The 508,438-nt window shown below is 45.7% G+C and overlaps 195 protein-coding genes across 195 annotated transcripts in view; 97 read left to right on the forward strand and 98 right to left on the reverse strand.

Moving 5' to 3' along the window:
* Window positions 1-8,503: 8,503 nt before the first annotated feature.
* On the reverse strand, window positions 8,504-9,361 carry C8R40DRAFT_1198385 (uncharacterized protein). Its single transcript, XM_046233094.1, has 4 exons — window positions 9,105-9,361; window positions 8,839-9,050; window positions 8,608-8,792; window positions 8,504-8,555 (listed from the first exon to the last, which is right to left on the reverse strand). The coding sequence occupies exons 2-4, from the start codon at window positions 8,924-8,926 to the stop codon at window positions 8,508-8,510; spliced, it is 321 nt and encodes a 106-aa protein (XP_046084182.1). The 5' UTR covers window positions 8,927-9,050; window positions 9,105-9,361; the 3' UTR covers window positions 8,504-8,507.
* A 2,929-nt stretch (window positions 9,362-12,290) lies between these two features.
* Window positions 12,291-13,026, forward strand: C8R40DRAFT_1172739 (uncharacterized protein; the record flags this gene model as incomplete). The annotated part of the gene is made up of 5 exons (XM_046231903.1): window positions 12,291-12,353; window positions 12,404-12,475; window positions 12,529-12,540; window positions 12,593-12,657; window positions 12,714-13,026. The coding sequence occupies 5 exons, from the start codon at window positions 12,291-12,293 to the stop codon at window positions 13,024-13,026; spliced, it is 525 nt and encodes a 174-aa protein (XP_046084183.1).
* A 908-nt stretch (window positions 13,027-13,934) lies between these two features.
* On the forward strand, window positions 13,935-15,784 carry C8R40DRAFT_1071078 (uncharacterized protein; the record flags this gene model as incomplete). The annotated part of the gene is made up of 14 exons (XM_046226301.1): window positions 13,935-13,957; window positions 13,981-14,020; window positions 14,075-14,092; window positions 14,232-14,257; window positions 14,403-14,491; window positions 14,559-14,574; window positions 14,625-14,670; window positions 14,725-14,825; window positions 14,917-14,992; window positions 15,131-15,188; window positions 15,237-15,385; window positions 15,438-15,512; window positions 15,554-15,560; window positions 15,708-15,784. The coding sequence occupies 14 exons, from the start codon at window positions 13,935-13,937 to the stop codon at window positions 15,782-15,784; spliced, it is 801 nt and encodes a 266-aa protein (XP_046084184.1).
* A 1,529-nt stretch (window positions 15,785-17,313) lies between these two features.
* C8R40DRAFT_1198387 (uncharacterized protein) lies at window positions 17,314-19,568 on the forward strand (the record flags this gene model as incomplete). The annotated part of the gene is made up of 11 exons (XM_046233095.1): window positions 17,314-17,344; window positions 17,470-17,699; window positions 17,839-17,858; window positions 17,890-17,945; window positions 17,998-18,017; window positions 18,084-18,188; window positions 18,252-18,387; window positions 18,468-18,610; window positions 18,662-18,675; window positions 18,729-18,874; window positions 19,252-19,568. 11 exons carry the CDS (start codon window positions 17,314-17,316, stop codon window positions 19,566-19,568), a joined length of 1,218 nt encoding a protein of 405 aa, XP_046084185.1.
* Window positions 19,569-20,410: 842 nt separating this feature from the next.
* On the reverse strand, window positions 20,411-22,752 carry C8R40DRAFT_1071080 (uncharacterized protein; the record flags this gene model as incomplete). The annotated part of the gene is made up of 11 exons (XM_046226302.1): window positions 20,411-20,490; window positions 20,816-20,912; window positions 20,959-21,017; window positions 21,168-21,338; window positions 21,389-21,556; window positions 21,609-21,818; window positions 21,898-22,024; window positions 22,076-22,090; window positions 22,173-22,412; window positions 22,468-22,590; window positions 22,645-22,752. 11 exons carry the CDS (start codon window positions 22,750-22,752, stop codon window positions 20,411-20,413), a joined length of 1,398 nt encoding a protein of 465 aa, XP_046084186.1.
* A 5,405-nt stretch (window positions 22,753-28,157) lies between these two features.
* Window positions 28,158-28,322, forward strand: C8R40DRAFT_1023580 (uncharacterized protein; the record flags this gene model as incomplete). The annotated part of the gene is made up of 1 exon (XM_046223042.1): window positions 28,158-28,322. A coding segment is annotated over one exon (165 nt), but the record flags the coding sequence as incomplete, so codon positions are not given.
* Window positions 28,323-29,208: 886 nt separating this feature from the next.
* C8R40DRAFT_1050768 (uncharacterized protein) lies at window positions 29,209-29,742 on the forward strand (the record flags this gene model as incomplete). Its single annotated transcript, XM_046224664.1, has 3 exons — window positions 29,209-29,314; window positions 29,446-29,560; window positions 29,697-29,742. 3 exons carry the CDS (start codon window positions 29,209-29,211, stop codon window positions 29,740-29,742), a joined length of 267 nt encoding a protein of 88 aa, XP_046084188.1.
* A 1,454-nt stretch (window positions 29,743-31,196) lies between these two features.
* On the reverse strand, window positions 31,197-31,484 carry C8R40DRAFT_989259 (uncharacterized protein; the record flags this gene model as incomplete). Its single annotated transcript, XM_046236706.1, has 2 exons — window positions 31,197-31,361; window positions 31,404-31,484. Coding segments are annotated over 2 exons (246 nt in total), but the record flags the coding sequence as incomplete, so codon positions are not given.
* Window positions 31,485-31,953: 469 nt separating this feature from the next.
* C8R40DRAFT_1198396 (uncharacterized protein) lies at window positions 31,954-32,262 on the reverse strand (the record flags this gene model as incomplete). Its single annotated transcript, XM_046233096.1, has 1 exon — window positions 31,954-32,262. A coding segment is annotated over one exon (309 nt), but the record flags the coding sequence as incomplete, so codon positions are not given.
* Window positions 32,263-32,268: 6 nt separating this feature from the next.
* On the forward strand, window positions 32,269-32,571 carry C8R40DRAFT_1071083 (uncharacterized protein; the record flags this gene model as incomplete). Its single annotated transcript, XM_046226303.1, has 1 exon — window positions 32,269-32,571. The coding sequence occupies one exon, from the start codon at window positions 32,269-32,271 to the stop codon at window positions 32,569-32,571; it is 303 nt and encodes a 100-aa protein (XP_046084191.1).
* A 415-nt stretch (window positions 32,572-32,986) lies between these two features.
* Window positions 32,987-33,860, reverse strand: C8R40DRAFT_1198403 (microsomal signal peptidase 25 kDa subunit-domain-containing protein; the record flags this gene model as incomplete). The annotated part of the gene is made up of 5 exons (XM_046233097.1): window positions 32,987-33,253; window positions 33,317-33,410; window positions 33,463-33,623; window positions 33,673-33,766; window positions 33,799-33,860. 5 exons carry the CDS (start codon window positions 33,858-33,860, stop codon window positions 33,002-33,004), a joined length of 663 nt encoding a protein of 220 aa, XP_046084192.1. The 3' UTR covers window positions 32,987-33,001.
* C8R40DRAFT_393244 (uncharacterized protein) lies at window positions 33,791-34,336 on the forward strand. The gene is made up of 3 exons (XM_046234909.1): window positions 33,791-33,825; window positions 33,885-34,249; window positions 34,298-34,336. Exon 2 carries the CDS (start codon window positions 33,970-33,972, stop codon window positions 34,246-34,248), a length of 279 nt encoding a protein of 92 aa, XP_046084193.1. The 5' UTR covers window positions 33,791-33,825; window positions 33,885-33,969; the 3' UTR covers window position 34,249; window positions 34,298-34,336.
* Window positions 34,337-34,480: 144 nt separating this feature from the next.
* Window positions 34,481-37,899, forward strand: C8R40DRAFT_1172744 (uncharacterized protein; the record flags this gene model as incomplete). Its single annotated transcript, XM_046231904.1, has 8 exons — window positions 34,481-35,047; window positions 35,097-36,035; window positions 36,086-36,629; window positions 37,028-37,061; window positions 37,119-37,442; window positions 37,471-37,666; window positions 37,713-37,796; window positions 37,846-37,899. The coding sequence occupies 8 exons, from the start codon at window positions 34,481-34,483 to the stop codon at window positions 37,897-37,899; spliced, it is 2,742 nt and encodes a 913-aa protein (XP_046084194.1).
* Window positions 37,900-38,092: 193 nt separating this feature from the next.
* Window positions 38,093-38,404, forward strand: C8R40DRAFT_1172745 (uncharacterized protein; the record flags this gene model as incomplete). Its single annotated transcript, XM_046231905.1, has 2 exons — window positions 38,093-38,191; window positions 38,243-38,404. 2 exons carry the CDS (start codon window positions 38,093-38,095, stop codon window positions 38,402-38,404), a joined length of 261 nt encoding a protein of 86 aa, XP_046084195.1.
* Window positions 38,405-38,530: 126 nt separating this feature from the next.
* Window positions 38,531-39,890, forward strand: C8R40DRAFT_1198411 (P-loop containing nucleoside triphosphate hydrolase protein; the record flags this gene model as incomplete). Its single annotated transcript, XM_046233098.1, has 7 exons — window positions 38,531-38,582; window positions 38,639-38,735; window positions 38,786-38,921; window positions 38,974-39,161; window positions 39,214-39,307; window positions 39,358-39,727; window positions 39,804-39,890. Coding segments are annotated over 6 exons (753 nt in total), but the record flags the coding sequence as incomplete, so codon positions are not given.
* Window positions 39,891-40,037: 147 nt separating this feature from the next.
* On the reverse strand, window positions 40,038-42,658 carry C8R40DRAFT_1113964 (pyridoxal phosphate-dependent transferase). The gene is made up of 13 exons (XM_046228495.1): window positions 42,244-42,658; window positions 42,175-42,189; window positions 42,015-42,121; window positions 41,892-41,960; window positions 41,792-41,838; window positions 41,672-41,737; window positions 41,501-41,620; window positions 41,181-41,445; window positions 41,061-41,123; window positions 40,870-41,009; window positions 40,703-40,814; window positions 40,536-40,654; window positions 40,038-40,474 (listed from the first exon to the last, which is right to left on the reverse strand). Exons 1-13 carry the CDS (start codon window positions 42,255-42,257, stop codon window positions 40,112-40,114), a joined length of 1,500 nt encoding a protein of 499 aa, XP_046084197.1. The 5' UTR covers window positions 42,258-42,658; the 3' UTR covers window positions 40,038-40,111.
* A 295-nt stretch (window positions 42,659-42,953) lies between these two features.
* Window positions 42,954-44,119, forward strand: C8R40DRAFT_1113971 (uncharacterized protein; the record flags this gene model as incomplete). Its single annotated transcript, XM_046228496.1, has 7 exons — window positions 42,954-43,039; window positions 43,093-43,175; window positions 43,262-43,421; window positions 43,485-43,598; window positions 43,652-43,790; window positions 43,846-44,014; window positions 44,073-44,119. Coding segments are annotated over exons 1-7 (755 nt in total), but the record flags the coding sequence as incomplete, so codon positions are not given.
* Window positions 44,103-47,373, reverse strand: C8R40DRAFT_1113973 (uncharacterized protein; the record flags this gene model as incomplete). Its single annotated transcript, XM_046228497.1, has 9 exons — window positions 47,070-47,373; window positions 46,898-47,017; window positions 46,690-46,838; window positions 45,710-46,635; window positions 45,676-45,685; window positions 45,440-45,625; window positions 45,214-45,325; window positions 44,388-45,157; window positions 44,103-44,327 (listed from the first exon to the last, which is right to left on the reverse strand). The coding sequence occupies exons 1-9, from the start codon at window positions 47,257-47,259 to the stop codon at window positions 44,103-44,105; spliced, it is 2,688 nt and encodes an 895-aa protein (XP_046084199.1). The 5' UTR covers window positions 47,260-47,373.
* A 3,066-nt stretch (window positions 47,374-50,439) lies between these two features.
* On the reverse strand, window positions 50,440-51,494 carry C8R40DRAFT_1071089 (uncharacterized protein; the record flags this gene model as incomplete). The annotated part of the gene is made up of 6 exons (XM_046226304.1): window positions 50,440-50,478; window positions 50,513-50,536; window positions 50,576-50,959; window positions 51,024-51,073; window positions 51,249-51,272; window positions 51,356-51,494. The coding sequence occupies 6 exons, from the start codon at window positions 51,492-51,494 to the stop codon at window positions 50,440-50,442; spliced, it is 660 nt and encodes a 219-aa protein (XP_046084200.1).
* Window positions 51,495-53,193: 1,699 nt separating this feature from the next.
* Window positions 53,194-54,398, forward strand: C8R40DRAFT_1172750 (uncharacterized protein; the record flags this gene model as incomplete). The annotated part of the gene is made up of 7 exons (XM_046231906.1): window positions 53,194-53,337; window positions 53,397-53,610; window positions 53,671-53,778; window positions 53,828-53,967; window positions 54,027-54,054; window positions 54,123-54,193; window positions 54,246-54,398. The coding sequence occupies 7 exons, from the start codon at window positions 53,194-53,196 to the stop codon at window positions 54,396-54,398; spliced, it is 858 nt and encodes a 285-aa protein (XP_046084201.1).
* Window positions 54,399-54,952: 554 nt separating this feature from the next.
* C8R40DRAFT_1172751 (uncharacterized protein) lies at window positions 54,953-56,801 on the reverse strand (the record flags this gene model as incomplete). Its single annotated transcript, XM_046231907.1, has 8 exons — window positions 54,953-55,409; window positions 55,467-55,671; window positions 55,731-55,796; window positions 55,849-56,019; window positions 56,075-56,258; window positions 56,314-56,655; window positions 56,709-56,722; window positions 56,777-56,801. 8 exons carry the CDS (start codon window positions 56,799-56,801, stop codon window positions 54,953-54,955), a joined length of 1,464 nt encoding a protein of 487 aa, XP_046084202.1.
* Window positions 56,802-58,132: 1,331 nt separating this feature from the next.
* On the forward strand, window positions 58,133-59,945 carry C8R40DRAFT_1198430 (uncharacterized protein; the record flags this gene model as incomplete). Its single annotated transcript, XM_046233099.1, has 5 exons — window positions 58,133-58,190; window positions 58,367-58,487; window positions 58,553-59,427; window positions 59,460-59,491; window positions 59,544-59,945. The coding sequence occupies 5 exons, from the start codon at window positions 58,133-58,135 to the stop codon at window positions 59,943-59,945; spliced, it is 1,488 nt and encodes a 495-aa protein (XP_046084203.1).
* Window positions 59,946-60,571: 626 nt separating this feature from the next.
* Window positions 60,572-61,950, reverse strand: C8R40DRAFT_1071092 (uncharacterized protein; the record flags this gene model as incomplete). Its single annotated transcript, XM_046226305.1, has 6 exons — window positions 60,572-60,717; window positions 60,783-60,854; window positions 60,924-61,088; window positions 61,126-61,410; window positions 61,464-61,666; window positions 61,724-61,950. The coding sequence occupies 6 exons, from the start codon at window positions 61,948-61,950 to the stop codon at window positions 60,572-60,574; spliced, it is 1,098 nt and encodes a 365-aa protein (XP_046084204.1).
* Window positions 61,951-62,615: 665 nt separating this feature from the next.
* Window positions 62,616-64,617, forward strand: C8R40DRAFT_1113975 (tRNA methyl transferase-domain-containing protein). Its single transcript, XM_046228498.1, has 12 exons — window positions 62,616-62,770; window positions 62,822-62,823; window positions 62,932-63,069; window positions 63,120-63,217; window positions 63,265-63,338; window positions 63,389-63,406; window positions 63,449-63,543; window positions 63,565-63,646; window positions 63,702-63,885; window positions 63,946-63,973; window positions 63,998-64,101; window positions 64,155-64,617. Exons 1-12 carry the CDS (start codon window positions 62,671-62,673, stop codon window positions 64,438-64,440), a joined length of 1,209 nt encoding a protein of 402 aa, XP_046084205.1. The 5' UTR covers window positions 62,616-62,670; the 3' UTR covers window positions 64,441-64,617.
* Window positions 64,618-64,718: 101 nt separating this feature from the next.
* On the reverse strand, window positions 64,719-66,838 carry C8R40DRAFT_1113979 (uncharacterized protein). Its single transcript, XM_046228499.1, is given in 9 exon segments — window positions 64,719-65,410; window positions 65,467-65,503; window positions 65,585-65,789; window positions 65,874-66,000; window positions 66,033-66,168; window positions 66,224-66,277; window positions 66,354-66,597; window positions 66,653-66,709; window positions 66,725-66,838. 8 exon segments carry the CDS (start codon window positions 66,707-66,709, stop codon window positions 64,783-64,785), a joined length of 1,488 nt encoding a protein of 495 aa, XP_046084206.1. The 5' UTR covers window positions 66,725-66,838; the 3' UTR covers window positions 64,719-64,782.
* Window positions 66,839-67,219: 381 nt separating this feature from the next.
* Window positions 67,220-68,356, forward strand: C8R40DRAFT_1071095 (uncharacterized protein; the record flags this gene model as incomplete). The annotated part of the gene is made up of 4 exons (XM_046226306.1): window positions 67,220-67,833; window positions 67,958-68,145; window positions 68,195-68,229; window positions 68,267-68,356. The coding sequence occupies 4 exons, from the start codon at window positions 67,220-67,222 to the stop codon at window positions 68,354-68,356; spliced, it is 927 nt and encodes a 308-aa protein (XP_046084207.1).
* A 1,194-nt stretch (window positions 68,357-69,550) lies between these two features.
* Window positions 69,551-70,413, reverse strand: C8R40DRAFT_1198462 (AAA domain-containing protein; the record flags this gene model as incomplete). Its single annotated transcript, XM_046233100.1, has 3 exons — window positions 69,551-69,781; window positions 69,833-69,972; window positions 70,065-70,413. The coding sequence occupies 3 exons, from the start codon at window positions 70,411-70,413 to the stop codon at window positions 69,551-69,553; spliced, it is 720 nt and encodes a 239-aa protein (XP_046084208.1).
* A 2,843-nt stretch (window positions 70,414-73,256) lies between these two features.
* On the reverse strand, window positions 73,257-74,430 carry C8R40DRAFT_1071097 (uncharacterized protein; the record flags this gene model as incomplete). Its single annotated transcript, XM_046226307.1, has 7 exons — window positions 73,257-73,281; window positions 73,342-73,415; window positions 73,571-73,590; window positions 73,712-73,726; window positions 73,779-73,914; window positions 73,958-74,190; window positions 74,355-74,430. The coding sequence occupies 7 exons, from the start codon at window positions 74,428-74,430 to the stop codon at window positions 73,257-73,259; spliced, it is 579 nt and encodes a 192-aa protein (XP_046084209.1).
* A 767-nt stretch (window positions 74,431-75,197) lies between these two features.
* Window positions 75,198-76,598, reverse strand: C8R40DRAFT_1172758 (uncharacterized protein; the record flags this gene model as incomplete). Its single annotated transcript, XM_046231908.1, has 1 exon — window positions 75,198-76,598. One exon carries the CDS (start codon window positions 76,596-76,598, stop codon window positions 75,198-75,200), a length of 1,401 nt encoding a protein of 466 aa, XP_046084210.1.
* Window positions 76,599-77,090: 492 nt separating this feature from the next.
* C8R40DRAFT_1050423 (uncharacterized protein) lies at window positions 77,091-78,225 on the forward strand (the record flags this gene model as incomplete). The annotated part of the gene is made up of 4 exons (XM_046224626.1): window positions 77,091-77,273; window positions 77,329-77,524; window positions 77,564-77,698; window positions 77,747-78,225. Coding segments are annotated over 4 exons (993 nt in total), but the record flags the coding sequence as incomplete, so codon positions are not given.
* A 1,190-nt stretch (window positions 78,226-79,415) lies between these two features.
* C8R40DRAFT_1071100 (uncharacterized protein) lies at window positions 79,416-80,248 on the forward strand (the record flags this gene model as incomplete). Its single annotated transcript, XM_046226308.1, has 4 exons — window positions 79,416-79,476; window positions 79,700-79,893; window positions 79,951-79,996; window positions 80,043-80,248. 4 exons carry the CDS (start codon window positions 79,416-79,418, stop codon window positions 80,246-80,248), a joined length of 507 nt encoding a protein of 168 aa, XP_046084212.1.
* Window positions 80,249-82,391: 2,143 nt separating this feature from the next.
* On the reverse strand, window positions 82,392-85,815 carry C8R40DRAFT_1172760 (uncharacterized protein; the record flags this gene model as incomplete). The annotated part of the gene is made up of 9 exons (XM_046231909.1): window positions 82,392-82,898; window positions 82,950-83,161; window positions 83,217-84,080; window positions 84,132-84,303; window positions 84,362-84,769; window positions 84,820-84,831; window positions 84,884-85,164; window positions 85,219-85,569; window positions 85,737-85,815. The coding sequence occupies 9 exons, from the start codon at window positions 85,813-85,815 to the stop codon at window positions 82,392-82,394; spliced, it is 2,886 nt and encodes a 961-aa protein (XP_046084213.1).
* A 5,716-nt stretch (window positions 85,816-91,531) lies between these two features.
* Window positions 91,532-92,155, forward strand: C8R40DRAFT_1005905 (uncharacterized protein; the record flags this gene model as incomplete). Its single annotated transcript, XM_046222803.1, has 1 exon — window positions 91,532-92,155. A coding segment is annotated over one exon (624 nt), but the record flags the coding sequence as incomplete, so codon positions are not given.
* Window positions 92,156-108,930: 16,775 nt separating this feature from the next.
* Window positions 108,931-109,338, reverse strand: C8R40DRAFT_1050380 (uncharacterized protein; the record flags this gene model as incomplete). The annotated part of the gene is made up of 1 exon (XM_046224622.1): window positions 108,931-109,338. A coding segment is annotated over one exon (408 nt), but the record flags the coding sequence as incomplete, so codon positions are not given.
* Window positions 109,339-110,532: 1,194 nt separating this feature from the next.
* Window positions 110,533-111,174, reverse strand: C8R40DRAFT_1050402 (uncharacterized protein; the record flags this gene model as incomplete). The annotated part of the gene is made up of 1 exon (XM_046224624.1): window positions 110,533-111,174. A coding segment is annotated over one exon (642 nt), but the record flags the coding sequence as incomplete, so codon positions are not given.
* Window positions 111,175-114,315: 3,141 nt separating this feature from the next.
* On the forward strand, window positions 114,316-115,008 carry C8R40DRAFT_1172767 (uncharacterized protein; the record flags this gene model as incomplete). The annotated part of the gene is made up of 2 exons (XM_046231910.1): window positions 114,316-114,336; window positions 114,385-115,008. The coding sequence occupies 2 exons, from the start codon at window positions 114,316-114,318 to the stop codon at window positions 115,006-115,008; spliced, it is 645 nt and encodes a 214-aa protein (XP_046084217.1).
* Window positions 115,009-115,193: 185 nt separating this feature from the next.
* Window positions 115,194-116,782, reverse strand: C8R40DRAFT_1172768 (Bud-site selection protein; the record flags this gene model as incomplete). Its single annotated transcript, XM_046231911.1, has 6 exons — window positions 115,194-115,527; window positions 115,584-116,320; window positions 116,379-116,439; window positions 116,491-116,579; window positions 116,635-116,667; window positions 116,723-116,782. 6 exons carry the CDS (start codon window positions 116,780-116,782, stop codon window positions 115,194-115,196), a joined length of 1,314 nt encoding a protein of 437 aa, XP_046084218.1.
* Window positions 116,783-116,916: 134 nt separating this feature from the next.
* C8R40DRAFT_1050427 (TBCD protein) lies at window positions 116,917-121,240 on the forward strand (the record flags this gene model as incomplete). The annotated part of the gene is made up of 19 exons (XM_046224627.1): window positions 116,917-117,078; window positions 117,131-117,326; window positions 117,376-117,655; window positions 117,708-117,786; window positions 117,843-118,059; window positions 118,109-118,230; window positions 118,283-118,540; window positions 118,590-118,814; window positions 118,863-118,963; window positions 119,016-119,169; window positions 119,223-119,345; window positions 119,392-119,632; window positions 119,657-119,841; window positions 119,894-119,987; window positions 120,040-120,412; window positions 120,466-120,595; window positions 120,648-120,874; window positions 120,923-121,003; window positions 121,051-121,240. 19 exons carry the CDS (start codon window positions 116,917-116,919, stop codon window positions 121,238-121,240), a joined length of 3,438 nt encoding a protein of 1,145 aa, XP_046084219.1.
* Window positions 121,241-121,418: 178 nt separating this feature from the next.
* Window positions 121,419-123,965, forward strand: C8R40DRAFT_393545 (V-type ATPase). The gene is made up of 10 exons (XM_046234910.1): window positions 121,419-121,609; window positions 121,662-121,689; window positions 121,747-121,774; window positions 121,835-122,105; window positions 122,164-122,303; window positions 122,359-122,685; window positions 122,734-122,884; window positions 122,938-123,125; window positions 123,180-123,309; window positions 123,365-123,965. Exons 1-10 carry the CDS (start codon window positions 121,519-121,521, stop codon window positions 123,556-123,558), a joined length of 1,548 nt encoding a protein of 515 aa, XP_046084220.1. The 5' UTR covers window positions 121,419-121,518; the 3' UTR covers window positions 123,559-123,965.
* Window positions 123,966-125,285: 1,320 nt separating this feature from the next.
* C8R40DRAFT_1114013 (T-complex protein 11-domain-containing protein) lies at window positions 125,286-128,234 on the forward strand. Its single transcript, XM_046228500.1, has 3 exons — window positions 125,286-125,873; window positions 125,926-126,560; window positions 126,638-128,234. Exons 1-3 carry the CDS (start codon window positions 125,426-125,428, stop codon window positions 127,811-127,813), a joined length of 2,259 nt encoding a protein of 752 aa, XP_046084221.1. The 5' UTR covers window positions 125,286-125,425; the 3' UTR covers window positions 127,814-128,234.
* A 479-nt stretch (window positions 128,235-128,713) lies between these two features.
* On the reverse strand, window positions 128,714-129,829 carry C8R40DRAFT_1050491 (dienelactone hydrolase endo-1-3,1,4-beta-D-glucanase; the record flags this gene model as incomplete). Its single annotated transcript, XM_046224634.1, has 7 exons — window positions 128,714-128,829; window positions 128,889-128,993; window positions 129,042-129,069; window positions 129,127-129,238; window positions 129,291-129,343; window positions 129,406-129,554; window positions 129,604-129,829. 7 exons carry the CDS (start codon window positions 129,827-129,829, stop codon window positions 128,714-128,716), a joined length of 789 nt encoding a protein of 262 aa, XP_046084222.1.
* Window positions 129,830-130,388: 559 nt separating this feature from the next.
* Window positions 130,389-132,693, forward strand: C8R40DRAFT_394258 (uncharacterized protein). The gene is made up of 6 exons (XM_046234914.1): window positions 130,389-130,899; window positions 130,955-131,020; window positions 131,070-131,299; window positions 131,354-132,015; window positions 132,095-132,466; window positions 132,530-132,693. The coding sequence occupies exons 1-5, from the start codon at window positions 130,457-130,459 to the stop codon at window positions 132,431-132,433; spliced, it is 1,740 nt and encodes a 579-aa protein (XP_046084223.1). The 5' UTR covers window positions 130,389-130,456; the 3' UTR covers window positions 132,434-132,466; window positions 132,530-132,693.
* A 197-nt stretch (window positions 132,694-132,890) lies between these two features.
* Window positions 132,891-135,027, reverse strand: C8R40DRAFT_1172773 (uncharacterized protein; the record flags this gene model as incomplete). Its single annotated transcript, XM_046231912.1, has 6 exons — window positions 132,891-134,502; window positions 134,566-134,603; window positions 134,656-134,672; window positions 134,726-134,788; window positions 134,841-134,892; window positions 134,944-135,027. 6 exons carry the CDS (start codon window positions 135,025-135,027, stop codon window positions 132,891-132,893), a joined length of 1,866 nt encoding a protein of 621 aa, XP_046084224.1.
* A 1,703-nt stretch (window positions 135,028-136,730) lies between these two features.
* Window positions 136,731-137,333, reverse strand: C8R40DRAFT_1050392 (acyl-CoA N-acyltransferase; the record flags this gene model as incomplete). The annotated part of the gene is made up of 2 exons (XM_046224623.1): window positions 136,731-136,854; window positions 136,915-137,333. The coding sequence occupies 2 exons, from the start codon at window positions 137,331-137,333 to the stop codon at window positions 136,731-136,733; spliced, it is 543 nt and encodes a 180-aa protein (XP_046084225.1).
* Window positions 137,334-137,630: 297 nt separating this feature from the next.
* C8R40DRAFT_393939 (uncharacterized protein) lies at window positions 137,631-139,934 on the reverse strand. The gene is made up of 3 exons (XM_046234913.1): window positions 139,324-139,934; window positions 137,928-139,272; window positions 137,631-137,868 (listed from the first exon to the last, which is right to left on the reverse strand). Exons 1-2 carry the CDS (start codon window positions 139,805-139,807, stop codon window positions 137,936-137,938), a joined length of 1,821 nt encoding a protein of 606 aa, XP_046084226.1. The 5' UTR covers window positions 139,808-139,934; the 3' UTR covers window positions 137,631-137,868; window positions 137,928-137,935.
* A 764-nt stretch (window positions 139,935-140,698) lies between these two features.
* On the forward strand, window positions 140,699-141,575 carry C8R40DRAFT_1172776 (uncharacterized protein; the record flags this gene model as incomplete). The annotated part of the gene is made up of 2 exons (XM_046231913.1): window positions 140,699-140,905; window positions 140,982-141,575. The coding sequence occupies 2 exons, from the start codon at window positions 140,699-140,701 to the stop codon at window positions 141,573-141,575; spliced, it is 801 nt and encodes a 266-aa protein (XP_046084227.1).
* A 1,329-nt stretch (window positions 141,576-142,904) lies between these two features.
* Window positions 142,905-144,636, forward strand: C8R40DRAFT_393822 (uncharacterized protein). The gene is made up of 4 exons (XM_046234912.1): window positions 142,905-143,073; window positions 143,133-143,405; window positions 143,472-144,347; window positions 144,497-144,636. Exons 1-3 carry the CDS (start codon window positions 143,050-143,052, stop codon window positions 144,312-144,314), a joined length of 1,140 nt encoding a protein of 379 aa, XP_046084228.1. The 5' UTR covers window positions 142,905-143,049; the 3' UTR covers window positions 144,315-144,347; window positions 144,497-144,636.
* Window positions 144,637-144,900: 264 nt separating this feature from the next.
* C8R40DRAFT_1050740 (uncharacterized protein) lies at window positions 144,901-146,110 on the forward strand (the record flags this gene model as incomplete). The annotated part of the gene is made up of 2 exons (XM_046224658.1): window positions 144,901-145,001; window positions 145,051-146,110. Coding segments are annotated over 2 exons (1,161 nt in total), but the record flags the coding sequence as incomplete, so codon positions are not given.
* Window positions 146,111-147,206: 1,096 nt separating this feature from the next.
* C8R40DRAFT_393748 (uncharacterized protein) lies at window positions 147,207-149,071 on the reverse strand. The gene is made up of 11 exons (XM_046234911.1): window positions 148,798-149,071; window positions 148,719-148,745; window positions 148,623-148,666; window positions 148,554-148,559; window positions 148,291-148,485; window positions 148,158-148,234; window positions 148,060-148,108; window positions 147,960-148,003; window positions 147,808-147,906; window positions 147,708-147,748; window positions 147,207-147,647 (listed from the first exon to the last, which is right to left on the reverse strand). Exons 1-11 carry the CDS (start codon window positions 148,836-148,838, stop codon window positions 147,281-147,283), a joined length of 990 nt encoding a protein of 329 aa, XP_046084230.1. The 5' UTR covers window positions 148,839-149,071; the 3' UTR covers window positions 147,207-147,280.
* Window positions 149,072-149,749: 678 nt separating this feature from the next.
* C8R40DRAFT_1266423 (uncharacterized protein) lies at window positions 149,750-151,266 on the reverse strand (the record flags this gene model as incomplete). Its single annotated transcript, XM_046233937.1, has 6 exons — window positions 149,750-149,819; window positions 149,880-149,943; window positions 150,312-150,448; window positions 150,511-150,557; window positions 150,854-151,143; window positions 151,194-151,266. 6 exons carry the CDS (start codon window positions 151,264-151,266, stop codon window positions 149,750-149,752), a joined length of 681 nt encoding a protein of 226 aa, XP_046084231.1.
* A 145-nt stretch (window positions 151,267-151,411) lies between these two features.
* C8R40DRAFT_394442 (uncharacterized protein) lies at window positions 151,412-152,545 on the forward strand. The gene is made up of 2 exons (XM_046234916.1): window positions 151,412-152,098; window positions 152,152-152,545. The coding sequence occupies exons 1-2, from the start codon at window positions 151,661-151,663 to the stop codon at window positions 152,413-152,415; spliced, it is 702 nt and encodes a 233-aa protein (XP_046084232.1). The 5' UTR covers window positions 151,412-151,660; the 3' UTR covers window positions 152,416-152,545.
* C8R40DRAFT_394640 (uncharacterized protein) lies at window positions 152,546-155,061 on the forward strand. Its single transcript, XM_046234917.1, has 12 exons — window positions 152,546-152,618; window positions 152,823-152,993; window positions 153,041-153,807; window positions 153,859-153,897; window positions 153,961-153,982; window positions 154,045-154,137; window positions 154,197-154,236; window positions 154,287-154,352; window positions 154,415-154,429; window positions 154,480-154,606; window positions 154,658-154,710; window positions 154,768-155,061. The coding sequence occupies exons 2-12, from the start codon at window positions 152,879-152,881 to the stop codon at window positions 154,997-154,999; spliced, it is 1,569 nt and encodes a 522-aa protein (XP_046084233.1). The 5' UTR covers window positions 152,546-152,618; window positions 152,823-152,878; the 3' UTR covers window positions 155,000-155,061.
* An 801-nt stretch (window positions 155,062-155,862) lies between these two features.
* Window positions 155,863-157,327, reverse strand: C8R40DRAFT_1071115 (uncharacterized protein; the record flags this gene model as incomplete). The annotated part of the gene is made up of 7 exons (XM_046226309.1): window positions 155,863-156,090; window positions 156,156-156,221; window positions 156,280-156,399; window positions 156,468-156,629; window positions 156,680-157,013; window positions 157,072-157,164; window positions 157,224-157,327. The coding sequence occupies 7 exons, from the start codon at window positions 157,325-157,327 to the stop codon at window positions 155,863-155,865; spliced, it is 1,107 nt and encodes a 368-aa protein (XP_046084234.1).
* Window positions 157,328-157,708: 381 nt separating this feature from the next.
* On the forward strand, window positions 157,709-158,119 carry C8R40DRAFT_1050369 (Tim10/DDP family zinc finger protein; the record flags this gene model as incomplete). Its single annotated transcript, XM_046224621.1, has 3 exons — window positions 157,709-157,774; window positions 157,833-157,928; window positions 157,985-158,119. 3 exons carry the CDS (start codon window positions 157,709-157,711, stop codon window positions 158,117-158,119), a joined length of 297 nt encoding a protein of 98 aa, XP_046084235.1.
* Window positions 158,120-158,519: 400 nt separating this feature from the next.
* On the forward strand, window positions 158,520-159,743 carry C8R40DRAFT_394322 (peroxiredoxin Q). The gene is made up of 4 exons (XM_046234915.1): window positions 158,520-158,798; window positions 158,862-158,959; window positions 159,024-159,145; window positions 159,201-159,743. The coding sequence occupies exons 1-4, from the start codon at window positions 158,618-158,620 to the stop codon at window positions 159,379-159,381; spliced, it is 582 nt and encodes a 193-aa protein (XP_046084236.1). The 5' UTR covers window positions 158,520-158,617; the 3' UTR covers window positions 159,382-159,743.
* A 79-nt stretch (window positions 159,744-159,822) lies between these two features.
* On the reverse strand, window positions 159,823-161,532 carry C8R40DRAFT_1172783 (amidase signature domain-containing protein; the record flags this gene model as incomplete). Its single annotated transcript, XM_046231914.1, has 4 exons — window positions 159,823-160,312; window positions 160,361-160,695; window positions 160,745-160,967; window positions 161,021-161,532. The coding sequence occupies 4 exons, from the start codon at window positions 161,530-161,532 to the stop codon at window positions 159,823-159,825; spliced, it is 1,560 nt and encodes a 519-aa protein (XP_046084237.1).
* Window positions 161,533-161,546: 14 nt separating this feature from the next.
* C8R40DRAFT_1150052 (dynein intermediate chain) lies at window positions 161,547-164,069 on the forward strand. The gene is made up of 10 exons (XM_046229541.1): window positions 161,547-161,692; window positions 161,746-162,020; window positions 162,074-162,146; window positions 162,207-162,393; window positions 162,450-162,591; window positions 162,643-162,739; window positions 162,785-162,907; window positions 162,975-163,232; window positions 163,280-163,753; window positions 163,806-164,069. Exons 1-10 carry the CDS (start codon window positions 161,576-161,578, stop codon window positions 164,052-164,054), a joined length of 1,995 nt encoding a protein of 664 aa, XP_046084238.1. The 5' UTR covers window positions 161,547-161,575; the 3' UTR covers window positions 164,055-164,069.
* A 95-nt stretch (window positions 164,070-164,164) lies between these two features.
* Window positions 164,165-165,629, reverse strand: C8R40DRAFT_1254187 (uncharacterized protein; the record flags this gene model as incomplete). The annotated part of the gene is given in 4 exon segments (XM_046233744.1): window positions 164,165-165,181; window positions 165,193-165,378; window positions 165,434-165,469; window positions 165,525-165,629. The coding sequence occupies 4 exon segments, from the start codon at window positions 165,609-165,611 to the stop codon at window positions 164,165-164,167; spliced, it is 1,326 nt and encodes a 441-aa protein (XP_046084239.1). The 5' UTR covers window positions 165,612-165,629.
* Window positions 165,630-165,803: 174 nt separating this feature from the next.
* Window positions 165,804-167,439, reverse strand: C8R40DRAFT_1172786 (uncharacterized protein; the record flags this gene model as incomplete). Its single annotated transcript, XM_046231915.1, has 5 exons — window positions 165,804-166,583; window positions 166,641-167,109; window positions 167,172-167,217; window positions 167,273-167,308; window positions 167,364-167,439. 5 exons carry the CDS (start codon window positions 167,437-167,439, stop codon window positions 165,804-165,806), a joined length of 1,407 nt encoding a protein of 468 aa, XP_046084240.1.
* Window positions 167,440-167,698: 259 nt separating this feature from the next.
* C8R40DRAFT_1114127 (Metallo-hydrolase/oxidoreductase) lies at window positions 167,699-169,050 on the reverse strand. The gene has a single exon (XM_046228501.1). It carries the CDS (start codon window positions 168,950-168,952, stop codon window positions 168,059-168,061), a length of 894 nt encoding a protein of 297 aa, XP_046084241.1. The 5' UTR covers window positions 168,953-169,050; the 3' UTR covers window positions 167,699-168,058.
* A 284-nt stretch (window positions 169,051-169,334) lies between these two features.
* On the reverse strand, window positions 169,335-170,228 carry C8R40DRAFT_1050616 (Metallo-hydrolase/oxidoreductase; the record flags this gene model as incomplete). Its single annotated transcript, XM_046224641.1, has 1 exon — window positions 169,335-170,228. One exon carries the CDS (start codon window positions 170,226-170,228, stop codon window positions 169,335-169,337), a length of 894 nt encoding a protein of 297 aa, XP_046084242.1.
* Window positions 170,229-170,762: 534 nt separating this feature from the next.
* On the reverse strand, window positions 170,763-171,586 carry C8R40DRAFT_1050630 (40S ribosomal protein S19; the record flags this gene model as incomplete). The annotated part of the gene is made up of 4 exons (XM_046224642.1): window positions 170,763-171,073; window positions 171,124-171,234; window positions 171,317-171,378; window positions 171,564-171,586. 4 exons carry the CDS (start codon window positions 171,584-171,586, stop codon window positions 170,763-170,765), a joined length of 507 nt encoding a protein of 168 aa, XP_046084243.1.
* A 1,107-nt stretch (window positions 171,587-172,693) lies between these two features.
* Window positions 172,694-174,148, forward strand: C8R40DRAFT_1050346 (uncharacterized protein; the record flags this gene model as incomplete). Its single annotated transcript, XM_046224619.1, has 2 exons — window positions 172,694-173,847; window positions 173,890-174,148. 2 exons carry the CDS (start codon window positions 172,694-172,696, stop codon window positions 174,146-174,148), a joined length of 1,413 nt encoding a protein of 470 aa, XP_046084244.1.
* A 933-nt stretch (window positions 174,149-175,081) lies between these two features.
* Window positions 175,082-176,535, reverse strand: C8R40DRAFT_1161751 (uncharacterized protein; the record flags this gene model as incomplete). Its single annotated transcript, XM_046230162.1, has 8 exons — window positions 175,082-175,427; window positions 175,482-175,573; window positions 175,628-175,723; window positions 175,779-175,876; window positions 175,928-176,047; window positions 176,104-176,167; window positions 176,224-176,258; window positions 176,313-176,535. 8 exons carry the CDS (start codon window positions 176,533-176,535, stop codon window positions 175,082-175,084), a joined length of 1,074 nt encoding a protein of 357 aa, XP_046084245.1.
* A 66-nt stretch (window positions 176,536-176,601) lies between these two features.
* On the forward strand, window positions 176,602-177,725 carry C8R40DRAFT_394950 (uncharacterized protein). The gene is made up of 4 exons (XM_046234918.1): window positions 176,602-176,691; window positions 176,747-176,917; window positions 176,970-177,179; window positions 177,233-177,725. The coding sequence occupies exons 2-4, from the start codon at window positions 176,789-176,791 to the stop codon at window positions 177,632-177,634; spliced, it is 741 nt and encodes a 246-aa protein (XP_046084246.1). The 5' UTR covers window positions 176,602-176,691; window positions 176,747-176,788; the 3' UTR covers window positions 177,635-177,725.
* A 1,277-nt stretch (window positions 177,726-179,002) lies between these two features.
* On the forward strand, window positions 179,003-180,013 carry C8R40DRAFT_1050432 (xylanase; the record flags this gene model as incomplete). The annotated part of the gene is made up of 3 exons (XM_046224629.1): window positions 179,003-179,265; window positions 179,367-179,464; window positions 179,523-180,013. The coding sequence occupies 3 exons, from the start codon at window positions 179,003-179,005 to the stop codon at window positions 180,011-180,013; spliced, it is 852 nt and encodes a 283-aa protein (XP_046084247.1).
* An 804-nt stretch (window positions 180,014-180,817) lies between these two features.
* C8R40DRAFT_1050818 (kinase-like domain-containing protein) lies at window positions 180,818-182,084 on the reverse strand (the record flags this gene model as incomplete). Its single annotated transcript, XM_046224668.1, has 5 exons — window positions 180,818-180,856; window positions 180,915-181,075; window positions 181,133-181,523; window positions 181,581-181,739; window positions 181,800-182,084. 5 exons carry the CDS (start codon window positions 182,082-182,084, stop codon window positions 180,818-180,820), a joined length of 1,035 nt encoding a protein of 344 aa, XP_046084248.1.
* A 2,103-nt stretch (window positions 182,085-184,187) lies between these two features.
* Window positions 184,188-187,691, reverse strand: C8R40DRAFT_1150073 (uncharacterized protein). The gene is made up of 5 exons (XM_046229542.1): window positions 187,480-187,691; window positions 187,269-187,428; window positions 186,192-187,207; window positions 185,415-186,134; window positions 184,188-185,360 (listed from the first exon to the last, which is right to left on the reverse strand). The coding sequence occupies exons 1-5, from the start codon at window positions 187,480-187,482 to the stop codon at window positions 184,458-184,460; spliced, it is 2,802 nt and encodes a 933-aa protein (XP_046084249.1). The 5' UTR covers window positions 187,483-187,691; the 3' UTR covers window positions 184,188-184,457.
* Window positions 187,692-188,604: 913 nt separating this feature from the next.
* Window positions 188,605-190,482, forward strand: C8R40DRAFT_1114145 (uncharacterized protein; the record flags this gene model as incomplete). The annotated part of the gene is made up of 7 exons (XM_046228502.1): window positions 188,605-188,776; window positions 188,836-188,959; window positions 189,028-189,226; window positions 189,283-189,452; window positions 189,507-189,543; window positions 189,593-190,315; window positions 190,375-190,482. The coding sequence occupies exons 1-7, from the start codon at window positions 188,638-188,640 to the stop codon at window positions 190,477-190,479; spliced, it is 1,497 nt and encodes a 498-aa protein (XP_046084250.1). The 5' UTR covers window positions 188,605-188,637.
* Window positions 190,483-190,645: 163 nt separating this feature from the next.
* On the reverse strand, window positions 190,646-192,465 carry C8R40DRAFT_1161754 (delta 12-fatty acid desaturase; the record flags this gene model as incomplete). Its single annotated transcript, XM_046230163.1, has 9 exons — window positions 190,646-190,762; window positions 190,822-190,930; window positions 190,987-191,217; window positions 191,275-191,431; window positions 191,485-191,551; window positions 191,604-191,844; window positions 191,960-192,214; window positions 192,269-192,313; window positions 192,380-192,465. The coding sequence occupies 9 exons, from the start codon at window positions 192,463-192,465 to the stop codon at window positions 190,646-190,648; spliced, it is 1,308 nt and encodes a 435-aa protein (XP_046084251.1).
* A 360-nt stretch (window positions 192,466-192,825) lies between these two features.
* Window positions 192,826-194,790, reverse strand: C8R40DRAFT_1161755 (kinase-like domain-containing protein; the record flags this gene model as incomplete). The annotated part of the gene is made up of 8 exons (XM_046230164.1): window positions 192,826-192,879; window positions 192,952-193,123; window positions 193,173-193,609; window positions 193,671-193,993; window positions 194,039-194,067; window positions 194,122-194,327; window positions 194,383-194,660; window positions 194,712-194,790. The coding sequence occupies 8 exons, from the start codon at window positions 194,788-194,790 to the stop codon at window positions 192,826-192,828; spliced, it is 1,578 nt and encodes a 525-aa protein (XP_046084252.1).
* Window positions 194,791-195,592: 802 nt separating this feature from the next.
* On the forward strand, window positions 195,593-198,335 carry C8R40DRAFT_1114161 (thiamine diphosphate-binding protein). Its single transcript, XM_046228503.1, has 13 exons — window positions 195,593-195,860; window positions 195,912-195,953; window positions 196,006-196,049; window positions 196,102-196,179; window positions 196,232-196,275; window positions 196,328-196,427; window positions 196,486-196,600; window positions 196,654-196,962; window positions 197,014-197,154; window positions 197,212-197,542; window positions 197,596-197,674; window positions 197,732-197,845; window positions 197,910-198,335. Exons 1-13 carry the CDS (start codon window positions 195,717-195,719, stop codon window positions 198,157-198,159), a joined length of 1,791 nt encoding a protein of 596 aa, XP_046084253.1. The 5' UTR covers window positions 195,593-195,716; the 3' UTR covers window positions 198,160-198,335.
* Window positions 198,336-198,699: 364 nt separating this feature from the next.
* C8R40DRAFT_1050746 (40S ribosomal protein S12) lies at window positions 198,700-199,197 on the reverse strand (the record flags this gene model as incomplete). The annotated part of the gene is made up of 2 exons (XM_046224661.1): window positions 198,700-199,038; window positions 199,099-199,197. The coding sequence occupies 2 exons, from the start codon at window positions 199,195-199,197 to the stop codon at window positions 198,700-198,702; spliced, it is 438 nt and encodes a 145-aa protein (XP_046084254.1).
* A 62-nt stretch (window positions 199,198-199,259) lies between these two features.
* Window positions 199,260-200,672, reverse strand: C8R40DRAFT_1273316 (D123-domain-containing protein). The gene is made up of 5 exons (XM_046234086.1): window positions 200,472-200,672; window positions 200,249-200,414; window positions 199,956-200,193; window positions 199,769-199,897; window positions 199,260-199,717 (listed from the first exon to the last, which is right to left on the reverse strand). The coding sequence occupies exons 1-5, from the start codon at window positions 200,645-200,647 to the stop codon at window positions 199,362-199,364; spliced, it is 1,065 nt and encodes a 354-aa protein (XP_046084255.1). The 5' UTR covers window positions 200,648-200,672; the 3' UTR covers window positions 199,260-199,361.
* Window positions 200,673-201,455, reverse strand: C8R40DRAFT_1238620 (ribosomal protein L34Ae). Its single transcript, XM_046233464.1, has 3 exons — window positions 201,174-201,455; window positions 201,017-201,120; window positions 200,673-200,960 (listed from the first exon to the last, which is right to left on the reverse strand). Exons 1-3 carry the CDS (start codon window positions 201,330-201,332, stop codon window positions 200,879-200,881), a joined length of 345 nt encoding a protein of 114 aa, XP_046084256.1. The 5' UTR covers window positions 201,333-201,455; the 3' UTR covers window positions 200,673-200,878.
* A 1,487-nt stretch (window positions 201,456-202,942) lies between these two features.
* On the reverse strand, window positions 202,943-204,009 carry C8R40DRAFT_1050515 (uncharacterized protein; the record flags this gene model as incomplete). Its single annotated transcript, XM_046224635.1, has 3 exons — window positions 202,943-203,589; window positions 203,635-203,827; window positions 203,875-204,009. 3 exons carry the CDS (start codon window positions 204,007-204,009, stop codon window positions 202,943-202,945), a joined length of 975 nt encoding a protein of 324 aa, XP_046084257.1.
* Window positions 204,010-204,252: 243 nt separating this feature from the next.
* C8R40DRAFT_1071134 (uncharacterized protein) lies at window positions 204,253-205,248 on the forward strand (the record flags this gene model as incomplete). The annotated part of the gene is made up of 2 exons (XM_046226310.1): window positions 204,253-204,255; window positions 204,310-205,248. 2 exons carry the CDS (start codon window positions 204,253-204,255, stop codon window positions 205,246-205,248), a joined length of 942 nt encoding a protein of 313 aa, XP_046084258.1.
* A 641-nt stretch (window positions 205,249-205,889) lies between these two features.
* C8R40DRAFT_1050852 (uncharacterized protein) lies at window positions 205,890-207,551 on the reverse strand (the record flags this gene model as incomplete). The annotated part of the gene is made up of 6 exons (XM_046224670.1): window positions 205,890-206,088; window positions 206,139-206,252; window positions 206,297-206,494; window positions 206,540-206,835; window positions 206,866-207,119; window positions 207,170-207,551. The coding sequence occupies 6 exons, from the start codon at window positions 207,549-207,551 to the stop codon at window positions 205,890-205,892; spliced, it is 1,443 nt and encodes a 480-aa protein (XP_046084259.1).
* Window positions 207,552-209,699: 2,148 nt separating this feature from the next.
* On the forward strand, window positions 209,700-210,291 carry C8R40DRAFT_1114176 (uncharacterized protein). The gene is made up of 2 exons (XM_046228504.1): window positions 209,700-210,129; window positions 210,186-210,291. The coding sequence occupies exon 1, from the start codon at window positions 209,823-209,825 to the stop codon at window positions 210,012-210,014; it is 192 nt and encodes a 63-aa protein (XP_046084260.1). The 5' UTR covers window positions 209,700-209,822; the 3' UTR covers window positions 210,015-210,129; window positions 210,186-210,291.
* Window positions 210,292-211,204: 913 nt separating this feature from the next.
* Window positions 211,205-212,480, reverse strand: C8R40DRAFT_1050609 (F-actin capping protein, alpha subunit; the record flags this gene model as incomplete). Its single annotated transcript, XM_046224640.1, has 8 exons — window positions 211,205-211,273; window positions 211,325-211,546; window positions 211,602-211,698; window positions 211,755-211,895; window positions 211,949-212,001; window positions 212,056-212,169; window positions 212,229-212,344; window positions 212,399-212,480. The coding sequence occupies 8 exons, from the start codon at window positions 212,478-212,480 to the stop codon at window positions 211,205-211,207; spliced, it is 894 nt and encodes a 297-aa protein (XP_046084261.1).
* Window positions 212,481-212,591: 111 nt separating this feature from the next.
* On the reverse strand, window positions 212,592-214,490 carry C8R40DRAFT_1198586 (uncharacterized protein; the record flags this gene model as incomplete). Its single annotated transcript, XM_046233101.1, has 8 exons — window positions 212,592-213,141; window positions 213,197-213,226; window positions 213,287-213,416; window positions 213,481-213,599; window positions 213,663-214,022; window positions 214,075-214,157; window positions 214,213-214,305; window positions 214,367-214,490. Coding segments are annotated over 8 exons (1,377 nt in total), but the record flags the coding sequence as incomplete, so codon positions are not given.
* A 1,407-nt stretch (window positions 214,491-215,897) lies between these two features.
* On the forward strand, window positions 215,898-219,163 carry C8R40DRAFT_1273322 (mitochondrial protein Pet127-domain-containing protein). The gene is made up of 9 exons (XM_046234087.1): window positions 215,898-216,530; window positions 216,580-216,772; window positions 216,824-216,956; window positions 217,011-217,157; window positions 217,210-217,464; window positions 217,517-217,639; window positions 217,696-218,001; window positions 218,055-218,271; window positions 218,328-219,163. Exons 1-9 carry the CDS (start codon window positions 216,176-216,178, stop codon window positions 218,828-218,830), a joined length of 2,232 nt encoding a protein of 743 aa, XP_046084263.1. The 5' UTR covers window positions 215,898-216,175; the 3' UTR covers window positions 218,831-219,163.
* C8R40DRAFT_1114194 (kinase-like domain-containing protein) lies at window positions 219,164-220,388 on the reverse strand. Its single transcript, XM_046228505.1, has 2 exons — window positions 220,295-220,388; window positions 219,164-220,236 (listed from the first exon to the last, which is right to left on the reverse strand). The coding sequence occupies exons 1-2, from the start codon at window positions 220,299-220,301 to the stop codon at window positions 219,269-219,271; spliced, it is 975 nt and encodes a 324-aa protein (XP_046084264.1). The 5' UTR covers window positions 220,302-220,388; the 3' UTR covers window positions 219,164-219,268.
* Window positions 220,382-222,623, forward strand: C8R40DRAFT_395561 (mitochondrial alternative oxidase). The gene is made up of 10 exons (XM_046234920.1): window positions 220,382-220,912; window positions 220,974-221,110; window positions 221,161-221,225; window positions 221,282-221,399; window positions 221,450-221,550; window positions 221,605-221,652; window positions 221,702-221,784; window positions 221,840-221,960; window positions 222,018-222,224; window positions 222,281-222,623. Exons 1-10 carry the CDS (start codon window positions 220,735-220,737, stop codon window positions 222,354-222,356), a joined length of 1,134 nt encoding a protein of 377 aa, XP_046084265.1. The 5' UTR covers window positions 220,382-220,734; the 3' UTR covers window positions 222,357-222,623.
* Window positions 222,624-222,645: 22 nt separating this feature from the next.
* On the forward strand, window positions 222,646-226,127 carry C8R40DRAFT_1161766 (Pleckstrin homology domain-containing protein; the record flags this gene model as incomplete). The annotated part of the gene is made up of 8 exons (XM_046230165.1): window positions 222,646-223,420; window positions 223,442-223,687; window positions 223,735-223,892; window positions 223,942-224,195; window positions 224,249-224,570; window positions 224,632-225,198; window positions 225,252-225,556; window positions 225,611-226,127. 8 exons carry the CDS (start codon window positions 222,646-222,648, stop codon window positions 226,125-226,127), a joined length of 3,144 nt encoding a protein of 1,047 aa, XP_046084266.1.
* A 99-nt stretch (window positions 226,128-226,226) lies between these two features.
* C8R40DRAFT_1071142 (ribosomal protein S12/S23) lies at window positions 226,227-226,707 on the reverse strand (the record flags this gene model as incomplete). The annotated part of the gene is made up of 3 exons (XM_046226311.1): window positions 226,227-226,248; window positions 226,309-226,380; window positions 226,430-226,707. The coding sequence occupies 3 exons, from the start codon at window positions 226,705-226,707 to the stop codon at window positions 226,227-226,229; spliced, it is 372 nt and encodes a 123-aa protein (XP_046084267.1).
* Window positions 226,708-226,971: 264 nt separating this feature from the next.
* On the forward strand, window positions 226,972-228,141 carry C8R40DRAFT_1050664 (P-loop containing nucleoside triphosphate hydrolase protein; the record flags this gene model as incomplete). The annotated part of the gene is made up of 12 exons (XM_046224650.1): window positions 226,972-227,012; window positions 227,064-227,109; window positions 227,165-227,209; window positions 227,272-227,359; window positions 227,415-227,472; window positions 227,525-227,546; window positions 227,612-227,692; window positions 227,743-227,801; window positions 227,863-227,896; window positions 227,958-227,966; window positions 228,028-228,053; window positions 228,102-228,141. The coding sequence occupies 12 exons, from the start codon at window positions 226,972-226,974 to the stop codon at window positions 228,139-228,141; spliced, it is 549 nt and encodes a 182-aa protein (XP_046084268.1).
* Window positions 228,142-228,289: 148 nt separating this feature from the next.
* C8R40DRAFT_1050655 (uncharacterized protein) lies at window positions 228,290-228,655 on the reverse strand (the record flags this gene model as incomplete). The annotated part of the gene is made up of 3 exons (XM_046224647.1): window positions 228,290-228,405; window positions 228,466-228,497; window positions 228,552-228,655. The coding sequence occupies 3 exons, from the start codon at window positions 228,653-228,655 to the stop codon at window positions 228,290-228,292; spliced, it is 252 nt and encodes an 83-aa protein (XP_046084269.1).
* Window positions 228,656-228,695: 40 nt separating this feature from the next.
* C8R40DRAFT_1238631 (proteasome complex subunit Rpn13 ubiquitin receptor-domain-containing protein) lies at window positions 228,696-230,288 on the forward strand. Its single transcript, XM_046233465.1, has 7 exons — window positions 228,696-228,985; window positions 229,049-229,150; window positions 229,210-229,221; window positions 229,279-229,409; window positions 229,462-229,562; window positions 229,620-229,764; window positions 229,817-230,288. Exons 1-7 carry the CDS (start codon window positions 228,818-228,820, stop codon window positions 229,998-230,000), a joined length of 843 nt encoding a protein of 280 aa, XP_046084270.1. The 5' UTR covers window positions 228,696-228,817; the 3' UTR covers window positions 230,001-230,288.
* Window positions 230,289-230,325: 37 nt separating this feature from the next.
* Window positions 230,326-233,519, forward strand: C8R40DRAFT_1114222 (RNA dependent RNA polymerase-domain-containing protein). Its single transcript, XM_046228506.1, has 7 exons — window positions 230,326-230,436; window positions 230,489-230,650; window positions 230,702-231,938; window positions 231,995-232,128; window positions 232,177-232,932; window positions 232,989-233,145; window positions 233,229-233,519. The coding sequence occupies exons 2-7, from the start codon at window positions 230,494-230,496 to the stop codon at window positions 233,422-233,424; spliced, it is 2,637 nt and encodes an 878-aa protein (XP_046084271.1). The 5' UTR covers window positions 230,326-230,436; window positions 230,489-230,493; the 3' UTR covers window positions 233,425-233,519.
* A 1,162-nt stretch (window positions 233,520-234,681) lies between these two features.
* On the forward strand, window positions 234,682-236,135 carry C8R40DRAFT_1172817 (RNA dependent RNA polymerase-domain-containing protein; the record flags this gene model as incomplete). Its single annotated transcript, XM_046231916.1, has 5 exons — window positions 234,682-234,703; window positions 234,763-234,935; window positions 234,992-235,120; window positions 235,180-235,679; window positions 235,736-236,135. The coding sequence occupies 5 exons, from the start codon at window positions 234,682-234,684 to the stop codon at window positions 236,133-236,135; spliced, it is 1,224 nt and encodes a 407-aa protein (XP_046084272.1).
* Window positions 236,136-236,145: 10 nt separating this feature from the next.
* On the reverse strand, window positions 236,146-237,400 carry C8R40DRAFT_1050451 (uncharacterized protein; the record flags this gene model as incomplete). Its single annotated transcript, XM_046224630.1, has 6 exons — window positions 236,146-236,359; window positions 236,411-236,516; window positions 236,570-236,624; window positions 236,675-236,797; window positions 236,847-236,963; window positions 237,014-237,400. 6 exons carry the CDS (start codon window positions 237,398-237,400, stop codon window positions 236,146-236,148), a joined length of 1,002 nt encoding a protein of 333 aa, XP_046084273.1.
* A 1,577-nt stretch (window positions 237,401-238,977) lies between these two features.
* On the forward strand, window positions 238,978-240,960 carry C8R40DRAFT_1172819 (uncharacterized protein; the record flags this gene model as incomplete). The annotated part of the gene is made up of 2 exons (XM_046231917.1): window positions 238,978-239,800; window positions 239,852-240,960. 2 exons carry the CDS (start codon window positions 238,978-238,980, stop codon window positions 240,958-240,960), a joined length of 1,932 nt encoding a protein of 643 aa, XP_046084274.1.
* A 98-nt stretch (window positions 240,961-241,058) lies between these two features.
* C8R40DRAFT_1050680 (cytidine deaminase-like protein) lies at window positions 241,059-242,110 on the reverse strand (the record flags this gene model as incomplete). The annotated part of the gene is made up of 4 exons (XM_046224653.1): window positions 241,059-241,475; window positions 241,533-241,877; window positions 241,919-241,977; window positions 242,032-242,110. Coding segments are annotated over 4 exons (900 nt in total), but the record flags the coding sequence as incomplete, so codon positions are not given.
* A 97-nt stretch (window positions 242,111-242,207) lies between these two features.
* On the forward strand, window positions 242,208-244,585 carry C8R40DRAFT_1161772 (UDP-N-acetylglucosamine-dolichyl; the record flags this gene model as incomplete). The annotated part of the gene is made up of 8 exons (XM_046230166.1): window positions 242,208-242,219; window positions 242,856-243,091; window positions 243,141-243,285; window positions 243,339-243,552; window positions 243,604-243,931; window positions 243,980-244,168; window positions 244,218-244,452; window positions 244,511-244,585. The coding sequence occupies 8 exons, from the start codon at window positions 242,208-242,210 to the stop codon at window positions 244,583-244,585; spliced, it is 1,434 nt and encodes a 477-aa protein (XP_046084276.1).
* Window positions 244,586-245,186: 601 nt separating this feature from the next.
* On the forward strand, window positions 245,187-247,074 carry C8R40DRAFT_1050644 (isocitrate lyase icl; the record flags this gene model as incomplete). The annotated part of the gene is made up of 6 exons (XM_046224646.1): window positions 245,187-245,246; window positions 245,301-245,464; window positions 245,519-245,634; window positions 245,691-246,682; window positions 246,734-246,904; window positions 246,961-247,074. 6 exons carry the CDS (start codon window positions 245,187-245,189, stop codon window positions 247,072-247,074), a joined length of 1,617 nt encoding a protein of 538 aa, XP_046084277.1.
* Window positions 247,075-248,240: 1,166 nt separating this feature from the next.
* C8R40DRAFT_396941 (FAD/NAD(P)-binding domain-containing protein) lies at window positions 248,241-250,402 on the forward strand. The gene is made up of 8 exons (XM_046234922.1): window positions 248,241-248,412; window positions 248,463-248,582; window positions 248,637-248,975; window positions 249,023-249,165; window positions 249,217-249,594; window positions 249,644-249,648; window positions 249,702-249,832; window positions 249,885-250,402. Exons 1-8 carry the CDS (start codon window positions 248,362-248,364, stop codon window positions 250,269-250,271), a joined length of 1,554 nt encoding a protein of 517 aa, XP_046084278.1. The 5' UTR covers window positions 248,241-248,361; the 3' UTR covers window positions 250,272-250,402.
* Window positions 250,403-250,985: 583 nt separating this feature from the next.
* C8R40DRAFT_396943 (uncharacterized protein) lies at window positions 250,986-252,012 on the forward strand. The gene is made up of 4 exons (XM_046234923.1): window positions 250,986-251,121; window positions 251,303-251,356; window positions 251,408-251,605; window positions 251,666-252,012. Exons 2-4 carry the CDS (start codon window positions 251,309-251,311, stop codon window positions 251,882-251,884), a joined length of 465 nt encoding a protein of 154 aa, XP_046084279.1. The 5' UTR covers window positions 250,986-251,121; window positions 251,303-251,308; the 3' UTR covers window positions 251,885-252,012.
* Window positions 252,013-252,140: 128 nt separating this feature from the next.
* On the forward strand, window positions 252,141-254,306 carry C8R40DRAFT_1161775 (SWIRM domain-containing protein; the record flags this gene model as incomplete). The annotated part of the gene is made up of 3 exons (XM_046230167.1): window positions 252,141-252,330; window positions 252,394-252,788; window positions 252,837-254,306. The coding sequence occupies 3 exons, from the start codon at window positions 252,141-252,143 to the stop codon at window positions 254,304-254,306; spliced, it is 2,055 nt and encodes a 684-aa protein (XP_046084280.1).
* Window positions 254,307-255,007: 701 nt separating this feature from the next.
* C8R40DRAFT_1050657 (chaperonin 10-like protein) lies at window positions 255,008-256,373 on the forward strand (the record flags this gene model as incomplete). The annotated part of the gene is made up of 6 exons (XM_046224648.1): window positions 255,008-255,152; window positions 255,217-255,388; window positions 255,442-255,482; window positions 255,537-255,670; window positions 255,728-255,821; window positions 255,883-256,373. 6 exons carry the CDS (start codon window positions 255,008-255,010, stop codon window positions 256,371-256,373), a joined length of 1,077 nt encoding a protein of 358 aa, XP_046084281.1.
* Window positions 256,374-257,005: 632 nt separating this feature from the next.
* On the reverse strand, window positions 257,006-259,714 carry C8R40DRAFT_1050713 (uncharacterized protein; the record flags this gene model as incomplete). The annotated part of the gene is made up of 8 exons (XM_046224655.1): window positions 257,006-257,721; window positions 257,777-257,872; window positions 257,923-258,208; window positions 258,271-258,396; window positions 258,447-258,591; window positions 258,647-258,757; window positions 258,809-258,857; window positions 258,913-259,714. The coding sequence occupies 8 exons, from the start codon at window positions 259,712-259,714 to the stop codon at window positions 257,006-257,008; spliced, it is 2,331 nt and encodes a 776-aa protein (XP_046084282.1).
* Window positions 259,715-259,924: 210 nt separating this feature from the next.
* C8R40DRAFT_397033 (uncharacterized protein) lies at window positions 259,925-261,984 on the forward strand. Its single transcript, XM_046234924.1, has 9 exons — window positions 259,925-260,217; window positions 260,272-260,447; window positions 260,505-260,638; window positions 260,685-260,990; window positions 261,044-261,138; window positions 261,187-261,215; window positions 261,280-261,433; window positions 261,488-261,626; window positions 261,686-261,984. Exons 1-9 carry the CDS (start codon window positions 260,106-260,108, stop codon window positions 261,897-261,899), a joined length of 1,359 nt encoding a protein of 452 aa, XP_046084283.1. The 5' UTR covers window positions 259,925-260,105; the 3' UTR covers window positions 261,900-261,984.
* A 1,355-nt stretch (window positions 261,985-263,339) lies between these two features.
* On the forward strand, window positions 263,340-264,244 carry C8R40DRAFT_1114283 (uncharacterized protein). Its single transcript, XM_046228507.1, has 3 exons — window positions 263,340-263,592; window positions 263,663-263,933; window positions 263,982-264,244. Exons 1-2 carry the CDS (start codon window positions 263,370-263,372, stop codon window positions 263,851-263,853), a joined length of 414 nt encoding a protein of 137 aa, XP_046084284.1. The 5' UTR covers window positions 263,340-263,369; the 3' UTR covers window positions 263,854-263,933; window positions 263,982-264,244.
* A 78-nt stretch (window positions 264,245-264,322) lies between these two features.
* C8R40DRAFT_1050780 (uncharacterized protein) lies at window positions 264,323-264,886 on the reverse strand (the record flags this gene model as incomplete). The annotated part of the gene is made up of 2 exons (XM_046224666.1): window positions 264,323-264,641; window positions 264,690-264,886. 2 exons carry the CDS (start codon window positions 264,884-264,886, stop codon window positions 264,323-264,325), a joined length of 516 nt encoding a protein of 171 aa, XP_046084285.1.
* A 5,299-nt stretch (window positions 264,887-270,185) lies between these two features.
* C8R40DRAFT_1161779 (malate dehydrogenase) lies at window positions 270,186-272,518 on the reverse strand (the record flags this gene model as incomplete). Its single annotated transcript, XM_046230168.1, has 12 exons — window positions 270,186-270,263; window positions 270,322-270,622; window positions 270,678-270,796; window positions 270,864-270,964; window positions 271,017-271,077; window positions 271,132-271,319; window positions 271,497-271,644; window positions 271,719-271,845; window positions 271,903-271,919; window positions 271,981-272,027; window positions 272,080-272,218; window positions 272,279-272,518. 12 exons carry the CDS (start codon window positions 272,516-272,518, stop codon window positions 270,186-270,188), a joined length of 1,566 nt encoding a protein of 521 aa, XP_046084286.1.
* Window positions 272,519-272,972: 454 nt separating this feature from the next.
* On the reverse strand, window positions 272,973-273,509 carry C8R40DRAFT_1014171 (mitochondrial ribosomal protein subunit L20-domain-containing protein; the record flags this gene model as incomplete). Its single annotated transcript, XM_046222905.1, has 1 exon — window positions 272,973-273,509. A coding segment is annotated over one exon (537 nt), but the record flags the coding sequence as incomplete, so codon positions are not given.
* A 145-nt stretch (window positions 273,510-273,654) lies between these two features.
* Window positions 273,655-275,598, forward strand: C8R40DRAFT_1198674 (peptidase M22 glycoprotease; the record flags this gene model as incomplete). The annotated part of the gene is made up of 6 exons (XM_046233102.1): window positions 273,655-273,827; window positions 273,877-273,937; window positions 273,988-274,158; window positions 274,217-274,791; window positions 274,847-274,923; window positions 274,988-275,598. 6 exons carry the CDS (start codon window positions 273,655-273,657, stop codon window positions 275,113-275,115), a joined length of 1,185 nt encoding a protein of 394 aa, XP_046084288.1. The 3' UTR covers window positions 275,116-275,598.
* Window positions 275,599-276,200: 602 nt separating this feature from the next.
* C8R40DRAFT_1071161 (uncharacterized protein) lies at window positions 276,201-278,338 on the reverse strand (the record flags this gene model as incomplete). Its single annotated transcript, XM_046226312.1, has 2 exons — window positions 276,201-278,010; window positions 278,079-278,338. The coding sequence occupies 2 exons, from the start codon at window positions 278,336-278,338 to the stop codon at window positions 276,201-276,203; spliced, it is 2,070 nt and encodes a 689-aa protein (XP_046084289.1).
* Window positions 278,339-279,420: 1,082 nt separating this feature from the next.
* Window positions 279,421-283,814, reverse strand: C8R40DRAFT_1238648 (histone acetylation protein-domain-containing protein; the record flags this gene model as incomplete). The annotated part of the gene is made up of 25 exons (XM_046233466.1): window positions 283,719-283,814; window positions 283,615-283,641; window positions 283,543-283,557; window positions 283,450-283,486; window positions 283,265-283,278; window positions 283,165-283,212; window positions 283,053-283,103; window positions 282,958-282,967; window positions 282,879-282,896; window positions 282,802-282,827; window positions 282,721-282,746; window positions 282,640-282,671; window positions 282,555-282,579; window positions 282,486-282,497; window positions 282,404-282,419; window positions 282,301-282,340; window positions 282,149-282,249; window positions 282,035-282,094; window positions 281,954-281,981; window positions 281,839-281,896; window positions 281,766-281,790; window positions 281,593-281,704; window positions 281,469-281,537; window positions 281,363-281,413; window positions 279,421-280,878 (listed from the first exon to the last, which is right to left on the reverse strand). The coding sequence occupies exons 1-25, from the start codon at window positions 283,766-283,768 to the stop codon at window positions 279,421-279,423; spliced, it is 2,409 nt and encodes an 802-aa protein (XP_046084290.1). The 5' UTR covers window positions 283,769-283,814.
* Window positions 283,815-287,122, reverse strand: C8R40DRAFT_1114320 (Cullin). Its single transcript, XM_046228508.1, has 10 exons — window positions 286,940-287,122; window positions 286,788-286,884; window positions 286,655-286,734; window positions 286,438-286,605; window positions 285,514-286,386; window positions 285,283-285,463; window positions 284,772-285,233; window positions 284,598-284,727; window positions 284,439-284,541; window positions 283,815-284,370 (listed from the first exon to the last, which is right to left on the reverse strand). The coding sequence occupies exons 1-10, from the start codon at window positions 287,051-287,053 to the stop codon at window positions 284,293-284,295; spliced, it is 2,286 nt and encodes a 761-aa protein (XP_046084291.1). The 5' UTR covers window positions 287,054-287,122; the 3' UTR covers window positions 283,815-284,292.
* A 1,172-nt stretch (window positions 287,123-288,294) lies between these two features.
* C8R40DRAFT_397595 (uncharacterized protein) lies at window positions 288,295-289,475 on the forward strand. Its single transcript, XM_046234926.1, has 5 exons — window positions 288,295-288,374; window positions 288,425-288,623; window positions 288,678-288,815; window positions 288,882-288,965; window positions 289,137-289,475. Exons 1-5 carry the CDS (start codon window positions 288,360-288,362, stop codon window positions 289,214-289,216), a joined length of 516 nt encoding a protein of 171 aa, XP_046084292.1. The 5' UTR covers window positions 288,295-288,359; the 3' UTR covers window positions 289,217-289,475.
* On the reverse strand, window positions 289,299-290,467 carry C8R40DRAFT_397448 (glutathione S-transferase III). The gene is made up of 4 exons (XM_046234925.1): window positions 290,084-290,467; window positions 289,817-290,019; window positions 289,626-289,743; window positions 289,299-289,566 (listed from the first exon to the last, which is right to left on the reverse strand). The coding sequence occupies exons 1-4, from the start codon at window positions 290,252-290,254 to the stop codon at window positions 289,381-289,383; spliced, it is 678 nt and encodes a 225-aa protein (XP_046084293.1). The 5' UTR covers window positions 290,255-290,467; the 3' UTR covers window positions 289,299-289,380.
* A 214-nt stretch (window positions 290,468-290,681) lies between these two features.
* C8R40DRAFT_1172838 (uncharacterized protein) lies at window positions 290,682-291,410 on the reverse strand (the record flags this gene model as incomplete). The annotated part of the gene is made up of 2 exons (XM_046231918.1): window positions 290,682-291,251; window positions 291,330-291,410. 2 exons carry the CDS (start codon window positions 291,408-291,410, stop codon window positions 290,682-290,684), a joined length of 651 nt encoding a protein of 216 aa, XP_046084294.1.
* Window positions 291,411-292,472: 1,062 nt separating this feature from the next.
* C8R40DRAFT_1172839 (UbiE/COQ5 methyltransferase) lies at window positions 292,473-293,478 on the reverse strand (the record flags this gene model as incomplete). The annotated part of the gene is made up of 3 exons (XM_046231919.1): window positions 292,473-292,704; window positions 292,772-292,982; window positions 293,037-293,478. 3 exons carry the CDS (start codon window positions 293,476-293,478, stop codon window positions 292,473-292,475), a joined length of 885 nt encoding a protein of 294 aa, XP_046084295.1.
* Window positions 293,479-293,515: 37 nt separating this feature from the next.
* Window positions 293,516-294,936, forward strand: C8R40DRAFT_398673 (Fcf2 pre-rRNA processing-domain-containing protein). Its single transcript, XM_046234928.1, has 4 exons — window positions 293,516-293,589; window positions 293,640-294,163; window positions 294,290-294,472; window positions 294,558-294,936. The coding sequence occupies exons 1-4, from the start codon at window positions 293,553-293,555 to the stop codon at window positions 294,768-294,770; spliced, it is 957 nt and encodes a 318-aa protein (XP_046084296.1). The 5' UTR covers window positions 293,516-293,552; the 3' UTR covers window positions 294,771-294,936.
* C8R40DRAFT_1050481 (P-loop containing nucleoside triphosphate hydrolase protein) lies at window positions 294,826-301,024 on the reverse strand (the record flags this gene model as incomplete). Its single annotated transcript, XM_046224632.1, has 36 exons — window positions 294,826-294,933; window positions 294,985-295,008; window positions 295,069-295,184; window positions 295,302-295,566; window positions 295,627-295,752; window positions 295,817-295,839; window positions 295,896-295,959; window positions 296,021-296,146; window positions 296,208-296,278; window positions 296,336-296,457; window positions 296,514-296,616; window positions 296,681-296,706; window positions 296,772-297,047; window positions 297,107-297,250; window positions 297,308-297,473; window positions 297,521-297,788; window positions 297,839-297,991; window positions 298,052-298,064; window positions 298,118-298,205; window positions 298,268-298,313; window positions 298,368-298,477; window positions 298,534-298,563; window positions 298,621-298,807; window positions 298,861-298,901; window positions 298,961-299,077; window positions 299,182-299,231; window positions 299,294-299,429; window positions 299,482-299,512; window positions 299,570-299,638; window positions 299,691-299,718; window positions 299,784-300,037; window positions 300,095-300,209; window positions 300,265-300,311; window positions 300,367-300,404; window positions 300,461-300,701; window positions 300,758-301,024. Coding segments are annotated over 36 exons (4,089 nt in total), but the record flags the coding sequence as incomplete, so codon positions are not given.
* Window positions 301,025-301,480: 456 nt separating this feature from the next.
* C8R40DRAFT_1114344 (Sas10 C-terminal domain-containing protein) lies at window positions 301,481-303,897 on the reverse strand. Its single transcript, XM_046228509.1, has 6 exons — window positions 303,743-303,897; window positions 303,245-303,695; window positions 303,038-303,196; window positions 302,923-302,984; window positions 301,948-302,863; window positions 301,481-301,896 (listed from the first exon to the last, which is right to left on the reverse strand). Exons 1-6 carry the CDS (start codon window positions 303,864-303,866, stop codon window positions 301,644-301,646), a joined length of 1,965 nt encoding a protein of 654 aa, XP_046084298.1. The 5' UTR covers window positions 303,867-303,897; the 3' UTR covers window positions 301,481-301,643.
* Window positions 303,886-304,716, reverse strand: C8R40DRAFT_1114345 (uncharacterized protein). Its single transcript, XM_046228510.1, has 4 exons — window positions 304,538-304,716; window positions 304,391-304,488; window positions 304,156-304,342; window positions 303,886-304,091 (listed from the first exon to the last, which is right to left on the reverse strand). Exons 1-3 carry the CDS (start codon window positions 304,679-304,681, stop codon window positions 304,309-304,311), a joined length of 276 nt encoding a protein of 91 aa, XP_046084299.1. The 5' UTR covers window positions 304,682-304,716; the 3' UTR covers window positions 303,886-304,091; window positions 304,156-304,308.
* Window positions 304,717-304,775: 59 nt separating this feature from the next.
* Window positions 304,776-306,274, forward strand: C8R40DRAFT_1161791 (39kDa subunit of Ndufa9, NADH ubiquinone oxidoreductase; the record flags this gene model as incomplete). Its single annotated transcript, XM_046230169.1, has 8 exons — window positions 304,776-304,832; window positions 304,884-305,028; window positions 305,082-305,176; window positions 305,233-305,324; window positions 305,390-305,634; window positions 305,689-305,744; window positions 305,804-306,190; window positions 306,242-306,274. 8 exons carry the CDS (start codon window positions 304,776-304,778, stop codon window positions 306,272-306,274), a joined length of 1,110 nt encoding a protein of 369 aa, XP_046084300.1.
* Window positions 306,275-306,560: 286 nt separating this feature from the next.
* On the reverse strand, window positions 306,561-307,057 carry C8R40DRAFT_1050545 (mitochondrial outer membrane translocase complex, subunit Tom22; the record flags this gene model as incomplete). The annotated part of the gene is made up of 2 exons (XM_046224638.1): window positions 306,561-306,632; window positions 306,689-307,057. The coding sequence occupies 2 exons, from the start codon at window positions 307,055-307,057 to the stop codon at window positions 306,561-306,563; spliced, it is 441 nt and encodes a 146-aa protein (XP_046084301.1).
* An 85-nt stretch (window positions 307,058-307,142) lies between these two features.
* On the forward strand, window positions 307,143-311,120 carry C8R40DRAFT_1114366 (uncharacterized protein). The gene is made up of 19 exons (XM_046228511.1): window positions 307,143-307,292; window positions 307,367-307,436; window positions 307,709-307,723; window positions 307,778-307,835; window positions 307,902-307,907; window positions 307,960-307,988; window positions 308,043-308,126; window positions 308,178-308,216; window positions 308,268-308,435; window positions 308,492-308,587; window positions 308,741-309,084; window positions 309,142-309,162; window positions 309,214-309,266; window positions 309,329-309,547; window positions 309,687-309,692; window positions 309,753-309,953; window positions 310,025-310,234; window positions 310,284-310,313; window positions 310,369-311,120. The coding sequence occupies exons 1-19, from the start codon at window positions 307,280-307,282 to the stop codon at window positions 310,795-310,797; spliced, it is 2,091 nt and encodes a 696-aa protein (XP_046084302.1). The 5' UTR covers window positions 307,143-307,279; the 3' UTR covers window positions 310,798-311,120.
* A 582-nt stretch (window positions 311,121-311,702) lies between these two features.
* C8R40DRAFT_1114370 (uncharacterized protein) lies at window positions 311,703-314,245 on the forward strand. The gene is made up of 6 exons (XM_046228512.1): window positions 311,703-311,895; window positions 311,964-311,975; window positions 312,189-313,227; window positions 313,287-313,466; window positions 313,523-313,589; window positions 313,644-314,245. The coding sequence occupies exons 1-6, from the start codon at window positions 311,890-311,892 to the stop codon at window positions 314,020-314,022; spliced, it is 1,683 nt and encodes a 560-aa protein (XP_046084303.1). The 5' UTR covers window positions 311,703-311,889; the 3' UTR covers window positions 314,023-314,245.
* On the reverse strand, window positions 314,246-316,475 carry C8R40DRAFT_1114374 (major facilitator superfamily domain-containing protein). The gene is made up of 12 exons (XM_046228513.1): window positions 316,042-316,475; window positions 315,947-315,991; window positions 315,828-315,887; window positions 315,759-315,771; window positions 315,597-315,700; window positions 315,465-315,543; window positions 315,260-315,403; window positions 315,027-315,203; window positions 314,918-314,962; window positions 314,772-314,862; window positions 314,477-314,722; window positions 314,246-314,422 (listed from the first exon to the last, which is right to left on the reverse strand). Exons 1-12 carry the CDS (start codon window positions 316,354-316,356, stop codon window positions 314,350-314,352), a joined length of 1,392 nt encoding a protein of 463 aa, XP_046084304.1. The 5' UTR covers window positions 316,357-316,475; the 3' UTR covers window positions 314,246-314,349.
* Window position 316,476: 1 nt separating this feature from the next.
* Window positions 316,477-317,495, forward strand: C8R40DRAFT_1114375 (galactose-binding domain-like protein). The gene is made up of 5 exons (XM_046228514.1): window positions 316,477-316,640; window positions 316,697-316,805; window positions 316,856-316,916; window positions 316,970-317,157; window positions 317,212-317,495. The coding sequence occupies exons 1-5, from the start codon at window positions 316,561-316,563 to the stop codon at window positions 317,389-317,391; spliced, it is 618 nt and encodes a 205-aa protein (XP_046084305.1). The 5' UTR covers window positions 316,477-316,560; the 3' UTR covers window positions 317,392-317,495.
* A 328-nt stretch (window positions 317,496-317,823) lies between these two features.
* C8R40DRAFT_1050358 (uncharacterized protein) lies at window positions 317,824-320,952 on the forward strand (the record flags this gene model as incomplete). Its single annotated transcript, XM_046224620.1, has 20 exons — window positions 317,824-317,925; window positions 317,988-318,032; window positions 318,144-318,206; window positions 318,263-318,451; window positions 318,506-318,607; window positions 318,658-318,678; window positions 318,725-318,856; window positions 318,909-319,054; window positions 319,108-319,162; window positions 319,215-319,509; window positions 319,562-319,648; window positions 319,711-319,939; window positions 319,993-320,040; window positions 320,096-320,188; window positions 320,257-320,340; window positions 320,384-320,472; window positions 320,527-320,572; window positions 320,630-320,667; window positions 320,721-320,824; window positions 320,878-320,952. 20 exons carry the CDS (start codon window positions 317,824-317,826, stop codon window positions 320,950-320,952), a joined length of 2,043 nt encoding a protein of 680 aa, XP_046084306.1.
* A 1,313-nt stretch (window positions 320,953-322,265) lies between these two features.
* C8R40DRAFT_399146 (checkpoint protein Hus1/Mec3) lies at window positions 322,266-323,705 on the forward strand. The gene is made up of 6 exons (XM_046234930.1): window positions 322,266-322,372; window positions 322,432-322,546; window positions 322,603-322,939; window positions 322,994-323,168; window positions 323,225-323,362; window positions 323,419-323,705. The coding sequence occupies exons 1-6, from the start codon at window positions 322,330-322,332 to the stop codon at window positions 323,523-323,525; spliced, it is 915 nt and encodes a 304-aa protein (XP_046084307.1). The 5' UTR covers window positions 322,266-322,329; the 3' UTR covers window positions 323,526-323,705.
* Window positions 323,706-323,886: 181 nt separating this feature from the next.
* C8R40DRAFT_1198759 (SDHC, cytochrome b subunit of succinate dehydrogenase) lies at window positions 323,887-324,787 on the reverse strand (the record flags this gene model as incomplete). Its single annotated transcript, XM_046233103.1, has 5 exons — window positions 323,887-324,129; window positions 324,179-324,361; window positions 324,410-324,570; window positions 324,625-324,669; window positions 324,738-324,787. 5 exons carry the CDS (start codon window positions 324,785-324,787, stop codon window positions 324,044-324,046), a joined length of 525 nt encoding a protein of 174 aa, XP_046084308.1. The 3' UTR covers window positions 323,887-324,043.
* Window positions 324,788-325,186: 399 nt separating this feature from the next.
* Window positions 325,187-326,945, reverse strand: C8R40DRAFT_399140 (uncharacterized protein). Its single transcript, XM_046234929.1, has 4 exons — window positions 326,624-326,945; window positions 326,143-326,553; window positions 325,521-326,086; window positions 325,187-325,461 (listed from the first exon to the last, which is right to left on the reverse strand). Exons 1-4 carry the CDS (start codon window positions 326,778-326,780, stop codon window positions 325,423-325,425), a joined length of 1,173 nt encoding a protein of 390 aa, XP_046084309.1. The 5' UTR covers window positions 326,781-326,945; the 3' UTR covers window positions 325,187-325,422.
* A 371-nt stretch (window positions 326,946-327,316) lies between these two features.
* C8R40DRAFT_1238662 (kinase-like domain-containing protein) lies at window positions 327,317-330,474 on the forward strand (the record flags this gene model as incomplete). Its single annotated transcript, XM_046233467.1, has 11 exons — window positions 327,317-327,388; window positions 327,444-327,548; window positions 327,602-327,907; window positions 327,964-328,052; window positions 328,106-328,202; window positions 328,254-328,361; window positions 328,418-328,894; window positions 328,950-329,138; window positions 329,188-329,340; window positions 329,398-330,308; window positions 330,366-330,474. The coding sequence occupies exons 1-11, from the start codon at window positions 327,350-327,352 to the stop codon at window positions 330,472-330,474; spliced, it is 2,583 nt and encodes an 860-aa protein (XP_046084310.1). The 5' UTR covers window positions 327,317-327,349.
* On the reverse strand, window positions 330,419-331,982 carry C8R40DRAFT_399319 (concanavalin A-like lectin/glucanase domain-containing protein). The gene is made up of 6 exons (XM_046234931.1): window positions 331,791-331,982; window positions 331,685-331,734; window positions 331,429-331,637; window positions 330,918-331,379; window positions 330,711-330,862; window positions 330,419-330,639 (listed from the first exon to the last, which is right to left on the reverse strand). The coding sequence occupies exons 1-6, from the start codon at window positions 331,895-331,897 to the stop codon at window positions 330,540-330,542; spliced, it is 1,080 nt and encodes a 359-aa protein (XP_046084311.1). The 5' UTR covers window positions 331,898-331,982; the 3' UTR covers window positions 330,419-330,539.
* A 137-nt stretch (window positions 331,983-332,119) lies between these two features.
* C8R40DRAFT_1050517 (Endonuclease/exonuclease/phosphatase) lies at window positions 332,120-334,353 on the reverse strand (the record flags this gene model as incomplete). The annotated part of the gene is made up of 8 exons (XM_046224636.1): window positions 332,120-332,197; window positions 332,249-332,500; window positions 332,549-332,762; window positions 332,816-332,914; window positions 332,968-333,239; window positions 333,305-333,434; window positions 333,487-333,613; window positions 333,672-334,353. The coding sequence occupies 8 exons, from the start codon at window positions 334,351-334,353 to the stop codon at window positions 332,120-332,122; spliced, it is 1,854 nt and encodes a 617-aa protein (XP_046084312.1).
* A 399-nt stretch (window positions 334,354-334,752) lies between these two features.
* On the reverse strand, window positions 334,753-337,276 carry C8R40DRAFT_399348 (uncharacterized protein). Its single transcript, XM_046234932.1, has 13 exons — window positions 336,975-337,276; window positions 336,745-336,918; window positions 336,606-336,680; window positions 336,452-336,546; window positions 336,310-336,398; window positions 336,005-336,254; window positions 335,833-335,948; window positions 335,690-335,772; window positions 335,548-335,631; window positions 335,374-335,492; window positions 335,292-335,316; window positions 335,174-335,236; window positions 334,753-335,114 (listed from the first exon to the last, which is right to left on the reverse strand). The coding sequence occupies exons 2-13, from the start codon at window positions 336,830-336,832 to the stop codon at window positions 334,963-334,965; spliced, it is 1,239 nt and encodes a 412-aa protein (XP_046084313.1). The 5' UTR covers window positions 336,833-336,918; window positions 336,975-337,276; the 3' UTR covers window positions 334,753-334,962.
* Window positions 337,277-337,986: 710 nt separating this feature from the next.
* Window positions 337,987-338,591, reverse strand: C8R40DRAFT_1050714 (uncharacterized protein; the record flags this gene model as incomplete). Its single annotated transcript, XM_046224656.1, has 4 exons — window positions 337,987-338,039; window positions 338,088-338,123; window positions 338,191-338,453; window positions 338,506-338,591. The coding sequence occupies 4 exons, from the start codon at window positions 338,589-338,591 to the stop codon at window positions 337,987-337,989; spliced, it is 438 nt and encodes a 145-aa protein (XP_046084314.1).
* Window positions 338,592-338,763: 172 nt separating this feature from the next.
* On the forward strand, window positions 338,764-341,872 carry C8R40DRAFT_1161804 (NUC188 domain-containing protein; the record flags this gene model as incomplete). Its single annotated transcript, XM_046230170.1, has 13 exons — window positions 338,764-338,917; window positions 338,968-339,014; window positions 339,066-339,069; window positions 339,116-339,119; window positions 339,158-339,284; window positions 339,335-339,431; window positions 339,483-339,559; window positions 339,608-339,783; window positions 339,835-340,362; window positions 340,411-340,585; window positions 340,644-341,531; window positions 341,570-341,721; window positions 341,770-341,872. The coding sequence occupies 13 exons, from the start codon at window positions 338,764-338,766 to the stop codon at window positions 341,870-341,872; spliced, it is 2,532 nt and encodes an 843-aa protein (XP_046084315.1).
* Window positions 341,873-342,013: 141 nt separating this feature from the next.
* C8R40DRAFT_1050792 (uncharacterized protein) lies at window positions 342,014-343,411 on the reverse strand (the record flags this gene model as incomplete). Its single annotated transcript, XM_046224667.1, has 4 exons — window positions 342,014-342,769; window positions 342,828-342,937; window positions 342,991-343,299; window positions 343,345-343,411. The coding sequence occupies 4 exons, from the start codon at window positions 343,409-343,411 to the stop codon at window positions 342,014-342,016; spliced, it is 1,242 nt and encodes a 413-aa protein (XP_046084316.1).
* Window positions 343,391-345,366, forward strand: C8R40DRAFT_399621 (C-3 sterol dehydrogenase). Its single transcript, XM_046234933.1, has 4 exons — window positions 343,391-343,785; window positions 343,835-344,160; window positions 344,211-345,012; window positions 345,068-345,366. The coding sequence occupies exons 1-4, from the start codon at window positions 343,597-343,599 to the stop codon at window positions 345,113-345,115; spliced, it is 1,365 nt and encodes a 454-aa protein (XP_046084317.1). The 5' UTR covers window positions 343,391-343,596; the 3' UTR covers window positions 345,116-345,366.
* Window positions 345,367-345,994: 628 nt separating this feature from the next.
* C8R40DRAFT_1198831 (uncharacterized protein) lies at window positions 345,995-346,886 on the forward strand (the record flags this gene model as incomplete). The annotated part of the gene is made up of 3 exons (XM_046233104.1): window positions 345,995-346,351; window positions 346,405-346,524; window positions 346,584-346,886. The coding sequence occupies 3 exons, from the start codon at window positions 345,995-345,997 to the stop codon at window positions 346,719-346,721; spliced, it is 615 nt and encodes a 204-aa protein (XP_046084318.1). The 3' UTR covers window positions 346,722-346,886.
* A 422-nt stretch (window positions 346,887-347,308) lies between these two features.
* C8R40DRAFT_1114422 (uncharacterized protein) lies at window positions 347,309-349,910 on the forward strand. Its single transcript, XM_046228515.1, has 4 exons — window positions 347,309-347,820; window positions 347,893-348,156; window positions 348,212-348,369; window positions 348,423-349,910. Exons 1-4 carry the CDS (start codon window positions 347,673-347,675, stop codon window positions 349,842-349,844), a joined length of 1,992 nt encoding a protein of 663 aa, XP_046084319.1. The 5' UTR covers window positions 347,309-347,672; the 3' UTR covers window positions 349,845-349,910.
* A 1,058-nt stretch (window positions 349,911-350,968) lies between these two features.
* C8R40DRAFT_399720 (uncharacterized protein) lies at window positions 350,969-354,034 on the reverse strand. The gene has a single exon (XM_046234934.1). It carries the CDS (start codon window positions 353,943-353,945, stop codon window positions 351,252-351,254), a length of 2,694 nt encoding a protein of 897 aa, XP_046084320.1. The 5' UTR covers window positions 353,946-354,034; the 3' UTR covers window positions 350,969-351,251.
* Window positions 354,035-356,464: 2,430 nt separating this feature from the next.
* On the reverse strand, window positions 356,465-365,304 carry C8R40DRAFT_1050631 (NUC071 domain-containing protein; the record flags this gene model as incomplete). The annotated part of the gene is made up of 37 exons (XM_046224643.1): window positions 356,465-356,521; window positions 356,595-356,798; window positions 356,859-357,176; window positions 357,227-357,486; window positions 357,539-357,582; window positions 357,640-358,009; window positions 358,062-358,214; window positions 358,268-358,465; window positions 358,519-358,559; window positions 358,610-358,646; window positions 358,697-358,730; window positions 358,785-359,021; window positions 359,068-359,187; window positions 359,246-359,278; window positions 359,331-359,459; window positions 359,513-359,538; window positions 359,589-359,656; window positions 359,707-359,893; window positions 359,954-360,102; window positions 360,155-360,217; window positions 360,268-360,505; window positions 360,559-360,900; window positions 360,949-361,596; window positions 361,646-361,877; window positions 361,926-361,968; window positions 362,021-362,046; window positions 362,102-362,232; window positions 362,290-362,358; window positions 362,410-362,486; window positions 362,537-362,678; window positions 362,732-362,817; window positions 362,869-362,953; window positions 363,008-363,225; window positions 363,283-363,443; window positions 363,496-363,703; window positions 363,755-365,190; window positions 365,245-365,304. 37 exons carry the CDS (start codon window positions 365,302-365,304, stop codon window positions 356,465-356,467), a joined length of 6,930 nt encoding a protein of 2,309 aa, XP_046084321.1.
* A 424-nt stretch (window positions 365,305-365,728) lies between these two features.
* C8R40DRAFT_1161816 (Bestrophin, RFP-TM, chloride channel-domain-containing protein) lies at window positions 365,729-368,230 on the forward strand (the record flags this gene model as incomplete). The annotated part of the gene is made up of 14 exons (XM_046230171.1): window positions 365,729-365,884; window positions 365,943-366,021; window positions 366,049-366,120; window positions 366,172-366,213; window positions 366,266-366,293; window positions 366,350-366,532; window positions 366,633-366,664; window positions 366,716-366,771; window positions 366,824-367,139; window positions 367,196-367,516; window positions 367,569-367,625; window positions 367,678-367,732; window positions 367,859-367,998; window positions 368,052-368,230. The coding sequence occupies 14 exons, from the start codon at window positions 365,729-365,731 to the stop codon at window positions 368,228-368,230; spliced, it is 1,716 nt and encodes a 571-aa protein (XP_046084322.1).
* A 518-nt stretch (window positions 368,231-368,748) lies between these two features.
* Window positions 368,749-374,419, reverse strand: C8R40DRAFT_1050636 (uncharacterized protein; the record flags this gene model as incomplete). The annotated part of the gene is made up of 26 exons (XM_046224644.1): window positions 368,749-368,776; window positions 368,835-368,901; window positions 368,955-369,234; window positions 369,290-369,394; window positions 369,448-370,115; window positions 370,170-370,444; window positions 370,497-370,636; window positions 370,685-370,759; window positions 370,816-370,902; window positions 370,955-371,114; window positions 371,179-371,233; window positions 371,292-371,466; window positions 371,522-371,546; window positions 371,604-371,669; window positions 371,717-371,808; window positions 371,856-371,925; window positions 371,977-372,044; window positions 372,095-372,188; window positions 372,238-372,276; window positions 372,334-372,430; window positions 372,486-372,567; window positions 372,623-372,751; window positions 372,803-373,315; window positions 373,372-373,605; window positions 373,666-373,793; window positions 373,846-374,419. 26 exons carry the CDS (start codon window positions 374,417-374,419, stop codon window positions 368,749-368,751), a joined length of 4,326 nt encoding a protein of 1,441 aa, XP_046084323.1.
* A 567-nt stretch (window positions 374,420-374,986) lies between these two features.
* On the reverse strand, window positions 374,987-377,235 carry C8R40DRAFT_1114444 (FAD binding domain-containing protein). The gene is made up of 5 exons (XM_046228516.1): window positions 376,822-377,235; window positions 376,144-376,754; window positions 376,064-376,088; window positions 375,269-375,993; window positions 374,987-375,211 (listed from the first exon to the last, which is right to left on the reverse strand). Exons 1-5 carry the CDS (start codon window positions 376,904-376,906, stop codon window positions 375,131-375,133), a joined length of 1,527 nt encoding a protein of 508 aa, XP_046084324.1. The 5' UTR covers window positions 376,907-377,235; the 3' UTR covers window positions 374,987-375,130.
* Window positions 377,236-378,337: 1,102 nt separating this feature from the next.
* Window positions 378,338-380,053, reverse strand: C8R40DRAFT_1114452 (uncharacterized protein). Its single transcript, XM_046228517.1, has 7 exons — window positions 379,827-380,053; window positions 379,567-379,738; window positions 379,342-379,497; window positions 379,175-379,287; window positions 378,978-379,126; window positions 378,777-378,921; window positions 378,338-378,721 (listed from the first exon to the last, which is right to left on the reverse strand). The coding sequence occupies exons 1-7, from the start codon at window positions 379,907-379,909 to the stop codon at window positions 378,547-378,549; spliced, it is 993 nt and encodes a 330-aa protein (XP_046084325.1). The 5' UTR covers window positions 379,910-380,053; the 3' UTR covers window positions 378,338-378,546.
* Window positions 380,054-380,069: 16 nt separating this feature from the next.
* On the reverse strand, window positions 380,070-383,295 carry C8R40DRAFT_399935 (fungal-specific transcription factor domain-containing protein). The gene is made up of 13 exons (XM_046234936.1): window positions 383,008-383,295; window positions 382,840-382,884; window positions 382,667-382,786; window positions 381,942-382,617; window positions 381,806-381,885; window positions 381,588-381,757; window positions 381,442-381,535; window positions 380,978-381,374; window positions 380,792-380,922; window positions 380,699-380,738; window positions 380,550-380,646; window positions 380,454-380,496; window positions 380,070-380,399 (listed from the first exon to the last, which is right to left on the reverse strand). Exons 1-13 carry the CDS (start codon window positions 383,082-383,084, stop codon window positions 380,342-380,344), a joined length of 2,028 nt encoding a protein of 675 aa, XP_046084326.1. The 5' UTR covers window positions 383,085-383,295; the 3' UTR covers window positions 380,070-380,341.
* On the reverse strand, window positions 383,296-386,114 carry C8R40DRAFT_399934 (uncharacterized protein). The gene is made up of 2 exons (XM_046234935.1): window positions 386,031-386,114; window positions 383,296-385,977 (listed from the first exon to the last, which is right to left on the reverse strand). Exon 2 carries the CDS (start codon window positions 385,968-385,970, stop codon window positions 383,508-383,510), a length of 2,463 nt encoding a protein of 820 aa, XP_046084327.1. The 5' UTR covers window positions 385,971-385,977; window positions 386,031-386,114; the 3' UTR covers window positions 383,296-383,507.
* Window positions 386,115-386,193: 79 nt separating this feature from the next.
* On the forward strand, window positions 386,194-387,392 carry C8R40DRAFT_1114457 (uncharacterized protein). The gene is made up of 3 exons (XM_046228518.1): window positions 386,194-386,944; window positions 387,050-387,278; window positions 387,360-387,392. The coding sequence occupies exon 1, from the start codon at window positions 386,670-386,672 to the stop codon at window positions 386,925-386,927; it is 258 nt and encodes an 85-aa protein (XP_046084328.1). The 5' UTR covers window positions 386,194-386,669; the 3' UTR covers window positions 386,928-386,944; window positions 387,050-387,278; window positions 387,360-387,392.
* On the forward strand, window positions 387,376-388,781 carry C8R40DRAFT_400672 (GRASP55/65 PDZ-like domain-containing protein). Its single transcript, XM_046234938.1, has 4 exons — window positions 387,376-388,121; window positions 388,177-388,439; window positions 388,492-388,538; window positions 388,590-388,781. The coding sequence occupies exons 1-4, from the start codon at window positions 387,746-387,748 to the stop codon at window positions 388,663-388,665; spliced, it is 762 nt and encodes a 253-aa protein (XP_046084329.1). The 5' UTR covers window positions 387,376-387,745; the 3' UTR covers window positions 388,666-388,781.
* Window positions 388,782-390,839: 2,058 nt separating this feature from the next.
* Window positions 390,840-396,361, forward strand: C8R40DRAFT_1161822 (uncharacterized protein; the record flags this gene model as incomplete). The annotated part of the gene is made up of 28 exons (XM_046230172.1): window positions 390,840-391,134; window positions 391,191-391,354; window positions 391,410-391,539; window positions 391,646-391,794; window positions 391,848-392,042; window positions 392,091-392,195; window positions 392,246-392,297; window positions 392,352-392,468; window positions 392,517-392,579; window positions 392,632-392,681; window positions 392,729-392,835; window positions 392,895-393,084; window positions 393,136-393,331; window positions 393,384-393,408; window positions 393,466-393,547; window positions 393,595-393,669; window positions 393,721-393,867; window positions 393,920-394,003; window positions 394,056-394,244; window positions 394,303-394,386; window positions 394,434-394,531; window positions 394,594-394,783; window positions 394,838-395,120; window positions 395,253-395,466; window positions 395,518-395,610; window positions 395,662-395,935; window positions 395,990-396,195; window positions 396,244-396,361. The coding sequence occupies 28 exons, from the start codon at window positions 390,840-390,842 to the stop codon at window positions 396,359-396,361; spliced, it is 3,975 nt and encodes a 1,324-aa protein (XP_046084330.1).
* Window positions 396,362-396,671: 310 nt separating this feature from the next.
* Window positions 396,672-398,661, reverse strand: C8R40DRAFT_1161823 (glycoside hydrolase family 16 protein; the record flags this gene model as incomplete). Its single annotated transcript, XM_046230173.1, has 7 exons — window positions 396,672-396,762; window positions 396,818-396,990; window positions 397,053-397,679; window positions 397,733-397,854; window positions 397,910-397,985; window positions 398,039-398,072; window positions 398,123-398,661. 7 exons carry the CDS (start codon window positions 398,659-398,661, stop codon window positions 396,672-396,674), a joined length of 1,662 nt encoding a protein of 553 aa, XP_046084331.1.
* A 382-nt stretch (window positions 398,662-399,043) lies between these two features.
* Window positions 399,044-400,888, reverse strand: C8R40DRAFT_1198865 (uncharacterized protein; the record flags this gene model as incomplete). Its single annotated transcript, XM_046233105.1, has 3 exons — window positions 399,044-400,150; window positions 400,205-400,740; window positions 400,797-400,888. 3 exons carry the CDS (start codon window positions 400,886-400,888, stop codon window positions 399,486-399,488), a joined length of 1,293 nt encoding a protein of 430 aa, XP_046084332.1. The 3' UTR covers window positions 399,044-399,485.
* Window positions 400,889-401,131: 243 nt separating this feature from the next.
* Window positions 401,132-402,856, forward strand: C8R40DRAFT_400072 (Mur ligase). The gene has a single exon (XM_046234937.1). It carries the CDS (start codon window positions 401,286-401,288, stop codon window positions 402,708-402,710), a length of 1,425 nt encoding a protein of 474 aa, XP_046084333.1. The 5' UTR covers window positions 401,132-401,285; the 3' UTR covers window positions 402,711-402,856.
* Window positions 402,743-406,994, forward strand: C8R40DRAFT_1114482 (uncharacterized protein). Its single transcript, XM_046228519.1, has 15 exons — window positions 402,743-402,932; window positions 402,983-403,022; window positions 403,072-403,207; window positions 403,258-403,763; window positions 403,813-404,035; window positions 404,094-404,219; window positions 404,271-404,631; window positions 404,683-404,793; window positions 404,848-404,964; window positions 405,014-405,109; window positions 405,158-405,247; window positions 405,303-406,046; window positions 406,094-406,232; window positions 406,291-406,386; window positions 406,441-406,994. The coding sequence occupies exons 1-15, from the start codon at window positions 402,790-402,792 to the stop codon at window positions 406,750-406,752; spliced, it is 3,240 nt and encodes a 1,079-aa protein (XP_046084334.1). The 5' UTR covers window positions 402,743-402,789; the 3' UTR covers window positions 406,753-406,994.
* On the reverse strand, window positions 406,994-410,193 carry C8R40DRAFT_1114484 (actinin-like protein). The gene is made up of 18 exons (XM_046228520.1): window positions 410,055-410,193; window positions 409,886-409,976; window positions 409,828-409,837; window positions 409,648-409,773; window positions 409,518-409,596; window positions 409,340-409,456; window positions 409,235-409,292; window positions 409,127-409,189; window positions 408,975-409,074; window positions 408,823-408,920; window positions 408,464-408,771; window positions 408,303-408,408; window positions 408,035-408,241; window positions 407,837-407,983; window positions 407,702-407,782; window positions 407,578-407,649; window positions 407,150-407,515; window positions 406,994-407,085 (listed from the first exon to the last, which is right to left on the reverse strand). Exons 1-17 carry the CDS (start codon window positions 410,108-410,110, stop codon window positions 407,369-407,371), a joined length of 1,866 nt encoding a protein of 621 aa, XP_046084335.1. The 5' UTR covers window positions 410,111-410,193; the 3' UTR covers window positions 406,994-407,085; window positions 407,150-407,368.
* Window positions 410,194-410,252: 59 nt separating this feature from the next.
* C8R40DRAFT_1150255 (structure-specific recognition protein-domain-containing protein) lies at window positions 410,253-412,711 on the forward strand. The gene is made up of 8 exons (XM_046229543.1): window positions 410,253-410,341; window positions 410,393-410,580; window positions 410,630-410,735; window positions 410,783-411,270; window positions 411,327-411,430; window positions 411,481-411,603; window positions 411,655-412,097; window positions 412,150-412,711. The coding sequence occupies exons 1-8, from the start codon at window positions 410,290-410,292 to the stop codon at window positions 412,602-412,604; spliced, it is 1,959 nt and encodes a 652-aa protein (XP_046084336.1). The 5' UTR covers window positions 410,253-410,289; the 3' UTR covers window positions 412,605-412,711.
* Window positions 412,712-412,887: 176 nt separating this feature from the next.
* On the reverse strand, window positions 412,888-414,262 carry C8R40DRAFT_1050744 (uncharacterized protein; the record flags this gene model as incomplete). The annotated part of the gene is made up of 5 exons (XM_046224659.1): window positions 412,888-413,079; window positions 413,139-413,345; window positions 413,394-413,516; window positions 413,570-413,688; window positions 413,746-414,262. 5 exons carry the CDS (start codon window positions 414,260-414,262, stop codon window positions 412,888-412,890), a joined length of 1,158 nt encoding a protein of 385 aa, XP_046084337.1.
* A 2,728-nt stretch (window positions 414,263-416,990) lies between these two features.
* Window positions 416,991-419,159, forward strand: C8R40DRAFT_401190 (uncharacterized protein). The gene is made up of 9 exons (XM_046234939.1): window positions 416,991-417,352; window positions 417,429-417,513; window positions 417,561-417,790; window positions 417,844-417,900; window positions 417,951-418,027; window positions 418,085-418,191; window positions 418,247-418,441; window positions 418,504-418,590; window positions 418,650-419,159. The coding sequence occupies exons 1-9, from the start codon at window positions 417,114-417,116 to the stop codon at window positions 418,974-418,976; spliced, it is 1,404 nt and encodes a 467-aa protein (XP_046084338.1). The 5' UTR covers window positions 416,991-417,113; the 3' UTR covers window positions 418,977-419,159.
* A 1,835-nt stretch (window positions 419,160-420,994) lies between these two features.
* On the forward strand, window positions 420,995-421,929 carry C8R40DRAFT_1161828 (uncharacterized protein; the record flags this gene model as incomplete). The annotated part of the gene is made up of 3 exons (XM_046230174.1): window positions 420,995-421,058; window positions 421,114-421,305; window positions 421,370-421,929. 3 exons carry the CDS (start codon window positions 420,995-420,997, stop codon window positions 421,927-421,929), a joined length of 816 nt encoding a protein of 271 aa, XP_046084339.1.
* A 441-nt stretch (window positions 421,930-422,370) lies between these two features.
* On the reverse strand, window positions 422,371-423,471 carry C8R40DRAFT_401527 (Rhodanese-like domain-containing protein). The gene is made up of 6 exons (XM_046234941.1): window positions 423,375-423,471; window positions 423,131-423,291; window positions 422,850-423,074; window positions 422,677-422,784; window positions 422,529-422,621; window positions 422,371-422,457 (listed from the first exon to the last, which is right to left on the reverse strand). Exons 2-5 carry the CDS (start codon window positions 423,152-423,154, stop codon window positions 422,562-422,564), a joined length of 417 nt encoding a protein of 138 aa, XP_046084340.1. The 5' UTR covers window positions 423,155-423,291; window positions 423,375-423,471; the 3' UTR covers window positions 422,371-422,457; window positions 422,529-422,561.
* A 234-nt stretch (window positions 423,472-423,705) lies between these two features.
* Window positions 423,706-424,130, forward strand: C8R40DRAFT_1161830 (uncharacterized protein; the record flags this gene model as incomplete). The annotated part of the gene is made up of 3 exons (XM_046230175.1): window positions 423,706-423,924; window positions 423,978-424,035; window positions 424,090-424,130. The coding sequence occupies 3 exons, from the start codon at window positions 423,706-423,708 to the stop codon at window positions 424,128-424,130; spliced, it is 318 nt and encodes a 105-aa protein (XP_046084341.1).
* Window positions 424,131-424,741: 611 nt separating this feature from the next.
* Window positions 424,742-428,513, forward strand: C8R40DRAFT_401283 (alfa-L-arabinofuranosidase precursor). Its single transcript, XM_046234940.1, has 30 exons — window positions 424,742-424,955; window positions 425,011-425,027; window positions 425,095-425,103; window positions 425,172-425,174; window positions 425,219-425,246; window positions 425,310-425,348; window positions 425,409-425,570; window positions 425,639-425,976; window positions 426,039-426,092; window positions 426,173-426,175; window positions 426,240-426,303; window positions 426,350-426,383; window positions 426,434-426,507; window positions 426,556-426,626; window positions 426,692-426,731; window positions 426,791-426,858; window positions 426,911-426,930; window positions 426,980-427,038; window positions 427,096-427,179; window positions 427,238-427,278; window positions 427,333-427,356; window positions 427,410-427,422; window positions 427,481-427,552; window positions 427,621-427,659; window positions 427,724-427,770; window positions 427,826-427,846; window positions 427,898-427,920; window positions 427,971-428,013; window positions 428,070-428,189; window positions 428,240-428,513. Exons 1-30 carry the CDS (start codon window positions 424,847-424,849, stop codon window positions 428,465-428,467), a joined length of 1,947 nt encoding a protein of 648 aa, XP_046084342.1. The 5' UTR covers window positions 424,742-424,846; the 3' UTR covers window positions 428,468-428,513.
* A 103-nt stretch (window positions 428,514-428,616) lies between these two features.
* Window positions 428,617-430,299, reverse strand: C8R40DRAFT_1238690 (uncharacterized protein). The gene is made up of 3 exons (XM_046233468.1): window positions 430,144-430,299; window positions 429,278-430,064; window positions 428,617-429,217 (listed from the first exon to the last, which is right to left on the reverse strand). Exons 1-3 carry the CDS (start codon window positions 430,275-430,277, stop codon window positions 428,693-428,695), a joined length of 1,446 nt encoding a protein of 481 aa, XP_046084343.1. The 5' UTR covers window positions 430,278-430,299; the 3' UTR covers window positions 428,617-428,692.
* A 58-nt stretch (window positions 430,300-430,357) lies between these two features.
* On the forward strand, window positions 430,358-431,743 carry C8R40DRAFT_401861 (kinase-like protein). The gene is made up of 5 exons (XM_046234943.1): window positions 430,358-430,529; window positions 430,588-430,724; window positions 430,780-431,131; window positions 431,186-431,356; window positions 431,406-431,743. Exons 1-5 carry the CDS (start codon window positions 430,437-430,439, stop codon window positions 431,619-431,621), a joined length of 969 nt encoding a protein of 322 aa, XP_046084344.1. The 5' UTR covers window positions 430,358-430,436; the 3' UTR covers window positions 431,622-431,743.
* C8R40DRAFT_401872 (uncharacterized protein) lies at window positions 431,743-433,022 on the forward strand. Its single transcript, XM_046234944.1, has one exon. It carries the CDS (start codon window positions 431,865-431,867, stop codon window positions 432,645-432,647), a length of 783 nt encoding a protein of 260 aa, XP_046084345.1. The 5' UTR covers window positions 431,743-431,864; the 3' UTR covers window positions 432,648-433,022.
* Window positions 433,023-433,398: 376 nt separating this feature from the next.
* On the forward strand, window positions 433,399-434,369 carry C8R40DRAFT_1161833 (uncharacterized protein; the record flags this gene model as incomplete). The annotated part of the gene is made up of 2 exons (XM_046230176.1): window positions 433,399-433,482; window positions 433,890-434,369. 2 exons carry the CDS (start codon window positions 433,399-433,401, stop codon window positions 434,367-434,369), a joined length of 564 nt encoding a protein of 187 aa, XP_046084346.1.
* Window positions 434,370-435,136: 767 nt separating this feature from the next.
* C8R40DRAFT_401653 (ASST-domain-containing protein) lies at window positions 435,137-437,823 on the forward strand. Its single transcript, XM_046234942.1, has 13 exons — window positions 435,137-435,504; window positions 435,558-435,640; window positions 435,705-435,774; window positions 435,833-435,887; window positions 435,933-436,021; window positions 436,082-436,124; window positions 436,183-436,312; window positions 436,370-436,476; window positions 436,532-436,643; window positions 436,701-436,788; window positions 436,850-437,032; window positions 437,082-437,170; window positions 437,228-437,823. Exons 1-13 carry the CDS (start codon window positions 435,353-435,355, stop codon window positions 437,689-437,691), a joined length of 1,665 nt encoding a protein of 554 aa, XP_046084347.1. The 5' UTR covers window positions 435,137-435,352; the 3' UTR covers window positions 437,692-437,823.
* A 315-nt stretch (window positions 437,824-438,138) lies between these two features.
* On the reverse strand, window positions 438,139-439,327 carry C8R40DRAFT_1172884 (voltage-dependent ion-selective channel; the record flags this gene model as incomplete). The annotated part of the gene is made up of 6 exons (XM_046231920.1): window positions 438,139-438,168; window positions 438,225-438,325; window positions 438,384-438,445; window positions 438,529-438,809; window positions 438,865-439,230; window positions 439,292-439,327. 6 exons carry the CDS (start codon window positions 439,325-439,327, stop codon window positions 438,139-438,141), a joined length of 876 nt encoding a protein of 291 aa, XP_046084348.1.
* Window positions 439,328-439,708: 381 nt separating this feature from the next.
* On the reverse strand, window positions 439,709-441,487 carry C8R40DRAFT_1172885 (uncharacterized protein; the record flags this gene model as incomplete). Its single annotated transcript, XM_046231921.1, has 5 exons — window positions 439,709-440,034; window positions 440,084-440,345; window positions 440,402-440,607; window positions 440,657-440,914; window positions 440,962-441,487. The coding sequence occupies 5 exons, from the start codon at window positions 441,485-441,487 to the stop codon at window positions 439,709-439,711; spliced, it is 1,578 nt and encodes a 525-aa protein (XP_046084349.1).
* Window positions 441,488-442,287: 800 nt separating this feature from the next.
* Window positions 442,288-443,488, forward strand: C8R40DRAFT_1050747 (uncharacterized protein; the record flags this gene model as incomplete). The annotated part of the gene is made up of 5 exons (XM_046224662.1): window positions 442,288-442,367; window positions 442,429-442,684; window positions 442,738-442,882; window positions 442,932-443,081; window positions 443,151-443,488. Coding segments are annotated over 5 exons (969 nt in total), but the record flags the coding sequence as incomplete, so codon positions are not given.
* Window positions 443,345-446,769, forward strand: C8R40DRAFT_402678 (GCFC-domain-containing protein). The gene is made up of 12 exons (XM_046234947.1): window positions 443,345-443,920; window positions 443,978-444,051; window positions 444,099-444,316; window positions 444,366-444,563; window positions 444,617-444,725; window positions 444,777-444,898; window positions 444,950-445,197; window positions 445,253-445,786; window positions 445,846-446,118; window positions 446,183-446,479; window positions 446,540-446,663; window positions 446,717-446,769. The coding sequence occupies exons 1-11, from the start codon at window positions 443,693-443,695 to the stop codon at window positions 446,603-446,605; spliced, it is 2,367 nt and encodes a 788-aa protein (XP_046084351.1). The 5' UTR covers window positions 443,345-443,692; the 3' UTR covers window positions 446,606-446,663; window positions 446,717-446,769.
* Window positions 446,770-447,156: 387 nt separating this feature from the next.
* Window positions 447,157-448,686, reverse strand: C8R40DRAFT_1172888 (uncharacterized protein; the record flags this gene model as incomplete). Its single annotated transcript, XM_046231922.1, has 1 exon — window positions 447,157-448,686. One exon carries the CDS (start codon window positions 448,684-448,686, stop codon window positions 447,157-447,159), a length of 1,530 nt encoding a protein of 509 aa, XP_046084352.1.
* Window positions 448,687-449,279: 593 nt separating this feature from the next.
* Window positions 449,280-451,741, reverse strand: C8R40DRAFT_1172889 (natural resistance-associated macrophage protein-domain-containing protein; the record flags this gene model as incomplete). Its single annotated transcript, XM_046231923.1, has 9 exons — window positions 449,280-449,891; window positions 449,950-450,018; window positions 450,090-450,133; window positions 450,188-450,300; window positions 450,358-450,793; window positions 450,847-450,967; window positions 451,016-451,402; window positions 451,453-451,549; window positions 451,608-451,741. The coding sequence occupies 9 exons, from the start codon at window positions 451,739-451,741 to the stop codon at window positions 449,280-449,282; spliced, it is 2,013 nt and encodes a 670-aa protein (XP_046084353.1).
* A 1,407-nt stretch (window positions 451,742-453,148) lies between these two features.
* C8R40DRAFT_1172890 (CYTH-like domain-containing protein) lies at window positions 453,149-454,234 on the reverse strand (the record flags this gene model as incomplete). Its single annotated transcript, XM_046231924.1, has 4 exons — window positions 453,149-453,331; window positions 453,394-453,509; window positions 453,569-453,973; window positions 454,033-454,234. 4 exons carry the CDS (start codon window positions 454,232-454,234, stop codon window positions 453,149-453,151), a joined length of 906 nt encoding a protein of 301 aa, XP_046084354.1.
* A 580-nt stretch (window positions 454,235-454,814) lies between these two features.
* Window positions 454,815-456,119, reverse strand: C8R40DRAFT_1071213 (uncharacterized protein; the record flags this gene model as incomplete). Its single annotated transcript, XM_046226313.1, has 4 exons — window positions 454,815-455,099; window positions 455,154-455,232; window positions 455,291-455,917; window positions 455,989-456,119. The coding sequence occupies 4 exons, from the start codon at window positions 456,117-456,119 to the stop codon at window positions 454,815-454,817; spliced, it is 1,122 nt and encodes a 373-aa protein (XP_046084355.1).
* A 1,929-nt stretch (window positions 456,120-458,048) lies between these two features.
* C8R40DRAFT_1071214 (uncharacterized protein) lies at window positions 458,049-459,013 on the forward strand (the record flags this gene model as incomplete). Its single annotated transcript, XM_046226314.1, has 2 exons — window positions 458,049-458,915; window positions 458,972-459,013. The coding sequence occupies 2 exons, from the start codon at window positions 458,049-458,051 to the stop codon at window positions 459,011-459,013; spliced, it is 909 nt and encodes a 302-aa protein (XP_046084356.1).
* Window positions 459,014-459,333: 320 nt separating this feature from the next.
* On the forward strand, window positions 459,334-460,964 carry C8R40DRAFT_401921 (uncharacterized protein). The gene is made up of 6 exons (XM_046234945.1): window positions 459,334-459,865; window positions 459,930-460,054; window positions 460,150-460,162; window positions 460,218-460,262; window positions 460,331-460,592; window positions 460,681-460,964. Exons 1-6 carry the CDS (start codon window positions 459,653-459,655, stop codon window positions 460,761-460,763), a joined length of 741 nt encoding a protein of 246 aa, XP_046084357.1. The 5' UTR covers window positions 459,334-459,652; the 3' UTR covers window positions 460,764-460,964.
* Window positions 460,965-460,983: 19 nt separating this feature from the next.
* Window positions 460,984-466,872, forward strand: C8R40DRAFT_1114611 (CPSF A subunit region-domain-containing protein). The gene is made up of 17 exons (XM_046228521.1): window positions 460,984-461,439; window positions 461,487-462,576; window positions 462,626-462,789; window positions 462,854-463,135; window positions 463,188-463,359; window positions 463,415-463,617; window positions 463,674-464,216; window positions 464,333-464,890; window positions 464,943-465,135; window positions 465,189-465,267; window positions 465,321-465,462; window positions 465,543-465,698; window positions 465,750-465,896; window positions 465,954-466,101; window positions 466,155-466,289; window positions 466,339-466,468; window positions 466,541-466,872. Exons 1-17 carry the CDS (start codon window positions 461,173-461,175, stop codon window positions 466,713-466,715), a joined length of 4,584 nt encoding a protein of 1,527 aa, XP_046084358.1. The 5' UTR covers window positions 460,984-461,172; the 3' UTR covers window positions 466,716-466,872.
* A 323-nt stretch (window positions 466,873-467,195) lies between these two features.
* Window positions 467,196-467,959, reverse strand: C8R40DRAFT_1172895 (uncharacterized protein; the record flags this gene model as incomplete). The annotated part of the gene is made up of 3 exons (XM_046231925.1): window positions 467,196-467,611; window positions 467,673-467,745; window positions 467,810-467,959. The coding sequence occupies 3 exons, from the start codon at window positions 467,957-467,959 to the stop codon at window positions 467,196-467,198; spliced, it is 639 nt and encodes a 212-aa protein (XP_046084359.1).
* Window positions 467,960-468,384: 425 nt separating this feature from the next.
* Window positions 468,385-469,714, forward strand: C8R40DRAFT_1050679 (alpha/beta hydrolase fold-domain-containing protein; the record flags this gene model as incomplete). The annotated part of the gene is made up of 5 exons (XM_046224652.1): window positions 468,385-468,703; window positions 468,760-468,819; window positions 468,883-469,045; window positions 469,100-469,525; window positions 469,636-469,714. 5 exons carry the CDS (start codon window positions 468,385-468,387, stop codon window positions 469,712-469,714), a joined length of 1,047 nt encoding a protein of 348 aa, XP_046084360.1.
* A 1,264-nt stretch (window positions 469,715-470,978) lies between these two features.
* C8R40DRAFT_1050487 (uncharacterized protein) lies at window positions 470,979-471,983 on the forward strand (the record flags this gene model as incomplete). The annotated part of the gene is made up of 1 exon (XM_046224633.1): window positions 470,979-471,983. A coding segment is annotated over one exon (1,005 nt), but the record flags the coding sequence as incomplete, so codon positions are not given.
* A 1,385-nt stretch (window positions 471,984-473,368) lies between these two features.
* Window positions 473,369-473,919, forward strand: C8R40DRAFT_1172898 (profilin; the record flags this gene model as incomplete). The annotated part of the gene is made up of 4 exons (XM_046231926.1): window positions 473,369-473,381; window positions 473,441-473,538; window positions 473,593-473,730; window positions 473,788-473,919. 4 exons carry the CDS (start codon window positions 473,369-473,371, stop codon window positions 473,917-473,919), a joined length of 381 nt encoding a protein of 126 aa, XP_046084362.1.
* A 279-nt stretch (window positions 473,920-474,198) lies between these two features.
* On the reverse strand, window positions 474,199-475,382 carry C8R40DRAFT_1172899 (mitochondrial K+-H+ exchange-related-domain-containing protein; the record flags this gene model as incomplete). The annotated part of the gene is made up of 5 exons (XM_046231927.1): window positions 474,199-474,521; window positions 474,583-474,642; window positions 474,706-474,856; window positions 474,908-475,063; window positions 475,116-475,382. The coding sequence occupies 5 exons, from the start codon at window positions 475,380-475,382 to the stop codon at window positions 474,199-474,201; spliced, it is 957 nt and encodes a 318-aa protein (XP_046084363.1).
* Window positions 475,383-475,569: 187 nt separating this feature from the next.
* C8R40DRAFT_1114625 (WD40 repeat-like protein) lies at window positions 475,570-476,971 on the forward strand. The gene is made up of 7 exons (XM_046228522.1): window positions 475,570-475,603; window positions 475,657-475,675; window positions 475,728-475,889; window positions 475,942-476,163; window positions 476,224-476,465; window positions 476,524-476,753; window positions 476,809-476,971. The coding sequence occupies exons 1-7, from the start codon at window positions 475,601-475,603 to the stop codon at window positions 476,933-476,935; spliced, it is 1,005 nt and encodes a 334-aa protein (XP_046084364.1). The 5' UTR covers window positions 475,570-475,600; the 3' UTR covers window positions 476,936-476,971.
* C8R40DRAFT_1114629 (P-loop containing nucleoside triphosphate hydrolase protein) lies at window positions 476,972-482,139 on the reverse strand. Its single transcript, XM_046228523.1, has 23 exons — window positions 481,983-482,139; window positions 481,463-481,926; window positions 481,303-481,405; window positions 481,239-481,250; window positions 481,081-481,186; window positions 480,796-481,028; window positions 480,687-480,736; window positions 480,316-480,636; window positions 480,118-480,261; window positions 479,502-480,064; window positions 479,339-479,435; window positions 479,125-479,279; window positions 478,987-479,070; window positions 478,819-478,933; window positions 478,646-478,765; window positions 478,435-478,590; window positions 478,243-478,380; window positions 478,065-478,180; window positions 477,907-478,009; window positions 477,691-477,849; window positions 477,493-477,637; window positions 477,381-477,436; window positions 476,972-477,326 (listed from the first exon to the last, which is right to left on the reverse strand). The coding sequence occupies exons 2-23, from the start codon at window positions 481,832-481,834 to the stop codon at window positions 477,183-477,185; spliced, it is 3,492 nt and encodes a 1,163-aa protein (XP_046084365.1). The 5' UTR covers window positions 481,835-481,926; window positions 481,983-482,139; the 3' UTR covers window positions 476,972-477,182.
* Window positions 482,140-483,518: 1,379 nt separating this feature from the next.
* C8R40DRAFT_1050661 (delta 9-fatty acid desaturase) lies at window positions 483,519-485,250 on the forward strand (the record flags this gene model as incomplete). Its single annotated transcript, XM_046224649.1, has 7 exons — window positions 483,519-483,807; window positions 483,856-484,277; window positions 484,331-484,462; window positions 484,518-484,619; window positions 484,677-484,803; window positions 484,853-485,028; window positions 485,083-485,250. The coding sequence occupies 7 exons, from the start codon at window positions 483,519-483,521 to the stop codon at window positions 485,248-485,250; spliced, it is 1,416 nt and encodes a 471-aa protein (XP_046084366.1).
* Window positions 485,251-485,615: 365 nt separating this feature from the next.
* Window positions 485,616-485,964, forward strand: C8R40DRAFT_1172903 (uncharacterized protein; the record flags this gene model as incomplete). Its single annotated transcript, XM_046231928.1, has 2 exons — window positions 485,616-485,648; window positions 485,707-485,964. The coding sequence occupies 2 exons, from the start codon at window positions 485,616-485,618 to the stop codon at window positions 485,962-485,964; spliced, it is 291 nt and encodes a 96-aa protein (XP_046084367.1).
* Window positions 485,965-486,517: 553 nt separating this feature from the next.
* C8R40DRAFT_1172904 (delta-endotoxin CytB) lies at window positions 486,518-487,354 on the reverse strand (the record flags this gene model as incomplete). The annotated part of the gene is made up of 3 exons (XM_046231929.1): window positions 486,518-487,194; window positions 487,245-487,294; window positions 487,347-487,354. The coding sequence occupies 3 exons, from the start codon at window positions 487,352-487,354 to the stop codon at window positions 486,518-486,520; spliced, it is 735 nt and encodes a 244-aa protein (XP_046084368.1).
* A 1,086-nt stretch (window positions 487,355-488,440) lies between these two features.
* C8R40DRAFT_1172905 (volvatoxin A2 precursor) lies at window positions 488,441-489,158 on the forward strand (the record flags this gene model as incomplete). Its single annotated transcript, XM_046231930.1, has 3 exons — window positions 488,441-488,453; window positions 488,506-488,655; window positions 488,710-489,158. The coding sequence occupies 3 exons, from the start codon at window positions 488,441-488,443 to the stop codon at window positions 489,156-489,158; spliced, it is 612 nt and encodes a 203-aa protein (XP_046084369.1).
* A 579-nt stretch (window positions 489,159-489,737) lies between these two features.
* C8R40DRAFT_1172906 (delta-endotoxin CytB) lies at window positions 489,738-490,603 on the reverse strand (the record flags this gene model as incomplete). The annotated part of the gene is made up of 3 exons (XM_046231931.1): window positions 489,738-490,444; window positions 490,495-490,544; window positions 490,596-490,603. The coding sequence occupies 3 exons, from the start codon at window positions 490,601-490,603 to the stop codon at window positions 489,738-489,740; spliced, it is 765 nt and encodes a 254-aa protein (XP_046084370.1).
* A 966-nt stretch (window positions 490,604-491,569) lies between these two features.
* On the forward strand, window positions 491,570-492,290 carry C8R40DRAFT_1071226 (delta-endotoxin CytB; the record flags this gene model as incomplete). Its single annotated transcript, XM_046226315.1, has 2 exons — window positions 491,570-491,582; window positions 491,635-492,290. 2 exons carry the CDS (start codon window positions 491,570-491,572, stop codon window positions 492,288-492,290), a joined length of 669 nt encoding a protein of 222 aa, XP_046084371.1.
* Window positions 492,291-493,745: 1,455 nt separating this feature from the next.
* On the reverse strand, window positions 493,746-495,565 carry C8R40DRAFT_1172908 (uncharacterized protein; the record flags this gene model as incomplete). Its single annotated transcript, XM_046231932.1, has 3 exons — window positions 493,746-494,718; window positions 494,769-494,877; window positions 494,962-495,565. 3 exons carry the CDS (start codon window positions 495,563-495,565, stop codon window positions 493,746-493,748), a joined length of 1,686 nt encoding a protein of 561 aa, XP_046084372.1.
* A 612-nt stretch (window positions 495,566-496,177) lies between these two features.
* On the forward strand, window positions 496,178-498,090 carry C8R40DRAFT_1050666 (putative 2-oxoisovalerate dehydrogenase alpha subunit mitochondrial precursor; the record flags this gene model as incomplete). The annotated part of the gene is made up of 11 exons (XM_046224651.1): window positions 496,178-496,393; window positions 496,453-496,478; window positions 496,536-496,614; window positions 496,675-496,683; window positions 496,734-496,789; window positions 496,891-497,017; window positions 497,066-497,225; window positions 497,286-497,437; window positions 497,494-497,603; window positions 497,652-497,919; window positions 497,974-498,090. The coding sequence occupies 11 exons, from the start codon at window positions 496,178-496,180 to the stop codon at window positions 498,088-498,090; spliced, it is 1,320 nt and encodes a 439-aa protein (XP_046084373.1).
* Window positions 498,091-498,228: 138 nt separating this feature from the next.
* Window positions 498,229-499,367, reverse strand: C8R40DRAFT_1050473 (Zinc/iron permease; the record flags this gene model as incomplete). The annotated part of the gene is made up of 5 exons (XM_046224631.1): window positions 498,229-498,378; window positions 498,428-498,612; window positions 498,671-499,101; window positions 499,156-499,231; window positions 499,283-499,367. The coding sequence occupies 5 exons, from the start codon at window positions 499,365-499,367 to the stop codon at window positions 498,229-498,231; spliced, it is 927 nt and encodes a 308-aa protein (XP_046084374.1).
* A 288-nt stretch (window positions 499,368-499,655) lies between these two features.
* On the reverse strand, window positions 499,656-503,265 carry C8R40DRAFT_1050745 (uncharacterized protein; the record flags this gene model as incomplete). Its single annotated transcript, XM_046224660.1, has 8 exons — window positions 499,656-500,321; window positions 500,372-500,484; window positions 500,536-500,791; window positions 500,845-501,028; window positions 501,310-501,385; window positions 502,842-502,922; window positions 502,976-503,023; window positions 503,079-503,265. The coding sequence occupies 8 exons, from the start codon at window positions 503,263-503,265 to the stop codon at window positions 499,656-499,658; spliced, it is 1,611 nt and encodes a 536-aa protein (XP_046084375.1).
* Window positions 503,266-504,653: 1,388 nt separating this feature from the next.
* Window positions 504,654-508,438, reverse strand: part of C8R40DRAFT_1172912 (uncharacterized protein) — a gene marked incomplete at both ends in the record, with an annotated part of 6,628 nt that continues 2,843 nt past the window's right edge. The window contains 13 exons of the mRNA XM_046231933.1: window positions 504,654-505,556; window positions 505,619-505,690; window positions 505,740-505,886; window positions 505,935-506,192; window positions 506,252-506,380; window positions 506,429-506,731; window positions 506,779-507,079; window positions 507,131-507,345; window positions 507,399-507,620; window positions 507,675-507,834; window positions 507,886-508,097; window positions 508,151-508,256; window positions 508,315-508,438. The exon at window positions 508,315-508,438 is cut by the window's right edge and continues 43 nt beyond it. Of these exons, the coding sequence (XP_046084376.1) occupies window positions 504,654-505,556; window positions 505,619-505,690; window positions 505,740-505,886; window positions 505,935-506,192; window positions 506,252-506,380; window positions 506,429-506,731; window positions 506,779-507,079; window positions 507,131-507,345; window positions 507,399-507,620; window positions 507,675-507,834; window positions 507,886-508,097; window positions 508,151-508,256; window positions 508,315-508,438 (3,152 nt within the window). The remainder of the gene's footprint in view (window positions 505,557-505,618; window positions 505,691-505,739; window positions 505,887-505,934; window positions 506,193-506,251; window positions 506,381-506,428; window positions 506,732-506,778; window positions 507,080-507,130; window positions 507,346-507,398; window positions 507,621-507,674; window positions 507,835-507,885; window positions 508,098-508,150; window positions 508,257-508,314) is intronic.

The raw sequence follows: 508,438 nt of genomic DNA on the forward strand, positions 1-508,438 counted from the left end.
AGGAATGGGGAGCTTGCGTGCAAAGAGCACAGCTTGGAGAGTACGTGAGACCGGAGGGAGGAAGGTACACGTTGGAGGACAGTGGAATAGCTGCAAGTGGAGGAGACAGAGGAGGGGTTAAACCTCCTAATAGAGCACCTCCCCCACACATCTCAAATCACTCAAGAGATCGAGGAAGACCCTCAAGCCAAGGCAGGCAAGATCACCAGGGACAGGTAGGAAGGAGCGGGGGAGGTGCCCCACCTCCACCACCTCCTCCACCATCACCCTCGGGAAGACCGGGTGATAACGGTTCCCAAGGTTCCAACGAAGGGGAACACACTGGGTCAAGTAGGGAGGGTGAAAGGAATGAAGACGACAGAGGGGAGCTCCCCACTGGAGCTCCTAAGGTACCTCCAACGCGCTATGACCCGGACCAACCCTGGTATTACGATCCAAGACAAGGTTGGCACCGTAAGGCAGCTCCTAGACCTTCCAACGAGGGAAGGAATACGTGGGAGAGCAACGAGGATAAAAACTGAATTATCATTGAGTCTAAACTCGACATTTGTCAGCGACTGGTTCTAGTAACGGGTGTCACCAGGTGTCACACTCAAGAAAACCTCAGTTAGCGGAGCGATAGAGGAAGCAAGCAAAGTTCTGGACTAAACCAGGTAGAATAGACGAGATCAAAGCTAAGGAAATACAGCAAGTAGCTACAGCCTATATACTAGTGAACAACCCTCTGCCCTAGTAATGCCCAACGCCCTGGGTTAGTGGTAAACATGAGTAGAACATAAGTAAAGCAATGTGTAAGTAATGAAAGCTCGATCGCCATGCTGTATACATGTTGTGAGACTGCTGTGTTTAATATAAGTAAATGAAAAGCGCATGTTGTATCAGTAAGCATAAATAATAGGTCAGGTGACAAGATAAGACAAGATATAGGATAAGGGAGATAGAAGATAAGACAAAAGATAAAAGATAAGACAAGGGATAAGGAGAAAGATAATATGAAAAAGAAGTGATCGTAACAACATTGGTAAGATCGAAAGCTTCACAGGTGACAACCGTTCTGCATGGAAGACATGGGTCCTTAGTTTGGAAAGGATGTTTGGAGTACGTCCTACCATCTACACTCGTGAAAAAGACAAGTGCGCTTCGGCAGCAAGCCACCTCACGTGTGCAGCACTTTCTCACTCCAATATGCTGAATCGGCAAAGACTGAGGGGGGAGTACACCTGTCTTGAAGATTGGACCGAGTTCAAACGAGAATTCGGTTCTAAATTCGGACCCATTGACGAGGCAAGGAGGAGATTCCGCAGCTTGGGGGGAAGGAGAAAGTTACGATAGCGAAATCGAGAGGAAGACGAGGACTGCTGTCACTGCAGGGATGGAGGAGAATGGACTGAAGTGGTCCTCTGAGCAGGAGTTACCGATACCGGGAGGAAATGGACTCCTGAGGAAAGAGCGGAGAAGTGGAGGAGACAAAGGCAAGAGCTCTGCGTGCGTTGTGGACAAAAGGAGCACTGGGCAAAGGACTGCCCTAACCCGGAATTGTTAGAATGTCCAGCGGAGGATCAAGGGAGCTCAGAGAGAGCTTCCAAGGCCGGTTCAACTCGAGGGAGAGGGACAGCCAACCAAGGGGGAGGTCATAAGGACAATTCAACTCGTCCTTTAGACACGATTCGCTCCGGGATCGTGGTGGAGGAACGGGAATGAATGGACAACCTCTGGAACGTTCACATCTTAGACTCACCAAAGGGAGGTGAGCACGAACTGTTGGACGAAGTGGGTAATGGGCAGGGGGCTTCGAGGTAGATCAGGGCAAACTGCAAAGCCTCGCAACACCTTTGCCTACCACAATAAGAGCTGCACTCACGGGGAGACAGCCAGCTCGTCTCACATCCCGATCCTACAACTGCTTCATCATCTTTACATGCTTTCCCTTCTCCGACCTCGATGAAGACAAAGAATACGCCACACTAGTGGATAGAGCAACTAGATGCTTCATAGACAAAACAGTCGCTATGCGACATCCTGAAAATTTGGTTGACCTTGCAAACAGCATCCCTTTGGAGCTGTTCAACGGGCAACCTACCTCTGCAGGATTGATAACTCAGACCTACACTGACCAGAACAGCTTCGCGGACGGAACAATTCACAAGGTGGAGTTCCTAGTAACTCAATTACACCCCACGACTCCAATTGTGCTAAGACTGCCGTGGCTACGCATGCACAACCCAGTAATTGACTGGAAGGAACTTTGTCTGACGTTCCAGGACCGAAACGTCCGAATCTCAGCAGCCCTTGCGTCGGAAATTGTCCAACCAGGTGCCGAGGAAGGTACCGAGAAACTATGAAGGGGGGTAAACAGTGAGGAAATACACGAAGGACCTCTCCAACCTCCTCCTGAAGCTCCGCAACAACCTTCAGAAGCCTCCCTTAAAGCTCCAAGGACGAGGGTAAAACTAGAGGAAGTAGAGGACGAGGAGTACGAGGCAAGACAACCAGGTCCACACGAGTTATTCCCCTCAGACAAAAATCTAGGGCCAGACAACCCAATCCTTATGGGGATCAATGAATGGCTCGCATTCGCGAGGAAAGCATGGAAGAAGAGGTGGAGGAAATCCTCATGGCTGGACAATCTGCCATGAAGAAAGTAACCCCGCAACCAGCGAAGGATTCAGAGGAGACCTATCAAAAGTGGAAGAGTAGGGACAATGAACGATCCTCCTCATGGCCTGGAGCTAAGCAAAAAGTCTGGTGGAGGAAGAAAAGGAGGGAACATGGACCTTATCCCGACCTCCCCACCTTAGACATCGAAAGCCCAAACATACCCAAGATTCCGTCAAAGTCTGGTCTGACTCCCAAGGGTTCAATAAGACATAACAACTTCCAAAGAAATCAGCTCATAGCAGGTACCCATGTGGTGGAACGAAAATCGGATCCCACCATACAAGGGAAACCCATCAGCTTAATAGGAGCTGCTGGGATGGATCGTCTACTGAGGGAAGGAACCCCAGCGTACTTCCTTCATATATCGCTCACAAAAGAAGAGCTCCCTACGAAAGAAATGCTCCGGGCGAGTGATAGCAGCACCCCAGAGAGAGTGCAGCAACCAAAGGATCCCGAGAGTGGAAACCCTAAGGGTGGGGGGTTGTCAAGGAGTTCGACGAAGAAGCATCGAAGTGCCAGGAGACGGAGGAGTTGAAGAAATCCATTCCCGTCCAATACCAGGACTACCTGGATATATTCTCACCCAGAAAAGCAAGGACGCTAACTCCACACCGACCCTATGATATCAAAATTGAAACAGAGGGGGATGCAATACCTCCCATAGGGAAGCTCTACAATATGTCTGAGAAGGAGCTGAAATCTCTCAAGGAGTACACCAATGAGATGTTGGGAAAGGGGTTCATACAATCCTCCAGTTCCCCCACGGGAGCTCCCATCTTGTTTGCCAAGAAAAAGGATGGTACCCTATGACTCTGCGTCGACTATCGAGTGCTGAACAAGATCACGAAGAAAAATAGGTACCCCCTCCGACTGATAGGCATCTTAGTAGATCAACTGTGGAAGGCGAAGACCTTCACAAAGATCAACCTCCACGCAGGATACAACAATGTCACGGTAGCCCAGGGACATGAGTGGAAGACTGCATTCCGAACTCGGTATGGGTCATTCGAGTACCTAGTAATGCCTTTTGGGCTCACGAATGCTCCCTCCGTGTTTCAATTCTTCATGAACGAGATCTTTCATGACATGGTGGACGTTTGCGTGGTGATCTACTTGGACAACATTCTGATTTATTCAGACGACGATGTATCCCATGTGGAACACGTCAGGAAGGTCCTTGAACAACTGCGGGCAAACCACCTCCATGCAAAGCCAGAAAAATGTGCATTTCACATCGACATTGTCGAATACTTGGGGGTGATTATATCACCATTGGGAGTATCCATGGACCCAGATAAAGTGAAGGCGGTAATGGACTGGCCAAGACCAAGGACGGTTAAGGAGCTCCAGGCATTCCTCGGGTTCGCAAACTTCTATAGGAGGTTCATAGACAACTACTCGGGAATTACCAAGGTGTTCACAAAGCTCCTCCGAAAAGACTCAGTGTGGAATTGGATGCCACAGTGTAGCAGTGCCTTCGAGCTCCTGAAGCCCCAGTTTTGGGGCATTACAACCCGGACCTACCGGTAATCCTTGAATGTGATGCTTCCGACTTGGCTATAGCAGGGATTCTATCACAACTGGATCCTGAGACAGGGGAGATACACCCCATTGCCTTCCATGCGCGATTGATGATCTCAGCGGAATTAATCTATGACATCTACGATAAGGAGCTCCTAGCTATCGTGGATTGCTTCATACAATGGAGGGCGTACTGTGAGGGATCCCGACACCAGATCCAAGTATACTCAGACCATAACAACCTCCAGTACTTCTCCACTACAAAGCAACTGACAGCTCGACAAGCCCGGTGGGCAGAATTCCTTTCAGGTTACAATTTTGTCATCAACTATTGACCAGGGAGGTTGGGAGCCACGCTGGACGCGCTCACCCGGAGATCAGACGTGTACCCAAAGAAGGGAGCTTCAAGGGACCAGGTCTTAGCGGGGAGGGAAAGGGTACTTATACCTCCAGAACGTCTGAATGCTACCATCCTCATGAACGAGGACCTCCTAGTGAATTGAGTAAGGGAAGCTTCAAAGGACACGACTATGATTGAAGCACTGAAGAGGATTGCACACAACAAGGAGGAATCTCTTGTTTGGGAGGATGGGCTGATAAAGAGGGGAGGTCGTATATACGTCCCAGACGTTGGAACTCTACGAAGGGAGGTACTACAGTCGTACCATGACCATAAACTGAGGGGACACCCGGGGGAGAAACGCACCAAGAAGCTCGTAAACCAGCTGTTTTTCTGGAAAGGGCTGTCCAAGGACGTGAACTACTATGTACAGAGCTGCCACCCGTGTCTGAGAGCCAAAGCCAGTTGCTCCAAACCTTACGGGAACCTCCGCCCATCACCAATTGGTCAACGACCCTGGTCCTTGATCTCCCTAGACCACATCACCCAGCTCCCAGTCACGGCAGGTCCAGAGAAATATGACGCGATTCTCGTAGTAGTCTGTCGACTCACCAAACAGGCCATATATGTTCCTTGTCATACAACAGACGACGCGAAAGACTTTGCCAATCTGTTCATAATACACATCTTCTCCAAGCACGGGATGCCCTCTGATATAACTTCAGACCGGGGCTCCCTCTTCGTGTCCAAATTCTGGAGGGAGCTTTGTAGAGCATTAAAAATCGAGTCACGCCTATCCACTGCGTATCACCCACAGACAGACAGACGAACAAACGGAACAAGTAAACCAATCTGTGGAGGCGTACCTTCGGATCTATTGCTCCTATGACCAGGACGACTGGGACCTGCTCCTCCCAATTGCTGAATTCATACACAACAACACCCCAAATACAACGATGGGCGTCTCACCATTTTTTGCCAATAAGAGGTATCACCCAAAGCTGTCTATTACATTGAAGCAAGTACAAGGAGCGGAGGTCAACGAATACGCATTCAATGTCAAGGAGTTACATGCTTATCTACAGGAACGAATTTGAGTAGCCAACAAGGTGTATGCGCAGTACGCGAATCAAAAACGCCAGGAGGCCCCGGACTGGAAGGAGGGTGATCACATCTGGTTGAATATGGAAAACGTCACGACGAGAAAACCTATGAAGAAGCTAGACCACAAGTGGACAGGCCCCTACTCAATCTTGTCAAAAGTAGGGAGCCATGCTTATTGATTGGATGTCCCTGGGGACCTCCACAAAATTCACAATGTGTTCCATGTAGACAGGCTGAAACCTCACTTCCACGACAAATTCAAATGACAGACTTTCCCGCCTCCCCCAATCCTCATAAAAGGGGAAACGGAGCACTTCGTCAAGGATATCCTTGACTCCAAACCCAAGAAGGGACGACCAGAAGAAGTGGAATACCTGGTAAAATGGGAGGGTTATAGTGAAGAATTCAACTCTTGGGTAGGATGGGAAGGTATGGCGGGATCCCTGAGGCTCCTGCGGAACTGGCACAAGAAGCATCCAAGGAAGCGACAGCCGTCGCAGAGACATTCGGCTTGTTTCGAAAAGGATGCACAGGAAGACGAGGAGGACGAAAAGGAGGATAGGAGGTAGGATCGGAACTGACGACGACAATGGGGACGATACCCCCACGACACTCACAACGAACTAACGACTATGTGCATCGGAGGGTTAAATCAACCCAAAGGCATCATGATTTCAGTCTTATTGATTTTCACAATTATAACGGGGGTTCTCATAACTTAACGAGAAGAAAAACAAGGAAAACCGGTGAACATAACGTAGAACATAGGTACAAAGAGATGACAGGACAACAAGGAGACTATGCAAGAAAGGAACACTGCAACGACTTGTCCTTAACGACATCCTGACCAGCTGCCAAGTCAATAACTTCCCTTGCCACAGAAAAGTGACCAGCACTAAGCTCCTCCGTCTCGTACAGCTCGTCGTCGTCACCAGTAAGGTCAATGACTAGATTTAGTGGATCAGATGCAGAAGGTGAAGATCTTCACAAAGATCGACCTCTGCACAGGATACAACAACATCAGGGTAGCCCAGGGACACGAGTGGAAGACTGCATTCCGAAGTCGGTCTGGGTCATTCAAGTACCTGGTAATGCCTTTTGGGCTCACAAATGCCCCCTCCACATTTCAATTCTTCATGAATGAGATCTTTTATGATATGGTGAACGTTTGTGTGGTGATTTACCTGGACACTATATTGATTTATTCAGTTGACAAAGAGGAAGGTCCTTGAATGATTACAGGCCAACTATCTCTATGCAAAGCTGGAAAAATGTGCATTTCACGTCGACACTGTTGAATACTTGGGGGGTGATTATATCACCACTGGGAGTATCCATGGACCCAGGAAAAGTGAAAGCGGTAATGGACTGGGCAAAACCGTGAATGGTGAAGGAGCTCCAGGTGTTCCTTGGATTTGCAAACTTCTATAGGAGGTTCATAGACAACTACTCGGAAATCACCAAGGTGTTCACGGAGCTCCTCCAAAAAGACTCAGTTTGGAACTGGACACCACAGTGTAGCAGCATCTTTGAACTTCTGAAGTCAGCATTCTCTGAGGCCCCATTTTTGGGACATTATAACCCGGATCTACCAGTGGTCCTCAAATGCGACAAAGACCAATATATGGATGAGTCAGTCTGAAGGCATACAGTGATAGAGTAATTTTTGTGAAAGCCTAAAATGAAGTAAAATGAAGTAGGACTGGCCAACAGTTTCTGGAGACAACTCATCATTTACTCCAATTAACACTACCTCAGTGTACACCTTGCTCTCATATACCAGCGAACCTGCCATGTGCGTATCCTTTCTGTCTAGTTTCCATGATTACACGCAGTTTCTTCACTTCCTCATTATCACTGCTTACTTGTCCTGTAATTTGATCTTCCTCCATTTTTTACCACTGCAGTCTGCAAGAAAATTGGTACAAGCATTCAAATCTCTCTCACCATTTGCTTGTTGCTTATCTGTCAGCAACTTTCAGACCTGTGTTGGGATGTGTAAATGGATACATCCCTACCACTAGTTGCCCCCCCCCTGGGGACACAAACCTTGCTTGAGTCACTGATTTTGTGACCTAAACAGTGATTGCATGTCAATCAGCCCCCTACTTCAGAGGTAGTTACAATAATTGTGATATATTACACAATGACATACATTACTGGTGCCATATGTAACTACACACAGGGTGTTCAGTTATATACAGGTGGCAAAACCTCACTGAGTAAAGGGTGTAAGATTGAACATGGTCTGGCGACGTCGCGCAATTGAAGATAAATGGCGGACACTGCAAACAATCAGGAAGGGGGATGTGCGGCCGCCTACAAGATGTCTGAGATTAATGCTGATGCCGTGAGACAATTTTCGCGCGCGCTAATAATATCGAGGAAGAAAGGACCATTGCAAGCAAGGTGATATCACACCAGAAGGACAAAAAATTCCGCTCGACGGAATTACCAATATTCGGTGCAACTGATATATCATGTGACCGGCGATATACCCGATATAGCCTATCCGTGGTCACATGGTATATCAGTTACGCTGAATTGTTACGATTCCGTTGAGCGGAATTTTTTCTCTTTCCGGTGTGTATGATACTTCGCTTGCAATACTTATGTGATAAGGAACTGAGCACCGAGTACATAGCATCTCCCAGCGTTAGATAGTACTACTTATTGTTGCGCAGTCTGGTCCATAGATAGGATCATCTACATTGAAGATGGATGCATAATCCCCGTCAGGCTGAGCCTTGTCTGGGTGAAGATGGACAACAGCAACAACAGCAGTGGGAACGCCTATGGATTGATAGCGCTAATGTTATCATATGATGATTTCTATATCGTATAGGAGCGAAAAGGTGAATTAGAGGATCGACAATAACTATCATTACAGGTAAAGCCCTTCCGCAGTATCTTCGTTGTTCCTGTGTAGTACCTGGAGAGAGCCATTGAAATATGATAACGAGTCATTCAATAGCAAAACGAACCTCTTCTCTCGCGGAACTGAAGTCGGCTATAATGACTCTTATTCGTCTTTCTTTCAACGCAAGCAGTCCAGTTTCTGTATGTACCGCTTTCTTATGACCAGCGGAGAAGCCATCCCTGATTACGCAGAAGTCCTCAAGATCCACGTCCTCAGCGAGACTCACATGCGAAGTATAAAGTCTGAAAACTATAGTTAATAAATATGATATTTTCAACTTTGAGAAAACGCGTACTTGAAGATGTGTCTGTTTTGACGTCAGGCAGAGGAAACTCGATCTTATGGTCAATATATTCAGGGTGAGTAAGAACAGGATCTAGCATTTCAGACCGATTTGTAGCTATGATGATCTTCACATGTTTACGCGTATCGAATCCATCTAGCAGATATAGACCCTCCAATACGGTGCGTTAGATTTGATGTTCTTTATCGGATGTAGAGTCGTAACTGAATAAAATATGATTCCTCAACACGAGTAGCAGCGTCGAGATGAATGCTCACCGTGTTGTTCCTGCCGCGTCAGTTTCATCTATGAAGCTGATACTTGGTACATGTTCCTCCACCACACGGAACAACTTGCGTACAAGTTTAGGACCATCTCCAACGTACTTTTGGATGAGCTCAGATCCGACGGTAAGCAGGAAGGTAGCAAATATTTGATTAGTGACGGCTTTTGCGAAAACAGTTTTACCATTACCGGGAACTCTGTAGAGAATAACACCTGTCCAAAGTTCAATTACTATTTCCTCATACAACTCGGCGTTGGAGGTAGCTCTACGGAATCCTATTGTTGATATCGAAAATTGTTCATTATGAAGGTGTAGTTGTAGTGAAATCGTCGTTGAAGTGGGAGCGGCTAGGGTGGAACGATTGGCATGTATCTATCGCAAATGTTTTTTTTTGTTAAGTCCACGAATGAATAGCGATATCAGCAGGAGGTATCAACCGACAGGTCAACGAATATAATTTTGTCTCACTACGTCCAGTATTCGTTAGAAATCTGACTTGGTTGCTCGGAAAAAAGTTGACTCCATCCGCGCACGGATTCTGGAAATTTAATAGAAGGAGATAGGCCGTTATGTCAGAACCGCCGATGTTCGTGATGTCGTGAAGTGGATTCGTCCAATATCTGAATGGTCACTGAGCCTCGCAATGAGTGAAAGAGTGCGCGCGTAATGATGACAATGTAAATGGAGACATACATTTGTCGGATGTCGACAGTAGAAGACAACGATGGTTTCCCTTGTATTCATCGAATGAAGTCCATGGAATTCATTGATGTTAGTTCGAGGTATTCGATCGAATATTCAGATGAAATAGAGCAAGGTTGAATGATGCGGATAATGAGTGCGGCTGGATTATACACTCGATTTTAACGCAGAAGGGCAGCTAATGTAACAACGACATTTCATAACCGTGGGAGTCACGTTCCTCCTTCCTTTTGAACACCGCTCTACCATGGTTATAGCTCGATTCAAGGTATCTATTCAGCAGTCGAGGACGACATCATATCAGCGAAACAAACCGTCGAAATAATTTGCAATATTTGTACACTTATCTAGTAAATTCTCTTGTAAAGATATACGATGAGTCAATTCTTTCATTGAATACGCGTCTTGTTTTCTGAATGCTACTCATAGAATCCACTGATAATGGTGAGCGTGATATATCGACATGTAGCAGTAGTAACGACTTACTGTTGTTGCTATTGTCTTGTCATATGAATTATATCGGGTGAAAACGAGAACGATTCGTTGTCGCCCGTACATCTCTTCAAATTCTTCCAACATACATGTCATTTGTGTGGGTTCTATTTATTGTTGAATAGGACCACGCCAGTCGGTATTTGTTTTAATCCAATCTTTTTAGAGTGGATTGATCAGAGGTCGAGACTAGTGCGAAATGGAAAATTCTTACATCGTTGCACGACATTCATCGGCAAAGGCTTAGAATCAGCGAAACTGTTCTTTATCATTGACCGAATTGCCAACTGTACGTTCTCCCGCTGAACGACTTTTTTTTTTATTTCGTATTTGACTGGTGGAACCTTTGTCAATTAACAGCCCATGAACACTGTCCTCTAAATGGCTGATACAATGAACTTTAATGATCATGATTGCTAGGCATCTTTGAACATACACCAAGGGAGACCATTGAGACTATTGTGGTTAAGAGAACGTCATCGAGAGTTATGAGTTGTACCGGTACGCATCTTTCTCTCTCAGGCAGTTGATTTGATGAACGATCATTCTTGTTCCATATCGTTTGCGAAGCACCCAGTCATCAGCCTACAATTGGGTGAATATGTCTCACTGAGCCTTGTTATAGACCAAAATCTGATACAAATCCTACCTTTCGTATCAGCTTAGAATACAGCAAACATCATTCGTTATGCAATAGTTGCTCAAAATTTTGTTTAGGGAAACTACAGTTGATGGCCAATTTACTGGTTACAGTGAGTACTCTTGGTTTCGTTCCGTTTTTTTTCGCTTCGATTGTAACCCATACGATATGTTCATCTAACAAATGTTAAGTTTCATGAAGCATATGTGAACTATTCTTTCGACAAACTTACCTGACGAATAACCTCAACAAATATGATTCGAAGTATCTCTGTCTTCAAAGTAAAAATGTTTGTGCGCACACGTACAATAAATCCGACATAACAATTTTTGAAGACCATATTGAACAGTGAGAACGGTGGTGTTCCTATATTTTTCTTTATTAGATGTAGAGATAATGCTAACAGAATGTGATCGTGCAGTAGGAAGTGATCAGAGCTTACGATCAAGCTTTCTCGAGAATCGAACAATGGATTGTCCAGTACATCAAAGAAAACGGATGTATTTGTGTTCTAATGTCGACACTTTGACTTTTCAGAAGGGTACGATGACTTATGTGGTGCGAACCTAGCATAACAATGCAGAACTTTTCAGATGAACGCCTCACAATAATTTTGGCGGCGAACTTGATTCATGAAGGGATACAAAGCGACGCACGAAATCAGATTGACTTAAAATATTTGAAATCAACAGGGTATCCTCAGTTGATCGCGTACAGAATTGGTGCTTGCTCCCATCTTTGACGCTCTCACAAATGGAAGAAAACGAAGATATGGTAGTGTTGCATACTACGAGGATAAAAATATGGAAAGTGAGTGCGAATTGTTTTACGACAAATCAGTCTCTGCTTACTTGTACATTTGAACTGTGTTTCCCATCCCAGAATGCGACTTCAACGAACGTATCTATCTGGTATGAAGTCAACGCTAGTTCCCTGAGGTTCTTCAATTATACGTGATTCGAATTGGGAGGGAGTCTTTACAAGTAGCAGTTGAGTACTGTTTTATCCATAGGTTGAGATATGTTGGATTCCACCAAGACTGTAGATCCACTATTGAACGATGTCAGTTTAGCAGATTTGACGGTAGTGCTATGGAGGTATTGCGAAGACGATGATCGAGTCAGTGCGATCTACTATAATAACTTATCTGGATTTTTTATTATGAAAGCCGTTTGATCTTTCACTCTTCTTTCAACGACCATCATCACCGTTTGGTGAAAACCTGAAATACCAGAAGTTTCTTTCCAGAGTATGTCATTCAGATTTTGTTTCTTTCTCATTGTCTTAGTCCCATTTTGTTCCTGTAGTACAGACTTGCCCAACGATAACAAATTGAAAGGGATTATGCGTAGTCGGTACACATTCAGCGAGTCCCAATCAGAGATACTACAATCGGCATTCAGTCAGGTAAGATGTCACTGGAAATCGAGTGATTGCAAGCCGTGCATTTTATCTAGGCGAATTATGTGACGAACAAAGTACTCGGTCAGTTGGTGGATGAAACAGGTTTAACGCCGTCGAGGATAAAGGTGAGCATAATGGAAGGAGTATTACGCATGCGAATGTAACGGGACGTTTCCAGGCATGGTACGAAGTAAGTTTATCTTTGCCACTGTGTTAAGGACGATACTTAATTTTTCTTTTAGTATCGAAGACGACTGCAAAAACGTAGGAAACTCGAGGTACAGTCTATACTAGGCACAACCGACCTGTATGTTTCACTTCACATCGTTAGGAATAGAAACGTTGTTCTGAACGGCTCTTCAGAGATGCTCCCAATCGAAACGAACCGCAGACAACGACCGCTTCGAGCGTAAATATGAATAAATCTTCCGACGTTGTTTTCGGATTTGTTCCGAACGAGGAGCAGATACAGATTGCACCTTCTGTCGACGCAGTGGAGTCGTCTGATATTAATGTTGAATGCACTTTATGTGCAGTCGCATCGCATGAAAATCTGTCTTTGAACCAACCCACGTTACCGTCCATTTCATCGATGTTTCCGGAAATTTTCAATGACCAGTACGATTACAGTCTCCCTCCCAACGTTCATCCGATCGTTCTACCTACGTATCGTTAACAAATGATAGCGGTGTCAGTGTAGGTCGATGCATAGTTGGTAGACAGAAAATAATCCATCCCTCCGGAAAGTATAAGATGTCATGACCTGCTGCATCGTGTCTGACCTCGAACTTGTAGATGGTCAAGTGTGCAAGTTACTCATTCATAGTGAACCATTGGAACTCAATAGTAATAACCACCCGAGTTAGTCAGTCATTGTAGATTGCCTATCTTGTCGAATAGACAATAAAATGATCTACTTCGATTTCCTTTTCCTTTTTTTTTTGAGCGTATCTGTTGCATCATAAATCCAGTACATTCATACGATCTATCATGATTTCCTATTAAGCTCTTCAAGACCCCAAATACAATATTTAACCTCAGCCGGGGTCCTTTTGGATGTGTACTTATACTCCATCATTTCTGACCGTTTTCCGCATTGCTTTTCCCCCGTCGTTTTTCTTACCTTTTTCATACGCTATGGTTTCTGTGCAATCATTAAATGACACGTATGTGGTCTTCGAACCTAACAGTTACTACCATAACTATCCTTTTTCAGTAGTATGGGGGCTGCTTTCATAGGGCTGTCGATTTCAGTCTTCCTATTAGGATGTTTGTAACGATCCTTCTATCTGACGGACGCTTGGTCTAATCACAAGCAATTAGTATGTTCGGCTCAAGCGTTTATGTATTTCACGCAACAAAAAGACCCTTGTCTAGTTCGTTGCATGGTAAGCATAAGAAATCCTCGACGTTCCTCATCGAGTCATATAAGTGACAGGTTGCAGCGTTAATGCTTTTGAATTTCATCCATGAAGTACTCATCATGCAGAGTGGTGAGGATTGATTGTTTATGGATCGATCAGCTTTCAATTGACAAACTGGATTCAAGTGTACTACTACCTCGCCCCTCATCTCAACGCTACGATGGCTCCGAATTCTGTCGTATGGTAAGCCTGATTTTATATGCCAGTATTTTCGATACAAACCGATTAACGTACAGGAGTTTGACGGTAGAGAATTTGAACTTCATATTATTGTCTACTGATGATACAATCTACTTCTAGGTAGAAGGAATTTGCAATGTATGTTACTTTCTTCATTACTGATGAAATGGACCGTTAACGCGTTATCGGGGATCATAGGGTCTGATTGCATTATGCGTGCAAAGGTAACATGCAGTGTGGATTGAACAATTCTCTATTTGTAACTGACGCGTTTCAGTTTTTGGATTTGGCGAATATGTCGACGTAAGAAAATCCACATTTGTTGACATTTCGAACTGAACTAGATCAATCGTCGAAGTCGCTACCTATAAGCTATGGATCACAATGCTGTTGGTAAGAGTCAACGCCATAACTTCGCCATATCGATTCAATTTGATGCTTCGTATAGGAATTCGTTGCTGTTGCACAAGCAGGCACGTCATATTCAAATTTTCACTGCATACTCCCTATGGATTGACCACCATGTTCACGTCTTCCGTAGGTTGTGTTATAGGCAAGTACAAACGAAGATCTTCATTACCGGTACTGACATGGATCAATGTAGCTTTCATTTCAATCGCGTAAGTACAGTATACTCGCTGTTTACTGTTATCATTGAACGCATGCGTAGGTTGGCCACGGTTGAAACTTTTTCGCAAATGGAACCCGAACTACGAGTTCGTTGACGCGCTTTGTGTACTATGTTCAATTGATCTCAATCATTCCAATAGAGTCTTTCTATCGTCGTCAATGTTATCGCTACTGTTGATGATATTGTTATCGCTACTGTACTATCTTTTCTGTTTCAATCATCCAAGAATGGATTTCGCAGGTGAGCTGATTGATGTGGATTTGCGGACAGCGTTAGGTTAACTTCAAGGCGTAGTACTTCTACTATTTTAAACAAATTGGTGATATTTTAGATTTGTGCCCTTCATACGTTCTATGTACTTACTTGTTACAGACGCTACATGCGGTGAACACTGGAGCTATTACCAGGTGAGTACCCTAATTAAGATCTTGCTGCAATTAATTACTCAATAAATGAATAGTATTTGTGCGATATCGACGTTGGTCTCTGTACGACATGATTATTTGAATTATTTTCTACTATATCTCATCATCGTTGTTTTGTAGATGTTGGCAGCTCCGAACACACTCATATACGTTGCGTTCTATTTCTGCATTGGTCGGCGTATGTACGAATTCAGATTTGTGGTCATAAGATCCAATTGTTTTCTAGTGTACACGGCGTCATTACTAGCAACTCTGAACGCACGGAATGGCGTATCGAACGTGGTTAACGATGTAGAAACTACATCTGGTCGCAGGTCTCCTCTTGCATTCAGAAGCTTTGTGAATGGAAGTGAGATTGACAGGGATATATTCAATGTCAGTACAACCTTGTTTTATTCCTGCTGCATCCGTTGCTAATGGTGACCAGAAACAGAACGATTCTGCGATCAAGGGGATGGACAGTGTTCAGCTCGAAACGGAAAATAACTATACGGATCGACAGGTAATATATGAGTTAGATGACATGTCTTTGGATAATATCAGTCACAAGGTACGTAGTGGTAATCAAGGTTCTATCGCCTTGCTCTTGGCTCTGAAATGGTGGCCTGCGGCGGTTAAATCAACACAGACGCTCTCCCTCTTTCAATGTTCTACCTCAAGTCTGTTGATATGTGGGGTTTCTTACAATTTTCTACAGAACATACAAACATCTTACCAGTTGCCTACGGTTCCGCAAGAGGTCCACTTCTATGCAATTTAACTGCTACAATTTGATTATTGCGTATGGAATTGTGTCTGCTGTCATTTTGTGTATTTCTTGTTGTGTATAATATCTTGGATGTTGGAGCCAAATGTTGGCGTTTTTTGTGTTATCACGTATATTCGAAATATATACTTAGTGACTTTCTGTCCGACAATCACTTACAAAGACGGGCGTTGTGAAAGAGTAAACGTGAGCTTGTATGGATACGGGTCTATCATTGCACTGCGGAATTCGAGCGCTTTTGTATGCTTTTGTCAAATATTAAACATATGGAGCTCTGAGAGGAGCTTCGAGAGATGTCTTTCCTTCTTTGCTCAATGATTCAAAATACGGTGTGTTGAACGCGAGGAACTTGGATGACATAACAAACCATGGTAGTTCTCGGCCCGGGCCAATAACTTGTGGCTGAGAACTCAGAAATTTTTGTTTTGTTCATTTCTGTCTTTCAAAGTCGACATTTGTATATCATCGTTGGTGCGATAGGAGCGTCGTACTACCGTGTACATGATCTATCGTATCTTGTTTCTTTCCATCTTGATATGTTATTCCTCTTAATCGTAGTACGAAACGTCAATCGGGACACGGGCAAGTCCTATACAGGCCTCATTCGATCAATTGTACTGACTTTAGATGTTTCATACGCCATGCTGGAGCCGGGAGAAATTCCTAAAATGCATGATGTTACACGGTATCCATTCTTCTTGCTGTTGTCCAATTAATTCTGAGGCATATTCTCCATTTTACTGGGTCAAGAACATGTCGCAGGCAACTGGAAAACACCAAAAGTAATGTATTATGATAGGGAATGAAAGATAATGGCAGTTAGAGCAGAAGCCGATACTCCCCCAATGCTATCATTGGCCGAAGACGAAGCGCATAAAGGTCCAATCGTGTGTTGTTGTTTTTTTGTCGTTGGAGGATCGTACTCACTCGCAGTTCGTAATTCAGGTTCAGGTTACGGTTCAGGCCTCGTTCAATGACATTGAACATGAACGGTATGACATTGGGGTCTCTGCCTTATCGCAAATTTACTATGGAAGTTTTTGGCGACTTTCTTTCCTTTGTCTTTTTTTTTGCACTCGTAACTTCATTCGAGACACTCGCGCGAACGGTTTATCTTTATGGAACATCGTCGAACATGATATCCAATTCGTTTGATCACATCCTAATGGTTGGGAAAGTGCTCGGCACACCAAGGTGCGCCAAGCTGTCGCATACGGTGGCCTAATTCTCGACACTAACGACGGAAGAGCTCAGATACGACTTGTAACAGAAGGAGAAACTAGTTTGCGTGTATGTGTTTTGAACGGGTTGGCAGATGATGTGCTTTCTGTCAGTTCAGCCATTCTTCTCCGACGCGTTGAACTGATTGCGTTTAGGATTCTCCAAAGTCAGAATATCTTGTACCTGACGCCGGAGGCGGTACTTTGGATATAAGCCCATGCAGTATTCGTGTTCAACCACCTCTAGTAATTGAAGAACTGGCACCTCCAGATTGTGGGTGTTGAATATGTACATCCTTATAATCTAGTTAAAAACAATGTGCAGGGTTCTTCGCAGGATCATTGTTCGTGAGCAGAAGTAAACCATAATTTTTTCCAGGTGCAACTATCGATCATATAATCTTATGTGGCTGATTTGGTTCTGGATTTAGAGAAGCTTAAAAACTGCAAATACCGAACTCCTGATGCTGTAGATCATGTTACCAAGTGCTTCGACGAAACGATTGAGCGTTTATTCCGTGATGAAAAAGATGCGCAGTACATTCTTTTTGGGTCATCTCTGGACAGATATCTTTCGGTCGGGATAAAGAGTGGAGAATTAAGGTTGACCGGGTACGAAGAGCAGCTACATTTTATAAAACACAATCTTATCGAGATCGAGTTAGCGCAAAAACGGCGGATCTATTCGAACCATTACTTAAAGGTAAGGAACACCTGTCCTCATGCAAAACTGCAGCTGCAGCGCATCCCATCAACGTCCGAGATGAGGCTTCTTCAGGCATGATAAAGTTTTGCTTTATACTACCCACGTATAGTTCATAAAGACGAGTGTACACATCTAGTCGATTTTCCTCGTCGATGGGTACGCTAATAGCGCATGGTTATTCAGCTAGCTACAAAAGAGACTCCAACCGTAACGTGTTGCTGTGCGTTGACCAGACACCCAAACGTAAGTCTTGAAAACGCCCGCTTGCACACTAATTAATTTTCCACCGTGCTAGCTCATAAGCAGTCGTCAATGGTGCGATAGGCTTCTAATACGATCACCATGTTTCTGCTCGAATGTTCAAGTTTATGTACGGGGTAGGATAACTTCGTCAGTACGACTCAGCAGATCCCGAGAACGTCGAACGAAAAGACAGACTATGCGAGCTTCCATCAGGATCTCGAATTTTACCTGATGCATTTGATTGTATATTGGCACGAGTGAGTGAACTGGTTTGAAGTCGTATACAGTTCACGAACATTGCTTTAGGATGCAAAAGTCGAGGAATTTACTGTGTTCACACGGAAGTACTACTCAGAGTTGACAAGTTCGTCATTGCTCTTCGTATTTGAGGTTGAAATTTGGTGTCAAAGCGCTGGAAATATCTGGATTACGAGGCAAACAGGTAATACATGTCTTTTCGGACTTTCTCGCCAACTTTCACTCAAATTCTCATCACAGACGATTTATCCATCCTCTGTCTAGTCCGCGCACATCTGTCTTCGTTGAGTAGCGGCGCCGAGGCGAAGATAGGCAAACACGGAAGGGTATACTGGAACATCGTGTTCTCGGTTGAGATTCATTTTGGGTTGACAAAGTTCAGAGCACGCATCAAATGGATTTACAATGTATGTCGATTCCTCTGATTTCCCTCTCTTCTGTTCTTAAAGCACACATAGGGCGTAACAAAATAGTGAGTTGCTAGCTTCATTCTTTGTAGACTTGAGCGCTGGAATTGGCATCTAGCGGTTCGGTGCCGATAATTCACAACGAGCGGGGACATAGATTGGATGAGGACGAACCAAATGATTACCCAGAAGACGACATGACTCCCACAGGTCCCAAACGAATAGAAGCGTCCCAGATTCCCATACTCAATCAGTCGACTCGAGGTCCTTTCATACACCTGCGGCTGCCATGTCCACTGTCGTTAGCATACGATCATCAATGTTTGGTCCCGCCAGGAACGAGCTTCTACCGGCACCAATAGTCACTCCAGAGGTTGATGCTGTCACTCCAAGTTTACGTACCTCCAGCGTGCGGTGTTCTCGCCCTTTTCTCTCTCACATACTTTCACAGAGAACGGAAGTAGAATAGATTTTTCTAAATACCACTCGAGAGGAAGATCGACGTATAAATGGAAGGAAAGAACGATGCCATCCTTTTCTCGCACAGATCATAATATGGGGACGGCAAGCACTATCATTAGCAATCGCAACTCATCGTCGAGACTTGCGGACACTGTTTCATTTGTTTGGGGTATCTCCAGCTGCCGGATCAGTGGCAAAGTCACTCAAGTCGAAAGAGGTTACCCCTTTGTGGTCTCCGATCAAAAGAAAGTTAACGGAATTCTCACACTCACCACCGGCTCCGTTATCAGAGCCTGTTCCGTCTGCTCCTGCCGAAGAGACACCGATGTCTGCCGTGGACATGCGAGACACGTTCGAAACTGGCGTTCCAGCTACAGAAGCCGTGCTTGCGCATGCAGAACCTTCTCCTGCATTAGCTGAATATCTTGATGAAGCAGCAGCGCGGGATTCATTCCCCAACGCATGGGAGACTGCTGCTGCCAACATGGGCCCATGAAGCTAACGATGTCGACAGCTCATCTCCAAGGAAGCTCCCCCTGCAGTCTCCCGTTAATTTATCCGAAATCAATATGGACCTAGCTACACAACCTGTAGTAGACGCAGGTTCGACGAATGACATGCTCTCATTATCGAATAAAGCTTTTCTTGTCTCAGACGAATCATTTGATTCGTTCTCGATATCGCCAGTGTCTGTCCGTCAAACACCACCACCAAACTTGCAGTCTTGCTGGGAACAGTTTCATCTGAAGTCAATTCACGAATAAATGGTGTCACCAGTTTCCATATCATCTAACAGCCATTGGTCAACAAACACGTCGCCGAGACTAGCTTCTTCTCAATCCCCCGAATCTGACGACACCTGATTCCGAGATACCCGCGACACCCTCAAAATCACCATAGCACACGACGAAGCTTGCTGGAACATTTTAAGCTTTATCACTCACGAACTCTTAGTTGCATTCTCAAATAAACGAACATTATAGTGTGGATTATCAAGTCAATCTCCATCTGCGGCAAGATGTGTCTCCTCGGCTGAGCCCTGCGATCAAAGAATACATTCAAAACACATTGGAAACGGCAAGTCCAATTCTAGCGTGGAGCCTTCTATTATAAAGACATTCCCTGACGGTAAGTCATCGCTGTCAGCTATGCTTCTACCAACACGCATATTTGCTGCATAGTTCGATCTCTCCATACCAAAGTACTTTGACTCGTAGCGTATGGTACCTATATCAATTAGTAGGCAGTAATAAAAGAAGTTCGCGTTCTTATCGGAAAGTCGTCGGGGTTTGAAGCTTACTTGATCTACAGATCATTTATTTCCCACGTCATCATAAGTTACCGAATGACACCGCCATTCAGGTTTCGAAAGAGCGTCAAATCAAATACATGGCGCGCGCTCCTCTTTGCTGTAAGCGCTAAATGAAATGTGCAAGAACCAGAGCAATGAATCGTCGCGAGAGAACTCTGCTCAACGTATACTGCAAAAGTTTTTACTACTATACAACAGGAAAGGATCGACATGAGAATAGTTAGCCGTTTTCGCCAGGTTATACCGTCGACTACTAGTACAATTCGATTTCTTTGAAGTACAAAAAAGCAGATAAGTGACCACTATATTTCTTTCAATACCAAGTACGAACACGATCGACACTTGGCGGCAGACATTCAAGATCGTATTCAACATGTTCGACTTCCTTTACAGTATAAGCGACCAGTGGTTCGCAATCAGCATGAACTGACCCAACCACTTGTGGTGCCATAGCATGAATCGGTACGCGATCGACCACGGAATTCGGACGATAGAGTGGATCTTGCAATATACATTGCGTGCATTGACCTATGTTCACCATCATCAATTTGAGGTGTAAAACACGATTACAAACACTTGCTGATATTTGAAAGTAGTCCTCGGTGATGTTCAATATCGCGATGATCATGGTCGCTGCAACAACTTGTAGATCTCATAGACAACGTCGATGTCGTAGAACTAGTGCTCGTGTCTATGAAATCCCGTAGTTCGTTCACAGAGTGCAACAGAACATTTCAGTATGTTTGAAATATCCTTTCTACTGAATCGAAATTGAATACGTACTAGAATTCTGAGCACATTTCGCTTTGCCTTCACTAACATGATCGTCATGTCGAATCTGCAAAACGCTTGGTTCTGATATCGATGACACTGCGGTGAAAATATTAGTGCTTTCTATAACACGGTCGTATTCGTCCACGAGTTCTTGCAGTGTGTACTGATGAGGTAGTTCTTCTAACGGTCATTTATCAATATACATCGAATACCATAGTCCGAATACTCACCATTGCCATTGATCATATTTGAACTATCGCTGTATCCCCATGTATCGTCCACGTTCGGGTAAAAGATTGGATCCACTTGCGGTACTAAATTCTCATCATACGATAGGTCTTCTAGCATTGTACTCAACTCATCCAAATACTTTTCAAACGTGTACTGATTGACTGCATCTGTCAATACAAATGAACAAATTACCTGTACCAAAGCGACAACGCTGCTCACCCAATCTGGACCGAACATCACTTGCGTATTCACCTTCGGATGGGATACTATCCCGGTGTAGTGCATGCGGATTTCCGTTCGAAAACTCGTAGTCGTTTCGAGCACTTTCCCCGGGGTGTGCATTTGAAACGGATCTGTAGTTCGCGGTAGATAACACTTCCGTTCTCTGTGTATCCCTGCTGTCGTTTTCCGGGCGATATTCTTCGTAACCTGAATATGGAACAGTAAGAATTCGGAATCCAAACAAGTTAAATTATGTCGCCTCTGACAACAGATGGAAGTGACGAACTTTGATGAATATCGTACTTTACTGGCATTAATTCCACACTGGGTACATCCACAAAACCAGACTCGTTATTCAAATCACGCACTACATTCTCGTTTGACTTTCGACGAGCATCGGATGTAAAATCCAACTAACGAAGAGCAATCGTTGATATAATTCCACAACAAATGTCGCTACTTACCTGGTTGAAGAAATACTTTTTGATCAACATCGTATCGGCTACATGCTTTTTTTTTGACTTGACTTTGGAGAATTGCTTACTGACTATAGAAACATACCTGCGTAGTCACCTTCGCGTCCATATTGGTTGAACGTCTCATATTGATGCACTTGTGTATCTTATACCAAGCAAAGAGCCAGTCATACTGTTCGTTCTCCAGCAGCATATTGTCCATGACATAAAATCTCTTTACGAGGTTGACACGACTGCATTTGCCATACGTGCCGCATTGTACACAGTTGAGAGCATTTTTTCGAATATCGCATGATTGTGCTAAAGTCGCGCATCGTTCGCATTTCTGTGGTTCAAGATCAACGATACGGAGAAATACTCGAAAAAAGAAGAATAATCACGATATAACCATATTTGTCGTTAATGAATTGTTTATCCTCCTTTGATAGTCTCGCGCGAAAGACAGTAACGAAGATTGTCTTCAATTCGTCTGTAGCCCAACTAGGATTATCCAATTCTGATAACTGTATTAATTAGCACGACAATTATTTGCGAAGAAGGTACACGATAGCACATACACTTTTTCTCCGATATGGTGTTATCTTCGCCGACGATTGATGTTGTTGAGTTGAGGACAAAACATGATCTCCAACATGGACAAACTCCGAGTCGTACTGTTCATCCATAGTTCATGAGAGTTCTGAGAAAGGGGACGCGCTCGGTGAAATATGTACCAGGTGCATTTCTGATGCTAAATTTTAGGGTTACGAGTCCAGAGCTTATACGGTCATCCATCATGGACCTACATCAGTAAAAAAGAACAGACAAAACAACAGATTTAAACTCATCCAATGGCAGAGATCCAATTGATTTCATTCCCGTATTATCGTCTATATAGCTTTGAACTCCACCGCTGCATATCCTGTCTTATTTCCGAGGCAGTATGACAGTCGAACATATCGGAAAGCGTTTGAAGTTCCTGTTCGTAGTTCTTGTCAACGATTGTTCGGTAGACGCAGTCAGGAGCAATTCCGACCAAATTGACACGTGTGTGTAGTGTAGCACAGCCTCTTCCGAAAAAGCTGTTGGAATATACCGACTCGGTCTGGACCCGGTTCAAACTGCAATGTTCAGCTCAGTCGAAAAACGAAATAAAGAAACTCTTTCCAACGCAAATTTTCCCAAGTCTTCTCTCGAGATTGCAAATTCTCTTTTTCAAACGGCTACTAGCGACTCCCGGCCTTTCGCATGTTCGATTCGAGGAAAGTTTCGAGAAAAGTCAAACCGCCCTGCGAACCGCGTCGTTGGCTGCGTTGAAGCTGTCGACTATGCGGCCGGTGTTTGGATGCAGATAAGGGGAAAATGTAGGAACAAGCATCGACTAAACGTTTATCCTGCATAAGAACATGCCCTTTCCCCAAACTTACATGGAAAGGTTAGTGGTATGTTTGAGGCTTCTTCCGAGACTGCCACATACCAAGTCGTTTTGGCTGTAGGTGGAATGTTACAAAGAACGAGGATTGTGCGGTTACACCGGTACACAGTGAAGATTTTGGATCAAACTCGGTGTTGTACGATTGTCGATGTCGACCCGGACTTTGGTTTTACTCATCGTTCTATACAGGCAGCGCATTCAAGACATCCGCATTTCGCAATACTAATTCTACTGGATACGCTACGCTCAGGCTATAATTCGAACGCTATCAACCTTTGTTGGACCTCATTAGTCGAATATATCACATCGCCAACTTCAACTCGAACTTCATCTGAAGGAGATCCTTGGTGTCAATAGAACGAAGAGTACTACCCGTTATTGCATTTCACCTCGACAAGCATGTTGCATACAACTCGATCGGCATAGATAAGCAATGCATGCGCTTCTGCTGATCCTCACGAATTCTATTCCAGCATCACCTCCAGAACTATGTGTAAAATACCCCTCGGGCATCCCGTTATTGGTGTCCTTGCACTCCAAGATGCTTCTTACGACTAGGTTGGTTGCTTTACTGCCAGTGTGGCTCTCTGAGGTTCATGCAAAAGTACCTCAGGTCGCTCATCCAGGTTCTAAATAAGCGAAATACATCGCTTATAACAGTCCCCCAACGACTACCCCTCAAGGATTTGGCAGTTGTACCGGAGCTGGATAGTCTGCATCTGCTTCCGAAGTCTCTACCTTTCGCGAGCATCTGACAAGAGCTAAACAACGATGAAGCGACGGATGTCATCGCTTTTTTGTATAACCATACGGATCTCAATTCGACCGCAACAGCAGATGCTGAAAGGTAAATTCTTATCGTTGTTTTCTACCTCTGGAGTCGATTCTGATCGCATTCATATTCAGTTGGGATAGTAGCATCATGCGGGTAGAAATTTTGACACCAAACAAGACGAACGTCCTGCCGTACGTTGATAATAACCATCCTGAACCTCGACAATGGGATCGGGCGCTATAAGGGTTGGCGCGACGATAGAACCATATATCATTGAGTATCAAGTCAGTGATATCTTCGTCTCTGTTTCGTCTCCGTACATATATCTGACGAGTCAAGGGATCTTAGACTGACCCATTTCCCAGTTCTAGTGAGTCGGTCTTGACGTCTCTCGACTAGTTCACGACAAACGGGATAACTTACCAGCGAAACTATCATGCAGTTGAAGATCTTACATCCGAATTCACGGTAAGCCGATCTTCTACTGCACACTCAACCGGTCACTTAAGCAGCTCTTCGATACGTGATTGTAATTTAATTTTCTAGCCTGATACTGGCCTGGTAGGCGACTTGTATATTTCCATCCATCTCCAGTTCGAGTAACATTCGAGAAGAACCGCAATCAAAAAGGTTAACAAGTAAGTTGACTATATCATCTATGGTAATTTCCTTCCAACTGCAACAAACCTCAGAAAGCAACTTCACGATAAGAAGGAGTAATATTTATCAGGCAGAAAGAACTGGGACTAAATGAAAAAACGCGTTTGCTTCGATAAGCCGTTATGAAAAGTGTGCGGACACCAGAACGACCGTATGGCATAGGCGGAGGATCCAGCTCGCCGACTGCTCGGTCACGTTCATCCAGCATCGTGAATGCTGAAGGAGCCAAGACACCAACTTACTCCATTCCCGCTGTACTGTCTGTGCCACCAGCTGCCAAATCCACAAGACTTCCATCTGGGACAACTGGTGCTTCCTCTTCAAAACTAGCGTTCACTGCCACACTTAACGCTCCAGTTCGTATCGAGTCACTGGTCTATGAGGGAATCATACGATATGTAACAGAAATCCCGCCGAAGCAAGGTATCTGGGCTGGAATGGAACTTAGTGCTGGAATCGCTGGCAAAGGGAAGAACGATGGATGCACGCCAGACGGAAAGAGATATTACAATTGTGCACCAATGTATGGATTATTTATAAGTATTTCCAACCTGTTTCGAGCGACAGCTGGAGTTTCCAGGTCTCCATCTGTTGCATCGACTGCTGAGAGTGAAAGTATGTCTGATTTGCTTATCGCTTCGTCTAGTAGGAGTGGCTTTCGTATTAGCACAGGAAGAATTACGCCTTCTACACGAACAGGAAGAATCGGTTTAGCTACGACGACTTCCTCTAACGCGTCCACATCCACATCCTCGTCCTCTTACTTCCGCAACTCCGCCTCATACTTTGGTCGAGTGACACCCTCTAACTCTATATCGACTAGTACCACTGGCGTTGGTCCAGAAACGCCAGCAGCGCGTGCTGGGAGATTACGAGCACTGAATGCCGGTTTGACGCCTTTAGTTAAAACTCGGTCCCGAGGGACAAATGTAGAGAAGGCCGTTCGTGTTCCTGCTGTACCTTCAATTCCCCGCGCGTCTTCGGCTGCTGGGACTCATATCCCCTCTTCAGTGCCGTCTCCAACTATACCGAACACTTCTCCTCGAAGACTACCTTCATTGAAACAGACATATTACCTTTCTTCTGTGTTCGACACTCCTAAGGCCCGCAATCTTGCTATTGTGTCGGGTATTGGACTTGGTTCATCGCACGGGGCAAAACCTCGTGCGAGACTAGTGCAGGAGGAATAGCCGAATTGCGAATACAGATGAGAGAATTTGAGAGCGACCTGCAGAATGCGAATGCATTAGTTGCCTCCAATACCTCAGCTGCATCCGATGATGTATCACGCCCGTCATCTGAACCTCAAAGGGAAGTTGAATCCTCTGCGATTTCCAGTACCGTTCAGTCTCCTCACTCAGCATCATCAAGTAATGACCTCGACCACAAAATTAGTCAAGAAATCAATCTCCTTACTCTTCGCCTTGGCGACGCTTCCACCAAAGCTCTTTCCGCACATGCTCATGCAGAACAACTTCAGTGAGCGCTAAACGCATTGCAAATTAATTCCGATGCTCATCTCGCTGATATTGAACAGATCAACAAAGAATTGCAGCAGGCACACGTTGCACTCTCGGTTCGGGAATCACAGCTCGCCGAGACTAAAGGGCTTTATACGAGCACCCGTTCAGATCTGAAAGAACGTACTGTGGACATCAGTGCCATCCAAAGGTTAGTATCGAATGTTGAGACAAAATACACCGATGAGATGGTGCGGGACCGTGATATATGGGACGTCGAGCGGAAAGAATTGCGGATTCAGGTAGATAAGCTGAATAGAGCTGGATAGAAGACGATTGTTCTTTATGAAGAGAAATTCGATGAGTTGTGGATAACCTTAAACGACAACGACCTCGTTGAACAGGCGCCGAAGTTCGACTTTAGCTGATGACCGGGTTCTCAGGCAAGACGATGCTGTTTCTGCATCTTCCAGTGACAAAGAAAACGTGTGCGGTGTAGTACGTACCAATCGCATTTTTGATGCTAAATTTTAGAGTTAGAGCTTATACGGTCATCCATCATGGACCCACATCAGACAAAACAACAAATGTAAACTCATCCAATGACAGAGATTTAATTGATTTCATTGCCGTATTATGGATTATATAGCTTTGAACTCCACTGATGCATATCGTACCTTATTTCCGAGGCAGTACGAGTGTCGAAAGTATCAGAAAGTATTTGAACTTTCTGTTCGTAGTACCTGTCAATGATCGTTCGGTAGACGCAGTCAGGAACAATACCGACCAAAATTGGCACGTGCGTATAACACATCATCGATCATCATCAAGCTTGTTTCTATTTTTTTTTTTTTCGGCAAAACCAGCTTTCCTGCAAACGGAATTACAGCTTTCTCTCTCATTATACGAAAGGCAGAATCCCGGACTCCAAAAGCGGTAACGTGATCCTCTTCATACTAACTACATAGCCTCTTTCGAAAAAGCTGTTGTGATATACCGACTCGGTTCAATACAGTATTACCATTCTTGACCAACTCAGAATGAAACAAAATCGGACTATAACCTATTCATTAACGGCCATCATACAATGCTCTCACAGGTAACGATATATTTTATATAAAATTCGTACTCAATTATTCACTTCAACAGGTCATTGACTTGATTACGCACATAGTCTCTACCAAAAATGACAACTAATGTTGACGACAAACGTCGAGAGTTCGATCGTATGCTAGGTGCGTTGTTTCTGTAACTACCAATTACTGCCTAAATTGTCGCAGATCGCGCAGTCTTCATTCTAGATAACAGTTGGCCAGTCAATATCATACCTGTTATCTATACAACGAATATATCCAGAATGTCGTCGCATAACTATCCTACAATACCAGACAAAACGACAAATGCCGCGTCGCTGAGACGCTTTGTCTGCCAACTTCTTAGACGCTCACGATCGTCGATCGCCGTATTCGCGACTGCACTATGTTATCTTGAAGCCGTTCAAACAGAGGTATTCAACACGTTGTGCTCGGATAACTGGTACGAAAACGAACCAAATGCGACGGATCGGATTATGGTAGCTACGAATACGTCTGATACTGAGTCGGAAACAATTTATGTGGGCATAGACATCACTTGCAACAACGTCCACATACTAACGATAACATTCTAATGCAGCTCGTCGAAGAAACGAATGCCAATCCGCGAAACCAACTCGTCCAGTCACCACTTCCACCACTATTACTGCTTCCTTCTCCCCTTCTGTGTCCTCGTCGTACCTTCTTGGCTACTGTCATCCTGGCCATGAAATTCCTATACGACAGTACACATTCCAACCGTGAATGGGCCCTTCTATGCCGGCTTACTCCTAGAGAAGTCAGTAAATGCGAACGCACTATTGGGAACGCGCTTCATTGGCGTCTCTGGGTTGGTAAAAGCCATGCATTATCTGATGTGACACCCACGTTATCCGTATGAACGTTAGTCTACCTAACAACACATCGTTTCTAAAAAGAGATTGTACATTGCGAAGAAGCCTGCTAAATAAAAAAACGCTGCTGGTATCGGACATCAATCGTTTTGTAAGGTGATAGGATCTGTGATAGTTCGTTCCATTTTTCTTGACCAATGTATTATTTACAGATCTATCTTTGCGGACTATTAACTAGGTAATTGCGTGTTTTTCTTCAAGTGACCCGATTTCTATTCTCCCTACAGAAACGTGTGCTTTTGCTTTCTAAACTAAGAGGTACGAACACCGTAACAGAAGAAATTAAGGTTGAACCTAAGTCCCTGCAATCAAAACGAAGCACAATCGTCGCTAAATCCCGAAACAAAATACCGCTCGTTTCACAGGTAATTCATTTTCCCCTAAAACTCAAGCCAAAATTATTAGCTAAGTCTGTTCCGCGAATATGAGATGACTTTCGCATTCCTGTTACCCTATAAATACGCAAACTCTTTTTCTTAATCCTTTCATTCTCTTACTGTTCCGACTGACTAGACAAATCACTTCGCTCGTCTGAATCTAGCCTCTTTCTTAGGTTGCGTCTACTTCGAAATCGCCGTTGCAATCTCTTTTGTTTGCGGTTCGCCATGTTACCAGTAATTTTTTCTTCCTTTCTCCGAATAAGTTCGATGGTTGACACGATATACACTTAGAATGTTGAACTTAATGGAAAGGCTTATGGGACAACCAACAACGTTGTAGCACCAAACATACCGCATAATATTTCTTGTGTTAAATACTCGGCTCCAAGCACTACAAACGGATACATGTAAGTCGTGTTTTCAGACTACTAATAGCGCGTTTTGCATGACATTTGTCTTTGGTAGCGTCGTTTACGAATATGCTGTCAATGGACAATTGATTATGATGGACAAGGAAGATAATTTCATACTTTGGTCGAGTCTCTGGAAGGGTATGTTATCTGCGCCGTAGTAGATCGTCATAATCTAATTATACGCATTTTATCAGCTTCAGGTTCATGCGAAGGTATTTGAATCTGAATCCAATACTCGTTCACATTGTACTTAATTGCGGAAATGGAAGTAAATGTTTCAAGAATTCTTCAGTTGCGTCCCGATCTTTCAAGAGAAGTAAGAATAATCAAGGTGGGAGATAATGAAATACATGGCACTTGGATGCCATTTCACGTACGCTCAACGTTCATAATTCATTTACAACAAATTCTTACATTATACTGTACAATATTCTTCTATAGATGGCGAAGTCATTGGCAATGAAGTGATTTTACCGTCCAATCTATCTGATGGCTTGACTTATCGAACTCAACTATGCAGAATTGCGTGGCCTATCAAAGAACAACTGACACCATTTTTCGGGTAATGCACAGCACATATATTCGCAATATTATACTAACACTACGTACCTAGTCCCGACTTCCCTTCGAAATGTATTCAACCAATTCCCACTGAACACAACCGAATGCATTTTAAAAACCGGACCACCACATCGCATACAAATCGCAAACCACACTCTGAAACTAGTACCTCAGCATCAGCCGATGTTCCATCTCGCACTAGATGGATTCATTACCGACCCTTCGAAATCACTTCGGCATCCACGCCTCTGAATTCATCACAACCCCCCTCTCACCCATCAATTCCAGACAAGCTTTACAGTGAAAGGGATCAACTTTCACATGGAACATATTCAACCGAACACCACTCGCGAAGTACTTGTCCTCCCTCTCGATTTGTTCCTTCACCGTATTGGAATGAAATGAATCAAACGATGGATCCATCGGTCGAGGGAATGTCATTCCAAACATCTACTGTGGTGGTCAGACAAAACTCATCTCCTGTTCTCGCTTCAAATTTCAATAACGACCAATATGGACATGCTATTACCAACTCGACATCATCCAGTCGTCCAACAATTACATTACCACCATTTTCCATGTTAAGAGACTGCAACACGGCTCACATCGATGACGCTAGAACTGTTCTTCGACGTTTGCGACAAAACAACGAGACATTCAAGTAAGTAAATGTTCAGTTGACTGTTCACAAACGTACCGGTACTGAGGACTATTGTCGCTACTATCTAGGTGATTTCATGACCGATACTGAAATATTCTGTAGTTGTGCTTATTTTTATTGGTTCTGTCTGAATTTTATTTTGGTCGACAGCGACGTAGTTATCGCCGTCCCGTAAACGCATATAACACGTTAGTAAATACAACAATCAAATGCTACACTTCAGATACTGTATCCAGATGATGTTCTCTTCTACATACTCTTTTCTTTTTGACGTACTAAACCTATAACAAAATTCATCTCAATTTTTTGCCATAATGTATATGGATAACCCAATGCAATATGAAATCCTTTGTTGCGTTGTTCAGCCGAGACTCCACGACGTAATGCATCTCTCTTCCTTCCCTTGTTGAAGGAAAAAACCGGTTCCTCTATTTTCCCGAACATTTCTTAAATGGTTCCCGCTACTATCCCACCATCGTCCTCATAGTACACAGCATTCGAAAACTGGCGAATGTTCGAACTAGGCAACGAGTTCGGTAAGAACTTCACGATAATCATAGACCACTTTTCAGGCAAATCAAACTTTCGAACGACGGAGATGGACGTCATCTTCGACACATTCTAAAGCTCACGATGGCAGAGTCGGACCTGGTATTGACACCAAGCAGATACGTCTCATTAAGAAAATGGATATCCTGTGCGTAAAGCTACCTGTACTTACATCAACACACACCATACGGCCTTAGATTTCAAGTAATGTCCATGCATACTGAGATTTTTTTCGCCTGCTAAAACTGTCTGGGATCCACTATCGAGAGCATCCATCGCGTTTAATAAAGCGCCGAGATCGGGTGCGATTAAATAATGTCTGAATAAATCCCCAACAATTGCGAATTTGTACTCTTTCCTGTAAAGATGGACCGCATGCTTGAAGAGGGAATGTCGCAGGGCTGACCTGAGTATCTATTGAGCGGCGGCAATATAGACATGGAATGAGAAGCGTACATCGAGAACAATTCCATTTGCTAATCCAATTTTGCGGGTACCACTGTGATAGACTTCGAGATACCCTATGAATTCGTCGAGTTCTTTCACTTTAGGCAGTCGAAGACAGGCCTTCTGTTTCAAGGTTCACATCTAGCACGAAGGTTATCTTCTTGGATCATGGAGTCACTGACACGTCTGTTTGCATGGTATCGCCCGGATGTGCGCTGAATGTCGAGAATGGGACTTGGAAATCAAAAGAGACATAGATATTGTGAATCGTTGTCCGCATCCTGCTTCCAGAGTTACACAGAGTATTTTCAAATGAGAAAAATTTGTCCAAGCGCACATAATTTATTTTGTTGAGGTCATCAAACATGGTTTCTACGTCCTTTTCATCTGCTTCATCTTCATCATCGTCCAGAACATTTGCAATATTGACTTCTTGCACTGCATATGTTAGAACTCGTGATAGACTGACAGAGCACGACGCACTTTTTGCATCAGGATCTGCTGTTTTCTGTCTCTTGGTTTTTTCCTTTATTATGCTATCCGAATTCATCCAGTCCATTTAACCAACATTCTCTATATCAACGATCTCCACATTGTCATCCGCATCAGAATATATCTCTGCGTCTTCGTCCTTCTCTACCTTTGGTTCTTCTCGCTTGATTTTAGGTGGTGCAGTTTGGGATAGACCAGCTCCGAGAGAAGAAGCCTTGATTTTTAATGGTGCCGGAATTGGAGTAGCTGCTGGAGCGAAACGCCGGGAGCTGGAAGTACCCGTCATCACTGGACAGAGAGCGAATGGACCACTCGCAACCATATTAGCAGGAGATCGTGGACTACCACGACCACGACCACTTCCTTCTTCCCAGCCATAGTGATGGAGGGCGTGGAGAAGAATATTATCGCCCTAGAGAAGGAGATCGTCGATCTTGAAAAGCAACTTTCCGAACTTTGCGAAAAGTACAACCAGCTCGCTCTGTATGGGAGCTTCATTAGCTACATCACTTCTGCAATCCGTCTATTGAAGCTTCGTCAGGAGACAATGAAGAAGGAGGGTGCAGACGCAGAGTCGTTGCAGAGAATGGCCAATAGGATTAAGCGGTTGGAACACAAGAGACACGTTCTCGAAGAGGCTGAGAACCCGAGGAAGCAGAAATTAAAGGCTTTGCTCGGTCTTTGAAATATGCACTTCAAAGATTGCTGAGTGCCACGAATTGTAATATACCGACTGCTGTAACTCACAATAAATTGAATAATGACCATTTGGCCTTACACTTGTTAGGCCCCGGCAGTTGTGCTATCTCGAAACATAAAACATCGTACGTCGTCGATGCAAGGTGCCAGGTAATCTGAATGTCGATTGTATTTAATGAGGTTCACCCACATAGGCTAAGTTGATTGGGAAATAGTTATATATGGTGCAGCAAATAAAGGATCGTTCGTACAACAGGACAATGCGCCTGCAAGAGAATCATTGTAGCAAACGGGTAGACACATAGTATCGTATCATTCAAGCTAAGAGATACAGTATGAGCAAGAAGGGTCAGTGGAAAACGTGAGAAGAACTCACTATAACACGAAGTGCCAAAAGAGGAAAGCAGCGGAATTTATCACGACTGTTTTCCTTCCATTGCTTCCTCAACAAGTTCTCCGACCCACTTCTCGAACCGTTCTTGGTCCATATTACCCTCCTCGTCAAAAAAGGCATTATAATCTTCCACTCTCTGAGTTTTACCCTTGGCAAGCAGAGACTTTCCGTTGCTAGCAGAGCGAACATATGAGATGGAGAGGTTGTAACAGGGTGGCGTCGACGCTTTGGCAGGGATCGTTCGTGATGTCAGCATTATCCTCTCAGACATAATCTGTAAAAAGGAAGATAAATCGAGGTCTCGTGCGACCAAATTACGCAAAATTGAAGCACGTACCCGTCGAGAAAATGTCTTGCGCTTGCCTACGTAGACGATCTCACCCTCGATGAAATACGCGTAGAGAGATTGCACGAGCGTCAAGAAGAAATAACTGAAAAAAGTCAACGTCTTGAAGTTTGAACGGGGACTCGACCCAAACATACAGTATCAGCCCCATCCATACGACCGGCTTTGATTTCTTGAAATCAAATTTATATCCGTAGAACGCTGTGCCTCCAGCGACGAAAACACTTGTCCATCCCAGACCCAATCGGACGTCTGTATGGAGATGGATTTGGTTGAATAGTTCTGGGCGGGAAAGGTACTGAAATCCAGTTTAAGTTGAATTCCAAGAGCTCGAGGGTAAAACCTACACGTTTCACTGCATCATCGCAGGCATTTTTTAGTTCTGTGACATTCGCATTGTTGACTTTGATGACTTCGCGGTCTTCGGGAGCGATGACGATGCTCAGAGGGTCAGTTGGTTTATCAGTGAAGACGGAGCTGCTGGACTTAATGATCTGGCTGTATGTTCATTTTCTACTTTCTTTGAGCGAGCCATAAACGATACAGGAAACTGTGCAAGGATGAAGAAGTCAAAGTCAATGAGCGTGTCAAGAACAGCGCCACGTGGCGTTCTGGAAGATCACGCGTGACGTTCTTTCACCTCAATGAACCGCCATATCGTTATATTGGGTGGTGGTCTTTCCGGACTTTCGTCCGCTTTCCACCTTTCGCGTCGCTATCCTGAAGCACTGATTACCTTGGTGGAAAAGACGCATCGGCTCGGAGGATGGATCTCCACTGAGAGGGTTCAAGTTCGCGACGGAAGCGGTCATATTGCTGACATTCTACTGGAATCTGGTTCTCGAACGCTAAGACCGAACGCGAAATCAGTACTAGAACTGGTGCGCACGATAAAGGTCCTGAATATACGGGCTATTTACTGAGGTCAGATACATGTCCTTGGACTCAAAACATCAATAATAACAGCGCCAGTTACCTCATTAGCAGCAAAGAACCGATACCTTCAAATCCTCGAAACACAAGGGCTTATCACTCTACCAAATACTCTGACATCGGTATTTTCTCTTCCCATGCGGACAATGTCACTTCCGCACGGAGCCTGTGAAACGAAGAAATAGACCCAGCGGCATAATTGATGAATCCGTGGACAGTTTCATGACCCGCCATTTTGGGCCTATTTTTGCTTGCACTTTCGGCAGCGCTTTAGTGCACTGTATCTATTCTGCTGATTCCCGACAACTGAGTGTGCGCGCTGCCTTTCCATCACTGTGGGCTATGGAGTACCGAGGCTTTGGCAGTTTGCGTCGCAGTGCAAGGGTTGGACGACTTCCCGCCAGATATTCTCACAGTGCCACTGCAGGAACAACGCCATCTCATTTTCCTCTATCTGCTTCTAACAAGCGGAAGCGCACTTACTCTACATCTAAAGAACGATCTACGGGCAGGGCCTCCAAACGTTCACATATCATTCAAGCTGATACCCCAACCACCAAGTATTCGCCTCATGCAGACCGTAATAATACATCTTCTGCTTCCGCACGATCTCAACGGTATCAGCGTCGTCACCCCAGCGTCTTCAACGTAGCAGTTTCAGAGACGGACACCTCACAGGCCATCGCATCCACATCCTATCTTCCACCACTTGTCGTAAATAGCCCGATTGACTCAACGCAACGGCGAACTCGAAGGAAGGAAAACTTTCTCGGAGAGAGGATTATCACAGTCCGTATTTCCTATTGCTCAAGTCTTTCGAATTGCTGATTTTTACTAGGGTTCTCGAGGCTCGACGTGGGACTCGGTGAAACGACCTGCGGATACATCTCCTTCCGTCCACACACCTCGGACTTCCACTCTGAAGGGTAAAGAACGAAATCCCGGTCCATCCTCTGTTGCTTATGACAATGCTTCTCTATCATCCTGTCCCAACTTCAGTATGGGAAAATCCAATCAAGTCGCTGACGATGACTCACCGGAACCCTTGCGGAGCAAACTTACTCCGCCTCCACAGAAAACTACAGAACTCCCTGTATCTATTGGCGCTGATAACGAAGCGACACAGTCGGTCATGAAATCACAGAGTCCTTCACCACTTCGTCGGTTGCGCAGCCTAGCCCAGACCACAGCGAAAGCATCGTTGACGAAGCGAACGAGAGCTTCAAGTACCGGAGTGCCAACAGGCAAGAAGAAGCCAGATGTCGTTGAGATAGAAGGTGATATCCAGGACGAAGAAGACTCCGATGCATCAACCCCTTCCGAGGATGTGGAAGCCGTGACCACTATTCCATCGGAACCAACGATCCCCAAAGCTGCAACTCTTCCCTATCCAATGTCTCTTCCGAATCCGATTCCCACATTAACTGTGACCCCCCCCTATCCCGCCAAACTCACCTCCTCCGGTATCCACCTCAGACCCCATCCCGTACAATCATTGTTCTGTTCCTTCTATCGAAGGTCCAAAAAAGCCAGTCAAAACATAGGCTGGAATTGGCCTACCGGAACACAACTAGTCGTACCAGTCAAATCTTGTGCTTGGGAGGACGCATTATCATCCGCACAATCTGAAGCATCTTCCTCTCCAGATGACGCCCAGCGTGGTCGCAAAGCTATTCGAAGCCCGCGAGCAAGACGCCCTAGACAAAAGCCTCGTCAAGTTGCCCGGGTCACTGAAAGGCCCTCCGAAACACTTCTCACGCTTGCCTGTCGTGAGAGAGTAGACTATTTGTGGGTAACCTCTTGCTCTGCCTGTTAATCATTCGTTAGTCATTGAAATCTATCGCCAACAGAAGATATTACTATATGGAACAACTTAAGGACTACGAGGCGGACCAGGCGTTCCAGTTCTTCACTCGTGTTTCTGCTTCCCCAAGATTCGACTCTAGTGGGGTGTCTTCATTCACATCCGACGCTTCAGTAGTTGCACCTTCACGGCCCCAGTCTCCCACCTGGAGCATCGCATTACACTGGGAGGTTCGCTTGCAAGATGCTGGCGAATGGGATGGGCATATACATGCTATGCATCCTGTATCTCTTCTGACTTCATCCTCCGTGCTACCTCCCTCCATACTTGAATCTCGCAACGCCAATCAAGATGTGTCTGATCGGGAGTTGGACTTCAGAACAGAGGACTGCTTTCCATTTGAGTTGGCTGAAAGCGATGAAGAAGAAGAAGAGCATGCAGAACAGCCTTCATTGTCCGACCCTCCCAGTGATTTGGAACCTAGCACCGGAGCGAACATCGAGGAAGAACATGAGGACACAGAAAATGACGAAACGGATGAAAGCGAAGACCCTTCTTCTGTGCATGGTGAAAATGAAATTGAATTAAACCTGCCTGTGTACATGCCGACACCCTAATCTTTGGCAGAAGCATTGACTCCTCTGGATCCATCCGAGTCCCGCAGAATTTTACGACAGACGTTTTTGCGCTACCAGTACCTCTGCCACCTAAGAAACCGGAAACTCCCCAAGACCTGCCACCTTTCATCACTAGATCTCCTTCTTTTGAAGAAAAAACACCCTTTGCATCTCCTCCTTTATCCATTCCTCCCCCTCCTTTAGCTACTATTGTCCCTGCACAATCAAGACTATATGAGGCTAATCAACTTAGCGAGACCTTCCAGCAAGAAATATTACCAGATTATCAGGCAGTTAAAGTCTGAGAATTATCCCAAAATGACGACCCACCGGCTTTTTCTTCATCAGCGTCTACTGCTGTACTCCGTGCTGAGATCCTGCGGTAAGCCGATATCCGTCTTCGTACACCCTATTCGAGGCTTTTGAATTATGCTTCTAGGAAGTTGGGTTCAATAGGACATGGCACTCCTATCAACCCAAATAGACGAAGGAATTTGATCGTTTGGCTTGAGGATCTGAAAGCTGTCAACAATGCCCATGCCATATCAGAAAAAGTGTTCGTGCAGCATGGCCCTGAGCGACTGCGTCCAGTAGGCTCTTCCGCGTGGTATGCTATGCACTTTCCGTCAACGCTTTCCTCCCAACCTGTACTCAAATCGACTGCTGTCAAGCCCGATGCTTTCATAACGTCGACAGGTCCTACTGCATCGTCACCACCAGCACTTTTGGCTGGAGCCCAGCAACAACAGCTGGAAGCGCAAACGTCTTTCGAAACTAATTGGCCTCCAAAGTCTGACTGTTCATTTGACTCTTGTGCCTCCAAATTCCATTGCGATCAAGAAGGAGGCGTATGTAGGATGGACTGGCATGGCTTCTGCGTCGTCTCTGGCCCAATTTAACGTCTCGGACCTCACGGAAAAAGGTCTTGAAACAATCGAGATTGACCCACAGTACTCACAGAGCTTGGGATTTGCTCACGGAGATATTGTTAGCGTCTCTCCATTTCACTAGAGTTGCAATTGACGCGAATCAGGTTGAAATTGGCTTACTTCATGACATGGCTTTTGCAAAGTCTGTGGCGACCGAACCTTTGACCTCAGACGATTGGGAGATTATTGTATGTTGGTCTATGATTTCGGTTGAATCTTCGTTGATTCATTGCCTAGGAAATCCATGCATCTCACGTAGAATCTTCTCTTCTCTCTCTCAAGTCCGCGTAGCAAAAGTAGGCCAGGTGATCGATGTATGGGTTCTGGGCAGGACACGCGTTCGACTCAAGATAGGCACGTTTATCGTGCCCTTTTGCTTATACCCTAAATTTAATAACCGTCGTAGTATCCCTTACTCCCCAAGCCAAAAACGACGCACTTCTTCTAAGTACCAACACCGAAGTCTCCATTTCACCTAAATTGCATGCCAATAGCTGCTGCTCTCCATCCATTGATTAGTACTGCTCGTGTCTTTGAGGAAGTGGTCAATGTGACTCCACCAAATAAGGATGCACGTAGAGATGTAAGATCCATCATCATTGTCTCCTGAATACTTTGCTGAATCGTAATCTAGATCGTTTCGAAGATTATACACGATCGTTTGGTTGCGGCAAATGATTTGGCTCAGTCATCCGAAGCTCCAATTAATTTTACATACCTGGCTACCCAAACCGAAGGTTACTCCGCCACAGACTTGCAGGATTGGCTTCTAGAACCGTGCACCAAGTCACCATGAGATTGGCGAGCGAGAACAAACGAGTGAGTGACCACATACACTACACGCGCTGTCGTCCTCAGATTCCATTGTAGCCTATCATTACTATGGAAGATTTTGAATCTGCGCGCGCAGATTTAATCCCTCTTGCAAGATATAAAATTGGAAAAATCTGTCGTGTCCTGGGCAGATATCGGCGGTGAGGCTTGCCCGTGCCCAGGTGTGAAAGACCAGTGATTGATTTCTTTTCCCAAGGTTTGCATGAAACCCGTCGAATACTTCGTGAAACTTTAGAATGGCCAACAAAGTATGGTCCTATATTTGCTCAATCGCCACTGCGGCTTCGATCTGGGTTCGCCTTTTCTTCATTGCGTTCATGCACGAAATTTATTTTGGGGACAGGCTTCTTCTATTTGGGTATCCTGGATGCGGCAAGACTCTCCTTGCTTCAGCAATAGCGAAAGAACGCGGTGTAAACTTCATTGGCATTAAAGGTCCTGAAATCCTGAACAAGTACATCGGTGCTAGTGAGCAGACTGTGAGTTTCCTCCTAATACAATGCCGGCATGTTATCTAACGCCTCGTTACAGGTGAGAGACATCTTCGAACGTGCTAGTTCCGCGAAACCCTGTGTGCTCTTTTTCGACGAGTTTGATTCCATTGCTCCGAAGAGAGGTCACGATAGCACTGGTGTAACAGACCGAGTAGTCAATCAGATGCTAACGCAGATGGATGGCGCGGAAGGCCTCGATGGTGTTTACGTTCTCGCTGCCACTAGGTGTGTATGACGACGTCTTGGATGTGCATCAATGCTGAGAACAACGGACTAGTCGACCAGATCTCATAGATTCCGCCCTTCTTCGGCCAGGTCGATTGGATAAATATCTTCTCTGCAACATGCCGGACGTCGGTGAACGCAAAGACGTACGTTTATGTGAGACAAGTTTCTCACACTACTGATAAGTGTTACAAAGATTTTAGAAGCTGTCAGGCGCAAGGTTTCCCTTGCACCCTCGGTTGACCTCGATGAAATTGAGCAAGCTACCGAAGGATTTTCTGGTGCTGACTTGCAAGCTCTGATATACAATGCTCATCTTGAGGTCGTCAATGCTGTGATTGTGTCCTCTCCTTCGGGAAAAGATACTGTCCCAACTGAATAAACGGGCAATAAGATACACCACCATTGATGGACACTCGAAGATTATTAGAAGCAAAGCTGAAGAATCAGCGCTTCAAAGAAAAGTCTGTTGCATCCTTTCTCGTCGACAAATTCTGTTTGAATATCGCAATAGCTTCAACAAATACAGGCTGCAAGCCAACCGATACAAGAACGGGTTGATGACCGTGTCGATGCTGTACCACACAAGGTGTGTTGTCTGCATTGTTGCTACACAAATTTTAGCCGAACTCTGCGCTTCAGCAGCAAATCATGCAAGATCACATCCGCCATGTCCTCAAGACGATCAAGCCTTCTGTTTCTACAGAAGAGCGACAACGCTTGGATAAGATGTGAGCCATTTTCTGAACCTCTTTTTGATTCTCATAAGCTAACGTTCCAAAGATATCGTACATTCATCTTTGATCGTGGTAATGTTCCGTCTGCGCCTTCAGACTATGATGGTGTAGGGAATAGATCTACACTCATGTAGACGATAACAGGTGATATTGATTTTTTGGGGGAGTACGGGAATGCAGCAACTTTTTATTTTTGAAAAGTCGAAGTTGTATCTACGGCCCACGCGGTAGTAACCGATCCCAAGCTTCCAAGGTTAACTTCCCTTCGTGCGTAATGACCTCGAAGGCCTCTCGTATATGGGCATCCTGTGTGAAAGCTGACCCGATGGCGAGCCTGATGCAAAAGTGACCATTCAAAACAGTCTGAGTAAGGAAAATATCTTTCCGAACACTTATCCTTCCGTAAAATAATTTATTAAGATCATTCAACGCATCTTCTGGAAGGGTTGCTTGATTGAGCGTAGATGGTCTGGGATTGATACGAAAGACTGAAAGCGCCAACGAAGGAGGAGCACAAAGTGAAAGCATATCCGAGGACGAGACAAGCTTGACAAAAACTTTGTTGAGATTAACTGCCTGCATGATAAGAATTATTCAGGACGGTGATAATCGAGTATAGCGAGCTACTAGGTATTACCTTGCGGATGTGTTTCTGGAAGCCTTCCACTCCGTATCCCCGTAGAACGAACCATAATTTGAGAGAACGATAACGGCGTCCCAAACCCAGATGCCAATTTCGATAATCAATAACGGTTCCTAGAAAATACTAAGGTGCAGCCTGAATGATGTTTTATTTCTACTCACCAGCGTCTCCTTGCGCTGTGCGTAGAAAGGGACAAGTGATATCCAAAGCATCAACTAGATGTTTTCGATCTCGCACCCACAAAGGACAAGCATCAAAATTTGTGAGCCCCCACTGCAAAGGATGAGGCTCAGTAGACTATTCGATCCTAATACCAAGAAGCACTTACTTTGTGAAAGTTTGTAGAGAAAGAATCTGCAATTGCATTGATATCTTTCAAATAGCACATTTCTCGAAACTCAGGGCAGACTAAGGCCATCCCAGCCCATGCCGCGTCGACATGAATTTTGATATCAGGAAAGTTAATGACTTTTGCTACCTATAAGAGTCTGGTATACTTTTTTCTCGACTGTCACGTACTCACTGTTCTAATTTCGGCAATATTGTCTACTGCACCGGAAGATGTTGTGCCAATAGTAGCAACTACAAAGAAAGAAAGGTAAGCGGAGCATTCTCGTTGCAACATGTGAATCATTGAACTCAAGATGAAGGGATGAAGGCCCTTTTTCTTGTCTTCCTCCAGCGCACCACGCAGAGTGTGACCTCTCAGCGAGAAATTGTCCTCCCTGGTAACCTCCAAAGCGCGAACAGTAAGTCCGAGGATCACACCAGCCTTTGAACCGAGCGAGTGTGTTTGTGTGGAAGTGTAAATCCTCATGTCTTCTAACTTTGTATCAGGGTGTGCAGCCTTGTAGGCCGTGCGGGCAGCTATGATTGCGACCAGCGCAGCCTCAGAAGCCGTATTCTGTACATCGTCGGCGGATCATTTTTGGTGCCCGGGGTAGCAAAAAGCAACACACCTGGAAACATCCACCGCCTACGCCTGATGCATTCAAGAAGGAAGAACTCAAACCCAACATTTTGGAAGCCCAATCGAGGACGATCGATTCTAGTTCGGTGCAAGATGGGCTTGACAGCCACTGACGATTACCATCAGAGTAGATAAAGTAGAGATCCTAGACGCTACGAACATTGAAACCAGGATTGCTGACGCTACTTGCGTAAAGATCACCCAAAACACCTTCGAAGCTAAAGCCCTATCTAACAGTTGAACTCGGTGAGTAGGAATATCGAGGAACGATTGAACTCACAGCAGGAAAATAAGCCAAGAAGGATGGGTGTTGCCAATGGGTGTATCCTATTAGTACTGAGAATGGTCGATCAACACGCAGTGGATATATGAATTTTGACCTTTGACAATCAATTTTTGATAATCCTCTGCAATCTGCGAGAAATCCTCCCCAGATTCGGGAGCACTGGCAGGACCAAATATAGCATAATTAGGCTGTAACGCAGGCAGCAGTGCCGATTCACAACGGAGCAAAGGACGTAGATAGCCAGGCTCAACATCCGGGAGAACGGGAAATTTGGATTCCTGCAAAGCATAGTAATAGTCACAAATGCGATCTATTGCCTCGTAACTGAATCGGTGATTAGCTCGATGATAGTGAATCCACAGACACCACATAGATACCCTGCTTTTCTGAACCTGGTAGAAGATCGAAGTCAATCATACGACCAGGCTGGAAATGGAGCGGCTCACTGTTCGATATTCATCTTACACTAAGCCGCAAATTTGAGAATAACTTTTGAGGTGATGGAAGCTGAATGCAGGCCGCGGCTGCCTACAAAAGGATGACTAATGTTCTTTCCGGATTTCTCGTTTCAGCGATGACTGGACTCCTGTGTATGTGCTCTCCCGGTGTACAAATATGACTAGCCAAATTGCCTGTGAACGAGCGAATTCGTATCGGCTTGCGGTATCCTTGATTTCAATTACTGGACTTCCTGTCCTCATGAACCCGCAGAAATACTTTCTTCCAATAATAAGTGCCTTGACCTACCTTTTACTTACACAAGGTCATCCAGAACTACTCCAGAAACTCGTAGTAAGGAGATGGAGGTTGGTCAATCGATCAATTTCCCAAGATTTACCGTTTTAAGGTTACAAGTGTAGCGTTGCACCGCCCTATGTAGCGCACCGGCGTAACAACTTGAGCCTCAGAGGGCATATCGTTCAAATTTTGGCGAACTCGTTGGCGCTGAGCGTGGTTGGATGCTCAATGAAATGTTCAGACGCAGGACGAAATGAAAGTTGTTCTTACAGGCCGCCGCAACAAGATCGTTGATACCTGCATATTTGTACATCGATATATAGGATAGGATAGGATAGGATATATATATTATCACACCGCAGCCCGCAAACGCAGATGACCATTGTCAATTCCAATTTCAGTATCTGAAGTATAGGATGACTAATTTTACTCGGCTCAGCTCAACACCCTCATTTCCACCAATGTCCTACGCACGCTCCTTGGCGAATTCAGGCATCCAGCTTGGTGAATATCACCCCGACGTTTTTCGGTACATGAAACTGACTCAATATATGCAGCAAACGCGTATCCGCTCGCGGCGTCTTTGCTTCTGGGTTTCGGAGCAATCACTATAGCCAAGTTCTGTTATAGGACCCTTTCAGTTTTCCTGTAGATATTCGTTCTTCCCGGTCAAAGTGTGAGAGATAACCCGTTACAGATTCGTTCAAAGCATTGATGTTCCTATAGCTCAAGCGATACGGTGCGAAGAAGGGAGCATGGGCAATTGTCACGGGTACCTCGGATGGAATTGACAAAGAATTTGCGTTCCAACTGGCTAAAGCAGGCTTTAATGTCTTTTTAGTCGCTAGAAACCTAGAGTTATTGGATACTGCTGCTGCTGAGATCGGTACGTGGCCGTGATCCTGAAATTGGATGCTCTCAAAAGCTGAATTGTGTGTGTATGGATTAGCCAGCAAGTACTCCGTGTCAACCCAAACTGCTTCAATAGACTTTGCGAAAGATGACGATGCTGCCTATGAAATTCTTAGTCAGAAGTTTCAGGGACTTGATGTTGGTGTCTTGGGCAAGCGTTCTCGCGTTCAGAAACTGTTCGCTACAATTTACATTCTGCAACAGTCAACAATGTTGGGAAATCGCACGCGATGCCTGTCTATCTCGTTGACACACCCAAAGAAGAGATGGCTGACATTGTCTCCATTAATGTAAACGCTACAATGAGAGTCACGTATTCCATTCTTCCTGGCATGATTCACGGGTGCGTAATCAACGTACTATCCGTCGTAGAATCGATGTCTTACGCGTCATCACAGGAAGCGAGGACTGATATTGAACATAGGCTCTTTCGCAGGAGCCATCCCTTCTCCCATGTTGGCCACTTATTCGGGAACCAAGGCTTTCCTTGCTACTTTCACCAGCGCTCTCGCAGAAGAAGTCCGACAACATGGAATCACGGTGGAACATATCAACACCTACTTTGTGGTATGCCACATTCGAGAATCGCGTTTTTCAAGGTGTTCTGACTTCTGACGCCGATTAGGTCTCAAAATTATCCAAGATTCGCAAATCCTCAACTTTGATTAGCATGTTCGCTGAGTTCTTGTAAGATTTCGTTCCCTTGCTGAGCAGATGCAAGAGGGAAGTTATCTTTGCAGACAGCGACAATACTAAACACGACCGTTATGATCTGCGTAATATTCTCGTTGAGTGTCGGAGAAGGCGTGGGACTCCGCACTCTGGACAGGACACTCTGGATGGCGTAGACTATTGTTTCGGTTTGGGTTTCTAAATATGGCTGCAAGAAGAGTATACGTTAAATTAGTTATCCAAATCGATGAATAGATGGAATTTTCACCTTTACTTCGACCCAATTATCCTCTGTCCCATCCCCATCGCTAACTGTGCTAGCAGTATTGGGTGGATGATCAAGTATCGGAGGTGGGGAGTTCGTCTTTTCAAAGCTGGAATTATCAGATGGAGTTCGGCGAGCGTGTTCATCAGAGAAACGACCTGATGGATACATCGACGGATTCTCATACCACGAACTACTGCCAAACGCAGACGATGCAGCACTGCCCTTCCGTTGATGATCCTTGTCATTGACGGATCGGAGGCTTGGTGTAAATCCGTTCGTAGCTGATGGACCAGGGGAATACGTTGATGAGGCAAACTGTTCTTGCTCGGCTTCGGTTGCCTTACGGATGAAAATTATTTTCCCAATATGTGTAATAGTGGCGGCTACATGACTAGCTGCAGCATCCAATAAACTAACTGGTGACATTCCCGAGCTAGTGGCGTAAGTTTTGGAAGCAGTGACGAGGTTGCTGAGAGTAGCGTCAGCTCGTTCGCGTAGCATATGGAGGGTGTCTACGTCAACGTTCGCCTGAGATGGCCTTCTCTCATACGCCCGAACATCATGGATGATATTCGTGACAGCGTTGACAACGAATTTCATGGGAGAGAGGACCGTTGTGGGAGCGTTTGAGCGGCCTGCAGTCAACAATCCATCAACGGCGGATAAGAAAGCAGTGACATGAATGTCGAGAATACCACCGTCAACACTGACAGGGAGTTGGTCTTCAAGTTTGTCTATCTTCGGCGCTTGCAAAAACAGCTGGGATATGGCTATTGATAGCGACCGTTAGTCGAGCGCGGAGGACTAACATTATATAGGTTCATACCTTTAACACTCCGTAACTCAGTCTTAACCTGTTCGTACTTCCGCTTGTACTCTTTGAACTGATTGTCCAGATCTCGTATGACCACCAGATCCGAGTCTTTGGCAGTCATTAGCTCATCGTTCCGTCGATGAGGCCTTGCATATCAGAACGCAGTTGCTCAACTACCTCCACGTCGGCCTAGGAATTGTTTGAAATCACAGTACAGATATTCAAGATGGCAACATACCGCTCCGCCTTGTCCATTGGCTCTTTCTTCTTCGAGGCTCTCCAATCTATCTCGCAAAATTTGAAGTTCATCTTCATCTTCTCGAGCTCGCCGAGACTCTCGCTCATTTTCTCTCTGTCGTATCTCTCGAAGATCATCAAGCTCCTTGTGCAAGGCACGCATGGCCGATTTTTGTTCTTCTGCTCTCTACAATGGAATTAATGAGCTAGTCCAAGATCGTAGCAAAGGGTGCATACCCGTAAAACACTGGCCAACTCCTCTTCCAATTACCGGACCCTCATTTCTGATTCTGATAGTTTGAATTGAGTCTGCGGAGAGTCACCAAGGTCTCGCTGCAAATTTGATATCTGCGTTTGCATGGTGGCGATCCTGAATTCATAATCCCGCCGCATCTTCTCGTTCTCTTCGACGACACTGGCGCGACCACCCATTCTATTAGAATAAGCATTGACGGATCTGTCTGAGTTGGCGGAATTTCGACCATAAAATAATGGCTTGTTGTAAAAGTCGTCACCGCTTCTGGTGGATGGACCATCTTCATGTTCATCAGTCTTCAGCTTTGCGCTCAATCCACTGAGACCGACTGCAGGACTGTTGGGACTCATCGGGCTAGCGTAGTTACTCGCGCTATCAGGATCATCATCTGTGAATCCTAGAGAAAAACCGCGAGTCTGGCGCGTGTCGCGACTTCTATCCCTCTCATCGTTGATCGAACTACCACTCTCGCGAGCATCACGTCCATATGGAACCTCTATATACTCCTCTTCCATTGTACTCGTGTTGGGGATAATCATCCTACTGGTTGTCATAGTACTTTGGGCGGCAGTAGCAGTGCTGTCACTGTTTCCGCTCATACTGGCAGCAGCACTAGGCCGCCGACTGTATTCTCGTTCTCGTTCCCTATCCTCTGATCTCCGGGTAGTTGTGTCCTGGGACGCCTTTCGCCGGGATAATATGCTTGAAGCATAATTATCATCGTTCGTCCTTCCGCCATAGAGATCCTCGCTAGGATGGCGACGATCCCGTGATGGTCGCCGACTAGACACGCTGCCACCATAGCCACTGTCAGACGGGTGATCAACCGAAGCCCGTCCAGACGTTCGAGAAGTGTTTGCAGCACGAGGAGTTGTTGTGGAAGGAAATCCAGGGGCAGGATAGTCGTCGTAATTAGATCCAACTGAAGTCCTTCCTGCTGGCTGTGAAAGAAAACTAAATAATTGTTTCTGACTGCAAGAAAATAGTGAACGCACATCTTCTTTGAATTCCGGATATCTCCTCGCGAACTCAAAGTAAACATCGCTGGAAAGATCCTCGAATCTTGAAGTCGGAAGCGTGGCCAGCTTCTGTCGAGCCTGGTTACGTTTTGGATGAAATTCTTCTCTCACTGGAAGGAAAGGCACTGAAGACGTAAAAAAAGGTGAGAACCAGACTCAATGGAGAGCAAGGAAATCAACTTGCCTTCTTTGTCGCTCTTTCTGCGGATAAGTTCATCATAAACGTCGATGGATAATTCGTGGAATTGTTGAATGGTAAGTCGGGTGAGCTTTTGTCTTGCGGTTAAGCGGGAATTGGGAAGGGCTAAGCGAAGAGAGTTTAAGTATTATGCAACTGCAGGGAGCGATAGACGAACATCGGGCAAGATAGGCCGCAAGATACTGGCTTAGTTCATCGAAATGGATCTTGGATATGGAGCGATAGTCGATCTGAGGTACAGGAGGAGCATTTTTGCTGAATGGTCTATACGAATCCGTACGATAGTTGGAAATGCCCGAAAAGGCAATGGGCGTCGGCGACAGGGCTCTGGACTGTGAGCGTTTCATTCTGCTCGACAGAAAGTGGCGGCGCGGTTATTATGAGGAAGGGAATCCGAGAAGAGAGTATCTCATTTAGTTTGTTGTTCAATAAATAACCGCTAGCAACTGAACATCAGGTACACACGCCGTGCAAGCGGGTAGCAATTGCGTTCCAGTGGAAACGCTGGCCGTTGCTAGACAAAAAATCTCCCCAGAACTCATCGGGGCTACTAGATCGATAGCGTGCTGCAACATACTATCGAATGATTCAATAGATAGTGTATGGGTTGAAATGGAGGAACATACCTTCCACTCAATCCACGATTTTTTTTAACCAGCCCCACGCACCGCCTTTCTTCCTGCAGAAGACATCGTGCCAATACCGGAGTGCAATAGTGACACCATTGATATTGAGAAGGTTCTTCCCGCAGTCAGATGGGTCCCAGTTCAGGCCCTCGTCATCCCATACTTTATCCAAATGAGCAATGTTGGTGGCAAAAGATATCTGTCGAGCCTCACGAACATCACAAAATTTATACTTGATAACCTGTCCATATCCAATGGTTAGGTACTCAACTCTATCAAGCTCCGATGCGTCGTTGGAGGGTACGTTGTTTGCCAAGAAGTGAGTGGGTGGCACTGCACCACCTGCAGGTGCCATATCGCTCATTATAACCTCGTTCGAAACTACAGCATTGCGAGGTACTGTCATAGGACTGGAGGGAGCACCATGCTGGCTTGCAAAACCAGTGGCCAAAGCGAGGGGAGGAGCATGCTGGCACGATGCACAGCCATGATTGGGAAACTTTGTCATAGGAGTGGGAGCGAGGAGAGGAGCAGGTTGATTGAGGTCAGATGCACTGGTTTGAGCACATAAGCTTGCTGCTCACAGAGCGCAAGGATAAGCTTACAGGATATAGTCCCAGCACCGCGGTATGCAAGCGAAGCTGGCACCGGCCCAGGGAGAGGGATGCTCGGGATTATACCTAGCGCAGGAAAGTTAGGCATGCTGTCACAAGGGAGTACAAAAATCGCGACATACTGGCTGTACTTGATGACTGCACAAGCTTTCCATGCGATGCGAGAGGAGTTTGCAATGTTCGTGAGGAGCCAACTGTCAAACTTTGAACAACAGTTGTAAGGCTGGCGATTTGTTGGGACATGGACTGTAGATTCTCCGCTATCTTCACCTGCCCAAGCAGAACAACAATAAGAAACAGCTGACAGGAGAAGAGTAAGAGCACAGGCTACGTACCTTGGTTGCTGCCTTTTCTTTAGCCTGTTCCTCTTCCCGGGCTTCTCTTTTTCGGGTAAGCTCCTCACGCGGGATGTAGGGATGGGACTCGTGGAATTCTTTTGCCTATGATAACAACAAACCAATGAAGTTGAAGCTCGAAAATCACAGACTACTCACCCAGCGACGAAGCCCATTATTTTCTTCCAAAGTTCCCATATCCTTTGAACGTTCTGTGTCGAACAGCACTGTACCGATTGAAGGATGGAAGCCCCATTAAGTCGTTCCTTCGCATGACTGAAGGCTTCAACTTTTTAACCTTCGGGGTCACGGTCGCGGTCGTTGGGATTTCCTTGGTCTTTGGTTTGTTCTTGAAGATACCACCTTCACGGACGCCACGGTGAGGACGTCGAATTCCAGGGAGGAGGCTTCGATAATTATATTAGGTACCTGATGACTAGAAAAATTTGGCAACGCACCATTGCCAGCGGATTTTATTCTCACTAAACCAAGTGATCCTGTCCTTCAGAACTATCTTGATGCCTAGGCCGCTCAGGGAATATTGTTTACAGAGCTCCAGTAGGGCCGGACGTGAAAGGTTATTGCTGTAAATGAAAATGAGGTGCAGGAACAGCAATTTGAGAATGACTATACGGACATATCTTTGTATGCAACATGGAATACGCTGTCATATTTGCAAGGAAGTGCGAGTGTTCCAGCAGGCTGAGGATCAGGAAGAAACACAATTTCGACGTTCTTGCCATCTATTTCGATATGATTCATGGCTGCGCCTGCGGCAAGATTATTACTGAGCAAGTCAATATCCATGGCCTCGACAATTTGCTGACAATGTATCGTGAGGAGACTGAGCACGGTAGCCTGTGTGTCAAGAGTATTGTGGACAACAGTGAGGAATTCGCGATCGACGTCGTCGAGACTGGTGATGAGCAGGTCCAAAGAGCCAGCAGCGGGAGCGGCAGCGCCACCGTTGTCGATCGAACTGTAAGGGACGCCAAGTGTTAATAGCGTGAACGGAGGTAAAATATATGAGAGGGACAGGCGAAACGACGGACAAGCGACCGCCCAATACACGGGTGAGAACAAAATAAACAGTAACGTGATAGTGATTCAGAGGGACGATGCAGATTCGGCCGAAAATTGCATCGTCAAAACCCGATCAAATTTTTCCGGGCCTGTCATCCGGGCGTGATTACACTGTCTATCCTCAGAGACAAGTACACAAGCATCCATTAAATGACCACGAGCGGCATATAGATAATGTAATAATTGTAATTAATCACATCAAGGCATCAACCCAAGTGACATTCGCTCTCATGAGCTGTGAGACAGTATTACAAGCTAGGAGACCCTTGCGTCGCATTAAGAATGTTTCCACTTCAGCGGGATTTAAAAGAGTCGTTATCGATAAAAGGACAAAAAAAGAGGAAAATGAAAACGAACAGGAATACAGAACAGGATCTATACAGAGATCAGTTCAAGCATACACTAACCAAGAAAACGAAGCCTATTAGAAGCGTTGAAGTAACCGAGGTACATCCAAACCAACGCGATTCTATAATGTAGTCGACATCCACCTCTGATCAAATATTCTGAAGCACTCTCCTCGCAACGCTTGCACGATTATTGTTCTCAAACGCATTCACAAATACACCACTGTTATATGTTCAGCCTCTATCACGTCCTCTGAACGAGACAAATTAGCTCAAGCTCACCTCCAAACACAAAAACCAATGAGGCTAAGACGCAGACTCGGCCAGATAAACAGCAAGATCTTTCTTCTCTCGACATACCTGACGACATAACATTTCTGCAATTTGACAGAACCAGTCAAACACGTTCAGACTAGCTTGAATAATTGTTTGAATAGTGGCGTGAAATGCCGATAAGGTCAAAAACAGTAGTATCTGCGAAAGGTCGATTTAATACATTCCATAACATCTATCACAACCAACTTACGAGCTCACAATAGAATTAGATGAATTATCGTTAATCTGTCACAACTTAGAGGATGACAGGTCTACTCACATCCGGAAAGCTATAATTCGTTAACTACACGGCCACTCGAGATAACTCAACAAAGGGACTCACGTTCTTCAAGGAAACCTTTAATGCCGCCAAACCTAGGCGGTGAAAAGTAGATCTTTTCTTCCGAACAATACACCACTTCTCCGATTTCGCATCTCGCGCTGCAAGAATTGCCCCTTTCATTTCCTTGAATTCGAAACGGACAACGGGGTTGTCCACTTCCCCGCCCCCATGATATTCCACCAAAAAGACGTAAGCTTCCGCATCACGACTTTTGGCGAGGAGGAATGCAGGAACTTCCCATACAAATCGTACAGCGATGAGGTTGTAAAGCACGAATGGGACTTGAATAATGTAACAGCGCCACGACCAGGATGAAGCGATGAAACCTACACAACCAGAGTTGACCTGGACGGCAATAACGCTACCCAGATTCCAGTAACATTCCTAACACGGAAATGAATATGAAGCAAAAAGATATGGGAAGCATTGATTCTAACCCATGACATACCAATGGCCTTCCTGGAGCGAAACTCAGTGATGTCTTGAACCAGAATAAGACTGCTCATAAGGAAGCAGGCAATGCCGAGACCAATTATAGCTCTGCCGGCGACAAAAACTGCTTCAAAAACACGCTTTATTAACATCGTAATCTACGGCTGAACACAGTAGAAAATAAGACTTACCATCCTATCCGTTGGCACCCGAAACGTCAGCGATTCAACCTATCACTAACCAATGAGCATAGTATAGCCGTAAGCTAAAGAACAAAAAAAAAAACAAAAAATCATCGGTCCATCCGTCATCGCACCAACAGCGTAGTAATATACCTACATCAAATACCCCATCGCCTACCAAAATTCTCGTCAATGTCAGTGATAATAGGACCGACGAAGAAGCCGCTAATACTTCCGATGGAGTTGAAGAGAAAAAAAACTGAGCCGAACGTCATCGCGATATCCGAGATCAGCTTGCCAGGCATCCAAAGTTGAGGGATTTATCATCTGAAGAAGGAGGTTACTTGTTGGAAACTGAAAATGTAATAAAGTACGTGCGTCCATTGAAAAATATTCCGTCGAAGATGATGCTCAAAAAGCTATAAACAATGTGTCATTACGGAGTCCCTTTGACCTTGCTCAAATCGCCTACAGATTGACTTTTATCTGGCCTTTGTTTTGATACCATTTTAATCTATCGCCAACATTCGATCTATTAGATTTCACGCATCATTAATATATCAGCCACCCACATTGTACACCAACTCGACATGTTCACTGCAACTTTGTCAGCACATTAGAGACTAGAGTAGCAAGTGTTACCCGTTCGAAGCGAATCCGTACTTAGTCTTCATCAATGCTTGATGTAAGATTGACCAGATTATTCAAAGTATAGTTGCACCTTGAAGCTTGAAGGTAGATGAATGAGATGCACGTTGCACCCGAAGAATACAAGCATGAGAAGAATCGCACCACTACGACAGGAATCTTGCGCAACCTGTTTGTGTTTATTTATCTGCTGATGCCCGTTCTCTTCGGAAAGAGAAATTGTTGAGCCCAACGGGAATCTGGGCGCAAAAATCTGTTACGTACGGTCATGTATAGAAAGACTTTCGTACCTAGCTGTAACTGACTACGGCAATTTGCGATAGAGTTTAATTGACTTGTAGGATTGTCCCTTCTTCCATTTCAATGCATCAACGAACTAGTCCGAATTCTTCTCGAGCTGCAAAAATACTCAGTGTAGGATACTCTGAATTGTTGTTGTCTTTGAAGCCATATGATACTCTTGTCTCCGATTTGCCAGTCCTGGTCATATAGTCAACGACGTCATTCGCTACTTCAGTATACCTCTTTCCGCTAAGGGAAATCTCGGCTTCACTTTCTGGTAACAAATCTCCAACTCCTGCATGCTCTTCTGGGCCAACGAATCCAGAATATGTCCCGTAGGGACAGTCATCCACTAGAAAATCGGGCATTTTCATCCTGCTATAATCTGTATCGCATCGTAGAGTTTCAATGACACGAGTCACATGAATAACAGGAATACAGAGTGAATTCGATGTCATCAACAGTTGGTGGGAGAAGACCGTGTATAGCTAGGTTCATTGTTTTGCGAATCAAAAGGTAAGAAGAATAAAGCGCTTCGCAAGCCGGTACAAACTCAGCAAGGGAAATGAGTAGGTTCACAGCTTTCCTGTTGAGGTCAATGACACGATCGCAGTAGCAACAAATAACGCCGTAATATAACGTCACGACAATACTAGTTTCTTCACCTATTCAAAATTAAGAGAAGCTCTAGAATGAAGCATATCGATAAATTCTTCACCTGGTTCTTCAAGTTTCTTCTTTCATATATAAAGAGTTCTCAACACGATACCCTCCCCACACTGATTCTGGTTATCCTGTCCAAAATTCTCGTTGAGCTCCGTGTAAATTCCCGTCGTCCTCTGCAAAATTCTCCTCTCCTCTTCCATTATGCCACTGTATCCTGAACGCCAACCAACTGATAAACATGAGAAATACGCAATGAGTGCGGATCAATATTCTCAATCGTTGAGTTATCCCATGATTCGTTTAGAATCATTACTCTAACCCTTGTCATTGTCGAAATCAAGGAATCTTGTAACCGATCCCCATTGGCATAAATTGCTACATCATAGTCCCAGTTGTCTACAACCAGATATGATTTACGCTGCGACAAACTTGTTTCATACGCAAATCACCGAAACAGGAAGACGGAACATACGGGTAGGAGACGAGGAAGCAACTGAATGCATTCGTTCTCAGAACATTGTTAAGGAAGGCTTCAATGCGACGTGTCAAGAGGTAATGTACTCGACATTTTTCAAACGAGTTATAACTTCTTCAATCAAAATTGCATACAGGAGCGTGACTCCAATACGTCTAAAAACGAATTTGCGACAGCGCTGACTATCGGAAATACGACGCAAAAATCTACATCAACTAATGATAACCACCTAGACAACTCCTTGCTGTCCATATTTAATTCACATGTTGTTCATGATACCGTCCCGAATTACGAGCAACTACGAACAATAAACTCTGATGAGACTCGCACCAACATCGGTATTGAAGAAGGTCAACTGTTCAATCTACACTAGATCTTTGTCAAAAACTATATTAAAGATTATCCTTTAGCTTATACACAATCAAAACTTCGACCCTGGACGAAAGACAACAATTCATCAGGAAACAATCAACGAAATCTGCTCTGTGAATTTAAATCGACATGTCCATACGGTATCAGTCTGTCTACTGTCGAATACTGCAGTAACGTACTGACTTGCTAATATAGACCACGTTACCTATTCACCCGGTAGTAGCAACTTGAACAAGAAAAGCACTAGTCAACAGATGAATTCCGCTGAAACATTTGTACTCAAACCGATTTCTGACGAAGATGAACCTTCACCGTCAAAAAAACATAACACAGAGGTACCTATGCAACACATCGTTTATTTGTCGTATGAATCTGATTGACTGTATAATTACAGTTCCTCAATCAATTTCAGACCCGCTCCGGTAAAAGTCTAATATATGCCGCTATCTGTTCAAGGAGCTGAATTTTCTTGATCACCTCATTTTACCAGATATCGTCAATGCACAGGCTGAATACCATCATGAAAACGTATCAACGACCTTTGATGGGTACAAATACTTCGTAGGCTTCAAAAACAGAGCATGTACCACAGATTTAATGGAATACATTTCAGAACACTATCGCACCAAGTACATGTCTCATTGATCCACAAACCGAACGTGCTCAGGAACGTTATACTTTACCGTATGACACTGGGCATCACAAAAACGTACGACAAATCATCGTGATTAACATCACATTTAATTCAGTGTTGATTGCAGACTGATCCTGTTAACAATGAAATTCCCTCCGAGAATCAATTTATACGCAAAAAAAAATGCCCTTCCCAACATATGCAGACAAGATTTTATGTATTAGACTCATCAAACAATAGCGAATCGTCAAGCTATGCAAACAGCGACCGTAGAAGAAGAAAGGTAAGAAATATTTAATACATGGATCAGTCTTATCGTTTGATCTTATCATTGCATGGAAAAGATCTCGTCGGCTCCACTTCAGTGTGAAAGTTGTGGGATCATGAAGACACCCCAATGGCGGCCAGGTCCTTATAATATGCCAACGTTATGCAATGCATGTGGACTCCGTAAGTCATCCATACAGCATTCAAAATTTTACTTAGTTCATCACAAAAGAGTACCAAAGGTCCAAAAGAAATAATACAGATCAGAAATTTGCTCCGAAAAATGGATATAACCCTACAAAAATTTGAAAAGCTACCAGGATACGAACAGAAAAGGTACATCAATATGTAGCACTTGTACGTTGAATATCGACACGACTTGTTCATCATAGAAAAACAGATAACATACATTACTCTTTCTACTCAACTGATATATCATTGATAAGTTCACCTTCTTCATACATAATTTCATTCGCACTTTCGTCCAACTGCACTCGTTTGGGAACTTGTGGTTCATCGAATGAATTGCTACCATTTCGCTTCGCAAGTACCGAACTGCTCGGACTACTCGTAGACTGCACACGTAGTTCTTGCAATCGTTTTCTCTTCGCATCAGCCACTGCCTTAGCTTTTGCCATTGTTTGTTCCAAGCGAAGGACCTCTTCCCGTCGAGCCAATTCCCTAGCTTCTTCTGCAACACGCAACTGCTCAGAATGACGTTCAAAACCTTCAACTCTATTCAATGCCTCCGTGTGGAAAAGCAGACGCATATCGTCATCATCTTCTGGCAGAACATGAAGCTTGCGAATGATGTTTGAACATATACGATTCGGTTTATTCACCGGATTTCCATTAGCTGATTTCGTGATATCCCATCTGAGAAAATAGCAATTTGGTAACGCATTCATGCATGAAAAATTATTGACAACTCACAGATGAAAATTAAATTCTATCTCAACAACACGTCCACATACAAGAACTTTCTCGTAGTCCATAGGGTGAACCAACCCTCCCTGAGAATCATAGACTTCAGGTATGTGGATACGAACATTTGAAAGATCGTGTTTTTCGGCGAGAGATCTTATACATCCTTCTGAATCCGGCCAATGGCCTAATACTCTCTCAGTAATGGGTATTTCTGCATCAAAAACGATAGGTTCATCATGCATAACATGTATACATGTATATCTCACATACCGTCGACATCATGAGTTGTTACTAACGCTTGAAGGTTTTTCTCTCTTTTCGATTTCCGCAGTTGTTCTGATAAACGATCAACACAACCTAAATTATCTTTGTTCGATAGTCTACGTACTGGGATCCGGTAACTGTCCACGTATGTTTATCATAGCAGATGCTGGCCTTGTCTTTCGAGTAGGAACATTTTGAAAAATATTCCCGGTCTTTCCACGCAAACCGTAATAGCCTAAGTCGTGCAGTTCCACAAATGTGGTCATATTGATGTCTTGATCTGGATACAACTTATCTGTATGAAATGTCAGAAATACTGATAATGTAACACATGAAACTGTATTCAATACCGTCTATAGTCTTAACTGAGTCCAAATACTGTATAGTAGCTTGTTGCAGGAAGTTCAGTAAGCTATCAAAACGAGAACGATGTTCATCGTATATAGCAATCTTTTCCTCTGAGCTTTCTGCGGGAACAAAGACCTGATTGAAAAATAATCGCGCAGATGCTCTTCGCAATGAGTCCAGATTTATCTTTTCAAAAAAATCAGTTATGATAATCAATCATACATAAATAAAGACGACATACTTCTCGATTATATATGTTCATGTCTAGGTATTCGCTACATTTCAAATCCGCAGGCGAGTCACTTATTTGAGCCACGACAGTGACGGTGACAATATCTCGTGCAGAATCCACAAGCCAGAGTCCACCTCGATCAGATAATGAAGGGACACGTTGCATCGTCGTAGTCGAAGCCACGGGAATGAGACAATCATCAAACTTGTCATTGTAAAAGTGCATCACCATTTCCAGAGGCGACAGAACTTTTGCGTTGCATATAATAAGCTGCTCGACTTGATCATATATAGTGGTGCGATCATGAAGATCTAATGAACTGAATCGACATAGTTGCAGCGACTCGTTGGTCTATGATACAAATTACTTTTCAGTTGTTCACAGAAGTAGTGACTATTCCTTACCGTTTCAACTGAATCTGTGTTTGAACAGTCGATAAGACAAATGCGATAGGTTGATTTACCGAACATACCTTCAGATAGAGAACTGACTGACATGAGTGTAAAAGATGTTCGACAGCAGCACGGTCCATAATGATTTTCGCTTATATAAACGAAAACGATATACCTAATCCAGTGCACCATTGACATCTGCGCAAACCGAAAGAACATCATACATTACATGCCTTCTGATACCTAGCATGTTTGTGTAAACGAACAACACTATAATGGAGTTTCATCGATTCGTCATGGAAGAACAACACAGGACCGAATTGGAATCGCCGCTACTTCCGACTGACACACCATCGATGATTAATATCCCGAGACATCGCATTTCAATTTCAAGTAGTAAGATCAGGACATTCTTAGAACAATCACCATACAGAAACAGCTCGTACTTTCTACTTCTCTTCTTTCGCATTCGATTTTTCGTTCATACTTGCACTGCAGTTTTGAGACATCTGTTAATATCACATAGCCTGAGTACTACTTCCCACGGAGGAGCAACAAGACTCCGACGGTTATAGCCGGCAAGGCATATCTACTAGCTGGAGGTCGCGATGCAGTTTCTATTGAAGAAGGACAAATCAAAGTCAGGCGATTAGAATTCTTTGTAGAACAGGAAACGCTCTGAATGTCGTTCCAATATCTTTTCAGGGCTTGTTAGTCACGGGCATCCTGATCATGTGATGAGAAAATACCTTGCCTTCCTTGACGGCGGACACGACTTATTCCTTCTTATTTTTGATTTCACAATCCAATGTGTTCACCGCCTGCTCTCGGTTATCCTTTCTCCGGTCTTGGTATAAAGTGGGTGAACATAGTGATCAGGGTACTGTGCTAAGCAACAATTTGCTTTTTTCTCGCGGGAACTTTTTAAATGAATGATGTCACCACATTTCGTTCGCGACGAGGTAGCCAAAGCTTCGCAGGAAGTATTCGTTCCCGAAATATTATTGCGATAAGAGCAGTAAGTCTCAGCGCTCGTACATAGGCCTCTTGCTGTTGTTGTTCGCGGGTTTTTTAAACAGGAACCATTCTCTGATCGAGTTTCTAAGCTCTTCACGATGCAAAACGCTTCAAAAACGCCTCTCCCTGCCACGTCGATAACGTTTACATCACTTTTTTCTATACCCCTTAACAGAAGCACCACCATTCACCCGGTCAACCACATCCATTGCATCAGCCACAATAGAGAGTCGGACGTTCGTACGGGCGGGGTCCACTGGGGTACTGAGATCATACAAATCAATCCCGGCACGGTAGGAGATGCCTCTGAAGTATGATAGACTCGCCTTAATTGAGCTAACTGTCTACAGACATATATAACGCGGTTCAGTGTGTAGATATTTTTGTTGATCTTCCCCGGGTTATGTTGGTGTACCATCATGTACCTCCTTCGTCCTTTGCACCCCGCAGAGCATCAAGTCACCCTCCGGTCCATCAGTATCACCACCCTGCATATATACAGAAGCTCCCTTCGGTTGAAGGTAACGCTTCCCCTCGATATCATCCAAGCGCGTCCATTCCGCGCTTGCGGGAAGCCATAAACTCACTAGATTCCAAAATGGCCTCCTTAATGAGCCAACGGCACGATCTGGAGGCTCACTTAGAGTAAGCAGTTCGCCTGCAATCACCTATTCATCGCCTGCCCAATGAGCTGCTGGCCTCGATTTTCGTTCTTGGAGTGCTTGCAATTAGGGACGAGAACCCTGTGATGGTGCCCATATTAATGCTAGTTTGGTCAGTGGTATGCCCTTATCCTCTTTCACTTTATCAACTCATTGCATTTCATGAACGTCGAGCAGTCATTACTGGGAAGAAGTGGTTTTAGACACTCCCGTGCTCTGGTCCAAGATCTCGGTCAGCCCTTACGATTCCCTAGAAAAGGCGAGACGTAAACTATCGAGATCGAAACCGTGTCCTCTTGACATTTCCATCTCTTTCGGGCCTCACCTGGACCATTTAAACAGCGTCACTGAACAGGTCATTCATGCGATGGATCTTTTTCGACCAGCTCTCTGGCTACCAAGATCTTTCAGCTTGAGTGTTCCCACACGACCTCAAGCTCATGCCGCTCTCTCTCGCTGCCAGGAAGATGCACCATTATTGGAATCTTTGACCATCCAAATTTACCGTTCTCAGGACGATCACTATTCTAGTCCTCAGCTTCCCCTCTTTCGTGGTCATACTCCACGTCTCCGTTCATATTCTCTGACCTCTTCCAATTTTGGCTGGGATACGCGTCTTGTAGGACGGCATCGCGTCCTCAAACTTGGTGGTTACTTTAATCGTTTTGTTCCGTCGCCGAGCACGCTCCTGGGTATACTCCGCCTCTGTCCTGAATTGGAAGAGATCGATCACAGGAACATGCCTGATGTGGACTCAGATTCTTGTTATCCTCCCTCTTTTCAAGAAATCAACTCTCCTAAAACCTCCAAGACGGTTCGAGTCCCCCGACTTTCAAAGATCTCATTCTACTATTCCGGAATTGTTTTCACCCGCCAGATCATGAACCAAATCGGTTTTCCGAATCTACAGTCACTCGAAATGTGTTACCTGGAAAACGTCACACCGATCCTCCAACTGCTTTACACGCGACCGTTAACCCGACTCCCATTGCAATCACTGCGGATTGAATCGTGCTTTTTCAATGAACCAAAGCTAGTGACCCTTCTTCAAAGTTGCCATCTATCACTAGCCTGGAACTTGTAGATGTCGAGGATGCTTCATCAAACCTATTAACAGTGCGTGTCAAAATTCGTCTAAATGGCGCCACATATTGATTTCTCATTCCAGAGTCTGTCTTCCTCTCAGCCATGCATTTGTCCTAAACCGGATACAGTGACCCTAGATGGATGTACTTCTCTCGATTGGGACTCTCTTCGCACCTTTGTGGAGTCCCGGCTTCCTGTTAATTCTTATCCCCGATATCAAGATGCTCGTGCCTTCCGTTCAGCCCAGGCTGCGACCAAGACTATCTCTGCTTCTGCCGTCGCTGTGGGCTACTCTCGTTCCAGCAAATCCAGATCCACTCAACACCCTCAAGCGGTGCTTCCGGGTCCACGTCGCATACGCTCCATAGACGTTACGCGCTGCAGTCAAATTAGCAAGGAGATGGTACAGTGGATGAGAATGTACATTCCGGAAGTCAAATGCGAACGTACCAAAGGGGTCTGGGGAGAACCCATGATGCCTTGAGGCGTTACGAAACTAACGAGCTGCAGATGATTTTGCTATCTTCAATTTCTCCACAAGTTTTCTGTTCTAGCATTCTGATGTGTCGTTCTGCCTCCCGAAATCTGTTTTGTTATGCTTGCATACCATTTATAACCTTTATGATTGTAATTTTATTTCACCAAGCATCAATGTATTTCTAGAGATTCCCAGCTTATCCTTGTAGAGCAATATCATAACTTTTGGCACGAAATTAATTCGACATTTTCGTTATATATGTACAAAGAATCAGAATCAGGACCGATGCATACTTCGTCAATGGAGACGATGTTAAAGGACTGCAAAGGACGCAGTCAGTTGCGTGTCACAAGTCCAGTGACGCTGAGCACCCTCACAACCGCTATCCATTGTCCTTTATTCACCAACGTGCCATGACTAACTAAGCCATCAAGGAACTTCCTTTGAACATTGGAACATAAATGTGAGGAATTAGACTGATCACGGTGACTATTGAACGTTGAACGATGGCTAATGATACAACATCGAAAAAAACATACAAGACTCAAAAAATAATCATGAACCTAATACCCGTACTTTAAATCTCAAACCACCCCAGTTGTAGTAGCTCTCTTGGTCGCCGGAGGAGTCTTTCACAATCCCGCAACACTTGAGTTACGCGGCAGAGCGTTTAGCTTGCATGGAGATTCTGGGTTTTCAACTGTTGGCTCTTGTCGAGCCTGCGCGAAGAAAAGCTTCGCCTCACGATCGCCGATGATCTCGATGAAATATGTGTTTCCTGCAAACCAAAGCAAAACGATTGAGCCTCAAGAATGAGACAAAGATACAAACACCATGACATACCTCGAGCGACCATGAACTGAGCACCAGTACACAAAAAGCTACTCGTCTCGTGTATTTTCAGATTGATGGCGCCTTGAATAAGATAAAAGGTTTGCGCAAATCGTGTCAGTAATACGATCAAATCGGATCAAATATTGCTACAAACATAGGTGTTATCTTTGGTAGTCTTAGTCGGTTTTCTTCCGTGCACTGGGATGGTTAGGTGACCAGAAGCTGTGAAATTGTCGTCGCCGAAAATCCATTGGTATGCCCATTCGCTGTTGGCAACGCGATGAGGTTTGATATCCTTGGCAAGACAGATTATTCCTGAAAAATGTTTCGCGGAAGTAGTAAAACAACGGACGTTTATCCTTTGGCTCTTTCGTCTTCCAAACAATCACACTGACTACAGCATTTGTATCATCATCCCAACTTTCTTCGGGGTCATCCGCAGGTTGAACGGTCTTACTTCTACCTCGCTTCCGCTTATGATGTTTGCCTAAAAGCTCCTTCGGTTCCTCCGGCATTCGAATGATTTCTTTAATGTGAGGTACAAGGACGGTGCCATGCGTAGGCCGTTCATACACATATTTCTCGTTTCTCCACCACTCGAGTGGTCTGATGGGTCTTCGTTGACTGCGGCGCACACCTGAGGATAGATGAAATAGTGGATCCAAATCATCATAAGTGCAAACGACATACCTTCGCGACGAGTTTCCTTCTTCCTTGCTTGTCCCTTCTCCTTCTGCTTCTCTTTCCCTTTATCCATCCTGGACTTCTTCGATGCAACCGCTTCTTCTTCTTCGTCCTCGTGGATTTCTTCTTGTTCACCGATAGACTCATTACCGTTGGTGAGATCTTCGAGTTGCTGTTGAATCTCCTCCTTAGCGTCAGGCGTCTGTGTCCTTGGTGGTGGCTCTTCAGGGGATGTTGTTCGCTCGATAGCCTACCCTCGTTTTCACTTAGGAGACTGAGCAGGAGGGTTCCCCTTCTTGCGCTTGGGCGATGGAATGGGTAGTTCATCCACAACACCATCCATTTCATCATCTTCCATAGCATCTTGATCCAATTCGGGTAAACTTCGGTGCGATATAGATAAATCGTCGGGGAACCCAATATCGAGGGACATATCTGCGAAACCATTTGTGCCAAGTGTTGTGGTCGATATTGAATCATCGTCGTTGACCATGACTCTCTGGGAGAGACGAGAGCGTCCAGCACTAATATTGCTGTGACGTAACTTGTTATGCAAACGAGTGTGAGGTGATGGTACATCGTCAAACTGATTGGCAGAGTTTCGTGCCACGGGTCGAAACATCGAGTTCATTCGTCTGGAAATGGGGGAGCTGGGTTGTTTGGAGTTGGCTATGTAGTGGATTGGGCTTTTTTAAAAGTGGATATTTCATTATTACAGCACGAACACTAAAGTAATACGCACTGTCGATTTCCATGTCAGATTCACCCTCCTCCTCTTGGGGCTATGGGTCCGGAGAAATGTCTATCTTCTTCTTCTTCGAATCTTTGATCTTATATGGTGTGATTTTATCTGCTTGCTGAGTGAAATGCTCGTATGTTTCGAAGCCATCTGAATCTGGGTCGTGCGCGACCTTGACGCCGGTTTTTCTCGTAACTTCGAGGGAATCACCTCTGTAGGGTATATGCGCCTTCGGAGGTCGGCGTCTAGAGCCAATGCTGCTCTGACGGGGTCGTGTTTCTGGCATAGTGGCACATAGTGGCACTTGCAAAAAAGTCGTGATAACGCCGTCACCGGCCCAGATGGGGAACTGCAGTATAAAGTTCAAAAGAACAGGCGCGCGCTGCACGAAATTTGCCCACGTGACGACATCCGTCTCGGTTTCGGCCCAGTTTACGACCTAAGCATTTTCTTCACTGATCACGTTCAGCCTTCATGGCGGCTGCTCGACTCTGTTCTCGGGTAGCTTCCAAGAGATACTATTCACGCACCTTGTCTACTCATGCCTATCGTGAGCCCATGCCAGGTGACAAAGGTGCGCCTCGGACTTTTGGAGGAAACTAATAATCTCTAACATCTTCTCTAGTTGTCGTTGGCATGTCAGGGGGCGTCGATTCTTCCGTTACTGCAAGGCTACTCGCGAACCAAGTCTAACCACGTTTTTCTTTGGCGACAAGCTTCTAATATGACGTGCAGGACTACGACTTGTCTGCAATTTTCATGCGCAACTGGGATACCAGAGCTGACTCTGGGACAGACAAAGGTTGCGAATGGGAGAAAGACTGGGACAACGTTCAACGCGTTTGCAAGTCACTCGGAATCCCATGCACCATGGTGTGCTACACTTGTGTTAGAGATATCTTCTTGTCAATGATCGCAGACAGAATGATCTTTTGCGGGAAAACTGGAACAGAATATTTCAACCAGCTTTGGATGTTTGGGAAAGTGGGTCTATGCCGAATCCCGATGTTTGGTGTAACAGGTACAGTGTAGGCCTTTTAATCATACTGCATGCTGACTTTTGCGTAGAGAAATTAAATTCGGGGCTCTTTTGGAACGATTGCGCGTCGATCCAATCACAGGAATATCATGGTTTGCTACAGGTATGGGCAGTTGAACCTTCTTCTCAATCCCACCATTCAGATGAAACAAGGACACTACGCAAGGAAACGTTGATCTTCGAATGGCCGTCCCCAACTTCTCTCTGCAAAAGACCAAACAAAAGATCAGTCTTACTATTTGTCGTCAATATCTGAGCAAGGCCTTGCACGATCGCTTTTCCCTCTGAGCGAAATAACCAAAGTCGATGTCCGATAACTCGCACGGAAGTATCGATTAGAAACAGCAGAGAAGCCGGAAAGTATGGGTCTATGCTTTGTTGGCGAGAGCGGAAATTTTAGTCAATTTTTAAGCAAGTCTTTATCCAATGACGCACTGCTTGCTTCTCAACTTAAATCGTCTTGTAGATTCTTACCTCAGACCCAATCCCGGTCCGATAATTGACTCTACGATGCAAAAGGTGATCGGACATCATGAAGGCCTTTGGACATACACAATTGGAGAAAACGCCAAGGTAGCAGGACAACCCTCCAAAATGTTTGTTTCGCACAAGGACCCTATCAAGAATGCCATCTATGTCGTTCCGAGTAGGTGAGTATCTTGTTCAAGGCGTCTTGGGGAAGGGCGAAGACTGAAACATCTATATTGCAGTAATCACCAAGCCTTGCGCGAACAACGAGTGATTTGCGAAGAATGGAAGTAGATTTGGAATGATTCCCCTCCTGCCATCATTTTCGAACCAGCAGGTTTCCGTGCGGCGGTCAAAGTGCGCCATCGTCAGGATGTTCAGTCATGTATAGCTAAGACGTGCAACTTTTGCTCCTAACCTGTAATTCATTTTCTAAGCCAAGCTCTGACAGTGCCCATGATGGAAAGCTTGAGATCATAACCAACGAGCCTATGCGCGGGGTATCGCCAGGTCAAGTTGCTGCTCTGTGGGACGGAGATTGGTGTCTCAGATGCGGTGTAATCACTGCTACAGGCAATTCCCTGCTACATATTGTTGATGGACGATTCAGGCCTTCTCATGTTGCGAAACAAGTTGACCAACTTCAGAAAAAGAGGACTACAAAATCTACAGGTGAAGGTCCGCCTGAACGAAGTCAACTCCAAAAACCATCGCCAGGATCGAAAATTCCAACATGAAGCCCCACTCGGCAAATTGAAAAAACTGGCGAAGGAAACGAAACACTGGGATTGGTGATAAGTCTTGCCATTTCTGCTGATACCTTCAATTTGTGCATGTCTTCGATCCAGGAATTATTTGTATCACTTTAAGAACAACAAAAATGTATCCGCCATGAAATCCACTTTGATCAACCATAAGGGCATTCATTGACTCCAGGGTCACATATTACCACGTTACAATTGAGTACATCCACAAGATATTATGCATTAGATGCGCATCCAAACACAACCCAGCCAACACCACAGTGACAGTGCGTACAAACAAGATATATTATGTAAAGCAATCAAAATGTAGCGAAATCAATCATTCAAGTTCGTCCTTGAATCAAGTATGAGTTCCGTTTCGTTGACCGTACCCGCATTCTGGACCACCTGTTGCTCTCTAGAAGCAAGCTCGCTTGCGATTTCGTTCCCTACATCGTCCGCGCTAGGTTGATTCAAGGGTCCAACGGACTGGATGTCTTCGGAAGGTACTGACGATTGCCCTTGTCGAGGACACGATGGTGATTGTTCTTGCCCGAAGAGACTAGAACTGACTGGGGCTGGGCAAATAGGAATAAGAGGACGTGGAGTACTCGGCGTTCCCGAAGTGTTCGAATGACGGGTTTTATCGGGCGTTGCTATGAAAGTTGTTGGTAGGAGAGGTGTTGCGAGGTCCATGGATACTTCGCCGTCCTCCGCGTCGGTGGGCTGAGGTGGTGCGGGCGAAGCTGAGCGTTTTAGTTCGGGCTCAGCAGTTAAGCGAGATAAGGGTCTCATATTTTCTTTTGCTTCGGTATCGCTATCTGGCACATCGGAAGAATGTAAATTGCGCAACCGTTCGACAAGTTTCAAATTATCCTCAATAAGAGATTTTTCGCGACAGAGGCTAGCTGCGTATGCAACTTCCATGTCCACAGAGGTGTTGTCTTGAAACAGATGCGCGGACCTGAGCCAATCAAATCCGTCAACATTGAACAACGACGTCGAAGTTCTGTTCCACACCTTCGAGACTCTATCTCTAAGTTAGCAGGTGCACTTACTGACTTCTGAATAACAGTCTGTTCAGCAACCATTTTCTGGAGTCAATCCCGTTCGGATGCAAAAGCGTTGATAGTGAGACCTAAATTTCTGATATCTGTATCCATTTGAGCGATGAGCTTCGAGGTGGGATTAACGTTCTCTAAGGACGGTGCCACATCTCCATTTGTGGGAGACATACGCACAGTGGGATCGGAGTCGTCTTGGATTTCGCGGGAAGTCTCGTCAAGTCGTATGCGGTCGCTGTACTTGATATGCGAGGTTGAAGCCAGTGGTGCTGATATACTCTGGCTGAATTTTCCAGCTAGCACGAGCAAGTATAAAATGATTCATGATTGATTGTGATTAGCATCAAGTTGAATAGTCGTCACCTGTCCCTCCAGTTGTTGATTCCCTAGCTCCAATACCTGATGACGAGTAGAGGTCTTCTGTAGGATTTTCGAAAGAACTGAAGAGTCCATTGGAGTGAAAGGTTCAAATCCTGTCCTGGTTCTCTCGCTATTTGCGCTTTCGCGTCCAAAAAGAGAGACTGATGGGCTGTTCGTGCTAGATCTCTTTCATGTACTAGAATATCAATCATGGCAGCAGCATAATCCATCAACCTTTGATCAAAATCGTTCGAGACATCCTGATTGCGATGCATCAACAATTTGGGATCAGCAGGTTCTGCGAATAACATTCAGACTGAGCTGACTAGTCAATGCGAAAGTACATAGCAGACGGACCAAGCTGGATACATGAAGTTGAGATTGCGGCCAACTATTATGGGGGTCTTCTATTACAGACGTATACCAAGATACTTAATGAGTAACATAGAAGCATAAGTGTTTCTTGTCCCCTTCATGACATACCTCTTTGAAGAAAGGATACGATAGCATCACGAAGATCTTCCTTCTCATAGTTAACTGATCTGAGGAATTGATAGTATGTTTTGAGTCGCTCTTGCATTTTGTGTTTAACAGCTTGTTCTGCTCTGAGTTCCTCGTCGTGGCTGAGCTGGAGTGCATCCAATGCGTCCTGTGTGGAAGTGAGTCGGCTCTGGATAAGCGAAGTACGCGCGGCATATGCTTTCAACTGTAACTTTAATTGCAAAATCTATAAGGTGATCTTCTTTACCGGGTGCCGCCTTCATTCCTTACGGTGAACGCACCTCCTGGTCTTTCTCACGCGATAGTAGCGCCACTGAATCGATCCGAGGAAGCCCCATACGCAATAAGAGCTGGTTGATATAGAACGAATCCTAATGTCACGAACTACTAACTAACAGAGAGGATAGAACATGGAAGTGGAAAACAAAGAACGATCAATCTAGTCGGCTTGGCTCGGACCGACCAACTAAAGCTGGTTGAACATGTTCTCTTGTTTTCTTGTTTTCATGACATCTGCAATCAGTTCTGTATGCAGGCCGAAAATCAGATCGACAAGGCACGCGATATGGACGTCAATCAACGCCAGGAGCATTCAGAACTTTTGAAATCTATCTTTTATGTACGTGACGAGCACTCCGACGAGGACGTATCCCTTTTACGTTGGTCTACAGACGATAAGGAGCGCTTCTTTGCAGCCTCTGTTCACATTCTGCTTTACGGCAAGATCTTATTGCCGAATCTATTGGTACAAAGAATGTTGCTCAAGTCTGCGTATATCTTTTCGCATTGGAGGGGACGCCGTTGGAAATTGCGACACAGGACCGCTGAGACCCGATCTCGAAATAGCAATGGAAGTCACCGATGAATGGCTGGAAGCAGAGGAGGAGCAAGCTGCATTTCTTCGGGACATCGACCTCGCTTGGGGGACAGACCTGGGATCGCAGGACCATGATACATCAGAGCCAGCGGATGCAAATTCAACCAGTATGCGAAACGATGTATTGAAAATTTTCACCGTTGATCATTGCAAGGTGATTGATAAAATTTTTAGACAAGAAGAAACATCGTCAGGGATCCCCTCGTTGCCAGTGCCGGAAACAGAACCGGAATGGACTGCTGAAGTCTCTCCGGCCGAGCGTCGTCGTCTCAAGAAGAGGCTACACATGCGTCACAAACGTGCGGAGATAGCTGGTACTGATATCGTAACGGATACTCAGAGACTACAGTGTGGTCGAAAGAGAAAGGCTGTTGGCTCACCACCTTACACCCCCAGTCAAGTGAACTCTGACAGTGAAGAAGGGTCGGAATTTGAAGACCGGCACAAGAAAAGGCAGCGGAAACGTGGTTTGACGAGGGAACAGAAAGTACTCGAAACCTTCATTGACTTGGAAATTGACGCAGCCGTCCGTCATAATCAAGGACTTGACTTATTCCATTTACACCCTCTAGGACGACTTCTCACGTGAGGAGTTAGTTATCATACCTATCCTTTCTCATTACTCACTCTCCTTCCAGACGACGTAGAGATAGATCAAAGTCTTAAGACAATTGTTAACTTCGGCTTTCATCGATCAAGTGGCGGTTAGAAAAGATCGAATAGATAAGACTGCGGCTAGTGGCGTTCAATATGCTTCTGCTCAAAGTGTCGCATACAAAGCTCTGGGAATCACTGGAGACGTTTTTATACATCCTTCGTCTGTCTTGTTCAAGTACACTCCTCCAGAATACCTCATTTTCAATGAGGTGATGCGAACGAGTCAGGTTTGGCTCAAAGGTGAGATTTTCCGCAACGCTTCACACTGAGAATGATATTGGGCATAAAGGGCTGACCGTCATCAATCCCGCGTGGTTATCCTCTGTGGGTAAATCATCTCTGTGCACCTTTTCGAAACCAGCAAAAAAATAGTGCCGGGATTCTAACGGTGGTACCTCATTTTGGTCCAGATGGTTGGGAGTTACCGCCCATCAAGGCAGAACACCCTTAAATGAGTACAATGTTCAAACCGATATGATTGTCATGATTTATACAGACATGTGTGTATCACTAGATGTGTATCGTGTAGATTGCATTTGGACATTATTAATTGACTGAGCAGTAGCGTCCTTCGGCGCTAGTCAGCGTTCGAGGTATTACCATGATCGTATTGTTTGCAAGGATAGGATATATACAAACAATGATCTAGTAGTGACTGAACAACCTGTTTACCATAGACCGTACAGTACCAGTATAAATGCTCCCATGGTACAATGGAAATCCCTGCCTCAAGATGTATATAATTGTCGCGTGTTTGCTCTCCCTGAGCCGCCCATTAGATTCTTCTCTTCCTCTGCCAAACTTCACGAGGTTCTTCACCCTATGAAGCCCCATGATATCCAGATATGTGTCTCAGCGACATCGAGACTCAATGGATATTTCCTTCCACCTGTTCTGAGGTGCTCCCCTCGACATGACCAGCACAGGTTCGGCGCCGCGTCCTCACTCCATTGTCTTAAGAGATTTTGACCAATTTGCCAATCCTTCGCTGCCATCTCATCGCGGCACACTCAAACTCGGACGGTGCCTTCGATATTCTCTACGCACTCATGAATCCTGCACATCACCTGGTTCGCCGGCTCTGATATGGACATCTAGGCTTTGACCAACTGCTACGCATATACCGAAGTTGCGCAGAGGGCACAATGGGCCACCATCCATTTACTGTTTCAATTGCAGAGCTTCCAGATATCCAGATCGTAATGGATTCACCAATGACACTGTGGATGTCATTTTCTAATAAAACACATGAACGTATGTAGAACTAGAGATACAGAAATGTGTTGTGCAAATTCTATGTATATACATTTGGACATTGTATGATGGAGGTAAGTAGAGGAAATGATGCTTTTAAACCAAAAAAGAGATTATCAGGCTTTAGAAGTATTTGTCTGGAGGAAGAAGATCATGGACGCTGAACAATGGATAAGCTATTTATGTACACGACGTAATGGAACACAACAAGACGCACTCTATTTTTGTTCTTGGGTATGAATAGGGCAGGACTTTGCTTGGGGCATTTTCGAGGAGGATGAGGAGTAGAAAGGGGACGTGTATTGGTCGCAGATGATGCGGGCGGCACAGATTTAATGTGGGAGGAATCAGGTTTTGGATCAGCCATTTCTTCCAACTTCGTTTTGCCTTTTTACTTATCTAGAGGGGTCGGCGCAACGTCGTTGACATGTAAAGGCTCAGAAGAGCTTGATTTTGGTGGGTTAGTTAAGGCTGCAGCCTTCAACTCCTTTGGAGTGGAAAGATCAGGATGCTGAGATACAGCCAAAGCAGGCTTGGTTTGTTTAGACTTTCGAGGAGAGGTCCCAGTCAGAGGGGTTCCACTGGCCATGGTGGAATGAGCTGTGAAGTACGAGATATCAACCTGCAAAACAAAACTGAGTTGCAACAGCAGGACTATGTGCGGCCCACGAACCTCGGGGAAAATATTCCGAGCCTTTGAGTGCGCCACAATCTCCCGCCATGTCTCGTTACTGCGTTCAAGAGTTGCTGCATTCCCAAGAATAAACAGAGACAATTTTGCTCGTGTGATAGCAACGTTCATTCGGCGGATGTCTATGATAACGTCGATCGACAGCGGTGGCAGCATTGAATGAACATACCCTTGACATGACCAATACTGACAACACCTGGCCCGGCTCAAACACAAGAAAGTATAATCACGTCCTTCTCCTGTCCCTGGAAGCCATCTACGGTCCTGAAATCTACTTGGGTAAGAATTTCACGGCCAAATCGTTGCTCAAAGGCAATCTTTAACTCTCGAATTTGAGCGCTATACATCGATACTATTCTCACTCGGAAGGTAAAGTCCACAGAACGAAAATCCTTCCTCAGCCCATTGAAAAGTGCCACAGCAACTTGAGCTTCAACTCTGTTCTTCGTAGAACGTCCGCTCGATTCCTCCAGACCACCTTTGACATTAAAAAAAACGGTAGGTTCCAAACTTGGAGTGAATATGCCACAGCTGCGCCGTTTTGGTATCCATGTTCGGGCCATCCTGTAATCGATCTTCATAGAAAATTTTACTGGGCAAGCGACTAATATCAGGGTGCATACGGTATTGAATGCTGAGTAGATGGACAGCCTCCAGACGCTGTTTTTGAAGTCGTACAAACAAGGATTGGTTGTATTGGTATTTGGATGCCTGGATTTTTTTTTCAGTCTTTACCTGCTTTCAAATCGACGAATAACTTACCTGCATGGAGATGACAGTCGGGGGAAGTTGTTGTGGATCGCGTACCATAACACAACGACTACATCTGTATTTCAGTGGTATTAATGAGCTCAATTTGATTGCTTGTGCGGCTTCATCAATGATAACCATGTCGTATTCGTACTGCTCCAAATTCTCGTGACCAGTACTGTCTATTGTACAGGTAGAATAGACAGTTCTAGAAGTGATTTAGATCCGCAAAGCCTTTATGTTCAACAGAGCAAGGGTAGTGGCTGGAAAGTGCTATCCATCATCAAAAGCAAGTTTTTCAACTTGCACTGGGTGTTTTGGCAGCTGGGAAGCTCTCTCAGTGCTGCTTTCAGATGTTTAGCAAGACATACATACTTTACAGATGATTAGAACATTGACAAGGAATTCTGCACAGTAAGCAGGTCGAAGTTTTCTAGATAGAGGGCACAGAACATTTGCAGTACCATATGCAGTGACATGTGCAGTAGTCCTGCAGTGACATATGCAGTGACATGCAGTACCACTGCAATTACTCAAATATATATGTAAATAGATGATCCTCCACTGTACAAAATACATCCCATTCTATAAATGCTTTGTATGACAATAACAGGGAGTATAATGGCGTGTAGGGGCTGAATGGATACGTGAATATTTGATTGAAATTGGATAGTGATCTCATTATTCTGTCAATTCCGCTGCCAGGTTTTTTTTGGCATTGATTCTCAACGCAGGCTTTCTGTATCTTGTATCATTAATTTCAGCTTTGTAAGTAATATCCTCTTGTACTACAATATGATACTGGTATAATTTCAAATTCCACCATCAATAATTTGGGTGGATTTTGAAAGTGGTGGATAAATGATGACAATTTGGCCAAGGAGAACTCCAAAAAGCAAAAAATGAATGTATAACAATACATATACTGTCCTCTAGAATTTTCCAATCAAAGTATTTCCCATATCAAGTATCTCCTTTAGTTTAAGTTGTTTTTGTAAGTCCTTGACCAGTGTTTATACATGGCTCTGTGTTTCTGGGTTAGGTTCTTCAACCTAAATCTGGCGATACCATGAGATTGCAAGATTATTTCCATCATGCCTTTGATATGATGTTCCAGAACCATTGGCCAAAATCAGCAATGTAACTTCCTCCCCTTCATAACCTTAACTATCCACAAATGACCCAGAATAAACTGTGCCAATAGTGCTTAATTTGTGAGAATTATAGGGGGGATAGTAGCTTCACAATATTGGTGGCTCAATAATTTTTCAAAGGCCGTATTCAAAATACTTGTAGTGTATAGAGACACTCAGAGCCTTGTGATTTAATGCAAGATTTCAGTCCCCAATAATTTCAATGCAAAGGTACAGAGCCTCATTGCCCATAGTGAGACTGCAAGTAAGTGCAGGATCAATGCAGGTGAATGCAGTAACAATGCAGGTAAAGTGCAAGCTGATGCAGTCACAGTGCAGGTAAGGTGCAGATGTGTGCAGTTACAGTGCAGATGAAGTGCAGGTGTGTGCAGTTACAGTGCAGTTGCATGCAGTCACAATGCAGATGTGTACAGTTACAGTCCAGGTGAATGCATTCAAAAGGTAGGAACATGCAGATGCATCTGTACATCCTAGATTTCTGTCTAAGAGACTGACTGCACTTCCCAGCACTGAAGTGGTTTCTAGAAATTGCTTTCAGTGCTTTTGGCTGGACAGTGCTTGTTAGGGAAGTACTCCGTACATAGGACCAGCGGACAGTTACATAAATGGTGTTATTGTCTTATACTGTACAGTAGCAGACACATCATGCCGACAGCAATATTGAGTCCCTCAGTTGCTTCAAAGACAACTGAAGTGAGCCCCAAGTATACTAGCAGTACATTTGTCATACTAACCAACTGTATTTATCTCCTAACAGGTACTTACCTACATCAATGATTAGTTGCTTCAAAGACAACTGAGTTATCTCCTAACAGTGCTGTCCAGCTAGTACCCTTGCTGTCATGGTCACACAGGTTTTGCAGATAGAATGAATGGGTGAGTACACTGAAGTGCTTGTGACATACATAAGTAAGCATATAGAATTTACATACATCTGTAAACCAAGCAATATATCAACTCAATGTGCATAGACGTATCCTGAAATAGTTGAACATGCAGCAAAAATGAACTCAAAATAGCTTAACATGATTAGACAAAATACATATAAATACCAGCATTTATATGCCATAAGTGTGATGCAGGTGCATGCAGATGCACTGCAGTGGAATGCAGATACCATGCAATAACTGTCACTGCAGGTGGTACTGCAAATGCTAGTGGCCCCTAGATAGATTGATTTATATGTACTGGCTGCAGAATATCTGATTGCTAAGTAGAGGTGTTTTGGATAAGGCTTACATATAGACCCAGTGTAGAACAGTGGATTTTTTGCTATAGGCTGTATCTATCATACTATATGACCATGAGATATAGACAAGTCCAACTTTCCCTAATCTTTCCTCCTACAAGATATAATACATTTATGTAAGAAGCTTTACTTCAAGGTTCAGCAATAATAGCCAGAAACCATATTCAGTCTATTTATAATATGTACATCATGTAAAAATGATATCTTTTATTCACCACAGAATTCATAGATATTGTTTGCCTAGAAGTATGCTTCAAATTAATTTTGCTCTCCATTCCCTATTATTTGATCAGTAGTTGTATGTCAAAATTTTCAACAATAGTTATTGAATAATTTACTTTTTTCTTTCAAGCCATTCTGTCAAGTTCACTCCATCATTTTGCCAATCCTTATCACCACTGAGAGCACAAATCTGAATATACCTTTCAACAAAGTTGTTGACAGTAATATTTGGAATAAGTGGGCGAAGATAGTTAGTTTTTCTGCGGCAAGTAGGACAACTTTCTGCGCCCTGCGAAATATAATATCTATTAGACACATATGCAAATAGATATTGTTACAATTTACTTTGTCATATAACCATCGATCTGCACAAAGGCCGCAAATTGTATGACCACAAGGATTTAATAGATGTGCTGATACACTATGATAAAGTTCCGCAACATATGTGTCAATGTTCCATAAGTAAAAAAAAAAAAAAGAACTTACTATATTTCTTGACAGCTATATACATTGATCAATGGTGATGTTTTGTATGAGAGAGTGTCATACTTACATAGGGCACATAAGGTCCATTTCATATAGATTTGATAGTGTCTGATGTTCTGTGTTACTGGATGAGTTGTCAATATTGTTTGAAATAAATTGGTCAATGTAGAATTTTGGATATGTTGGTTCTGTGCTTTGAGATTCTAGAGTACAATATTATCATACATGTTACAGTTATTATTTAACCTTACCAGTAGATAGTGATGTCATTTCGATTGTTTCCGTTGATGCGCGAGACAAATTTCGGGTAGGAAAATGGGCTATCTCAATTTCGTTATAGAGCATGCCGTTTTGAATGATATCTTCAGTCCGATTATCTCTGTCATTGGCATAGTTAAGCCGGTCGAAATAGCGGTTTCCGATTGATCGAAACAGTTCAGATTCGGTCGTACCACGTTCCGGGGTTTGTGCAGATTCAGCTTCGGAAAGATTAGTAAGAAATTATCGAATTCACACTAAAATGTTACATGTGCGTTCATGAGATTGCGGTAGTAATAATAGACCGTTTTCATCTCCTGATGACCTCGCTACAAGTGCATTGAACTTAATATACAAAAATTTAAAGATGATGTTAAGACGTTACCTGTAGACGAAGTGGATTCCGTGACATTAGAAATAGTCATACCATGACTCTGTACGGTTGGGGGAACTTGTTCCATGATTGTGGCGCAATGGTCGGATAATTTGTTTTGTTGTATCTCTTATATCGAATTAGAATCCGAGTCATGTGTTGACGCATGCTCACCTATGCTCACACAAAAATCATGTTTTAATAGCTTTACACGTTGTGGCGTAGGTCAGAGTTGTCGAAGTGTCTTCATGGAAGAAACAGTGACGTCATATCCACCTCGCGATACCAAAAGCGGCTATTGATTGCGGTTCAGAACCACATCAATATAGTGTTGATCAAGGATGATAGTATTATTCAAGCTCAATAATTCTCATCAACGTAGTAAAATAAAGAGACATTGCTGCATACAGATTTGAATGGAAAATCTCATACCTTTCAGATAACGTCAACAGATGAGGACGACACCGACAGGGATTGATCTGTTCCCAATTAAAAATCTGGTTTCAGAACACGTGTAATACTAATGTGTTAAAACATATGGGCGACCGCGACAATTCTACTTCAAAATAGAGGCATAGCGGGTGTATAGCATATCACTACATTGGATTCTGAGCGGATATAAGTCGTCGACGCATACTGCAGACACTACATATGACTGTTGCTTAAGGTTTGGTATATGTGCGGATATGATTGTAGAAGTAGGCAGAAGTCTAATTCAACGGTCGTACGCATTCAGTGTTTATCATGGCAGTGGACCTATTGGGCTTGATTTATATACTGTGAAATTTAGTCTCTATCGTTACCCTACATTTGACTGTAAATTGTAATACACGTATTAAACTGTCGTTCATCGCTCTAAACGAGGCCCATACTCCTTACACGTGACGATAGAATGTCAGACAATCGATCCTCTTCTTTAACTGTCATTGTATCAGTCAATATCGCAATGTCTGCATCAGAATAAGGCTCAATCATGCGAATACCCCCCGCAGATCGAAACCGTGATAGGACGAAAGATAGTGAGTGAAAATTTTCGAGTCCTCGACAGTTATCAACAAAGCCGCAGTCGAAAAACTGCCCTGCAGCTTCAGCTTCCAGCAACGCATAACGTGGCATCACTGGTATCTGATACCTGTTGACAACGATTGGATTGTCGTGATTCCGAATACGCGAACGATGTTTGATTTGGAGTGTGATAGCTTTTATCGTTATGAACTGATCGATAGTTGGATTCAAAACGTTGAATTCGTTTCCAAGTCTCACTCGGATCCATTCAATTGTATCTTTATCTGGTTCTGAGCCGATAGCTGCTACGTGACCCCAGTATCCACTCCATTTACCAGCCACAATTGCGACCGGCATACCCATGCATATGGATACTTCAGTATACGGTGGTCCAAGACTCGAGAGTATGGAATGCGACGGAGATTTTGAGTTAACTTGGATGAGATCGCAAGATGTATCATCGATGCTACGGGATATATGTAATGGGCAATTGACCGAACTGGCGAATGTCTTCACTGCCTCGTCGTTCCAGGTCTTTTGCATGAACGGCCACGGTGTGATCAGTATTTCTGCTGGCGTCTGCTTTGGATGGTGAAAATAATCTACACCTTCGGGGAATAGTTCCCGAGCAGATCTGAGTAAGTGTGCGTGATGAGAGGGTTCTACAGTTTTGCATGTGTTGAAATGCAAAAAGGTTGTGAAAGCATTCACTACAGGCGATGTCCACCATGAATCGATATCCCTATACTTCCATCCCCCATTGTGGCCAAATACAACAATGTTCTTTCCAGCAAGGAACTCCCAGGATTTATATTCATCGGCTCCTAAGCGGGTTACAACGTGGCCGAAACAGCTGATCGTAGAAGTGGCACAAGCTTGTGATTCATCGATGATGAAATACTGCTTTTCGTTTGTTATATGATGAGGTATAGGGTTGTTATATTCTATATGGTGTCCACCGCTAATCGCAGCGACAGGTTGAGAATTGGACCCGATGAAGAGTAAATGTAGACTACTCTGATGAGCGAATATTTTCCGAATGATGTTTAACGTTACAGTCTTTCCACTACCTGCTTTTCCATCGACAAAAACTAACAAAGGCCTCTGGTCGATGCCATTCCTATGATTGAATAAATGGTCAGCTACGTTCTGGATAAGTTGTATTTGTGGTTGTTCAAGAGGAACAGGCGAATTCTTGATGTAAGTAGTAACAGATATCTGTTGTTGGTATTGTCTGTGTAAGTTTTCCATAACGTAGGTGTGATTTCGACAGAACGTTTTACTTTTAAGCGATGCTTGTGTTCTGATGACGAACTGCAAAAGAATTGAAAGTGAATTCATAATATTTTGCTAGTGCTTATGCTGCTCGTACAGATTACGGTCACGCATTACTTGGAAAAATCGAAGCATCCCTCTATTTGGATAAGGTGTTGAATTTCGAATTTGATGTTGTTACTATACAGATATTTCGACTACAGGTTTCTATTGATGCGCCCATTACCTATTCCAAAATCTTATTGATGGTTCATCTTGCATCTTTCGAGCTGCTTTGAACAAATGTAGAATGTAACACGAGCTAAGAATTGACATGTGCAAGTAGTCAAATCCGTATACAATTTCTGTTATAAATACACATATCAAGCATGTTGATATCCCATCATGTCTTGCACAACTTTTGGACGTGCGCTGTGAGTATTTCGTTTTTGCGGAACAAAATAACGTCTACTGAAATTATCATTCAGTCCTCTAGAGACTTGCGACTCCATTTTGGATTGCTTACCTCCTCGTGATCTTCTTGCACTTGCACTATGTTCTAAAACCACGCGGATGAATGTCACGACATACAAAGAACGTGTATTCAGTATTCAACATGCGTACCGGAAGTTCTTTACTATTGATGAGATTGCAGGATTTCAAAAGTTACAGGTACGACAAATTTTCTCCTGAAGCAAAATAATCTGACTTACTGTGAACTTATTAGAACTCAACAGCTCTTCTTGTTTCTGGCTCTACCGCTCTCCAGTTCTTCAACAGAGATAATTATAACGGTGATCTTGACAGTTATTGTCATTTTCGTCTTTGTAAACCTGTAGCCGAGTGGTTGATAGGACGTGGCTATCTATTCGAGCCCATTGGCAAACAGACATCCGAATTCGACCAGACATTTTCCGAGATCTGTGAAAAGGAAAATACGACTACAGAAACAATAGCTGTAGCAGATGATGCAGATATCCAGGATTATACATTTGACACTATCGCCGCAGTGTGGAATTTCATTCGAGGTTCTTCCAAAATACAACTGATCGGTACGCGGGGTTCACCGTTAGAAACCATATTTTCTTTTCATTCCAGTACGTGGTTTTAACTGCGTTTATTCAATGAATTCAATAACATCCTAGCTTGTGTAATGAACATATTTACACATCGTGCTGCGTACTGTTTATTCCAAAAACTCACTTTAGAGGATAAGGCAGCAATGCTTATCGATCTTCAAGCTCCACTGAATTTTCACGATATGTGTCCCATACGTAAATACGAAAACCGTGGATTCGACATCATACACAGACCAACGTTTCAGCAAGCTTGCGATCCGTCTTCATCCATCTCGTTCCTAGCGCTGAGGTATATCGGCGATAGTCACTGTTGTCGTATACCATTTCACGATATGGACGGGGATTTGTCTGCTGTTGATACCATAGAATCTAACAGCTGGGATATGGCTTACACTCGAAAGTTCAACACCATCGATTTTTGTTCATTGAATGTACCTGGTGCAGTTGTCGACTACGTCGTAGGACCTCACAACATCGCACTAGCCAGAGCACAAATTAGAGCAATCAACACCGTTCTTCAGGGTGGAATTCTACAGTACATGTGATGTTTGTAATATGTTGTTGTGCTCAGTTAGTTTTCAGAGGTGACATCGCGATGGCGGCTATTCAAAAAATCATTCGTGGCGTGAAACGACGTCCGGTAAACAAAAGTCCTGTTTGGATTGAATTTCAGAAGCTATTCAACTATGTTCAAAATCAGTCCATGACAATATCGGCGCCTACTGCACAGGAGTTGATCAAATTACTTCTCGCGATTCAACGTAGGTTTTCGGGAATGACTATGGTTCGTTACCATTGCTATGTTGGATGATGTGTTTGCATTAACGGTTCCTAGGATGATCCATTTACCGAAGAAGTAGACGGTATCAGAAAACTAAAGTTACGCATACGTGTCAGCCATCCAAGAACAGATGTGGATGGAGATGCATTGCATAGTTTCATACATTCCTTTGAAACCGATGACATTTGTGTAACATTACGCGAAGCAACTTGAGGTAAGCTCAACATTGAATCGTCATATCATTTCCTCTGAAGCTTTATGAAGTCACATTTCTTCATAACTAAAATGACACTTAAGTTTGAGTCCCGGTTTACTGGAGTAGAATAAGCGACTAACGATATGACCAAGTTTATGGTGAAGGTTGTACAACTGTGTTATTGTAGTTTTATATGTATATGTTTCACATGGGTTTCTTACCTGATGATGATTCTGATCAGATGTGCCCTGAGAGCCGTTCATGTCGTTTCCTACACAGTATAAGCTAGTATAGGTTTAGTACAAACAAGTTCATACGAGCTGCGTAACAAGACCTACCCCCAACGGGTCACATTTCCACTGTATCGCCTCCTCGTAATAGACCTTCTGAATATATTGAAGATGTCCTCTGTTTGAATCTTGGATAACCTGTCACGTGCACTCTGCCTTTAATATGCTCATATCTTCCTCCCCAGCTCGCAGATCTCTCTTTTTCCTGGCCGTTCTTGTTGTGGTCTTGGTCACATTTTTACCGAAAAGAGCTTGACTCAAAGATATCGCTCGTACTATGATTCTCCGCATGAAATGGACTTCTTCGACAGTACACAGGGAAAATTGACGAACCGTGTCATCTTCATGCTCGTCGCACCTTCGCACATACATCAAGCCACTCTTGCTCTGCTCAACGTCGAAAACCGGTTTAATTGATGGCTTCAACATCCTTACGTGCACTTTACTACGAGTGAATAAGGAAGTGTTATGGTTACCAAAGAGGATAAACGAAAGATCAATTGGATTACTCAGGGTAGGGCCAAGTTCGGTACGTTCTTTTACTTTTCCATCTTGTGATGCCGCATGCTCAAACCAGTTCTTTCTAGCTATTATAACTGAGGGATCATGGGACATTCCAGACTTTTGCGACAAGTCCCGCGTCGAGGAATCTCTCCATACTATTGGATAGGTCACAAGTCGTTGTCAAATCGCGATGAAATGATCCTCATCGTCCTGTACAGGTTTTCTTCCGAATACCTCGCGATGTGCAGGTTTTACTCTGGAAAATGTCTTGACGATACAGCTTCCTTGTGCCCAAACCCTTCGTTCAACACATTCGATATCGTCGGCGCGGGATTTGATCACTGCAACTTATTCCATAAGTTTCTTTTGGCAACATCCTGCCCTCGCATCATATGATTTGTTAAGGAGACTTCATACAGACATCGAGTTTCACTGCAATATTGTGGGTACAATGTTTTGCGAACGCGTCTCATCGTAAAAACTCATGAATTTCTTGTAGCCTTATGATGCCATCGACCGTATGATGGATGCCGGAGCACTATACGGTATATTCGTTCCAAGTTTTCAAGTTTTTTGATCACATTGCTTTAGATCTCATCCAAGTCAATGAATACGCAAATTGGGTTCAACCAAGTCTTACTCGAAATATATCGGAATTCCTGTTGCACTATTATCAATACCATTCAACATCCGCTGATGCTGTATCAATCAACAGTGGTCTTCCAGCGGCTCCTCCAGACAATAACAGTGGATTTGTATGGCACGGCAAAGAAGGAACAGGGAAAGCCCTTATATGAGAAACAGGCTCAATCAAATGGACAAAAATGTGTATGTATGTGAATACCGTTTCTATCTTCTTCTCTCCTTTTGTACAAAACTCCTTGCATCTTGACACTTGCTAACAATAAATCCCCCCGTCATGATTTTACCCCGCTCGTACAATCATAGAACAACTTCGGAATACCCCATCAGTCAGCATGGAAAAGTGAAATCTATACTGCTTTCTTCAACCACTTAGAGCAAGCAGGTGGATTCTTCTACGAACGCTGGGGGGACTCGCTGGTGCACTCTTTTGGGGTGACAACAATAGTTCGGAAAGATCAAGTGATGCAATTCCATGACCTGGGTTATCAGCATCAATAATGGGCGTATCAGCTCGCTCAACTCAACAGGTGTACTTGCTCGCAAGAGGAGGGAGCATCTGTTTCATACCGTTTGCAAGAAACTGCACCATTTATTCTAATCTGTTTGGAATAGATTTTGACGGCCAGGGATACGCGTAATATAATTTTGTTGATTCTGGCCGGAATCTTGACACTGATTCTCCTTTGTACACCACGATTGGTGTGGAAGGTTCCAGGAAGGTACCGTGGTGGATATCCATATATTCGCTAGTCGAAGCTTCCCGGAGGCTTCCTGGGAGCTGAAATGTTGCTCAAAATCACCCTACCTCCGGCCTCCTGGTAGGTGTACATTTTAGTATCTCCCTGGACAATCGGCACCGCTCGGCATATCTTTTTTGGTCACCGATTGAATTTCTCACATATACGAGCGAACCGGAGTGAAGTTGAATAATAATATGAATTGTGTACACAATATGAATTACATGCAGACGAGGGTGGACGAGTGCAAAAGGGCAACGTCGCTCGGACTCACTCACAAGGTTCAGCAGTAATGTTGCATCATGATCTGTATCCACCCACTGATGTTGAGTCAGTACAAATTAAACTTGAATTGCTGAACATTGAACTTGAATTGCTGGACATTGAACTCGAATTGTTGAACATTGGACAACATAAGGCAGTGCTTGAACAAGTCACAAGATCTTGATGTCGAGTGCAAGAACTTTGAAGTTTTGGAATATTGAAGGGACTTAGACTTAGCAGTAACAGAAGTGCGTTCAAGAGGTATTTTGGAGTGCTTGAAGTTCGAGAATTGGATTTTAATGGACATATGTACACTTGAGAACTCAAATTTGAAGGACATTGCACAAAGAATTGAGTTTGAGTCATTGTGGAGGCTGGAAGACTGAAAGTGCGGAGAGGTTGGAGGTCAAACTCATTGACGTGGCACTCAAGTTGAAATTTGGACGTTGACACAAAGCCACGTTGTTCGACGTGGCAAAACTGCTTACTCAAACTGACAGCTTATGAAGAAAAGAGATGTGACACAGGTGTCGGGAAGCTTCTTGGGTGCTTTTGATGGGGAGCTGCAGGGAAGCTGCGATGGAGGTTCTCGGGCCCAACTCACCATAGCTTTCTGAGAGTTCGGCAACGGAAGCTGTCAGAAAGCTCCGACACAAATGGTGGTGTACTCAGATGGTTCAACGCTTCTACACTCTGAAAGAGAAACAGGTGTATATCGGCTTCCTGATGATACTGTTAATTGGGCTCAATACAGACTCCTGTGCCATTGATTCAGCAGATTTTGAACCGTTCTTTACGCACATACTTACCAAACTAGCTATTTGGTCAAAGCTACAGATATCAACCTTCCCGCCCTGTTGGCTCTACTTACAGTGTCATTACAGTTACTTCAGCATTAATAGACTTGAGAGTTCAGTAGGGTTTAAATGGATGTTTATACTTGAATGAACGATACAGACTGAGCAAGTCGGGAGCAGATGCACGGATACATGACGAGTTATGTACTTCAGTATTTGCTAAATGCGGAGATGTTATCTCCGCGAAGCGCCGGAATTCCGTTGTATTGTTATCTGAATTTTGAAACACTTGAAAGCTTTTCCAATCACAATTTACACCAGGGGGCGGGCACCGGAGTTTTCCGTGAAATCAACTGGTACATGACCCCCCCCCCCCGTGCGAAATACAGGTTGCTGCGCAGGCAACCCGGCATCAGCCCACGGCATGTCTTACAAACAAAATACAAGCGCAATCTGAGTGCGATGAGGCAATAAGACTGGATAGGAACATAAACAGATTACACCTTGCTATATGTACCTGCTCGTTGTCTCTTTGTATATCTATGTACTGTAACAGTAGCTCGGTCCCATTTCAAAACCTCCCTCACTGCTTCGAAACCTTCACTGTCTGGAACTGTGTGCCGCTCTCGGAATTCCTCTGTGTCGTTAACACCAATACCCATGTATACTTCCTCTGCTTTTGAGATGAAGGCATCTGAAATCGTCTGTGCTGGTGCAAGAAAGTCTTCAGAATGGTCATAAGTATATGCCTCTGCAATGTGAATGTGAAAATTGTATTTCCAGATTGTTTGTGTTACACCAGTGGCTGATGGAGAGCAGAGCGAGCAATGAATAGGTGTATTTGTGCACTTCACCTTTTTGGATGTATTGACTGGCTCTGTGTAGTGCATTCCTTCATAATGATAAGGGCAGTTTGTTAACAGACGTGGATTTCCATCCTTTGTGAACTTCAGTGTTGTGATGCACTCGTCCTGTCCACAAAATCCACAAGGCTCAAGACCAACCTAATGCACCATGAATAAATGGTTCATAGAAATGGATTATTACTTTCTTACCTCGCATTTTAGCTTGGAGGGATCAGGATCATCCAGATCACGCATAGCTTGTAGTATATGTCTACCAACATGCTCTCGCATTTTGTACAGTGCAATGGCTCTATTACCATCATAGCGGGTGCACAGGAAACATTCAACTTTCGAGAGTCTGGTAAGTTTTGGATGTGGCTTTAAGTGGGCTAGAAGGTCGGACATATTAAAATAATGAGTACCTGGATAAAATTGAAAGATTGAAAGATTTGAATATTACAAGTACCAATCACATACCATTACTATCATGGTAGGGTAGCACCTCAGGATTGTTCACAACAGGTAAGGTACTAAGATTTGCAACAGCATCAGGACTGTCTGGGTCCAAAGCCTGCCATGCAATTTGAAATGTCTCCAGAAGCTGTTTCTCATTGAAGCTCCATGTGAGTTTTGATGATATAATTGATTCCAATGCTGAAGCAGAGCCTTCCACAGCTACAATTGATGGTGTCAATGGAAAAATAAGTGTACCAGAGACCTCTATCACAAGATGGCGGTGTGTGAGATACTTATTGGGGGAAACTGGTGCAACCTTGACATAATTGCCTGTCCAGTGCCATGAATGAGGCTCTGTAGCATTGCGGCTCAATGCAATAATTTGTCCAATTGCAATTATATTTGCATCGGATCCATAGTCCAAGCTGTCAAGTTCAATGAAGATATGAACAACTTTGCTCAACCCATGCCGGAATCCAGTGATCTCCATTGTAGCAAGGGCAACAGTGTTACCAGTGCGTACCAGAACACCTACAATATCACCAGACTTAATAAGATCAGGACCATCTAAATCCACTTGATCCAATGTTTCCTCTTTTTTGGTATTTTGCAAATCTTCAATTGCAACATCACGGGCACGAAGAGTCCACATTGTCACTTTCCTTGCTCTGTCAGAGCAGAGAGTTGCAACAAGGGAAGATTTGTAGAATGTCTTTCCCATGACTACAAATGTCTTTGATAAATTAGAAGTTGAATCCTCATTGGGCTCTTCAGAGATAGCTGGCATGTAATCATCAATATCAAGACCAAGCTCCTCAATACCATCCTCATAGTCATTGGGAACTTGCCCAATACTTGCAGGAATATGACTGCGATGGACTATGCCTTATTACAATCAGTCAGACTTCAATTCAATATTAAAATTTTCAAACATACCGGAACTTGGATCTGATAAACTTTCACCATTCTCTTCAAATCTCTCTGATCTATCATCATCAGGTTCAGCATGCACCCCAATGTACTTCCCACCAGTGGGACGGAGAAGGTCACAGTCATGCCGATTGAAAATGGATGGATCAATCTCCGCATGTTCACCATTGTATGATCTCTGGAGGAGGTCATTTGCAACATCACACCCTTTTTTGCCAAACTATGTCTAGCTTGACATCCCCAACACAGATGTTACCCTTCCAGGACCGTAGATTTACATGGTCAATGCCCATTGCATCCTTCAGACTCAAATGTTGGTGACCTTGATCCAGAGCTGGATTCCGCTGGTATGTGGCATTGAGTATGGTGGATGTACCTGTTTTTTCAGCCAACTGCTCAATATCAAAATTTCGAGCATGATCCTGAGTACGTATGTCTGAAAAGAGTCCCTTGAGCCGATCTGTGCCCTCCAAGATCAAGTATAATAGGAGACATAGATTAACCAGCTGCATACCAGCAGTGGTAAACATAACATTCTTGATTACAGCTTGGCCATCATGATATAGTGCACCAGTGAGGCATGCAGTTCCATGTTTGATGTACATTGCAGCAGCAAGGTGACCAAATGTGGACAGAGACTGAAGCTGCTCAGAGAGGGAAATATCAATAGTGATGAAGGGGAGAAGGAAGTAACCAAGCATGTTTGCTAGAAATAGCAGTCAGTGTCGATGCCGTGCTTCAGATGGATTTGTGCGTACAGTGAGAGCCTTAAGCTGTAGAAGATGTTGAATAAGGGAAACAGCCTTCGGAACATTTTGCTTGTCTGCAGGGTCTAGGAGGCGCTGTGCCTTCTCAGGGGTCATACCACTCAGACAGCACAGCTGCTTGATGATCTCTTCAGAAGTAATATGGTCACCAAACACCATGACACCCTTTGGACTACGGAGCAGTGTTGCAAAACGTTTGAAAATGTGCTTTGGATCACACATACCTGTAATCCCACCTTCCGAAGTGCGTAAGTTCAGCCCAGGCATGTTCCCTATGGACAGAGTATCAGTTTGAGAAATAGTTAGATAATTTGGTATAGACTAACGTAGAAATTGACCCAAATTGCTGTCAAGATCAAGATCTTTCGTCATACACAATAGATGTTTCGCAAGGCGGAACGTAGAATCTCCATCACTCCCGATTGACCACACTGGACCATGTAACTTGGAACCATGTTCATTTTTCTCCCAGCAATTTATTAGTGTTTGGATCCATGTCCGTAATGCTTCACCCTTCTCAGTTTTGTCCAAAGGTGATATCACAAGTGGAACAGGAAAGTAATGGTCACTACGTCTGTAAGGTGCAATGGCAACAACAGTAGCATCACTTCCAAAGTAAATCTTCTCCTGACTAATCGCATCTCGCATGTGATTTGCATATGCTCCACGACGCAGAGCTACAGAGAGAAGACATCAAAGGGCTGGAAAATCATGATTTGCAAGCATCATCATGATGCGTGAGTGGTCATCCATACGACGTGTCGCAGAAGCAAGGCGCCGATTTACATTAGAAAGCTACATTAATCAATAAGTATGATTTTAGGATGGATAGATTGAAGTTCACCTTTGTCCGCAACTGTCACATAGTTAATGCCATCTTTCTCATCAGCTTCTCCCTTTGGTTTGAAGAAAGATACTTCCATGGTGTATGTGCCTTTGCCTACTCTGCTTGGGCCATGAAATTTATGAAACGGCTGCTGAATTCCAGACTACAGCAGGTGTCACAAGGAAAGCCTGAGCTACCACTTGTTGGGAACTGGCACTTATCTGATCTTAGCTGAATTGAACGTGGATCCCTGCCAGGCCCAATAGGTATCCATGCGACATTATGGAGACTATGTAGCGAAAATGGATAAGTGTCCCAAATTGAGCCAGGCTTCCAGTAAAGCATAACACCAGGGCAAGGTAACGAGTCGCGCAGGGCCCCGTTAACACGAGAATCACGACATAACTTTATTGTGAACTGTGGATCGAGTCCAGGATTATCACCATCTGACGGTGAGTGACTATGCAGGGGAGGGCTACAAGGAGGGAGCAGAGATTGCGATCTTGAGGCTGGATGTGAATTCCGATGAGAGATATGTAATCCTATATGTCGTGAGGTCGTGTCAATATCTACTGTATCAGTCTGAGCATTATGAGAGAGATGCTTGACAGCATAGGGATTGAACACTAACGCACCAGATCATTTATACTAACTAGAGCTGTTGATCCATGACCTGCAGATTCTCTTGTTCGCCATCTCGCACACACTATCCGATGCTGAAAAAATTGGACTGGATTACCAAGTCGATTGAGTCTGCATACTTTTTCACAGATATCACACTCCATGGTATGATAACAGAATTTGTACCCTTGCTCGGAATGGTGGTACATCGTATGAATAACCGGACCATTGTTGATATTGATGGCTATGGATTCGTATTTTGTAGGAGCAATTTTTCGAACCATGTTCACCCAAGGTCATAAAAAAGGCATAGGATTTCGAGACATAATACACAAGACAGTATCATTATTATATAAAGCAGAGATAAAGGAATAGTGCATCTTGGCATTGCGCTGTGCTAACGATGATAGGTAAAAGCCTGAATTGATGAGAGATAAAAGATTGCGCTAACAATGATAAGTAGAATCCTGAATCGATGAGAGATAAAAGATTGTAACGATTACTTAGACCTGATGTGAACAAGATAACGGCTTACACAGCCGTACAGCCGAGTACAGCAATCTTCAAATTCACATGGGGGGGTATTTACCAGTCGATTTCACGGAAAACTCCGGTGCCATCCCCCTGATTTACACCTTGCTTGTGTGGTTTTGGGCTGAGCAAAGCAAACTAACCATTATTATATAGTGTTAATTGAACTGTATGATGATAATATGTGCTCTATACATTAACACTGTACTTAATTTTACAGCACAGGCAATTTGTGTGAACTTCACTATTTACAGACAATGCACTTGGACTATTAATATTGTTTGCTCTACAATGTAAACACCGAAGCTCCTTGTCACTCCCATTTGCCAGTGTCATGACCTTTACATGAACACCAACACCCCATAACAGCCTCCTTACTAGGATCACTCGCAACCTCCACACCCACCACGGGAACATCCTCGCTATTCCCCTCTGCTAAAAGTCAAAACCTGACCATGAGCCTGTGCAAGGAGCACCCGGAGCTCCTCTACCTCAGTCTTCAATCAGTCATTTTCAGCCTTTAGAGCAGAAGAGGCTTGTGAACGAGGGTAGGGGCACAAAGCCTCCCAAAGATGTGGGATAGGCATGACATTCAGACGGAAGAAAAAAAAGGGAAGACAAAACCAGTTACCGACCTGTTGTACAGGAGGGGTCTAGAGAAACCATCCACCTTGCTTAGTGGCATGAACTGTTCAAACGAACCAGTCTGTGGAACACAATTGGGGATCTCACCTTGACCCTGAGATCAAGATCGGCTGATAACCAACTAATTGGTGAAATCCTCAGGAATAAGATATCCCACTGCTTGCAAGCTGAGAAGCTCCAAATCTGGAATAGGGGGAGGGATGAAGGACGAGAACCACACGGCGATACACTGATGCCCCCCCCTCCACCTGCGGAACAGTATGTGCAATGCAGGATGATCTGTCTACCTGCTGCACAGCATGCCAATGCTTTGGAGCAGAGCCTGTATCTACCTTGACGAGTTGCTTCCATTTTTCCACTGTCAGAGCAGGAGGGAGGAGAGAAACAGGGGGGAAGAATCATGACCTACAGGAGAGGAGTGAGGATCCACTGGTCAAGGAACAGCAGGTCCACTGGGGTCACCGGGCTAACCACACGGTCCTGGTGGACCTAGCGAACCCTGTACTCCAATACCTCCTGACATTCCCAACAAGCAATGTGCCATGTTGGAACTTCTCTCTGGCTTCAATGGTTCTATTGAAACCCTCGGTACCATATTAGCTGCTCTCAACTGACCCTCTGACAGCTCTTAATCCAAGAGCAAGGTCAAGAAGCCAGAGGTATTTGATGGTTCGGACCCCGGAAGTTCAAAACCTTCTTTGTCAATATTGTCCTGGTCTTTAATGACCAACTAAAGTGTTTCACCAACCAGTGGAAGATGAACTATACTCTTTCTTACCTCAGTGACTCAGCCAAAGAGTGATTTATTCCTGACATCCTGAATCCAGATCTCAACACTCTGCCTGTTTGGACCTCTTCATTCAAAGCTCTTGTAAAAGAGCTACAGGACAAATTCAGCGTTTATGACACCCAAGGTGATGCCGAAAACTCTCTCAGTAACCTGAAGATAAAGGAAATCAAAAACATCTGGTTCAACACCCTGACTGCCAGTACCAATTGAGACTCTGCTACCCTGAAATGGGCTTATGAATGAGTTTTGGCAGAACAGATTAAGGACAAAATGGCGTGCATCCTCGAACCGGTGAGTGTCATTGAAGGTCCGCTGACAAATTTGCTGAAATCCGTTGCCCTACCACAGCATTACACAAAATCGGCATACCGGAAGGTTATGGAGTCATTTAAGCTAGCCGACAAGTGGACCCTGGACCACACCAAAGCATTCATAGCACTGAAAAAAAAGTGCTGGTTTCAGAACCAGTCCTGAAAGCGCCCAGATGAGATGGGTCCAGCTTCATTATCACCACTGATGGCTGCAAGGAGGGCTCTGCCGCGGTAGTAGCACAACAATTTGAGGTGGTCCAACTACTTACAAAACACACCCAGTGGTTTTTGCGTCAAAACAAACATCGACCTCTGAGCAGAACTACAAACCATTCCTGCTCGAATTTGCGGCACTGATGTTCGGGTTTGACAAGTTTTCAGACATGATTTGGGGTTTCCCTATTGAGATTGAGACGGACTGCCAGGTGCTATGGGATATGATTGCAAATGACAAGCTGAATGCGGCTCATAGCAGATGGAGAGATGCGGTGTTAGCTCACCACATTGTGGACATGAGACACATTCCGGGCAAATTGAACATGGTGGTGGACGGCTTAAGCAGAATGTGGGAAGGTCAAGACCGGGTAATAGGGGACAGGAGTGAATGGACTGTCAGCGAGGATTGGGAGGCCGTCACGGGGCTGGTCAATGACGTCTTTGGGGTAAGTATCGCAGAAGGGATGATGGTGGATGGAGAAGCAACGAACTGGGAAACTGTCATGCACTGGCACTAAACCACAATGCTGTAACTCCGTTGCTCTACTCAAGCAATGCCCCCAAACCTCCTTCCTCTTTTGGGAAACTCCCTTGAACCTCCTGACGCCACCTCCAGACCTCCTCAAACCACCACCCAAAAACTCAATACCCCCATAACCGCCTACTGCCTACCGCCTGACGGACCCGGGAACCCATCCAAGCTTCCATCAGCTCATCCTCATGTATTCTAGATCATATCCATTTAATGCCCACTTCACACAATGCTCCCCTGATCCTTTCATGTTGTCTATATAAGTACCCTTGTATCCTAAAGATCCCCAGCTTGGTATATTTTGAACATACACCTTTTTGCATAGGTCCAGTCCCTGTCCCTTTGTACATGCTAACCATACGGATTTCTCTTTACTCTCTGTTTCTCTCTACTCTTGTCTATTGTCTCTACAATCATCTATACAATCCAATATACACTTTTACTTCACATCTACGCAATCCGAGTAAGTCTCCAAGCTCTCTTGAACAATACTAAAGTTCCCCAAACGCCTAACAACTTGGTGAGCTAACCTCCCCAATTTCTCCACAAGCTCTGGGACCTCGATGTAGGTAAAGCCGAACTATGTGCCGCTTCTCTGTTACAACCTCCAACACTCAAGGACGTCCATCCCTAAGCTCCAGTTCCCAGCACCTCCCCTCCTGGGCATATATCTTCTCAGGAGCATACACAATCAAGACCCACTTCCACTATGACCTATTCAATCTTACGTTGATGTTCCAGCGAATACAACTCCTACTATGCAACACTACTAAGTTCCGTACTCCTACCTCCCCTACCTGCGCCTTAGGAGCCTCCCTGAACCTTATAGGAACCCCTCCAAGGGTGACATCCCTTTATCCCAGCCACTACTAGAACATTCCTGTTCTCGGTTGCGGTTCCCGTAGCTCCCTTCCAACTCCAGCCTGCTTCTAGCACACTACAACATAAACTCCTTATACCAAAACCTACCCTAAGACCTATTATGAGCCAGGTCCAACATTATACCAAGCTCTCCCGTCACTGAACGGACTCATTGCAACGTCAATGGAGCAACCTTCTAGTTCCAAACTCGAATTGAAGAAACAAAAGAGTGCCTTATCTCGTGGAAACATGACACAAGCTCAAAAGTCAAACCAGGCTGCTAGCTCCACTGTTATCATGATGGCAGCAGGTCAACATCTGATGTCTATCCCAGAACAGTCGTTTGGGGATGAAACCACTAGCAACGTAAGGACCCCCGACAGACGTCAACCTGCAGTTCAAGAGCCTCCTCCAGTGGACCCTTGAATGGGACTACCACAGCGGAGGTATACTTCCATGGGTTATGCCCAACCCGCCAGTAGTCCCATGGGAGGTTTCTCATACTCCACTACCTGGGGAACGAGAGGACCTCCCCCTGGACCGGTACCGCAACTAAACATGGAGTCAGCTTCAAAGCCGGGTGGGAACAGTCAGCGACCAAGTAGCCGCTATAGAAAGGATACAAAGGGAAAATGCGGATCCTCTTATGGTATGACAACAGGAGAAACTCCCGGAGAGGAAGGTATCACCTGCAGTATCTGAACAGTCTTGGACGTCATCCCGGAGGTTACCAACTCCTCCTGTACAGTCCCTTAACCTTCCTCCCCCAAGACGAGGAAGTTCGCTCTCCAGTTTCCTGAAGAGTCCAGCTTTGAATACGCCCAACTGGGAGCGTACACATGCGATACATTATAGCAGGACCAACTTCCCAGTGCAACCGTTGTCGGAAATGACATTGCGTCTGGAAGTCGTCATTCAAATCCAAGAGTGTATCCCAGAAGACGTAGCTATGGTCTTAAGGGAGGTATTAGAATTGATGGGGATCAAAATATTGGGAGACGATCTCGAATTCTCAGACTTATGGCTATAATTCCTAACAGTGGGAATTCAACTGCAGATAGACCTCCCAAAGAAGACTCAACACTAGCTGATGACCCCGGCAAACTGATCAGACTTTCTCTGGTTGTACAACGTCCTATTGGACCCAGAAAGGATGTTGAAATTGTTAGAGGCAGATGCACGTTACGGGCAATCGTTCCGAAACTTGAGGGGAATACTTCCCCTTCTCCCTCATACCCATAGAAGAAAGAAGGAGTTCTGCGGCAAAGCGGGGCTACGGATATTGTACCGAGCCTCTCCTAGCACGCTACAACGTAAACTCCTCATACCAAAACCTACCCTAAGACCTATTCTGACCCAGGTCTTACCGTCATTGCTAATGCTCTTTGGTCGCCTCCCTTTGGTCCTTCCTCAACTCACACTTTCCGATAAACCTCTCAAATTCCGTGATGTAGGCCGATATGTGGGCATCTTATTTCAATCCACCCATCATAACATGTTTACTCCCCACTACACCAAAAAGTGCGACGCTGCCGTTGGGACTGCATGTGCAATCACAGGCTGCAATCTGGTTGTTGGAAATCATCGCATGCCTCCCTCCATCACTAAACAACTATACACAGCGCTCGTGGACTGCCATCTCACCAACGGTTGCGAGATCATACCTGATATTGACCTTAGCCTTTTCCAGATCCTCAAAGACGTCCAAATCCGCTTTCTACGCCGAATGCTCAACCTCTCCAACAACTCAGTCATCACACCACTGTTCATCGAATCAGGCATCATGCCTATTCACACCTGCTGCACATCGCTCGCACTCCGATACCTCAAATACCTCATCACTCTCCCTCCTTCCCACTATGCATTCTCGGCCCTCTGGGAGAAAAACAACCTTCACCATGCTGGCTGTCCATGCTGGCTCTCAGACTTGGACTATGCCATCTCCCAACTCCCGGGCCACCACCACCTGCCTCACCTTCAGGATCTCAACATTGTCTGTATTGACACTCTCATCAAAACTATTGAGTTCTCCACGAAATCTGAACTACAATCCCATATCAACACCTGGTCCAAACTCTCTTTACTCTGAAATCGCCTAGAACTGAAGCAAGTGGGTCCTGCAAAACAGCAAATCATTGGACTTCAGCATTATCTCACTCAGGTCAAGAACCACGCTCATCGTCGAACTGTCACCAAACTCCTCTGTGGCGACCTCACCCCCCAAGTACTCTGAGCTTCCGCCTCACCCCTTCGTCCACTCACCCCTACTGATGTTCTTAACCGAGCCTGTCGTGCATGTAACTTGCACAGAGAAACTCCTCAACACCTTCTGCTTCAATGCCCATCTCTTACCTCTATCACTTCTCTTCGATCCGAGTTCTTCTTATCCATTCGTCAGTCTCAGCCGCTACCATACAGCCCAAACCTTTCGGACTGCACTGCACTACACTATCTCACGTTATTAGTTTCCGATTGGAACCTAATCATCCCCACCACCAAGTTCATCCACGATGTTGTGACTATCTGGCAACTCTTCTTAAATACTGGTTTAGATGGCTCCTTGGAACTTGTTGAAAGCGATTATGAGTTGGAAGAGGAGTGATTTATGTCTGTTCCGTTCTATTCTTATATGTTTACAACAACTACCTTGTACTATATCCCCTTCATTCTAGCTGCAGTCTACCATCCCAGGTTAGATGAGCATTCGCTGCAGCGAAGATTGCTGGGCCCAGCTGTTCCCTTGTGGGACCCTGTTGACTCGACGGAGCCACGTATTTATCTATCTATCTATCTAATAGATAAAAGACTTCCAGACTACTGTGCTCCATCCCAAATACATGTTGTGGTAGTGAAGGAAATTGGCAGGGTCAGCAGTATACAATTGATGCGCAAAAGTAGCAAGGCGCCACACAAACACTTTGGACTCATTCAACCTGTCTTGCATGAAAGACAGGGAGGGTAAACCAACCTCGTACAGGCCCTCGTCCTCAGAGTACTGACGGATCAAACCCTCCGCGACGTGAGCACAACTCCGGTAACGGTGGACAGACTCCTTGAGCTCCTCATGCATCTCGAAGGAGTGTTTGTCAGCATTGGCTATCTGCTGTCAAAGGTGCGCAATCTCCTGCTTCTGATTGACAGCAGTCTCCCGGTAACTCCCAACTGCCGACAGAGCAATGAAGAAACAAGTCAGCATGTCCTGAGCAGATAAAATCAGCAATAACCCAGAAAGGAGGTGTCAAGTCCATGCCGCGGGCCTCCATTCCGCCGCTCGGGATTCCGAAGATCTACTCCTTATTGTAATCTCTTCCTATTGTTCTTTCTCGCTACACATACCCTTTCGTTCTAGTCCCTTCTTATTGTCTTTTACTTTACCCTGCAGGTACTACTCGTATAGCTCCTAGTAGTTAGTCTGGCGCTCCGCACCGCTGCACCGTTCCGTAGATATAAATACTGCCTGTACGCTACTGTAGTCCCTCAGTTTAATTATTGACTTAGATTCCCTCCTTAACTCTGTGCTCCTCTAAGTCTTCAGGCTCTCCGCCTTGAAGTACTCTGTACTATAACCTTAGGACTTAGACGTTCTCTGGTTCGCTCCTCGTCACCGGCGATACCGCCGCTCCGACTTGGCTGCTCCTCAGTTCCTCCCTTCTCTACTCTCGATCTCCAGGGACTAACAGCGTAACGGCGGTGTTGTTAATAACTTCACTACTGTCCCACTCGTCTTCCGCACTTAGACACCTTGTGGCTTTGGCACGGTTACACGGTGTACATGATCTTAACAGTATAATTAAACTCAATCTGTTAATGTCGTACTGACTTATCATTTTTTATGCCTCCGAAAACTCGAGCTCAATCCAGAGATAACTCCGAAGAAAACACTTTCTTCACTACAGCCCAATCATTTGCTCCATTCTCCGAATCTATCTCTGCCATCGGTCAACCACGTCGCCGTAATCGCGGTTTCGGTCCAGCTACAGTCCCTACTACGTCGACTCTTCCTGAAGCCATGGAAGAAGAACAACAATTTGAGTATAGTATCTTGTACACTGGTGACGGACAACCTGTCCAAGTCCTGACCCCTCGCCATAGACAACCCCCCCATGGTCGCTCCGGCTCGGGGCCGTTCAACTACTCGAATTGATTCTCCAATTCTCCAAGCCATAGCCCGCCGTACGGGGAAACAACCCCAACGTCATGCTGCTTCTGAATCTCCTCGTGACCCACCTCCTCACTTCGATTTGGACACCGGTGATCACAATGATCAAGACCCTCCTGTCGACCCTGACGATTCGGGCGCCGATAATAATCATGACGATCTGGATGACGACTCCGGCGGTTTACCGCGTGGTGAGCCTGGTGACCCCAGTGGACCGGGTGGTCCTGGTGGTCCCGGCGGTCCCGGCGGTCCTGGTGGACCTGGTGGACCCCGTTCTCCTATCTCTCCTGACATTCCCAACGAGCAACGTGCTATGTTGGAACTCCTCTCGGGATTCAAGAGTTCCATTGAAACCCTTGGTACCATTCTCGCCGCTCTTGGCCATCCTTCTGACAGCTCTGAATCTAAGAGCAAAGTCAAGGAGCCAGAGATATTCGACGGTTCGGATCCCCGAAAACTCAAGACGTTCTTTGTCAATCTCGCCCTGGTCATTGAAGTTCGTCCCTGATATTCTCGACCCGGATCTCGACTCGCTGCCAGCCTGGACATCCTCCTTCAAAGCCCTTGTAAAGGAGCTTCAGGACAATTTCGGCGTTTACGACGCCCAAGGCGAGGCCGAAGATTCTCTCGGTAATCTGAAAATGAAGGAAACCGAGAACATCCGGAAATACAACATCCAGTTCAACACCCTGGCTGCTAGTACCACTGGGACTCTGCTGCCCTGAAATGGGCTTATGGACGAGGCCTAGCTGAACGCATCAAGGACAAAATGGCGCGTTTGCCCGAGCCGGCGACGCTCGCCGATTATCATCAAGAGGTTCTTCGTATTGACAATCGCTATTGGAAACGCGAGGAAACTAGAAAGCATGAGGCTGGTAAGCCTTTCATTGCTTGGAACCCGAAGAAGGGTTCCTCGGACTTTAAGACTGGTTCTACTAACCAGCAAAACAACTCTCAGCCATCTGGCTCTTCGGCGCCGTTTACGCCGAAGCCTAAACCCTTCTCTGATGGTAAGCCTAACAACAATGATAAGCCCCAGAACTCTTCGAATTCCGGCCAATCCGGCGGTCAGTGCCCCGCTTTCAACCATCTTGGTGCAGATGGGAAAGTCCTTCCCTCCGAGAAGGAAAGAAGGATGAAGAACAACCTTTGTCTCTTCTGCGGTGGTAAGCATCAGATTGCTGACTGCAATAAGCAAAAGGCCCGAGAATTGAAGGGCTGTGCTGCGAGGTTGAAGAAACCCCCGAAGCAACCGTGGAGGTTGTTGAAGAGGAATTGGAAAACTAGTCCGCAGCTCTTGTTCCCTGGTACGAAACGGGAGCTGCGTTGATCAGGTTCGTACCTTACCTGGGGAGTTATATCTCAACGCGTCCGCTCTGTCTTCCATTGAACGATCTCTTGTAATATCTTTAACTACTGAATTTCCTTTATCCGATTCGGCCACGCCGGCCGAACCCATCTCTGCTCTTCTCAAATTTCCTACTCTTGTTGATTCTGGTTCTACTGACTCTTTCATCGATACTCGTTATGTTTCTCAAAATTCTATTCCTACGACCAAAATCTCTCCTGTTAATCTTTGTCTTTTTGATGGTTCATTATCTTCTAAACCCATTACCGATATGGCGAATATCGCCGTTCGGTTCCCTTCTGGCGAGCTGCTCCTATTACCATTTTATGTTACTCATTTAGATTCATCTTGTAAAGCAGTATTAGGTTACAGTTTCTTATCCTGCTACAATCCGTTGATTGACTGGGCATTTCAAAACATTACGTTCCGTAACACTTCACATCCTGATTCTCCACAGACGTCTGTGCCTTCTGCTATCAACCCTGTTGTTGCAAAGGTCGCTGTTCCACTACCGGAACTTTCGCCGTCGGTTTCACTGACAATTCTGGAGACCCCTCCTGGGGACTCACCTCGCTCTCGCTCTCGGACTTCACAGGCGAAGCCCCTTTCGTCCAAATTCCCCTTTGAACCCATCTATTCTTACCCTACGGTCTCTCAATTCGCTGCTCAACTGGAAACTCCCAAGGTCGACATTGCACTCGTCAGTGATGCAGTCTTTAATAGGACTTGCAAGGACGCTGGTATGGAACCCATTCTTCTTCGTGCTATCCACTCAGAGGTCGCGGCCCGCGCCGCCGACCGCTCTTCCAGCACTCCTACTGTCCCTGCACTCCATCCTTCTATCCCAGAAGAGTACGCAGAGTTCGCAGACGTCTTCGACGAGATTGCTGCAGATTCACTCCCTGAACACAGACCTTACGACTTGAAGATTGACTTGGAAGAAGGCGCTTCGCCGCCTCTCCGCCGTATTTATCCTTTGTCTGAAAAGGAGCTAGTCGCCCTTAAAGACTTTATTGACAAACAGCTGGCAACTGGTGCCATCACCCCATCATCCTCTCCTCACGGCGCTCCGGTCCTTTTTGTCCCGAAGAAAGACGGCAAACTTCGCCTTTGCGTCAATTTCCGTGGTCTCAATCATATCACCAAAAAGGATCGTTACCCACTCCCACTCATATCAGATCTTCTGGACGCTCCGAAAAGAGCTAAAATATACACCAAATTGGATCTCGCTCACGCTTATCATCTGGTCAGAATTGCTGAAGGTGATGAATGGAAAACCACCTTTCGGACCCGTTACGGCTCTTACGAATGGAAGGTTATGCCGTTCGGCCTTACGAACGCCCATGCGGCTTTCCAGCGGTTTGTTAATGACATCTTCTCTGACATGCTCGATGTTTGTGTCATCGTCTATCTTGACGATATTTTAATCTACTCTGATACGCCAGAAGAACACCGAGAACACGTCAAGGAAGTTCTTCGGTGGCTACGGAAACATCGGCTTTACGCCAACCCCGAGAAGTGCGAATTCAATATGGATACTGTTGAGTATTTGGGTTATATTCTTTCTCCCGACGGATTGACTATGTCCAAGGAGAAAGTTCAGACAGTTCTAGAGTGGCCGGTTCCGAGGAAGGTTAAGGACATTCAGTCCTTCCTGGGTTTTGCAAACTTCTATCGTCGTTTTATTTACAATTATAGTGATATCGTTGTGCCGATGACTCGGCTTACCCGAAAAGGCGCTTCCTGGATCTGGGACAGCAGCTGTCAAGAGGCCTTTGAAAATCTCAAGACTGCTTTTACTTCTGCGCCGATTCTGGCCCATTGGGAGCCGAATCGCCCACTTATCGTGGAGACCGATGCTTCCGATTACGCCATTGCGGCTATTCTTTCCATCCAATATGCTGACGGTGAAATTCATCCTCTAGCCTTCCTTTCCAGAACGCTTCACGCGGCTGAACTCAACTACGATACACACGACAAAGAGCTTCTGGCCATCTTTGAGGCCTTTAAAGCTTGGCGTCACTATCTGGAAGGCTCGGGTAATCCGGTGGACGTCGTCACCGATCACAAGAATCTTGAGTATTTCTCTACTACCAAGGTTCTTACACGCCGACAGGTCCGATGGTCTGAATTTTTACTTCAATTTAATATGGTCATTTGCTTCCGACCGGGAAAACTCGGTGAGAAACCTGATTCGATGACTAGACGCTGGGACGTCTACCCTAAAGAGGGGGATATCGGCTACGCCCAAGTGAACCCTCATAACTTTCGCCCTATCTTTACTAATGAACAACTCACTGCGTCCCTTTGAGCTACCTTCCTGGAAGGTCCGGTTTTACGAGCCTCGATTATCATGGATATCGAAGCCCTACACCAAGCTATCATTCTCACTCTTCCCGCCGACCCGAGCTCCGTTGTTGGTTTGGAACTTGCAAAAGATCCTTCCAATGAACGTTGGAGCTTAGGTAGTGACAAGCTACTACGCCTTGACAACCGTATTTATGTTCTTAATCACGGCGACCTTCGCCTTCAAGTTCTCCGCTATTTCCATGATCATCCACTCTCCGGCCATTTTGGCCAGAACTGCACTCTAGAAGTAGTACATCGTCAGTACACCTGGCCCAAGGTCAGAGACTTCGTACGGGACTACGTTACTTCTTGCACTATCTGTGGTCGCAATAAGCCCCGCCGTCATCGGCGTTACGGCTTGTTGAAACCTCTGCCGGTTCCGGTCCGACCATGGGATTCCATCTCCATGGACTTCATTGAGCAACTGCCAATGTTGAATGGCTATACAGCTATCCTCGTCATCGTGGATCGATCTTCCAAACCAGCTATATTTATTCCAACTCACGACACCATTACTTCCGAACAACTAGCTGAGCTCTTTGTTATTCACGTCTTCTCTAAGCATGGTGTTCCTAATCATGTCACTTTTGATCGTGGTTCCGAATTTGTTTCGGCGTTCTTCCGGGCTCTCGGTAAAGCGCTCTCCATGGAACTTCACTATACCTCTGGATACCATCCGGAAGCTGATGGGCAAACTGAGCGTGTCAATCAGACTCTCGAGCAGTACATCAGGATCTATTGTTCCTACCAACATGATGACTGGTCGCCTCTACTTCCGATTGCCGAGTTCGCCTATAACAATGCTCCCAATGCTTCCACTGGTATTACTCCATTCTTCACTAACAAAGGATACCACCCTAACATCACCGTTCGGCCTGAGGTCGATATGAAGTCTGATCTAGCTAGAGACTTCGTCGTCAACCTTGATGAACTCCACGCTTTCCTTCGAAAGGAAATCCTTTTAGCTCAGTCTCGTTACAAGGAACAAGCTGACAGGAAAAGAATCTCACATCCGGAGTTCCCGATCGGCTCCGAAGTCTTTGTTCTTGCTAAGCATATTCGCTCTACTCGTCCTACTGAAAAATTCTCTGAAAAATATCTTGGTCCTTTCAAAGTCATCAGTCAACCTGGTACTCTGTCTTATGAGCTCAAGCTCCCGGACTATCTTCGCCGCATCCACCCGGTTTTCCACGTCTCACAGCTGGAGCCGGTTACGCCGAATCCATTCCCAAATCGTACTCAATCTCCTCCACCTCCAATTGAAGTTGATGGTGAAGAGGAGTACAACGTTGCCGAAATTCTGGACTCCAAGTTGGACAGAAGGTACAAATGTTGTCCTCTACGTTATTACATTCGGTGGGTCGGTTATGAAGGTACCGACGATGAGTTCTCCTGGGTTGCTGCTGATGAATTACATGCTGACGAACTTATACCGGCGTTCCACGCCCGATACCCTCACAAACATGGACCTTGATCACAAAAAATCATTTTATTCCTTTTCCCGTTTCCGCCGTGTTCCGCCGAAGTTTACTTCGTGTGTCAGAGGGTAAACACGATGATAGTAAATTGAGTGTTTACCTCTCTCTCTTATTTGCTTATTATGGTTTCTTTAATCACAGTTCGCACTTAGCTTCCATTTTACACTTACACTACTTATACTAAACTAATTTACTTCTTACGCCGCCTTGCGGCCCGCTCGCTTCTCAATCTCAAAAAATTGCGTCAACATTTTTTATATACACAAGTCCAAAAAACAAAACTATACAACGGGGGCAGGGTTACAAGAAGATTACAAGAAGAGGCCCGAGGGGCCGATGTCCGATGTCCGTGACTCTACTACTCTACTAACTCCTTCTCCTTTCCCTTGTCAGAGGTCGCCGTCATCGACGCCAGTGCTCCCCCCTCTACCTCCATCTATCCTCTTTCCTCCTCTACTTCTCCTTCTCCATCTTCTTCCATACCTTGCTGCACTTCTTTCTCCTCCTCCTCTTCTTCACTCTCCCTCATAATCCTCCGCCGCTTCAGTGGACGCCGCCGCTCGGTAGTTCCCCTCAACGGTCCAGCTATCGCTGATCCTCCTCCCATTCCCATCCTCGCGCCTCTTGCGCCGCTCGCTCTCTGACTGCTGCCGCCCTTGCAGCTTTTTCCTCTGCAGCCTTCTTCGCCACTGCCGCCGCCTTCCTCGCCCTCACCCTCTCCACTCTTTCCTGCACCTTACGAATGATGTCGTCTTCATCTTCCTCCTCCAATCCTTCCTTGTCGTGGGCGGCGGAAGGGCGGGTCGTGGCCTCGAAGGCCCGGCGGTGGAAGAGACGGTGGTGGTAGTGGTGCGGCTAGTGGTCATGTTTTGAACTTAGAAGTTTGGGAACTTGGGTCTTATCGGCGAAACTCTGGACCTTTTATACGGCAAAACTGTGTGGTGTACGGTGAACTGAAAATTTTCACTGATGACTAACGCCAATTCCCGGTACCAACGGCTTTTGAAAATTTTCCTGCTGACTGATGGACCAAATTCCCGACGCTGATGGCCTTTAAAAATTTTCTTTGGTAACTAACCAACTCCCGGTATTAATGGCTTTCGAGGGCTCAAGCCTAAGAGGGGGATACTGTCAAGTACATGCCACGGGCCTCCATTCCGCCACTCGGGATTCCGAAGATCTACTCCTTATTGTAATCTCTTCCTATTGTTCTTTCTCGCTACACATACCCTTTCGTTCTAGTCCCTTCTTATTGTCTTTTACTTTACCCTGCAGGTACTACTCGTATAGCTCCTAGTAGTTAGTCTGGCACTCCGCACCGCTGCACCGTTCCGTAGATATACAGGCGATACTGCCGCTCCGACTTGGCTGCTCCTCAGTTCCTCCCTTCTCTACTCTCGATCTCCGGGGACTAACGGCATAACGGCGGTGTTGTTAATAACTTCACTACTGTCCCACTCGTCTTCCGCACTTAGACACCTTGTGGCTTTGGCACGGTTACACGGTGTACATGATCTTAACAGGAGGATGGGATGATTACTTACCTCGGAATGCAAACTGCGTCAACACGCGCTGATACTGCACACAATCTGCCAAGACTTCCCGTAGTGCTTGACGACTTGACTCGAGTTTGTTGTTGCTGCGATCGTCCAGTGAAGAGGAGGTTTCACACAGCAGGGAGGTGAGTGTCACGTTCTCAGCACGCGGAACCTCCAGAAGCCTCCGAAGCTCTGTCACCTCAGACTTCAGATTATCATTCTTGATTTTGAGAGAAGTATTAATCTGAGACCGGGGATAAGGGCGCAGAGTCTCGCGATTACGCCAGGTAGCAGGCATGAATCTCAGCTCGAGGTAGAAGGCAAAAACAGAAAGGAACTTACTTGCGGAAACGGGGGGGTCGTTCGTCCTCCATGGGAGGCGTCCGCACGAGGTGGAAATGGTGAAGGGACCCCAAGAGATGGTAACGGAGGGGAGGCCTGGTTTGAAGCATCCCACAGCTTGGGGTGTGTGGCAGATCCTTGGATTCGATCACAAAGGCGTGGCGGAAAGTATATCATAACAAGTACATACAGAGATGATGTTTGCCAGTGTGCATCCTCTGAGTCTGAGAGACAATAGGCAATCAAAGACCTTGGGAAACATTGGGAATCTGATGAAGTATGGTCGGGGATGTTATCAGGGATGTCAATAAAGCAGGATCCTTATACTCACACAATAACTACTTCGCAACATGGATATTTTGCACGAATGCTACAGCACTTCAGCTTAGAAGACATACAGCCTAGGAAAACACCACTCCCTGCCGGTATCCAGCTCAAACAGTCACCAGAAACTCTACCAGTTGATGAACAACTTTTCATGTTGGACAAACCTTTCCGGAAACTGCTTGGATCCCTTATATGGGGTTCGACTTGCACGAGGGCAGACATCGCATTTGCGACAGGATACTTAGCCCGATTCCAATCCAATCCTGATAGAGCTCATTGGAATGACTTACTTTGGCTTGCTGGCTATGTCTGTTGGTAAGTACACTACTGTATTGTATACTGGATACCAAAATCTGGGGAGGAATATCAAGGAAGAGGGTTACAGCCCCTTGGTTTTTTGGATTCAGACCTTGTGAACTGTTTGGATACGTGCCGTTCCACATCAGGTTATGTCTTCTTCATGGCTGGTGCACCAGTTGCTTGGTCATCCAAGAGGCAAGGATCTGTGGCAACATCGACAGTTGCAGCAGAATACATTGCTTTGGCCAGGGTAAGTGAGCAGACAATATGGTTGTCCTCATTCTTAACTGAAGTGGATCTCGCACAAGATGGACCAGTAGAAATATCAGCAGATAACATGGACTCAGTAAGTTTTACAAAGAATTCAAAAAAGCTGGGTCTGGTCAAACATATTGATACTAAGCACCACCATATCCGGGAGAAAGTGGATGAGGGGAGGATTGCAATTGTACTTATACGGACCAGTGAGAATGTGGCGGACATTTTGATAAAGACATTGAATGGACCAATGGTCCACAAGTTCGCAAAGAAATTGGGCTACTGTACACAGTAGGGGAGGTGTTGGAGAATACTCCGTACAACTAGCTTTGACACTACCTGTTCAAATTTCCTTTCTATATTACTATACTTCTGTCTGGCTACTTATAGTTTTGCCTTACTAACCCTATTCAGTGATCGGGATATATACCTTTCATCTCCCCAATTATTGCCTCAGTTGATTTCCCACCCAACTGAGGTATGTTAATTTATTTCCATTTTTTCTTCGTTCATACCTGTACTCATACAAGTTTTAGCTTATCAATTCCCACAGGTACTAATCTCAGTTGATTTCCCACTCGACTGAGCTTATATATTTCTACAACCTCCATCTCCCGGGACCTATTACCCAGGCTCACACTCTATGCGGAACTCTCATGTCTGAACCTCCAATTGTCTACTAGCTATAGTAATCCTACGTTGATGTTCCTAGTTACTACAAGCCGTACTACGCAACGCTTTTACATCTCCTAGTTTCAATTACCTTCACCTTCCTCTGTTATTGTCCTATGGACCTCCCTGGACCTTCTAAGAACCCCTTTGAGGGTCATGTATCGCAACCAGAACTACTACCAAGTCATTTCTGTCCTCAATCATGGTTCCCGTAGCTCACTTGTAGCATGCTACAACATAAACCTGTCGTACTAAACCCACCCTTAAAACCAATCTTGACCCAGGTCTTGCACATATTCAATACTGTCATGAGTAGGGAATTATGTCTTGGCATTGACAGCAATAGAATATGATCATAATAATGATGTATCATACAAGTAAGAGTGTCGACACAGTGACAAAAGGAAAATAATAGGGGTTGCATACTTTATGACAATGATATATAAATTAAATTTCAATGATAAAGTGTAGAGAGGAATACAAAGGTTCGTAACCTGAATGAGTATTACCCACTGCTTTAGTACTGATCTGTCCCTTCATAACTTTTGTCTGTTATCAATCAAATCCATGTTGGTATCTCCATCAGTATCTATGACACCATCCACATTCTTCATACCGTCTATGATAGTTTTAACATTGATCAAAGAACCAGCCTCTGCATTAGCTCCTGCATTATCCTGCCCTCGCAATCCTCAATTCCAACTAACCAATACCACTCCATTGAATGTATACTTCTTTCCACTGGTACTTCCATTAGCATTAGAATGGTCTGAGATTTCCTTGGGACTGGACCATGCTGGAATATATTTCATTTTTGTGTTTGGGTTTTATCCCCTTGCAACAGTGCTATATTTAGGTGAATGACCTCCGAATCAAAATACATCTTCACTGTCACTATAATAAGTGCACTTTACCAGGTGAGCAGTAAAATAGTCCGTTTTCTTTGCAGGGGAGCAACCAGTTTGGGATTGAGTATGTATTGGGCCACAAAAAGCATGCGCAGATATGAGACCATATGGCCATGACATGGTCCTGTTTGTCAGGGTCAGGCAGCACCACATTACAGTCATGCATGTGAAACTGAATCACAGAGCACGCAAAACAATGACATCGATATGGCAAGAGAAAATGCCAATGATATAATCTGACCCCTCCCCTTAAAGTTAATTTGCAGAATCTGATGTCTCACTCGATTCCCAGCCCTGTACATGTTCTGCAAAGACTGAGCAACCTATCAGTCATACCCTATCCAGGGCCAGTATGAAGAACATTGCCAATTCGCGAAGGAGTAGTACCTGTGCAGGAAACTCCTTCTGAGACTGCCTTTGTGTCTGGAACACAGGTGAGGCAGCCTGCTATGATTGTTGACAAAACATCTTCTCAAGAGTTGGCAATGACAATCTAGCATCAAGCCGGGGCCATGAGGGTGGTTCAGGAGCAACTCCTTGACGTAATGAGAATAACAACATAGGAGAAAATACAAAACAGGACTTACCTCATCAGTCAAGATAGAGCAACTCCCAAGACATGAAACGTGGCGGGATTAGTCAGAGATGTGACCCCTTCAACAACCAGAGGTCCATCACCAGTGATCCCATAATCAACAAATTGGCAAATTATTAAACCAATCTCTTTTGATACATATACTCCTGTAGAAGTTACAAGAAGGAATTTCATACTAGGCCAGTAATCTACAAAAATGAAGGGTGTAACTCCATCAGGCAGGACAAGACATATACATAACACCTGAGGGAAGCATATATAGGTTCAAAGATGATGGACTGACCACAAAGGGAACAAAAAAAGTAGGCCCAATTTTTCCTAATTGACCATCTCCTCTATATAATTTGAGCCACACTAGGGATTGAAAAAGACCTCCAAGTCAGATAGGCCATGAACAACAAAAACAAGTTGGAAGAAACAAAAGTGGATTCACTCAAAATAAGTATAAATATATATGTGTGCCTTTCGATTATTCAAATCATTCAAATAACCACTCATCTTTCGAACACTGGAAGTATCAGACACAAATATTCCATCTTCAACTTGACCATCATATAACCACACACCACTTGCATTAAAAACTCTAGCAGTAAAATGACCAGAACCATGATATATTATTGAACTCAATCTATAATGCAAAATTATACTGGTATCATGGAATCTTACACTAATCTGACTTGACGGTTCGATATCAGGAATTCCAATTAATTCAAATACAATAAACTGTACGTCATTGGAAGATGTCTGCATTGAAATGACACATTCAGCATTACACATATGTTCATATGCCATCTGACTAGAAGAGCCTCCTGCATTCTGCAACAGCACAATATCAATGAAGCTTTGCGTTGAATTAATTAAATGACCATGAGAATATAATGGATCTAATTGAGTTGACACCAAATTGTAACATTTTACACTTGAATTATATCTTGTATAACTATTATGTTGTCCGCAACGTGCAACAATTGATAAATGCTTGTTGTTACTATTATATAAATGACATTGAATAATGGTTGATATCGGTAACATAGTATGGCCAGATTGCACATAACCTTCACCAAATACATGACATATTTTGATACGCCACGCATCACGTATATTATTCCAAACAGTTAAACTTCCTTCATCAACCAATTTCATTTCTAAATCTCTGAAATACTGAAATATATCCTGATGTTGACATTGATCAATCCATTTTTGACATGAATTCTTAGACAACCTAACAAAACAATTATATAAAACAACAATTGCTGTATCAAAACAACAACTCCAATTGGATGCATCCCATGATGGACCTCTACTTCCACATTGACACAAGTGAACATCATCATTGATATCAACACCATACCCTATATGCTGATTTTGCCCAAAAATCCTATTTGTGATGTTGGTATAATCTGCATGTGACACTTTTGATTTTTTAGAACTATTTTGAATTTGTACATTGTCATCACCATGTCGTTTCACCTCCTTATAACTTACAAAATCATAATGCACTGAACTGTGCTTGATTTTCTGTTCACATTCAGCATCTGGAACATCCTTCAACTTGCCCTGTGAGTAACCCCAAACAATCTTTGTGTTGTAAGCCATTATTTGGAAACGTTGATGTTCAAACCAAAGATCATATGGTATTGCTGGAAAATTAAGATCATCCACAGTAACCTTCTTTGTAATAAAAAGACCTGATCTATTCTTAGGTCTGGATGCTGAAACATATGCGCCATACCCTCCCAAATGCAACATACACAATATTGCTAATAAAGTACGACCCTGTGCTCCTTGTCCAGTAAGAGCAAAGGCAGGCTCAAATGGTAACTGCATGCGAACAACAGATACCAAGACTTTTTCATTTTTATTGTTCTGAATATAACTACTAAAGTGCCATGATCTTGACTTTATTGGAAAATAACCTTTTGGCAAACCAGAAAGTTCAGCCTTGCTATCTGGAAATTCAACCAAGGCATACTTGCAATATGAGAGTCCATTATGATCAGTTGACATTTCTAACTTTCTCAAAATTCCTCTTGCACCATTTGTAATTCCCAGTTCAGTATTCAAATTCTCATGTTTCAATATCACAGGCATTCCAATATACAAGTACAATATACCTGGTAACCCAGCCCTTAATTTTCCAGAAGAAGTATCTATTGATAAAAGTTGAGCTTGTTCAAATGAACTTGGACAAACACGATCTTTTTTAGAAAACTGCTCTGCAACTTTTTTATATTGAATTTCATCATATGCAACAACTCGAATTAATTCAGGAGAATTAGACCCATGACAAATTGCCAAAGCCTTACATTCATTCAATGCTCGTCGCAATGCATTTTTTGATACAATCAAAGATGCACAATATTGTATCTCATCTTCCATTACAACACCATGTGGATTGCTTGGAGTTTTAATTGCTCTTGCATTGAATAATTTAACATCATCTTCATTACATTGCCGTACTCGTAATCTGCCTACAGCTGCTGCATATTCTACATCTCCTTCCATACGTTTCTGTTCATGCAATTCCACAACAGTATTTATAGACTTCCAAGCCAAACGCCCCAATCTCCGCATTAATTCATCATCTGTCTGCTTTGCAGATAAATGTATTGGTGTATACAATGGGGTTCCGACAGGGGGATACTGAAATGGATCACCACAAAAAATAACATTAATGCCTCCAAAAAAATCATCTGGTTTTTCTTTGGCATAACGTAATGAACCATCAATATCTGCCAATAATATTGCATCCACCATTGAAACTTCATCTATAAGCAATAAACAGACGTCCTTCCATTCTCTTCTTAATGCATTATTTTTTTTTACTGTGGCAAATACAATACCAGTCTCAGTTAACTCACCCAATGGTCTCTTTGACCGACCGTTTTTGTATTCCTTAACTGCTATATTCAAACCACTATGAATGGTCTTCCCATTCACCAAAGATGCTGCATTGCCAGTAGGTGCAAGTGCTCTATAAGCATATTCAACACCATAATGTTTCATTACTTCTTGAACTGCACAAATGACATGAGTTTTTCCTGTCCCACCAGGTCCTGTCAAATTCATGACAAGAGCTGGCTTTGTTATCCACTCAGAAACTTTTAGAATTTCTCGATATATAACCATCGAAGAAATGATATCAAATGCAATTTGTTGTTCACTATTAAGCCCAAATTCTTTTCCTATTTTACTTTTCAGTTCTGCTGGCGTATATGATTCAACCATTGTAATTGGATTAGCAAGCGAAATATTTTTGCCTACATAAGGATTCACGTTATGAATATCTGTCACCATATCTATTGATTGTTGATTTGATAAATTTCCATGTGAATATCGAGCACTTGCAAACTTCTCTGCTATTTGTTTTCCCTCTTTCAACCATTTCTGTACATTTACAGAATTTAATTCTGGTAATGTTATGTTACTTATTGAATTCTTATAAATATTATTTTTCAATGAAACAGGAGATTCCTTTAACCATGCAGCATATTTCAGATCTATCTGCAATAACTTCAATTCATGATCATCATACATCATCTTAATATCTGCATGTTTCACCTTGTTAGGAAAAACAAATATATTGGCAGTATCATCATCAGTATCCAATACGTCTTGGATATCTTCAGACAAATTTAACACTTTTGTTAAATGATCAGACCTTTTTCTTAACCTTTCAGCATCACGTTGATCAACACACTCATGAATCTCCTCCCAATTATGCAATATTCTTTGATGTTCATTGCATAATACTAAGTTTTTATACTCTGTTTCACCATCTTTCTCGAACAAGGGATGTGACACTGAAAATGGCTTAAAATGAGCAATTACAAATAAAGCATATTCTGCACTATTTCTACGTGGTGGTACAAGTCCAACCATTACAGGTACAAACTCCCTTCCCACGTCACCCTGTTCATAATTTGTATGACGAATAAGTTCATGTGTTTCATGCAATGGATGACCAACCAGAAGTTTATAACGTGACAAGACTCCCAGTCTTGTATCGGAAGTATTTGATGTCCTTGTCTTACTACATGTTTGTAATGATACATATCTAATAAAATCATAAAAACACATATCACTGAGTAAAACATCCCTATACCAATAATTTACAACCTGACTATAACTAACAATTTTACCATTCTTAAATCCAAGTGACAACATAACATCAAACTGATCCTCATTTTTATTTTCAACGTTTTGCACATATATCTGATTCACAAAAGACATCAGATTTGCAGATGGTAATGACACTGTTGAATGAGAAATCATATTGTCTCCTAGCCCACGAAGATACCTTGCACATTGCTGAGCATGAATCTGCTGTTTCCGTCCAAAATGTGTTAAACATCGATGCAAAAGTTTCTTTGCATCAAGAACTGGTCCTTCATTGATCTCATCTGATACTAATGATGCAACTGCTTTTGACAATGTTGATAACAAAATTTCAGTACTTAATGGCATTTTTGTAATATAATCTGAAATATAAAACATTGCAGCCTTAGCAGCTTTTCCAGAGAGGATACACTTGATATCATGATTATGTCTTGTATATACTAGCACATAAGGATTATGACCGTTAACATCACTTTCTTTTCTAGCAAATATGATTGAGTTATTTTTAAGATCAAATGTGGAACTTTCAATAATTTCATGAGGAAATCCAAAACGACACATATCAGTAGAACTCTGACCCTTATGACATACTGGACGGCACACATGTCGTTGAAAACGTTCACCAATCTTCTTATGCTCATCATTAAATTGTCTATGCCAATTATCCAAATCCTCAGATGAACCTTTGCTACTATTGATAATTGGAACATCAGGTGGCATCTCCACTCTTGGTTCATATCCCTCTTCAACAGATACATCAATATTAGGGAGATGGTGATGAATTATACCATCAAAAAAATCCATAAATTGCTTACGATATGACTCAACTTCAATCATTTTCTTATGAACATCAGATGGATTTAAACCACCACGTAAGAATAACAAGTAATGACCATGAAAACAACCTCTTTCCGTAAGTTCTGCACATCCAAAAAATGCACGAAGATGCCCAAATAATCCTCCATCTTTAGTACTTTTACCACTTTTGAAATCCCAACCAAATAAATATTCAAATATCACATGATACATAAAATCAAAAAAATCTGCAGCAGCAACTGGATCTTTGGCAACACGACAAGCACGTTCATTTCGGGGATGCACTACATATGGATAATGCTCATTCAAATCAATATTGGTCTCACCATATATTACTTGAAAAATAGGACTATGAACAGCAGAAGGATTCAGTGTTACAAATAAGTGTGGCAATCCAAAATAACTATAAAAACTACGGATCTGATTTCGAGTGACAGTTTTAGATGCTTGTGAACCAGGAATTTTTGAAGAAATTATATTAACCTGATTCAATAACTGAAATGCATGCAACTCGTCACTTGAAAAGTCATTCTTATTGTTTTCATTTTTCAACTTATCTGCTAAATCAGACAAGACTGTAGCCGATACATTTATTAAATCTGGGGCAACCACTGCAAACTGAGCAGATGACATCCACAATGAAGTATGAAGATGTGCTTTTCTGCGCTGAATCAAGTTTAGAGCGACAAATGAAAAAAAATGATGATATCGAAATTCTCGAGAACTTTGATCAAGCAGATATTCAACATGTGCTTCCAATGATATAGCAGGACAGCGACGTTTATCTTCAAACCCACCAATCCCCAATGGAAACAAAGTTGGAAACATCCCGGGAAACAAATCTGGATTATTATATTCAGCAATTGGATCACTATCATATGGCAGAATAACATCTTTATTGCTACTAGATGGCAAAGACTGCGCTATATTGTGTATGGAAGCTGCTGTCATAAACCGTGCAGGAACATCCTGTGATTCTGGATCATACAACCCAGATCGCTCAAGAAGGATATCATTGTGTGAAGATCCCCTCAACAATTCAGCAGGGTGATCATCAAACCCACTTGATTCTGTGCCAAAACAATCATCAACTGTGGTTTCATGATCGTATACAATTCTCTCTTCCAAACCAGGCAATAAACCATTTTCAGGATACATTGACAAAGTACTGTTATCCATCACATTCATTCCAGCATAAAGACGATTATGTTTATATAATTCAGACAATAGCATTCGAATTATACGCCGTCTCACAAAATATGGTTTAAGTTTTTGCAAATCTTGTGAACGTAATTTGGTCTTGCTCACAAATACTATTGTTATCAGATCATTCAAATCTGCTGGACTCCATGGCAATCGCTTAGCAATAGAACAAATGTTCAAAGGATGTGCACAAACATTTCCATGTAATTGCAAAGGATCAGAATCATCTGATGAACCATAAATACGTGATACATGTGCGGTTGTATGATATAAACTGCATGCCATTTCCTCCACCCATGTAACATTTTTCAATTCATCAATTAACTCGCCTCGATACAAAAAATTATTCAATGCCAGACGAGGCATAACAGAACGCTGCAACGAACTATTACAACTATGACATAAATATAGCTCAAATGAACAACATTCAATATCAACTGTGCGTATTCCCTTTTTATCTAACAACAACCCATCTAACTCTTTACAAATATAAGTAAACCTAGATTGGGGAGTATTTGCCAACACAAATGAATCCATCACTTTCAACTGACTTAAACTTGGCCAATTTGGCTGAGACAAATAAGTTCCAGTACGCATATTATCTTCTGAACCACAACATGCACAGACAGATAATGGAACATACTGTATTGCATTACGATAATCATACAAACACTTCATTTGAATGTCACTAGATACTGCTTGTGGCCAATCATCCAAGCAATTATGCAACATGTTATATTCATCGATGCCCCGTTGAATACGAACATCTCTTCTTCTATCCTTCTTATACAAACTATTTTTTGACTTAGATTTGTCTACAATACCAACTGCAGTTACAATGTCCTGCAATAAGCCATATGTATACCCAACAGACAACAACAGCTGCAATATGATCTCACGTAAATCAGTACAAGTAAATGGTTTATGATACTGAAACAAATATCTATCAGAAAGGGTGCGATCATCCATACTAAAAAAATACTTGTAATCCCGCTGAAAACACTTGGCTAACAATTTATACACATTATTTGACCTCACTTCAGATGAATAATAAACAGAAGGACAGCAATAAACTATACTTGACTTGATTTTCCTCTCACATATGTTTAAACTCTTTCTCAATCTCAACAATTCGTCCTTAGAAACACCCTGAAACACATGAATAATTACACTTAACAGATTACTATTGATCAGATCTTCATCACTGCATTGAACTAAACAATGTTTTTCAAAACGAAAATGTAACACACTAGTTATAACTGTTCCAAATTCTTCAATACATTGCTGATGCAGTGCATGATACAAACACGTGTCATTGCGCTCAAAACAAACATAATTACTACTAAAATGCAACAATTTTTCAACAACATTATTGACTGCATCACTATGTTTTATACGCCGAGAACCTGCAACCAACTCCCGCACATGTAATTTCCTCAAATGCAATCGACAAGCATTGATATGCTCTGGTGACAACCAGGGAGGGACACTGTTACTCAAGTCTCGAATAATAAGCTGAAGTGATTCCATTGTGATAACCTACTCCGATACCATGACAAGCTTTATAGCTCCACATATGCGTACTAATCAACTTAAATAAACTTAATTCTTCTATCACTCCACATCCACATATAGCATAATTCTAAATAGACAATACTTGCAGATTATTCTAATATACAACATCACACTTCTGTCATTACACCACTTCTTTCATTACACAACTTCTACTATTACACCTCTTCTATTACACAACTTCTATCATCGCGCCATTTCCTAATTAATCATTATGCCAAAAACTAATCGATTGCCATAAGGATCCATGACGTAACAGCCATCAACATTACAAACCACAGTCTCGGCTCAATACATTTGCAAAATGATGTTGAAAAACACGGCCATTTGAGACCTACAAGGACCTCCTCCTTCAGAGTCGGTGAAACAAACACTAATTCTTTCAAATTCGAGTCATCCACTTGCTCCATTAGCGCATCCTGAGCGCATTAGCAGTGTTTATCTATCTATCTTGAATCCGGAATTAAATGTATCAAGAGGTAAAGATTCTGCCTTTGACTGATTCGATTAGCTGTGTCATTTAGATAGAAGTGTTTTGATATTTTGGTTTTTCATCCGCAGCCCAAATTCCAGTTGTGCTTGTCACACCCCTCAGTACCGTTGGAGGACGCAATTGTGGGCTGAGGGTGAAATCCGATCCAAAAATCACCCTGACCAGCCGCAGTACATGTAATGCCAAAATGCGTTGACCTCATGAACCGCGAGTCTGTTCCTTTATGTTGGCGCAGAATGCATAGCTTATGGAGTTCATGTTGGCAATTCCATGACGCCGGGATGGCAGCAAAAGTGGTTCATTACAAGATAGACTATCCTTCTATCCACCCATCGATAATACTAACTTCGCCAACAACTCCTGTGTCGACAATATACGACTAGAAACCACTGAGAGCCTGTCAACGATTGATGTGCCCACATATTTTGCAGATCCATTGAGACCTTCCTCGGAGACAAACTCCAGAACACAACTGAAATTGCCTGGTGCCCAGGACGAAAACATAGAAGGCATCAAAAGGAAGACAAGCTAGCGAAGAAGGCAGGGGAGCTCCGGGCACCCCTATCACACTTTGATTCTTTCAAAACGAAGATCGAAAGCCATAGATTTAGAGAACTAAAAGAAAAAGCGACCGTAGAAGGATTTGCGAAATTTATGCCAACGGACTCCCTGCGGCACGCGCAAAACTCGGGATCACATAACACAATTTCGCAAAAGGTACAGCGACTATCGAAATATCCTATGGAATGTACTGGATGACCTGGGCATGGGTGAGATACTGGGAAACGAGAGGATACAATTATCGCGGACAAGAAGCAGCAGAATTTGCAGAACTGAGGTTGAAGGGTACATCGGTGGAAGGAGGATTTGAAGTAGACCGGGAAGAGGAGGATTGTAATGGAGGAGGCAGGTGACGAAGACTCACGTGCGTAACGGTACTTAACGCTGCACGCGACAAGAATAAGACCACAGACTCATCGGTTTACACATCAGCTCGATCTATAGTAGTGTCTCGCAAGCCAAAATTCTTGGGAATTCCCCACAAATTCCGACATATGCAGTGTGATGGGTGCACCCTCGTACAAGGCCTCAGGCCCAGGACCTAGGTGAAAGTGTCAGTGTCAAAGCGTAAGATACACTCCCGACATACGTGGAAATATTGGGAATTCTCAGAGAGCTACGATGAAAAGCCCTATATTGCATGTGTACAAGATATATGAAAGGATTTCGATAGGCTCGACGATACCCCAGCGATAGTAGATAGCCATATTTCTCCGAGGCGGAAGTTTTCACTCGAATTTGAGGCAGGCATACATATCGACGGGGAACTGTTTGCCTTACATAAGTAACCAAAAGCTTCTTTTTTTCCCCTGAGCATAGATATAGAGCGAATCCGAAATTCCCGTTATCGACATTGTGGGTCGTTGACTTACCTTTCTGTAGGTCCTTCCCTTAGGCCTTCATGTTCTCATGAACTTTATAGAGCTGACACCATTCAATCCTAGCGATATTTAAAGGAGTCTAACTGTCACTATTTTTTCAGAGGACTTGCTCTTTAAGTACCTCCTTCCTTACTCTTTCCTGCTACAGTCGGTGAATTTAGAATCTCTAAAATGCAGTCTGGAATCACAGTGGTGAGATCTTCATCGTATGTACTACCTACTCTTGACAACTTCTCATAGCGATCAAGTCACAAACGAGATCACAGTCGGACACCGTCCTTACTCTCTCAACCCTGTCTAAATCCAATTGACGCCGCTTCTGGCTTTGCAACCCCTATAATTACAGAACTAGCCCATGGATCTTTCACTCCGACGTCTCCTGCTTTACCGTGTTTGATGACACTGGCAACATTGAATACCCCAGGTTCCATCTTCATGCGCATTTCTCATTCCCGGCGACGTCAAAATTCCATATCCGAGTGGCCAGAAATTCACTCGCAAAGTGGTGCTTCTGAAACTTCCAGTATTCCTCCCTCACCGACATCCTTGTCTAGATCATCTCGTGCCCCTTCTATACCGAGGATTACTCGTACCTCTTCCTATGACACACATTCTTCCGTATCCTCATCTCCCTCTCTATTGGATGAAACCTTCCTTCCTGCCCGTCTTAAAACCACAGAGATGAATCCTATCTTTTCCGAATTGGAACGAAGGTCCAAACTTTGCACTTCGGTCGTAGGTTGTGCGACATGTGGAAAGTATGGCTCGGATTACCCTAGGTGTGGCAAGTGCGGCGAGATGTGGTGCTCGAGACCATGTCGACTACGGGGCGGGAGGAAACATCTTTGCACGTCGAGAAGCTGAGTTATTTTTACCGGAGCGGGAGAACTCAAAAGTTTCCTTCTTATATGTAATGGAGTGTTTGCACTCTTGCGTGGCTTGTGTCAGACAAGAAGATTTTCTTGCCCTACACAGTAGTCCTACCTACATGTACATTATTCCTATATACACATCTTTTTGAATATCGTCAAACCGCAAGCAAGGGCGTATTATGAGAATTTAATTTTCCTGCCAGAAGGGATTGCGGCAGCGCTTTGCCTCTCTTTCAGCTTCTTTTTTGCCTCCCATGAAGGATGTAGAGGTCGTGATTCGTGATCCTGGTGAAGAAGTATCACCTCTGTTTGTTCCCAGCCAGAATCCTGTTGCCTGGGTCGAGTAGGAACCTCGCTTTGATGAGGCTTCCGGCTGGTTCCAGCTTTATTTGAAGGACGATTTGAAGATGAATCACCATTGGGCCAACGCTTCCTACCGCGTTCATTTTCATTCAAAGCAGCCTCCTTCTTCTTATGGTTCGCGTTTTTGCCATATTTCTTTTCCCATATGCTAAATTTGAAGAGTAAGATGGTCGAATTTGCAACAATCGCAAATGATACACTTACGCTCGCCGCGCCCTTTGTCCACGTCGGTTCTTCTTCTGGCCAAAATCGGCAGCATCTTCTTCTTTATCGCTCCAGTCTGAGTCGGAACCACGAACGAATCCAGCTGATAGGGTAGGTAGGAATGTCGATTCGCCAGTAAGTACCTTGAAGTTAGTTTTGGCCATGGGGCCAGATTTGTTAGAAGCTGCTTTCAATTCTTCCTGGCTGTCCGACGGAAGGTCTTCATCCATATACTCGTCGAGTTCCCCGACGACAGATCCAGACTCCCAGTCATCCTCGGGTTCTTTCTCATCGTCTCCTACAGTCCCAGACTGCCATCCGTCTGTGTCTCCTTCATCTTCCTCTTCAATGTCATCTGCCGCTTCATCTGCTTTTCCTAATTCCATTTCGACATCTGAATCCTCCGAATTTCCTGCTATTTTTTTCATCTTCGTCGGCCGCTCAGACGCACTTTCATCCAAATTGGCGCTGATATCACCCTCTTGTGAGTCTGTCGGTATAATAATGACCGAGCGTAAGTCTTCGACAGCGGCAGCAACTTCTGTAGACAGTACTTTCGAACTGAGCAAGCGACTTTGAATTTTTGCTGCAACAGTACCGCTCTCAGCGGGTTTGAGAAGATTGGTAGTCAACTCTTTAGAAAGAGCAGTCTGCATAGACTCGTTTTGGGATAAAATCCTATCCTTCGTTAATCTCGTTTTAAGCGCAGTGTTTGCAACAGCTTCGTGGTTGAGGAGCTGCGTAAGAATGTAAGGATTTATGGCAAATGAGATGAGGATGGTGAGGGGCTCGTACTTTCAAATGCTTCAGTTGCAATTCGCATTCCACTATGCTAGGGTCATTCTCATTCTTTAACCTTATGCCAATGATCAACGTACATCGACCAGATGAGCGCAACAGTACTTACCGCAGGCCTTTCAGCTTCTTCACCAACTTCTGAGTCTCAAAAGTTTTCGCCTTTTTTGCTGCCTTCCTGACCTCTTTCAGATCGTGATGCTATTGCGAGCGCCAATGGTTATGTGTTTATGGAACGACTACAAGAGCTGCACACCAGTTTTCCAGCGACTTTCAACCCTGTGTCTCTCTGAGTAAGAAAATGAGGGGATCAGAATATATACGAAGGAGAGTTTACTGCCTACTTCTTTGGAAGGTTCGAAGCGCTTCCGTTTCATGCCTCCTTTCTGAGAGCTTTCCTTCATTGTATACTCCCCTTGATCTGTTACTGAAGCAGAATTGATTGTAACCAAAGGTCGCAGTTAGTCGCAGATGGGAGGCCTGAGAATTCGTTCCTTTGTACTTCCCACTCTTTTGCGTCTTGACGCGTTCTTCTAAAATGGCGGATGCAGATACTGAACGCAAAATCTTCTCTTCTTTCGAGAGATATGAAGAATTTTCAGAAACTCAGACTGCACTTCTTCAAATGGATCTCACTAAAGAGCCTTCAAAGGACGAACAAGTCGAAGATCACACACTTTACCAGAAGCTCGTAAATACCGTGTGTTGACCTCTTCTCTTCTCCTGGTCTATCACTGACTGAATACGGATAGCTCGATGAATATCAGGAACAGTCGTATCTCCTTGACCCTTACCTTGAGAAACTCGTAACTCCGGTGGTCGAACGTTTAAGATCTCATGCAAAAGAGTTTTTATCGGATCGTTCTCATCGTGGATCAGATTTCAGGATGTGGCGGCTTTCAATGCTCTTGTATAGCTACACAAAATGTAGGGGTTACAAGACAATCAGTCAGTGAATCACTTGCTCAATCTGGTCGTATGTTGAGTGATAGTCTAGTCAGGTTCTTTCCTCATGAGGTTGCGGATTTATGGATCGTGCTAGGATATCTCGACGCGGAAAACAGTTGCGCTCAAAATCCAGAACAATGGGCACTGCGCTACGTGCTACTTCTGTGGCTATCATTAGTGTGCATGCTTCCCTTCCATTTGTCTCAATTCGACGAGAGCGAAAATGGCCACACAGCGAGGGTTATAGAACATACCACCAAAAGATATCTCTCAAATGCAGGTTTGGAGCGCGAGGGAGCTGCTATTGTGTTGTCGCATTATTATATGAGGTGTGTAAATTTTGTACTTCATATATACTTGTGATAATCACTCTATTCGCAGACAAGACACATCCCAGCAATTCGTTGAATTCTTTGAATGGAGCAAAAAAACTATTCCCGGAAATGCTAGTCTCTTTACCGTCCGTGACTTCAGATCTTAGTGTATCTCCTTCATTGACGTTGGTTTTCTGCGAAGACAATCGGGATATTACATGTATTGTGCGAAGTACTCAAGTCTGGTCCTCTCAAGCTCATACGATCCAGAATGCCTGATTTTATGGCCCTGACAAATGCTTTGGATGCGAGAGAAATCTTAATGAACAACACGCTCATTCGAAAATTCAAAACGAAACTCATCTCCAGAGTAGGGCTCAGATTACTCCCAGGAAGGGTCGGTGCACTGCGAGTGAAAGGTATCCATTATCTTTACTGTGGTTCGTACAGCTAGTTTACAGTTTACAGGACGCTTCTTGACCGATGGCGGCCATTCGCAGCAGTTTCATGTAGAACAGGAAGAAGATATAGACGTTCCTGAAGAGGTAGAAGCGGTTCTGGATCAATTATTTGCAGCGCTGCAGGACAAAGTAGCTAATGATCCTTTCTTTTCACGTCCCTTTTACTTATTTTCTATTGTAGGACACGCTTGTGCGCTGGTCTGCTGCCAAGGGTGTTGCCCGTATAGCCGAACGCTTGTCTACAGATCTCGCTGATCAGGTCCTAGAAACGGTCTTGGGGCATTTTGCTATTCATTCGGTCACTGCTGCAAGTTTATACGACGTCCCTGCTATAGCAGAGGCGACATGGCATGGCGCTTGCCTAGCTTGTGCAGAAATGACCCGCAGAGGTATCGTGCCTCCAGAAAGACTCGAAAAGCTTGTTGGATGGTTATCCAAAGTAATTCCCATTCCCGATATAACAATTTATCCCTTATATTTATTTCCAGGCCCTATACTTTGATTTGCGTAAAGGCGCACATTCGGTTGGCTCCAACGTTCGCGATGCAAGTGCTTATGGATTATGGGCCTTAGCCAGGTCGCAGGAAATTTCATCTCTTGCACCACTTGCAAGCGACCTGGCTCGTCATCTGGTTACGGTATCTCTTTATGACCGTGAAGTGCAAATTCGGCGAGCAGCCAGTGCTGGCTTCCAGGAATTTGTCGGAAGAACGGTACGAGGTCCCTTTACCCCATAATCAACATCATTGATATAAAAGTAGAGCCTTTTCCCCCATGGGATAGATGTTCTACGTAAAACTGACTTCTATGCCGTAGGAATTCGACGAAATTCATTCCTTCTGGCGGCTCCTCAGGTAGCAGAGTGCGGTTTCTTTACAATCATCCTGCCAAGCTAGTGGCTGAGAATGTTGCAGGCATATCGAGTATCGACCATATCTACTTGATCATCTGCTGAATGTAACACTAAGGCATTGGGATATATCCATGCGCCGCCTTGGGGCGCAATCCCTGCGTCGTATCTGTCTTACTGATATTTTAATGTTTGGACCGGAAGCTATTCAAAAATGTGTGCGTCTTTTCTTTGACAATGTCGCTGGTATTTGTTCACATGAAGGTAACAGGTGAAGCTTTTGCAAGCCAATGACAATTCTGACATCCACGGCGGCTTAGCCGGCCTTACTGAATTAACGATGGCTTATGAAGAGATTCTCAGTGGTGAAATCTTGGAATCGAAGAAACGTGAAGTAAGTTCCCAGCTTTTTTTTCGTCACCCTGTCTTATCTCCGGAAGATCTGGAAATATCTCTCTCACATACCAGAATCTACTCTGCTGGGCCCTCGCAATGAAATTGTCACTACTGCCGCTTGTGATTTAATGACCCAGACTATTACATCACAGGAGATCAAGCTGGGAGCGAAATCATCTGTGCCGAACTGGAGTAAAATTGTTGAATATGGGCTCAAGCATCGAGATAGGGCAGTACAAGAATCCGCTACAGCCACTATAGGCTCCATGAGTAAACTGACTGACTGTTCGAACATGGTTTTGAGATAAGTCAGGTATATTTTCTCTGTAACATCCTTGTCTGATGTTTTTGGATTTACGTTGATCAAAGAACTTATCCAAGGGACAAACTCTCAGAGAATCCTTGGACGTTTACTTGGAGTAATTGATTATGATACCTATCCGATGTGTCTGCCTCAAAGTCTTCGGGGGTTACTAGAGGGCGTCAACCGTTTGGTGCGTATGAAATCGGTAAACTCAACAGTACTTTTCTTGAGACTGGAATCAGTCGGGTCCATTCAAAAGCAATGTGGAGGCTCGTCAGGCTTGCTTTGAAGCAATGCCCATTCTGTTGCAGAACACGGTCCCTCACTTGTCGTATCGTACGTCCGTACCTTTTCCCAAGATCAGTGTTTATGACTTACTGCATTCTAGATCTTACTGTCGAGGACATGTCGTCCATTTTTGATGCTTTGCTAGATGGGCTTAACGACTACTCCGTCGATGAGAGGGGTGACGTTGGGTCGTGGATTCGGATTGCATGTGTCAATGCACTAGGTACTATTGCTGAAACATTAATGGCCAGGGCGAAGCACATAGTACATTTTGAGAGCTATCTTCCTCCGCTCAAATATCACGATTGTATAGGGGGAATACTGAAACAGGGAGTTGAACGTCTGGACAACGTACGACAAGAATCTGGACGAACCTTTACTAAACTGCTCTCGCTATCTCCCCCGGATGTCGATAATTCGGATCGTTGGATTATACACCGGTCAGATTTTCTTCAAGGGTTGTTTGTCACCGGGTGAGTGTTTTGAGGTTGGTCTATTTATGGCCCGATGATCGATTTTCTTCTAGCGAGGAAACTGGATGGAATGACGCTAATTGGCTCTTTCCCAAAGCCGTAAAAATTTTGGACGTGGAGACTTACCGTAAACCTGTCCTCCTTGGACTTATCACTAGTGTTGGGAGTTTGACCGATAGCACGGTACGACGGTCAAAATCTTTTTTTACCAATCATCTCATGATTTTATTTCCAGCACCGCCCCGTGTCTGCAAACTTGGTGTCATATGTACGGTCACTACCCCTACGAACAACGGAGCCACATAGATATGATCTGCTGAGCATAGCGAATGATCTTCTTGATTATGCAAACGCGAATTCCGCGGCAAATTCTGTTGTAATTCCTGTCTTCCAAGTTTTCAATATATTATTCGACGGAGATGCATTCCGTCTTCTTGAAGAAGCCGACGAGGGAATTCAGTTGTGAGTTAGTCTTCGAATTCTAATCAACATCTTTCACGAGTATTTCAGTTTGCGGCGACTGTTCTCTATGGTATCTAGGTATCCTGGTCGTATCAAGAACATCAAGAGGTTGCACCAATCAATGAAGGTGTAAGTGTGTCTTGCCAATAAAATATAAGTCTATTCATATTTTTTAGTGTGGTACACCTTTTGTCGTTTAGAGAATTGTATAAATCATGCGTGGAAATCCTGCCGAGCTTTTTGTCTCATCAATATCCCAGTGTTCGTAGTGAGACCGCAGAGTTTCTGTACATATCATTGCAGAGTATGGATTTCGTTGGAGACACTGAAGAGGTAGAGAACCTCCTGCTGGAGACTGAATGGTGAGCAGAACTTCTCAGAAGTACGTTATATACCGGAGCATCCTTATTGATTTTTTAGGTCATCTATCAATATCGGTGAAGTCACAGAGGCAGCAAATAGTGTTTCCAGCCATTTACTTACTGCTCTGGCGAATTTGTAGCTCAGTTATCGAAAAAATAATGCTTATTGATGGTAGTTAGTGATTGTGTGAAAGTATTGCTATTTTGGATCTACGCGCGCGCTTCTCTCATCCTTTACATCTATTGCGTCGTTAGACCGTGCACGTCCAGGACGTCTCGAAAATGGTTAATGACCCTCGAATGAGTGACCAAGAGATGGCAGCCATTAGCGCTGCAGCGGTGACAAGGGAATACCGTGTTCAACCGCATCTCGGTTCGTAAATTGAGTATTTGTCTCATAATTTGGTCGCTGACACTGACAATAGATTATCGTACTGTGTCTGCTATCAATGGGTGAGCGCATTTACCTTCACGCATCCAGCAACTTCTTGAATGTGTGTTTGTGTCAAGACCCCTCGTCGTTCTTGACAACGTCAAAGTGAGCAATCGATCCAGAAGAATCGTAACACCTATAGCTTACCGTCCATTTACTCCTTAGTTCCCCTCATATAATGAAATTGTGCAGCTCACTTTACCGGACGGAAGCAAACGAGGTGGTCAAGTACTCGAAGTGCAAGGGAAGAAAGCTATTGTTCAGGTGTTTGAGGGTACTTCTGGAGTTGACGTCAAGGCTACCCACGTTGAATTCACTGGAAGCAGCATGAAGTTACCTGTGGCAGAAGACATGCTGGGTCGAATCTTCAATGGTTCGGGCAACCCGATTGATAATGGTCCTAAGGTGTTTGCAGAAGATTATCTGGATATCAATGGTGAGGCAACGATCTCCGACTTTTCTCGCAATTTGCACCCATTAATTCGCCTATTCAGGATCCCCGATCAATCCCTTCTCACGTATATATCCCGAAGAAATGATTCAGACTGGAATCTCCACTATTGATACCATGAATTCCATCGCCCGGGGCCAAAAAATTCCTATCTTCTCAGCTGCAGGCTTGCCGCACAATGAGGTCCTTTTGATTCCTCTTTCATCGGTAGAGTCTGCACTAATTAAGGTCTGTCCAGATCGCTGCACAAATAGTCCGACAGTCAGGTTTGGTCAAACGGCCCACGAAGGATGTGCATGATGGCCATGAGGATAATTTCTCCGTGGTCTTCGCTGCAATGGGTGTCAATATGGAAACTGCGCGTTTCTTCAAGGAGGATTTCGAATCCAACGGCAGTCTTGACCGAGTGACCCTTTTCTTGAATTTGGCAAATGACCCAACAATTGAGCGTATCATCACCCCTCGTCTGGCCCTCACAACTGCTGAATATTATGCATACCAACTTGAGAAACACGTTTTGGTCATCTTGACGGATATGTCTTCTTATGCTGATGCCTTGCGAGAGGTAACTTTTATTGCATATAGGCGTAGTTTAAGCTGACCACCTAACAAGGTCTCTGCTGCGCGTGAAGAAGTGCCCGGTCGACGTGGTTACCCCGGTTACATGTATACTGATTTGTCTACTATCTACGAACGTGCTGGCCGTGTTGAGGGCAGGAACGGTTCTATCACCCAAATTCCTATCCTTACCATGCCTAATGACGGTGACGTTATTTGTCTTGGTTGTAGTTTCGTGTCTGCTAATTAATCTTCTTAGATATCACACATCCTATCCCCGATTTGACTGGTTACATTACTGAGGGCCAGATCTTCGTCGATCGTCAACTACATAACCGACAAATATACCCTCCCATCAACGTGCTCCCCTCGTTGTCTCGTTTGATGAAGAGTGCTATTGGCGAGAAGCTTACCAGAAAAGATCATGGGGATGTATCAAATCAACTGGTAAGTTCAAATGAAATGACGATTCCTGTTCTTCCCATTTTCGTGTTTGCATAGTATGCCAAGTACGCTATTGGTCGCGATGCTGCCGCAATGAAAGCCGTCGTTGGCGAAGAAGCTTTATCTTCAGAAGATAAGCTAGCACTCGAATTCCTTGACAAGTTCGAGCATCAATTTGTGGGCCAAGGTTCGTACTATTGTATCCCGATTTACGAAGAGTACGTATTCATGGTTTGGTACAGGTGCTTATGAATCACGGACCATCTTCGACTCTCTTGACCTTGCCTGGTCGCTTCTGCGTATCTTCCCGAAGGAGCAGCTCAATCGGATTAACCCCAAGATCATTGCTGAATTCTATGGTCGCAAACCGACGAAAAAGCCTACAGCAGCGGCGGTGGCCGAGGAACATAAAGAAGAAAAACTCATTGATGCGTAGTGTTGTCATCGTTGGTATAGAACATGTCGACGCCAACCTTCTTGTTCAAGGACTTCGTACATTCCGGGTTTGTTTGCACTCAGCATTTCTTGAATCCCCCTGCCTTACCCCCTTAATTCCCGTCACTAGTAGTTTCAACATTTGACTTACTTGGTATTTCTCCTCGTGTCCCCGGAATAATGATTATGACCTTCCGCTGAAAAGGTTGATTTCCTCAGACCCGGTCTTTTTGGAGTTTTGCGGCGGACACAACTAGCAGTTTTGGTGTTGGAAGTTGACTGGCATTGCAGGGAGAGCTAATAGAAGAGCCATCCAACAATGTTGTCTATTTGAGAGTCTTTAATTCGGAGGGGGGATCTGTGCGAAATGTCAGAAGTGAATTTTAATATGCCGTTCCGTTGCCAGCGGACAGAAGTTTAAGCTAGGGTGTATAAGGGTGTATAGTTGACAACGATACGAAAAGAGCCTTGTTATAGGAACCTATCTAGAAGAGAATTGCCTCCAGCGTGTTTCGGGTACAGCTCGGTGGCGATGTCCGAATAAATTTAGTTCCCCCCCTCTCGACGTGACTGACCTGCATAGAGAAAACTTGGAAAGTCACTGTTCAAATGTAGCTTGATGTTGTTTGGACCTAAGAATGATAATTCATCCCATATCGCTGAATTGTCCGAGGGTTGTATGAATATTGATGAACCGGTTCGATACTTGTGCTCTTTGATGAAAGTGATGAACATTGAGTAGGCGTCAGATACTTGCAACAGAGACAGCAAGAGACAGACACCGGATCAGCTTGCCTCTTGGCGCACCAAGGCACCTATATCGAAGGCACCGGATCCGAAAGCAAAAGAGATTGGAGCTGCCGAGCTCTGTAGGATATCACGATAAGTGGCCTTTGAGGAAATTTGTTCTCCTCATGGACATGAGGCTGTAAAGTTCATGAATCCATGAATCCTCAATAGCTCATCGGTATTACTTGAGAAATGAGGGCTCTGATGTTATTGGAATGCAAGTCCTGGGAGGGTGGAAGAACCAAGAATTCGAGTTGCACTTACTACATATATAGCAAGATCTGAACAATGGAAAGATCACATTGGCTCAATTAGAGAAACACATACATTACTTACACGTTGATCTATCAAGACATGCATGCTGGAATTGTTTCTGTAAATTCCAATCAGGAGCACAAAATCAAACTAGTTTCCAAACTTGTTGTTTGAATAACAAAAAAACAAGTTCAAGCTCGAATGAGCCTCTGACACAGCGGAAACATTGAGCTGTGGCGTTCCAATTACAACGAGACAGATACGCTGTCGACAGTGTTATCGGGTTGAGATTGCTGAAATGAGCGAGTCTTCGACGTTGGGTCCCTGCAGGTAATTTCTCCGAAGATTTTACTGCGGGAGTCTGTAAGTGACAGCAAGAGCAGGCAAGAGCTCGGGTTGAAGATTGCGCCATTGGACCTGATCTTCAGGTTTGCTAAAGCAAATAGCCAGAGACAGCCAGGAGGTTCACGATCAGATCAAAAGCCTGAGTACTTTCAGGGTATCTAGCGGCAGATGGCCAAAAAGAACTGCAGGAACCGACAACTTTCTGGAAGAGGACAAAATCGGTTCACTCAATGATTGCGCTGAGGCCTGCTTGAGGCATGAGCCGAGATAAACCCTGATAAACCGGAGATACGCACCCATCAAAGAAGGAAGGAAAAAGAAATACGCGTGGGGAAATTGCTCGCGTGGTTCTTCCCAAATCAACAATCAATAATCCCGCTATTTCCTGGCACAAAACATGTGTCCGATGCCCCTTACAGTACTTATAAAACTATGGAATCTATACCTGCGTTCGGTCCCTTGCTCCCTTCCCCCTTCCCATGGATCCTCCCCATGGCCTCCCGAGGAAGCGAAAACAAGTACCTGACGACGTACAAGATATCGAACCCGCCGTTGTCGACGATTGCCAGCAGGTTCTTAATATTCCACGCTATTCCTTCAAAAGACCACGCTTGCATCGTCCTGACCGGTTTACTCGTCACATGAAAAAAGGTCATTCACCGTCCAGACCTCCTGTAGATCGTCTCGGTAACGATATTGAAGACCATGGTATTGTCAGTAAAGCAGCTCCAGGTCCTCTTTCAGGCTCCCTTCTTCATCTACGAAAAAGGCCTTCGCCTATAATTACCATTGAAGTTTCTGCTGCTTTGGATTTACCAGTACCCGTCGATGTTGCGATGGCCCGTGTACCTTCTACGTATCCATATGTGAGTAGGAATACATTGAAAGAACTGGACTTAGATGTTATTCTTAGAAGTCCCCAACTGCGTGAGTGATAACTTCTCTTGTTACGTTCACTCTTTACAACAATCACTTTCAGGGCACGACCTTATGTTTGACAATGGCCTACAGTTCAGACCAACATATAGTCGTCGTAAACGGCAGCTATCTGAAGCCTACTGGACTGCAGTTATCCGCGAAGTCGAATCCGGTTGCACCTGCTTTTCCGTCGACAAAAGCGGAGCTCCCATGATGACTCCTGCTTGCGTTTGCAACCAGATTCCAATACCTCCCCTCCATCCCATTATTGGTTATTGCCCGGCTCTTCAGGTAATGACCGTTCGGTCGCCATCTCGTATAAGACCTCTTCTCTCTGAGTTTCTTGAGGTTTTGCTGCTCGTTATTCAGCCTTTGCAGAGCGTATCTGGCATGTACGTAAATCCTGACTCGTTCAAGGCTCAAATGGAAGAACATTCCACTCAGGCAAACTATATCCGTTCGATCATCGACCCAGCATTGATTGAACAAGAACTCAGACACAATCTCTTTGACCTGTCCAGCCTTCTTCGCGCCATCGGTGTCCTTCTCAAGGGACACTGCGCGCCCATGAGGGATAGTGCCGTTGAGGATATGGTCCGTGCTGCAGAGACATGTAAACCAGGTGGTCCTGGTACCAAAGCCGAAGGTGTGAATGCCCTTCGGACGTGTTTAGAAATCCTCGAACTCATGAAACTGGTAAATGAATCCCTTCAAAAGCACTTCGTCTTACACAAGCTCATGCTCATGCTTTCATTCGTTGCCATTTTCATAAGGATATCGCCAACCACCAACTCCAAAGCTTACGCCTTAGCATCTCCCGAACCTCGGCCGTATACGAGCTTCAAAATTTCCAAGCAAAATTTGTGACTTGTCACATAACCCGACAGTGGCTCAAATCCAGCGCGGCCACCTTATTGTCTCGTTCCTCACATATTTGTCATCCCCTCTACCTTCCAGATAAAATCGATTTTCGCAACAGTGGACATAACCGGCAAATATACCTTTGCGCCCTCAAAGGAGTAATTGATCTAGTCTTTCATGCCCCAGGAGCAACTAGCGGGGCAAAGTTCCAGAATCCGTCAACTCTGATCACTGATTATCCGGAAACTCTTCACCTCGATAGAATGCGCCTGCGCTCACTTTCCAAAGATCTTGACGACATAGTCATTTCATACATGCTCCTCTTACTCTTCCGACAATTGGTATACTCTTCTGCATGGGATGATATGACTTCTCGGTCTAAACCAGACGACGCGACACTACTCAAAATAAAAAATGAAATAGCAATAATCAACTCAGCAAGGCCGGGTCATGCAATGTTGTATGGTTTTCGGCAGGCTGATGCGGAGGGAACGAGATCGGCTGACTTCAAGGAAAATGTTGTACTACACATTGCCAAGCGCGCACAGCAGTTTCGTGAGACCACGCTCGACAACTCACCCTCTGCATCCTCCTCCACCCTAAATTCGCCTGCTACCACGCCTCCCACATCCCCAATATCTGAAGACGAGTCACCTGTTTCACCGTCCTCACCTTTTCCTCATGCACCTTACTCGCTTTCCTCGTATAACCTTGCTTCACCTCCTGACACTCGCGTACTCAACGTCGCTCGGCGCTGGGTCGTGGAAAATATTAATATCGCTTCACCCTTGTGCTCGGTAATCTATGACCGCCTCCACGAGGTTGTATTTACCGGCGTCGTGGCACAAGCCTACCCTGGTCGTCAGTGTACTACCGGCCAGCTTTTTTCTTCCGCCATTGAATCCTCCGCTCCTTTACGCCAAGGTAGCCAACCTTATACCCTGCCTCTCTTTAGTGGCATGGAACCTCTTGTTGACGAGATTCGTAATCTGACAGACAAAATTTCCCGAGTGGTCATAATGCACCTCAACGTGTACCTTCCCATCTACGAACTTAACGGCTTCTTGGAGGATCCAGTCTTGACCTGAACAGTTATTCGATTCAGTTCGGTTCTAATTGGCACTATTTATCCTCTTGGTAATTTTCTTTTTGTATTCAGGAATCATTTTGGCCCCGTTCGATGCATATCATCTGTAGCCACAGTATACCCTCCACTTCTACAACTAACAACTAATCCTTCCCACACGCCTAATCAGCTCAGTTGTTCTCTGTCCTCGCGACCTCCTCATACAATGCGAATGTAAACTAGTCCTACATACATACACCAAAAAAGACACACATATAATATAATCCCCATCTAGACATTTTTTGTCCAGTCCGAGGAGTATATGCCATTCAAAGCCCATCATGGGAGTCGCCTGAACTCAGGAAACAGGGAGAAACCTGGAGAAACCTAGTGTATACTCAGTGTCGGAGATAGGAAGCAAATGTTCCACAATAAATTAGAAAAGGTATAGAAAGGCTTCAATACATGTTATAGCACTGATAACAACATATCTTGGTGAATTCATAATGGCTTTATTTAATTATTGTCCGAGCTGTGATAATTTCCACTTTCAATGTGCCTGGGCCCCCATACTCTCTTAATAGAAATACATGAGATGCGGGCCTCGAGGTCACTCGTAACAGTAGATAGGTTAGTACCGCCAGTTGAAGATCGAACACAGACTTAGTTGCATGGTCAGTGCCATTGAAGACTGCGAGCGTGAAAGAAGCGAACTTTTCTTTTCGTCCAATGAAAGAGCAGACAAGACTGTGCAGGTTAGAACCTTCAAATCTGTACCACCTATAAGTAAGTTCTTCGTTCTACTCACCCTTTGCTTGCCGTGAACACTTGATCAGAAGCTATATGGCAGAGCAATCACCTTACTCATGTTATTGTTATTTTGATAACTGGAACAAGTTGATATCATAAGGGAAGTAACAAACTAAACAGGAAGCGTCTTCTGGAACCACTCAATAGTCTGTTCAAACGCGCCTTCGTATCCAGCCTTGACCTCTGGGTATGCTAAGTTCGGTCTCGCGGCAAACCCATGGACAGTTCCTGACACATACCTCTTATCAATAAGATGATACTACGAAGGGATGTCGAGTCAAGCTCACCTTTGTAGTCCTTAAACTCATATTCAACGAAATTATCTTTACCTTGGCGTGAAGCCAGAAGTTCTTCTGCCTTGCGCCGAATTTCCGGCTTGAAGCCCATGTCCTCTGGAACGATTTAAATACGACCGGTGATCGATACAAAGAAGTACACACCTTCTGCACAAGCCCACGCACTTGGAACCTGTAAAAAGACATAAACATGAGCATCAAAGGTGAACAGGACGATAGGCACACGGACCTTCATGGCCTGTACTGCTTCTTCAGTAACGCTTCCTGGATGGCAAATTACGACGCTGTTCAGTAAGTCTGTACCCGCCATAGTGACTGCGAGGGTGCCTCCAAAGCAGTATCTGACAACAGTTCATTGTACATTCTTATGCATAACAGAAACAGGGAATGTACCCAACGGCTCCCAACTTTCCGTATTCCTTCTTGTTCTGGAGTTCCTTGACGAACTGATGTACCAGATTCAATATTGATTGACCAATACTATGTATGTGTCATACTGTTCACTCACATTTTCCACCCTCGGGTAGGCCACGGTGGGACGGTTGAACAACATTGCTGGGACGGAAGGCAGCATGTTTATGATGAGAGAAAACCATTTTATTTTCTCTCCTACTCGCTCGGGAACTTTGAGCTTGTCGACCGTGATAGGAGGTTTGCCTGGTATATTGGTGAGGCCAAAATAACAAATTCATGGTACGGAACGGACCGTTGAACAGATCCGGCACCCAGACATCACATTGTAGTCGTTTGGAAATGTTATCCGCGATGATTTTGCAATTGATGAGAGGCAGACCAAAGATGTCTGTGAGAAGGATGATGGCACGAGAAGTGTTTCCTTCAGGTCCTGCAGCGAGATACGCGCCGTTCACCATCGTACCCGTAGGTTCGCCAGGAAGAACAGCTCCTTTCTTGCAATTATCGCAACTTGCCATTGCCAATTGTGGGGAGGAAAAGATTGGCATCGACCGGTTTATCTACCAAATTGATGATTGAATTGATTCGGAAACCAACCGAAATTTGACTAACTTGGCTGAGAAGATATATTTTGAGAAAGGACAGATCTTCGAATAGCATGATATAAGCAACAGTGATTGTTCATAGTGAAAGAGATTTTTATGAAACCAGTTTTCGATTTTTTTTCGAACTGGAATAGTATTCACGATAATCACCTTGCTTGGCTAGGTTTCTCGGACTGATTTGATTGAGTAGGATTAAGTCTTACTCCATATCGCAATGCATGGCTTTCTTCTCGGCCCGGTTTGCCTTATGTGTCCGCTTGCTCTCCTGCTTAATGCTCGCGCTGAACGTTGCAACGATCTCCTTGTTGCCTCTTACATTGTCTGTAGGCTCCGGTATCCTGTAGGCGTCGCCCCTGTTTGGCTTTGTTAATTTCGATGGGAAACAAGGAAAATCGGACCCCAACAACAGCCAAATATAGGCAAATTACGCAGAAACTAACAGGCATTCGGTCCATCTCGGTCCGGGTTCGACCTCAGAGCCTGGTCGACGTCCAAGCATGTCCAAGCAGGTTCAAGCATGTTTTCAAATTTGAAGTACTTATGTACAGTATTTCGACGGAGCCGTGTAACAATCTATCTGCCCTACGTTTTCGCCTACCGCTTCAAAACGGAAAAGATCAGTCAGAAATCTGTTGTGATATTTGTTCCCAGGTTTTAGTTTTTTTTCTCAGTGGTTTATCGCAGGAGTGGGACAACTCCGACTCTTCACTTCCCAGAGCTTCCCAGATGCGGTGGATGGGACGTCAAAGAGCTCCTCTGTCAGGATCTACAACACCAAAAGTTACAACGGCCGCTGAAATTCTTTTCATTACAAACGTTCATCTGGCGTATCCGGACCCACCCTTCAATGCAGGCAAGTTATGGTCAGTCGAATGTCGCGAAGGCAATGTGGTTAGAGTCGCTCCATATATTGAGGGAGAATACCTCCCGATTTCTTTTGCCCGATATGAAATCGATGCAAGAGGCGGGATCTTGCTTCCTTCGTGTGTGCCATCCACTTGGTCTTTGATGGGAAACAACCTACCTGACAAAACTCAGTTTGTGTCACTCTCACATCCATCTTGACAAGTGCTTTATCTTGGATCGATGTGATTTGATATCTGGGTGCGAGGTCAAGCTATGTGGCCCAACTTTGAACTTACGAGTTCTATAGGGATTTCAAAGAAGCAATGAGCGTGACAGGAACTGCGAAAGCGAGGTTTCCTTTGGAAAAAGAGGACTTGTTGAGTCGTGGTCGGAAGCTCATTCATGAAAGTGTGGATTGCGGGGTTACTTCGATGCGCGCTCACGTCGAAATAGATGACCTAGTTGGCTTCTCTGGCTTGGATGTAGCACTTCATTTGAAAGAGGAAGCTCGATTAGCTTGCCACATCCAAATCGCTGGTGCGTTCCGTTCATTGGGCTTATGGCCATGGCTCAGTCGTATATCGTTCCCAGTTTTTGCGCAAGAAGCTTTGTTCTCAAGTGCAGAAGATGCAGAACCAGGATCCAATTTCCAATTACTAGCGGAAGCGGTTCAGCGAGAGGGTGTAGAGGCAGTCGGCTCCGCACCATATGTCGAGCCTACAATCGAACAAGCCAAGAAGAATATCGAGTTAATCTTCGAGCTCGCGTCTCATACCTCTCTGACTCTTATAGATTTTCATCTTGATTATAACCTCGATCCTGATTCTGAACCATTGATATACGAGGTCATCAAACAGGCTAGAAAGTACTGTCCTGCCTGGAAATCTCATGGCCCAGAATTGTTCGGACGACACATTACTATCGGGCATGCGACTCGCTTGCAGTTATTCACGTCAAAAGAATGGCGGCACCTCCAGGACGCCATCGGGGACCTTCCCATAACCTTTGTAGGACTGCCTAATTCTGATATGTACATGCAAGGGAGGTTGCAAGCTGGCCAGCCGCTTGGAGCTCCTCGTAGTACGTTGCGGGTGCCACACCTTTTCGACAAATACGATATACAAATCGCAATGAGTGTTAACAATGTCGAAAACGCATTCACTCCTCAAGGATCTGCAGATCCTCTGGCTTTGTGTACCTTTGGTGCCGCGATTTTCCAGGCTGCAACAAAAACAGACATACAGACTTTAGCGGTAACATCATGTCCCTGTTATTTCGACATGTCAATGCTCACTCAATGCTTTCGGTCTCATGCCCGTTAATTTCGCTCAGAAATCCGTCACAATAACGTCCAAAGTCGCAATAGGGCAAACAAATGTTCCGCTTGAATTATACCCCCAGCGAGGAGATATCGCAGATTTCGTTATTCTTCATGGAATACAAACATTGCGACAGGCAGTTTTAAATCCACCTTACGATCGTACCACCATTCGAAATGCTATCGTCGTAGCCCATCGTCGGACGAGGAGATGGACAGCAATTAAGGAATCTCCTGTCTCTAAGATAGTCAACCCGATCTCCTGGTGGTGGTACTTACTTTTCCCTGTTTCTTGGCCCTTCCTCCTTCTGGATAATTGGGTTTCCGGACCACGTAAGTTTCTTATATCATAGACATGTTGATTTCGTTTGTCCGTCCATGTTCATGTGAGTAAATTAATTACATGTAGATGTTTCTATGTACCCCCTACCTGAACACGACTCCCACAGCTGCGCTCATACTTATTCAAGTGGACCTGAAATGCGTCTCAGGATGGATAGGCAGAAAATAACGAGAAGGTACATGTACCTCTAGATTCTTATTGAAAACTTTACATGTAATTAAAGAACGACTGAGTACTGTATAAGTACTGTGTTACACACATATCTGCGATAAAAGACTAGCCAAATACAAATTTAAATGAAAAGCGACGAGAACGAGCGTTTAGATGGTCGGAGATACAAAGTATTGTAAAAGAGCGACGAGCAAACTGCGATGAAAACAATATCCATGAACACGTAAACGGACAACGGTGAAAACAACAGATAGCGAAGGTGCGGATGAGGAAAGGCAACCGACAGCTAGCCTTCTTCAGTGGGTCTTCGGCACAGGAACTGCTAGAAGAATCCCAATTGTGAACCAGCTAACGAAACATGCGATGATCATCGACCGCATAACAATTTCCCACTGACCCCGAATTACAACCGGACTAAGCACACGAGTAAGAGGCGAAGCGAACGCAGGGACTGCTTTCACCATCTTGAACTGTCTTTTGAGATTACTCGTTTTTTGATCACGTTGCAAAGAAGGATGAGGACGAGGAAAGTTGGATCGCTCATATTCGGCCTTTTCAAGGTCATCGGGGACCTTCTCGTTCAGATCAGTGGTCGAATTTGAACTGGTCATGACAAGCCATTTGTTAATGTTGCATCGGGACTGGATACGACGAATGAAACCCTTTGGGGTGAGTTCCTTATCAGGGGTTTCCTGTTCTGGCTGGATAACCATGATGCTCGGAGTGAGTTGAAGGGATGAAGTACTCTTAGGTGAATCAGAGTGGATCGGATAAGGAGGACGTCGCGGTTGCGGCGGCGGCGGCGGCGATCGTGGCTGGACTCGAGCTGCCGGAGGAGGAGGAAGGGCATCGAAGTCAAAAGAAGAAACGCGTTGCCGTTCTTGAACTAATGGCCTTTTCGGATTATTAAGATCATAGTCATCGTCCTCGAAATGATCAAATGGATGAATGAAGGCTGCCGTGGCACCAAAAGGTGGCCTATTTTCTTCATCATCATCGTCGTCGTCAAAAGCTGATTTCTGTTTTGCAGGGAGAGCAATTATACCGCCTGGGGATGTTGCTGGTCCTTCGATAGGTTCTGGGTCGTAATATGCAGGAGATATATGGATCATTCCATCCGAACCCGAATAAGAGAGATCCGAGGATGAGGCAGACGGAGAATATACAGAAGGCACAGAATGATGAGACGAAGGAAAGCTGAAGCGTGTATGGGCAGGTGGAGGAGGTAAGATACCAAAGTCTTCTGTATAATTATCAATGGATGTGATTTGCGTGGGGGACACAGGCAGACTAGTGATTGGAGAAGATATGACCGGTCGTGGGCGATACGGCTGAGGCTTGGAAATAGGCGGTCGGCTCAGCTCAAATCTACGAAGCTGTCTGAGATCGCCAAAGATGTAAACTCCCAGGCAGACTCCATGCAAGCTGGCGAATAGCACTGACAATCCTAACCAGAGACCGGGCAACGCTGAGAGGCGTGACCATCTCGATTGCCCCATCGTAAAGTTGTAGATGATAGGCAGTAGTGCGCCAACGAGGCAAAACACAGTACCTCCGATCAAGCCACAAATAACACGGTTGTTACCGACGTTATTAAATTGAGCGGAAACGAAGCGCTGCAAGCTTTCCTTGAGCATCCTCTGAGTCTCGATTGCCACTTGATCAAAAACGGCAGGATCTGGATGAGGAGAGGAGTTGGTCATATGGAATGGCGCAAGCATATCGGATGGAAGATTGAGTTCGTAGTGTGAATTTGGAGTAAAGAAGGTTTGTTTCGCACGAGCGTAAAACATGGCCAGCCGCGAAGAGTAGGTCGGCCATTCTAAGCCATATTGACGTGCCTCGTCGCGTAAGTGCTTCGAGCGTCGATATCGGACTGTGTATTCACGTAACCAGAGAATGAAGTAGCTAATGTGAATGTGATAGCCTAAGTAGGAATTAGGAGGACGCATAGGATATTCCTAGACTCACAGATTCTCTGGGGAAAGCTCGACATAGAGCAACCATTCCTGAACGAACTGTCAGATGCGATCCAACTCTATCATCAGAGTTCAAACGAACCTCGAAATCTTTTAAACCTAATACACGTGATTGTTGGTGAAAATCGAAGCACAAAAAAAGCAGTACTCACCCAGTGGAGGAAGATGTTTTCTTTCCAAGATATCCTCAAGTCGAACATCGAACACTGGAGTCACTGTGGAAATCGGTCAAAACCAAATCAGAAAGACAATCTGACTTCAACGTACCACTACACGACCTTACTTTTCCAACAGAGGGGGGAGGATTACATATTCGGAACTATGAATGTCAGGACGAATTCATCGATAGGTTGAAGTAAATCAATCTCACCGGTAGCAGAAGCAAGGACTTGAGGGACGGCTTGAAAGTCCGGGGCTGCGATTGCTGAGGCAGAACTCTACGTGGGGAGGACATAGTGGTAAGTATGAACACCAAGGACCGGCCAAGGACGATGAACAATCCATAGGGTTAATATGTAAAACGGCGAATAGAAGCACATTGATACCATTTGTAAAAGGAAGATTCTGAGCATCTGTCAGCTTTCAGCAGAAACTGACCCGAATAGATGCATACATGGCGATAATGAGATTCAAACGGATAATGCCTTTCACTCCCAGACTCGGGATTACATAAAAATTAAGGTCTTTTAACGTTTATTGTCGAGGAACATACTATGAATTGAGCAATAACTGTTCATCGGGGTCAAGGACTTTGCGCTGGTTGAGGATAATGTTCGAAATAATTTGTGAACAGTGCGCCCTGGCTAGATCCAGAAAGGAAACTTCAAAAAACTACCTCAGAGTCTGTCATGGATGTAAGTCGGATTAAAACTTTTAGACTACCAGTTGATTAGGGATCGTCGGTTTTGGCTGTCGGGAGCCTGATGCACCGAGAGAGAGACGCTTTTCCAGCAATCCTGCGACCATCTTATTTGATAGAGATGAAAGCAAAAACTGAGGCGATACACGAGGTGAAATATTATTCCAGTCTAGCCTAATATTTACGTGAATTCTGGCTGGTTCTGGTCAGATTGATGACTGCAACGATAGATGGACACTTACCTGAACCCTCACTGGCCTCAGGTCTCAAGATCTCAGGCGCTAGTCCACAATGTCTTGAAGTTGAATGCAGAGACCGCATCATCCGCCATGACAGGACCGAAACATTAATGGTGCCAGTCATTTTGATATAGTTATCATGGAAGTCGCAGAGTATGACAATATCCTTTATGCAACAGTCAAGCGATAGATGCGAAAAGCAATCGGATTTATATAAAGAGCAAGAGTGGTCACTGGAGTTAGTGGACAATGACAGAAAGTGTAGAACTTGAAAGCGTCGGACCAATATTGTTTGTGGGAATATTCCCGAAAACATTGATCATTTATTACAGATGACATTCAAATTTCAATTTGCCCTTCCCTCTCTGACAAACCCACTGGAAATGCAAATTGTCAGCTAGAACCAGTTATTCTATCAGTCGAACCACCTCCAGAGTGATTCTACATACGCAAAGCAAGCTCTCGTAAGGTACAGTCATAATCTGAATCTCTGTGGCGCATCCGCGGCTTCAAAATTCTGGAGTTGGCGTCTTGAAGTCTTGAAGCCCACGAACTCACTGCCTATCGCAACATAGAGTGATCTTGGGCTTGTTGAGGAGCTCTTCCTTGGCGTCCGGGCGTTGAGTCTGAGGAAAATAGCATGTAGAGTTTGATAACATTTTCTGGCGACGGTACTTCAATCGCTTTTTTGCATGTTCTCAAGGTCAGTTTGGCATCAAGTACCAGCTCGGAATTGTAGACGGTCAGTTTTGAGCGTCTTGCACGAGTACTGAACCACCATCAAGGAACAAACTCTATAGGCCTTCAAGCTTCAAGTCCAACACAATCATAACCAGTCACTGTGAGATTTGGCTGCGACATGCTCGATTCACTGGCAGCTCGATTCGGGACAGAGTGTGGATCACGAATCTAGAAGAAAGAAATTCGTTGTGTTCACACTTCATCCGCGAATGCAGAATGTGTGTTGCAATAATCGATTTTGTATCTGCTCTACATAGACAGTCTCGCCTTGTGCCGCAAGTAGTAGGGAAACTTTGCATCAATTTGGTATTTCAGGTTTCATTCACCATGGTCTCCTTTCGATGCGGCCCATTCCTCATCCAGTATTGCCATCAAGACGACATCCTGCCAATTCCCGCCAGACCAATTTGCCTTTCGTTGTATACCCTCTTCAACAAAACCCCTGTGTTATCAGATGTGATTCTCTTAGTTCGTCTTCAAAATATCTAGCGCGCCAGCTCACACTCTTTTGTACACCTTGATCGCTGCTGCGTTGTTTCCGAAGACGTTCAAAGTGATTCTATGCAGAGCCAGCTCTCGAAACGCGTAATCAACGACAAAGCGTAAAACCTCGGTCGCATATCCTCGGCCCCAAAATTCTGGGCAGAGAGCTAAACCAAGCATCGCGTCTCGGTTCTTCTGATCCCCATTGAAGAGGTTCACGAAGCCGACCCAGTCGCCTTTATCTTTAGTCTCTATGATACAGTAGAGTAGCGCATCGGCAGCCGAAGTACGCAGTGTTTCTTCAAACTTGTTGCCTAGAGGAACAACGTAGGAGGGAGAGAGCGATTTCTGCACGCGTAGGTCGTTCCAAAGGTCGTGGATCTTTTCGAAATCGGTATTGCGTACGGCTCGGATTCGTAGATTGTTGGTTTCAAACATGGGGATCGCTAGCGCTGTTTCTATTCTTTGACTTGATTATGTATATCTCGAGGTATAGCGGATGACTCGAAGCAGCGGGACCGACAGAGCTAGTCCAGGGCAAAGACTTACGACATGGCACAAGTATTCACCAACTGAAGGAAAAAGGGCGGAAATTTGGAAAGAGTAAAATTAGCATTTTTAGGAGCGAGTCCTGTGTTAGCGTTTAGATATTAAGATTGTATTATCATTGTACTCAAAATTCAAGAATTGAGAACGAATGCCGAGATATGTAAGATCAGTTACCTTGCTTGTCAAGGTTTCCCCACTTTCTGGCCACAGGCATTCCCGGCCTGTCCCTGACCTGTCCTTGGGCATTGTCCTGGAATTATATTTGAAACTACTTTTCTTGCCATCGACCGGCCATCGACAGCCCAAAGTCTTCATTCAACGCAGATGTTTTGAGGCAAGCAAGGTTGAAGTCGCGGGACGCGGCCCTTCCCCTCCCTTCCCCCCGTTGGTAATCTACACATTGTATATTCTATTTTTGTGAAATCTAATGTGTTGAGGCATTTCAATTCGCCAATTACACGATAACAAAAAAGGCGAACGCACTCTTTTGCTCACGTCGTATCCATATCATCCGACATATCGTCAATTTCCATTTCAATCTCTTCCTCTGAATCTGATGGTTCGAAGAAATCAAGTTCCTGCAGATGATCTCGCAACCACTTCTCTTCTTTCTCGTCCAGATTATCTTCCTCACTCATCGACACCTTCGACAACGGTGCGCCACCACGCTTACGCGTCTCAACAAACTTCCTCATGGCCGTTCCATCAACCCCCGTTGTCATCAAGGTATTGAGATGTGGGCAGAAAACCACCGACTGCGTCGTGCCAGATTCAGAAGGAGTCGATTTGAGTTCCATTAGTCTTTCGAAAAATTCTTCCTCGTCACCAACGCAATTTATACAGATGGACTTCAAGTTGACCAATTGCTCGAGCATCAATTGGCGGGCATTCTTATTCGATGGAAGGCCGCCGATTTTGAGGTGGTCCAAGCCGGCTAGAATGGATTTTGTTCGCCCTGGAAGCGGTTTGGCAAGAAGCAAAGCAAAGTCACTGAAGTCATTGGAATCGTAGTCGAGTAGCAGTTCGACAACGTTAGGGGCATGGAGCAGAGGAAGGAGCGCTTCAATATAGGCAGGCTCGTGGTGACACAATGTGAGGCTTTTCACAGACGGAATATGTATCGGCATGATTCCCCAATCTAGGCCAGTGCCAGCTGGACCGGAAACACAGAGCGACAGAGTCTCGAGCTCTGGCGAACCAGTGAGAATGTCGGAGAATGTCTCGAAGGACGGACGGACGTCATCAGCGTGGTAAGCAATCTCCAAATCACGTAGATCATTCAAAATGGAAAGAGAGGTATCCCAGTCAATGTGGACTCCCCACAAAGCCACCGATTTCAATTTTGGCGCAACACCACCAAAGATCGTAAATTTGGTGTTGAGTTCGGGTGGTGAAAATGCATCGAATTCATCACAGTCTTCGTAATGATACATTTCGAAGACCTCGAGAAGCGGAGCCGAGGAACACTTGGACAAGCGTTCTAGTATAAGATGAATAGAGTTGTAGTAGCTGGCGGTGACACTGAAGATTCGCCATCGATCCACGGCGGGGATTATAATATCCATAATCTCGGAAATTTGTGCTTTGGTAAGATAAGAAGGTTCGGATTCTAGAGGAGACCCCTCGTTTTCGGATGCATTATCTGGGGGATCTGTTACATTATTTGGAGAGGACGAGGCGATTACTTCCTCTTCGTCCTCTTCGTCTGAACTGGTGCAATCGATCTCAATTTGGAGAGGATGCCCTTTCGAACGCGCCAGCCAGATTTTTGCCTTGTCTAGAGACGTTCCCAATTGAAAACGCAGGGTAGTCCACAGCAGTGGACTCTCTGATATTTACATCTGAGATTCAGCATGAGAAAGAATGGTATAATGCTCACCGATGGCAACTTCTCGAAAATGTCGACATACATGGCTGACAAGCACCTGAAAAGGTAGTCCGGCCTCCTCTTCCTCTTCCTCCTCCTCTTTTTCTGATTGTTCTTCGCCACGACCTGCCTTTCCCTTGCCGGTATCCTTCCGTTTGTTAGCGGGTGTGTGATTTTCCTCACCTTCATCGTCGGAATCCCAGTCGAGCAAATCCAGCTCGTCTTCATACTCGTCGTCTTCCTCCTCAAGCTCATCTTCAGATGGACCTTCTTCCTCCATCTCCATTCCAACGTAGAATATGTGAGCAAGAAGCTCATTTGGCAGGTCATTTATCGGACATCCGGAAGTTGGAGGAACGAAAGGGTTGTTTTTTAGCATATCCTTCGTGACTCGAGATAAAGCTTCGGTGTAGTTTAGATTATTGTTTTCACGCATGAGTTTTTCGACGCCGGATTTTAGGTCTGCCTGGAGTTCCTTCTCGTGAATATTAGACATGAAAGACGCGTTAAGATGAAATCAGAAAAGTTTTGACTCGGACCAGTGACACGTGAGATCGATGAGTCTCTATCTCTGACAGTCTCCGACTTTCCTCCGTCGCCGGCAAAAATTGGATTCGGTCATCCGGATAATGATAGTCAAACGGTCAACAAGCTTGAACTTTGAAGTAAGTTCCCTGCTTTTGCATCGCGATGCTCAATCCAGATATCAAGAAATCTCTAGACTCGAACCAGTCTGCTGCTGAGAAGCGATATGCGGAATCACTTTGTTTCGCTGACACCTTTGAGCGCCGGTTGCCAAAGTGTCAACATCCGAAGCTATTGGCTCGAGTCTAAGAAATCTCCATCTCTTTTTCAACGGCGGCTTCAAAAAGTCATCATGCAAGTCTCGATTCCCCTCCGAATTCTTCTCCTCGCAATGGAATATGTATCTCTGATGCCATGATTCTTACATTTGCGGATCGATTTTTGTACACCTGCCATTGCATGCATTTGCAGATCCTTGTAATGCTGTAATGTTTCGCTGAGATTTCGCAGCACTCGTCCAGGGAAGTCTAAGGACGATATCGGATGGATTATACATATTTACTGCCCTCGCATAAATAACTTACCCACGTCTAGGAAGGCATCCGGACCCCTCCCTAGAATTCCCTTATATGGCCTTGACAACGACTATCAAAGTCTCTCCGTCGCGGGCGTCGGAGGGCGTCGGCTGTACTCAATACTGCAGTCCACATTGACTGAGAAGATACAAAAGAACGGCCGCACTTCTTCATTCCCTCACTAGAGCTGGTCTCTTCACGCTACGCACGCACACACGCAGATCAACAGTCGCCGGTCGCCTCTTTGATTTTTTTTTCGCAATTCCTGCATCGTTCGGGTCCACACCATGATCTATTCTCATTCCGTTTTGGCTGTAGTATTGGCTGTTGGGACCGCTTCTTCCGTCCTCGCCGCCCCTATTGCTTCGAACTCCCTTCCAGGAGATCCCCCCTTGCAGAATGTCGCCCCGACGCTGTCGAGTTCTAACGGCCTTCCTATACACACAGACTCGGCCGGTAATAGTCACCACTCGAGCGTCCCTACTACTATTGAGGTAAGCCGACTCATTCTTACTGCGATCATGGTCGACAAAATAAATTTAAAAATACTCATTTTTCAAATTTGATCAGCCTGTCCTAGGTCCTCAGCCTACCGCTCCCTCCACGAACTTCGGAGATGGTTCCTCTAGTCCCGCCTCGCAGAATCTCAATGGTCATACAAGCACTGTCCAGGGTATCACCCCGATTTCCAATACCATTCATCAACCACGTACTGCCGATGAAAGTCAGAAAGAGGAGGATGAACGCCAGCTCAAGCAACTTAAGGAGGCACTGGAGAAGAGCAAAGAACCAATGACAACAGCAATCAATACTGAGATCGAGGAGTTGAAGAAGAAAATACGGCTCAGCCACGACGCCCCGAAAATAGTCACTCCGAGTTCCAAAGGATCCAAGGAAGATGATGTGGCTATGGTTGATGTTCATTCCACCGAACATCTTGATGTGCACATGCATGGTTCTTCTAATCCTCATTCTCCTCAGAGCCAACCTGATACGAACATGGGTGGAGTCAGTCACGGAAGCCCTATGTCCTTGGATCCACCCTCGCCTCATCAGGCGCGCAGCGACATTGGTTCTGGTCAGCCACTTTCTACCAATAGTCATATTCCCTCACCCCATCGCGTGCGCTCTTTGTCTGATCTTTACGGTGATGATTTAGATTGATGCATACTATGAAAGGTTTGCGTGAGTCCAATTTATTCTCGTTGATCTGTTCTGGGCAATCACTAATTCACTTTTTTTCCTTTCCTCGTATTCTCTGTTCTGTTTCCGGTTATCTGTTCACCATAATTTACCATTGATTTCCTGGGCCTTGTCGTTGTTGTTATTTTACCCTTTTACCCTACACACACAATGAAAAAAAACATCAAGGCTCGTGAAGGTCGCTGTGTAAAGTATATACATAGATTACAACGCCTCATGTGTGGTTGCCTCGAAGCGCAAATTTATCATGCGTTACTTTCTGATTGTCCCTTGGATCCTGGCCCTCCCTGAATACTACTCTGAACACCCTTGAACACCCTCCTGAATTGTTCGACTCAGTTTGAGGACTTCATGCATTGGGCCATTGGAGCGCTGCATATGCCTTTCGCACGCGTTCCGACTAAGCCTAATAGGTCCGACGCAGATTTCTCTCTTACTTTCTCCCTTTGTCCTATCCTGCCCACTTAAACTACAGGCTTTTAACTGCATGGAATGCAGATTGCTCAATCATTCAATGAGAATAGGTCTCCGAATGGCAAATTTGAAACCAACATTCAAAAAAACGCACTGCAACCTCGTTGCGGTAAGTTGCAGTGCAGTGCCTGATGGATATAGCTCATGCACAGCTATGAACAAGTCTTTGCCCTGGTCGCATCTTTGATTCTTATACCGCAGCAGGTGGAATCCGGGCGGAATCAAGAATCATATAAGCAGTCATAAGCTCGCATAACTTTCCTACCCTGACGATGGAAGATGTATATAAAGGACGCCCTGGCCTGTTCGTTTTTCCTCAGAGCTGGTCTCATCACTACAAGCCGCTGGTTTACTTATCCGACTTGTTCAAATTCTCAAACTTCTCATAATCTACATACAAACGATGGTTTACTCTCCTTCAGTGTTTACTGTCTTCGCCGTCGGAGCCGTTTCCTGCGTTCTCGCTGCTCCAATTCCTGCCTTTATTTCTGATTCCCTAGCTCCCACCGGTGGCCGTTCCATTGAGACTAACCCTGTCTCTGGAAATTTCAACGTCGTCTTTGATGACACCGGCAATGGTGTGGATGTTGAGCAAAAGCATCCCGAGTTTGAGTTGGAAATTGAGGAGGAAGAGGTGCGCTTGAATCAACCCGTTACTCCCTGTTTCTGACCTGGGGAACTTGTAGATCTTCCAGCCTCATCATGATCATCGCAAGGCAAGTTTTCACGCACTCGTACCTATCATGGAATTCTTGCTCATCCTGTTTTCTTGTTCGTTCAGCCTTTCAGTGGTAACGATGATGCTCCCATCCCTCCCTCTGTCCTGGAACCCGTCTTTGGAGACGAACCTTTTAAGGATGCAATCAAAGAGCTCAAGGCAAGCGGTATACTTAACGATCCAGAATTCCTCAAGGAACTCGGAGAAGAAAATCCGGGACTTTTGACTGCTGTGAATGCGGCCATGGAATTAAATGTACCTAACGAAGCAAGTCCAAATCTATCACATTTTCATCGATCAATCAATTGCTTACCACAAAAATTCAGTTTTCCGGTTCCTCCATGGGCATTCCTTCTCTGGATATGAGCTATGGTGCTACTCCTTCCATGGGCATGGGCATGAACGACTTTTTGCTTCCACCAATGGGCAATCCTGAGCAGATGCCTCCTTCGCATATGAGTATGGGTGCTGGAAGTCCACCTCCACCACCACCACCACCACCACCTCCACCACCACCACCACCTCCTCCTCCTCCTCCTCCCCCTCCTCCTCCTCCACCATCGGATATAGGCGCCGGCAATCCAATACATCCACCCATGGTGAGAATCCTTATGATATTGATACCATCAGCTCGATGACCAATAAATTTATTTTTTTGTGCACAGGTGGAAGATGCGAATATCAGTGTCGGTATGAGCATGAGTGCTAGTGTCGTCGCCGGTGCTTCTTCAGGACCTTCTCAGACATTGAGTGGTCAGGTCACCTCCCAGACCCCTTCCAAAGACGTTGTTAGTTCGGACCCTTTCGGACCTTCTCAGACGTCGACTAGCCAGGTCACCGGCACCTCTCAAAGACCTTCCAAAGACGTTGTCCCTTCAGACCTTTCTGAACCTTCTCAGACGTCAACTGGCCAAGCCATCTCCCAGATATCATCCGTGTCCGCTGAGCCCACTGCAAGTCCTACACCATCCCATTCTCCAGGAGATGGTTCTGGACCCGTGAAGAACGGCTTCAATCCGAAGCACATCAGACTCGGTTTAGCGGCGGCGAATGCGAAACTAGGCGCGACTCCGACAGCTTCTGATGAGAGTGGCCCTGGTTCTGCACTGCCCACTCCTGGTATTGGCGATAGCCCGACATCTTCTTTCACACGGTCACCCTCGACAGGTGCAAAATCAGGGATGCCCTCTAGTGTCGTAGCCCGTTCTCCATCCGCTCCACCCACTCCCGATGAGAGCACGGAAGCTGTCAATATGTCGCAAGCTGCCCTCCAAGAAAAGCTCGCTGCTCTCGCGGCCCAACAGGCCACAAATTCAGCTGAGCGCGCCAAACAAGTTGATGCTGCTCAAGATTTCTTCAATACCGCTTCCGGTTCGAGTGTTAAACTTCCTAGTATCCAGGAACAACCTGCAAAAACCCAGAATCCCAAGCGCCGCAGCGTTTCTAGCGGTACACCGACGACCCATAGTGCTCGTGCTTTGTATCACTACGGCCAGGACTTGGACTAGAGCTGATGCATGTGCCATCTTTGTGTTCAGTTGGTGAGTCGCTTCTTCTCGTGTACTTCCTGGACTTTTACTGATCCTTCTCTACTTTTCCCCCTCCTGTTTGTCATTTATCTTGGTCTATTGATAATGTTGTGTTCTCGTTCTTCCGTTTGTGCTACTCTGGCACCGTTCTATCAATGTAGCACGTTTGCTTTGCAGTATCACTCTACATGTACTTTTGCTAACGGAATTTGAATTTCTTCGGACGGTCTAATTGTTGTCTATATACGCCACAACTGATCTGACTCTTGAGAACAAGTAGCAGGAATCATGCATGAATGAGAAATGAATTCAAATGATAATCGCTTTACCAGAGTTTACTTTCTTCCCTCACTGTGCAGAAGACCACCAAGGAGAAGTTACTAAAGTACGTCCATTGTGTTCATGCTGACTATGTTCCCATATTTAGCTATCAGGCCTTCACTGCAATAGTCTGACCGGTAGGCACGGAGAACAACCAGGCGCTTCTTCTCCGAGTCGACAGATGGCTTCAACATTTTTAGGCTCGGCGTTATAAAGGTGCAACAGCTATTCGAAAAGCGTCCCTATGGTATCCCCAACAACGAAAACCTCTCCTACCCCAAAAGCCCCATATCATCATGCTATACCTAGGTTTATCTTGCGTCGATTTGCACATGGTCCTAAAAAGTACGTTGAAGAAGTTAGTACCATACACTCGACTGCTTATTTGCCACAGGTCGAAAGCTCAACGCAATAAAGAATTCCGTCAAACTGGTGTTGATTCTAATTATGTCTGGTTCTACGACATTGCAACGGGAGCACTCACTTCTCAATCGGTGGGGTCGATCTATGGTGTACCGGACTTGTATGCCGATAGTCATGCGGTGAACCCTCAGGAGCTAGAAAAAAAGTTCTCGTTCCTTGAGAGAGATGCCGCGAAGATTATCGAAACTATCCATACTGCGGAAGTCGGTAACTCTAGTTCCAGAGAAGTTACGATGAAGAGGGAGGACCTGGAAACGTTGCGAAAGTTTCTATTTCTCCAGCACTACAGAGCAGCCCGGATGTCTATGTCTTATTTTGACGAAGGACGTCCGGAAAACGCCCCTGTGCGGGACTGGATTGACAAATACAAGGACACTCACCATTTAGATAGTAGTAACGATCTATGGTTGCATGTCTTGCGATACTATTTGGACACACCAGCCTATCTCATTCAGAAGCATGCTCTCGACATGTACGACAAGTATGGCTTCATCGAGGTTCATCTGATGATGCAACACAGAGTCGATCCAAATATAGAGCACTTTCCCGCCTTGGCCTATCAGAATCAAGCTGGTATGTATTTTCTTTGCATCTGGGAAGCAGCGGATGGAGATGAATTCATCTTGTCCAATGATGGGTTTGGGCTTTGGGAGGGTACGATCAATGGAGAACCTTGTGCCCATCGTCTCTTCGTTATCAGCCCTCGTACCGCAATCGTTTTGCGAAGTAATTTCCTGCGACCGGGATTGGCATCAACGGACTCTCTCTTCGTACACAGTGACTTTGCGGATATCAATCCTCCGGTTCCGATCTCGAATCCCCTCGATTTATCGGACCTTGAACTTAAAACGAGGAGCGACTCACTGATGGCTTCTCGTACTCGCGAGGACGTCTTCCGATTACCAGTGTTCAAGCTAAGCAACAAACACACTCAGGCAATGAATTCGGTTGTTTTTACGAACGCTCACAAGGACGGCTCTATCACATTCCTATCTCGAGAATACATGTCGCGAACTCTTCAAGCGCACTGCACAAATTTCGAGTATCGTGATGATGGATACAGATACCGATCGTTTCTAAATGTTCTGGGCACACTCGCATCTGTCCAGAGTCCTCAACTACAGACAATTCCTCCATCTGTCCTTACAGACATTCCGGAATATGTTCACGAAGAGCTTTATGTTCTGCTTATGCGCATAACCCTTGGGATCACCGCTTCTCAGTACGACACATCGGTCGTCGTAATAGAGACACTTTCTTTTAAACGCACTGCATTTTCCGTTGAACACGCAGAGCTTTCCTCTAGTGCAATCGAGAATTGTTGTTCTCGGCTTCACATCTCGCAACTATCCCCCACCACGAGTGAGAAAAGTTTCGTACTGACACGGAAATTATCTTCTGATAAGGCAAACGCCCTTTTCGAGGTGATGTTTGCATTTCTTAACATGCATCGCTGCCCATTGGATCCCATAGTAGATTTGCAGCATTGCATGGCTGTCGTAGCAGTGCTTCAATGGGCTGTTAAGGACGGGGAAGCTTTTGAGAAGATTATTTTGTTTGATGATAGTCCATCCGGCGACCTCTCCACTGCTCTGAAAGCCTTGCGAACGCAAAGTCTGGTGGAGTCCTTGCAGAACCTCCACCCAGAGGATTGCTTAAAGCAAATGGTAACTCATATTGCCGGAGGGATGATAGAATATCCATCCAAGTATGACAGGGCATATGCTCTTTATGTTCAAGCTAGTAAATGCTCTGGAAATTTGTTCCTCGAAGAGACGAAGAGAATCAGCTCTGAAGTCATTTCAAGAATGAAATACCTGCTCAAACCGCCCCATGCAGATTTCAAACCGAATTCTGAGGCAGCTTTGGTTGAACATTTCTCAAAGAATAAGACAAAATTTTTATTCATCCGTCCTCGATCAACTCTTCAACACGCTGGGTTTTCTACAAACGGTGTTGGAAGGGGCAAACACACTCGAGAGCTCAATCCTCATCTTGATACGGGAGGTCGTCTATGTAAAATTTTTGACTTGGTGTGCACAGAACAGGCATGATACCTTGGATATTCTATTTTTTGCCCAGGGATTGCGAAATATGCAAGACAGACGTAGTCTGCATCTGGAAGATATTATTCGACAATAATACATCCAAAGTAGTATTTAGTAGTACATATACAGTATGTGCAAAGATTAAACGATAGTTCACAGCTTCGCTTTCGGTGTCACCAACGAACTCATATTCCCAATGATTTCCTCTGCTTCGTGTTCCATTCTCTCCAACAACTCCTGGCAAGTCGGAATGTCATCAATTAACCCAATCGTTAATCCAGCGCTCCATATTCCATGGTCTGGATCCCCGGTCTCAAATACAACCCTGCCCCGTTGACCCGATACCAAATCGCGAATGTCCTCGAATTTCGCACCTCCTGGCCTCTTCTCAATCGCCACGACCTCCGTCGAGACTTTGTTTTTGAATACCCGCGCAGTATTGTGGAGCGTCCGAAATACATGTACGGTATCGTCTTCGGTGGATTGGACAATTTTGTGTTTGATGTTTTCGTGGATTGAACTGATAAGGGGGAGATCGAATGAATTATGAGGGACACGGGATGTGCAAGAACACGCCAACCTTTCTACCGTACACATGAATCGTGTTCCCATGTTGATGCCCTTTGAAAAATCACTCAGTGTGAGCCTGTGTTCAGAGTTCTGCAGCTCGTGATACGCACAGCAGCACCCAAAGCTAAAGCGGCGGCAAGACCTCGACCGTCCGCAAAGCCTCCAGATGCAATGTATGGTATCTTCAACTCTTTCGCGGCCCGAGCAAGCTAGATACAGGTTTCAGGAGACAGTAAGGCGGCTCATTCAACGTATAACGCACAAGAACCAGACCACCTATGTCATCTTCGCCCGGAAGACCAGCGCCTGATATACAGGTGAGTTTTCGGTTGACATGGGGCGGAAGTAGCTTGAAGGCGCACATTCAAAACCATCAATACTTAACACGTCCACGCCTAGCTTCTCCGCGCTCTAAGGTGATGAGGTGAAATGAGATCTATATTGGCTCAGCATTGATTACCTTAGCATGTCGGATGGTAGTGCACTTGTGGATTACCAAACAGCCTTGCGATTTGAAGAATTTGATTAGGGGACCAGCTGTGGACAGGCGAACGCGCGTCAGTACATAGGATCGAACGACTTTTGGTACTCACGATTGTTGCCAGCAGTTTCAAATATCTTCACGCCTTCTTCTATAGCAGCTCGGGCAAATCCTTCATAGTCCGGTGGATTGATCGTGGGTGCTAAGGTGATGTTGACGCCAAAAGGCTTGTCGGTCAGCGTACGAGTCTCTCGGATTGCCTGGCGCAACGCTGTAGGACTAGGCTGGGACAAAGCCGTGATGATGCCTAAAGTTCGCCAAGATTGAGTCAAGGTGGCACTCAATGGCTATTGACAATATGTTTGTCTGATTCACCTAAACCTGAAAGGCTTTATCGATGACTGGAACGGGTATGTATAGGTATGCATAGATTCTGAAGCGTACCACCAGCATTTGACACGGCCGCAACTAGTTTGGGATAACCTACCCTAGTGTACACATGTTAGTAGCTCCAAAAAATTGGAGTATGAAAACGAGTACCATTGCATTCCACCTTGAACCACAGGTCTATTAAATGAATCAGTTGAAGCGCGTTTTGAGAGTTGGATGAAGCATTTACACGCGAATGTCAAAGAGTTGAGTCAGAGCCGTCTTTAACATAATTGAGGCTTGTTGCAGGAGACTGCAGAGGAGACCAAGGACTGCAAAAAAGTAAAAGGACAAAACGGTAATGTAGCTTACGGGCTCCTACATATAGGAGAGCTTATAGGAGGCTCCGGCTATCAGTCGAGGTTCCCTTCAACATGTGATTTTGTCGCGCTTTCAGCAGAAGGTCGGCGGCGCTTCAGCGCTTAGCGCTACTATGTAGATGTAGCTGCCAGCTCGGCCCGACCAACCTGGTCACCTTGCTTGCAAAGGTCATTTCTTACTCGATATTATTAGCGCTGCGGAAATTTTACCCACGGTTTTGGCGCTTGTTTTTTCTGTCGTACCACATGCCTCGCTGTCTCTCTGTATGACCTAGCTACTGTTGTGTGCAGTGTGCTCAGGTAGGTCGGCTGGTATTCATGCCTGGGCGCTAGCAGACCTCACCTGTGCCATGTACAACGACACCATGCACTTTCTCATCAAATACCAACTACAACACTTTTTGAGTCCTGTTATTACTCCGCCTCCTCTATGTATCTACCGCAAGTCCAGTGTATAACCTACCAAACATGTGTGCGCCCGGCGGGTACAGGTCTGTCAGCGGGTATCCATGTCTGGGTGTTAGCTGACTATGTCTGTGCCAAGTACCTCCATCCACCTTCACTTCAAATAACAACTCCCGGTCTTCTACCGCCTCCTGAATGTCTTTACCACACAAGTCACTGACTGACTTTTGAACATATTGTTCTTAAATTTCTCACTTACGCGCAGGTTTTCTGCTTGTGTTTTGTCTCAGACTTCATGTGTGCCAATCCGCCTTTACCCCTTACTTTGTGCCGCACCTGCGACGTGTTGTTCTTTATCACTCCCCTTTATTCCGTTTCACTGGCTTTCAGATACTTAACGTTGAACCTGTTCCACATTTATCCCCACCAATTATGTATGTATGCTTGTTTGTCGTCGACCCCCCCGCTATCTCCTTTACCTCCAGTTCTGTATGACATCACATTGACAGACCTCAACGATGATCTCTGGTTGGATCTAACCACCTACCTCGGTCTATTGAACATTGCCTCATTATGTGCTGTCTCTAAAACTTTCGCAGCTACATGTATGCCTGTACTATACTGCTCAGTCAATGTCTCAGCACTCGCAACACTTTCCAGCCTCAGACTGTTTGTGTCCCGGCTATGTATGTGGACAACATCCTGCTGCTTATGTCCGCAAAGTTGTCATTGGTTCCTCGCGCCGTGAAGTCCTCCCTTCCACGTTTCGGTTCAACTCGTTGTAGTCAGGCTGTGTTGTTTTAGAACAGCTTCGATAATATATGTAACTGTATTTTACTGAAATGCGGAAAGGTGCGATTTGCACCTGATACCAGAACGCCTCAAGCAAGGTTTGTGTCCCCGACGGGGGCAACTAAACTGACTCTGCTCGCAAGCAGAAAGTCGTCAATGTACAATAACATATATCAGCTACACATACCTTCCAATGGATGTTCCTCCTCCCCAAATGTGAAAGAAGCAACCTTTGCAACTGTGGCTGTTGTACCTGCCATAGGCTTCAACCCGTTACTGAGGAACTCAGAGCCCTGTTGCGCAGCTGAATCCAATATTAAGTAGCTGGAAACAGGTCAAGCAGAATAAAGGGGTGGTCGCGGGTGCGGCACAAAGTAAAGGCTAATGGCGCAACATCGCACATGGAATCTGAGATGAAACAGAGGCAGAAACTCTGTGTGTAAACAATATGTTCAAATGTCAGTCAGCAACTTGTGATAAGGACATGGAGGAGGCGAAGTAAGAACAGGGCGGTAGAAAAGCTGGATTTGTTATTTGATGTGAAGGTGGTTGGTGGTACTCAACAGGTACAAAGGCGGCTTGCGCCCTGGCATGAATATCTGTCAACCGATTTCAGCCATACATCATACACTGAACTTGTGGTAGATATATAAAGGAGGCAGAGTGGGAACAGGACAAGAAACGGCTGGAGTTGTTATTTGAACAGGAAGTGAATACCTGCCGACCTACCTGAGCACGCTGCACACAACAGTGGAGGGACACTGGTACGGTAGACATGTGGTTAGCTGCCAGCTCGGCCCGACCAACCTGGTAATGATATGTAAGGGGAATTGCACGACGCTCCCGACAACTGCCAAACTCTGTTTCCGGGAATCGGCCTTCCAACGTGCTGCAGCTGTTAACAGTGCATTTCGTAGACTCGATTACACGTTGAGCCTCTTTCAAATAAAGATGAACGCCGATTATTATGGGCATGCCCTGCGCGACTGACTCCGATATTTCACATATTCGGGAATTGGCTGTGAAAGAATGCAATACTAGTATCGTATTTGGGTCAAAAATAACTGACATCCCGAATCCATAGGATACCGCATTCTATACGAGATATTGATGACCAACCGAAGGTATACGAGCAGTGACATCGATGAACTTTGATCCCCATCTTCGAATTCGTCGACAATATCTGCAATTCCTTTCTTTGTCCTTCATTGGCTGTCCTCTGCTGTCCTTCAGTTGTTCTGCATGTTGTTTGATTCAATAGATCAAGTTTTATGGCAGATAACCTTGCAGGTTCTCCTTTCTTGAAGTTGCGGTCTGTTGCAGTTCGGCCCTTGAATTTACATCATCATAGTGTCGAGAGAAAAAGCCACTGAATTTATTCTGAATTAGTTGTCGGCGGCATTTTCACGTAGAGTTGATGACTACAACCCGACCCCGACTACCGAAACACGTTTTAGTACTCCCTGTCTCGAATTTTGTCATGATGGGTTACTACGCGTCAAATCCTTATCTACTCCTTCATGCGCAACCACCATCATGGTCGATAACAGCTGTGACACAGACAATGACGATTTTCTTCCACCATTTATCCTCAGCATCTGCCGCAATGCCAATGAATTCGACAAAGTTATTCGAGATGACTCAAATACAAAAGGCGGCTTCGACGAGCTAGTCGCCAAAGACCTTGATCAGAATGAACTTGACGCCGTTGAACGTTCTGCTCGCCTCGACGTAGCGGGCACTACCTGGACCGATGCGGAATTCACTTCTGAACCAGACTCTTATTCCGATGATACTTTGATTCCTAATTTCGATCCTCAATTTCATCGTGTCGCAACTTTAGACGGAGATAGTTGGAAACTGGATTCAGATGAACTCGTGAATCTCCTCGTTCAGGAATTTGGCTCCTTAGGGGAGGATGAAAAGCTCATATTCGAAGCCGATGCATTCATGTTTAGTGATGTTCTCATTGTGGTTTGTTTGCATTAGTGATTCGTTTTCTACCTCGCTGATGTTGTCTATGACAGGGCGTTTTACATCTGACAACTCACCGCCTTACTTTCCATGCTTCGCTACTTTCTGCTCGACCCGACTTGCTTCCGTCTCAGCAGATCATCAAAGCTGGTCCAGTCACTGTTCATCTACCGCGGTTTCACAAAAAACGCCGTTTATGGCTGGAGTTAACACACGATATGATGTGTACCTATGCTTCGAGTAGTCCTGATGACCATATTCGTCCATTACGATCTCTGCTATGTACGCTTTTCATGGTTACTCATATGTATTTGTGATTCCTAACTTCCAACAGTGTCTAGTATTCAAGGTCTATCCATACTGGACCCTAATAATCCTCGAATCTTCCAAGTCTCTTTGGGAGAAGATGTAGACGTTTCCGGCATCGTTGAATTTGACACGGAAGAGTCCGCTCAGGAGTGGAGAAAAGAGGTTGGCGGTGCTTTGTTTCTTCAGCGTCATCGCAGACGGGAGGCTATTGGTAGTGATTTCTCCGACGCCAGCGACGGTATCAGAGTCAGCTACCCTCTGCACAAGATCGCGAGCGTCAAGATGGTTGAATCGTTTAATAAGAACGTGGCAATCATACGCGTCGAGGGGTCCGAGCAGAATGAAGGGCAACTATATCTTGCACCGATCTTGCGTGTCCCCGCTTGGTTAGCGCTAGAAGACCACATTAATAAAGCAAAGCGGCGCGTAGCCGCTCTATCCACACAACCTGAGGCGCCAGTTGTCGTGGATATGGGCCCTTTAACGTTTGCTCAAGATGTGCAGAGCCTGAACCCTCCTCCGGTAGACGCCAAAGAGAAAATGTTGCGAAATGCTCTTGGACTAGGAGACGAACCTGAAATATGGTGTAAGTTCGTATTATTTTGGGCGTCTGCTGAAGCTGATTAATCAAAGCCACTCGCGCCCGTGTGTTTCGCAAGATCAGCTGTTTGGGCTACTTTGTCGTATCTCCTCATTACGTTGGGTTCTGGGGAAAGTACGTGATGAAGGAAGACGTAAAATACCGGCTACCAATGCGAATCATCAATTCTGCTTCACCTATCAGTGGAAAGATTTTGAAAATCCACGGACTTCGTCTCGAGCTCGAAGGTTCCCCCGACCTTAAATTCCAGTTCAAAACCCAGGATATTAGGGATGAAGTGATACGCCGTATCAACGTATCCCGCTACCTCCTTGTCCCCGAATCTTCCATTTTCTCAACTCCGGCATTGTCAACTTCATCATCTTCCACTCCCACACGGGGTTCTAGGCCAAGTACACCTCAAAGCTCAAATTTCTCCTTAACCCCTACGTCACCCCCTACTTCACCCGCTAGAAGCGCCCTCGATGCTATTTCTCCTCTAGAGCGCGGTACAGCGCTCTTAGCTTCCGCAGGCATGAAATACCCAATATCCGCCATACTATCGCTTCCAAAAGTCATAAATATGGAATCCAATGTTTTGATCAGTCGTCCTTCCATGCATTTTGTATGTCTTACCATTGGCTCGAGAGGAGATGTCCAACCATATATCGCATTGGGTGTCGGTCTCAAGAAGGAACATCATAGAGTTACGATTGTCACGCACGAAGAATACCGGGAATGGATAGAAGGGTTTGGATTGGAGTTCAAGCAGGCTGGAGGCGATCCTGGTGCTCTCATGAAGCTCAGTGTAGAGAATAAGGTACAGGCTCGTCTTTCTGGACCTCATGCTAGTTTAATGCTCGTTAGATAGATGTTTTCTCCAGAGTTCTTCAAAGAAAGCCTTGCAAATGTATGTTTATACTTTTTACTAGGGTACCCATCCTTGATCCGTCTAACGCCTATTTCCATCTAGTTTCGCCCTTGGCTCGATCAACGTCTGTGCAGCTTAATCAATGCATATACCGTTCTAGTTCTTACAAGTGTCTCTCTCTGATAGTGCTCGTCGATGCTTGGGAATCATGTCAAGGCGCGGATGTATTACTCGAGAGTCCAAGTGCCATGGCAGGGGTCCATATCGCGGAAGCCTTACGTGAGTGAATATTATGTTGACTTTCCCTCCTTGCAGTACGCTCATTCCTTTCTGCTTAGACATTCCATATTTCCGCACATTCACGATGCCATGGACAAAGTGAATGAGTCATTGTAGTATGTTGTTCCGTCTAACGATGTACTTTTCAGGACCTCTGAATTTCCCCATGCGTTTCTTTCGCCGCCGGTAGACTCCCCCACATTCAACAGCGCGTCGTGAGTAACTCATTACACCTATCTTATTCCAAATTGGGGTCTGAATTGTCCTTGCCACCCAGTTATGTCTTGTTCAAGTACGCAAACCCTTTTCTCACGCCGTAGTAAGAGCATAACATATATTCAGCAACGTGATGTGGGCTGCAACCTCTGGACAAATCAATCGTTGGAGAAGGAATACTCTCCAGATTGGGAATACCGATATGGGACACTTAGTGCAATCGAAGATTGTTTTTATATACAACTTTTCTCAGGTATGTATCTGACTGGTTGCTTTCTCTTTGTATTGATTGGATGCAATGCAGGCCGTTGTTCCAAAACCTCTTGACTGGGGTGATTCTATCTCTATTTCTGGATAGTAAGTAAATCAACTGCGTCCGTCCTTATTAGAACGCTGAATGATGTATATTGCCAGCTGGTTCCTAGACAACCCAGACTTGGATTGGGAACCTCCTGAGTCTCTCGTCGCCTGGATGGAGAAAGCTAGAACTGATGGCAAGCCTATTGTGTACGTCGGCTTTGGAAGTATCACTGTGCCCGATCCGAACCGTGTAACATCGCGAATCATTGAAGCTGTTTTGAAAAGTCAGTACATGATTCTTTATTCCAGTCGTCTACTCCAATCTCTTTCCGTTGTTCTTCATTAGGTGACGTTCGTGCTATCATCTCCAAAGGATGGTCCGCCAGGATGAGTAAACCTGATGGCAAAGAGCCACTGATGCCGCCAGAATGCTACCAACTAGATAAAGTTCCTCATGATTGGTTATTCCCTCAAGTCGATGCTGTTTTGCACCACGGAGGTGCAGGAACGACGGGGGCGAGTTTGCGGGCTGGTATTCCAACGATCATTAAACCTTGGTTTGGAGACCAATTTTTCTGGGCTTCGAGAGTGCAGAAATTAGGGGTGAGTTGCCTAGGTTATGTACAGACGACGCTCTTTTAATTGATACCTTATTGCGGTTGGCAGGCTGGGATGAAAGTTTCGAGCTTGCGAGTTAATGAGTTGGCTGATGCATTTACCAAGGCGACTACGAGCAGGTAACGTTCAAAGATTTTACTTAAATCATAACTACTAATGCACCCGTCATGATATTCGTTTTCCTGCAGAATAATGAAAGAGAAAGCCATGATGGTGGGCGAAAGGATCCGAACCGAGAATGGTGTCAGGACGGCTATTCGTACCATTTATACTTATATTCCTCGCGCTTCAAGAGATCGCACGCTTCTCAAGTGACTGGGCTTCCAACCTACGAAGAATCTTAATGTTTGTTTACTATAGTACGAAAAATACATAGACTAGCACATATACTAATCATACAGTACTCACACGAGGTAATTTCAACGAAAGTCTGTTCATAAGGAAAAGATTGCGTGGTCACTTTTTAATGTGCAGTCTCCAGTGCAATGTGGTAGACAGCAGGATAGATATGTCGAAGTACATAGGTACATACAGTCGTTTACTACAAACAGATACTCCATCTACTACATACATTGCATATGCACTCCTCTTTCAAGCGCGTTTTGCTATCCGAGCACGACGAGCCTTTACTCCTTCACGTAGTCGGTTGAGAACCTCAACCGTCATATCCCAATCCATACACGCATCTGTCACAGATTGTCCATAACGCAGACCAGAAGGTCCAGACAGAGGAATATCTTGCCGTCCTTCAACGAGATTGGACTCGATCATGACGCCCATAATCATGGGAGAAGTGTCTTCCTCCGCCATTTGACGAGCCTATAATGGATACACAAGTACAATAAGCACCTAAAAGGACACTTCCATCAAGGTTCAGGACTCACAATATCGTCGGCTACTATAGCCTGATTTTTATGTTGTTTGGAACTATTCCCATGACTGCAATCGATCTACACAAAGGTTTAGGGACGTTGTGAAAGGACACGTTTATATATAGGACAGACGAACCATGATTTTCTGGGAAAGACCTGCTTTCCCGAGTTTCAAGCCACATTCCCGAACGAAATGGGCAGCATAGTTCGGACCTGAGGCTCCTCCACGTAAAATTACATGGACATCTGGATTACCCTGAATGGAAGGATGAGAATTTTTAGTGTGAAGGCTTGATATCCGAGTACGACATCGAGAACACTCACCTCCGTCTCGACAATACTGCTAAGCCCTTCCTTGCCGACACTGAGGAAAACATGCCCTGATTGAGCGGCGCGACAGGCATCGATGGCAATCCCAACACTCCCATCAGTGGAATTCTTGAACCCAGTAGGCATGGAAAGCGCGGAAGTCAGTTCTCGGTGAACCTGTAACGTATTCAGTAAGAGGAAGTCAAATGAGTGAGCAGTAGTTTCACCTGACTCTCGGTCGTTCGTGCACCTATTGCTCCCCAGGAGACAAGATCGGCGGTGTATTGAGGAGAAATGGTATCCAAAAACTCGCAACCCGCAGGCAGGCCGAGTTTGGCAATGTCAAGCAGTAGAGTCCGCGCGATCCGCAGACCTTTGTTAATCTGGAAGGTACCGTTGAGGTCGGGATCATTGATCAAGCCTTTCCATCCAACTGTAGTTCGAGGTTTTTCGAAGTAAACACGCATGACGATGAAGAGATCCTCTTTGGCCTCGTCGGCATAAGCTTTGAGAAGATGTGCGTATTCTATTGCTGCATCAACGTTATTCACTGAGCAAGGTCTAATCACAACCATTTTGTGAGAATTTCAGATTCAATAATAGTGGTTATATTGCGTACCCCACAACAACCATGAGCCGATCGTCACTGCCTTTGAGAATATTTTCGGTCTGCATTCGTCCTTCGATGACAGTCTGAGCAGCGAGGAGTGTGCTATATTGAGGGAGAATGTATTCAAAGGCAATTGTTCTTCAACGAACAGAACGACATACAGGGGGAGATCCTCTTGTAGAATTTGAGGAGGGATCAACGGCCTGGTAGCCTTGACACGCCTATTTTCAAGGCGAGATAATGCTTCTTTGAAGGGTAGGGCCATATTACTTGCATCCATTTTTGTAAATTGGTGAGGGTTTATATATACACAGCGAAGTTGTGACTCGTCGCTTGGATGTATAGATCGGATTGTTTAGATTCCGGATTGAAAGAAAAATTTCAATGGTGTGAACGTCAGTAAGCACGAGCACGGGATTTTGTGCAGCAAGCAGAGCTTGGATGGTGGTCGGTGTTTAAGTGACAGAATTGGAACAAAGGACATTTAAATGACTCGTACATTGAAGACCGAGGCAAACCGAGGTGGACCGTGGTGGATGCCAAGTTCAGAAAAAGTTGTTGCCCTCGGGCCGAGGCGACACGTTTCTGTTCCGGTCGAATACTTCTTTTTCATACACTGTTCACCGGAGTCGTCTAATTCTTGAAAATGGACTTTTCAGCATTCAACAGCGCCGAGCAGGCGCACATGAACAAGATAATTGAAAAGAAACAAGTTGAGTGGACATAGAACTTGTCCAAATGCCAAAAGACGCGACTAATCAATCTTTCAGATGCAAGACTTCTTGAGGCTCTACGCAAATATTGTAGAGAGGTGCTTCTCTTCATGCTGTAACGACTTTACAAGCAAAACATTATCATCAAAAGAGGTCTTTCTTTCATTCTGTCCCTGTAACCAGTGTGCTTAATACTGTTCACCGTATAGGAAACTTGCGTGATGAGCTGTACGGAAAAGTTTTTGAAACACTCGGAGAGAGTGGGCTCACGGTTTGCAGAGTTGAATGCAGGTACGCAGCTTCCGTGCTCAAACTCTGAACAGTTAAGCTCATGTTCGCTCTAGACGCTATGGCAGCCGCGCAGAAACCCTCGTCATAGATCACCCATACCCGTATCGTATTCTAGACCATTCATATTATTCATGCCATTCTTCACTGTACGTCGCTATTAATCCATATATCCGAAATCAATGAGGTGCATCGAAGCGCAGTGGCCTGATACTCTTCATACAATGATACATCTGCCTGATGTCGTTTCAAATAAGCTGTAGTCAAGTGGTTGAACCATCCATGTATTCGACGTATCAAAATCTTGTACTCATCCTTTTCCCAGACTGTATCCAGTTGAAACCAGACTATAAGAAGTTCGCCAGTACGTAGTTCTACGGTTAAGAGACTCCGTGGAACTTTCCAGACTTTCCGAACCAGTCAATAGAAGCGTTAAAAGCCCTTTAAATGGCCCCACCTTTTTGCTTGTGCCCCTTGACCACACTAATTCCAGCAGCTGAGCTTCAACGAGACCCTCACTATACTCGAGAACGACCACTGAGCATTGACTACAAATGACCTGGAAAGAGCTAATAGGGACCGCTGCGCCGTCCGTAACACTTCCTAATTACAATGGTGAACCATACACGATAGTCCCCGGCAAAGATGGTGTCCCCATTTCTCTCTTCTTTTACCCAAAGTCGGGATCATATGGATGTACGAAGGAAGCATGTCAATTCAGAGATGCACTTGCAGGTGAGCTCGCCACTTATCCTTGATCGGAATATCACTGAAGTAATATATCTTTTTTGCACCCAGAGAAGGAAGTCTTCAAAGACGACAGAGCGTTAGTTATTGGGATAAGTCCTGACTCGGTGGAGAAGCAAAAGATTTTTGTCGAGAAGCAGAAATTGACTGTGCGTCCTGCAATCTTTCCTCCGAGTCCAATGAACGAAATTTAATCATCCTTGGCACTTGTAGTATCCTGTTTTGAGCGATGAAAAATTCGAAGCTCGGAAAGCGTACAAAGTTGGGAAAGGGATGATGGGCCTGGCAGATTACGCAAGAGTAACGTTTATCATCGATGGAAAGGGTATTGTCAGGTAGGTTGTTCGTCTTGAATCCCATTGCAAGGACTCGAAAAAAAAACCCACATAGGGACGCACTTGATGCAACGATGAACTACGGTGCCCATTCCAAGTTTGTAACGAAATGGTTGGAAAAGTTGCAAAAAGAGAAAGAGGTCCCCGAAGCTAATTCTGCTCAGGCCACAGAGGAAGTTCCTGATGCTGCTCCTGCTGCTACAGAGGAAACACCTGCTTCGTCTGAGAGTAATTAGTTGATTCCAACACTTTGATTTTCAACCAGTACCATATGGTCCCACACCATTTCTGTTTTGATTCCTGCAACTTATATACCAAAGTTAGCTATGTTGGTCGCCGTTCTTGGAAAAACTTCTTGCACCCAAACAGACCTAAGTATCAAGGTGACACTGAATCCAGTGAATGCTTTTTCTTCGCTACTCTGGCTTGCGAGAGCAAGTCTCAGTCCCTGAGACGCGAAAGTTCTACCTCATACTATATACATAAGTACAAGATAGCTATGCCACTGCCAGGCTCAGACGCGTTTCCTACATGTCACGTGAAGCGCGTGTACTTGTCTCAATACTTACTGCAATAATGGAGATTGACGAATAAGAGCAATTACAATTATTCAAGCAGAAGAAAAAGCCATAAATGCTATTCATGGTTAGTAAACAAAGTATTGACGCGTCGACGAGTCAACCTCGGCTCAACCTCTCGATAACTTGACCCACCCTCAGAACCAGCTCATCTGTTCCCCATTGACCAACGATGGATACACCTATAGGCCAGCCAGCATCTCCATCCTCATCTGTTCTTGCTTCTTGTAGAAATCCTCCGTCAGTATATGTCGGTAGAGAAAATGCTACAGACTTCGAACGGTTTTGCATGGGGACGCTCAACGCTGGCAGCCCCGACAAGCTCGCGGGCACAGTCAGGACATCTTGGACGTAATCCTGAAGTGTATCCCGCTCGCGTGAGGTATCCAGGACATCGTCCAAACGAGGCGCAGTACGAATTGCGGAAGGGTGTATAAGAACGTCAACGCCGTTTACTCCAGGTTCTGCCAGGTCCTCTTTGGATGAGTTTTCGGTGTATAGGACATTTGGGATGGAGAAAGCGTGATCGAAATCATTCCTGACCATTTGCCTGACGCGTTGGGCTTGAAGGAAGTAGTTGTCGAAGGCGCTGAGAGAGAGATTAGTCGGCGAGTACACGCAAATATAAATTACTCACTCAGCACCCAAGGCATACGTCCCAAGCAGGATCCTCTTCTTAACCTCACTGCCGAAGCCTTGAGATCGCGAGTGAGCGTATGTCTTGGACGTCGAGGTTAGGTCAGACCCAGGCGAAGGCGGGACACGCAGGCCATACCGGATCCCATCGTAGCGGCTTAGACAGCTGCTCCCTTCGGCACTAGCAATGACATAGTACGCGCTCAGAGCGTATTTGGTAGAAGGAAGTGACACAGGAACGATGGACGCCCCGAGCGAACGAAGCTGAGCTAGTAAGTGGCGGATAGCGGATAGGATATGACTGGATGCTGAATTGAGCTCGGAAGGGAAGTATTCCTGTGCGATCATGTAAGGAGGCAAGCAATATAGACCTTTGAATTCTCACCTGAGGTACACCAACTCTCAATCCTTCCAAGCTCTCTGCATCCCAGCGCTGTATACGCTCCATAGCGATCAATCTTGCCTTTTCCCTCAGCCGTTCACTCACGCTGGTTGGGTCGTTAAAATCACGCTTGTTGATGCTCCCAAAAACCTTCTTGACCTTTTGTACATTTCGGGCTAGCACGCCAACGGTATCCAAGCTGTCAGCATAAGATACGACGCCATGCCTATGACAAAGACTCAGCATCCAGAAGATATTGTGGTGGCCGATGATTTTCACCTGCTAAGAAGACCGTACGACGGCTTGAGCCCTACAACACCACAGTATGAGGCTGGAAGACGGATAGAACCGCCTGTATCAGTACCAAGCGCAGCGTCACAAAGTACGGCAGCTACGGCGGCGGCACTTCCTCCCGAAGAGCCTCCCGCTGCTCGTCGCGAATCAACGTCGAAGGGATTTATAACGGGGCCATGAATAGAGTGTATGTTCAAAGAGCCCATGCCAAACTCATCGCAGTTAGTCTTCCCAGCAATGCGAGCTCCAGCTTCCTTGAGTAGCTTCACAACGGTCGCATCAAAAGGAGACCTAAAATCTTGAAGTATTGCTGACCCACATGTGGTTGGCAGGGCTGATGTGCAGATATTGTCTTTTATCCCAACTGAGAAACCATTTAATGGACCTTCGTTTGGCTTGAACAAGTCTGGTGAATCTTCAAAAGAAACAAAGGCATTAAAAGACGCGTCTTTTGAACGAAGAGAACTGGCTGCGTTGGTAGCAAAACGGCGAAGCATAAAACTCCCACGATGTCTTCATCAAAATAATCTCAACTTTACCATGTCATCAACGGCGGAGAGACGACAGCAAATTGAAGCCAAAAGAGCCAAGCTTGCTGAATTACGGAAAGCTAGAGCGGACCGACAAATATCAGACTCCAATCGTAGATCTGCAGAGGTAAGTGGTGTATACCTTACCACTTAACTTATGTTCATTCCTTAATACCATAGACAAGTGCAGGGTCTTTCACGCCTAGGAATAATGATGTCGACGACCTCCTCAGCTCTATTCTCCGAGAAAGCAGAGGTCCAGGCGCAAGAAATGGGGAATTCGACAGTGGCGAACTGACACCCTCCTCTTCGATGCCTGGTACGCCGTTAATGGGTACTTCGCTTCTCCCAAGTTCGCTATCGGGAAGAGCAAGCCGGAATAGTGATTTTGCTTCGAGTATTGGGACGACTTTGGCTCCGTCCACAAATTCTGCAACGGACAATGTTATAGACAGGTCTGCATGACCATCGTTTTTTCGCCTTGGAGCAAACTTAGCATCCGTTTCAGAGAGATGGTCCCCCGCTTCCTTCCCGATCTGATAGACGTCGAACAGGAATTATTCGAACTCCCGACTAAAAAGGTTTGTCTGTCTCTCGCAGGAACTCTACATTGTTATCTGGACACTGACATTTAAAGAAAGGAACGAGTCATCTATAACAAGGAAGTTCAGACTATGGAAGTAGAAACTGAGACACCAGATCTTGAAACGGAGACTTTACAACGAGGTGTATCAGAGATTGACTTGGAAGCATTACAGGCTGCTCGAGATCGCGAATTGGAGGAGGAGAGTGTTCAGCTAGACAAGGAAATCGAGGAGGAAATTCGAGGTGCGCTTTTTGTCTTTCGGTAGGATATGTCGAACCTAACTATTCTCTCTTGCTAGAAATACCCCCGGAAGAGTTGGCAAGTATTTTAGCAGCTCCAGAGCTCTTAGAATTCGTCGATTCGACGACGAAAATGTTCTATAGAGCTATACATGACTACGACCCGACCCGAGACTACAGAGTAGGAACTGAAACAGGAAGGTATGATATGCCAAACCTCAAATGATATGTTCCTCTCAATCGCATTCTTAGCGATGAATCTGAGGGACGCGTCAAACGAGTATGCGAGTTTTTTGACGAGCAGTACACCAAAAATCGATCTATAACGGACGTGGATTGGTCTCCTCAGGTAATCAGAGTGTCTCAGCATTGTACAGTACTAACTTCTTTGTAGTACCCAGAACTTAGTGTTGCGTCGTACAACAAGAACGCTGCTGCGCTGAATGAACCCGATGGTATCGTTGCTGTATGGAATCTGCACCTCCTCGAACGACCAGAATTTGTTTTCCATTCTCAAGTCCGTGAGCCTCTATCGCTGTTGTGATTATTCGTGGTTCAGCTTTCTGACTTCTGCTCTTTCACAGTCCGATGTCCTTTCGGTGACATTCTCCCCGTTCCACTCCAATCTGGTCTTTGGCGGTACCTACTCTGGTCAAATTCTGTTATGGGATAATCGTTCGAAGCATCTCCCCGTGTTAAAAACTCCCCTGTCGGCTTCTGGGCATACACATCCTGTCTATTCTATGCAGATGGTTGGAACACAAAATGCTCACAACCTTATTACCAGCAGTACAGACGGTACCGTGTGTAGTTGGTTAGTGGACATGCTTGCTCAGCCCCAGGTGGGTTTCGCGGTGCTCACGTCGGTTAGTATTGATTGTGCGAATAGGAAACCCAAGAACTGATACATGCCGGTCACAACAAAACCGGAGAGGTCGCGATCACTGCAATGGACTTTCCTGATAACGAAACAACAGCATTTTGGGTTGGTACAGAGGAGGGCAACGTCTACCAAGCAAACAGATACGACCGGGCAGGGGCTAAAGCCGGTTTGAACCAATACGATGTGTACAAGGCTCATGCCGGCCCAGTAATGGGCCTTCATTTCCACCCAACCAGTGGATCCGTTGACTTTTCCGACCTATTCTTAACGAGCTCAGTGGATTGGACAGTAAAACTCTGGCGTGCAAAGTCCCTTGCGAAGCCGTCAACTACCCTTCATGCGATCTCCCCATTGTATTCGTTTGACGAGTCGGATGATCCGGTCTATGACGTGAAATGGCATCCAACACATCCAGCGGTATTTGGTGCAGTAGATGGGTCAGGCAAATTTGACTTGTGGAATCTGAATATGGATACTGAAGTTCGTTCCTTATATCTCTATCTCGTTCTCATCTGACTCGATCCGCTGACAGGTTCCTGTGGTGCAAACGACTGTTGGTTCAGGACGTGCACTCAACAAACTGCAGTGGGATAAAAAGGACGGAAGACGTGCTGCCCTCGGTGGGAGTGACGGGAGGCTGTATATCTATGACATTGGTGATATGGCATTACCAAGGGAGTTGGAATGGACCGACCTGCAGAAAACAGTGTCAGGAATGGTTGGTGGTGCTCAAACAAATGGGCTTGTCGACGGTGATGTTCGAAGCATAGCTGGTCGCTGATTAGTGTTTTATATGTACAGCATTGTATTATGAATGGATTCATGGTATACCTAGTTAATGACATTACCCATAATTCAAGAGTGTATATGTATATGCAAGGAAGATCAAGATCATTCTTCATCCGACATGTCCATGTCAGAGTCCTCTGCCTCGATCTTGGGTCTCAGATGAAGCAGAGCAGACAAAAAAGCAGTAGAAGGAAGCGATGGAGGAGTTGAAGGGGGCAGCGACGGCGGTAAAGGCGGAGGTGGTTCGATAGGTGGCGGAGGCGGAAGAGGCGGAGGTGACCCCGGAGGTGGAGGTGGCGCTGGTAACACAGCAGAGAAAGGTACGTAATAAGATACCTGTGATTTAGATTCAACTGGTGGTAAAGCAACGCCGTTATACACAGGTAGAAGGGACGAAGAGAATCGCAACGGTGGATAGAATGCCCATCGTTTGAGTGTCTGATCCACCGAGCTATTGAGCAATTTGCTCGGATCCTTCAACTGGTCCAGCACCGTTTCACTATTTCCTTCCTCGCCGAAGATATGAAATGACTGCTCGCTCTCCTGCGGATTTCCGATACACTGGCTTAAAACTCGTTCCTTCATCAGCTCCTTCGGGTCCCATCTACTGATCCAACCTGGAGGGTATCCCCAGACGGCCATGTTTTGCAGCCACTCGTCCTGAGCCTGACTATCGTCCTCCGCTGGTATTATACCTAGAGCCTGGCGCAAGTCATGGCCCTTGATCTCACCAGGATTGAAAGAGTTGATCCAGTCCAGCCTTACGCTTTTCCATTCCTCTACGCTATATATCCGTGCTGAAAAATCTCCACCGATGCGATCCAAACTAAACATATCTCGGTAAAACTCGTTCATTTGACGCGAAAGAGACACCAAGGCGCGGTCGACTTGTTCTGGACAGGCGTTCACCATGTGAGAAGATGAGCCGCAATTGAAGCAATGCGGAGTGACTGAACGTATTTCATTTTCGGTTTCCGGATTTGCCCCCAAGATATCATGTATATTTCTTGCATAAATTCCCGAGTTTGAAGAATTATCCTCGTAAGCCAGTGAGGTGTCCGTGAAGAAAAGATGTTCAGATGGAAGAGCAGAAAAGAATTCGGAGTAATCAGAACCATTCTCGTTCATACATGCTCCCCCGGAACGTTCTCCTGGTCCCAAAGATTCAATGCTTCCCTCACGATCTGTGCGTCCCATCGTCCCTTGGCAATTTCTTTGCCCTCTAAATGAAGAGCCGGGATCCAATAAACATACTTCCGCTTCCACTTTTCCTGTCCCGGATCCTGAATGTTGACAACGTCCAGGTGAAATTTTCGCTGGCATTACGGTTATGAGGATTGTGAAAAGCAAGTTCGTCGGGAAACTACCTACGTCCTGCCTAACTTTGTCTAGTTCTTCTTTGGCTGTCTGGAATATGTATATATCAGTATATTCCTCAATATGAAACAGCAAAAGGGCGTACATCACACAGAGAACAGGCAGGACCTGAATATAGCGTGAATCGAGGTAGGCGCCCACTGGCCGTAGTGAGTGTACGAATAAAACGCATGCGTAGCCGCTCGGACGCGTGCCCGGACTTTCTCTTACTTTCTCTCAGAATTTAAAAACTCATACTGATCGCTATTGACTCACTTGCTGCTACATGATACAAATTCAAAGTTGAAGACCAACTACATACATGTTGAGGCTATAACAAACTAGCTTCCTGATGATTTGTCAATCTATCGTTCCCCTTGCCAATTTAGGTCAACGTCGGTGTCTCCCAGTTGATCCACTGAGTCTGATCCCAGGTGACGCCGTTGAAAACCATGTTACTCGACCATTCGTCTGTGCTAACATTTTGCCCTAGCAAAAATTTGTTGATGAACGCATCCAAGGCTGGCGTAAGGGACGAGGGCCAAGCACAATGTGCGTGTCCGCCCACTTGCTCGAAGCCATGGTTTTCAGGAACTCCCAATGCCTGGTACACTGTACGAGCACCTGTCTCGCATCCAAACGCGGAAACAGGGCTCAACCAGACATAATCTGTGTTCTCGAATGCAATCAATCCTCGAGGAGCGACCATAGCCAAAAGAGAATGGTGATCGTAAGGTAGTACGTTCAAGGTATTGACATAGTTATTGAAGCTTGGTGAAAACCATACGTTTTCAGTCACGATTTCTGTGGCTGTCTGAACCACGGAGCCTTGGTTCTGTTCGTACAAGGAAATGCGCCATCCTGCGTCGCCTCCGGAACCAGACTCTTGTGGGATCGTTAACGCGATACGGGGTTCAAAAGCCCCAGCCATCAACGCTCCTTTGCCATCTCTCGAACAGCCCGTGACTCCGATACGTTCAGTGTTGATCTGCGCAGCGGGTGTTTCTTCCAGGACGTCGATGATACGACTGACTCCCCAGACCCAGGCTGTCATGGCGCTAGCATTCGCGTTTGATCCGTAGAGGTTATAAAATGTGCCAAGTCCCCGACTTGCCGTCGTGTCTTGTTGGGCCATGTCCGAATTCGCGTAATTGAGGACAGCAATCTTTCAAAACGAAATTGTCACTGGTGCACATTTGCGGTTGATACCGCTGACACTTACCCCAGCCGGAATTGGAATACTTCCTCCTTCATATGCAATAATCAAAGGCCAGCCGTCAGCAGGTGCGGTACCGGATGGGTAGGTGATAGTGGAGGAGAAACTGATGGAGGGTCCCCCATTGGAAGCAGTTATCGACAAAGTGCCTGTATTCCCAGACTTGGAGAGAGTGCCTGTGAGCGTCGAAGGTTTGGGTGGTAGATAACCGGCTTCGTAGCCTTGGATCAAGGCTGCGATCTGGGCACGGCGGCAGGTCCAATCCTCCTTAGTTTGAACAGCAGAGCCGTTGTTAAACAAGAATGGATTGGGAAGCGCTGCGTTATTGAAACCAGACAGTGTTAATGGTGTTGAACATGCACCTGGTGGATTCGAGGGAGCAGTCGGGGTAGGACTACTAGTCGGCGGGACCGAAGTCGGAACGACGCTGGTGACTGAAGAACTAGATACTGGGTCTGTCCCAGGTAGACACTGGCTAAATGTCAGACCAATCAAGTGAGAAAAACATACAGATTCACGACGAGGGCCAATGCTCACGAGTAATATGCGTTAATTGTAGTACAGGCCGTTCCAGCAACACAAGCTGGACATCATGTCAATAGGGCGACTATGTATAAGTTAATGACACAAATCCTTACTCTGAGAACCGCTCCACCCTATGCCTCCGCACTGACCTGGGATCAAAGAGTCGGCAAGAAGTATGAGCTGGTCAGTAGTTAAATCACATACCCCACTCAGAAGATTGAGCCAAAGCTCCCAGAGAACTGAAGCTTAACCAGAGATACAGTATTATGCTCGACTTCATTTCGAAGAAACGATTCAGAGCACCACTTCAACCCTAGTAACGATGAATTTATAGGATGCCTGACTTTGTACAGACCATATTTCGAACGGCTCTGCTGGCGTGCGATTCGAATTTGCGAACCAAGAGAATTCTCGACTCAACAGATGTGGGGGAGCTTCGGCGAGAGGGTCACGATGCAATATTTTCTCCATTGTATTCGGAGTTGTTAAGAGAAATCTTTAGATCGTAAACGGAAGTATCATAGGACCTTGATACAAACCTAAGGTCAATCTAGTTGAAGTCATGAGCCTTGAAAATTTCCGAAGACAATCCCTGGATTGCTCCCGAGCGGAGATCATATTGAACGAAGAGAACTCGGAGAGCAATGACGGAGAGCCGGTTGGCAGGCACTCAGCATCTAACACTCACCTCAGGAAACGTTACTCGTTCTTCACGTCACATTGTGGTGCCTTTCAAAACGTAGAAGTCTCCATTCGAAGTTCTGCCACATTATCGGAACACAGGAATAGTTGAACAAAAAGCTACGAAATTAGTACAATAATTTCAAACAAAATAGTGTACAACTAAATGAAAGTGAATGAAACTTCATTTCCTTACGTCTCAGGACGCACGCAGCAAGCTACTTTGATGTTATATGTCCAGGCCAAAAACCGGCACCGTCTTTATTCTCCTTGTACCAAGGCTCATCATGGGCTAATATGACTCTGGTGCGGGGTAACTGCCAAAATTCGCGGATACGTTGAATGGTCAGCTCCGCTTCTTTTTTGTCAAGATGAGCACAGCCTGTAGGGAAGCCTGGACGACCCTCTGCAATCTGTGATTCTCCAGTGATCAAGTTCCAGTGATGGGCGCTGTCGCCTCCCAGAAGTATCCATCCGCCATCTGGAGAAGTGCGAGCAATCAGGACAATGTGACCGGGTAGGTGACCAGCAGCATCAACAAGATAAAGGCTACCATCACCCCAGAAGTCAAGAGCGTGGGGGAACGGTCCGAGAAGAGGTTGGTCGCTGAGTTCAACAAAACGAGTTCGCCTTTCTGGCAGAAGGTCGCTTGGGCATTGAGAATCTGGATCGGCAGGGAAACCAGGATTGAAATGTATCGCTGAATCTGCGCCAACTACGAATTCGCTGTTGACAAAATGCGAAGGATCTCCATAATGATCGAAGTGACAATGGGAAAGACAGACAGTTTTTACATCCAAAGGTGATAGCCCGCCTTTCGCGAGCGAGTCGACCACGTCCTGAGGAACCCTAACGAATTTCTCGAGTCCAAGTTTGACGATAGATGAGGAATAGTTTTCCAGATCTTTGCGGAAGCCGAGGTCAAAGACGAAAGTTTCGTTTGTCTTTGAATGCCTGAGGAGAAAAGACAAAGACGGTAAAGTAGCTTGTGAACCTGGAATAGCATTATCCAAGAATACTTCGAGGGGAACATCGATGTGGCCCGACTCAAGGGCAGAAACAATGCAATATGCCTGATCTTGAGCGGGTAGAGGCAAAGGGTTCACCTGCATTATGAACGGGGATAATTTGTAACTAGCTTTCGGTTGAGCCCCACGATGTAAACTAGATAAACAATCGGAATTTACCTTGATATGAGTTGATGAAATGCACTACACTTTCTCTGCAGCCCCGAATATTAAGGCATTGGACACACGCGAGTCATCTTCAGTCTTTAAGTTTTCGGATGCGAACGAGGGTCGAGAGCGCAGATAACACCCTCATGATCGTATTATAGACTAATCAAGCCTACTTAAGCCATCCGCTAATCCGCACCGGCGTTCCCTCGTCCTATTAATCCTTATTCATCTCATACCCTTGCATATTGCGTGGGTACAAAACAAGTAGAGCTTACGTTCAGAATATACACAAGAAAAAAAGGCTACATTAATAGAATCATTTCGATTCAATGCATCCAGGCCAAAATGCAGCGGTACCTTTGTTTTCCCTGTACCAGGACTCATCGTGTGCCAAGAGTACTCTGGTGCGAGGTAGCTTCCAAAACTCCCGAATTCGCTGAATGGTCAACTCCACTGCTTCCTTGTCCAAATGAGCGCAACCACTAGGGAAGCCTGGCCGACCACTGGCAATTCCTGATTCTCCATTGATCAAGTTCCAATGATGAGCACTGTCTCCTCCCAAGAGTATCCATCCGCCATCTGCGGAAGTTCGAGCAACTAATATGACATGCCCGGGTAGGTGACCAGCAGCATCCACAATATAGAGACTGCCGTCGGAATAGAGATCGAGAGCATGAGGGAAGGGACCAAGAGAAGGCTGTTCCCCGAGTTCAACAAAACGAGTTCTTCCTTTAGGAAGTAAATCACTGGAATATGGAGACTCTGGATCCTCAGGATAGCCAGGCCTGAAAAGGGATTCTGACCCAGCACCAACTATGAATTCGCTCTTCACGAATGGCCGCGTATCTCCGGTATGGTCCCAGTGACAATGGGATATGCAGACGGTGTCTACATCTGCTGGTGATAAGCCACCTTGAATCAGAGATTCCGACACGTCTTGGGGGACAGTTGTGTGAAAGGATGCAGCTATGATCCATTTCTGAGCAGAAGGTGGAGCATTCTCAATATCTTTGCGAATGCCCAAGTCGAATAATAACGTTTTGTCGGTTTTAGAATGGCGTAGCAAGAAGCTGAGAGATGGGGCTACAATAGCAGACCCTGGAGCTGCATTATCAAGAAAAATTGGCAATGGAAGATTCAGATGTCCTGATTCCAAGGCGGATACAGTGCAAAATGCTTGATCATTGGTCGGTGGGGGTAGACTTGACATGATGGTATGTAGCTGGGAAGATTAAACGTTTATGGGCTAGCATCGACATTTTACCTTCAGCCTATCTGAAAAGGAAATTGCGACCCCTCGCGATTAGATATGCAGAGGGAACGACATGCCAACATTTGATAACCAAAAATCAACGATTTGGTGCCACTGGCAAAAATTGAGATGGTCATGTATATATATAGACAAGTACCAAGTACCATGTCACTGTATGACAATGATCCCGCACCTGCTACTGCTTCCCGCGCAACGTTCAAACCTATGAGCGATTGTGACCGAATTCATAGCCGTGAAATATAATACTAGAGCCGAGATTGGATAAGAAGAGTTCAGCTTTGGGAAAACAAGAATACAAAATCACACAGTAATTGGGCAGAGAATTTGTTTTTATGTGACATACGAGGAAGAACGTGAAGCATACACATGTGAAAGGTCATGCGAGAGGCATAGGCCAGGGGGTATGTCGAGCCCGCGCAGAGAGGGAGAGCAACATAGAAGAGCAGGATCCTAGAGTGACGTATTCAATATTTACTCCTCCTCTTCTTCCTCTTCCTCCTCCTCCTCATCCTCTTCGTCGTCTCCCTTGGCAGCCTCAACCACAGCAGTAGCAATCCGGTCCAAGTCCCGCTGCCCATCCTGGCTAATTCTACGGCCACCATTATCGGTCTGTTCCAAGACGCCGATCTTCTCTAAAGACTGGCAAATCTTCCGCTGGACGGCAGCAGAAGAGTCAGCGTGGTGTGACGGGCGGTTTCCTCGCCTATTGCGACCACCATGGAGTTTTGTGAGGGCACCGATACCAACATCTTTGCGCAGATATATGTGTCTTGCAACAGCAGCTGATTCAAATGTTAATACAGGATTCTTCAATGAAGGTATTGCGACAGACCAGCGCGGACGTAGTACCAGTCAGGGTCATAAGGAGCGAGTTCTTTGTATGCACCGGTTTTTACAATGTCGACCCATGTAGGAACCTGTTTTGTTGCGTTATTGCATGAACCTTCTTTCAGACGACCAGGTCATGTACCTCAAGTTTTCCTAAAAATATGTCAAACAAATTAGCGAGTGTTGAAGAAGTAAACACCATTGAAACCTGCCTGATCGCTTCAAGTGGCTTGAGTATGCTGCGATGAATGCATCGGCGCTGAAGGAGTCACAGCAATAGTTATAACCAAAGATAATCGCATTTCAGAGCCAAGAATTCCAGCAGGCGTTCCGGATTGTGCACGCGAAATCGAAAATGAAGGGTAGGTACGGTTGTGGAGGAAAGGTAATACCAATGGATAATCGTCAGAATTAATTCAATATTTGTTGTTAATCGACGCATACCTGACGTCTCTAACACCAGGCATGGCGTTTCTTCGGGGTCTTGAGGATAGAGAAAGGTTACAGAGGTGCTACGCAGCGAAACTTTTGATATCTCAACGACGCCAATGAATGCGAAGACTGAAATGAATGAACGTGACTTTGAGTGGCTTGGGAAAACTGTATAGTTATAACACGGGAGAGTTGCACTTGTTTGGCTTGCCGACGGAACTTCGTACTGTATGGTACTGTATCATATGTACATAGTACTCAATTTTCGCCTACAGATTAATGTAAGGCAGACTCTGTATATGAGGAATGTGAAAGAGGCAGGTCATATCTCCTAATTTGTCATTCCATCTAAAGCTCCAATGAAACCACTGAATCTGTGCGTCGAGTGTCTATTATAGGCTGCATAGAGGATCGGGTCCAGGTGAAATGCAAAGAAAATGTGTTCTAACTCGTTCTTTTCGCGTTTCTTTTCCAGGCCTTTCTAGTGCCGCAAACAGAAACTCTAAATAATAAACCGAGCTGATTCTAACAGTGAGAGGCAAACGAAAGATGCAAGTTCATCTCTGAGTCTCAGCAAATTGAGGACTCAGCCACAACAAGGCCACAAATAGAACTACATAAGGCCTTCCTCCCGATGCCAACAAATCATGATGTTGTCCACTACAAACCATCTACATACAGCATAGCTATGTAAGTCCCCCTCATTCTGAAACCCTGGGATGTGCCATCAAACTGTGTAAGCCATATTTTCAGTTTACTTTTGTTCAAGTCGTCTGAATTTTTGAAACAGATTCAAATCATGACGGATGATTGCCTGGGCGCCGCGGCGAGGCAAAAGCCATACATGAGAGGCAAAGATACAAGTCTTTCTCATCATAGTGGTAAATGAATTCACCTTGTGTAAATCAAAGTAAATCGTCGCATGAATTCGGCGTACGTATGGTTACGGACAAATTAGAAGGTCAAAGCAACCAGTGATCGAGGTTACCCCACGAGGTCTTGCCATTGGACGCTGTAGAAGCAATAAGGATGTCCGATTCTATAAATTGATCAACCCGGAGCCATTATCAATCCTTATTTCCCCCCTGTTCCTTTCCTTCCTTTCCTTTCAACATTTCTTCTGGTCTATCTCGGTTTCGATAATGGAGTTTTCGACAATCTCTGTAGATGCTAGTCCATCTCATTCACATTCTCTTATCCCCCCTGTCGGCAACTTGCCCGCGGAACTTCTCATAGAGACATTTGCTTTTTGTGCTGCCGAAGATCCCCTTGCTCCTCTTACTTTGGGCACCGTTTGTCGTCTCTGGAAAAAAGTTGTTGATGAATCCCCTCGCGTCTGGCAGGTCGTCATCTTGGACGATAAGAGGTACATTCCTGCCTCTCAATCCCAAGCTAAACTTTGGATCAGTCGGTCTGCTCCTCTTGAGCTTGACGTGAAGCTTCATGTTGAGGATGCGAACAATATACTATCTCTTCTTGCTCCTTTCCTCCCAGTACTCCGTCGTTGGAGGCGACTCACCATATCCGGTGCACGTGAAGAATCCATCCGTCTCTCAGACACCTTTTCGCGCCTTGACACGCTTAATGACCTCAGTATTTCTGTTTACGACGATGAAGACGCAAATGATACATGCCGCTCTACATTTGTCCAATATTCCCCACTCTGGCCGAACCGAATGGTCATGAATATCTGGTTAACCAAATTACCCCATGCAGAATCCATGATCCCTCTTCAATTCACATCGCTTAGCATCACAGAGCAATCGCCTCTTACTACACAACCTGACCCAACTGCTGTCCTCGGTTTGCTCAAATCGTGCCCTCAGCTTGAGAGCTTCACTTTGAGCGGCTGGATGGAGGCCGAAAACTACCGATATCATCCTCTTCCTGTTGTTTCTCTGCCACGCCTCCACACCCTGCATCTACGTAGGACTACCTTAGCACGTGCGATACTATCCCATATCGACGCACCTGTGCTCTCGAAGCTATACCTGGCTAACCTTAATATCAGCCACCGTATCTCCCCTGAATATCTTGAACCAGGCGATAGTGAGGACGAGGCGCACGATTACTCGCAGTCTCCTTGGAGCGACCAGGCGACGGGCATGGGCTTACGAAATCTCATTGCACGCTGTAATCCACCCATAAAGGCACTCGAGATGGATTACAGCGATATGCGCACCAAGGATTTTATTTACGTGTTCGATCATCTAACGGAGCTCGAGGACTTCCTTATCGTGGCTTCGGATATGTCCAATACGGTGATCAGACTGCTGAAACCTTATGACGAGGCTGCGTTGGCAGCTAACTTCAACGCGGCATCGACATCAGAAGAAAGTGATAATGACCCGTGTCTGTCACCCGCTCCTTCACTAACGGTTCGTCTTCCCCACTTGCGTAATCTGGAGCTGTATAACTGTCACCGCATCTCCGGCGATGCCATCGTTGAAACTCTTATGCAGCGAGTCAAATACACTGACCGGTTCGCCCCAGAGGACACGATGGAGGAGGTCATTATTGTCGACTGCGAGCAATTCAATTACCAACATCAGGATATGCTGAGCAAGGAAATGGGACTTAGGTTTAAAATGGATTAGGTGGGAGAATGCTCTCGCTCTCGCGATCGGTATTTATGGACTTCTTGTAACCGTATTGGTATCGGGGACTATCTCACTCATGATCATTATGCCTCAAATGCATCTTTTTTTGCTGCTCCGCTGGGTCATTTTGGCAATCAAACTCGATTGAGGTTGGTAATTATTCTGTCTTTCTTGTTCCCAATTAACACTGTTTGATCTTTGCTTATGCTCTTATTCCTTTTCACCTTCCCAGTCGTGCTCCTTTCCTTGTCCAAAATTCAGATGTTATTCGGGATACAAAGTACCAGGATGTACCTTGCTTTTACACTTACCGTTACAACCATACACATACTCCAATGACAACCGTATAGATACATACAGACCCCAAGCACCGACTGATGATTTCAATTCGCCCATCAATGTTCTCCACTGAGATAAATGCTGTACTGTAGATAGATTAAAAACAGCTGGTGATGCTGATCATCCATGATATTCCTTCAGCGTTGTCATCCAATCAGGATCATGTTCTTGACTCAACAACCAATTGCTATTGCGGGAGGTCTTAATAAGATGAAGATAGGACTGATGCCAATGGATACGGGACTGAACCAAGAAAGCGGCGCATTTGCGTGAAGTTTTGGATAGTATATGCGCATGCGTATCACAGAATCACTTCGAGGGCAGTACTTACAACACTATGTTCGTGGAAGAATATTAGAGGAAGGTCTCAGACGGGCGAGAATCTAGGAAATGAATGTAGGCGAAGTAGATGGTGGTTGTTATACAAAGCAAGGAGATGGTACAATAACTTTGGAATAGATAAATAGAACAACCTATTTGTAACGGGACATCCAGGACGAGACAAGAGCAAACAGAAATCGTGAAAATATAGATAGTAGGTGACAGATTGGCTTATGGGGAGCACCCCTTAGCTTCCGCACAGAGTATGCTCTACTTAGTGTGATGATACTGATCGTATCCAACTTCCCTGTCGACGGTAACTCTAACACCGTCGGGATCCAGTTGCGCTCCATCGATAGCAATTACTTTGTTGTCGGCGTCGGGCTCGGACCAGTTGGCTTCTGGTTTCGTCGTACGCATGTCTTCGAGGTTATAAGTGTGAGCTGCTTGGGAGCTGTGGTGTCCACCAGAACGAGTAGAGATGACGTGAGTCGTGCGCGAAGAAGAGTGGCCACTAGATGCGGTTCCTCCGGTGAAGACACCGCCGGATTTGAGAGAACCACGGATATTGAGGATGATTCGGAGGGTCATTGAGGTCGTAAGTACTGCAGTCATGCTATAAGTGCAAGAATGATCAGGTGGCGCATAGGGGTCAAAGAATCGATTTTACCTAGTTACAATGGTCTTAATAGGGTCTTCGATACCTGTGGGCTTCATGATGAACCAGAATAGCATGTTCACCATATTGACACCCCAGATGGCCTGAGAGTTTCGAGTGAGATATAGATATTTCTTGATCACGGATGATCAACATACACCGTAAAGATTGAGACCATCACGAAGCATCAGCTTCCAAGGACTCAGATGCTTGATTTGAAGAGAGACAATAGAGCGGTGTAAAGCAAGGGCGAACTATTCCAAAAAAACTGAGATTTCTTCGTGCCCGTTGATAGACCTATTCACGCACCGACGCAGAATAGAGAAGAGTAGGAGCAAGCCAGTAAATACCGACCCAATTATGTTTTGGACCTGCGATACAACCTTGTCCAACATCAAGGGGAACAGCTAGAAGGGCATCAAATTATCGCCGGTAGATGCGGAAACGGCGATACGTACAGCGGTAAAAACCACAGCATATAGCTGTGACCACAATCTGAATAGCATACAGAGAGCCCATGCCAACAAGGACTGGTCGGCTTTTATCATAGATGGCGTGCGTGCGGATGACATGGACAGCTGTTGAGGGTTATTGAGAAATGTGAGGGAATGAGATTGTCGCGAGGAATTCTGACCAGAAGTAGCAGCAAGCAGGATAGCGGTGCAGATTGGCTCGAATAAGAAGAAATGCTGGCATGACTGGAGGACGCAGATGTGTCAGAACAATCATATAGAGTAGAACCTCGTATACGTGCCGCTTGTGACCATTTAGTGTCGAAAAATGCAACCGCTGGGGGCATTCATTTATTACTGATCGATGAATTGTTGATTTCGAGCGACATACCGACGATAGTGAACTCCACGGGCATAAACACTCTCAGGAAATGAAAGATAATTTTGAGAACGGGCCATTCACTAGTCTTCGCCAATCTCCAATTTCTCGGGGAAAGGACAAGAGTGTCCCAAGCTGCGACGGTCAACGTACAAACCAGAAAATACTTCTGGGCGCTGAGATGAGGGGGGAGGTTGAGAGAAGGAGGAAGCTCAACGCTGGAGGAATTGGACATGATGGTGGAAGCTAAAGAACAGGAGTGGTTTCTTACATCGGCATAAATAATATAGTTTTAGGTTCTGTTCCTATCACGGATATGGCCGCCACGAGCCGCTACGGCTCACTGGGTTCCAGGGGTCTTGGTCGCTTTCCTTTCCTCCCACCAGAGCTGGCAAGTTTCTCGTCTCCATCAAGTTAGAATATTCTATTGATAGTTTTGGGCATAGCCAAGAACTTAGTCAGGCTGAACGGCTGCGACCTCAGCTGCGATGTCTTCGTCGTCACCTTCATCAACGTCTTCGGTTTCTTCGTCAACAGAAACAGCGTCGGCATCTCAAGGCCCATCAACGACAAGCCAAGGCAATCTCTACTTGTTCACCTTTCTATCGACTCTTTTGGCAAGCTTTGATGCTTTCAATTCACCGACGAGACGCTCATCACTGACAACAGGTCCTGCTGATAATATCCTGTTCCATCGTCTTCAGGTCCTTTGTGCTTCGGCGAAGATACCAGCGTCGATTAGCAGAGGCACTTGCTGTAGGAGCCGTGCTTGCACCGAGAGTCCAAGGGTCGCGTAAGAAACGATTCAGGACACGACCCAAGTTCTATGATACTTGGATTTCCGATGCAGAAAAAACCTCAATTTGGGCAGATCTCATGGTACTTGTGAACCACTTCTCTCACATCTGTTCTTGCCTTTGATTGTCTTCCAGCCTGTCTCTGTACTACCCGTCAAAACGAAGAGGAAAGTAAAGGAGACCGAACCGATCAAAACGCAATACGAAACACGAACGGAAACTCTACTCCAGCGTCTGTTCGCATCTCACTTTTTGCTGCGAAATTCTCGTCCCGGTTCCGGAAGTCGAACTCCTACATCGGATTCTGACAGTAGCAATCCTCCTAGTCCCGGTAGTTCCGGCCTGGTTGTACCTCAGGAAAAGCCATATCCCTTATCAACCCCTAGCCCCCAGAAAAATCTTGTTCAAGTTACAGTACTGGTTGAGATGCCTTCCCCCCGTCGGCTCTCAGCTATTCCATCTCAGGAAGAACAGATTCCTGAGGTGGTGTTTGGTGTTACCCGCTTGCACTGCCGAGATACACAACCCGATATATAACTCCCTTAGCAGATAGGGACCCTTCTTGGCCTCAGGATTGCTTCATTCTGCATATGCACCTGCTGTTTGCTTTCACCGCTCTTCGCGCCATCTTTCTTGCACATATCAGCGCATACCGACCATCATGTATCACCCACTGCATACCGGACTAATTGTACAACCATCGCTAAATCTCCGCATAATCACCTCTTGCTGCTGTTGTATGTTGAGTGCCATCTTTCATTTGAGCTCAAAAGTCTAGATCTTGTGTGTAAATTTAACCGTAACTCATCATCGTTTGGGCCCCTTGAGAGGAAGTACCGCAAGACATCTTGCGCGACTCGACTCGACGCTGAAGACATGCTAACTGGGGTTCATCTATTTTGGTAAATGCCGCAATCTTTCAAACTGAAATGAGCGAAGGCTCTGCTCAGATCAATGTGCACCTCTATCTATCATTCTACTGAAAGTTTGAACAGTAATAAATCACAGGAAAAGTGGAACACCATCGCGCACTAAGTCCCTCGTTGGATGAGCATTCGCTGCAACTGAGATGGTTGGGCCCGGCTGTTCCCTAGTGGGACCCCGTCTTAGACGGAGCCGCGTATCTATCTATCTATCTATCTAACTTCTATGATTGCGATGTAGTGGAACCCAGGTGAGACTCAAGGTGCTCTGTCTCTATGCAGTGTAGTACACCTGTAGTGAGATGGGAAATGTAACAAAACAACTGAGGATAAATTGCATCTTCACGACATACTCTGCCGCAGGCATGGTATTAAAAGATGCGCTCGCATCTAGTCGCATATAACTCTCTTTCGCGGGGACGTCCCGAATCAGTACGGCTGATATATATGGGCTTGCTTCAAAATCTTAGTCATGTCGCTGCTAAGTGCACCTTCCATAAGTACCTCGTGAGAATTTTCCAGGGAAACAGTGACCTCTTATTCTTATTCTTCATATTATAGCTCACAATATTGTACGTATCGTCAGCCACAAGTAAAAGCTGTTCATCTGAATTGTCTTCCAGCCGGAGCCTTCTAGTTACTGGGAGATTTTTCGGACATACGGAGCTTAAACCAATCTATGTAAGCAGCACAAGCTCATATTGGAGGAGCATGTCAGCCGACTATCCTTAGATCAAGCGCTGGCAGGCATACTCTGACTAGGAATTGCGAACTTTTGCCTGTATACACAGTGCTCACCACGTCTCTGCTCAACCGCAATACAACATAGGGAGTTTCGTAGCAGAATTTTCGGAAACAAGATATAGGATGCAGTCTGTCAAAGGAAGGATATCCGGGTGACAGCGCATCTTTGGAACATAGAAAGAGTACGCATATAAGAAGTACAAGGGAGTTCATCTCTCTGCAATTGCTGAGGACTGACATGGCCTACAAGTCTTTACTTTTCCTCGCTTTGATCGCCGTTACCGCTACTGCCCTCGATGTCTTTGACAACTCGACTGAGGTCATAGGCAAACGAAGTATCCCGAACGGAGAAGGAACCAATAATGGCTACTTCTATTCAGTTTATTCCGATACCACCGTTACAGGGACTTACACGAATGGTCCAGGTGGAGAATACACCCTTACCTGGGGCGGATCAGGAGACGTCGTAGTAGGGAAGGGATGGAACCCAGGAGGCCCGATGTAAGGATCATATAGTAATCGAGCTGCAGGAGCCTGCGCAGGCTGTCTACGCTCGATTGTACCCCTCTAACAACGGATACTGATCTATATTTCTTCCATAGGTCTGTCGAGTACAGTGGTACTTACTCCCCCAACGGAAACTCGTATCTTTCAGTGTACGGCTGGATGACGAGTCCCCTTGTTGAGTATTACATTACTGGTCAGTTTCTTCCTCTTTCCTTGATCTTCACTCCATCGATTAAAACCCCCTGTCCAAGACTCTTTCGGTGATTACAATCCCAGCACTGGCGGAACTCACCTGGGGACTTGCACAAGTGACGGAGGAGTCTACGATATATACACCCAAACCCGCACGAATGCGCCGTCAATTCAAGGGACTGCCACATTCCAGCAGTACTGGTCCATCCGCCAAACTCATCGGGTCGGTGGCACTGTCACCACGGGCAACCACTACTCCTGCTGGGAGTCAGTCGGTTTACCCCTAGGCACGTTCAACTACATGATCCTCGCGACCGAAGGATACTCTTCAAGCGGGACCTCCACTATCACGGTCGGCCAAGGCACTGGAACAGGTTCATCAGCTCCTTCTGGGCCTTCTTCAACGACTACTACCCCTCCGACTGCTCCTACAGGAGGAACAGTCGCTCACTGGGGTCAATGTGGTGGCATAGGATATTCTGGCCCGACAACATGTGCTTCTCCGTATACATGCACTGTTGCCAATGCGTACTATTCTCAGTGTCTCTAAATGAGCCAAGGTAAAAGGGTCATAATGCTCATGGGCGGGTAGCAAAAACGAAATATAATTGATACAAATTGTACCACCGTCTTCAAATTCATACATCGCTGTCTTCCGGTGATAATATGTACAAGACTAGCGATGGTAATTTGTTGTTGGCCACAATATTCGAGCAGAGCACCAATCCTCATGAATGAGTCCAAAGAAATTTTGAGGCTATATTATTCACGGTAATTCACCGGATAGTCTAAATACATAGAGGCAGGATTTTCAGAGAGTAGAAATTTACGTCCTGTATGCGAAAACATGAAAGCTTGGATAGCAGAAAGCAATAATTGACAATACGTGAATGGAAATTTTGGGATGAGGGACAATGTCACAATGTAGATGCAATGCGAAGATATGCCAAGGACGGAGAGGACGAAAGATGAAGGGATGAAGAGCTGAGGAAATAGGGAGAGTGTGAATAAAGAAGAAAGGAGGCAGCATACGAATTAGATGTTACGTGGGAGAGGAAAAAGATGTAGAGCCAGAGGACAGGACCGAAATACATATAATTATACAGGTACAGTAACGGAAAGCGGGCAAGGCTACAAGCGTTCCCGAACGCGCATTGATATTAGGAATGACGATGAGCGAGTGATAGCGAGCGATGTCGACAGTGAGTGCATATACGGAAGAGGAGCGTGAAACAAGATTAAAGAATGAGGGTTCAATGTCCACAACATACAGTAGAACCAAAGGTCATGTCGTAGAGGAGCAAGTCATCAGAATCAAAAGCATATCATAACCTTTGAGGTGAGTTGAGAGGTTTCATTTATCTTGCACCGCACGAAGTTCGCTAATAAGGCGCTGGATTGACAAGAAGTTAGCAACTAGACAAGTTGCGATAATGAGGAACAAAATCTACCTCAGCTGCTTTCGCCATATCTTGAGGATCTTCGAGGGATTGGCCCGCCAAGCCCAGTTGAATGCCATATCGGAGCAACTGACCCATATAGAACGGATTGATAACAGCTTCGTCAGGCTTCAGCAGATCCTTGATCGTAGGTGTAGGTTCCGGTGTTGGCGCTGTAGACATAGTAAGCTCTCATGATGCTACAGTCAAGTTTGAAATCAGAGACTCACGTTCTTTCATGGCAAGCCAATCCTCTTGAAGAAGTTCAGGAATAGTCATTCTGTCCTTGGGATTTCGATCGAGACAGCTTCTAATGTTCGCAATCACATCTGATCGCACCATCCGTCGAAGATGTTCTAACCGCTTGGGCTCCCCTTGGGAAGACTTTGAGGTAGGGATGACAGGAACAGAGTATTCGGGGTAGGGGATTTCAAAGTTGGCATTCGGAATTGCCTTCATCTTCTGATAGATTGTCAGTTGGGAGAATGGCGTGGACCCATAGATCATTTGGTATAGGATACATCCCAGAGACCACACGTCGCTGGATCGTCCAACCTTGAGTCGGCGCATTCCATCGGGAAGCTCGATGGCTTCCGGAGACATATAATTCAATGTACCAATCTGTTGCAGATACCCAATAAGTCGCAAGGATTAAAATCGTTCAAGAATCAAACCCACCTGGTGATCTCTTTGAATGTTTGTAGTATCATTGGCAATAGCATTCGCGATTCCAAAGTCAATCAACTTTAACTGTCCCTTGACTAACACGAAATTGCCCGGTTTAAGATCAGAATGGACAATCTTTTCATCGTGGATAACCTGTACCGCCTGAAGCATCTAAATGGTACGATAGAGGATAAGACAGAAATTTTCAACACGTTTTTATCTGGAACGTACCTGCTGCCAATAGTAGGCAATCCAAACCATATCTAAACCTTCTTGACTCCGCTCGCTGATCAATCGAGCTAAGTCAATCTCCCCGCATTCCATGACGAGTAATAGATGGCCTTTGCTTCCTCCGGGCCCAGCTTTAACCTCGCTGTCAACTAGACGGATAATCCTGGAGTTTCCTTCCAAACGCTTGAGCAATGCGATTTCATTCATATAGCCAGCCATGGTTTCGGAATCTGTCTTATCTAGGGCAACCTTTTTAATAGCGTAGAGTTCGCTGGCATAGGTCATAACTCGAAACACACGGGAGGAACCCCCTTTTCCAATCATGTCCAAGCGCGCATAGACTTTTTTGTTTACCTGTGCATTATTCATGAGCATGCGGTCTGCGATGGATTGCGAGGGATTGAATTGTACCAATATATGTCGCCCCAGGGCGGGCGGATATCCATGTTGAGCAGCATTTGGTGGAGGGGGCGCTGGTCCTTTAGCTTGTGGAACTTGCGATAGTGCAAGCTGTTGAGACCTCCCGCGTTCTCTCCGTGCTTCCCTTTCACGCTCCTTCTCTTCGTTTCCAGAATAGGCATCATACCCGTCTCCACTATCTCGATCGCCAGCTGCCCAGGTTCTCCCTTGGACATTGTGCACAACGCCAGCCTGTAATAAGCCACTGCCAGTGGCAGGTTCTGGAGCGGTCGGGCTGCGTCTGTGCTTGGCTGCAATGTTTACAGCGTTTTTGTCATTTGATGATGTTCGAGATGATACACCACCAGAAAGTCCTTTGACGGACGGTGAAACACGTGGTGGAGCTTCCATTACTGTGGGTGAATTTCCACCAGGAGAATACCCACGAAGAGTGTCGGAGTCACGCCGTTTATGATTGGCGTACGGAGCGCGCACTACTAGCTGCTGACCGGAAGCGTAGTGGGGAGGGGAGGGTGTGTTACGAGATTTAAGCTGATACTCGTCACGTTCATTATCTTGATGGCGTTTAGAACATCGCACCGGATGTAAGTAGAAGGGTTTCAAACTCACCTCTATTACTCTCGAATCGCTCATCTGCGACTCGGCGGGGAGGTAATCCCGGAAGCTCTCTGCGAAGGCCAAGACTAGTTCCTGGCCTGGAACTTGGACGTTGAGAAGGTTGGGCGGCTTGTGAGGGTACATGATGCGGGCCATCATTTACTGGGGCAAGCATTAGAGAAAAGGATAAGACAATGACTGCAAACTTACGAAGTGTGTCACTTAAACTAGCTGAACGTCGGGGTCGGGTACCCATGAACTCATTGAGACTTGAAGGTGGTATACCGGCGCTATGAGGAGGTATAACACTTTGTTGTGAGCGAGAAGCTTTGACTCGGGGTATCGCTTCATCATCATCTGTAATGCTATGAGAGAATGATCAAATAAAGGCACAAGCAAATGACTGACCTGCATCTGTGTCTGTTCCATAAGCATTATTCTCAAACAGTTCATGTCCATGACCCCCGTAGCCAGCGTAAGCGTCTTCACCGCCATCACTTTCGCCCTCAGTGCCAGCCTCGGATATCCTATCGATCTGAGGTTTCGTTCCGGTGCCTTTCAACAACATCCGACTAGATGATGACATCACACGTTGAGGCGCATCTATTAATGGCCGGGAGAGACCGCCCAAGGACTGAGAGCCGTATGTAGCTCGTGTAGGAGGCACAAGGCGTGAGGATGATGAGGTTGAAGCAGCTGGACGCGGACCGTAAAGGTCGTCAACAATGGGAACGGCGTTTTCTTTTTCTTCAAGCTCAATAGAAGCGAGTCTAGCACGAACTTCTTCTGTATGTCGTTTTTGGCGAGCTTCATATTGATTGTCTATCCTGGTGCGAGGCAAAGTACGAATTGGGGGCCCAGCGCTATCCGCAGTTGTTGTGGATGGGATTGGACCAGAGGCAGCCCTATGAAATGATCTAGCAGGATTAGCTGAGGAGCTATGAACCTTTTCACGGTCAGAAGAAGCGGTCGCGGGACCGTTTAAGACTGGGTATGCACTCTCTGAACGAGATAGCGATGCGCGTCTGAGCGGGGGACTAGAAGACTTTGGAAGTTCCAACCTAGAGACGCCAGATGTGTCTGTGGGTGGAGTCGAAAGAAATGACTGGGGTGAGGTCCGAGAACCTTTGGAGTTACGAACTATGTTGCCTGCTTCGTCGTAGTCGTAATCGAAGGAGAGCTCGTCTATAACAGAAGATTCACTCGAAGAGGGTGATACTGAAGGCGCCCTCGAGAGAGGCGTCATTGGAGATGGCGATGCATAGTCTTGTAGTAACGATGAAACCGACATTGAAGATATGGAAGAGCGAGAAGTCACAAAGAAATCGAAGCCAACAAAGGTCAACCACGAGCTCTACACGATCACGTGTGGGTCGCCTCGTGTTAATCACCGCCTCTATAAGATTGGTCCGGATCCATCAAGGGCATTTCACACTACAGTACATACAACATTCCTTTGTAACAAAATTCTTGCAGTGATTTACTGTACAAAGTTAAAGTGCGTATAAAGGGAGAGGAGAGTCAGCGATCATGAAGGAGCGGAATGTCAGTATTACGACGTAGAATAAGCAAATAAAATGAATGTAGCGCAACACATGGTGTACTTGTATATAGTAAAAACCTTTCAAAATGGAGTTGTGCCTATGTAGGCAGTCCCCGCGCATACCTCGCACCACCGCCGAAAACTGCTTCCAACACCTTCCACAGTGCACCTTCCGTACCCCCTTGATAACCTGCAGCACCGAAGCCAGGAAAGCCCTCCCCACCACCACCCAGATTATTAAAAGAGGTCCAAGCACGACGATCATAATAAGTTGCTCCTCCGTACGGCTCATTCATTTGGTTGGCAATATGTGGCGCTAGCATCACTCCTATAAGAACAGACAAGGAGCTGTATATAAGCGTCGGTGGGATATATGAGGAAATATTGAGGTTGGCAGGAAGATGCGGAATGCGCGGTGAAAAACGGCGGAGCGACAAGCGAGATTTAAACGATTCCTTTTTGCCTTCCTCTTCCTCATCCTCCACCATAGCTTCATCGGCCACAGCAGAGGCTAAAAGTCGTTCCACAACGTCACAATCAATCCCCGCTACGCGTTGAACTCGTGCCCAATCTTTCATGATGCCCTTAGGAACAGAAAGGCCACTCCCCGATGAGTTGTGCATGATAATGTTCTTGATATCCATCACGTCTCTTCCCTCAAGCGAGCGGTGCCATTTACGCAAAACAGCTAACTCAGCTTGCACCTCCTTCTCCCTCTGCTCTTCCGCCTTTTCAGCATGGGAAGTAGAAGGACCTGGGTACGCGGGAGGTTCATCGGACGGGACCGTGGGCGTGGGTGTGCTTGAAGAACCTGTTAAGTTGTCTTCCTCCTCCTCCAAAACATCAGTTTGGATATCCATCTCTGTCATCACTCGCTCCACCGGAGGTAGAGGAAGAGCCTCAGCCTCAGTTTGCAGGCTTTCGCTGCGCCAGAAACCATCTTCAGAGTCAGGGTCAAAGAACGCAAGAGGGTCATATTGGATAGCACAATCAGCATATTCCTGAACAAGTGCGTGTAAGTGGATAAACGATACAAGAAATGCAAAGCTATTTACCTTATCATCTTCAAACTCCTCGATCCGGCGTTCGGAATACCCTTTCTTCGGCGTTGGAAGTTCTGCCTGAGCTTTACTTGCGACTTTGCGGCGCGTGCGTTTAATTATCGTGGTGACAAAGTTCCCTTCGTCATCATTGTCGTCGACAATTTCCTCGACAACCGTATCTTCGCCCTCGGTATCATCGTCGTCTCCAAAATCACCTCGCTCGGCCCTTTCTCTCTCTTCCCTTTCCAGCTGACTCTGCAACTCGGCACCCAAACTCTTGCTAATTGTGTTGTTCCGACTATTAAGACCAGAACCGGGCATCCCGATCGTCCCCAGTCCGTTGCCCATGCCACTCCGCATGTCGTCCATCTCGAATCGCAATCTGTCAATCGTCTCTTTCAAGCCTAAATTTTCAGTCTTTTGGCGCACAAGCTCTGCACATCCTTCGCGCGCCTCTTCAACCTCTCTCTCCAGTTTTAATACACGATCTTCCCATTCTCTTTCTCTCTCAGTCATTTTACCGATCTCGATGTCATGAAGGCCTGCCTGATCTTGCAGCGAACGAATATGGTCCTCACGAATTCGCAAGTCTCCCCTATACCTCTCCGAGATAGAGGTTTGTTCGTTGTATTGTTTGTGTAGCGAGTGAAGGGAATCTCTCGTAGTAGAAAGTTCTTTGGTGAGACGCGCAACTTCAGATTCAAGGCTGCTAATCTGACCAGAGTTGGTTCGCTGGAAGTGACAGGGACGTTATTACAACCAAAAAATGTAGCAATTGTAATAACCTACCTCCTTCGCTCGCAGTTCCTTTTCGTCCCTTTTGCTTCGGGCTAGTTCACTTCTGAGTTCTTCCAACTTGTATTGTAGTTCTTCCAACTCTGATTCGTGTTCACCTATTTTTCTTGACAAAGTGCGTTCTGCGTCTTGTAGCCGTTTAGCAAGCTCAGTATTGGCACGTGAGAGAGCTTCAAGCCTTTCGCCCGGGAGGAGTGAAGCTGTCGAAGATGTGGTAGACCGTGGACCATGTTCTGGGTCGAAAACAAAGTGTGTGTACGTATTTCCATCCTGATCATCATCCGAATCATCAGAGTCTGATGAATGTGGCATAGGAATCCGCGAAATAGAATCTACAAGATCATAATCCGTTCTGGGCAAGTGAGTGGTACTATCCTCTGGTGAACTAGACCCACTCTCGGCAAGGAAACGGTCTCTAGAAGGCGAATCTCCGGGAGAAAATGTTCCCGAAGGTGATAAAGGGAATGCTGTGGATGAAGATGAAGGCGTCGTGATAGATTGCGAGCCTGCGCGAGACCTGCTTCGTTTTCCTGGACCTGAAGTTCCGTCGGAGTCACCACCAGCTCCTCCACTAGAGTAACCTCTCCCAGGCGAAGCATCACTCTTTCGTCTATGCGGTGGGGGTCGCTTTGTGTATGCCGAAGGAGGATTAGAAGACAAAGGCGCGGAGCGCTGGCGTTTGTCAAGCGGTGTTTGAGGATGAGTAGGCGTTGAAGGAGGAGGACCAGAACGAGAAGGTGGCCGAGAAGGATATCTACTAGTACCATTAGAACCAGAAGAAGAATCAGAAGATGTGGACAAGGCCCTTGGCCGTCCTCTTGCTCTTGATTGTCCATTGTCCGAACCCGCGGGAGTCGAGTCCTCGGCCTTGTTCAGTGTGCTAAGCTGGGCCACAAGCAAAAGAAGGGCATTCGAGTCCACCATATGGGGCGTATCACTTGGCGTGGATTCGATTGTTGTTATCACTCCTTGCAAATACTCTTCGTCGGAGGAAGTCAGGGACATTAGGTCTGGGCAAAAAGGCAAGAAACATCAGTCTTCGAAATGGTTATACATTGCAACGTAGCGAACCTCTTTCCTTCAGTGCCTTGAAAATATCTGGTAGAAACTGGACTGGTATGACGGTCGTATTATCCTCCCGCTGTTCCGCATGTGGATGACTAGCAAATATATTTGCAAGGATCTCGTCGAGGTCCGCTATACTTTCGCGAGAGCGGCCGTAAAAATTGTCCTATTAAGAAGATCTGAGAGCAAGTGAGAACGTAGGTTCGTTAAAACATACCATTTGTGCTACCGTTCTCCTTTACAGTTTGTTATTCGAAATTGCCTGGTCCTTCGTTTATGCGGTGTCACCGTTCGCTGTGGGTATGATAGCTCCAGTTGATATGTGTTGTATACGAGCGTGGAACGGCGCAGAGACAGCGAAAATTAGTCGTAGTGTAAGGCCAGTGTCAAGTTGTCAGTTATAACTCATGTCATTGTTCGAAAGATCCCATTTAGTTACACTTATTTGCGTTCCAGCACGTGCCGCGCGAATAAACTCCAGTAAAATTTCTTCACACTTCGAACTACTACGACGGCTTAGCCAGGCTCACTGCGGGGATGAAACCTTAATCTCGTAGTGAATATAAAGAGATTAGGTACTAAACTCTCCAAAAATTCTCTGTTAGAGTTTGCTGAGACTTTTCAAAATTTTCTCCATGAAACAATCATGAACATGGCAGGAAACGAGATTATTTTGAATATTCCTATATTAATTTCAGCCTAATCCTTAGCAGATTGTTTCAAAATAATCTCAGCTACAATTTTTTACAAAATTCTTAAAATTTTCAGCCTATTCTTCATGAGAAAAGTCCTTCATCCCCGCAGTGGCTGGTTAACGAAGTTATATTGCATTTATCCAGGACGATTTGAGAAAAGTTCGCCATCACGCACTTATCTTCCGTCTTTCCAGCTCGAAGTAATCCTAAACGTTCATGATCACGTTACTGCAACGTTTTTTGCCTCTTTCACCTACCACCTAGAGTCGCATTATCTACCTCTGGATTGGCCGGGCTAAGCAAACAGGATTGATGGCTGTATGTTGATGATTAAAGACCTTGCTCTTTCTTTGTCTCTGCCACATCTGAATCCGGGAGGCGATAAGAAAATCAGCGAAGAGCAATTTACCTTTCGCTGTCTCTGTAAGGACTCCTCCCACCGCAAGGATCGTGCTGGATATTTGGAGTAGTATGCGAGACATACAGCTTGCAATTGTTGATAGTAGTTTTTGTCTTGCGCTTTGCTAAAATCCTGAATGCCATCGAAGACCCATTCATACCTCACTGCCTGTTCAACACATAAGTAAGCCCCATGTAAGCCCTGCCAGTGCAGATGCGTTGAAGGCGCCTAAATAAAATATCACACTGGCACACATGCGCATGATCACTGAAGTACTGACATGGAACATAGAATAACGACGCTCCTCAATTGGTGCACAACCATCAACATCGAGATTGACGAAAAGCTCCAAATTGTCCCCGATGCAGCAGGGCTTACTGTTTATTCTGGCGCGACTCCGATTGAACCATTGCAAACATGTACGGGAAATTATAATCACTGGAGTTTACTCCTTGCAATCTCTAACATGTCTGTTCAGTGGTCAAAATACCCAAAACAGCTGTTTTATCTGCGAAATCATGCTCTGCATCTCAATTCATCGAAAGCAGCCCGTATGGATTGGAGGCTCAACTTGCTCTCTCTTTGGCGCTCTTGGTAGAAATGTGAGGATTGCTGATTGCTGATATGTTTCTCTCCCGTTAGTCTCCATCTCATGTTGCAATCCTGTTAGAGAACGAAGGACGAGCTCGCGATGGTATGGGTATCTCCAGTCACTTCCGGACACTGTGGTCAGTCTTCCGGTCTTCTGGGGCCTTGAATTCGAGGAGGGAACGCTCGAAGATGTCGAAGATGGCAAAGATGCTCTCAAATGGCTCAAGGGAACGGAGGTAGAAAAGCTGCTCGTTGGATCTGATGGAACTCCTCTCATCGTAGGCGTGATTTTGTGAGGCCCGACTTCCTTGAACTAAAAATGGCCCAAAAGTAGGATTCCTTAAGCAAATATTTTCATGAAACTGTGACGCCAACTATGGCTCGTCTCTCTTCCGAATCCTTGCCATCTTTTCATCACTTTTGTCGTGCCTACTCCCTTGTATCATCAAGAGCGTTTTTGGTCGACGCCTATCATGGCCTATCAATGGTTCCTATTGCTGATGCGTGAGTGGACATTGATCCCATTCCAGATGAGTCCCGACATTGACCAAAGCTCAGGTTTAACCATACGGATGATTATCATGTTCATTTAGAAGTAAGTGTAAGTTAAATCCCGTATTTCACTCGATTTTTAAGCCTACTAGACAGAGTACGAAGTCTGTCCGGAATGCGGCTCTTTACAACAGTGTCTTCACGATCGAGATATCGAACCCACACTCGGCCACCCCACTTCCGGCTTCCAACAAATCGAAAAGGACAATACATATGACATGGTATCAAACGCAGCTATCACCCCTCATTCCGAGGTATTCAATACATACGGCGAAACCCTAAGCAATGCCCAGTTGCTGACCCGATACGGTTTCATATTAGACGTGAATGAGAACGATAACGTTTCCTGGGAACTTGAGAGTTTGATCCACTTTCTCGAGGAGTCGAAACCCTCGAAATCAAGGGGATCATGTACGCCTCTTGAATTACCTTGGAATACACTCGTCGAATCTTTCGACGTGGATGTATTTTCCAATTCAGAACTTATTTTTGAGCCCGCTGAGGCAGCCTATTGCATTAATTGCGAAGGGAAGGTATCCTGGCAGTTTTGGCTCGTAGTGGTCTTTCACCAATGTGCATCATTGGTACCTGCAGAGGAGATTCTCTCTATATCGATGGAGTTAGGAATGTATCAGACTTCGAGGGAAATACAGAATCTTGGGGCAAGTGTTACCATTGGAGCAACTACTCGTCACAACTATTTGTTGCCTTCGCTTGCGCAAAAAACGGCATGTATGATCAGGGACCTTTGCCAGCAACGCAAGACTTACTTAGGGGATGGTAGAGATCAGGAGGGCCTTGGAAATTTGGTCGATGTTGGTTACTCTTCCCTTTTTTGCTTCCCGCAGGCGTCTGACACAAATTGACTGGGCAGGAATTAGACTCATCTCAATCCAGAACAAAGCTGGCGCTGTTACAAGTAATGACAGAGATCTCGATACTGAACAGCTGTGAGTCAGCTTGGCAAGAGGAGGAATAATGATTGGGGAAAACGAGTTCATATTTCATTTTTGTCTAGTAAATTATGGCGGCCAGTCGTCTACTCTCTAAGAGCCATTATGGCTTGCCCAAAATCGTGTGATATGCGAAATGCGGAATAAGACAACTTCGATTAGAAAATCAGATGGTGAAAAACCTTCATGAATCTACTTCTCGAGCTCGATACCAGAGTCGCTGGGAGAATCGGAGTTGTATACAGGGCGAGCCTTCGCAAGGCCCCGTGCGTCCTTGAAGAAGACAATATCACCTTCATCCTCGACAAACTACGGAATTTTGATCAGGCTTAATTGATGAACGAATCTGGATTTGCAGTCATCCATACCTTGCATTCTTTAAAGACACGATAGACTTCTGCCCAACCAGCAGGTGCCCCCTCAGTACGCATTCCAGCGGCTTCAAGTTTTCTCTTGAGGTGTTCACCAGCTTCCCACCTGTAAGCAAGCATATTATTCAGAATGAAGAACTGGCTCTAAGAATTTGAGCTCACGCGTGGTAATGAGGGATTTTGCTGGCAACGTGATGGCAAATGTGAGTTTCGGAGATACCATGAGTAGCGAGGGCTCCGATCCAGCCCATAAAGCTGCCAAGGTCACCAAGGAGGCTACGATCAAGAGTAGCAAGGGCGCCGCGGGGGAAGGTGTGCTCACGAGCACGGTAGTGAGGAAGGAGAGGGTCAGTGTGTTGAAGGAACGTGATCAAAACAAGCCAATGGTTGACCCTAGAATGTGCAATCAAGTTAATTTTTCCCGTCAAATTTGAAGATCAAGAGACGCACCAAAGATAAGGGATAAGGTAAAGCACAAACACGTTGGTGAATCCATAAACGGAGATGGATGCAATAACACCGGCAATCCAAAGAATGATACCGACATCAGACATTATAATTTGACCCCATTCCCTATCTTTGAACATAATTGCACCGGGGTTGAAGTCTAAGAAAAGCTTAGTCCTCGTGTGAAATGTACATATATTTCAGTGAACGTACGGTTTGAACCTTTGGGATACTTCTGTCCAGAAGCATTGAGGATCAAGTATGCTGGCCAACCTCCAAGCTATCGAATAGCAGTCAATTTCGAAATGGGGAAACATTCGAATGGATCTTACCAGGTATGTAGCAGAGCCAATCATGGCTCCAATAGGAGAATCGCCAAGAGCATCCCAAAGTTCCTTACTGACCTCCTCACTAACTCGAGAACCCAGCAGGTTCTCTTGCTCAGGATTGAAAGGCTTCAATCCCCACTGAGATCGTGTAGGAGGTACAAAGACTTGGTCTTTTGTCATATGACCAGTGGAAGCATGGTGTTGACCATGGGTGATACGCCATGAGTGATATGGCACACCAAGCCTATAAATGGGAAGGAAGTCAGAACAGACGTGACAATCACATGCGAGTGCAGATTGAACGCGAAGGACTTTTGATGGTACGAGCCGGAGACGAGTAAAAGAAGAGTGAAACATACGCAGAATGCAGAACCCATCCGACAGCGTTGTTGACAAACTTGGACTCTGAGAAAGCTTGGTGACCACACTCATGAGCGACGACCCAGAGGCCAGTTGCGAAGAGACCAGTCCAGAAGCCGTACAAAGCCCAGATAGCGAAACGAGCGAGAGGGAAGAGTAGAGGGTGCGGAAGTGAAAGAGATTCAGGATTCAGGAATGAATCCACGAATGTCGCGATATTGTAGACAGCGGTGATGACCGCAACGTCCATCACTCTACCAAAAACTGTCATCACCGACCGCGTCGCAACAAGACAACAAGGCACTCACATGTACAGCGACGACCTAAATGCAGAGCGCTTGTGACAGTGAGCACTAAGACAAAAGTCATGTACTAGTCAGGCGCAACCGACATGTTCCAAACAAAATTAGAAGGCGTACGGAATAACACCCAGCAAATCCTTGACAGAAAAGTCTGGGATAACGACCGGCTCCTGTTCGACGACGATCTCTCTTTGAGCACCCATGATTTAGACGAAGGAATGAGCCCAGTGGCAGTCTATGAGGCTCTGAGTCTGTGGGTGTACAAGTCCAAGGGTAATCAAGGGACTGGTTCTGTCAAAAAACCGTGCCCTATAATTATGGGGCATTCGGCATCTTCCGGCTCCCTTATGTGGATATAACAGGATATAACTTTGGGGAAACGGACAACTGGAATTTTGCCAATTAAATCTTCCCCAATGGACCGCCGAACTAATCACGCCCAGAAGATGCTCGTCAGAGCTAGTTAGAGCTGGAGCCCCGGGTAACATCGATAAAATGCGTATGTACATTTCATTCCGTGTGGGATCAGACTCAATCAGCTGTCTCTATGTACGGTATCTCCACTACTGCAAGGTCTTCAACTGTCGTGCCAAACCCTCCAAAAAAGAGAAACCATCCTGAGCGGAACAAGGTAAAAAGAGGAGGCAGAGCGTTAACGAAGTTGATCTCATTACTTACTAAGCTCTCACCTTCGTAATTGTCCGACCACTACTTCGATTGGTCACTCTACCAAAATCTTGGACCATTGTAGCCAGCTGCCTATTACTTTTTGCGTTCCCGACTTCTCGCCGTAGTCGGGCAACCACACCCAGCTTTGCATTCGATGTCTCAGTCTGTAAAGAAATGTCCTTCGAGCGGGTGCTGGTCACGCACGTCAGGACTCAGTGATACAATTAGGCATCCACCTTACCGCATCGGAACGACGAAAACCGAAGGGTCTTCCAGCTGTTTGTTCAAGGCGTCAAGAAAAGCAAAACCATCCTTGATCAATGTGCGGGACGTGTTCGACTTCATGACCTTGATGAATTCCAGAACCAGTTCCGAGAGAGCAGCGTTATCAGTCGCACTTGAGGTCCTGTTCGTCAACTTCGCTAATTTATACGCTTTTGGTGCCATAAATGCAGGCGGAACAGTGTCGTTCTCTTGCCCTTCAGAGTCACTGCTGATAGTGATGGTGCGCTTGTCTGAGTCCTGTCCCACATCTTGTTTAGCTTGACGAACTGCTTGAGCAACGTTAGTGCGATCAGCCAAGGTTTGGTTGTCGCCAAGGTTCATTCGACCCAAATCATTTAGAACATTTGCGAGGTCGTCAGCTGCAGTCACTGTGCTCTTTGGTTTCGTGGAGACCTACCCGATTCACTAAAATCAGCATCTATGTAGAACCATGGTTCGAGATTGTTTTTTTTACCGGTTTTGGAGGAGGCCATACGAAATCGTAACTGGAAGGAAAACCATGCGATTCGGATAACTCCCTGAACTCATCGATCCACTGTTGATAATCCGGGCATTCCTGGAACTTCAACTGTCTACAATATCTCAAAAGCTCTTCGAATTCGTTGGGTAGACCTCGACAGAGATCCTCTGGTCGTGCCAGTCGTTTCTCCCGTTTAAGTATTTCGTGAGCAGCATCCGTTTTCGGGACACCGTTCCGTGTCCACGAGAGCCCACGAGGGGTGAGAAGATGGATTAGCATTAGTGCAACGGCCTCGAGGTCGTCGCGCCGTGAAGGGACTAGAAAGCGATTAGAAGATGTCAGAGGGACCAAGTTGAACACACCTTTTCCTCTACAGTGAACGCCTACCGAACTATACAAGGTCTCATCAAAGACTTGAAGAATTGTGGCGTCGCTCCAAACATACCTGAACCAGTAGTTCCCAATGAAATCGCGTTTAGCCTTGCTATCAGGGATATGGCGATGTGTATAAGCATCGATATATCGTTTAGAGAATCCAAAATCGATCATGTAAATGGTCTTTTCATCTGGTGGTAAACCAATGGTAGCATTGCCCAGCTGGATGTCGCGATGTAAAATGCCCCTCGAATGCATAAACTCTAGCCTCGATATCTGTTCAAACTCGCTCTAAGACAGGAAGATGTCTCGACTGCAGGGTTCGACTCACCACTTGCATAGCGATACAGCAAACACTCCGCAGATCCATCGTCTCTTTACCGCTCCTTCTATATAAGCTATCCAAGCTTGAGCCCAGAAGATCGATTGCAAGATAATCCCACATCCCTTCGACTCCAGAAGCCCATAGAGTTGGCATACCCACCCCTCCTTGCAGTGATGGATAGAAGCCTCGTTCGTACCTATTTGTAGGACATTCATGGTCGACACGTTGAACCTTGAGAGCAACAACCTTGCCCGTATGAACATGGATAGCTTTAAATATTGATCCTGGGCGGAATAATAAGAGCGTTGATCGCTTGAGTGCGAGTTCGAGCATACCTGAGTATCCAGAGCCCAAACGCTCTTGCAACCACCAATTGGCTATCAAATGAGGGATTTCCTCCGATTCTGAGGACATCTGCTCGTATTATTGTCGTTGTAAAATTTTAGGAGTAAGGCGAGGTTGTACAGCGCGAGTATGGTGCGGAATAGATGTAAAATAGATCAAAATGTCTGTAATGATTTCTACTGTGAGATGTGACTTTGGTCAAAGTAGGCTTAGCATGCTAGAAGTAGCTTACCGCCGAAGAAGTCATCAGATCATCGAAATGAAGAGCAAAAGCTTGTTTGAATTCACTTTTCGATGATGAAGTTAAGAGCAAATAGTGGTCGCGTCCTGACGCGTTTGCTCACCAAACACGTGTCCGGCGCTTGTTATTTTGACCCCTCGTGGAAGTTCCCCCGCTCTAACCAATAACAGCCAATAACTTCATCCACTAAGCCCTTCTCTACAGCTCCGTACTGAAAAATCTTTGTTTAGTCAATGAATTCGATAGCTACTGGAGTTGATTGCAGGCATATACCTACTTCATTGTTCTTATATTGGCCATAAATGCTTAATTTCCTTAAAGTGCACACCCACAATATTCAACTTACAATCCTAAGTTCTTTCGCTGAGCTCAAGATTGAAATACTCGGGGTGTACATATGAAATTTCACCTCGAGCTATGGTTCGACTTGAATCCATAATTCTACATCTCATCGCCTCTGAATCTTCAACAGTCCAGTGGAGTGCTCGTTCAGTCTGGCTAATATCACTTATAATGCGGTCTACATCGGTTCTAGAGCAGCGGTGATTGTGTTCGAGAGAACAGTGGCATAAGGTGGCATACCACCGTTTGGGCTGTTCTGGCAGAGTTCTGGCCTTGAATTTGCTAATGCACCACATGAATAGAACGTTCTAGGCCGTTCCTAAATAACCACGCAGATTGTGATTTAAAAGCAGTTGAAGAAAGGATCCTTATCTCAGAAACAATCCTCACTGCTTCATCACATATTACCATCATGTTGGCTGCAACAGAGAAAGCCCTTGAAGCTGAGATGAATCGTCTCAAGCTTGCTGTGAAGACTCTTCAAGGCGAAGATAAATCTGAAGAAATCTATATCGGTAGTTATCTTCTAGCTAGGTTGGAGGAATTGGGCGTTACAGTGGGTTTCTTTGTTCTGCTAATCGATTGATTGTATCACGGATAATCGCAGTCAATGTTTGGTGTTCCCGGGGACTTTAACCTTGGATTCTTGGTATGTTCTGCGTCTTTCCTTTCCTCTCTCTCCAATTGACTTCGCGTCATAGGATCTCGTCGAAGATCACCCTACCATTGATTGGGTTGGTAACTGGTAGGAACGCAAACTTGACTGTCTCATCAATCGTTTAATCATGATCTTGCAGTAACGAGCTCAATGCTTCCTACGCTGCGGACGGTTATGCTCGTGTCAAACAAGGCAGCGTCGGGGTGCTACTGACAACGTACGACTCCTTGATCCAGTCGTATCCCGTTCATTCACGATGTTACTACTAGTTTCGGAGTCGGAGAATTGTCAGCTATGAATGGAATGGCAGGAGGTAAGTTGATGTGCTCTTCTTATCATTGATTGAATTAACGATAGACATACAGCCTTTTCCGAAATGGTCCCTATGGTCCATATCGCTGGTGTTCCAAGCTTGAGACAACAAGCAACCAAGCCTATGTTACATCATACACTTGGAGATGGACGGTAAGGATCATCTTCTATACCGGCATTCAATTCTTGGATCTTGAACTGAGCATGGCAGATTCGATGCATACATCAAGGCGGCGGAGCAATTCACCTATTCTCAAGCTATTCTTACCAACACAGTCTCGGCTGGTGCGGAAATCGATCGAGTTCTCTCCGATTGTGTGATCAAGGTCAATGACAACACAAGTTAGCATGTCTGCTTGTTACTGACCAATCGGTATAGGGCCGCCCAGTATATATTACTCTTCCCACCGATCTGGCCTACGCTAAAATTTCCTCTGATCGACTTAAAATTCCTCTTCCTCGTCATCCTTCTCCCAATAACGCAGATGTAGAGTCCTTCGTTATTGATGAAATCGTCAAGCAGATAGCAGAAGCTGACGGAGACGTCGTCGTCATCGCCGATGCCTGTGCGATTCGTCACGATGCTATCGATGAGCTAAAGGATCTACTTTACAAGACTGGCTACCCCGTCTATTGCGCACCTATGGGCAAAAGTGCCATCGATGAGACATATGAGCGTTACGGTGGGGTGAGTTGGATGTTCCTATGGTGCCAGATAATGCAACTCATGTTTCTATAGATCTATGTTGGTAGCATTTCCCGCCCCGAAATCAAGGAGAAAGTCGAATCCGCCAAACTCATTCTTTCCATCGGGAGTTTGAAGAGTGACTTCAACAGTGGAAATTTCACCTACAGTATTCCTACCACAAGGACAATAGAGGTTTGTTTCTTCACCCTAAATGCTGGTATCCTGACTGAGTTCACCATCTCTCTGTAGCTGCACTCGCATTGGACCAACATCAAATATGCAGAATTCCCGAATATCGGAATGAAGCAACTTCTTCCCAAACTCACTGCGAGACTTGAAGGAGGGAAGGCCAAAGCATTACAACTCGAAGTGCCTCGCTTCGATGCCCACGTACCTCAAGAGACCGACGACATCATATCGCAAGCATGGTTCTGGCCGAGGATGAGTAAGTTCTTCGAACCCAAGGATGTTGTTATTGCAGAAACTGGCACATCAAGCTTCGGAATTCTCGACGTCCCTTTACCTAAGGACTCAGTCTTCCTATCTCAAATTCTGTGGGGTTCCATTGGTTGGACAGTCGGTTAGTCGAAAGTTCGACTAATCTTGTCCTTGATTTTCATACATTATCAAAAGGGAGCACTCTAGGTGCCGCGCTCGCGGCGAAGGATTGCAACTTGAACAGAACCATTTTATTCGTGGGCGATGGCAGCTTGTAGGTGAATGAACGACTACGTTGATCGTTTGCTAACTGTTCGCGTTTATGTGCCAGGCAACTCACTGTTCAAGAACTTTCTACAATGCTTCGTAAAGGCCTCAAACCGATTATCTTTGTTTTGAACAACAGTGGCTATACTATTGAGCGATTCCTCCATGGGAAGGAAAGGTCAGAGTGTTATGGTTTGTGAACGATTTCCTTGTCACTGACGGTTCCTTCTTCCTTTTCCTAGGAAGTACAATGATATCGTGAACTGGAAGTGGACAGGTCTTCTCGAAGTCCTCGGTGACCTCGATGGAACTCTCTCTAAGTCATACACCGTCAACAACAAAAGCGAGCTCACTGAGTTATTGGAAAACCCGAAGTTTGCGGCTGCCGAAGTCCTTCAACTTGTAGAGGTCATGATGCCCAAGCACGATGCTCCTCGAGCACTGCAAGTGCAGGCTGAGCTGAGTGGCAAAACTAACCAGTACGCTTTGTAGACTGTAGACTTTATCGTTAAATTACTTGTGGATTCGGCAAAAGAATCGGTGCCATGTAGATCAATTTTTAACTTACTTCATGTTACCTCAATACAGATAGAATGTAATAGCATACTCTTACCACAGCATTGCAATCTCATATGCATACTTCTCACTCAATCTCACTCATCATTTTCATTTGAGTGAAGAGTGCAGGCTGATATATTGACTCCAGCAAAACGACATCGGTGGAAGAGTAAGCATTTCATGCTTCAAGGAAATGCTATTATTGGCCATACAGATTTTAGGTAGTATGTACATGGGCGACACATAACCCGAAGTCGATGAGAGCTAGAGACAAGCATTATCAGTATGGAACGTGAGGAGCGAGGACATGACAAAGGATCAGACAAAAAGTATAATGATTCCGGATAAGACTGTTTCCGCAAAGGCTTCGTAAGAAGGGCTCAGAAGAGGGAGTCTGTTCTATCATCACCAGAAAGATGGAGAAGGATGCCCAGACTCACACAAGTGAAACAGCTCGAGCGAGATACTCTGCTGTTACCGGTTTTTGAAGTAATCCAAAATCACATTCAACCCCTCACTCTCCACGCCGTACTCCTTCACGACGACACAGGAGCAGCCGACAACTTTTCTGGGATTACCCTCTCTGTCGATCTTGCACAATCCAGCCCAGGTACCCAAAACCTTGGCTTCCTGGACTTTGATGAGAGGAATTGTGTGCTCAGCGCAAAGAGCTTCGATGAGCTTGATGTACTCCGCTTCGGTACAGGACTCGACGAGGACGCAGAGGTGCGCCTGGCGCTTGTCAAGGGCCTTGGCACATTCACGGAGTCCACGTGCAAGACCATCGTGAACAAGAGCATTCTTCAGAACTTGCTATATGACTATTAGTAAAACAAGGCGATTGTGTAAATCAGGAGTATCAGGAAGACACACCTGAAGAGCCTCCTCAATGGAAAGCTTGCCCTTGGGAGCTTCGGTGGTGACCTCAACGGCGGTCTCTTCGACAGGAATGTCATCTCCAGCGTCAGACATCTTTTATGTTCAGTGATAAGTGTTTTAAGTCTTCTTCCGCCTTCGTTAATGCAAAGATTATTACAACTCGAATCGGGCTCCTTTGAAGATGATAGCACGTGACAAAGTGTGGGAATAGCTGTACAGTAACAGAATTTCCAAGTAGATCTACTGCATGTACGTCATTAACATTGTTCCCCTTGCTGATCCTGCAAACTTTCTTTGATACTTTTCTCCCAAAGTTCTTTGAAATCTTCAATATCTCGGCCGTTACTCAAACTCAGTGCCTCGAACGGAACCATGTTATGTTGGTTAGCAGGAGATTTACAGCTCGCCGCAGGGTGAGATGGGGAGTCAATTACGCGAAAATGTGGTAGTGGTGCTGTTAGCTGGGCTAATGTGTCTGTAGCCCGATCTTCATTCACGATATCTCGGAGTTCTTCGTATGAGAATAGCAGAGGATCTGTGCGTGGCGCATACGGATTGAAGTCGACAATGTGTGCACTAGATAGATCGCGTGTTAGGAGGAGGTCCAATACATCTGTATAAGAATATGTGAACTTCGAACAGTGGTGATAAGAGAGCTTCGTACAGCTGGCCTCCGCCTTCCATTGTGGTTGTATCTTGTTCTTCCAGAATGTCACGACCGTATTCATGATCTTGGATTGGGTATCGGGATCATTCAGGAAATCATAGTAATTTGTATCGCGCTGAGAAATTCCTACAGTTCCAGGGAGTAAGCAGAAGGCGGCGTTGCGATGAGAGGGCAGAAGACGGACCAAGCAAAACATTGTTCCTCACGAAACAGCGTAGTTCTCGACTCCGATCTACGGAATACCATTTGCGCAACACAAGTTCTAAGTCGTACGAGTCTGACTGCACCGGGTCACAACCATCAAACACGGTGGATGGAGAAAGGTCGTGAGATATGAAATCGGACGATTTGAGCAACAAGTAAACGTCAGCGGGTGAGGTACATTTCAGCGGCGATGAAGCTGGGAGTATCCACGAGGCATCCTTTAGTGAGGATTGTGAGCTGTTGCAGAAAGACACAGTTGAAAATGATCGATACCTTGGGCGAAGTAAAGTTGAGCTTCGGAAATACAGCCCCGTATTCCTTGACTACTGCTCTGATTTTTTCATCTAATTCCGGAAATGCAAAGATGGGGGTCTCATCAGAGTCTACGCTGTCTCTATCTTCATCGTCTTCATCGTCGGATAGAGTACTTTCAACAAGTCTACATATAGCAGTCTTCGCGATGAAAACAGGACAATTTCACGAGATGCGTACTAACACGTTCTCTGATCCCTTGGGTACAAAAACTTGATCAGCGTTGAGATAATTATGAAATTCTTGCGAAAGAGGTCGGATGATAGTAGACTTGATGCTAATCGTATGAAAAGCAGGGTACCAGGAAGAGAATTGAAAGGCAAGAATGTAAGATCGTGACAGTGAAGGAAAAAGTTCCATGATGGCCGTGCCAGTGTAATTTCTCAGCCCGATACCTTCATAGTCTGAAATTTTATACAGCATAAGGTGGTAGCCATTTGATGTAATGAGTTCCATGATAGCTGTGTCAGTATTTCTCAGCCCGATAGCTCCATAATCTAAAATCTTATGCAACATAAGGTGGTAGGCATTGGATGAAAAGCATAACTGTACAGAACGAGAAAACATGGTACTCCTGCATAAATCAGCTATTCACTTCTTCTGCTGCTGCTGTTGCGATTTGATAACCTTCTTCACGATCTTGGCTTCTTCCACAAGGAAAGCACGAAGGATTCTGAGACGAAAACATAGTAAGAAACCAGTAAGAGACCGTTAAATAGATAAACGCACCGTGACTTGACACAGTCGCCACAGCGTGAGCCACCATATGCACGACGTACAGTCTTTTGACGTTTAGAGATGGTCGCATACTGACGGGGACGAAGGGCTGGGATCTATGGAATATCATCAACACAAAGTATAGATTCGGAGATTATGATGGACACACTCCAGGTAGTCCAATGCCACAGTCACCACATTTCGGGGAAGTAGCTGGCTTCTTGAGATGGTGATAAACAAGCTTGCCACCAGGCGTCTTCACAATCCTTCGCCGGGAGGAAGTGGTGTTATACGGTTGGCGTTTACGAAGGGTGACGCGCTGGGCCATTATCTGTACAGCATCCGATAAAGCAATGAGATCTAAGGAAAGCGGGGGACACAGTTGTCGTACTTTTTGTCTTGAAGGTGGGTCGGGATTCGGGACGACGGCGAAGGGGATGCAAAAACCGTGAGGCACGCTGTGAGAAAAACTCTGAGGAACTGCATAGCTTCACGAGACCTACCTAGTCACGCGATGCCCGCGCGTCCGAACGAGCGTCTATTTCACGGATTTCTAGGTCTAATATGTACACAGTGAGCGAACTTCTCTTCGGATTCCCTCTTGTGAATTCCTGGCACAACTAGTAATTAGTTCTGGTCCCGTCTTAGTGTACAATGTACAAGCCGAATGCGCTGCGTAAGCTTATTCCTAGGAACTTCACACATTTAATCGAGTGTTATTGAATACATAGAGGATTTAGGGAGAAAAGATCATCCTGGTCCCGGATGCAACGCCATATTAACCCGCCCAGATTATCTGCACGACGTGACTGAGAGTTAAGAATAAGATCTCGAGCAGCGACTACTTCATAAGCTCCCAGAATCTCCACCCAAATTTTGTCCTCAAGAGGGCATGATTTTGTCAGATATTCAGTCCGAATATTTTAGTCTCAAAAACGCAAGTCCTCGTCCGACACAGCGTAGCACAGCGCACTCGAGGGATGAACTAGTTTTCTTAGTGGAAGAAAATTCCTATACTGCAATGTTTGCGACATTTTGAGAATTTCTTCTTCCGAAATAGATAGATAGTTAGTTCAAAGGCTAGTAAAACATAGTGAGAAGGGAGGGGGTATGATGAAATATTCGAGGTAGTATTTGAAGCTTCGGAGTGGCCAGACAAAATTCAACAAGAGACTTCTCGATATGCAGGCACGTCTAGATCTCCATTGTGGCGCACCTTATACATATTTTTGAAACAATTTAAAATTCTTTCCCTTTCTTTGGCCCTCGAGGATCCAGACCATCCACCAAAGACTCAAAATCCTGATTGCTCATTAGCTGTACTCTGCTGTACCCTATATGAAGCAACTGAAATTAACACTGTAGCTGCATGCAGTCTCCATGTCCGGCAAGTTCAATTCAAGCTTTTGTACAGCAGCACTTGAGCTGGTACTTACCAAGTTTCTAATTTATGATCCAAAAGTCTGTAAAAATACAAACTTGTCAGTGGATAAGAACCAAGCAAGGTACTGTCCTGGAGCTTAGTGACAACCTATGACAACTTTAACTCGAAGCAAACTCGAGGTTGTGTTTTGTATCAAATGCCGAACCTGTGTCGAACACTCCAACTCCGAAAACTGTGATAATGAAAACCGAAGCAATTTCGATGTCTAATAATGTACCGGTTACCAGAGAGATATCTTCACGTTTGTTGTATGGCAGTCCGACACCCTACTTGAATGAGTAAATATGACCTGGATTGACGGCATGTGCTGACCTCGGTGCGCGAGAGAATCAACATAATCCACATAAACGCCTGCCGCCCGAGTATCACAATCATAGTTTCCAAGCATTTGACGATGTCAAGGATGGACATGAGGAATCCATCATGCAAGATAGCGTAGAACGTCTGGAGAATTCGGAAACAACGGTTATACGATACGAATAAACGTCAAAATCCTATCCGCCCATCTTTGACCTCTTTACCGTAGCATACGGATCTACATTCAACAAGTCACCTTCTGGTACAGTATCCAAATCTTCTTCTCCGTGGGGCTGGGGGGTAGGTCGATCTCGGGTACTGGAATCTTTAACCTCTTCTACCTTTGTTGCTAACTGTGGGCCAGGATCGGTTCCTTGACTTGGTTGTAAGGGCTCCTCTGTTTGAGGTTTAATCTGAGTTGGTGCCGGATGGGCTGCCTGCGGTGCATGTACGGGAATCGCACGCCCAGCCATGATTAAATTCCTAAGTTCCTCATTCTCCCGTTCAAGCCTCGCCAATTCAATCTCGCGTTCCAACGCCCACTCAGCGTGAGTTGCATCCGTGCTCTGCCACGGCTCACGTTCAAGCAAATCCGGATCTTCTTCTGTTTCTGAGTCGTTTTCGTGATCGTCATATGTCGACAGACGGGTACGCTCGCCTCCGACCTCGCGTAGACAGTTTCGTAGCAATTCCGATAAGCGCGAAATACTTTCGGAAATTCTCGTGCTGGCCTCGAGTTCTCTAGATGAATTTTCTTCCTCCAATTGGAGGAGATGCGACTCGTAATGTCGAATAAGCGAAAGTTCGTTCTCTTGGACAGTTTGGGCGCGGTTTCGGAATGTACCTGTAAACAATGAGAATTTGCAGGAGAGAATGTAGAAATGCTCACTCATTAATGTATCCAGTGTTTGTTCGTACTCTTTAATCAATGTGTTTAATTGCTTATTGTCGTGCTGGAGTGACTGGTTTTCTGCCATCATGGCCGCGTTCATACGTTCCAACTCAGAGTCATATATTTCTTTTGGTTTGTCGGCATTGAATTTCCGTAAAACAAAACCAGTTTGAGAATGAAGAGCTTGATTCTAGTGATATTATAGCTGTGAAATCAGAAAACATTAGAACTACAGACCTTGACGCCTCCAGCCTGAGCATACAGCGACACTGACGCGCTCCGATTCTGATTCAGTTGGTCACTGAGCTCTGTGATTACAGCCCAGAGTTGTGAGATCTCGTCCCCGCCGTGACTACCGTCGATAATGGCCATTTGCAGTTATTTGTAACTGCTGCGGGAAGGAGATCACAGGTGAAATGAGCGCAAGATTATGTAAGTGGCAGTGCTGAGCTCAGACTGAAATTCTGAGTCGACCTTGACTGAAACCATTGTGTGTTCCAATAAATTATCGACATGGCATCTGTTCAGAAACCCTTTTCTACTTCCACCTCTCATCTTGCTTCGAGGTCAAAGCACAGTGTCAATATCAACTCTTCAGTCGCTCCACTAGAGGCCATGGTTTGTCTTTTTCATTGTTCTTTGTCAAGCACATACAGCTCATACGTTACCCAGGTTAACCCTCCTAAACAGTCTATTCCTGCTCCAGTCCAGAGCAAAACCTACTACGGTCAAGAGGCAATTTCTCGTCTTTGCGCACGGTTCATAACGCATCTCTTTGGTTGTCCCGAACGGCCGCCGAATCAGTCAGGCTGGCATGTCGAACTACCGTATTACATCGCATACGCCATCTACCGCACCAAACTCCCAGAATGTGTTGTATTCTCAGCCTTGGCCCTCTTACAGCGGTTAAAGTCTCGATTTCCTTCGGCAAAAGGCTCCTCTGGTCATAGGCTCTTCATTTCCGCCTTTATGATTGCTTCCAAAGTCATGTGCGACGATACGTATTCGAATAAATCCTGGAGTGTCGTCGCTCAGGGGATGTTCACAGTTCGTGAAGTCAATCAAATGGAACGAGAGATGTGTGGCTACCTAGATTGGGAACTCACCGTCGATGGAGAAATTCTCACTCCGTTCCAGGCCCGGGTCACTCAGGATTTTGCCCCGCTCCACGGTCCATATCCAATCTATTCTCTTCAGGATGTATCCAAGCACGCTCCAAAAGCAACCGCTTCAAAGCCAAATTCTCCAGCCCCCTCCCCAGATTCTCTCAATCCCCATTTCCCATCCTTCAGCCAACGTCATCCTTCCCCTGCAAAGACGCCGACGGCTACCGCCCCCATCCCTATGCCACGTTCTTCATCCACTCGTTCCGAACGGCTTCATGTGGCTATCAAGACGCCTTCTCCCAGTTACTCCAACAGTACCTCCCCTGCATCCTCTATATCGCCGCAAACACCAGTAGGTGGCGAAGACTTTTACACTCAGATTCAGGATTTCGCTACCACTTCACCGCCCGAATTTTCCATCAAGGAGAAGACCATTACTGGCTGGCCTGTAAACCATCCTTTGAAGAACGACATATTTGCCCGTGCGGTACCCGCAGCATGGTAGTGCCAGCGGCTGGCCGCTCATCGGCCGTCTGTCCTCAACCCCTTTTGTTCGTTTTTTGCTGCCAGATGTCCATCACGCTCTTTTCGTTCATATTTAGGGGACTGTTTCGCATTTTCTTCTCCAGTGTATCTCAAGCTTGCATCTGTCACGCTGTTCATCTCTTCCTCACCATGGTCCCTGTACTTAACCTTTATTCTTGCCCCAGACGCTATACCCTCTCCCACGACCTACATACAGTTTCGGAAGACCTGCCTTCGCTGTTTCCTTTGCTGTCCCCCTCATCTAGATTCCATCTTACATGCTTTTGCTCTTACCTCTGCTAGGGAATTGCGCGCGCACGACTGCGTCTCGTTATTGTTTCTGCATTCTCTTTCCTATTTCACATGCATAGCACGACACCTTCGCATCTGGTTGACATTGTACAATCTTCTCGCATCGGGCTCGGGTTTCGTCTTCCACACTACCGGTCTTTCTTTTTGCATCATATATAAACGACGAATGGCTCAATCTAAGTATAATAATATGTGTTCAGCATCCATTGAATTCCTTAATAGGTCAGTGAGCACAGGCAGCAGAGCAAAGGTACATAGTAGCAAAGCATGTTCGTCAAAGAGAAGCACAAACGACAAATTATCTTCTATTCAAACACGTTCACCGTTAATTGCGCAGCCGAGTATCGTCATCCAAACGCGGGCTACTCCGTCTTCCTCACAGCCGACCTGCATGCCATTGTCCCTCAACACATAATATTCCCTAGCCGGCGTCTGGACTACCGCAAGAGCAGGGTGTAGCGGACGGCCTTGCGCAGTCGTGAAATGAACACTTTCGACATGATGATGACTGCAATCAACGTGTTAGTTCCGGAACGTTGAACACAACCGAAGACCTACGCAGGTAAAAATAAGTTCAGCTTAACTTTGGGTTTCTTCCCATCACAAAGTTCAGTGGGGACTCCGGCAAAGTCGTGCGCCATTTCTGTCGATGTTTTGTACCGACCGCTAACGCTGCAAAAAGTTAGCAAAGCCATATCTTGAAGAAGAAAGCTCACCTGTTCTCGACGACACTAGCTAGTATATAGCGTTCAGCAACTACCCTCTTCGCTACTCCCACTTCCTGTTGAATCTGAACTTTTTTTAACCATAGTTTGCTAATTCCTTTTGTGAACTCTTCGTGATTCACACAACTTAGTTGATCCATGAGGGAAGTAGCCGGAATCGAGGACAAAGAACGGGTAGGATCGAGTTGTCTTCCAGGACCATTGGTTATCAATTGTAAGGGAGGAATGATGGACGACCTTTGATCGATGTAGGAAGACCAGTCGGCACGCATTTTTATTGGAAGAGGGCCCTCCGCTTTGGAGGGCGAGGGGGCAAAACCAACGACCTCACAGGTGGATTCGACGACATAGAAGGTTTCGAGCGCTTTAGACGTTTGGATAACGTCGATGCACCAAACCTCCCCCTTGATGATTTCTCGGGCATCAACAATCATACCATTTAACCAGTCATTGACGCTTTGGCCTCCCCCGACTGAAACAGTGAAGAATAGACGCGTAATCAGAAACCTATTATCCGTAGATTTGAGTGACTGATAACTGAAGAAGGATTATAAATATACATGCCTAATAGCGATCACAATTTGTTTGTCGTTGTCTGGGCTCGCCCAGAGTCGGGGAGCAATTACGCTTGTTCCACTGAAGACACGACCTAGAAAGGATTCTTCGAAAACTCGACGTCGAAACTTCTCCTCTCCCTGCCGCTGGAGAAGATATGGCCACATATTCATCATGTTCGCCGGTAGGCGATGTATAATGCGATTGAGTCTGTACCCGGAAAAGTTACGCCCGAGACGCGTCGAAGCTGATAAATATACTGGAATCAAGTCAGCCATTGAATCGAGGTATAGACACTAAAGGGCGTACTGGCATATCGGAACATTCGCGAAACTAACATACAGTTACTGAGGTCTTGAATGGCGATCTGGCTCAGGATGACCGCGAAACGGGCCACCTGTTTCCGTTGGGCCAGAGCAGGGGGCATAGAAATACGATTCAAGACGATTGGTATTGACATCGGAAAGTCGAGGTGATACAATGATAAGCTTGTGGGTGAATTCACTTCAAGAGTGATATCGGGAACTGAACTAGCCTTCCGCACGATGGGGCCGGACGTAGCCACCTTTAGTGCTCTTAGGCGCGCAGAAGGTATAGCAGATGGTGGAGCAAAAGCAGCATATGTTCTTGTTCTTGGCGTAGATTTGGCATCTGCGTGGATAGCGACGGACGATCTTGTGGTACATAACATGGCAGTTTCGTGAGAAGAGGAACCAGAGGCGATACGAACAGCAATTTCGTGAGAGGAGAAACCAGAGGCAATAGGAATAGCAAGAGAAGTCGTAAGTGGGGGGCCAGCATGAGAATGAACCAAATCCTCCTTTTCAGAAAACACTGAGGCTTTCGTAGATGCAAGATTGGCAATTTTTGTGCTCGCAACCAGCGGCGTAAAACGTTTACCTTTTGTGACAGACGTAGCTTCTCCCTGCGTGGAAGACATATTGGAAGGGACGGGCTTGCAGCGAGCTTTGTGTCTATTCCAATGGAAGAGATCAAACATGGTGTACTTGACCAATTTTCCGCAGGCCTTGCACGTCAACGAACAGTGTTTGACGTTCGACGCCAAAGGATCTAGTTCAAGCACCCTCTTCCTCTTCGACTGAGCCTCAGTGAGAGAGTGATCAGTGGAAGTTTCTCCTGCCTCGAAAGGTGACACGCGGCTCGGTTTTGCGGTATAGAGAATGTCGATATCCTTGATTCTCGGCTGCGTGTCGTTAGCCTGAGAGATAGAAGAAATTAACGATGAGGACGATTGCAAGACAGAAGCATCCAGTTTGCAGCGCGATTTGTGTTTTTCCCAAAGGAAAAGGTCGAACATGGTATATTTCACTACTTTCCCGCAGGCCCTGCAAGTCACCGAGCAATGTTGGATGTTTGTGGCCAGCGTATCTTCTTCAAGTACTTGTTTCCTTTCGGCTTGAGCAGCGGTGAGCATGAGGGTGGAGTTGGTATCACTTGCGGGAGTCTGAGATGAAGGCGCTGCAGTCTTTACCTGAGATTGGGAGGACGTCGAATTCATAGTGACGGATGAAGATCGAGAGAGGGAAATATTTGATTTACAGCGTGTTTTGTGTTTGGTCCAGTGATGGAGATCGAACATGGTGTATTTTACCACTTTCCCGCATGCGTTACAAGTCACCGAGTTGTGCTGGACATTTGTAGCCAGAGGGTCTTCTTCGAGTATGCCCTTCCTTTGGGCCTGTGCAGCAGTAAGCGAAGAATCGGCATCATTCGAAGAGACAGAAGATGATTGAGAGGGGCCTGGGAGACCTGGTTTGCAGCGTGTTTTGTGTCTGTTCCAGTGATAAAGGTCGAACATGGTGTACTTCACTACTTTCCCGCAAGCGTCACAGGTTACCGAGTTGTGTTGGACGTTCGTAGCCAAGGGATCCTGGTCGAGTATTCTTTTTCTTTCGGCCTGTGCAGCAGTAAGCGAGGAGTCGGCATTATTTGAAATGACAGAAGAGGATCTAGAGTTGAGGGAGAGATCTGATTTGCAGCGTGTCTTGTGTCTGTTCCAGTGATAGAGGTCGAACATGGTATACTTCACTATCTTCCCGCAAACGTCACAAGTCACTGAGTTATGCTGGACATTTGTAGCCATAGGATCTTCCTCGAGCACGTTCTTTCTCTGAGCTTGAGCCGCAGTGAGGGAAAAATCTTCTACGTCCACAGACATAGTGCTAGGAACGATCTTGGTCTTCTTGAACATGACAGAGGAGTCGAGAGAGGACGGAGTGACAGGGCGTTTGGTACTAGCTGGTAAGGATGGATCGCGGATGCCGGAAAGACTCATAGTAGCTGGTACTGTTGCATTGACTTCACGATCGTCGGAAGAGATGTGAGGATCCGTTTTAGTTTTCTTCGGGGGTGGGACATTTGACACTAGGGGATCCGGGAGAAAGGGTCTTTTCAGACCAGCAGTAGCGGAAGTGGTTATATGCGCGTTAGTCGGGTTAGTAACGGTTGATACAAACGTAGAGGTGGTGCGAGAAGTGTCAGGCAGCACGCTTGGCATACGCAATTGAGGAGCCAGTGTACTGCCAGATACTTGCTGATTACCATCAGCACCAGGTTGAGCATTCTTGGTGGGGGCAACAGGCAGGGACTAAGAGAGATTCAATTGTTAATTCTGCGCATTCAAATGGTAAAATCGGATGAGACTTGCTATGTTACGAGCTGTATGGTCGAGAATTTTCTGTATGATCAAAGGCTTCGCAAGCTTGGAAAAACCTGTGATTTGCCTTTCCTTGCATATAGCCTTCAACTGAGCTATATTTGACTTCTTCAGATCGTCTTCATTGAAAGAATTCGGGGCCATATTGGACGACTCTAATACCAGGGTTTCTGTGTCGTGGTTTCTGTAAAAGCGAAAGACGGCACGTGCTAGTGAGCGGGACTGCGCATGACTAAACTTCAAGTTCAAACTTGAACCGCATGTACATGTGCATCAGTTTTCAAAATGCTCTCTCGAGCGTGTCACCGATGTAAGGGCACTACACATGGGCCCGAAAAGCATCTATTGACGTGTCAGAACTGTCATAAGTCGTGGCACGATTGTACGCGTCTCTGTTCGATATTCAAGCTTGCGAACTCATTCTGCGACTGCGCGGATATCCCCCAGGTTGTCATATACCTGCTATCCAAGACCTAGAGATACAGATCCGCATCAGAGGAAGTATCCGTCCTCTTATTACTAAACCCGGAGGTACGGAAGAAAGAAACGATCCGAATCAGCTCTCGCTAGAAAATTGGCACTGTCGACGATGCTGCAAGACACAAGATTTACCCAACGCCAGATCCTCTGTAAAGAAGCCGAACCAACCAAACCCCGAACCCCTCGACGACGTCAGTAAGTGATACTCATTTTGACTGTGAACGAACAAATCCTTATGTTCGACTTTGTAGAGGTCGTGCAAGATCAAAGTGTGATGATCATCTCCGATTCAGATTCGGATGATATCCAGTTTATTGGATCTAGACTTTCTGCCGGCGCGAGGCAACAGGTAGTCCAGCGCCCAAATCCCTCCACTCTGGATAGTACGATAGAACGGGGACGTACGTCGTATTCTTCAATATCAGCCTCAAGAGTCCGAGCTGCTGCTCCACACAACAAAAATGTGACACCTCAGACTGACATGGAACTTAAACCTACACCAGCACTTCAAACATATCCAGCGCCACTGATCGTTCCTGTTGCTGAAGGATTGGTTACCTCATTGCCCTCATCCAAAACTCGTATATCTGAGGACGGGCCCAGAGTACCTGTTCTCCCCTGGCCTGCTCCTCAGTCGTTCGTCACCAAGAACGAGCTGCCTAGCCTCAATCATGTGCCCCACGTGCAGCATATTGCTAGACCACAGCAGAATGCAGCATCAGAGATTACCACCTTAAAAATAGTGCGAAAGGCTCGGAAAGTGACATACAGACCCCCACTTTCTGTTACACCTCCAGAAATTTCTGTATCACTCTCTCCTGCCTCGCGTTCATCTACGGGACCTCTTACGCTCGCAGATTTCGTATCTGAGCTTCGTGATCGTAATGCCAACACTCTACTTGTTACACGGGAGTACGACTCTCTGACACTGGTATCAGCTAACTTACGCCAGTGGCTAACTGTTGGTAATCAAGATGGAGCAGAAGAAGTCATGCGGCTCGCTGATGGCAGGGTATCAAACCAGAAAGAAACGGAAATGGTAGCTCAAGCAAGGTCTCAGAGAAAGAAATTCAAGGGGAGGAGGTTCGATACCGAGAAGTACGACCCGGACATCCTCATCTTTCCTTGATTATCAAATGGATTATGCCATCCGTGTTGTATCAATTATCTGTACAAATGATTGGCTTCTAAGAAGACCCTGAAGTGAAAGCACCCTTGCTTGAAGACAGCTCAGCTCCCAATTTGTATCCCAGTACCTGCAAAAAAGGAGAATGAGTGGAAGCTGGCAGCAAACTGAATCGGCCCACCTTCTCCCAGTCCAGTTTTGACCTTGTCATGGGCAAAGCCCTTCTTAAACTCTTGAAAGTTTTCTCCGACATTTCATGATACGTATCATTTAACGAATTCTGATATTTGCCTTCCTCGGTCTCTATCAAAGCGAGGATTTTCGTACCCGCACTCTCAGGGGATGCAGTTACAATTGCTGGAGGTAGTGCGATCGATATCGAGTGAGTGGTAGATAGTTGCACCTAAGGTAGACGCGTTATACATGAGAGGGAGGATATGAGTGAAATTGAAACTGACATTGCCCTGCTCATAGTAATGCACATTGACTAGTATCGTTCCTTTTATGGTATGGTCGTTCAGATCTACTATGTATTCCGATCGCCATCGACCAGACCTATAATGAGCCTCTTCAGCTTCGTTTACATGGATGATTCAGAACACCTTTCTCACCAGAAGTTCGTCGGGTTATATTTGTTAGCCACGACTTGCAATATGAATTGATTTGGGGTAGTCTGATTGGAGAACGCAGATGAAACTCCATCGTGAAAGTGAGCTAGTAGGTAGTTTAGTGACGCTTTCTCCAACGCAACCCTTGAAACTTGATAAATATCGTATTATGACAATAGGCCTGGTTCTTCGCGCACCGAAATGTTTCGAAGTCCTCATTTGGCTCGAAAGGCTGAGGATCAGAGGCTTCCTGAAATAGACTTCAAGATGAGAAGACTGCTGAACGAAAGAATGACCAACACACCAGAGCTATATGATCAAACACGAAACTCTTCTTCGATCTAGGATCAAGCCATCTCTCTTGTGCCTCTTCGTCTTCAGAGCCTGTAGATAACCGTGCAGCTTCACTGATGATTGACTGAGAACGCGAACGCTTTTAATCTAGGGTGGTGATTGTGCTAGCAAGGCGGCACAAACCTGATGATTCGTTTCTGGAACATCGACAGTAATGAACTGCGCAAGATTGTACCTCTTCAGCGCAGGAACTATCCCTTCTTGTAGTAGTTCGTCGTCAGATATTATATTGCGCACATCTATTTGAACGGTTATAGTTTGGGTTACAAGGAACAAAAAATGTATCAGCAAACCATTCAGGACATCATTGATTTCTCCTGGTGGCGATTGGAGAAGAAAATCGCAAGCAGCTTGAATTCGTTCATGGGACTCCATCGCCCTCTGTCGTCGTTCAGTCCAAAACTCGAATGGCAACAAGCGCCTGGTCAAGCTCAAGCCAATATATATGTTAGCGCTCGTGAATTCAACTGTTGCATTATTGTATTGTTTGCTGTATCTACGCAATCACGAACATCTGTTCTGATCATGATAGATTCTGTACGTCAAACCTGTACACAGTCCCGAGCTCAAGTTACTTATCCAGAAATATGTTTGTTCTTCATCGCGTCTGGAAGTTTGAGTCTACTTCTACACTCTCCAGTGACTGATCCATTTGAAAACCATTTGACTCTGAGGCCCACCATTCATCCACCGCCGTGTCTGGATCATAGTCGAATTGCTCCGCGTTTTTGTTTTTGTCCGACCATGCATTAGGGTTATCTCGATTCCGATTACCGAAAACGGACGGAGGATCACCATCCTTGGACCATTCGTAGTTCAGCAGTTCTTCTTCCATGGCTAATTTCATAGCTGCATCCCGCTTTTCTTGCTCCAAACCGTCAGGTAGGTGATATACGCTTCTGTTCCGAGCCGAAGCTGCTTGGGTGGCAGACGCTCGTGCATGGCGAAGACCTTCGTATGCTTTCAGTAAGTCTGGTATCTGTGAATTGTCGGAAATTCTCGAGAACAAATTGCCAAGGACAACGGCGTCTTCAATCTAAAATGGAATTATGCATTGCAAATGAACCGTTCGTCGAATACTTATTACTTACCGCCATTGCAGATCCCTGAGCTCGGTATGGCTGTGTTGGAAGTGTGATTGTTTGTCCTGACGAGAGGTCCACGAGTGAAAATTCACGCACTAGCATGGGATGGCATGAATCTCCCAACAAAACTGCGCGACCGCTTGAATGAATCCAAGTCTTCAAAGGCCTGCAGATGAGTAGCTTGCTTTCTAGTACAGACTCTGCTCGAGACAGCAATTTCTGAACACTGGGTTATGGAAAGCGTCAAATTTTCGAGATCTGTCATGTACTTTGAATTCTCAAAGACGCACCACGGATCCCATTCATGAAAACCATCACGGATTTCTTCCAGGTTACCCTCTGCTGTCCATGAATACGAATGACCATCTCCAGGTTTGACTAATACCATGTTATACTCCTTTCGATTTCGCTGCAAAGTCGATGGGTGATTGGCCATGTACTGATCATATCAAAAGTAGAGAAGATGACGAACGATACAGTAACCGACGACATGTCTCCCCGGTCCTATCCAACATCTAATTCTAGGTTCATCGACGAGATGTCTCAATTGCGGATCGTCCACAAATGTACGGGTTGGTAGAACCACTCTATACGCTAGATCGCCTGTCGGCACCGACAATGGAATTTCCGTTTGGCCAGTGACGTAATTGCGTACCACGCTGTTGATACCATCTGCGCCAACAATCAGGTCTGCAAAAATGACTTCTCCTGTCTGCAAAATTGCACAAGGTCCGAAGGGTTGTTCGAAATGCAGAGAGACAACTTTGCTTTCCATTCGAAGGTCCATGTAAGGCGATGCTTTCGCGAACAACATGTCGTATAAATCTGCACGCTGTGAACCAGAAATCAGCAGTGAAGGCGGTTTGGATCAGGGTTTCACTTACATGGACAACATACCACGGCGCTCCGTGGTCTCTGTCGAGTTTGCCTTCCAAACGCGACATACCGAGAACCTCTCCTGTATCATCTAAGTGTGCATACAGTGAATCCAAACTTATACGCCAAATCAATCATTTACTCACATCGGTGAAATGTAAACCAGGTAGGTTTATCCCTTTCTGCGATGCTCTTCAATTTATGCACCAAGCCCCACTTGGCCAAGATACGGGATAGATCTGCGAAACGTAGGTTAGTGATTTAAGGTCAATCTTACTACTGTCAAGAACGACTAATTACTTGGACAAACTTGTATTCCGGCACCGACTTCACCGATCGATGGCGAACTTTCGACGACGATGATTGAATGTCCTGCTCGTCCTAACGCGTACGCAGCAGCCAGACCTCCAAGGCCACAGCCAACCTATCTTCAAATCAGTCAAAAGGGACGAACACAGCTAGAGCTGCATACCACAAGGATCTTCAGTTGTTTTCGGGCCTTTCTGTAACAGGACTTATTGACTTCTTCCTGCTAAAATTATTTCAATGACCTCTAGGTACGGTAATGCAGGCCATACCACTGACCTTCATGCTAAAATCTGAGGCAGTGTCGCCAAACTCGCCGTAACGGAAAAGAAGCTAATAATTGTTTTCGAGATAGCTGAACCGTCGAGCTATTTATTGAGAATGAGACGACCCTCGTCACAGATGTATAGCTCGGTTCCATTCTACTCTTTTTGTTATTTAGTAGAACCTAAGGGATTCTTGGTTCGGCTTTTGATCGTATGGAGCTTGAGTTATGTATCGCTTCTTGACACTGACAGTTAGCGCAAGTTAGCGCACGTTAGCACTATCTCTCCATTCTGATCTCCCAAAATGCATAATAAGATTTTATGGGCCCATGGAGTAATGAGAATCTAACTGTGTCATCCCTTTGAAGAATCTACATACATATCTGTGGTGACAAGGGAGGTTCGAGCAGGATTGAAAGTTGAAACCAATATATGAGTAGATCCTTTAAGTCTGTTGAGACCCACCAGCACTCAGACAATGAATCCGCGTCTTCGTGAATACGCATATGATAAGTGTAAAGATAAATGTGATTCGAACATTGAACAGGGCGGAATGGGCTCAACGGCTAGTCTAGGACGCCGAGATGGCCGGACTTGCTGAAAGCTGTATTATGCAATCATTTTTCCCGCTATCCACCACATCCTCATATTCATCCGCCGTCACAACAATATACGACCAGAAACCAGTTGCAGCCTGCCAAGGTTATGCCCAACGGTTTAGAAGATCCATAGAGACATTCCTGAAATCGTACACACAAAACACGGTAGAAATCGCCTGGTGCCCGAAGGAATAGAGGACAACGAAAAGGCAGACGAATTAGCAAAAGAAGCTGGTAAACTATGGGCAACATACAGTGACTATCGAGAGATCCTCTGGGATGTATCGGACGAGCTCGACATGGGAGCGATACTTGGAAGCGAAGTTGAAAAAGCGGAAGCTTTTAAGAAGACGGGTCAACCAGCAGCCGAGGTTGGAGGTTGGAGATATGGAAGGAGGAACCGAAGTAGACTAGGAAGAGGAGGATGGGAAGATTGCGGAGGATGCAAGCGACGACGAGGACTAACAAGAACATCCGCATGCGACATGCAACCAGACACAACCAGATCAAGACCACGGATTCATCAGTTCACATATTGGCTCTATGTTCCCTTTCTCTCCTTCTATGATTTCATGTTATCTATTCTCATATCTATATCATTTCATACTCACCTTTCCTGCCACCCATATCTGTTGTCCAAACTCTTTGATCATCGCATCCACCTACTTACACACACCTTTTGGTACACCGTTACGATGCAATATTTAACTAAACACAGTATCCACAATACATACATTCATTACTATACGATACTTGGCATTACTTGTACTTGGTACACAGTTTTCCCCGCTTTAGATCTTGGCTCCGAGCGCGGATTCGCCGCGGAATCAACTCTCTGAACAGAAGGATTCTGAAACTCGTGACCTTCGTGGGTCACGTGCTAGTAGCCCAGACTATGTCACGAAAAATTCTTCACGCGACCGTCAATCGTAGGTGGAATGGGGCTCTCCAGACAAGGGAGGCTACAGTTCTCACTATCACGACTTTTACGTTCCACAAAGCGATACACGCAGCGGGGAGTCCAGCCAAACTCCTCCAAACCTTTGATTCAGTCTACACCCTCTCCGTCGTCATTGAATGAAGATTTGACTCGAAGGCTCAGAGCCATAACAAACGGCGAAGCCAACAAATATAGCGATGCGAACATGGTTACTGAGACACTGAAAGAAGGTCTATGGTCTTCCGTCGACGAAAAGAAGAAGAAAAAGAAGAAGAAGAAAAAGGTACCGGAGCCAGAATCAGGTCTAGCCGGATGGTCTGGCGAAAGTTGGAAGCAGGATTGGGGTGAAGATAGTATGTTTACCGTTTATGATAATCTTGCAAGTATGCTTACAGCGATCAGAGCTGCGCTTCTCAACATCTTCCTCTCAATCTCGCGGAACCCCTCCGCACAGCAGTTTACCGATTGCCTATTCTCGACGTATAGAAGGTCTCCTGGAAGACACACCTAAAGTAGTCCTCCAAGATCTTTCTCCGCCCACAAAGCAGAATCCTGTCGCAACTTTGCATCACGGACTGGAGCGTGTTTTGTTCAAGTATTATAACTATTCATGGCCCTAATGAGTATCGCTAACAATGTTCGGTAGCCCAGGAGTTCATTGGCTACGAGATCCTCGCTCCCTTGTGTACAATTTCTCCCCTGCGTTGAGTATCATTCCCAAAGTCGCGGACTTCGCTTTCGAGCGTCTTACCGGGTTCATTCGAAGCTCTCGAGACGACGTGAATTTCTTGTGTACTGAGTTTGTGGTAACATACTAATTGGTCAGCATTTAGGATCTGTGGGCTTTGGCGAAGCAAGAAAAGCGAAAGTTTGGCGGGTCAACTTCATCGCTCTCAGGAATGCTCTGTCACATATATTTCTTGCTTTCGGGAAACAAATCCGTCGATACTAGTACTTTGAGTTTGGATTTCAGACGAGAAGTATGTGTCGTTTCATTGTACTGTCGAAGAATTCTCATGCCAGCATCATTAGAGTCCTGCCTTCACACCCGGTCAACGTATGGCGGCTTCTGTTGTATTCAACTACAAGAATGGCGTGTATTCGATCGATTCTGATTCTGATAAAGAAGAGAGCGCAGACAAGAATATACTGTTGTGGATGGGCACTATCCTGGAAAAATATCTCACTATGCCATCCGAAGAATTCCTCTCGAACCTGCGGTCGCGCCCGGCACCACCAGGAAATAACACGGATGAGTCTACAAGAGAGGCCTATCGTTACTCCAAGGCCAGTTTACTCTGGACACACCTCTCGAGTACGCGCACTGAATTTCCTTTAGTCCGAGAAATTTGTCCTGCGTTCGCAACTTGATTGCCATGACAGTCGACTTCCTGGTACTGGTGTATTTGATATCAAAACAAGAGCGTGTCTTCCTATTCGAATGGATATTCTGAATTTCGAGGTTTGGGTTCCAAACTACGTTATGGCCTTTGATCTGACCAGGCTTTCAACACACAGGAAAGTTCGGGTTATCTGATTAGAAAAAACTTAGGCCTAATGGAGAGTTTTGAGAGGGAGTACTTCGACCTTATTCGTTCAGCATTTCTCAAGTATCAATTCCAAGCTCGAATCGGAAACATGGACGGCGTGTTCGTCGCTTATCACAACACTGCGAGGATGTTTGGATTTCAATACGTTCCTTTAGAGGAAATGGATGAACGACTTTTTGGTTCAGCTCCAGGTGTAGGGGACAGAGTATTCCAGAAATGCATGGAAACCCTTGAATTGGTCTCGGATGAAATCATTGCATGTTTCCCTAGCCAGGTGCGAGCTGCAAGTAATTCATACTCCAGATGTCGTCTAATACACCAGTCCAGTCTGTTAAATGTACCTTTGAGACACAAGATGGGATGGGTAAAGACTTGAACATTTGGGTCGAACCGCTTGATTGGCAACCAGAATTCATGAAAAACGGATTCAAGCAGGCGAAAGCGCGACAGACACCAATCAAACAAATAGTAGTTACTGCAAAAAGCTTTTGTGGAAATGTCCCCGCAAAGGGTGCTCGATGCGTGGGGACGATGGACCAACCTTGTAAGTACGGTCTTATAGATAGTATGTTTACTACTAATTGTACTCCTCTCTCTCAGGGACTGTTCATTGGACTATCACCCATCGTTCCTCTGATTCGGACAAAGAAGACGAGATACGCGCCAGTCTCCAGGCTGCGAAGGACAGGCGCTTCCGTGCTTATAGCTTACCGACAGGCATTTCTCCTCAGAACATCAGGGAATGGTGGGATGCTTTAGATTTCAGTGGTAGCAAAAAAATCAATGTTCCCATAACTCCGGTGGATGACGAAGGCAATGAGGGGATTGAAGTGGGCTTATCGAGTGTACCGACTAAAAAAACTAGGGATGAATCGTTCTTCAGCGATAATTTCACCCCTCCTGATTCTCGCATTCAATATCTTCGTGACCTTGCCAATAGCGGTCGAGAGGAAACAATCAGGATTGGCCTGGAGGACAGGGGAAGGCGAAAGGTTGTTCTCGGTGTTGGAGAGATTGATTGGGAAGACACATTGGCCGAACAAGAAATCTCAGCACAGATTCGGAGAAAAGAAGCCACTGCCGATGCCGAAACAGCCAGTTAGAGGGCTGAAGGAGGTACTCACTGTTGGAATTCAGAATGTAGTCGATGTCGGTTCTAAGTAGTTTCCGTTGAAGTTGGGGTGCAGAGGATGGCGATAGCAGCAATCACAAAAATGCCCGCCCTTTCTTGTCCGGAATAACGAACAGGAAACCTCCGGAAAATGACCACTAAGGCTGGATTTACAACGAGCTTGGATTCAGGCATCTTCCAGTGCACTTCGGATGGTACTTATCTTGCCTAATATTTCACATAATTTATGATTATGGTCCAGGTCTACAAATAACTCATGTGTTAAACTCATAGACTAAATTTCAGTGGGTGCAATATAATCTAGTAGCCCTTACATTCCGATGACATCTTTGGACTAGGTATATACATGCTAATACACGGGAATCGAGGGCAAGCACTACACAATCAGGCAGGTAGCTAGCATTTATGCTCAAGTTGAAACAGGGATTGCTTCAAGCATTGCTCGAATCTCCATCATACTAGGGCGCTCATGTGGGGCCGTTTTTAGGCACGCCTGAGCAATTACATCGAAGGGTGCAGGTGGTACCCAATGAGAGGTATAACACCACCTATTCATGGTACTGTTCCCAAGAATGAAATCGGTTAAAGTAATTCCAAACATGTAGACGTCACTTTTGTCCGTGTACGGTCGCTGAGTTGGCGGTACTTGACCGGCTGCAATTATTTCTGGACAAATGTCACTGCCAATCGCACCTTCGAGATCGCAGAGATAGACGTCCTGTCGGTCCTTAGAGATTAGGACGTTTCTGTAGGCAACATCGCGATGGATGATCCCTTGACCGTGTAGGAATACGAGAGCCTCGGCGAGTTGGAGGAGTACCCGTCTAAGCCAGGCAATACTTAAGTCGGCACCTTTGAGTACAGAGGAGGCCCTACTATCGAGGTACCTGGGAAAAACCAAAAGACCGTCTTCAGTTCTTCCTAAAAGCTCGACGATATGTGGTCCTCCTTTGGCTCGTAAGAGATTAGGCACTTCGCTAAGGCAGCGTGACGTCTTTGCAAAATGTATGGCCTCGTTAAATGTTGTGATGGGAAGTCCGAGAACAACAGTCGAAGTATCTTGGTCAGGAAACTCAAAACCTTTTACATCTACAAGAGGGGTATCAGGAATGGACTGGATTGAGTTGCCTTTAATTTCGGAGTGTGTTGATAAAGATGGGAGCGGGGCAAGAAGTCGAAGAATATCTCCTGACAAAGTTCCAGGCACATCATGTATCTTGACATACAGTTCGCCGCCATCCTTTCTATACCAAATTTCGTCGTAAGAGGGTTGGCCACTAAGGTCGATTATAGCATGATACAGATTGGTTTTAGATTTCAAATCGAAGTCGACTTCGCGAATGCGTTCCCAATTCCGGCGAAAGATTTCGTCTGAAGCTGGTCATCTCTGAAATAAGCAGGCGCCACAGTTGAGGAGCTTTGGGAAACGGCTCACCGAGCATATCCACTATCAATCAATCTATCGATCTATGTAGTCAAAAGATCAGGCGCTTTAATTTTACTTACCGTGACTCCTGCTGGGGTGGTTGAGTAGCGTGGGGATTTTTCCTCCCGGGTCTTAGACTTTTTTGGCAGGAACCGGACTTCGATTCTCTCCGTTTACGCCAACCCATCGCAGGTTACTGTAGATGTCCGTGTTCTCGTCAAGATGGGTATGCTGAGCGGTGCACAATTGAGTCTTTACATTACCGTGGCGCTGCTTAGGATAGACGCTTGCTCGGTTTGAATCGGAAAAGGTCGGAAGGAGACGGTGACTCTTTACAGGGGTATAAAAACGGTACAGTATTGAGGCCCCTTGTTTCACCAGTTTCAAGTCGCTCTCCCCTTCCCTTTCACGATCTAAAACTTGGTCTGACTCGTTCGACCGATCCTATCATGCTACAACACTTGATAATTACATATGCTCCTCATGTTACAAGACGCGTCGGCTACAATGCCCTCGTAGTCGGCTCGCTAAGGCTGACCGCGTCTCGCTCATTCTCTTCGAGCGCTCAACGCTACAATGACTTAAATGATCGTCAAGCCAAAGCTGCCGCTGTTGGACCTCATAAACGTCAGTATTTCTCTTTGCTATTTACCATGTACTTGCCCGTCAATACGCGCCATAATTATAGATGATGCATCCTCGCCATCGCTCTCGGTGACCGCGATTAACCACAATGGCGATATATCACACCAGAACAAGGGAACCCACGGGGATTGGGTTTTATTCCATCCTGTGTATGCTCCCGAAGAACTCAAGTCTGTTGAGGTAACAATTTCTATTTCGCTGCTTGAACTATTCCAAATGACCGTCTTCAGGTGCTTCACCGCGAAGCGACTTGCTTTTCGGACAAGTTGGCTGCAAATCTAGTGAAATTTTCAAAGTCCGTGCTCAGTGGATTTCCTTTGTAGTAAACGGGCTCTAACAGTTCCGGCTTAGATGGGGATATGATCTTGTGTCTGGTTTCAGACACAAAACCATTCCTCCTGGGACGAACATGACTCTTGAGCAGTTGCGAGAGGGAGGCTATGTTCTAAACGAGAAGCAGTGGTTGCAAGTAAGGATGATGTATCAGACATTCAGACACTAATACTCACTTGCATCTAGCGTATCCTATTCCTAGAATCCATTGCGGGCGTTCCTGGCATGGTAGCCGCCACGCTTCGCCATCTACAAAGCTTGCGTCTTATGCGGCGCGATAATGGATGGTGAGTTCCTTTGTTCATCAAAAGTACATTTAGCTCACAATAATTACTGATCAGGATCCATACTTGTTTAGAAGAAGCTGAAAATGAACGTATGCATTTGATGTAAGCAATCCGATTCATTTTTTTGTGCATGTTTTTCAACATTATCCAGGACGTTCATGACTCTCCGGAATCCCTCCATCTTCTTCCGCGCAATGATATTGGGTGCCCAGGGCGTATTTTACAACTTGTTTTGTAAGTAAAAGTGTGCCCTCATATCTTCTCGCTATATCTGACGGTGATACCTCAGTCCTTTCCTACCTCATTTCGCCTCGTGCTTGTCATCGATTCGTTGGCCATCTCGAAGAAGAAGCCGTCGCGACATATACCAAATGTATCAAGGAGATAGAAGCTGGTCGGGTCCCCGAATGGTACATACAATCCCTCTTTGACTCCGTTCTTTGGATTCTAGACTCAAAGGTACATAGGTCCGATCTGCCCGCTCCCCAGATTGCCATTGATTACTGGCGTCTTGACCCTAATTCGAAATTATTGGATGTCATATATGCTGTCCGTTCAGACGAAACTTCACACCGTTTCGTCAACCACAGCCTTGCTAACCTCGATGTAAATACGGATGTGAACCCGTTCGCTCTACAGGAACCAGACATGCACACCAAGGGCAAGAAAATTGCGTCAGTCCTTTTATTCGCCATGCTCCAGTCCTTCTCATTTCTGACGATTCGTATAGTTTCGAGCGGCCTGAATCTGAGCAATATTTCAAGGAAACTCGGGATATGCTTCGAAAAGTATCTGCGGATTCTTAAATTGGTCCAACATACGAAATATTTTTTTCTTTTTTATACACATCTAATAACTGTACAGGACCCTCTCATTATAATCAACCCCCACTCATTGATCAAGTTTGCCCATATTTTTAGAGGATTGTTACTGTACTTACTCACGCACTTTATTTCGAGCGCCTGTATATATAAGAGTTAGCGCTCGTTAATGTCATCTTCACAAAAGTACCTTCTGAATTTTACTGATACTTACTATTACCCTGAATAAAGATGGCTCGGGAGTCTTGTAACCCGAACTAACTTCATCTTCACGATGGTGCCTCCGACAGCGCGTGCTCTCTCGGACTCGTCGGGTGCGACAACTTCTGCGTACAAACTGGATGATCAATTCCCTCAATCCGAGCATGTACACAGGAGGTTTTTCATTGGACCTATGCCTCAGAAGATTCTTCCTACACCTGAAGAGTTAAAGAGGCGAAACAAGCGAAAACACTTATTCACTAGAATAAGCAACTCGGATTCAACAGACGAAGAACTAACGCAAATTATCAAAGTTCATGCGCGGAGCTTTTTTATACGCCAGGGAGGTCGAGAAGAAGACTGGGGCGAGAATGAAGAACAGAGCACGAGAGAAGAGATGTATCGACGTTGGAAGGAAAGCGAATGGGGAGTCGCCCTGCGTCGCCTTCGAGGACAATCAGAGTCCAGCAAAAATGCACCACCCGATGCTTGGATTGGAGGAAGCTTCGAGATTGGAAACTTTGTTGGGATTAATATCATGGACGAGGCGGAGTCACTTTCCAAAGTTTCGACACATACCTCGCAGCTTTCTGCGCCTATCTTTCCTCTTGAATCTGGACTCGAACCGTTGGGTCGCCCTGGTCAGAGCAGTTTAGCCACCGAGCAACAGACTTTTGTCACGGCTCCGTCAGAGTTCACGGAACTTTCTCAGGTCCAAACTCCGGAACCTACCACCCAAAATCTCAGCCCCTCGCCCCCAGACGGTGAACATCAGAATGCGCGTGGTCCAAGTCCATCTTCAAGCACAGCTCTCCTCCGTCCATCTACATCCCGGAAGAATGACATTGGTACGAGCCATGCACAATCAGAACCTGCACGTCGTTCAATCATCAGGCTCCCTTCATTCTCTCGCAATGGTGATTCACCGCACAAAGCCAAGAAGAGCGTCCACTACAACCTTTCTCCCGTTGAAAGCAATTCGTCTCTCCCTCCAGTATCCCCCTCAGCAGTTCTAGAACGTACTGGCACTGATGTTAGTGGTACTAGTGCAGGTGCCATGAACATTCCTGCAATAGATGATCAACAAATTGACTGGGGGGACACTGTAATGAGAGGTATGTCCCGGCCAATGCTTGAAAATGCTTTCTGACTGGCAAATCAGACAGAATGTTTGTCAGGATATATTCAACCGAAACAGTCGATGTATTTCCTTGTTTCGATGAAGCGTTGCATCGTGTCACCCGCGATCTTAAATATGAGGATTGGGGTGAATTTCTTATCGTTTGGCGAATGGATCGCATCGAAATTTACGAGAATTATGTGAGTCTGTTCATGGCGGATTCCTGTAGCGCGGCTGATGATTGTCCAGACAATCCCCGGCAAAGAATGGATCACAGGTCACAAACACCTCTCATTCATTATTCCGTTGAAGTCCTCAAGAACGCGCCTGTCGCTTTATTCATTTGTGGATCTCACATTCTGCATAACGTGCAGTCCTACTTTCCGTCGTTTCAACCCCGTGAAAGCAAAGTGGACTATACATTCAGCCAAAGAAGGGTCTAACATATTCATCTTTAAACACAAGAGCCGTTCCCGTGCATTTGATTGGATATGGCAGTTATGGTATGTCTTTCTTCTTTATATTACCTCTATCTTCTCACTGTATATGTGCGCAGGAGACATCGCGGGGGAGTCCTGCCTCCAGTGGTCGAGATCCGCAACCCCCGTTTGGACAGTAAATTGAAGATAGATATGCCAAACCTGGATAGTAGCCAAATATATAAGGTCTTCTCAAGGGAGAATCTTATCGCACTCAGTGTGCAATCACTCCGGGCAGTTCCCGATTGGAAGAATGTGATTGAACGTCAACTTGCGGAAGGGGATGTGCTGCAGCTTTGCTGGCGCCAAGGTTCATATTTGGACTGGATTTGGCTCAATAAAGACGTAGATGGACGTCTGAGAGACTGGGATGTTTTGTGTGGTCTGGCTTTGAAGCAGGTATGTCTCCAAGGCTGGGTAGTAAGCCCTAGTTTTTGTACATCTCACTATTTCATATCAGACGAGTATTCCTGTGCATCTAGAACTACGAGTGGCTCAGCACCGTCCCGAATTCATCCATCGAAAAGATGGCGAGCGACTTTTGGAACCTCCTTCTATCGAAGGCTACGTTGACCGCATCAAGCCTAACACGCACGCCAAGCAAGCACTTTATTTGGCCACACACGACGGCAATCTGCTTGTCTTAAATCCATCTCACGCGCATCCTCCCACACCTCTAGGAGCCATTCTTCAACCTGTCGAAGCAGACGCGGGTTATGCCCATACACTACGAAAGTCGGAAGTGAAGCGCGGCATTCAACAGCTATTAGACGCCAGCGGTATAGTGGATCTCAGGTCGATTCTGATTGTCAGAAGGGCGGCGCACCCAACGATGCAACCTATACATGATCACAGGGAAGGAGAAGACGAGGAAGGCTGTCAAGCTCCTAAACTAGTGGTGATCCAGAGCGATCAAGAGGATGTAGGTGGAGAAGAAGGCTTAAACAGAAGTGAGGACAAACGTGACCTGAGGATGAGGAGGTCATTTGAATTGCTCCTCAAGAACGGGCATATACTTCGTTTTGAGGTGAGTATCATTCTTACGGTTTACGATTTAGCATTGATATTAATATATTGCAGACATTCTCGTGTAGGGTAACGATTGAGTGGGTAGAAAAACTGCAAGCTCTTGTAAGTTACTGGAGAATGAAACACGGAAACGATGCCAAAGAAGAGATGGAGATTGCTGAAGGATACCGTCCGTTGGTGACGCCACACATCTACGCAGAAGCTGATAGGACAATCTACGCTGGATTACCGGTCGACCCGTCATCCACATTACCAGCACTTGGCTCCTTGTTCAATTGGTGTGTGCTAGAGGGGTGCAAGCCTATTGTCAAGAGCGGGAAAGTTTTCATGAGGCAAGGGCTCCATGGACAATACCGGCAAGAAATAATCTTTGAGCGGTCTATAGCATCTCTAACGGGTTGTTAATATAGGCTTGTGGATCTTGTCCTCGTACCCGAACGTCTGATACATTTTCGCATATCTCCAAAATCAGTGATGCACAATTCTATTAGGAAGAAGATAGATCTCGTAGACGCGTATGTCTGCTCGGGTTACTTTGCAGCGCAAGTGCTTCCGGCTGGACAGTTCAATCCCGCTGAGAACAACGTTCCAAGGAGATACCAGGACGGTTTGGAGACAGACGACCCAGAAGAAGATAGGCTCTTTGTGATATGGTATCGGAAGACAATTTCAAGTTCGGAAGAAGGAGATGGTGCAGGCATCACTACGGAGACATCCTCAAATGTTCCGTCTGCGCATTTCGGAGCGGCAGAAGCAAAAATTCTACCGCTCAGCGCGAAAAGGAAATTCGCCATATTTCGAACGAGGAGCAAGCTCGAACGAGATGCTTGGTGCTGGGCTCTAAATACCGCCATTGAAAAAGCGGTTAGAGTGCGAAAAGGAAGAGAGCGCAAGATGAGGGAGAGTGGAGGATTGATGGAATTCTGAATAATTTCCACAGGTTTTGACCAGTAACCCCGCGCATTTTCAGGACTTTGGATTATATCTTATAATATTCGCATTAGCATACCATTACACATTATACGACTATTTTTTGGGCTTCTTGACACTGTATATTAGTTTAGTACATTGCATTATGAATTGTTGAATTTCACGATAGGACACTTACCCGTAGCGACTGCGAGCCGTACTCCTCCCAACTACACCACCAAAGTCCAAAGCACCACGACAGATTTTGTATCTAGAAATACATTTAACAGGAAAAAGCCGACACGCCTTTAGATACATACTTGACTCCAGGCAAATCCTTGACACGACCACCTCGAACGAGAACGACACTATGCTCCTGGAGATTGTGACCCTCTCCTTGAATGTAAGCCATGACGGACTCTCCATTGGTCAATTTGACACGAGCGACCTTCCGTCTAGCCGAGTTGGGTTTTTTGGGTGTCCGGATCAAGATATGAGTGCAAACGCCTTTTCTCTGGGGACACTGTTCCAGAAGAGGTGAGCTAGTCAGTGCTGTGCGACGTGGAGGAGGTTTTTTGCGCTTCATGGCCTGGTTCATTGTAGCAAAAGCTGACGGAGTAGAGTGGAAGGAGCGAAACTGGTGCAATAGACTAGTATTCCTGGCGCAGATATCTCCTTGAGTGCCAAGGATAAATCTAGAAGCGCCTGCAGGGGCTGCACATAGAGAAGATGTCGATAGACGACTGAACGTCCGCAACATGGCGGTCATGTTCGAAGAGAGTTGGTCATGTCCCCTTTAGGAAACATTCTTTGACCCGACTGTGCAAATAATCCAACTTCACTTATAACTAAATCATAGTGAATGGCAACATTCTTTTCCTCGTTCTTCCAATGGTTCTCTGCGTACGGCAGTCGTAAATTCTGAATATGTTACTCCTCACTGTCATTTCGCAGACTCTTTTTCTCCAAAGCCGTTGAAATTGCTGTGGTCGGTCTCCAGGTTAGTCTAGTTTGACTGTCGTCTCTTGGTTCTACCATTCTTTAACGCTACTCAGGCTTCCGGGAAGACCTCCTTTGTACATGTAATAGGCTCTGGCCAGGTGCGGTAGAATACCGCAATGTCAGCTTATGTGGATCATTCATTGATGCATTGGTTTCACAGTGGAGCGAAGAAGTAGTACCCACTGTCGCATATAACTTTAGGAAGGTCCGGAAGGGGAATGTTACAATCAATATTTGGGATATTGCTGGTGCGTCGTACAAATGGTGAGCCAAATTGTATGGTCACTGAACCGATTGGAACAGGTCAACCAAAGTTTCGATCTACATGGGAGAGATATTGCAATGGTGTAGACGCTATAGTGTTCGTCACAATCTTCTATCAGTATGAATGAACCTTGACCTGGCTGCTCTAGATTTGTCGTGGATTCTTCAGATGTACATTGTCACTTCGATGTTTACTCTGCAAAATTGTTGACAGCTTATTTCGTTATTACATGTAGCGAGAGAAATTCAACGCTGCCCGGTTTGAACTACATCAGTTGCTATCTCAACTGAGTCTTGTCGGTGTTCCTCTACTGGTGGTCCGTCAGCTTTTGTCCTTGTTGGCCAATCCTAGTAACATCTCTTCTAGCTAGGTAACAAGAATGATTTGGAAGACCATGCACCTATCAAGGAAATTATACCGGCCTTGTACGTGTTTGTGGTCTGCTCGTGGAATCCGCTCTTATGTCCATGTTGGCACTGGGAACAGTCAACTAGATAAAATTAGTGATCGTCCAGTTTCAGTGAGTACCCTGGGCCTTCATATGTTCTGTATATTCTAATACTCTTCGACGTTCTTCCTAGTGTTATTCGGTAATGTCGCGGTCATACTGTTCTTTTGGAGATAGAAATTGCTCAAATCCGCTTTTTAAAGTGCTCAATGAAGTCTCAACATAATCTGTAAGTCATTGAACTTAGACTGTGCTTCATCCCTGATAATTTCTAAAGCGATATCGTGTTACACTGGCTTTCGGACAGGAGTCATTGAAATCATTTGGATAACTTCATCATATCATATACGTCCATGCAACGATTCTTCAATGTATTAATTTATACATACCGTATATGACCGTCTGTATCTTTAGTTTCTCCTCCTGGTATGCCAAGAATTTACAAGGGCTGATTGGAAAATCATCTCATCTCCTCTTGGCCATTTGCACCGTCAGATTATCTATATACATTTGCAGTGTTTCGTTTCCTGAGTGAAGCTTGTCGACCTCTTTCTGCACAGATTGTACTCGGTTGTAGAGAGCTGTAATCTTGATTGAGTATATGCTATATTTCTGGGAATTATCGAATGAGCAGGCTGCACCTTTCAAGTCCTCTTGAGATGCAGCAATTTCCCTAGGATTGAATCGTTCCTATGAAAGTCATCGAGCCTAGATAGTAAGGACGTACTTTAGCACTTTCTCCTTCTTCAAGGCCTCTGTGACAATATCTCCTGGTTCCGATGAGGCGGGAATGGCCCACGCAGACGGTTCGTTAAATGAATCGAAGGACATTTCAAAGAGCGCAAAAGCTTGTCTTGCTTCCGGCTGTAAGGAGAGAACCTTTGTGTTACGTAAATCATAGCACTGACGCGTCGGCTGAGGTTGGGATTTTGTGCACCCCCATCATCTTCATAGCTCTTTCATACCAACGGCAAATTAACTTCATCCAATACGATGGCCGACTCAGGAACCTTACTTGCTTTCAAAGCTGGAAGAGCTTTCAGAAGAGAAGGCACCAATTTTGTTGATCCCTCTCCTGCGAAGGGCGCCATTCTTCTTCGCAGAGAAGATGATCTGTTGCACCTAATGTGGAAAAATCGTACCTCTAACGAAGTCGAAGAGGTGCTTGCCTATATGCATTTGGGAAATCGAATTAACTTATTTGAATACGTCTTCGAATTACAGGATCTCATATTATTTCCTTCTGACGCTACATTTCTCAAAGTATCTCAAGCTCCAGGTCGAGTCTATGTCCTCAAGTTTTCCTCTTCAAACCAGAGACACTTTGTAAGTTGTGCTTACACCCTTTCTTGTTTTGTTTTGTGTCTGACCCCAGGGAAATCTAGTTCTGGATGCAGGTTTGTTCGCAGTTGTATTCGAGAATGTCCTGTTCTAAAGAAATGCCTTTATCTTAGGATGCCTCCTCCGTCCGGGACGAAGAATTCGTGAACAATGTGAATGGGTTTTTAATGGACCCTGACTATGAAGCCTCTTGGGGTTCTTCATCACAACCTTCTACTTCTACTTCAACTGCTGGCGCTTCTCAGTATGTTTGAGCGTATGAGCTATATCCTGCACACTCATGCCATTTATTCCAGATCTTCCGCGCCTTCTAACTTCCAAGCCACGCCTGAACAGTTGGCTCAACTCCAGCAATTGTTGACCTCCGCTGTTGGAAGCGGAGCTGCTCCGCCTTCTAGTAAGTCGATACTGCACAACCATGCAAAATCAAGTTGAAGTGTATCATACTTTCCAGATGTGTCCTTGAATAATATTCTCACCCCCGCGAACATTACTCCGCTATTCACATCCCATCCTGATCTCATTCCGACCCTCTTTCCTCACCTCCCTCCGGATTTACCAATGCCTCCTTCCCCTGAGGTTTTGCAGCGAATAATAAGGTGATTTTGCTATGCTCTGGGTCATACAATATGTTCTCTAACATGCGTCTAGCTCTCCGCAATTTCGTTCGGCCGTGTCCAGTTTCGACCAAGCGCTCAGAACTGGTCTTTTGGGAGGCCTCGTTCGTGGACTTGGCTTGCCTGAAGAGGCGGGCACTGGTATTGAACCGTTTTTGAGAGCGATACAAAGTCAGGCTGAATCAGAAAGAGGAGAAGATACTATGGACACTGATTGAAGAGCTTCTTTGCGCCTCTGTGGACTGTAGTTTGTTGTCAATGTGTTTGTTCATCTAGTACGCCTATACAGACTGGTATCCTCTTCAGACTTTGTATATGGCAGGTGAAGTTTGCACAATGATAAGTAATACTGGCTGTGTGCAGGGTGAAAAATCAAAATCCCTATATTCGCAGATGCCACGAGGTCACCCAGCAAATGAGCACCACATGTGAGCCATACTTGAGCTCCCTCCGAGCCGGACGAAGGAGGCCCACATGCGAATGCATGTTACGTAGGAGTCGAGCGCCAAAACGCCAAAACCATAGGCGATGAGTTTAGCGCCCACAACCCCTTTCTTCCATTATTTTCCTTCCAACCAGGTTCTAAGGCACATATTTATCCTCACTCCAGATTTCCAGTGAAATAGTGAGCCAGGAGCTCTCAAAAAGCTACATGTACGAGGCTCGAGCTTTGTTCCGTGTATTGCTAAAAATTTGGCCTATGCAGTGTGGATGGAGATTCATATGAAGAATATCGAGCTGAGCTTGACAAAATTCGACGTAACCAGACACCTTGCGCATATTTTTCACGGACCAGGCTATCTTGATCCTCAGGAAGAACCCATAAACTTTGAAGTTTATCTGTATGATCATAATCGCTTGGGAAGGGGTGAGTGCTAGAGCTGGTAGCTTGACCTTTTCTTTGACGTTGTCATCACAGGCGCCCTGACCCTCCCAAACATCTCTATTGCTACTCAGTTCCTCCAAGAATATGGTCAACAAGAGGATGGACTTGCGCCGCCGAAGTCCTGTGTCGTAGGGCAACAACGAATCAGATTCGCTGAAAGTTATAACGAACCTAGGAGTGATATCATTGAGAAGATCACTAGACTACCCTTCCAAGATCCAAGTGTTGCCGAGGGCGAGGAAAATCGAAGTTTTCACCTGCAGTCTCATAATGTGAGCCTCAAATCAATCCAATTTGGATGGCTTGCTCGGGACGGCGTTGTGTCCATCGAATGGGAACATTCTTGCCTTGATGGACACCTGTCCTTCAGCGATAAAGGACCGCCAGAGATTCGGATTCGTACAACGACTCCTTCGAATTTCGCTATTATTCGTATCCAATTGTCATTGATTCGGTATCTTTCGGTCTCCGACTTATCCCATATTCAAGGACCGATACTTTATCTCAATCTATGGCATCCCCCTTCCTTCGAAACCCGAAGCCGATTTGTGTCACCTGACGCTGGTCCTTGTAACGAGCGCGTTTCGTTCTTGCCACTTCCTGGACATGAATTAGCTGCTCCTTATGTTTCAGAGGTTATTCGTCTCGTTTGCGGATCAGCAACCGATCTACCTGTCTTTCGACGACTTTTCCGTCTTGCTCAAATTCGTCCCATGAAAACCATCATCGATCGATATGAGGAAATGGTAGAGCGTCGTGGCATCTTCCAGCCGAAGGCAATTGAACTAGTGGAGAATTTCGTTCGAATCCTTGAATGGAAAGTCGCATTCCAAGTTGATTATCTTATTCGACGACTGCAAGTAGATGTTCGTGAAATGGTAAACTTGATTCCTGAAATTCGCTCCCTCGTTCGAATGAAGGGTCCGGATTATGCCGTCGCTGTACTCCGGCACTTTTCTACTAAAGTTCAACGTTGGACTGGAGAAGAAACAGATGGCAATCAATATGATAGCATTGAACAGTGCTTCATTTTAGCATCGAAAAGTTACGCTAAATGTGTAGCAGATGGCAAGACCTCCAATCTGTCATCACTATCTACTACAGATTCAAATCTGTTCACCTCGTACCACGTCGTTGTCACACCATCAAGCTACCTGCCTGACGGGCCCTTCATTGAACGCTCGAACCGCGTTATACGATGGTTCGATTCATCTCAGAGCGAACTGTTCTTGAAGGTGCGTTTTGCCGATGAGGGTTCTCATAAATATAGGTAGGTTTCATTTCTCTGTCCACTCAAAATCGCTAATTCATAGAAATGCTATTAAGGCACGACCGAAACATTGACGGAAAATCTTACATTCGTAATAGAATCGGAGCTGTCCCTTCCAAGGGTCTTACTATAGCGGGTCGAGAGTTCAAATTCTTAGCATATACTCAAAGCTCACTCAAAGATCACACGGGTGAGCTTCTATTGTATATCGACTTGCGAAAAATTGACCTTCAAGCAGTCTGGTTTTTCAAGCCCAACAGCAACATTAAATTTTATGACTCTTTCTCTATCATTCAAGAGATTGGCAGCTTTGAAGAACCGGAACTTCGACGCTGTCCTGCGCTGTATGGCGCTCGCATATCCCAAGCTTTTACCGCCACGGAAGCATCATTCACCAAAGTTGAAGAGGTTTTTCCAATCGAAGACAAGCTAACGCTTGACAAAGCATATAATTTTACAGATGGCGTGGGGACTACGTCCAAGGACTTTGCTGAAAAGGTCTGGAATGAGTTGAAGGCCACCAAGCGGCGCACGAGGAACGGCGCAGATCCCACCATACCTTACTTTCAAATTCGTTACGGGGGGTCAAAAGGCATGTTAAGCATTGACTACAAGCTGCGCGGCAACGTAATCAGTGTGCGGCCGAGCATGCGGAAGTTCGATTCCATTTTAACTCACGACATCGAGGTCGCCCAATTCTTCGATCGTCCTTTAAAGCTGACGCTCAATCGACCCCTTGTCATGATACTTGAAGATCTCGGTGTTCCTTATGAGACTTTCGAAGATTTACAGGAAGAAGCGATTGAACACACCCGCCGTGCGACCGAAAGTCTTGCTACCGCCGCTCGACTCCTTGAAAATTTTGGGCTCGGAAACTCATTTAGATTGACTTCAATCCTACTAGGACTGTCTCGTCTGGGGGTGGATAACCACATACAGGCGGAACCGTTTCGTCGATCCGTACTAAATTACGCTGTGCACCATATCTTGCGAGGTACCCGTGATTTCTCATGTAAATTGACGTTTTTGATCATGAACTTTCGTTTGAAGAACTAAAACATCATACCAGAATACCTGTCGAGGGAGCTTGGAATCTAGTTGGAGTCGCAGACGAGCATGGGTTTCTACAAGAGGGCGAGATCTTTGCTGCTATCAAAGAGCCCAATGGCGCAATTCAGTATCTTGAGGGAGAATGTATAGTTACCAGGTAAAGCCTGCATTATTTCCATTTTGATTTTTCTACCTCTCGGCTCATCTTTGCTGAATTCCGTTCGCTCGATTTTAAACGAGATCTCCGGCGATACACCCTGGAGATTGCCAAATTGCAATAGCTATCGGTCCTCCACCCTCCGGGTCATGTTTTGCTCGTGAGCCTCTTACGAATACTGCCGTTTTTCCGACAATAGGTTTCACTGTGGGGAAGAACACGTTTTGGCACCTCCAAAATCCATCCATTATCCGTAGATTTTTACCAAAAATTGACTGATTTTGGGATGTCGAAAAGTTTGTATATTTCTCATATAGCTGGCTATAGAATATGAAGTTCATATTGTGCAGTTATTCTGAATTATCTACCAATAATATTGAGGATATAATAATGACTTTGTGCCTCACAATTTGTTAATATTTTTGGCTGCTCGAAATTTGAAATAATTGTAACATAACCTACCAGTGAACATGAGGAACATAGTCCGAGCTTATTTGAAACAATCATACAATATTCTCCCATAGATAATTTAAAATTTTTGCGAGATATTCACCTAACAAAAAACATGAGGTTTTTTAAAATAACCTCGCTGAGGTTATGCATACCCGATGTTGGGACATCGAGACGTCAAGACGTCGTTGATATCGGGACATTGAGACACCAGAACGTCGTCGATGTCGAGACGTCCAAACATAGAAACATCACTGGTGGTCGGGATATCAAGACGCGTGACATCCAGGACATTCAGGATGTGCCAGTGCAGCCACAGGCAGCCACTATGTTCTGTGAAATGATAAGAAAAGCCTTCCTCAGGGCCTTCTGTGTATTTATGGATGGGGCCAGAAGTTATGTCATTCCTACATAGGTCGTGGTGGTCAATACTAACCTAATACTAGGTGAAAACTGGCATGTTCCAACATGTCCCGAATTTCCTGAATGTCACGCATCTCAATATCCCGACACCAGCGACATTTCTATGTTTGGATGTCTCAATATCAACGACATTCCAGTGTCTCGATGTCCCGATATCAACGACATCTTGACGTCTCGATGTCCCAACATCGGGTATGCATAACCTCAGCAAGGTTATTTTGAAAAACCTCATGTTTTTTGTTAGGTGAATATCTCGCAAAAATTTCAAATTATCTATGGGAGAATATTGTATGATTGTTTCAAATAAGCTCGGACTATGTTCCTCATGTTCACTGGTAGGTTATGTTACAATTATTTCAAATTTCGAGCAGCCAAAAATATTAACAAATTGTGAGGCACAAAGTCATTATTATATCCTCAATATTATTGGTAGATAATTCAGAATAACTGCACAATATGAACTTCATATTCTATAGCCAGCTATATGAGAAATATACAAACTTTTCGACATCCCAAAATCAGTCAATTTTTGGTAAAAATCTACGGATAATGGATGGATTTTGGAGGTGCCAAAACGTGTTCTTCCCCAGTGTTTGTCTTCTGGATGTCGTTAATTTTTGTGTCTTTCTAACTCTATACGTACGGCGCACAGGGTCTCGACCAATGCCTTCCATGCTCGGAGGGGGTACGTATCTGTTTTCTACTCTTTTTTTTGAAACGCGTATTAAGAAAAGTGGCTACTAGGTGATTTGGACGGTGACACGTACAATGTAATACCGCTGAACATCCACCCTCAACTGCGTCCAACAATCACTGTGGATCCTGCTTCCTACGCCCGTCCAACAAGGAAGCTGTTAGACCAAGACTGTACGCTCAATGACGTGGCTGATTTCATTGTAGAGTATGTCAACAGTGATGTGAGATCATACTTGCGATTACTAGCTTCCATCTCTTATCAGTTCTTCACACGCAGCTTGTTGGTCTCATCGCAACGAGATGGTTGATAATCGCTGATCAAAATCAACGGGGGGTCCTCCATGAGGACTGTCTAGAACTTGCCCGGCTACATAGCAATGCAGTCGATTATCCAAAGACCGGGCAGGTAAGAATAGCAGTATTCATTGTTCTGCCTTCTATTCATTTATATGTCATGCTACATAGCCTGTCTATCTGAAGGAATTACCCAAGGTGCATTTCTCGCAGATGCCTGACTGGATTGCGCCAGAAACAGTTCCCCTCAATTCTACCTCATATTATCAATCCAAATGTGCAATCGGCCTGTTATCAAGAGCAGTCACTCTACCCCCTGTGAAATCCACCGTCCCGATCCCGCGTCCACAAAAACGTAGATTGCGACCGGGCAATCCTGGAAAGCCGTCGATGGTTCCAGCTTTAGGAACCTTCGTTCAAAACGACGACCTATATCTCCTTCTCAAAGGCATCCTCAGTCATCATGGTATAGATGTTCACGGCATCAGTCAAGAGTCAGAAGATGAAGTACTTCGTATCTTTCAAAATTTCATCTTTTTATTTGAGGGCATCACCACGTCGTATACACTGTCGTCGACAACGGCCCTCGCCGAGGAGGAAGTCATTCTGGGAACTATTGCTGCAAAAACCTCCCATTTCAAGAGCAGAAGGGAGAAGATGGCTAGACTAAGGTTTTTCAATGTACCATCGAGAAATCTTATACAAAAGTCTGACCTTCTCCCGTCAGAGATCATACCCAGATTCTCGTCAAAGACATGAGAAATCAAATTGCCGAGGAGCATGACTTGAAAACGGTGTGTGAGCGGGCATGGTCAACATGGGTTCTTTCCCGCAAACAAGCGGCCCAAGGCAAGTTCGGTGCATGGAGTTTTCAATACATCGTTTTGGGTCTGCTCCTCGATTCAATCAAGGATCTTACAGACGACGAGGATGAGGACACGAGGACAAGGTTGAAAAGGAAACACAGCTTTGAGGGCGTATCAGAGCAAAAGCGCTCTCGGTACACAACAACACAGAGAGATCTGTCCATCGAGCTTAATATGGAGACAGAGTATACGGATCATGAAACGAATGAGGAAGAGGATTCAGAAGAGGGTTTAGAGGAAGATACATATGCAGAATTTTAGATAGACTTCTTCATTCGATAACTTCCTCCGCGTCCTGTTCTTGTTCCTTTTTCTTCAGCCTCCTCGCGTGCAGCCTGAGCTTCTTGACAAGTTCCTTATTTGGCTTACAGTCCACAAGTCTAAACTCCCGCGTACAACCCGAGGCAGGACATTTCTTAGGGCCTCTGAATCCAGCAAACATCTCCCGAATAGCGTCCTGCGAGAATGAATGCCCACAGATTTCACTTGAGTCACATTAGCTATGACATCTTCAAAAAAGAAAGTAGAATACGAACGAAGTAACCGGATTCTCTAGGGGCCTCAGCGTGAGGGGGCATTTATAGTCTTGCGTCACCGCACCCATTTCCAAGTCATCGTCGTCGTCACTGTCATCGCCAGATTCTGGGATACTCTATGAGTGATTGAGTTATGAGGAAGTTACAACGAGACGCTACCTTTTGGCATGAACTCGGTGATCGGAGGCATGGCCTCTCCAGGATGTTCGATTTCCTATCAGAATATCAAAAAATGTGCAGCGCGCAGCGACTCATGGCACACACATAAACAGATTGCTTGAAGTTCTTGTATGTTTCGTTCTTCGCGTACTTCTGCCTTGTCGTTTTGGAGGTATATGATTCTTTGTTTTTCCTGACGTTGTCTTGATATTGCTCGACGATGTTGTCCTGAAATACAATCAGTTGACAAAGGGTATTAAGGCAGAGCAGAACTTACAATCTCCGTGCCAATGGTTACCTGTTGAACCAGGTTTTGAATGACTTCGTAATTAATGTGCATCTCACTCTCAATGTCAACAAGTTCCTTGAGAAAACGTTCTAGTTCCAACAAGCCCTAGTTTACATGTATTAGGAGACCATAGCGAACCAGGACGGGAATCTAACCTTTTTACCGACATCACCTTCGACGTTATCGGCTAATGCAACAGCGACATCAGCAACCATGTTGTTTGTTCTTTGAACAGTCTTGATCATGGTCCCCCAGTCTGACGCAAATCCATTCATGCTGATAATATGGCTCTTGTCCAAAGGTTGATCAGCAAAGCTATCGACATCAATCTTGTCGTCGTCGTCTTCCTCTTCTTCGCTGTAGTAAGCCTCGGCAGCGCGACCTTTGCCCTTTACTACTTTCTTCTCCTTCTTGACTACGCGTTGAGGCTGTTCGTCATCTTCTTCTTCGACGTCTTCCCGAGTAGATTTTTGTGTAGGCCCATCCTCAATGTCCGAGGACGGTGCGACGCGTTTACGACGTGAAGAAGAAGCGGCTGGCATGGTGCAAGATAAAGAACTGCAATCGCGTTGTTTACCTCTAGTTGTTATCAGGTTATTATATCCCCACGATCATTGGTCGCATACTGACCGTAGTTGCTACGGTGACTCAATAATTCTTATGTAGTAATTCTTACTCTGATAGCCATTGACAATAGATTATAGGGTTGAAAAGTAGTCACAGCATTTAGGCCATCTGCAAAACCTGTATGTTCGCCAGAGCAAGGGTACTGGCTGGAGAGCGCTCTCCAGCACCCAAAGCACCGAGAGCAAAATTTCAACCTTGCTCTGGGTGCTTTGGCTGCTGGGAAGCGCTCTCAGCTGCTTTCGGAGAATTAGCCGAAAAAACAGGTTTTGCAGATTAGTACAATGCATACCCAACCTGGGAGGCATGATACTGGAATAAAGGGCAGAACTTTTGCTTCTTTTAAACGGGCAAAGCACGGAGCATGAAATTGTGTTTGATAACAGTTACTGATTTTTTTTTCCAACTCCAGAGCTGGAAATCGAGCCTATATACACTTAAAAACGAATTATTCGGGTTGGTACATCTGCAAAACATGGATATTCGGCTAAGGGCTGAGAGCAGATCCCAGCAGATCCCAGTACCGAAAGCACTGAGAGCAGGCTGCTCTGAGTGCTTTCACTGCTGGGAAATGCTTTCAACTGCTTTCGGACCCTTAGCCGAATATCCAGGTTTTGCAGATGTATTATATAGATAAACGACATTCCCACTCACTGAAACCCTCTTGCAAGTCACAATGATAAAGAAATTGAATAAATAAATTTGCTTCGAGAAGGATTTGCTCTGGCGGCCGAGGACATGATCACTCCTGTTGGCGACCATGATGATCAATAATATGGTTGATGCAGTCCTCACACCACTTTCTGCGCGCTACCTCGCCCTCGCCCTCGATCGATCTATATTGCACAATCGATTAGTATGAATCTGTTATAACGAAAGGACCTCAAAGAACAGTGTGGGAGGAGGTGCAGAAGGATGTGGCGGAAGGAATTATCAAAACGTATACATACACGGGCAGGGCGCTCGCAATCGTCGACTGTGCAAGACCTTGGACGAAAACGAACACCAATGCAGATACGAAGAGACGAGTCCAACGAGCCATGGCAAATGCAAGTCGCTAAGCGTCTGCAATTGGCTAAGTTAGGTAGGGCTCGACGAGGTGGGCACTGGGCAAGGGTGAGTTGTTTTCAAGTTGAACTTGACGAGGTATTTATGCAAGTGGACCCATGTGGACCGACGGACTTTTTCCGTATTGAACGTTTGTCTCTTTATCTGCTAATTCACAGATGTTGAAAATTGAAGCATCGTTGAAGGGATATAGTAGAGGTGGCCTCTTCCAAATCAAACATTCCCCACTCCATCTTAGTACCGTTTCCGAGCTATCTCTGGTACCGGTGTTCGCCCGTGCCGCACAAGGGGCGCAATACAATCACTGAGTGAATGCCTGCCAGCCATTCAGTATTTGGTTCTCAAGAGTCAATCCCTTTACATGGACTTCACTCTGGTCCACGAATCAATTAACAGATCAACAAATTTATTCTCTTTCTTCCCCCCCATGTCAATGCAATTGCTCGAGACCGGCCTCGACTCACTCCCTCTCGAATTGCTCGAAGTCATTATATCGTTTGTCGATCGAAGAACACTTCCCTCTTGCGCCTTGGTCTGTAAACGCTGGATACCCGCATCTCGCGGTACCCTGTTTTCCTCATTGGCTCTTCCTAATGACTTACGCACTCGCACATTCCTCAATTTACTCGACAACGATACGCCCAGCACTTTCGTCGATGCTCGTATCAAGCACCTTGACTTGAGTTCCAGTCCTCGCTCCGACGTGGGGTCGGACAGCGAGCGTGTAATCACGTCTTGGGCTTCTCGAACACCGAAAACCCACGCTGCTCTTCACGCCGTATTCGGCCACCTTACTTCCTTATCCGTGCGGTTTACGTCCGTGTGGGTCACTCCCGAGGGCCCTGAGAAGGTCTGGTTCCGCACAATCACATCCTTGCGCCTTGAGTTCGTGATTTTCGAGGACCAGAAGGAGTTTCAAAACTTAATAAAGAGCCTGCCATTTCTAGAGTCGTTGGAACTTTCTTCAGTCGAAGTTACGCATGTCGGAAACAAGGGGGAGATGGAGCTTGAGGCCCAGTGGCAATTAACATCTCTCTCAATCGCCTATATTTATGATCCTGCTACTATCGCTCTCATTGCACCGTTCTGTGGCTCTTTGCGCAAATTCGAATACGACTGGCATTCCCAACAGTACTCTAGTGCCCGGTCTTTACCTGGGGTAGGCGCAATCCTGCGGGCCGCTGGACGCACGTTGGAAGAGCTTAGTCTGAAGACAGGAAGTTGGGCGGAAGGGAAAACTTTTGACGAAGGTAAACTTGTCATTTATGTGGATTGAAATGGCGTCTGACAAGTTATGCTAGGCATTGATGCGCTATTCAAATCCCATCTCGAACTTGAACACTTACCCTCTCTGCGTCGACTTGCATTGGATATCAGTATCGCATATCTGCTTCCTATACTTCGTCGTCTTGCTAGCGCATATGACGCACGCCACAGTGAGCTGTCTGCTTCTGAGAGCCAAGCAACTATGGAATCCCTACCGTCTATCACGCATCTGTATATCCCTGCCATTGGGTACAAATCCTCATTCAGAGGTCCCAACGATGCAGATTTAGCTCCTGCAAATGATGCACCCCAATTGCACCTCAATCAAAATCAGGAACTGCTTGCTGAAGACACGGACGTCCAGCCAACGGGTACTGCCCCTGTATTTCATGATCTGAATAAGAACTTGCATGAAGCATTGGAAGTTTTGCTTCCTATTCATCCTGTATTTGAAGACTTGGTCGAATTGCGATGCGACGCGGATGATCTATATAATGCTGCCGACTTTGCCATGGCTTCCTCCACACAATTTTTCCAGTCCCAGTACTATTGGCGAATGCAGGCTAAAGAAGCGGCAGAGTCGGATTCAGTGTCATCTACCCGCGGAGTATCTCAGCCTTATTCGACGTTCGTTCCTTTTCGGCGCACAGACACAGTGTTGGCATTGGGCGAGGCTGATGCGGATGCAGATGCAGATGCAGAGGTTTTGAATCCAACGCAATTTTCTTTGGGCTCTACTTCATTGCATCGTTATCCTCGTCCAGGAACCTTATCACATTCTCGTCTCCGATTGCATGTTCGTAAACTGAGAAAGCACATGCCTTTATGCGCTGCCAAAGGTATTACCCCGATACCGGTGGTGAGATATTGGTTCAATGACGTACCCACGGGGCTCGTTTTCGAAGAACGGATGTGGGCCTCTGGAGATGGGTACGCCAGTATCACTGGTGTGGGGAATTGGGACACGTCTGTCGGAGGTCCAGATGGGGAGGAGATAGCGGCGTTCGCACAAGCGGAAGAAGACGTCGAAAGTATGGGAGGCATGCAAGGCCTTAGCATGAGAGGGATGGAAATTTGGGATACCGAAAAAGGAAGAGTTTTGATTGTGTTGTTCTTGCTTTCCGCGGTCGTGATGTTGTGGTAAGAGGTTCCGAACGAATGGTGAATGTAAGATAGTTTAGGTCCCACCATTTCCGTAGATTTCCCCTACATAGATTCTCGCTTTCGGAACACAAACACGAATTATGCATCCAGCGCCTCATTTATTATTAGTTTAGATACGACTTCTTTCCAAACAAATACTTCAAATCGATGATTAACGCCCTGGAGAGTTGGCAGACATGTAACACCTCCACAACCACCAGTTCTTCTCATTGGGTTGAGATAGAAAATTTGTTTGACGCGTGAATGTAGGAGTGCCATACTACACATGATGCATGGCTCGTGGCTTAAGAACACCGATCTCCCAGTCAGAAGATAGTTGGAACCATTCTCAGATGATAGTCTGTTATCCGCTTCCAAATCTGCCACTCGTCGGATGAGATTGAGTACAGCATGCCGTAGAGGATGTGAATTTGAGTTTCGAGTGTCACAGGCAACTGCAACTTTTTCATTTTCCCCGCCACCGTATGATGCAGGCATGAAAGCGGATATCGGAAGCTAGAAAAACGTTGAGGCTAACCATATGCAAATTCAGAAGCTTATAGAAAATCTAACCTCGTTTTCAGATTGGGATTTGAGAGCTTCTGTTTCAACAACCTTCATTGCCTCTCTAGCCCATTCAACCTTGCCCCGCGACCAGTGTTCCACTTCTCCTTTTCGTTTTGGAGCATAAAAAGTAGGCCAGAAGGTAGCTTTCAGACTGAGAGAAGTAAGGGTCAAGGCGGCCGATGATGGCACAGGGATTTGGAACGGGGAGGCAAGTTCAAGTTCGACAGGCAATTCGGGAGGCGTTGAATCAACGGTCAGCAGTAGCGTCGTCTTGCCATCCTGTTTTCGAATTCTTTTGAGATGTCCAAGACTAGCGTCTTCCAATCCAGAGTTCTTGAGCCACCTGCAACACTGTAATCAATGTGATGCAGCATTCTTGTTAACTTGATGACATACTTGAGCAAGGTCGTGATCTGACGAGATTCGGGAACGTCGACGACCCAAGCCAGAACTGGATGGAGAGCCTCTGTATGAGGGAATGAACCATAATCGGAGTGTTACGTACCGGTCCTAACTGTTGCCAGATCCTCTTCCTCCGGAGGAGGCTTCAACATAGTGAAAGGAAGAGAATGATCATCGACAATCTCATTCTGATCGACGCTGTTCGAGAGTTTCCCGGGATCATCGTAGTCATTCCAAGCTGCAGACAAGCCTCCCCAACCATCTTCAAGCTCGGGATTTATGACAGATACAGTAGTATCGACAGGATCGAACCATAGATTATGACCATAGAAAATGCAGAGTTCTTCGTCGGGATCGATATTTCGAACAGTTCTATAGCGTATAGAGTCCGTGCAAGGATCAAGGGTGTAAGAAACATTTGGCGAATTCGAATGGTTGAAAAGTGAGCCTTGCTAGACGTATTAGTCTCAATCCACACACACAGTGGACGCGACTTACCAAGACCAAGAGCTAAAGCCATTCGCCCATCTTTCCATTTGAAAGTGTAATGATCCAAGACGGTATATTTTCCGTACTTTTCGTATTCTTCTTTTCCGAAAAACAAAATTGGGCTGATTTCGATGACCGTATTTCTTGGAATTTCTCGAGAAGCTGCTCGAATAGATGATTAAATGGTGTTGACTAATACTCGGTTGAGGGCACAGACCGTATACTCCTCTTCCCTTGCTTTCAGAGTACTGAATCCGACATCCGGAGCTGTTGAGATGCTCCGGCGCGATAGAAGAAGAGGAGACAGACATTCGTTACCGTAATTAGCCGCCCGTGATTCATCGCGTGACATGGACACGTCCTAGGAAAATGTCGTGTAAATTTGAATCATTACAACTTCACCTGCTGCTACGTCTTTGAACTATGGCGTCCTCTCAGCCACCTCCACGCCCAATATCTTCCACTCTATTGCTCGCCTTGGTCCCGATAGCCTCTTGGTTCATCGTTCGCCCGTTTCTGGACCCTATACCTTCTTTGCCAGCTCTATACACATCGATAGGTTTTTCAATATTTACCTTCATGGCTACGTTATATTTGGTACCAGCTCTGGGCCCTACTTTCGTTAAGGCGCATCTGAGCGGAAGGGATTTGCTTAAGGTGTATGCAACACAAATGTACGTTCTTGGTATAACCTCCATGCGGCTTTTCATTGTTTCTTGTTAGACCAGAAAGCTTAGGGCTCGTTTGCGCATCTGTATACATTCTTGCTTTGATCCTCTTCATTCCATTTGCATTTTCCGATTCTTTGACCATCAGGTCGACGCGAACACCTGAAGGAATATTTGTGTCCGAATTTCCGCACTCAAGAGTGAGAGAACCTTGAGTCTGGATTCATCTTTCAGATATTAATGAGCTGGATAGCTGTCTGTTTATCTTTCTTCGCTCCTTTCTCTCCTCATTGCAACCATCCTTGGTTTTCTCGATGATGTCTTTGACATACGATGGCGACACAAATTGCCCATTCCAATCATCGCGTCTATCCCACTTCTTATGGTCTACTATGCCGAACGAGGAAACACCCACATTGTCGTTCCGTTGCCCTTGAGATTCCTCCTCGGATCACTGCTTAACCTAGGTAGGTAAGCTATTGCTATAAGAACGTACCGAGTTGATTCTTATTGCGCAGGACCGTTGTATTATCTTTATATGTCATTACTGTCCACGTTCGCTACAAACAGCATAAATATCCTTGCTGGCATCAATGGCTCAGAAGTTAGCCAGGCACTCATCATTGCGATATCAGTCATCTTGAATGACTTATTATACCTTCCTTGGCCAATTGGCTTCCATCTACCCGTCCACCTTCTGGGGAGTACTGCAGAGGTTGAATTCGGCGGCGTTTGGAGTGCGGGGATGGCATATGGAAGCAAGGAACTCGTTGAAAGACATCTGTTCAGCTTGTACTTCATGCTACCGCTTGTCGCGGTTTGTTCTGGATTTATGTATCATAACTGGTCCGTAGGCTTTGGATTTCTCCCGCGATCTGCTGACGGTTGTCCCAGGTACCCAGCTCGTGTTTTTCCTGGGGATACGCTTTGTTATGTCACTGGAATGGCATTTGCAGTTGTGGGCATACAAGCACACTTTTCGAAAACGTTGCTGCTGTTCTTCTTGCCGCAGATATTTAATTTTGTCCTTTCGTGCCCGCAATTGTTCGGATTAGTCCCATGTCCTCGACATCGTGTTCCAAGGTACTTTCTTCATCATTTGCGTCAAGCCTTTCTGATAGCATGACCATAGAATTGACGCAGATACAAATTTGCTCCATCCGTCCAAAGCGATATTCATGAAACCTCCCTCGAAATTGACAGCAACTGTATTGCGGATCCTATCAATCTTCAAACTGGTTGTTTTGACTGTGCATCCTTCTGGCGTAATACTGGAAACAACTAACCTAACGATCTTGAACTTTTTCCTTGTCCGACTGGGTCCGATGAACGAAAAGCGATTGGTTCAAGTCTTAATGTGTTGTCAGGTAAGTGCGAGTGTGGCATTCTCTGCGAAGTCAAAATAATGGATTGTTTCTACACCAGATTGGTGGAAGCGTCCTGGCGTTCTCCGTGCGATATGGACTCGCAGGATTAGTCTATGATGGCGACAGAAGATGAACAACCAATCATAGTGGATTTTTGATAGTGCGTTGTATACTATAGCAATCCAGAACGACTCGACTATTGAGAGCTCTAGAACCGGTCTCCGAGACGCACGGGGATCCGTTCTCTGCTCCCGCCGGCCTGCCGCCGTCACATATATCTCCCGTCTTGTTCTGCCGCACCCCGAGTGTCTGAACAGTCTGCAGGTCTGCGGAAAGTCTATAAAGCAAGGACCATGAGACCATGATCAGTATATAGTAACTCTGTGGACATAAGGCGTAAGCAGTTACCTTGACTCACGATGTAGATGACCTGGGCTTTATCGTGACTTTTCAATGCGGTCCTTTGTCAGAAACTTTACCATTCGCCGCAAAACAGACGCGGGACGAAAATACCCCAGTGTAACTCCACATGAAAGCGGATTTCGGAGAGGGGGCAATGAACAGGGCTTCCGTCGGAAATTTCTTTTCCTTTGAAAGCGGGTTCCAAATCGAGTTCCGAGGAATTATCACATGCCCCTTACTAGGACAGGAGCTATACATAAATACGGAGGAGAGGCCTTGGCGCGGGAGCTCAACCTCGCCACCACTGCCATTACTATTACTGGATATCCACTATGTCAAACGAACGCGCTGCATTTGAAGCGGAGGTCAAGCAGGTGGAGCAATGGTGGAAGGTCATTCCTTCATATACGGGTTGTTTCCACATCTAACATCCATCCATCTTCTAGAGTCCCCGCTTTGCACGAGTAACACGACCTTATACTGCGGCCGACGTCGTTTCGAAACGTGGTACTATCAAAATTGAATATCCATCCAACATCTTAGCCCAAAAATTCTTTGCTCTGCTCGGTGAGCATGCTAAACGCGGAACTCCCTCTCATACGTACGGAGCGTAAGTTCATTTCTAATCGCAATCATGTTACCTGCCACTAATATCATTCTCAAGCCTTGATCCCGTGCAGGTCACACAAATGGCGAAATATCTAGAGTCTGTATACGTTTCTGGCTGGCAATCATCCAGTACGGCGTCTAGCACCAATGAACCCGGTCCTGATCTCGCAGGTAAGTTGGTCAATCAGTCTAAGGAAAACCCGCCCCGCTAATTGATGAATATCAAGATTATCCTTCAAACACAGTCCCCAACAAGGTTGAACACTTGTTCATGGCTCAACTCTTCCATGACCGTAAACAACGAGAAGCACGGTCCAACATGTCCGACTCGGAATTAGCTAAAACCCCTGCTATTGATTATCTCCGACCTATCGTGGCTGATGCGGATACTGGTCATGGAGGCTTGACCGCCATCATGAAATTGACTAAACTGTTTGTCGAGAAGGGCGCAGCTGGTATTCACGTCGAGGATCAAGCACCTGGTACCAAAAAGTGCGGGCACATGGCTGGTAAGGTGCTCGTACCCATCTCCGAACATATCAACAGACTTGTTGCCATTCGGCTTCAATACGATATCCTTGGTGTCGAAAACCTCGCTGTTGCACGAACAGACTCCGAAGCTGCTACTCTCATCACTTCCAATATTGATGACCGAGATCACCCGTTCATACTCGGCTGTACGAATTCATCTCTACCTCCCTTGAACAAAGTTATGGTTGACGCTGAACGGGCTGGGAAAGTTGGAGATGAACTTCAAGCAATCGAAGACAAATGGATGGCTGCTGCCAACCTCCAGGTATTCTCTAGCACTCTGGCTCAGGCGCTTGCAAAGGAAGGCAAGAACGACGCGACCGTGAAAAAGTTCCTTGCGCTGGTTTCAAAGTCTTCCTATCCTGATGCGGTAGTCATCGCACAGAAGGAGTTTGGTCTGCAGTCCGTCCCTTATTGGGATTGGGACAGCCCACGAACGCGGGAAGGGTACTACAGATACCAAGGAGGAACAGAATGTGCTATTCATCGTGCAATAGCGTTTGCGCCCTACGCCGACTTATTGTGGATGGAAACGAAGAAGCCCATCCTGTCGCAGGCTCAGCAATTTTCAGCCGGAGTACACGCAGCGTATCCGGGACACTGGCTTGCATACAATTTATCACCTTCATTTAATTGGGATGCTGCCGGTCTTAATGAGAAGGACATGCAGTCGTACGTCTGGGAGCTGGTATGAATTTCTTATTCTGTGTATCCATAATCGTTGTTGATGCATTCATAGGGTAAACTCGGATTTGTCTGGCAATTCATCACGCTTGGTGGTCTGCATTCCAACGCATACATATCTGATCTCTTCGCGAAAGAATACGCTAAAACTGGTATGAAAGCCTACGTGGAGCTTATTCAGCGAAAGGAGAGAGAACTTGGTACCGACGTACTTACACATCAAAAGGTGAGTTCAACGCCAGCGCATCTTCACCTCCAAATCGATATTGATATACTTTACAGTGGAGTGGAGCCGACTATGCAGACAACCTACTCAAGACAGTAACCGGAGGTGTATCGTCGACAGCTGCTATGGGTGCTGGTGTAACAGAGTCGCAGTTTGGATCAAAGCTATAGAATAATGACCGCTGCTGAAGAGGATGATATAAAATTGTATCTAGATCATGTATGCATATTATATGTACAGCACAACTAGGAAGGACTTTTGACCAATGACCGTACCATAGCGTAGCATTCGATCCGGATCATAAACGTGGAAAAGTTACACAATGTCTGTTCGGCTATTCGGAAATTTGCAGCTAAAAGCATAAGATTAGAGCTTATTAGCAGCACGTCGAAAAGTTGCTCCACGTCGAAAAGATCCTGGGATAAAGTCGAAAAGTGTGACGAGGACGTGATCAGCATTAGACAAAGTTGCATTGGTTTGTCTTATTCTATGTACTCAGTACTGTACAACTTCTAGTAATTGCTCGTACGACATGATTTTTTGAGGAGAGGGTACACGAATATGACAGGCTTTGATGGCCTACACGTATGGATCGTTATAGCGCAACCGGAGGCTGGGCAACTTTGTTACAAAGGGTAGAGGGCGGAACATTCTTGAGTTCTGCATCTGCAAAACCTGGATATTCGGCTAAGGGTCCGAAAGCAGTTGAAAGCATTTCCCAGCAGTGAAAGCACTCAGAGCAGCCTGCTCTCAGTGCTTTCGGTACTGGGATCTGCTGGGATCTGCTCTCAGCCCTTAGCCGAATATCCATGTTTTGCAGATGTGGTCACAATGTCAGTACTGTAGCATGATCAAAGCATGACTGTTCATTTTTCGTTTTCAAAAAGTTTTCGACGTGTTGCTAATATGTAAGCTCTACATACTGTACCTCTATGTACAGTTGCGACGGTCACGGTCACGGAGGCCTCGTCGTGTCGCCTTTTTACCGTGATGTCACGGTAAAAGTTAAGCCTGTCGCCTTCGTTCCGACCGTGACATCAAAAAATTGCTAAAATAATAGATTTGGTTCCTACAAGACTGCTACCTGAAATTTCCTGTCTCTGACCACAGATTCCCCTCATCATCATATGCCCACAGCACTAACCAAGCCTCTCGGAATAATGGACTAAAATATTAACGGTCGCCCATGTCACGGTCGAAATGGGGCTCGTCGCCTTGATGGGGACCGTGACGCACACGTGACGGTTGTAACTGTACATAGAGGTACAGTATTGCGTAGAACTTATGACGGAAAAATTTCATAAAGGGAAATATTATTCCTTCGTAAGTTTTCCATAAGTCACAACAGGTCACAACACAAAGACTTAGAATGATTTGCACACTGGCGACGGTCACCAAGAACACCATGAAAAGGGGCAACTATCATCCATTTTCAAATTCTCCCTTATCTCTTTACCATGAAAGTCGCTGTAGTTGGCTCCGGTGTCTCTGGATTGGCGGCCACTTGGGTAATTACCTGATTTCTGTTCGTGTTTATGCGGGTCTGACAGACAGATAGCTTTTGAATGAACACAGTCAACATGAAGTTCATTTATACGAAGCCGACAACCGACCTGGCGGTCATGCGAACACCGTCCATTTCCCCTCTAAGGAAGGCGTAAATGTGGACTCTGGATTCGTTAGTGACAATTTGTGAACCTTGTTTCAGCATTCATCTAATGGTCGTCTCTAGATTGTCTTCAACCCATGCACATATCCAAACTTCCTGCGCTTCTTGAAGCGTTATCCCAACATACCAATTGCCCCCACAGAAATGACTTTCAGCGTATCGAGAGATCATGGTAAATTTGAATGGGCTGGAGATACCATCTTCACCGTGTTCTGCCAGCCTCGACGGCTAATAGATCCGAATATGTGGAGGATGCTCTATGATGTCCTGCGCTTCAATGCTTCGGCGCAAAGGCTTGTAGCACAATGGAATAGCGGCACTGTCGATGTAACAGAAATCTCCATCGGGGAATACTTGAACAAGGAAGGTTACTCGGAGTCTTTCAAGGACAACTATCTTATCGTGAGTAGTCGTCTAATGTTTCCCCATCCTTTTCTAACGACGTTCAGCCAATGACTGCGGCAATCTGGAGCACTCCTCCAGATAAATGCGCATTAGACTTTCCTGCGCGCACACTGATACAGTTCATGCACAACCATCATCTCCTCCAGGTCACCGGAAAACCTTCGTGGCTTACAATTCCAGGAGGGAGGTGAGTCCACAATATTGCACGTATCTGGACTTTTGTTTTACATTCTCGTAGTCATCAATATGTGAAAACGATTCTATCTTCTCTCCCGGACTCTCAATTACATTTGTCCACTCCTATCGCATCCATTCGCAACAGCGGGTCTTCGGTAGAGCTTACCACTGCTTCTGGACAATCATCAACTTACGATCATATAATCCTTGCATGCCATTCGGATACTGCCCTCTCGATCCTGCGCGCAGGAGGGGACGTGACTAAAGACGAAGAGACAATTCTCGGAATGTTTGAATGGAACAGGAATACGGTCGTCGTTCACAATGATATTCAGCTCATGCCCAAAGCTCGATCCGCTTGGTCTTGTTGGAACTACTTGACGTACTCCCAGGTGGACGAAAAGGGTATACGGAAAGCTAATAGTGACAAGGTTTCCTTGTGAGTTGTATACTTTTACCGATTGAAAGATACTTATCATTCGAAATAGAACGTGTACGTTTACTGACTTCACAGTTCCTACTATAAATATCTTATATTTCATTTAGATGGCATGAACGATCTTCAACACATCTCAGAGGATGAGCACGGACCTGTCCTAGTCACTCTTAATCCTCCGTTCGAACCTGCAACGAATTTTGGATGTCACAGCTACGAACATCCTGTTCTAGATGGGAAGGTACGATTGTCTGTTGCATCCAATCGAAGTACTTTTGAAAATAGTCACCTAGGCCGTTCAAGCGCAAAACCTCATGTCCCAAATTCAGGACAAACGCAATATTTCTTACGCTGGTGCTTACCTCAAATACGGTTTCCACGAGGATGGTTTTACCTCTGGGTTGCTTGCAGCGTCCTCTTATGCTTCCATATTACAGCCCACTGTACGATTACCGTTTGAGATTGAGTATGCTGAGAGTAGTGGACCAAGAGGAAATAATGCCGTCTGTGGGACGTATCATACTGGCAGCAATGGTGCCGGTATTGTGAAATGGCTTGCGTTATTTTTTGATATTTTTGAGTATACAGGTTTGCGCGCTGTTGTTGGGCTGGTGTTGGGGACTGGTTTAGCGTGTGTTATTCGCGCATTGAAAACATGTGGATTCGACTCGGAATTTTAGAACTTAATCACTCATAGGTACTCTCAGGTACTCTGCTTTTCTTTTACAGTAAATAATCCATCATCTTGCATAACGCGGGTCATTGAAAACAATTTCCAGAACACAAAGACTCAGCTAAAAGCTTCTGAGTATTTTATGCTGCAGGTAAGAACTCGAGCACTGGATTTGAGCATCAATGAGTATGCATATGTATGTACTCGTGTAAAAATCTATCTATCTTGATCTCGTTTCTTATCATAGGTCGGTTGTGCTACAGGATATACATGTCACTGCCCTCGCATTGTCATGGATGGATCAGAATTTAGAAATCAGGCCACTACCGGGCCACTATGTATATCTTGTCCACCTATCTATCCACTCCTACCCCTTGCCCCCAGAGCGTCCCCCTAAGTCGCAGTCGTAGTATTCAACTGTATACCTGTATGTATGCCTTCTCGTGCCACACTAGTCCACACTCCCGCGTCGGGATTCGAACCCCAACAAGACTGGGCTTGTTCGGGGTTGCCACGCCGGATAACATATCGCATTGCCATAGCGTTTCGAACCCGCCACTACTGACAGCTTGGATGTAGAAGTAAAGCTTACGACCGACAAAGACCCTCGAAGAACCCAAAGCAAACGCAAAGCCAAACATCCAAAATTGAATAAACTTTCGTCATGGCTATTGCAGCTGTGTAGGGCCGAGCCAAGACTTCGACTCGGCTGGCTGTATACTGAATGTATGGTTACGGTAAAGACAGGGTTAGCGAGGTGAGGTATATAAGTAGGCGAAGCTCCACTTAATAGTATTTTTCTGTCCCCCCAATCTTTAACACCCCTTCAATTCATCGCTTCATTCCTAACCGCCTACGTTCAGAATGCTTGCCACTGTCATCTTTTCATCTCTTCTCGCTTTCTCCTCCAGTGCTGTGGGTGCTGCGATTTTCAAGCGAGACGATGGATGCAGTAATTTCCCTATAAACGGCATCAGCACTAACTCCGATTACTTCTCGTTGTGGGCCCAATACAACGAGACCGGTGTCGAATTACCTCTGGCGATGAGCACCTTCGGGACGGGAGGGGATGTCGACTCCGCTTTCTTAGCGGTCCGTCAGATAACTCTTCATTTTTTATACTTGCATCTCACAGCTCTTTAGCCTGCTGATTATGCCGGAGTCACAGTAGGGAACCTGTTCCAACTCAATAATTCAGGATTGGTTGGAATAGGTTATCCTGATGGCAATGACCAGACCAGAAACTGGATCTCCGAAAGCACTGAGGATGGCGGTCCTCTCCCCTTCTTCTTGTCCAAAAATTCCACTTTGGCCGGAATTGCTGAGGATTATTGTGAACTGGTGCGTTGCGATCCATTTTCGTACCAAGGATATGATTTTGATTATACGCCTTCATTTCAGGTCAACACTGATCCCAATGGTAGTCCTATTCCTGGCCCGGTATTGGCAGCCGAAGGCACATCTGACAGTTGGTCCATCTGTAATCGCACTGACAATAGTTTGCAATTGGGCCTCGTATTCAAACCTGCCAGCTTCAGCGAGGACTATGGCTACGATTTTTCCACCTGCCAGTTTGTTCACGTTTTCCTCCGATCATCAGCGATTGGAAACCAGGCTTAATGGACTCAGTACGATGAATCTGGAGTTTTTTTTGAAAATAATATGGACTTCTCACCCACATCCTGCTCTCTTTTGACATCGGACTACTTCTGCTTATTGTATAGTACTGAGGTTGCAATACTTAATGTTATTTTAACCAAAAGTTCTTCAATAAGGCTTGTTTTTGAGTGCTTGTATGGTCAAAGCTGTGCCGATGTTCGTTTGTTTGGCCTGCCGATAACCATCAAATATACTCTAGTCTCTCACAATCAAAAATATGGAGAAGAGAACCGGTTCCCCGTCTTCAGAAGAAAGTGACGCGAAGAGGGCGAGAATGTCAGAAAATGCGACACCTGTAGACCCTGAAACTGCGCCCGGAAAACGCAGTGAGTTGGAGCCAATTTCTGCTGGGGAGATTGGCAATCTGCCACCAGAAGGAGAACCCGAGCCTCGACCGGAATCAGGCGGTCGCGTCAGGCTTCTCAAAGCCGACGCGGAGGATGACGATGGAGGCGACATTTCTATGGCAGACGGCGCGGACGACGACGGTGATTCTGGAGACGACAACGACGACGAAGATCCGGCACAGCTGGAAGCTACTCGGCAGCGTCTAGAGGAACAGGCCAGAAAGTATCTCGCTGCGCAGACTCACGAAGTCATTATTCCTTCCTTCTCTGCCTGGTTCGACATGTCTAAAATCCATCCGGTCGAAAGGCGCGCTCTGCCCGAGTTCTTCAACTCAAGAAACAGATCCAAAACGCCAGCGATATACAAGGATTACCGCGACTTCATGATTAACACATATCGTCTAAGGCCCACAGAATACCTAACTCTTACTGCATGTCGCCGGAACCTTGCAGGAGACGTTTGTGCCATCATGCGTGTGCACGCGTTTTTAGAGCAGTGGGGGCTTATTAACTATCAAGTATGTGCTATATCGTAGAACAATTCCCCATACCAATTTCTTGTCCAGGTTGACCCAGAAACTCGCCCCGCGACTCTAGCACCTCCATTCACAGGTCACTTCCGTGTTATCCTTGACACACCTCGTGGGCTTCAGTCATTGCATCCTGGGACTCGTCCGTCCAACCCTGGCGCTGCTGCCGTTAATGGCGTCAATTCCGCTTCCCAACACACCGATTCATCTACCTCCGCATCCTTGAAACTTCGCAATTCTATATATCAGACCACCAACAAATCTTCACGGCCGGTTTCTGCATCCGAAGCCACTACTCTTGCCAATGGCATCAATGGCACTAACGGCTCACGAACACAGGGTCTCTATACCTGTGATACTTGTGGATCCGACTGCTCTGCAGTCAGATATCACCACTTAAAGGAGAAGAACTTCGAAATATGTGCACCGTGCTACTTGGAGGGTCGCTTTCCGTCCAACATGTTCAGTGGTGATTTTGTCAAGCTCTCCCGTGCTGTGGTACATGGGAGTACGGATGATGACTGGACAGATCAAGAAGTGTTACTCTTACTTGAAGGTGTAGAAATGTACGACGATGATTGGAGCAAGGTGCAGGAACACGTTGGCACACGTACCGCACAGCAGTGTATACAGAAATTTATCGCACTTCCTATTGAAGATCCATACTTGGATTCCGAAGCGTCTATGGGTCCCCTCAGGTTTGGGCGCGTACCTTTCGAGCAAGCAGATAATCCTGTTATGAGTGTTGTCGCATTCTTAGCAGGTGTTGTCGCACCAAGCGTTGGGGCCGAGGCTGCGAAGACCGCACTACACGAACTCATAAAAACCGACAAAGATGACCAAAAACCCGTCGCAGACGTAACTGAAGGGGTGGAAACGACAGACACCAAGACGACTGCTGCGGAGGGGCCAGATTCTGAGAAACAGGACGACAAAATGGTCGAAGATAGCAATGAGGATACAGAGACAAATCGTCCTCCAACAGATCGTATGTCTGTTGATCCATCCTCTACCTCCGCAAACCTTCCCTCCCCTTCCTCGTCAAAGCACAGTGTTCCTCACTCCAAGGTCGTCCGCGCTGCCCATCTAGCACTGAACTCTTCTGCGAAAGCTGCTGCGTCGCTTGCCTCCGCTGAAGACCAGCAAATAAAATCCTCCCTTTCCAAGCTCGTCAATCTCACACTGACGAAACTGGAACTGAAGATGACGCAGTTCGAAGAGCTCGAAGAGATTTTGGAAGATGAGAGGAAAGGTCTGGAAAGTGCTAGGCTTGCTTTGGTACAAGAAAGACTTGGGATCAAGAGGTCTTTGGAATACGTTAGAGGAGAGATTGCCAAGTTCCAAGGGATGGGTGTTGCTGCTCCTCAAACTCTTATCAACGCAGCCAATGGTGCTTCGCTGGGCACTACGGGTCAGGGAACTCAACCTACACCTGTAGATCCTACCCCGCAGCTCGGTGAGGCAATAGGGCCGATAGGCGATGGAAGCTTGTTGCAACTTACTTGATTTTCCGCTTCCTTGTTCTTGTAAATATTTGGGTATACTTATTCCTTCTCCTGTACAGTCATGTCGAACTCTGTCAAATGTCAAGCACCGAGTAATACCTTTCTGCTTTCTGCTCGATATGAGTGATCACAGGATACCACTCCTTGTGTATGATAGGCCCGAAAACAAGATAAGTATCTCGTCGAAAGTTGCACGCTGTCATCATTAGGCTGAAGGAGTTCCGGCTACCAGCTGCTACCAGGTAAAGTGGGGTAAAGCACTTGTATCGATGGACGATATCGAGAGATATCGAGTCTCATGACCTTAGTCTCCTATGTGAGCTCGTTGCGGTCGGTGCAGATCGGCTGCATGCGGGACCCCGCGGATAAACCATCGGGCCAAAGTTCTAGAATGTGCAGGCTGTTGTTCTAGCCTTGCGTTGTTTTTGATTCGAAGCCTGGCCTTTGAGCTCCTTCAAACAAGGCTACGGGCTTCAAGGCTCTAACTAATGGAATTTGAAAGCGGGTGACCATGCTCTAACCAGGCTCTAACCACAATCTGGGCCTTGGACTGAATTCACTGGAATGAGTATTTTGCGTATGAATTACGTAATCACATTGATGCCCCTCTCCGGCTCAATCTAGACTTCCCTATAAATACCCCAGCTTGCGATGTCTCTGTTATCAGATTAAACATCTACCTCTCTGACTTTCTTCTCTACAATGGCTAACTTCGTTATTCCCAAGTTCCAAACTGCAGCTGTTGTAGATCACAGCGGTGCGGACATACGGATCGACCACGAATTCCCGGTCAAATCCCAGGAAGAGCTCCTCCCCGGAGAATGCCTGGTCAAGCTTGACTGCTCTGGTACATCTTTTGTTCGAATTCATCTGCATAATCAATGAGCCAATACAATTTTGTTTTCTTCTAGGTGCCTGCCATACTGACCTACATGCCGCGCTCGGAGATTGGCCAATTCCTGCTAAAACGCCCCTCATCGGAGGCCACGAAGGCGTCGGCATCATTGTCGCAATCGGCAATAATACTGCTCATTCACCGGTCAAACTCGGTGATCGTGTTGGTATCAAGTGGCTTGCCGATTCGTTCGTATTCATTTTATTCTTCTCAAACATCACGCTCACCTGCGGTGCAAAAGGTGCTTAAACTGCGAAGACTGTAGGAAAGGCCGAGAACAGAGTGAGCAAAGAGCTCGCCAAAAAGCCAAATCGTTCTCATCTTCCTCTTCATTAGACTGCAAGGAAGCCAAACTCAGCGGTTTTACTGTCGACGGAACTTTCCAAGAATACGTTGTCTCATTCGTCAACCACGTCACCCCTATTCCCGCTAACATTCCTAGCGACGAGGCAGCATCAGTCCTGTGCGCAGTAAGTAAACATTTTGATTTGCCTCGCGATATACATTGGTTTATCGCATTTGCGTAGGGTGTGACAGTTTACCGCGCGATAAAATACAGCCAGACCAGCCCTGGAGACTGGATTGTTCTACCAGGTGCAGGAGGAGGTCTAGGACATCTCGGTATGCTACTTCTCTCTTCAATTCCACAGAAGCTCACACGGACGTTTCCTAATAATATCAGCTGTACAATATGCCCGCGTCCGTGGCCTTCGTGTCATCGCCGTGGACACTGGTGACGCCAAAAAAGAATTGTGCCTCAAACTAGGCGCAGAAAAATGGATTGATTTTATGGAGTGCAAAGATATCGTATCCGAGATCACATCGATCACCAACGGAGGTGCACACTCGGCCGTCGTTACCTCTGCTTCCGGTGCAGGATACAGACAGGCTGTCGACTACCTTCGCCCCGGAGGAACTCTTATGGCAGTGGGTCTACCTGGGAAAGCCACTTTAGAAGCATCGATCTGGTTTACGGTGTTCAAGAGTATCAGCATCCTTGGCTCGTATGTGGGGAACAGGCAGGATGCCGTGGAAGCTATAGATATCGCTGCACGGGGTCAGGTCAAAGTGCACTTTACCACGAAACCCTTGAAAGATCTAGAAAACGTCTACGAAGGAATGAAGGCTGGGAAGATTGCAGGCCGAATCGTTTTGGATCTGGCTCAGAAGTAAATGCTCCGGTTGTTCTATCATACAACTCTGTGTGTCTGCCGATTGTATTACAACTTATGTTGTGTATATCCGGTCGTACCAACACTTGTAAATACTATCTGTACTCAGGTTATTTTATAATTTCTTGTACCACTACCATCCCATCACTTCAATAGATCCATGTATATCTGTGAAACAAAACCCATCTGCAGAATAATGAATGCAACAATATGTTCCAATTACCTCAAGCACCCTTCACCACCACCACTTGCGCTGAAGGTAATAAACGCTACACAACTCATTCATACAACATCCGTCAGATACTTGACCGTAGTTATGGGTTGGAAAGCGAATGGAACTTCACCTGAGATTATTCAGTCAGGGGGTACCTACAGCCACGGCATTTGTGTCCCCTTGCTGGCTGAGCTCATCTACTGTCTTTTACACTGTGTCCACTCCTCGAGAACGTCGTCCAAGGCATACTATAGTCTATAATGCTAAATTAATGATATAGGACAAGTCTAGTGCATCAGATTCTACATATCCAGATTCGTTCTACACTGTGTTTGGTGTCTTCGTAACGCAGGGGCAGATGATATTAATGAATAAGATAACTTGTATGTACTTATATGCCATCGTGAATGCAAAGAGCATCAAGCAGTGAATCCGAGCATTTCCGCCTTCATTCCAATTTCGTCTCTTAACATGACAACCCGACTATCAAGTCGACTTGATAAATCAACCGAGTTTGGGGCCAAAGCCATCGCTGCGTCGAGCTTGATACGAGCAGACTCGAGGGCCTTTTTCCATTTGTTCTTCAGATCAGCCGATAGTCCTGGATTTATGGAATTGCCATTTTTCTCATTGTTCTCCTCGACTTCGACCTCCTTCAGGTCTAGAACCGCCAATTCGAACATTGCCAATCCACCGATCCAGGTGCTAACTTTGATTGAAGATTGTAGAGCGTGAGCTGCGGAGAGTAGTTCGCGAGATGCACGGAGGCACGCAGAAGCATTGTCAGCGTATGGAGTGAGTTCCTCGAAGAGGGATAGAGAAGAGGTAGATTCTACAATGGACTCTGGTGCAGCGCCCGAGGTATCGATATAGGATGAAGAGGAAGATGCGGGTTCAGTCGACGCGGGGCTGTTATTTTTTATCCTTATTCCGACGCAGCCAATAGAGCGGTGTGCAATTCCTAGCAGTAAAAGACGAAGAGCCAGTTCGTCTGGCGTATCTAGATCTGGCGTCGTTGTAGGCGGTGGACGTGCCATGTAAGGGCTGTCGATGCCTACGGGAGGTGAAAGCACTGACCAGTCTTTGATGTGTGCCTCTGCAATTGAAGGAGAAATTCGATTATGGGTATTCCAAACTGGTCACAAAGTTGATTCAGATATATGGTTGAAAGACAGGAATTGTAAACTCACAAATACCCAATTCATCTGCGGGACTGATCCGTATACATTCCGCAAACTTTGCTTCGTCTCCTCCGCGACGTTTCTGCTTTTCCTTGTAGAATGCCACTATTGTACTAGTCAGGATTTCGTACAGATAGAAAACGTTCAAAACATACATCTCTTTTTGATCAAAACCTCTGTCGGCAATTCCTTTCCTCCCATTTTCCGCTTATCCAACAGATTGGGAATAGCATCCAGAAGTCTCTGAGCTTGATTCAGATATTTCTCCTTCTCATCAGGTGAAACTTCGTCTGAATGAGCTAACGATATATGGCAACCAGCAGCGATGAAGTAGTATGTTCCATGAGACCAACTATTTAGCTCTGTTAATTTGATGAACGCCTCTGCGCTCTCGACATAGTGTCTCTGCGAGAGGTAAATCCATGCGAGCTCGAATACTAACTGTATAAACCCAGTTTTCATGTGAATACATAAAAGATCAACCACTGGAGCAAAGGGCTTACCAGCGTATCCGCCTGTTTAAAACCCTCACTGTGTTCCCCTTCCGCGTCCTTTCTTGTCTCTTCCAGTCCGCCTTTGAGTACACGGATAGCACTTTCTGAATCGTATGTCATACGAAGGATTTTGGCCTGTGTCTATGATTTAACAACATAAGGAAAATACATAATATGGCACATACTCTGTTCAATATCCAGAGTGCACCCTTTGGGTAACGCGCCTCAATACCTCTTACCACGCCTTCGTATTCACGGATGATGCGAGCCTCATCCGCTTGGTATCCAGATAGAAGCAAGACGACTCCATGGTACGTCATCAGGACTAACCTGACGGTCGAAGATCCTTAGTACCTAATAATTGATAGAAACGAAGTAATCATACCCTGCAAAAACACCATGTACTTCACCTTCAGCTGCATACTCTGCACTCACAGCAAGCGCTTGAAGTGCAAGACGACGAGAGTGGGCGAAACCGAAGAGTCCAGCGACAGATCTATTCCGCAACATTCAAGGTGAGAATGACCAAAGTTAACGATTGACTCACTGGGCTTTCTTTGGCAGGAGCGAGAAGACAAGATTGAATAATCCAAATCCTTTTTTTGTTGAGTATCAGCAGGGGGGATTCTCAGCGCCAATAGCAGAACGCACCAAAAGCAGTCCCGGCTATGATAAGATTTTTCAAGTTCTGAATCTCTTCCGGATTTCCTGCTTCAACTACACTTAATGCACCATTGGGCGTGGGCGGCGAGAGGGAAGAGGTTGACGACGAAGCTGGTGAGGAAGATCCAGAGCCCCACCTACCCGCTATGTTGAAGAAAGATAAGGACGGCTTCACAGCTGGGTGGGCGGGTTTGTTGGAGTTTGAGGTAAATGCGGATGTTTCAAGCGAAAGATTCGAAGATGATGTTTTGGGTGTGATAGCAGGGGAGACCGCCGGCGAAGGTGTTACTGATGGGGTCCAGGAAAAGGGTGTTATCGAAGGGGTAGTGTGGCTATCGAGACCGTTTGGGAACACTGTCTTGTACAACTTGCTGAATTTTCCATGCGCAGAGTTCATGGCATAGATGCATTGTAAATAGCCCATATAAGACTCGCTGAGTGCGTGTGTAATCCCGAGAAGTACCACAGTGTCTGCATTTGCGATCTCGTATTCGAGGCCAGGGGGAAATGCAGCTGACGCTCTCGATTTAGATTTGGCGGCAGTCTTGAGTGCAGCCCTTGATCCAGCCTCGGCAAGGGCGAGAAGACGGGTAGCTTCACTCATCTTACTTGTTTCTAACCCCAGAGATGCTTCCAGAAAACAGAGACAGCCAGCACCGACAAGGTGGAATGGATCAGTTTCCGAGGCAAACACTCTCTTAGCGGAGGAAATCTCATTAGCAAAGAGATGGTCGAATCCTCGTAAGGCCGACGCGAGTTGGGTGGCAGCTGCGTGTGGGGAGTAGGACATATTGAACGCTGAAATTGGTGGGCGTCACGCTAAATGATATCTGGGATTAACACAAGATGAGTGTAAGTGGTGTAGAGCAGCTCGCCTACGGAGTTTGAGGTCTAGAGAAGGTTCGTATTCCTACAGCGACGACTCGCTGTTCCCAGAATGTTACCGTGGTTTAGAGGGTAGAACCCGAAGCCGAGCGCGCGTCATGCAGGTACTCATAGGGGCTGACAATTATCTCGCTCACGTGCGACTTTACCACGGGGATATCGCGCACGTTGGCGAGAACTTACAGTAAGTTGTAACTCACCAAATGCAGTGTGTACTCAGCTAGAAGCAACAACGGTGGCGCCCTCTATAGCTTTCTTATATATCTCACAACTAGACAGCCCTTCCCTAAAACATCATGTCTGCCCCAAGTTCTCCTCTTCTAGATGGAAACAGTCAAAATAATAACTTTTCCGACGCTTTTGGACGCGACGATATGGTGGACGGCAGCACTGCGTTCACTTTATTAGGTGCGTACAACTCGATTACTTTGTCTTCATCCTGCTCAAGGCTTCATGCACTAGACACTCTGGAGACATTCCTTGGCTCACATGTCGATCTCCTTCAACGTCGACTTCAGCGACACTCTGATAGACTGAAATCGAAGGCGGATGAGGTTCTGAGAAGGCGCAACTCTTCTTCACCTGGAGAAAATGTAATAGCGAACCTTGAAAGAGAGGCCAAGGCTTTTCAGCTAAAGGTGGTGTTAGCTTGCCTTCTAGTACGCACCGGTTTGGTTGATTCAATTCATTCCAAGGTTTCTTCCCGTATGATGCAACTCGCTAGCTCGTGGCAATCTGCAAAAGTTGTACGCACACGCGAAAAGATTTCATTCTTCTTCGGCGTCATGTCTCTCTTATCATCGGCTTTGCTATTTGGGCTAGCACCTCAGTGAGTCGAAAATAATGCTTGATCCTACAACACTGATCAATCATAGATGGGTACACATAGCGTACACAGTCCAAGCTCTTTATCTCCTTCCTCTTCGCGTATACTTTTACAAGAAACGCTCTTGGCATTATTTCCTCTTCGACCTATGCTACTATGTCAATATACTCAACTTCATCTACATTTGGCTTTTGCCTCAATCTCCCGCACTGTTCATCGCGTGTTATTGTTTGAGCCATGGGAGCCTTGCCAGTGCGGTCATTACCTGGAGGAATAGCTTAGTATTCCATGATCAAGACAAGGTCACCAGTCTTTTCATTCACATCTACGCACCGTTTTCTTTCACGGTGATTCGGTTTGGTGAAATCCCTTTCCCAATACTGGGTACATGCTGAGCAGTATTTGCAGACACTACTACCCAAATGCTGAGGACCGATTTCCAGCACTGAACCAACTTCGACATTTGAACCCCTTGCGCGCGCTTTTACTCAGTGGAGGAATTTGTATGTCGTGCTGTACTTTGCTTGTTTTCTACTTATACGATAATCAAGATCTTATCTGGCAACTCCTTTACTGGAAGGTAGGTTTCTGCAGAGCCATTATCTTGTCCGCGTTTCCATCCATATCCGCCAAATATTCTGCAGTTTGTTTTCGTCGACCGCCGAAAGAAGATCGAATCCGGCCAACGTACCAGCTCTATGTCATGGCTCTTAAACTCGAAAAGCAGCATCATCGGAAAGGCCCTTAGCAAAATCCCACCTCAAGGACGCATACCGTCATTCATGTTCGGACAACTGGGTACGTTTTTCTCAATCCTCGCAAAGTGTTATCACTCCTGACCTCCCTGAAAAGTATACAGTATCATAACAGAGCTTCCCGCTGTGTTTATACTGTACAAGTCTCCGTTCTGGAGTGGTGCATTCCTCATTGCCATCTTTTCTGTAAGCGTATGGAATGGTGGAGGATTCTATATCGAGGTGTTTGGTAGGAAGTGAGTCCAAAAGAGGTTTTCCTTTGCAACAAAATCCCAGCTAACGTGATTTTTCAAAGATTCGAACGGGAGCTTGAAGCGCTTCGAAAGGAACTTGCAGAAATCGCACAAGTAAAACCCGGCCTCAACGGCCCTTCGTCTAAACTCGACTCTTTCCCCGACGAAGATACGATGTCATCGCGCTCTTCGAGTCAAGATTTCCGGTTTCCACCGCAGCCTGTTCCTTCAAATATGACACTCGAAGGCGAAATGCCGAAAGCGACAGAGACATGATTCAAGCAAAGTGATAATCGTGGATAACTTTTTAAGCTATACTCCATACTCACCTTATAGTTGCTCATTCGAATGTTTTATAATTATCTTCTGCTAATAATTTGTAGTATGTAACATTGTCCTTGCTCGGCTATGGTTCCGGTCTTTCACGCTAAAGTTCCCCTCCCGGCTATATATACACTGTGGGGAAGAACACGTTTTGGCACCTCCAAAATCCATCCATTATCCGTAGATTTTTACCAAAAATTGACTGATTTTGGGATGTCGAAAAGTTTGTATATTTCTCATATAGCTGGCTATAGAATATGAAGTTCATATTGTGCAGTTATTCTGAATTATCTACCAATAATATTGAGGATATAATAATGACTTTGTGCCTCACAATTTGTTAATATTTTTGGCTGCTCGAAATTTGAAATAATTGTAACATAACCTACCAGTGAACATGAGGAACATAGTCCGAGCTTATTTGAAACAATCATACAATATTCTCCCATAGATAATTTAAAATTTTTGCGAGATATTCACTTAACAAAAAACATGAGGTTTTTCAAAATAACCTCGCCGAGGTTATGCATACCCGATGTTGGGACATCGAGACGTCAAGACGTCGTTGATATCGGGACATCGAGACACTGGAATGTCGTTGATATTGAGACATCCAAACATAGAAATGTCGCTGGTGTCGGGATATTGAGATGCGTGACATTCAGGAAATTCGGGACATGTTGGAACATGCCAGTTTTCACCTAGTATTAGGTTAGTATTGACCACCACGACCTATGTAGGAATGACATAACTTCTGGCCCCATCCATAAATACACAGAAGGCCCTGAGGAAGGCTTTTCTTATCATTTCACAGAACATAGTGGCTGCCTGTGGCTGCACTGGCACATCCTGAATGTCCTGGATGTCACGCGTCTTGATATCCCGACCACCAGTGACGTTTCTATGTTTGGACGTCTCGACATCGACGACGTTCCGGTGTCTCAATGTCCCGATATCAACGACGTCTTGACGTCTCGATGTCCCAACATCGGGTATGCATAACCTCGGCGAGGTTATTTTGAAAAACCTCATGTTTTTTGTTAAGTGAATATCTCGCAAAAATTTTAAATTATCTATGGGAGAATATTGTATGATTGTTTCAAATAAGCTCGGACTATGTTCCTCATGTTCACTGGTAGGTTATGTTACAATTATTTCAAATTTCGAGCAGCCAAAAATATTAACAAATTGTGAGGCACAAAGTCATTATTATATCCTCAATATTATTGGTAGATAATTCAGAATAACTGCACAATATGAACTTCATATTCTATATCCAGCTATATGAGAAATATACAAACTTTTCGACATCCCAAAATCAGTCAATTTTTGGTAAAAATCTACGGATAATGGATGGATTTTGGAGGTGCCAAAACGTGTTCTTCCCCACAGTGTATCTTGTATGTATTCGGTGACAACGAAATGCTCTATTATTATTGGAGCGTACATGAGGTCGCACTTCTTATTTTTGCGGCCGGCAATGTCGCCTCGAAATGGGCCATGGCATTTACGTTCGAATTACATTACGTCATTCAGCAGCATTCTACGCTTCTCTGTTGTTTTGTACGATATCCTCCAATCAAGCAATATTTTCTGGACATGGGAGATGTGAGCATGGGATTAGCGTATCTGTGTGGTGGCTGTTGTAAGTTTTTTTACTCATATCCGTAGTATTTCACCTCATCAAATTTCTTATTGTATTGACTCCTTTTCAGGCTGTCTCAAGGACACAGATCCAGGACCCGAGGGCTCTCAAATAACTCGTACGAGAAAACATCCCAAGGAAAATGACATCAAGATGGAGTTCATGAGCAGGAATTATCAGAGAGACAAGGACGGAAGGTTTCATCAAGCTATTACTGAGCAACCGCAGGCGCAAACGGCGGCGATATATGAGAAGAAGTGATAGAGTGTTTGTATCGCAATGGGAGAACATTATTGTCAAAAGTCGGTGTAAGTTTTAAATGGTAATGCAAGCAGATCAATGTGAGTAATATAACAATGTACCGGTAGTATCTGATTGACAGACTATAGAGAGTTGTACCCTGCTTACGCCTCCAGATCAATTTTATTCTGCAAATTTTTTTGATATGGTATACGAAGATGGCGTTCAAGTTCACAACGAGTTAAATTCAAAGCAAATATATATGCAAGTTCATTGACGCATACAAAGCATAGATAATTTGTCATGCTAAGACTTTGAAATCACCCACGGCAGCGCTATTAGGAAATTAATCATCTTTGGACGACGTGCGGAACGAGAAAGTACTGACAGTGAGCTCTTCATGTTGCTAGCAGCAAGTCGATAGGTACCGAATTTGATACTGTCACATGAATGTTGAGCTGATCTGCTGAGTTTGTCAGACAAAGACGACTTACGAAGCGTTACCACCCATGTTTCCGCTTGCACTATAGCTCAACAGCACATTCGAGGTAGCACTATCCGTGATAACATATTTGAAGCTTCCGTTACTTGCGCCGTATGTAACTGCGACAGTATGAATCGTGGTCTTATCGGTAAAGGTGCTCAGAGGTATAGTGGGGCAACCTGTCTTCGAGCAGTCTCGGTAGTTGTCTTTGATCGCAATGACTCCGTTGATTGCGTCGAGCGTGATGATCGGGCCTCCGTCGTCCCGAGAGAAAAGTTGCATGAGATGGAAAAAGTGGGTGCTTGTCCCTACAGGCGACTTGAGGCTGTTTGAATGTAAGAGAACTGTTGTGATTCAGAAGGCTCCGCCTTACAAGTAACTCCACTGATACTTGTGCGTTGTTCCTGCTGCTGCACTTGCAGTCAGAAACTCAGTGCGTTGACGCGGGGTGGATGAACCGTAATCTTCCAGATTTTGAGTGGCGACGCTCGAAAGAGTGAGCTGATAACAGTCGGAAATCTTTACACCGCTCAAACTGCAACCGCTATACAACGGGCCTGGAGTGCGCATTGAGTGTGGATCTGTGCGTCTACCGATAGCTGAGGACTCACCGCTGGCTTGCCAAGACAAGCTGTTGCTGATTTTGCCATATCCTATCGCTGAGCCGCTGGCTAGTTGTGTTTGGGAGCTCCTGGGGTTATTGTCTCTTTGGGATATTGATTCGATAGCAAGGCAAGTGATGGGGGTAACAAGAGAAGCAGAGATTGGCAGGAAAAGGGATAGAGCATTGGTAAAAAACATGATGATGTCGTGCAGAATGTGATATGCAGATTTAACTTAGTTGTAAATAAAATTGAGCTCATATATACCAAAAATAAAGGAGAATCTTAAAGGAGAGTGAACTTAATCAGTGAGTAGAACGGCAGTTTTGCGTAATACTGAAACTGAGATTTATCGCGGTGACAAATTGAACAATTCTTGACACTGTCTCTCACTGTCTTGACTTGGACTCGAAAGAGGTGCATGTCTGAGAGCCAGCGAACGGGGCCTGCTTATCCCTGCTAGCGTCAATTTTTGTCAACTTGGATACACTTTTGAACCTAATGTATAACACTCGTGCAAACTTGAGAGTTGAGTCTTTACTTAGGCTTCATCATCGGTTACTCCTCCTCCTCCTCATATTATACGAAGCTTCCAAATGTTCCATCAACTTCATTTCGAATCTAGAACATGCAGATATTCGATTCGAAAGGTCAGACTAAGTATATATGACCCCCAGAATTGTCAAACATAATCAAAGCAGTTGCCTATCTACTGGTACTGGTCCCGAGGACTGCTCACAGCTGTTCAATCAGTTTAACCCACCCAAGTTCTACCTGTTTTAAGGACAAAATGTTGAATGAGCCGGCTAAGCCTAGCCTTTCAATCACGCTCATGTGATCGAAACGCGCCACAATTTTAGCTAGAATAGGGGCCTTTTTGTGAAATTCGAGCTCTGAGTTTGAGTCCTCAGGCTAGATTGAGAATCCTTCATGTTCGAATTCGACCCTCGAGCTCAAGAGCGGTATGTACTGCGGCATGTGAAGGGACTAAGTGCATAGCTGGCATGCGGCATCCTGTGGATCTATGAGCTGGATGGTAAGTACATATTATGTACAACTTGAAGGAGGAAAATCGACAATCGAAACAAAACGCAACTCGTTAACATTCCTGAGCTTGACACGCGTGTAACGCATATTGATAAACCTTCTGCCCAGGTTGGCATAGAATATTAGAAGAATACTGTACAGCTGGGACCATGCGATAAGATCCATCTGCATATCACTTGACCTTCCCGCGAACGTTTCGACAACATAAAATTCGAAGATAGAAGGGATCTTCGCAAGTGCTACATATGTTGCATACACAGACACTCGGACATAAGAAAAAAGCTTATCAATCATGCAAGGAGGAGAGGGCATGTTGATGATATTGATTCATCGAGAGATCTAGATAGCATAGCAAGGCCGTAGAGCGCGCTGCTAAACAGGAAACACTAGTATAAGGTTCGACAATTCCCGCAAGCTTTAATCGAGGGCCTCTATACTGAACTGATCTTCTCAGGGCCTTAAGCTCGTGCGCCAGTTTTGTCAGGGCACATAGATCAAGGCAGAAGGCCACAATGTCATATATACCGCGTAGTTTCACAGTCGGAAGACTTTAAGGAAAGATTTGGCAGGATACGATTTTAATCTTTGGATTTTGAGCAGGAGTACGTTGCAGACAGAGGCGGACAGCCTATGATGGTAGTCGGAATCAAGAGAATTCCAACAGTGTTTGGGGAGATCCGAAACCGCCGTCAAACCGTCGTTATTCCTTACGACTCGATCATGGATCTCGGCGGACGTGGATTCAGTTGGCATCAAGTTTAATGAAAGGCGCCCCCATTTTTTTTGGAAATGATAGAAGACTGAAGGCGACAATAGTTGCCTACAGGGAACGTGGGATTGTAGCTTTGCTTCGGCGGAAATTGGAGGGTTTCAGACAAAGCCCTGATAAAGCGAAGCGTCAGGTGGACGCGTTCTGCAAAAGTAATAGTAGGATACATACAGATACATACACTTCACAGAACTTCCACGAATTGTATCCTACTCATCTGTAAAGCAGGCATTGATGAAATGAAATGGGGTTGAAGGCATTATGGAGGCTTTCCGGGCACAGGTGTCTAGTGAGCCTAAAATTGAGTTGACAATGATCGATGTATAAACTCAGAGCTGGTCGTAACGAAATTCGAAAAGTCACAGAGTGTGACATTTCACTTTATCTTCACCGACGTTTATTTTCTTCTCCTGTTCCTCTTCATCCGTGGTTGCGACACGCACAGCTGCGCACCTGCTTATCTGGTCCAGCTTCTACATCCGCTCATTGCTGCTGCTAAACGGATAATATCTCTCACCTAGCACATTGTCGGACTTCTAGGCGTCATGTCGTACGCGCATAGAAGCACGGATGATGATGCTAAATTCACAGATAATTATCTACAATTAGCTGGTAGCTCCAGTCATCAAAATTACCGAACTGTTGTCGCTGGGCACGGAAATTACCCGTCGCCAGCGCCATCCATGTCTTCATCCACTAATGCATCTTCGCCATCTGCGTACAGTTTTCCTGAAAGTCAGCACGAATCGAGCGTAGGACCTAGTGTACCAAACCGGATTATGACCCGTGGTCAGAGAAAGGCAGCAGCAGCGATGAATACTGGTGTCACGGTTAGTTTCGACTTCCATTCATCCTTGCCGTATGAACGTTCCTAAATTCCAAGCATGCAGTCAACAAGCCGATCACAAACCCCTCGTTTTAATTCGGCCTATCCGCCTACGCCAGATTCCATACCTTCCACGTCTTCAGTTTCCTCAGAGCTTACCCGTCAATTATCTGCTTCGCCTGCTTTGAGCTCTATATCGAGCCATAGCCACCGTAGCCAAAGGTTAATCCAGCAGCAACAGCCGCAGTATCAAATGTCTATGTCTCCCGCCTCCTCGGCCATTTCTCCTTCTGCCTATGGATTTCATCTTCCTGGGCCACAGCCTAATTCACTTTTACCATCCAGCAGTTCTCAACCACCTTCTAATCCAGTAATTTCTCGTCCTTACGCAAAACCAAAGCAACGTAAACAACGTCTTTTCAATGTCGATCGCAAGGCCATTTGCGAGTATCATCTTGCACATCCCAACGAAAAACAGGAGCTCATCGCTAGGCAGTACGGTGTGGAGAGGAGTACCATCAGCAAAATTTTAAAGCACAAGGAAAAATGGCTGAATATCGAGCTAGGTGATGCGCGTGGATGTGGGACGAATGGCACAGGACTACCTTTGCGACTTGCCAAACATCGTCCGTCCAAGTTCCCTCCTGTTGAACTCGAGATGCAACGGTGGCTGGTCGAAATCAGTGACAAATATTATGCCAGTCTTCCCGATCCTTCTACTTATCCATTTGATCCTCAAAATCCCCCGCCGCTTCACGGACCACTCTCTGACGCGAGTCTTCGTGAGAAAGCTCGTGCTATCGCTAGATCGCATGGGATAACACCCGAGCAGTTCAAAGCTTCGTCGGGATGGGTTGAGAATTTCAAAAATCGCCACGGTATAAAGAATGGTTTCTGGGGTGGATACTTGCGGAACGTACAAGGAAGGAATGCCATGGCCGCCCGTGGGATGGGGCTTAGCTTTCCGAGTACAACTCCAGCACCGCCTCCGTTGGCGAGCGCATTAGCTAGCAAACTGCCCACCAAAGAGTACAGGTATATATCCAATTATCCGAAGGCTGAAGACATAGAAGAAAGCGACTCTGAAGAGGAGGAGGACGAAGAATCTGATCTAATGGACTTGCCTTATCCTCAACCTCCTTCCTCTCTATCTCACCTTCGCGATAGTACATTTCCCCGTCCTCCTTGGTCGACAGATTCATCATCTACCTCTGCCAGTGGCGAGTCTTTGATGAGTCCACATCCCGTGCCAGGTTCCCATATTTACGGTATTGCGCAGTGGTCCTCGACCTCAACCGCATCGCAACCCCCAACGCCAACTGAACCATTACCTGAACATTATTCTCGACAACACCGTCGATCCGTGTCCGGGCTATCCGTAGCCACGGTGGAACTACAATCCCCTTATGAACATTCACAATCTCCATTGGAGCATGGTCACACCCAGCCAGTTCCGGACTCCCTCATGTCGCATAATCAAAACCATGTTCACCACGCCCAAAACATGATCGAAGAATCGCAAACACGAGACTCTCACCAACACCATCAGGAGCAAGTCCAAGCGCATTATCCTACGAACTCGCATCAGACGACCTTCACCTACACCACTACTGTCGACCATAGCGCTCCTAACGGTTCTGATCAGAATGCGAGCTCGACGGTGGGGCTCCACTCGTACCAGTCCGAGTATTCTGCCTCGAACTTGTCTCAGCCTCAGAATCAGGTCAGCCACAACAATTCTTATGATCATCAACATAGTTCTGTGCATGCAGAGGTAGAACACAACCCCCCCACTCCATATGAGCAGGGCATGCATCTCCAGCCTGAAGTGCATATGCAAACCGTGATCGAAGCCCCTATACCTCCCCCACCGCCCATCTCAGATAACTCCATCCCAACGCTTTCTGAATGCGAGGAATACCTCACTAAACTGTCCAGATACGTTGATGAAGGTCCCGGTCAGGGCATGTTATCTTTGAGGAGAAGGGACTGGTTGAGGAAACTCAAGGTTGTGTTTTTTGAGGCAGGAAGTGGGATTCCTATAACACCTGACTCCGATGAAGAGGCTCCATGAAAAGACGTATGTCTTCTACTAATCTGGTGTCTCTCGCTACTTGCTCGTAATTCAACGCCATCGCCATTCTATGCACGTGTATTTTTTGGCCCCTCCTCTTGCCCATGAAACTGCCTTTCTAAATGCTCATATAATAACTTCTCAATCGCAAGGCATTCGGTCCGTATCTACCTATATTCTCAGGCATTATTATCTACTTGCATCCTCACACATCTTCTCTTCCTTGTTCCATGCGCTCCTTATAACATACTGTATATATATTTTACAACAAATCCATGCAACTGTATGATCCAGATTCCACTCATCCATCAACATCACCAATGCATGATTCTTCTTGCATCCGTTCATCGAATAATCATCTTACTAGTCACTTTATATCTTTTACTCCCCATTAAAAATCGCATTGTCACGGTATCATCGTATGGATCTGAAAATCTATTCGAGTTTCAGAGTCTTCGTAAACCGAGCTTGAGATGACTCTCATAGTAAGGCTTCCTAAAACAACAGCATGAAACGATGCTCGACTTATAACATTGAGTTGGACCCAGGACTTACCACATTTTACCTTTGATGTGTTTCAGCGCCTCGTTGTCGTTCAAGCTACGGAGGACAATGTTGTTATCTATGCCCTTTAAAAGTCATACAGCATTATTCAAGACATGTCTTGATCATGAGTCGAATACGTACCTCTTTTTGCGCTTCTCTTGCTACAACAAGCGCGACTTGGGCGCTGATATCCCGGATCCGGTCCAGCCTAGGGTAAACTAATTCGCGACTATTCTCTTCTTCATTGAGCGAGGAGGACAAGGCAATGGCAGCCTTTTCCACCATAGCATCCGTGATGTGTTTGGCTTTCGATAGAATAACACCTAAACCAATCCCAGGGAACATATACATATTGTTGCCCTGTCCAGCTTCATACGTAGTTCCTTCGTAGATAACAGGGTTGTATGGACTACCAGACGCGAAAACAACTCGACCATTGGTCCTATCGCACATGCTGTAAGAAAAAGAGATCTTCTATCATGTGCGAAAACACATACCAGTTTATAGCGTCCTGAAAACTAAGTTCGCATTTCGATACTGGGTTCGAAAGAGGGAAAATGATTGGCCGATTATTCGTGGCAGCCATGGCTTTTACGACTTCTTCCGTGAATGCACCCTGCGGATGGGATGGAGATAACAATGTGAAGATTAAGACTCAGGCAAAGAACTTTTCATTTGCTTACGCCAATCGTGCTTAAACCCAATAACGCGGTTGGTTTGACATGATTGACGATATCAACCAGGCTGGTCAAAGCAGGGCCTTGGTAGTCCGTGCGAGCAAAAACTGCAAGAATGGAGGGTTAGAACCCATGTTTGGTCAGAATTTGTGAGTATACATTTCTTGTGTTCTTGAAGCCCTTCACGGTCAGCTGTTATCAGGCCTTTGGAGTCGACAGTCTGCATGCACACGGCATCAGTGGATAGCCAATAGCATAGGCAGAACGTAGGTACATAGATCTGTTTTTTAGCTTCATCTACGCTCAGGCCCAATTCGGTGAAAAATGACACGAGCTGCTTCGCCACGCCAATGCCTGAAGAACCTGCGCCAAAAAAGAGGATTCTATGCTCGGACAAAGGAAGACCGCTAGCTGCGGAGGAAATGCGAGCAGCATTGAGAAAGCCTGAGAGAACGACTGCGCCTGTAAAATGAAAGCCACGAGTTAGTCCGAGTCTACTTGATACCGAAAACCTGTTTCCTTGCCTGTTCCCTGAATCTGAAAAGATGATAAATATTCCCATGCAAGTGCGAGGAAAGGGTCAGTCAGAGACGATAGGTTTCAAATTAAACATCAGAGTACCCCGACTTGGAAAAAGACTCACATCGTCATTAAAGACCCTGTATCGGGATCTGAAGAGGTCCAGATACTTGAACGCGTTTTCGGTTGAAAAATCCTCAAACTGGACGACAAGCTCCGGGAACACCTCAGACATGGCGGACATGAATTCCTCCATGAATTCATCCATCTGTCCGAAGTGTAAAGAGCAGTACGAGTGAGTAAACGAAGAATTGTCAGATATAACCTTGCCTCTGAGCCCACGGGTCTTGTTTGTCGTACGCCTATGTAGAGAGGATCTTCAATAAATTTCTTGGTGTTGGTTCCGACATCGAGGCAAATAGGAAGTGTAGAGGAAGGCCGGATACCTGCACCAGCAACGTAGAGATCCCTATGCGATGATATTCAATCTATATGCAGAGCACATATGAAAAATTGTAAGGCCTACAATTTGCCAATGCTAATCTGAGCCAAAGGCAGATACTAGTTACACTCCACTACAAAGGCAGAGTGGGAAACAACGCACTGGCAGACCGTTTGCTCCAAGGTCGCCAAGCCCGAGGATACGAGAGCCTATGGTATATTGGAGTGAGAATAGAAGCCTCTCCCAAAGCAAGTCGTATACCATCTGTGACAACAGATATCTTGGCTCCAGCAGGATGTGCCCTCAGTATTTGGCGAATGTGCCCTTTATGTTTAATGGAAATATACAGTCCTTCTGGATGACGCCAGATATGAGAATAGAATGAGCATGCATCTCCGACCTAGTGTGATATGGAAATCATAAATATTCCGAGAGATTCACGGACGAAAAAAAAACTTGCCGTTGGAGTGTATAGGATGGGGATAATTTCCATCATGTTCGAAAGCAAAATTTGGTAGAACAAACTAGGATCTCGTTCTTTGAGGCCATTGAGGAAGATGTACTGTTCCAAGCCCTTAGACTTGGTGCGAAGCTGCACTAAGCTGCGTTGTACATGGTCGGTTTCAGTGATATGGGGAGGAATACTAGTATAGAACGAAATAGGGGCAGGAACAGCAGGGCTCATTACAGAGACAGACATGGTCGGATTGAAGAACAGGGATGCGTTCTCTTAGCAGTGTCTTACACGATATAAATGCTCTCGGTGCTCGGTAAATTCCCGTTCGACTATTCTGAAATTGGGATTAGCGAGAGCGGTAGTGCGGAGTCGCATGTGAAACAATCCAGGCATGAACACAAATAACGGAGGGGTAATTGGCGAATTAGCTTGTCAAAGGACCTCATACCATCTTGTTTGAACTAGTTTCGGGAAAATGAGGATCAAAACACACAGGGACTCCTGATTTCGAGGATTATAAACTACTCCGTATTGTATCACAAGGCTTTACTAGTGGTATATCCAGATATTGTGTGAATTAGGCCCTGGAGAAGGAGACGATAATGAGTACGATACACGGAAAAGCTACCTTCCGAGGCGCGAGATATCGAAAGATACGATTGTACACGAACCAGATATCAATTTTGTGAATAAAATGTCACCAGTATTGCCGACGTTTTTGGCTAATGGCGACGACTAGCGACCTCTTTTCGCTCCACTTCCTTCTGTTTGCCTCGTGCTCTTCATTTCTTTTCTGAATCAGTTTTGTCCGCGTAGACTTCTTCGTAGCAGCAACCAGTGCAACAAACTGCTGTGTGCAGTCGAATTTCTTCGCCAGCCGACCACGAGTCCACTTCACCGGGTCGAGTGAACGAAGACGACGGATTTCGACAATTTGTTCAGTAGACAGTCGCGGTGGAGGAGTCTTGTCCGCTGATGGTCGTATAAGAGGAGGCAAGGCGGAAGAGGTAGATGAAGAAGGAGACCTCAGGAGAGGCGATACGGGGTTGGTTGTGAATGATATCGGTGAAGGAGCTGTTGGTGGGGGTCGATGAATGAAGGTCAAATCTTCCTCGGGAAGAGCAGTTACTATAGCAGATGGATTGTTTATTAAGGGATCTGGTGCACGGTACGGTGGACGCTCCGATGTCCCAGGTTTTGGTCGAGGCCATTTGGGAGCATAAGCTCTCGTTAGCGGACGAGTAAACGGAAGCAGCCGGAGACCTAGCATAGTCGTTGTCGTTCCGCAGAAAATAATTGTCACCCCGGCCTAAATGTCACAGTCAGCTCACGTGATTTTGCCATTTCTGGGAGATCGAGACAGCTTTGACTCTAGGCTCATGCTCACTTCCTTCCGTTCATTTCCATTCCGAAAAACCGCTCATCTTTCTAGAAGGCTCAATCGTCTCTTCACTGTTCTTGCCTTTGAATCTTCCGCCGATGATACCTGTGTAGCTGTTGTTACTTCAGACCGTCAAATCCTCTCAAACGTTGTTATTCGCCAAAATGACCTGTAAGTTTTGTTCAAATAATCTTCTCACGTACACTCCTTGACTTCTTAGTGTGGAGAGATTTGGAGGAATAAACCCCGGTGCTGCAGTGATGGCACATCAGGCCAACTTGGTTCGTCGTATGCGTCCTCTGTTCAATATGTATATTGAAATTTTTCAAAGCCAATAGCAGCTAAGAGAGCTTTGACGGAGGCCAAAATTGACATATCGAATGTCCATGGAATTGCCTTCACAAGGGGTCCTGGGATGGGTGTCTGCCTATCGACAACACTCAATGCAGCCAAGACGCTCGCTGCAGTGTTCGACAAACCTCTAGTCGGCGTTCACCATATGGTATGCCTCAAGGGTACCCATCTGCCATAAACAATCAAACCTTACGTTCTAGTGCTAGCAAGCTCATGCGCTTACAGCGCTACTCACCACGCCTACGCACAAGCCCAATGGCGAAATAAATCCTGCTTATCCCCGATTTCCATATCTTACTCTTCTTGTTTCTGGTGGCCATACACAAATTGTGCTTGCCAAGTCCGTGAAGTCCTTTCGCATCATGGCAACAACACTCGACGAGTCCATTGGCCGAACGATTGACAAAGTATCTCGTATACTCCAAATCGAATGGGCAAATATGAGCCCAGGATCTGCTCTCGAAAAATTCTGTCTTCGGCCGGAAAAAGGTATCCTCCCAGATATCTTCATTCCGTTCACTCCTGTTATGCCCGGCAGACTCGCGTTCTCTTACTCTGCTGTCCACTCTCATGTTGACCGGTTACTTGCTCTCAACGGTGGAATTGAAAGTTTCACATCAGCCAATAAACTTGCTGTAGCTCGTATATTTCAGAATGCAGCGTTCATTCAATTGGAAGAGAAGCTCAAACTTGCTTTGGGAGATTGCGAAAAACAAGGAATCAAGATTAACCATCTTGTTGTCAGTGGAGGAGTCGCAAGCAACGCCTTACTTCGTGAGAGGTAAGTTGTGTTGAAGGCCATACCTTGACTGCCATAAACCTGTTTACACTTTTAGGTTACGGGCATGCGTTACTGTTTCACCAACCAATTCGTCAGTGGAGACAGTGTTTCCGCCGATACAACTGTGTACTGGTATGTGCCGCTTTAATGTCGATTTCAATACTCAAATCGCATTGATGAACTTCCTTCCTGTCAGACAATGCAGCAATGGTTGGTTGGGCATCCATGCATCGTTTTCTAGCAGGCGATTACGACGAGTACACGATCAATCCCCGTCCAAAATGGAGCCTTGAAGAATTGGAGAATGATTCTCAACGTTCGTAACCAAAGTACTTCAGCCTTATCTATTTTCTACACCCATCGTACTAGGACCGTATGCTCGATCTTCGACGCCCTTCTCGCGTGATCTTTCAACCAAACCAAAGATGTGAATTCAGATGCATACAAAGCTAATCCGAGCTATTGAACAGACAAACGTTTACTAAAAATTGTGGCTGAACTTTGAATTTGAACATTGGCAGGCTTTAGCGGATGCGCTTACATATATTCAGTGCCGCATACATACTCAATGAAATTTCACAGTACCTACAAAGTTCCCCTTCTTTTCGGGGCGTCTTGGCCGGAGGACACTGGACGTCCTATCTCCAGAGGGCTGCTTGCGGGGAGAAATGATCTGGAAATGATCTGAGGAATACAGTTGTATCCTAAAAGTTGAAATCATACATCCGTGGGTTTTGGGAAATATTCCGCAGAGGTTACATACAAAAGTTCGGGATTTCAAAGGAGGATATGGCGGTATAGAAGTGCAGAGAAAAGTGTTTTATATCAATGACCATGTGTTTCTCGGGTGTCCTTTGTTCAAAGTTCAGCCACTGAAAAATACCGAAAAACTTTACTTGAGATTTCTGCAGATCCAAGCAAGAACAAAACGTTGATTCGGAGGATTCGTGACCTGTGCACTTACACAGTTGACTACAAACTCAAATGACCATGCGATGTTCGAACTGCAACCGCTGGATATGCGTAAAAAATGTAATGAGGGAAAGTGTACAATTGTGATGCTAAAGTACATGTCATAGAACGTAGGAAGGAGCGTAAATTGATTTAAAAAGAGTACATCTTAACGGAGAGGCAGCGCAATTGAAACGAAAAAGATAGAACAAAAAATTTAGGCGCGCCAGAATCAGTAAGGACAGACTGACGGGCTCCATGATCCCCAAGTCAACCCAAAAAGACCAAAGAAAAGAACGAGGAAAAGTAAGAAGAAAAAAACAAGATCATGAAAGGATTGTAATATAGAGCCAACAAGAATTGGACGGTGATAAGTGTCCAGGCGTAAACGGAGTATAGTCCAAGAGCCACAGTATGAATAAGCAAGCATCGAATCAAAGAAATCTTCTGCATACCGTTTATGATTCTCGATCGTCTATCGAACCATCAACGATAGAACTCCTCCGACTTTCTTCCCGCCTAGGCGAGGACATCACCAACGAATCTTGAACGGGCCCAGGTAGACGAGGACTTGAATGATGTCGACCGGGACCTAATGGACGGCCCCCTCGAGGTAGTTTGCTACTGGTCGGTGGAGGATGCGAGACAGAGGGAACTTCCCGAAAAGGCAAAGAAGGAGAAGCAAACGGACGGACGACACTCTCCATGGACTGAGCGCGAGGTTCGAGCCGAGAAGAAGAAAGAGAAAGCCGCCGTGATTCGTATAAAACCGGCGAGCCATGTTCAGAATCCTGGGTATCCCGAGAATCCTTATCGTGTGTCCATCCTGGAGACATCCGGTGTTCAGAAGATTCGGACCGGAGACGTTCTCGATCGATGGTAGCAATGGGAGGGAAAGTATAACCTTCAGTTATACTTGTCCCCAAAAGATTACCATTTCTCACAGTTTGCTTGCCTTTATTACCGGAGGCAGGGCCCTCGATACTTGGTCGCCGGCTCGAGGTAGCGACACGAAGGGCATCCTCTAATTCCTCGACTCGCCTATTAAGACCAACAATTTCAGTCCTCATCCCAGCTACTTTCTTTTCCACTAAACTATCCACTGTTTCATGAAGTTTGTCCTGTTGTTGGGTCAGATTTTGTATTAAGACCTTGGACCTCTGTAGCTGCTCGCTGAGCCATGTTTTGAGCTGTTTAGAATCGTTCAAAGCATCGTAAAACGACTCAAATGGAGCCAGAAAGGCTGACTTCTCGCCAGTATAACCAGGGTTATGAAGTGCACTTGGGGTAGACGGAACCAATGTAGAGGAAATGGGAACGGAAGCATTCGGAGGTGAGCGTCCAGATATGCCCGTTATTGGATGAGAAACTCCTTGAGAAATGGCCATGCGCTGGGCCGAAAATCTTGTGGGTGTTGGTGGGACGTTCCCACCAACCGTGCGCCGAACATTATCGCCCATTACAGACGGTAACCGGGGCAACGCCATAGGAAATCTACCTACTAATCCACTGCCTTGCTGACCGGCATGCGGTATGGGAGGGGCGCTTTGAATGGAAGGGGCAAACTGGTCGGGTGTGTGCGCATCCCGAGGACTGATCATGATGTCAGCAGGTTTCTTCTTCCCGCCGCCTATTTGATTAGCTCGCCGACGTGCAAAGCTTATAGGCGGGGGAGGGAGTGAGTGCGAAGCAACAGACGCTGGCGGTGCTTGTGTATGTACTATATTAGAATTTGGACTAAGTGGCCTGTTCGTGCCAGCTTGAATGATGACAGTGTGTCGTCGATTATTAGTTCCAGAGTTGGGACTACGACGAACAGAGCGAGTGCCTTGCAAGGAACTTTTGGGGTGCCCTTCGCCTGCCGCTGCCGATGGACCTGCAGCAATAGTGGGAGACATAATACCCGAGGTGCTACCTCGTCGCTGTTCAATGAGGGCCTGTTGTTGTTGCTTGACCGTGAGCATTGATCGAATCTGCTCAACCTCAGAAGGATTATCACGTTGTACGGTAAAACCTATCACAACAGGAGATATGGGAGTTGAGTTGGTCTGATCAGCAGCGATCCTAACGTCAGTATTAAGTGCAGGAGCACCACTAATAGTAACTCGACGTTTTTTGCTTTTCGGTGCATTGATAGAAGACGGAGGAGGTGCACCGGAAGTGTCATGGATATTGCTGTTAGTGTTATCACTGGAAGGCGGAGGCGGCGAAGCTAGCATGTCTTGTTCAGGTTCCTCCTTCACTCGGGTCAAACTGGGAGAATCGCGGCTGGGAATTTAATAAGGATATGAGTAATGTAGACAGAAGTTTGTAGAGGGCGGCATACTGGTACTCACTCTGAAGCCAGTTGATTATCCTCGTTTCTACTGGAAGAAGCTTCAGCATGAGTCCGTTTTCTTCCTGCTCTTGATGCGTCCTCGTCGCTGCGATGTCGCGAAAGAATCGACTGGCGCTCGACGCGACTAAAATCGTGAATAGGAGGGAGAGAATTATCATCGGGTCCATAAGAGCTCAATGAGCTCGAGTTAAATGTCTGTGCAAAAGAAGGAAGAGATGTAGGAATGTGTGTCGCAACACTTCCGGGCTTTACAGACATTTTGGGGAATAGAAAAGATGGGGAGCACCGACGATGACGATGACGAGCAGGAAAGAAATAGCGTGGTCACCGTCACGAACGACGTCGGGAACGTTGGTAGTGTTGCGCCTTGTTGAGTTGAAGGATGGAAACAACTGCCAAGATGGGAATTTGAAAGTTCGGATAGGATGCATAATGAAATCGAACTTCTTCATGGAATGGACCCTTTTCTCGTAATCATCCCGATCAACCCTTGAAACGGGTATCGTGATTCTTTACTGCCTAAAAACCCCTCATTTCTTTTCAACAAATCACCACAAAAATAACGATGCAAGATTGTCACCAAAAATCATCGCAACGGCAACAGTACTGTACACCGTGATTTTGCTTGACCCATTCGGCTCAATAACCTTTTTGACATGTTTCCAGTTCCACTCCTCTCTTCTGATTGCTATGAGTATTCCAAGTTCTGCGAATCTGGACAAACTTGATCATCACGGTCAACCTCGGTGTACTGTTTTTTTTTCTAATCTCAAGTTTTCCAACATCAATGGGCATACGGGTCCACCAGGTATTGCAGCTTAACCTCAAAGCAAGTACTTAACCAAGTCAATCAATTGCCACCGATGAAAGGATAAAACCTCAAGATAACACGAGAAAATGAAACCACGATGCCATCGAACTTTTTTCATTGGGTCATCCGCTACTGAAAATACTCTTTCTTTGGACCAATTCCACTTACGAAATTCTCTCCACACAGTTTGAGTATCAGTAGGACGACTCAGAAGCCCTATTACAGTAAACGCTTCTGAATCTGGCTCCACTTCGCTTCAATCTAAATGTTTACGCACTGTGCTACGAGAAATCCATCCCGCGATCTGTATTTTACATGTCAAGAAAAGTTGATCAAGCGGCACAGAATAGCATGCAAAAGCGAAAAATACAATGATAATCAACCAGCTTGACGCGATTCCGACGTACCACGAAATTTTAAGCCATTGCCTACATGTCAACAATATAATAAATACAGCACATGAAAAAAAGCATGGATTCTGCCCGGGGATGATTGAGATTTTCACTTGAAATTCCGAACGAAACAAATGTCATCCTTGTCTTTTTTTCTTTCTCCGGACGGTCAAGATGGTCACAGGCGGTGTTGATGTGGCCTTGTTCTCGTTCAAGGCATCTTTGTTTTGCAGAATTGGATTGCTGATATTCACGGAGCCGTATATGAATGATTGATAGGTCTCTAGCGATGTCTCTGGTTCCGGGAATGGATTTGGAGAAACATCAGGTACGATCCGTTTTCCGCTGGCCATACGAGGAGGAGTACGAGGGGGTGCAAGAAGAGAAATGTCGTGCTCGGCGTTGGTGAGACCGCGCCCTGATGAACTTGTCGGGGGCCTGGGTCGAGGGGCATGAATAACGGGAGCTGGAACGACCGAGATTCCTTCACAAAGGCCTCGTATTGTGCCCTCTATCAATTCTGTTGCGCGTATGGCGCGCTCTCTGGTAGAGAACTCAACGCCTGTCATGAGTGAGGTGATAACGCGCTTGTTCATCTTGGAAGACACCTGTCCAGGTTGTGGTTTAAGAGGTGAGACTGCGGAACGCTCATCAGGATCATTCCGAGATGAGGTCGCCCCAAGTGCAAAAAAGCCTGTGACTGCACCCGCGACGCACTCCTGACGAAAAGACATTCTCTCCCAAAATTCATCCACTGATACTTTTCCGAGCTCTCCAAGAGGCCGGTCATCCTTCTCAATGTGGATGTCTCTTCTCTCGCCATTGTCATCACCATCGTTGGACACGGTTACATTTAACTTGTGACCTTCTTCGTGTGAGGCTGAAGATGATGCTCGTGCACGCTTTCTTGGAGGTGATTTGATGCCTTCAGGACCAGTAGTATAAGCTATCTCGTCCATAAATCGCGATTTCGGATCGTCGTCAAAAGACGGAATGAATTGTCCCAAATTCCGAGGCACATCGGTATCAATATCATTCCTCGGGCAAGGTAAGGGAATTTCGGTCTGGGAATAGGGATGCCCATATGTCCACTGATAGTTGTGAGTCACCGGACGTGCAACATTGACAGGCTTCAGAGAATGCTCTGCCTCAATCTCACTATAACCGGGAAGGACATAAAATAATCTGATGAGTGGTGCCATAGATCCTTTGCTGCAGGATTCTAATTCGAGGGCCGCATCAGTAAAGACCCGTTTCCACCATCCACAAAGCTGGACGTCCCCGAGGGGATGTTTTCCTGAGAAATCCGCAGAGTTGGGGAAAAGGTACTGAGATTGGGCTCGAGCAAATAGTTGAATCCAAAGGTGATCTGCAGCTACTGGTCGAGTGGCTTGATCCCCGTAGTACAACAAAAGCGCTCGAACAAGTGTGGCGGTCGGTGAAGGAGAGGTGCATTGACCAGTCGAATCGACCTTCGAGATGTACAATATTGCGCACGATGTAGAAGGCACATTGTATACGCAGGCCTCAATAGCGGTTACGAGGATTCGAGGGGAATCTGGGGTAGATTGTTCGGATACAAGGATGAGTATATCCTGTACATAGGACCTGCATTTTGGCTTGGAGAAAGGGAATAAAGACAAATGTTTTCTGGGGGAGGAAACGAGCGCATGCAGATGAAATTCGCGAATGCCTTGCAGTGTCGTCAAACTCTTCAAGAGTGCGTCGCGTAGGTTGATCGACATCAACTAAAATGTAGGCCTGCCCTAACGTTTGCCCAATAGTCCCGATCAAATCTCGTGACAAACGCGCGGCTATCATATCACGCGTCTCATCGTAAGAACAAGTGGCAGAGAATAAAAAGGTAGTACAGTATCCATTTCGAACCGTATATTAGGTGACGCGACTCATCGTAAAACCACTGAATGGGGTAGAATAATTTTTACAATGAAGATTATTATCTGATTCCTAAGAGGAATCAGGCTACGTGCTACTACATGTAACCCCAATGAACCTTATCGACTCTTAATCATGGAGAATGATCAGCAATGTTATATACTTTCTATAGTTACTTCTCACCAGAATAGAGCCCGACTTTCGTTCCAAGACAGAGAACTCTGATGACGGCGACTTTGGAAAAGAACGGTTAGTAAACCACGATCAAATTCTCGAGCATCATAATTACTGGATCAGTATAATCTGTTTTGAAAACTGTGTCGGTGTGGACTGTGATAGCTAAACGAGTACCGTCAGACTACAGAGAAATATGGTCAGGATTTTGTAAAAACATTTGGTTCTCTTATAATTACCCTGGACTCAGTGCTAGTTATATGTGTACCATTCGCTGTGACCCTTGAAAGTTGAAGAAAGCTCCCATCTTGAGGTGATGCTTTTTCACGTAATGATTCCCGACTATTGAGGCTAATTGTAGATGAGGCTCCCAAGTCAATAGTTTGACATTGTGGAAATTATAAAACCTCACGCAGCCAAGCAGGAGTTTACATAGCCTGGATATAGGAGTGAGGGAGCTATGCAAATAATGTGGAGCCACTTACACTTTCCATCTATCCAGAAGAACGCAAGCCAAATATAGTCGTTAGGCATGGTAGCAAACTAGATTGTGTCCTCGGTGGATCAACCCCTATATCGCTATTATGGAGGTTTTCTCACCGTAACTACTATGACGATCCCAATAAAGCTATCAAGAAAAGCGTTGAAATCAGTCATCATTCACATTGTGGAGAATCCTACCTAGTGATCAATCCGGTGGTCAGACTGTATACGATCAACGTCGATATGAGAGAGTCAGTCCTATTCCAAGAGCGCAGTTAAAATCTGCCATTGAGAATGAGAACGATGACCTACTTCTTGAACCCTGTTCGACTTTTAGAAAGATAGAAGCATAAAGCTCCGGCAATGATAACATCTGCCGCTGCTGCACTCCCGATTCCTGCGCTTGTCACCCACTGTAATGCATCTCAGTTGCAGACTCGCCATGATTTAGACTATTCTCTTACAATCAAATTTCCAAATTCTGTGTTGGACACCAGTTGAAAACTAGCGATGAGGATCGCTTGATTTAGATAGACCCGAATCTTTTTGGGAGTACATGTATCATACCTGTCGATCGTAAAAACTGGATTATCCCGCCACGAAGAATGCTTCAGTCTCGCGATAAAATCCCTGGTCAATAGAAACATACCTATACCCAAAACTACCGAATGTCCAAGTAAGGAATTAGTAGATGTGGAGTGTTTTGTTCGTCAATTACCAAAGTGTACGACAGCCAATATGACCTGTGGTACGAGCTCTGTTCAATCAACATGTTCAACTCAAAGGGAATCTGTGTAACCCACGATGACGGTCACCAGATACACGTTAGAAGACACTACTTCTGAGCTCAGCGTCGCACCCGGTTCCAATATCCCATCACATACTCAACCAAACCCTTCGAGCAAAGAAGCTTTCATATGCAAACGTCAAAAGGTGTCCGATTTTGCGGACGGAACACGACATACCATTCGACCAATAGCGCGATAACTCCCTGAAAAACACGGTCATCCTACTGGCCACTCAAATTTCGTCATTATCTCACATTACAATCAGTTTGCAGCTAATTTTGACAGAGACTTCTCAGTGTCCAATTAGACTATCGCGGGCCAATGGTCACATACCTCCATGCTCCTGTAGAATTGCGCACGGTGGGATACGAGGGGATACGTACATGTGAGCCTGAGAACAAGTGGTCATGGTTCAAGAAAGTACTAACCATGTCAAGCGACTAAGTGCTGGAGGATTGTCGTAATTCGTAATCAGATACCTAGAGGATAGATAGTTCGAGCCGTTGCGCATGATACTACTGCATGTGGCAGGCGACTCACCAGTACATCGCGGTTACGCAGAGAACCAGCTGGATGGTGTCAAAAATACTTCGAGCTACATGAGTAACACAGGAAAATAGCTGCAGAACACAGTTGATACCATAATGCGAAGACCTTCCACAATGCAAAAGACTATGAGCATGCTACACGCTTCGAAGACCCTCCTTCATTGGCTCCAGGACTCGCGTTCCGGTTTAACCGAATTGTGAGTCGACGTCTTTGTGACTGCTCGAATTCAGGTTTCCGGGCCGACAAGTCCCAAGGATTCAGGAAACAAAATCTTACCAGAAGCTTGAGGAAGTATGTATCCTTGGGATAATTCCTAATATAGGAAACAGTTGAGTTCCGGGAAGAATCCAATCCTATGTCGATCATTACCTGTAGTAAAGATATCTGCAATGTTCAGAAAAGTCACTATGAACTGTCTTCGATGCCATGTCGGATGCTCACGCCTGCAGAATCGTAGCGCCATACAAACTGTTAATAGCATTGGCTCAGTTGAATAGTACCGTTCCAATGGAAAGGAGTAACAAGTTTAAAGTATCCCCACTTACGTGGCGCTGACGATGAGCCCTACGAAGGCGCTTCCGTATGTTGAGTCCATGGAGAGTGAGGAAGCTCGATCTGGGGAAGGGAACCACAAAATGTGTTTTTAGCTTCGAGCAGCTCTTTAAATCTCGTAGTAGTCATTCTGAGTTAATGCGTGCGAACCCTTTCACAACCAGCGAATCGGGGGATGAGAATATTCCTCGGGTGGCGGAATAATTGCCACATTGGGCAAATGCGCTGGTCAGGATACTGATGTTTTAACGAGAAACCATAAGCGCCGTGTCCAGAGAAGCCTGTTCAGTACACCAGTATATGACATCCAGAGAGAAGCTGTGAAACTCGGAGAAATAGCAATATTTCAATATTGAAAACACACTTTTCCCAACCAATCGCTGGATTACGGCTTCATCGCTATCCGGAGTATTTACTCTAGTCAGATGCACTCGCTCGTGCCACCAATCACCATCCGATTCAAGGGCTACACCAAACATCGTAGAGGGGAAATAACTATGAAACATTGCATTAATGATACAGAAGATGAAGATGTAACGAATGCGAATAATAGAAATTACAGAGAATTCATGCAACGTAGGCGAACGTATCTCGTTGACCCTCAACACGCTCGATATAATCCTTTTCGAGGAGTGTGTCGATTGCCTGTAAAAGATACCGAGTAATTACACCGATAATTACATATCGGTCAGAAAGAAGAGAATTGAACAAACCTTCTTGATGTCAGGGATCTTTGGTGCGAAACGTTGGGAAATCTGTGAGATTACTTCCTGAACAAGCGATTGGTTTTTCATCGTTTTGCGAGCTTTCATGATTCTGAGGAGAAGGTAAAAATTCGACATCGACAGACGAATACTAAAGAGGCACCATACCGAACAATAGTAGCCTGGATGACGAATTTCCGGTCTTCATCGACAGCTTTAAGGACGTCAGCCGTCTCAGTCTTCACCTCAGCCTTGATTGGCTGATTAAGATTGACACGGATCTTCTTGGACTTGAAGCCTTGAAAGGAGTGAGTTTTGCTCGACGGTTATTCCAGCACTGACCAGGATTCAAGTCATATTGATCAGTCTCTTCATTTATCAAGACTTTTGCCTTCACGAAAACCGCTAGGATCTGTGTCATCAGCTCCTTCGGAATAGACGTCGCGGCTATGAGTTCCTCTAGTGACAGCGTATCGTTCTTATTGTACTGTACCAACACAGCCATTTGATATGAGCTTGTCATTAAGATGTACTTTTGGTTCAGATAGTTTGTCCGCAATTCGTTCTTGCAGTAGTTCCACAACCAAGTTAGCTTCCGCCCGGAATGCTTTTGCTGATAGTATTTCTGGAAGCGGTCGTACGTGGGCAGAATCTCTGCTGGAATGACAAATTCATGACTAGGGGGATTAAGTGGCCAGAAATTCGTCCCTAGTACCATCACGCTGAAGGTCATGTCCATATCATCATGATTTTGTTGCATCCGTTCTTTGAAAGAGTCAGTGAGATCCTTGCTTAGGCTCATATCTATAGAATTTTGTCAGACGAATCCCGGTAATAATACCTGTGAACATACCTGTGAACATTCGCTGCAATTTATTGGTGTATTCGAAACCACAAGCTTCCTTTAACTTGGATATCATGCTAGCCTCACTCTCGTCTGACGCAGACACCCCATGAATAAGACGTTTGGACAATTTCGTCGTGTAAAATGTTTGGAAGACGTCCTTGTCCTCGATGTATTTGAACAGAATCATCTGAAAGAAATTTAATATGTCGATGTTCCCACTTCAACAAAATGACTCACAACGCGATTTAAAGCACCCTCGAGATCACCTTCTTCAGCTAGTTTGTTGTTTTTGCGTAATAAGAGATCTGCATGTTTGGCAAGAAGCTCCGGTGACTTGGTGTTGGAGTTGCCGGTCGCCGCGTTGCGGTTGGCAAAATCTCTGCAAGCCTTATCTAAACTCGCGACGAAACCCGCTTCTCCTCTGAAGCTGCGTGTGACCGTCTCTGAGTTCTTCTGATGAACTTCTAACAGAGCGTCAACATAGGCTTTCGGATCTAATGCTTCCTCCGTGGTGCCCTCTCCCGCTAACTTGGAAACAGCTAGCAGACCAGCTTTCTTCACATGCTCCTCAAAGCGCTTCCGTAGAGGATCGAGACCCTCTGGTATACGTGATAGCAGGGCATACATCCGCTGGAGATCTTCATCCTTGTCAAAGTCCAGTAGGTTTTCAAAGCTGTCCCACATCAATGGGGCGTGTTCGCGTATAAGGACGTGTTCGCATTTACCGATCAGAGCCTTTCGTGTTTGAGTGTTCAGATACCGATCTACGCGGTCTTCCTCCTCTTTCAAGCGTTCCTCTGCCTTCTTCAGGTACTCCGAAACGCTGTGTTCTGCGAGAAATGACTCTGATTCTTGTTTGTAAAACTTTTCTGTGGCGGTAATGAAAGGGCCCTCGAAATGTTCTCTGTAAACATCTAGGCACGCTTTGTTCGTATCAGTCTCATCGAGGCCTAGTGATACGAACGAGTCCACGACCTTCTTGACCAGGCCTTGGTCAATCGTTTCGCCGTTTCTCTGCTGTTCGATCAAACGGAGAACAGCACCGGCCAATTTGGTGTGTTTCTGTTGAATAGGAACGAATAAGTTGTTCCTCCATTGCACGAGCGCTAGCTATGAGTAGCAGGTAAGATTCAGCAAAGTGTATAGCTGTGAAGAACGTACTGTGTAAACCGGATATACATTCTTTCGACCTTCATCTCTCTCGCGCTTCACCCAATGCCGATTAAGATACGTGAACAAACGATTGATGTAGTTAGCGCCGGTAGTATAACGATCCCATTCCTGTGCGTAATAACGGAGCAGATTTTCCTCTTGGAGTGCTTCGCTTTGCTGGAGTTAGCATCAGCGAGGATCATGCCTGAAATGGATAACGACTTGCCTCACGCAAGTTCTTGAGGTGAACAACAAAATATCGGATAAGATGATTGTAAAGGTCAGAGCCCATTAGATTGGCCCCCGCTGTAGGGTGTTCAGCACTAATGAAGAGGTGATATTTCGTCAAAAGTACTTACTGCGATTGCTGAGACCACCGATGCCAGAATCAGAGCTCGTATTGTTGATTTTTGATGATGTACAGTAGTTATAGGCCACGGTGTAGAGAGACATATACTGTTCAAATGGCACCTGTTGAGTTCGGTGTATCAAACGAATGCATGTCAATTACCTTGGAATACGATACGCCTGTTTGAAGTTTGGTCATGATATGATCTACACCCTCCTCGAGGAATGCCCATGTTGTGGCCAGATCCGCCGAGGCGGCTGGCATAGGTGGCTCCATGGTTATGATAGAAACAAGTAAATTTGGCAAGGATGAAGCCTGTCTGGCAGTCGCAACTGATTTGGTGAATGTCGTGACTCGGGACATATTCGGCCCGCGTTTCAGGCGCACGACCAGCACGACCGCCATGTCTTTCTGTGCGTTATCCTTCGACAATCTCAAAAATCCAATAATGTTCAATGTGCATCATCATATGTAGTGACAATTTCACCCATGATTGAACACGACGGCAAAAGAGATAGAGACACATTTAAGTAGGTATCAATTTGTAAATCCATTTTCCCGACAGTCTATCAAGGTAGCTGATTACTTGATTCTTGCCAATTCTTTGCTTAGATTCATTGTCGAATCAACAGTCTAAACCCAATTTCATCTCGATCAACCGTGTCACTACTCCTACTGCGGCTGCCTAAACCTTGACTCGAGCATATCGGCTAGCACACATCCTTTCGGTATCGCATTCATATTCTGAAGCTCGATAATCGACAGTTCAGGAAGCAGGCACTTTCCGTTATTGCCCGGTCTAACTTGCAACACCTGTCCTGAATATGGACAGTATAACATACATAGTCGGAATGCTGGTAAAGACTCTGAGAATCATATTCGCAAATAGATTGCGAGAATGGTATATGAGGGGAAGAAGATTGGAACCTCCTAAGACTTCGCCCCAGAGGATGAGGGCCATCTTCAGGTTCGGAAGATTCAAACCCTTAAGGTCGCGATATCCGGTGTACCGAGCACTAAGGTGGATGCTCTCCAGTGCAGGATGAGGTTTCAGGTCCTTTAAACGGTGAACGATTTTGGACGAAACCAGCCAGGGAAGTACGTGAGGTTAGGAAACTTGGCAAGAAGTTTCAAAGTTCACCTGGTGTTTTTCATTAACCCCAAACTCATCCCCAAGGGAGAAATTCACAACCGAATTTCCACAGCTTTGGTGCATCCATGAAGAGCGAAGTAGTCCGCGGAGCCTTCACAAAGTTTGCGGTCCAAAACATCATTGGACGACGTGTGGGAAATATCGCAAATTAGTAGGGTGACTTCTTTGATTTGGTCCAGGGAGGGAAGCTGAATGAGAAGAGGAGTAGAGAGGGTGTAATTCGAAATTTTGCTGCAATTGCGGTCTGATGTAGCTTGAATACATTATCTATGACAATGCGACAGTATCTTGCTTGAGTAGATGAGCACATTGGACGAGAAATAACCTGAAATAGCCTGGCTAGGCCGTCACACTGGGAGATTCTTCGGACGGGAATTTCGGCCCGCATTGCCCTTTTGTGCGTTGACCACGATCCCGCACTACTTTCTAATGGTTCGATTTAAAGTAGGCCGCATTTTCCTGGTTATCTGTCATGAAATTGAGGAACTCTAGAGAATCGGTGGTTCCTAGTCGAATTCATACCCATTCCCTCCGATGCAAAGATACTTTCCATTCCTCCTATTCCTCATTCAGGTTCAAGCACACCTACCCGACTGAACTTGGACAGCAAACAAATCTACTCCGCACTCAAGCAGAGTGTTATCTCGAACTATGGGGATGTCGGATGGGGTGCGGTCGGGCTGAGTTTGTCTGGTGGGTCCCCCAAACGAAATTCCATCAATCATCGATGTTCACCTCTCCTTATAGTCAAATATTTCTCCCCCACAACTAGCATCTGCATCATCCGAGTTGGGCGGGACCAACACAATATTGTTTGGGGCGCTCTCACGCTGCTCAACGGTCTAGAGGGCATAAAGTTCATTCCTAATGTTGTGCATGTTTCGGGTGAGTGTTGATTTTCCTCCACACACCTATTCGTTGCCAACCTGTCGTTCTCGCTTTTTCATGCAGGCACAATCAAACATGCCCAACTAGCTGCGATCGCACATAATAGGACGGTGATAGCTAAGTATCGGGCAATGGCAGGTGCTCCTGGTAGGTTTTCAGCTTTCCTTCTCCACGATTTTCGTTGTGTCTTTCTTGCCGCTCGTCTTTGGTCCACCGGGATGTTACGTTCGCCTTTCTACTTTCTCTGTCACCTAGTTTCCGCATCTTTCTTTACTCCCCTACTTAACCATCAACTAATTCTTTTTCCGTCTTCAATAGTTGCCTACCAGGATTCCTACGATTCTTACGACACCTACCTCGAGTCGAGCAATAGGGACATTCAAGCGCTGCAGGATTGATAGGTAGAATTGCATGGGCGTAAATGTTGGGTGAATCAAATTACACAAATCAAGTCAATTGTATCTCTTCACAAATGCAACTCTTTCTCTATTGCCGTTGACTACAAGATCTCTGTCTTCTTTCTCTTACAAAATGCACATCAACCCTCCATCAATGTATTCGTTCACTCCCACATATGAACTCCCGGCTTGTTCAACTCCCCCACCTGCTTCCAAGCGTCTCTTCCAGTAATTTCCGTCCACCAGCGCGCCACATTTGGCCTTTTCTCTGACAAAAATACGAGTTCACCGCACTGGGTCTGCAATGTATACCCATTGGGCAGGTGATAGATGTCTGCCAGGGTGTATTGCTAGTCAAATAAATCCATCAATACGATGCACCAAGTAAGATCAATCTCCTACAACGTACGTCTCCTCCAATGTATTTCTGCTTGCCCAAAATCACTTCATACACATCTAAAACGAGTTCGACGCGTTTGAGCAGGACCGTGTATAACTCGTCGTCGCAAGATAATCCCGACTTGAATCTAACAAGTGATCGAATTGGGGTTAGTAATCCCGAGGAAGTCACGACGATTATAAAATATCTCTTAGACTTACGGTTTGAAGAGCTTTTCATTCAGCGCTGCGAAGACACAGGGATCCACCGTTCCAGCTTCCATCGCCAGACCTTGCTCGAACAGTCCTCTCGCTTCAAAGTCCGTAGGAGTAGGAATCAGTTGCGTTCCCTGGTCCGCGTATTTTTCTGCAATGTACCGACAGATCGCTCGACTTTCGTACAGACGAAACCCGTTGTCATCCTCCTGCCAAATAGAATCGAACATGGTCAACGACTGATAGACTGGCTAACAATCTGAACGTGCTCACCAGAACAGGAAGTAAACCCCAAGGCTGCATTTCCTTATACGCCGGCTCCTTGTTTTCACCTTTGAGGATGTCTACCTCGACAATCTCGAATGGAATCTTTTTCTCGGCCAGAACGCAGATAACACGCTGAGCGGAGGTGGAGATTGCGTGGGAGTAGAGTTTGAGAACCATTGCTGACTAGCTAGAAGTTGCCAAGTCTATGTTTCTGTTGTGATAGGGAAGGGACAAGCAAGTAATGTTGGCTATGAGGATGATTTATGAGCTGAAATATATGGGTCTCGCTTGACTGCCATGAACAATGGATGACCGCTGTCGTTGAGGAAATAAAGTTATAACGATACTTTGCCGGAAGTGTCCATTTAGCTCGCGTGTTAAAGTTTGGAAGGCGCACGGAAGCCCAGTAATTTAGGAATAAGCAGGAGTCCGCATCTGGCATCTAGTGTGGTGGTAATGTATTAGACTCCGATTGACAATGGAAGGCTAAGAAATCGTTAAGAATATTGAAGAGTCCAAAACTGTCCAGAATAAATATCTGTACATGACGGTACGTATTTAGAAGTCCGAATCAACGCTCAAATCTCAGAGGTCCAGTCCTGATTTACATCATGGTGCAGCTTATACCACTATGCTCCTGTGCCCACTTCGCGCCCGTCCTCTCCAAGATATACCCCCCAATAGCATTATACACTTTACGCTCGTCAAGATGCGCCTCACATTTCTTCGACTTTCCAGTCAGATCATGGTAAACGCAATCACCACCCACGCCCCAAAAATACATCCCGATTTTCTTATCCGTCCGTGATCCTTGCGACTGGAACGCATTTGTGAACTGGAGTTTGATAACTCGATGGGCATCACACAACCTATCTCGCGCGTAGGACTCTATGAGCTTCTGTATACGTTCGGACAAAGTAGCTTGCGGTGGCTGATTTGGCCTTCCAAGCATTGGGGGATTGTAGGGTTCTTCGTCAAGACCATTCAACAGTCGGCGAGCATGAGGCTTCATGAACTCTATGCGGACTATTGTGGTCTCTTGTGTCGACCCCCCGGTAATGGTCTTAGTAGAGGGTTTAATTTCTTGAGGAGCTGTTCGGGTGGAGGGGGCTGAGCTCGGACTTGACACAGAGGTTGAGTATATATGAGTTTCTATGAGTGAGTGAATGTCGGTCTACGAACAAATTGATATCAGGTAAGGGTGAGATCCATAGCTCAAAAATTAAGATGCATACAGGTAGAAATAACTTACATGCACAGGGATTGCGTATGCGGCGGAATTCATGACACAAACGAGGCCAAGGATGAAATGGAGCGGAATATCGATGCGCATCGTCAATGGTGCTAGGGATTCACCAGGTGATAGGTGTATGTTTCGAAAGAGGAGTTTTCAAAGATTCGAGGGAGGTGATGGTGTTTGATGGTAACAACTTGCCAGCAAGAACTAAAAGGGAAAATATTTTTTCTGGGCACAACACGACTGACCGGCAGTGGCGGGGGAAAAGGTTGACCGAGTTCCTCAACTTCAAGGTGATTATATGTGCCCAAAGCACAGGAATAACATGTTTGTAATTCATAAAACTTCAAACCACTGATAGATTATGTAAGCGTGGCGGCCAATATGAATATCGTCCAATGATCGATAGTTTTGACGATGGACGAACGTATTTTGAATGAAAAGCCAGCAACGGGACAAAGTCTGATGAAGATGATGGAACTTCAATGTTGTTCAGGAATAGTGAAAACAAAAATTTGAGAGGGATGGGGCCAGGAGAAAGCTGGGCGGTGCGAGGCTGTAGCCCTCCAAACGACAAGCAACCGAGAAGGTCCTGAAATTCACCACTAGTTGAGCATCTGATATCTGGGATGGTCACTGCTCCCGACTGGATTCGTGTTGTCTAGTTTTGAAAGCCAAAGAATGTGTAACAAATCTAATATCGATACATGAAAGTTGAGTCCCCGTTGGTAGATTTAAATTCAAGTGCATTTGCGCTAGATTTGCGCTGAATGAAGCCCAGTGGACTAAAAAATCAAAGGCGGGGCTGGTCAACGGCAGTAAAATGCTGGTCTTTTCCGCACTATTTGGTGCTGGAACAGCTTCCAAAAGGCGTATGAAGAGCCGAGGCGAAACTTCCAAGCTTCCGCACGAACCTGGCACGAACACAGGATTTCCGATTTCTTTCGGAGGAGCCACATTTGCTTCTTTCTTTTGTGGAGTAAGCGTCCCGACGCGCCCTGTCCCGAGTCTCTTCAGTCTCTGCTTTTTACTTACAGTCCATGAATGTTCAACGCTCAACGCTCAGCGGCTAGCTGTCGCCCAACGTTTCTATTATTTATAACAGGAATTCGATATAACTTGTCAGTATTTCAGTACTGGTATACCCACATACCGAAGTTAAATTTTAACCCCTGTATGTACACAAGCCACCCCACCCCAAAGATTCGTCCATGCACCCCCATCGATGTCTTTACCCGTGACGAACCCAGCGTCTCTGATCATCTGCGCAAAGTTCGGCTGGGCGGGGAATTTACGGATGGACTCGACGAGATATTGGTATGATGCACGGTCGCCGGTGAGGATGGTCCCGAGGAGAGGAATGATGTGGAAGGAGTACTGGTCGTATAGTCTGTACGGGAGCATTGACTTTAAAAAACGAGAGAAAACGGAAAACGGGAAACAGAAAACAGACTTACGTTCCCAGCAGCGGATTATCCACTTTATTAAACTCCAAACAAGCAAACGTCGCTCCGGGTTTGAGCACACGATACGCTTCATCTAAAACAGCAGGAATAGACGTGACATTCCTAATCCCAAACGCAATTGTATAGAGGTCGTATGAATTATCGCGGAACTTCTCTTTTGGAAGAGATTGAGCGTTTGCTTCATGGAAAGATATTTGAGGAGCTAATAGTTTAACATGAAGACTTTGAGTTAACGTGCCATGAGAGTAAAACTTACTATTATGATACATGGTCTTCTTGAATCTCCTATACCCCTCCTTCAACATCTGTTCATTAATATCTACAACCTCCACACTCGTTTCTCTATCTGCGTACTTCTCCCTTGCAAAGTCTAGTATCCTCAACGCGATGTCTCCAGTTCCACCTGCGACATCTATACATTTCATTGGGCCTCTACGCCCAGGCTTCAAGTCACCCACGAATTGATCTTTCCATAACCGGTGTACGCCCATGGACATGGCGTCGTTCATTAGATCGTATTTCGACGCGACGGAGTCAAAGACGGATTTGACCATGGATTCCTTGGCATTTTCGGGTATTGTCTGGAAGCCGAAGGACGTGGTTTTTGAATGCTGGGGATCAGAGGAGGAAGAGGAACTTATACATCTAGCAAAGTTTCTGTTGCGAGCCAAGGACCGTCGAAGAGTTGGGAGTGACATGGTTGGAATTATGTATAGGCGCCGCCGTCATCGCACACATTATCTTATCTTATCTCGCCATTTTCTTAACTACTATGTCTGTCAAAGGAAAGGAAAAGGCCAAGGTTATAGGTCAGTATCCATCCTCAAAAAAAATTTACCAGAGACTCATTTGATCCTAGACCTGACAGACGAGTCGAGCGACTCAGAGTCAGAGAATTCCTCTTCCTCTTCTTCGTCAGAAGACGAGGAAGAATCAATCACTCAGGAATTCCTCGATTCGTTACTGGAAAAAGCTAGGCAAAATGCTGATTTGCAGGATAAGGAGGAACAACGAGCTCAAGAGGACCAAGAGGACGTCCTAATCCTTGACAAAATTGATCATCAACCGTATGTTTTTAACTCGCAGTTAAATGAACTTTCTTCATTTGTCGTGGTATCTTTTTCTTACAATAGCATCCCTGCGCTTGATCCCGGAAACCTTCCTCCCTCATACTTCAACACTTCCGGTTTCTCCAAAAATCAAAACGGGAACGAGTCATTCCCCTCAGGAGCTGCCTTCTCCCTTTCCCGAGATCCTCTTGTCGAATCCGCTGAATCCGCTCTTGCAAAGGTGGCAAAGTCGTCATTGTCAGCCTCATCCTCGTTATTGCCCCCTCCGGAATTCCACCACGGCAAAGCTCTGACGAAAAGGCAGAGAAAGGAGGTACAACTCCCTCATTTTTTATATTCCTTATATCTTCTATCTAATGATCATGGATCTCTCATCCTACGTGTTTTGTTCTACTCAAGAAATTTTACTTCGTTTTATTCACTCTTTCTCGTTTTACAGTTAAAAAACAAAACTGCCGGCCCAGACTGGTTCGACCTCCCCGCTCCCCTAGAATCAGATCTCCCCAGACTACACCGCGAGGTTGAAGCTCTACGTCTCCGCAATCAGTTGGATCCCAAAAGATTCTATCGCAAGGAGGAAGGAGAAGGGAAAGGAATCAAAGGATTGCCAAAACACTTTGCGGTGTGTCGCTCTTAGCACTCATCGAACTCTCAAACTGATTTTTTACCTTTTCCCTGAATTTCCCTTTATATCAACTTTGGCTTAGATTGGGAAAATCATTACCACCGAGACACCTTTCGGTGGCGCAAGTGGGGAGAATCTCACTCACGCGGAGCGCAAGAGGACATTAGTCGACGAGCTTGTGGACGATGCAGAGATGAAGAGGTATGCGAAGAGGAAGTTCGAGGATTTGCAAAAGGTTAGAGGGGCTAGAGGTAGGAATACGAAGAATGCCAGAAAAAGAAAACCGAAATGGTGATTCTATGTTTATTCGGGTCGTCAATTGCGATAAGAGGGACTGGGACATCCCAGACCTAGTTTACCATAGCATAGAGTTTTGCTCTATCCGCACTTTCGTCCACGAGTCCACGGAACACACCTCCTTCCTTCTCTAGCAACCTTTTCGGAGAGTCGAATTCGATCTACGAATAATGAATGAAGAAACCCTAGAATGCACTGGGGAACACACTCACGATTCTGCCTTCATCGAGCACCATCTTTCGAACGACATGGATATATAAGTCGAGTGTCAGGATCTGAAGTGGATATGAACTCACTATTCTATCATAATCCATCACAGTACCAAGCCTATGCGCTACAGTAATCAGCGTAACATCGTCGCCCAGTTCGTGTCTGAGGGTATCTTGAATCTTAGAGTCCGTTTCATGATCTGCTCAGAAATTGAATTTTGTTTGACAAATGTAATGAGAGCTCTGACTCACCTATGGAAGATGTGGCTTATACAAAACAGGATGAACGCCAGTCGCATTGACGAACAAGTCTCACTCACCCTCATCGAATATAATGAGCTTGTTTTCTCTAACAATGGCTCTTGCAAGAGCAATTATCTGCCGCTGGCCAACAGACAGATTGCTACTTCCTCCACCTCTAATCTCACTATCGAGACCGAGTTTAGTATCCTGTGTGTGAAGTTGATTGCCTTGACTTTGAAGAGCGAACAAACCCGCTGAACGAAGCGCGTCGTTCAACCGGGAATCATCGTGCTCCGAAAACGGGTCTAGATTTGACCGAAGGGTGCCACTCAGCAGCTCGGGCTGCGAAAAGCAAATTAATCACACTATTACGAGTAGCCCTGAAATTGAGTATCCACTCACGACTTGAGGTGAGATTGTGATATTAGACCGTAACACATCCAGATTGAGTTTCTCAGTCGATATTCCGTCGTACAATACTTGCCCAGACGTGGGGATGGCTCGGAGAAGGGCTAAGGTCAAGGAACTCTGCAAAGTTTCAGAAGGGACAGGATGAATAATTACTTATTATACTGCAGCTGGTACTACATACCTTTCCTGATCCCGTTCGTCCAACTGCACAAATGCAAATGCGTCTTCAACGCGGAAAATGCCAACTTTTACGTACGCACCTATACCAATGTGTTCACCAGATCGAACAAAGAATGTCAAATCATGGAGTACTTCCGGCCCATCCTGGTTTAATTCAGAATATGAACATTTATACAGACCAATGGGAGAGGGGACAATGTTTTACTTTCGAATATCTCGCACAAAGGCCTTTAACCTGGAGAGCTCCGCTGGCAGGCCAATACGCTGGCGGCACAACGCATTCGGAGTGAGCCTCGTCTTCGTGCTCGATGACAAGGTAGTGTCGCACGCGCTCCAAGCTATTTCGTTACAGCGTTGTATCATACTCTTCAGAGTAAATTTCCCAGTAGAACTTGCCTATTAGCCTCCAGTTCGGTTGCATTGTATATACGAATCCAAATCAATGTCAACGAAGTAAACCCGACTGGGAGGGTAGTAAGAACAGTGTATCATTTTTAGGGGAACTTTGATTTTGGATTACCTGCCATGGTCATCGAGAATCCTGTATTCGCAGCACTAGTTCCATTATCACCGTAAACCAAGTATGCACCAAGTGCGGCTGTGAAGATACCAGCTAAAGCGTCCACTCGAATACCAATCCACCTAGATCAGGACAGGTGTACACGTAAACTTAAAGCTAACAGAAGAACTCCGCATACCGGTTGACATTGAAAGACGGCAGTCCAGGACGGAGCCATGCGTCGATTCGCATTCGGGATTCTTTGAGAAACATATCTTCCGCTCCGAAGGCTCTAATTGATACTGATTGCAGAAGAAGTTACTGTGATGAGAGGTTGCAACACTGGCAGATTCATTCGTCACATACCTAGACCGGCTACAGCCGCTGCGAAGCTACGGAGAACGAGATCCTACGTTTAAGGACGCTATCGAAGGTTTCAGAACTTAGAAGTACTAACTTTCCTAAAATGGGAGCTTTGTTGATCGACATCAGCCTCCGCAACGGAAGCTGGGCAGACAAATACATCTGGCCAAAGGAAACAGCTAGCATTGCAATCGTTACACCGGGAAGTAGGAACAAAGGCGCGAATATCATTATTGAGCCCAAATTGACGAACATTGTCACTGATGCTTCGATAAGTCGCCAAATTCCGAATGCCAGGGAATCGTCGATGCTACGGATGTCAGCCGTTGCCCTGATTATAATCCTCGATGTGGGCGTGGTGTCTAGCCATCTATACAAGAGGTACAGGTGTCACTAGAAGGGTTCAGTAGGAGTATCATTGGAACTGACCTAAATGTAGAGGTCATAATGGAATTGATAAAGCTTCGATGTATGATTTGACTGGCTCTTATTGATCCAAAGGTCCACAGAGTGAATGCAAAGGAATATATTGACATCGAGGAGAGCAGTAAACCGGCATAAACCGATAAAAACCTTTGTAAAATAAGTGACTGCAGTCGGAGATGCATATTAACAAAATGAAAATCTCACCATGAAACGGATACACTGGAAGCGGGCTGTGAATCGTACTGGCTGGACCAATAACCGAGAAACCAAGACTGCAGTGAGTAGTTCAACGCATTCAAAAGCATCATGGTGACCAGACCGCAGAAGAACACGATAGGACGTTTATTAAGGCCGTTCAGATACAGTTTGACTGTGGAATAATGAACTCATGAACTAAGCAGCCTACCAATAACTTACAGGCTTCCCAACTCACATGCCCGATTTCCATTTCCTCAGCTAATACGAGAGCTCCCTGGGAATTATGGAGCTCCTTCTGCATTGGCTGTTCTTCTCCGAAAGATTTTGAATACGTTTTCAAACTCCCTGTCTCGCTTTCAATCAGCTTGGCTGCTAAGATGGTGTTATTCATGATAACGTCGGCGACTGTTCCTTGAATAATCTTTCCATTTAATGCAATGCCTACCACATGTTGAGCAAGTGGACTGAGCAATGCAGTGTTATGTGTCTGAAAGACACTGAGCATGATTGATTCCAAGGAAGAGTGTTTAGCCTTACAACAATAAGAACGGTCCGCCCTTGCATCAGTTTCCCTTTTAAACATTTCTCGACGATCCATTTCGCTGTATGAACATCTAGCGCTGAGAGAGGATCATCCAGAAGAACAGTCTTTGCAGATGAGTACACTGCGCGAGCTAACGTTACACGAGCCTGTTAAAGTTACAATCAATGACAGAAATGGAGTTGAGCACGAGCTCAGGAAGTAATCACCTTTTGACCGCCGCTAGGGGGGCAAATAAGAGTGGATTTACGGGTAAATGTTAAGGACGGACAAACCTCAAGGTGAGGCCCTTCTCGCCAACTTCTGTCATATCGCCAGCCTCGAAGAGGCTCAGATCTCTCTCAAGGCCGCACTGGTCAAGAACTAAAAAAATGGTGATTTTTTAGATTACAGATAAGAAAGAAAGCGTTGATATCTCTTGCCACTGTTATAACGCTCCTCGTCAAACCTAGATCCAAAAAGAATATTGTTCTGTCATGGTACAAATTGAGCAACTCGTCCAGGCAGAAAAATCTACGCCCTTACTCTGATCGTATCGTTCTGTATCCACGACTCCTGAGCAGCGTAGGAGATACCGCCTTCACGAGGTAGATTATAATGGGAGTCAGGCCCAGTCGGTACGAAATGCATTTCGCCTGTCAAAATGTGACCGTTTAATGGATACTGCAGTAAGATTATTCAGAGGTCAAACCTAATAACGCCAAGAGAAGGGAAGTTTTTCCTAAAGATAGCTGTCTATTTGTGATTTTGAGTTTTTGCCAACGGATCACCTCCTCACCTGAACCAGTAGGCCCCACAATCAGGTTAATAGAGTTAGGATGAAACGTAATATCTCCTTCAATTCTCAACTCGAAAATATGATTATTCGGTCCCGACCACTTGAATACCGAATTTCGAAAACCAATCATACATGGATCGGAGGGCGCTGTGATTTGGTGTTGACAGAATGTATCTGACAATTCTGTCTATCACGGACTTGTGTTATGCTTCTATAGGTTTAAAGAATGCTGTCTGATACCTTTCGGAGGAAATCATCGAGTCTGTCTAAAGCCAGTTTGGCTGACAAAACATTGGCATAAGACAAAAGCAGATAAACTTGAACCTGGATTTTCACTGACCTGATATAAGGGTAGGGATATTGTTGGCCATATTTTGCATTCTGGCACGAAGCATTTCGAAAATAGCCATTGAAGAGAATACCACAGATGCTACAAAGGGAGATGAATTGGGTTTTTCTTGAATAAGGACTAGGAACCTACCGGTCAGTTTTTGCTTGAGAACGGCAGTCTAAACAGCCAGATTTGAGATCAAAAAGCCAAAACGAAAAACAAAAAAAGACGCGCATAGAAAGCGTAGGTGATCATCATTGTGCACATAGGTATCAGTAGACTAACCCACGAAGGGAGTGATCAGGTCGACTACAAAAGCGAAGAGGGGGGGGGGGTACTTACTTGATATGGGAATTCAGTAAACCGTATAAATTACTTTTCCTCATGAAAGTAAGCTCGTCGCGTCGTTTCGTGTCAATAAGCGATTGTAATCGTGCCTCCCAGCCAAAGAGCTTCGCCATGCGCAGAATACTCAAAGCTAGCGACAATGTATTTCGCATTTATTCACCCACGAAATGGAGGTATCTCACCCTCTGTTACGCTTTGAACCCGAGCGTCTGTCTGGTGAAGAGCGACCAATGAGTAGGATCAGAAATGATTGGTCCATATGTAACATACCTTTTGTTTTTTGGTGAATTGTGTTCCGCGCATGAGTTGGGAAATATAACCGGGCAATGGAACACATAGCTTGAAAGCCGTTGTAAGCGTTACTAATATTCGCATGTATGAAATAGTCTACCAGCATGAAACCAAATCCAACGAAAGCACTACGAGGTTTGAATATCCAGGACACAATGCGTATCATACGTAGAAAAGAATGGGAATAACTCACCTCCATTGAAGGATTTCATACAAGAACCACAGAAACAACGCAAGTTCCGCCGGAAAGCACAAAAAAACTATCCAAAATTCTGCGAACCCTGCAACTTCGGCGACGTCCGATGCAGCAAGGTTGTTCAGTTTTCCCATGAAATTTTTCGATTTCTCTTCATCGTCAGGCAGGCTACCCGAAGCTATGCGGATCCTTAGGGAGTGTCGGAGGAGAAGCTGGTTCATGATCCCTTCAATTTGTAACCTGTTACGACACTGAAGATACACAATGTAGTTGATCAAAGGATAGAATAGTATGCACGACGTACTTACAGCGATGTAGGTATATAACTGGGAAAAAATTGCCTTCAAGAAGGGTCCAAAAAAGAGCCACGAGACCCAAACCCATGGTCGAATTATTGCGCCATCTCCGCCGTGTTCAAGATAACTGTTCGAATTGCAGTTAGTAGATGCTAAATAATGGAATGTTTGTAGGTTTTGACCTGAGAACCTGCTTGATACCGATTGGAGCAACAAAAGATAAGGAAATCTTGAGAGGGTTTGATGAAAAAAGTCCCTGAGTAGTTTAGGGAGGTTCTACTCACTTGCAAGAGCTGAAGTCCTATCAGCTTATAGACACGTTCTCCTGAGATATGATAAGCCCAAAAGAGTTTTACTGAGGAGGTGGAACAAACCCACTGTAAGCTCTCAGCAGTCCCCAAAACAGATACTGTGGTTTCTTGGAAGTGGGATCAAGTATTGTCAATATGTCAGGCATCAGGACATCGCTACGATCATTTTTGGCCAGTGGAGGCAATTCATCTTGGGTAAGAGGTGTAGATTTTCGATACAAGCGGAAAATAAAAGAGTCCATATAACTGTGGGTGAGGAGAGATATAATAGAGGCTGTCTCTTCGGGATTGACTTCCGATGTTAGGTCCTAAGAACCAGAGGTACGTTAGCCCCCCGATGGAACGAAAGTGTTTTAATACGTACGTCGATAGTTGGAGGGTACGCTCGTCGAGGCGTTGTGACAGGTATTACGATCGCAGCCACCGCCAAGCTGGCGATTTTCAGCCATAAAACATTGCCCTCGGCTTCATCTAGGGGTTTTCTATTGAATGTCAAGAGTGTCCATAGGTCGCGATAGGTATAAATGCCAAACAATGCCAAGAGGAGGACATTTAAGTGTTGATTGGCAATCTTGCTTGATAACAATTTGCTGGAAAACATAGATACGAGTGAAAGCCATACTAAGTAGAGCTTGAAAAGACTAAGCAGATGGGCAGTTCAAAGGAACACAATAGCGTACAATGCTAAGAGACGTTATGACAATTTCAGCCTTGGTGAGAGTTTTACTCGATCGTGTGAAAGATGCGAATGTAAGGGCTGCAAACGCAAGGCAAGCCAGGACGCGAAGAAAGCGATACAGGAACACCGGGCTTTGGGTTTTTGGGGCATAAGCTTCTGAGGAAGGTTCATCCTGTTTCGCCCAATTTGCGCTATAACGCAACATAGAACGCAAAATCAAAGATACTGCTGATACTGCTCCCGTAATTCCTCCAACAAACCAAACCGAACTAACGTTGAGACAGCAGATGAGTGAATAGATGCCTAGAAACTTGAGCGAGCTTACTCATGAATTGACGGCTGCATGGTACACAGAATTTTGAACATTGGAAGCAAGGGAAGGGTTACTTGCGTTCTCAGGCTAACATGCCCACTATGACAATCAACGGGCTTCAGAAGCCGCCGTACAGCACGCGCAGTTACAACGGGACGATAATGGAATAGAGATAATGGAATAGATAGCACGGTGGTGCATCTCCGCAATGATATGACATTGAAATCTTTCCTGATATCGTGATATGTACTGAAGTTTTTAACCCAAACGAACACTCTTAACAACCTTCGATATACCAGATTTCTCACCCTCGTAACGACCGCCAGTAGCGTTGACCCCTCCCTTATACACTGCCTTCTGTGAAGCAACCTTCCTCTGAGCTTTGGCGAAATTGATTTTCTTTTTGACACGAGGATTGCGTACACTCTTCGGTCTATGAGGTGTGAGACCCTTGTTCGCCAGGATCGCGCGCGTCAATGACCGGGGTCCATTGCTTGCTTCTTCCACAAAGCTACTCGACGAGTAATTAGCCCGCGTTGATAGTAGAAGAAAGACCACGTACCGATCAGCCCTTGAGGCTTCATACTCCGCTTTCTTTCGCTCCTTCTTCTCCTTAACTTGTTTCTTGACCAAATCATAATAACCATTCGCACCCTCCATCTCTTCATCACCGTCGCCATCGTTGTCATCTGGTCTCCTCGGTTCCGGTTCGGTATCATCCAGATCCGCACCACCCTGCGTACGCACACGAGCCGCCGCCTCTCGTGCAAGCCTGTCCTCCCTATCCTTTTTACGCTCGCGGTAAGGTATGTCATCATCCCCTCCGAGGGCGTTGGATCGTGCATTACTGCGTCTCGCATTAGCGCTCTCGATACGAGATGTATGGAATCGAAGGGTCTTTCGACGTGCACTTTTGTCTGCGGCATCAGCGTGTTGAAGGGAAGTTGCTTCTCCGAATGCATCCGCGGCTGCATAGGGGGAGGTGGAAGATGTGGTTTTGGACGATACGAATTCTGGTTCGACGAGGTCGAACATAGATAGAGAAGACTTTTCAGATTCCGAATCGGTTTTGCGTTTCTTTTTTGGAGGATGTGTAAGTGCTGGCGCCTTGGGTTGGATGATGACCCGATTCGAATTGGAATTAGTAATTGAACGAGCATCAGCAAGGAGTTGGTCTAGCTCATCCGAATCGACGTCCTCATCCTCATCCTCATTACTATGCTCTCTTTCCCAGAGTTGCCTCGCGTCCTGCATAATATCGTCTTCTTCATTTTCCTCCTCTTCCTCCTCGTCTCCTGAGTCATCATCATCAGAAACTGCAAAGTTCAAATCCTCGAGAGTGATGAGGGATTGTTTTAATTTCAGCAGTCGCTGCATTACAGGATGAGACCTTAGTAATTCTGGCTTCTGAGCATACTTTTGTGATGCTCGAAGGTACAAGTAGAATGCAAGAGTCGTGGTATATGTTAAAAGAGTCTCTGCAAGTTGTATGAGTATGAGCGGCGATATATTGGGTAAAATAATAGCGAAAACGCACGATAGTGTAGATGCATCATTCCTAAAGAAATAGGATTCTTGGATCCTCCTTCAGCTTCTAATCTGAGAATTCAAATTGTTTGGTCTAATAAGAGAACAAAAAGTCTCCCACTTACTTTTCTAGCTTCTGTTTAGTTTTCATGAGGGTGGTCGCCGAGTCTGTCCAGTCTCCAGCTAGAGCCAAACATTCTGGATCCGTCTTCTGAAGGTGGCGGAGGATCGAAGGTTTGTCCTGGAGAACAGGTTGAACTGGAACAAATTCTTCGTCCAAATGACTGAAGGAAGTATTAGACGGATGACCCATTCACAAGGAACATACATACTCAGATCCACCAGTTACGTTGGCCTCTATAGAATCTTCCAACCCAAAGTCTTCGTCGTTCATATCGTCTCTTGCCTTTGCTTGAAGTCGTTTCGCTTCTTGTTCTTCGAGCTGGAGGGCCTCTTCATCGTCTGATTCTATTTGCGCGGCATTCGACGAGTAGTAGGCGGCTTTCCCTGATCCCCAAGTTTCTTCCTCCTCTTCGTCGTCGTCGTCTGATGACTCTAGCTGGCTTTCTTTTCCTTTTCCCTTCCCTTTCGCAGTAGCTTTCTGTTTCGACTTGGCCGCTTTAGGAGATGCCCGACTTGACTGATTCTCATTTTCCTCCATAACTTCACTCTCTTCATCTTCTTCATCCTCCATTTGTAGCGCAAACACTTCATCGTCATCTATGTCACCATCATCCTCTTCCTCATCATTATTGAGCAGAATTTGGTCCCTAGATGCATGGACTGGAGTGAATTAGTTGGGGAGCTGTGCGATAAAGTAGTGAATTTACACTGGTCTTCTTCATCCATGGGTATGTCCGACCTATCATTCCATTTGTTAATTTTAGCATCCGGACGTTTAGTGTTACGCGGTTTGCCAGCAGATTTTGACTTTTTAGATGGTCTGCGAGGCATTTCAGATGAGAGTTAGTCGGGAAGAAAAAGTTTTCCCAGTTTGGCAAGTCGGTTTCCCAATTTGTCGGTCGAATCGAATCGAAAAGTCTATAGTTTGATCTTTCAATTTTACAACAGGGTCAATCATATCGCGGTAAACAGGCTCTCGTTGCCTCTACATGCTATGGACCATGCGTACAAATTACACGAACTTACGAACAGTCACATTACACACTGTACCACAGGCTATGATTCCTAAGGTCAGCCAGAAACAGCAGCAGTAGTTGGGCAGGTTGTCGAAGATGCCTACTTGATAGTCTGGGACGGCCGACACAGATCTAAGTAGAATCCCCCCACATCCAATCAATCCACACCAGTCCACACCACATCCACATCGATGTCTTGAATTTGTCCTAGTAAAACTAGCTGCTATAGAGGAATGCGCTATGCACCGTTGCTCTGACTATTTCTTCCCGGCCTTTGAAGAGCTTGCAGTGCTAAAGCAAGTTTCGGATTTTGCACACCGATAAAATGACAAGGCTTACGTTTCGGGGATACTATTCTTCATGATAGTCAATTTTCCTGCAGAAGCCGCAGCCACCATCTGCTGCTCTATCGATTTATTAATTTTGGCAGTGAGGTTCTGAATAGACGTTAATTAACACTCTGGTTGAATGAAACTCGGTTCGAACTTTGTGCATCGTCGCCTGCTTGACCAGTGCAGTTTTTTTGGGAGGGATATGACGCTTTCCTTTCTTCGTCGATGAAGCAGCCTTTTGTGCATGTCTTTGAGACGGTGCCTTGACCTGGAGCCCTTTAGTTTTGCCTTGGGCCATGGCGGTCGATAAAGACAAGCGCAGTCACAGTCACGTCCGGTGCGTGACTACCTTGACCGACCACTCCTACCATCTTCTTTGGATGAGCAGCGTAATGACTGCCTCATCCAACCTTTTGCGCATACACCATGCTATCAATCGTCAGAGCAAAGTCAAGATTGGCCATGTCTCTACTTAATGTTTTGCTCATTGTTCATTTTAGCGGGCCTACCATGATCTTATAACACTCCCTTCGAAGAAACCTATTATTTCCCAAGGACCTCCTGGGTACAGTGCTGTCACCGGACATGTGGTGACTGTCTTTGGATGTACTGGATTCCTTGGAAGATACCTTGTGTCCAAGCTCGGTGCGCTCGAACGCAAGCCGGAATTCTTCCAAACTAACCCGCTGGTTCTGTAGCTCGACAGGGTACTCAAGTAATCGTACCATACCGTGACGAGGACGAGAAGAGGCATTTGAAGCCCATGGGTGACTTGGGTCAAATTGTCCCAATGGTGCGCGGCATGAAACTCCAGTCTTGAGATATTCACGTAAACCCTCGTATCCGTAGGAGTGGGATATCCGAAATGAGAACCAGATTGCAGAATGCGTTAGACATTCCGACATCGTCTTCAATCTCGTAGGTCGTGATTATGCGACAAAGTGCGCCTTTCAACCGTGACATGTGCTTCCTGAAATATTTCTCATTCCTTATGCTTGTGGTTTAGGTCATTCGATTTCGCTTCTGTGCAAGTTGACGGTGCTGAAAGAATAGCCAAGATTGCTGCGCAGTCTGGAGTCCCGCGTTTTGTTCATGTGTCACATCTCAATGCCTCTGCGACATCTCCGTCTAAACTTTACCAGACCAAGGCAGAAGGAGAAGAACGTGTGAATACCGCATTCAAAGGAGCCACTATCATTAGACCCGGTCCTCTTTACGGCTATGAAGATAAGCTGCTGAATAATCTAGCCAGTGCGTATGAAGTGCCCAATCTTATCTTAGCCGTTTGAACCGGGATATCTCTAGTCTGGCCTATTTGGTGGAAACTGAACGACGCCAAGACCAGGACACGCCCTGTCCATGTATGTTCGCTCTGTTTCATATGCTCTCGGGGCCTACACTTACACGTTACAAATCGCAGGTCATGGATGTGGCACAGGTACTAGCTAATCTTGTGCATAACGCGCAGCAAGGTCGAACGATTGCCCTTCCCGGGCCATCTACTCTCACATACGAATATCTCCTCGACCTCGTGTCTTCCTTAACTTTTCAACCTCCCTCTCGTGCCCCTGTTGTACCCAAGTCAGTGGCACTAGCTGTAGCAAAAGCTGCTCAGGCCGTGTGGTGGCCCCTTCTCAGCCCGGACGAAGTTGTCAGAAGGTACATTGACGATGCCGATACTCCCGGGGATTGGGACTCGGTTGGCGTGACTCCTTCAGAAATTGAGCAACATGCTATTCAATACGTCAGGCGTTATCGTTCCGCAGAAAACTTCTCCAGGCCAAATGTTTTCCCTCCACGACCAGTTGTAAGTCACGTTTACTCTGCTTCGACACATAGCTGAATTCTTACTTGCTAGCTCGTCGAGGAAGAAGTTGGTTTAGGGTTCTGAGTATTCAATTTGGTAGAATATTGATTATTAGCGAAAAGATGCCAATTCGAATAAAAGTCTGCCGGAGTTGCTTTATAGTTGTAATAACCGGTCCCGATGCTTTAACCTCGACACGAGGTCCGAGGATTATGATGATCTTTTACATACGACAGAGTGGTGATTGGAGTATCGTATCGTCATTTCTATGACAAGTAGAGAAAATGCATGTGTGGGCGTAACGAAACTTTTAATGGGACGGAAGACGGAATAGGTAAATCCTTCTTCCACGACGAATAACTGCAAAAAATCAGAAACCCGGGGGTACGAGAGGCTTGGGTGAGGATGACGTCGGCGTCGGGTACAAGCCAGAAGACAACATCTGAAAAACAGAAAATTTTGAGTACGTGCAAGAGACGAGGAGCATAGAGAGCAAACCTGTTGACCAGCTTGCTGCTCCTGGGCCTCCTTCTCCTGGGCTACGACTTTTGCTTCATCCTCCAAACTGACTGCTAATGGCAACCCGACAAGCAGTGCAGAGGTTGTCACAATCCAGACAATGTTTCCAACAACTTTTCCTGTAGTTTTTAGAAAGCTCCCCGTTGAAGCAATACGTGAGGAGATTTTGTGACGTGTGGTAGGCGGTACAATGTCGACCAAAGCAGCTAAGCGGTCGAACACGGTCTCGTTGCTGGCAAGTTCAGAATCTACAGAAGAAAGAGATTCTGAGGAGGAGCTGGCAGCGGAGGAGCCAGAGGCATAGGGAGAATTTGACTCTTTTTCGTCAACAATTTCGACTTTGACCATGATGAACAGATGTCAGTAATGGGAACTTCGTGAACAAAATCAACAGCGTAAAAATGCTTTGTTTCTCGGAGCCGGAGCGTGGGAAGAGAAATTCAATCCTTCACTGAATAAGATTCCAGATTCACTTATAACGGCTGTTACTGTCAGGTTCCCTTCTTCTTTGCTTGCCTTTGACCTACTTTTCTTCCTTTGTTGCTCACAAGTCGCTCGCTACTTGATACAATGGCTCAACCAGGTTTTTCAAACCTAATCCGACTTGATGCTTTCTGTTCTCACTGTCGTATGACGTTCCTCTTTCCATTTCACTAGGTCTTGTCCTTCCTACGCCATCGATGCAAAGCCAGATCCATGAATTGGCAAAGACACTGCCGCCACCGAGGTGATTATGCCTTATCTTAATGAACTTTCATCGGTTTCTCAAAGATTATTGCCTTGCTCCTTGACCGTACCAACACTTCACAATATTATCTCCATCTTGCGCGCCACGGAACTGAAGGGTGAATATGTCGTATATGAAAAGATCTTCATTGGTTTCTAAAATATTATCCTCCCTCCGTCATCCCCTGTTATCCCTCTGTCGATTTTTCGACAATTTCTAACGGTTCTCGACACATCGTCCACTCTGTTTGACACCCTGTGATATGTCGACTAGCGACAAAATACAGCGTGCGTAACAAGATCACATTCGTGTTTCCTCCCGTTCCGACGTGGACACTCTAGCTGTGACAATTGCCGTTCAAGAAAAGTAAAATGTCATCGGATTCCAGGACAAGAGAAAGTTAGTGATGATAAAACCCTGTTGTGGTGGCCCCGCAATGATTCACATCCATCATCTCTCCAATAGTGCCAGGTAAAGTTTGCCTTCATATCGGTCTTCTGTTGTACTGAACCCTTCAATCTAGCATTGTTTATCCAAGAACTATTCCTGCACGTTCGTGTCGCTCTCTACACCTAATCGTCTTTGAATCGACCACCCCCTAATTAGTCATTTTGTACAACAAGCCACAAGCGAAAGAAAGCGTAACTCCACAACTGCCAGGAGGTCCAGGAATCCTTCCTCCGTACCCATGTGCTTTGCCTGATTTCATTACACAATTCCTATTCTAACACGTATTGTTAGCCCTCTTAGCCCTGCATCTTCCGTTGGCTCATCAATCCTGTATGTCCTAGCTCTTTAATTTCGATTTCGCTCTAACATATCAATGGTTAGCTCACCTATCACGGATAATAGTATTCAGAATACTTCACCATATATCATGCCTTCTGGACCCACGCTTCCTCTTGTTGTCAAGTATGGATTCTACCCGCCCATCACGCTTGACACCCCCACACGCGATGTTCTTTCATATCTCTTTGCACCTCCGGAAGATGCATCAAGGTTTGACCGTTTTCCCCCCTACTTTCTGCGACTGAACCGGAACGTACAATAATCAGTGATCCAAATCTCTTTAATCCGGGCCGATCGAAATCCCCTTATGCCGCATGGGGTGATCAAGCTGTGAAGCTTGAAGACGATGTCTTCAAATCCGAGTATGTCTACCGCTCTATTCTCCATGTGAAACTGCTAGCAAAATTGGTTGGTTCTTCTGGCATATCTGATAGAACAATCACAACTTACTACGCTGTCATATAGCATCTCACCTTCATTTCCCGTTGAGCTTACCATTTTTTTCTGTTTTATAGACTTGCTTTCGATTTGATGGAGATCTATTTCCAAATTGTCCATTCCCGGCTTCCCCTTCTCAATCCCACGCAGTTCCGTAATCGACTACGAACATCGTTGTCCTCAAATCCGGGCACGGAAAAGCCTCTTCATCCTGCTCTAGTGGCGACAGTCCTTGCCTGGGGTACAAAGTTTTCCGAACATCCGCTACTCATCGCAGATCGCCAGTGTCACAATGGGCAGAGTTTGATTTCGAAGGCTATGATCAATCGGACCAGAGACCTTGCAGAGGCGCTCAAAGTTCATCGTATCCCAAATCAAGATCACGTCGTGATTGGATTACTTGTTGAAACGCTTCAAAGCCGTGAGTCCGGAGCCTAAATCTCTTTGCCCCAGGCCACTCATCCAGTCCTCTCGATAGAGAACCCTGATGATCCAAGTGGTACGCCGTGTTACAGTTGCATAAGGTAGTGATTTACGGTGATTTTGTCAGCATTCCATGGCTTTTGGCTCACCGCGGCGACTCGTCATTTATTGGACTTGCAGGTGAGTGGTTTTGATAACAGTTTTTTGACAATATCTCACACATGCATTTTGGAATCATCCAGATTAACCACAAATCTGTTGCTGCTCAGATTCCCGACACCGAGGCCCGGGGAACCTTGATTTTCGCTTGGTGGATGGCATGTATTTGTGACGCTTACAGCTCACTTTACTATCGACACAAGCCTGTTCTAGACGACGACGACTACGATATCGATTTTTACACTGCGGACCCTCAGTTAAGCTCGGATGGGACAGCCCCTTCCCCCCGTGAGCAGTTAGAGGTGCGTCTTAAATTATTGCTCAAAGGCAAATGGGCCCTCACCAAATTTTGCATGCCTTGTTCGCTACCCCCGCATATCCACAAACATCACTACCTCACTTGATCATCCCTCATTCGAATGTGCCTTGTACACCTCAAAGTTTCTCGTACGTATGAGGTTTACATAATTCCTGCTCCGTGGATGTTGATAAGAAACGTAAATACAGGGCTATTACCGAGCAGCTCACTCATTGGCGAGGACTGCAAGACAGATGTCCAGACAGTTGTGGCGACCAATCACTGACGCCGATGGCATATCTTTTGAAACACTACGGACTTTCGCGTCGGCACTTCGTATCTGGCGAGAGAAGTATCTTGCTCGTGTAGGAGTGCCCAAAAACTACAATGCGGGATGGGATTTTGTCACGGTGTGTCTCTACTCTTCATTTCCGAAGGGAAAGTAACTAAGCCTTAAATTAATACCGATTGGTACGATTAGACCGTGTCATGCTTTGCCAGTGACGCTCAATATCATGTCATGTGGATTGTGCTTTTCAACGCACTGGATGAATTTGGTGTAAAAGAGCTGAACGAAAATGACAGAAGCGGCTCGCCTCCTGAGAATGTCCAAAATCGGGGGTACATTGAAGATGCTATGCGAAGAGTCGGAGAAGAGGCACTAAACGGTGCTCTCCGTATCGCAGCTTTGGTGTGTAGTTATACTCCAACCTGTCACTGCCAACTCAATACCATTTCAGACCTCAGTTCTATCGGCCAATGAATATCTGGTAATGACACTATGAAAAATCAACGGGCGTCTACTAAATATTATATCTTTTTTAGAAACTCGACCCCGCCGTTGTCGAATTCCACATCATAGCAGCAGGTCATTTACTGGCGCGCTTCGGTAGACCGGAAGTCGCTACGTGTATCGACGGTCTCAAACAGTATAGTCACTCTTACGAAGAGGCTGGAGAGCATGCGCAAGACATTCGTAAAACATACGAGCAAGTGCGTAATTCGGGTGTAGACCTGAATCACATGGCCGCACTAGTCAAGCAGATTGCTGCATTTCCAACCACCACTACGGAGCCTGAGATTCTTCCGGGTGGACATGAACCGATGTCACCTTCGGTATTGGGTTCGTTCCAAATGAATGGAATGTCGAACATGGATGGTACCGGTATCTTGATGGATGTGGATGAAGAATCAACGGCTTTCGTAGCAGCACATAAGAATGAGGTATGTGCTTCTCAAACTTCACGAGCATAAGATGCCCGTTGATCACTATTTATCAGCATATACCCTCGGCTTTTATGTAGAACGACGTCCACTCATCGTTCTCATCGTTCTGTTACCTCGGTTGTATATCTGCCATGCCAGTGTACCGTCAATTGTGACTGTACTCTCTTTATTCTACTTGTCCGCTGCCTGTATTGAACGTAAGTTCGTTGTATGCACATTTCGTGTACAACCTTGCCACAACCAATTTGCTGTGTTATTCCTTGTTTAACATCATGTTAGATTGAACTTTTGTAGTGATAGTAGTCTGTTTATTATCGTAGACAATGTAAATTGAATGCGCAACGATGGTCTTTGCATTGGAGACGTTCCTTCACTAACCGTAAGATCTCCCAAACTGCCACTAGCATGTCAGCTTGAGAGTTTTTGTTGGAGGAACGAACCATAATTCTTGAGGTGTGTTCATCAACTTAGATGGTGAAAGACAATTTTGCGTGATCTTGTTTAATTGGCCAGGTTGGTCAAGGCCTACCATTGCGATGATTGTGTGCATTGTGATCAAGAAGACTTGAAGAAGTGGGAAATTGAAACGCTGTTGAGTATCTACCCTCGATATCCTCATGATACAGTCAAAATATCGATAGACTTTCTGTAATCCAGCTCGGTCGGTAGGAAGAATGCTAAGTGTCGGAACCACGACTGAGATCGGACCCATGCCACGGCATGTAGTTGGCTATAAAGAAACTTTGCTCAATATTTCCGGAGGGTGAGTGAGTGGGATTGCTGCTGAACGAGCGTGAGCCGCAGGTCCGTCCCATTCCTGAATGAGGGTTGCAAGGGTAGTTAAACACGGAAGTTGGTCGATTCCATCCATTGTCAAAGAAAGAGAGGAGTTACAGGGAGTTCTTTCTGAGGAATAGAATGAAAACTTACTGGAGAGTTCGACGGAAAGCCCCGGGCCGCACTGATCCAGATCAGGACACAGCCACTTCCATAACCATTGTACCTTCAGATTGTGTTCTGAGTCTTTTTCGTGTTGCTGCTCACCACAGCGCAGCGTAATTGAGCTCTTGGTTGCTCCTTCACTCCATCCTTTCGCTGAACAAATCCTCAACAGGTGTAATGAATGTACGTGATCAGCAATTATATCCGTGCCAAGTACGCCCAGAATTGATCTTGACTTTTGTCTTGAATAGATCGGTAAACTTGTGAGTACATACAAAGATCCTTCCTTAAACCTGAGCCTGTGCTATACTTTCATGGCAAATGAGAAACGTAGAAGCTGGAGGCTTAGTATCTCTTCCTCTACTGGAACTGAATGCCAGGAGTCAGATGGTCAGCACGATGCTGATATCTCGACATCTCCTTCTATCACTTCTTCGCACAAACGACGATGGTCGCTGACTCCCAATTTTTCCAAGAATTTGCCCCTTAACTCCATAGATGGTCCTTCTGACCATGCCCTTGAACGCATCAGTTCTACGCAGCCTTCTATCACAAAGGAGGGCTCAAGAACTGGTTCCTTTGGCAAGTCGCTGAGCTCAATGATGGGCGGTATTCCTGGGCTATCGAACCTGACCTTGTCTCGCACAAGTACCAAAGATAGCGTCACGAACAACGAAGATGCTCGTGGTCGTTCAATGTCGAAAAACAAGCACTACAGGTCTTCTTCCCATGTCCCATCAACCACAGAAACTACGTCCAAAAGTCACTCGCGTGCACGATCGCAGTCCCCTTTCTCATTCCGAAGATTTCGCTCGCAACGTGACTCGTCGCCTGTTCCTCCATTGCCCCTCAGCTCAACTTCTTCTGAGGTTAGCTTGGTCCCTGACACCAATCCCTCGCCGAACATTCGGCCTCGTACAGCCTTCACTGATGACGCTGATGTGTTAGACTACGGCTCCGGGGATGAGACGGAAACAGTTAATGGTGAAACTGATGGAGAGTACACCGAAGATGAAGATAGTGGCGACGAAATTGATATATTCGACGATGTGACCGAGCGCAACACTGAAAGGAATGCTGTCGTTGAGCTTCCCGCCGCAGGCGCTCTTGGGCTGTATGACGCTGATGCCGATATCGACCCCGATCCACTCGGTGAAGGAGTCAATGTCGTCGTTCCACCGGAGCCTTATTTCCCGTCCACAATCCATAGCCTACCCTCTCGCACTCCCTCAGGAACAAAACGCAATGCCCGACGTCGAAAAAGCACAAAGCATCATGAACCTTTGCCATTGAACACTTCGAGGCCATTATTTCAGCGAGATCGCTGTACTATCACAATGATTCAAGGTGATCCAGAGGGTAAAGCCGCTACCACTGACAGGAAGAAGAAGAAGTACATTGTTGCTAGCGATCTGAGTGAAGAGAGCCGTTATGCTGTAGAGTGGGGAATAGGGACCGTTCTTAGGGACGGAGATGAAATGCTCGTCGTGACTATAGTGGAGAACGAAAACAGAGGTAAATTTCATCTTCAGTTTGCTTTTATCTTTGTCAAACTGGTTTTACTTCGCATGTAGTCGACCCTCCCATACCCAATACTGCAGATCGCGCCAATAAATTACGAAGCCAGCAGGAGCGACAAGGACTTGCGTACATCCTCATTCGGCAAGCAACTAGCTTATTACAGCGAACAAAGCTGAACGTGACCATAGCCTGTCAGGCGTGGCATGCAAAGAATGCGCGGCATATGTTACTAGGTGAGCGATGCAACGGATCCCGGTTACTCTTCATACGTGTTGATTTAACGCGTAAGATATCGTTGATCATATGGAACCAACCATGTTAATCGTCGGGTCAAGAGGTCTAGGACAGCTTAAAGGGTCCGTCAAGTAGCCGTTCTGCTTCTTTGAGCCATTCGCTAATTTTTAATGCAGAATACTTCTCGGGTCAACTTCACATTATCTCATTCAAAAGTGTTCTGTCCCGGTCATGGTTGCACGTCGCAGACTGAAACGTCCTCCACGTAAATCTGCACATCTGGCTACACACCGAGTACATGTATCCCTTGCTGATGCTGGTATTGATCGTGTGGCTGCAAAGGTAGACGAAGACGTCAAACAAATGCGAGACCAGATTCAAAGAGATGATGCTCAGAGAAGTGGAACTGTGCATAAAGATCCTGGCGCGGAAGCAGCGCTGGAAAGAGAGGCTCGGGAAGAACGGATAGATGAGGATGGCGATGAGGGCGACGAGGAAGTAGACGATGAAGCGGCTGGGGTCAAAGTCGCGGGCACGGCTTCTTTGCAACAATGAACGCAAAAGGACTTTCCAACAATTTCTAATATTATATTGTAAGGCCGTGAAATGTCCGCCTAATGTCGGCTGGCGTAGCGCTATAATTCTCTGGTATGAATGTCGTCCACAATTTCCTGAGTCTTTCTTGCCGTGACCGTCATTTTCTAAATTCATCCGTTTACAAAATTCGATAATCATGCATAGGTCACTGAATCCTGAAATCCTCCGCCTTACCTCAAGAGAATGTAAAGTCTGAGATTGATGATAGTCTAGCTAAGAAAAATACATTTTGTATTTAGCACGCATATCCAGCATAAGATGTCTTTTTTTTCCTTGTTGTTTGCATTAGTCTGTTTTACGAGGGGCTCCTGGGACGAAGGCCCACAGTATAGTCATAAAAGCCATCATTGACACGAGTCTGCATTAACAAGTCATTGATTAACTCGACATCACTACGAATCGGAAGACGTACAAAGGCTGAAGACTTTTGATACCAAATTTAGAGGCCAGAGCTCCTGTCATGAATGGGAACACTGCGCTGCCTGCCTGACCAAAACCAGCAATCCATCCAATGGAACCGGTCAATAACCAGCGAGGGAGAATACGACCTGTGTGGTTCATCGTGATGGGATACATTGGGCCAAGAAGCATGCCGACGATGGCTATTGCTACCCCATCCCCTATGAGCGAAGGGACAAGCCAGACAACAATCTCCAGTCTAGGAGAGATAAGAATAGATGACTAGCAAATGGAAGGGATATGCACACCCAATAGCAAGTGCCGAATAAAGATAGAGTACGCGACGTTCGCCTATTTTTTGGTTTACCCAAAGAAGAACGATACGCCCTATCATGAGCCCTGTGGATTTCAGTTCAGAGTCGATCGAGAAATTGAATTTAGAGATAGAGTATACCTCCAAAGAAACCAGCAGAGATGTAGCCACTTTTGGAACCTCCACCTTCGGGAATCGAGCAGGAAAGTCAGTGAAACGTTCTGACTCCTTTTAAGAATATAGATATCACCTCGTACTGTCTGAATGAATGTGACTATCCAACCGCCTACGGTGACCTCAACTCCAACATATACGAGGATGAACACAGCGAGAAGATGTACACTCTTCAGAGACATGATTTGTCGGAAATGACTGTGCTCGCTGGTTCCCTTCTCACCTGGTTCTTGTCCGATTTCAACGAGACAGTCTGAGAATAATAGGCTGAGCGTATTGATTAAACAGATTGACGGACTGGATACAAACCATCTTGGGTCTTGAATCGGAATACAGCAATTTGAACTATGGTATTGATGGTTGCGACGGAAAGAGAAACCAGATAGTAGAACGACCAGTGGTCCATTTGAGCAAACTGTGTCGCAACAAGAGGCGCACAGAGCGCGCCAGCACCTAGAAGTAGTCAGTACCCAGCATTGAGTACCCAGCATTGAGCATCGGAGAGTCGGCGCACCATAACTAGCATGAAGCAGACCCATTTTGGTCTCGGCATGATCTTTGAGAGATGCAACAAAGCCATTGGATTGAGCATCCTAAATGCAAGTAAAAGGTCAGAAACACAAACAGCTTTTGAACAGTACCCCACTTGTAGAGCTAGACCGATGCCATTAATTGTGAAGGACATAACAAAAACTGGGAATGGAAGTTGAGGAGCCTGTAGCGCATAGGCCGTCTGCTGTAGAAAAGAACCTGTAGAAATGAGTTCGCCTCGATTCATTTTAATCACACTGGTGCCATATCTATTCACCTAAAACTATCGTCTGTTGTAAAGCATGTATCAGCGAGCTTTCCTTCGAATGATACAGAACAACGAAACCTTTCCGAATCCAAGTTTTTCAGAAAACGGAACATTCAAACAAGCACCAGATATGAAGCCCTACACGGTGATCATCAGGAAGTTGGTACCATTAATATTCTGGTATATATTGGCCATACCACACAAGCAAATACGAAAATGAGGGAGACAATGATATAACCAACCTATAAACATGTCAGATAATGATTCCAAAGACATCTAGTTGTCTACGCGCATTATACACTTCTTGTATCCTTGGAAGGAGGGGACCCGTAGATCCATCGTTCCAGCCGGCGAGAAACATACACCAATATAATGCAGCTAGTTGTATATACTCCCTTCCTTTGTATTGAGATATTGCCTTGTCTCCGTTCCCTAAGTCGTACTCCAATGTAGATTCGACCGCATTTTGTGGAGCCTTTTGAAGGTCAGGTATCTGAGTGATCCCACCATGATTCGAATCATTTTGGTTGTAGACACGGTTCAAACGAGAAAGACTTTGTACTGATGCATTCATACCATTGGGGCTAGAGAGAATATCCAGTTCCATTGCCCCCTTTGCGATATGGGTGGTAATGAAGTTATGGTCAACTTCGGGAGGTTTCCAAAGCTTATTACCTCCGGAGAAACATCGGATACTCTACGCGTGCCACCTAGAGCACGTGTCAGTTATCCATAAGCGCCCATTGGCTCTTACTCCGTAACTTTCTGTACCTCAGCTACTTGTTCTGTGCCAAATCCACCATCTGAATTCATGTCCTCCTCAAGTTCAGATCCAGCTAACATACTTGGAGGAGACAATTCAAATCTCTGGCGTTGTATAGATCGAGACAAGTACGAGCAGCTAAAATACCGATTTTCTGTAGCGATTGAATTTTGGTTGAGCTAAGCGTTCATGGCCTGAATCTGGCTGACCCGGATGATGCCAAAGAGACCATCAAACCTTGGGACCAAAGAGAGAACACTGAAAAGTTTGCGGAATCTAATGTAGATGATCAGGCAAGCCACAACCTTGATCAATCCGAATTCCAATTAAGATGTGTGTTTAGGTTATCATCCATGTTCCTTTCTCCCAGAATGTTCGACTACGCTCCGTTTTGCTGAAGCTCGGTGCGTTACCCTCTCGGATGCTCATTCCTTTGGTTCCAATTGCTGTACGGAAGGTAGAGGCGAGGTTGCTCCAGTCCATCTGAGGATCTATGCGAATCACCCAAACATTGTGGATTTTTCGGAGGCTGAAACTACCAAGGCACAATTAGATATAAGCCTTTTGCAGGGAGAACCCGGCGTCGTCGAATACCCGCTTCGTGTTGCTGCCTTTGCTAGTATCAATTCTGTGTCGTTGTTCTTTGTGCGTCTGCTACATTTACCTTGGTCCGTTACTAAACTAACACTCTGTTGTCAGAGCGAATCTGTGGGAGGGGATGTTTCCAGGATTTATTACATTGGATTCAAGGGGGATATAAGGGAGCTTAAGAAGGATAAGAACCCTCAGATGGATATTCCCGCAGCAAATGCTGCAGATGCTCCTCTGTTTGACCGGCTTCAGGATAAAGCCAGTGGGCAACAGACAACGGCCAGATGATGAAGATCAGGATTTCGCCCTACATCATGATGTACCTATACAAATTAGATCAAACTGAAAATTTGAGCAAGAGTCGACTGTTTATGCTAGGGGTTCATGTTAATGTTCAATCTCAACGACGACTCAAAACATCAGTAAATATCTATGCTTGGCAGATAAGATAAGATAATGATTCTGTGACGTGTTTTCGAATTTTTGAGCTTTGGACGGTACATGTTGGTTCGCGGAAGGATTACTCCCCCGGGCCTTGGGCAGCTTATACTTCGACACAGAAAGACGCTGGGAGGCTCTATTGCTGCAGGCCTTCTAGCTGTCAGCCTCAGATCAGTAGGACATGGAGAATTCCGTGCTGTCACGCCTTTCTTTCACACTCAAACTCGAAGTCTAGCTACTGTTACCTCGTTATTATTCCCTTCTACCACCGTGCCATCGATGTCTATTAAGCCTCCTCAGCCCGCTCCAACTTGGGACCATCGTCCCGAAGAGATAGGCACCCTCATCAAAGACCTTATTGCCAAGGATAGATTACTTATGGTAACTGGCTCGATTCTGGACACACTCTGAGAAAAGGTTTCTCACAAAAATTGGATTCTTAGGACAAGATTGCTGCTCTTCCCGCAGGGGAATGTAACTTTCAATCAGTATGTCCACTATTATCATGACTGTGTTTCTATGTGCTGAGACTAATAATTTGATAGGTTTTCGTAGGGCATGACTCTTTCTTCCTATCACGATCTCATCGTCTTGCCTAGCTGGCTCTCTCTGTGGCGGAAACTGACTTTGATGCCGTCGCAGAACCTCTCTCGTTCTATCAGGTGCGATCCACCGTCGCTGCAGCCACGGGTCTGGTCTAATCGTTTGTTGAATCAAGAATGTCTCTGCAGACAAGGCTTTACGCGATGCATCTAACGAAGCTGAAGTTTTAGTTCGTGACTACGGTGTGGAATCCTCGATGCGGATTGATGTCTACCGAGCCAAAGTTGCGGCGGAAAAGAATCTCAAGGAATCAGGACAATGGGAGAAACTTAGTGCAGAAGAGAAGCGCTTAGTTGAGAGAATGGTGCGTAAATCGTATCTTTACCTCCAGATCCTCCCTGAACTTTCAATCGAACAGATTCTGGACGGTACTCGTGCTGGATTGGCTCTTCCGGAAGAGCAGCGAAATCAACTGACAACACTAAAGAAGGAGTTATCTCAACTCTGTTTGGAATTCAGTGTGAGCTCGATGCTGTTGGTTGATCGATGTAATGCTTGATAGATGTTTAGAAAAATTTCAACGAAGAAGATGTGTGTTTCTTCCCATCTTTCTTGTGCAATGGCTTATCTTCTACAGCAAAGGATTACTTTCACCGCAAAACAACTTGACGGCGTGCCTAAAGATGTTATCTCGGGTTACACGAAACGCACTGAAGGATCAGAAGAAGTCTACGATGCGACCTACAAAACGCCTGATATTTTCCCGATTGTACGGTCAATCGTGGTTCATGACCTTATTCAAAAACTGACTATTACCCCAGTTCAAATTTGCAAAGAATCCTGAAACCCGTCGCAAGGCGTTCGAAGGATACGAATCTCGTTTGGAAATTAATGTTCCCTTGTTGAGCAAGGCTCTTAACATCCGCCGGCAACTTGCCAGTATACTTGGCTACAAAACCTGGTTGGTGTCTTCTTTGATGATTCTTCCATTGTTTTTCACTCGTTCAACCTACACCTTAGGGCCGACTATGTAACTGAAGTCAAAATGATCAAGAACGGCAAAGGCGTCATTGATGTACAATCCAGTCATTCGAAATTTAATGCAATTTTTCATCTATCTGTCCTAGTTCCTAGACGATCTCGAAGAAAAACTTCGCCCGGTTGGTTTAAAGGATAGAGAAACCCTTCTCGCATTGAAAAAGAAGGAACACGAAGAGCTTGGCTTGCCATTCGACGGCGAATTCTATATCTGGGACTATCGATACTATGACCGGAAATTCATCGAAAGTAGTTTGGATCTTGATGACATGCTCGTCAAAGAGTATTTCCCGGTCACAGTTGTCGTACCAACCATTCTGGATATCTATCAAAACTTGCTTGGCGTTAGATTCGAGGAAATCAATGGGACTACCTGGCATCCTGGTTTGTGCCTTCTTTGAATTGGGAACGTTCACGTTTCTTAAACTTTTGCCAGAGGTTCAACAGTTCTCTGTCTGGGAAAAGGACAGCAAAGACGAGTCCGGTTTTATTGGATATTGTTATCTCGACCTGTATCCTCGTTGTAAGTTCATATGTCCCACCCTCCGTTCTTTTGACGATGTCCGACTCCTTCGCATGATTTAGCTGGAAAATATTCGCATGCTGCTGTGTGGCCTCTTCTTCCGGGTCATGACAATTCAGATGGAAAACGTAGCTACCCAATAGCAGCTATGGTAGCTAACCTTGCAAAACCCACCCCCGATAAACCGGCATTGATGAGGCACGACGACGTTGTGACATTTTTCCATGAGATGGGTCACGTCTTCCATGGTCTGCTGAGCCACACCAAATTTTCTCGATTCCATGGCACCAGGTGCGATATTATCAATCTGCTTTGACCTTTAAGCATTGACAATAAGTTACCAGTGTTGCGCGCGACTTTGTGGAGGCGCCTTCCCAAATGCTGGAGAATTGGTAAGTCACGCCAGAACCTGTAATAGGACCTGGCCTTGATTCAGATGCTTTCAAGGTGCTGGGAACCTCAGGTTTTGGAAAAAATGTCCAGTCATTTTGAGACGAAGAAGCCTCTTTCTCCTGAATTGATCACAAAGCTTGTCAAGAGGTTCGTTGATTGGCATGATACACATTTATAGTTGACTGCTTACAATCACTTTGAATAACTCGCAACAGTCGCTATGTCAATGTTGGCTTGTTCTACCTGCGCCAAGTTTTCTTCGCCAAATTTGATATCAAAGTGCATACTTCTTCTGGTAGGTAGACGCATAAGGTGTCAGTGGTTGCAATTATTCAAGTAAAGTTTAGAGGACCAGGACTATACTGCACTTTGGAACTCACTTCGGGAATCCATCTCGCTGGTCAAATCTGGCAAGCTCACACCTGGGCAAGGTGAGTCGATCTTGAAAAGAAAATTCATCTCACAGCTCATGGTATCTTGTCCAGGTACATTCGGTCACATTACCGGTGGATATGACGCTGGTTACTACGGGTAAGAAACTTGTAGCGAAATGTGGGCACCCGCTAAACCAATATACAATTTTTCCAGCTACACCTATTCCTTAGTATTCGCGGCGGATATGTATGGTGAGCACGTTGTTGATGCATGAATCGGCAGACTACCTTAACTGGCATTACAGCCACCATATTCAAGGCTGATCCTCTGGATCCTGCTCGAGGAAAGCGTTACCGTGAAAAGATTCTTGTACCTGGTGGAAGTCGCGAGGAATTGGACTCCTTAAAGGTGACACTATCCGCGACTAATGAATCGTTTTCTGATATATCATGGTTTTGCAGGACTTTTTGGGAAGAGAGCCAAACAGCAAGGCTTTCTTAAACGAATTGTTTGGTTCCCAATCAGCCAATCTCTAAACATATAGTAATACTAATGACAATGTGAATCAATTGAGTAAACGCATGAGGATTCCCACGATGTCCAAGCAAGTTTTCGCATCTTCTTTTGGTAAGGAGGCGTCGGTTCCCAAGTCTAGTATCAGCCTGTATCAGCCTGAGCCATTCCAGGCGTCTCTATTTGCGATGGCCGATGCATGAACTCACAAAGCACGCGATGGTTTTCAGTGATTTCCTCAATTGATTTTTGCCAACCCGGAGTTAGTTAGATGATGTTTGAACTGTGTTTGAAGAGGGCTGAAGCTGGCTGGAGGCTAGAACGTTTTCGAGATGTAAAATGAGCCTCCGCCAATGACCCACACAAAAACTCACAGAAAGCACGATATACATGCATAGATGGGGATGCAGCAATGGCCATGATCGGGCGCTACATATATTCGTTACGCTCAATGTTCACCGCTCCTGAATTTGATTGCAAATCATTCAACCGACCCAGCCAGCTCCACTCGTGGATGCTTCGGTGAGTTTCATGCTTCTCCGGGGCCTATCAGTGCCTGCAGGATATCGCGAGGGAACCCAGAAAGAATTTATTTACGTCGGCTAAGCTTTTCGTTTCAGTTCATTACTATATATGTATACATATGAACGATAGCCTATAAAGAACCTTGTCGACTCTATAATTTGAACTGCATTACTACCCATCTAGTCAAAGCTTCACCAAAGGGAATAGACAATGACACGCTGGACTCGACTGTTTCAATTCGCCTTGGTTTGCACTTTAGTGCTTGCATCAGCGACTAGTGCTAGTCCAATTCCTGAGCCGCAGTACGTCTCTCTTCTCTCCTCAATGTTCAGCATCGACTGTTCATCTTGCAGTCGTTGTGGAATGAACTAACATTCTTTCTTCCTCCCTCTTTAGAGATGGTGTCGCACTCCCCAGAGACGCATTTGAATTCTGCGAGAGATGCCTCGACCGCATTGGTGAAGAGTGAGAGCTCCTATTGCTTAGCTTGAGGTGAGTCGTTAGAAGTCAGTAGCAGTAACGTCGACTTTAAAAAAAATCTCAGAAACGACGATGCATGATTAAACACGAAAATGCATGAATACCAACTTCCTTTATACAGCTTTATACATTATGGCCTCTTCCTATCGGGCTGTTACAGGCTTGTGATTGTGGGCTTAGTCGGATAATGTTGGATGTAGTTATCTTCATATCCTCTATGTACCTGTCGACTCGGAGTAAAAGTATGCAATGCGTATAAGTTATGTAGGCGCCTTTAGGCGCAGTTTAAGTTATGATCTACTTTGGATCATGCCGTAGGTCACGCGACTCTTACTCACCCTCCAGCATCAGCCAGAGAATTTGTTCCGTGTAACAGTGTGAACATCGATAGAATCATGCGTTTTCGTGCTGGGGTAGAAAATGTGACCACGTTTTTTCGTAGGTCTGGATGGAATCTTGTTTCGCATCTTTATACTGAACCACTGCGAACGTTGAAGGGATCATGCAATCTGTGGAAAAGCTACAGAAGAAATGCATTATCAAGTTCACGGAAGAAAATATGCACGTCATCTGTAATAACGACGCTAATGAAGGAGGAATACAAGTCTGGTCGTGAGTCGACGTACAATATCTCCAAGGGAAAGCGTTGATTTCTTTTTTACACCCAGTCAGATCAAGATAGACTCGATATTCAACAACTACCGGATCCAATCTAACTCTAACAACGAAATCACTGTCAATTTAACATGTGAGGCTCTCATGGGAGCACTTAGGTCCGTATCAACGTCTTCCGGTACTTCCAATTCGGCATCAGGCTCGTCCTACGAAACGGACGAAGTCATCATCAAGCTCGCAAAGAAGAACGACCAGGCAGTGCTTAATTTTGAGATAACCGGGACTACTCGTGTAGGCAGAAAAGTGAGGATTGGACATGATGTTAAGATCGAGGTCATGAAGCCAGCAGATGTCGTCAAACTGAGTGAGCCGATGTGTCCTGAACCTGATGTGTGTGTTTTTTCCCTTTCACAACCCAAAAAGTCAATAAGCCTATGCATACAGATACATGTTCTGCTGCCGTCTCTACAAAAAATACGAACAATCGTCGAACGGTTACGGTCAATGTCGGATGTATTGGCCATCCGGGCCAGCCAAAGCGGATGTTTGCAACTCTCCATCAACACAGAGAGTGTTAAAGTTGATACGGAATGGAAGAATTGCACTATTCCTCAAATGAGTTTCGTGTCAGGCTTCCGTCGTGATGATTTTGTTCCTCATGACTCCATGTTGCAGTGAAGGAAAGCGCTTCACAAGACGACAACGCCGATGATCCTCCGCCGGATCCAGAGCATCTATTTTCCGTTTTGGTCTCTGTCAGGAGCTTTCTCAAATTCTTGAGTAGCCATGTTGTATCAACGACCACGATAGCTTGTAAGTTCTTCGTTAGCTCACCGTTCGTTATTTGGTATCATCGACGTGCGCTTCAGGTATATGTCAAAACCACTGCTTAATCCTGTACGTTTACATAGGTGACGTAGCGGATGCCGGAGGCGTTTTGACCTTCTACATCCCTGCTATCATAGATGATGAGTAGACCATTTTGTACTTTTATACCCTTCATTTGCTTCATACCCGTTACCTGCTAGTAGTTCAATATCCCTCAATCCCATTGTGTAGCAATCATGGTTTCACGATTATTTTCTGTGCAAAAATATCACTCGGCAGGGGCTCTCTGGTCATGGCTTGCGGTAGTGGTTGGCAGGTTCCGTTGGCCCCGTTCCCGTCCGAAAAACACAACTTGCACAATGTTTCACGTAGTTGTCATACGAAACTGTCCTGACATTCAAGGTCTCTAATGGGCCGGTGTACTATTGTAATAAAATGTTGCATGAACACAACTGCAGAGCGGACCAGACGTGCAAAATAGCAACAGAGCTGAGAGGATTTCAAGTCGTCACATACATGACATGGCATTAACGATACCGGAGAGTTCGACGATATTCATCTTTTGGTTCAGCAAGAAATTTTCAATGACTACTATGTAAGTAGGCTTGTATGTATTGTCGCTGTTTGCGAAGGATACAGAGATTCTTGTCTGGACGCAGTATACATTTATTGGAACATCAAAACGATTGTAGAAATTGCAGTAGCTCCGAGGACTGCGTAGCCGGTAGAGTAAGCTCCCTTGACGGTCAAGACTACACAAGAATGAGCTGAAATTGGAGAAGAGTAAACAGTAGCACGCACATTTGCCCGAATCCCAAAGCAAATGTCTGATCCCGTTCCAGGAGTGGAAAGTGAAAGGGAGAGCCAAGATGAACTTGCCTGCGTACTTAAATACATCAGGCAAGCCACCGACGAACTCAATAACGTGCGTGCTGTCAAATGTACCAGGAGCTACAAGATACGCCAACGAAAAACCGTAAAGCACTGGGACTAATTTAGTCGAAGTGAGAGCGGAGAATTGCATGCACGCACAGAATCCGAGTCCTACACCAGTGACACGATTGAAGATTGAACCAATCCATGTTAATTGAGGCTCATAGATTGTGAAGTGAGGGCTGGATGGCCGTTGCAAGCGTTGTGTGTTTAGGATTGTCGTTCCATCTTCGGGCTTGAGGGACTGCGTCTGAACGGAGCTGTAGACAAGCATCCTATTATTAGCCCGTTCAGCGTTCATCCAAGAGAATTACCGCTTGATGATACTTGAACGAATAGCGGTCTTTAGAACATGATTTCTGGCTGATGGTGACAGTCAAATTCGCAATATTTAGGCCAATCAAATCAAATCTTGCCTGGAAAGAACGTAGCTTGTCGCAAGGCGGGTGCCAGACCAAGTGCACGGGTAGAGAGCATGATGGTGAATGTTGATGTGAAGCAGAGAGATGCCTTGAACACCCGGCTCTCTCCATGATCGGCGCTTATTTAAACGCCCTCCATGGAAGGCTTCTTGTAAATAAAGCTGCATAGTGACAGATAATATATAATGATAATAGTGACAGTGGAAGCAGGGACGCATAGATAGGATTTTAAAGACTACTCCGAATCCCTTGGTTCGTAGGCCAGTCGGAGGATACGCTTCTCGTTCCTAGCATTGCCCGGAACATGTTCTCCCAATACACTTTCACCAGTTGTAGTAGTCCCTTCGACCCCTTCATATGCAGGCGGGACGACATACGTTTCCATTAACCTCTCATTCTCCCTTGTCAGCCGGTCAATTCTCGCCTGTAGATCGAGGACGTTACTATCCCCAGAACCCTTCACTGGAGCAGAAGACGAAGAATCTGCAGATGTCTGTACTTCCATCTGCTGCATGAGACTAGCAATCTCATCCAGTCTTCTTCGGAGCTCTGTCTGCTTTTCATTGACTGTCAACGGTCTAGAAGAATCAGATCCTGGGGCAGTCGGAGTGGTCGCGCCGGAAGCAGAAGTGTAGTCACTGCCGCTATGCATTTCAGTTGAAAGAGCCTTTGGAGGGCCAGAAACCAATTTCAAGTCTTGTGCCAGGTGTTGCATTGGATACAAAATATCTAGAGATGTCGAGATGCACGTAAGAAAAGTAGCCTATGAGAAATTCTTTGCAATTGACTAGCTTACTGCCAGGGGTTTCGACCATCAATCTCTCATTCGAATCCAAAACATTAGCTCTTCCACGCGCTGAGTACTTTGGTTTATCAAATCGAGACCTTCGTCTCCAGAGAAGGATCGCTCCTAGTATTGCGGCGATTGCCAATAGGCCACCAATCACACCACCAGCTATTGCTCCGGCGTGCGATTTAGAGGTTGTATCAGACGAAGTGCTTCCAGCTGAAGAGCCAGGATTTGAGTCGGGCCCAGTAGAGCTACCAATGCCAGCTTGAGCAGTGAAGTTAGGCTTGGAGTCAATGTTGTCAAAATTTGGCTGATAGGTAAGGTAGTCTATAATGAAGGGCAAATTTCCCGACACGGAAGTAACGTTGACCGTAAGGGTGTGGTTTCCAGAAGAAAGGCTGGTGTTCGAGTAAAACGGATAATTAGTGGAATTGGTCAATCCGTTATTTGCAGCAGTATTGGCAGTAAAGGTTTGTGAAGTGGAGTATCCATCAACGCTAAAAGAGGCTTTCACACTTCCGGTTGATCCCCATGACATTATACCGTAGACATTGATCGTCGTTCCTTCAATTTGACGAAAGAGTTAATGTGGTTGTCGAAAAATTGTTCGAAACACGAACCGGCAAAAGTAAACGTGAATGCGTCGCCCGCAAATGTAGAAGTATGAGTTCCATTTCCAGCTGGAGCTAGGTCGTACGTTCCAGTAACGACTTCATAACTGTCGGCAGACCACCATTGCCCGGACCAAGCGATCTCAGGGTTGCTGTCATCGACAAAGATCGTTTGGTCGGTCAAATTGGTCTGCGACCCGGCTGTGACGAGAACGTAGTCTGTAATTATTTCATCCATGCCATAGAGGTTTATCGCATGGTACGTCGCCTGGTCAGCAACATTGGGTGAAGTATACCATGTTCCCCCTACCGCACTGGTAGGATAAGTCGCAGTGTAATTTGCCTCCGAGTCAATGTCCACTAAGAAAGTCGTGGACTCATTTGAGGGTGGAGTTACACCGACGAAAGATATAGAGGTGCCTATGGTGAAGTTGAAGGTAAGCTTCCAAGATCAATAGGCTACATATCGGGGAGGGATCATTCCACTTGCCTTGAAAACTCGCATGCAAGATACCGTTCGTCGTAGCGTCTGCTTTCGAGGCAAAAAGAGCGCTTCCATTGTACCATGTGCCACCCGTTGACAAATTTGTCCATACACCGCCGGTTTCAGCAAGGAAGTAGTTGTCCTGGATTAATATCACAGACATGTAGTCTTCAACGATCAATTTGTAGGTGGGGTATGTAGGTGAAAGAAAAATTGAGCCTGAGTCGGCTCAGGATGAGAAACGAATGAGGGAAAAATGAATGTGAATGTGAGGTTGTTAGACAACTTCGGTCTATGTACATAGTCTTCAAGTTCCTCGATTCTTATCGACATCGGCTACATTGCCATTCTGGGCGTTAATCACGAACGCTTGCCAATTGCTTGTATGACAATGTACTGTGATACTGTAAGTTTACTGCATTTTTAAACCACTAACCACTTGTGGCTGAATGTGAACGAGTATCACTAGGTATCACTTGAGCTCCGTCTTTGTCGTTGTTCATCTGGTCTTCGAGCATCAAGCCATTGGGGAACAGTAGGGAACAATGTGTCACCTTGCTTGTATTGCCACCGACAACTGAAGCAGTTCCTGGTGTTTTTCGTACACATGTACAGACAAATCAATACTTAGTATTTGTTGAGATGTGAAAGAGTGTAAAAGCGGGAGTGACGAGCGTGGGAAATGATGCAAAACCCTTGCCAACATCTACGACGTTGACTGGAGTACTTACGATGGCATCCACTGATAATTTCGGGAATGGCGGGGCAGATGTAAGCTGGGGTTTTATGTCTCGACTAATTTTGCTCAAACGCTCGCCTTCAATAGAACTATGAAATAATTGAAGAGATTTCTACTAGTGCCGCATGTTACGTGTATCGTGCCAGATGCAAACGCGGACGACTCAAAAACAGGATAATCGCCCTCAAAAAGGTCTTGAACGTCGTCACTTTGTCTTCTCGCTCTCTTGAACTCAAAACATCTAGGTCCCGGTCGAAAGATCACACTCGCCCTCCTCACTCTCCCTCTACCAAACACTCTGCCATCCTTCCATTGTTTCATTGTTCTCTGCATTCGCTACTTCCAATCACCGATTCCAGGTCCTGGAGCTCTGCTCCGGAGGATCCCTTGCCTCTTTTCTCCGTACTCACGAACACTGCTCTCTAAGTGAAGGCCAAACACGCTCAGTTATCAAAGCCATCTTGGACGGTCTAACTTATCTGAAGAATAACTCTATCGTTCATCGCAACATCAGCCCTGAAAATGTTCTATTGACCGAACATTGCAGGATAGTGAGTAGTTGTTCCTTTTCTCGTTTGAGATCGCAAAGTTGTTGACTCCTCTACAGAAAATCTCAAACCTGGATTTAGCAACACGTCTTCCATCGCAAGATCATACCGCAATCGTTCTTCTAACTCGTGCTGAGTACATCGCCCCGTATGCATCTGTTTATCCCCACACAAATTTCCTTCACTAACATCCTTAGATAGTGAATTCCTGTCGCGAAGATCTTATGACTACCGCGCCGATATCTGGTCCCTAGGATGCCTCGTCTTCACTTGTTTAGTTGGAAAGCCACCGTTTCAGGTTTTCTTTTTCCGAATATGATTTCGCAAGGCGGACTGACGCTATATCCAGGGGCCTTCAATGGATGACATGTTCGAGAATATACTGCACGGACGTTTTTCAACACCAGAAAGTATTTCTACATTGGCTAGGAATTTCATCTCAAATCTCATTCTAGTGGTGAGAGCCTTCACATCAATAATTGCCGAGGTCGCAGTCACTAAAAATGTAATCAGGATCCTATGGTCAGACTTGATCTCTCCTCCATATTTGTTGATCCCTTCCTCGACTCGCGGCTTCCAGAAATTCCCCTGAAGTTCTCAAACCCAGACCTTCCATCTGGTCACATCAAAACACTCAAACCGCACCCGATTCCATTCCGAGCGCCCTCTTCGCTGAAGACAAAAGTCTCTATGCATTCCACTCATAAGAACGACAGGCCACCACTCCGCGATATACAAAACTCTGATCTTAGACGGATCCTTAGTGACGAGATTTCCTTTGGAGACCGACGCGCTGTTTCGGACCCTAGTAAAAAGTCCGGGACTATCGTTGACTATGGAAGTCGGCGACATTCATCATTAAATCTGCCCATTCATGTTCGCCCTCAGGTGCTTGATCGTGCGGAGATATCAGAATCGTCCGACTCCTCTGAACACGAACATGAAGGTGTTGAGCCACACAATATTGTGAAGGAAGCTGTCTCTGATTCGGTATCGTCTTCTTTCTCGTTCCTTCTTCATCCTTATTGAGTCACCCGTTAATCAGCTTCCAATCGGAACAAGTCGTCCTTCTGCCTTAACCACTAACTTACTCTCTGCTCAAGCCCACAAAACGATTAACGGTCAAATTACCATCTTACCTTCTCGGTCGTTACTAGTAGATTTTCGCGAAGGTGAAAGACGCAGAAGCAACCCTGGGACCGAGGTGTTCGTCGTCAGTCCAGACGGCAACCAGGTTTGAGACTTTTTTCCAACCTTATACACTCCGCTAATAGGTTCAGTAGATCAGTATATTCTCAGCGCCTCATCTAAGCATACCTTGCTGCCTAACGGAGCCTATATCGACATACACCATTAAGACCTTGCCGCGAGAGTATTGGGTTCAATACAACAATGCTGGAAGTCTCATCGGCCGGTTGAAGCAACGTACCCCTCGAGTGAGGACATTTTGTTACTTGTATATTCCTGGGACTAAAATCCTTCTCACGTAACAGATGACAGTACACGAACCCTCCTCCAAATGTACTTTGATGGCCAACACTCCTCAAGCAGACATCGAATTATTACTCGCAGATTCACTAACTAGCAAAGTTCCTCAAAAGCAATCGGGCGTTACTTTGGACAGTGACAGACCTCAAATCCGTCTTCGATATTCGCGGCAAATGCACTCTCTCGAAATATCCCAGTGTGTGACTGGTCCTCAGGGAAAGGAGTGGAAGAAACGAACTCTCAGGATCTCAAGCCTCGATCCAGTCATAGAACCTGCACTCCTAAAATTTACCAATGCTGAGGCGGAAGGGCTCAGTCGGTTATCCAAGTTCTTGCGCGTTTGTGTATCACTTGAAGAAGAAGAAACAATCTATGGACAAGAGCACGATACAACTGTTCTGGCACGTTCCTCAGAATCGGACTTGGTCGCAAATTCCCTAGTATCCAAGAATCCTCATATTACCAACAGGGTCGCAAGTAGCTCCCGCACGCTGGCGCAATCATTCTCTGTATCTTCTGTCGATCTCAAACTTGCTCCACGACCACCGAAATTCTCTTCAATGTCCAAACGCTTGACTCAAGACGACCAAGAGCTAGAGGATATCTTCACACCATCTGAAAAAGAATTTCAAGAAATCGATTACTCAACCAAAGCTCTATCTCTGACCGCGTCTGATATTACCCCTTCTTGGTATCGGAATGGTTTTTGCTCAACAGAACTCATCGCCTCCACACAACCACTTCAAACGCGGTATATTCCTTCTGCCGGTTGGTGCATTCGATATAACTCCAAAGTGTCTCAAGGCGGAAGGTACAAAGTCATGTTCTTGGATGGAGAGATCCTTGATATAGATGTAGATGAAGAGTGGGTTGAACACATAGTTCCTGATTTGGATGACACTGGCAAGAAACAGAGGTATGTTTTTGTTCTGAGTATGCTTTTTGAAGCATTAATCCTCAAACCTGATGGCAGATGCTCGATCCGTGAAAGCCACTCGAAGCGCGCCCTTAGTGAACGAATGAAAGTGTTTGAGGAATTCGTCTCCATGTTCGATGCAGAAAATTCGTCGTTACAGCCATGATTATTCGAGTATGTATTGAAGTAAATGCTAAACAAAAGTGTCCGAAGATCGACTACATACCAGGATCACAGCAACATATAAAGTTCTAGGGAGGCGGCCACTAAGATCGCTAAAAGGGTTTTGTATGAAAACACGGTCTCCGCATGAGCGTCATTGGAAGTCCCGCTAGATAGAATTTGAATTTCGCAATAGGAATGAGCACACAGCATCGAGGATAAAGTGAAAAATAAACTTACGTAGTGAACAAGCGTAAGTAGTTGATTTCCCAGTAGGCGTTGTCATAATTACTCGCAGTTTGGACGAGAGATGTGCAGTTTGAGGCTACGGAACTGCAGGTCTCATCAAAAGTTGTGGTGTCTCCAGCAAAGGCTCCACAAATGTCGATGTACTACAGAATTCGATGTCAACTATAAATCGTATTAACTGTTACATTGAACACATACCAAAGTAATAGTTTGGGGCCCGAACACAGAGGACGGGGAACACCCACTGGCAGGATACCACGCACTCGCCGTTGACCAAGAGGTTGGATCAGGCTGGGACGATGAGATATCACTGGGAACAGAACTCCGGTTGAAGAACCACATTGCTATTCCCGATTCATCCCACAGTACTGCATAAACTCCTCCGTTGTTCTCAGCAAATCCAGCACCAAATGAATCTGTCTGTGTGTCTTCGACCACACATCCAGTGTTTTCATCCTCGGATGGGACCACAGTACAGTTTGTTGAAGTTGTTGTTCCAGTTTGATTTGAAGTCGCAGAGCTAGATTGGACACACGAGCTCGAACCTGCATGGAGGGAATACTGATTGCTTGTCGCCAGATTCACATTTTCTATCAAGTCCATCTCGCCATTGTCTGGCCAGTCTTGCCCTTGCGTGAACAGGGATGGCCACACCGAGCACTTGAGATACGATTAGCAATCCGTTCAACACTTTCTCTGGGAAACATACACCGTAGGGAATGTGCACTGCATCAAAAACCAGTAGACTGCCAATAGTCATCATCTCATTGCTCTCAAGGTACACACTGTTTCGTCCAAATGTGGAGTCACCATTGGCATCGGTAGTATTGTCGACTTTTATTATTACATGGCCATTACTGTCGACGTAAGTCAAATTGTCGGCGACAGCGTCAGACTGAGAAAGAAAATGGACGTTTCCTGCGATTTTTGTGTTAGATGAAGAGAGGGGGGGTGTTGCATCGTACCAAAATTGTTGTAGTCAACAGCACTTTCATTATATGCGAATGCTGACAAACTAAGAAATGTGGATCAACGAAGGCTTGATGAAGAATTAACTTGAAATGGACTAACAAATTCGAACCACTCAGGTTCTGTGATATCGTGTAGGTTTGAGCACAAATCGCAGTCAAAGTCGTCAAAGCAGACAGCAGCAGAAAAGCTAAGGACAAGGCCATCATAGAAGAACGAAGACTGCGCCTGCGGAAGGCTCAGATTATGTAGTATCTCAGTTGTGAGTCTGCGGCTGCCTGCGCAATTATATCTTTATGCCGAACAACGTGCTCGCTTTGCCTGACATCATACGCAGTACTCCGCAGGTATTTATAACCTGGGTGTAGACTTTCTCAGTACACGCATTTATGGTATTGCACAGGAATACTCATTCAGTGATAATACACGAGCTAACATAGTCGAACTTTTCCCACCGAGGGATCGTGGTCACTGGCTCGCTCGTCAATGTTCGCCATCCAGTTGTTGACCTATAACCCGTCGTTACAGTTGATGCACTATCGAAAGAGAATGTGGCTCACATGAATGTGTTGAATAGCGTTTTGCCTGTTCGACAAGGCAGTGGAAACGAAAGCATGATCCAACTGCTCTGAATTTTGGTCAAACACGTAAGTGTAACGTTCTACCGGATCAACATCAGCCAACTCATCCATCTCGGACATGATGTCCGTTAAGGATGCAAACACAGAGCGTGTCTCCAGATATTCGTTGCAGTCCCCTGCCACCAAAATGTTGGCCTTGCTGTCGATATCTAGCACAGATTGTACGAATTCCTATTTGAAGATGTCAACCTACTGAACATATGATTGACTATGACGCACAGCAACAAGGTCAACCTGGGATGTACGTTTCGCCACAGGAGAATTGACGGGTGGGCGTGAATTTCCTTCTGTGGACGAGGATCCGTCTTTTGACTCCAAGTGTAAATTCACGGTGAAAAGGGTAGCTCCGCCGTTAGTTTGCCATTCCGCCACCAGAGGTTTCCGAGAGTCCTCCCATGCAGCATTGCTTGGATCAATCCTTCCGGGATTAAAGCTGCAAGTTGACAGATATAAATCAAGGAGAAATGTCCATGGTATATCACTGACTTCAATTTTGGGACTCCGGAGCTACTGCTCACTGCAATTGCCTCTGTAGCCGTTCCAGCTGGGGAACCAGACACAAGGTTAATTTTTTGCGAGCGGTACCTGGTGGACATAAATTAAATGGATGATTATAAATTTAAGCGTAAGGAGTTCACAGATAAGCTTGACGAATATTCCCTCCTGGTTCACCGCCATCCGCGTCATTGACAGGATCGATAACCACAAAGTCGTAAGTGACGCCGTTTACAGCAGCAATCGCGGACACCAGTGCAGAAAGAGTGACATTGGAGCTGACGACGCCATCATCTGTTGCTCCATCGTTGTCCTGGATCTCCTGGAGAAAAACGATGTCCGGACTCAACAGATGCGTTGCAATGTGACTTGCGACTGTTGGGAGTTGAGTCGCAGTCGGTCCAAAATTATCTACCTAAGATGAATATGTGATTAGAGGAGGCACACCAATGGTGTAACTATTCAATTTCTACAGCTCACGTTATAATCACCAAACGTGACGATACAGATGTCTGTGATATCAGCTGTAATATTGGTCGGGGGAGCGGTTGTAGTAGGCGTAGTGAGAACTTTAGGTGCAGTCAGCGGCAATATGTAGTAGAACCCAAATCTAGTGGCACTGAATGAGAATGCGAAAGAGTTGCGAGGAATTATCAACGTACTGGTATTGAACTACCCCAGTGATATCAGAGAGCGTAACCCCGAGAGACACGACAGGGTTGGTGGTTCCATCGATGGGAGCACCTATGATTACTGCTTCTGGATTGGCGTCGGGGATATTATCTGGGCCTGTTTGACACGAGAAACAGGTTAGAGGTCAATGAGAAGGGAACAAAATCATACTTACCAATTGTGATAGATAGCCCTCCACGGCTGTTAAGCCCTGTGACGGGCCAATCCCCGACAACCCAGAATTCGCCAAAATCATTGGGAAAGGCAACTGAGAGAGGAGAAGGAACCGTCACGAGTTGGCCCTCGAGACTTGCCCAAAAGTCCAGCCCGTAGTCAGCTGGCACAAGAGTTGCATTAACAGTATCAACTCGACTTTGGTTGTTAGGTACACTGAGCCATCCGTCGGGGCCAACATCCAAAGCAGAAAGTGCTTGAGTCGGTGGAATTCTATCAGTACCAAGCTTCACAGGACTGACTGTGTTGCTTGTAGATAATACCACAACGTTTGCGGCTGTTGGAGAAGTGATTTCGGTGGCCGTGAGATCGTCTGGGTCGCTGCTTGAACGAAACTCGGACACCGTTCCTGTTACACTGACCATGTCGCCAACAGCAACTTTGTTGAGAACGGTGGTAGTCTCCGAGAATATAAATAGACCGTTGGATGCCCGAACATCAGAGGAGGAAGTGCCTGAGATGTAGAACCCCCCGCTAGTCTTTGCAGTGACTACCCCCGTCACATTAGACACAGATTTGCCAGCGAATGGTGATTGGAAAGCGATTCCTTGGACATCTGTGACTAGAGTTGCATGTATGGTAGATATTAGCGCACAGAACCAGAAGAGAGTTGACTTGAGCATGGGGCTCGAGGGTGCACAAGAAGCGTCAAAAGGACGCAATCATCGAGATTCTCGAAGCTTTATATGTCCAGGACATTATCAGGCTATAGTATACACATGAAAAATGGAACGCACACGGTATTAGCAGAAGCACATGGATGCTAGTACCCAGAAGCTTGTGAGAGATGTCATATATCTGCCAACCTGACTACATCCTTACCTCGCACGTTCGTTGAAGGAAGAAGGATTAATTGATCGAGACTTGGTCTGACTTGGTTCAATGGAGTACAACATACAACAAGGTCAAGTTCAAGCTGTTAATGTTGCTAGATGAGTCTTAGATAAGAATCCAAATTGTGACCACAATCAGTTCGGTTTGACGTGAGGAAAATTGAAAGATGGGTACTTACAAAAGAGAGGAAATCCATGTGCGCAGAAGCATCCTTATCTGATGCACCGAACAACAAAGTCGTTTTCGAACGCAAGCAATGATCCCGCAATCTTTTATAGCCTTCACTGAAATGTATTGCCAGGGTATGTAAGGGGTAAGGATATAGATACATTCTTGCCAGCTACTGTAAGTCGATGTATGTGCACATTCAAAACGAAATCAAGAGAATGCTCATGTGCTTAAGCAGCGGTACATTGGGTGTTTTGGGTATCGCAATCACCGACAGTAATGCCTGCGGCAGACCCAGAGTTAGCAGCATCAGCACAAGCATTATGCTGTATTGAGCAGGATCTCTGAAGAGCAGCAGAAAGGTTTAAGAAAGAGTCACCGGCTGTAAGTCGCGAAGATTAGTTGGCATGCAGATGATCACCGTGAAAAAAATCAACATACTTTCACCCGCGACAACGAATCCACGCCCACCAGTGGTCACAGCAGGAGCCAAAGTGTTACCAACTGAATGAAGAAGGATTAATATACCCAGCGAGATGGCAGGTACAGAGCTACTTACCATCTCCAGTAAAGGTTTGTAAGTTCTAAAGGGGTTTACTGGTTAGTACTACATTGACCGAAAACTCCATTATTTAACATACCTGGCCAGCAGCTGCGGAAGTCGTGGTCGTGGAAGCACTGGAGGTAGCAGTGGCGACAGCTTCAGTCGCGGCGGAGGCGCTCGCGCTCGCGCTTGCAGTCACAGTAACAGTGACAGGAGCTACATGAAGAGTGCTCAGTAATAGAAAGATTTTGTGGCCTTCTTCGGAGCTCACCAGCACAAGTGGAAGCAACGTCAACTGCAGCAGACGAGGTGGCAGCAGCCGCGGCGGTGACTGTTGAAGTAACAGTGACTTCCGCTTGAGATAAATTTAATTGAGCACACAACGTTGGCTTCAAAAATAAATAAAAACTTACTTGTGCATCCGTCTGATGAAACCGAGGTGACAGTTGTGCTATCTGCACTGTCAGTAGCAGAAGCAGCATCCGTAGCAACAGATCTGAATTAGAGATGATACGGTTCAGTAGAATGATTACTGAAAACTCCGAAAAAAACTCACGTAGCAGCTGCAGCAGTAGTAGCAGCAACAGACGAAGCAGCTACACCAGAAACAGCAGCGTTAATTTCGTCGGCCGTAGCATCTTCTACAAGCTTGTTGTCGGCGTTAATGCAACCCTTTTGCATCCGCCATGTGAGAAAATCATCAACAATATTTGAGTGTCGATACTCACCTCATCGACGATGTTATCGCAGGTGTTACCAGCGGCAGTGGGATCGCCAAGGGTACCAGGAGCGAAGGTGCCAGACTTAAGAGCGTCCTGAGGATCACCACCAATCGAAGCAATTTGTTGAGCCAGAGTGAGAACAATAGCCTTGTTTGTTGCGGCAGCACCGGTAGAAGCAGGATCTTGATGTTGAGATATCGCAGCGATTTCGGAGTTTACAGCGGTGGTACTATTGCATGCAACAGATGCAAGACCACTAGATTGAACCAAGAACTTTAGTGCACGTCTTCATGAACTGGCTTCAAACTCACACAGAGCCAGTGTTCCGCTCAAGCGCTCGATAGATGAGAGCAGCGGTCATAAGAGTAACATTGCCAGCTGCTTTGGCATTCGTGAAAGCCTACGAAAAACAGTCAATCCGACAACACGAAAAAGAATATTAAAACGACTTACCAGATCAGCCAAATTTTGCTGCAGACAGTCAGGATCAGTCGTATCTCCCAATCCACCTGCTGCTGCTGCATCTCCAAGTAAACCGAACACAGGGTCTGTGCAAAAAGGCAGACAATCAACAACAAGTGCGGTGCTGTCGTGCATTGCCAATTACCTCCAAGGTTCTGAGGGTTGCTTCCAGTGGCGATTGCATCTCGCATCAAAATCAAGATATTCTCATGAGAGTGCTCTGTGTAGAAGAAAGTTTAGTCGTCTGATTAGTAGAAACCCAGATAGAACAGATTCCAACTCACCTTGAGGAACCTCACGACGAAGGATAGGCGCCGCAATGTTAGTGGCAGCGGTATAAGCCAGGGCAAGCACAAATGATTTGAAGAGCATTGTAAGAATGTTCGATTATAGCGTGAACAAGGAAAGTATCCAACTGAGCGAAAAGGGGGTAGAATGAAAGAATCACGCTCGGCGACCTGCATGAAAGGATCTTCATCAATGGATGACCCCTAGACATACGACGGATTCATACCAATGAACTTGAATTTGGAAAAATCCTACAAGAACCTGTCTTGACTGGCAAAACAACGAGTGAAGGGAATGTGGAAAGAAAAGAGAGAAAGGAAGGGTTAATAGGGAATGAGTTCGATTTTCTTCTCATTCGCCTTATATACCTCTCGGATATTGATTCCGAGTAGAAATTCTCGTTACCACGTAAAATGGTGGTCACCAGGAACCAAATAAAATTTCTTCCCAACCGGACGTTTTCTGCTCACCCCTTCTCGACTCTTCCTGACCCTGCTTTCCCGAATCCATTATGCAGTTTGAATGATCAAAGCAGACTTGCCATTTACTCCGAGTTTTAACAAACATAATTTTTGCTACCAGTGTTGGTCCTACGTTTCCTGCTTCCGGTAAGGGAATAGAGGTCTAGTATCCGGTTCTGGTTTTCGCGAAACCAAGGTAACGACCGGATAACGATTGATACGAATTTTTGATTGTTTTTGTGCCTCAATTATCGCCTATTATCGCCCGAGAGACATGAGGAACAGGTCGTCAAATTTTCCGACAATTCCCCTCAGTGATTGAGGAACAAATGTGTAAAGTAGAACACCCGTAGAACGAGAAGCTGAGGAGGATTTTTTGCTTTGAGCACTCTTCGGGCACCAATTTGAATCATAAGTAGAAGACTTTGAGCAGCGAGCGCACAACGTAGCAAGATTCACACGACCTCCCTATTTATAGACTGACATCGGCATTGATGTTGTCCTTCCAGGATGTTTCCGGGATGCAAAGTCTGGACTGTCACTGCAGTACCGTACGCCCAGGGACAGTCTAGTTGAACACCAGCGGCATCGTGTAACCAATTCTTGTCCTTAGGTTTTGGTTGCTTCGGTGTTATGGAATACTGTCGTTGGGACGAGTCGGGGATGGTCATGATCTTCCTTTCGACACTTAAATATGCACTCTAATGGAGGGTACTATGTTCACTGAAGTCTCAATATCTCGATGAATTCATTATCCACTACACCCACTCATGCTCTTTATATGCGGACAGATGTAGCATTCTTCTTGGTCAAAGCATGTACATCTTGTTCTATAAAAGTTGAGTTTGAGAATGAACATAAACGGCTCGAGTGCTTACGAATACCCCAAACATGTGCTTTAAGGTCAAGGAATTCTATAAAACGAAACAAAGCCAATATTGATCATGAGTAGGTGCAAACTGTAAAAGTTGAGTGGCATACCGACGTTCAGCCCATCGTAAAGCTTCTTCATTTCTGCCCGAACGCGTGATATGTCCTCCTTGGATGCAGAAGCATCGGATAACGCCTTCAAGTCCTTCTCCACAGCTTGTATACGTCGGACCTGAGTGGTTACCTGTTCAGTGCTGAGTTTGAGTTCCTCGACGCTTGCTTGCAATGCAGCAGAAGCCTGCTTGTATTCATCTAGTAGTTGATAAGCAGCAAAAGATGAAGCCAGAGAAAAGCCAAAGAGGAACCCGACGATCCTGATGCAAATTGAGGCTTTTATTCAGCGATAGCGGTAGTAACTGAGCTCACCCGCCTCGGAAACCTCCGATGGGTTTCTTTTGGACAGCCGGAGCACCAACACTGGGAGTCTCATTCCTCAAAGAGCGGGTGGTCATCAGAAGACGACGTTGGGAGCGTTGAAGTGCATTGCGAGTATTGTTGAAATAGGCGCAGCGTAATGAGCTGGTGGCAATGGAAACGTTCATGGGCATTGCAAATTGTAATTGGGAAGGGCTGTTTTAGCAGCACGTGGTCAAACCTCCCTACCCCTCCTTCAAGTTCATTACCATGAAACGCGCCTTGGAAAAAACGCAACCTACCAATTTCAAAGAGAGGAAGAAACAAAGGCTTGCAAATGCTCGGACAATCGTGGTACAATCACCAATCACCACCTCGAATGCTGTTGCAGGTTCTTCGCGATTAGGTCCTACCGTCAATGACAGTCAGTCGGTTCATGAAACTTGCTAAAATATTACTGAAGTAGTGCTTCAGAATTGAAGCGGCTCCCGGGTGCTATCGATGTTGAGAAATTTGCAGAGGTGAGTTCTGGTTCTTTAACTAGGGAATATCATCTAATCGTTGTCGACCAGGCTCGTTCTTTCGAAATAAATGCAATGAAAACTGCTATTGAAACAGCAAGGCATGTTCTCGTCCATTATATGAAATCGCCACAAATCTGAAGCCGTACATATAGTTCGGCCTCCACAACTCGAGCATGGCAAGTTCTTCCCCGACATCTACGTCGTCGAGCAGCGAGTCATAATCCCCGGCGAGTACCTCTCCGTTTACGCGACAAAGCGCGTTCAGAGGTGCGCTGCGTACTCATAACGGCTACCTCTTATTCAAGTCCGATTTGCAGATGGATCCTATGAGGCGAAAAGTCCTCGGACGTGCTATGCCAAAACTCGGAAAGGAAAGGCGGCTCCCCAAAGAAGTGATATTCATGAATCGACAACGTATGAAATTTCTTCTCAGTCGCATCGTTTCGCTGCTGACCCTCCTTGTAGACGACAAAAGGTGGTTAGAGACCCACATTTGGCATGCAAAGCGCATGAAAATGGAGAATATGTGGGGATACAGACTGGTAAGAACTACATCAATCACAAAATCCATCTAACAAATTTGTCTCCAGGCAGTTACTCCCACAGAAAAGGCATTTCGTCCTTCACATCGTGCTTCAATACATGGCTCCATCCTCCATGATGCGTCGTACCTATCTCTCATTGAAATGACAGGACCTGAAGCAACTTTAAAGGCCATTTTGGAAATGTGCTGTGACGCTCAAGATGTCAGTCCTGGGGCTCAAAGGTGATCATTGTCTTGACCTATTGATAGCGTCTCTCAAACTTCTATCCGTAGATATACTTCGGGAGCTCGAGTGTGTAAAACCCACATCTACGCACCAAATCGTTATCCTCTTGGTCTGATCTGTCCGATCACTGTGATGTGGAAGTCCAGGCCCTCAATTATAAGTAAACCCTTAGAGGAGGCCTCCAAGTCTAAGAAAGGCAAAGGAAAAGACAAGCAGAAAGAAGTTCCACCTGAAGCCGGCGACAATATGCGAGTTCTCTGGATCTATTTTCACCCTTCAATGTATGATGAAGTGTTCTCTGCTCTTCGTACTTCTACTTCTCAAACCCTAGAGGCTGCAGGCAGTCAAGGCGTCATTGTCGACGTCGAGCTCATTGATATTCGAGGAGAGGTCGGCATTTTTGAAATCATGGGGCCCAAGTCAAATCAAGTTCTTCGAGGTTCGCTTTCTCCAGTGATGGCGCAGGCGAGTGACGACTTCAAAAAATTCTGGGCCTCATTGGGGAATATACAGTCGTGTGGGTCAGTGCCAAGAGGCATGATCATAGGGTTTCTTGTGAATGACCCGCGCTTGAGGTTCGTTGTGAATTGGAGACAGAGAGCATATTCAATAGTTTCTTCCAGATTTCCTCCAAAAAATGCCAAGGTGCAGTTACCGGTTGGAAACAGCGTGTCGTCTTCGATAGGAGTCTTCCCCTCCGCTGCATTAGCTGCATGTAACGTATGGGAACAGAATATCCGAAACCAACTCAAAAATCCGCGATACCAGACAAAAGATATCAACGCAAGACGCGCTCAGGTCATACCCTTCTTCTTTTTGCATCTTGGTTTGTACAATTCTTATTCTGTTGCTTTAGAACCTGATTCCTGGGACACCCTTGAATCCGCTGCGACAGGATGATCGGATACCGGTCATGCTCATCCAAACATCATATCAACATTCAGCCTCCAACGATACCGAAAGCATCGAAGGATGGACTTTCATATTTCCGGCAGGATGGTCTATGGCGTTTTTCCAGCAACTCACGTATACTGGGACTCGGGTCGCTGGGCAACGCGAACGCCAAACACAGGCATTTGAAGCAGGCACTCCATATTTCCCTTCAGATTATCCCTCTACTAGCGCATACAAAACCCACATATCGGCCAGAGCAGAGAAAGAGAAGGCGAAGTGGGCTAGGACTCCGGCCGCTAAGAGGGTAAATTATAGGAAGCTTGGCACACGCAGTCCGTGGATACCCGATTGGGAAGTCGTCTTGGGGTTGAAGGAGATGCCCGATGAGCCCTTAGATGATGATGACGACGACGAGGAGAATGTAGATGATGTGGAAGATATGCAGGACCTCATCACAACACAGCGCGAACCAGAACAGTCCCTGGAGCAACAACGAGAAGATTTCCTCGTAGATGATGATCCTGCAGTTGGTCCTTGGCTTCTTCGTGGTGTCGAGATTTCCAGCATCGTTTCCGATTTGAGCGAGGATTTAGTTCCAAGTCAATCGCTTCTCGCCACTCTGAACCGCCTTCGAGCGAAACGCTCACTTGAGCCACTTGAGAGTACTATCAAGCCTGACAACTTGCTGAAAAGCGCTTTGGTGTCGGTCCGTATAACGATTTGTTCGAAAGGGTCCCCGAGCGATCTTTCTCTTGTGTACTCGATTCCTGATCCAGAGCTACAAGAATGGCGGAAAGGTTTGACAAGGGCGGGCGTGGACCCTATACCCGCAGAAGTTGAATTTGTGAACGTGAGCATTATGATCGCTCTCTCTTTGTAATCTCACAGAATTTCTCCCAGCTTCCGGATATTGTTCCTGCTCCCAGTTCAATCATTGGGTACATAACAACTGGGGGATTCTCACTTTCTCGGGGAGAGGGCTTTGCAATCGGGGCAATGTCTCTTACTCGTTTGTTCGAGCTCCAGCAGCAAGCTAAAAGGTCTGTATATTTCACTCGCACTGTCATATTGTCTGACTGTCAGCTCAGGTTATCGCATTACGTGAAGTCCGATAAGACTTTGTTCGTGAAGGTCCGCGATCGAAAAGGACACCAGTGTCGGCTGGCACGCATTCATGTCGTGCAGAATTGATACACTTAGTTATGGTTGCGGCTCTCTACGTAGTGTGGCTCTCATGTTAACGTGCAGGGGATATAGTCACAATGCAGTGTTGGCCGATGCAAGAATGGGGAAGTGAAGGGTATATGAGAAAAACGGAGAGCAATGGTGAAATCAGCGTATCTTCCATTTGTCTACAGCCGCTTCAACTAAACGGCCCATCTCTTCCCTTGCCTGCTTCTTTGCGCTGTCTGTTATTCCCTCGAGAGCATCCAATGCTTTCGGCGACGTTTGTAAGGGATCGAATTCGAGAATATGACCATCCTTTGTTGAGATTGTTACCATATACTTTTTTGTCGGAGCGTACGGTGTCTCGAAAGAGGTTTTTGGAAGACCACTATATGGCCCCGTTGTAGACTCAGCCAAGGTAGCATCAGAGTTGTTCCGTGAATGTGGTTTAGATGATGTGCCAGGATAGAAACTGCTCTGGGAGTCTGCTCGAGGAGGGAGACCGGAGACGAATGAAGGATCTCTCCGGATGGATATATTACTCTGCGTGCGTTTCAGTGTGCGTGGTTCACCCATGTCCCCGCTAGACCTGCTATCTGGTGGCAGTAGACCATCCGTCCAAAACGGATTCGCTAGTGGCGAACCGTTCAGACTAAGCATCTGCTCGTCCTTTCTAGGAGGACGATAAGTGGCGGAAGAAGTATGCGTGTGATGAACAATTCGGGGATAAGAAGGGTTTTTCGCAGGCAGAATAGGATTGAACGTCGAGCTCGACGGGACACGCGTTCGGGATGAACCTGGTAGAGGTAACTTCGAAGGAGATGAAGGAGCACGCGGAATATGAGCATTCGAAGTGGTGAAAGGAGGTTTGACTTTCTGCGGACTAGGCGAGCCGGGTATTCTATCCATTGGAGCACGGGGCTACAGTTTATGTTTAAGTGATCTTGACAGAGTGGCAGAGAGAAAAGGCCATGCATACCCTGCCTGGTGCCTTTTCTCCGCTTGCAAGAAGTCTAGCGCGTTGCGCGGTACCTGGCCCAGTGGATGTACCCCCTTTCTTCTTTGGCGATATATACGACGTAAGACGAGCTACAATAAAATGGTCAGCCTATAACGAAAAGAGGGGAAAGTACCTCACGAACCACTCTTGGAATTCCTTGATGACTCGGCGTCATCGCCGTCTCTTGTCTCTTGTATCGCCATCCATTTCCGCTTCCTCTCAGTTTTATCAATTTCTCCAAGTCCATCGCCTACTTGTGCCGCCAGCTTTTCCTTCTGAGATCCTGTGACCGCAATGACAGGATTGCCGTGGTACTTTTCGCCGAATTCCTTCATCGTTATGGTCCTGACGGGTTTGGGTATGCGCGAGATGGTGTTCTCCTGATGAATCTTGAAGCCTTCGAGTTGATCTTCGAGCCATGAGCGAAACTGACGAGTCCGATGTTGTACTGCTTGAAATCAATCATAGAAGTATACTTGAAAGGATGTTTTCGGACCTTCAATATCAAGATTAATCAGAAGCTGTTTCTTCTCCTCATCGGTATATGTTGCACGCGAACTCATGGCGAAATAAGGAAAGGAACGCGACCGAGTCGGCAGACCGCGATTGTTGAAGGAGAAAGGCAATGCACACGTGCTCCCGTGTGCGCCATCGATTACTTCATGCGGGCGCTAAAGAAGGAAATAATATCGTATCATTGAAATTCTCAATCTAAGTTTTTACTTTCGCTCTTGCTCAACTCCCGACAATGGCTTCCACGAATGATGTTTATCTTGTTATTGGAGGCAGTGGCTTTGTAGGAAGGCACATCGTTGAGCAACTTCTCCGTCGTGGAGACAACGTTTCCGTATTCGACATTGTACAGCGGTACCACGACGTGCCATTCTACTCAGGAGATATCAGTGACAAGGAACAAGTTTCTACTGCGCTCAGAAGGGTGCGTCTCACTACATTGGCTTTAACTAGTTTTCAACGTGAAAATCTAGAGTGGAACGACCTGTATTATACACACCGCTTCTCCTCCTGCCGGACTCAGCGACCCCGCGTTGTACTGGAAAGTCAATGTTGATGGAACAAAAGCTGTCATTGCCGCTGCAGTCCAGAACAATGTACGGAAGCTCGTTTTTACGAGCTCAGCTGGTGTCGTCTTCAATGGAAACTCCTTGACCAACATAGACGAAAGACTGGCTCCTCCAGAACGGCCGATGGATGCCTACAATGAGTCAAAACAAAAAGCAGAGGAAGCAGTGATTGCTGCGAATGGGAAGGATGGACTTTTGACTGTCGCCTTAAGACCTGCTGGTATTTTTGGGTATGTATTATTTGCTTTGTACGCTCTGTGTTCATTCAATTCTTTTGCAGGCCCGGCGACCGACAAGTAATGGCAGGATTATACAAGGTGTACGAAGATGGAAAAACTCATTTCCAGATCGGAGACAACACCAATCTCTTCGATTGGACTTACGTTGAAAATGTCGCACACGCCCACCTACTCGCAGCTGACAAGTTGGACGTTCCTCCGCCTGCACCTCCCTTCTCCACACTCGAAAATATTCCTCTCGAAGCACCTCCACTCACGGAAGCGGAGTTGGAAATCACCACTCGCCCTCTTCCTCCCTTGGATCTCACTGTCGGTCGACGCAGTATACCTACATCAGAAGCTCGTCCTTTAGGTCCCTATGTAACTCCACCACCAGATGCTGAGAAACTTGTAGCTGCTTTCGAGGAAAAGCGAGAAAAACCTGAAGGACGGCCCGTTGTGCGAACTCGGTTTGATCCACTCTCAGAACCGAATCTTTTCCGGGCAAAATTCGACAACCCTGACTCCACACCTTTGCAAGTCGCTGGCCAAGTGTTTTACATCACCAATGGCGAGCCATGTTATTTCTGGGACATGCCCAGGCTAGTGTGGAATCACCTTGATACTATGTTCCCTGGACATCGTCAAAAGCGTGGATATACCGTGCTCTCTGCTTCCCTCGGATTAGCCCTGGCTTTTGGAGCAGAGTGCTGGGGATGGGTGATCGGGAAAGAGCCCGCTTTGACAAAGTTCAAGGTCACCTACAGTTGTGTAAATCGTTTCCACAATATTGAAAAGACGAGAAGAGTACTGGGATATGAGCCTCAGGTCGGCCTTGCCGACGGTGTTCAAAGAATGGTCGACGTATGTGCTTGCTATAATTATTCATGCGCCTAATTACTAACTTGATCGTCTTCAGTGGTGGAGGACGGAGTATGCTTCAGGCACTCACACAACTACTCATTAGCCTGGACGCACACTTATACCCATATATATTTGTACATAGATCCTCATAATACACAGCGAGAGCTGAATCACTCAAATGACTGTATAGACTGGGCGTCTGAACACATAAAATTTTTAGGATGAGTCTTATTTGCATTGATTACAACTCATTTATGTTTGCTTTCGTAGATTTCAACGTTTGACCACTGTCGCATGTAAGCCTACTCCAGTTCGGATGTGTTCTACCATATATCCACTATATCGTTCAACAATGTGAGATGATAGTGCACGCATCGGCAAACGACTTTACTCTAGAAATTCAGTGGCTTCTCGTGTCGAAGATATTCGCAAATAGTTCATGCCCTTGTTGGTCAACGGCCAAGACCTGAGCGTAGTCCAAAGGTTTCTTTCCAATTGCGTATGTCTTTATCCTTCTTTGTCCTGCATATGACCGAAAAAATGATTAGGCGCCTGTCCACCTTTGATCGGCCAATGTGATGTGATGTGATTTCCTTCTGTGATTTCCTTCAAGGGTGTACTCTCCTTATTATCACCTTGCCGCCTCATCGTCGATGATTTCTGCCTTATCTCTTTCTGGCACCCCTTGTGTTCGTCCTACCTACACTCTTTCAAGTGAGCTACAAGGGCATACTGAAGCGCAAAAACGAATCTTTTGGACAATGGCTTTGGCAATTCGGAGGCGCCCTTTAGCTTGGACATTCGCTTTGACGGTCCATTCGCCTCTTTTGGCCGATCCTTCAAAGGATACGGTATCAAAGCGTGCTAGGTAGTCGTATAAAAGCTTGCACACTGCTCGGTATGTTCCTCATCAATCCGACTCGTCTTGACAGTTCTCATATCTCGTTCTACATTCTAACTCGTCCATCCGTCTCTTTCCGCGATGTCGCACTACTACAACCCGATTCACCCTACTGTCAGCTCCCAGAACACATCTCAATATTCCTCCCTAGGCGGAGCAGTGCGCGGATCTCCTGCTCAGTCTTCGTTCCTCATTCCGAATCGACGACGTGTTCCTCAGTCCATCTACCAGCCGACTGGCAAGTGGAGAAATCAGACCGGTCGTCTAGCTCCCATTCATGCTCCTGTATCGGTTGACTTCAAGGGTTACTCAAGACAGGGTATGAGAATGATGGAGCTTTATGCTCGTGGTGCATTTGCCCTCAGCCAAATGATGGAGGGCGGGGACGATCGGGTCCTTGCTCATACAGGCTTGAAGCGCATCACGCTTCACATTCGTGTATGTATCTCTTTCTTAGTACCAGTCCTCATTGATTGAATTTGTTTTTACAGTGGCCTGGCTACGAGAATTACGAGTGGATACGATCCATTGAACTCAACACCTCCAGTGGTCCAATCACTCGCGCAGAAATCGCCGCGATTGTTGCTCAGAATTTCCATCGATACTTCGAGGTGAGCCAGCCTTTACGAGTGATCCTCGTACCCAGTGTTAAAAGGTGAATTACTTTTAGAAACTCCAGTATTCCTCGACACCTGCAATGGAATGGCACATCGGTCCGATGGGCATCTCGTTTGACAAGCTTGTACTGGTCTCTATCTCGAACGTTTTCGAGGATGCATGGCAAGCCGACGTTGCCGTTGATATTTGAATCTCCCTAGCCCCATTGACGACCTCCACGAATTTTTCTCTCGACACTATCCATGCATTCATGATCCCGAATTCACTCCCTTCTCAGTAGATCCCGTATTCAATCTGTATTACCACTACAACGCTGTATCGATTAGTTATTGTAATAGCAAACCCCTTTCACCTCGCTTGCATTCTGTTTTAATGCTAAAAAATGTGATACCAATTTCAATCTATATACCTGACATACGGGCTATGGTGGCTTTAACAAGATGTGGGTACATGTCTAACCTTTGAAAGTCAACCTTCTTCATTAGCCAGCATTGTCCCCTGGAAATTGCTGAGTAAAAGCTCAGAAATCCTTTTAAACTGCCGGTCATGGCTAACAGAACGGAGTCAAAGTGCAGTGATAGTGCAAAGACTGGTACATGGATCTATTTTGAAGTGGTCACAATCACGGCAGCAAGATCATTAGAACCATATAGATAGCTATGTATGTATGTATACGCGTAAATTTGATGAAAGTTCTTCAAAAGTTATGCCCATCTTTGTTCAAAACATAACGAAAACTTAAATATTAAGTCAGCTTCTGAGACCAGTCCACCTCATGATCAACTGGTACTTGACGTGAACATAACACGTCCCCTCAAGCAACGGGTTCCGCTGCAGCTGGGTTCCGTTCATACTTTTTCAACACGACTCTAGACGCTTTAAACCTTCACTGACCAGTTACTTGTGCATGTCTTTCCCTCAACTGCACGAGTTTTTTTGCGCTGGTGTTCCCAACAGGCCCTCAAAACGCAGTGGGACCGCGTCAGTTTCCTTTCCTTTCCTACATAAGAGTTGAGTTCGCCTGATTGATATTCATCTATCTCCTTGGGTAATCGCGCGCTTCGCCGAGCCTTCACTCTTGTCTTCATCACACCTTTCTTTTCCTCTGCCCGCCCACTATATTTTTTCATCCTCATGAACGATGCCTGGAAACCCAGATTCTGCAATTCAAGAAATGCTCGAAATTATGCGCGACATACGCGATATGATGCATTCTCGGGAGTTGTCAATTCCTGCAGGACCCCGAGTTGCAGATGAAGATGGCGCTCCTTCCCCTCACTCTGGTACAGGTGACTATTAACCACTGTAACGCTTTGAGCACAGAAGAGAACGAATAACGAGGTTTTTCTGCTTTCGTCAAGGCGATGATCTGCCTGGTATAGATACTACAGCAATATTCAATTCAAGCGAAAAACCCCAGGAGCCTACTTGTCCTAGCTCGTCTGAGCATTATACAGCTCAACTCATTTCACCGAATCCTCCTGTTGAACTCCCTGGGGAACGACCTTCACCAAATGCCCAATTCACTGCAAACTCACCCACAAATAGCAATTCACCCCTCAAGCATCGGTGGTTTGGCCTGAAGCAGGAGAAAGAGAGAAAGGTTCAAACACATCCAACGGCAGGTTTGTACAGTTTTTACTGGAATTTACTACATAATCCATACTAATTGTGGATTAGCCAACTATGATTATCGGGTAAAATATCCCAAAGATCCACGATATCATGAGCTAGATGAAGAGGCTCGTGTTTGGTGGGTTTACTTAGATGAGGCCAGCGACTTCGACAATGATATGGTTGGTGAGCTTGGTGATAGTCTCGATATCCTATTGGTCTTTGTACGTATCTTCGCATCTAATCTTGTCTAATTTCATTCACCAATCTGTACCAGGCCGGTCTCTTTTCAGCAGTCCTCACAACTTTTGTCGCTCAGACTTCTCAAGCACTTTCCCAAGATTATACCCAACTTTCATCCTCATACCTTCAGGAGGTCACAGCGTTGCTTCGCGCTAACGGAAACGAGACTACTCTTGCGGGGATTCCTCTTACCAGTACTGCTTTTGCTCCTGCAACTACTGATATATGGTTGAATGGACTGTGGTTCATCAGTCTTACTCTTTCACTGTCTGTCGCTTTGTTTGCTGTCCTTGCAAAACAATGGCTGCGACAGTATATGTCGATCATCACTGGTACGCCCCTCGAGCGTGTTTTTATCCGTCAATTCCGATTCGACGGACTCAAAAAGTGGCATGTACAGGCTATCATTGGTGTTCTCCCGGTTTTACTTCACATCTCTCTTGTGTTGTTTCTCGTAGGCCTGGTAATTTTCCTTGTACCCCTCAATACCGTGATGGCATACATTGTCGGGGTAATCACAGCTATAGTCATCATCCTTTACATGGCTGCCAGCTGCATCCCCCTGTTCATTGTCCAATGCTCATATCGGACAACCTTCACCGACATACTTTATTACGTCTACCAGCTCATCTTGGGGGTCAATCGCTGGATCTTCTATCCCCTTCGTGATTACTTGTTCCGTTTTCGGAAAGACCGATTTCCTCGTGAACGAGCGCCGAAAAGAAAGAAACCTATTGTGGTTCTAAAGGAAGTTGAGCGCTCAGTAGCTTGTACTGACGATCCGACAAGGAATGAACCTATGAAGCTGAAATCCCTTCGTTGGCTCGGGGAATCAACCACTAGTCCATCTGCGAAAGTGATCATCCGACATTCACTTGGGGCCTTCACTCAAGAAACATCGGATAACGATAACCTATACACATTCGATGCATTACGCATTCTCTACGGATACAGGTCAATGGTTGATTTGATTGTTGAATGTATAGACCTATTTCAAGTAGTGGACGTCCAAGATAATGATCAGCTGGATTATCTAGAGGGTCAAGTTCGAGCTTGTATTCTTTATTCTAACTGCCGTCTCAACTTCTACCAGATGAAACTAGATCCCAAAATCCCCATTCCCGACATAACAGTTGCGTTGACGTTGTTATCAGCTGGTGTTATTGAAGTCCCTATCAGCTATGATGGTAAAACTATCATGCTCCAACGCGACGACGTCTTGCCTTGGATACTGGATATCTACCGCCAGTCAAATTATGATAGGGAGTCCGAATTGCAGCTTCCAGCACTTGTGTGGAATTCGCTATTCGATTGGTACAGGGACAAGGTCGGGATGGAAGTTGTGAGGCAGACATTGCATGGATACCTTGGGGCACACGAAGAATACACATCAAATAGTATCCTCGAGGCCACACAATATCTTAGTGATGCAATATACTTTAGATACATGGATTAGGCTATTAGGAAAGAATACATGAATGACATGTTTTCAAGTGAAAATCAATGGAACATGATAAAAGAGCATACTTAAAGACTATCAAATTTCGCCTTCTGAGGTGGGCTAGTCTGAAATGTACAGTACGAGCTCCGTGAAAGACATGCCCTTTTCTGATACCAGTCACATTTGACAAGGACCATATATCCTCTGCCGAGAGCGAATAACGCGAACAAGTGCAGACCAGTTAGCTCATGTTCCAAAGGAGCAAGTAATAGCAAAATAGATATGTACTTGCCTTCTCATGATTACTCAAGTGCCATGGCTCGTAAAGTGGTAGGTATGTTGTATCACCTCATGATAGGCGTAATGTGTAAAGTTTTTTTTAGGCTCAGATTCCATCGTAGGACTTCAGGTGCATAGAATACTGTAATGAAAAAAGGCGGGAAGCATAGTTCGACCATATTTGGGCGGTGAGGTGACAGTGTCTCACATGGGTCTAACTCGATACCATTGAACTTCAGTTTACAGCATTTGCCCGGACTACGAACATCGTGTATATCGTCAGTGTGGTACTCGAGACTGCTTGAACTTGCCCAAATTAGTGTAGAAAGAAAGGTGTGCCTGGCAGAGATGAACAGGACACACGAAGTGGGATTCAGAGGCCACAATCAGGACCATGAGACGAGACTCGGAGACAGCAGTGAACAGGCGATCTAATAAGAAGAACGATGACAGCAACGCAGAGTAAGAACGCAAACTTCATAGAGTAAGCGACGCAACAACAGCGGGTGCCAATTAGAAAAATGTAAGGACAATTGGCAAGGACCAGCATGTTTTGTTATACAATACAGCACATAGTCGAAAGTTAGGAGGAACCTGGGAGGAACAGGCGCCAGGCGAAACGGATGTTAATTGAGCACCGGAGACCCGGAACAGCCCGGAACCTTGTGGCAAAGGACCTAGCAAGCAAGGTGATTCGAAAGGATTCAGATCGAGTTGAATCGAGCTCATGCCTAAAGATTAGAACTATGTATGTACCAATTATTCCATTAAACATATACTCCTGTTCAAATCCCGAAATCACCTTAAGACATACTGTTCGGAGTTTTTGACTTCGCTGCGACAAGCATTATGAATTCTTAATCTGGGATTGCAATGCAATATGGACAAAACCACGCATATATGCTAGAGTGTAATTTACAGAATGTTTAAGTTACTAAATTTATAAGGATACGTGTAAACTCAAATGCGACGACAAGAATTCCACTGCGAGCCTATGTACAAGGGTATTTGATCTCCGAAATCAAGGAAGACAAAAAAAGGTAAAAGCAAGGTATATCTGACATTCGCAATTCTATAAGCTCACCGTATGCAGCAAATATGGATACAACGAAAAAAGGAATGCATGTGAAAGGGGAGAATGATCTACACATTGACTACCCCAAATGAGATGACTGAAGCGGGACGAGAGAGCGAAAATGGTTTGTTAGTATCATTAGGGCGATTATCTTCGATAGGCATGCGTTGAAGGGGGCTTGGTTCATCCTCTGGGATAGCAGGAGGAGCTTCAACTTCTGGAAGTGATATACGTTTTGAACCTCGACGAGGAGGAGGGGATAGGGAGGTGAGCTCGGGTTCTACATCAGGTTCGTCTTCGACGTGGTGAATTTTCGGGGCAGGTAGGGATGGGGTCGTCGGAGTGGCAACAGCATGGAAGCTACCCGAATTTTCGAAGTAATGCGTCAAGCCGTGCGCAAAAGTGGGTGTACCGGGAGGAGACGCTCCGGTAAGAGGAGCCATTATCGTTGTCGGTCGTGTAGAAGACCGCGGTGAGGCAGGGGGTGCAGATGATGGGGAAGGCGCACTCAGAATACGTAGACGTTGCTTGATGGACACTCCACGAGAGGGCGTTGAGGCCGGGACACCAGAGACAGGTGTAGGCGGGAGCGGTCCACGAGTAACATGAACGGCATCCATTGCTGATGGAGGAACTGGAGATCCTGGTATTGAGTATAAACTACCTGGGCCACCGCTAAGTGGTGAGTTGTTTCCACTTTGAGACCGTCTGTGCGTATTCCTCGAGGCGATAGAGCTGGTAGGACTTTTGGGGTGCTCAAGCTCATCCGGTCTGGGAGGTAATACACCTGACGGAGGAGGCTTTGGAGCCATCAATGAAAGTCTGAATGCACGAGAAGTGATAGAGTCTCGGAAGGAAGACTTATTGTTTGTGGAGGACACAGGTGCAGACATTGGTGGAGTCAACATTGGAGGTACTGATGCTTCACCAGGTGCTGGAGGAAGGGCAAAGGTAGGAGCTGGACGAGGAGGGGGAGCCAGGGAAGATCGATGCGAAGATGTAGGTCTGGTGTGACCGGTGATTCCATTACCTACTGCATGAGTGCCAGAGGATACAGGAGTTGTAGTCCCAGATGCCTGTAAGGATGTCGTGCTCAAAACGGACATCGCCGACGAAGCAGAAGCTCGTTTTGAGAAGGAAGGAAGGTTGGAGACAACACTGGAGTGAGAGGAGGATGGTCGACTTGACGTAGACCGAGTTGAACGTGTGGTCATCATTGATGCACGTTGTTCTGTGGCAGCACCACTGTATGGATGAGTCGGCAGTATCTTTGGAAGCGACTTCACTGGACTCTGATTCGTACCCTTAATGACACTATGAGCAGGAGAACTTGGTGGAGTGCTGGGCGCAGCTGGAGGGGGTCCGCTTGGAGGCGTCAATCGTTTAGGCAACTGGCGGGACCATCGTTTTCCCTGGGAAACACCGACGGAATTGCGTTTGCCGCTGCTCATGCTGGACCGCTTGTCGACATCAGGAGAACTCCCAAACCCACTTCCACCACTAGCTCTCCTCGTCCTACTGGAAGAAGAATGTCCGTCAAATCCGCTCACCGGCACATCCAATTCTTCTAATTCTTCTTCTGCTGTATCCCCAGATCGGACAGATTGTCCAGACCTTGCCGATCTCGCCGAACGCGAAGACAATGACCTCGGTCGATATTCAACATCAAGGTTCCCAGACCCAGGAGGTGTCCCAAACGAGAAGGAGAATGCACTTTGTCCGCTGGTGCGCTTTGTTGCCGGACTACTGTTTGTTGGGGGCTCCGGCGTCAGGCTCCCGCTCCCGCTCGTGTTCAAGCGGCTTATACTAGGAGCACCACCAAGAACGTCAAAGTCATCCAGGTTCCGACGATCTTTGATGAAGGGCGACTCCTGGAGTTGTAACTGGTGTGATGAAGGAGTGTTTAGCACTGGCGGCGTATGAACATCTGATGTTGAGGTCCATCTTTTCCGTGGAGGGGGCTGTAAGGAAAAGGTTTCACCAACAGATAGTGTTCGAGGTGTTCTTCTATCTTCTCTGGTACCGCCCGCTGCAGTATCAAACGGGGCTGCTGTATCGTTACCGAACAATAACGGACGTGCTGTCATGCTTCCATCGTGATCATCGTGTGCAAGTGGTCTTTGAAGAATTTTGCGATCAAGTTGACTCTGAGGAGTCTGTGCCGGGGAAGAGTGGATACCCAGAGCAGAAAAGTCTACTGCAGGGGCATGAACGCCCATTCCTGACCCACTGGAAATAAATCCAACGGTGCTGCCTTCGTTCGGAGGTGAAGTTGCTCGTAAGATGCTTATCAGGTTGTTTCCTTTCGGTATGACGGATGACTTTGAGCTTCCAACACTGACGACAGATTCCGTACGCTCAACCCTAGCTCCACGGGGATTCGGAGGATCATCCCATTCGTCTACACCACTAGCTCTAGAGCTTGATCGCTGACGTCCAGAAGTATGCCCCACAGCGGTTTTGCTACCGAATAATCCTTTTAACGACAGAACAGCTCCGCTCCCAATACCGGCTACCGAAGGACTTTTACCATGAGAGCTTGAAGGACGAGCTCTTTTACTCGATCTCGTAGAGGAGACGGAAGCAGCGTCGTGTCCAGAGACGGAATGAGACCCAACAGTAGGTGTTGTTGGAGACGCAGGAGATATCGGGTATCCATTTCCAGTTGAATCCTGGCTGCTGAAAGTGCTTCGTGTAGGAGATGTTGTATTTGTCGTAGGGCTGATGACGGCCTGAGCACGCATCGACATCATCACGTCCATATCGCCGCGCGGTTCGTTTAGGCTTGAGAAAGGAAGGGAAGAGCCAAGGCCTGCACGGATGGTCCTAGAAAACAACTCAATATGAGTGACTCTAAACTAACGAAGAGAGAACACACCGTTGCCCAAAAACCTTGTTTTTTATGCTTTCGATCCACCTTTGCTTCTCCAAGGGGTCGGCGATATGAAACAACCACATCGCTTGCTCTCTGCCTTTCACCTGTTCCTTGTCCTTGGTCTTGGCACTGTCTTTCTTGCTGGAACCTGCTTTTTTGCCATCCGAAACGAACCCAACATCAACACCAGCGACCTGTACCACGCCCTTCTTTCCGCCTATCTCTTCTTCAGATATAAACACTACCGAGTCTTCAGTAATTTCGAGCCTCTCCATTTCACGTTCATCTGGGGATGCACTCTTGAAGAGATGTAAATATGACACATGAACATGGGACGTGCTGCTTCCAGATACAAACGTAAGCGGCAGGGAATTCGACCCCGAGGGCACATTCGTGGGACTCGTCAGAACGAGATGTCTGCTTTTCCACTGTTTGCTCATTGCGAAAATTCTCAGAGAAGAGGAGGGATAATATTTCGGCAGGGTTCCTGAAGAGGCAGTTTGGATAAATGAGGCAAGCGCCCGCGGAGTAGAAGGGAAGGATGGAACTGCGGTAACCAGCGGTAAAGGCGCTTGATTCGAGTTCTGCTGGAGAGATGGAGGTAAGGCGGACGGATGATATGGAAAAGCAGGAGGCATAGAGCCTGAGCGGTTTCTACCGTGCGTTGAAGTAGGGGAAAGCGGCGGATGCAGAGATGTGGTGGAAGTCAAAGGAGAAGGTTGGTAGTGATGGTTGTTGTTAAGGGTGGGTAATTCGCCATCCGCCTGGTCCAAAATCTCGGTCGTTCTGTCTTCTTCTCGTATACGTAGAGTACCATTCGATGCTACGCTATGTCCAGACTCGCTGTAGTCATCACTGTGATTCTGGTGCCCAGCTATACTCAGGCCCAAAGCCTGGGCAGCTTCCTCTCTCAAACGGACCCGCTCGCGTGTCTCTTCATCCTCCATAGGATCAGCGTCTTCTCCGGCAGGTGGCGTGGATAGAGAATTGGCGGCACTGATCTCCAATACGTCCGGCAGTATAAGGTTCATTCGCAAGTTGGGATTCTGGCGTGGAGGAGGAAGTTTTTTCTTTCGGCCAAATTTAAATGGACTGAATTCAAGCAGAGCGCTGTTCCTGGACGACGAAGCAGTAGATAGCACTGAGGAGCGCTTGCTACTGGGAGAAGTTGGAGTCGAGGTACTACCTGACATGCTAGATCTACTTGGTGGACGCGGTACAAAAGTGTAGAGAGACGGCGAGGGAGGCTCTTTAAACAGCATCAATATCGAAACCGTTGAGCAACGAAAAAAAAGAAACTCTGGGAAAACCTACCGGTATCATCCACAACGCGTTCCTTTCCCTTATAACTTGTTCTCCTGTTCATTACTTCTCCTGGCGAGTTTCCAATTAGTCTGAACGACAAGGATTGCTGGGGTATCGAAGGTGACAATGGCCTATTGCCAGTAAAAGCCATTGAAGGCAAGAATTAAGCAGATCTTTTCTGTTTGAGCAGCGAAAACACCGTGAGTATAGTAAGCATCAAGATATCAGATCAAGAGTCACCGTTTCGTTATGAGTATGCTTTCAAGACACAGCTTTTGTCCAGCAGAGAGAGCCCATGAAAACAACAAATGTCAAAGGTACAAAGAGAGCGACAGAAAAGGGAAGACTTGCCAATTCCCCGCTTACCTTCAACATTGAGGGCCGCGGGCTTGGGAAAAATTGAATACATCCGATCAATTTTACGGCAAGCAATAATTACACCGGAGACTTCTTTGTTGCACCAATTTCAGCCCACAAAAGCCAACAGTTTACAGTTGTAGTATCCATTTGCGTCAAATAAGCTTCAACGCCTCAAATCGGCCCCACCATTGAAGTAAATTCTGGAGTTGAGTGCACAACTGGTACAAAAACGGCAAACGTGAACGCGTTACCTTTCCCGTAAACCTTCAGGGGCGGATCGCCTTGCAAAATTAAAAAATTATATAAATAAGCCCATTAGGATACGTGTATACAGTACAGCTCAGCAAACTCACGAGTAACCCTGTATCCTGCCTGCAACACCGCTCAACACTCTCACTTGAACAGACTTGAACCTACCCAGACCTTCCCCCACACGAATTACGCCTACTCAGTCAGAACGCCCTTGTCACTCAAAAAGTATTTCCAGGCAGTCACTAGTCAGGAACCATTATTACTAGCACAGGGTTAGATGTTTATGTATGAGCTTTACTTCACGACGTTACACCCAAAAAATCTGCAACACAGTATGCGTATTGAGGCATTTCAATTTTCATGTAAAAATCGTACAGTACAATTATTTAAGAAACAAATACAGACCAAAAATCTCATGGTAAGCAGTGTAAGTAACAGGCGGAATGGAAGTCGACAACGATCAGTGTACATAGCAAGAAATAAATCAATTCAAGCAAAGCTATTTTCGACATCGGCACTATCCTCTCCTTGTTCGAGGTTAGCGAACTGTCAGAAAACAACAAAAAAACATATGGTCAGTACGATATGATCGGTTCCCAAGTACAAGATCAACACGTACAGTCAAAAACGTATTTGGACGATGTTCTTCTGCCCAGAATGGCAGGGGAGTATCCAAGATCGTGGAATAGCTGATATTCGATGACCACAACTGCGTGAGACCGATTCCATAGTTCCACACTCGGCCCTCCGGTACCAAAGTCATAGCCAGTATACGATCTGAAAGGAGCAGCTGTACACGTTCGGACATGTTTGGATTGAAGCCCTATTGCAAGAGACAATTTATCAGCCAATTGACATAGATTTATTAAAAATAATATCATACTGGAGGGTTGGCAGAGTTATCTGCGTTCTTTCGACCCCATTCAAATCCTGCCACGGAAAGAGAGTGGGCGGATAATGATACGGAACCAGGAGTGAAGGATGCAGTGATACAGATCGACGACGAAGTCCATTCAGGGTGATCCGCCATTATTTTGGCTTGCGTGGTGACATCCGTAGGCGAAAGGTGCGGAATCTCAAGAGCTTGAGTCTTGATCCAACCGAGAGGTTCAAGGTCCTTCAACAAAAAGTCGTCCTTTGGTAGCTGAGACGGTAATTCAACACTGTTGTTACTTCCTCGCTGTGGTACCCAAACTATGGCCTGTCGAGGATAGTCAGCACTTTGTCAAAATACCCTCCAAGCAAACATACCTTGATCTCTTTTACTTGCTTGTTATCCGGAGGAGAGACGCCATAGAGGAAGGCCGCGACTTGCGTGCGAAGATCAGAGGCCGTAATAAACGCCCGCAGAACGTTTTTAGGAAGAACGTAAGTGTAAGAAGCTGCGTCATCCTTCACATCATCGTTGGATACATAGATGTGTTGGAGACGTAGAGGCAAATGTGTGGCTGAGATAGCACGTACACGCCAGTCCGACTTGCTGCTGAACACCTGCTGCTCGTAGTTGGTAGCTATCATGATATGTTAAGATATGTTTAGATAAAAAGACAAGAAGGCACATACTCGTAACAGTTTGGATGGTGTCACCGTGGACGTTGGTTGTTTGCCTGAATTTGAATACCTTCAGTTTGACGAACAAGACGAGCGACAGGTCAAAAACTCACGTTTGGATAGCAGTGACTTGAGCCTGGGCTTCTGAGCTCTTTTCCAACTCGGCCATTTGTTGACGTTGCACAGAAGGTGCTGCAATTTCCTGACCCAATATGATATCTCGTATTTCACTAACTGTCAACGAAGCAATGTTGACGCTATTCCGTTTACCAAAGTCTGCAAGAATGAGGTCCTTCATAGCGACTTCAACTTTGATCCACTCTTCATCACTGAGGGTCGGCCACACAAAGTGCGGTTCGGTAATGGTGTTCTTGTCTGGGTGAAGGATGACCTTTGCTTTCTCGTTGTTAACATGAAGACCACGAAGTAAAAGGATCAGTCGGGAGAACGCCGTGTAACTCGAGATCGATTTCAACCAATCGTCTGAACTTGGGTCAGGATTGAGAAATCCTCGCAGGGTATGACAGGTACACACCATAGAGACTGAACAACACCATCTGCGGTTGAGTAGCACGCAAGATAAGATCACCGAATTTCTCCATTTTCATACAGGCTTGGAAAGGTAATTGCAGTTCGCTTCCTTTGATCACAATATTGGGGAAATCAAGAAGATGGACCTCAAGAGGATCTAGCAGTATCTCAGTGAGACGCACCTCGTGAATGGACACAAGATATACTCACCCAACATGCCCTTTCGGGTGACAATGACTTGCTTCGGTTGTTCTTCAACGGGTAAAGACCGTACCAAAGCAGCAACTTCTTCAGCGGTCTTCCACTTGGCGAGTTGTCCGAGACGCTTTTGACCAGCCCACACACTGGTGTGGATGATCTTGAGGAATAACTGACCAGAACGTGGGTTGAAGATGAAGATGGCACCATCTTATCGCAGAGATTAATGACTGGAGGTATCAAGTAGTTCATGTTCAACTCACTGATGGGTTTCGTCGTAAGATTTCCTTCGAATGTCTTGTGGCTGCAGATGAAGATGAGCACAACAATGATACGCGTTGGTATAACACTCACATGGTAACACGGTAAACATTAGTATCGTCAACGAACCCTGTTAAACGACATTAGCCTATGCGTACGAAACATCTTGGGTAACCTCACAGATAATCTGGTTAGAGAACAGCTCCGAGTAATTCTGTAGACTTCATTGTTAACAAAGGCATGAACGGAAGTGGTGTATTACGTTTACCTGACTGTTCAGGTACGGCTCCGTTGGTTCTGAGGAGTAAAGTTGCAGACCCTTACGAATACGCTCTCGGAGGACATGGCAAGCAGGGTTGGCCTTCATAATCTTTGCCATTGCTTGTTGGATTAGAGGTTTCATACCCGGGAACCAATTCCCATAGGCGGACCATAAATTGTATGCCAAGTCCATGCCAATCATGACACCAGTAGGAGAAGGATATATACTCATTGAGTCGGAGACCTAGAGAGATTTGAATATACTGAAAATGGGGTATTAAGATACTCACATAGTCCAAGAACTTGGCCCTTGTGTATCGCTCGATATCATGAGTATCAAAGTCTCCCCATCTGAGTTGCACGTCGATCCAATATTTGTTACTTGTCGTACCGTCGAGAACGTCTTTCACCTAAGGAAGATGTTTGTCTTCATTTAAAACAACGTTAAAAGAGGCAGGACTAGCTCACATCTGTCACAAGTGAAGGTCTTGATATGTTCCACTATAAGAGGAATTAAACCTCGGGACAACAAAAGTTTTTTTGCGAATCTTACCTTATATGCAGAGAACAGAAGGATATCAGCGCATGAGGAGTTCATCTTGTAACTCTTTCGAGGATGTATTGTCTCCTTCTGCACCGTTTCGATCTGTAACGGCTCCAGCTCTTGATCGAAAACTTGGCACTGAAGATGAAAATTAGATCCCAGCACTGAACTTGACAGAGCATAACACTAACCAAATCCATGACAACACTTTCATGAACTACACAAACGCGTTAACCGCAGGTTTTTATATATAGACGTATAACCTACTCTTCTGCCACAAATGAGCACGGAAAATCTGGATCAAACTGATCTTCAAGGTAGGTATTTTGCCATGCCTGAAGTAAAATTAGCTCAGCTACGCTGGGATGAGATGAAATTTACTCACATGAAAATGCCGGTAAGATCAAGTTGGACTTGGAAACCAACATAGACGTTGGCACGGTTAATAGTAGGACTCCACCACAGAGTGAACCGACGGTTAGGAATTTGATTCAAACCAGAACGTTGAGCGTTAGTCAGTTTCTTGTATCGCATTGATTCCTCGAATCCAGATGCTTTCTCCCAGAACAGACCTGTACAAGGGGAGAGGAACATGAGTGGTCAATTTTGAAGCCAGATATTGCGTCACATACCCTCCCATGTTGGGAAGTAGGTTCCCTTGAACAAGGTGTGCTCCAAAATACCCTCGACACCACCGAGAGCAGCAATGACATCCACTCGGTAATTATTCAATTGCCAAAGTTTACCATCGTGACGTTGAGAGGTCCACCAGAACGGATTACTGGCATATTGCTTAGTATCGAATGTAGATGCTGAGCTTGGAAAGTTCTTACTGCTTTAGCAACTGATATTGCTTCCAATCAGTGCGCACACGCCAGCCACGATCATATGCAAGACTATCCTGATGTTCAGCATTCGTGACACCCAGCTAAAAAGGACCACTCACGTATGACGATCCTTTTGGAACAGAGTATTGATACGGGGAATACCTCGATCCCAGCTATCCTCGAGATCCTCCAGCGTAAGACGACGGTTCTGCGCATTCGCCTCCTTACGTTTCATCGAATATTCGGACCATACTCGAGCGGAGTCCAAAAACTCTGCCTCCCAAGGCTGGAGGTAACGGTACAAATTAGGAATGAGTTGATCTTCCTCGTGAGACATTCCGGCACGGAAATGGGTAACTGATGGAGGCGACGTCAAGGATTTACGTTTAGAAAGTTGGGATGTGTCTTACCAGCAACGTCCGTCTGTTTAGACCACCGTAGATCGCTTTGCGGAATGAGTACATGACCCATCGACAACATACCAAGACCACCAAGCTCTTTCGGGGTATAGAAAACCACAGGAGGGAACCGGGAAGGCATTTTACTGTTTAAACCAATCTTGACACGCGTCTGGATCTTGTTCTCAGCTTTGACCAGGGAGTCCAATAACTCGTTAGTATGAATGACTGCCTCTCGGTAGTAGGTCATCAATCCAATAAGCGCCGTATTCCATTTGTTGACAATCTTGGAGAAAGTCGTGGATCCTGAGCTCATGAGAACTTGGCGAATTCTGTTATTGAATTGTTGAACACCTTGAATCAGAGTCAGTAACAGCGTCAAAAATGAGTAGATAAGCAGACCGTCGTCAGAAACACGCAAGAAGGCCTGCGCGGTTCGCTCCTTTGTTTGTTCATTCGTCAGGTTCCATACGGCATCTTTGAGTGAGAATTGCTCTCCACTCATAGTTCGAATCTTTGGCAAGATGCGAACTTCGAAGCCGCACATGGAGAACAATAACTGGGGGTTGTCCTTGGAATATACGCTCACAAAAGTGTCTTCCCATTCGATGGTAGTTAGAGATCTCGGCAAACTCTGCTTCACGTTCCAAAATACGGCTCGGCCCAAGTTGACGTCGTGCTTGATGAGCCTCATTCGACAATCTCTAGGCCAACAGCGCTTGTTGTTGTAGCCGATGACGTTGTTATTGGTAGGATCGGGGTTGGCAGAAAGGTACCTTTGGATGAGGTCTCTTGATTCATCGGCAGTGAAGCGGAAGAGGATATGAAGGCGGTCGACGTATCGAGAATACAACCTGATTGGATGGCGCGTCTCGGTGGCTGAGTCACGATACTGCAAGAAATTGTTCGGCATTTGTGGAGGTCCAGCCATTTCACTGGCCCTCTGGAGACCTAGAATAAGGAGATCGAGCACAAGGCCATAATATTGAAAGACGAAGGCCGAGAATTGTAGACCACGGATTAAGCCGAAAGCATTAGTGTGGGCCATGTCTTTGCGGTGAATCAGTACGACAACGAACATCTCAAAAAAAGCAAATACCCTTGTAAGTCAGCACTGTATTGTTCTTAGCAGTGATATAGTCCGCAAGATTGTGGTCAAGGATCAAACGAAGCAGACGGTTCAACAATGTGAGATCAACTTTCTCGTAAACTTTGGACAACACCGTTTCCATCATGACATTGCATTCTCCTTCGCTAGTCTCCCAGATGTCCGTCAAGTTGTTGATACCTTGGCACCACTTGTACACGAGGAGCGGAGGAGGCTCGGTATCCTACAGATTGTTAGCCTGTTGTACGAAAGGTGCCTTGGATACACTCACTGCAGGCTTGATCCAGGCAGGGAATAAACCTCTCTTGTCGGCCCTGACGAGCAATATGAGTTTCCAGATCAAAGAGACTTGTTGAAGATACCTACTCGAAGAAGAGGAACTGATCGAGATACTAAATTGGCAGGACGACGTCAGCAGGTATAAGATTTCAAATTGAACGTGCTCACCGCGTCTGTAATCTTCTCGATAGGTTCGATGTCATAGCAAGGAATGAGTTTGTCGTACGTATCGAAAAACTCGATGCCTGATTCCTTAAACGCTCGCTGAGTAAGCAATAGACGCTTGATTCGGGATAGACCTTCCGATGATACGAAATTAATCAGGCGTACGTCAAAACGGGAGACGAAATGCATACATTCGTGAGGATTATCGTAAGCTTGCTCAATTAATGCCAGCTCCTCACGCTGAGATTGATTCAAGCGTCCTGAGAAGTTTGTGAGAAATTACAGTGTTTGCAGAAATTGGAACGGCTTACCCTTGACAGAATATGCTTCCTTCAACTTCTCGAGCGCAAGGACAAGAAGCTTTGTATCATGTTTGTATGACAAAGGCCTATAAGAAGGAATGAGGAAAGATGACAACGAATATAGAATTATACCCACGGGAAAGGAATTGGAGCAAATTTCCGACTCTCCAACCAATGAACTGTGGCGGTATAGATCGCGACCGCTTCTTCTGCACTGATGTATGGTCCATCCTTGAGGTAGCCATGTTGACGCTCCTGCTCAGCTTTCAAGTAGAGCCCTGATAACGAATTTGGTGAGAGAGCGAAATTTACGAGAGACATAAACACCCACTGGTTAAACGCCCCAAATTCTTCTTTACGACGGCTTTGTCAACGGTCGCCCCACGCCGAATACGTTCACGGTTATAATGAGCAACGCTAGATGACTTTTGAACAAGCTGAGAGTAATCTGAGTAATAAGTCACTTACGAGCACCACCAGTCGGCCTTGCTCTTGATGTAACGCAAGATGATATTCTCGATGGCGGTAGGCATGCCTGGAACCTTCCATGGTACTAAAACAAAGTTGAATATACACCGTTAGGAAAATGACAAAGGATACTGCTCACTATTTGCCTTCCAGCACCGCCAGGCCTCAGACAAGTGTTGCAAAATTGTCTTCGACTTATTCTGCTTGATGGACTCTGGCATCATGTCGAGGATATCATGCATGACGGCTGCACGGAGTTCCAGATCATAGTAGGATTCGACACGCTGTTTCGTGATAGTCTTCGCTACACCCTTGCTGTTTCTGCCTTCGAATTGACGAGCAAGAAGATTACCGAGCCTGGGAAAATATTATCATTAGCAAGAGGAACTTGAGGTTTCCTGCAACGATACTGACCATTGCTCCAACAACGGAACAATGCCGCGCATGAAGAACAACCAGACACGCCATCCAGGAGCCCAGAACCCATTGCCGGGACCCTTTCCAACTGGTCCAGTGTTAAACCTGTAGTATATCAAATGCTTCAAGTCCTTCGTCATGCGCACTTGTCTCATCAACTGTAAATTGGAACACATTAGAAATGGGCGATAATCCGAGGAGCAAACTGACTTTGTATTTGTACCGGTACATTCCAGTGAGCGCACCAATATGGGCGAAGATGTACTGTAGAGCATCAGCCAATTGGAAAGCATCGACGTTTCCGAGCCGGAATTGGACGTGTGCGTCGACGACAAGTTTCGTTAGACGAAGAATTTCACGACAAAGATGGAAAGCATTTCCGAATCGTGACTTCTTCCGCTCCTTGGTCGTCAGCGTCCTGTGGTATGAAATTAGCGTAAGGTTAAAGTAACATAACCGAGGATCCTACTTGACAGGCTTCAAATTCATGTTGTAATCCAGATGAAGGTAGTTCAAGTTTTTACGATGAATCAGGAGATTCAGCATATTGTAACCCTGACGGCAGACTTGAAGACCAGCTTCCACCCAGTCGAGCTTGGTGGTTTGGAAGAACTTCGTGGCCTTCAATTGACGGAACAAATTCTTCTTCGCCATCGCCTTTTCCGGCCGTGTCCTTAATTCGTTCAGAACATAGCACTTGAGAAGCTTCTGGTATGATACACGAACTTTGACCGCCATGTTCGGGGGACAATGCTCTAGATACCAATTTTTTACTAGGGGAATGTCCTGTGCCCTACGCATGCGGCCTGACCGGCGGCTGTAGGGTTCTGGTGCCCACCAGAGTGCAATACCATCAGCAGTGAGATCATTCTCAAGATCCTTGTCTTCAAGGAAAGGTGTTATGTCCTCGGGCAGCTCAAACTCATCGTCTTCTGCACCGTTGGGTCCAAAAATACTGTCTTCGTGAGATACCAAGGGCATGTTCTTTGGTGTGGTGCCGCGATTGGAAATGGGATTGATGAGAGGATCAAAGTAAAAGGCAGGAAGGTCAGGATCGTCCGTTCGAATGTAAACATTTTTCGGAGTGTGATAAGGAGATATGCGAACAGAACGTGGAAGGGAGTTGTATAGATGTGGGAAAGCAACTTTGTACTCTGTTCGGATTTGCTGTCGGATTATGACCTTATTGATGTCATTGAATTCGTTCCAGTCCTCGTCAAACGAGTCCATGTCACGATACAGCGGCTCGAATTTGGGACCCCCTGGGATTGCAACATTCAAAGCTTTAGCAGTGAAAAATGACTTTTTATCAAATAGGTAGCTGGCATTACGGTCAGGTTGATCGGAAAGAAGAGTCCTGCCTAGACGGTAAAGGTTTGCCATTACAGGCAATGACAACGACCAATATTTGTAGGAAGAACCATTGACAGCAGGTGTGTCGATGAGCGGTTTTGGGTCGTAGAACCAGTCAATTATGGCAGCGTCTTCCTCAGTGTCAAGCTCCAATTGTATAGCTTCCAAGGGCTCGACGTCAAGAACGTTGTCTCCGTAGTCCAGAGGCGGCTCTTCATCATCGAATGGAGGAAAACGCATCCGTTTGAAATGTCGACGGTCGCGCTTTTCTCGACGCATGGCAAGCCACATAGTACTCCATTGAGCATGATATACCGGCTCAATAACACGAGGAATCTCATTGACAAAAGTAATAGCCCCCGTGATATGATATAGCACTGGGACTTCGCGAACCTGCTCCCAGGGATATGGAATGTTCTCGAGCAATTTCATGACGGCGTGAGGGACATACTTGAGGGCACCAAGATGAACACGCTTGTCATTCCTGAACTTTCGGTTGCTCATGTCACCATGATCTTTGATGATTTTGCGAACATGCTCGGGGGGTAGATCCTGAAAGGAAAATTCAACACCAAATTACTTGTGAATCCTGCTATGGATGCGCACCTGCTTCCCCATATCCACGTATCCACCCCTCCTCTTTTCTCCGTATCTCTTCTTCTGCATCTGCACCCATTTCATCGACTTCTGGGCGATAACTGAACGTTTCAAAAAATGAGTACCCATATTCATGAAAATGAGAAAATTTTCACCTTCGGGCGGTATTTTCGAGCTAGAAGCTCCGTGAGATGAGTGCGCCATTCCTGGGGGTGGCATAAAGCCCGGCGGTGGTGGTGGGATCGACATCCTCAACCAAATGGAAGTAAGACTCAGAACTCGAAAGGAAGGGAAAGGGCGAAGATTTCGCAATTCAAGGGACCACGTGCTGATGCTGGATGCCGATAAATTCGCACGTCTCCGGTCGCCGGCTCGTACACATCCCCCGGTACAATTCATTCTGTCTCTCTATCCATTGAAAACCATAGGCGCCGACGCCCAAGCTAAATGAGCAAGCTATATTTATCCGACTTTCCTCTCGTTTCCCTTCATAATGGAAACGAATCCAGTTTCACGTCTGCATGGAAAACGTTCCTTTACTGGCAAACACAACTTGCTTCCTGCTACCCAACCCATCGTTCCTCTTTCAAATGAGACTCAGGAGTCAAAGATCGAAGTTGCATTCTTTACCTTTGGCCGTGGCTCAGTTGTGCGTATTTAACCTAAGTCTCATTGGAGCAAAATTGACTTAAAAACTCCCGCTGCAGATTTGGAAGATTTGGCCTGCAGTTTTATTCTACACCATTTTCTCCACGGGCAAGTTCTATGCTCTCGATCATAAATCACGTTTTCTTATCCATATATCGTGTCCAGTAATCGTTGTACTCGAAGAGAAGGCAAAGATCCGGAGCCTGGCGATTCCCAATGTGCTATTGACCGTCCTTGGTGTGTCGCCTTCCCGAACGTCGTGAAGGACCTTTTCGAGATACATGATAGGTGTCGTTATCGGCTTCGTGATATCGTACCGCGCCATGTCAGGTTGATCCCATTCCTTCCTCTGAACCAAGTCTTGCAACTGATGCATACATAGGGTATGATCGGTACTGGCTAGGAAGAAGGTTAGAATTCTATAAAATGAGTATTCATAATGTGGTCTTACACGTTGATCACGAAGTATTTGGAGCGATTTGATGCGAAACTCGCGAACTATGGGACGTTTGGTGTGGTACCACGTACCTCCTCGTCTCACTCCCAAAACAGATGCTGAAATTGCAAGTGGTCAATTGGACCGAAGTCATGAAGAGCTAATGAAGGTCATGACTGAAAAAAGAATGGGACTTGACCTTATAGAAGGTCAGTGTATCTTCGTATAAGGTGATGATGGTCATTCACTGTTTGTAGCGTATGTATTCTTTCTCTAATCCGGCCCTACTGAACATTTCACCCGCATGTCACAGATTCGCCATTGCGGTCAAACATCATATTCGAGGTGCTTTGCCCGTTTATACTTTACCTACTCGTGCCTAATCAAACAATGCAGGTGAACTTGGTATCTACTTTGAGGATCTCTACCACTTGGTCCGCCCTTTACATGACGTAACATCTTTTACTTCATCATACCTATCTTGTACACTCATTTCTGTGTCAGCATGAGCACACCATTGGCTCAAGCGACGCTGCCCTTTCGAGCGCTCTTCCAACCACAACCAAGGTTCGACGTATCGCGTCCAATTCCGCGCTTTCACGTCCAATTGGCGAACCTATTGACAAAGATAAGGGGAAGTCCATTAAGTATCTCGGTGATCCCATAATCCCCCCTATAAATGCCTACGGTACTTTCAGCAACAACTCCAGCCCGCCTAACGGGTCTCATCGGAGCCTCCGTCACATTTCTTCTACTTCCTCGTTGTCAAACGAGTCTGTGCGAAGTGAACACCAAGCCCTTCATCCTTCACAAAATCCAAGTCAGTACAGCGAAGCACCTGCATTGTTTCAGAGAAATAAACAAACTTTTTCTCAGACGCACACAAGAAGATGACTCATGTCGATCCGGACTTGATCCCCTTCTCCGGCGTTTTCCATAACATCAAGGAATGGCTCAAGGGTCAATATTCGTCTTCTTCCTCGTACACACAAGTCCAGACGAGCAACGACATTTGGAGAGATACCCTGGGCTTCGATGCAAGCCAGCGCAAATGGAGTGGTCCAATTCGGCAGAGATTTGGAAAGGCAAAGCACGGACGATCATATCCTGAAGCTCGCGGAGAAAATCTTCCTCTTGAAATATTACGTTGCTTCAGCGAATGGTGCAGTGTCCTGGAGGACAGAAACACCGTTCCAGGTGTGTGTTGGTCTCTGCCCAAATTTGGATCTAAGCTCATGAGGTTTCATAGGTACAAGTTTGGGAAGCTTGATTGGCTGTATCGCAGCGATGGAGGATTCGCTCGGGGGTGAGTCATGGTCTTTTTCTGCGTGCCTCCATTCATCAATTTTGGAATATAGCTCTTGAGCGCATTTTGACCACCCCCCTTCCGTTTGTTTATTCTGTTCATATACGGTTTGTCTTTATTAAATGAACAGTGACATCCAATGCTGATGCTGCGCTTTTTGTCCCTTCAATATAGACAGTGGGTTTTCCGGTCATGTTATATCTTCACTCATGTACTGACAACTCCGCTTTTAGCACCGTTTGGATCTATCTATTCTTTCTTCCCTTCCAGCTCATCGATCAGTTCCTTTGGTATACCATTCCCGGCACTACAATTGCAGCTTTTATATATCTCGGATTTCTTGCTGCCGGAGAGGAAATTGAACAACCGTTCGGTATGTGAATAGTCTTGTTTATCTGTGTGGTTTAGTCACTAATACCTTTCTAGGTTATGATGATAACGACTTGGATTTGGATATGTTTTGTCAGGAAATTATTCATGTTGACCTTGAGAACCTCAAGAGGACGCCTTGTCTGAATGCTTATCTGCCACAAGCCCACAAACTCGCGCATAAACACTCGATGACAGTTACCGAAGTTGCTGATGTCGATCCTGAGACCAAATGAAAACAGTCTCCCGCTTCCATACATGATTATTACTATTATTTTCCTGCTTTGTGGTACAGATAATTGTGACTTTTCAATATAGAACCATAGCATTCTACTAACCATTGGCCCAATTCTCCAACCACCAGTTTATTTAAATGTACTACAGTATCAGATACAGTACTGGTGCACTATGGAACACACATATTCCATCAGTCTGCTCATTCACTACACACAGTCTGAGGGATGATTCAGGGAGGTCCGGGATACTCAAACAATTCTGGTCATCCCTTTGCTGCCTATCAAATAAGGCACCCTTCACCTTGCTCGCAGTGGTCATTGAACATCCATAACCTCGAGTGGTACAAAATTCCTTTTAAGTATAGTTGTCTCTGTCTGTTCCGTAGCTACTGCACTTTAATGTAAGATTAAATAATAGAATCGGGTATATAACTATGTACTAGCCACTTATTGATGATTGTACTGTAAACTATTGCTCAAGAGTTCATGTTGAATGGATGTCCAGGATTACAACCACACTAGTCATAGATAGGAAGAGGAAGCAAGCTGCAATGAAAGCATAATTTTCAGCCACAACTGCCGCTTGAAGAATTACTATACACACCGGTCTGCATTGAAGAGGAAATTGTTGACAGCATCCTCACCCTCCAGGAATCTGGTAGGGTATAAAACTGCAATGAAGGCCTTAGACACGCAACAATTGAGATAGGCGAATTTCATTCACCAAGGTGACCATTAAGCTCTCCTAGTAATGCTTCCATTTCATCTCTCTCCCATTTTTCGAACCCTTCAATTCCTCGTGTAGATTTGCGAGTTTTTGGATCTTTCTCTGATGAACTCGCACCGAGATGTAAATCTTCATTCTCCTCGCCTTCCTTACTCGGTCGAGAGTGATTATCTTCCTGCTCATCCGCTTGCGCACTCTTTCCTTCCAATGGAACATCCTCATCGCCGGTTTCAGAAGGAACACGGCCGACAACATCTGACGTTGTGCTGTCGCGGAACTTCATGGAACGGTCATTAATGCTGCACTATGTTGGAAAAAGAACAGTCACTGACTGGCTTATTTAGTCGCTCGTGATGAATGACGAATTCCTTATATTGCTTCCACGTGGTCACCAAATCGTCTGGAACGGCATGAAATACCTTTCTAAATATTTCGGTCTATGGATAATTCAGTGACGTTCTGGTTGGACCAAGATGGACATTGCACAAACGTTGTGGACGGAAGACGCAACCCAGACGTCCTTCCAAAACACATCACATATAGGGTCATCAAAGGCTTGCGGATCGACTTTTGGTCTAGGGGTCGGAAGCGTCCACTTACTCCCGAGTTTGCTCGTTAGTTGTTTTCGTATCATAGAACGCGCCCGAGGTGCTGCTCTTTCTTGTTCGTCAGCATCATCAACATGAGACCTAGCTTGAGGGGGTTGATTGTCAGTTTGAGGTGAGATGGAAGCATTTGCAGGAGCCCCCAAAAGTTCCTCGTCTACTCGAGGGTCCTCAGGAGTTCTATTTGTGACCTCGGTGTTGGATATGTTCTGAAGAGTTGAATCTCCCTTTAAAGGTGAACTTTCTGTTGATGAGTCCTCTGTTTCAGATTTCCCATCACTGCCTGAAAGAGTACCCTCTGACAATTTGTCTGCAATAGGTTTATCATCGGCTTCGGCTCCTGGCGGACGATGTTCCATCACAGTCTTCTCTTCCAAAGTGGGGACAATTGAACTGGGAAAGCCCTCAACCTTTTCCCCGTCACGTGTGAACATCTGACGTTCTTCCCTTAAGGCTGCATTTGTCGCCTTCCCAGCAGTGTCCCTGCTCAATCCGAGTTTGTGAAGTATTTCCTTTTTTTCTTGAGACCCTGCCTCACCAGTCGCGTGAAGCGCTCAAAGACAATGAGAGTCAATGCGTTGCGCATCTCATCAGTGAATGAACTCACCTTGCCTGAAACCATCGATACCGTCGCGCAGCAAAGCACCTGCAGGAGTCCGCTGATGGGCTTTCGAGAGTTTAGTGACACCTTCTTCCTTCCCATACTGTTGCTGTGATTCTGGATCCCAAGCTTCCTGTTCATGTTCTGCTTTGCGGGGTTCATTGGCCATGAGATCCTCTTCGTATATTGCATCCACATCTACACCAAGATGTTCTCGCATGAGACGCTTGCGGAGGGTATGTGCAAATCGTCCGACTTGGAACGGCTTGCCAGCCATAGTACTGAGAAAATGTAAATCCACCGCGGTTGAGTTGAAGGGGCAAGTTCACTTACCCATCAATCATATCGGTATCTCTGATCACAGCCGCAATTTCTGAATCACGGTCACCTCGCTGGGAACGTTCATTTACGTTTGCGCTTCCGATGATAGCAAGACGGTCATCTACAATACAGACTTTGCCGTGAATGTAGACCTATATTTCCACCTTAAGAAATTATTTCACGATAGAGGATTTTCGTACCTGCTCTGTGGTCAAAACATCACCCCGCAGTTTTCCCCAATTACGAAGTGAGAAAACTGTAATATAATCATCCGGCTGGAATGATTCACTGGATCAACTACCCACAAAGACGATTTTGTTGATGCACTTACGTCGATTCCTTCCTTCCTTAAACGAGCAAAGATAGAATGTGGACCCCGAGCAAAAGTACGGTTTTGGCATTCCAATATGATACGCACCTATGCTTGACCTAATTAGCCCACGCCGACATAACGATTACCACGAGCTTACCGCGCTTGCATCGCTGTGATCAATAGGAAACTCGAATCCAGGTAACACCGGTATGACGATACAGCATTTCCAAGGCGTACCGTCACGATGCGCGCGGAGAATTCGATGGACCAGAGCGTCACCAATCTTGTTCTCGATCTTAACATCATTGACGACAGTCCTTCAAAAGATCGGCGATGTTCTGTCAGTCCAGAGGCGCGAAGGGAAGAGGAAGTAGATCTTACGATGTGATAAAGAATTGGTTTTCGAAGTACACGAAATGCTCTGACATTTGAATAGCTGTCGCCAAAAAAAATTAATAGGCTTAAACAAACGCCTAGGATGAATGTCAAAGTACCTTTGAGATATGCGTTTTGAATCGAATGCTCGATCCGACTAGGGGTACCCAGCGACCATGGGCCAGCTGAACGACAAATTTGCATTTCACAGGTGCCGGTGAGACCCATCTGAGTTAATTCGCCTGGTTTGAATTCAGGTGGTGGGAGAAGGAAAGGCATCGTTCGAGTATGATTCTGATTTGAATGACGGTCAAACGAAACTATTCGACCTGATCCACAATGAACTTACCTTGATTCGCAGAAGGTAGTTCCATCTGGAGACATCGAACATCACATCAACTTTATATTCCTTGAGTTGAAATTTCCCATACCTCTGGACAAAATGGCGAGCTAAATCCCTAGCAGGCTGTCCTACGACTTGCAATCCAACATCGTGCCTTTCGAAATTCTGATACGAGAACAACATTACAGTATAGTCACTTACCAGGGCATACGAGGAATCCTACTTCGATCGTACATATCTTCTTCCGGCTTGTTAAGAGTGAAGAAATCGGAGACTCGAGGATTACTGTAGTCCTTGCCTATGCTTTTTGTCAGCTGGGGAACGGTTTTACTACTCAGACCCTACCAGGCCATATCTGTGACTGGTCGGTATCGGGGTCGTCTATCAAGACGTGCTGGGAAGTGTCCCATCTAATCAAGTATGTTCATCGAAATCCGAATGAGTGAACAGCACAAACTCACCGGCCAAAGCAGAGATCAAGACCACCCATGAAAGCAATAGCCTGGTCTATGACGCAGAGCTTTTCGTGCTACATCCTCAAGGTTAGACGGAGACATGTCAACAAGCATCAACTCTTACGTGAGCCCAATAGAAGGTTCCAGTCTGGAAATGCGAAGGGGAACGTTGGACCATGATATTTGGATGAAGTGCTGTAAGCCGTTGTTTGGAATAGCTAGGAAAGAATTAACCCAAGCGCAAACTTTGAAAAGGTGTAAACTCACTTGCTGTCCGTAGGAGTTGTTCGACTCGAAACCTCCTGGCTAGTGAACATATCAAGATTGAGAAAGAGGGAAACACAAAAAGTTGCAATCACGTACTAGAGGATGATGAAAATCTTGACACCCTCCCTAGCCTTGCTCTCCAGCAATTTATCCAACCGATACCGATCCTTGTTCGGACGCCGTAGTTGCAGTTCTGTAATACATAACTAGTCAAATGGCGGAAGCCGCATTAATGTCAAATCGCATACCAGGAGAGAGCCACCAATCATGTATGTATATATTTTCTTTCGCCATGAGGATAGCTCGAGAGAGATTCCAGAAATAGTCCCGCTATGCAGACATCTAAGAACGTTGTTTGAACCACGAGGGTAATAAAAGCACAGACCCCATCAACCAGCCACTGTGTCGCTACATTTAGTCGTATCGGGGCAAAACTTTCGAATCTGTTGCTTCCAGTATAGTGTGACGCTGCTGCCGCTTTTTCAAGGGCAGTTATCCATTGTAACATTTGTCTCTGGGTAAAAGAAATGAAAAGTAGCTCAAATCACATATCATTCCCGCATACCTGATTCCTTGCGAATAACTTCCATCTCATCTGAGAGTTTGTAATGAAGAATGTATGCTTGGAGACTTCATGAACGTTTGCCTTTTTCTTCTTCTTGTTATTTGACCACGGATGTTCTTCGCCCATATTTTCGTCTTCTGCTGGCCCAAGGGGATTGACGTGGGTGGAGGGGTCGAGCATTGGGGTGGCCACACGGGAGGAAACAGAGGACCTAGAAGAAATGCTAGACGTGTCATCATCATGATCATCCTGCCGCCCAACGTTCGAGGTTGTCCTAGCGCGTGTGTGATTCCCGAAATGGAGAACCTGAGAAAAGTGACCGCGAATGGATCCCATGAGGGACATATGTTCGGTGTCGGTGTTGACTGACATCCGCCTGTTATCAGCATCATTCTCAGCCTTCTCATCGGAAAGGGAATCCGGATGTAACAGGCTGAGACCTTGACGGTAGTAACGCTTAGGGCGCTCGATAGTAAAATCTGGGTCTAGCATGAAGACGTCCCACACTTCGAGCTGGCAAGCAATAGCATTGAGAATGTATGTTAATGCTGCGTTCAAATATCACATACCTCACCAGGTTCTTTCATGACAACTAGATAGCTTTCTCGGATCGCACACCACCGAGATTCTTTTTTAGCTTTCCAACTAGCGCCTTTCCTGCCAAAGCCCCCGCTCCTGCCGTTCGCTGCCTCTATCTGTAAATAACCACCTTTATACTGGAAGCCACCGGTTTGCGCATGGGCGATAGAGAAAGCGCTGATTTCAAGGAAACCACATAGACGATTAGAGGCTGGGTGAAACATCTTTCCATCACCGAGTCAAACCATGTAACACAGAACGGGAAAGGGCCCAAACTAACGCACCACAGCACGTATCAAATCAAGAAGGTAATTTTCCAAAGCTTCACGTTGGAGGCGTGCAAATTCTGAATGACCGACTTGAGCGCCTTTCTCTCGACCCTCCTTCTTCAGAAATTTAAAATAAGGTAGACCTAGGACGAGTAAATATCAGTCCACAGGTATGAGAGTATAATTCAGACTCACTTGTGCGGGGAAATTCTGGGAGCCCATCTACATTGCGATTATACGCATTGGAGACCGCGTAGTGGGTATGCAAGGAAATAAAATCGCGGAGCTGTCGATATATGACCCAACGGGCCGCACCGTTAGCGTATTCGCATTCGATCCGAAAGACAGATTTGTGACCTTGCAACGGATGCAAACTATCACTAACGCGGAGGCGTAATCGATGAAGAAGTACGGGAACCCTGCGATGACCTTTCTCGTCGTGTTCAAACCATAGTCGTAGCATCAACGTGGAGAGGCCTCCGGTTATGAGTTCATCGGTTATATTGACTGCGCTAGAGGTAACAGCCGAAGGTCCCGGTCCTGAACTCGGATTTTGGTTGGCAACCTGAGGGAGGAGAGAGCGCAAGCGTCCCCATTTCACGCGACCGGCCTTCTGAGTTTCAGGAGACGGCGCTAGTTCCTCGGTTTTCACTCTCCGCAGACTAGGACCAATTCTATCATCGTCCGGTATGGCCTGCGCGCCATCTTCTCTACCAAAAGGCGAATCTGGGGCATTTTCGTCTTTGGGACTCTCATGAAACCACTTCATTGGATTCCAGCTTTCTTCAAGAAGCCTACTTTCTCTCTTCTTCCCCTTCCTATCACTAGAGAAGGAACCGTTTCCAGTTTCAAGCGCACCACGAAACGGAGTATTCTGGCTGTCGGAAAATGGAAAGCCGTTGCCTTCTTCTTCTTCGTGGTTAGTGAGCTTCGGTTCGCCGCTCTCAAGTTTACTGTTTGCACGCGAGCCGGCAGGAGAGTTGGGCAAGGAGTAAACATATGAAAGAGATCGTGGAGGACCAGTCCTCATAGAAGGAGTTGTAGGCGGAGACCGAAAATGAGCATGATTGTGGGGTAAATCTATTTGAGATGGATGTGGTGAATCCTGAGGAGGAGCTGGAGGTTCGTTGTGGTTTTCGATTTCTGATTCATGTTGGCGATGTTCTTTGAGTTGGTCAACCAGGTCTACAACATCAATGTGGGCCATCCCAATATTTGTGTTCTGAAGTTTAGACAACAAAAGGTACTAAAGATGAATTCAATGTCATGACGTCATAATCGCTTGACTAATTCTCACGCCTCTCAACGCGCCTGGGCGCTTGATCGATCACTGCGAAAGAGGGGATCCGAGCAACCATGAACTAGAACTAGTACAAAAAGTTTTCATCGTTCGTTATCGATTCAAAAATGGCACGTATGATACAGTAGATACACCTTGCGTCCGAGAGGGTTGGACCCTTAGAGTTTAGAGGCTTAAATGTTACATGATCCTCTTACATCTGGACGCGGAAGCTCCTGCCTTTCTCCCGAACACGGCGCCAGCAGATAGCCCACTCCCTCCCTGTGAGAGTGTCAGGCTCATTCAAGGTCAAATGCTGGTATAGTAACATCGACATACCGGATAGTTTTTATAGAACAGACCACCAACCATCTCGCCAGCACAGAACAATCCGGGTATAGGTCCTGACTCAGATAGAACTGACGCTGATTCAGGATCAATAGCTAGACCACCGAAGGTAAATGTTATTCCACAGCAAACCTTGACAGCCATGAACGGAGGCTTGTCAATAGATTCTGCCCAGTGTGACTTGGGTGGAGAAAGCGACAAATGGGAAGACTGTGTAGACAGCCCGTCTTTGACGGCAGGATCCCAGTGCCAATCAGGATTTTCTAGTTTATGCTGTGTAACAGCCGCGTTGTACACTTGAAAAGTTTCAATAAACTTCACTTGGTCCGTCAACCCGACTTCAGCAAGTTTGCGTGCTAGATCTTCAATGGTGTCAGCGTATACTTTCTCGACGACTCCATCTCCGTATTCTTCCTTCCGTAGAATATCGAGCATCTTCGAATCCCAGACTTGAAAAGCAAAACCTCCAGGCTGCGAAAGTATTGCTTTCCCAAAACGGGCATACGTGTAGTTTCTGTAATCTTCGCCCTCGTCGACAAATCGTTCGCCATTACCATTTACCATGACGCCTAATGGATAGCCTGATTTTGTGAATTGGTTCGTGAGATCTCTCGCACCAATTTCAGGTGCATTAAAGTCCCAGGTTGTACTATGGCATGAGGCCCAGTCCCCGACTAATTTTGCCCCTACGCCCTGAGCGATGGCGAAGCAATCCCCTCCGAAGAGCGATAGCATCGTTAACAAGGAGCTGATAGCGAACGAACCACTAGCATTCGATCAACTTACCTGTGTTGAAAGGGGTGCCTCGGACCTGTTTTCAAATCAGTTCTTAGGAGTTAAGGTGAGTAATAACTTCCCATTCGTACCTTTGCTTTTTCCCAGCCCACGCCCAAATGAGCAATTCTCAACTCTGAGCTTGCTTCAAAACCCCCGGCTGCCAAAATTACTGCGCGGGACTCAATTGTCAATTCAGACCCATCCTTTCGCACTACTACTCCGGAGACAGCGTTATCCCGCATCAAAAGGTTCACCAATGGACAGTCAAACCAAATCTCGACTCCGGCTTTTCCGAGCGCCTTATGTTCAGCAGCAATCAGACCTTTGCCCCCGTCAGAGACACTGAGAACCAATCCTCCCCAGAATTTTTGTCTCCCATCGACTTCGTATGCCTGGCGGTTAAAAGAAAGAATAAATGGGACCTGATGTCCAGCGAGCCAATCTACAGTATCGCGGGAGTTGTTCACCACTGAGGCAGCTAAACCTGGATCGGACCGTCTTCCGCCAAGCCGCATTATGTCCTCGATGAAGTCTTTATGACTGTATGGATTCAGATCGATATGCTTAGCTTGTTCCGGTGTAACATTCTGAACGATGGGCAACAGATCATCTAAGCCATTATGGACGGTTCGGAAGGCACCGGCAGTGAAGTAGCCATTGCCTCCGACCCAGTCTGGTGAGCATTTATCCACAAGTAGTACTACAGAGGGGGAAGATGTTCAGTGATTTGGAGTAGAAACACAGTACCGATTAAGACGCATACATACCTTTTTGGCAGCCGTTCTCCTTTGCTGATAGAGCAGCACAGCTCCCTGCATTACCGGATCCCACAACTATACAGTCGTAGTACATAGAGCGCTCAGAATATTTGTCTTTTACCTGACGGTGAGAGGGGGAAAAGGCAAAGCTTGTACTAGTTCAAGAGCTGGTCAGCTGTTCAGATAGATGATATTGCGGCGGTTTCTGCGCTCGGGCATTCGACAGTCGCACGAAGGAGAATTCCTGAGAAGCAACAGCAGATGAGAGACCATCCGGCCACGGCGATTTGAATCGTTGAATCGATTGTTCAAATTGAAGTCCCTGCGCAACCCCGTGATGTGATTAGCATTGATTCGGCCGAACTAAGCCGAACTTCCAAAGCTGAAATTCTGCCTAATTCTGCTCCCTCTACCTTCCCAAACTCCTGATTACAATCCAATGGAGGGTATGGCATTGTTAAATTCATTGAGATGAATATATATTATTATTATCACCCCTAGTTATTAACAAGCCAGACTGTGGCCATGATACTACGCATTGTGCAAAGGAAATTTGACGTCAACCTCTGTCAACCTATTCCCTTCAACCAGGCGTTATACTCTGTTATACTTGAAGAGGGAATTCTTCGAACGACACGTTATCTTGTTTGAGAATAGCAAAGAAAACCCTTCAGTTCCTGGGAAGGAACGTAGCGGTAAGCAACGCAGCTGGTCAAACTCATATAGTAAGGAAAGAATGTACCGCCCAGTAATGAAGAAATTGGAGATGAACGTCGTGTCTCAACAAGTTCTCATACGATCGTGAAAATTTTCTCAAGGGAACGACCTTGGTACCCTATGACCGTGAAGTGGGGCACGGCGAGGGTCAGGGAGTGTCGTTATCAAGTTCGACGCCGACGCTTTGACTCGAGGTTTGCAAGAAATATGTTTTTTCTCTCCAACGATTCAAAGATCTCACGCGTAGCAGAAATAGGGCCCTACAATCATCTTTTGTGGAGGAATTGGGGGTATGTAGAAGTCAAAAAGCAAACCGGCGAAGTTTCTTTTGTGGAGTACCTGAGGCTTGAAGTGCATTTCTTACCAAAACGACACCTGTATTTCTGCAGTACATCTATGTCTTTCTTCGTAATCATGGTCATGAGAAATGCCTATGAACGATTCAGATGCATAGATGACTTGAAAAATATCGTATCGTTCCAGATTTCTAAAATAAATGCTGTGACGTGTTCGTCTTCGGAGAGGGAGAGAGAAACTTGCTTGATCTTGCTCGGCAACAACATCGAAGTCTTTCTGGTCAGTGAGATTATTCAGTCTCGTCATCCTCGCTTCAGCTGTGCCAGTGTGAAGAAGCGTCGCACGGTATCTGCGTTTTCAGTCTTTTCTTGGTGCGTTCTCCCGATTACTTGATTGCGGTAAACATGGTGAGCTTAAGGAATGGGGCAAGAGTAATACGCCACAGCTCCCGAGTTATGTGGGAAGTTTGATGAAGAATTGCAGTTTTGAACTTCCATAGAAAATCAAGATATGCTCGGTCTTGGTTTATATGCTCCGACTCGCTATATTTTCAGACTAACCTGCTGGATCCCATGGAGCAGGAATCTGACCAGAGATGAGATTATGTATCCCGCCTTATCCCGGACGATCGAGAGGGATCATTGAAGGAAGATACACGAGTAGCAGCAAAACGGCAAAGTATACACATTGTCTATACTCAGGTGATGTAGGAATTCTACGTCATGACATGGATAACTTGCATACCGATGCGCCGCCTATGTTCCCATCGAAAGTGAGGAAATTAGCGATAGGAGGCTCACGGGCGGCAAGCGTCTTCAGGATGTCCTGGGCCAGCAGACCACCAACGATGGCGCAGACAGGTGAAAACTCATGTACAGCTGTCATCGTTACGGATCTTGGGAATGGTCATCAAGAAGTTCGTCTGAAGCATGCTGGGCTTTTAGACTTACTCAATCAAACTGTGAGGTACCGTCGTGATGACTTGTTTGTTCACATCTGCTTCGGAAACTAGAGCGTCTGCAATCTGTTGAAGCTCTCCAACATCTTGTGCTCCGATAGGAAGACGCTTTCGAATCGATTGAAATTGCCAAAGAGCTGTTGGGTGGAATATTAAATTTCGAAAATCGCGAGATTAATACAATGTTCCTCGCCTAATATAGCGAATACCGAAGCTGGATTGAGCTCCTTCGTCTGACGTTTGGAAAGAAGGGACCATCGATGGCGTAATGCATCCTGTAAAGATGGATATGATACTTTCATTTGGATGCTCTTTGGAGCATCCTTAGGTGAAGATCGATCTCTAGTATCAATGAGCGACGGAAAGCATGGGCGTAACGGCGCGACCTACGGAGAAATGTAATTATGGTCTAGTAGATCGCAGAAAATATATCCTAAAAGACCATAGGTTCCTCCTGAATAGAATGGTTTTCTCGACCGACGACATATGTTATTCAGGCGAATCTGAGAGACGGATATTAGCGGTGCTACTGTGTAAAACACCTCTGATTTACTCACAAGATCATCACGGTCCCATTCTGTAATACAAACGAGGTCAACACCATTTACAGTAGATTCAAAGTTTTGATTGTTCAGAACATTGAAGCTTGGGACGGTTTCAACGGTCACAAGTGGATTCAGGTTTTCGATTCGTGCCTTTGCCGCATCGACTCTCTGGATAAATGTGATACCGAATATTCTCCACTAAATCTCCGGTGCATGGGTGGCAAAAGAAGGACTCGCCTTTTTCCCCACATCGTCATCGCGGAAAAAAAATCCCGCACCAAGATCTTCCTCTTCTACATCGTCCGCATCTACAAGAATCAGCTTCCCAATACCCGCTAGCACTATGTTTTTAATGGTCTCTGTGGCAGTTCCCCTAAGCCTGACCACAAGAATAGTAGCATTACGCATCCTAATCGTTTCGATCAGTCAACAAAACCGGTCTATGTTCTGAAAACGGACAAAACAAGTTTTGAGTACCGCGTCGAACATATTCTTACCTCTGCTGCGCTTCTATACCCCATAACCGAATTTGTCGGTCGTACCGGCCTTGCTCTTCCTCTGTGAATTCACCAGAAGCCATCGTACTAGATGACGTCCAAACTGAAGTTTGCCTTGCTGTCAGTAAGATTTCCCAGTTCGAGTGGAGTCTCGGACGCAAAGGTTTTGATTATGGAGACTGAGGAATGTTTATTTTAATGAAGTTGAGAGTCAAGGACGCGATAACTTATAAGCACGTGCACGTTGTGCACGTTACGCTTAACACCCATGTTGCTAGTAGTAGTACTAGTAGCTATGTTGATACAATAAAGTAGAGAGACAAGCAGATTTGTCAAATACAAGTAAGCAATAAGTTTGATGATGAGGGTATAATGGGGGTATAGGTACAGAACAGGTACAGAAAGCATTTAGGAAGATACAATGTCATTTAACTTTACAACCCAAACCCATGAATCGAGGGTTAGCATCCCAATGAATGATAAATATTTAGGACGATGCTGTCAGATTCGTGTATTCAGCCAATCATTGGCATTCCGTCTCCGCTTGAAGTACCGTCGCGATCGTCATCCAAACTACAAACAAAAAATTAGAGAAAGGTCAATCGCAGACAAGCACTGGTTGCGCACAGATAATTCCTCTCAATTTCGGATAGGATGCTGAGGAAATCCCCTGATTGTGAGGCGTGAGCCAAGGTCCCATGATCGCGAACCATATGAACATACAAAGATACGCATGAGCGCGGGCCGCTGAGGCAGGTGCAATCTCTGCCTTCTTCACTGCATCAAGCAGGGTAGATGCTACAAATCGTACTTTGTGGACCTGCAAGTATATTGATTGGAACAATTCGGAAAAAGGAATTACAGGGACTAACCAAGCTGGGTCCATTGGTAGCAATCGATTGAATGGGGATGCTGAATATGGTTATTCATCATCTGACATGCGAGTACATGAACAGCGACGTTACCTATGAAGGATATTGAGCAATTCGCTGGCAACCGCTTCCCGATCCTCAGCCATCTTCTGATCGTCGAGACTGCCCTGCAAAGAGAGCAAAAGTTCATCGCGATACTGCTCAATGACGAAACGGACAAGTTGCTACATAGCACAAGTCAAATTCGGTAAATGGTCAATCAAATGAAATCGAGCATACCTGTGTCACGTAGAGGTTCGCTTGCATCACGAGGAAGGGATTTAACGCATTGGCCCGAGAGGCATTTGGATTGTCGAAAAAATCTTTGACCTCGTCAAAAGTCGCCTTGCGGAACCCTGCTCCTCCATATTCCGGGGGAAGATGTGAGTGTGAGAGAACAGGCTTGAGACGAAGCGGTTCGGGGGCAAGGCTCAAAGCACCTAGTATTCTCTGGTGTAGTGACTGCACCTCTTCCAACCGGGCGGTAGCGAATTGTCCTTGGGGTGGAGACCTCTTGTCTACCCTGATCCGCACAAGGATTTCTCCGAGGAGGGCAAAAATCCGAGACGTGTAGTTCAAACCCGACACCAAAGCAGTTTTTCCGTGTGGTTGTGGTAAATAGGCACTGGGAGTGATACTTGAAAACCGAAATAACACCGGGTGAATTGTGAGGCAAGTTCATACAGAAGAAGCTGTGTACTTACTACTCGTCATCCAACTCTTTCGGGAAGTGCACGGAACAGTCCTCGTCTCGGAGACAAATGGGTCTTCCTAAAAGGATGGACATTGATTTATCGGCTGTACATGTGAATTCAATTTTTGTAACGACAACACAGTTAAACGCTCTTACCACCGAAAAGAAGCCAGAAAATCCGCCGTCGAACTTCACATTCTATGGGATCGAGACCATCGTAAGAGGCCTCTTCGTGCATGCGGAGCGTGACAGCAATGTGCGCAGCCTCCCCGAATGCTGCGTGTTGTGTAGCATCGTGCCCCTCGCAGAAATGATACACGCAGTCGCTATTCTGAATTGAGTTAAGTGTAAGAGCATGTTGTGATGATACATACAAGTAACGTATAACGACATGCATCGAGGTCGGAGGGTCGTACGAAGCCACTGATATATGTCGACTAGCTTCATGACATGTCTGAAGCAGCGGTTATAGATTAGATCGTAGTAGAGCTTTGACATGGCGGAACTTACTTGTGCTAATTTGTGGACCACAGGACGTTCCATAGGAAGGTATGATCGAGGAACCTGCACCAATGTCGAAGCTACGGTTGACATAACAAGAGCAAAAAAGAGAGGGTCTCGTTCTTCTCGTCGGGCATGCAAGTCGGCCATGAAGGAAGGTTTATGAACACATGGAGTGAGCGGATAAACAAAATCGAAAAACAAAGCAATAATGAGATAAATGGTGTCTCGAGGCGCTATTTCCTCAAGGCGATGAGGACGATAATAGTAAGAAAGGGGAGGGATCGTGGACGGCGAGTGATGCTGTTTATAAGACCAGTTGTACAAGGGATACGTGTTGAAGGAATCGGAACCAGGAAACGTGGAATTCTCTTCGGCTTTGGGAGAGTGGGACAAATCATTGGTGAAGGGGGGCGACGAAATCGTATTGCCATTGGTAGAAGAATAGTGGGCATGAAATGAGTCAGCGGCTATGGGATACCGTGAGGGTGAGATTGCAATGGAAGGGATGGACATAGTCGGGCTTGTGTTGATCGGTGTCTCCGAGAATGGGCTTTTCGGACCCAGGCTTGGCGAAACCACAGACTGGCTAGTAGATACGGGGGAAACAGAGAGTTCTGAATCAGCAGCGGGCTCCGGTAGTTTCGCAGCAGCAGCAGCAGCTTCTTGGAGACGCCGAAGATACCTGGAAGGAGATTGACATGAAATATACCTGTGACAACATAACAACATACAGGTTTGGGGGACCGCGTTTCTTGGGCTGGTATTCGTATGTGCAAGGTACACCGAGAGTGATACAATGCTTGCATGACTGCTTGGGATCATCAGAGTTTTCGCGCGCACAGCGAACCTTCCTGTTTGACAATCATATTAGAGGAGGACCTGGACACAGATTAAAGATATGAACCGGCTTCTGCAAGCATCACACGATTGACGAGATCTCCCTTCTGCTCTGGAAAGCCCGTCAGCATCAAGCAGAGCAGTGTGAAAATAAAATAACAACATCATAGGTATGTAGGTTAACCGCGTAGTGGAAGAACAAAGCTAGGGGTGAACGAATCGTGGGAATGCTTACCTTCTGGGTTCATTGTTTTGACAATCTGAAGGAGGCGTGGTCGAATGTGATTCTTTTTTTGGACGAGCAGCAGGCATATTCTAGTTATCGAGAATTGGGCTGGACAAGCACTGTGGTTTTTTTTTCAAGGAACAGGCGGTAACATGGACTTCTTATATATCAACAAACAATTTTCTTCTTCTGGGTTTTTAAAATGTATTTGTCTTTTGAGCAATCCAACTGCAAACTTCATCATGCAACCATGAGCCCCGTGATGACTTTTCGTATCGGGCAAATCCCGGTCTTATCCTCACCATCTGGCCAGTCGCCCAATGCCTTCCACTTTCGTTCTGATATGATCAAGTTTCTACAGGACATAACACCCGAATCCGATTCGGTACTTTTTAAACCTTCCTCCACGTGAACCATAGTTCCCTTCGTCCCATACGTTGTAGTTTATTATGAGCGAATGAATTATGGGGTAGTGTATATATTACTTTATTTGGGTTGCAGACGTCTTGTCACTTCATAGCATGATATGGCGGTCGCTCCCAAAGTTGGTTAAGCATGTTCGACCTTGACATTCCTGAACCTAGAGTCTGAATGATACTTCGTCGTAAGAGGCGTCGTACGAAGATTTGCTCCTGGTCATCCCATTCCGAGGAATACTTTAAGAGCAATTTCCAAAACTCGAAGGCCAACACAGGTTCGCCTTCCCGAAGAGCCGCAAATACCATAAACTTCCCCATGTCCGGAGACGAAAGCCTCCCATTGTCCGGTAAAGATTTGAAAAGTTCTAATGCATCCTTCAAAGGCGCATTCTTCCTTGTACCGGAACCATCCTCTAGAATGACACTCGCACGGGTAAGTGAAAATAGTCCCTGAGGGGAAAGTTGAATATTGCCAGCCTGACGTGCCAGTTGAAGCAAGTCCCCCACTAGTTGCATGTCCCCGTGAACTAGTGCCTGATGAATGACCGTACCGAACGTAACTGAGTTGGGTTGAATTCCCCTCTGGGTCATGACTTCAATCATTCTAGCAGCGCTACGAGGATTATGCTCAGCAAGAGCGGAAAGGCCGATGTTGATGTCGTGTAAGTCCGGAACTTCACGACGACGAATGAGGTTTCTAAAGACCTCGAAGCCTTTGGTAAAATCTCCAATAACAAAATAAACTCGCGCCAGCGAAGATAAATTCGCATGCTTAGCATGTGCTAGTGGTTCATGGACTTGAACAAAAGCCTCTATGACCCTTTGCACGAAAAGTCTGATGTCTTTGGCACGCTCACTGAGTTCAGCTACACTGGGCTTGCCATTAGGATCTCTCCGCTGTGAAGCGTTGGATGATGCTTCGTGGTTGCTACCTGCATGATTTACTTCCCATCCTATATTAATGGAACTATCACCGAGTTGTTCGTTTTGCAACGTATCAGATGCATCCTCGCCGTTGTCCGGAAGATCTGCCTCAATCAATCTGGCCATTCGCGTGAAGAGCCTCACAATACGGGTTAAGAGAGCATTATAACCAACCACCGATGCCTTGTCTTTCCCGATTGCGTATCGCTCCCAAAGTGTTCGGGTAGCCTTCCCAAACGATTGGCTGGCGACCAGAGTCAGAAACTTGGGCCTATCGTTAACTGGAAGGAATGTATCATTCTCTACGACTTCGTTTGCAAGAACACGGGCCAAGTGAGTGTTTCCCTTCTCTTGGGTAAGAAAGGCCATCAGGAACAATATTGCTCGACCTTGGGGACCAGGATAATGATGTTCTTTTTCGATAGCAGGCTCGCGTGTGAATGCATACAGTCTTCTAGCAACATTGCCAGAGTTACATTCTGTAGCGGCTGTATAAACCAAGCGAATAATACCGCCTTGAATGGGGGCTAATAGATGAACTCGAGAGATGACATCAACACAGAGTTCGAGCTCGAAAAGATTGGGATTCCGGAGAGTCGCGTATAAGGTGTCAGTGATGAGGTCAAGTAATTGGGGATCTAGGGACTGCTGTGGTTCTTCTATGGACTGTTCATCTGCCGGCGACGGAGTCGGAGAATTTAGAGATGCGTTTTTCTGTCGAATAGCAGTCGTCAGATCTACACCGGAGGGAAGATATCTGAGAAGTAGGCGATGAGCGAGACCACGTTTGTACCAGTACAAGCATGCTCGGGAAAGGGTCACCGAAACAATGTAGTAAAAGTCGGTCGAAGTGGTAGGCGCCTGTTGTACGGCCTCGGGGGGAATGAAGAGCTTTTCTGTGAGCGCCTGAAAGAGCTCGAGAATCAAACTCTCATTCTTCAACAAAAGAAGATAGGACAGAAGCTCGAATGCAGCCTCAACTATGTCCGGCAGTTCATATGATACAGACCTTGCACCAACAGGAACACGATGGAGCAGCTCAAGTCTGCGCATAATATTGGAGTGCAACAAGACACTAAAATCACCAGCAAAAGGCGTCCGTTCACGTTCGACCGTAATGCGATGTGCAAGCGTTTTAAGATGGTAGTCAGTAAACTTGTCGAGTTGACTACCCCATGCAAGCGCGTTAAGTATGGCCAAGATAGTATTAGGCCAAATGAGCCTATGTTCGGTGTCGAGAATAAGGTGTCGCAGCGCTCGGTTTCGCTCCGGATCCGCGCGTAGGTGTAATATGTCGGCAGCAACGTATCCTACCGCAAGTTTGTTATTGCTCTTGACAGCTTCTTTCAGAAGGCGAAGCAATGTAGCTATGTGCACCTTGTGGCATGCCTTGGGCCGGGAAGATATGTATTCTTGTAAAGTCATATTGACAGGAGTCCATGTTCGCGTTCCAACATCTTTCGTTTCAGCCGAGCTGGAAGAAGCTGAATCGTCTGTATTAGGATGGGGGTTCGGTAGTCCATATGTGGATGAAAAATGGGCGCGATTTGAGAGAAACGGTAATCCTGGTGTTAATCTTGGTTGCAAGGTGTACAGTCGATGAAGCAAAGGGCGGCGACACAGAAACATAAGTCAGCTGTGACGCGAATGATTTAGTGCAGCAAAGGAGAGAGGGAGTCGAATACGCACCGCATGCCGCAAGACGTGGATTTTGTCTCGGGCCAATATTTATTTGCCCGTCGTGCAACAGATACTTCACCAACGACGCGAAGGTTGCAAAATTTTGAGTACGTAACGATTTGTCATTGGGCATGTCGGCCCGCTCCAGAAATTTTCATTGATTGAGTCTTTTCCCAAGATACTTATTTCTTTCCTGTCTATGCTTCCAGGCTGCTTTCAGCCCTACGATGCTGCCATTTTCGAAATCGCTACTACGACGTTAAGAGTGTTAATGTACTGCTGTAGACTGCTGTAACTGGGAAATTATACTAGCACTGAAGATTTCGAATGGACTTTGCTCATATTTACCAACGGCGTAGCCCCCTCGCGTCCTTATTCCGAACTGATGATTTTAGAAAAGCGTTGATCCTTCGATACCCCCTCAAGTTCCTGGGCTGCAGACCATTCCCAATCCGATTTCTGCTAACGTGCTGGCCACGTAGTGGCACTGATTTCCATCCGGGTCCGCAATACTTGGAATTTTGATCCAGTGAAGGTCAAACAATTACCACCCTTCCGTGAAATATTTACGTTTGTGAGTATCAAACTAATCTAGGCATAGAATCTCCTCCTCGGGCGAATTCATTCCATCGCCTTTTTCGAGCTGTAATGCGCTGCGGTATTTGCCTTGTTTTATTTCTTCCTCCCCATCCATATCTTGGGATCTATCTGCTTGGATTCAGTCGACGGCAGGACTCGCGTCTGGTATTCTCCAGGACCATGTTGTGGATCTTCGTAGAACGGTACTTTTTCGGCGAGACCATGGATTGTCTGCGGGGTAAAAAAAAAGCAATTGACTTACCCCAACAACATGGTACCCAACAGAATAGTAAAAGCTTCTCGATTCTCGGACCAAAAATCGTTTAAACAAACCTTGTATAAATGTATGGTGCGGGGGCTATTTCTTTTCGAATGTTTGCTACCCTTCCTTCCAAGTCCCTCCTTCTTCGAACTACGCGGTACTATCAAGCATCTGACAACCTTTACAGAGTCACTAGTTCAGTCAATGTACCAATTTCTAGGTCACTCCACCGACTTGGCACATTTAAATTATATTATAGAATGTTCAGGCTTCTGCTCATGATTTTCGAAGTGTACCGTGTACTGCAGTTTATCCGGTGGAGCTCACATGGTAATGCCATTGAGCAACGAATGTAGCCAAACAACCCAAACAAATTAAGAAGGTGCCAAGCTTCGTGAATGTCCACGGCCGTACAGGTAAATATTATCGGAAAAACTTTGTAAATATGGCTAAGAGTTTTGAATGTAATCGGTTCCGCTCTTCAAACTTTCTTTCAGGTTGATGCGATCCGCTTGACTACATCATGGACTACATAGTAAAGTAAACGTTACTAAATGCAGATTATGTACAATGAGCTGCAACGGGCCCGAATTCTCGTTGGTGGCAAGCTTCCCGATGTGCGTTGTGGATAATCCTGCTGGCCACAGACTACCACAATATGGCTATACCGCAGCAACTTCCATCGAGCTTCGTTGGACCTCCAATTCAGCCTTCATAATCATTTGGCTTTCGTAAAACTAAAAAATTCAGGACCTGCCAGAACTAGTTATAGTTAGAGTGGAAATGGCGGCTGATTGAAGCTCGCAAGGATAAGTGAATGTCCGATTATTCTGGGAGTGAACTAGAAAACAGATAGGTAGCGGTCTTTGAACCAGGGACCTTGATGATAAAGCCCCTATTTAATATTAATGATCGCCACGTGTCTCGTCCGCGTCTGCTTCGATCCGTGATTTTTTACGACTACCCTGGAGTTTGGAAGCTTATACACTGCCAACTTCCTGCGTGCATGGGTGCCTCACAGTCGACTTCTGAGGCTCACTCTCCTTCGCAAGCTCTCCACGTTCTCAGGGTCACCCCTTCTTCTCCAGCATCCCAAACGAATATCGAACCGTTTTTCGACTTCATCGTAGGCTTCGAAGGAGATTCGCTGTCATCTCACAGTAACATTGATGTTAACGAGCTTGAGACGATTGTTGAAGCGCACGAAGGACGCGTTCTCAATCTACTTGTATGGAGTAGCAAAAATCAAGATACCCGAGGCGCGTCCTTTGATGTTACAGCAAGACGACTTTATTTACTGATTATACTATGTAGTGGTTCCGATCACTCCATCTCGGCGATGGTCCCAATTATCGCCTGAAGAATATCAGAACGATTCGAATGCACAACCTTCGTTACTAGGATTGAGCATGCGTATGTGCGCTCCGGAATACGCCAATAACGTCTGGCATGTCCTTGACGTTTTAGAAGGGAGCCCAGCTGAAAGTGCTGGACTTGTTCCATACGGGGATTACATCATAGGATGGTCTGGAGGTGTGCTCAGTGCTGAGAATGATTTCTATGATTTAGTTGAAGCAGTGCGTATCTTTGTATCATGGCTCTGCTATATTTCTAACCATTTCGTTATAGCACATTGACAAACCCCTGCGGGTATATGTGTATTCCCATGATTTCGAGTAAGTACCCCTTCGGTTATTCCAAAAGCCTATCTCTCATGCGGACGATAGCGCGCTTCGCGAAGTCGTTCTGGTTCCAAACCGGCATTGGGGTGGTGAAGGCTTATTGGGCTGTGTATTTGGGTGAGTATCATTCTTTAGGACAGTCCGTACCCTAATTCTTTTGCTATAGCTTCGGTTTACTTCACCGTATCCCTCCTCCGGATCCTGACCATGTACCTGGCTCTACGCCACCCGAACTTATAGAGGAAGATGATTACCACGAAGAGCAGCTGTTCGTTCCTGCTGACGTGCATGTCGAGTCTGGACTAAGTAGAGTAGCGGAATGGCGCGATCAGGAGAATCTCAATCGCGGAACTATGCCCCCACTACCCATTCACGCCAAGCCTTCCTCTTCCATGGAGTACGAGTCCTGGTCGGAAGCGTCAGGCCCAGAGACCGCTGTTCCTGGGTCACATACCCCGGACCGCTATCAGATGAACGAAGAGGACGAGGATTACATCTCTCCATCCCAAGAAACTCCTCGGAGATCGTCGCCTTTGTCCCATGCGTCTCCTCCAAATTTCAAGCGTGCTTCCAATTCGCTCAGCGGCACATTCATGAATGGTGATTGATGATCAATCTGTAGTCATGTTATTGCTCAACGTCATACGACGCAAGGTTCACCAAAAAGTCTTTTTTCGTTGAATGATCATGATCGTCTATCGTCCCCATTCTTCAGGAACCCTGTGGGGAGGCCAGACAGTGATGGTGTTAGTGACCACGGCGAACGAACCAGCGTCGCTGATACTGATGCCTCTCATGAAAGTGGAAGCTTGACCAGTGTTGATTAAATTCGGGACCCGGCTTTTTCGACTGTGGCACCGGATTTCAGGGCGTGGTCCCGAGTTCGGGTAGTTCAACAGTACATAGTAGGTTCCCCTTGTGTGTACTCTGATCCATTCCTCGATATCCAGAATAAGAATAGGAGATTGCCTTCGACCTGTGTCCACGCATTTGTCTCTGAACCCCAATTACGAGTGTCCTACACTTTGCGTTTCTAGAAGTAAAAAGTTCGTCCAATGGATCCGTTTCATGCGCTGCAGTCCCGGGTGCAAACCGAAGTTTTCAAGGTGATATTCATGTTGCTGCAATTTGGCAGTAATGTTCCGGTACATATCGAGGAAATTACATTCCTTGAACTTCGTGGAGTGAGTATTATAGGAAATCAAAACCGTATCTGACATATGGTGAAAGATATTTTTTCAGGTTATCTATGATGAGTCTGTCAATGTACCATCTGCTCAAGGTGTATTTAGCTTCAGTTCTTGAAGCAACTGCTGGAGATCGTGGCTTCGCTTTGACGAGATTACACAGCTCTAGCCAGCCGGAGAAACCCAATTTTGATCTATCCCCTTACCTGAGCAGATTTCAAGGGAAAGGAGAAGTTCTAGTTCCAGTCACATTGGAGCAGGTTTTCATAGCAGGTAGACTGCGCCGCACATCGCGCTCGTGTCATTTTTACCGAAGTCACCGAAATCACCTTCTCTTTTCTGGACCAGTACCCCAAATTTCTTTGCTGGCTTCGTCTTCAGGCTTCCTCCTCACACCCCCACCCTCCATGCGGTGGTGGAACACTTCCTGGTGCATTTATTTGCGGTGATAGACCATACTTACATCCATAAGCTAAGAACAGCCTATTTTCGTTTGATTTCATTGTTTTTTACCCTTGGTCTCTTCCCAGTGAGATCATTAGAGATAGATCTCTCCTTCGTCGGAGGTAAGCACATGTACAGCACTTACGTCGAAATAGTAATGTTAGTAGGTGTACATTTCTTGCTCGCAGTCTGACCAAATTATGGACTCGGATGCGAAGATATGTGAAATAGCTCGTCATTCTATGCACTGTGAAAGTTATTTGGGATCAAAAATATAGTATTCCAAAGAACTAACCTATCACTGGGATGCAAAGAGACGACCATTTCCGAGTTACCGTGATGTCAAATGTCTCCTCACTTATGAGAGTCTTCGCAAGGACGCGCTCAGGCTGATAGCGTTCCACGTCGCTATTTGGTGAAGACAAACTTCACACCCGAGTGAGACTTTTGCTGCAGGATACAGACACAATTTTTGAGGAGTGATATTTATACCACTACATTTATGCTTGTTTTTTCCTTGGGCCTCCTTTCGTGGTTGATGAATTAATTTTAGGCTACAGACCATCGAGCTGTCTTAGGGGCGTAACGCGGAATCGCGTGATCATTGATCACGCCTATCACGCCAGCCTTGTAACCTTGGACATTGAAGTTTAACCAGCCATAAATGGATGAATCTTCATCCCTCGATGCTTTAGCTGGCCTTCTCGAACAACTTGCAGATAACCCCCGCGACTTCTCTGTGCATGTTCAGCATATTAGGCTTGCCAAGTCTCTCGAAGGATTGGAAGCAGAAGCAGCATCAGCATCAGCTCTGGAAATGTTCACCAACTGCTTTGCAGCCGGGGATGAGGTTTGGCTGGAGCTACTCGATATAAAGGAGCGTTCGGTCAACCTGGACACGGTAAATGGTATTGAAGAAATTCTTGCCCTATACCAACGCGCTGAGGCAGATTATCTCTGTAAGCGCGAAATTTCGTCCCCCAGATAACCCCTACACCTAACTAGATAATTCCAGCTATCCCGGTGCTCAAACGCCACATAGAGTTTATTCTCCGTCGATATGAACACTATTCTGATGAAGCAATCAAACCAGATGAACTCGGAGAGCTGTTTTCGAAGGAATGGACGAGGACGGCAGTGACGGACATCGTCAATAAGGGTATTGGCCATATCACGCAAGTACGGAATTGTCATCGTTCAATCTGCTTGTCGCCAACTTGGTATTTCTCGATAGAGCCATCTTCTTTGGAACCTATTGCGTGACTGGGAGTTGGGGATCCTTGAATCATCCTCCGCATCTGAAAAGTACGTCGTCATCAAAAATATTCGAAAGAAGATCCTTACCCCTCATCAGGCCTTCGCTTGTAGAACATCTGGAGGCATTTCTTCTGGAGAGACTGAGCCAGCCTCACGCTCGTGAGTGCTTGCTGAAGGTGTAATTTACCTTGACGAATTAGTTTCCAATATCAGATGCAGACGATACTTTTCAAGCATACTCCTCGTTCACAACTAACTATAAACCCGCTAGCCAATACGAGTCGCTGCTTGTCGCGGCCTCAAAAGTTAAATCTCGGATTCAGAAGGCGGTCGAGCGCAGGGATCCTCATGAGGATGCATTGGTCGGGGTCCTTTTAATTACATGTCTGGTCAGGCTCCTGATTTCTACCGGTAGAATCGAAGTCGAAATTCGCTCGAGGCCTTTGAGCGCTATATAGCCTACGAGCGGAAAGCGAAGTATCCGGACTTGGCCATAACATCTGCCGTCTATGAGAGAGCTATCTCGGAGGCTGCGAAGAGGAAATTTCAAGGAGAACCTGGCTCCGAGGAAGCTTTGAGAGCATTTTGGGTGGGTTACAGCGATGCGCTGGTACGTAATATTCTTTGAGTACTTTATGTTCCTGATTGTCTTCTGCAGAGGCTGCTGAATACCGGTGAAGATTTACAGGTAGACCTTTTCAAGCGGGCGGTACGTAGCGTGCCAGAATGTGGAGAAATATGGGCTCGTTACATCCGGTGCATCGTATGTAAAGACCATCTCTAGTCGCCAGTCTACTCTAACTCATGGTGTAGGAGCGTTATACTGATCCAGAACATATGAAAGAAGAACGAAATGTAGTATCAGGTTAGTTTTATTTGCTAGTGATTGACCATGTTTCATGTTGAACGTCTGCGTTAGCTCTCTTCGTGCAAGCTTGTGAAGTACCTCAATTGCTTCAGAATATCGAACAGTTAGTCGCCTTGATACTTGCTCGTGCCGGATTTGAAAAACGTCTTATTGACCTCGGACTTTCTGGTGAGTCGGCGTATCATCCATTCCTGTGTTGAGCTAATACCCTCATAGATGATGAGACCATCCCAACTTTGATTGGAATTCTGGAAAGCGGTATCGACATGGTACGAAAAAGTAAAGGGCCCATTCGATGTATGGCTTTGTCAGTGACTTATCGAATTTTTAGCTCAGTCCGGTGATCCCAGATTGCGGTTAGAGAATTATTTGGTTGAACTAGTGAGTATTTCTTTCCAATCATCTGTCGCACTTCAACGAGTTATTAGTATCGATTTGCTGGAGTCCCTGAAAGCTCTGTCGCTGTTTGGCAATTAGCTGTAAAGCACTACAAGAATAGTTATTTTGTGTGGACCTCCTACACTGATTGCTTAATGTGTGTCTTTCGTCCAACAATATCACTCCAAACACAACAGAACTAACGTCAGTAATAAGTAAAACGGACCGCCACGATGAGGCTCGTAAGGTTTTTTCTGATATCGCTGCAAAGCAGATCGATTGGCCTGAAGCAATTTGGGAAGCATGGTCGTTGTTTGAGCACTTCCATGGGTCAGTGGAACAAATCGAGGCTTGCTTGGACAAGATAGAGAAAGCTAGATATCAAGTAAATATCAGGCGTTTAAAGGTAAGGTCCTCATAATTACCTGGTATTATGAGTATTCCTTAGTCTTCACAGGAAGCTGAGAAAGCCAATCATCTTGCAATGCAAGTGATCGCTGAATCCCAGGCAGCCCCAGCTCCTGTTTCCGAACTCGTAGCAACAGCACCCACGGAGGATTCCATGGAGGTCGATGTTGCAAATGGATCGAGAGGGACAAAACGGGCCGCTGAGGACACCACAGATGAAAATTCCCACAAGAAGACCAAACTCGGTAGGGGCTTGTTATTTACGATGAAAGATACCTTCTAAGAGACGTCACGTAGAACCTCCTCCGGCTCCTTTGAAGAGGTGTGTGTTTACTTAGTGATGATTGTCACGGTTTGTAATCCGCGTGTTTATCTACAGAGATCGCGAAAATTCAACAGTTTTTGTCGCTGATATACCCAACAACGTTACTGAAGAAGAGTTGACAAATGTGTTTAAGGATGTGCGTATACCAGTCAATGAGTAAGAGTTTCGGCTGATCGTCTACAGTGTGGGCGTGTTCGTGAAGTCAAAATCACAAAGTTATCCTCTGCTACTGTTGCAACAGTTGAATTCATGGATCGAGTATGACATTACCGCTTTTGAAGAGCAGAGTACTAATTGACTATATTATAGGAATCTGTTCCTGCAGCACTGACAAAAGACAAGAAAAAAATTAGTGAGCAAGAAATAGCAGTCCATTTGGCGTGGCAGTCCACGCTCTATGTCACCAACTTCCCCGAGAATGCAGACGACTCGTATATCAGAAATCTATTTGGGAAGGTTCGTGGCTTTATATCAAACTTTTCGGTTGCCTTACATGCACTACCCCCAGTACGGTACCATTTTCGACGTACGATGGCCGAGCAAGAAATTCAAAAACACAAGAAGATTCTGCTATGTACAGTTCACTTCACCGGTGCGGCTTGTAAGCCTCTGGTCTCCTGGTTACTTACTCACGTAGTATATAGACCTCAGCTCAAGCTTCTTTGGAGCTACATGGACAAGAGCTTGAGCCCGATCGGGTCATCAATGTCCTCATCTCTAATCCTGGGCGCAAAAAAGAGAGAACGGACCAAGATGCCAATGACAGGGAACTACACGTTGCTGGTCTCAGCAAGCAGACCACGAAACATGATCTTCAGAAACTTTTCACCAAGGCAAGAAATAAAACATCCATGTAACATGCAGTGTAGCTAACCACAGCGAAACCTGAAGTTTGGGCCAGTAAAGGACATTCGGATGGCAATGGATAATGATGGCAAATTTCGAGGTTTTGCTTTTGTGGAATTTGAAAATGAGGTAGGATCTGTCATTAACCGCCGCCATTTTTACGAATGTTTTCGTAGAGTCATGCACGCGCTGCTCTTGACGCAAACAATCAGGAGCTGAAAGGTCGACGGATGGCAATCACAATCGCTGACTCGCGCGGGAAGTCAAGGCCACGGTGAGCTTTCAATAATGTTTTTCTAGGTTTGGCCTCGGCAGTAATTAATTAAGGGAATGTAGAACATTTGATACTGAGCGTGGTCTTGGACGCAATGCAGAACTCGCCAGTCGCTCTATTCGTGTCAAAAATCTTCCAGTGAGCACACAGGAAGGAGTTCTACAACAGATGTTCGAAAAGTTCGTTTCTGTCAAGCGCTTGGAGCTCTTTGAAGATGTTAACGAGGCTGTTGTTGAGCTGGAAAGTCCGGCTGTGAGTTCAAGTCGTTCTGTGGCGACAGTGCTTTTCTGATCTTCAATTCCCAAGGATGTGGGCAAACTTCTTCTACAACCGGAACCTATCACTTTTAACGGAGCTTCTCTCAGACTCATTGCGGAAGTTCCTGCTCCTCGCAAACCGGACGGTGACAGTCGCGCCGGAACGTTTATTCCCCGGAAAACGATATCAAAACCTAGGGCGGGGCTTGGTCATAAGCAAAAGCCTGCCACTCCAATAAATTCAGCGGGATTTATTGAAGCAAAAGCTATGACGAATGTGGACTCCACGTCGGGAGGTAAAAGTCAGGATGATTTTCGTAAACTACTTGGTGGTAAATAAAGTTGATTTCATCAATTCTGGTGTCGGTGGCGGTCCGGTAAATCGAGCTTGGCGGGCCGGCGAAGCGGTAGATATTTATAAGTTAAGAAGACGCTCAATCATCCTACGTTTGTTTACGGCGTAGTTTTCGCAATGGCAAACATAGCTTTCAAAGCAAATGCCTTATTCGATCTTACTGGTCGAATTGCAATGGTAACCGGGGGTGGTACAGGTATCGGTTATATGATTGCTAGAGGATTAGCTGCGAATGGCGCTAAAGTCTACATCACTGGACGCCGTGCCGATGTTCTACAGAGGGTCGTGGACACAACCCCTAAGACAGAAGGAGAGATACTCGCGTAAGCTCTACTTGCTGCTTGGGCTTAAACTCTACTCTATACCGCATCTAGACTCCCGATGGATGTCACGTCCAAAGATAGCATCTTACAGGCCAAGAGAGAGATCGAAACGAAGGAAGGGAAATTACACATACTTGTAAACAAGTAAGCTTTCCTGTATGCATATATCCGGGCTGCTGCTAAATCTTTTGTAAGTGCTGGACAAGTTGGGCCTACGTCGCCATTCCTGACTGATCCCAATGCACCTGAAGTCAAGGACGGAGAAAGTTTCGGAAGCGCATTGTTTAAGGAAGATCAGCAAGGATGGTCCGATCTTTATTCGATAAACGTATTCTCGATATTCTTCACAACTACTGCGTTTTTGGGACTGTTGGAGAAAGGCACGAAAGAATCCAACATCCCAGGATACACTTCTTCGGTCATCAATATCACTAGTATCAGCGGAGTGATCAAGCTTGCACAGGACCATGTATGTGATATGAACCTTGATACACAAAAGCTGACTTTCATCCGTCATGATCAGTTTTGTTACAATAGTGCAAAGGCCGCAGCTTCTCATTTAACCAAGATGCTATCAACCGAGTTTGCACTTAAGAAAATCCCAGTTCGCGTCAACTCTATCGCTCCTGGAGTCTATGCATCTGAAATGACTACCGATACGATATCGGCAGAAGAAGTAGACAAGATTGGAAAAGGTATCACTCCTGTTCCAGCGCAACGGGATGGCAGGTAAGCACTTCCATTACACTGAAACACTCAACACACTGACTCTCGTAGCGCTGAGGAAATGGCTGGAACGGCTGTCTATTTGGCTTCAAAAGCAGGTTGTTACATGAATGGTCAAGAACTCATTATAGATGGTGGTTATTGCGCGGTAAATCCCGCAGTGGTTTAGACGTGGTTAGTATGTACATGCCTTACATGTAAGATAATTTAAGTACCGGCGATCCTAAGTACAGAATATCCACATTCAAATGAAAGGGGATTGAACGAGTCCATCCATGAAATCATTAAAGGTCCAGGAAGCTTGAAGCGTGGTACAGCAATGCGTGTAAATGGTGTAGGATAAATGTGCGAGAGGACACGACAGTAAAGGATATGGGTAAAGTCGGAATTTATGAAAGGGAGTGTGCGACGAAGAGCAGCCATTATAGAGCATATGCTAAGCTAAGTGTCAACTAAAGAGAGTAGACGACCGTGATCGTTCAGCACCCATCGTATTGTGAGTTTCGGGGGAATGTGTATCCTGCGTCGGCCCATGTAGTGAGATTTGCATCGTTATAAGCTGTGATGTGGCTGACATCCGAAGTATGTCAGTAATGAGATCGAACAAGGATGAAGAGGACTGAACTTGTTAATATAGTCCGCAGTTGGCCTCGTGCTTGGATCGCAAGTAAACATGCCCTTAAGTCCTGCGCGTTGATATACACGGACATAGTCAACGAGCATCTGTGCCGGGAATTGCATGTGCATGAAATCCTGCGCTTGGAAATTTGGGGACATGCCCAAGTTTAGGATCATGTACTATGTACAGGATGGGAAGGTTAGTGATAGGAAGGAGAATCTAATCTGATGTTTGTACATACCATAGGCTCTTCAGGAATCAAACGATTGCTGATCTCAGTAACGCTATCAGCACCGATAGCAGAAGCAGGTAGTGTCCATGACTCTTTTCCATTGCTGTACCAGGTGATGTATCCTTCAGATCGGGAGTCGGGATTGGACCACCATTCGTATCCGTACTTGATGAAGGACTGGTTTCCATAAGCCGTGTCAGGAATGTATGTAAGTGCCGAAACAGCTTGTTGGTATTGACCCCCTTGGTAAGAGTTAAACTCTGTCAATGTATCATCATAGAAGGTGGTTGTCGAATTATCGATTTGGTAGTCATAATTGAATGGAGCAATTTGGAAACTCTGTGACACTTGACCTTTGAAATCGTTGTTCACGTCTATCTGAGCTTCAATGATATCGATTTCGGGTACACCGCGACCTGTGCTGACGCTTGGACCAGGATGATCGCCACCGGAACAAGTGCAGGCTGACCAACGCTGGCCAGGTAGGTAGCTGATAGGGTTTCCACTGTTTCCAGTGAGAGCACCCTCGGGCGAAGTTCCAGCTTTGTTGGTTTGGTTGGGGTATGTCCCTAGATCGCAACTATCGTAGCTATAAGGCCATGTTCCTTCAGTTGTCGCACCATAGCCCGCTCGTCCCTATGCAAAGAGATATCAGGCAGAGTAGAGGAAGTGTCATGTATTTTACCAACCAAATTCGCCATCGTCCACGCACCAGGCCAGAAACCAGGAGTATCGTGTGATCCAGGAAGACTGATAGCAACCTCGATATATCCAGTCATGAAACAAAGCTTATTCCACGATTGTAACATGCCTGCGGCAGCGTAAAATTGGATGACAGCACAGATTTATTGGATTACACCGCTTACCACTCTTAAAGTTGAGATTGTGACTGTCTTCTTCAGTCAATGTGATCACAAGCTGACCACCTTTGGTTGTTATAGCCTAAACAGCAAGTATGAATGGAAAAACTATGTGGAAGAATGAACCAATGTTACCCCAGGGTCATACCACTCCAAATCACCAGTGGGCCTACATCTTGTTGAGAACGGAACATTGTGGACTAGACGCAGAGCTCTCACCAGTAATGTAAATCTACGGCCTCCCAGTAGGGATCATCACCAGGGTAGAACGTGCGCCCCTCTTTATTGAACTCGTCACTGAAGACAAGGTTATACGTTTTTCCATCGCTTCCTGTCCGACTGTACGCAGAGCTCGGCGTATCTGTGTCTATGAGAGACGGCATTCCTGGTAAATCTGGAATCTGGCCTGTGCCGTTGATTCCGCCCAGATTGAAACCAGTGATCGTTGCTTGTGGATGGGCGAAATTATCGATGATGGGGTATCCAGCGAAAAGAGTTATAATAGCAAGAATGAGGATAAAAAGTGCGCCGGCATTAGCCCAGCCTCTGGCAGAAAAAAACGTAAAAGAACGGTCTAATTTGGCATCCCGGACGGGATCTGGGTTATGGAGAGCGTCGTCGAGATCAGGGTCTTTGTCCCAGAGGTAGTTGGGCACTGTGGCAGTGGTTGCTAGTATTGCTGCTTTTTCAGCGCTGGCGGATATTGAAGATGCTGAATGTTCCGAAGGTGCAGCACTGAACCGTGAGTTACTGTACATGGCTGCATCTCTCGCTTGGTTGGGGTTGTACTGGAGGAGTTTCAAAAAAATTGATAAAAGTAGAGAAAATGTGATACACACTGAATATGGCCCGTAACCACCACCGATAGCACCACTCTGAACACTTTGAGTAAGGGCTTGCTGGCTACCACGGGTGCCAGGAGCAGGTGGTCGAAGCGCCGATGAGCGGGGACTCTGTGGCACAGCAGCGTATTGAGACGGGCCTTGCTGCTGTGGCGCACGACGAGAAGGAGGATTAGACATAGCGGTAGAAAGTAAGAGGCCGCTGAAATTGCACAGAAAGGAATTCTTAAGTTCTCACGGAACTCCACCGCACATGGATGATGGCATATCGGTCACTCAACACTCATCCCAAATCTCAAAGCACCGCAATAGAGAGAATGGATTCGTTCAAGGAGCAATAACGTTAGAACCTTTGTAGCCACCTGCTAGAGTGCAAAGTTTGCGTGGCGTCACTCAAGCTCTTTGCTTCTGAGCTTCGCGGATCCCAGGAAATCCATTAGTTTACTGTTTGAAGAACTCAAGTAAACATAGGACCCGTTATGATAATGGGAAATTGATTCTAGATACTGCACGGTACGATCCCTTCACCTGATCCGTGTTCAGCCATCGAAGCTGTGTCGAAGGCAGACTGAGAAAATCATAACCCGGCGGTCAAATTTAGCCCGAATTCAGGAATTTCAGACTACTCATTTTTAGCGGCTGAGCCTGGCTGAGCCCAGTTCAGTCCAATCAAAAAAAAATGAGGGTCCGTGTGATCCTGGGACCTGCGTTACAAGTTCAGTCAAATTCGGAGATTCTGCCTACTTCCGCTCAGCACTACGCTGAATATCAGGATCAAGCCAATGAACAACATCGGAACAACCACGACGTAGCACCAGCCACCTCAAGTTCTCAACCCTGCTAAGGAAAACGACGGAATCTTCCGTGTACCACCCATTCTGTAAATGGAGGGTCCGCAACGAAAACGGAATCGTATAAGCAGACCAAAATGCATCGATGTGTCGGAACGCTAACCGCTGGCCCACGGTGTCTATTAAAAGCAGCTCCGAAAGTCGTGGTGTACTGAATATGGAAGCAAGTAAAACCAATTCTTCTGGTATTTGCTTAGTCTCGACACGAAGATGGAGTGCTCTCAACCATGGCAAATACAGCGACCCAAAAGGAAGGGATGTTCGAGTATTTTGCGGGCGAGTTACGTGGCCTTGGTTTGGGAATAAGACCCGGAGTTCTATCAATCTCGAGGAGACACGTAAAACGTTGCCGATTTCTTGAATAGCGTGATACCCATTGCTTTTTCCATGGTGAGTGTAATCAAGATATGTGAGATTTTGAAATAGAGATGGAAGCCAGGTTAGTCGTATTCCATCCAAAGTGACGCGGCGGAGTTTTGGAGCAAACCCAGAGAACAAGCAGAACTCCTTAGTGTCATCATTGTGTCGGTACACAAGGCATAACTCTTCCAGTCCTACAATCGTGTCAGGGGAAGAAAAAAGTGGCAAAATTTGAAGAAACAACTCACCGGGCACCTGAGTATAACTACTTTTTGTACAACATTCAGACAGTGCACTGTTCCAGAGATACGGTTGATATTCTGAAAAAACGATACTTAACGACCTCCAGCGAGTAATATGAGGCATAACGAGATGCATATATCGCTGCACTTCGTAGAACGCGAGAGGTCCACGATGGTTTTGCGGTTTGAATTCGATATCGAGTGTGCAACCCCTCGCACGGTACATCGTCTCCTCCCACATGCTATAATGAGATCCAAGGACGACTCTGCGCCACAGAACGGGTGTACTAAGCGCAAGCGCTCTCCAGAAAGAGCAAACATGAGATACGGAGAGCGGGAGCATAGGATCATCTTCACAACCAAGGACGAAGATGTAAGCTAGAAGTTCGGGTGGAAGGTTGCGAATACTATGCGTCGATGTGTATGAGGTAGCTGATGAACGATGGGCAGGTGGTAGTGCTTTGAAACGATGTTCTGCACATGGATCTCTTCGTCGATTTTCAGGGGATTTAGGTGAATGTTGATCACTCGGACGTCGGAAGCTGGAGTCAAATATATTGAAGTCGGAAACGAAGCGGAAACATGGGCTGAAACTCACAGTGAAGTAGATAGTTTGGCTTGCATAACTTCCATGAACGATCTTCGAAGAGTCAGTTCTTGACGATGCTTCCTTCTCAGTGTACCCGGCATGTTGAGCGATGGAAGTATATATGATCGGCTTTAGGTGACCATTGTCCTGTTATATTGGTTTTAACCGGTGCTCGAGGGAAACCCCCATATATGACAAGCTCGGAGTCGGAAGTGTACCATCGGAAGAAAGCACAAAAGTACATATTACGCTTCTACTGCCCGAAGACAAAGAAACATGGTAATGTGAACCCGGCGGCACGGCGTCGCAAAACACATTGTTTGAAGAGGACAATGAGAATTCAGAAATAAGAGCACGAGAGCTAAGGTCGACAAATGCGGTTCATGGAGAGCGCCTAGCTACTGCCAGCCAGCGCTTTATATGATGCCGGCGCTTTGGTAGGTGCAACATCTCGAAATCTTGACAAATGGCGGCAGATTGAGGAATTCTCTAGGCTCTATGTCTATAGACTTGACTCTAGATCGTATAGAGCGATTATATCGTCTCATCCAGGCGTATACGCGACCAACAATTCACATAGCTGGCACCAATGGCAAAGGCAGCGTCTCTGCCTTGACGTCGTCAATTTTGACAGCTGCTGGACTTAGCGTTGGTCGGTTTAATAGCCCACACCTAATAACCATATACGACTGCATCTATGTCAACAATCAAGAAGTCTCTCCTCAAACTTATCATGAAGCCCGGGATAATGTTGAAGGAGTTGCTCACGATAATTCGATAGAGATCAGCAGCTTTGAGATGTTGGTCCTCACAGCGTTGCTAATATTCGAGAGAGTCAAAGTCGACATCGTGGTCATGGAAGTTGGGATGGGTGGTCGACTGGATGCAACCAATGTCATCCCGGATGAAGTAGTCATGATTTCTGCCCTCACTGCTGTTGATTTGGATCACCAAGCATTCCTAGGTGACACTGTAGCAGCGATCACAAAGGAGAAAGCGTCCATCGCCCGCAGAGGCAAGCCGTTTGTCATGGGTCCCCAGAAACACTCTGAAGTAGCAGAAGTAGCTAGAATGGTCGTTCAAGAGGCTGGAGGGGACTTTTTCAGTGCTCCGTCTGCTCTTCAAATGCCATCTGAGGATCAAAGACGCCCAGAATCGTATTCACAGTTCCAACCTCCTTCACCTTGTCCGATTGAACTGAATATGCCTTGCTTCCGAGATCCCTTCAATGCGCTTTTGCCATTGCACGGATCGCATCAGCTCGAAAATGTTGGTTTGTCTGCCTTCATCATATCGGTAGCTGTGGATTATCCATCGTGCTCCTCGCTCGGATTGCGAGACCGAGTGACGCCGCAGGTTGTTGTCCGAGGGATAGCGAATGTCTCCTGGCCTGGAAGACTATCCTTCCACCCAATTCCCAAGAATCTGCATGACCCTTGTAGTCCGAAAGCTCTTGTGTTGGCTGATGGTGCCCATAATCCTGCATCATCCACAACGTTGAGTCGTTATCTCATGGATTACTGCAATTCGCCAGCAGCTCCTAATGCGACTACCGCGATTACTTATATCTTATCGCTTTCACATTCTCCTCCTAAAACCCCTCTACAAACACTCTCTCCGCTATTGCCTCCCTCGCTTCCTTCAAATTTGAAAGTTCGAGTAGCGGTTTTACGTTTCGCTTCTCCAGAAGGGATGCCTTGGGTCAAGTCTGTTCTTCCTTCTGTTCTGTATTCCGTTGTTCAAAGTCTTTGTCCCAAGGCCGAGTTGTGGAAAGGTGATGATGACAGAACGGATAACCTATCAGCGGCTTTGCAGTGGGCCACCAGTTCTTCGGACCCAAATCTAGTAGTGGTAGCAGGTAGCTTGTATCTAGTCGCGGATTTCTACCGGATTCTTCGAGGATTAGATAGTGTAATTCTTTGAACGATAGTAACATTGAATAATTTGAGCGCCTGTGTACCTTCTCGTCAGTCACTCATGTCGTTTGCTGCAAGGTGCTGTAATGGCTGCTAAAGGCGTATCTGCATCGGACAGGCAAACTATCAGTTCTCTTTCACATTTACCGGCAAGCGGTACTTCACTTGTACTCAAGAAACCCCCAAGAACTCTTAGAGACGCGTCAATATCCTCAAATACCAGAACTAAGTGTGTGTTTTGCATATTGTTTGCTGATTCGTTACTCATAGTCTTCATAGATGGGATAAACCTCCTACTTTAATCCCAGTTCCTTCCAATGTATGATCCTACTTCGTCCAGAGGAGCTTTTTCTTAGATAAGAGCACAGAGCATGCAAAACCCGTACAATTCTGCCAGGTTTCACACCAACTTGGATTCTTCAAGATCTCAATCTTACGGGAGCAGACAAAAGCAGCAGACCCTTACAGGTCGTTCTTTAAAGCGTCGGAAGACTGCTCATGCTCGTGCGTATACATATACTCCTCCATCGGATAGCTCACAGATCTGTTCCCAGCATTGGTTGCCAAGGATCCTCAACAAGACATAACTCTCATCCCGAACGAGGATGATGCTCATGAAGCAGAATCATTTTTCAATCCTGCGCCTCTCAAACCGAAAAACTTACGAAACACACCCAAGGAGACACCAGTCACATTGATCAGCAGTGAGGAAGAGGATGAGGGCCCATCGGCTCATTTAAACGGTTCTGTATCGGGCCCTCCGGATGGTAAACACTCCGCTTGGCTGCAGAAAAAAGTTTCTCGAAAATTGTCTTCCCCAGGCCACTCTACGAGGTCTAGCGAAGTTGAGGACATCTCAGAATTTTCAGACTCGGAGGTGAAGCCCGGGCAACCTGGGAAAATTGGATATGTCAAGGAGCAAGCTAGGAAGCTGGATCGCAATGAACAGGCCAATCTGAATCGAAAGATGGCGGTGGCGAGAGTGGCTACAGTTCCCCATCTTGATCTAAAGCAGCTCCCCAATGTGAAGAATGGCATGAAGCCAAGAACTACAGTGAAAGTGCGTTCTTGTATCCCTGGTTGTTTCATTAGGCTCATGATAAGAACAGCAATCAAAGCCAATTGTCATAGATCCAATTGCTACTTCCTCTACACCGTATACAAACAACTCGAAGACAAGCAATAAATTCAACTATATACCTCTGAAGGAGATATATTTTGGCCACAAGCATCTTGGGGAGGGCTATCGCATAGTCTTCAATCCTATGCAGGAGCGAAATTTTTATATCCAAGGTCCGGGGACTTACTCAGAGTCTGTTACTTTCGCTCAGTCTGTAAAGTCCATGCAAGTGAGTTTTTTCCTGATGTAGCCCGAGCTGAGACCTCTTACTTCTTCACCGTCAGTTTGGAGATCCAAAGTGTCCAGAACCGTGTATCAAGTTCACATCCAGACTCTTGCACCCTTTACAACGACACACGGGTATCGGCCAAAGATGGGGAGGGGATTTCAAACCAGGTAAGTTTCAGAGGCTCCTCGCCGATAGGGCGACTTCTCATCGCTTTATAGGCGAACGAGGGAATGGTGAAGTGAGTCTCAAGATTGACATAGAGGACCCCATTTGGTCACCTCAGATATTCGATGCGTTCCGAACTTTTTGCAAGCGCGTGGTTCCCTACGAGTGCACAGATGTAGTTGGGCTGGGCGCCAATCGTGCGCTATGGTCTTTCGCTCAACAAGCCGCTGGTAGTTGTGAGAATGATACGAGTATGGAATACGCGGAAGTAGAGAGTGACCCCCTCAACAATAACATTCGCGAAGAGGAGATTCCCGAATATGATCACTTGCCTATGTCTAACGAACGAAATGGAATAGTTGATAAACCTACCCCCCGAGAACCTCGGAAGTCGTATACGACCCGACAATCATCGTGCGTAATTGTCCATGTTCGTTCGATACTCAAAACTCACACAATTTCTAGCAACACGTCCGAAACCCGTAATACTACTGTTGTTGTTCGTCGCTCAACACGACAGCAACAGAATCAAGGAAAACAAGGGAAGAAGCAGCCTTCTGAAGATCCAGACGAGATGTAAGTTGAAGATGATGTTCTTGCACCTTCCTGATGCTAACTAGTCTACCAAAGAATCCTGAGCTATCCTCCTGGGGTAACAACTGGAGCAGTGAAGATCACGAATGGGGACTATAACCGACTACTTCCAGATGAATATCTAAACGATACGCTCATTGAATTTGGGCTTAAGTAAGGTGTTTCTCTTTTTTAAGTATTTCCTCGTTTACGCAGTGTTTAGGTTATGGCATCACGAACTCGCGACGGAAGACCCCCAGCTAGCAAATCAGATCCATGTTTTTAATTCCTTTTTTTACAAGAAGCTGAACAAGAAGAGGTGACGACAGCGTTCAATTATCTATGATCTCAATCTGACTGTTCATAGTATTGAGGAAGGGTATCAGAGTGTCAGACGTTGGACATCCAGATTTGATATCTTCAGCAAGAAATTTGTTATTGTCCCGATCAATGAAAAGTAGGTATATTCGTTCAACTGCTGTGGTCCATTTTTCACCAAACCTCGCAATAAGTATGCATTGGTATCTTGCTATCATCCACCTACCAGAATTGGTTCTTCTGCCCCCTCCTGAGCGTGAACTGCCCAACACCCGACATCATACTCGTTCCTCCAATGTTTATGAAGATTTGATTTCCAGCGTCGATGCACCCGATAATGCATTATCTCCTGCTGCCGCAGCTGCGTCGAGTAACGAGGCTGAATTTGGTTCAACACTTTCTGGGCGCAGATCTCTGATCTCGACCACACCGAGTGGCTCAGCTTCACGGGCAGCATCTCCATCTGAGGCGAGTGCAATGTTGGAGGAAACCAAGCCTTCTAGCGAGGCTGATGCTGAAGAGACTTTTCGTGGATTGACAACCATGGATATCTCTGTCGATATACAAATCCCAAGTACGCATGAAAAATCTCCCTCTCCCTGTACACCCCTTGTCGATGAGCCAATGGATGTCGATGGGAGCGCAGACGAAAGAACGGTCATTTCGCCTTCCTTCACCTCGCTAGTGACATCCTCTCGAGATCCAAGGGATCGTTCACTGTCTATGGGTGTGGAGCAAGACCAGCATCATGGCAATCAAGGCAAACACATATCGCCAAGCCGTTCGAAAACCTCTACGGTTACACCGGCCAGTTTCTACGCTGTCCCTGCGCGATCTAACAAGGGAAAAGAAAAAGCCATCAATCTATCCGACGAGGTTTCTAATAGTGATGTCAATCCCGTCCATTCAAGTTCTCGTGAAACTTCAGGCCAACCTATGTATGTTGGATATCTCATTTTTAACCCACTCTGAACGCTTCATATAGAACCATGATTTTTACCCTTGATTCATTGGGTAACAAGCACCCAAAAGTCATCAATACTTTGAGCAAGTATCTCCAATTAGAAGCCATAGACAAAAAGCATCTTCATAATACAAGCAAGGCTTTGGGTAGAAATCTTCCAGTCAGCCTACATTCGAGTTGCATGAGTTCATCAGCCTTATAAAAATTCATCCGTCTAGGTGCCCACTCAACCCAATTTCTGCGATTGTGGTGTCTACCTCATACACTTCGCTCAGGTGTTCGTTAAAAAGGCAGATTACTTGTCCAGAATTTCCGTGAGTGGATTATCATGCGCTACATCCCCCTTGCAGAAACTCATAAATTCTTAGCAGAAAAAAGGTACACGGTCGCAAGTCGACCGTCAGGTTGACTGGGAGGGTCATCGTCTCGACGACTTCCGTGATGAGCTTCGGATGAAAGTTGGTGAGCTGTCGAGGTCCTGGAAGACGCGGAACTCTCCTCAACAGCAGGAACAAGAGGAGAACGCGCCTAATGATGAGGCTCGACGAACAGAACCTGTGGTACATGGTTTGTCTGACAGTGATAGTGACATCGACATTGTTGAGACTAGTACGCTTACTATTCCTCATGACCGAAAGGCCAAAACGAGAATCAAATCGGACCGCATGAGGGCTGGTTAATATTCTACATGAAGGTTTCTGCTTTGTTTCTGCATTTCATCGGTACCCCTTGGCTCGAACATATCCATACTGATGCATATAATTATTTTTGTATCCCTAGTAGTGCTTTTCCTTATTGTATGCATGTAATGAACAGAAAACAGTGTCATTATTCTTGAGTTGCCCAATACATAACATGCCCGAATGTGAGCCTCCTTCGTCCGGCTCGGAGGGGGCCTTTATTCGCATTGGTCGGGCATTAGTCTTGCATAATGGACCAGTCAATTTTAATTATGTACTGGTGGTTCGGTGGCAACACTTTGTCTGACCATATTCTAGATGAATTGAAGAGTGCTAGCAATGAGATGGAAAAAGAATGAGCTTGACCTAATACTGGAAGGACAGTAGACACTTCAACCTGTACAATAGTATTCCCTCCATTCTCACTGCAGTCTACCATCCCATGTAGGATGAGCCTCTCAGCCGAGATGAATGGACTCGACTGTTCCCTTGTGGGACACCGTCCTAGCCACATATCTATCTGTCTATCTGTATTCATCCAAACATACAAATTCTGTATGGATAGAGATCCGACCTACAGAAAGGCCGTTCAAAGCAATAGATATCGATATTTGTACTACGCGAATACATCGTCCAACCACCGCTCGTAATCGTACTCGGGTTCACCGGTCTCGTTCTGAGTATGTGGCATTGTTTCTCGCAGAAACTCAATCGAGGGGGTTCGTAAATGTGCAATTCGAAGGTCCAGTTCGGTAACATATGGCTGTAATAGTCGGTCAAAACAAAACGAGGATTACGAGCATATTGAAGGGGATTCATCAGCACCTTATCGGACGCAATACCACGAAATGCCTCTCTGAGTTGCTCGGGCGACGTCTGATCTTCAGTGATCTCCACCTAAGAATTGTTCCAGATCAGCTTTTGGAGCCGACATCTACTTCGTCCTCACCAATAGATTGATAAAAGCCTCGAAGCTCACTGCACCGTAGTCTTGTAACAATTGATCATATATGTAATCCATATCCTCATCCTAGATACGAATTCGTCAGCAAGTACTATGATAGTTTGATTAGTGGCAGCGAACGGAGTATACGATCCCAAGACTGGCAAGAGCGGCAGTCATTTCTGATTGATTTAGTGTGTTTGACTCGTCTTTGTCGAAATATCTGAATGTGCTCTCAAACTGTTCCAACTGCGCCGGCGTCAAGTTGGTCATATTTCTGGAAACGATCTACATCTGATGTGAGGAGAGTTGACCTTGATGTGCGCTGTTTTTACTCACTTGATTATCAATGAAGGCGATTTTCTTGGAAATTCTCTGCACCAAAAGTTCTAACTCAAACTCGAGATCTTGGCAAGTGAAGATGGTGTAATCATTTTCCTCGATATTGGCCGCATTACATTCAGCTTCAGCTTCCGCTACGTAGTTCAATGTTTCTGACAGGGCAGGAAGTCGTGTTTGGATTTGTTCGACTGACTGTTGCTGAACCTGGCACCCAAACGACTGGAATGGGTACATGTAACTTCGGGAGGACTGCAAGGAGACTAACCTCAAGTGGGCCATCTATGGAAGTTAGTTCGGACGAAATGGCATGCAGACGTTGCTCAAAATCGTTGGCGACCTCGGCGAACTTTTTCCGAATGGTTTCTTTGATTCTGAAAGGAAAACAGGGTGTCAGATTAGAAAAGAATCAGTTACATTGGGACTGACTGTCTGATTTCCGCATTAATAGCTCGTGATCTTTGCGCTTCAGATGCTAGTAGAACTTTCCATGCGTCGTCTACATCTAACAAAGATAGATTTGGCGGGGGAACATATTCTCTCAAACCATATGTTTTGAGCTTTGTCTGTACGTTGCCGAAAAGAGTCGCGATGTCCTGCTTTTCAGTAACCCACGCACGCTTGATGGTTTGCTTGTATGTAGAAAATTCCGCCGAACGTTCCCTTGATTCAGTATACGTCCCGGTGAATAGGCTTGCCTTCCAACTCGTCTGCATTTCGGTCCATGCTAAGAGTAACTACATAAATGTGAGTGAGACGAAGACATTCGGTGTATAGAAAAGCTTCACAAGTCGAACTCGACGTTCGTAGTCGTTTTTTGAAATCCACACGGACTGCATCAACTCTGCGAATTTTTCAACCCGCCGAGAAACAGTCTCCGCCTGGTCTTGATTTCCTCGAAATTAGCTGAAGTCACATATGATATACAGTTTGACCTCACCCATCGAGGAAAAGGCATGGAAGAAGCTTGCAATATAAGTCATAACACTGCGTTCATCAGGATGTCTTGTATCACATAAATCCTCAACTTCCAACAGTTGCTGAAGAAAGAGGTGAATTTACTGGTGTTCCCGCAAAAATCTTTCAACGTACGGGTATGTTAAGATGCTCCGCTGCTATCTGGAAGGCGAGCCTTGTGTTTCCGTGTCGATCCGTCTGAATACCTTTAGTTACAGTGATCGCTTATAGGTGAGAATATACCTTATCTAACTTGTCATAGTCCAACAAGTCAGGTCGATGACAGTGGATCAATGCACATCTGCGTATCGTGAAAATTGGCTGGATATGGGAAAAGACACTTCATACAAAGCTAAACCATCCGACCAGCTGGTAGAGAAGTCTTGTACGTCTACTTCCTTGTACGGCTCTGTCTTGCGTTGGCACCATAGCAAGAGACCTTCCTTGGCGGATAAGCCCTCTTCACTTTCGTTTGTTTAATGATCATCGTCACAGGTTTTGGGACTGAAGAGGATGGAAAGCATACCTGATGTCGGCGATAGTGAACCGAAGAATGAGGGTCCAAATCATCCCAAGTATGAGTTTCAAATTGCCGTCGATGATATCTATGGTTTGAGTAAGAAATCATGGGCAAAACCAGTCCGAATAGTTTTTGCCTTCAGGGCCGATGTTGGTGAGCTTGACGCCTCTAGATGTGATAAATTCCAATGCCTTGTTTACGTTCTCCGCTTTTTGAACTCTCATCCTCGGTGTTTTGTTGTATCGACCGAGGGAGACATCTCCTGTACCAGTTGTCAGGTGAAAGACATTCGAAAAGAGAGAAAATGAGAGAGTACCCATAATTTCCTGGAAGATCGTCAGTTAAATTCCAGAACCGATGCGGGTATAACACACCATTAATTGTATCAGCTTCACACCATCAGATAGATCCTTCACGAGGGATGTCATTGCAGGATAGCCGTTGGACTCTAGTTTCGTGTTCAGCCTTCAGGTAGAAAAGCAAGCCTTGTAGGTCAGTCGTTGGATCGCAACATGGATTTCAATCGCATCGGAAATGGTGTACCATTTACAGAATGTCCTTTCTTGTACATCGCGCGACCGAGTTTCCAAAGACTCCATTCAGAAAGGCCGTGATTGAGATTATTGGGGAAAATAAAATATTCAGGATAGGAAACGGAAAGAAACCGGATATGAAGAGAACAAGACAAGCGCTCGAGAACAGCCACGAACGCGTCAAATCGCGTCAAACAAATCTTTTTCAGCTTGATCCTTCACCACCTTCACCTTCGTTTTTTGGCATGACTACTCAATTCGATGGAGTATATCATGGCCTTTCACGCGAGATTGGCAGTCTGTAAAGCCTCCCCACCAGTCGTTGCTTGCTCTTACATTAGCTTCTAGAATTTCGTATCGCGGCCAGTGGAATGGCGTGGAAAGGTGTTGATACTGAGAGACCAGTTGCGATGAGCGCAAGCTCTATCAAATGGGCGCAGTGGCTTCGCGTAGCTCGAAATTTCCAGCTTCGGATTGGTATAAAGGAAGAGAAGGGTGACTTTCGCAAAGAAACCTTTGACGGATTCCAGCGCGAGGTATCTCTATCCTGTTCAGTATCCGTTATCGGCAACTCATATGCTGCAGGATCATGACAGAATGGCATCTCTTCTAAAAACCCATTTCGCGGTCACGCTGGAGACAAGAGAAACTTCCTTGAAAGGTTGGAATTGGGGTCTCACTGATTTCCAAGGTGCACAGAGTCATAATGGAGGCTTCGAAATTCTAATATCTTTCTAGGACAGGACTTGGCCTTTACATCCTCAGATCGAACTGCCTTTGAATTACCTCTACAGTATGTTGCCAACTCAAATATCACCGGAAAAACTGAAGTTTCCTTGGAGTTTTCAAACCCGTCATCAACGACAAAATCCAAGGGGGCGGTCGATGAAATGGTTGAAATTCGATTCTACGTTCCCGGAACCCAATCCAAACTTAGGGGGGCTGATGCTGGCTCTGGGGAAGAAGATAATGATGATGATGAAGTCGGCGCTGCCCAGGTCTTTCATGATATGGTGAAGGAGAAGGCCTCATTGGATCAAGTGTCTGACGATATTGTACTCATGTTCGAAGAGGTGCTTGTGTTAACACCCAGAGGTCGTTACGATGTGGTGATGTTCAAGGACTTTCTTCGCCTACGGGGGAAAACATACGACTATAAAATCATATTCGCGAAGATCGCAAGGCTGTTTCTTTTACCGAAGGATGATCAACATGTCTTGTTCATTGTGAGTTTCGAACCATATCGTCACGAGAGATATATCTATCATTCACATCCAACTAGTTTGGTCTTACCGAACCCCTCCGGCAAGGGCAAACGGGATACCAGTACCTGGTAATGCAGTTTAACCGCGAGGAGGAAACGACAGCAGAGCTCAATATGACAGAGTGCGTTTGCTGCTCAGTTCTAGTTGTATCATTGCTAACTGTCTCGTTAGCGAGGAGATTGCTGAATATGATAAGCTACACAAGAATTACGAATGTCCCACGTACGAAGTTGTGTCAAGTCTCTTCCGCGCATTGGCGCAAAAGAAGATCATCGGTTCTGGTACATTCCAAAGGTAACGTTGTGTTTGAGTTTCGCGAGATAGAGAACTCACTAGAGGGCGTAGCCGCGACGGTCATCCCGGTATCAAAGCCAATCTCAAAGCAGTACAAGGCGATCTTTTCATGCTCGAAAAATATGTCTTTTTTGTTTCAAAACAGCCTACTCTCATCGAACTCTCTGACATTCACCAAGTCGTTTTCTCCCGAGTAGGTGCCAGTATGGGTGCTGCCGCCGCCCGCACATTTGACCTCAAAATTGTCACGAAAAGCGGACCAGAATACACGTTCAGCTCTATCAACAAAGAAGAGCACGAACCTACCGAATCTTACTTCAAGGACAAGAAGATCCGTATCAAGAACGAGATGGTGCCGGACGCGGATTTGCTGATGGCAGCAGCTGTCGGAGATGATGATGAAGATATGGCGAGCGTAGATTCTGATGACAGCGGGCCGAGAGGCAAGCCTGCCCGTACTGGTTTTGACGATGATGAAGATAGCGAAAACGACGGTTGGCCAGGCTCTGTCTTCTATATGCTCAGGATTTTCATTTTGTTTTTCAGAGGATTTCCAAGCATCATCTTCTGACGAAGGTTCACCTAGTGAGAGTGACTCTTCAGAAGGCGGAGCCGATACAGCTTCAGATGCTAGTGGGGACCGCGACTTTGCCAAGAAGTCGAAGAAGAAAAAGACGAAGGGTAAAGAGAAAGAGAGTAGTACATCTGTGAAAAAGGCAAAGAAAGCGGACGATAGTGATGTTGACGGGGATGAGGACGAGGATAAAGATAAAAAATCGAAGAAAAAGGCTGCGCCTAAACCGAAGGCCAAGAAGAAGTCGAGCGATGACGAGATGGATGTCGACGACAAACCTCGACCGAAACCCAAAGCGAAGCCAAAACCGAAGCCAAAAGATGACACGATGGATGTTGATGAGGTTCGGCCTAAACCCAAGGCTAAAAAGCAGAGTGGTGAGGCAGTGGTGGAACCTCCGAAGAAGAAGCAGAAAACCGCTGATTAGTTTTGTGCACTGCACTTATGTTCGATGTCAATGATTTGAGTATTTCAACCACTATTGTATCTTCAAGCTTCCAGTCTTGCGTCTCAGAACAGTATTATTACAACAGGAAAAAATTACAGATTTAAATAGTGAACAGCGAGCTTGTGAGGTAGAAAGGATATGTGATAGGATATAGATTCAAGAATATTGAACGATTGTGTGAAGCGAATTTCAAAAGAACGAAGATGCTCAAAGGTATACCGTATGAGTCAAAATAAGACGGGACTGAAACCGCAAAGATAGATCACCCATGTAGAAGAGACCCTGGTTCAAAGAGGTTGCCCGGATTGACATTGACTAAGGGCTGAGTAGCTCCAGCTCTCTTTGTGAGCGAACGAGACAGACCCGTTGACACAGTCTGAGGGGGAGGTGACTTCTGATGAGCTTTAGCAGGTGCTTTGAATAAGATGTTCCGCTCTTGGTGGAGAATATAAGACTAACGAGTTGCACGAACCGTTAATGAAGCACACAGACGCGGTGAAATTAGCCACTTACACGAGCAAGTAATATTTTTTCCATCCATTTCTCCCCAGCATCCGTTTTACAAGAGAATATATGGAGATAATCTGCAGTATTTTCGAAGAATGATAGGTTATCGGTAGATTTCACGGCGAATGTAAAGTCCTTCGGGGCTCTCACAAGACGAGTGATCTGATATGCGTCAAAATTGGACAGTGAACATAGCATGATTTCGTCTCTTCCCTATAGATAGTGTGAGCAAAGGATCGGGGGATAAACGTATATCTTTACGTTATCGCGCTTCGAAAGCCACAGAGAATGTTCTTTCAACATCAAATACCGCTTATTCCACTTGCCTCGCTTGCTCTCCCATTCGACGTAACCTGAGTGAGTTGGAGAACTGGATGGAAGTGCCTATTTTCTTCCTATCAGTACTTTCGAAGATAAAATGGGTCGCTGACGCTCACGGAACGACTCAGGATTGAGGCCAACGGAGTAAGTTTCAACAAGAAGACATTGACAAGTTTGTCTTTATTCCATGAAGCCTCGACGTCAGACAACAATTCGAAACTCCTGATAGGTCGCTCTGAAAGTATTGGACATCAGTAATGAGCGAACAGCGGATGGCAACAGGCATCCATACCCATCCCAAAGTCTTGAGCTATTTCGAACAACATCCAACCTCCACTTCCCCTCCACTCCTTAAATGCCCCTTGAGCTTCAACCATGCGAACAACCTCACCGGCAGATGTCGACGAACTGATTTCAACGACGACAAACCGCTGTCTATCACCAATGAAAACCCGCTGTTGGGTCAAAGTGATTTTGGCATGATTTTGACGAGCAATAACTTCTGCAGGAGCTGGAAGAGGCGGCGGAGGTCGCGAGTGTTCAGTAGAGGTTCGCGCGGACTTGATGCCATCAGCGCTCTTGACGGTCCGTTTCCTTTCGACCTTAGCGGTACCTGGTTCGTCGACTGGTGTAAAAATAGGTATTGCACGGGCTTGAGAGGCAATGGTACTAGACGGGTCTTCCCGCGAAGCCGTGCTGCGAGCACGCCCACGAGTGGTACTTCTAGTGAGTCTGGCTTCAGCACTGATAGGCAATGGGGGTGTATCCGACACCTTCTGAGACGACCCTGGTCTGTGGAAAGATCTCATGGGACGAAGAGTCCGAATTGGAGGTGCCGAAGTTGCCACATCCTTAGACAAAACGGCATTAAACCTCGAAGCTGCGTCAGCTGATGGAGGAGACGGACGAGAATCCGGACGACCTCTGGTTTGCACGTTTTCAAGCTTCCTGGTCAGATCATCAATGGCAAAGGAGGATGTGGGTTTTTGAGAAGCAGAGGTGATACGGGCAGGTCTAGCAACATTTGGTGCGGCTTCCTGAGTAGGGATAGACGAGGAATTGATAGCAGCCTGGTGCTGGCGTTGTTGATCACGGGCAAGAGCACGAATTTCTCGTTCTTTCCTCCTTTTATCACGGGCCTCGCGATCCTTAATTCGAATGCTCTGCTGAGCTTTGAGAGCGGTGGGTATACTGCGAGCAAGTGGAACGTCATCATCGTCAAATTGAGTTTGAGTTTGGGCTGGAGGAAGTCCTGAGGGTAGTCCATAATCATCCTCGTCTGCACTCTCGTCTTCCTCGTCCTCGTCGCTTTGGTATGTAGCAAAAGAGCCTGGTACCACACGCCGGTTCCGTTTATTGCCGTCGTCGCCATCGTCACCTCCATGTCCGCCTAATCCATGACCACCACCACCAAGGCCACCAACACTATATACTCTCCCACTATAGCCTCCTGCTCCGTGATTGCCAGCGTAAGATGAGGACAAACCACTCGCACTCGCACTTCGTCCTCGTGAGTAATCATCCCCGTCAACAGCTGGCTCTTCACATGAGGAAGTGTTACCTTTAATCCACATTTCTGTACTGAGTACACCTCTTCGACGACGGCTTTGTGAACGTGGGAGCTTTTGGATACCAGCCATATGGGGGTTATTCTTGAGCGGCGAAGCACGAATCGTGCTAGCGGAACTGCCCGGCTCGAACTGCGCCGCTTCATCCAAGGGGTCGCTGACGTGAAGTGAGTTCATATTAATAGCCTCTTCGTGGTAAGGCGAATCTACACGTTGTCTAGCCGTCTGACACGGCGAACTACTTAGCGCGGAAAACTCTTCCTCGTCAAGTAGTTCGGTAGAATGACCAGTGGGGAGTTCTAATGAAAGAGAGAATTTAGGAAGAGATGATGGGTATTCATGCGGGTATGAGTGGGAAATGACCATGGGATCGAAAGATTGATCAGAGTGATCAGAGAACGAAGATGATGATGAAGAAGACAACGAGTAAGCATCCGGGATACTCGTTTGACTTGAGTGTAAGGAAGTTATAGAAGAAGAGTGAACATCAAAATCCGGGAAAGTGGTTCCTCCTTGGGAAAACCAATCTGTGGGTTCATAGCTAGAGCCGGAAGAGGTTGACGACGATCTAGAGCGCCCCAAATCCTCAAAATTGGACGATTTGATAGGAATGGGGGAGCTTGGCTTTGGCGAGAAGTCATCTTCAACGCCGGATAACTTAAACTCGTCTGATAACCTGTCACCTAAACCTGGATGTTCATCTACGATACTCAACCTCGAACATAATTTTCCGTAATCCTCTTCATCCTCTTCGGAAGAATAATGTGGTAAGGACGGTATTTCCGATTTGGGCGTGCTGACGGTAACATCCCGAAGCAAGTCCCACGGCTCAGACGGAAGTCCAGCACCCACTTTGCCTTTGCGAGCCTGATGCTAAATGTTAGAAAGTGCGTATTTGATATGAAGAGCGGCGAAGGAGGAGCCAACAGACCTTTTTGGTTATCTTGACATTGGCAGTAGCTAGAGTTGAAAGAGAGGGCATCGAGGGAGAGCTGTGGAGAGGGCGCTTCTGGTATAAGGGTCTGACTGGTGATTGGATCAGAGTAGCAGAACGGGAGCGAGAGGCGCTACCCGATAGCGACAGAGGTGAGTTTGGCGGCCGGGTTATAGCTAGGGAAGGTCTGTCTGTTGTGGGCGGGATAACCACAGGAGGCGCGGAGAGATCTGCAAAGGGATCGCTATCCAGAAGACTAGTTTCTTCTACCGTGGCGGAAGCAGATGAGACGGAGAGTATATCGATATTCGAAGACCGAAGATCATCATAGTACGCAGGCTCTCTACTGATAGGTGGGATTTCTATTGAGGAGTCGGAAGAGAAAAAGTGATCTTCAGATGATGGCGTGCTTGGGGCTGTACTAGGAGCCGTACTAGGAGCTGTATTAGAATCTTCGGACTGCGAGGATTGGAATACGGAGGCAAGAAGGGAAAGAGAACGCCGCGGTCTCATAGGCATGGTGTAATTTTCGACCTTGGGACGTATGAAGACCTTGGAAAATTCATTTACATATACTGTAACGGATGCGCCAAGGCTAAAAACTCACCTGAATATGGGGGGTGTAGTATACCAATTCCTTTCCACAGATATCAGTTGCAACTTCGAGAAACGCCGATTTTCGTTTTTCTTCACGAAAGGTTGATTGGCCTGGAAGATTTAGGCAGAAAGCAGACAACGCGGAATTCGGTGGTCGTTGGGAAACCATAATTTGCTTTGTTTAAGTTTGTAAAACGGAGGTATTTGATATATTTGACTATTTCAAATCGGAAAATTTTGGAAGAAAAGAAAGATAACCGATCGCCCTTGAGCTTGAGGTGGTGGTGGTCTCTGTAATAGGAGTACAAGCTCATCTATCGACATTGACAATCCAACGACTTAGTTACAGGCTATTCCCCGCCTTCAGACGAAACTATCTATCTGTCTATCTATCTATCTCGCAACAACCGGTAGAAGCCCGGAGGCTTAACGACCAAATATTGAAATCCGAAATTTTTCCTCGAAATTGACTCGATTTAGGTGCGGGAGTTTGGCTTGCAAAGGCACAACAGGCACCACTTTAGCAGAATTAGCGCCGGTCACTTGTCATCTCTCGACATCATGCCCAAAGATCTTCCTGGATTTTACTTTGACACACAAAAGAATAGATATTTTCCCCTCTCATCAAGGCCATCTACATCACCACAAAGTACACTTTCACGCACACCGTCTAGATCATCTGTTGAAGTGGACCCATCTACTACACCGCGTACGATCAGTCGCCATACAAGAAGTGCTCAAACTCTCAATCAGAGGCTCTTGAGCTCACCCGTATCCCATTGCAGGCCCCTTGTAAATCAGTGGGTAGTTTCTACTGGGCCCTCTTTCAAATTATCGAAAAGCCTCCGCCTCAGTTCCTGATCCTTAGTTTTCCAGCGATATACAATGTACACGCGTCGCCTCTACTTCACGATTTGATTTTAGCCAAACAGCAAGTTTTGGTGATATCACGGAATTTTGTGTAAGGTGCTGCGCCGTACGACGTCATGAAATACTGATGGCACACAGTCTGCGACGTCTGACAACGGTTCGACGCGTCGATACATTGGCGACAACAAAGGATGGCTCTACACATGTTCTGTGTATGATGATATCTCGTTCGACAACCGACTCGAAGCTCTGAATCAATACCCGCCTACAGACTCCCCAAGTGCTCAGACGTATATGTGGCCCGCAGAAATCAATCTGCATTCGCACTCGCAGGTATCCTCAATCAAAATTTCTGGTCAGAAATGCGTGTAAGGAATTCAAACGTCAGTACTTCGGTATCCACTTATTGTTCCATTGACAGCGCGACATGTTTTGGTCCTGTCACTAAGGTCGCTGTTCAAGATCTCCATGTATCCGGGTCAGTCATTCCTTCTTTCCAACGTTTTGCTTATACCTAAAAATGCACAGGCGTACAACACTCATTACGTTGAATCAAGTTCATGATGTTCGGGTCAGTCATCTACAGGACAACGCACTGATCCTAGGTGTGCTCGTCATTATCCCTTCCAACTTTAAACCTGACGTGATTACTGTAAACTCAGGCGCGAAAGGCAAAGCTGTGTATATACCTGATATTGATATCTCTGGGTCTGTTCAACACCTCAGCAACTTCCAAAACAGTGATGTTTTTGCTCTGGATCGAGACGAGGTGATTTTGTTGGGTATCATCTCCCTAGATAATATATCTGATACCCCCAATATAGAATTTTGTCTACACAGGCTTGCGCAACGGCTCTATATTACGCCACGATTTGCGTGTCTCTTCTAACAAGCACGATGGTCAATTGCTCTTCCACTCCCGATTCACACCTTCAAAAAATAGTACATCGCCCAGCCCCGTGTTATACCTCAAACTTGTAAAAGATTCACAGTTACTTGTCAGTCGAATGAATGGCGAGGTAGGCAGATTCGTGTTATACATTGACTGGGTCTCAATAGGTCTCAACGATGTGATCTTTAGCTCTGTACATACGACACGCGTTTTCCTGTGCATAGCACGCCTTCTCAAATCTTCACAGGACATCGTAATTCAGTTACACAGAAATTGGTTCGTTGGTTGACCGGTGTTTTAGCCGTGAACACTAAAATATTTGCCACGTTCGATAGGGTATTTGCATTGACCCCATGCATGAATTTCTCTTCGCGGCAGGAGAAGACCGTTGTATCCGGGGATGGTCCCTACGAACAGGAAAAGCACTGCACGGAATTTCGTCTGTTGCGGTATCCGTTCCCACATCGACTTCAAGGTCATCGTCGTCCTCCACCTCCTACCCTGACCTCAACCAATTCCGCAACCCTTTCAATACGGAGTTCCCCACTCCGATACCGACCATGCAAGTTGCGGAGGAAAGTGACGGAAGCTTGTGCTTGTGGGCTGGGAGTCGGCAAACATTGTATCAATACTATCTGGGACAATATTCTAAAACTTGTTGAATCGGGTGTAGTACCGTCAAGTACGGGTAAATACAGGCAGATACGTCTGGACAACATGCTAGTGCCTGTCAAATGAAGAGCGTGCTCGCAATCACTTGGAGTAGATTTATGGGCCTCGCAACCACCATTCGCTGCAAGAAGGTTTCGAGACGAAATCGGCGATTGTGTGCAAAAAACGTCACGTGCGTCAAGAGAATCGTCTGAAACGTTTGCAAATATGCTCTACTATTAGTTAGTATTTGCAGCAGATTTCAGCCCGTCATTATCTCGAAGAGTGTGTATCAAAATATGTGGGTGACTCTCTGATTTGTGAAAATCGCAACGATCGTTGGTTGGACGTGTTGGCGCTCTGTAGCGCTCTGTTAAGTAGGTCACGTTCTGAGTTGTGCGACCATTCTATTTATCTTCCTGACTTTCACCAGTGAATATGGCGTTAGTAGTACCCGGCAACCATTCCGATATCATTCCTCCTCCTCCTCCTCAAAACCCACCTACTATCGAGGACGTCGGTCGAGCTCGTCTGTATGAGACCACTATGAACTTCTTGCGTTTGCAACGTATAGTTTATTTTTCGCCTTTATCTCGTTTTTTTTACATGACTTATTAGGCGGGACCCTTGCCAATGCCCCGACGGACGCAGAATGTGGCGAAGTGACGCGATATGCCCTTGCTGTGGTGGCGCAACATGCACCAGCTGGTAAGTTGCAATATATGCGTATTTTATAGATATATTTCACACACCTTACGTAGATGCAGCCCCGGCTTGGTTCAATGGTGCTCTCCAAGTAGCTCTTCAGCCTATTCTTCATGAAGTCCAAGACATTCGTAATGAAGTTCAAGGCCTTCGTAAAGGAGTCCAAGGCCTTCGTGAAGGAGTTCAAGATCCTCGTAATGGAGTCTAAGACCTTAGTAATAATGTTGGTTATATGTAGGGAGAGAACTGCTTATCTTAGGTAACCAGTTGAAAGATGGTCTGAAGACGCCATTTTCTATTGTTTGAATGAAGATGGTAATCCTTCAGATCTCAGACCCTGCCCTCAATCTAGTATACTTTCTCCAAATCTAATCATGCCTGCTAGCCTGATGATGCCTGTTTGCAGCCCGAGCTTAGGAGTGTTACTGTTCTCAATGGTCTTACACATGCCCAGGCAATTCGTATCAGCACTATTTCCCACAACCAAAGCCAAGCTGCAATGTTAAATCAGATTGCCCACTACATTGTGCTGTTCTTGATTAATTTGGCTTATGTAGGATTTGTTGTTGTGTTTGTAGCAGTAATGGACCCAGTTCAGTTCTGTACATTTTAGTTTAAAGTTACCTGCAGTTATTCCTGCTACGTACCTCTTTCCAGGTTGAAGGATTTTATAGACCCAGCCATTCAATTTTAGTCATTCAACCTTTCTTCATTGACATTGTTTGGGTTCTCCATTTCTTTCACCTTTTACAACCAATTTACAACCAACATTCAATCCTGTAACCTGTACAAGTCTCTGTAGTGGACAATATATTGTATATGCTGTCCTCCTCTTCTTGCAGGAGTATTTTACTTACTAGTACAAGCTGAGTTATTGCAACTAACAAGGCAGTGGGCCCTGCTGCTGGCCTGCACTGTTTGGTTTTATATTTGCCTTGTTCGAGTAGGTTCGAGTGTCTCCCAACTTCTCTGCCTGCTAACTGCCGTGTTGACTGCTACAGGCTCATTCCATTCATTAGATTCTCTCAGCGCAGATATGCTATATTCAAACATTGTATCAATACTTTCTGGGACAATAGTGCAAAACCTGTTGAATCGGGTGTGGTAGTACCGTCAAGTACGGGCAAATACGCCGATACGTTTGGACCACGTGCTAGTACGTGTCAAATAGATGGGCGGCGCAATCTATGCTGTGCGACGGCGTCATCAACCTTGATAGACCCTGATTAATATTCTCCATTTATACCACCTTGTGTTGGGCGCAGACTATGTAGTCTCCTTTATAAAGAGGCACACAAATATTCACATCACATTGACAATCAGGATGAACATTTTTGCTATAGGGGCCTCCAGAAACATTGGTTACTATTCCTCCCTTCGCCTGCTAGGTATGATCATTTCTACCGTTGTGATTTTTGATAGATCTGATACCTTGTTTTTCAGCCGCAGGGTGTAACATCACATTTTTGCTTCGCTCGCCGTCTGTCTTCGATACGGACGAAACGATTCAGTCATATGTTCGATCTGGCAAAGCACAGCTTGTCAAAGGAGATGCTCTGGTGCAGAGTGACGTTCAACATGCTTGGGACGAAGCTCTGACCCACGGAGCTGTTGATCTAGTCTTATTCACTGTCGGTGAGTTCGACTGCATATACTTCGAGGGTTCCCCACGACAAATGGTTAATTTCTGGTCATACAGGTGGTTTGCCCTCATTCAAACTATCGAAGGGTTTCGTCGTCTCTCCTGCTAATCTCGTTACTCAATCTTTATTAAACGTCTTGTGCACAATGCCTTCACAACAGCCACAACCCAGGCTTATCACCATTTCCTCTACGGGGCTCACGCATTCCTCATTCGCTCTCATTCCTTTCGTTCTGAAACCCTTGTACGCTCTCCTCTCTGTCCCGCACAAGGACAAAGTGGGCGCCGAACGCGTTATCGCCCACTGTGCGGGATGGAAGTGGGAAGTGGACAGTGACGAAGAACCGGGAGATGATATCTTGGGTGAACGATGGCTAGAGAGGGATGGATTACCTGCTGCTGGATCGTTCAAAAACGTGCTTGTGATTAGGCCGGCGCTGTTGACGGACGGTGAATGCAAGGCTGAGAAGGGTGGAAAGAAAAATGCTTATAGGGTGAAGGAAGGAGATTTTAGTGCATATACTGTGTCGCGGAAGGATGTTGGGCATTTTGTAGCAGACGCGGTGCTGAATCGGTGGAGCGAGTTCGAAAACAAGCTGGTCACTATTGGATATTAAAATATGCTGTTGTTAATGTTGTTGGTACCTAATTACTGTAGTATTCGTGTGAAATTCATCCCACTTCATTTCCTCCGGTGATGTCTCCGCCAAGCTCTGACACGATACCATCTTCCTCAATACCGCCTCCTCCTTCTGCTGCGCCCCCCAATACTGGGAATCTATTTCGTGACAGTATCGAGGTTTGCAAATACATCGTCCGGGCATTTTCCGGCACTCATCGAGTCCGTGTCTGTAGGCCGCGAAGAACGTCGAAAAGCTTCCTTGCGCGCGGAACAGCCTGTTGACTGGCTTGGCAGCTGGGACTGGTGTAGCTTTCATTCGAGGCGTCTCTACTGGTGAGTGCCTTGACCTTCTCTAAACTAGCGTGTTCCGATACGACTTCACTCAGCTCCCATCGTTGCTGGCCATTGGTTTACTTTTACATTCGTGGCCGTTGCAGCAATCTCACAGTGTGTGATGTACATCGTTTTCAACGTGTATATACCTAACTTCTTTATAGCCAAGTATGTATGCGACAAATGGAGACTGAACGCAAACAAGTTATGCAGATTATCGAGAGCGCTCCTAAAAGAACGTTGAAAAAGGAAGATACCGACTTCAAGTGAAGACATCAATCAACGCCGAAGAGTTCAGTTCCAATCAGAGGCCCAGACATCCTTGTCCCAATTCTCAACCAGGTTCGCGTCATCCTGGTGGAATGTCAGGACTAGCTACAAGGACAAGGAAATCACTCGAAGATATTACCTTGAATTTGCTCTGGAAACCTGTAAATCCATCACGGAGGACAAGAATCTTGGATGAAGAAGTGGAATCGGTTTCGGAGAGTACATTTTGACGTGTTTCTTTGTATATCTACAAAGGTATACATATTCAGTCTATATGTTTACCCCGATAGCTTAGCCTAAGAAACTCCTCACCCTTGCGGCTTTCGGTCCTCGAACTTGGCTTAACGCGCAGTGAAAAATCACGAGCGGGACGTCTTTAGTTTCCTTCACCAATTTATCCACATTATTGAGAAATTCATTTGAAGGCACATTGAGGCCTCCAACGATGTTCCCTCCGGCGTAATCATCGTCCCGAACGTCGACTACAAGATAATCTTTCTTGGGAATCTTGCCACTCCGGATTATCTCTGCAAGTTCCTGCCTGTGATCGTCAGGAAGAGGTTGAATCGAGAAGGATGTATCGAAGCTCGCACGTCGCCAGTAATGTAGCTTGTCATGGGAGATAAGAAAGAAATGTGTCGATGATTGAAGTGACGTTGGACTCGAAGAGTTGTTATAGGAAAAATGCGATTCTGGGATAAGATAGGATTACGATGAAGCTTCAACAGTGTCCTGATACCTGCTGAAGGAATGGCTGAAGATGATTTGAGAGAATTAATAATAATGGTGGGGTTCAAGCCTGTTCAAGCTATTTCCCAAAATGGAAATTCTCCGTACCGTTGGTATTAAATTTAAACGCCTACGAGCGCTTGTATATACTCAGCTGCAGCGTCCCTTGTGCTGATATTCCTTCTGGTTCACAAACATACACGGCGTAGTTCTTCTGTCAAGCTGTCGCTCGAGGGAAATAGTTGTCCTAACGACCCATTGCCATTCCTGGATATATCATGGTAAGAAATCATTCCCTTTTCTAGAGCTTCCATTTTATTCCTCAAACCAGTCTGTTATTGGCGTTTCTTCACAAGCAACTTCTGGAAATCCTCCCAATGCTGCTTCTTCCTCCCAATCCAATGGCGTTCCCTCTTCAACATCTTCTGCGTCAGTAGGGATGACTCCGGAACTAGAACAAACCCTCGCCCTTCTTTCATCTCATCGATCTGTGCTTGGGTACATGCTACTATCAAGAGGACATCCAGCCAGCATCATACGGCATTCTGGTGGTGTATTCGATGGTGAACATGGTAAAAAGTATGCAGGTGTAATTGCGAGGATTGTCGAAACAGTGCAGGCGGGATTAGAGGAAATAAACGGCGTTGAAAGCGAAGGGGTGAGTCATTACCTTGCTTCATTAACACCTTAGACTCACAGTTCATAATCTAGGACGATGTCAAGTTCCTTCGAATCCGAACAAAACGTCACGAGCTCATGATATCGCCAGGTAAAAGCTCTGCAGCTTAATAGTCGTCCGCTAACGTCATTCTTGCTCATTCAGACGGCCGCTATCTTTTAGCTGTACTGCATGAACCTTCATAATCTCCACATCTTACCGACACTTTGTTCAATTTTGCCTCTTTCACTTTGGATTTCCTCAATATACCGAGTATCGACATATATCCCTAATATCGTTCTGCCTCAATGTGCATCTAATTCTACTTGTATCGTTCGAGCGTTCAGTTTAACTCCGATGTTTAAGGTTTTTGCTTGAGAGTTTAATATCGATAAAACATTTACTATGCAATCAACTTCGCAGCTATCGAGGGTGGTCCATCTTCGTGGGTCAGCGACTTGCTTGTATCGTGGAATGGACTGAGATGTGCGTCTATCAGGCGGACCGAGTTGAAAATACATGGGAGTGATGGGAGCAGGTGGTCAATCCGATACTTCCGAATTCCGGGCCTTACGAATGTACTCACAATCTTTCTCAAGTTTTTTAACGCACAAACTCTTTTCGCTCGTTTTTTGTCGCTCTGGTTGTGTGCATCAGGGTCCTCGTTCTGCTCGACTTCCACCGGGTCCTCAGATTCACTAGACGCCATCATCAAGGACGCTCAAAGTAACATCATATTCTCTGAGTCTTCTCTCGGCCATTCTTTCCCACTCGTTCATATTGTGAAGCATCACATGAAGAAAATCCTCATTGTGCTAATTACAGCTGCATATGATGGGCCAGTCAGCGGACAAGAGATTGGAGCAGACTTAAAACGACGCGACGAGAGGTCTTGACAAGTTTTGCGCGGCCCAGCTCCCTGATGTTACCAATTCTTCTAACTTCGTTAGCGTTTCTTTCTGTTTCCGTAAAATCCCAAATCACTATTGTTGTCAATGGGACGGCAAGCCATCCTATTCCATCTACACTATGTAAGTCGTCTCTGGATTCATTGCCCAGGCTATCGCAACTCAGCCTCTTTTGAAGGGGGCCAAATGTTTGAGGTGAGTGGTAGTGGGAGAAAATTTGGATTGCAATGTGACATGTGTGTCTATGAACGTCTCGCAATAGGATATAAGTGTCAGTTCGAAATTCTTCATCCGTTTCACTCGATGCTCTGGTATTGACTAAACGTCTTGCTTACATAGCATGTAAGTTAAATGGTATTGAAATGAACCTATTTTGACCTTCCCAGAGCGGAGATGGAGGCTTGTATGCCGAGTGTATGTTGATCCTTCTAGCTCACTGGCATTGTCAACTCATTGGCCGCTGTCTCAATGCTGCAGTGCTGCAAAACCGAGCTTTCCAAATGGTCGATACAACTGGTATGTTACTTCTTCATGTTGTTCATCCCAGCTCGTTTTCAAACGAAAGCTCTTGCACAGACCAAACAACAGCCCTCAACGCATGGCATTCGGTGAACGGCGCACAACTCACGGTCATCGAAGAAACCGTTCCAGTTTCTTCCGCTCTTCCAAATGCATTGAGTGTGGTGATACCGAGTGGCTCCTCAGGCCAAGTAGGGGTAGGCAATGAAGGTTACTTTGGTGAATTCCCACAAGTGATATCCACGATACGACGTACTCACGGCGGTCTTTACCTCGATGACCTCCAGGTATCAAAGTGAATTCGAGCGACACATACAATGCATCCTTTTTCTACCGTTTCCCCGTAGCCTCATCTTTCAACGGAACTGCGACAGTTGGTCTTCAAACTTCTACTGGAGAATTCTTAGGTGGTATAAACGTGACACTCAGCGGATCACAAACTAGTTGGTTGCAAGTCAATACCACGATCCAGCCTACTATCACCCCAGATTCACTAACAAACAATTTTACTGTGACTGTGGATGGCGCAGAGTTGGCGGGCCAGACCATTAATTTCGCAATGTTCTCCTTATTCCCGCCCACCTTTAAGAATAGACCGAACGGTATGAGAATCGACATTGCTGAGGTGAGCAGAGATATTGCGCCTACATAGTATAGTGAAGATACAGTGGTTGAATTTCGTCTAAGACCTTAAGTGCGATGGCACCCTCGTTCTTCAGGCTTCCTGGAGGAAATAATCTGGTGAGTAGAATATATATATATATATATATAGTACCACTAATATATCCCTTCGTTAAATGAACTGACTGATGATTTCGCAGGAGGTAATATCATAGCTTCATAGTCAAAAACGGTTCTCAATCAGCCTCAATCCCATCTTTGAACTAGGGTCAAACAGTCGCTACGCGATGGCAATGGAACAACACCGTCGGTCCTCTTGTTGATAGGCCAGGTATGACTTAGCTTGAGATAGAGACATATCTAATTTGGTCCAATAGGGCGTGTTGGAGACTGGGGATATGTCAACACAGAGTATGCTTCCTCGACATTTTATGCACTAGTACTACACAATCCTCTTTCAGCGGCCTAGGAATTTTTGAGTATCTTACATGGTGTGAAGACCTGAATATGCAAGCCATCATGGCTGTTTGGTCTGGTAAGTTACAGTGCTTCTTCAAGGTTATGTCTTCTAAATTATAAACAGGCTTTGCTCTTGGCGGAACGAGTATAGCTGAAGATGATCTGGGCCCGTACATACAACAGGCTATAGACCAGGTACAGAAATAGCTGACAGTGTTTACTGGTTAGATACTGATCGTCGTTACCACTGGGCCCTAAAGATTAACTTCGCGGTCGGAGATCCTGCTGAAAGCGACGCTGGTAAAGATAGCCCGATCATTATGAGGGACCCTTTCTTTTAAACTTATTCCTCGATGCAGCTGCCTTGAGAGCGTCCCTAGGCCATCCGGATCCTTTCCCAGTGGTCCACGTAGAGATAGGCAACGAGGTTGGCATATAATAAGTACCTGTACGATTTAATTGATTTTTTTGTTCTTCAGGACTTCTTTGCAGCCGACACGTCAGTAACAATATGTGGTCCTGAAGAAAACCTAACAATGATATTTCAGCTACACATATCGCTGGAACCAATATATCACTGCACTCCAAGCGACATTCCCTAACCTTTGTTTGTTTATTAGTCTATAGTGGAACTATCGATTTGTTAACCATCCCTTTCCTCCAGCATTTTTGGCTACTTCAGATACATTCAACCCAATTCTGATTCCAAACCCAGCTGAATGGGACATACACGTCTACCAAACACCATGTATGTTCTGTTGGCTTACACGCACAGTAAAGCGAACTAATATCATCGATACACGCAGCGTGGTTTGCGGAAAACTCATTCATTTATGATGGTTTCGAGGTGAGCCAGATTGATTTATGATTTCGATACATTAGTAAGGTTGCGATAACGCAGCGTAATGGGACACACTACTTCGAAGTAAGAAACTGCTCCATACTTGCCCCAGTCGAAAAATATTGACATTCTTCTAGGGCGAATACGCAGGTACTGCGGAATTTCCCGGGAATCGTTTCAAAAGCCGTTGAAATTCCTTTTTAACTAGCGATTTCTACAAATTCCAATGATCTTTTTGGAACTCCGGCTGACGGTCGTTTAACGTTCCCAACAATGGAAAGTGGGTGTTTTTTCCTCGTATCGGCCTTGGGTCTTAATCAATGATTGATTGACTTCCCTCCCCACTAGGTTCGACCGGAGAGGCCGCTTTCATGACTGGACTGGAACGTTAGTCTTAGCAAGTTTCCGTTTGACCAGACAGGCTCTCACCACTTGAATTTCCCTGTAATAGGTAACAGCGACATTGTATTCGCAGCTTCTTACGCACCTCTCCTGAACGTAAGCACTACAATATTTAGCATTGGTCCTCATCTAGCTGAAGTCGCATTTGTAGCATGTTGTAAACTCCCAGTGGGCAAGTCGACATATTCCGTTCACACTGCTTACCATTCTAACAGAGCTTTAGACTCCAAATCTAGTTAGCTTCGAGTGAGTCTTCACTTGATCAAATATGCCTATAAGATCTTTATTTTTTGTAGTTCAGGGAATGTATATCCGTCCACGAGCTACTATGTACAGCAGGTAGGCTCATTTGATTGGCATTAGGTTGAAGTAGTGCTCGCTCACCCAGATTTCAGCTATTCAGCCTTAACAGAGGCGACGAGTACCTGCCTAGTACTCTTCCAGATGCCGACGGGACTACGTTCTGGAGTGTAGTAAGAAAAACGTCGGTCGTTCCCAATGAGATCATCATCAAGGTAAATTCCTTTTCCTTTTGCTCAAACGGGGGTTGACGTTGTCGCTTTAGGTCGTGAATACAGTGGGCGCTGCATCGAATGTTACCTTCCAGCTGCCCTTCTCCATAGAAGATACAGCGACAGTCCAACTATTAACTGGGGCCGAAACAGATAGCAATACTCCAACCGCCCCGAGCATGGTCACTCCCCAGCATAGTAGCCTCGTTGTGGGCGAGACGTTTGCGTATACTGCGCCTGGCTTCAGTGTTAGTATTCTGACATTAATTACTTCTGCATGATACGTATGTATGTATCAGTAAAATGAAATTTCGATGATGTTTTCACCCACATGAACTACACATTCAACATCTACATCTATCACAATAAGGCTATCAAGATGCTGTTTCCATTAGCGACACAAGGAACGAAAAAGTACAATGACAGAATACAGGAAATTGCAGAATAATTTTTATGAGAAACAGGGCGATCGTAATGCACATTGCTGATGTGGAAAAAGGTCATCGTTAAATTAACCCGACTCTTTGCATCCAGACAAGTCCCATCGACGCTTGGAATGGGTCCTCCTGAACAAGATTTTCGTCTAGCAAGCGGTCCATAACTTGATCCGTATTTTGCGGTAGCAGTAGGTTCTGAACATCTTCGACGTCAAAAGTGTTGAGAGGTGAAAAAAGAAACCCCTGAGAAGTGCGATTCGCATTCAGGATAGGCTCGAGGACATGAAGATGCTGAAATGGTGTCACGCCGGAATTATAAGGATCAAGAGATGCTGAGTAGAATTGAGGCTGAGATCCATCTACATCATTCGCGAGAGTCGAAGGGAATTGTGCGGGCGTGGAGAATGAGGAAGGATCAATGTCATGTTGTGGGGGTTGAACAAGCGTTAAAGGGACTGCAGGAGATTGGAAATTATTAGGGCCTGCATCAACAAAAGTCTGTGGAATGTAGTGCGAAGCAGGGACAAGTCTGTTGGAGGCAATGTAACTAGGATAGTGATTTTGGATTGCTTGAGCAGTGAACAAGTTTTCTTGCTTAATATTATCAAGAGGATGAGCGAATTTGTAACAGAACTAGGAAAGAGAGGAACTCACGGGAGGAACAGGGGCATTGACGAGCTGCTGAAAGGAAACAGCACAACGAGGCTGGTTTTGATTGTTAGAAATTGGCTGCATGATAAGCTGAGCTTGAGCTTGAGCTTGGAAGGAAGGCTGAGCTTGAGGTTGGTATTGGGCAGCGGTTTGGGCATGAGTGTTTGCAAGAAGCGCACGATACATTTGTTGAACCTGATTAAGAGTCAGAGACGTATTGGTATTGTTATTCCGGGGGGTCTCGAGAAGCGGAAAGCCAGAGCGTAGAGCAAGAGGAGCAGTCAAAGCAATAGGAATCGTGGACGAAACGGGTTGTTGAACGTGTGCAGGGGATTGAGATACGACGAAGCCATATGTGTCGAGCGAGCTTGCGTACTCGGGAGGAGGGTCCTTGTTGTGATTTGCGACGGGACGAGAACGTATCTGCGGAGAATGATTCCTTTTCACCGAATTGTCAGGAGAAGTGTGAACGTTCTTGTTCAAGTTGTTGGAAGCAAGAATGGAGTTGGATGTATGCGGGCTAAGGGACGATCGAGAATATGGTGGTATATTAGCCTCTGCAGTCTCTGTCTTTACAAGAGTGATAGCGTCCCTGTCGAGTTTCGCATCGAGTTTGAACCTTTTTGATTGGGGATTAGGGGGTTCAGTATCACGGTCCTTGTCGATTTTCTTCTCCGGCTGAGGCTCAGGACTCAGAAGTTCAGCCTTGTCATACATTGGGCTAGAGCTCCGGCAATCGTCCGTTCCATTGTCTGTAGAGCACTGTTTACGTTTCTTCGGATTACGCTTTCTAGAAAACCAGCCAATGATGTATTTATGGGGCCTGCTACAAGGTAAAGATTGATTCTCAAAGAAAAATAGGTACTTACAATCCTGTTGATTCTCCGAGTTCAGCATATTGTTTGTGCGAGGGATGTCCAGAGGTTCGGTCGAAGACTTCTTTCAGTAGTCCCAGTTGCTTTTCCGTTGCTAATATGCGTTGCTTGGGCGGCTCTTCTGCCATTGATGGGAACTGATAAGGATCACGCAATAGACGCGCTTCAATTTTATGCGGTAACGTGATTAGAAAGTTGAGAGATCCTCGTGGCCTTGTTTACCTCTCAGGTCAAGGACTCAGTCCCCTCCTCTTGCTTCGTTATTTCTCTCTCTTTGTACTTTTATTATGGAGCCATTGAGCTCTAACGACAACACGACAGACGTCTTCTCATTCCAGGATGACGAAGAACTTAGCAATCGTCTGCAATTTATCAAGGAAGTAAGTTCTCATTTACCTCCTACTTGTTCTGGCGTCAGTTCATGTCCCATTTACTAAGATTGGCTGTGGAAACTGGGGGAGTGTATGGCTATGCGAGCTCAAAAGTGAAGACCGAGCGCACAAGCGACCTCTTGCCACGAAACTCGTTCATCGAAACAAGGAATCCAAGACAAGCGCAGCTCGCGTCAAATCACTGTATCAAATCTCTTTCGTCTTTTTGGCTTGTGTGATCTGACTCTTATTGTTTCAGATGGAATGAAATGAAGATTATAAGACGGCTGAAGTCAGACCCTCATCCTTCAATCATCAAATTTGAATCCTTCCTGTTGACCCCCAGTTACGCAATCATCACCATGGCCTTTCATCCTGACCTCGTCACTGTACAAGTTAGCGAGTCGCACGCTCGTGTGTGGTTCAAACACCTTCTGTCTGCCATTCAATTCCTTCACTCGAGAGGTATCGTTCACAACGACATCAAACCGGCGAACATTCTCTTGTCAGCCAAAGGAATACCTGTGCTTTGTGATTTTGGATTCGCGGAGGCGTACGACCTTGGGTCCAGCGCTGCATTTCACTCTCGTTTTGCTTACGGAACGCCAGAGGTTCGTTTGGGCAGTTTTTACTCAGTGCGGCCGCGTTCTTATTATGACCTGTAGTATCTCGCACCAGAACGGGCAAGAGGTATACCTCATGACACTCGCAAATCCGATATCTGGTCGCTGGGAGTATCGTTTTTTGAGATATTGGTAGGCCGCACGCCTTTTGAGAGTTCAGACACAGATCAGTGTGTCACCGAAGAAGACCTTCAAAAGTATTGGGGAAGAACTGTAAGAGACACATCACCATCTTCCCGTTCCAAGCTAAACCTTTGCATAGCTTCGGGGAAAATGGGTAGGGTCATGGAAGATGTCCAAAGGAATGGAAAGATTACTGAAGAGAATGCTCTCTCCCAATGCCGACCTTCGCTGTAACGCAGATGAAGCAATGCAGGATATTTACTGGGCTCAAATGCAACAATCGAACCATGTTAACGAGCATCGTAAGACTTTTTTGAATTTACGAGGCTTCCGTCAAATTCTCAGCTTGATTTGAACAGGTCGGTCAGCGAGTTACACCTCTTCAATCGTCTTCGAGAAAGACTGGACTAAGCTGTCCGAAACGAAACAAAAGACGCAGGCTTCTTCTCCTTTGGCTACTCAAACGCCATCTTGCCACGCGACAGACGACAAAGATAGGGAAGGAAGTGATGTGCCAAACTCGCGTTCGCCACCAGGGCTTGAGTCTCCTCGAAATGCTGCCTCCCGGCCATTGGCTAAGTCCAAGTCGCAAGGAAAGATGGTCACCGGTATGGTCGAGGGAACAAAAAGTAGGTTTCAATCCTTCGCGGTTCATACCAGCATTGACTGTGTCCATTCAGATGTCCCACGTAAACGGATCGCGGCGCATATCGATCTTTCACCCATCAAGGCCTCACCCCCAGCGTCACCAGCGCAAGCACGCAAGAACATTGCATCACACAACGGCGCCAGCAACAAGCCATCGCAAAGAGTACCCTTTGGTACCGTTCACACTCGAAATGCGGAAAACCTACCTACTGCCCCGCATCGACGTCTTGGAGGTAAACCTTCCATTCAAGATTTGACCAAACGGCACAGCAAGGTTGGCATGCTTGATGAGTTAGTCAATGGACCTCCGGGAACTCGGAAAGTTCAAGGCAAGGGATGGAAGGGCAAGGAAAATCATGTGAGCCAGCGAGTTCGAGATTGGGAAAGAGAAAGAGAGCGCCTAAGGGAAATTAGTCGTTTGGAAGAGATTGAGCGTGGACGAGACGCAGAGCCATCCAATTCAAGCGATACGGAACCTGAGGTGGTAGACATCACCCCAGAGCTCGAGCAAATTGGGACCTCGGAAAATGCGCAAACTGACCTCCGATCGCAGGACAAGGACACCGAAAGTAAAATTCCACCAACTGCAATTGCTGGTACTTGGTTGCCTTCTTTAGATCTGGGAATGAAATCCAGTGCCAGCAGGACTGTGCCCATCATTTCGGAACCGTCGACACCTGCCCCCGCTGTCGATACAAGCATTATACCAGGTAAATCGCTCCTGCTGTTTTAATTTTTGTTACTCAATCGGTATGCATCAATAATAGTTGTATCGCCTGCTGCCGATTCTTCTCATCAGTCCTCCCATTTGCTAGCGGCACCTCTAAAACGACCAAACAGTAGTTCAGGACGCGCTACTTTTAGGCATGCTATCAAACGATCCATTGGTAGGGTTATACTTGATTGTCTGCATGGAAATACTTAGTCCCTTTGCAGATAAGACATTCCAAATGTACAAAACATCAAGCCTGGGAGGCAGGAGTTATCATTCTAGGAATTTATCTGTTGATCAGCACACCGACGCCGGATCGCGGGATACCCACAGTGAAAGAGAATCATGGGAAGAAGAAGAGTGTGTAAGAGCTGGTAAGTGTGTTCTATAAACAAATTTGCCAACGTCGTTCTGACCAAATTCAAGTCAAATCTTCTCTTCCTGTAGTTAAACACGCGGTTCACAATGAGCAGGTCGCTGCTGAAAATAGAGCTGATCGGCTGACGCTCTGGATGAGGAATGTTGAACGTCGGTATCTGTCTCTGATGTTGGTTCAAGTCACTGAAAGTTTGTATCTGTAGAGGTCGTAGAGGATGCGCGACAAAACTTCTCTTCTGGCAAAGAGGCTCCACTTCCTCCGCTCCCACTCCCCCCTGCAGCTAGGTCCAACCTCTCTTCTTCTCAAACACGTAGCAACCGTTCTTCCCGCCTTCCACGTCGTATATTGGCTGCGAATCAAATATTCACTGAATCAGGTGATCGAAGTGCCGAAATGTCGTCCTTTGTAACGTCCGTTTATGCCTCACCTGACACCGGCACATTCCCAGACAACATTAGTGGCACTCAAGACTTATCGGTCCCTCAGTTACAGACTCCTTCCAGGCAACGTCGGGCAACAGTTTCAACTCGCTCTCCAGATCCTGTCATAAACAATCCCGTAACCTCTTTCTTTGACGTCGATCACGGCTCACCATCAAAGAGAAAAGAGAAGAGCAAATCCCACGGTAATCTATTTCAATTGCACATCGCTCCTGCTGCAGCTCTGGGAGCTGAACTCGATAAACGTGAGTCTTAGGTAGCCTCTACGTATGAAAAAAAACTGAAAAACTCCCTTTCACAGGTGCGACGGCGTCGTCTCCGTCAGTCGATGTGCTGAGATCCCCAAGATTGTCTGCCATTGTGGACAGGGAAGTATTTATTGCTCCTCCGGTCAGGAGCAGTGAGAATCTGGGCTGGAATGTTTCTGTGTCCCTTTCATCCAAGCCCAACGATGAATCTGGCGACGAATTGACGTCGTCTCCATTCCGAGTAGAGCCTTATGCACCACGACCGACAACTTCCTCTCACTCCATCCCTGATACCCCTACACAGAAGCGCGTAGAGGGTGTCTATGACCGTTTCCTCATGGCGACATCTGGTGTGAAGCGATTAGGAAAAGGATATCAATCTGACAATGTTGGGCCGGTTCATAATACCATCAGTCACGCAAATCATACCAAACAAAGCCACCGTGCCTTCTACTCCGTTCGGAAGCCCCTGCAAATGCCGCCGCCTGTCGCGAGTGAAGACCAGGCGAAGGCTGTGGCAGTTGACGAATTTGGTATCATAGGTTATTCCACTGAAAGCACAGGTGTGACTGTGCTCAAGGATGAGAACAATGGGACGGTCGCTCTCGTGAGGAGGGCATTCAAGGCCATTGTGCCTGGTAAAACTGTGAACCGCAGGTTGTCTCGCATGAACTAAGTTCTGTGTTCTAAGTATTCTTAGCATCTCAAATTTGGCATCTTTATCACAAATTTTTATTCATACCTCTCCGCATTTGCATTTTCATCCCATTTCTAGTCCATCTCTTGTTTATCAACTTCTGTTTATGACCTCTGCTGTTCATTCTGTTATCTTATTCTCTTTGCTTTGCTGTCCATTGCTGTTCTAGTCCCTCTGCTTTATGCTCATTAACCGTACAGACAGTCACAACCTGTTTCGCGTTGGTTGATACGCCTTCATTATGCCAGTAGCAGTTCATGTTGTCAATGGAACAACATGCAAGTTCTACTTCACATCTACATGTTCACGTTTTTCACGCATTACTTATGTCCTAGCTTATTCACCCGTAGGCTAAACAGAATGAATATTTGACGAAAAGAACAATGGGAGGAGATTCTCAGATGACTGAGGGAGTGATCCCTAATACAAGTGCTTAGTGGTTTTAATACATGACTCCACCAGCTGCAGAAGGTGTGGTCCCAGGATGGAACAGCTGTTTTTTTTGGGCTGATGTAAGGGTCCAAAAGCATTCCCAGCAGTGAAAGCACTCAGAGCAGACTGTTTTCAGTGCTTTCAGCACTGAGATCTGCTCTCAGCCCTTAGCTGACCAGTTTTTTGCATATGACTCACTGCCTACGCAATTGCCGGAGACTCAGACCAGGACCAGACAAAGCCAAACAACAAGCTTGCCTGCGGAAAACTGACGTTTGATGCATCACGCTTGACACTGTACATGTGAGATTTTCCGCTACATGTGAGGCCATTCCCATTCCGCAGTCTTCATACACGGTCCTGGTCTATGCGGTCATGCATTCCCGTGCGACGGGTAATGAAGAAAATTTATTTTTTCCGTGGCCATTGAACCCACGAGTTACTTAAGAACGACTGATTGGTTGACAACAAAATTTCTTTCCCAAAGTGCACCCCCGCCGCGCCCTTTGTTCGTCGCTGGTTGTCTACCCATGCTGCTACAGAGTTTTCTGTCCTTCATATGTCTAGGCATTTTATCAAGGAGGGCGTTGGCCGACACAACATATTTTCAGAGCAGTGATTACTCGAGCGGCACATTGGGTTCAGGACCTTACCAAACCTTTAAGTCGAGTTCTTCAACGCCGTGCGTAGAATCATACTGCTTATAACTTCAAGAACCTTATATCTGTGATCTAGTTCAGCATGGAACTTCGTAGTTCCATATAATGACAGTACAGCCGGACAAATTGAGTCTGGTCTTGTCTTCATTGCCCCAAGGGGTCAGTAGCTTTATTTCTGACGTCGTTGGAACACTGAGGTCGAAGAACCGTTTTCGAAAATTAGGCACGAACGTGAATTCTCCGGGCGCGCTGATTTATGATAAAAGTGGTAATTTGATATGGGATGGAACTCAGTGAGACTCTTTGAATTTGCTTTAGTGTCTTTGGAGTAATCGTCGTTCTCTCTCTAAGCTTTGGTCAAACTCTGACGTTCAAGGTTGCAACATACAAGGGTGAACCGGTTATTGTATGTCCAAAGGATTTGTAGAAGAATCATTCTGAAATTCGATAGCTTCTGTGGACCGGAACAGTAGCTGGAGCAGGTGTAGGATTTGGTTATGACTTGATATTGAACAACAAGTATGAGATTATTGCGAACTTGTATGTTCTTTCCGTGTAATCTGTTCATAACACTTCTGATCCGATCCGACATTCATCTAGTACTGCCGCAAATCTCAATGGTTCACTCGCTGACTTTCACGACGTGAGCACGTTTAATACATGCAACAAGCTCTGTTCCATCTCACAAAAGAAGCTAATAGATTGAGATGACGTCTAACGATACGGCTTTGATCACTGCCTACCAGCCCAAAACTTGGGATCTCTCAGCGTTCAATATCACAGACGGATGGTTACTAGATAGCATTGCGCAGGAGGTTGACCCTTCAACTGGTACGTGAGAGGTACTTTGACTTTTCAACGGCACCCGTTCGAGTTCTACGTTTTCAGGGGAGGCAATTTTTACTTGGGTCGCAAGTGACCACGTCGATCCCGATAGCTGCTACGCCAGTCCGGGAACGACAGGCACGTCTGCCGACAACCCATGGGATTACTTTGTGAGTCTCAATCCACGTCCGTGTACCTTGTGGTCTTATTATAGCACGATTACAGCATATCAATGCAGTCAACAAGGACGGTGCGGGTAATTATCTCATCTCAAGTCGCCATTGTCATGCAATCTACAATGTCGCTTCTTCTGGGGACATCATTTGGACACTCGGAGGTATATGTACCATATACAGATAGCGCACAGTACGCTGACTTGGAAATTGTGCTACAGGCCACAACTCAACAGTGACCATGAATGACGGAACCACGTTCGCTTGGCAGCACGACGTAAGATGGCACAATCAAGAGACTCAGATGAGGTATGACTCTGTCCTTCCCTGCATTCTTGAGTACATAGTACTTTTCAACTTCCGCCCTTAGTTTATTTGATAACGAAGGAACTGCTTGGGAACTAGACAGCTCCAGCTCTCGTGGCCTTTTATTAGACTTCGACGCCTCTAACAACTCAGTTTCATTGAACAAGCAGTGGATTCCATATAATGTAACCGTATCAGAATCTCAAGGTAACGTTGGTATACTGGATTCGGGAAACACTCTAATCGGGTATGTTTGCTCCTCACTGTATTCATGATTCACTAATTGATTACAACAGCTGGGGACAAATCCCATATTTCTCTGAGTACAATGCAGATGGTCAATTCCTCTACGTTGTCCAGTTCGGAGTGGGAGATGTACAGAGTTGTACGTTTCAGATAGCCTGTTGCGCTTGGAAGCTTCCTGACTCTTTCCTGCTTGCAGATCGAGCTTACCATTACAACTGGACTGCTACCCCTAATACCCGGCCCTCCGTTTTCGTGGAAACCGATGGTTCCAATACCACTGTGTATACTAGTTGGAACGGCGCTACGGAGGTCGACACCTGGCAACTGTCAGGATCCACCGCAGACTCCCCACAACTCGCAGTCCCGATTTCAAACACTTCCCGAAGCGGATTCGAGACCGCAATTAGTGTCACAGGCACCAGCACAAACTTCACGTACTTCCAGGTTGCTGCTTTGAATTCGAATAAAAAGATCATCGTCTATTCCAATTTCACTGCTTCAGACGGATCGCAGCAAAATCCTGCTGCCAATCAGACCGTGGATTCATCCAACAGCTCTGGCTCTGATAGCCCGTCTAGCGGCTCCACCCAAGTTACTGTGGGCAGCAGAATGATCACCTTCGTTCTCGTTACCCTACGGATCCTCTTTACCCTTGTCTGAAACAGACTTTGAAACAGACTTCCATTGAACAATTGCACAATCCTCCGAGTCAGCATAATAATTCTCATTGACATTCTATTAACCAAATGAAAATCACTTATTCATACTATGTATGTACTCATACTTGTCTTTTATTGCATTTTCTTGTATTGCTCGTTTCTAAATGCTGTAGCTCGTACTCGTATATACCCTTTTTGCGAGCATCGGTGTACTTGAGCTAACTTAGTACGCAGACTTAGTACGCAGACTGAGAAAACAACTTGCATGAAAATGCACCCAGGAATTGCTTTCTCGCTCTTTTTGATTGGTATTGACTGTATATTGGGAGGTGCACTATCCACCGTTCAAAGAGAGAAACTGAGGAAAAAATTACTCTACTATCAGTATGTACCGGAAACTTCAATGACGTGTAATTATTCGCAATCTCCACTCCCAATTATACCCGATCTACGAGTCGAAGGTAAAGCTAGCACCAACCTGTGAATTCGTTGGTAAGGATAATCCACAAATACAAAAACTAATGCAGTACCGACCTTGTGAGCAGGACCACTGGGAGAGACTTGGTTGAGCTTTTGAGTGTCGACAGCTAGACCAAGACCGAGTTTCACACCAGGTCGGAGAGCCTGGGTATAGCCTACAAAGTATACTTAGTTTGGCACCGACGATCGAAGGAGAGCATGGCTGTCACGTACCAAGAGCAAGGACACCAACGTTGTTGATCTTCGCTTTAACAAATGCGGCGGGGTCGAGGTAACTGTAACGTCGTGAATTTCATCAGTAAAATGCATTTAAAGGACAAAGAGGAAGACGTGAAACCATCAACAACAGCATACATACACTTTGGTACCGACTTCTAGTGCTACACCACCTGTCGTAGCCTTAGAGTCGTATACAGCCTTAGCGCCAGCCTCGACGTCAGGGCTCACTCTGTGATAGTAGCTGGCAGAGAAGGTGCGAAGGTTGTTAAGACCGTGGATGGTGACAGCGTATTCGGGTGCATTGTAACCAATAGCGGCAGCGTAACGCGTAATGTTACCCTCGGTAACATTATATGCGGTCTCTGCACCAAGGAGGAACCCATCACGACCAACAACAGCGTCAGCAGTGAACGTAGGACCCTATGAGTAGGATTAGTCAGTACCTAATATTTTGGAAAAAAAACTAACTACACACCTTGAAAACGTCAAGAGCAGCGCGCGTGTGCAGACCAGATTGCTTGAAGGCAGCGTTGATGACAGCGGACTTGGTACCTTTTTCAGGAGCGAGCGAGGATAAGATGTCAACTTTGAGTCCCTTGGCAAGCTGGTTCTCAAGCTCGATTTGAGATTTTAAGACGTTGGCGGTGGTCCAAGTGTTGGTGAGGGTGAAACCGTGCTTTTTGTTGCCGTACTTGGCTTCGAGGTCACCAATAATAGCGCCTCCAGCATTGTTTCCGGCAACTTTGAAGCTGACATCGTTAGCCTTAGTCTTGATCTCTAGGGAGGTGGTGTTGAACGGATAGTCCTTCCCGAGGAGGTCGTTGGAGGACTTTCCGAGATCCTGAAAGAAATGTAACATTGTTTGAACAAAAAAAAACTCAAGGTATAAGAATAACACTGACCTTCCAGGACGGTGGAACAGGCTGAGGAAGAGACATGATGGTGGTGTACAGAGAAGAAAATCTTGCTGGCGTCAGAAGCGCGTAACCTCAGTTCGTGTGAAATCGGAAAGTTGGAGGCACACGTTCTTCCCGAGCTACTTAGCGTTTTTATTCTCGAAGTTCCGTCTCGCCGCCATTTGTACGTCTCCACTCGGCAACCGCAAATTCCTTAGGAAATCCAATTCGGATCGTTGTGAAAACTTGCAGCTCGTCGACGCAATTTCGGCTTCAGAGGAAAACCCTAAGAGTAAACATTGACAATACAAAAAAATACACTCAAATACGAGGAGAACAGTGTTCAGGGTCCATGAAGTACTCTACATCCTGATAGCTAGTAAAACTGCACCTCAACGTACCAAAAGCGGTCGACGTGATATATTACCACCGCCCAGCGATCCTTCCTATGGCCCACACAAACCCTCCTCCGCCAACTGGCAACAACAGCGTCCAGACGCCGATATCCCAAATGACCCGCCTCCCAAATTGCTTCCGTTGCAGCATGAGCTCTTTCCGTTGCAACAGCGGATCGTTGGCGGAGTTCGGTGGAGTAGATGTTGAAGACATTGCACCGAAAGAGGAATCAGGTAACGGAGGAAGATTTGAGGAAAAAGTAGCCGAATATGGATCGTTTGGCGTGGACGGAAGGGTGGGCATGATAATGGAGAGAGGACGTTTGAAAAAATGGGTACAGATGTGGACGAGAGCTGGAAATATTCATTGAGGTCTATTCAACCAAAAAGTGCAATAGCTTACCAGGAAGAAAGTAGGTGCCGACTAATGCGCACACGATAAGTACGTCGTTATACACACGAGATACATATATTGGGACAATTGAAAGTAAGACAACGACGACGAAGATGAAGGTTTTGGACAGCGGAATGGTAGTACTGCGTCGAAAACGTTCTGGAAGAGGGAGGGATGGTGTTGTGGTGAGAACCAAAGGTATACCCAGAAGTAGAGTGATAGAACTTAATGCTAGGATGAATGGTATCACCCTATAGCTTGGTATGTCCTGCTGAAAAGGAGAACAAGTTAACGAAAGCGGGAGCATTCTACGCAGACACAACTCACAGCTTGAGGTTTGTTAGGAAAGGCGGCAAATACCAATAGTGGGAGAGTGAGACAAACAGCTAGGACTACGGAAATGATAGAAAGTATTTTGAACGAGCGTGATAACGGTGTTTTAGTTGCTGCTGAATTTGTGGCATGCGCATTTGCTTGCAGCGAAGAGTACAGAATGAGTGTGGAAGAAGAGGTGAAGGTAAACGCGATAGTTGCTATCTGATGTTAGGTTATTAGTCGGTGAATGTAAGAATTAACACATACATGTGCCTTCCCAGAGTAAACCCATTCGCAGCCAGCTGGAATTACCGATAAGAGCCCCATGTGCGTGTGCAAATACGACACAAATGAACCATATTATATAACATGCAATAGAGGCCCAAGTAGTGTATATGACTCGCTTGCTTCCGAGCGATTGTGCGATCACAAAGGGATATATGAATACAGCCAAAATCAGAGTGAAGGTCCAATTTGGAACCACGATGTCTGAAGGGAGTAAGGAAACTAACGCATAGCTAGCCTCTGGTCGTATATTGGTATGGTATTATTTAAAGGAAGAAAGTACACACCACGAAGATACGTAGTTGCCAGGAATAATCTGAATATCCCAGTTACTGCCCGTATTCCTGACCTAACAGCTTCTCGGATACGTTGTCGCGTTATTCTGCTTCCTCTCGAAAGAGAAAAGGCGTCGACCAGGATATCCTCTTCTCCAGGTCCTTTTCGAAGGTAGCGGGAAAGCATATACCAGATCTGTCTCGCGAAAACTGCGAGGATAGCGAAAGCCAGCAGAAGAGGAATGCTGAGCCTCAATGGCAGGTCCGCATTGGGCAGTAAGATTGCTCCTAGTTTGAGGTAGGGTGCAAGCAAATATAGCAAAACAGTCGTTGGAGAAAGTGGTTGGACATATGGCCGGGTGATACCAAGATACGGCGAATCACCGTCATCTTCGACGTCCTCTAGATCTTGCGCGTAATTGACGTCCGGACCCTCCTCTTCGTCATCGTGTACAAGGATAAGAGCAGAAGAGGAATTGATGGAAGCAAGGACTGGCGAAGAACGGCCTGATTCGGAGTCTGCATCTGAGCTGGTCATATTGTCCCCTGTGACATGAAAATAATGTGGACGCGTTAACAGAAAGCTGCAGAAGTAAGAGGAGGGTAAATTTGGTGTGGAAGTTTTCGTTATCGTCGTTGCAACTGCGGATTGGTCTCAAGTTAGTCCAGACTCCAGATCCCGACTCGCCCGGAGCCCGGAACACGAGCTGCCGCGCCAAGTTAATTTTCGCACGACTCACATGTCTCAAGCTGCCACAACTGTCCGCCCAAAACCACGACCTAAACCTCTGCCCAAAGCTACATCTAGTACCGTGTTTGCTAACACTTCTGCACCAGGCACTTTATCTTCTGCCAACAAGGTCACTTATGACAATGTCAAAGACAACGACGAGATGTTTATGCGGAACCGTGGTAAAGATGGTTGGGCCAAGTTGCGGAAAATCAGCAAAGGTGAGTTATCAGACTGAAACTGCATGCATATGTTATGCAACTATAACGCGCTAATATGTCGTTCCTCGTCCAGAAACAGATCAGAGAAAGAAGAAAACCGTCGTTGTTGTAGATAGTGACAGTGATAATTCCACACCTCAGCCGAGCAACTCCAAACGCAAGAAAGAATATGATAGCCCTCTCAAACGCCCTCGATGGCAGACTGACAAGAAATTTGCTCGGTGAGTGCCGCAATGAATCGTCTCCGAACACGCGTATTCATTATTACCCAGCCTTCTATCGCAAGATATATCGGACGGCGGCACGGATAGTGATGGTTCTATAACAATAGAGGATTCCGGAAACGCTAATGATGGTAAACTCAAGCGAAAACGTACAGAAGGGTCAAAACGCGGCCGCTCAAAGTCTATCACTCCACCTCCTGCTATACCGCAATACCAGCTAGATCATGCAAAAGAAGTTGTTAGGTCAGTAACACATCGTGTTAATGTATGCGGTGTTACAATGTAATCCAATGCTTGCATTCAGAAATACTCTTGGTGGAGATCGCCAGTCATCCCCAGATATTGAGGACGATTTCGAAGAAGAAGATTCTTTTGTTTATGATCCACAGTTAGCCAAGATCGCTCAAAATGTGAAATCTCAATCCAAACTTCTCGGCCACACCTCTTCTTCCGCCGAACCCAATGGAGGAAATGACACTGTGAATATCACTGTTAGATGGGAGCCTCATCCATTGAACGAGCATGGGAAACGTGATACTTGGGGCTTCAAGTTAGACAGGGTATGCTTCGTCAACCATGATACGGATGAAATGCTCATCAAACGTTGTATCAGACTGATAACTTTTCCGAATTGTTTGAGTCAGTTGCCGAAGAAGCTAATGTGCTTGCGGACAAACTTGTCATGGCTTATAGAGGGAATCGATTTTTCTCTTCTGTTACGCCTCAGACCCTCAACATTTGGAGCGATGCAGAATTTGGTGAGGCTTTCCGAATTCAAATTATTCAATACTCGCTCATGTTTATCAGTCGCCTGTGATTTACCCACTTATGAATATAAACGGAAGGTGGCCGCGGAACAGTTGCGCTCTGAAGCTGCAGCCAAAGCGAATAAGACTACTACAGATCCCCCCTCGAATATTATCGAGATTGACTCTGACGAAGAAGACGACAAAATCGGTCCTTCAAGTTTTATGGACAACAATGATGACGATCATTCCAACGCCAGTGTTGCATTACAGACAGGAGCACCCGCTGGGGATGACCAGGACGAAGACAAATTCAAATTAGTCTTTCGTTCCGCTCTAACTTCAAAAGACATTACCCTCAATGTTCGTTCAACAACCAAGTGCGGCGCTATTGTCAATGCTTTCCTCAAGAAAGCCGGGTTGATGGAGAAATATCCGGCACTTTCTGCGGATGGTAGCAGTTTACAGAAGAAGACCAAGTCGAGGAGAAGTGTCGTTGGTTCGACGATTAATAAGGTGCCGAAGCTGAGTATTGATGGTGACAAGGTTGGGAATGATATAGAGATTGGGGATTATGACCTTGAGGAAGGTGATATGGTTGAGGTGGTCGACCTGTAGCAACCGTATACTGGCATGGTACAAGTACTTATATGTTTACTGTTGTGATGGGCTGCCAGTAAAATTCCTTCTAGCCAGGAACTACATTATCGACTGATTATACCAATTACTGACATTATCTAGCATTGCCAATGCCAATTCTGAAGAATTAGTTCGAACAAGAGTGGATGATGTAATCACTTTGTTACCCAGTTATCGACTGTAATGTTCAAACGCTCGAAAACTAAACCAACTCAAAGGAACCGCGGTCTACCTGAAGACGATATTGCTGATGAACGCTCTCCGGCTGCTGAGACTGCCGGAACTGGCACAGATGTAGACTTAACCACCGATTCGGAGTCACCACTTTTGGCTGTCAAAAAGTTCAAGGATAGGACAAAGAAGTCGCAGCCAAAATCAAGACTGAGTTTTGGCGCAGAGGAAGATGATGAGGTGAGAGTTTCTAGTGCTCAAGAGAGCAATATACTAAGGTCGTGATGGTGTTGCTAGACTTCAGGAGGCGAAGTCTTCAAACTGAAAAAATCAAAATTGAGTAGGAATTTAACTCTTAGTAAACATTCTACGTGAGTGAGTCTTCTTTCTTAACGTTCTCTGTAATTCACTTCAATAGTAAATTTCCAGACAACCTTGATCAAGCGACAATATCACCCAGCCGCAATGGGCCAACATACGATGCAGCTTACCTCCAGGAACTCAAGAAGAGTACTCCCTCATCTCGAGCACCGCCGCAAACGTCTGTGGACCCTTACGATGCGGATATGTCCATGTCCACTGATGTAACAATGGACTTGGGAGATGTTTCTATGCTGGATGTTGTAGACATCACAGGTACGTCGATGACCCATCAAGAGTTTACACACATTCACAGCCCATACAGGGGAATCCGATACACTGATACACACGGAATCTGCAATCAAAAATGCCAAAGAACGTCGCGAGCGGTTACGAAAATCGGGCGTTTCCCCATCCGAAGATTATATATCCCTATCTGTGACGCGAAAAGCAGATGATCAGGGCCCTCATCCCGAGAGCAGGCTCGTTAGAGAGGAGGACGAATTGGGGGAAGGGGATGATGGTATGTGTAGTCTTTCAACTTTGTTATCGAGAAACTGCTCATTGTTGGATCAGAGTACGCTGAATACACCAGTGCGCAGGAACGGATTGCTCTGGGGAAAAAATCACGCAAAGTCGAGGTTACTAAGCGGCGTGAAATGATGCAAGAGCTGATTACTGAAGCGTACGTAGGCCCAAGTTCATTTCTCGCTGATAATTCATGACGTACGTTTAGAGCGGATGAAGACGAAGAATCTGTGGAATGGGAGCACGAGCAGCTTCGACGAGGAGGTCATCTTAAACCAGATACATCTACTTCCAAAGGCAAGATCAAACAGACGTACATACCAGCTCCGAGTAAGTTCGAGTTTTTCGGATGGGTTGTTCCAAGTCTCATTGCATTTTCAGTACCTCCTATTGCCCCTATACCCACTCTTAATTCTGCACTTACACGTTTAACTCAACAATTAGCGCAATTGACAACATCTCATGCATCGAATACGGCTAGCTTGAACACTGTTGCCCAAGAACGGGACCAATTAGACATCAGGGAGAAAGAACTTCGGGCCCTAGTGTCAAATGCTGAAGACAAGAGAGCTTGGTTTAGCTCTTTCAGCGAATGGGTAGAGAGTGTTGCAGCTTTTCTAGACGAGAAGGTTAGTTTGACTTCGTATAAAGAACTCCTTGTGATTTGTTGACCGTATCATTCAGTATCCTCTACTGGAAAAATTAGAAAGCGAACATATTTCTCTATTACAAGAGCGTTTCGATATCATTACCAAACGAAGATTGCAAGACGTGGAAGATGATCTTTCCACTTTCTTAGGTCCTTTGCCTTCAACACAAGAGGACACAACCCCAGAACTTGATGAGTTTGGTCGGGAAATTCGCCGATCAGATCCCGCCATTGCTCGTCGGGAATGCCAAGAACGACGCAGTATACGGTACCAGCGATATCAAGACTTCAAGGCAAAGGCAAGTGATGAGGGGTACTGGACAGATTCAGACCTTCCTCCGCCTGATGAAGCAGCATATCAGGATGCTTTAGCATCGATTGCTACGCGCACGCATGATGTCCTTGCAGATGTCAAGTCCAAGGAATTCTTGGATCCGGCTAAAGGTAGATGGGGAACATGGAGAAGTCAGTATGAAGAAACTTATGTTGCTGCCTTTGGTGGACTTGGTGTTGTCAGTGCTTGGGAATTCTGGGCAAGGCTGGAGTCTGTTGGCTGGGACTGTATCCAGGCATGGTTTATCACCTTCTGGAGCCACGTACATGACTCATTGACACTTGCCTCTGACAGGACTCCAAAAGCTTAGACAGCTTCCGATGGTATCACGGCCTGTACGAATTCTGTCGTCCGGGAAATCCTAACATGGAAGGACGGGAACTAGGACCTGAAGGTGACCTCGTATCCTCCATGGTATCCACCGCTATCATTCCAAGACTTTCCAAAATTATTGAAACCGGTGCGCTCGACGTCTATTCGTCTTCTCATGTTCGACGGGCAGTCGATCTATCAGAAGAACTTCAAGCTAGTGTTTCTGAAGTAGACCAGGGGCACCTCAAGCTTCAAGTGAGTCGCGGTTTTCTACAATGCTGGTTATTCTTTTGATTGAATAAACAAACTTGTTTTGCAGATTTTTTACAAGGCTGTTATAGCTTGCTTCACCAAAGCGGTATCGGAAAATGAAGCATTGCTTGCAAAATTCAATTCGGCCGGTCACGGTTCTGCCTCTACTTTCAACCCAGAAGCCATACCTGCTCGGAAACGATACCTCGCGCGGCAGCTAAAATTAATATCTAATTTGACGAGATGGAGGAAATCAACCGGAGAACTTTTTGGTGTCGGCCAACTAATAACGAAGGTGGTAGATGGGTGCATGGACGTCGCCGACAGTGGATGGGATGTTGGAGGGGAAGAGGCTCTCAAGAAGGTTCGCTTATATCAACGTCGCCGAACGGGGACATTGACCTGTAATATTTTCTGTCACTAGATTATTCCCATGCTCCCGAAGGATCTGCAAATGGTTGGCTTAAAATCGCGACTAGGAATAGCTTGAAGGTCGTATGCAGTACTTTTTAAGATCCGGCTTTTCCTTGCAAAAATAATATAATATAGTATGTTCATTCGTCTCGCTCTAGTGCTCTACTCTAATCACTGTTACTTCTAGTGCATGGTTTATACCGCAATATTCATCAAGATCCAACATGAATTTTATCTCTGCGAGGCTGCGAAAGGTAAAATTTCTTTCATTTCGACTTTGAGCAGTGTGATTTACCGCAGTCACCTTCTTGACCTTGCTATCGGTTGTCTTGACTTTATTCCCTGCGAGTCATGCTATTTAAGAGCATTTGTTGCTTAAAGTTGCCAGTGCACTGTCCACTCTGTCAACTTGTACATGCATTCGCCATAACAATCTCGAAGCCAAATGACTCGCGTAGCCTGTACTTAGTACTGTGTGGTTCGTTCCGCTGTCGGACATCTTGTTTAAGCAAATTCAAATCTCAATAATTGTGTTTATGGATCGGAGTATTAGGACAAAGCTTCAGGATGTAGTACTATTTGGGCTTCGTGGTTCGAACTCTAACTCCTTCGAGTCACATAGCCCACTCAGAATTCTTTTTTCCACTCCTGTCCGCATTGCACCATGCTCTGGATATGGGATGTGCTCACCAGCCTCAACCTGTTCACCATATTTTCTAGTTCTAAGGGTATCTGAACAGGGGGATTGACTTCGTCCAATACGAAGCAAAGAACAATTTGTTTCAAGATACCTGAGGCTTGTCTGGTAGAGAACGAGGACAGATGATCCCCGCTGGAAATAACAGCTCGAGATGATAGCATGTCAAAGAGCAAGTCAAGTCCAAATGTGGGGAAATAGTATACTTGAAGTTCAATGTACGCTAGGTTAGGGATGAAGTGAGCTCTGGTGACAGCCGGCGAGACAAAGGTACTGTCATTGACAGTGGTGGCCAAATCCCGGTTAGTGTTAGGCAGTTTTAAGACCATAAGTAGCCTTGGTGTCAGAATTTTCTGTTGCCTCAAGAGTGTTTCGTGTAACACAAACTCCTCTAATTGTGGCATGAGACTCAGCATGCTCATCACATCTACATCTGTGATATCCATATATGCCAGGGTCAACCTTCGCAGACCCAGTCCACAGCCAGACCTGCGCAGCATATTGAGGATGGCTACGTGTTCTAATGGCATGAACGTTATTGCTTCCAAGGCGAGGTTTCGGAGAGATGGCAAGGTTAACATGCTCCACAACCGACCAGGTCCAGAGCAGCTCACAATCATTGTTTCGAGTTTGGGCAATTCGAAAGTAGTAGCAGCATGCGCTGGTGTGGGTTCATTGGACTCGCCAAATGTTTGTCCGATTTTCAGTCTAACAAGATGGGGACACAACACAGAAAGGTCCGGGAAATCCTTATTCATTTTGGACAGAGTTAGATCTGTTATCTGGCCAAATGCGAAGGGTAGGAATGTAGTATAGTTGGGAATAACTAGGTTGTGCAATCGAGGAGTGGATTTTTGCTGGAACATGTCAAAAAAACGACGGTTCTGGCTCTCTGGTCGACTAGTAAACGAGAATGTTTCCAAAAACGGAAAATGAAATTTCTGGTCAAGCTGAGGAGTCCCGTTTTCACCGAAAAGGGCTATCATAACCTGCTCAATGGATTGAGCTTGGATGGAGAACGAAGCTCCTTTCCACCTTTCGCATGCCGCAAAGAGCTTCTGTATCATTCTATTTGCCTCTGGAGTATATGGGATTGTATTCGCGCGAGCGTGAAACTCTATTGTCAAGAGTGATGTTCCTGATCTTTCAAGGAACATTTCAGTACGTTCGACTTCATCGCTCGAAGCACGGATGATGTGGATATGGCTCCAGAGGCTGGAGACTGAGATACAAGTCTCCCGCCAGAGCGGGTGAACATGGGAGAGCCTAAGGACGGTATCAGAAGTTGTGAATTTGGTCATAGAAGACGAAATAGTCTGAGAATGGATCATTGCGAATATGTGTCCTAGGATTTCCACTGGTAGGTCACCGATTCCACATGTCCGAATATTCGGACGCTCCTCGAGATCTAGTGGAACCCGTGAAACGCCATCTGAGGGCAAGATTTCTGAGCTCGGCATCGCATCCAAGCTCTGAGGAACTAGTAGTAGTACTAGGATGGTGGATGGTCGAATGGGATGTTTAGGTTAATTGTCGGCCCGGCCCACCTAAAGAGCCTGAATCGGTAACCGGGGTAAAACTATTTTACCAGCTGCAACATCATGAGCCTCTCGAAAGGGCGCGTAAACACTATACAAGCTATCCGATGCACGTGAAATCCGTACTTACAAACACAGCGTTATAATAGCAGGAAGTAATAAATGGCCACGAAGATGGGAGCTTAGAAGGCAACAACCAAGATGCTAATGCAACTTAAGGTGATCAAGTGAGAATGAAACGAGCAAGGAGGAGACGGCAAGCAGACCAGGAAAGAAGGACCAGCTGGGATAAACAGAGGAGAGATGTTAGCGCAGAAGATTAAAAGGACATCGGGGACCTAGTACAGGGAAGAGCGCGGATAATGAAAGGGGGTTGCACAAGGGATAAAGGCTGTTTCAGTTGTAAAAGATAGCTGTAAAATTTTGAATTTGGATACACAGATATAAAGATACAGATTCGGGGTAGTATGTAGTATGTATATATGTTACAACAAAAAAATCACAAACAACGCTGGTTATGAGCTCTGTCCCATAGCAAGTGCCACAATGGCGTAAACATTGGCAGCTGCAATCACTATCCACACACCGCAAAGCAGGAAGGTGATGAACATGTTGTTGCTGTAGTCTATTTGTGTTCCATGGCAGCGGTGCGCTTCTATCACCACTGCGGACGTGTCTACATTCGCAGTAGCATTAACTACGATTTCGCAACTTTTTGTAGTATTGGATGCAATCCAGCAGAGGTCAGATGAAGGTGCAATTGGATGGGATGATTTATCAGAGTCTTCAATAGAAGGATCAGAATGATACCCTTCCTCAAGATCATGACAGGGAGCATCCGAATTACCGCTGAACTCGTGGGGATGGCTAGGTACTCGTTCCAAGTCAGCAGGGATCATTTCGGGGGAAGAATTGGTGGGACAACAGCTACAAGGACGTTCCACGCTCATAAATTTCTTCGACGATGTGAGATAAAGCAGAGGTAAAGTGATGAATGGGAGAACAATCGATAGGATGACTTGCGAGATCACGAGTAGAGCATTTATACCTGGCCGCCCGAAAGCGATTGCAACGGCCATGGAAGGTATAATAGCGATTATTCGTGTGAAGAGTCGACGGATGATTGGCTAAGGGAATATTGAAAACGTTGGGTAACTAGGTCGAAAAATTTTATGAACAACTCACCGAAACTCTCCATCTCAAAAAGCCTTCAGCTACAGCTTGACCTGCGATGGTAGCAATCAGAGATGAACTCTATGGAAGGAAAAGATATCAACACAAATCGTCAGCATCCGATTAGTATATTTTAGACGGATGGCGTTCACCTGTCCAGCGGCTAGAAGGGCAATGGCAAATAGTGTAGCAGCACCTTTACAAAATGAAATAAGAAGAATGGATAGACGAAGTTACAGGAATCGCATACTTCGCCCGACAGCACTCCTAATCAAATCGTAAGCATCAAATAGCCCCGCCGCGCGCTGGGTTTGGCCTGATCCATTTCCAGAGAAAAAAACCGCACTGGACAGAATGAGAATCCTGTGAAAAAAATCAATACCATAAAAAGTAGAACCACAATCCGGACAAGGGGCTTACATGCTATTAATGACCACGGCAAACCCCAGCAAACTCCCAGTCATATCCACGATTCCATGGTACAGATGTCTTTTCACGAAATCGAAGCTGTTATTCTCCCAGTCCTCATGTCGCTTAATGTGGTATTTCGCCCCGTACGTGGTTTCAGGGTGCGTCCGGAACACTTGTGCAAGTATCAACCGGAACGGTTGAATAATGCGCGATATAGAGGTGTGAGATTTGCCGCGCGTTCGCAAGCCACCCTCGGGCGTTTCCTTAGGGGCACTAGTTTCAGGGGAATCGCGAGCCGAGAAAACGGTGGATGTTGAAGATATGCTCGAATCGATTGAACGGGAGGGGTATTGTGATTTTGTGGATGAGTCCCTGTCCTGTGTGGCAAGAGCTGAGCCAAGAAATAGGCTGTGGGGCATTACCGTTGCGCCGAGAATACCGACAGCTATTCAACAACAAGATTAACAAACTTTGGGCGTACTTGAGAAATTAATGCACAAGTGTAAAACGCGCCGTTGGGAAAAATGTATTTGGATGGTAAGTATCCTTGGAATGCGTGGTTCCATTCAACATGGACCCGAGAGATAATGATACACATGCATGTTAAAACTGCTAACACCTTTGAAATTCAATCAGGGTCCGAACCATTAATGTGAAAAAATCTTACCAAAAAGGCCATTGCTAGTTCGAACGCCCGTACCGGACGACCACGTAGGGGGTCTTTCAATGCGAGAAGGAAAATAACATCACCCGCCGTGATGAGGACACCTTGCCATAATTGGAGTTTTGGGAATAGCATACAGAGCGCCATGGCGGAACCAAGTAGTTCTGCGAGATCAGTTGAGATGATGGCAACTTCTGCAAGGACGTATAGAGGATAGAGCGCAATCCACCGTACTAGTCGGGGGTATTTGGGGTGCGAATGTAAAAGTAAGCGGCAGTGCGATGCAAGGTCTATGTGAAAAAATAGTGAGATGTGTCCAGAATGAAAAGATAATGGACAGCGAGTCAACTCGCCTAAACCGGTTACACAACCAAGTCTAGTTGCGAGAACCTGAGAGTGGACTGTCAGAAACAACCGGGGGTAAATCATCGGAAACGGACCTGCAGAATAACCGCTATCAACCCTGCTACTAACACGACGAAAAGTAAACGATAGCCGTACGTCGACCCGGCCTGTAGGTCAACTCCCCAATTTCCTCTATAAAGATAAATCAGGCTCCTGATGACAGGCAAAATCTAAAAAGGATAGACCGCACGGATCAAAGTATGCGATGGAACAGACCAGCCCAACTCCGACGTGTTTGCGAACATGATGGACAACGACGCTGCTGGCGCTGAGGAATTTCTGCGTCCAATTGGATTTAGGAGGGTCGTCGTGATGGTGAGACATGGTAAGGCAAGCGAAACACAACGACAAACGACGAAGAATTTGACGTTGACAAAGATGATGAAGGGAAAAGAAGGTGAGGGTAGTCAGGATGTGATCCAGCTCAAATTTGTACTGCCCGAGAATGAAACCAACGTAGTGGATGTCCTGAAGGAGGTTCGCTCCTCCCCGATCATAAACAGTACTTAATCGGAATCCAAAACCGATTCCAGGTCTTTGGGCGGGGGCTGCCACGTGTAAGGATTCATTGAAGGATGTTTCGGAAGCAGAGACATTTTAGAGGTGGTAATAATGAGAGCCTACTTACCCGACAGACCCAACTACGAGGTTTGCTGGAGGTGTAATGCTGAATTCGAATGTTTTGTTCCATATTTCCTGCACTATCACGAGCATCATAGTCGGTATTTGAGAGGGCTTATTTCCAGAAGCATCACCTATTCGCCGAAAGGTCAGGGAATCTGCATCCTGGTGTACCGAATTAACGGTTGAGGGGTACTTACATACGACTTCGAACGGAAAAAACCGGAAAAACACTAAATATAGACACTAGTGTTGAAGCATTGATTATGAGTCAGGCTAGAATCGTTATGGCTTTATGGTCTATCGCAATGGTGCACATCGACGCTAAACCACAATACTGGGAATGAAAGGAAGAAACGGAAACAGGAATCATTGTTTTCCCGACGATATTCAACCGGATTCCGGTCTATCTCAATAGCCCGTCAGATACTAAGACCTAAAACTGGAGAAGACTGCTAAGTATACGGTTAGGAATTGTGCAAGTTGCACCCATATGGTGTGGTAGATTCGTTCCCTTGGCCCAAGAGAATGGATGTGTCAGTGGCAAGTGACAAGCTCAGGCTTTACCAACATGCTGCTGAAGGCTTTGGCAGCATGAATGGCAGAAAACACGAACACGAACGCAAGTTGACCTGCTCGATGATGAACACTTGTGGTTGTGACAGCACTCTCCCTCAAGTTTCAGCATCTGGTAAATTGAAAGAGCGGTTGTCGATTCATAAGACAGACTAAGGTCTTGCCTGTGGCTCAAATAATTTCATCAAGCAGCTTGAGTTCGTACAAAGCATCTATCGATCGTCTACAGTTCATATTCAGAATTATTCCAAAATGGAACAGACTTGTCTGCATAAACGACGTACTCTGATAAGACCCTCACAGCTTTAAAACCAAGCAGCGATGAGAAATTTCTCCATATGTATATGAACACAATACGGCAGTAAGTTGCGTTGATGGCTTCAGCTAAGATAGATATTTTACCATAGATACCGCTGCTCACCAGAGTCAGCTGTACAAGACGGTGCGAAACCAAATTTAATTATAAGCTTTCGCAATCGGACACATTAGATAGAGACCATAGACAGACACGGTAAGTGTCACTCACTCGGCCACTCAATGCCAACTATCACTGGCATTTCTCGCTAGTATACGAGCATTGTTTACAAAAGCCCGAATAAGCTCATCAAATGCGTTCCGTTCATTCTCAGGCGCGTTCATATCTCCTCGTTTTGAGGCAGTTAACAGCAGCAAAGCCGGTCGTGCGATCTCTAGTTCGAGCTCGTGTAGAATCTCGGGCTACAAAAAATTCGAACGTATACGTCAAGTATTTCGACTATACGAGAAAGAACGCCACGTACTGTACCGCTCTGATTTGTGGAAGTAACTTGAGTCAGGTCAATATTGAACTCTTCATGCGAGTAGCTCATTCGGTCTTTTTTTCGTTGATGTGTCGAAGATCCGACAGGATGTGAGCCTGTATGTTTTTTGTTCACTTACATCTCTCTGAGAGCGTCAAGAAATAAAAACACACACAGGGTACTTCCAAATTGACAGAAACTCTCCAATCCGCCGACCGTTTGGGACTGTATATATTCAAATCACCCAACCGTATCTTCCTCATGCACTCAATAACAGCGCCCGATTTCTCATCCCGAGTGACGCGAATCTTTTCTCGGTCGTTGGTTTCAGAAGGATAGAAAGAATCCACCAGACGGAGATGATGGTAATCCAAAGGCGAGCTGGACGCATATCCCGGTTGCGAGGAGGAAATTTTGAGTTCGTTTAGAAGCGTATTGAAATGCTTATGTTGAGCCTTTTTCGAATCAAGACCATGGTCAGAGATGTGGAGGTCTTGCACAAAATTACATAGGCCAATGGCCATACATACAGCAGTCATATTTGATTCGAATCGACAATCAATCGAATCAGGTGTAAGGACTAACGAAAAGGTTATGAGTGTATAGAATATGCAGATGAGGGTACTGGCACACACATACTCGTTTCGACGAGGACAGGAAGCGATAGCCTCCCTCCACCTCTTTCGCGTAAAAGACCAATTTTTGCTTCTACTTCAACATTTCCCGGCAGATCAGGTCTGGAGATTATCATATGATGGATAAAATCTGCAATTTCTTTGATGAACTCATCGAGAGGTTCGACACCCAATATCGATAATGAAAGTGGAGGTAGAGAAGACATTGTTAAACTCGGGCCGAAGATTGCTTTCCCGCTCCACACGGAGTTCAAAACTTGGACCGCAAGGGCAATGAGGTGAGGCCTCACCGATAGGATTCAAGCTATACTACTACTAACAATGCGTATACCACAGTGAAATCAAAATGCAATCCGAATTCGAAGTAAAAATGATGCGGACTCGAGACCCTACTTGGCCTTATCAAACCGTGAATCAAAAGCACGCGAACCGGAGGCGAACACATACTTTATAACCTCAACTGCGCGGCATAAAGCGGTACATGATGTAAGATGGAGTGAGGGAAGCAGGATGGGATATTAATGAAGAAGGTAGGGTAGGCTAGTAGGTCGAGTTGGAAGAGGAGGAATGCTGCAGCCTGCCTCAATAATGGGTATCCGAGCAAAAGATGGGAGCAATAAATAGGACGTATGTATGGCAATGGCAGTGAGGAGGGACGAGCAGTCAAGGCTTTAAAGAATGGACGGAACAGTAGATATTCCAATGCAAAGGGAGGTAGGGTATGATGTGTGGTGGAGAATGGACGACCAAAGATATCGTGGGTAAATCCATGTTTATGGACCTCAATCAATCAACCCGATTTAAATGCAGCTTCTGTTTGTGTCGTTTATTAAGAAGAGAAAGACCGGTTGGCTGAGTCTCATATAGTTCATGGACTATCCGTCGAGCAACTGTATTCGTAGGCGAGACGTGCAAACTTGTTTGCAGAACTCCAGCCGATGATGCATGTCCGACCGCCGATGTTGATGCTGATCCTGCTTCTGATTCTGACCCCCCCATAGCATGCGGCTGATCATGAGCAGTGCTGTTGTGAGATGCGTACCACCATAAACCGATAGCACCAAGAGCGCACTATTATCAGAAGTCAATTGGAGGAAGAGAACACAGAACGCCGAGAGGACTTACTATAGTGAGAATCATACCGATAAAGAAGACCCAACGGAACATGGAGTTTGTGCGCCCCTGTGTGGTCTTTAACCAAGAACTGTAAACGAAAAGTGAGCACGAAAGGGTATTATGAGGATGTAGGACAATAAACGAACCTCTGTTTCTGTTGAGAAGGCTTGCTGTTTTCTTCCTTGACAACCATACTAAATCGCCTCCAAAAATCATCACCCTTCTCTCCTCTGCTGGGAATCGAAGTACCCTCGCCTGCACCTCGCATGATAGGTTTCTCATCAAAACGAATGTCTTGCTGTTTGGTAGGCCTAGCAAAGACCGGGGTGATGGGAGTCATAGGTGGTTGAAGTGGATGCGGAGTGTTAGGGACGGCAATTGGCTGAGGCACGTGAGGACCATTCGGGAACGCCTGGTGATCCATAGGTGTTGCGAAAGGATTGTTGCTGGTACTTATACTCAGTCCGTTCGGAGGCTGACGAGTGGCTGGAATGGCAGCGGGTTCCGGGCGTGACAGAGCTTCTACGGACGCAGCATATCCCGGACGTGGAGAAGCAATGTACTGAGGGGGTGGAGTGGGAGTCTTGCGAGGACCAATTGCGGCTGCTAACATGGCATGCTTCGATGCTTCCTGTTCCTTCGCGGAGGTGAAGGGGTTGTACTTTTCCTGCGGTTCATCATCATCATCATCCATAGAGCCATTCATGAAGCCTGCACCAAGGGCGTCGATCCCCGACTGGCGGTTACTGTCATCGTGGATGTAGTTGTTATACCTGCAATTGTTGAAACCCATTTATCAACGTCGGATTCCAAACAGGAAGTGCAGGAAAAGAAATGCACTGACACGTTGTAAGCAGAAGTTCTTGAATTTGGGTCAACGGGTGCTGGCTGACGAATTCGTCGCTGAGGATGGTTGGGAGTCTCGTAAATAGATTCCGGTTCGTCGGTTCCAAAAGGAGGCCTGGGAGGTGCCATGGTAAAAGTCTAATGTTGTTTGAAGGTATTTATTTGATTTTAAAGAAAGTGCTTGGAAGAGAACGGAAGCCTCGCAAAAGCAAGGCAGGATGAGCGGTCTGCTGCTTGTGAAGGGGAGGAATCAAGAGGGATATGTGGAAAAATGATTGAATTCTTGGAACTTCAAACACTGTCACGGTAGTCACGGCTGGTGGGGCAGACTTTTCCAGAAATGGGAATGCTAGGCAACAGCCGATTGGTCAATTCATCCCATAACTCCGATTTCTTTCTCGGTTTTTGAATACAAGGCTTTAACAAGCCCTTTTAGATTTATATAGGAACGTGTGCAAAAGCTAACTACCAGAGCCTAGAGGTAAGTATTGTGAGGCAAATGAGGACAAACGCTTGTTTATCAAGAAAAACTTGTCATGTGTTTGATTTGACTGTAAATTTGACGTACCGCGACATCCCAGAAAGCAGCCTACTGGTGTATGTTCAAATTTGAGATTGGCATCTTGGAAGTTTACATGTCTTGTACTGATCCTTTTGATTCATCGCAGTCTTAGTTACGTTGCCGACATTTTGATATATCCTCTAGGCAGCTAGTGTGGTGGAAGGAAGTAGAGGGATCCCGAGAAATGTCTATGCTTTTAAAGAATTGTCACCCACTGTCAATGGTATATCAGGACTCATGACGCTTTACGATGGCATAATGTACGAGTTACAGTATCTTGAAAATTGAAACTTGAAAGCAACAATCTGCAGCTTCAGGGTTTAACACTGGTCTGACGTACATACATGCGGTCAAAGCTAGAAATATCGAGCGTTGATCGAAAAAGATCAATGACAGTAAACATGCAGAACCCTGGTTTTCCGATATTCTGCATCGGAAACATGCACTTAAGCTTGATGTTCTGTAAAATTTGTCATCAGAGAACGACAAGTTGTTCGCACGATTCCCAAGGAAGAAAGAACAGCCAGGTAAAATCGAATCCGACTACGAGTTCATATAGGGTCCAAGTAGCGTCTCGAGGCAAAGTTTGACCCCAACTACAGGAAAATCAGAGTAGCGTTGTTGGGGTCGATTTTGTCAGAGTTGAGGTCAAAGCTAGCCCGAAGCTAGCGTTTTTGGATCCTAAGACTTTGGCATTAGAATGAATCCAGAAACTTTTCACCAGCGCTTCCTGAAACTTTCTTTGCTTTCCATGATTCTTCATAGTTTGCGGATTTAGCTGCTAAGATTCATCACGCAAATCCGCGGGTAAAGATTCAGAACCTTTTCGACCTCTCGGTTAGGCTTAGTAGCGGGACCAGCATTGGCTTGGAACATTTGAGGGTGATGGCGTCTAATTTTGAAGAGTACGTCCAACTTATTGCTCTGGAGCTCCTCGATGTGCTCATCACCGACGATAGAAAGAATGAGATAGTAGATTCTATAGGTTCTTCGGCGCCTAATTTTGAGCGCTCGTGCGAAGACGCTTTTCTTTACTGAATGCATCCATTCTTTAACTTCATCCACACCGTCTATCCTTCACAATCATTGCCAAGAATCATTGACACTGCAGTGTGATGCCCAGAAATTTCAATGCTTCGCATGGACTGTACCTCAAAGCTCGGGCGCTCCTCTTAAGCTCAAATTAGTTTGTTATAAGCTTTCGTGTCCGTTCGGGGATCTTCATCATACCCTCCATCTGAACCATCATTACCCTCCGGTGCGAGTTTCACGTTGAATGCACGTATCTATCTTGACGTCAGCCAATGGCAATTGTAAGAATTCAAGTATGGCGTCACAAGATCCACCTCCAGCGACCTCCAATCGTCAGAATTCGCGTCACGGTTGGACGCGTTTTTCACTCAAGAAGACTCGGAGGGATTTCATCTGGGTACTTAATGCTCTCCCTCTTTCGAGCAACCTCTCGTTCAACCACTACAACCAAATTCACTTGCACCATGTCTTCACATTCAACCCAATCACACAACGCAAAATTCGCAGTGCAGAACCTGTTTGACATCTCGAACTGGGCTTGCATCGTCACTGGGGGCGGCACTGGTATCGGTTTGATGATAGCTCAGGCGTTCGCCAACAATGGCGCTCGAGTCTACATCACATCGAGGCGAAAATCCGTTCTCGATAACGCGGTTAACACCTGGGGAAGCTCTCTTGCCCATCCAAAAGGCCAGTTGATTGCTCTCGAGTGCGATATCACGGACAAAAAATCGATCCAAAAACTCGTCGAGGAGGTAGAAGGGCGAGAGAAAAACATCGACGTCTTGGTTAACAACGCCGGTATCAGTCTTGGGACCAGCCAGGTAGAGAAGGGTGATGAGAGTGCAAAACAACTCAGTGAGGAATTGTTCGGGGAGGATCTAGTCAAATGGGAAGATGTTTATCGAACGAATGTTATTGGACATTTCTTCACCACCGCCGCGTTCATCCCCCTCCTTGCAGCAACCGCTACCGTTCATCCTGGCCGTACCGCAGCGGTAATCAACACCACGTCCATGTCTGGTATCACTAGAACGTCCCAACATCACTTTAAATACAATGTCTCCAAAGGTGCGGCTATCCATCTTACCACCCTCCTTGCTCAGGAACTCCGTCGAGATGGAGCGAATGTCAGAGTGAACAATATCGCTCCGGGGATCTTTCCTAGTGAAATGACGACACAAGAGAGCGATGAGGCGAACAAGTCTGAAATTCCTACTGGAGACGATTACGGTGAGAAGAAGGGTATTCCTGCAGGAAGGCCAGGAAGGGATGAAGATATAGCGCAGGCAGTTTTGATGTTAGCGTGCAACCAGTACGCTTATGGGCAGGTAAGTTTGTGAGGTTGTTATGCATCTCAACTTGGGACTCACTTAATGTTTCTCAGACAATTGCAATCGATGGAGGGTATCTTCTGCATCACCCATGATGGAATGCAGTAATTGTGTCTTGTACAACAAATGCAAAGATCTTCAGTTTTGGGCATAATCAGTGTATCCTCTGCAGCTTACGCTGGCGGCCTTGGGTTTAGTGCCCACAATATTGCATGATCTCATATCAACCCTTACGTTGCACAAGACAGATACTAGAGGTGGTTGGCGTCTTTGGACGGAGCCGCATATTAATCTGTTAAAGCAGGAGGACTCAGCAGTCTCGTATTTTTTCCCCTGCTATCCTTCGCCATGGTTAGGCCAGTGATAGATAACCCAACAAGGTCATGCTGCTCCGAGTTGGCTCGTCGGGTTTCAAAGAGAAAGAATCTTGATGAAGATTTTCACTGATTTTGATCGTCTTGATACAGCTGAATACACGGTACCGTTCCAGAGTGCTAAGTCCACGAACATTGATGAATATTGTATCAAAAACTCAATTCGATTCCCATCTTACCGCACCCAAACAATCATAGTCCGCCTTAAAAAGCAAGAGAACCTCCAAGTTGACCCCTTCGTAGGGATCATTGCTGCCTGGTGCACTAGTTGTCTATTGTTCGCTTCTACTATCACCTACGTCAGAGCTGGTCTCTTGACGGTACTAAGGCGCTTTCCGTTCATCCATCATTGATTCATCAATGACTTTTTCTCCTGCTTCATCGATATTCCTTTTGGTGTTGTTAATGCACTCGGTCGCAGTTTATTCTTCGCCCGTCAATCTCACATTGCTCAACAAACGAGGGGCTGGCACAATAGACCTAGACAACAACGCGAACGCCACGCACGACCTTTATCGTAGAGTCGATTTTGACAAGCCCAACCTCATTTTAGGATACCTGGCTGTACCCCAGGTCCGTTAAGGTCTTTTTGAGCTCCTATTTCATCGATTTCATTGTGATTATACAATGTTCCCAGAAAACAGCTGAAGAATTCAATGCGCATGGATTCACAGCTATCCCAGTCCCAAGGTCCTCAAATCCACTCGGAAATGACGGGACGTACGTTGAAGCGACTGCCATCCCAGACAAACACTTACCCGAGTGAGTGGTGTTCTGTTTTTCCAGCTACCTATGCAGCAGTTTCTTGTTCTCGTTTCGCTGTTCTGACAGTTATTGACGCGCCACTGAATATATAGTTCGTATTGGAAGGTTGGTCGGAGTTATCTTTCTCAGATTTAACATCATATTAAGGGAAAGTTCACAGTGCGCTGTCCTTATCAACACATTGGAGATGGTTCGAACTTTACGGGTGTGTTCCAGCGTCTTAGCGTATTCTTGCTGGAACATTTCTTTTACCTCTGTTTGTGCTCTAACTAGGGGTACGTCGACGACGTTAAAAGCCCAGCCTACAACCAACCCAGGTACCTTACGTATTTCATCGAGGATCTCCAGAAGGAATGGAAAAATAAAGGCAAACACTTCGTTCCTGGACCGCCTCTGCTAGCTGCCAGAATGCAAAAAGGGTGGTCTCAGCTAGTGGTTCTCGTCCCGTACCACTACCTCCTCAAATCTCCGAGTAACCCAAAACAGCCATCTGGAGAGAACCACCTTCAATTGAGTCTCAAGTGTACGCCTAAAGGTAAGCGGCTGTTGTATCTCCAGTTTTTGATTCACCGTGCAATTGTGGCGTGTGTAACTTACTCCCATCCGAAACTACCCAACTGTAGGCACATCTATGGATGTTAAACTTCCGCCCCCCGAATGGGAACAGTGGGGATTTGAATACTGGCCGAAGGGTCTCAAGAGTTAGAGCAGGGTACTGTACTTGAAATTTTTGTCCCCGTAAATTCTGGCCTGAGTAGTGCTCGATACTCAACGGGAAATTCTGGAGACAGGTACTTAGAATCTAGTAGGCTTGATGGTGGAGTATTGCAGAATTAGATATCATAACACGAGTGAAACGGAATGGACTCTGACTCTGAGTGACTGGCTGGACAGTGGAAAAACAAAAGCGTGGTATATACGGGCGCTAACGATTGCGTTTGCTTCCTCAAAATCTTAAGCCAAACTTTTTAAGCCAACAGTCAACAGAATCTATTCATTGCCCTTTTCTAATGCGAATGCGAGCTTGTTGAGCAACGCTAGTCCGAATCAAGTTTCCTGGATATCCACAGCGCGGCACAAAGGGTATCGCATTTAGATACAATTTTGGAAACATTATGCACGCTTTACATCAAGAAATTCTCGCTCCATCTGGAGTGGAATTTGCAGCCTGGGTCAAGCTCACTGTAAATGAAGGCGTACAATCAAATTTGGTTGTTGCTCGCTCGAATCTCCTGCGAATATTCGAGGTCCGAGAGGAAAAGTTCTTCCATGTACGAACTCACCGCCTGCATGGGATTGTTACCGGTCTCGAGGGCGTGAAGGTGCTTGGAAGCTTGGAAGATGGACGAGACAGGCTTTTAGTAGGATTTAAGGATGCCAAGGTCCGTTTATATCCTTCACTTCGGAAAATATATTCACTTCCCAGTAGATTGCTTTACTGGAATGGTCCGACGCTCTACACGATTTCACAACGGTTTCCATACACACGTATGAGCGAGCACCGCAATGCTTAGACATCAGACCAACCTTCCGCTCTCTTCTTCGTGTTGACCCTAATTCACGATGTGCAGCATTACTTCTGCCTCAAGACGCGCTAGCCGTCCTACCCTTCCACCAACATGAAGAGCTCATACATCCCACGCAGGGAGATCAGATGGATGTCGACGGTGAAGGGAATAATCGCTCGGACATACCCTATTTTCCCTCCTACATCCTCGACCTTCCTCAATCTGTCTCTTCATCTATACACAACATTATCGATTTTGTCTTTTTGCCTGGTTTTCATAACCCCACCATCGCTGTCCTGTTCAATGAACGGCCGACTTGGACAGGCAGACTCGAAGAAGCTAAAGATACCTGTGGATTAATCATATTTTCCATGTCCAATTCTTTTTCGTCTTGGGGTGGCATAAGCTCCACCTTCACTGTGATCACAAACATTCCCAACTTGCCATACGACGCTTATGCGCTTGTTCCATGCATATCCGGTGTTGCAGGACTGGTAATTCTTACATCGAACAGCATCGTTTACGTCGACCAGGCAACAAAGAAACTCATGTTGCCGGTCAATGGCTGGGCAACGCGTGTCTCTGATATCGCTGCGGTCAATGTTACCGATGTAGCTCAAACGCGAGATCTTGCACTTGAAGGTTCCCGCGCAGCGTTCATCTCTGAGACCACTCTCCTTCTAATTCTGGCTCGCGGTGATGCCTACACGGTCACGTTGGCAATGGACGGGAAAGCAGTTTCGGGATTGTCAATTTCGGACAAACCTATGGTAAAAACTACGATTCCGAGCCTAGCCATGAGCGTCACTGCATCATCACCGCATGCTGGTCGTGATGTGGATGCTCATACCATTCCTTTCATATTTGTAGGAAGTACACAGGGACCCTCTGTGCTGCTTAAGACAAACATGGTAGAGTCAGAGGAGGACGACACCGATAGGGAAGTAGACAACGGTAACGACGTGCGCGCGCCTGCAGGAGAAGACGATGATATGTACGATGATGATGCAGGTAAGGAGATCTCATATTGTTATACCTTGTTTGTCTTCACTCTTAACAGACATCTACGGTCCTTCTCATACCTCTGCTCCTGATCCAAAGAGGGAAGAAGTTCGGCAGAGAGACGAAAAACGGCGGAAGCTCAAACTCCAGTTGCTGTTAGCAGACTATCTACCTTCTTACGGGAGCATCAATGATATGGCGTTTGGGTTGACAAAGAATGGAGTGAGAATTGGCAGTCTGAGTTACATTTACGTTCACTGACGCTGACATATTTCCCGCTCTGCAGGACAAACCAACCCCAATTTTGATAACAGCCACGTCGACATACCAACATGGTGGATTCACCCTTTTCCAGCGGGATCTTCCGGTGAAGGTTACGAAGAAGAGGATGCATATACTTGGTGGAACAAAGGGTCTGTGGAGTTTTGCTTTGCAGAAGAAGGTAGAGAAGGGGAGCGGGACTGGTCATCATAATGGTACCGGAAATAGTAATGGAGGAGAAAGGGATACGAAGGATGTAATGATGATAATCAGCACGGACGCAAACCCTAGTCCTGGATTCAGTAGAGTGGGTTTGATTCGTCCCGATGTTTTCTTGTTTTTCACTTTTGATACAACAGATAACCATCCCCCCACCCTCGTCTACTACACCCTCTACACCCTCCATAGTGAACATATCCAATAATGATATCACTGCCCGCATTCAAGGTACCAGCATTGGTGCAGGTCCGTTTTTTGGTGGTGTGGTGGTATTACAGGTCATGACAGGAAGTATAAGGGTTTTGGAGACTGGTGAGTCTTTATTTTAGAGTTTACGGCCTTCGTTGTGATTTCAAACCCCAAATAGACGGCACTGAACGTCAAGTGATCAAAGACGTAGAATCCAGCTCTTCTTCCACTGTTTCTACTCCCCGAGCGAGAATACGTGCATGTTCGATTTCGGACCCGTATGTGTTGATTTTAAGAGAGGATGATACCATGGGTCTCTTTATCGGTGAAGTAAGCAAAGGAAAACTAAGGAGGAAAGATATGAGTATGTTGGGCGGAAAAGTCAGTGTTAATTACTATGAACGGCGTAATCAGACATTGATGCATATTTTCTCTAGACATCAAAATATCTAACCGGCTGCTTCTTCACCGACCATACAGGAATGCTGGAGAAGAACGTATTCTCGCCAAACCCGAAAGTAGACCTCGGTCAACGCTCTTCCGATGGTCTAAATAATCAGTGGTTACTCCTAGTCCGACCCCAAGGTGTCCTGGAATTATGGTCTTTGCCAAAGATGACATTGGCGTTCTCAGTTGCAATCCCGTTTGCGACTCTGGAGAATGTGCTGATGGATTCAGGTGAAGGGGTGGCATCTTCTATCCCTGTGCCTGCTGCGACAACAGTAACGAGCGCAACTTCCCCTTCTGCCCCGCCTGTCCCTCCAACGGCTCCGGCCATGCTTCGAAGTCAATCTCAAACGCAAGATGTAACTATGACCCCGGTTGAGTCTGATGCGGGGGATGCTGGAGCAGCGATGCAGAATAAAGAGAAACCGGAATCAATGAATCAAACGAAGGAGACTGACGGAAGAGATACTGGTGCTATTGAACAAGTTCTTCTTGCTCCGTTGGGCGAGACCAGACCAGAACTGCATTTGTTTGTGAGTATGCTGCAAAAACATCCAATGTGATCCCTACTCAGGGAGATCTCTACCTTCTTTGCCTATTATCTTTCTTCAAGTATTGACTGAGTATTTCTTACATTTATTGTACCTAGGTGCTCCTTCGTTCTGGACAATTGGCCATATATCAAGCTATCCCTGCTCCTGCTCCACCGTTGCATTCCACTGCTGTGGAAGCACTGAACGGTGTAGAACCGACTTCGCCTACCATTGCGGCAACACCATCCACTCTAAACTCAAGACTTGTCCGCCTCCGCATCGCTTTCGTTAAAGTACTGTCAAAGACATTTGAACTCCAAAACTCAAATATTGCCGGCGCCGGTAATGGGCCGGGCGGAGTTGGCAGTATGGGGAGTGCAAGTGGTAGTGCATTGACAGACCAAAAGAAATTCACGAGGATGTTCTTACCATTTGTGACACCGAATGTGTCATCTTCGTTAACAATTCCTCAAAACAAACAGAAGAAGGGCACAACTACGTATTCGGGGGTTTTCTTCACTGGCGAAAATCCTTCTTGGATCATCTCCACCGACCGCGGTGGTGTGCACCTATACCCTTCCGGACACGCAGTTGTACATGCGTTTACAGCGTGTCCGGTACTGGCCTCCAGGGATCCACGAATAGGAGGAGAATTTTTAATCTATAGTGACGAGGTAATACCTAGCAAACAATCATCAGACATCACATTCATTTTTAGACCTATAGGGACCTACCTTGCTTGAATGGATCCCGGACTTTGGATTGGACTTTCCTCTACCCATGCGCTCTGTGCCTCGGGGCAGGGCGTACTCGAGCGTCGTCTTTGACTCGTCGACTTCTCTTGTCGTTGCTGCGGCAGTGTTAGAGGCTCGCTTTGCCAGCTTTGACGAGGATAATAATAGAATCTGGACCCCCGACGGTAATTCGCGTTTCGCCCCCGAATGTGTTTGACTTTGATTTTCGCTTCTGTAGCATCGAATATTTCGGACCCCACCACGGAATGCTCTGCTTTGGAACTCATCTCCCCGGATTTGTGGGTTTCCATGGATGGGTAAGACCTTTGCCGTTGTGAATACCCGAAACGTCTCTGATTGAACGAACCAGATACGAATTTGCCACCAATGAAGTTGTCAATGCCGTCGCATGTGTCACTCTTGAAACTTCAAGCACAGAGACAGGATCCAAGGAATTCATCGCTGTGGGGACAACCATAAATCGTGGGGAAGATTTGGCTGCGAAGGGCGCGGTGAGTGATTCCAGTGGTATATCTTTATGCTTCTTGTAGAAGTCCAGTATCAACGCAGTTGTTCATAATAAATGTTACAGACGTACATTTTCGAAATCGTTGAAGTTGTCGCTGACCCGATGTTGGCTCCTAATCGATGGTATAAACTCCGACTCAGGTGCAGAGACGATGCAAAGGGACCGGTGACGGCAGTCTGCGGGCTAAACGGATATCTAGTGTCTTCCATGGGACAGAAGGTTAGTAACGATGTTCCTGCATTGTGTAGATCTCAAGATTATACACTGTAGATCTTCGTTCGTGCATTTGATTCGGACGAACGTTTGGTGGGTGTAGCATTCATGGACGTTGGCGTATATGTCACTTCGCTTCGAACCATCAAGAACTTGTTGTTAGTGGGTGACGCGGTGAAGAGCGTATCATTTGTGGCATTCCAGGTGCGTTCTATCCGATTAATCGATGATTTACTCATTCTTACTGCGGTAAATGTTCAGGAAGACCCTTATAAACTTGTTCTTCTTGCTAAAGATAAGCGGCACCTCTGTGTCATTACCGCAGATTTTTTCTTCGCTGAAAACGAGATGACGATCTTTACGCACGACGAGGAGGGAATTCTGAGATTGTATGACTACAATCCGCATGGTTGGTCGTTATGTTTGTGTTTTGATTGAACCATCAATTGTTGCTATCATTAGACCCCGAATCCGGAGATGGCCGACACCTCCTCATGCGCTCGGAGTTCAACAGCCAAGCAGAATACCGCACGACGGCGCTCATTGCACGACGGACGAGCACAGATACTGTCATCCCGCAAGCTAAGTTGTTATACGGTATACACTCTTCCTTTGCTGGTTCCAGGCCAATGTAATCGGTTACTAGGTGCGACGAATGGATCAATTGCAACCATCACTCCGGTCGAAGAGTCTGCCGCGAAACGATTGCAGTTATTGCAAGGACAATTGACCAGAAATATACAACATGTCGCAGGACTCAATCCGAGGGCGTTACGGTTGGTCATTTATGTCTTACTCGTATTTTATCTGCCCACTTCATACTCGTGACAAATGCATTTTCTTTATAGTATCGTCCGGAACGACTACGTTTCCAAACCTCTCTCGAAGGGTGTTCTAGATGCTAATCTGCTGGTACATTTCGAGAGTTCGTCGATAACAAGGCAGAGAGAGATGACGAAGCAGATTGGAACGGAGATAGGGATCGTGAGGCGGGACTGGATGGCGTTGGATGGGCCGTGGTGACTGGTAATAAAAGACTACACGGTGTTTTGCTACGATTGATAAAATATACCGTACTTAAATTTGATCCCAATGCATGGTACATTATTCCTACCATACTGTAGTAATCATTGACCTGATTTGTGAATCTTCGAAGGCTCAATAGCACGAAGAACGTGGTCCTAGACGACGTATATTATCAGCCTTAGTATACCTGTCTGATAATGATTCTATCAAATGTACATAGTCTAATCAGACCAGATCACTTTCCCAATGTCCTGAGTCAACCCGATAATCCCAATAAGCATTGAACCAAGTCTCCTGAGAAATTCATTCAGGTCAGACAAAAATTCATTCTTCAATGACAAACTCACCAGTTCACTCCTAGTAGTATAGGGAGTTAGGAAATTAACTTGTAAAAGAGGATATTCAAAGTTAAAGATATGGACCTCCTTCACTTTACCATCCTTTGTCATCTCTACTAGGAAGTTCTCCCAATGCAAATCACTGATCGGGAGGGTGAGTATACTTGAATTCATAATATACATCTGCCACTTGCATATATAGAAGTTTGTCACCAAGAGCCCATAGTAAAACCTGCGTTCGCACTTTGGTCCGGACTTGCTCCCTCAAATTTTCTCTCTGACCTGGGTTTTTTATCCAGGCATCTGTTTGCTGCAAGGGAACCCCAGGAAATTTGCGAGTGATTATGGTTGGTTTTCCCTTGAGCAATCCAGAATCGAAAAGGTAAGAAAAGCGTTTCAGTGCACCAACTTCACTCAAGGCCGAGCGGTCGAATTGTTGAAGGACTTTGATGATCACTTCTGCTCTCTTCTTATACGGATCTGGGGCTATACAGATGGCAGAATTGCGGGCGTTTCTTGTTTCTGGTGACTTGCATTTATATGACAATGTCCGCGCTGAGGAGGAGAAAGAAAGGCTAGTTCAATAAACACTTCATCCTTTAGCTCAAAGACTTACTGAAAAAGGTCATATCAAATGATGATACTCGTACTGCTGGATCATGTTCATATACCCTGATCATCCAAGCCTGCTAAAAGATGGGAGACGGGCCAGTCAGTCTTTTGCGCAGGTAAACAGGAATTACTAGGCGGTACCGCATATTTCTGATCTTTCAAGACACGGAAGACCATGTCTCGAGAGTATGAAGGCGGTGGTGGTATGTTCAATGCTTCAGATAAACTGCTTGTTGACATAGGGTGTGAAGGTGAATGTTCTGAATATGGTGGTGGCGGGCGGCTTGGCATCGGTACAGCATAAGTATGTGGGAAGGTGAAAAGAATCCAGGATGAGCTGATCATGAAAAGGAGAAAGTGTACTGGATGTTTTGGCGACATTGGTAGACCGCAGGATGCGAACTTGTTCTGGCCAGCAGAGTGCGATTCAGGCAGAGGTCTAGTTTCGTAGGGATATTCAAGTGTTCTGATACCCTTATATGTATGTATGTGTTTTTTTCGTGAGAGATGTTTTAACTTTCGGCGGCTCCTCCCAGTCCCAGACTCCGGGGTTACCTTCCTTGAAGTTTGAAAGCCTGACTGGGCCATTTAATTGCGCAGATTCGACGGAATACGGAAGCAAGAAGCTCCAACGATTCCCATACCGTATTCTATTAGGACTCATCCATGTGAGTGTAAACTCTCCCTCGATCCCCACTACTGTCACAGTAAGTACAATGGCCACCCCAGTTGAGCCTCAACCCGTTCCAAAGCAACCACTTCACGATTCAATCATATCGAGGCTCGATCCCGAATATGTCATATTCCATGAAAAGTACCTCCAACATATCACGCCTCCTCATTCGCTCCCATGGGACCCGGTCAAGATGCGAGCGCCGCCTGAATTCGGGGCTGCATCGAGGAAACCAGTTGAGGTAGGTAAGATTGCAGAGTACGAGCTGAAGAAAGGAGGGCATGGACGGAAAATGAGGGCGTATACACCACCTGGACAGCCTCCGACGACAGGCTGGCCAGTTATACTTTATTTTCACGGAGGTGACTTTTCAACTGTGAATTCTTTCTGAAAACTGAGCATGGTGGCGTGATCACAGGTGGATGGGCACTCGGAGGACTCGACAGCGAACAATCGATCATCACGAATATTTGCGTCGGTGAGCACTGGCTGAAACAATAACAACAACGTCGGTACGAAACTGATGCAACGCCTACTTGAGGTGCGAAATGTGTTGTGCTATCGGTTGATTATCGATTGGCGCCAGAGAACCCATTCCCAGCAGCGGTTGAAGACGTTGTTGAGGCCCTTCAGTGGGTGCTAACAGATGGGAAGAACTTGCTAAATATCGATGTGTCCAAGGTGGCGACTGGAGGTCTTTCTGCGTGAGCATAGATAAGGCTCTAGGCCCTTTTTATACATTGACCGGTTTACTATAGTGGTGGAAATCTGGCAGCCGTTCTTGCGTTGAAATCGACTGAAGACTCTTTTACACCCACTCTTCACGCACCACTAGCCCTCCAGCTCCTTATCGTTCCTTCGCTCGACTTAACAGCAACTGACGCTCCCGGCGGACGCTGGGAATCTAACAAACACGCACCATTTTTGCCACCAGCCCGAGTGAATTGGTTCAAGAAAATGTATGTTCCCGATGACAAAGATTGTTTGAAATGGGAAGTTTCGCCACTTTTAGCGCCCGAGGATTTAGTGAGGAAGGCGCCCAAAACTTGGATAGCCGCGGGGGAGTTGGACGTCTTGTGCAACGAAGCGGAAGCCTACGCAGAGAGGTTGCGACACTGTGATGTGCAGGCGGAATGTGTGGTTTATCAAGGAGGAACACACCTGAACTTTATGCTTGACGGTGAGTACATAATTGGTTTCTGGTGAATAATGCATTGATGGATGTATGGTATAGGGTGAGTGCTGTCGCTGTATTGGCTCTAAGTGTGTTCTACTCACGGTTCGGGGAATATAGTATGATGGCGAGCGGAGCTCGAGGAATTTCAGATGCAGTCGCTGCATTGGCAAAAGCATTTGGCACTGCGGATGTTTAGTCATGACTTTGGCCGTGTTCTGTTATTTCCGTAGTACTATCATACGGTCATTGTATAAGAATAGTGTGTAAAACATGACAGCCTTGTCCTATTAATATTTGAGCAACCAGCGAGGTTTCGAAATCGAAACTTACATTCATGGTGATTATGTAGGCTGCGATTCTAGAGGGCTCCAGCCGCCTATGATAATAACTTGGAATTCTGCATAAAGATTACTCCAGATTCCGCCGACAAGATTACTTCATATACCTAATTTGCGTATCGAAAACAAAAGGCACTCAGGCTGTCGCCACATTCCCGTAACTGCCAACCGGGATACCGCCTATGATAATAACTTGGAATTCTGCATAAAGATTACTCCAGATTCCGCCGACAAGATTACTTCATATACCTAATTTGCGTATCGAAAACAAAAGGCACTCAGGCTGTCGCCACATTCCCGTAACTGCCAACCGGGATACTAGGCCTCACTATGTTTCCTCCTCCGTAAAACCTATACATAGGGAACCCCCACAGGAACAGGTTATCACCTGTTATCACAGATTGCTGGATATTATGTATTAAGCGCAAGAGATCAAGACTGATCAAGTTCACTGCGCAATCGCGGTCGCCCATTTGAGAAGGACATTAGATTCGATGATCCGCAAGATAGAACGGAAAACATCATCTCACCGTTTGAGTTTCGTGGCAGGAGCGATTAAATCAACACCTCGTGATCTGACGGAGACAACGTCATGATCCTGTTATACTGGTAGTATCAACTAGCAGAGACTAGCAGTCATAAGAGAGGTCAATTAAGACAAAGCCCAGTCTCACGGCATGAGCCGAGGCATCCGATAGAATAGGAGCGCCGCGATCGATAGCGTTCACAACGTGGGGGGGCCCGAGGGTTGAGAATTCTGAGTGACCTTGCAGAAGAGAGGTACTTTGATATTACATGAGGGCAGGTCATAGTGGTTGTAGGAGAATTTGTTGCCGGACCCTGACAGGTCCTGACTAGGCTGAGCACTGTTGCTACTTGCAAGAGAAAAGGCCACATCCAAACGAGGAGATGAGAACATCGAGGGCCACTTACGTAAAATGCGGAGTTGAAAAGGTACAACGATTTCTGATTGAATTGAACTTAAGTTAGCTTGACCACTTCCCACTTCTTATTTAATAAATTCATTTAGGCTTCCGCTTCAATGCAACCTCTTGTTCCCTCACCTCCACCATGGCCTGGCAGTCTCCGCGTTTTGACTCTTTCCCCAGCGAAGTTGTCGCGATGATTTTCGAGCTAGGCACCTTTACCGAGCTCGGAAAACTCCAGCATAGTCCAAACCAGACTCCTTTTGTGTTTGAATCGTGCTGCAAGTCTAACGATTATAGTTATTCTCCTCATTTTCCAATCCTGGTTTCTCATGTCTCGCGAAAATGGAGGGCCATCGCTCTCAATACGCCTGCTCTTTGGTCCACGCTCTTTTTCGACCATGCATCACACCTTGAAAGAGGCCGCGTCTTCTTGGAACGTTGTTCTCCACGAGGATCTAGCTCGCCAGAATTTTGCTCTGGGTATTTTCTAGATATCGTTATTGCAACTGTTCCATTTAAACGAAAGACGACACAGGATGACGATTCGATATCCAAGGAGGAATTGGAGGAAATATTCAACTTGTTGGTTCCGGTTACCGTCCGGTGGAGATCTTTTTGTCTGCGTGTTCGGGATAACACATGTAAGAAGGTAGCCCGTGACGCTCTAGGTCATAATTGTGGAAGGGCGCCGAATCTAGAAACGTTGCAGCTCTACCATTTCGAGGACTATAATAACGTCGATGAGCTCATCGAGGCTACTATCCGGGATCCTGTTATATGCTTCGCTAATAACGTCCCCAAACTCAAGCATCTCAGCCTCATTGGTGTCAACCTTCCTTGGGCACAAAGTCCATACTTGGAGGGTTTAGACACCCTAGAACTAGCTCTACATCCAGAAAAGATTCGTCCGCCGTACGAGGTTTGGGACAGGATGCTGCGTCTTTCACCCGACTTACGGAACCTCATTCTTCATTACTCTGGACCGAAGGAGGGATGGGACGAGGAAGGTTCTCCAAGCTCCACCCTTGCATGGCAAGGTGACGACCTGTGGCGTTCCGACTTGCCTTCTGGCAAGATAATTCTGGATAAACTAGAAGTTTTGAGCCTGACGGATATGGACGCACCGTACCTCGCCAGAATCCTCGACCGCATTCAGTTTCCGAACGTCCAGAGGCTTGTATTAGAGCTCACATCGGAGGAGGAGGACTCTGATTACAGCGAGTTTCTCCAAAAATGCTGCAGTGCCGGCATAAGCAACACTGAAAGCTCCTCGGTTCGGCTCTTTCATAATTCAAATCTATCTAACTCCTCGATGTCGACCATTCTGTCGGTAGATAATCTAAAACCCCCTCTCTTCCCCTTCCTTCCTACATTAACGTCATTGACGTTGTCGGCTCTCGATTGTAAACTCTCAGTGCTACGATCGCTGTTGGTTTGCCTACCCGAGCTTATCGAGCTAGAAATCGACTTTCAACGAGTCTGCGTGAATGATATGTATCCGGAATCGTCATTAGCGTGGCGCATATTTGCGGATGAACCAATTGCTCATATGGAAGACAGAGATACAGGAACAGTGCTGGATAGTTTAAGTAGACCCTCCAGTCAAAAAGGTCCGCTACTACTTCCAAAGCTGCAGGTATTTAAAATTCTCCGTCTTGGAGGAAGGCAAGTAGAGGGTATCATCAGGAATAGGGAATGCGTCGTCAAGGACACCTGCGAGTCGGACATCAGAGCGATGCCCGCACCTACTTCCACCATATATCCCGACAACGTTCCTACTCGACAAAGGTCTATGTACATTATCAGATACACGAGAGAGATGGAGGAGCACGATCCGGTGTTACGAAAACTGATCACCTCCGGATGTTGTTACTTTCCGACAAACTGTGTCGAACGTCGCTTGGGCGGATGGGACACACGCACTGAGCCTTCAGATCGGCTGGTCGAGGAGAATCCGTCTGCAGTTCTTCGGCGGTTGGAGCCCGAACTCAGAGATGCCTATGGGAGGAAGGTGAAGGCTGAGTATTGCTCAACTGCCCCTATCCCAATCAATGTCGAGACGAATGGCTGGACGAAGGTGATGGTTCAAGCAGAGATGATCAATACCGAGGAATCAGATCCTGCTGAAGATGAGTATGGACTCACAGACGATGAGAGTGGCTCTGAATGGGAGTGATTTTGGTGCGTATCCATGCTAATTGTGTAGCGTGGAAGAACATGCTAAGTACTGAGTAGGTTTTTTGGATTTATCTGCTAAGTCTTTCGAGCATTTTGAATTCGGTGAATCGGGTTTTAGGGACAATTGGGAATTTATTGGCTCTTATTATCAGGCTCCTACATAGAAGGTTGAATTTGTTGTACAATCTTTTGTAGCTTTAACATCTGATTTTTGTATCATCTTTATTGGGGTCTTGAGGCTCGACGTGAAAAGGTAAATTTCACGCTCGGAGTCCCGATTACTCTTTCGTCTATCTAGCGGCTATCTCCGGCGCGCTCTCCTATTACATCCTGTGCTTGCCTTTGTTCAGTTACCACCACTTGCACACCTTACCGTCGTTTTCCTTTCTACGCAATACCTCAGTCATGTCCTGGCAAGGTGCGACTCTCGATCTCTTATCGCGTCCCTCAAACCTTCTAATGTCAATTCAATTTCAGCATACGTCGACACCAATCTCGTGGGCACTACAAAAATTGCCCAAGCTGCTATTCTCGGTGCCCAGGGAGGAGTATGGGCTACCTCAGAAGGCTTTGAAGTTAGCATTTTCTTCTGTCAGACAACTAGTCAACCCTTCTCATGAATATGAAAGATCAGCCCAGATGAACAGGCGCGAATTCTGCAAGCTCATTCACAACCCTCAGCTATACAGGCATCGGGCTTGGTAATCGCAGGCGTGAAGTACTTCTGTCTGCAGGCTAACGAGAGGAGTATATATCTAAAGAAAGGTGTATGTGCTTTACTTTTGCTGATCTTTCACCTCTCGAACCCAACAATTTCGCTTTAGGTTGACGGCGCTATCGTGGTCAAAACTACTCAGGCCATATTATGCTGTATCTACAAAGCACCTGCGCAAGCACCTGAGGCAACAACAATTGTCGAAGGCTTGGCCGATTACCTGATAGGTGTTGGATATTAGACGCAAGAAGTGTGTTTTGTTGAACCTATGAACGATCAATTGTATTAATCATTTTCTTGAAATTCAATCTGGATCGCTCTCGTTACTTCTACTACTTGTGTTAAGTTATCACTAGTAAGTACAGTGTCAGCGAAACGACGAGGAAGATCAATACACCGCATTACACATCATATTCCGATACAGTTCAATAGTATACATGTACGCCAACTTGCCCCATCATTCCGAAGGCGTGTAGAGGAACAGGGCAACTCGAGAAACATTGTCATATACTTAACCACGTTATGTTGTTGAAGTTTTGGTTCGAATTCGTGCCTGCTCAATTGCACGGTACATATCGGATGCAGAACTTTCCTCCAGGGAGAATGTTGATACGATGTCGGGGACAGCGTCTCTAGTGAGCAGTAGCTCAATGTTCTCTGTTTCCGAGTGTGATGAAGCATGTGGGGACGACGGCTGATGAGATAAGGGTGCTGGTCGAGTGGATGTTGAAGTCAAGGACTTCGGGGTATATTTCTTGTAAAGCGCGTCAAGTTCTAAACTGGGAGCAGAAACTACATGTCCATGTTTGATAAGAGCCGCGAGATATTGAGAAGCTCTGTATGCTACATTTGAGGAATTCGGATTAGAACGAGAACAGGTAGGGGCCAGCCAGGAAAAGCAAACCTCTATAATGTGACCATGAACGCCACACACAAAAGAAGAACGGTAGGTTGGGTATGATCGCTGAAAGTATATTGGATTAGAATGGTTTGTCAACAGAACAAGGATTCATAATAGCAGACGAACGTATGATCATAAACGGAGCAGTAAATGGAGCTATGATCATCCAAGTCCAGAACCCTTTCTTATGTCTAGGCTCCCTCGTATGGATGAGCTCCCGTAGCTGGGATAACGATGACTCGGCGCTTTGTATCGAAGGTGGGTACAACAGTGGTAGCTAGTAAAAACTCTATGAGCGCAAACCATATAAAGCAACAACATTACTTACTATGACTTTCTTGTTTTCATCTGTTTCCTCGACTCCCTTCCCTCTAATGTCTAAATGAAGGATGGTGGGACCCATTGAAGGATCTACGCCTTTCAATGCCAGTTCTTCATAGTCTAATCGGTCCACTAGGCGTTCTCCAATTCGAAAAACTTTCAACTAAGTGAACTTCAGGACATTATGAAGTAATTCAATGGATGCTCTAAATCACCTTCCAATTACCCTCTGGGGCTTTACCGAAACCTGCCCAGGTATTCGAAGCCTTTTCGTGAGCCCAGTGAATCCATCCTCCCTTCGGCTTCCATCTTGGTTGACTTGGCTCTTCCCGCTTAATTTGAGGGAGATTTACTTGAAATTGATAGAAAGTAAACGCGTTTTTATGACTAAGGCTAGGTAGAACTGCTGAAGCGTTTCGCGGGCGAGTAATAGGGAGGGAAATTATGCGCTGTACAGAGCGCAAGTTCTTGGGAGAAACCATCGGACGGTGTGAAAGAACGTCGGCGTGTTCTACGCGTATAAATACGAAAGAGAAATGTTTCTCGCGAAGAAATTAACGCGCGCCAAATACGTAATACGTGACGAGAGTCGGCAAAATCGGGAATTGCCATTGCCGATTGATGGCATCAAAAAGCTGGCTCGGCCAAGGTTTTCGTGTAAGCACGTGGCAATCTCCTTCTTGAAGTGCTTGGACAAAAAATGGTATAAGTTATATACCCTTTACACAGACTCGCTTTTCTGACTTGGTTTTATAGAGACCTATACTACTGCAAGGTTCTTTCAACTTCTTGATGCTTTTAACGACTCGTCTTGACTTCATCATCAGGTCATGAACGATCCTTGACTCAGATCAAATACAACCGCGATGGGGACCTTTTATTCTCCTGCTCAAAAGACCATGTAATCAACGTTTGGTATACGCATAACGGGGAACGGTTGGGGACTTATGATGGGCATAATGGGACAGTATGGACGGTTGATGTCGATTGTGAGATGATTTTTTACCCTCAACCAATATCATAACAGTATCGCTTTCACAGCAGAATCGATGTACATGGTCTCTGGATCGGCAGATAATCAATTGCGTCTATGGAATGTCGCCACAGGAAAATGCTTATACACCTGGGAATTCCCTACCGCCGTAAAACGAGTAGCGTTCAGCGAGGATGACAAGCAGGTGGTGTGTATCACTGAACAGCGAATGGGGTTTCAATGTACAATCCGGGTATTTAACATCAATCGCACGGGGGATGGCACCAAACGTACGTCTTGGGGTCGATTTCTGGATATCTATCCATTCTCAAATCGCAAACGTTGTACAGAGTCAAAAGAGCCAGCACATATGTTCAGCCCTGTTGGATCAAAAGCCACAGTTTGTGCATTCACCTCGCAACCAGGCATAATCTTCACCGGCCATGAGTCCGGTAAGGTCGCGCTGTTCAATTACAAGACCGGCGAAGAGGTGGATAGCAACGAGCGCGCACACGGGGATGTTGTAACAGATCTGCAAATGAGTCCTGATAAAACCTACTGCATCACGAGCAGCAAAGATAAATCCGCTAGGGTGCTTTTTTATTTGCTTCGAATGCGACATCTGTGTTGATCAAATGAATTTTATGCAGATACACGATACTAAAACCCTCGACGTGATTAAGACCTTTACAACAGAAACCCCACTGAATAGTGCAGCTATCGCACCAAATAAACCATATGTGCTTCTTGGGGGAGGTCAGGAAGCCATGAGTGTTACTACGACATCCCTACGCCAAGGAAAATTTGAGACGCGGTTTTGGCACAAGGTATTCGAGGAAGAAGTCGGTCGTGTTAAGGGTCATTTTGGACCTATCAATACGTGCGTGTTCTTGTTGGATCCTATTCATAAAAAGGTTAATGGACTAGTTCTTTAGCATTGCTGTTCACCCGAAAGGTATCTCGTACGCATCTGGAGGGGAAGATGGGTTTGTACGAGTACATCATTTCGATGAATCATACTTCAAAACACAGCCTTATGGCGACTTGCAGATAGAGGATTGATGTTATAGCGATACTGTAGTAATATGATTGATATACTATGAATCTTTGATTCAGACAATGAAGATACCAGGTCGCAAGCACGTATAGACTCCATTGGTGCAAGGAGTATCAAAATAGACGAAGAAATCAAGGGGGTAATTATGAGGATAGGTAGGTAAGTGATTGGAAATATACGACTACTCTATGTATGTGTACAAAGGAAATCAAGAAATCAGCAGAAAAAGAAGTCATTTCAGTCCATGCCTATTCAACCCATCGCAAGAATGCCTTGCCCTCGTTCCGGATCAGTCATACGATGGACACGAACGGTAGGACCGATCGTGATATTGTTCATATCCTGAGGCGTGATGAGAATGTACTGTTTCTTGTCAGACTGATTTGCAGTATCAATCTGTGCAGGTCCGCAATGAGCATTTGTAAAAAAAAATAAGCAAAAAAACTTTACCATCATTTTCATACTGATACGACGGTTTACGGCATCCATGAAAACATCGAATTCGTCTAAGGAAGGAAAATCAGTGATGAAGGGGTTTGCTTTTACTTCGACCGCGACGTACCAAGGCATCTCAGAGGGCAACCTATCGACTCCCAAAGCGAGAGTAAGAGACAAATCGTGGAAAAGGATTTCTCTCCTCCACTGAGAGAGCGAGGATCTTTCTCCTTCGAGCCATCTTGAGTGCTAAGCTGGTCGTCCGTTTGCACCTGGGGAAAAGGGTGAATTGACCACTCCATCTAGATATTGAAAGAATCAATACCTTGAGGGACAATGTCTGCTCGGAGTGGTTAAACAAGATGTTTCCAAAGTATCCTCGCTGAGACAGGTTGTACCGGAAGACCATCTTACAACGAAGAGCAATATGACGCCGAAATTCTTGCCACCGTGAAAGTCGTGCGGCTAAAGAGGCTCGGAGGATCTGCCGGATTCAAGCGAGTCAAAAGAGGATAAGCGGACGATGCACAACTGCGTTCACCTTGTTTAACTGAAGCATCTGTTTGTAGTCCTTCTGCGCCCTTTCCAGTTTTTCCTTTGTCGTATTGACTTCCTTGATGATCTGATCAACAGTGGCTCCTTGCCTTTTAAAAGAAAAATGTAAATCAAAGGAATGCTTAGAATGAGGAGAGAACGTGCCTCTTCTCTCGCTCTTGCAGTGCATTCTTGACGTTGTCCATTTGCCTCTGTATATCTTCAGGTTTCCTGTTCGTTTCGACTCGATCACCTATTTCAGAGGCACTGTTCGTCCAACTCTGACGAACACATTGTATGCATCTTAGTCTAGGCAGACAAGTAGGAGTAGACACCCACAAACCTCGAACTCCTCTGTTGTAGTCTTCAGAATTGTTTCTGCAGCTTCGATGGCTACATCGGATTCGTGTCTCTTCTTCTCATAATGTTGCACCGCACGCTGTGCGTTCATTCGGGCTTCAACTGCTGCATCGACTCGTGCCTACAAACAATTGTCAGACTGAACAGATGCGAGGTCGAAATAATTTGAACCTACTCGAATCGCACTCAGTCTATCATTGAAGCTGTTGATCTCTGCCCGGAGCGCAAGCTCTTCTTCAGTCAGACTATTCAATGTCTGCTCGAGTTGCGCTTTAGTACGTGCAACATCCTCGAACTGTTTTATGTAGGTATCTCTCTCTTGTTCAACTTCCTATATTCATCGAAAGCAATGAGCCATAATTTATCGATGAGTAAAAGAATCTCACCAGCTTCGCTTCCTGCAGACCCTGAATATTGACTGGGGTATCTTCATTCGCCTCTTGCAGTAGATCCTGAATTTTTTGGTTGGCTCCGGTAAGGATCGAATTAGCTCGACGAGAATTTTGCTGTCACAGTAAGAACAAGCACAATGGTGACACATATGGGGCTTGTTACTCACCTTGTTCTGAGACTCTTCGTGTTTGAGCGCCGTGTAAGAAGTCCGGAAACGTTGAACTTCTGAAGTCAAAGGTCCATATTGTGCATCCAACTGCTTGCGTTCAGCCTCAAGATGCCTTCGCAAATGCATGTAAGATAGTGCCCTGTACACCGATGTGAAATCGCGAACCTCTGGCATGTAGCAAAATCCTCGTTTCGCAGCATTTGGCTTCGTTGAGGTTTTCTCAGCGGGTTGGTAGATCCACCACCGTCACTACAGGATAGGGGTCATCACGACACTTGAGTTATACGTGAAGAAATGCTTTACGGGAAACGTTTCACATTGAAACGATCTTGAGTCCATGCAACCCCACCACCGACACGACGCAAGACATGTTCAGCTTCCTTGCGGGTAGGTGCCAGTATCAGGGTCTCAATCCTGGCTTGATTAATGAGGATTCGTTTGACGTCCTCGTCTTCAATCTATCGAATAACGATGATAAGGCAGTATCAGGATGTAATAATCTAATTTGCCCTCTGACCTCTACTGCCCTCAAGACGGTCAAAACATCGGGTGCTGGCTCGCCAGAGCTATAATCGAACCTATCCTTTTCGAAAATTATGATCTGGTTGTGCTTCCTATGGTTTATACGTGGTGAGCAAGATACCCACATAGTGCAGACAGATATATCCGGAAAAACTCACAAATTCGCCTGATCAAGCACTCTCTTGAGACTGTCCCTATCTCTCGGGTCCGTGACCGCAAATGCAGTTAACGATCCGCCCAGCTGCTGCGCAAGCAGGTCTGCCCAAGCGTCAGGATCCTTCACTTTCACGTATCTACCCAAAGGCCCCAAGGGTTCGTCACCGTACCACTTCATCTGCTGAATCCTTGCAACCACCTGAGACATCCCAGGTCCGTAGGCCGAGTACTTGTTGTCCTGATCACGCTGTAGTTGACGGAGGGAATTCTCGACAGTTCCGATATTCTGTTTTAACTGTTCTAACTCAGCCTGCTTCGCTTGGCCATCTTGCTCAGCACTTTGAGCGCGCCGCAAAATATCCGAATTAGCAGCACTGAGTTGTTTGATAATGCTTTCTTGCTCCGCAACAGTCGCTCGTGCTTCGTCCATTCTGCGTGTGAAGTCGTCACGCTTTTCCTGAGTATCTTGCGCTGATCGTTGAATTTCTGCAGCGATGTTGCGCTCAAGATCCTGAATGGAATTTTTCGCTGCAGTGGTGGAAGTGTTAATTTCTTTCATATCAGACTATGAAGGGGGGTCAAATGACAATAGATGTGGTGAGGACAGTAGGCACAGACACTGCACTTCGAGATTTGGCTTTTGAGCGCCTTCATCTCAGTCTTGAAATCACTTTTGCGTCGGTCGAGGTCATCGATATTACCAATCGCGTTGATTTCTTCTTCATGCTTGGTGACGTTCTCCCCGGCATTTTGCAACTTGACCTTGAAAAAAAAGATCGACATCGAACCAAATTTGAACAGACGTGGAGTACTGACTCTAGCGGCATTAAGACTCTCCTCAATTTTCTCCCGGTGTCTCTTTGCATGTTCTACATCTTCCATTTTCGATTGTAGGTCCCTCTCTTTCACTCGTACGTGTGACCAGGCCAACTCGGTTTTGAGTTCTTTGGCTTTCGCCTTCTGCTTGAGGGCTTGAGCAGCTTCCTGATATTTGGCAGTGGCTTCACGGAATGCTTGCTTGAGGTCAGGAATTGCCTCCTTCTTGTTTTCGAGGACCTTCGTAGTGTTGGTTATATTCTCATAACAGGTTTCGTATTCCGTAGCAAGTTGGGACAGCTGAGTTCCACGAAGAAAGAACTAAAAGGGAATACATTAACAATAGTGGATATTTAGGAGACACAACATACCTTATATTTATCGGCTGGCGCGGACGCGCTCAAAAACTGTCTGGCGGCATCTACACGCAAAACAACAGTTCAGATTTCCAATAGTTTCTTCACTGGAATATTAGCGTACCCTGAGTTAGAACATTCATCGGATTATCGACTTGAATGTTCATGTGGTCGCAAATCGCAGATAGTTCTTCTCTCTTGCTACTGACCGTATGGTTGCTCTTGGATCCTCTAATCTTCCAGGTCGAGCTACCCTCTTTGGTAAAGCGACGCGTGATGAGTATAGACTTGCCATATTCATGAGGTTTGTATGCCTCTTCGCCTTGATTCTTGAGGGCAATGGTGACTTCGGCAGCACTGAAAACCCAGGTGGGTCATATATAAAGGAAAGATGACGGAGAAGGCTCACGATTGGCCCTCTCGGATAAATGATTTGAGGCCGCTTCCTCGACCGGTCGAGTTGCTCTTACCACCTAAAGCGATGGTTATGGCGGATAAGACAGCGCTTTTACCACCTACATAGAGGATGAGGACGAAGTCAAGAGTGCAGAAAGCTCCAGTACATACTCCCGTTGTGTCCTAGGGATTTCCAAGTCAAGAGAATGTAACAAAACTTGCTGATTGAGCTCACCGATAATGAAATTGATTTGAGGTCCAAACTGGAAACTCAAAAACCTGTGACACATGAACTGGTGCATCTCAATGCTCTCAATGATTCCGTGTTCCGCAACGCCCTGAGCAGCGCATGAGCCATAACTTGAGAGAAAAGAGCAGATATCATTGCAACTCACACCGACAATGTGCCTCTTTGCGTCGACCGCTTTTTCGACTCTTTCATGGTACTGCTCTTCAAACTGATCGTCATCAATGTGATCGGCATGAACCTCTGGCTCTTGATCATCATCGCTGGACGAATTTCCATCCTCCCCGGGTGCCCTCCCTTTCCCCTTGTTTCGTGGTCCGCGTCGTTGAGAACGATTATTTGGCTCAATATCACTGGCACCATCAGTACGAGCTCGTTTAAAGGCGGGAGACGCGTCTTGAGCATCCTCATCGTCGCTATTAGGGCTTACAAGCCGCTTGGCCATTGTTGATATGGTGGTTACGGTCAATTGTCTATCGTGAGGTCCACGTGCATCGTGTAAATTTAATGAGTGAGTCATTTTCCTCCCACCTCTTGGACCACTTAGCTATAGCACTCAGCTGCCAGTAATTATTAGGTCTTTCCCTTTCCTCTGCGAGATACATCTTGTGCCTGCGAAGTTTCGTGTCTTTCGCGAGTTTGGCTCGCTTCAATGGGTATGTATGCACCTGTAGGCTGTGTGTGCGGAAATATAATTCCAAATACGATTGAAAGTCAATTTCCGCCCAGCTCCCGACACACTCCCCCAATAACTGGTAATGAGTCCAGTGAGCGTTCCGTCATCCCATATGAAGAACCAAAGAGTTCGAATTTATTCGAATTCGTTGTCTAACTATTAGAGTACTAGAAGAGTACTAAGACTCCAATCCAGCTATCCAATCTGAGTCCGGACTTGCGACGACTATCATTCCAATGTACCCTGGCTCTAGGCCCAGCATTAAGGTTGCCTGGTTCAGCAGGTCCAGTCGGGCCCGGTCCATATTATCCTGGTAAGGCTGCGCTGTCCCCAGCCAAATGTGCTACAGTCTTTGCTGTGAATCAATATAGCGACTGTGAATTTGGCTTTGATGTTATTGCCGAACCTTTAGGTAAGGCTCCTTACAAAAGTGTTTTGTCTGTTTTCGTAGGGGGGAAGTTGGCCTTATCCACCAGATCTTGACCGATATAGACAAGTATGACTAAGCAAACTCATCAAGCCAAAGAAGTATAAACCGAGTCGGCATCTGCCCAATCAAACTCAAATTTGAATCAAATGCATTAGTAGAAATAGGCAGCAGAGCAGCCAGAGCAGTATTGCTTATACAACTACTGAAAGGAACCTTAAGAAATAAATGACTTGTACAGCGTAAGAGTTATTTGCCCCTCAGGCTTCATGGTTGTATTCATGTGCTATTTTCAACTTGAAGACAGGCAGAGTGCCAATTGATGGCCATTGATGGCTGCTGTTCCGTAAGTATCATTCACTGATCTGCAAAACCTGTATTTTCGGCTAAGGGTCCGAAAGCGGTTGAGAGCACTTCCCAGCAGTGAAAGCACCCAGAGCATGTTGCTTTCGGTGCTTTCAGCATTGGGATCTGCTGGGATCTGCTCTCAGCCCTTAGCCGAATATCCAGGTTTTGCAGATCATGTGAACATGGTCACTCAACATACTCAACAGTCAACTACATCTGCAAAACCTGTATACTCGCCATAGCAAGGATACTGGCTGGAAAGCGCTCTCCAGCGACGAAAGCACCCAAAGCAAAAATCAAAGCCTGCTCTGGGTGCTTTCACTGCTGGGAAGTGCTCTGAGCTGCTTTCGGCTATTTAGCCGAACATACAGGTTTTGCAGATGTATTGGGCCGCTGCCTTACAGGGCATTACAAAGTGCTATACTGTTTGTGTATACACACATCACAATACTCAGGAGATTGGCCAGTTGTGTATATATTGGATATAGTAGTACTAAATGTTCGGCCCTTGCCGCTTGCGGCCTTACCCCCAGTCATTGGTGTTATCTCGGGTAGGAGCCTGAGATTCTCTTCTATAGAGATGCGAATTTCTTGCCCAATTTGAACTGCCCCAACATCCCCAACACTTACAATTGCGTCACGTAATGTGTGATCAGGTCAAAAACTTTTGGGGTGGGGCTGAGAATATAATTAGGCGGAAAACTACGCACTGGATATCCATCTCTTTCTTCTTTCTTCTCACTGTTGTCCATAATGTCGGACGTTGTTAAGAAGGGCAGCGATGATTCCTCTGCAACGGTAACGTCGCAGGTGACTGACTCACCGACTATTCCCGACGTCGACAACTATGTCGCATATACTATCAAAAACACGAAGGCGTTGCCTCCTGTTACCTGGTCGAATCTCCTGAATGAGCTCAACTGGCTCTCAGTGTACATTCTGACCATTCCGCCTTTGGTTGGTTTCGTCGGCGCGTTCTATGTCAAACTGCAATGGGAAACCGCTGTTTGGGCTGTGGCATACTACTTTTTGACTGGTCTAGGTACTTATCCTTTCGCACCTTTGGGTTTACGCTCTAATATCACTTCAGGTATCACGGCTGGTTATCATCGTCTATGGGCTCACCGTGCATTTAACGCATCTCTTCCTTTGCAATATGTTCTCGCTATTTTGGGCGCTGGCTCCCTCCAGGGCTCTATCAAATGGTGGTCCAGAGGTCACCGTGCTCACCATAGATATACCGACACTGAACTCGACCCGTACAACGCACACAAAGGCTTTTGGTTCTCCCACGTCGGCTGGATGTTGGTCAAGCCTCGTCGCAAGCCTGGTGTTGCCGATGTCAGCGACTTGAGACATAATCCCGTCGTCAAATGGCAGCACAAGCATTATCTTTCTTTGATCCTGTTCATGGGCTTCATACTGCCATCGATAGTCGCTTACGTTGGATGGGGAGATGCCAAAGGTGGATTCATTTACGCGGGAGTCATTCGATTGGTTTTTGTGCATCATGTAAGTTGACAATATACACCTTTGATTCGAACTGCGGGACTTATATTATCTAGTCTACTTTCTGTGTCAATTCGCTTGCGCACTGGCTTGGTGAAACTCCCTTCGACGACAAACACACTCCTCGGGACCACATGATTACTGCATTTGTGACAATCGGTGAAGGGTACCATAACTTCCACCACCAGGTAAAAGGACCTTTTGAGTTATCTATTCAATAGTTGGTGACCCGGGTAAATTTAGTTCCCCATGGACTACAGAAATGCCATCAAGTGGTACCAGTACGATCCCACCAAATGGACTATTTGGGTGTTGGCCAAGTTGGGTTTGGCTTCGCATCTTAAGGTAAGAAAGAATATTATACAATTTGCGGATGGCATTCATTAACCCGATTTTATCCAGGTCTTCCCCGATAATGAAGTTCGCAAGGGTCAGCTCACAATGGAATTGAAAAAACTTCGCCGAACGCAGGATAAGCTTTCGTGGCCCAGTGATAGTAACGACCTTCCTGTTATATCTTGGGAGAGCTGTACGTGTTTCGTTTATCTCGTGTTCGCAAAATCTCATCCTTGTCGTAGTCACAAGTCAATCAGAAAAGAGACCTCTTATCCTTATTTCTGGTTTCATCCACGATGTTTCAGATTTCATTGAAGAACATCCGGGTGGTGCACACTTTGTTCGCAATTACATTGGCAAAGACGCTACTACGGCTTTCTTCGGAGGTGTATATGATCACTCCAACGCAGCTCACAATGTACGTTTATCTCCCAATATCTCCTGTATTCGCCTTTGACGTCGTGTCTTATAGCTTCTCGCTATGAAACGCGTCGGTGTCCTGCACGGCGGCTCTCCACATGGCTTAGATGACAAGCGTGCAATTCCTCCTTCCCAGAGACTCAAAATCGCACGTTACACTGAATTGCTTTCACCTGGAAGCAGCTCGGCGTACAGCGACGGAGAGGATGGATTGCTCTAGTTTGTTTGTTGCTCCGCATCAGTGTATTTAGCGCCGAAGTAGTAGAAGTTTCTTGTGTCCGAATCGACGTTGCATATGTTCACGACTTGTATTTTAATTTGCATTGACTTATACATAGAATAAAGAAGAATAGGCGTGTTCAATTAATCAAATACGGTTTCACGGCTTTGCGGAATCTGTAAGAAATTACTAAGTATGGAAATTATTTTTCAAGAAATCGTGCAATTTCTAGAAAGCCGTGAAACCGTATTTTTTAATTGAACACGCCTAATGCTTTCATCATGAACTGGAGATTGAGATTGAGATCGGAGGAAGATTGAACTTTTTCTTGATCTTCCCGCGTTGGGTCTTTGCTTCTTTCACACATGGGTCGCAGCGCAAAAGTGCACAAACGAGTAGTAAATAAACTACCATTCAAGAACTTCATCTCTCATCTCATCAGCCTCTTTGTATTAGGCCAAGAAAATCAAAACCAGCTCAAATACCCCATCTCAGTATCCAACGCAGACTGAGCAGCAGCTGCAGTTGCAGGCTTCGAAAAAGAAAGCGACACTCAAGGAGAAGACCAAACAGGTTGCAAAGAGCACGAATACTTCACAGCCTGTACGAAAGGAAGGAGAACATGTCCTCGGAGGAGTAGATTATGTTTCACTGTTGATGGGCGGGAGGAAGAAAGCCAGAGAGGAAGGTGGCAAGCTATCTCGAGGAGATTAAAGTGTATTGGTGGAAATTGCACCCTGCTAGCTTTCCGGTAAGTATACAAATCCGTCCTTCGTGGCTGGTCTCTAAAATCATGACAAGATATGGACTAGCAATGATCATGAAAACCAGACAATCGTTTAACGAGTCCGTCAATCGAAGTCAATGTCAATTCGCGCATGAGTCATGCCTGTATGGTGTAAAAGGGTTACGAGACCCGAGCGAAGAAGATCTCCTTCCACAATCAGTCCACAATATCATAAATCGACGATTCAAGAATCCGCGAATTTAATTGGCCTCAGCTACGCTTGCTTGCCCTTGCGGCAGGGAATTCCTGACAAAGCTCAAGCTGAAGCACTACTTTATATTGTAATCTTTGGATAAATAGTAGGTCAAAAATAAGTCTTGGGGATTGGCCGCGGTACCATAATATGAATTCAAGTGTCGGAACGATGTGGGGCCCAAAGGTGAACGTGTAATCGATCCCATTGGTTCCGAGACTAATATGTAGATCTTTAGCAACAAGTCCACATCGGCCAAACCGAAAATTCACCCATATGCAAGTGAACTAATAAGGATCCTGGAAGCCTTTTATGACTTGGAATTTAAGTCCGGTAATATCGCAGTGGAAGTGTTGCTTGGAGCTGCTCACAAGGCCCCACCACGACGACTCGTTGGTGATATCTGCCTCTAGATAAATCGTGCTCACAAAGCTCAGGAAGCTCTCACTTGATCCAGAGTACGGTGCCGAAAAGGTAATCCTGTATTCCCAAGACGAGTTCGTCCCTGTGCTCGACGATGAGAAATCCGCAAACCCGCTTTCGCTTGCCCACTTTAGGTTGGTAAATGCGTTCAAAACCGTGTCGTAGATGGCGCCAGCGTCCATCGACACCCCAACAACCTGGGTAACGAAGTAGACGATGTAGTCAGTGATATCGGACACTGCGCTCAACTGGTCGCGGGGGATAATCGGTTCGTTGGCTCGACCAAGCGTAGGCTTATCACTTGAGCCTTTGATCAGCTCTCCTCCCCTCCCTTTTTCAGTGAGGACGGCGATACCATCGGGATAAATGAGAACGAGGTCCTTCCCGTTGTAGTCCAAGACAGCTTGGAGAAAACTGTCCCAATCAAAATACTGGGTTTCATCGCTGAGTCGAAGGTAGTGTCCGGCAAACTTCATGAGTTGCAACTCAGTCGGAAGGAGATCTGAACTGATTTTGGCCAGCGACTGGAAGGCATTGGTTGCTGTCAACGGTGAGGATATTGAATCTATGCATGGATTGAACATGGCTTACCATCGCTAACAGTCTCTTTGGTCAGCGTTTGCTCTTCGTTGTTTGCTTTGCTGATTTGCTCGAGGTCAACTATGTTTCAAATGAAACAGGGGAGACGCTTACTTCGACATATTCAGCTAGCGCTATGTTAAAGATTATGCATTCCCCCTCATCTCATATATATAGTATAGCCGCTGAGTGGTCTTGAGAGTGGTGCTCTCGTACAGTCACCCCGGTGTTTCCACCTTTCGCAAACCTGACGCGACTATAGGCTACTCCAAATCATCACGTCTGCATTGTCGGGTTCTTCTCATCGGCTCCAATATGCTCTAAGTTTCTTCAGGCCTCTCCAATGTTCTGGAATGATTCCATGACATACAATGGTACAAACTGCTCGGAAGTCTGAGTCGGGTAGCATTCTAAGACCTTTTGACTTTATTTGCTACTCGGATAGATGACTCTCATTATTCTCTCTGTCTTCGACTCGCATAACCTCTTCTCCTTGCGGAAGTGGCTGTCCCTGCCTCAATTTCGGAGTAGGATACGCACCGAAGCTTTTCTTGTCTCCCAGTCTACCAGTCACGATCACAAGAGAAGCTCAGAGTCATCGACGCACCCTAACTAATTTTAGCCCTAACTCCTGCCCTCCCGCTCACCTCAGGCTCCCACCCATGGAATCGCTTGTCTATTTGTGCATTTCGAGAAACATCGGTTCGACACCGGTTTGACAACTTGCTTGTGGTCCATAGCGATTGCCAACGTCGTGTTTGACATCGGTTTTCCAAACGGAAAAAATGGCAACAATTTGTCAGTATCATGCAAAAGCCATTGAGATATTTGTCTCCATCTGTGGACGCAGATTTATGTTATCTACGTCAACATCGGGTTAACATTAAACGACTTGCATTTGGGACTTCAATCAAGTTCATAACGGTAATTGAAAGACCATCCGACCGACTTCCTAGTTGCGAGAAGGGTCAGAGACACACGGTCTTCGTCAATGTCAAGTCCCGGTCGCAATTCTGACACAATATTGCAAGATAACTTCTGTCCATTCCAATCCATTGAATTCTCACCAGGCCAGTTCTGCACGCCTCTGTCGAAAAGTTTCGTGGTCAGTACCGCATTCCTATAAAATCTACTGCCAGTTCATGATCCTTTACCTGCATCCCCCAGCAATACTCCTTCAACCGTATCTTTGACCCAAACCTTTCGCAATGTCTGACGAATGTACGTTGAAGTGTTTCTCAAGCGCTGCTCCCCATTTTAATCTTAATCGCAGCGACGACCTTCAACCAGTTCTCCAAGTTGCCAGAGAACCTCGTGACGACCGCGATCCAGGTCTTGCAGTTCTCGGCGCACTTCGTCGACCTCAAAGAGCCAAAAACATTCCACTGGGACCAGTTCCTGGATGGAATCAACAATTACAAAGGTATGTCCATTAACGCGCCATGTTTCTCAGGTCGAGACTTACTCACTTTACTAGGCGATGACCTGACTTTCGACAAATATCAGAACAACACGATCAACCAACAGTCTGCGACTGTGTCCATCATGGTTGACAAGATTGTTGATTTCCTTCGTGTTGTCCTGAGCGTTGCTTTAAGCGAGGAGGATATCAGTGCGCTCAGTAAGAATATTGAAACCACCTTCACAAACTTGAAGGAAGCCAAAGACAACGGCTGGGCCGATTTTTCTACGAGTAGCTCGTCCTCCAACTCCTCTTGGGAGTACCGAGTGCTCTTTGCCTTCCCCAACCCCGATCTTCCGAACTTCTTCTACAGTCTTGTCACTACCATCAAACTCGAGGCCGATATCCAGGAGGAATCGTCTTGGTGGGGTCTAGAGAGCAGTACTCGAAAGAACTTTGCAGCCACCATTGACGCAATGGAGCTCGTTGTTCTCAAGGGCTTCAAAGACCCGCTCAAGGCTTGAATAATCTTCAGTACAGTTTTCTTCCGACTACATTCCAGCGTGATTAACTGACATGTCGGCTGGTTAGGTTGTCCGAAGGAACTTTCAACAAGTCATCTCCGGTAGGTTTATTTGGCTTCCCTCATTATACTACATTTGGATTTCAAGGTGGCTCTTTTCAGATCGTTTGAATCGGACCAAGTCAGAAAAAGACTTTCAACAAGTCCATTGCGATTTTTTTTCAATCTTCGCTTACATCTCATCGAAACCTATGTACAATATCCTATATGCTAGGCCGTTTATGCAGAGCTTGCAATTAAACTCAAATACGTCGTGCCAACTTCTCCTGTGACTTCAGGAATAATTGGGTGGGGAGGCGTTGTTTCGTAAAAGCCGTACTGAATGAAAGCCTTGCTTGCAAATCGACCAGAGCAGCATTTTTCCCGCCTTCTCCTCGCGTGTTGTAACGCAATCCACAAGTTCACTTTAGATACAGCCAAAGGCTTACAATATTGCAACGAAGTAATTGACTACACACATACACAGTTTCGATCGAATTTGTTGCACTACTATAAAGCGCATATACTGTATGTATGCCGTTCAGATTGAGATATCAGAGAATTTATCAAACGGATTTACAGGGTCCCGGAAGCCTTTGGTGACCTTGAACTTGAGTCCGATAATTTCACAGCGGAAATGTTGTCGGGAGCTGCTCACAAGGCCCCACCACGACGACCTGTTCTTGATATCTGCTTCCAGAAGGATTGTGCTCACAAAGCTCAGGAAGGTGTCACTCGAGCCAGAGTACGTTTCCGAAAAGGTGATCCTGTATTCCCAAGACGAGTTGGTCCCTGTGCTCGACGATGAGAAATCTGCGAATCCGCTTTCGCTTGCCCACTCCAAGTTGGTGAATGCATTCAGAACCGTGCCATAGATGGCATCAGCGTCAATCGACACTCCAACGATTTGGGTAACGAAGTAAACGATGTAGTCAGCGATATTTGAGACTGCGCTCAACTCATCGAGACGAATGATTGGTTCGTGAGTCCGACCAAGGGTAGGCTTATCACTTGAGCCTCTTATCAGCTCCCTTCCCCCTTCTTCTCCAACGAGGGCATTACCATTCGGATAAATGAGAATGAGATCGTCCCTTTGGTAGGCGCGGACCGCTCGAAGAAAACTTTGCCAATCGAACCACTGGGTTCCATTACCGAGTCGAAGGTAATGTGCGGCAAACTTCGTGAGCTGAATCTCAGTTGAAAAGAGATCTGAGCTGATTTTGGCCAGCGATTGGAAAGCACTGGTCGCTGTAAAGTGTGGGCAAGTCGAATCCATGAAGTGAACTTGCGTGGCTTACCATCACCAACAGCCCCTTGAGTCGACGTTTGCCTCTCGTTGTTTGCTTCGCTGGAGTTGTGAGGTCAGCCTGTGCTCTGAAGAAACAGGAGAGATACTTACCTCGCCATATTCGACTTGTCTTGAAATTTTACCTTTCACCTAGTCGCATATAAGCACCTACCTCTTCGTATGGCACCTGACCCGAGAGGTGCAAGACTCCAGGCTACATTTCCATTGTTGGATTCTTCTAACCGGCTCCGACTTGCTCTTCAGCTTCATGTTACGATTACTCAAAAGTTTTAAGTCAGATGGCCTGTTTGTAGGCCTGTGGGAGGTGCAGATCCATCACGGGGAAAGTTGAATTCCGTTCAGTTCTTGGACCATGCCGTGCAATAAATTTCCTTTCCTTTCCGTCAACGTCTGCATCACCGCTTGCAACAATGCCATTCTGTCCTCAACCCATGCTGATTTTCGGGCGGAAATCGCCTCCGAGTCCCACTGCAGGTAATGGTTTTCAAGTTGGCGAATTCCTCACACCCGGGCCGACGCCCGCTCACTTTCAGCTGTCCAAAAGTCCCATTTTTTTCTAATGTTTTGAATGGTCCCTCGAATACACTCTTCGATGTCACAATAGTAATCCGCTCCAGCTCAAACCTCCAACTTGCCTCAGGCTATGAGTATTTCTGCAGAACGTCTGATGGCGGCATCATTGTGCTTTGCTTGACCACCTTCGATCGTACCCTCACCCAGCTATAGAGATTGCATGCCTTGGACCTTCGTTGACCTCGTGGATCTACTCCATCGGGACAAAAATTTGGATGCAGTTGACAGTCAGTTACCGAGGCACGTTCATTACTGTGCTCCTGCAAAATCCTAACTAGGATTTTTATCTAACAATAATGGACTGCCGTTTTTCTGGCACTCCTGTCATGTGTCGTAGTCTGCACCTCTTCTCGTGGTTCCACCAGTTTCCATCGAAAGGTCCTTGCACAGACTCAATGTCTATAAAGTCTCCCTCGAATGTGCTCTCTGTCCCGCGTTCTCGAGCAGTACCTCAAAGTTTAATCTCTTCCAAGACCGTGTGATACTTTGCAATGTCTGATGATCGTACGTTCAAGTATTTCTCAAGTGCGACTTATCATTCTAATGGTGACTACAGCGACGACCTTCAACCAATTCTCGAAGTTGCCGCAGAACCTTGTAATGACTGCTATACAGGTCATGCAATTTTCGGGACACTTCGTTGATCTCAAACAGCCAAAAACATTCCACTGGGACCAATTCTTGGACGGCATCAACAACTACAAAGGCATGTCCATTAATTGTGTCACATTTTTTAGATTGAGACTCACTCTACTGGTACTAGGCGATGACCTGACGTTCGACAAATATCAGAACAACACGATCAACCAACAGTCTGCAACCGTGTCCACTATGGTTGACAAGATTGTCGATTTTCTGCGTGTTGTTCTTAGCATTGCGTTGACCAAGGAGGACATCGATGCCTTGACTAAGAACATTGATACCACATTTAGGAACTTGAGGGAGGCAAAGGACCATGGGTGGGCTGACTTTTCTACCAGTAACTCATCCTCCAACTCGTCTTGGGAGTACCGAGTGCTTTTCGCGTTCCCCAATCCCGATCTCCCGGATTTCTTCTACAGTCTTGTGACCACAATCAAACTCGAGGCGGATATCAAGGAGGAAAGTTCTTGGTGGGGCCTGCAGCACAGTGATCGGAGGAATTTTGCGGCCACTATTGATGCAATGGAGCTTGTCGTTTTAAGGGGCTTCAAGAATCCGCTCAAGGCATGAATAGTCTTCGGTATGTTTTTCCTCGATTGCGTTCAAGGGTGGTCAACTAACACCATTTGGCGTGGCCAGCAGTCTCGAAGAAAAACATAACTTTCAACAAGCCATTTCCGGTAAGTTTACTTGACTTCAATTTTCCATGGTACAATCGGGTCTCAACGGTAGTACCATTTAAATTATATGAATCGGACAGGGAGAGAAACGACTTTCAACAAGTCCATTTATTTTTGATCATCGTCTAAACATCATTCGAATATACATAAATAAGAGTGTTTGCTGTAAAAGGACGTTTGGATCATCTTTCTTGAATTGCCGATCGGCAGTAACAAAAATCGCCAAGTCCATCAATAGGCTCCTGATGTAAGACTGACTATCGTCGGATGATGGACAAAATCAATGGATGATCAGTTTCATGAGCTCGAGAAATTCCGGAAGGTTGGCACCTACTTTATGTTACCATCATCTACCTCTGGGACTAACCTGTGCAATCAATAGCATATTAAGAATAGGATACAATTTATAACCAATAGTCGAGTATGTTAGAATTGCCAGATTGCTCCAGATCGTTACCTCAGTAAATTCTTCGCGAAAATGCACCACACACAGGCTATATTTGTTGAAATATTAAGTGAATTCCATTGCACCTGAGGTATATATGTGTTGGTTCATGCAAGCAATATCGAAGCCATCATCCCTTTTGTTGTCCAACAAAGCCAGTCAAATCAAATTACTTCCAGTTCCATTAGGAGGAGGAGGAGCAATGAGAACTTGAGTGAGATTATTCCCTTACTTCCCTTCATAGTCCAGCTTAGTCCAGGATGATAGCTTGGAGAAAACTGTGCTAAACTGTGCTAATCAAACCCTTGGGTCCTGCCTGTCGCTGGGTCAAAGGTAGTTTCCGGCAAATCTCATGAGGTGTATCTCCGAAGTTGATTGGAAGGAGATCTGAGCTGATGTTGGCCGGCGATTGGAAGAGATTGGAAGGCAGTGACTGGTTGTTCAAAGAAATGAATCAGAATGAATCGATATTGGTCGATTCATCATGGAATATGGGGCGGCAGGCAAGCCGGCCAGGTTTCCCCAGCACTAGCCGGCACTGTTAAGTCCCAGGAGTAGGAAGCCCAGCGACTTCCACTCTATACATGATTTGCTGATGTTATCATGATGAAAAGTTGGAGCCTTGAATACTCTTGAGTATGTGTACCTGACTGTATTTCAACACATACACAGGCCTAGTAAAGCAGTCCACTCTAAGAGGTTGGCAGATAACATGGGAGCTATGTTCGCCAGGTTAAAAGAATATAGTACACACATATCTGTGGAGTCAGTGCAAGTACGAGTCGATCTAACAAAGGGTATGCATCAAAGAAATCGTAACCTTGTCTAAAGGATCACGGATGATGAAGAGCACTAAAATACAAAACATCTGCAAAACAGCTTCCATATAATTCCAATACATCAAGATTCATTCAAATGATCTGTGTAAAATCTCCCTTCTTCCAAATCCGAACTATCCATACTGAAGCGACTTCCATGACTAGCAGTGCGTCGCGAACCTCCTACAAGTTTTGCCATAGAATTTTCTCTCGAAACTGTTCTAGGGCTGGCGCTTCGTTTCGGTTGAGAGCTTCTCGAAGAAGGGGGCACTCCAATCAACACCGCCCTCTGAGGTTGAGCCAATGAAAAGCTACTTTGTGGCGCCCCAGGTGAGGAAGGAGAAAGGGTACCGGACTCGGGACGTAGAAGAGATCCCATTGATTCAGGTGACTCTGACAAAGGTATGGATTGGTCTACTAGAATCGATGAATCCGCAAAGAATGATGGATTATGTGGTACGTCCGGAGCTCTGCGATCGCCTAGGGACATACGATGGAGAGCCGGCGGAGGGGAGACAGGTAAAAATCCAAAGCTGTCGTTTGAGCGGGCACTACGCGGAGAATGGAGTCCGAGCGCATCCACAGATGCCCGGCCACGTGCTGCAATATCCAACATTTTCTCGATGTTACTCGAAGAAAGCATATTCAAGCTACTTGATCTCATGCTGGCCCTAAGAGATTGGCGTAGCATCTCGGAGCTATTAATGTTATCCTGACGCTCTGCCGAGTTCCTACGAATGTACTCCCAGGAAATACTGGTTCTGGGATAGTCGCTGATGGTGGGGGAGTACTTTTCTGAAACGTACATTGGATCTCTAACGTATTGTCCCTCCGTGTAGCCTGGGTATCCAAAAAATGGTGGAGGTGGAGGTGGCCCCTTCTCATTGATTGTAGGCAAGTATTGGGAAGGTTGTCTTTCCATACGGCTTCCATCGAACTCTATCCGAGTAGCAATTTGTCTGCGCCTTCGTCTTTCTCGAATTACAAGCCACACCATAGGGATTGCCAGTATCACGATCACACCAAGTCCAACGCTCAGTCCAATGATCGTTCCTCTGGGATGGGATTCAGAATAGACGAACAAAGTTAATCAAAGATTACGCACTTTGAGATACCAGAAGATTTTCCGGTGTCAGATTTAGATTTAGAATTGTTCTGATCTGTATGGTTGGATGTTGGGAAGCATGAAGTAGAGCTGAAAGCATCTCCTTGAACTATAAGAAGGTTAGTTCAGGAATGAGAACCCTGTTGAGGAACAGGATACTCGCCGGTCATAAGAGGACTTGTTTGGTTCTGACCTCCGTCAGTCGAGATGAAATTCAACATGACCTGACTTTGTCGGATGGCTGCGAGGTTGTACGTTGCTGTATTGTTTGAGAATGATGTGAGATCCAAAGGGTAAGCAGATCCTCGTGGATTAAACAATTCGACGACCGGCGGACTGCGCCCACTGTAGTTGACAGTAAAATTTTCGCACTGAGAAAAATTCGCGGGATTCAAGATTTTGTATGCGGGGATGAACGTATTTTGCGGAATGCATGCCGTATTCTGTGGAGAGCTTGTACTCACTTCGAATACGTCAGACACAGAGGATATGCTGCTACCCGAAGGAGATACCAGCGTCGCGACAAATTCTGTGTTCGCCGGAATAGGTAGAAAGGTGACATTGACACCGGTCGAATTTGCTGCGTAACTCGGGAGGGGAATTAAGCTGGGAGTGGAGTTGAATGGAAGTATCTGGAGTGAAATTGGGACCTGTTGAAGTGATGTGTTGAAGTGTCCACGAAAGGATACAAAAACCGGCTCGCACTCGGTAATCTCTGAGATATTGAGTTTGAGAGAGCAAAGGGCAACCTGCGGTCCCACAGACAGAAAGATAAGCAGCCAGTACGAAAGGAACATCGAAATAAAATAAAGGAAAGGAGAGGAAAGAGCTAAACCATACAAAGCCCTGCGCAAGGACACGGACTAGCCGCAAAAGAATGCGAAGATGGAAGTAAGTAGAAAGAAGGAACCCGACTGAATTTTACCGGCGCGCCGCGAACCTTGCAACATAACAAGGTACGAACAGTCTTCCAGACCGTTGATAAGGATCATCTAAAACGCTCTTTGCCAAGTTTTTGCGTTTATACAAATGCGACTGAGCATAGAATTAGGTTCGTCGACTGCGCATTCTTCCTCATAGCGATCTACAAGCAACCGTTCATTATCTAAAAATGTGATGTCTTCTAGTTTCCGCCACTAGAGAACGCTACGTCTGGTAGCAGCAGAAAGACCGGGTTTAGCCTGCTCCTCTACTTCGCGTGTTCGCTCTTGTTGGGCAAATTCAACAAATACAGCGCATACAAATTCAGCTCAAAGTTACATCAGGTTACATCGCGGTCAGTGAATTGGTTGACTTCACATACGGGTGAGTAACTGTGAGTACGTAAACTCAATGTGGCGCACGTGAAATCATTTCCGCGTTCAAGGTTTCTTCGGATCTTCAGAAGTATCTCTCTTAGAATCCTCATCATGCTTCGACGCGCCAGCTCCACGCTCAGACCCCTTATCAATCGTATATCCTCTCTTTCTACTCGCTCACTTGGCCGTCTTCCAAATACCCAGTCACCAATCGTCTCGAAGCCTCATTTCTTCAATTCCGTGACGGGAGACAGCAACGAGCTAATCCCCGCGTTTCGTTTAATAGATGGAACTGGCGTGCCCTTAGATGGCGCCGAACTACCTGAGGTGATTATCCCCAGACTCTGCCCATGAATGCTCTCTCAAACCTCCCATCTTGTTCACAGTTGGACGAAGCGTTTGCTAGGAAACTGTTGAGTTCGGATCTTTACCGTACCTGTCCCGGATTGTAACATTCAATCGTCTTCAGCTACGAGAATATGCAGCTGCTTCCAAACCTTGACAACATTCTATATAATGTGCAGAGACAGGGCAAGATATCCTTCTACGTACGCCTCCAGCTTTTAGATTTGAACGCGTTGATATCCAACTAACACTTAATTTGACAGATGACTGCTGTGAGTTCTGAGTCGTCACTGTTTCTCAAGCCCACTCTCATCCCTTCAAGTATGGTGAAGAAGCTACGATAATTGGCTCAGCAGCCGCCCTTGCCGATGACGATGAGTAGGTACATTCATATTCCTTTCCATTGCAAAAATCCAATACGAGTCGCAGAGTCCTAGGTTCTGAAACATGACTTTGGACAAATTTCGCGTGCTTACAAGTTTGAACGTAGGCCAGTACCGGGAAATGGGCGTCCTGTTATGGCGCGGCTTCGGCCTTGATAATGTCATGGCACAATGCTTGGGAAACCACGAAGACACGTCTAGCAAGGGAAGACAAATGCCTGTCGTAAGGTATATTTCTTATTGAGTATATGGCGTTGTCTAACTCCTTCAGCACTTTGGTTCTCCCCAACATCATTTTCACACTATATCTTCGCCCCTTGCAACACAAATACCCCAAGCAGCCGGAGTAGCCTACGCCCTTCGGCGTTCTCCCGAAAGATCGAACTCTGTCGCTGCGTGTTTCTTTGGAGAAGGAGCAGCATCTGAGGGTGGTACGTTGGTCGTTGAGTGTACCATAAAATTTCTTAGATCCTAACTATCACTATGTTCAGACTTCCATGCTGGATTATTATTAGCTTCAACCATACCCTCCCCAGTTGTGTTTATCGCCCGAAACAACGGCTTTGCAATCAGCACACCTAGTTCTGAGCAGTATCATGGCGATGGGATCGCGAGTCGTGGACCAGGATATGGCATCGACACGGTACAGTACGATAGGTTGGCATGATGTGTAATATCTCTGACGAGTTCAGCCTTTAGATACGTGTTGATGGGAACGATGTTCTCGCAGTGCTGGCGGCAGTTCGAGAAGCACGTACGCGATGCGTGGAGCAAGGACGGGCAGTACTTGTGGAATGCATGTCATATCGGTGAGTACATATATTTTGCACCCGACTTTTAGACTAACTGGTTCTCAGAGTCGGACATCATTCCACCTCAGATGACTCTTTTGCCTACAGAGCACGTTCAGAGGTCGAAGATCGCAAGCGTATAGATAACCCTCTAGCTCGTTTTCGATTGTTTATGGAAACTCGTGGATGGTGGGATGCTCAGGCTGAAGAGGAATTGAAAACACGCCATAGAGCCGATGTGTTGAAGGCATTCAAACGCGCAGAGACGCAGAGCCGCTGGGAACTGGGCGAGTTGTTTACAGACATATATGCGGGCGAGGAACCATGGAATATTGTGAGTGACTTATCATTGTGGCTTCAGTTTAAATTAACATGGGATGTTATTCAGAAAGAGCAACGAAAGGAATTAGGCCGATTATTGAAGAAATATGGTGAGGATTGGGAGCCTTGGAGGAGAGAGTTACAAAAATACAAGAATGAAGGAAGGGATCTGATCAAAGAGTAATTACACTTACATGTTGACCAACTACAGATGATACTCAAGTGTAATTAATGTGTAACCAAGTCGTACAGAGCGTAAAGGTGGTATAAGTTTCGACTAAGTCTACAACAGCAGTGGGGTCAATAGATTAGTGAATTGAATCTAATGACCATGTCCAAGCAGTGAGCTCAGAAGAAAGGGGAGAAATATCCCAAGGACTGTGAGGGTCAAACGCATTCTCTCGCTCATTTCGGAAGGGTTTGCATCTGATCGATGAGAAACGAGCGTTGCCACATTCAGGAAAGTTCCGCCCTGTGAAAGACATCAATCCCACAAAACAGGATCTGAATAACAGACGCACGGATAACAGGAGAGCAGTTCCTGGCCAATCTGCATGTTCGGCACCACCAAAGAAGTCAAGAGCAACATAAGAAAGAAGGGCGGCGATAGGTGTTGATACGCTGAAGACGGCCAGATGCTTTTTACATTGAGGACGAGGAAGAGACGTAGCAAGAAGGGAAGAGGTGAGTGCTAAGGACGTAGGCACTACAAAGAAAAAAATGGTGAGCAAAATTATATTCGGGAGCATGATTCTGACACGCACGTTTATGTATGATGATTGCCAGGAATACGATAGCGGAAAGACTTGATGAATTTTTGGATTCATTCGAGGGAAAGAAGGAGACACCGAGAGCAAACCCATCCGCCAGGCTGTGAATGACCAGTCCAAGAGTTAAAGGAATTGCTTGCATTTGAGCCGAAGATTCTGCTTGAACAGGTGCTACCCAGTCAACTGTTGAACGTGCCATTCCTTGTTCTCCTTCGAGCTCGGCCAACTCAGCGTCAAATTGAACTTCAGAATTGGTTGGCTTGACGTTCGCCGTTGAGTTTGAGGCGGAAGAGGGAGAATGAGAATGCAGAGAGAACAATTGCTCAACGATGAGCATGAAGGTGAAGCCGCACAGAAGAGAAAGAGCAACACGAGGAGCGGATATTTCAGATGAGGGATGAGCATCCGCAAGAGCTTCGATTCCTCTGGAAGTTGAGAATGTTCATTGATTATTCACCCTGAGTATATCTGGCACGTACTCTGGAATTATGACACCTAAGGCTGTCCCAAGTAAAAGCCCCGATCCCAGCGTTGTTAGTTGGGAAAGGTGGGTTTCTGAAGTAGGTCAGAATTAGTCAACTAGGATGGATATAAAATATTCTTCACTCGAGAATACAAATGAAAGTGGGAGCATCCCACATCCGAATGAAGAAGCCCCAAGCAGGGTAGTCATGACAAGGAGACTGAACATATCGTTGAGGTCAGAATTGGTCGATGGCCAGAAGCAACAGGCAGTGGATGCATGCAATTAATAAGCGCCGAGTTCTGGGTAACTAAAACCCACCTACATTTGTTTAAAATACACATGTAGTAGGTGGGTAAGTATTAACTAGCAATAATTTGGAACGGGAGCTCGGTGAAGCAGTAACAATCGTCAAAGAGAGTCAAATAAGTAAGTGTTGTAGCGACCAGTCTTGGTCGCTAGTGGGTAATCTGTTCATGGAAGGACTGGGATACTGGCCAGTAAAATATTTTGCATTTACTGGTAACTTGGAATTCCGTTCATGCGAAAGTCGGTCGAATGGGAGTTTAACGTTACTCGTCCGTTTAAAGGACCTCTCGAATCGCTCCTGCCTATGTCATGATCCGTGGAACGAGAGATAGAGGAATTGGGTGAGAGAGACATGCGTGATTGGAAGAAATCATTTTGGTGATTCCTAGGAGCATTCTGCGCAGAAGACATCGGTGGTTGGGGTGGAGCAGTAGCATTCAAGCCACTTGCCGAGGAAACAGTTGTTTTCATTTTCTTCGTAAATGCAGCATTCGGGAGTTCCGAGGGGGCTGGCATGTTAAGATCGGCAGACGATGTCGTCGGGGTATCAGGGGTCAGCAATTTACGACGAGATGATGTGGTGGCTAGTGGTCGTTTATCGTCGTCATCCTCCTCCTTAAAATTCCGTTTCCGTTTGATCTTTGCCGGTTTAACTGGCTCGGGTACCTTTGCCTTTATCTTTTTTACAAATTCAGCGAGGAACTTTCCAATGCGCCCATTCATGCGAACATCGTCGTAAACCTCACGAACGGAGCGTCGCATATTCATAATCTCTGTGCAAAGCTCCCGCCGACTGTACCGTAATTCCTCGGGCGGCAAGATTCCATGCACAAAAATCAGGAGCGGGATAAATACCATTTCGGCCGGCGAGACCTGGAAATTTGTTACAGACAATGAGATTTAGATTCATATTGTGAGCTGACCTTTTTGTATTCTCTGAATGGGGAAGAATACTTCGGCGTAGTAGTCAACTTGACGAACACATCGTAAGTGTCAAAAATTCGTTTTTTCACAACGTCGGATATATCATGGGATCCTATACAACTTCCATGTTAGATAGAAGAAACAAAACAAAACACCCCCTCACCTGCTAACCACTTTTCCATTTTAGCCAATGTGCCATGATCTTTAACCTCCTCTGGATTTTCTGACCATCTTTCCATGCAGTAAACAGCATGAGAAAAGCACCGCATGTCTCCGCCTCGTGATGTTTCCCAAGGAATGGAACCAAGTGTATCATCAGTGACGTAATTTTTTAGCAAATCCCGAATGAATCCAGTGCGGATAGTACTGAGAACACCCAATTTCTCAGAGGGCTTCAAAGCCATGCCTTGCTGGACCCTCTATATGCTTGTGTTAGTCCAAAGACACAAACAGACATCATGGTCGAGCTGACCTTGAAAATGTCTCTTTCCTCCAAGTCACTCAATTCCGAATATTCAACACATACTATCTGCTTGTTGGCAAACATTGTCTGCAATTTATCCGGAAGCACCTGCTGCTTCTTTTCACTAGCATTTGGAGATTGAGGAATTTTGTACCAGTACTTTTGACCCGTGATGCTACAAGAAATTTCATTTCTTTCGACATTTTATAAGAAACTTGAAAGCAGGCACATACGGATCCCGGTCTAAATCCAGCATTGATCATATACTTCAGTGACTAGTATTGACCCCCAGGAAAAATGCGAGACTAACGTGGTATCTAGGTACCAAGGGTGAGAACAGAATGCACCTGGTTTGGGTAAGAGTGAACACTTACCAGGCCATCCATGAACCTGAAAAATAGGAAATTTATGTTATTTTTAGCAAGTAGTAAAAGATAACCAAGGAAAATAAGTATTCATGAAACTCTAACTCACAATTGAATACTTGTAAGCCGCTGTTTCCCATCAATGCAGGTACGCCGTTCTGCGCCGTCATCGTCAATGGACACAGCTTGAAGAAAGCAATACCATTCAAGTTTGATCAGAGATAATGGACCTCATAAGGACCCCTGACAACCCACTAAGAGGCCTGATCCCAAAAACTCAAGTTTTACCCACATTTTTTGGGGGTCCAAAAGGTGGATTTTTACCCGGATTTTCCTCTGGCTTCATTCCAGACCCCATTCTTACCCGGTTTAGACCTCAGGGTATATCCAAAATTTGATTTTTCATCTTTTTTTGCTTATTTTTTGCCAGAAAGCTGCCAAATGTATTTTCTCTTTGTTTGTTTCTACTGCAGGTGGTTCTTTTTCCCTTGTTTTATCTATGCTGAAATTATGAACTCATCTAATGGATCATCATCCATATAGTTTCCCTTGAGCTCCAGATTCAACTACTACGATGTTCATGCAAAAACATGTATAAACAAGCTGTATAGTAATGTTTATATGTGTTTATGATACCTTACAATATGTTGTCAATATCGTGTACTATGGTTCACAGGGTACTTCCGATTTCTTGAATATTGCGAATAACGTCTTAAATTTTTGAGTAAATAAAAATCTGAGTAGACAGTCTTATTTAGAATCATGTTAAGCTTGTCTTTTGTCTTACATGTTAAAGCAGATAAGGCATAAACAGAGCGTCGGACCATGACCGAGGAAAAACAGGGTACTTCCGCATCTTGGGTCACACTGAGTCACATCAATGCCGCTGCTCGGCACTCTGGCACACTTGGCCATTTGATGCTGGGTTGAGGCAGAACTTGTGTTGATCACGCTTTTGGAGAGTGTCAGAGGTTTGCCGAGGCTACGGCATGAAGCTGGAATCAAATATTGTCACGTCGCATACCCTCTTCACTTTATCTGCTTGTCGAATCTCTACAACATATTGGATTGCTTTTAAATTTGCTATGCTAGCTAATGAGAACCTCTACTTAATGCCCATGTCATTTTTACAGTTATCTACCAGCTCTTCGTACGGTTCCTGAGGCTTCAATCTAAAGTCACGCTTGTATATTACAGTATTTTGGTCTTGTACATATGCATCCCCTAAATACAATCTATTTCATATAGTACAGTATGTTTATAGAGAACCTAGAAAGTACTACATAAAAAGTCTGAGAGCATTTATCGACCTAAAACGTTCAAAATATGAGATTTTCGAAAATGCGGAAGTACCCTGTTTACGGAAGTACCCTGTGAACCATAGTAGTGGTGCCGAGTCAATTGCTTTGTGCTTAGTGAGCACTATATTCGAGTCTCGTAGGGGCCATTTTACCCAACTGTAGATGAGGCCTTTTTGAAAGGAGCCTTTTTACCCAATTTTAGCCCTAGGGCTCAGCATGAAAAATTGTGATTTTTACCCTCTTTTGGCTCATGGATTCTAAAAATTTTCTCCTATTCTTACCCGCACTTTGTACAGGCCTCTTAGTGGGTTGTCAGGGGTCCTACCTCATAGCAACTCACCAAAAATGATCGGCGGAATGTAGTAATTGCGGTAGATTGAATCAATGAGATTTGTTTGTTTCTCTTTGGTCCATACAACATCTAGAAAGTTCCATTATGAGAAGGTCAGTTAGTCAGAGAAAAAGCAATAATACCTCTCTGATATTCTGGGGAAAGGTCAATATCTGAATTGTATATTTGTTCTAAAGGTGGATTGAGATCTTATGTTCGAGTGGAGGTCAGAAAACATATACTCACCATACAAAGCACGCGCAGTGTAAGTTGTTGCTCTTGGAGGCTTCAAGGTCTTTTGAAGCTTATAGTCAGTTGCTGGAGCAGCTTGTTTGCGCGGTGACTTGGTTCGAGTTGTCTTCGTATAATCCGAGCCTTCATCTTCGAGCTCGTCGTAGATTAAGTCAGTCAGCTCGGATTCGGACGAAGACATAACTAGAAAAGAACCAAGAAGAAAAAATTATAAGGGAGGTTGGGAAGGGAAAGAAAGTGGGGTGCAAAATTTAAATGGTCCAAAGTTTAAGTATGAAAATCAGGTGCAAAAAAGAAATTAGTCCTGATTAATTGATTACCTAAATGTACTTGAAACGTGTGGGCTGTTCTGATAGATAGATAGATGTAGCATCTATAGGGATGGACATCTGATTCATCTTCTAACTTTACTTGCTACTACTGAGTGAACTTCCATTGCACTTTCTCAATAGAAAAGCTTTGCGGTTGAATGGTTTGAGTTTCGACAATGGTACTAATGCTGTTTCTTGTGATGAACATCATATCACTTTGCTTGCAATGGTCATTGGACATCCATAACCTCGAGCGCCTGTGCAAAATTTCCCTTTAAAGTTCACTGCGGGGATGAGCCGATTTCCTCGAGGCGAAAATGTGGGTTTTATCTCGAGGTTATGTACAAAAATATGGCAGCAGATATCTTGAAGGAATTGAGCTGATGTTATGGTAAAATTATGAAAAGATAATTCAAAATAAGCACGGCCCCCCGCCAAATTCACGATAGCTTCACAATAATCGCCACACGAAAAGTTTTAAAATTCGTGCTCAGGATTTTTGACGAATTTTGGTAAAAATCCTTGCATTTTCTCTTCATTTTCACTGCGAAGACATTGGCTCATCCCCACAGTGGTTGTCTCTGTCCGCTCCAACGGCGCATCTCTTTTGTGCTATAAGGCAATCATGTGACCCCGTTCCGGATGCAGCCCTTTTACTTTCCTTTCATCCAATGGTGAATCCGACTCCAACCCTGCACTCTACCAATAATAACCTCTCGCCATATGATACTGCATTGTCCCTAAGTTTTTCCGCTTGCTTACAGGATTGTTCCCCACTACAAATGGTTCCCCTCTGCTCTGTAATTACCAATTACTTACTTATTGTACCTTCATAAACTAGTCTGAAGTATTCATAAACTATTCCTGTTTCTATCCCATAAGTTCCCTAGTGCCACAAGTCTCCTGCTTCTACCTTCGCTTAGAGTCTACTGAAATAAGCATTCATTTCTTATCTTTTGTGTGAAGTGCAGCCTACAAATTTCATGAAGTCTAAAGTCCGACTGATGAAAGAACATCAAGCAAGTGAGAAGCAAGGTAGGTGTCTTAAACGGGGTACATTTAAGTACCTCAAACGAAGAAAATGAGATCACAATTGAACCTTATGAAATTGAAACCTTGCTATAAGCAATGATTATGAGTAAGTATATGAACAGGATCGATGAAGTGATTACATAGTACAGATGGTTGATGGTTTACACATGGGTTTTGAGTCAGTTGGAAAACATAGGAATACAGAGAGCATAGTTCAAGAATAAAACTACTGGCCAGGAGGAGGTGGCCGCCTCAGAGTCACGGGATTCCCAGCGGCTGGTTTCAACCGTTTTGCAAGAGTATCATCCGCTGCGGATTCAGGGGCAGGTCGTTTGGCAGCACCTTGAATTGTGATTCCACCACTCAAAGGCTGTGAGGGCTTAGCACCCCTTCCAGTACCTGGAGCACCACGTGCAGCACCTCGAATGGCACCACGGACGACGGCCGAAGGACCCCCTCGCCCACGACCGATCCCAGGAGGGGTCGATACAATGGTAGAAGAAGAGGGGGTAGCGGACGGGACGGAAGGCTTTCGGGGAAGGGACGCATTTGCAGAAGCGGTGGTAGGGGCAGGTGCTGTAGAGGGTGTTACGGGGGTGGAAAGATTGGAAGATGTAGAAGGGCTCGGGGGCGGCGGGGCTTTGCCAGAAAGTGGGGCTACCTTTGCATCTTTCGGTAAAATTCCTTCTTGTTTCCAGGTCTGGATTTGAGCTTCGTATTCTTTCAATTTTGTCTGTACTCGGACGATCTGTGAATCTCTCAGCTTCATCTTAGACGCTGCTTCCATTCTTCCTCTCTCTACAGCGGCCGATATCTCTTCCGCGATCTTCACATCCCGCTCCTTGTCGTGTGCAGCGATCGCCGCAGCGACCGCCGCTTGAACATCAATCTCAGACCCGGAGGTCGACGAACCCTTGTTTCCGGTAGCATTTTTGAGCTCTTCCTGGTGTGCAGCAATGAGACGCACTTCCAATGCTTTGAGTTCGGCCTGATGCTTTGCCACGAAGTCGTCTGGAGGTATTTCCCTTGTTTGCAACTCGTCCTTGACTTTTGCAACTGCGGCAGACACAGCTGCCTCCAGTGCGGCAGTGGCTTTGTGCGCGTCTTCCTCGCGAGCTTTGTTGAGAGCCTGTAATCTTTGATTAAGACGTTCCTATCATGATCTTTAGAAATAGTCCTTCAGAAAGCGACGAAAAGACTTGCAAATGCAGCTTTATTGCTCTTGGCGGTGTTGGACGCAGACTCGGCCTTTTCAGTGGCAGTCTGTTAGATTAAGATTAACGCAAGCCACGTAGCAAAAGTAAGGGTGTACCTTCAACGCCGTTTCAGCCTGCTCCCGCGCTGCAATGAGTGCAGCCTTCTCGGTATCCCAAGATGACAGCGTTTCCGAATTAGTCTGAGAAGCTGCCCAGGAGGCTTTTTCGGCCAGCAATAGGTCGCGTTCAGCACGTAAAGCCACCTAGTTTAGAGTCAGAGGATGGAGATGCATTTAAGAAGAAAGACATACAACATCCGGATCGGCAGCGCCGTCTGGCAGAGCTGAAGCGGAGCCAGACGATTCCTTTTCAGTTTTCAACGAATCAAGGGTAGCCTCAAGATTACGCGTCTGTCCTTCTAGAGCAGAAACCTTTTCCTCGAGCTCCTTTTTCTCAGTTGTTAGCTTCGACCTGACAGCGTTCAATTCACCCAGTTTCGATTTGAAGCTATTCATGTTTTTCGCATATGTTTCCTTGTAAGTGGCAAGTGCTTTCTCAAGTGCCTCGACCTGTTTCTAAAGTTAGAAAACTCGTCGAGAACATGAGAATTCAATAAATTAATAATTACGCGGGACTTGGTCTGATTCAGCTCATCCTCTCGTTCTTTGATAACGTTTTCTGATGAAGACTTCTCGGCTTTGAGACGCTCAATCTCATCCTTTAGGGCCTGCATCTCAGATGGATCGATACGGTCATACTATTGGACAGTTAGCTCACGATGGACTGCAATGGTATGATGGCAAACCTTGGTCAACAATTGCTGATTGCGTCCTTGCCATCTGCGGTTCTCCTCTTCAAGCCTTTTGATTTGAGTATCTCGGGCCTGAAGCTCAGCTTTAGCGACACGGGCCTCCTCTTTTGCAGGTTCCAGTTGGTTTCCAAGAAGGTCTAACTTCGTTTCCAATTCCTTAATACGTTTGGCTCGAGCTTCGCCATCTGCTCGTAATGTTGCATTACTCTCCCGTAAGATGTTTAATTGGTTGATCCTCTTGATTAGTTCTTCGTGCTTTGCACCGGATGTCGCAGCTTCTACAGCTTTCTCTCGTTCCTAAAGGTTGTCAGAAAAATTTCATATTCCACTCAAGATGCACAAACCTCAGATAAAGTCTGCCTCGTTTCATTGAGATTTTGATACAAATGCTCGATCTGGGATTTGAGACGAGTGTTCTCCTGTTTACTGAGGTCAAGCTGAAGGTCCACAATCTCTTTTTCTTTACGGAGATAAGCAACTACAGAGCGCATCTCGGAAAGTTTTACGTCGGAGCTATCATTCACATCGGCTTCACTGCTCGTAGACGTTGTTGTTTCAGCTGCTTGCCGAATGCGTGCTGCTTGAGAGCTGACCGTTTCAAGGTGATGGTGGAGTACGTTGTTTTGCTCTGTCAGATCGTTGCACCTAGAAAAGTATTGGAAGATATTACACCGATCAACAATTGATATTACTCACCGTTGTCGCAGATCTTTCGTCTCGTTGTCAAGCGTCTGTTTTTGTTGCTGCCAGCTGCCTTCTGAGGTGGCGAGCTTGGACGTTGCAGTTTCGGCAGCAACTTGGTAATCCCTGATAGTGGCCTGAACAGAAGCTAGTTGCTTTTTCAAGTTATCGAGAGCCTTGATTGATTCCGCATGAGAGAGAACTTCATTAGAATAACGTTCCTCGGCAACCTTGAGTGGAAAGGATTAGTTCTTTCGGTATCGTAGAATTTTTGATAGATCACCTTAGCCCGTTGTTCTTGTTGTTTAACATCGTTCTCATGGGAGTTGCGGTCGTTTTCAGAGGTACTGAGGTCTACGATGGTGTCTTCGAGAGTCTTCTTGTCGTTCGACCAAGCAACACGATCATCTTCATATTGTTTCTGTAGGTCGTTGTGTTTCGTGGTCAATTCCGCAAGTTCTGCTTGAACAATTTGCAATCTTTCCTCAAGGACTCGTCTGTCGGACTACCGAATGTATGAGTGACGGGAGAGAGGTTACATATACCATAAACGACCTACCTCGGACTTGGCAATTTGTGCGTCTGTAGAGGCAATGTATTCTTCATGAGTGCTTTGGAATTCAGTCAGGGCAGTCTCATTCGCTTCGCTGATACTCTGGAATTGTTGTACATGTCCTTTTGCTTGGGTGAGGTCAAACTCTGCGACTTTGAGGGCCGATCTGATAGAAAGAGTGAGTGTTGAATAAGGTAGGTATGGAGACTGCAAATACCGTAGTCCTGCGACTTCAGACTCGAGCTGCTGCTCCCGAGTCAGGTCGGATTGTTCCATGGAGGAGTAGGCACCGCTGCGGCGTTCATAGACTGCAAGCTTCTCTTCGTTGCCTTTCATATGCTTGGTAAGATCGCCAACACGTTCCTCAAGGTGCACTTTGCTAGTTTCAGCTATAGCTAGAGCTTCACGAGTCTTTGACAACTCTTGCGTCTGAGCGGTAATATGAGAGACGCCCATTGGAAGGTCGTACTTCAAACACGTACCGATTTGTCGAGGCGATTTTGCAGATCTCTGACCTCTATATCTTTCTGGAGCGAAAGGTTTCTGACGGCTTCGCGTTCTTGTGTAACTTGATTTCTCAATTCTTGCCTGTATGAGGAAAGCGATGAATACTTTCCAATCCTGCTTGATGGCGAAGGAAACTCACGACTGGCTCTCGGTTAGCTGGAGTTGATTTTCTAGACGACGACGGTCGTTCTCTCCGGATCGCTCTAATTCACTATGCATCCTTTGAACATTGCTCATCAAGGCGGAAAGGTGAGAACGTTCCA

Source organism: Lentinula edodes (genome assembly GCF_021015755.1).
Source record: "Lentinula edodes strain Le(Bin) 0899 ss11 chromosome Unknown C8R40scaffold_27, whole genome shotgun sequence".
Classification (NCBI taxonomy): domain Eukaryota; kingdom Fungi; phylum Basidiomycota; class Agaricomycetes; order Agaricales; family Omphalotaceae; genus Lentinula; species Lentinula edodes.

Excerpts from the sequence above, each read along its gene's own strand:
- C8R40DRAFT_393244 (XM_046234909.1), top strand. The coding sequence starts at position 33,970 with ATGAACCGCCATATCGTTATATTGGGTGGTGGTCTTTCCGGACTTTCG.
- C8R40DRAFT_1114444 (XM_046228516.1), bottom strand. The coding sequence starts at position 376,906 with ATGTACTACGACTGTATAGTTGTGGGATCCGGTAATGCAGGGAGCTGT. Across the intron at positions 376,089-376,143 it reads TGGGCTGGGAAAAAGCAAAG|GTCCGAGGCACCCCTTTCAA; the intron begins GTACGAATGGGA and ends ATTTGAAAACAG. Across the intron at positions 375,994-376,063 it reads AGGCACCCCTTTCAACACAG|GGGATTGCTTCGCCATCGCT; the intron begins GTAAGTTGATCG and ends CGCTCTTCGGAG.
- C8R40DRAFT_399140 (XM_046234929.1), bottom strand. The coding sequence starts at position 326,780 with ATGTCTGTGATATTAATCCAGGACAACTACTTCCTTGCTGAAACCGGC. Across the intron at positions 326,554-326,623 it reads CTTGCATGCGAGTTTTCAAG|GCACCTCTATATCTTTCGTC; the intron begins GCAAGTGGAATG and ends ACTTCACCATAG. Across the intron at positions 326,087-326,142 it reads ATTCACGTTTACTTTTGCCG|GAACGACGATCAATGTCTAC; the intron begins GTTCGTGTTTCG and ends GTCAAATTGAAG.
- C8R40DRAFT_401190 (XM_046234939.1), top strand. The coding sequence starts at position 417,114 with ATGCCCAAAGATCTTCCTGGATTTTACTTTGACACACAAAAGAATAGA. Across the intron at positions 417,353-417,428 it reads TGCAGGCCCCTTGTAAATCA|CGATATACAATGTACACGCG; the intron begins GTGGGTAGTTTC and ends TTAGTTTTCCAG. Across the intron at positions 418,192-418,246 it reads TTGCTCTGGATCGAGACGAG|AATTTTGTCTACACAGGCTT; the intron begins GTGATTTTGTTG and ends CCCCCAATATAG.
- C8R40DRAFT_1114366 (XM_046228511.1), top strand. Across the intron at positions 307,989-308,042 it reads TCCAAGAACTATTCCTGCAC|TCATTTTGTACAACAAGCCA; the intron begins GTTCGTGTCGCT and ends CCCCCTAATTAG. Across the intron at positions 309,954-310,024 it reads CGGGATGGGATTTTGTCACG|ACCGTGTCATGCTTTGCCAG; the intron begins GTGTGTCTCTAC and ends TGGTACGATTAG.
- C8R40DRAFT_1114222 (XM_046228506.1), top strand. The coding sequence starts at position 230,494 with ATGGAGATTCATATGAAGAATATCGAGCTGAGCTTGACAAAATTCGAC. Across the intron at positions 231,939-231,994 it reads GAGGGTTCTCATAAATATAG|GCACGACCGAAACATTGACG; the intron begins GTAGGTTTCATT and ends AATGCTATTAAG. Across the intron at positions 232,129-232,176 it reads CTCACTCAAAGATCACACGG|TCTGGTTTTTCAAGCCCAAC; the intron begins GTGAGCTTCTAT and ends ACCTTCAAGCAG.
- C8R40DRAFT_394950 (XM_046234918.1), top strand. The coding sequence starts at position 176,789 with ATGTCTTCGTCGTCACCTTCATCAACGTCTTCGGTTTCTTCGTCAACA. Across the intron at positions 176,918-176,969 it reads CCTTTCTATCGACTCTTTTG|GTCCTGCTGATAATATCCTG; the intron begins GCAAGCTTTGAT and ends CACTGACAACAG. Across the intron at positions 177,180-177,232 it reads CAATTTGGGCAGATCTCATG|CCTGTCTCTGTACTACCCGT; the intron begins GTACTTGTGAAC and ends ATTGTCTTCCAG.
- C8R40DRAFT_1114482 (XM_046228519.1), top strand. The coding sequence starts at position 402,790 with ATGGCTGCTAAAGGCGTATCTGCATCGGACAGGCAAACTATCAGTTCT. Across the intron at positions 404,220-404,270 it reads GGGAGGGGATTTCAAACCAG|GCGAACGAGGGAATGGTGAA; the intron begins GTAAGTTTCAGA and ends ATCGCTTTATAG. Across the intron at positions 404,632-404,682 it reads TATACGACCCGACAATCATC|CAACACGTCCGAAACCCGTA; the intron begins GTGCGTAATTGT and ends CACAATTTCTAG.
- C8R40DRAFT_401527 (XM_046234941.1), bottom strand. The coding sequence starts at position 423,154 with ATGACAAGCTACATTACTGGCGAC. Across the intron at positions 423,075-423,130 it reads CAAGCTACATTACTGGCGAC|GAACTTGCAGAGATAATCCG; the intron begins GTGCGAGCTTCG and ends GATCACAGGCAG. Across the intron at positions 422,785-422,849 it reads GAGGACCGAAAGCCGCAAGG|ATATACAAAGAAACACGTCA; the intron begins GTGAGGAGTTTC and ends ATACCTTTGTAG.
- C8R40DRAFT_1114611 (XM_046228521.1), top strand. The coding sequence starts at position 461,173 with ATGCACGCTTTACATCAAGAAATTCTCGCTCCATCTGGAGTGGAATTT. Across the intron at positions 463,136-463,187 it reads CTAGTCCTGGATTCAGTAGA|ATAACCATCCCCCCACCCTC; the intron begins GTGGGTTTGATT and ends TTGATACAACAG. Across the intron at positions 463,618-463,673 it reads TGAGTATGTTGGGCGGAAAA|ACATCAAAATATCTAACCGG; the intron begins GTCAGTGTTAAT and ends TATTTTCTCTAG.
- C8R40DRAFT_393748 (XM_046234911.1), bottom strand. The coding sequence starts at position 148,838 with ATGTTAAAGACGGCTCTGACTCAACTCTTTGACATTCGCGT. Across the intron at positions 148,746-148,797 it reads CAACTCTTTGACATTCGCGT|ACCTGTGGTTCAAGGTGGAA; the intron begins GTAAATGCTTCA and ends TTCATTTAATAG. Across the intron at positions 148,667-148,718 it reads GTTCAAGGTGGAATGCAATG|GGTAGGTTATCCCAAACTAG; the intron begins GTACTCGTTTTC and ends TGTGTACACTAG.
- C8R40DRAFT_401861 (XM_046234943.1), top strand. The coding sequence starts at position 430,437 with ATGGAGCCATTGAGCTCTAACGACAACACGACAGACGTCTTCTCATTC. Across the intron at positions 431,132-431,185 it reads TTGCTTACGGAACGCCAGAG|TATCTCGCACCAGAACGGGC; the intron begins GTTCGTTTGGGC and ends TATGACCTGTAG. Across the intron at positions 431,357-431,405 it reads AAAAGTATTGGGGAAGAACT|CTTCGGGGAAAATGGGTAGG; the intron begins GTAAGAGACACA and ends ACCTTTGCATAG.
- C8R40DRAFT_393822 (XM_046234912.1), top strand. The coding sequence starts at position 143,050 with ATGGAATTAAATGTACCTAACGAA. Across the intron at positions 143,074-143,132 it reads AATTAAATGTACCTAACGAA|TTTTCCGGTTCCTCCATGGG; the intron begins GCAAGTCCAAAT and ends ACAAAAATTCAG. Across the intron at positions 143,406-143,471 it reads ATCCAATACATCCACCCATG|GTGGAAGATGCGAATATCAG; the intron begins GTGAGAATCCTT and ends TTTTGTGCACAG.
- C8R40DRAFT_1114374 (XM_046228513.1), bottom strand. The coding sequence starts at position 316,356 with ATGGAACTGGATATTCTCTCTAGCCCCAATGGTATGAATGCATCAGTA. Across the intron at positions 314,963-315,026 it reads ATTCATTCAGACAGTACGAG|GTGGAGGTTCCAAAAGTGGC; the intron begins GTGATATCTATA and ends CGATTCCCGAAG. Across the intron at positions 314,723-314,771 it reads TATTCGGCACTTGCTATTGG|ACTGGAGATTGTTGTCTGGC; the intron begins GTGTGCATATCC and ends TATCTCTCCTAG.
- C8R40DRAFT_402678 (XM_046234947.1), top strand. The coding sequence starts at position 443,693 with ATGTTCAAACGCTCGAAAACTAAACCAACTCAAAGGAACCGCGGTCTA. Across the intron at positions 444,317-444,365 it reads GGATGTTGTAGACATCACAG|GGGAATCCGATACACTGATA; the intron begins GTACGTCGATGA and ends CAGCCCATACAG. Across the intron at positions 444,564-444,616 it reads ATTGGGGGAAGGGGATGATG|AGTACGCTGAATACACCAGT; the intron begins GTATGTGTAGTC and ends TTGTTGGATCAG.
- C8R40DRAFT_396943 (XM_046234923.1), top strand. The coding sequence starts at position 251,309 with ATGAGCACCTTCGGGACGGGAGGGGATGTCGACTCCGCTTTCTTAGCG. Across the intron at positions 251,357-251,407 it reads TCGACTCCGCTTTCTTAGCG|CCTGCTGATTATGCCGGAGT; the intron begins GTCCGTCAGATA and ends ACAGCTCTTTAG. Across the intron at positions 251,606-251,665 it reads CTGAGGATTATTGTGAACTG|GTCAACACTGATCCCAATGG; the intron begins GTGCGTTGCGAT and ends CCTTCATTTCAG.
- C8R40DRAFT_1114176 (XM_046228504.1), top strand. The coding sequence starts at position 209,823 with ATGCTCTCTCGAGCGTGTCACCGATGTAAGGGCACTACACATGGGCCC.
- C8R40DRAFT_1114013 (XM_046228500.1), top strand. The coding sequence starts at position 125,426 with ATGGATCCTCCCCATGGCCTCCCGAGGAAGCGAAAACAAGTACCTGAC. Across the intron at positions 125,874-125,925 it reads TCTTAGAAGTCCCCAACTGC|GGCACGACCTTATGTTTGAC; the intron begins GTGAGTGATAAC and ends AATCACTTTCAG. Across the intron at positions 126,561-126,637 it reads TCCTCGAACTCATGAAACTG|GATATCGCCAACCACCAACT; the intron begins GTAAATGAATCC and ends CATTTTCATAAG.
- C8R40DRAFT_1113964 (XM_046228495.1), bottom strand. Across the intron at positions 41,839-41,891 it reads TCAAAAATTGATTGTCAAAG|GATACACCCATTGGCAACAC; the intron begins GTCAAAATTCAT and ends CAGTACTAATAG. Across the intron at positions 41,010-41,060 it reads TGCCGAAATTAGAACAGTGA|TCATTAACTTTCCTGATATC; the intron begins GTACGTGACAGT and ends AGGTAGCAAAAG.
- C8R40DRAFT_1150052 (XM_046229541.1), top strand. The coding sequence starts at position 161,576 with ATGTCATCAACGGCGGAGAGACGACAGCAAATTGAAGCCAAAAGAGCC. Across the intron at positions 162,908-162,974 it reads AATTTGTTTTCCATTCTCAA|TCCGATGTCCTTTCGGTGAC; the intron begins GTCCGTGAGCCT and ends GCTCTTTCACAG. Across the intron at positions 163,754-163,805 it reads ATCTGAATATGGATACTGAA|GTTCCTGTGGTGCAAACGAC; the intron begins GTTCGTTCCTTA and ends ATCCGCTGACAG.
- C8R40DRAFT_1150073 (XM_046229542.1), bottom strand. Across the intron at positions 187,208-187,268 it reads CAAGGCACTGAAGGAAAGAG|ACCTAATGTCCCTGACTTCC; the intron begins GTTCGCTACGTT and ends CTTTTTGCCCAG. Across the intron at positions 186,135-186,191 it reads AGGAACTGCGAGCGAAGGAG|CGAACCAACTCTGGTCAGAT; the intron begins GTAGGTTATTAC and ends TGTCACTTCCAG.
- C8R40DRAFT_396941 (XM_046234922.1), top strand. The coding sequence starts at position 248,362 with ATGAAAGTCGCTGTAGTTGGCTCCGGTGTCTCTGGATTGGCGGCCACT. Across the intron at positions 248,976-249,022 it reads TCAAGGACAACTATCTTATC|CCAATGACTGCGGCAATCTG; the intron begins GTGAGTAGTCGT and ends AACGACGTTCAG. Across the intron at positions 249,166-249,216 it reads CTTACAATTCCAGGAGGGAG|TCATCAATATGTGAAAACGA; the intron begins GTGAGTCCACAA and ends ACATTCTCGTAG.
- C8R40DRAFT_401653 (XM_046234942.1), top strand. The coding sequence starts at position 435,353 with ATGCTGCTACAGAGTTTTCTGTCCTTCATATGTCTAGGCATTTTATCA. Across the intron at positions 435,505-435,557 it reads AAGTCGAGTTCTTCAACGCC|TTCAGCATGGAACTTCGTAG; the intron begins GTGCGTAGAATC and ends TCTGTGATCTAG. Across the intron at positions 436,477-436,531 it reads ACAACCCATGGGATTACTTT|CATATCAATGCAGTCAACAA; the intron begins GTGAGTCTCAAT and ends GCACGATTACAG.
- C8R40DRAFT_1273316 (XM_046234086.1), bottom strand. The coding sequence starts at position 200,647 with ATGGAACTTTTTCCTTCACTGTCACGATCTTACATTCTTGCCTTTCAA. Across the intron at positions 200,194-200,248 it reads TCAACTTTACTTCGCCCAAG|GATGCCTCGTGGATACTCCC; the intron begins GTATCGATCATT and ends TCCTCACTAAAG. Across the intron at positions 199,718-199,768 it reads ATGGAAGGCGGAGGCCAGCT|ATGTATTGGACCTCCTCCTA; the intron begins GTACGAAGCTCT and ends ATTCTTATACAG.
- C8R40DRAFT_399934 (XM_046234935.1), bottom strand. The coding sequence starts at position 385,970 with ATGTTTCTGTGTCGCCGCCCTTTGCTTCATCGACTGTACACCTTGCAA.
- C8R40DRAFT_399348 (XM_046234932.1), bottom strand. The coding sequence starts at position 336,832 with ATGCTCTTCAAATCATTTGTGCTTGCCCTGGCTTATACCGCTGCCACT. Across the intron at positions 336,255-336,309 it reads GAGCGGAACACTGGCTCTGT|TGGTCTTGCATCTGTTGCAT; the intron begins GTGAGTTTGAAG and ends GGTTCAATCTAG. Across the intron at positions 335,317-335,373 it reads CTTCCGCAGCTGCTGGCCAG|AACTTACAAACCTTTACTGG; the intron begins GTATGTTAAATA and ends AAACCCCTTTAG.
- C8R40DRAFT_1113979 (XM_046228499.1), bottom strand. The coding sequence starts at position 66,709 with ATGGGGCTTCCTCGGATCGATTCAGTGGCGCTACTATCGCGTGAGAAA. Across the intron at positions 66,598-66,652 it reads CGCGTGAGAAAGACCAGGAG|ATTTTGCAATTAAAGTTACA; the intron begins GTGCGTTCACCG and ends ATCACCTTATAG. Across the intron at positions 66,001-66,032 it reads CTAGCACGAACAGCCCATCA|CGAGAGAACCAGGACAGGAT; the intron begins GTCTCTCTTTTT and ends AAGCGCAAATAG.
- C8R40DRAFT_401283 (XM_046234940.1), top strand. The coding sequence starts at position 424,847 with ATGTTACCAATTCTTCTAACTTCGTTAGCGTTTCTTTCTGTTTCCGTA. Across the intron at positions 425,571-425,638 it reads AGGCAATGAAGGTTACTTTG|GTATCAAAGTGAATTCGAGC; the intron begins GTGAATTCCCAC and ends GATGACCTCCAG. Across the intron at positions 426,508-426,555 it reads CATCATGGCTGTTTGGTCTG|GCTTTGCTCTTGGCGGAACG; the intron begins GTAAGTTACAGT and ends AATTATAAACAG.
- C8R40DRAFT_400072 (XM_046234937.1), top strand. The coding sequence starts at position 401,286 with ATGTCTATAGACTTGACTCTAGATCGTATAGAGCGATTATATCGTCTC.
- C8R40DRAFT_1238631 (XM_046233465.1), top strand. The coding sequence starts at position 228,818 with ATGGCCGACTCAGGAACCTTACTTGCTTTCAAAGCTGGAAGAGCTTTC. Across the intron at positions 229,410-229,461 it reads TCAACTGCTGGCGCTTCTCA|ATCTTCCGCGCCTTCTAACT; the intron begins GTATGTTTGAGC and ends CATTTATTCCAG. Across the intron at positions 229,563-229,619 it reads CGGAGCTGCTCCGCCTTCTA|ATGTGTCCTTGAATAATATT; the intron begins GTAAGTCGATAC and ends CATACTTTCCAG.
- C8R40DRAFT_1198385 (XM_046233094.1), bottom strand. The coding sequence starts at position 8,926 with ATGCTAGATCCTGTTCTTACTCACCCTGAATATATTGACCATAAGATC. Across the intron at positions 8,793-8,838 it reads CAAAACAGACACATCTTCAA|TTTTCAGACTTTATACTTCG; the intron begins GTACGCGTTTTC and ends TATTAACTATAG. Across the intron at positions 8,556-8,607 it reads TCAGTTCCGCGAGAGAAGAG|GTACTACACAGGAACAACGA; the intron begins GTTCGTTTTGCT and ends GGCTCTCTCCAG.
- C8R40DRAFT_1114161 (XM_046228503.1), top strand. The coding sequence starts at position 195,717 with ATGTTGGCTGCAACAGAGAAAGCCCTTGAAGCTGAGATGAATCGTCTC. Across the intron at positions 195,954-196,005 it reads ACTTTAACCTTGGATTCTTG|GATCTCGTCGAAGATCACCC; the intron begins GTATGTTCTGCG and ends TTCGCGTCATAG. Across the intron at positions 197,543-197,595 it reads TTCCATTGGTTGGACAGTCG|GGAGCACTCTAGGTGCCGCG; the intron begins GTTAGTCGAAAG and ends CATTATCAAAAG.
- C8R40DRAFT_1113975 (XM_046228498.1), top strand. The coding sequence starts at position 62,671 with ATGGCGGCTGCTCGACTCTGTTCTCGGGTAGCTTCCAAGAGATACTAT. Across the intron at positions 63,070-63,119 it reads TCGGAATCCCATGCACCATG|AATGATCTTTTGCGGGAAAA; the intron begins GTGTGCTACACT and ends GATCGCAGACAG. Across the intron at positions 63,974-63,997 it reads AAGCCTTGCGCGAACAACGA|ATTTGGAATGATTCCCCTCC; the intron begins GTGATTTGCGAA and ends GAATGGAAGTAG.
- C8R40DRAFT_1114457 (XM_046228518.1), top strand. The coding sequence starts at position 386,670 with ATGCGCTGCGGTATTTGCCTTGTTTTATTTCTTCCTCCCCATCCATAT.
- C8R40DRAFT_1238690 (XM_046233468.1), bottom strand. The coding sequence starts at position 430,277 with ATGGCAGAAGAGCCGCCCAAGCAACGCATATTAGCAACGGAAAAGCAA. Across the intron at positions 430,065-430,143 it reads CTCGGAGAATCAACAGGATT|AAAGCGTAATCCGAAGAAAC; the intron begins GTAAGTACCTAT and ends CTGGTTTTCTAG. Across the intron at positions 429,218-429,277 it reads TCAATGCCCCTGTTCCTCCC|CAAGAAAACTTGTTCACTGC; the intron begins GTGAGTTCCTCT and ends GATAATATTAAG.
- C8R40DRAFT_1114320 (XM_046228508.1), bottom strand. The coding sequence starts at position 287,053 with ATGGAGCCACCTATGCCAGCCGCCTCGGCGGATCTGGCCACAACATGG. Across the intron at positions 286,606-286,654 it reads ACCTCAAGAACTTGCGTGAG|CAAAGCGAAGCACTCCAAGA; the intron begins GCAAGTCGTTAT and ends TGCTAACTCCAG. Across the intron at positions 286,387-286,437 it reads ATGTATATCCGGTTTACACA|CTAGCGCTCGTGCAATGGAG; the intron begins GTACGTTCTTCA and ends TGCTACTCATAG.
- C8R40DRAFT_399146 (XM_046234930.1), top strand. The coding sequence starts at position 322,330 with ATGCGTTTTCGTGCTGGGGTAGAAAATGTGACCACGTTTTTTC. Across the intron at positions 322,373-322,431 it reads AAATGTGACCACGTTTTTTC|GGATCATGCAATCTGTGGAA; the intron begins GTAGGTCTGGAT and ends CGAACGTTGAAG. Across the intron at positions 323,169-323,224 it reads TTGCACTATTCCTCAAATGA|TGAAGGAAAGCGCTTCACAA; the intron begins GTTTCGTGTCAG and ends TCCATGTTGCAG.
- C8R40DRAFT_1114484 (XM_046228520.1), bottom strand. The coding sequence starts at position 410,110 with ATGGAGTCTTTGGAAACTCGGTCGCGCGATGTACAAGAAAGGACATTC. Across the intron at positions 409,075-409,126 it reads CGGAGCATCTTAACATACCC|CAACTGTTGGAAGTTGAGGA; the intron begins GTACGTTGAAAG and ends CTCTTTCTTCAG. Across the intron at positions 407,984-408,034 it reads TCGCCTTCATTGATAATCAA|ATCGTTTCCAGAAATATGAC; the intron begins GTGAGTAAAAAC and ends CATCAGATGTAG.
- C8R40DRAFT_399621 (XM_046234933.1), top strand. The coding sequence starts at position 343,597 with ATGGCTTCCACGAATGATGTTTATCTTGTTATTGGAGGCAGTGGCTTT. Across the intron at positions 343,786-343,834 it reads TTTCTACTGCGCTCAGAAGG|AGTGGAACGACCTGTATTAT; the intron begins GTGCGTCTCACT and ends GTGAAAATCTAG. Across the intron at positions 344,161-344,210 it reads AGACCTGCTGGTATTTTTGG|GCCCGGCGACCGACAAGTAA; the intron begins GTATGTATTATT and ends ATTCTTTTGCAG.
- C8R40DRAFT_1114375 (XM_046228514.1), top strand. The coding sequence starts at position 316,561 with ATGTCCTCCTCAAGTTCAGATCCAGCTAACATACTTGGAGGAGACAAT. Across the intron at positions 316,806-316,855 it reads AATCTAATGTAGATGATCAG|GTTATCATCCATGTTCCTTT; the intron begins GCAAGCCACAAC and ends ATGTGTGTTTAG. Across the intron at positions 316,917-316,969 it reads CTCCGTTTTGCTGAAGCTCG|GTAGAGGCGAGGTTGCTCCA; the intron begins GTGCGTTACCCT and ends GCTGTACGGAAG.
- C8R40DRAFT_1150255 (XM_046229543.1), top strand. The coding sequence starts at position 410,290 with ATGACTACTCAATTCGATGGAGTATATCATGGCCTTTCACGCGAGATT. Across the intron at positions 411,431-411,480 it reads GCAGAGCTCAATATGACAGA|CGAGGAGATTGCTGAATATG; the intron begins GTGCGTTTGCTG and ends CTGTCTCGTTAG. Across the intron at positions 411,604-411,654 it reads GGTTCTGGTACATTCCAAAG|CCGCGACGGTCATCCCGGTA; the intron begins GTAACGTTGTGT and ends TAGAGGGCGTAG.
- C8R40DRAFT_1273322 (XM_046234087.1), top strand. The coding sequence starts at position 216,176 with ATGGGGCTCTCCAGACAAGGGAGGCTACAGTTCTCACTATCACGACTT. Across the intron at positions 216,531-216,579 it reads GCAGGATTGGGGTGAAGATA|AGCTGCGCTTCTCAACATCT; the intron begins GTATGTTTACCG and ends TACAGCGATCAG. Across the intron at positions 216,773-216,823 it reads CTGGAGCGTGTTTTGTTCAA|CCCAGGAGTTCATTGGCTAC; the intron begins GTATTATAACTA and ends AATGTTCGGTAG.
- C8R40DRAFT_398673 (XM_046234928.1), top strand. The coding sequence starts at position 293,553 with ATGTCTGTCAAAGGAAAGGAAAAGGCCAAGGTTATAG. Across the intron at positions 293,590-293,639 it reads GGAAAAGGCCAAGGTTATAG|ACCTGACAGACGAGTCGAGC; the intron begins GTCAGTATCCAT and ends ATTTGATCCTAG. Across the intron at positions 294,473-294,557 it reads GATTGCCAAAACACTTTGCG|ATTGGGAAAATCATTACCAC; the intron begins GTGTGTCGCTCT and ends ACTTTGGCTTAG.
- C8R40DRAFT_1114344 (XM_046228509.1), bottom strand. The coding sequence starts at position 303,866 with ATGCCTCGCAGACCATCTAAAAAGTCAAAATCTGCTGGCAAACCGCGT. Across the intron at positions 303,696-303,742 it reads CATGGATGAAGAAGACCAGT|TCCATGCATCTAGGGACCAA; the intron begins GTAAATTCACTA and ends AATTCACTCCAG. Across the intron at positions 303,197-303,244 it reads AACGTAACTGGTGGATCTGA|TCATTTGGACGAAGAATTTG; the intron begins GTATGTATGTTC and ends TACTTCCTTCAG.
- C8R40DRAFT_1114629 (XM_046228523.1), bottom strand. The coding sequence starts at position 481,834 with ATGACTCACTCATTAAATTTACACGATGCACGTGGACCTCACGATAGA. Across the intron at positions 480,637-480,686 it reads CGCCAGCCGATAAATATAAG|TTCTTTCTTCGTGGAACTCA; the intron begins GTATGTTGTGTC and ends ATTCCCTTTTAG. Across the intron at positions 479,071-479,124 it reads TTCAATGTGAAACGTTTCCC|TGACGGTGGTGGATCTACCA; the intron begins GTAAAGCATTTC and ends CCTATCCTGTAG.
- C8R40DRAFT_1114452 (XM_046228517.1), bottom strand. The coding sequence starts at position 379,909 with ATGGCTTCTGGTGAATTCACAGAGGAAGAGCAAGGCCGGTACGACCGA. Across the intron at positions 379,739-379,826 it reads GGTATAGAAGCGCAGCAGAG|GATGCGTAATGCTACTATTC; the intron begins GTAAGAATATGT and ends CGAAACGATTAG. Across the intron at positions 379,498-379,566 it reads ATGACGATGTGGGGAAAAAG|AGAGTCGATGCGGCAAAGGC; the intron begins GCGAGTCCTTCT and ends ACATTTATCCAG.
- C8R40DRAFT_399935 (XM_046234936.1), bottom strand. The coding sequence starts at position 383,084 with ATGCCTGCTGCTCGTCCAAAAAAAGAATCACATTCGACCACGCCTCCT. Across the intron at positions 382,618-382,666 it reads AAACGCGGTCCCCCAAACCT|GTATCTTCGGCGTCTCCAAG; the intron begins GTATGTTGTTAT and ends ATCTCCTTCCAG. Across the intron at positions 381,536-381,587 it reads TTTCTGGCTTCTTTTCGGTG|CCGATAAATCAATGTCCATC; the intron begins GTAAGAGCGTTT and ends TCACATGTACAG.
- C8R40DRAFT_394258 (XM_046234914.1), top strand. The coding sequence starts at position 130,457 with ATGTACAGTATTTCGACGGAGCCGTGTAACAATCTATCTGCCCTACGT. Across the intron at positions 130,900-130,954 it reads GGCGGGATCTTGCTTCCTTC|TTTGTGTCACTCTCACATCC; the intron begins GTGTGTGCCATC and ends GACAAAACTCAG. Across the intron at positions 132,016-132,094 it reads CAGACATACAGACTTTAGCG|AAATCCGTCACAATAACGTC; the intron begins GTAACATCATGT and ends AATTTCGCTCAG.
- C8R40DRAFT_397033 (XM_046234924.1), top strand. The coding sequence starts at position 260,106 with ATGTCTGCCCCAAGTTCTCCTCTTCTAGATGGAAACAGTCAAAATAAT. Across the intron at positions 260,639-260,684 it reads CTATTTGGGCTAGCACCTCA|ATGGGTACACATAGCGTACA; the intron begins GTGAGTCGAAAA and ends GATCAATCATAG. Across the intron at positions 261,216-261,279 it reads GGCAACTCCTTTACTGGAAG|TTTGTTTTCGTCGACCGCCG; the intron begins GTAGGTTTCTGC and ends AATATTCTGCAG.
- C8R40DRAFT_400672 (XM_046234938.1), top strand. The coding sequence starts at position 387,746 with ATGATAAAGCCCCTATTTAATATTAATGATCGCCACGTGTCTCGTCCG. Across the intron at positions 388,122-388,176 it reads CAAAAATCAAGATACCCGAG|TGGTTCCGATCACTCCATCT; the intron begins GCGCGTCCTTTG and ends TATACTATGTAG. Across the intron at positions 388,440-388,491 it reads TCTATGATTTAGTTGAAGCA|CACATTGACAAACCCCTGCG; the intron begins GTGCGTATCTTT and ends ATTTCGTTATAG.
- C8R40DRAFT_395561 (XM_046234920.1), top strand. The coding sequence starts at position 220,735 with ATGCTACAACACTTGATAATTACATATGCTCCTCATGTTACAAGACGC. Across the intron at positions 221,226-221,281 it reads AATCTAGTGAAATTTTCAAA|ATGGGGATATGATCTTGTGT; the intron begins GTCCGTGCTCAG and ends GTTCCGGCTTAG. Across the intron at positions 222,225-222,280 it reads ACCAAGGGCAAGAAAATTGC|TTTCGAGCGGCCTGAATCTG; the intron begins GTCAGTCCTTTT and ends CGATTCGTATAG.
- C8R40DRAFT_1114127 (XM_046228501.1), bottom strand. The coding sequence starts at position 168,952 with ATGCAGGTGAACCCTTTGCCTCTACCCGCTCAAGATCAGGCATATTGC.
- C8R40DRAFT_397595 (XM_046234926.1), top strand. Across the intron at positions 288,624-288,677 it reads GGTCGGGCTGAGTTTGTCTG|TCAAATATTTCTCCCCCACA; the intron begins GTGGGTCCCCCA and ends CTCTCCTTATAG. Across the intron at positions 288,966-289,136 it reads GGCAATGGCAGGTGCTCCTG|TTGCCTACCAGGATTCCTAC; the intron begins GTAGGTTTTCAG and ends CGTCTTCAATAG.
- C8R40DRAFT_393545 (XM_046234910.1), top strand. The coding sequence starts at position 121,519 with ATGGTTAATGACCCTCGAATGAGTGACCAAGAGATGGCAGCCATTAGC. Across the intron at positions 122,304-122,358 it reads CAGGCTTGCCGCACAATGAG|ATCGCTGCACAAATAGTCCG; the intron begins GTCCTTTTGATT and ends AGGTCTGTCCAG. Across the intron at positions 123,126-123,179 it reads GGGATGTATCAAATCAACTG|TATGCCAAGTACGCTATTGG; the intron begins GTAAGTTCAAAT and ends GTGTTTGCATAG.
- C8R40DRAFT_401921 (XM_046234945.1), top strand. The coding sequence starts at position 459,653 with ATGACTTTTTCTCCTGCTTCATCGATATTCCTTTTGGTGTTGTTAATG. Across the intron at positions 460,263-460,330 it reads AGATGGTTCGAACTTTACGG|GGGTACGTCGACGACGTTAA; the intron begins GTGTGTTCCAGC and ends TGCTCTAACTAG. Across the intron at positions 460,593-460,680 it reads TCTCAAGTGTACGCCTAAAG|GCACATCTATGGATGTTAAA; the intron begins GTAAGCGGCTGT and ends ACCCAACTGTAG.
- C8R40DRAFT_394322 (XM_046234915.1), top strand. The coding sequence starts at position 158,618 with ATGACCTGGAAAGAGCTAATAGGGACCGCTGCGCCGTCCGTAACACTT. Across the intron at positions 158,960-159,023 it reads TCGAGAAGCAGAAATTGACT|TATCCTGTTTTGAGCGATGA; the intron begins GTGCGTCCTGCA and ends TGGCACTTGTAG. Across the intron at positions 159,146-159,200 it reads GATGGAAAGGGTATTGTCAG|GGACGCACTTGATGCAACGA; the intron begins GTAGGTTGTTCG and ends AAACCCACATAG.
- C8R40DRAFT_1238620 (XM_046233464.1), bottom strand. The coding sequence starts at position 201,332 with ATGGCCCAGCGCGTCACCCTTCGTAAACGCCAACCGTATAACACCACT. Across the intron at positions 201,121-201,173 it reads GTGGCATTGGACTACCTGGA|ATCCCAGCCCTTCGTCCCCG; the intron begins GTGTGTCCATCA and ends GATATTCCATAG. Across the intron at positions 200,961-201,016 it reads GGCGACTGTGTCAAGTCACG|AATCCTTCGTGCTTTCCTTG; the intron begins GTGCGTTTATCT and ends TTTTCGTCTCAG.
- C8R40DRAFT_1114422 (XM_046228515.1), top strand. The coding sequence starts at position 347,673 with ATGCCTGGAAACCCAGATTCTGCAATTCAAGAAATGCTCGAAATTATG. Across the intron at positions 347,821-347,892 it reads TTCCCCTCACTCTGGTACAG|GCGATGATCTGCCTGGTATA; the intron begins GTGACTATTAAC and ends GCTTTCGTCAAG. Across the intron at positions 348,370-348,422 it reads TCGATATCCTATTGGTCTTT|GCCGGTCTCTTTTCAGCAGT; the intron begins GTACGTATCTTC and ends AATCTGTACCAG.
- C8R40DRAFT_393939 (XM_046234913.1), bottom strand. The coding sequence starts at position 139,807 with ATGTCTAATATTCACGAGAAGGAACTCCAGGCAGACCTAAAATCCGGC. Across the intron at positions 139,273-139,323 it reads TTTTCGAGAAGTTGCCATCG|AGAGTCCACTGCTGTGGACT; the intron begins GTGAGCATTATA and ends TGTAAATATCAG.
- C8R40DRAFT_1114370 (XM_046228512.1), top strand. Across the intron at positions 313,228-313,286 it reads AGTGGAGAACGAAAACAGAG|TCGACCCTCCCATACCCAAT; the intron begins GTAAATTTCATC and ends CTTCGCATGTAG. Across the intron at positions 313,467-313,522 it reads TGCGCGGCATATGTTACTAG|ATATCGTTGATCATATGGAA; the intron begins GTGAGCGATGCA and ends TTAACGCGTAAG.
- C8R40DRAFT_401872 (XM_046234944.1), top strand. The coding sequence starts at position 431,865 with ATGGTCACCGGTATGGTCGAGGGAACAAAAAGTAGGTTTCAATCCTTC.
- C8R40DRAFT_399720 (XM_046234934.1), bottom strand. The coding sequence starts at position 353,945 with ATGGACGTGATGATGTCGATGCGTGCTCAGGCCGTCATCAGCCCTACG.
- C8R40DRAFT_397448 (XM_046234925.1), bottom strand. The coding sequence starts at position 290,254 with ATGGTTCTCAAACTCTACTCCCACGCAATCTCCACCTCCGCTCAGCGT. Across the intron at positions 289,744-289,816 it reads AATGAAAAGCTCTTCAAACC|ATTCAAGTCGGGATTATCTT; the intron begins GTAAGTCTAAGA and ends ATCACTTGTTAG. Across the intron at positions 289,567-289,625 it reads AGAAATACATTGGAGGAGAC|CAATACACCCTGGCAGACAT; the intron begins GTACGTTGTAGG and ends TTATTTGACTAG.
- C8R40DRAFT_1114283 (XM_046228507.1), top strand. The coding sequence starts at position 263,370 with ATGCTCTATTATTATTGGAGCGTACATGAGGTCGCACTTCTTATTTTT. Across the intron at positions 263,593-263,662 it reads GTATCTGTGTGGTGGCTGTT|GCTGTCTCAAGGACACAGAT; the intron begins GTAAGTTTTTTT and ends ACTCCTTTTCAG.
- C8R40DRAFT_394640 (XM_046234917.1), top strand. The coding sequence starts at position 152,879 with ATGGGCCCTTTAACGTTTGCTCAAGATGTGCAGAGCCTGAACCCTCCT. Across the intron at positions 154,138-154,196 it reads CCATATCGCGGAAGCCTTAC|ACATTCCATATTTCCGCACA; the intron begins GTGAGTGAATAT and ends CTTTCTGCTTAG. Across the intron at positions 154,711-154,767 it reads TCTATCTCTATTTCTGGATA|CTGGTTCCTAGACAACCCAG; the intron begins GTAAGTAAATCA and ends GTATATTGCCAG.
- C8R40DRAFT_394442 (XM_046234916.1), top strand. The coding sequence starts at position 151,661 with ATGGTCGATAACAGCTGTGACACAGACAATGACGATTTTCTTCCACCA. Across the intron at positions 152,099-152,151 it reads TTAGTGATGTTCTCATTGTG|GGCGTTTTACATCTGACAAC; the intron begins GTTTGTTTGCAT and ends TGTCTATGACAG.
- C8R40DRAFT_1114625 (XM_046228522.1), top strand. Across the intron at positions 476,164-476,223 it reads CACGGGGGATGGCACCAAAC|AGTCAAAAGAGCCAGCACAT; the intron begins GTACGTCTTGGG and ends AACGTTGTACAG. Across the intron at positions 476,754-476,808 it reads CATTTTGGACCTATCAATAC|CATTGCTGTTCACCCGAAAG; the intron begins GTGCGTGTTCTT and ends CTAGTTCTTTAG.
- C8R40DRAFT_1114345 (XM_046228510.1), bottom strand. The coding sequence starts at position 304,681 with ATGGCCCAAGGCAAAACTAAAGGGCTCCAGGTCAAGGCACCGTCTCAA. Across the intron at positions 304,489-304,537 it reads AGCAGGCGACGATGCACAAA|AACCTCACTGCCAAAATTAA; the intron begins GTTCGAACCGAG and ends ACGTCTATTCAG. Across the intron at positions 304,343-304,390 it reads AAGAATAGTATCCCCGAAAC|CACTGCAAGCTCTTCAAAGG; the intron begins GTAAGCCTTGTC and ends AACTTGCTTTAG.
- C8R40DRAFT_399319 (XM_046234931.1), bottom strand. The coding sequence starts at position 331,897 with ATGATGGCCTTGTCCTTAGCTTTTCTGCTGCTGTCTGCTTTGACGACT. Across the intron at positions 331,638-331,684 it reads TGTTGACTACAACAATTTTG|GAAACGTCCATTTTCTTTCT; the intron begins GTACGATGCAAC and ends CAAAAATCGCAG. Across the intron at positions 331,380-331,428 it reads CAGTGCACATTCCCTACGGT|TGCTCGGTGTGGCCATCCCT; the intron begins GTATGTTTCCCA and ends TCGTATCTCAAG.